Source organism: Loxodonta africana, chromosome 16, assembly GCF_030014295.1.
Source record: "Loxodonta africana isolate mLoxAfr1 chromosome 16, mLoxAfr1.hap2, whole genome shotgun sequence".
Classification (NCBI taxonomy): Eukaryota; Metazoa; Chordata; class Mammalia; order Proboscidea; family Elephantidae; genus Loxodonta; species Loxodonta africana.
Window position 1 is genome coordinate 47892863 of NC_087357.1, and position 576716 is coordinate 48469578.

General features: G+C 39.6%; 3 protein-coding genes and 1 pseudogene across 11 annotated transcripts; 2 read left to right on the forward strand and 2 right to left on the reverse strand.

The window, feature by feature from the left end:
- The first annotated feature begins 2496 nt into the window (after positions 1-2496).
- SGMS1 (sphingomyelin synthase 1) lies at positions 2497-348865 on the forward strand. 8 transcript variants are annotated; one of them, XM_064269610.1, is made up of 14 exons: positions 2497-2735; positions 48518-48609; positions 129280-129366; positions 188499-188541; positions 192899-193027; positions 219657-219774; positions 220514-220694; positions 221995-222076; positions 309765-310617; positions 326295-326412; positions 344286-344336; positions 345742-345895; positions 346401-346567; positions 347253-348865. In XM_064269610.1, exons 9-14 carry the CDS (start codon positions 309977-309979, stop codon positions 347430-347432), a joined length of 1311 nt encoding a protein of 436 aa, XP_064125680.1. In that variant the 5' UTR covers positions 2497-2735; positions 48518-48609; positions 129280-129366; positions 188499-188541; positions 192899-193027; positions 219657-219774; positions 220514-220694; positions 221995-222076; positions 309765-309976; the 3' UTR covers positions 347433-348865. The 8 variants fall into 8 exon arrangements, with proteins under 8 accessions (XP_064125680.1, XP_064125681.1, XP_023402722.1 ...); XM_064269611.1 differs by lacking the exon at positions 220514-220694; XM_023546954.2 differs by lacking the exons at positions 219657-219774; positions 220514-220694.
- On the reverse strand, positions 253589-254073 carry LOC100660276 (small nuclear ribonucleoprotein F-like; annotated as a pseudogene).
- A 42653-nt stretch (positions 348866-391518) lies between the features above and the next one.
- Positions 391519-458882, forward strand: ASAH2 (N-acylsphingosine amidohydrolase 2). The gene is given in 20 exon segments (XM_003409023.3): positions 391519-392257; positions 400425-400579; positions 402202-402351; positions 408970-409146; positions 410702-410829; positions 412171-412248; positions 427017-427137; positions 428712-428837; positions 430446-430532; positions 432564-432668; positions 432800-432881; positions 439587-439702; positions 440793-440887; positions 442721-442760; positions 444131-444226; positions 446324-446419; positions 449222-449368; positions 452193-452252; positions 454937-455025; positions 457494-458882. Coding segments are annotated over 20 exon segments (2265 nt in total). The 5' UTR covers positions 391519-392130; the 3' UTR covers positions 457684-458882.
- Positions 458883-497229: 38347 nt separating this feature from the next.
- A1CF (APOBEC1 complementation factor) lies at positions 497230-552388 on the reverse strand. Of its 2 annotated transcripts, none has more exons than XM_010589134.3 (11): positions 552290-552388; positions 535821-535955; positions 533877-534007; positions 527392-527630; positions 525143-525307; positions 516729-516826; positions 510336-510609; positions 507855-508036; positions 503957-504093; positions 503101-503252; positions 497230-497524 (listed from the first exon to the last, which is right to left on the reverse strand). In XM_010589134.3, exons 1-11 carry the CDS (start codon positions 552386-552388, stop codon positions 497373-497375), a joined length of 1764 nt encoding a protein of 587 aa, XP_010587436.1. In that variant the 3' UTR covers positions 497230-497372. The 2 variants fall into 2 exon arrangements, with proteins under 2 accessions (XP_010587436.1, XP_003409072.1); XM_003409024.4 differs by having other exon boundaries at positions 507855-508060.
- Between the last annotated feature and the right edge of the window lie 24328 nt (positions 552389-576716).

Sequence of the window (576716 nt, forward strand, 5' to 3'; positions counted from 1 at the left end):
TTTAGTTCATCTTTACATTTGGGTGGTGCCCTGGTGGTGCAGTGGTTAGAAGCTTGGCTGCTAACTAAAAGGTGGGGAGTTGGTATCCACCAGCCGCTTTGGAAACCCTACGGGGCAGTTCTGCTCTGTCCTGTAGGGTTCTGTGAGTTGGAATCACTGGAAGGCAATGAGTTTGGTTTTGGTTTTTACATTTGGGAGGGGCAACTTAAAGTCAATTAAAAGACTCCTTGACACAAAGCTGCACCAGATCTTTACTTGGACCTTATTTTCAGGAAGTCCAAACTTGAAAGGACAGTCCACGTACACAGCACTTCACTCCAGAGAAACCAGTCACAGTTGCTGCCACGCTCATAGCTTGAAAAAAAATTTGATCACAAGAAGCAGCCTCATCTTTCACCTTCTAGGTGCCAACTGACAAAAATACCCAGTAGTGCTACTATGACTCACTGAGCCTTGACCTCAGTAAAAAAAAAAAAAAAAAATTTTTTTTTTGCAGTAGACATTCAAAATATGTAGTTGAATTTCAGTTATTTTAAAGCTGTACTTGACCAATGTACTCTTCTTTCATCTTTCTGAGAAGAGCAGTAGAGTGTTGTAGGCCCAAAGGGGTGAGGGGTGATGGTGGGGAATGGAAATCCAGAGAAGCCAGAGTGTAGGGCGTGATAGAGAGCCAGCATTGGGGCAGACTGCCTAGGTTTGAATGCCCGACCCCTCACCGTGTTGGGGCAAGTCAGGTGAATTTTTAATGCCTCACTTATAAAATGGGCTGCTGTAACAGTGAGTAGAAATAAAGGATTTTCATTAGGACCGTCTGGAGGGCTTTTAACCAGACTGCAGGACCTCACCCGTCGTTTCTGATTCTGGAGATACAGGTGGGGACGCGAATTCGCCATTTGTAACAAGCGTTACAGGGTCGCTCAAAGGCAACGGATCTTTCTTTCACAGGTTCTCGGCTGATGGTAACGCTGCTCGTCCTGGTACTCCGGGAATCTCAGGTACCTCGAAGCAAAAGTTCAATAAATATTCACTATCCAAGCTGCCCACCAGCAGGAGCCCTGGGATATCGCGCCGCACTGAAGAGCGACTGCCCCTGTCCAGATGTCCCTGCCAAGACATTACATCTCCTCTGCAGGGAATAGGGTAGAACAGGGAGGCAGCGGGGGTGTCACTGCCTTACGGAAAAGGACTCCACTCTCCAATTTCCGCCTCTGGGGACAAACAAGAGGCCTTTCACCATCCGGCCGCAGCAGGACTCTCGTCCTCTAGATTTCTTAGCCGTTTGCCCCTTGCCTCGGCGGTAACCCGTCCACGGAGCAAGCCCAGGACCAGCGCAGCGATTCTGGCGCACCGGGGCGGGGCGGAGGCAGGTGCGGGGCCAAGGGTGGAACCCCGTGGGAGGGCGTGGCGGGGGCAGAGGCGCCGTTTCTCCCCGGCGGGCTCCCGAGTCCGCTCCGAACGCGGGCGGCTCGATGGCCGGGCGGAAGATGGCTGCCCGCAGCGCCGCGGACAGTCACGTGTCACGCCGCTATCGCCGCGCGCCCCCTCCCCCGTCCGCCAAGTCCCCGACCCCGTGGGAGGCGCAGCCCCGCGCTGCTTCTCCGCCACGACGGTGCAGCGTGGTGCGGCCAGCGACGGAGGGCGCCACGGCACGGCACTTGCCGGCGGCCGCCCCTAACCGGAGTACCGGGGTCCAGCTCAAAGAGCGGAGGAAAACCTCCCTTCGGGCCACCCGCACCAGGTCGGGCTACTGGGCATGCGCAGTGCTCCTGCCGGTGGGCAGCAGCTCTCCGGGTTTTCGCGGCAGCTCCGAGGGGCCGGCGGGAGGCGGGGCCCAGACGGGGCGGGGCGTCCCTGACGCGGCCCGGGTTTCTTACCGGCGTCGCGGCGCTGGCGGCCCTAGTGTTATTTGCCGGAGTCGGGGTGGAAGATGGGAACCTATGGACAGAGACTTGAAAATGGGCCAAAAAGACTGAGGTCCGCCCTTCTTTATGAACGCTGAATCAGGAGTTAACTACAAGTATCGCACCTCTTAGGCTCGGTGGGGAACAGAGCATCCTCAGGCAGCTGGCAAACTCGTGCCCCCGAGCCCGGCGCCCCCAGAAGCCCGAGTTTGCGTTCCCGTCTCTTTGACCAGCTTCACGTCTCAACTCTTTGCCCCTAGGTTGTTTACCGGCCCTCACGGTTAAACCCGGCCCCCATTTGGCCTCACTAAGCGGCTCCCTCAAAGTCTCTAAGTTAGGGCTTTCTCGTCGGTGGGGGAAAGTGCCCGCCTCCTGCTCTTCCCATCACTTCAGGTGAAATTAAAGGGGCACACCCCCGCCTGGCCCCTGGATGCGCGGTCCGGCTAGGTCCCGGGAGGAGCCCCGCGAACCCCGCCCGCCGGGCCGGACCGCCTCCCCCCGGCCGCCGCGAACACCCGGAGGAGCGGATCCGTGCCCGCGGGAAGCCGGGCTGGCTTGGGCCGCGGACTGGGCATGCTCGGCAGCCTGGGAGGCTGGCGGTGGCAAGTCGGAAGCATTCGCACCAGCGAGGCAGCGGCCGGGGCAGCAGCGGCAACTGGCAGGACGGGAGCGGGAAGGGCCGGCCAGGGAAGGTTGTTCTTCCCTCGGGCCCGGCCAGCCGGCCGGAGAGCGCGATCCGGGTGCGGAGCCCCGACGCTGCCCTGCCCCGGATTTCATTCCGCGGCAGGGGGTTCGGCGAGCGGAATTCCGGCAGCGGCCGCGACTCCGGTGCAAGTGAGTCTCGGGGAGGGGGGAGATGGCCGACCGTGCGGTCTCGGGGGGCCGATGAGTCCTCGCAGGCCGGGCTTGACGCCGGGGGGCTGCGTGTGGGCAGCCCCGGGCGAGGGGGCGTGAGCGGAGCCCGTCCGGTGGCTCGTGCGTACCTGGTGGGCACTCCCCCGGTGCGGCCGCTCCCAGAGGGTGGACGCAGGGGGCGGTCCTGCGGCCAGAATCAGGTCTCGGAGAGGGCTGGACCCCCGCGGGCTCCTTGGCCAAGTTGGGGCGGGGAGGCAGGCGGGGGCGGCAGTGGGCACCTCTTTAGAGGTGCTGCGTGCGGGCTGGAAGGCTGCCTGGGGTCGGGGATTGGGGCGAGCGTCTGGCGGATGGTGGCGGGGCCCGGGAGCCTTTCGGGCAATTGCTCTGCAGGGATCCGGAGACTGGCAAGGGCCGACCCCAAATCACGGCCCCCGCCCTCCCCCCCCCCGGCCCGGGCGATGGCGTGTCAGTTGGTACTTCGGGGTACTTCGCAGCTGGTCAGGCGCCCAGGGCTTCGAGAAGCCCCCCACCGCGGCCCCTTGATGTCCCCTGGCAACATAAAATGTGGGACCCCCTTCCTCGAGGACCTCCCCAGGCTGCGTACCTTCCCCAAGCTCCGGGGCGGCCCTGAGACCCTGCGGAGCTGCCCCCGCCGTGTGGGTGTGTTTAGGGGCGAGGCCTGGAGTGGCCATCGCCTCAGTCCCCGACCGGACAGCGTCTCCAGGACGCGGCTCTCCCCGTGAGTGAGGAGTCTTCGCGATTCTCAGGCGCTTTGTCAAGGGCAGAGAAGCGACAGCAGCGAGTGCCTTTCCCACCATCTTAACCCAAACTCGGGCTCGGGGCTTCTTCTGGTGGGCCAGGTAGGGTGGTCTGGTCCAGTTAACGGACTCGGCCTGGCCCATTCTGGTTAACGCTTGTTAGCCTCGGGTAGTCAAGAGTAAAAATCGAGCTGAGGATTGCGGTAGCTGGAAGGGGGAAGAGAATCCCGGCAGGTGCTTCTCAGATGTTTCTTTTACCTTCAGACAGTACAGATTTCAGCTGCATCCGCTTATGAAACCAAGAGCGAGGGCTGCTTTCGGGAAGGAAGTTGTGTTGTGGGCCTGACTCTTTTCGCTCCCTTGACATTACCTACCTGGATCTTTAAAGCTGTTTGGACAGGTTATTTTGCCTTCAGATTCCGTGGTGTTTCTGCTTGGCTGCTTGGTTGTGAATGCCTGTCATGGTGTGCTGCGAACTCCCCACGCTCCCCACTGGTGGTTGGATGTTCTGGGGGACTGAGTGGGCAGAAAGAGGGGAGTGGGATGGGTGACGTAGGAGCGCAATGGGAGTTGCCTAGGGCTGCCCAGACTGAAGGGGTTGTCGGTTGTTTTGGCCTGTGCGGAAAGGGAGAGAGCTGGGTGCTTTCATTGGTCCGGGTGTAAGATGTCCAAAGGAGAAGCCGCGCGGGGGATGGGTGCCTGTCTGGTCAGTGCTCCAAGGGAAGCCCAGGGATGTTTGGTGATTCAGCAGGTGGCAGCCTTCCAGCTCTGAAGCCAAGCCTTGGACGACCAAGCCAGCAGCAGCCGCCTGCGCCTGCTGTTGGAGGCGCCAGCTTTGGGGAAACCTCCAGGAGCTGCCTTCTGCCTATAGCAGCACCCTTTGCTTACCTTGCTTCCTTTTAAGGTCTCTAAGGCCCTGGTTCTTTGAGTTTCTTCACAGTTTCTCTTGAACTGTGTAGAATGTTTCTGGGTCTCCCCAGCCCTGTGACCTGCTGTGTAGCAGGAGGTGGCAGCTGTCACCATGCACAGCTTAAGAGATTAGTTATTCTGCAGAAAGTGATTGTCAGGTAAAGTGGTGATCTAGCCTTTCCTACATTTGCTTCTTCAGAGACTAGACCTTTACATTTTTAGTAAGATATATTTCTGTGACTCTTCACTGCTGATGATAAGCTATTGTAAACATTCTAAGCAGTTTTTTTTTTTTAAGAAATTAATTCAACTGATAGATTAAACTTGTTAAAGGGATCAAAAAACCCGTTGCCGTAGAGTTGATTCTGACTCATAGTGACCCTATAGGACAGAGTAGAACTGCCCTGTAGGGTTTCCAAGGCTGTAATGTTTATGGAAGCAGACTGCCACATCTTTTTCGCATGAGTGCCTGTGGATTCAAACCACTGACGTTTTGGTTCCCAACCGAGTGCTTAACCACTGTACCACCAGAGCCCCTGTTAAAGGGGCACAGTAAATAAAAGCGTGTTAGTTATCTGAAAGTGCCTAACTTTTAGTTGTTCATCTTGCATGGTGCCTAACTTTTAGTTGTTCGTTGCCGTCATGTACATACTCAATAAATCCCTGTTCGTCTGAAATCTAAAATAATTCTTGATAACAGAATAGCTTATTAGTGTTCATCATGTACCTTTTCTATTTCTTAACTCTGGAAATGGGGTTCTTCCCTCAATATTGCCAGAGTAAAGTATACACAGCAGTGCCAATGCGTTTTGACACTTAAGGAACTTTGTACCGTTGTAATTCTCTGTGTTGACTGTAGGCATTCAATTTTAGTTTGAAACCTCAACTATTTAAACTTTTTCTTTTTGGTTAAATCCCTAAATTTTCAAATTGTGGCCAATCCAGTACTTCAACTTACTTCAGACATCAGTGTGCTTCGTTAACAAATCTCAGGCAATCCTAAAGGACTCCTACCTTAGGCTGTCAGTTTTTTTTTTTTTTTTTTTTAAGTAAAAAGTGCTTCTGCTGTACATGAAATATGATGTAATTTACAAAATTTCATTCCACACAAAGCATTTCAGGAGAACACTGCAGGATTCCTAACCTTTACCATCCAGTAAAAGATGCTACTATGTAAAAAACAAAACAGTGTCTTGGGAACAAAAATTCTGGGTTGTTTACACATGGGGATAAGTGTCCCAGTCTTGGGGGGGGCGGGGCATGAGTGTGTGGCCAGCCTACTTATCTGCACTACCCCTTTACAGTTCTCCCTCCTCCGGTTTAGCTGTTTCTTCTTCCTCTGAAGACACACTTTGCTGGCATGGCCTTGCTTATTTAAAGCTGCTTTCAGAAGGCTCTGTTGGGTTTTCTTGCAAATTCAATCAGTGGTGATTTTTGTTTTCTGATGGTCCCATACTCTCCCACCACTTCATATGACAAAGTGTTCAGTAGCTCTTAGAAAAAGCTGTGGCCAGTCTGGCCTGGTGGTGGCATGACTGATGACAGAATGCTCTTTTCTTTGCCATTTGTGGATGGTAGCTGTAGCCACAGCAATCTCTTCTGGAAGAACTTTTATGACATGCCTAGTTTTAAAGAGTTTGGCTCTTCTGTTAAAGGCTCTTGGCTAGGAAGATAAGGATCACTTGTCAACTCCTACTGCCTTCCAAAGGAGCCTCGGTGGTGCAAATGGTTAAACGCTTGGCTGCTAACCCAGAGGTTGGCAGTTCGAATTCACCCAGGAGCTCTGCAGGAGAAAGACCAAGAAAACCCCATGAAACAGTTCTGCTCTGTCACATGGGGCTGCTGTGAGCTGAAATTGACTCTACACACCTAACAGCAGCTGCATTCCAAGCGTTTCCCCTGTAAGGTTTGTCACTTTCATAAGCAACCCAGACACAAGAGGACCTTATTTTTGGATCAGCCCATTTGGGATGTGGAGGAGGGGAGAGTGAAGAAAGGGAAGAAGGAGGACGGCGGGGCCCCAGGAAGGTGGCTTGGTTTTGTAACCATGACTTCTGGTTTCAGTAAAACCGAACTGAATGGCTGATCAAGTGTGGCCCAGGCTTCCCTGGAGTGCTCTGCTCCCATCTAGAGTTCTGTTTACCTCCAGTGATAAACATAACCACACATACGTGCAGACACACACGAATACAGAGAGAGACACCCACGAACTGTCAGACACACAGCCCAGACACACACAGAGAAGAGGCGCGCACACGCACACGCCACACACGCACCTCCACACCCTTTTGCCAGAAGTCAGGCACCGCGCTTCTCTTTAAATACTAACAGGCGAAGGAGGGGGAGTCCAGGGCTCAGTAGCAGGTTAGACCTGGTAGCCTGAATCACCTCAAGTTTATATTTCGGAAAGTTCCCCTTCAATCTCTTAGTGGCAAGCTGATCTGCCCTGGTAAATGCAAGGCACTGGGACTTTACTGAAGCCACCGTTGTATGTAAATGCAGGTGAGTGGGAATTTAAAAATAACTTTTGAGAGTTGAGTTAATGACATTCCTCAGCTCTTGGTGTATAATCCTCTCTGCAAAGCTCCTTTCTTTTCTTTTTTTCTCCTTCATTCTCACTCCCGTTCTGTTCTCTGCCGGAAGAGACTGCTCTCACATGTTGGATATATATTCTTGGGTCCGTGTGCCTCCTTGTTAAAGAGGCTGGGTTATTTTGTGTTTTTAATTTCCGTAAGTGGTATTGTACTATGGACTTGGATTCTATTTCTTTTTCTTCAGCATTAAAACTGTTAGGGAAAATTTCAAACTTCTATAAAAATCCAGAAAAATTCATTCTGTATTTCCTTTGTGAGTTCTTTGTTAACATAGGTATATCTGGTGCATTGCTTCTGACTGCTGATTTTCTATGGTCTGGTGTACTTCTACTAGCTTTATTTATCCGTTTTCTTAGTGATGGACACTTAGGTTACCTCTACTCTTGCTACTACAAGCGAACTGTGACAAACGTCCTATACCCATTCTCTTAAAGTTGTGTGCCAGAGTATCTCCAGGGTAGTGGTTCTCAAAGTGTGGTCCACACCTAGGAGCAGCAGCACGTGGGAACTTGTTGGAGATGCAGTCCTGTGAGCCCGAATCTAGACCTCCTGAGTCAGAAACCTTGAGGGCCGAGCCTATCTACCTGTGTTTTCACAAGCCCCTTTGGAGATTCCGATGCTTGGGCAAGTTTGAGGACTACTGTTCTAGGAGTATATACCAAGGAATAGGTAGACCGGGTCGTAGGGTACAAGCACCCCTGTTTTTACTAAGTATTGCCAAATTACTCTCCTGAGCTGCTGAACCAGTTTGCTTTCCCACATGAGTGCATGAGGATTCCTGATTCCCCCCATCTTTACCAGTGTTTGGTATTAACAACCTTTATAAGTTTTACCAATACCTGCTAGCTGTGAAGTGGTATCTAATTGTTCTAATGTGAATTTATGTGATTTCTTAGTGAATTTGAGCACCTTTTAAAGTATTTGTGAGGACCCCTGGTGGCAAGTGGCTAAAACGATCAACTGCTAACTGAAAGATCGGAGGTCTGAAACCAGCAGTGGCTCTGAAGGAGAAAGATGTGGCAGTCAGCTTCCGCAGAGGTTTACAGCCTTGGAAACCCTGTGGGGTCACCATGAGTTGGAATCGACTCCGCGGCAGTGGGTTTGGTTTTTGTTTGGGTTTTCAGTGTATTTGTTAGGTAGTGCAATTTCTTTGACTAGCTTTAGTCTATTTTTCTGATGGCTGATTTGCAGAAGTTTCTTGCATATTCTAGATATTAATCGCATTCTGCCATCTGTGTATTAACTTTGTCATTACTGTCATTAATGAGAAATGTTTAGTTTTGATATAGATGAAATCCATCAAATTTTGTTTTATGTTGCACTTTAGGACCTTGATAAGATATTCTTCATTATGCCAAGATTACAAAGATATTCTATATTCTATCAGTTTTCTAGTTTTACTTTTCACATTTAGGTCTTTAACCTATTTAAGGTTCATCTTTATATACGGCATAAGGAAGGAATCCCCCTTTATTTTTTCCTTTCCATTTTGTGGGCAAATTTCCCTTCAATCATCTGTTAAACGATATATTCTTTCCCTGCTATTTTTTTGTGGAGCAGCCTTTATCATACATCAGGTTCCCACATATATACATGAGTCTATTTTTCAACTTTATTACAAGCTGTAATTTACATAGAGTAAACCACATCCATTTAAACTGTACCATTTGATGAGTTTTGACAGGTGTACGTAAACCACTGTGAAACCACTACCACAGTCAAGATACAGAGCATTTCCATTGTCTTAAACTTTCCTTGGACCTCTTAGCAGTTCCTTCCTCTCTTTGTTCCCAGACTCAGGCAACCACTGATCTGCTTTCTGTTACTATAGATTAGTTTGTATTTTCTAGAATTTTATGTAAACAGAACCATACAGTATGGTATTTCTGCGTACCTGGTTCCTTTCCCACAACATACTGATTTTGAGACTCTTCATGAGCGTCTGTTTTTGAGTTCTCTATTCCATTCTAGTCGTTTGTCTGTTTCTATGATAAATTATTTTTATTATTATGGTTTTACAGTATGTCTTTTGTGGCAGGGTGAGCCTCTGCTTTGTTCTTCTTTCTCAAAATATCACTTGGTTATTTGTGGACCTTTGTTCTTCCATATACATTTTGGAATGCTTGTCAGGTTCTCAGTGAAGTAGAAATGTGAGTGCCTTGAATGTATAGTTTAATATGGGGGAAATTGACACCTTTTCCGTCTTAGTATAGCTCTGTTCATGAACGTGGTTATCATCCATCTTTTCAAAATGACTTTTTAATAGAGTTTAAAATTTCTTTGTCACGATAGCATTTTTTACAAAGGTAATGAGCTACTTTGCGGAAAATTTGAGTCTGGGTACCTTAGCGGTAGGCAGAGTAGGGGCTTTTTGGGAAGATCTGGTTTAAATCTCTGTTCTTCACTCAGCAGCCTTGAGTGATATTGGGCAAGTTGCTCACCCCTCAGAGCCTCTGGTTCCTCCTTCCTCAGACAGGGATAACACCTCCCCCCCTTGTAAGGTTGCTAGGGGTTTAAATGGAATAATGTGGGAAAGGCATGGGGTGCAGATCTTGAAACAGAGTTGCCTTTCGCTGAATGTTGGTGTAATGTCTCCTCTGATGCTGGCTTTAAACAGCATAAACTTATTTTTATTCTGCTTTTCTTAGGATGGATAACAAAGAAGTGTCAGAAAAGGGAAGTGAATTAACCGTGTAACAGTCTCTGAGTCCGTATAAGCAAGCCCATGCTTCTGGCTAGCTTTGCAGGGGTTTCACAGAAAGTATGGACGCTTCCAAAGAATTTTACAGTCGAGTGGGAAAGGAAAGACTAATATACAAGGAACAATTAGAGAACTATGTGACAGATGGTATATAATTAGGGGTTAAGTAGTGTGGTGCCAGGGGAATTATAAGAAAAGAGAAATCATGCTCTGTGAAAGAGTTTTGACTTGACTTGGGGAGAATTAGATTAGGGAGAGAGAAGAAGTCTGACAAACCAAGTATAATTAGACTTTTTGTTGGGGGGTCTTGAGGGTCCAATATTGAACACCATGGCAATGGATATTGTGCCTATTTTTAAGTATTTTAAAATCAGTGCTTTGTTTGGGATTGATGATAACTAGTGACTAGTAGGTAACTGGAAACCCTGGTGGTGTAGTTGCTAACCATAAATAAGGTGGGCGGTTTGAATTTACCAGGCGCTCCTTGGAAACCCTAAGGGGCAGTTCCACTCTGTCCTATAGGGTAGCTATGAGTTGGAATCAACTCGACAGCAACGGGTTTGGTGGTTTTTTTTTTTTTTTTTTTTTAGTAGGTGATTAAGTGACTAGTAGCTCTCTGTCTGATAGTTCAGCAGTTAAGAGTGCTGACTCTGGAGCTAGAGCACCTGGGTCCAGATCTTGGCCTTGTGGTTTGAGAGCTGTGAGACCTTAGACAGGTTATATAAACTCTCTGTGCCTGCCCCGTTTCCCCAACCTTGGTGGCATGTGTAATAACAGCAACGACTTCATGGGATTGTTGGGAGGTCTGTAAAAGTTCGTATTTGTAACACACTTAGTGCCTGGCACATGGTAAGCACAGTATAAATGCTAGCTGCTATCATTGCTACATTTGTGAATATTCACTGTGCTTGAGGTATGTGAGGCTTTATGCCCAGGAATTGGACGGCTTTGGTGCAGAAAGACCTGGTTGGGGGTAGAAAGACCCGGTCAGTGGCACAGTACCATAGAGTGGACTTTCTGCACCAAAGAAGCCTCTGCACATTGCTTGGGTTGCTGGGCAGGTGGTGGGTGCTCAGACCGTAGACTAAGTGCCTGAAAGACCATGGAGCCAGGTGCAGTCTTGGTCCTGGCTGGCCTGCCTGGTGGGAGGTAGAGTGGATAGAATAAATCAGGTGGTTGGCATGCAGGAAGCAAGTTTTGTTTTGCTTTATTCCTAGTTCTGAATTAGACCTTTCGGCAGAGATGTAGTAATCATGGGGATTCATGTTTGTTGAGGGCTTACCGCGAGCCACTGCTCTAAGCCCTTGACTCTTGTGACAGTTCTGTGAAACAGATACTTTGAGACAGGAGAGTGGGGCACAAGTAATTTGCCCCCCCAAGATAGGAGTGCTTTTTGCCCTGAAAGAGGTTAGTGTTTGGGGCCTCCACCAATTGGAAAAATAACAAGAGTAGGTGCTGTTGTTCGTGGAGAGCCATCACAATTACGTAAAGAGTTGCGAAACACAGGTTAGCCCAGCTGGGCATTCCCATGACCTTGGAAGTTTATCAGCATAAGCCAGTAGTTCTCCAATTTCAGTGTGTATCGGTGTCACCTGGAAGGCTTGTTAAACCTCTTAGTGCTGGGCCCCACCTCCACCAGAGTTTCTGAGGCAGCAGGTGGGGTGGGGCCTGACCATTTGCTTGTCTAACATGTTCTCAGATGACACTGGGGCTGCTGGTCTAGGGACCGCTCTGAGATCCACTGCCACATGCAGTACCCATATCACTGAGGAATCAGCTGCTCCTGCTTGAAGTTACAATAAGCCGGGATTGATTTCAGATTTAGAAATTTTAAGTACTTTCACGTCACGAAATAAAAACTGAACTCACATTGTCTGTTTATGTAGGACAGGAAAGGGATATCTGAGTTGATGCAGAGGAGAAATTTGCTTTCTCTGCTGCTCAGTGTTTCTGACGTGGCTTAGGATAGGTAACCCAGGGTGGAGAGAAAACGAAGAAATGCAGGTTAATGTCAGGGCTCATTGCAAGCATGAAGTGCCATCTGATGCCTCTCTTCTTAGGGAGGTATCCTGATGTGTTTTCATTTCATTTTCCATCTTCTCCACAACCTGCCGTAAACTAGGAAAAAAAAAATAAAAGGCTTTATGCCACCGTTTATCCCCTTGGGAGAATTTAGGCACAGAGAAATTAAAAGTATGTTAAAATATATAGCCTGACCTTGGGAAGGCGACGGATAATCTTATTTGACTGGGTTAGTTGTAGTAGAAAACTGTGTTTGTCAGAAGCCACCAAATTAAAAAAAAAAAAAGCCGTGTGCCTCTCTCCTTCAGCTGTTGTGAGGTATAATAGCTACCATGTGTGAACAGTATAGTACGGCCACTATGGGAAGTGCTCGAAAATCCTGAGCTGTTACTATACAGCAAAGATTTGTTGTTTTGCAATTCAGACGGCATCTTTCCCATCCGAACAATGTTACACACAAAATTGTGGAGTGAGAAATTTTTACAATTGCAAGATTCTGTAGGAACTTGGGACTTGGAATTAACTCAGATCTTACCGCTGAAAGCATGAGTTAAAGGAGAGCAGCAGAAGTGAGCCGTTTGGGAAGAAACGTTGATCTGGCTCTTTCCCTGGGCTAGTTGTCAGGGCTCTTCTGTGACCCGGCAGGCCTGGAGAGGCTTGCTTGCTTGGTAAGGGTATGTGGCAGGGGAGAGAGGATGGAGGTTGCCAAGGAAAGATGGGGGAGGCTGGAGTGGCCTGTTCATGTGTGCGAGATGCTTGCAAGTCTGATCCTTATAACTCCTGGCTTAAATATGGCAATAAACACGTGTTGAAGGTCAGCTATGGCCTAGACCCCTTATTAAGCTCAGAGACACAGAGATGACTGAGATGGGGCCTGGAGGAGTTTGTGGGAGACAGACACATCCACAGATAAATGTCAACATGAGATAGTGAATGCAGTGGTGCAGCTGTACACCAAGCCTGAGAACGTGCAGGAGAAGGTCACTGATACCATAGAAGAGTGGTATTTTGGGATCTTTGAGATCTTTGTGTTTGGTTTTAAAATAACACAAGGTTTACTTTTTTAGTGAGATAACTCTGACAAGCTGGAAATGATCAGCAAAAGGGAAGTTGGAAACTGGGACTGCATTTCAAAACCACTTCGGAACCCTTACATGAGCACTTGACCGGTTCACTTTCTTTGTTTTTAAAAATTGTGGTTAAATTTTAGCTACTACTTGGGAGTGGAAAACCAGAAGATGATTAATGACTTTCTCCCTTTAAGGTAAATCAGCTTTTTAAAGAAACTCTTTATTAAAAAGTGCTAAATTCCACTTTCATTTTTGTTCTCAGAGGTGTGCATTTTTTAATTTTCTGTGCCTTTCCCTCCTTTTTTCATGTCCTTACAAATAATTTGCAAGCTAAGGCATACCTGTCAGTGGTATGACCTTGAAAAAGTTGGGGTCTTTGCTTCCTCATCTGTAAAGGGGAGTTGGGATTAGTTGACCCCTGGTTGTCTAGTCCCCAAATTCCATGAGTCCCGTGATTAGGAGACACCTGAAATGAGTGCTTCATGAGCTCCCCATCATCAATCTTTTATTATTCTGTTAATAAAAAAGACCCTTATTTCAGTGCTGTCTTCTCTACTCCTGGTTAGTTGTGTGTCTGAACTATAGAAACAGCAATAAGTGGTTGATTCACCAGATGTTTGTATTTTCCAGGTTGTGACTGATGCTCTTCCTGACAGGTTATTCTGTTCAAGGTGCGAAATGTGTGATGTTCAGTCTTCTGAAAGTTTTCACGCCGAGACATTCTGTGAATCCATGAAGGACGGGGCCATCGTAACTAATCTGAGATTGGGAAGGGAGGTGTTTTGCTGGTAGTTTGTCCTCCTAATTCCTAGGCAAAGACAGGCTGACAGTTTGGGCAGAAGTCTGAAAAGGGGGTGTGGGTGTGGTGGGCGTGCAGAGGTACAAGACCAAACAAGAAAAGGAATTGATTACTCCTGAGGGGAGCTAGTCGGGGAGAGGGGAGTGTATGGGGTGGGCAGGGGCAGCGGCTGGGTTGCAGGTGCACAGGCAGGTGGGTGAAGACAGGAGTGCTGACATCCTGGCATGCTGGAGAAAGGCCATGGGACCAAACAAAACAGGAGTCATAAAAAGAACACCGTGTATGGGAGGATCTGGGCCTGTAAGCCTGAGTCAGGCTGCCCTGGTCGCCTGAGACGAAGCAGGGCAGGTGGGGACAGGTATGACTGGCTGCCCCGGCACACCTCACCTGTGAGGTTGTAATGAACTTCTTGAGCCATTTTTGTGTGAGTGGGAGAGAAACGGTCCTTGTGGATAATAGGAAGTGGGAAAGACAAGACCCCAGGGCCCTGATTTTGAAAGCCAGTTGGGGAGTGGCAGAAAGAGCAGTATCCTTGGGTTCAAACTCATCTGTGGCACTGGTTTTTTCTTGTGCGTCATGCTAATAATAATCACACATCACGGTGTTGTTGTATGGAAACCCCGGCCGTGCCTTCGGTAATGCAGGGCAGCATTCTTCAGTTGTTGGGGTGGCCTTGGGAAGTGGCTTAGAGTGTGACCCCGGGATTTCTTCCTCTCAGAGGGAGGGAGGCAGGTTCCCTTTTCTCTCAGGGGGAGACATGTAGACTAAATGAACCACGAGTGAGACCTGGAGCTATTGCACAGGGACTGTCCCTCTTTACCAACTTCCTGGCCATGTGTTGAGATTTCTCACCATGTGGACTGTGTCATCCTTTCCCTTATGTTCCTACCTGATCTTTTCCAAGAGCCTGTCCCTGTTGTTCCCTCTGGCTGTGACTTTATGTTCTCATTTTGAAGTCTCAAGTATACAAAATGTCCCGTGTATGTCATTACTTTCTATGGAAGTCTTTGTGGACAGCCTCAGTCTCTAAACATTCTGGTCATCTGCAGCTTTGACTCTGGACAGAGCTAAGAGCATAGGTATGAACAAAGCAGAGTCTCAGCTGCATGGGGTTTTCTTGGTAATGGGGCAGACAGACAATAATGAAGAAAACAAATGTGTAGCACGTCAGGTGGTCTTGAGGCAAAGCCCCACCCAGGCCTATTAACGGCTCTGTCACCCATTCACAAGGTTGAAAACTTGCCATTTTGCTTTACTGATGCTGTCTGTGTAGTGACACCTGAGTTACTCTCAAAGGCCTACAGAGTTACCAGCAGTTGTGCTGGGCAGTGTTCCAGGTTTCCATAGGGCCCTGAACATGGCTGGCTTTTCTCCTCCCTTTGATTTTAGAAACAGGCACGGAATGGTGAGAAGACTCAGGAATTTCTCAAGCCTCCTTTTGGCCGTTTGTTTGAGTGCCCTCTTATTGGCCTAGAGGTTCTCACTGGGGTCCACGGATGGGCTTCATGAAGCCACTGAAATAAAATTTATTATTTTGGGCATGTGTACTCAAGTGTACTATTCTGGGGAGAACATCCATAGATTTCCTGAAATTCACCAAGAGTATCTCTGAAACATCCATTTTTAGGAAAGCAGAAAAAGGTGCAATTGTGCCAGTGAGAGTTTCTCTTTATTGACCTCTTTCTTTTTTTACAGGGGCTAATGATCAAAATGCATCTCTGGGTGGCGCAAATGGTTAAGTACTTGATGACTACTAGCTGAAGGGTTGACAGTTCAAATCCACCCAGAGAAGTGCCTCAGGAGACAGGGCAGATCAGTCTTGAAAACCCTATAGAGCAGTTTTACTCTGCACTCATGAGGTCGCCCTGAGTTGAAATAGACTTGACAACAACCACTACCGCCAGCAATAATGAGAAGTGACTGCCCAGAAGGGGGGAGGCAGGCACACACCAAGAGACTCATTGCATTTACATAGGTCTTGACATTTCTGTGTCTTAGTTATTCCTCTGAGAAAATAAGAGCAGCAAAATGATGTAGCTGGTGTCTTTGGAAGACGAGCTGAGGGGAAGGGAAGGTAGGAAGGAGTGTGTGCTGCCCCAATGTGGTTTTATCCTCTACTGAGCAAGAAGAGAAGGTTGAGCCATGAGGAGGCAAGCAAAAGACCACTTGGAGCAGATGCTGCTTCTCAGATTTCTGTGTTTGATGGGCACTGAAAATAGGTCTGGAGAGGACAGTTCAGGACTTTGGCTGTTGCTGTCAAAGGCACTTGTTTAAGGAAATTCCTCTGCTTGAGAAGTTTACAGTATTGTAAAGTAATCTCTGGGTTAGTAAGAGGTGTATTAATAATAAGAGGAAAACAGTTTACCTAACTAGTAAAGTTCATGGCAGTTGCCCTTTAAGATCAGGCTGTGAAGGGTAGCATTTAAGAGTGATAGCATAAATACATGCTCTTTGACCCAGCAGTTCTACTTTTAGGAGTCTATTTTAAGGAATAGTCAGGATCATTATTCTTCTCAGAGCTCTTTATCATAGTGAAAAATTGGCATCACCTAAATATCCAATAATAGGGGATTTGTTATGTGTATCCACATAATGAACCCTTAAAAATAATATCTAGAGGAATAATTAATCATACAGAAAGTTGTTCTAAAAACATTGTCCTGTGCAAAAAGGTCTTGGTGCAAAAAGATTCAGAAAATACTGGTTGACTCCAAACGTGAGTTAGGCACCTTGCTGGGCACTAGGGATACAGTGATGAACTAGACAGATATGGTTCCTGCCCTCCATAGCTACAAGTCTACTAGGGAAATAGTCAATCCACATTGACTTTGTCATTAAAAGGTTTTAGAAGTAGTCATACGAGGACTACAAAAGAATGACTCCTTAAAAGTGTTCAGACAGTCTAATATAACCAATGAAGTCCTATCAGATATGCTTCTGTATGGCGCTGTTAGCTACATCTCTGACCTGAAATCATTGATTTTCTGGAAACTTGAAGTAATTAAGGGGTCAAAATGATTAATGCCCCACCATTAAACTATCTTTATTGCAGCCTCTTTCTCCCCCAGCCCAGTGCAAGGCTCTGTTGGTGGTAAAGTTATGGAGGTGGTGGCATGGTGGTTTTAGGCAGAAGGGATATTTTCCACCCTGCTTTCTGGTTTTTGGTCTCTATACTTTTGTTGTCACAAGCCTTGTGACCAGCCCTCCTGGAACTCCCTCTTGTCTGTTCACTGTCTCTTCTCTTGGGTCTCGTGTCGTTCTGAGCCTTGTGCTCCTGCTTGTGGTGTTTGTAGCCATGTGGAGTAGTGCTTTATTCTTAGAAATCATCTGGTTTAAATCCTTTGTTGGAGCCTGGTGAAGCCTGGATTGGAATCTAGGTGTCTTGACTTCCAGATGGACATCCTTCCCACTAAGAAACAGCTGTGGCCTCTCCTACCTACCATAGGGATGGCCCTTCTAAGCAGATTTGTATTAAAAATTAGTGTGCATTTCAAATTAGGTGACCCCAGAAAGCTGTAGAAAAGTTAACTCCTTCATAGGCAAAAGGGCAGCAGATTTCTTGAGGAAAAGAAATTAACCATTGCCCTTTGTACTGTGGCCACCTGTCAGAATATAAAGTAGAATTGGCGTTAGTGGTGTTTGGCAAGTCTGTGTACAGTGCTGTGTTTTTAGCCAAAACAGTGTGTGTTTCCACTGTGTGGCAGACGTTGTTAGGCTGTCAGGGTCCCAGAGGACAGCGAGATGGAGCTCTGTTCTCAAGAATTCACACTCTAGAAAGGGCAGCCGACTGATGGGCCCATTGACAATGCAGTGTGATTAAATGCTGTCTCTACTACTGACTGGGACTTAGTGAATTCTGGCTAATGTGAGCAGGAATGCATCCACAAAGGAGGGCAGGTTTGAGCTGGACACGTTGATAAGGGATAGGATTGCTGTCTGGACGTCCTACAGCTCCTGGGGGCACTACTGACATTGGAGTCTGTGAATGGCATCCTCTGGAGTTTACAGGTCTGTGCTGACTGTTCAAGGCCACTCTGCATTTGCTTTTTAATCTAAGGTTGGGTTTTCCTTTCAAGACAACTTTTCTTTTTCCTTCCTTCTCCTCCTCTCCCCCTCATGCCTTTCCTTCTTCCCCCTACTGCTTCTCCTTTGCCTCCTCCATTTAGAAAATATATAAACAGAAAGAATAGCATTCATCCTGTCACCCATAGATAACCACTGTTAGCATTTTGGTGTACTGTATATTCTTACAATTTTTTTTATATAGATTTTGACTAAATGCTGAAAGATCGAATGTTAAAAGGAATATTATCTTTTTTAAAATAATTTTAATTGTGCTTTTTTTTTTTAAGTGAAAGGTTACAAATCAAGTCAGTCTCTCACATAAAAACGTATATACACCTTGCTATTTACATACTCCCAATTACTCTCCCCCTAATGAGACAGCCCGCTCTCTCCCTCCACTCTCTCTTTTCTTGTCCATTTCGGCAGCTTCTAACCTCCTCTACCCTCTCATCTACCCTCCAGGCAGGAGATGCCAACATAGTCCCAAGTGTCCACCTGATCCAAAAAGGTCACTCCTCATCAGCATCCCTCTCCAACCCATTGTCCAGTCCAATCCATGTCTGAAGAGTTGGCTTCGGGAATGGTTCCTGTCCTGGGCCGACAGAAGGTCTGGGGGCCATGAGCACCGGGGCCCTTCCAGTCTCAGTCAGACCATTAAGTCTGGTCTTATGAGAATCTGGGGTCTGCATCCCACTGCTCTCCTGCTCCCTCAGGGGTTCTGTGTTGTGTTCTCTGTCAGGGCAGTCATCGGGTATAGCCAGGCCCCATCTAGTTCTTCTGGTCTCAGGATGATGTAGTCTCTGGTTCATGTGGCCCTTTCTGTCTCTTGGGCTCATAATTACCTTGTGTCCTTGGTGTTCTTCATTCTCCTTTGATCCAGGTGGGTTGAGACCAATTGACTCATCTTAGATGGCTGATTGCTAGCGTTTAAGACCCCAGATGCCACTCTTCAAAGTGGGATGCAGAATGTTTTCTTAATAGATTTTATTATGCCAATTGACTTAAATGTCCCCTGAAATCATGGTCCCCAAACCCCTGCCGCTGCTACACTGGCCTTCGAAGCATTCAGTTTATTCAGGAAACTTCTTTGCTTTTGGATTAGTCCAGTTGTGCTGACCTCGCCTGTATTGTGTGTTGTCTTTCCCTTTACCTAAAGTAGTTCTTACCTACCATCTAATAAGTGAATACCCCTCCCCCACCCTCCCTCCCTACCTCCTCTCCTAACCACAAAAGAATGTTTTCTTCTCAATTTAAACTATTTCTCAAGTTCTTATAATAGTGGTCTTATACAATATTTGTCCTTTTGCAACTGACTAATTTCACTCAGCGTAATGCCTTCCATGTTCTTCCATGTTCTGAAATGTTTCACAGATTCCTCACAGTTCTTTATCGATGCATAGTATTCCATTGTGTGAATATACTATAATTTATTTATCCATTCATCCGTTGATGGGCACCTTGGTTGCTTCCATCTTTTTGCTGTTGTAAACAGTGCTGCAGTAAACATGGGTGTGCATGTATCTGTTCGTGTAAAGGCTCTTATTTCTCTAGGATATATTCTGAGGAGTGGGATTGCTGGATCGTATAGTAGTTCTATCTCTAGATTTTTAAGGAAGTGCCAAATCGATTTCCAAAGTGGTTGTACCATTTGACATTCCCACCAGCAGTGTGTAAGTGTTCCAATCTCTCCACAGCCTCTCCAACATTTATTATTTTGTGTTTTTTGGATTAATGCCAGCCTTGTTGGAGTGAGGTGAAATCTCATTGTAGTTTTGATTTTCATTTCTGTAATGGCTAATGATCATGAACATTTCTTCATGTATCTGTTAGCTACCTGAATGTCTTCTTTAGTGAAGTGTCTATTCATATCTTTTGCCCATTTTTTAATTGGGTTATGTGTCTTTTTGTAGTTTTTTGTAGTATCATGTAGATTTTAGAGATCAGACACTGATCGGAAATGTCATAGGTAAAAACTTTTTCCCATTCTGTAGGTAGCCTTTTTACTCTTCTGGTGAAGTCTTTGGATGAGCATAGGTGTTTGATTTTTAGGAGCTCCCAGTTATCTAGTTTTTCTTCTGCATTCTTAGTAATGTTTTATATACTGTTTATTGTCATGTATTAGGGCTTCTAACATCCCTGTTTTTTCTTCCATGATCTTTATTGTTTTGGATTTTATATTTAGGTCTTTGATCCATTTTGAGCTCGTTTTTGTGCATGGAGTGAGGTATGGGTCTTGTTCCATTTTTTTGCAGATGGATATCCAGTTACGCCAGCACCATTGAATTGTTTTGGGGCCTTTGTCAAATATCAACTGCTCATATGTGGTTGGATTTATGTCTGGATTCTCAACTCTGTTCCTTTGGTCTGTGTATCTGTTGTTGTACCAGCACCAGGCTGGTTTGACTACTGTGGCGGTATAATAGGTTCTAAATCAGCTAAAGTAAGGCCTCCCACGTTGTTCTTCTTTTTCACTAATGCCTTATTTATCCGGGGCCTCTTTCCCTTCCATATGAAGTTGGTGATTTGTTTCTCCATCTCATTAAAGAATGTCTTCGGGATTTGGATCGGAATTGCATTAAATGTATAGATCGCTTTTGGTAGAATAGACATTTTAATAATGTTAAGTCTTCCTATCCATGAGCACGGTATGTTTTTCCACTTATGTAAGTCTTTTTTGGTTTCTGGCAGAAGTGTACTGTAGTTCTCTTTGTATAAGTCTTTTATATCTCTGGTAAGATTTATTCTTAAGTATTTTATCTTCTTGGGGGCTACTGTAAATGGCATTGATTTCCTCTTTGATGTTCTTTTTGTTGATGTAGAAGAATCCAACTGATTTTGGTATGTTTATCTTGTATCCCGATACTCTGCTGAACTGTTCTGTTAGTTTCAGTAATTTTCTGGAGGATTCCTTGGGGTTTTCTGTGTGTAAGATCATGTCATCTGCAAATAGAGATACTTTGACTTCTTCCTTGCCAATCTGGATGCCCTTTATTTCTTTATCTAGCCTAATTGCTCTGGCTAGGACCTCCAACACAATGTTGAATAAGAGCAGCGATAAAGGGCATCCTTGTCTGCTTCCCGATCTCAGTAGAAATGCTTTCAGGCTCTCTCTATTTAGGGCGATGTTGGCTGTTGGCTTTGTATAAATGCTCTTTATTATGTTGAGGAATTTTCCTTCTATTCCTATTTTGCTGAGAGTTTTATCATGAATGGGTGTTGAACTTTGTCAAATGCCTTTTCTGCATCAATTGATAAAATCATGTGGTTCTTGACTTTTGTTTATGTGGTGGATTACATTAATTGTTTTTCTAATGTCAAACCATCCCTGCAAACCTGGTATGAATCCCACCTGGTCATGGGGAATTATTTTTTGGATATGTTGTTGAATTCTATTGGCTAGAATTTTGTTGAGGATTTTTGCATCTACGTTCATGAGGGATATAGGTTTATAATTTTCTTTTCTTGTGGTGTCTTTACCTGGTTTTGGTATCAGGGATATGGTGGCTTCATGGAATGAGTTTGGTAGTATTCTGTCCTTTTCTATGCTCTGAAATACCTTTAGTAGAAGTGGTGTTAACTGTTCTCTGAAAGTTTGGCAGAACTCTGCAGTGAAGCCTTCTGGACCAGGGCTTTTTTTTTTTGTTGGGAGTTTTTTGATTACCTTTTCAATCTCTTCTTTTGTTATGGGTCTATTTAGTTGTTCACTGGGTTTTTTTTTTTTCTTTACCTCTGTTTGTGTTAGTTTAGGTAGGTAGTGTGTTTCTAGGAATTCACCCATTTCTTCTAAGTTTTCAAGTTTGTTAGAGTACAGTTTTTCATAGTAATCTGATATGATTCTTTTAATTTCAGTTGGGTCTGTTTTAATATTGCCCATCTCATTTCTTATTTGGGTTATTTGCTTCCTCTCCTGTTTTTCTTTTGTCAGTTTGGCCAGTGGTTTATCAATTTTGTTGATTTTTCCAAAAAACCAGCTTTTGGTCTTGTTAATTCTTTCAATTGTTTTTCTGTTTTCTATTTCATTTAGCTCTGCTCTAATTTTTATTATTTGTTTTCTTCTGGTGCATGAGGGTTTCTTTTGTTGCTCTGTTTCCATTTGTTCAAGTTGTAGGGCTAATTCTTTGATTTTGGGCCTTTTCTTCTTTTTGTATGTGTGCACTTATTGATATAAATTGGCCTCTGAGCACCGCTTTTGCTGTGTCCCAAAGGTACTGATAGGAAGTGTTTTCATTTTCATTGGATTCTCTGAATTTCTTTATTCCATCCTTAATGTCTTCTATAATCCAGTCTTTTTTGAGCAGGGTATTGTTCAGTTTCCAAGTGTTTGATTTCTTTTCCCTGGTTTTCCTGTTATTGATTTCCACTTTTATGGCTTTATGGTCAGAGAAGATGCTTTGTAATATTTCAGTGTTTTGGATTCTGCTAAGACTTGCTTTATGACCTAATACGTGGTTTGTTCTAGGGAATGTTCCATGTGCACTAGAAAAGAAAGTATACTTGGTTGCTGCTGGGTGGAGTGTTCTGTATATGTTTATGAGGTCAAGTTGTTTGATTGTGGCAATTATATCTTCCGTGTCTTTACTGAGCTTTCTGGATGTCCTGTCCTTCACCAAAAGTGGTGTGTTGAAGTTTTCTACTATTATTTGGAGCTGTCTATCTCACTTTGCAATGCTGATAGAGTTTGTTTTATGTATCTTGCAGCCCTGTCATTGGCTGCATAAATATTTAATATGGTTATATCTTCTTGGTGTCTTGTCCCTTTAATCATTATATAGTGTCCTTATCCTTTTGGATGGATTTAACTTTAAAGTCTATTTTGTCAGAAATTAATATTGCCACACCTGCTCTTTTTTGATTGCTGTTTGCTTGATATACTTTTTTCCATCCTTTGAGTTTTAGTTTGTGTCTCTAAGTCTAAAGTGTGTCTCTTATAGGCAGCATTTAGACAGAACTTGTTTTTTAATCCATTCTACCACTCTCTGTCTCTTTATTGGTGCATTTAGTCTATTTACATTCAGGGTAATTAGGGATAGGTATGAACTTAGTGCTATCATTTTGATGTCTTTTTTGGTGTGTGTTGTTGACGGTTTCTTTTTCTCACTTAATTTTATGTGCTGAGTAGATTATCATTATATATTGTCCTTTTCTCATATTTGTTGTTGATTTTGTTTCTGCTGAGTCTCTATTTTTTCTTGTATTTTATTTTGATGAGCAGGACAGTTTGTCTCGTTTGTGGTTACCTTATTATTTACTCCTATTTTTCTAAATTTAAACCTAAGTTTTATTTCTTTGTATCATGTATCTTCCTGTCCATATGGAAAGTGTATGATTACATTTCTTAGTCCCTCTTTATTATTCTAATGTTGTCTCCTTTTATATAATAACATTGCTGTTACCCTGTTTTGAGCTTTTTTTTTTTTTTCTGAAATAATCTTGCTTTGTTCTTTTGGATTTCCTGTCTGGGTTGACTTCTGGTTGCTCTGCCCAGTGTTCTAGTCTTGGGTTGATACCTGATATTATTGATTTTCTAACCAACGAACTCCCTTTAGTATTTTTGTTGTTTTGGTTTGGTTTTTATGAATTCCCTAAACTTGTGTTTATCTGGAAATGTCTTAATTTCACGTTCATATTTAAGAGACAGTTTTGCTGGATATATGATTCTTGGCACGCAGTTTTTTTCCTTCAATTTTTTAAATATGTCATCCCATTGCCTTCTTGCCTGCATGGTTTCTGCTGAGCAGTGCGAGTTTATTCTTATGGGCTCTCCTTTGTAGGTGACTTTTCGTTTATCCCTCGCTGCTCTTGTAATTCTCTCTTTATCTTTGGTTTTGGTATGTTTGATTATAATATGTCTTGGTGACTTTCTTTTAATATCTACTTTATGTGGAGTTAGATGAGCATCTTGGATAGATATCTTCTCATCTTTCATGATATCAGGGAAGTTTTCTGCCAACAAATCTTCAACAGTTCTCTCTGTATTTTCTGTATTTCCCTCCCTGTTCTGGTACTCAAATCACTCATAGGTTATTTTTCTTGATAGAGTCCCACATGATTCTTAAGGTTTCTTCATTTTTTTAAATTCTTTTACCTGTTTTTTCTTCAAATATATTAGTGCCAAGTGATTTATCTTCAAGTTCAGAAATTCTGGCTTCTACTTGCTTAGTTCTGCTCCTCTGACTTTCTATTGAGTTGTCTACTTCTGTAATTTTATTGTTAATCTTCTAAATTTCTGATTGCTGTCTGTCTATGGATTTGTCCAGCTTATTAAACTTTTCATTATGTTCCTGAAGAATCTAATTTCTTCAGTTGCTTTATCTGTGTGTTCCTTGGCTTCTTCTGTGTATTGTCTCATTTCCTTCCTGAAGTCTTAAAGGGTTCTGTATATTAAACTTTTGTATTCTGCCTCTGGTAATTCCAGGAATGCACTTTCATCTAGAAGATCCCTGGATTCTTTGTTTTGAGAACTTGTTCAGGTAATCATGGTCTGTTTCTTTATGTGACTTGATAGTGACTGTTGTCTCCGAGCTGTCTATAAGTTATTGTATTAGTTTATGCTTGCTTATTGTGTCATAGCTGCTTGCTTTGTTTTGTTTTGGTGTACCCCTATGGGTTGCTTGAGTGAGCTAGCTTGATTATTTTTGCCTCTGGAGCTCTGACGTCCTGTCCCCAGCTGGCTAGAACTGTTATCAGGTATATCAGTTTAGGAGTCCATTCAGTTTTCTTGTATGAATTCAGCTCATGTTTCCAGGTAGCTGATCAAGTGTGTGGTACAGGCTCTGTCCTATAGTCTTAGAGGGGCAGGGGTGATTGGTGTATGTGCCAGTACCTGATTGCAGCAGGGGGTCACGCTTTGAACAAGGCAGGAGGCTGAGATCTGACCCCCGAGTCTCTGAGGAAAGCACATCCCTGTTCCCTAGAGTGTGCAGGTGGATGTGTTCTGCAGATGGACCATGGGCACCCATAGTTTTTGGTTGTAAGGACTGGGAGGTACCAGTTATCTTTGGACCCTTGCCATGGGTGGCGAGGTGACCTGAGTGGAGCTACCAGTTCTTAAGTCCACGATGTGGGTAGATGAGGACCTTGTTTAATAGATAAAGCAATGTCATATAGCAAACATCCACCTCTCCACCGCACAGCTGAAGTGGTTGGAGTCTGCCAACAAGGGCCTATTCTCCTGAAATACGCCCGCAGCTGTCCATGCAGAAGGGAAAGGTGCTCAAAGTCCATGGACGGTTTAGTCCTGGACAGGAGCCACTTCTGTCCTGAGCTTCCCTGGTTAGTGGAGCTAGCAAATTATCTTTTCCCCCAAATGCAAATTTTTTCCTTCTCCAAGGCTGGGAGGATAGCTCTAGGTACTCAACAGTGCCTATCTCAGGTCCAGGGAATTCAGCTGCTAAAGCCGGTTTGCGGGTGCAGGGGCGTGTGAAAATATACACAAGTACTTAGCTTTTGCCGTGAACGCCATCCTCCTCAGGTCCCGGAGTTGTGAGTAGGCTGTGTGGCAGCTGCTGCTTCCTGAGGAAACTGCGGAATGCTAGTATCAGCCCGCCGCCACTGCCGCTCCGGGGATGGTGCCTGAGGGCTCCCTGCAATTCAGGTCTAGTAACTCCTCTCCGCTTCTGAATGGTCTCTTCCTCCCCCTGCCCCTCAGTTCATTTTCTAAGCTTGCCTTAGAAGCTCAGGGCTCCCACTTGTCACAAATATACTTGTTTCACTTGTTTTTTCGGGCCCATGTTGTAAAGAGGGCTCACCAGAAGCGTCTGTCTATTCTGCCATCTTGGCTCTGCCTCTGATCTTTTTTTTTTATCGTACTCGAGATGAAGGTTTACAGAACGAACTAGCTTCTCATTTAACAATTAGTACACGTATTGTTTTGTGACATTGGTTACCAACCCTATGACATGTAAACACTCTCCCTATCTTGACCTTGTGTTCCTTATTACCAGCTTCCCTGTCCCCTCTTGCTTTCTAGTCCTTGCCACGGGGCTGGTGTGCCCATTTAGTCTGGTTTTGTTTTATGGGCCTGTGTAATCTTTGGTTGAAGGGTGAACCTCAGGAGTGACTTTATTACTGAGCTAAAAGGGTATCCGGGGGCCATACTCTCGGGGTTTCTCCAGACTCTGTCAGACCAGTAAGTCTGGTCTTTTTTTGTGAGTTAGAATTTTGTTCTACGTTTTTCTCCAGCTCTCTCCAAGACCCTCTATTTGTGATTCCTGTCAGAGCAGTTGGTGGTGGTTACTGGGCACCATCTTGTTGTGCTTGACTCAGCCTGGCAGAGGCTGTGATAGGTGTGGTCCATTAGTCCTTTGGACTAATCTTTCCCTTGTGCCTTTGGTTTTCTTCATTCTCCCTTGCTCCTGACAGAATGAGACCAGTGGAGTGTCTTAGATGGCCACTCACAAGCTTTTAAGACCCTAGATGCTAGTCACCAAAGTAGAATTTAGAACTTTTTTTTTATAAACTATGTTATACTGATTGATTTGGATGTTCCCCAGGACCATGGTCCCCACAGCCCTCAGCCCAGTAATTCGGTCCCTCAGGGAATTTGGATGTGTCTGTGGAGCTTCCATGACCTTGCTAAAAGGAGTATTATTGCCAAAGTCAAATATCACCATCCTGGAATGGACTCAGGGCACTGGTGGCACAGTGGTTAAGGTTTTGGCTGCTAACCAAAAGGTCAGCAGTTCAAATCCATCAGCTACTCCATGGAAACCCTGTGAGGGCAGTTCTGCCCTGCCTTATAGGGTTGCTATGATTCAGAATTGATTTGATGGCAACGAGTGAGAATGGACTTTTGGATACAAGTATAAATCTGAAATTTTATAAAAATTACTGTAGTTTTATTAATAAAATTGTAATATAGTTCGGCATTGTGGCATTGTGGTAGCATATATGAAGTGTACTGGACATTTGTGATATTATGTCAGTGTTGATTTTCAGCTGAGATGGGGGAACAAGACTTTTTGTTGCTGTTGTTTTGGTAGTTTGTCTCCATCTTATTAAAATTTTGTCAAATAACTGACTTATCTCCCCTTTCATTGGTGTTGATGCTCTTTCATTGAAGTCATCCCTCACCTCAGCTTTGTGTACTGCTTACAGGTGAATATATTCAGATAATCTCAAAAGCAGGAGTAAGATTTTTGCCCTTATGCAAAATTTTCTCTGGTATTTTTACATGTGCTTACTGCTTCACACATCCAGTTGAGGGAAAAATGTATCCTTAAGCCTGGCTCTAGAAGTGTGGCAGTGGAGCAGTGTAATTGGCTTTCAAGACAATGAAGCTGTTTTCAGTATCTCGATCCGCATCTCAGCTTTCGCAGCCTGCACACCAATTTCAGCATCTTCCCTGGAGAAGAATGACAGAAGAATCTTTACAGAAGTAATATATGAGAAATGTTTGCCCTCTCAAGGCATCTCAGTTTCCAACAACTGAACTGTTTCTCTGTAAGCAACCATTGGTTGTTAGCATGGTCTTTGATATTGTCAGTAGCAGGCAATGTGATACTGTTATCTCCAAAGTACAATGTTAGAACTTTCTTATTCAAGCAGCCTTTGAAAATATATAATAGCCAGCCGTTCCATCCTCTTTGCACATCTTGTGTAAGTACATGACAAAACCCCTCAGATATTATACAGCTTGCCTTTGGCTGAAGAAGATTTTTGTTTTAGGATACATCTGGAATGCATACCAACATTTCAAAATGAATCTTTGGATATTAATGGTAAATATTTGAATAATGTGCTTTGTTGGTATCATTGATGTCATGCTGTTGTCGTGGTAACCTATATGGTGATGCAGTCACCAGTTCAGGGATGCCAGAAACAACATTTGAAGATAGTATTTGTCCTTCCAGATTGAAACCAAAGATTAGGTTTTGGCCAAGTATAGAAACTGAAGACAATTGTGGTAGATCCTTAAATATAGATTGTTGTTAGGTGCCATTGAGTCCAATCATTGTGACTGCATGTTTAACAGGATGGAACACTGCTCGGTCTCATGCTGTCCTCACAGTCATTGCTATGTTTGAGCCTGTCATGCAGCCACTGTGTCAGCCTGTCTTGTTGAGGGTCTTCCTCTCATTCACTGACACTCTACCAAGCATGATGTCCTTCTCCAGGGACTGGTCCCTCCTGATAACATGTCCAAAGTACATCAGATGAAGTCTCGCCATCATCACTTCTAAGGAGCATTCTGGCTGTACTTCTTCCAAGACAGCTTTCATTCTTCTGGCAGTCCGTGGTATATTCAGTATTCTTCGTGAGCACCGTGATTCAAAGGCATCAATTCTTCCGTCTTCCTTATTCATTGTCCAGCTTTTACAAGCGTTATGAAGCAACTGAAAATACCATAGCTTGGGTCAGGCGCACCTTAGTCCTCAAGGTGACATATTTGCCTTTTTTTTTTTTAATTAAATACTTTAAGAGGTCTTTTGCAGCAAAATTGCCCAGTGCAATATGTCATTTGATTTCTTGACTGCTGCTTCCATGGGTGTTGATTGTGAACCCAAGTGAAATGAAACCCTTTACAACTTCAGTATTTTCTCCTTTTATCATGATGTTACTTATTGATACAGTAATGAGAATTTTTGTTTTCTTTATGTTGAGGTGTAATCCATACTGAAGACTGTAGTCTTTTATCTTCATCAGCAAGTGCTTCAAGTCCTCTTCACTTTCAGCAAGGAAGGTTGTGTCATCTGCATATCGCAGGTTATTTATGAGTCTTCCTCCAATCCTGATGCCCAGTTCTTCTTTATATAGCCCAGCTTCTTGGATTATTTGCTCAGCATACAGATTCAATAAGTATGGTGAAATATATGTAGAAACATATTTATTTGCATAGGTTTACAATATAATATTTCTAAAACGTGATTGAGAATATTCCAAATATCTAATCTACTTAAAAAAAAAATAATCTTTTAGTAGGCTTTTTGTTTGTTTTTAATAAGGAAAAATATGTGCCTCCTTGTGATTAGTTTTACTTGAGGGTGCCTTGTCCAAGTTTGGTCAACACCCAAACACTTTCAGCACTGTTCAGGTCAAGGCACTACTAGTATTTGCCTGAGGTCAAGAAAGTGGCTTCACAATTCTTCAGAGCAGTCTCACCAGCGGACTTGGCAGCCACCTTAAGCAAGGCCTGTCGGAGTTCTTGGAAAACAGCCTGATGTTTTCATACCTTTTGCTCTGATTGCTCTTGCCTGTCAGTACCTCAAGAGGAAAAACCTGGCAATAGTGTTTGGTTCCGAAACTCAGACTTAGCTGGTAAGATTCTCGTAAGGACTCTTGCTGGATGTGCAGATAGGATCTAGGTGATTTGCTCGTCTGGAAGCCTGTCTCACTGTTTAGGAATGGCAGTCTGTTTGGGAGGGGCAGCTGCAGTTCTGGGCTGCAAGCTGTGTGTACACAGTGACACCTTGATTTTACCATGTATTTTTTCCCAAGTCTGTGTGGATTAAGGGAGGCCTAATGGAGAATAAACCGCTGCTGTTGAGTCGATTCCGACTCATAAAACCAAAAGGTCAGCAGTTAGAATCTGCCAGGCGCTCCTTGGAAACTGTATGGGTCAGTTCTACTCTGTCCTGTAGGGTCACTAGGAGTCGGATGGAGAATAGAGAACAGCAAAATTTCCCCCCACTCTGTTTGGTGGTCCACTGGCTTTGTGGTGCCTGGTCAGCCTGCAGCAACACATTTTTTGGTACTTTTGTGTGGAGATTAAGGAAATTGAGCTTGGCTTCCTGTTTTGTGGTAACAGAAGTGAAATGTTTTATACTTTTATAGGCTAGATAAAAGTTAAGTATGATTAACCATCGTTTAAACAATGCCAGTGAAATGTTTGTTTATGCTGCCCACGTTTCCTAAAGGCAGATGACATATCTGGTGGAGGGGGCCTTCTGTGAGTTTACTGATGGCATCACAGATTGTATTTTTATATTAAAAGTCTATTTTCTTGCTGTATGATTTTCCTTTTTGTTTAATAATTTTTTTGAGTCTGTCTTGGTCTTTTTTTCTTTTTGCACTGGGCAAATCTGCTGCAAAAGATCTTTTTAAAGTGTTAAAAAGCAAAGGTGTCACTTTGAGGACTAAGGTGTGCCTGACTCAGGCCCCGATATTTTCAGTCACCTCATGGGCACCTGAAAGCTGGACAATGAATAAGACCGAAGAAGAATTGATGCCTTTGAGTTATGGTGTTGGCGAAGAATATTGAACACTCCATGGACTGTTAGAAGAATGGATAAATCTGTCTTAGAAGAAGTACAGTCAGAATGCTCATTAGAAGGAAGGATGGCGAGGCTTTATCTCACGTTCTATGGGACATGTTATTAGTGTAGCCAAGTAACCTGCACTACACCAGATACCTAGGCAAATGGTTGCCAATTGACAGTTGAAGAACGTTTTATGTTATGCGTTTGGTGGCTGACTAAAAATGTGATTTTTGAGCTGTAGAATCTGCTGTATCGGGGGACTCTGATAAGTCACAATTGTGGTTCTGCTTGGGCCCTGGTGGGGTAGTGGTGAGAATGTGGGCAGAGATGCAGGGTCCTGCCTGTGAGCTTTCTGACGTAATATACCAAGGGTCTTTACGGGTACTGGATGCATTAGGCCCCACTCTCGAAGTTACTATCAAAAGAGGACTACTAGCCAACATTTTGAGGGTATTTATTCTCTCTCTACACCTTTCATCCTGTCCCATTTAATTGGAATCTTCCCTGACCACTGTATTGCAAGTGCTATTTTGCATTAGTACTTAATGTTTCTTTGTCATCCTCCTCCTTGACTCTCAAGGGCTGCCTCTTTAATTTTCTTACCCCCTTTGGGTCTTTGAGGCTCCATACACTTCTGGTTGCTTTATCTTCCTAGCAGTTCTTTCTTAGACCCTTCACCATTACCTTTGCCTGATTGGTACATCTAAACATTCCCTGGAGTTTAGCTCTTAGCATTTGTGTTAAGCAGCCTGGTATGTGCAGACTTGCACATGGGGACCTGTCTCCTTTCCTTAAGGTGGTGGTGGGGGTGGTCCAGCTGATCTAAGGCTCTGATTATTTGGTTTTGACCCCAAAAGTTCCTTCTTGTCTGGGAGGTATGGTCAGAGGGGTTTAAGCCCTAACGCTCAGATGTATGGGAGGAAGTGGTAGAGGCAGCACAGAGCCTTTTTTGGACTGTGGTTGCTGTTGTAGGAATAAACTTGAGGGGCCAGAGACATTGATGTATAGGTTAAATCTCATCTTCCCCATTTTTTGGTCTGAATTTTATTTCCCGAATATTTAATGGGGTTCCTACTAGAATAAATGATGGCCTGTACTTCACATTTTATACTATTCCTAATTTTGAAAATTTAGTATATAATAAATTTCAGCCTACCCCTGTAAGCTCTAGTTTGTTGGACCCCTCCGTCTACACGTAGAAGACAAGTTTGGTACAACCTTCACAGTAACAAGCATTTAAAGATAAATTGTACTAGAGATTGTCTTTAAGAATTAGTTTTTTTCTCTCACAGTTTGCTGCTGATTGCAGTTTGAAAGTCCTTTTCAAATATTATGGCTGTCCAGTTGAAAACAATTATGCAAATGTTCTTTTATGACCATAGAGGGTTGTACAGTTTATTTTTCTTTCCACCTCAATTTTCTTTATTGCCTTGAGTTAACATTTGGAAGTACTGTTTCTGTTACTATATATTTCAAGACTGATTTTTTTTTAGTTACTGAGCTGCCTGATAGATATTTCTTTCTTTATGAGATTCATGCATTTGCAGAGTCCAGAAGTTAGGACAGCTGAGAGAGGGAATATCAGATATTGTGAGGCAAACAAAACTAAGGCTTGTGTTATTTTCTGTTGCCATTTACCGTTTCAGAAGATATGAAGGTAGAAATGAGGAAGGACTAGGCGGACTGAGAACCTCATTTTATTTTTCAGTTGAATTCATATTACCTGAACTTGCTTATTTCCATCTTTTTTTCCCTGATCACTTCTTCAGCTTTGGAGCGTGTTAAAAACAAAAGAGATTACAAATAAAACTTTCTGTATCCAGAGCCCTTTGGAAATGAGTCATGCTGACCAGCAGTTCTTTCCCTGGAAAGTAGAGACATTGTGTATATTTTTCTATCTCTCTCTTTTTTTTTTGTATTTTATTATGGAAATATTTTATATGCATAGAAAAACATAGAGAATAATATAATAAATGCATATGTACTGAGCACCCAGTTTTAGAAAATATTAACGTTTTGATGTATGTGTCTCAGATTAAAAAAACAAAACAAAACATGACACCTTTACTGGACTGTAAGTTCCAGGTGCTTGCTGTGGGTTTATAGCTCTGTCATGCGTAGAACAGTGCCTGGTGAGTGGCAGGCTCCATCCAAATAAACACTATATCCTTCCCTAGCAGACTTCTCACCTGCTTCCCATCACACATAGAAAGCTAGTGAGCCGGAAGAGGCATCGTGTTACTTCCAGCCAGTGATAAAAATGTGAGTTTGTACAAGTACCGCCCTCAAGGCTCTTGTAATGTCATAATATAAGGTAGGACACATGAATTTAGAGTCATCTTCCGTAGAACCCAGAACATTTTCCCTATATTTGTAGAGCTACAGAGTGACTGGTTGGAAGCAGCCATTGCAGTGAACTTGGAGAAGCAAAGACAGGGCAGGGCTTTCCCGCCTGAGAGGTCAGTTTAGCCAGAGCTCAGCAGTGGGATCCATGTTTTTAGGGATTGAAAGTTGGTAGCTCAGGGTTGCCTGGATCCTGTTATTGGAGGTAATAACAAGAGAAGAGTAAAGTAGTCAGAGCAAGACTTTGAATGCCAGCCTGTTTAATTTCTTGAGGCTCTACTACATATAATGAATAGTACTACGCCCTTAATGGAACTAGATGAATACTAGATGGCATACTAGATGAAAAGCTGACATGACATTCTGGAAGCAGAACATCTTGGGTTGAAGTTCTGTTCCTGTGTTTTCCGGCTGTGTGCCCTGGGGTAAGCCATCTAACCTCTCTGAGCTTCAGTTCTGATGTGAGGTGCATTCTCACTTTGGCTACTAAGAGGTTAGGAGCATGGAATTCAGTTCTTGCTTAGGGAGTCCACTCCGTTTTAAGAGGTCCTCTTGCCTGTTGAAATTCGAAATAGGCAGCTAAGTGAGAAACTGAAGACTTTGGTCACAAATGCCCTGCTTGTACAAAGTGAACTCACCTTGCCTGCCAAATCTGCTCTTCCGATATTTTGTGAGAAAGACCCTCATCCTCTCAGTCATCATGACAGAACCAGGGAGTCATCCATAGTTCCTTCTCCTTTCCTTTGTACGTGTCCAGTCAGCAAAGCAAGTTCACTTTCCTTCTTTATTATCCCTTGGAGGAGCCCTGGTGGCATAGTGGTTAAAGTGGTTGGCTGCTAACCAAACTGTTGGCACTTCGAACCTACCAGCCGCTCCATGACTCCATGGGAGGAAGACATGGCAGTCTGCTTCTCTAAAGATTTACAGCCTTGTAAACCTTTTGGGGCAGTTCTACTCTGTCCTGTAGGGTCACTATGAGTCGGAATCAGTTCAACGGCGGTGGGTTTGGTTTCTTTGGGTTTATTATCTCTTATACTCATCTCCTTTCCATTTTCTGGTGCCCTCATTGTTTCCTGCCTTGATTTATCTACTTGCTATCCTTTTTTCATTTCATTCTCCCAACTGCTCATCACAGTCTTTTTTCTAAACTGCAAGAGTGATGGTGTTAGGCCTTGTTCAAAATGTGTTCAGAGTTCCCATTGTCCAAAGGAGAAGGCCTGAGCTTCTTGGTTTAACACACGTCTCCAGCGTTTGTCCCTTGTCAAGCCGTCTCATCTACCTTACCCTTCAGCTCCTTGGAACCCCTTGCCTTGTGGTTCCTTACTTCTATGCCTTGTGTCAACTTAGAATGCCTTCCTCCTGCTTCACTCATATTTCTAGACTCGACTCATCCCGTTCTCTGTGAGGGCATCTGTAACCTACATACCACTCAGGTTAGATGTTTCCCCGGTCCTGACTTGATCATTCCACCGATCATTGAATTACGATTGGCTACTTATCTTTTCTTAGAGTGAAAGTGCTTAGGAGCATGGCCTGGTTTGTTTAAAAAAACCTCATTCTTCTTAGTGCCTAGCATGGCGTCTGACACATTGGAAGCTCTCAAAAAAGATAAGTAGAATATAAATGGATAAAAAATTACTTTACCTTGATGTAGCCCTGAGAACTGGAGCTGGGCAGCAGAAGTGTTCTCTCTCACCACCTTTCTGCCTCCATCAGTTCTGGCATCTGCTCAGCAGCCCAGCTGTGATGGAAGAGTAGCATATGGTTGTCTTGAAAGAAGCTGTTGAAATATGATTGTATGGGTTTGAAGTGTATTCACTTTTTCCCCCGTAGAGGGTAATACCTTGTATTTGTCCTTTTATTTGTATTCTTCTTTAAGTGCTATCACAGACATGATCTCCTCTGGCACGCATCACTAGTAGCCTGCATGCTAGGTAGGAAGCACGTGATTATCCCATTGTATAGATGCAGAAAAGGAGATAAGCAGCAGTAAAGAAATTTGCCCAAAGTTAGTGAGTTGTTAGTGGTAGAAAAGACTAGATCAGACTCTTAAGTTGAAATCTCCTGCTGTTCTTCCGCCACCAATTTCTTTTATAACCCATAAAACCAGGTATTATCAAATTGACATTTTCACATTTAATCATCCAAAAGGAAAATGGGTAAAAGTAGTTGTACTGGAAAAGGTTTTCATGTACTAACTTTGCTTGCGGGTGTGCTTTTTAATTGCTGATTTCCCTAATCCTTCTTCAGTTCTGGTTAAGTGCTCAGGGTGGTATGTCTCACTGGGTTCATTTGGCCAGAAGAACCGATGCCCATTAAGTGGTGTTCTGAGGCTCACCCTGGACAGGGATGAAGGATTTGTCACATTTCAGTTGGCCAATTGGGGAATATTATTGACTTCAAGCTGTTTCTTGTTTCAGAAGCTAATAAGGTGAGGATAAAATTTTAGTCTTTCTTAAAATGCATTTTTTCAGGGGTATATAATGAGGTAACCACAAAAAGGCATAACAACTCTATAACTCAAGACAAAAACCAAGAAAAACGTAACGACTCAACTAACATAAAGTCAAACACTATGAAAATGAGGATCTCACAATTTACTAAGAAAAACGCCTCAGCACAAAAAAGTGTGTGGAAAAATGAAATTGTCAACAACACACATAAATCCCTTGAGAACGGGAACCAGACAAGGATGCCCTTTATCACCACTCTTATTCAACATCGTGTTGGAAGTCTTAGCCAGGGCAATCAGGCTAGACAAAGAAATAAAAGGTATCCGGATTGGCAAGGAAGAAGTAAAGTTATCACTATTTGCAGATGACATGATTATATACACAGAAAACCCTAAGGAATCCTCCAGAAAACTACTGAAACTAATAGAAGAGTTTGGCAGAGTCTCAGGTTATAAAATAAACATACAAAAATCACTTGGATTCCTCTACATCAACAAAAAGAACACCGAAGAGGAAATAACCAAATCAATACCATTCACAGTAGCCCCCAAGAAGATAAGATACTTAGGAATAAATCTTACCAAGGATGTAAAAGACCTATACAAAGAAAACTACAAAGCTCTACTACAAGAAATTCAAAAGGACATACTTAAGTGGAAAAACATACCTTGCTCATGGATAGGAAGACTTAACATAGTAAAAATGTCTATTCTACCAAAAGCCATCTATACATTTAACGCACTTCCGATCCAAATTCCAATGTCATATTTTAATGGGATAGAGAAACAAATCACCAATTTCATATGGAAGGGAAAGAAGCCCCGGATAAGCAAAGCACTACTGAAAAAGAAGAAGAAAGTGGGAGGCCTCACCCTACCTGACTTCAGAACCTATTATACAGCCACAGTAGTCAAAACAGCCTGGTATTGGTACAACAACAGACACATAGACCAATGGAACAGAATTGAGAACCCAGACATAGATCCATCCACGTATGAGCAGCTGATATTTGACAAAGGACCAGTGTCAATTAACTGGGGAAAAGACAGCCTTTTTAACAAATGGTGCTGGCATAACTGGATATCCATTTGCAAAAAAATGAAACAGGACCCATACCTCACACCATGCACAAAAACTAACTCCAAGTGGATCAAAGACCTAAACATAAAGACTAAAACGATAAAGATCATGGAAGAAAAAATTGGGACAACCCTAGGAGCCCTAATACAAGGTATAAACAGAATACAAAACATTACCAAAAATGATGAAGAGAAACCCGATAACTGGGAGCTCCTAAAAATCAAACACCTATGCTCATCTAAAGACTTCACCAAAAGAGTAAAAAGACCACCTACAGATTGGGAAAGAATTTTCAGCTATGACATCTCCGACCAGCGCCTGATCTCTAAAATCTACATGATTCTGTCAAAACTCAACCACAAAAAGACACACAACCCAATCAAGAAGTGGGCAAAGGATATGAACACACATTTCTCTAAAGAAGATATTCAGGCAGCCAACAGATACATGAGAAAATGCTCTCGATCATTAGCCATTAGAGAAATGCAAATTAAAACTACCATGAGATTCCATCTCACACCAGCAAGGCTGGCATTAATCCAAAAAACACAAAATAATAAATGTTGGAGAGGCTGCGGAGAGATTGGAACTCTCATACACTGCTGGTGGGAATGTAAAATGGTACAACCACTTTGGAAATCTATCTGGCGTTATCTTAAACAGTTAGAAATAGAACTACCATACAACCCAGAAATCCCACTCCTAGGAATATACCCTAGAGATACAAGAGCCTTCATACAAACAGATATATGAACACCCATGTTTATTGCAGCTCTGTTTACAATAGCAAAAAGTTGGAAGCAACCAAGGTGTCCATCAACGGATGAATGGTTAAATAAATTGTGGTATATTCACACAATGGAATACTACGCATCGATAAAGAACAGTGACGAATCTCTGAAACATTTCATAACATGGAGGAACCTGGAAGGCATTATGCTGAGCGAAATTAGTCAGAGGCAAAAGGACAAATATTGTATAAGACCACTATTATAAGATCTTGAGAAACAGTAAACCTGAGAAGAACACATACTTTTGTGGTTACGAGGGGGGGAGGGAGGGAGGGTGGGAGAGGTTTTTTTTATTGATTAATCAGTAGATAAGAACTGCTTTAGGTGAAGGGAAAGACAACACTCAATACATGGAAGGTCAGCTCAATTGGACTGGACCAAAAGCAAAGAAGTTTCCGGGATAAAATGAATGCTTCAAAGGTCAGCGGAGCAAGCGCGGGGGTCTGGGGAGCATGGTTTTAGGGGACTTCTAAGTCAATTGGCAAAATAATTCTATTATGAAATCATTCTGCATCCCACTTTGAAATGTGGCGTCTGGGGTCTTAAATGCTAACAAGCAGCCATCTAAGATGCAGCAATTGGTCTCAACCCACCTGGAGCAAAGAAAAATGAAGAACACCAAGCCCACATGACAACTAAGAGCCCAAGAGACAGAAAGGGCCGCATGAACCAGAGACCTACATCATCCTGAGACCAGAAGAACTAGTTGGTGCCCGGCCACAATTGATGATTGCCCTGACAGGGAGCTCAGCAGAGGACCCCTGAGGGAGCAGGAGATCAGTGGGATGCAGACCCCAAATTCTCATAAGAAGACCAAACTTAATGGTCTGACTGAGACTGGAGGAATCCCGGCGGCCATGCTCCCCAGACCTTCAGTTGACACAGGACAGGAACCATCCCCGAAGACAACTCATCAGAAATGAAAGGGACTGGTCAGCGGGTGGGAGAGAGATGCTGATGAAGAGTGAGCTAATTATATCAGGTGGACACTTGAGATTGTGTTGGCAACTCTTGTCTGGAGGGGGGATGGGAGGATAGAGAGAGAGGGAACCCGGCAAAATTGTCAAGAAAGGAGAGACTGAAAGGGCTGACTCAAGACGGGGAGAGTAAGTGGGAGTAGGGAGTGTGATGTATGTAAACTTATATGTGACAGACTGATTGGATTTGTAAACGTTCACTTGAAGCTTAATAAAAGTTATTATAAAAAAAAAAAAAAAATGCATTTTTTCCGTTCTGTGATCCTTTAAAAATGAAGTCATTTTTCCTTTCTAGAATTCTGGAGTCTTATGTAGGACAAGAAAATGGCTCACCAGCACTTAACTATCATAATCTTCATTTTCAGGAATTTCTAAATTCTGAAAATCACAGCCTCTGAAGTGAAGTGTTGCAGGAATACTGTGCCTACATGTTTTATTAAATTCTGTAACCGTAACAACAAAGGTGAAGGCAGAATGAGATAGCAGATGAAAGGGCAAAGTCAATTAGGAAACACCCAAGATATTCAGATAGCATAGAAGTTTTGGATGGCAGCCTTTGTTACTTTTTTTTTGGCAATTGCTTACTTTGTTGATCTTGGAAATCTATATAGTTTTTGTTGTTCTATCAGTACTCATTCTTGAATTGTACTCACTCCTTCCATCCCCATGACACCTCTCTTTTCTTGGCTTCCATTACACGATATGGTGGTATTCTAGGTCTCCTCCTATCTTTTCTTTGCTATTAACTACTTCCATCACTATTTACTCTACCACCCACACACATAAGTGGTTTTTACTTTGTTCCCTGATGGCATTTGTGTGGATGTGTACTGTTTTTCCACATGGACATTTCTACTTAGTTGTCCTGCTATCCTCCCCGACTCAATATTTTAAAAACAAATTGACCTTAGAATGTTTTTAGCAGGAAAATATCTTCAATATCATTTGCTTTTTTGCCCTCATTTTAGTGTTAGGTAAATGACAGTTCTTGGACACCTTGTGGCTTGCCTAATTTCACACAGTCACTAGTTGGTGAAATCAAGCTAGAAACCGAGGTTTTTGGCCCCAATACCAACCACCTCTCAGTGTCTCTTTGTGGACTTCTGCTCACGTACCAACTCCTGATGGTCTCCTGTATCATTATTGTTCCCTTGGCAAGGAACTTTGGAGCTATTTGATCTTCACCTGTCATCCCTTTCGCCATAAACCAAATGTCAAATATTCAGTCATTCACTAAAACCTACCAATTCTTCTGATTTTTAAATTTTAATAATCTTTTCAATTTACATGAGTATAATTCACTTTTTTTGGGTATATAGTTCTATGACTGTTAACACATGTATTGATTTGTGTAACGACCACTATAAACAAGATACCAAACAATTCATCTCCCTTCAAAATTTCCTGATGCTTACTTTTTATAGTCAAACTCTCCCCCTGCCCCTAACTCCTGGCAACAATGATCCGGTTTCTGTTTTTATAGTTTTGCCTTTTCCAGAATGTCATAAATGGAATTATACAGATTGTTACCTTGGTAGACTAGCCTCTTTAATTTAACACAGTGCATCTAAGATTCATCTATGTTCTTGCATGTATCAATAATTTATTCCTTTTAATACTAAATCATATTCTGTTGTACGGATGTACCACAGTTTGTTTACCCATTTACCCATTGAATTCTTACCAGCAAAGCATGAGAGTACTCTCGTTGCTCTGTACGTATCCTTGTCAACATTTGGTGTTGTCAGTTTTTTAAATTTAGCCATGTAGTAATATCTCATTGTTGTTTTATTTTGCATTTCCCTAATGACTAATGACTTTTTTTATGTGCTTATTTGCCATTCATATAACATCTGTCCACTATGATTTTTTTATATCATAACCCTATTCTAGTTGGTTATGCCTAGCTTTTTATATCAACATTGTTGACTATCTGCTATAACATTTGCTTATTCCAAAGGTCAGGACACTGAGCTAGGCAGTTTTTACATAATCTTGATTTTATTGCCATAAAATCCTTGTGAGATAAGTAACGTTTTCCAGTTTTATGGTGGATGAATAAACTCTTCATATGCAAAAATATTTATTGAGTTCCTACCATATGCTATAACCCAGTTATAATACCCATTTACTAGTGTTCTGACTTTGAGCAAGTAGTTTAGCCTCTTATGAGTTAATTTCCTTATCCGTTAACTAGGAATCTATATTACAGTATTTCCTACCTTGTAGCGACCCCTTGTTGTTGAGTGAAGGATTTTAAGAAAGAATAAGGGCAATATGACCACAGAATGTCTGGCCCAAGGTATATACTGAGAAAACTATAGCAGTGACTGCTTCTGTTCTCTTTAAACACCTCATACCATGTTGAGGTGATTTCTGCCCCTAACGGCTTCATCCTTCTGGGAAATTGTCCCGTTTGGGGCTGCCTGCTCCACTGAATCAAATGTCAGAATAGATACAAGATTCAGCCTTTCTCTTTGAAGAAACAAGGTCTTTGCCTCACCTGTGTAGCTTGCTAATAGATTGCATCAGTTGGTTGAGAAAGACAGGATTGGACCACTTTTGCAAAACAGACTGCTGGGGTTCCTACCGCTCCTTCATCCCTCCCCTAAATGCAAAAAGTACTAGTTACTGTGGAGATTTCTGGTAGCTAACTGGGTGCTCTGTTCCCAAATTCACATTTCATAATTTAAATATCTAATCTTAGATATGGTCAAAGAGATGCTAATGAGGAACCTTATTTCTCATAGCAATGGCGTTTATAGTGTTGCTGTTTTTTTTTTTTTTTTTTTTGGTCCTTTATTATTTAATCAAATTGCTTTCTTTCTTGACCAGATAATTTAGGATGATTTCCAGGAAGCTTGAAATACTTTGAAGAGATGTTGCTATTTGAAATGAGTGCTTAAGATTTTCTAAAGTCAGTAACATAAAGTCAAATGAGCCAACTGTTTTGAGTCCATTCCAACTCCCGTGTTTATGTAAATGAATGCCTAATTTTTATTAATGTCACAAAGGGTTGATCTAGTTGTAAGATTATTCTGTTTAGGGTAGGACAAAATGAGGAAGTCAGTCATAATATTAGAAAATCAAGCTGCAAAGATGACCTACTTGAAATTTTCAAGCCATCTATTATGGAGTATGTGAGGCTTTGTGTATGGAAATAAGAGTATGACCCCTTACTTTTTCCTGTCAGATACCTACATCATGTTTTCACTTAACCCTCTAATTAAGCATTTTTCTGGTGCCTACTGTGTGTCAGGTGATTTTACATGCTGGGCTCTTTAATCCTTACAGCAACCTTCCTTACAGCAACTCTTTGAAATAAAAAATATCCCCATTTTTTTTGTGGCTGGAGAGGCCATTTGAATAGGCAGCTAGTGTTGAGCCCTGGTCTCCTGGCCGTGTTTTGTGCTCTTAACCAGCACCCACTCTGCTGCAGTTTGCTTGTGACAGAGGCAGACATGGCAGCCTCTGGCAGCTCCTCACCAGGAAGAATGACACTCCTTCCCCCACTGTGGCATTTGCCTTTTTATGGAGATTATTTCCAGGACCTAAGGTCAACGCTTGTCTACCACAAACCCTGGAATAGGTAGTTTTGTTTTGTCTTGAATCCTCTTTGTGGAAAGAGCATAAACTTTGAAGTCAGAGATGAGGGTTCAAGTGGTGTCTCCACCATTTTTTTTTACTGCCTGTAAATAGTTACTTAACTCTCATGACCTCAGTTTTTTCAACTATAAAATGGGAAATACTGCATGCCTGGTAGGGGTATGGGGAGGATAAGAAGTAGTGTAGTAGAGCACTTACCAAGTGCATGGCATAGTAACTGGTAACAGCTATTATCATCACCATTGCAGGCCTTTCTGACAGGTCTTGGGGAACTGAAGAAGCTGCCTAGATACTATAGTAAACTGCATGGGTTCAAATCCTTGTGCTGCCACTTACCAGCTGTGTGACTGTATACACTATAATCACTTTCTGTGTCAGTTTCTGTAAAATGGCTATAATAATGTTTCCTAACTCATAGGAATAAATGATTGTTAACAGTCAAATAACTGGGAAGAGGTTGAGTTGAAATGACCTCATCTTGGTCATATAAACCAAAAACCAAACCTGTTGCCATCAAGTTGATTCCGATTACTAGTGACTCCGTAGGACCAAGTAGAACTGCCCCATAGGGTTTCCAAGGAGCTGCTGGTGGGTTTGAACTGCTGACCTTTTGGTTAGCAGTTGAGCTCTTAACCACTGCGCCACCAGGGCTCCTTTGGTCATATAATGCCATTGTTAATTTCAGTGACATGACATGAACCTCCTTGAAATTTATAGCAATATTGCTTCTTTCCTTTTGCTAAAATTGAGAGTTTTTTTTTGTATTTAATACAAACATTTTGATACTTTTATTTTTGCTGGAAATACAAATTAACAAAATTACTATTGCCACCTAAGAAACTGAATTTGCCAAATCTATGAAGAAAATCTTTGTGTATAGAGAATACCTAAATATTTTTTTTTCTTTCACTTGTCTGTTAGTTTGTCATACTGTGGTGGCTTGTGTGTTGCTGCGATGCTGGAGGCTATGCCACTGGTATTTCAAATACCAGCAGGGTCACCCATTGTGGACAGGGTTCCGCAGAGCTTCCAGACTAAGACAGACTAGGAAGAAAGACCTGATGATCTGCTTCTAAAAATATTGGCCAGTGAAAACCTTATGAATAAGCAGCAGAAAATTGTCTGATACAGTGGGGGAAGATGAGCCCCTTAGGTTGGAAGTTTTGTTGACTATGCAAAGGCATTTGACTGTGTGGATCATAAATTATGGGTAGCATTGTGAAGAATGGGAATTCCAGAATACTTCATTGTACTTGAATTGAACCTGTGCATAGACCAAGAGGCAGTCATTCGAACAGAACAAGTGGATACTGTATGGTTTAAAATCAGAAAAGGTGTGCGTCAGGGTTGTATTCTTTCATCATACTTAATCTGTATGCTGAGCCAATAATCCAAGAAGCTGGACTGTATGAAGAAGAATACGACATGAGAATTGGAGGAAGACTCATTAACAATCTGTGATACTCAGATTATACAACCTTGGTTGTGGAAAGTGTTGAGAACTTGAAGCACTTACTGATGAAGATCAAAGCCTATAGCCTTCAATATGGATTATGCCTCAAAATAAATAAAACAGAAATTCTCACAACTGGACCAATAAGCAACACCATGATAAATGGAGAAAAGATTGTTGTCAAGGATTTCATTTTACTTGGATCCACAATCAATGCCCATGAAAGCAGTAGTTAGGAGATCAAACAATATATCGTATTGGGCAAATCTGCTGCAAAAGATCTCCTTAAAGTGTTAAACAGCGAAGATACCACCTTGAGGATTCAGGTGCGCCTGACCCAAGCCATGGTATTTTCAATCATCTCATATGCATGGGCAAGCTGGACAATGAATAAGAAAGAACAGAGAATTGATGCCTTTGAATTATGGTGTTGGAGAAGAATATTAAATATACCATGGACTGCCAGAAGAATGAACAAAAAATCTGTCTTGATAAAGTACAGCTGGAATGCTCCTTAGAACCAAGATGCAAGACTTCGTCTTCTTACTTTGAACATGTTATCAGGAGGGACTGGTCCCGGGAGAAGGATACCATGCTTGGTAAAGTAGAAGGTCAGCAAAAAAGAGAAAGACCTTCAACAAGATGAATTGACACAGTGGCTGCAACAAAGGGCTCAAATATAGCAATGATTGTGAAGATGGCATGCGACCGGGCAGTGTTTTGTTCTGTTGTATGTGGTGTTGGTGTCTTAGTTATTTAGTGCTGCTGTAATAGAAATACCACAAGTGGTTGGCTTTAACAAGAAGAATTTACTCTCTCACAGTATAGTAGGCTACAAGTCCAAATCCTGGGCACCAGCTCTAGGGAAAGGCTTTCTCTGTCAACTCTGGAGGAAAGTCCATGTCGTCAGTCTTCGCCAGGCCTAGGAACTTCTCTGTGCAGGAACCTCGGGTCCAAGAGATGCTCTGTGCTCCTGGCGCTCCTTTCTTGGTGATATGAGGTCCCCCTGTCTCTCCTGGCTTCTCTCTTTTATATCTCAAAAGAGATTGATTTAAGACAGAATCTAATGTTGTAAATTGAGCCGTGCCTCATTAACATAACTTCTGCTGATCTCATCAGCATCATACAGTTAGGATTTACAACCCAAAGGAGAATCACATCAGATGACAAAATGGTGGACAGTCACATAATTCTGGAATCATGACCTAGTCAAGTTGGTATACATTTTTGGGGGACACAGTTCAATTTATAAAGCAGTATGAGTCAGAACTGACTCAATGGCACCCAACAACAACAACAAATACTTTTGTGTAGAATTACTGGAAATAAAATCAGCTATAGAAAATAATGGTATTATCTTAGGTGAAAATATGAAAAACGTAACTAGCTCTGTTAAAAAAAACCGATACGAAACAAAAAGACCCCACTGTTTCATGGAAATGATTTGACTCCTGCTTTTAGCTTGAATTTGGCCGGGTTGCATGTAAGTTTTTTTTTTAATTTTTTTCTCTCAAGATGACAGCAATAAGCTGGGACCATAGTATATGAGTCTACCAGGAATAAAACAGTCTCTTCTGAACTTAATGTAGGTCAAGAAATCAAATTTGACTTATTATGCATGGGCAGTGTCTGGTGCAGGCTGGGTCTGTATCATCATTCCGAAGTTTGTACTAATGTCCTGTGACTAATACGTTCCAGCTGTCCGGGTCACTACTTTGGAGTACTATTTATTTGCAGTAGTGATGCTACAAATAGTAAAAGCCTTCCCTTTTGTTGGTTGAAGGCTATCCTGGCAATTAGCAAAACAAGCATGCTTCTTACATGGAGAAAAACTAGAAAGGCTGCTAAAGAGTCAATTGTACACAGCCACTTTGGAAAACAATTTGGCATTACTTAGAGGAGTTGAACATGTGCAATCCCAAACCCCAGCTCCCCTCTCCTAGGCATAGGCCCTGGAGAAACTCTTGCATATGTGCACTCAGGGACAAGCACTAGAATGTAAATGACAGCATTATTCATAATAGCAAAAAGCTAAAAGTTCCCAGATGATCCTCAGTAGTAGAATAGAGCAATAAATTCTGGGTGTGTTCACACAATGAGAAATATATAGTGATTGAAAATGAACTATGGCCATATGAATCAACTGGGATGAATCTCAAAATGAAAATCTTGAGAGAATAGTCGAGTTTCAGAAGACTACATATTGTTGATTTCATTTACATTAGGTTTAAAGTCATGCCAAATGAAGCAACATATTCTTTGAGGGTACATATGTAGTCAAACTGTAAAGAGGTGCAAAGGAATGATGAGCTCAAAATTCAGGTTAACGGTGATTTTGGTGAGGGAAGGTGATGGGTAGGAAGGGGCATGCAGGACTTCAAAAAAAATACCAACCAACCCACCAACTTGGTATTAGATATATGGAATTTATTTTATTATTCCTTAAGCTGGCACATGTTATCATATAGGCAGTCCCTGGATTGCAGATGAGTTCCATTCCCAGGTCTATCTTTAAGTTGAATTTGTTCGTATGTTGGAACAGTTAGGTATGGTTCATATCTAATGTCAGTTAGTCAAATGTTTGTCTTAGTATATAGTGTATAGTGTACCTTTCTAAGCGGAAAAAACATTAAACAGTTCCAGATACACTAAAACTTCTTTAACATAATAATACAGTAATAGTAATGTTTTGATGTGCATCACAAATAACGCCCATCATTGTGAACCACTGTGTATACCTCAGGTTTTTAATAATAATAGATTTTATAGGAGTTGGTTCATAACTATGGGTTGTACATAAGTGGGACATTCGTAACCTGGAGACTGCCTGTATTAGTTATTGCTGCATAACAAATTACCTCAAAACTTCGTGGTTTAAAACAGTAGTAAACATTTATTATCTTACACAGTTTCAGGTGTTCTGAGAGCAGCTTGACTGGGTGTCTCTGGCTTGGGGGTCTCTCCTGAGGTGGTAGTCAAGATGTCAGCTGAGGCAGCAGTCATCTGAAGGCTTGACTAAGGTGGAGAACCTGCTTCCAAGATGACTCACTCACGTGACTGTTGCCAGGAGGCCTTAGTTTCTTGCTGGCTGTTGGCAAGAGGCCTCAGTTCCTCACCACATGGACCTCTGTATGACTTCACGACATGGCAGCCAGCTTCCCTCAGAATGAGTGAGCCAAAAGAGAGCAACGTAGAAGCTGCGAAGTCCTTTGTGACCTAGCCTTGGAAGTCGCACACCCTCATTTTTACAATTTACATATGTGTTATTGAGTGTGGGAGAAGATTACACAAGAGCATGTGTACTGGGAGGTGGGAATCATTGGAGGAGGGAGGCATTTTAGAGGTTGGCTGTTACAGTTATATACTTTTTAATATATTTTACAGTAAAAAATTTTCAAAGACAAAAATAGTAAATCGATAAGTTAATTTTTCCTAAAAAAAAAAAAAAAATTTTTTTTTTTTTTTTTTTAGGAAAAATGCAGATTGATCTTGGGTGAAAGCAGAGAATACCAGAAAGTTGTTTACCTGTGTTTTATTGACTATGTAAAGGCATTTGGCTGTGAGGATCATAACAAATTATGGATAACATTGCAAAGAATGAGAATTCCAGAACACTTAGTTGTGCTTATGCTGAATCTGTACATAGACCAAGAGGCAGCCTTTCCAGCAAAACAAGGGAATACTCCATGGTTTAAAATTAGGAAAGGTGTGCAGCAGGGTTGTTTCCTTTTACCATACTTATTCAATCTGTATGCTGAGTGGGTAATCCGAGAAGCAAGACTATATGAAGAACGCAGCATCAGGATTGGTGGAAGACTGATTAACAAGCTGCAATATAAAGATGACACATCTTGCCTGGCAGAAGTGTACACCAGGGAAGGGCAGGAGGGGCCGTAAGGGAGCGGATTTCAGTAATGCTTGTACAGAATTTGGTATAGGGATGGGGTTATGTGTGCCTGCCTAGACTTTGTTCTACCTATACCTAGATCTAGCAAAAATCTAGAACTCCTGATTTTGAAGAGGATTCTCTGGAACAAGGGCCATTGGTAGGTAGCCTCCTGGACTCAGTATGATATTAAAATCCCTGCCAGCCTTGCACTTTCTCCCAAGACCATCTTTAATGAAAAAAGGAGAGTCCACCCATCATGCTCCACATGTCTAAAGGTACAGCTGGAAATGATTCAGGACAAGAGTTTTAGGTTAAAAATTCATGCAAGCATTGTATTCTAATCCATGATGTATATTTGTTTTAATGTTAACTTTTAAGTTACTGATTCATTTGATTAGCCTTCCCTCATCAAAATCTTCAAGTAAACTTGATGTTTCTGGAAGATACTTCATGTTCTCTTCCTGTGGTTTTGTGTGTCTCTTGTAGGGTCACTATGAGTCGGAATCGACTCGACGGCAGTGGGTTTGGTTTTTTGGTTTTGGCATAACTTCTTGGTGAATATTCCTGGGGGTCCAAGTACTCCAGTTTGTGAGGCATTGAGTCACATCTTATCTTCTTTGTGGATCACAACATCCTTGTGAACAGGTGTTCCAGCCCCTAGGTGAGGAGGCAGCCAGGAAAGACTCTCGCTTTTTACTCAGGCTATAAGTGGAGGAGATAGGAATAAAAGCCAGGTCGGTAAGTCCCTGACTGGGTTTCGTCAGACTTTGTACACCAGCACTTTCACACCTTACATATCGATACCTCTGTGCATGCAGAAATTTGTTCATTAGTTGATGGATGGCCATCCTAGGCCGTCATTTTCCCAGCTGTGGTTTTGACTGTTCTTCTGTGCCATTATATCCTATTGTATTTTGCATTTAATAAAAAATAATGGAAAATCTTCAACAGCAAGTGGGAACTGCTTTTAGTTGAGGCAGAGATCAAAGTCACCAGCAGTGCCATATGGTGCTTGTTTTACTTCAGTTGACCAACTTTCTCTTTTGAGAAAGAAGAGAAAGAAATAAGTACGTATATAAAATGCCAAAAATACAATGAATTATTATGTCTAAAAGAGAAATATAATTACTGATAGTAATTAGTAATTGATAGTAATTATACTATTAATGGTGCTATAAATATTTTCCAACTCTAAGGGAACAAACTGCATCCCTGTCTTCATACCATGGCATGTGGATGTATTGTTTGATTTTTGCACGCGGGGCCGTTTGGCTTTGGGGTCTGTTTTTTGGAGAGTATCATGTGTTGGATGCCCTGGATAGTGAGACATACCCTAAGTGGGTGTGGCGGGGGGGGCAGGGTCAGAAGACCTAGACAGGAGTTTCATCTCTGGTGCTTTCTAGTTGAATGGCCATGTCATACTTCTCTGACATTCAGCTGCCTCCTCTGAAAAATGGGATCAGTGAACTCTGCTTGACTCTTAGAGCTGTGGGGAGGGTCAGAGGAAATAGGTAGTGTGCCAAAATGCAAGGTGGAGGTGCTGGCAGTAGGGTACAACTTTCAGACCATGATGCCACTTTGCCCCAGAGCGTGTATTGTAGTTGTGGGTGCGGTAGAAAGGATCTGAACGCCTTTGCTTGAAAGGACCCCGGGAGTATCAGCAATTCTGGCGTGGTCCTAAGAGTATACGTGGATGCTTTTTAAATGTTGTCTCAGAAATCCAGAGTCAAAGTGGAGCTCCAGTTTTTGTCTGAGTGGAAGTTTGGGCCGTGACACCGCCTGGAATTGCTGTAAATGGAGAGAAACTCACTGAGGCGTTCCTTTGTTCTAGAAGTTCCTGAGTGGATGGGGCTGATGGTTGTTCCCAAAGTCAATCTGTAATGGGATCATTTTTTTCTCTTCACTTTTCTCCTTGCTGAAAGAAAAAAAAAGTTACAGCAGTGTTTCAATCAAGAGCCTTGTCATAGATTAAGAACATTTTCCCAGCTGAAATAGCATTAACTTAAAAAAAAAAAATCCTTGATGATAACATGTTGTTTTGTTTATTCTTGCAGGGTGAGGCCAGCATGAATGGTCCCTGCTGTGCCTTTGGGCATATTTAGCCCTTCGTTTTTGATTAGGAGGAAGACGGCCATCTACTTGAAAGGTGAGTAAAGATGTCTATGAGGCTTTTTATTAGAAAAACTTTAAAACATACTGAAGAGTTAAAAGAATATACAACAAGTTCCTGTTTACTCACTACCTAGATTTAACTGTTGTCAGCATTTTGTCATATTTTCTGTGTGTGTGTGTATAGGTATGTGTATATTTTTCAGCTGAAACATGTAGGTTGTAGACATCATGACATCTTACCCTAAACACTTGGGGATGCAGCTTCAAAATAAGGACATTCTTCACTGTGAGGCGTTAGAACATTCATAAACTGTGCGACACAGAATCATTTAATTAAACACAGTTATAACTTCCTATTAAAGGATTTAACTTTGAGTTTATGCTCCATTCAGAGCTGATGTGAAGTTAGATTAAAAAAAAAATTTAAGCAGTGATTTTATTTAATGGACAGATAGGAAATAAGAGTTTGTTAGGAGAAACATCTGAATATAGCAGAGTGGAAGTTGCAGTATACCTTTGGGTCTGTATAAGAGAGTAGTTATTGTGTTTCCTTCATTTCTTGTTAAATCTGCCCCGTTATGGCTGCTGATGTTTTATGGTTAGGTTAGTGGATTTGATTATCATTCTTGCCTTCTCCCTGATGAGTATTCACATGTAGACCAGCCTCTGTGATCGAATGCGATCTAAAGGACTTAACTGATTTTTTTTTTTTTTTGACCTGCACTTATAGGAGAGCGTGAAAAGAATGTGGAGGTTAATATATTACAGTCAACATTAGAGAGATTCAAGATGATTACCAGCCCTATAACTTGACTACCTGAATCGAAACTTTACATAAAATAAAAAAGATGTGTTTAGTTATGATTACAGTTGTAAATTATTACACATTATAGCCAATTACAGAAGCGGTTACTACAACTCTGCCATTCTTGCAGGGTGGCTGTCCACCGTTCTGCATTCTGATTGCAGTTATGTTTTATTTTCGGTGTCTTCCTCAAGTGGTCCCTCTGTAACTAAGCATTTTTTTACAGATGTTTATGAACTATAGTTGTACATTTAGGGCATACTTTAAAAGAATTGTATTTAAATGAGCCATTCGAGGCAGCGATGTCTTCTTATACTCTCATTTTTATATAAACCAAAAGATTAGTGATGGCAGTAAAGTTTCATGGAAGGACACTGACCTTCAGAAGGAGCTGTGACTGGAATCATCGGTAGCTCATTAGAATGATATAGTTAGCTGTTTCACTCTTTGGCTTCTGTTTGGCTATGCTTTGTTTGACAGAATGAGAAGGAGTGAGTAGGGCTCCACTTGAAGCAAAAGGGGCTTTGATAGATGAGAGGAAAGACTTCACAGAGAGGGTGTGTAGGGCCCTGCATGGGGACTTCAGTTGGCTCTCTGGACCTGAACCACTTAGATATGAGTGATGTTTATTTAACTTTCTATTGAAGTGGAACATACATACAGAAAATACACATATTGTAGGTGTATACCAAACCAACCAAACCCACTGTCGTTGAGTTGATTTTGACTCATGGCAACCCTATAGGACAGAGTAGAACTGCTCCATAGGGCTTCCCAGGAGTGACTGGTGGATTTGAGCTGCTGACCTTTTGTTTGCAGCCTATAAAACCGGCACCCAGATCGAGAAACAGAATATTATCAACACACCCTATATTTCCTTCTAGATACTACTCTACTCTGTGGGTGACTACTCTCTTGACTTCTAGCAGCATAAATTAGTTTTGCCTGTTTTTTTGTTATAAATACACACACACACACATATGTATACATATGTACATGTTTATTTATGTACATATGTATTTATATACGTGTTTATATACATAAATACAATATATAAATAATTAGAGATTGTATTCTTTTGTGTCTAGTTTTTGTTATTCAACAGGCTATTAAGTGAGAAGCCTACATATTGTTAGGTATAGTTGTAGATTGTTCATTTTCATTGCTATAGAGTATTCTATTCTGTGAGTATATTGTAGTTTACTCTAGATGCGGGTAATTTTTTTAGGGTTCACTTACCCAGGGTACCCTCTGACAGAAACAAAGGTTGAACAAGGACCTTCTGGCCTCTACCCTCAGCATGAATATATTGGTGGTTGTCCCAGGTGGTCCAGCTCCTGCCCAGCGTCTGCTGTGATATGAAGGAGGAATCTGGGCAGCAGGTAGAAGAGTGAGACACCCTTGGGAGATATGTGTTTTTTTTCAGTCCTGTTTTTCCTGTGATTGACAGGGTCCTTTTTCACTTTGCTCACTGTCGGCATATGTTTTCTACACCTTCTACTGTGCCATTATTACTCTCTACAGCCCCTCAGGGGAAACTCTGCAGAATGTATCAAACAAGATCTAATCAATAAATATTTAAAGTTCAAGAGGCGTTAGGTGTTGGATGAGTGGTGAAGAATTATAAGCCATAGGCTTGCCCTTGAGGATTCTCTGTTGTGGTTATGGATTCACAGGTATGGATATGGGCTACATCCTTGGAAACTAATTGTACTGTAGCATTCAGGGATGCAAAATCAAGGGCTTGCAAAGATGAGGGCGGTAGCATGAGCGAAGTTAGCAAGGGTTGCTTAATAAAGAGTGATGAACGCTTTGGGGAATATACACCCTGCCCAAATTTTGGCCCAACAAAACATGTTTGGTGGAATTTAGCAGCTCCACCAATTTACAACCTTTAGGTAATAGAATGCTCATTATGAGAAAGTGGTCCCATGGAATTAGGATGTTTTTATTCTTTTACTTCAGGGTCAGCAAACTATGGCCCACAGGCCAAATCCTATTTTGTAAATAAAGTTTTACGGGAACACAGTCATGCCCATTTTTTTTACTTATTGTTTATGGCAGTTTATGGCACTATAACAGCAAAGTTGTAAAAGCACAGTTGAGTAGTTAAGGCAGAGACTATGGCCATAAAGTATAAAATATTTGCCAATCTCCACGTTCTTTTATAAAAGCAAGGACACAGTAATAATAACGTCTGTAATTGTCTGAGCCCATTAAATTTTGTGCGAATGCTTTTCATTCATTCATCCAACAAATATTTATACAATACCTACTATATAAAAAATATATACCAGACACAAAATGGTGATAATCCAATATGGTTCTTGCCCTTGTGGAGTTTATAAGAGGCTCCTATGAACATAAATTTTCATTTTAGAATTGTGCCATCAAGCAACACAAAAGTATAATATGGCATTTAAAAAATAGAATTGACAAATCTTCCGTTTAAAACTAATATGTTGGCTATTAATTAGGCTTGTAGCATTACTTTTGTGGTGGCCTTAGATATTAGAAGGGTTTTTTGGCCTTTTTTTAAAAAAATAATAATTGTTTTTTCAGTGGAAGTTTACACAGCAAATTAGGTTCCCATTTGACAATTTCGGTACAAATTGTTCACTGACATTAGTTACGTTTTTCACAGTGTGTAAACATTCTCTTTAATTGCACTCTGATTGTTCTGTTTCTAGTTGTCTAGTTTCCCTGCCCCCCTATCTTGTCATTTTTGCTTTAGAGTACTTGTTGACCTTTTCATCTCATACAGTTTTCTAATGAAGCACCGTACTCATGGGTAATAACTTTTATCTTGTGTGCCAGTCTGTTATTTCGCTAAAAGGTGACCTCACGATAGTTTTGGTTCGAGATTTAAAGAGTATTTCAGGGTGATAATTTCAGGGTGTCTTCTAGTTTCAACTGATGCAGTAAGTCTGGACTTTTTAAGAATTTGAGTTCTGGTCTGCAGTTTTTTCCCATTCGGTCAGAATCTATCTACTGTGGCCCTGATCAGAATGGTCAGTACTATCTAATTCTTCAAAGGTCTCAGGGTAGCTGAGGTTGTGGCCAGTGAGACTATTAGCCCTGTAGACTAATTTCTTGTCTGAGACCGATTTTCTTCATTCTCTTTTGCTTTGGCAAGTAGAGAACAATAGTTGTATCTTAGGTGACAGCTCGCAAGCTTTTAAGACCCCAGGCGCTACTCACCTCACTAGGATGCAGAACATGAACTTTGTGAACTATATTCCAGTTGACTGAGTTGTCTCATGAGACTAAGGTCCTAAGCCTTCAAACCCAGAAAACCAATCTTGCAAGGTGTTTGATTATGCCTGAGAAGTATCTGTAACTGTGTTCTCTATGAATATATATGCATGTTCTCTTTTTTGAGACGCAATTCTCTTAAAAAGCTAATCCTGGGAGTTTGAGTTTTTGTTTCTTTTTCTCAGTAGATTTTCCTGAAGGCAGCAAAGTTGTTGAGAATCATGCTCTCGACTTCAGAACTTTAAGAGGCAATCAGTAGATGGTTAGTCTTAATGTAGTTTTTTCCTTACTTACTTAAAAAACACACTTTTTATAGTGGGATACTTTTCTGCTCACAGAAAAGTTGCAGAGATAGTACAGAGAGTTCCTTATTGTTTTCCCTGTTGTTACCATCTTTCATTGCCGTGGTATATTTGTCAAAGCTCAGAAACCAACACTGGTATATCGTTATTAACTGAACTGCAGACTTCATTCAGATTTCACCAGCCTTTCCACTAACGTCCTTTTTCTGTCCTAGGGTCTGGTTCAGAATCCTATGCTGCATTTAGTGTTAATGTTTTTTCTCTAGTTGAAAAAAAAAAAAAAGACCAAGCCATTGTTTCTCCCCATCACTTTCTCCTAAGTTTTCAGTTTTTCTGAATCTACAAACACAGGTGCTCAACATCAGATCCTGAACGCATTGGACATACTGTGTGAATTTAGATCAGTCTTTTGCTTCCCGACCCCACTGGGCTTTGTGACCCTTGTCAGAGCCCTTCTAGTTCACACACTTCACCATGCCATGGAACCTCCAAGTCTTAGGAGGAGCTTCATGACTTTGCCCCCAGACTCGGTGTTATCAGTTGAGCCTTTAGTCTGTAAGCTGACTCTGAAGGTGAGAGCCCAGTTATAGAAAATGGGAGCTTGGTGATTAGACCTCACAGGGCACCAGACTTTGAATCAGATAGAGCTAAGGTTTTGAATTCTCATGCTACCAATTATATTTCTCGGTCATCTGTTTTCTCATCTATAAGATAGGGATAATAGTACCTCACTCCCCTAGGGGGAACATACTAGGAATAAGGTGGGTAAAGTTCCTGGCACAGAGTGGGCCCAATGAACAGGGATTATTATTTTATGTAAGGAAACCTCTTTTTAAGAGGAGGCGTGAGCATTAATTAGGTAGGTTGTTACGTAAATAACTGAAGTGAGTGCTGTAGGAGGGTGTACAGTGGAAAGAAATGGGGGACTGCCTTGCCTGAAAGGTAAAAGTGATAACAACTCTGAATGTTAGCAGGTGGTAAAAGCATAGTGTAGGCTGTGAATGGTAGAAAGAAGGAAGAATTCCTGGGGATTTTGGTAGTGGAGGACTTTGCCAAAAGTGAGGGAATGAGAGTGGGCTTGGAACGGTTGGCTTGCTTCCTCTTTGATAACACCCTGGCTCATTATTTGGTGGGTCATAGTGGCTTTCTCAGCATGGCTGTCTCAGGTGAGGGATGCAGCCTGTGTTGAGGAGAGACATTTTCCTTCCTAACTGACTTGTCTGGAGGTGTACGTGAGAATTTTCTGATGGAATAAACTGTGGCTCCAAGGATGTTGTGATGTGGTGGTTGGGTATCGAGAAGGCATACCCAAACTTACCCCATGTATGTTCCTCCTGAAGTGTATGACATTATTCTCAGCAGAAGAGGGGTGGTTATGAGTGGTTTGGGGCCTTTTAGCATCTTTGACACCAGCTTGAATTGATTTATAATTTTCCCCACCTTGGCAATATGGAAATCTCGCTGGTAAGGTGGAGCTTTCAAGCTATGTCATCAGACAGGACAATTTGATGAACACTTTATATAATCTAATAGTTACCTCTGTGATAAGGAGTATATAGTGTGATGAACACACAATTATTGCAGTTTTAAAGGTCCTAATTGTTTACACACGTTAACCCTAGACTGTTTGAAGGTAGCCATGTCTGGCAAAGGAGCCATGTGCTTTAAAGTGCTTACCAAAGCAAGGCAAGCAGACCTCCATTCAACTCTATGCCACTTTAATAAATAATAAGCGTCCCCAGAAGGAGCAGTTAATCAAGGTAGTAAAGTTCGGAATGCAATGTAACAGATTAATCTGTCTCTGTTGGTGTGTGTATCTGTTTGCTTACTTGAGATTGTAAAAGTTTTTTCTTCATAATGGAGGCTCCTGGGGGTCTTATAAGGAACATGGAAAATATAGAAATCCTTTTCATATTTCTTTAAGGAATGTGTACCTTGTCTTTAACACCTTTTTAACCCAAATAGCACTTCCATACATGCTCATATGTGTTTTATGGGTGGATACTAGGCCTGTGAGTGTCTGTGGAATACAAATCCTCACAAGAGCCTGAGATTTCAGGGGGCACCATTCTTGGTCACCCACATCACTGCCACAAAAGGCAGCAAATCACAGACTGTAACCCCTTCACCATCCCTAGACTGTACTCAGTTAAATCAAAAGGAAATGTAGTCCAATCATATCACTAAGCCAACATAAGCCACAATAGCTACATTGCCTTCTTTCAGCCCAAGAGGCCTTGTAGGAAGTGTGGTTTGACATTTGTTTGGATGCTGTAGATGCAGCTATTTAGTTGTGTTTAGTAATTTGAAGATGTGAAAATACATGAGGCCCTTGTAACGTTTACGCATCGCTTTAGGATGTCAAATGGAGTGCGATTTTGTTACCTTTTGATGCAGTGATCTGGGTGACCAACAGTGCTATTCCCTGAGATCTCAGGCTCTTGTGAGGATTTGCCTGAAGGAACCATCAAGAAGGAATGTTGCAACGAATAGTTTAATGAATGTGATCAAAACTACAGTCCATCGATTGTTTTGTTGGCAAAGTTAAATTAAGGTGTAGTTGATTTCATTTATGAGGAAGAATTGATGTATTTCCGGTCACATCTACTTTTTGTGTTTAAGTTGTTTTTAAAATTCATCATGTTCTTCATTTTAGTAATTCATTATAGTGGTTTGGATTTAGAGGTAAATGAAAGATGAGAATGGAGAAGGCCAAGAGAAAATAAATACAGGTGTTTTTCTGACTCAGCTGGAAACTAAAGGCTTAACTCCTTCAGCTAAAAATAGAGTTTTCTGAAACAAATTTGATAACAGACCAGGTTACTTGTTCTGTGGCTTTAAAAAATGGGTCTTCTGTTCTACATAATATGGAGTTCTCTTGTCTAAAAAATGGGTCTTCTGTTCTGCATAATATGGAGTTTTGTTGTCTAAAAAATGGGTCTTCTGTTCTGCATAATATGGAGTTCTCTTATCTAGAACTTGAGCCTCAGGAGTATTTAAAAAATGAAAATTGCTTTATCAGTCTCTCAAGTTTTATTTTAAGAAAGAGGAAAATAGTAAAGTGTAGATGAATATAGCTTGAGCAGAATGTGTTTTAGAAAGTGTATTAAGATTCTCTTGGTTGCAAGTGACAGAAAACAATTCAAATGAGCCTAAGTGAAAAATTTATCAACTCAGGTGATTGAACGTGTAGGAATGGGTTTGACTTCAGGAGGGGCTTGATTGTAGATCTCTTGGCTGTGTGTTCTTGGGCTGCAGATGGAAACCTCTAGCAGCTTTAGGTTCCATCATTACTGTGATCAGCATGCCTGGCATAGCTCTGGACCGGTCACTGTGGCCAGAAACACTGGCCTGTTCTGATTGGATTGTCCAGGTCATAGGCTTCACCCCTAGAGCAGTCAGCACACCTTCAGCTGAAGATGAAGCGTAGATTGATGACAATGGGGAATGGTTTCCTCAGATGTAAATCAGGGTAGTTACCAGTAGAGTCACTGGGTGCTGGGGAGCAAACTAATAACAGTAATGATTATTATTAGTGTATCTTTTTAGGTTTGCAAAGGCTTTTCAGGTTCATTCTCTTGTTTGATTCAAAAGAAGTATCAAAGAGGTGGGATAAAGAAGTGATTAAGAACATACACCTGGAGCCAACACTGCCTGAGTTCATTTATTAGCTTCAGGAACTTTTGACAAATTACTTAACCTCTCTGTGCCCCAGTTTCCTCAGCTGTTCAATGGGGATAAAGGCATCTCTCTTCTGGGTTCTGGGGAGGATTAAGTTAATGGATATTTATGGGGCACTCAGGATAGTGCCTGATGCATGCTGATCTATTAGCTGTTCCTTTTGTTAATCTTTAACCAGCCCTGCCAGCAGAGGAGCGTGCCAGTGAGCAATGTCTCCATTTTACAGACGAGGAAGCAGAAGTCCAGTCACATGGCCTGTCATGGAGGTGCCAGCACTCACTCAGTACGGTCTCCCGACTTCTTCCCTGTCCCCACATTTGCCTCTGTGCTATGATTCTGTGGTGTTTGGATTAATAATAAATCAAGGAAACAGGTTTTTTTCCTTTTACAAAGTAGGCTTGCTTTTTGGACGTACCTAGGCCTATAGGAAAGGACAGTGCTACTTATATATTCTAATTGCAGGTTGCTGTTCAGTTTCGCATATAGAGTGCACCCAGGTATAGAGGATCATTGTTTTTATTGTTAGTTGCCACTGAGTCACCTCTTACTCATGGTGACCCCCATGCACAGTGGAACAAAATGCTGCTAAGTCCTGCACTATCCCTATGATGTGTTGTGGTTCAGCTCATGTGATCCATAGGGTTTTCACTGGCAGATTTTTGGACATAAATTGGCAGGCCTTTCTTCCTAGTCTGTCTTAGTGTAGAAACTCCACTGAAACCTGTTCTGCCTATTTAGCACCACTCTGAAATGGGTAGTGGCTGCACATGAGGTACATTGGCTGGGAATCAAACCCGGGTTTCCTACATGAAGGCCGAAAATTATACCACTGAACCACCTATGCCCTCAGGAAATCATTACTGCAAGGAAATTCACAGTGGTGGTATTCCACCCTGGTGGACACATGCTTGGGGCAGTCAGCCGTATTCCAGGGTTGGCTCTCACTTGGGAAGTGTTTACAGATTGTTTAATCAGATCCAGTATTGAGATTTGAGGAAATAAAGATTTTTGTGGTCTGGAAGTGATCTGAACCTGTCAGTAATCGTGTGAGTACCTAATATCTGACCCTGAGAGGCACTGACCATTCCAGAGTGCTGCTTCCAGGGCTATTAGCTAGTTCTGTATAGAAATAGATACCATTTTCCTTATTAAGAATATCTTCCAACAGTTGTTGAGAATATTTTTTTGGAAAATTATTCAAACGAATTAATGATGGAGGCTTGCTCTTAGAACTCAGACCCTGTTATGACCTAGCCATCTAGGGAGGGTCACGTTACTCTCTGAGGACAATGACAATGATGTCTCTGTATTTACTGTGGACTCAAGTTATTGGAAGCTGAACGTATCACTGTGGGTAATCCCTGATACACCCTAAAAATATGCAGCTATAAAAGCATGGAAAAACTTAGCAGAAAACACAATTTTGGCTTTTCCTGCAGTGCTTTTGAGGAGAAAATGGTGTTATTCAGTATTCACTGAGCTTGCTCCATGGCCAGATTGACCTGCCTCGCTGCCTGGAAAACGCTGCCCTGCAGTTTCGCTTCCTTGCCTCGCTGCCACTGTGCCTGGTGTGTGGGAGGTGCTCAAATATTTCTTGAATGAACGAACCTGTCTGAACTGCTCCTTTCTCTTCATTTTTAGCTTCTTTTGACAAGAAACTGTTTACCATATAGAATGTCTTTTAAGAGTTTCAGCTCTAAGTCTTTTGTTGGTTATTATATTACCTTTTGTGTCTAAGGAGCCCTGGTGGTGCAGTGGTTAAATGCTCGACTGCTAACCAGAAGGTCAGCAGTTTGAACCCACCAGGTGCTCCGCAGGAGAAAGCTGTGGCAGCCTGCCTTTGTGAAGATGGACAGCCTTGGAAACCCTATGGTGCAGTTCTACTCTGTTGTGCAGGGTTGCTATGAGTCAGAATGACGGCAGTGGGTTTATTTTGTGTGTGTGTGTCTAAAATGCCGTATTATGTTTTTGTTGTTCCTTTAGAATAAGGTGGTGGCTTTTGAGTTAATGGTGTTACATATCTCAAACACACCTCATGAGGGCTATGCTTTTCTAGTGCTGGCTTTGCTACCATTTTCTGTGTCACTTTGGTCAAGTTACTTATCTTCCTGAGATGGTTTCCTCATCTGTGTAAGGGGGTTAACCTAACTTGGCAGAGTTGTGGTAAATGTTAAATGATTTGATACATGTGAAATTATTTTGTAAATTGTCATGTGGTGTACTAATGAACTATTATGTGTAGATTACAATATTTGTCTTTTTTTAAATTTAGTTTTTGTTTTTATTTAAAGTTATACATGCCTGTTTTAAAACAGGTTAGGTAGTTGCACAAGGGCTCACGTAGTTCCACAAGACCTCTTACGAAAACTGTAGTCCCTTTTATGCTGCTGCTCTTCAACCTCTCCCATTTCTTATTACCCAGAGAGAGGTACACTGAACTCTTTTTTTCTCCTCCTCCTCCTCCAAAGTAAAGTAGTAGTATTTTTGGTACTTACCTCCTCTATCGGTTATTACAGTGTAACAAACCACCCCAAAACTCAGTGGTATAAAACTAACAATTTTCATTACTTACATGTCTGTGGGTTGCCTGGAGTTTGGCTGATCCAGGCTGAGCTCTGTTAAGGGCTGTGCTGGGCCTGCCGTGCTTACCACTGTATGTTTGTGGGTTAGCTGGGCAAGTCTGCCCCACATATCTCTCATCCCTCTTGGATCAAGGGTTAGCTAGGGCATGTTCTTTTCATGGAGATGGCACAGAGGCACAAGAAAGTGAGTGGAAACATGTGAAAACTTTTAAGATCTAGGCTCAGAATTGATACACTGCCATTTCAGCCCCCATAGCAAGTCATATGGCCATAGCAAGTCCTATGCCAAGCCCAAAGTCAAAGGTTAGGGAAGTGCATTGTTTGGATTCAGAGTGGGTTAAAGAATCTTACCGTACTTTCCCATCTCAGATAATATTCTTACATTGCTACTTTTTGAGCTTTCAGTTGTAGGCATTATCCAGTGCATTTATGGCTACTGAAGGGGTCTTTAACTCTTTTTCAGCCCTCCTCCCCCTACCCCTACTGTACACAGTATATTTTCCTTTGTTTAATTCTCCCAATATACATATGTCATAATTTTGTTTATATTACACTATATAAACGCAGTTCACAGATGAACCATGTAACATAGTTGATTAACTTTCTGGCACACACATTTTGTTTTCCCTGTATTTAGTAATTATATTGTTTTTTAAAATTTGTTTAGTTTTCTATGTCGTTGTTGTTAGGCGCTGTCTAGTTGATTCGCACTCATAGCGACCGTATGTACAACAGAAGGAAACACTGCCCAGTCCTGCACCATCCTCATAATCATCGTTATACTTGAGCCCATTGTTGCAGCCACTGTGCCAGTCCATTTCATTGAGGACCTTCCTCTTTTTTGCTGACTCTCTACTTTACCAAGCATGATGCCCTTCTCCAGGGACTGATCCCTCCTGATCACATGTGCAGTGCATGTGAGACGAAGTCTTTCTATCCTTGCTTCTAAGGAGCATTCTGACTATACTTCTTCCAAGACAGATATTTTCGTTCTTTTGACGGTGCTTGGCATATTCAGTATTCTTTGCCAACACCATAATTCAAAGGTGTCAGTTCTTCTATTTTCCGTATTCATTTTCCAGCTTTCATGCGCATATGAGGCGATTGAAAACACTCATCACTGATTTAACCACAAACGACCTTCCATATGAATCTCCTCTCAATACCTGAAGATACATCAGGTATTTTATGAATTTCATTATCTTAAAAAATTCTCTCCTAGAGTCTTTTGCTTATGATGGACAACTCGAATATCCAACAACGATGAACAGATAAACAAAATGTGGTGTATACATATAATGGGATATTACTCAGCCATCAAAAGAAATGAAGTACTGATATATGCCACAACATGGATGTACCTCTAGAACATTTTGCTGAGTGAAAGAAGTCAGGTCACATACTGTATGAATCCATTTAAATGAAACATTCAGAATAGGAAAATCCGCAGAGACAGAAAGCAGATGAGTGGTTGCCAGGTTTTGGGGTAAAGGAGAGTAACTGCTTAAGTATGGGGTTTTGTTTTCGGGTGATAAAATATTTTGGAACTAGATAGAGGTAGTGATTGTACAACATTATAAATATACTAAATGCCATTGAATTGTTCATTTTAAAATGTTAATTATATGAATTTTGCCTCAATAAAAAGAAAAAGGTGGGTGGGAGGGGAGCAATAGTTTCATTGGGATTTTAAGAAGGAAAGGAGCTAAATGTCTATGTTCATCCACTATCTTTAACTGGAAGTCAATGTAGAAGTCTTGAAAAAAAAAATTCAGGGCAGGATTTGTAGCATTGGTATTTGGTCAGACACATACCTGCAGTGGTGAGCCTTAGCTGGAGTTCTTTTATTTTTAAGGTATGATATATATTTAGATTGTCTCAGCAAAGATCTTGGCTTTCTTGTTGCAGCAGCTGCCTCCTTTTCTCAAAGGCTTTTATTTCAGGTGCTAAAATACCTATAAATTTATGAATGGTATTTGGGCCTTGTGATAAAAAATAAGAATAAAAAAAAAAAATCCTTACTGATGTTTCTAAAAGGAATTTTCCGAGGGTAAGCATATAATCCTTAGATTAAAATGCAGCTGACATATTAAGCCTTCTTACATGAAAAACCAGATAATAGGCTTTAATGCCGTTTGTCCTTGACCACCCACAAAGGGCATCCCCACAGGCCACAGGGATTGGACATAAATACAGCATAGGGAGCGAGGCTGTGTTTGTGATTTTGATCCCTAGAAAATGCTTCAACAAAGCATTCAAGCTCAGGGCGTTAGAGAGTAGATAAAAAACTATTGATTGCTGTAATTCTAATAGTGGGTTTCTGTAAAAATTAAGTAGTTTTAGGAGGGCAGTGTTCCTTTTAGGATAGGCTAACTGACCTTGAATTATTTCATGATGTGGCCCTCTTGGTGATAAACTCAATTACTTCATGTCCTCTCTGAATGTTGGCTGTATCCTGTGTAAGATACGCATGCTTCCTTCCTGCCCCTGGACCACAGTCACTTTGAGGAGTGTCTTGGCTTTTGTTTGGCAGCCAAGATGGTCATTCGTGGCCCTGGGGTAGATTAGATAAACAGAAGCCCTCTTCAGAAGACTTGCAGCTCTGTGCAGTAGCATTCTTCAGTAGCTGTAACTTCACCACTGGGAAAGGCGAGGAAAACCTCAGTGCTTCCATGCTGATTGCTGTGGGTGCTTGCCTACAATACTTCCCCGTTTACGTGCAGTGCGGTATGCAAAACAAGAGAAATTACTTTCCACTTAAAAGCATTGGCCTGTATTACACTATGAACCTTTAAGAAAATCACATTCATAAGTTTAGGAAGTCACTTGCTCTTGTTATTAAAGCCACCAGCAATCTAGGGGTAATTTTAGTTATTTTCTTGAGGTTGAATTAAAATTTACTGGAGGCACAGTACTGCAGAGATGCCTGGTTGTTTGTTGAGTTTTAAAAACTAAATAAAAATAAATTAAAGATCTTTGCAGCTTAGGAAGGTACGCTTTTTGTTTAAGGAATAACCCCTCTCTTTTGTCTCAAGAGCCCTGGTGGCACAACGGTTAAGTGCTTGGCCGCTAACCTAAAGATTGGTGATTTGAACCCACCGAGCCACTCCGTGGAACATGAGGCAGTTTTATTCCGTCACATGGAGCTGCTATGAGTCAAAATCGACTTGATGAGACCCACCAATTCTCCTCTGGAGTCCCTGGGTAGTGTAAATGGTTAACATGCTTGGCTGTTAACCGAAAGGCTGGAAGTTTGTGTCTACCCAGAGGCACCTCTGAAGAAAGGTCTGGCAGTCTAGTTCAAAGAAATCAGCTATTGAAAACCCTATGGAGCACAGGGTTGACACACATGGGGTTGCCATGAGTTGGAGTCCACTTGACAGCAGCCAGTTTTGGTTCTCTTTTCTCTCTCTTCCCCATGCCCTCCAAATCATTCTCCTTTTCCCTTAATAGAGCAGGGAGATGAACTGTAGGAGTTGTTTCATTAGCCCAGTGTTTTTAGTGCAAAGAAAGAAGCTTGCAGATGAAGATAGGTTAGCCGGCCAGTGTCCAGCCTGGGTTTCCTGAGTTCGCTCATCCCCGTTGATTTATCACAGTTGCTGCCTGTGCTGTACTTCCACTTTTGAAGCTGCGGCCCAAAGCTATGACAGACTATCTCCTTGATATCCCTCAGCTTATCTGAAGCAGCCTAAATCGTCCAAACGACTTGTCTAAATTCTGAGGGGGACAGCAAAGGAAAATAAACCAGAGAACTGCAACTGCTCTTTGCAGAAATTACCAGTTTCTGATCTTCTCAGAGCTAGTTCGTTCTCAGGGCTTTAGGTCCCAGCTGTATGTGTATTTATAGGTAACTGAATAAAAGAGTCAAAATCAAAACCAAACCTATTGCTGTCGAGTCAATTCTGACTCATAGCGACCCCATAGGACAGAGTAGAACTGTCCCATAGTTTCCAAGGAGCGGCTGGTGGATTTAAACTGCCGACATTTTAGTTAGCAGCTGAGCTCTTAACTGCTGCACCACCAGGACTCCAAAGGAGTTAAGGAAGAGCCAAATACTTAGAGTTTCTGAGTGATTTAGATTATATGCCCATAGGACAAGGATTATTTAAAATTACTTTCTGATGCCAGCTGATATAGGCACTTAGTATGTAGTAATTACAATTTGTTTTCTTTAACAAAGTTCTATTGATAGAAGTTTGTCATATGTAATATTGATATATATACATTCTAGTATAATAGGTGATGACATAATTACTGTGAGGAAATGAAGCATTAAATTTATGACATAGATGGTTTTGTGACTCAAAAAATATGTGCACTATTACGAGACAGACAACAGCTTTGTCATTTGAGATTGGTATGAATAGGCCTCTCATCTGGTTGAGAATTTAGCTTCCCAGTTTCTCTATGGAAAAAATTGCTTTTCAGACAGAATGTGAATGAAATATTCTATGTATTGTGGGACTCTCCCTGCTCTTGGAGCGGGGAGAGAAGAAAGGATAGCATTTATGGAATTTGACTTTTCCATTGAATGGGTTGTGTTCTTCCCCTGCAACTGTGGTGGCTGTTGAGAGGATTGTGGGCACAAGGCAGACTCATAAGAAACTGAGGTCAGTGTACTTGGTGAGGGGTTTCAGACCTTGCTGGCTTTTCATGCGAGACCTTAGTACATAAAGACTTGTGTGGAGGCCCCCATTACAATGTTGTTTTAGAGGTTTACTATTGGTCCAGTAATGAGGACAAACTGACCATTTTGTATTTAAGGAGATTGAGTCTCACCTGCTGGGTGAACTGCTTCAGCATGTCCATTGCCTACCTCCTTCAGTGGGGTATACCTTGGATCAGAAACTGTGGTCAAGTGTTAGGTGGTTGATGGGGTTATGATCAAGAGATTTGGCCTTGATTGAGAAGGAGCCTTGGGGCTCACCCTGTCTAATGTGAGAAGCAAGGTGTCCCACTCACTGGAAAGTAAGGGACCCAGTCCTGTTCCTTTGAAGGTGGGACTCTAGTGCAGATTAATAGGGAAGGATGTGGAGTGGGGCTAGGACCCTGGGAAGATCAGAAACATGGTTTTTGAGATGAACAGTTGTACTTCTTTGCTTTATTTTCCTTTTGATTTCCTGCAGAAATTGGAAAAGTCTTTGAGAAGGTATTGGAAAATATTCTTGCCCCTGCTTAGGCAGTAGTTTTCAAGGTGGAAAGTATGGCCTGGGAGGCCGTAATGGCGTACTGCCAACATCACTGATTATTGGAGTTGGGGGAGCCAAGGAGGAGTCCTAGAGGAAACCTAGTCTGGGTACTGGGTCATCTGAAGGGTCTCTCAGTGTGAAAAACCCTGGTCAGTGTTCTTTTTTGAATAATGAACATAGGTCCTATAGTTTATTTCACTACTATGTACATTCAAAGAATAGGAGAAGAGTGTAGAATAAAAGAAGGTATATAGAGGAAAGAGTAGTTAAGAGGAAAGCAAAAAGGGTCTCTTTCTAACTGGCAGAATTCCTGATTTATTTATATTTAATTAAAAAATCGACAGACCACTGGGCATCTTTGCAGTACTGCATTTCCTGTTGATTTTGGCAAGGGTATAGAGTCATAGTTTTAGCAATGGAAACCATTCTTTCAATACATTTTAATGCAAAAACTCAGTATTCAAAACAGATGATCCTGGAGAGTTGCTCTGGTGGAAAGGCCAGTCCTTCCTGTCACCTCTCCCCCCACTCCCGCCCATGCCTGAACAGACCTCTTAGAACTCTGCAGAGCACAGTTGATACATAGTGAATTCTGTCATTTTATGGGCAAGAAATCTTAAATTTTTCCTCCTTGTGGTGGCAGATGAGAATGCTGGGGGACAAGCAGCGGGTGGGGTCTCACCTCATCACACCCCCGACACACACAAAGGAAGGCACTGCAGAGGTTGATTCTGCAATTACGTGGACAGCCTGCAGTGGGTGGGTTACCCTGTGTACTGCGGTACTCTGGGATCCTTGGTTACAAATCTAATCCCAGGAGTTGTTCCGTTTTGCTTAGAGGAGGGATGCGGGCCTTGGCGGGGTTGTCCTTTGCCTTGAGAGTCTGGATTCACAGGACACAGTATAGGCAGCTGATCAGGGGATGCCCAGTGGCACCTGTCTTTCTGATTATGGAGATGGCTAACTGGCCCTGTGATCAGAACTTCCACAAGATGCATGGTAGTAGATTCTTTGATTTTCCTGCATGGCTGTTCAGGTGTTAGAACCTTCTTTGGTAGCATAGTGTGTGAGAGCTGCCCAAGTTTTGAATTGGGCAAGACAGCCCTGGGTGAAAGTCTTAGTTTCCTGGCTAAGACCAGTTTTCTTATCTGTAAAAATGGGGATGTCATTTGTCTCAGGGTTACTTTGGTATTAAAGAAGATGATATTTACATACACATTCATATACTTATGTAAATATGTAGATTTTTATGTCTATATGAACATATAGGGTTTTATATCTATCGTATATACATATACATACACATATACATATATCAAAAAAAAAAAACCTAAACCCGTTGCCTTCGAGTCGATTTTGACTCATAGCGACCCTATAGGACAGAGTAGAACTGCCCCATATGGTTTCCAAGGAGTGCCTGGTGGATTCGAACTGCTGACCTTTTGGTTAGCAGCTGTAGCTCTTAATCACTATGCTACCAGGGTTTCCATATACATATACGTGTACACTATATACGTATAGTGCTTAATACAGTGCCTATCCCACAGTAAGCACTTAATATGCAGTAGCTGTATTCTTACACTGTTATATATTCTCATTATTATTTTAAAGGTATTGTTCTGTTCTGCTGCTCTCCATGTGCCCCCCGCCCCGCCCAACAGCACTCATTGTAGGGAAATAGAAGATGACAGGCTTTGCATGAATTATAATTTGCTTTTCATAGTTCTTATCCTTTGACTCCTGAGCCTTTGGCCTTTTCTAATTGTCTACCCCATTCTCTTAGAGTCTTAACTGTTAAAATTGACATTTGCCTGTTTATGACATTTTTCTGGGGCAGAAGATATGGGTTGCCTGGGCACAGGCAAATGGCCTTATAAAGAAGTGTTTCTTAAACCTTTAACCTTTTTAGGTTTACTCTCTCTCTGTGGATACGTAGGGAGTGAAGATAGGGAGTGAAGAATTTATTTACGAAACAAACTGAATTTATTTGGTAGCCATTCGTTTCCTATTTTTTTGTCAGTGATTTGATTATAGCCTTGGTCAGTAAGACATAACCCAGGATTTGTAATTGGACTTGGCAATATTCATGCCAGATGCTTGTCCAGAAGGGTCACAGGTAAAAGCAGTTTCTTGTGCATAGACTTCAAGTATGAGTGTCGCTCATTTCCCTTCTTGGCGTCTCTCTTCTCACTTTTTAAAAGAATTGCATGTGTAATGTGTGGGTGCTAGCTATACTCATGGAGGCCCAAATTGTGTTGATTTCTTTGGGATTATTAAAATATATGTGTTCAGAGTGGTTGAAGTCCACAAGGAATGCCCCTTTCCTTGGAGTCATTGACATTGTAAGGACTGACCTCAGGCTTAATCATGGATTTGCTGGGTAGAAGTGGGTTTCCGTTATGCTCAATGATTTTACGTAATTGAACTCCAGTCCTTTACTACCTTTGGTGTTAAGAGACCAAGAATCTAAGATATTTGCTGTGTAACTTTTTTTGCAAGTGAGGGAGGCTGCTTCAGATAGTGAGGACAATGAAGATAATACCCTTATTTTTCCAGAGGTTTCTTCTGGGAATAATCTAAGAAGCCTAGAAAAGTCATCTTTCCCCTAGAGGGTCCACAGTAGCAGTCCTTTGTCAATGTAAAGAAATCATTTTAAGAAACGTAACTATGAATTCCTAGAAGGTCAGCGGAAGGCCTTGGAAGAGAGCCCAGGAGAAAATCAGCCACGTTTGCTGCTGTTATGGCATTATGGTGTTGGGCACTGTCTTGGGGCCTTGTCTTTTAAGGTGGAGATCACCCCAGCTTCTTAGGAGAGGACATGAAAGCTCTGGAAGGTGAAGCTGCCTGCCCACGTATGTGATAATGGTTGATTGAGCACTGACCCTGTGTCTCTTGACTTCAAAGTTCATGCTTTTAACCATTACATTCTATTGTTTCCAAGTAGAAGAAACTTTCTGATCCCAAAATTTGTGCTCTTGCCTCAGTTGTCATATTTCCTCAGTTCCCTGGCATCCTTACTATTCTTCCTTTCCAAAAAGACAAATTGCCACCCCACACCATTTGTGTCTATAGATGCCCCAGGCAGCACTTACTGCTTTCACCTATCTTGGAAAAAGAAATACCACATTAGTGCATTGTAGATTGTTTTGCCTTAATTATGTGGGGGGACAGTGATCACAGGAATGTAAACCTAAGTTTCTCTGTGTTATTTCTTTTGTAAGCCAACCTTTATTTTTTGTAATAGGAAGATGAGGCTAGGAATTATGAGTTGGATAGAGTGAGTGATAGGTGTTCTGGTGGTGTAAGATTAGCCATAGAAAAGGAAAGGAATTCAGACAGCAGGGTGAACTGGAAGGTAGACAGCGAGGGATCCTGATGACTGTCTCTGGCTCAAAATAATATTTTTTCATATGTTCTTTATTCACTCATTCATTCATTCAGTTAAGCATTCATTCAGGGTTTTTGAGTGGCCTCTATTTTCAAGCTATGCTTGGTGCTTTGTAAGAGCAGAAAGGGTGGGAAATTTTATCTGCCTCCTTTTAGTATGGGAAAAGGGAATTTGGATGAAATAAAATACATATGTAGCTGTTTAAAAATATTACACTTAAAGTACCAAATGCTTTCTGCTCATAAAATTAGGATGTTTGGTATATTTTAAGTGTGATTGATGGTCAAGGCAGTAGGCTTTAAAAATCATGAGATTCTCACCCACCTTCTTTTTTCTAGCAAAGTAGACAGACATCCCCAAGCCTCTCCCCAGGTACTAGGGAAGGAGGACACCATGGCCTTCTCAGCAACTGAAAGGTGGCAGTTGAATGAAATGGGGGATGCATGACATCATTTGGTCATTTCTTGACAGCAAACATTTAATTACAAAAATATAATGATAAAACAAGAGATACTGTGGTTTCAATTTTTGGAAAGTCTAAAATCCAGGGAATGTATGTACGATTGAAGTAGGAAAGGATGTTTTTTCCCTTTTATTCCCACGGAAAAAGGAAATTCTGAAGCATTTGAAATAAGTGCGTGTGTGTGTTTTACAGACCTTTTATGATACATCTAAAACAAGAATCCCAAACTTGAATGCCTCTTGGGGCCAGGTAACAGAAATTGGTGAGATGGGTCAGGTGTTAGCTAATAACGGGCTGTGGGCTCTGTGACACGCCAGAGAACGTATACACCTTATCATAGGAGCAACTGCTGCTGGAGCCTGCTCCATGTTGCCAGGCGCCAGGCCAAGTATGTGGACAGATCTTCCAATTTCGATGGAAATCCAGATTTTTAAGTAACTGATTGACAATTTTTAAACAATAACAATGCTGCCATGTGGGTCAAACAAAACCCATCTGTGCTCTGTGTTTGGCTTATGGATCACCACCCTGGAACCCCTGGTTTTGTACCACTAGAATGTACTTGTATGTCAGTGAGAGTGTTCACAAAGTGATTACCTTGCTGGCTTTACATTTAAAAATAAATTTTGTTCAACTATTAATTACAAAATTTCCAGTTGAACTTGATTTGGAATGTCTCCTTTTGTTATTAAACCAAACCAAACCCATTGCTGTCTAGTGATTCTGGCTTGCACACAGTAGGCATTTGATAAAGACTTGTTAAACTTAACTGAATGCTAAGGGGTTTAATAATCCACAGCCATACAGTTAACGAGAATCAGAGAGAAACCTGAGAATGGAAGAAGCTGTCAATAGAATAAAACAAAGAAAATCAATATGTTTTCTGGCCATAGCATCCTCTACTCTGTCAAGTGAATAGAGAAAGCATCTGTTTTCAAAAATGAAGGAGCTAACACAAATGTCAAGGTGTAAAAAAAGGGAGTGCAAAACCCACTTAATACCACTTTTGCACTGTGAATCTTTGCTCAGTCTTGTTTTCTAGGGTATTGCTTCTCTGGTTTGACTTCTGGTATTTTATTTTTATCATCTTTTTGGACTTCTGAAAGCAAACAGTTGTCAAAATTTTCTCACCCTGGTCCATGTGAGAGGCGGGGCCAAGATGGCAGAATAGACATGCTTCTGGCGAGCCCTCTTTACAAAAAAGACCAGGAAAAACAAGTGAAACGAGTATATTTATGACAAGGTAGGAGCCCTGAGCATCAAAGGCAAGCTTAGAAAATGAACTGAGGGGCAGGGGGAGGAAGAGATGGTTCAGAAGCGGAGAGTAGTTACTGGACCTGAACCACAGGGAGCCCTCAGGCACCATTCTTAGGAGTGGCAGCGTCAGGCTGGTACTAGTGTTCGGCAGCAGTTTCCTCAGGGAGAAGCAGCCAGCTGCACGGCCTACTCACACCTCTGGAATCAGAGAAGAACAGCGCTCTCAGCAAAAGCTAAGTACTTGTGTCTGTTGTACCGTGCCCCCCAGCTCCCAAGCCGGCTTCAGCGGCTGACTTCCCTGGGCCTGGGATAGGCCTGGCTGAGCACCTAGAGCTATCCTCCTGGCCTTGGAGAAGGAATAAATTTGTAACTGGGGGAAAAGATAATTTGCCAGCTCCACTGACTGGGGGAGCTCAGGACAGAAGTGGCTCCTGTCCAGGCATAAACAGTCGGTAGACTTTGAGTACCTTTTCCATCTACATGGACCTGTGTGGGCCTATTTCAGGAGAATAGGCATTTGGTGGCACACTCTAGCCGTTTCAGCTGTGTGGCGGAGAGGTGGGTGTTTGATGTTTGACACTGGCTTTGCCTATTGAACAGGGTCCTCACCTACCCACAGCAGGGGCCTAAGGACTGGTAGCTCCACTTGGGTCACCCAGCCACCCATGACAGGGGTCAAAGGATAACTGGTACCTCCCAGTCCTTACAACCAAAAATATTGGGTGCCCATAGTCTGTCTGCAGAACCTACCCACCCGTATGCAATAGGGAACAGGGACACGCTTTCCTCAGAGCCATGTGGGGGATGATTCTCAGCCCCCTGCCTTGTTCAGAGTGTGACCCCCTGCTGCAACCAGATACTGGTACCTACACCAAAGACCCCTGCCCCTCTAAGACTGCAGGACACAGCCTGTACCACACACTTGATGATCAGCTACCTGGACACCTGAGCTGAATTCCTACAAGAGAAATGAATGGATTCCTAGACTGATTGATATACCTGATAACAGCCCTAGCCATCTGGGCACAGGACGTCAGAGCTCCAAAGGTGAAAATAATCAAGCTGGCTCACTCAAGCAACCCATTTGGGCATATCAAAACAAAACACAGCAAGAAGCTACAACACGGTAACCAAACATAAAATAAACTAATACAGTAACTTATAGATGGCTCGGAGACAACAGTCAATATTAAGTCACATAAAGAAACAGACCATGATCACATCAACAAGCTCTGAAAACAAAGAATCCAGGGATCTTCTAGATGAAAGTGCATTCCTGGAATTACTAGAGGCAGAATACAAAAGATTAATATACAGAACCCTTCAAGACGTCAGGAATGAAATGAGGCAATGTGCAGAACAAGCCAAGGAACACACAGATAAAGCAATTGAAGAAATTGAAAAGATCATTCAGGAACATAATGAAAAATTTAATAAGCTGGAAAAATCCATAGACACAGCAGTCAGAAATTCAGAAGATTAACAATAAAATTACAGAAGTAGACAACTCAATAGAAAGTCAGAGGAGCAGAATTGAGCAAGTGGAAGGCAGAATTTCTGAACTTGAAGATAAATCACTTGGCACTAATATATTTGAAGAAAAATCAGATAAAAGAATTAAAAAAAAAAAAATGAAGAAACCTTAAGAATCATGTGGGACTCTATCAAAGAGAAATAAGCTATGAGTGATTGGAGTACCAGAACAGGGAGGGATAACAGAAAATACAGAGAGAATTGTTGAAGATTTGTTGGCAGAAAACTTCCCTGATATCGTGAAAGATGAGAAGATACCTATCCAAGATTCTCATCGAACTCCACATAAGGTAGATATTAAAAGAAAGTCACCAAGACATAATCACACTTGCCAAAACCAAAGATAAAGAGAGAATTTTAAGAGCAGCTAGGGATAAACGAAAAGTCACCTACATAAGAGGGCCAATAAGAATAAACTCAGACTACTTGGCAGAAACCATGCAGGCAAGAAGGCAATGGGATGACTTATATAAAAAGTTGAAGGAAAAAAATTGCGTGCCAAGAATCATATATCCAGCAAAACTGTCTCTCAAATATGAAGGTGAAATTAGGACATTTCCAGATAAACAGAAGTTTAGGGAATTTGTAATAAACCAGACCAAAACTATAAGAAATACTTAGGGGAGTTCTTTGGTTAGAAAATCAGTAATATCAGGTATCAACCCAAGACTAGAACACTGGGCAGAGCAGTCAGAAGTCAACCCAGACAGGGAAATCAAAAAAATAAATCAAGATTAAAAAAAAAAAATGCTCAAAACACAGTAACAGTGATGTTATTATGTACAAGAAGACAACATTAAAACAATAAAGAGGAACTAAGAAACGTAGTCATAGATCTTCCATATGGAGAAGAGGATAAGGCGATACAAATTTAAATTTAGATACAAGTTTAAAGTTAGAAAAATAGGGGTAAATGATAAGGTAACCACAAAGGAGACAAACTATCCTACACATCAAAATAAAGTACAAGAAAACAATAGAGACTCAGCAGAGACAAAATCAACAGCAACAAATATGAGAAAATCAACAGCAACAATATATAAAGATAATCTACTCAGCACATAAAAGCAAGTGGGAAAAAGAAACTCAACAACACACAAAAAAAGACATCAGAATGATAGCACTAAATTCATACCTATCCATAATTACACTGAACATAAATGAACTAAATGCACCAATAAACAGAGAGTGGCAGAATGGATTAAAAAACGGGATCCGTCTATATGCTGCCTACAGGAGGCACACCTTAGACTTAGAGACACAAACAAACTAAAACTCAAAGGATGGAAAAAAATAAGCAAACAACAATCAAAAAAGAGCAGGAGTGGCAATATTAATTTCTGACAAAATAGACTATAAAGTTAAATCCATCATAAAGAATAAGGAAGGCCACTATATAATGATTAAAGGGACAATACACCAAGAAGATATAACCATATTAAATACTTATGCAGCCAATGACAGGGCTGCAAGATACATAAAATGAACTGTTTCAGCATTGAAAAGTGAGATAGACAGCTCCACAATAATAGTAGGAGACTTCAACACACCACTTCCGGTGAAGGGCAGGACATCCAGAAAGAAACTCAGTAAAGACACGGAAGATCTAAATGCCACAATCAACCGACTTGACCTCATAGACATATACAGAACACTCCATGGAACAGCAGCCAAGTATACTTTCTTTTCTAGTGCACATGGAACATTATCTAGAATAGACCACCCTGGTCCATGTGTTTTTGGGTGCAAGTAAGAACTTAAGCAGAAAAGGCATTTTTTGTAAGACTGTCCAGCAGTTAGCAGAGGAAGCTAGGTTGCCAGAACCACAGCAAAAACCCTACACCGGGAACAGCGAGCTACCTCCTCTGCTGGCAGCATCAGACATTGGACGTGTACTTATCTCAGCACCACTGAACTGCCTTCCCCTCTTCCCTGTGTCTTTGTGTTGCTTGCTCCAGACTGAGTCCCAGGTGGGAGCATCTGATTGTCCAAGCCTTGGTGATGTATATACTTATAGTAGGTGCCAGGTATGAAGGAAGTGATGGCCTTCCCAGCATCCATAATGGGGTGGTCTCTCTTTCTACCAATACTCATCTATTGAGGAGGATCCCCCCAACATGGGTGCTGAACAGTGTTATGTATTAATTTTTTTAATTACACCCAGAGGAAGAAGGTGGAGGCATCTGAAACAGACTAGAAGCCTAGGAGTCAGGTGCCATGTAGTTCCTAGGACTTGTCACCTGTGGTAGAAATGGAGGGTTCAGAGAGGTGAAGTAATTTGTCTTGATATTTAATGGTAGAGTTGGTATTTTAAGCCATTTGTGCCTGACTCCCAAACCCATGCCCTTAGCTACTTCTTATCCAGAACTACCTTTCATATAGCATAAATGGCAGCTTTTAAGAATCCTTTCTAATCTCCACCCTGAAGAGTGTTGCGTACTTTCTCTTCCAAGCAGAAGTAGAGGTCAGGGACTTCGGTTACATTGGAATGTGCTTTGCAGCAGCAGGAAATTCCTCAGTGTTGGTATAGATGGTTTTGTATAACATAAAACCAAAAAAAAAAAAAAAAAAAAGGCAAAAAACAAACCCATTGTCGTGGAGTCGATTCCAACTCCTAGCGACCCTGTAAGACAGAGTAGAACTGCCCCATAGGGTTTCCACGGAGTGGCTGGTAGATTTGAACTGCTGATCTTTTTGATTTGTGTGTGTGTGTGCGTGCGTGTGTGCGTGCACACGTGCATCCCAAAATATCTGTTGTGTGTCTGCTGGGTGCCAGACACGCGTGCTAAAAGCCCAGGGATACTGAGTTGAGTAAGACAGTTTCTGCCTTTTGCAATTAGTGAGAAGAGAAGGGTAAGCAACAATATATAAACACTTTACTTATTAAAAAAAATTGACAAATGGAAAACTTTGGGGGGTAAAAAAAAAAGTTTGAAAGTGCATTTAGGAAGAGAAGAAAATAATTTATACTAACCCTTCCCCCGACCCTCATATTATAATATGGAGGTGGGGAAGGTAGGTGCCAGGAAATGGCAAAGGCTGCAGTGAGCCAAGGATGTGGGAGGGGCACAAAGACCAAGTGTCCCTGTGAAGAAACAGCACTAAGGCAAGTCCTACATGAAGCCATTCTTTTTTTTTTTTTAATAATCCGATTATCTGCCCTTGTCACATTTTCTGTGGCTCTATGACTTTTTTTTTGCAATGCATAAAACGTCATTTTATTGTAATCCATTAACTGTGGGTAATTCTCATCATCACATGGTCTCTCCTGCTCATAAAATGCCATATTGGCTACTACTACATTGGAGCTGAAGGATTTTGAGAGCTCTGTGAACAAATGGCTCTGCTTCAAGGGTATGACCACCCAGTGGGAAACCATCAAGTGTGCCTGTGGTCTGACTGGCCCCATGGCCATCAAGGATGTGTGATCCCACGAGTAAAGGCAAGAGCAGCTGTGAGGTCATATCAGAGGCACCTTAAAAAAAACAACAGCACACACACACACACACACACACACACACACACACACACACACATTCACTGAAGTACGTAAAACAAAAATTCATCATCACAAAGTAAACACATTACCACCACCTAGGCCAAGAAATAGATATTTGCCCCCCATACTAGAAGCCCCCGTGCCCTTCCCTGCGATGACTGTCTCCCACCAAAGGTAACCCCGACCTTTACCTATACTGGTTACTCCCTTATACTATGTGCTTTATATTTCACGTATCCTGTTCAGTGGATTCAGGAAAGCAAATGCTCTATAACATGAAGTCTCCCAAGTTGTTGTATTGGTTAAAGTTCCTGCCGTGTGTCTGGAACAGGAGTGTGTTTAGATGCAAAGGAGTTGTGTTCTACATTGTAACATCAGGCTGGGCTAAGAGGCCTGGTGGCTCACAAGGCCCTGATTGGTTGCCTGCTTCCCTTTGGCCCCTCAAACTTCCTGTAGCATTTTAGTTGTCACGGCTGGCCTGTGAGCCCTGGGAGTCGTCATCCCTGCTGCCTCTGGCACTTGGAGGTAGGTTGTCAGTACCTTCATTCCAAAGCATACACTGTGTAATCAGAAACCCGTGTCTGTGGATGGCCGTAACTTAAACCCCAGCCACTGTGGGACTGATTGCATCGTAAATGAGTTCCATAAAAAGAGCTTGTTATGTAAGAGGATTTAACATGGTTTTCAGTGTCATAGTGTTTTATAGAATTTCATTTTAACTATGATAAATTAGCAACCCATTGACAGGGGTTTTATTTCAGTAGCTACATGACTGCATGCCCCGTGTATGCAGAATGCCCTTCTTGTAGGCATAGCCTCCAGAGTATGGTAAGTCTGCCTTCTGATCTGGCCCGAGAGTGAGGGGTTAGGAAGTAGTGATAATCAGGGGTGGACCATGATGCCCATGTGGCCTGTCTTATACTGTCAGACACTCTGGGTGCCCTAGAATCCTTGACGTGGACAGGGTGTGATGGACCTCACAGAGAGTCAGCATCTGGGGAGTGACTTGCTGGTTCATGGAGTGAAGTTACTGCTCTCGTGATCTCAAGGCGGACGTTTGATGTTGGGATTGAGTTGCTGAAGCTGCCAGGAATTTTGCCGCTGAGGTAGGGTCTCTTCTTACAGGAAGAGTTAGAGCTTACCCAGTAGGGACCATAGCAGTGACCAGATCAGAGCAGAGAAGTCTGTTTTGAAGGTAGTGTACCTAGAGAAAGGAGCCCTGGTGGTGCAGTGGTTAGGCGCTGGGCTGCTAACCAAAAGGTCAGCGGTTCACACCTACCAGCTGCTCTGTGGGAAAAAGATTTGACAGTCTGTTTCTGTGAAGATTGGTAGTCTTGGAAACTCTGTGAGGCAGTTCTACTCTGGCCTGTAGGGTCACTATCAGTCAGAATCAACTCGAAGGCATCGGGTTTGTTTTGGTTTTTTTTGGTACTGGGAGATATGGGCAGATGCACAAGGAAAGAGGGACACAGAAAGCCCTCCTGTTACTAGGGAAGGTGGAGACAGTATTTGGACTGTGGTTTAAAAGAGATGTAACTTTGCCGTTATAGCCTCTGAAATAGTGTTTCTCAAAGCATGGTCTACCGACCGCCTGTGTCAGCCATGGGGATGTGGGGAGGGGAGTCACAGGGGGTGTTTTCCCCATACCTAACACACCAAACCAAAATCTGTCCGTGTACAGGCTTTGAATCTCCGTTTTAATGAGACAACTTGATTTTCATGTTCAGCAGAGTCCTAGAATCTCTGATCTAGAAAGTGGCAGTTTGATTCATTCATTTGGGTAAGGGTTGAGTTGGATTGGGGAGAAACGGGGACATTGAAAGACGAAAAGAAAAGAAAGGAGGGGCCTCAAACTTACTTATTGATTTGAAAAAAAATGCATGTGAGCTAGGGTGGATTTTTTTTGCTCGTTTGTTTTCTGTGGAAAAGTCTGTAATTTTAACTTGCCTTTTTTTGTAAGACGTTTTGAACCCAAAGGAGATACACTGTCTGGTGGTTAAGATGTCACTGCAGCCTCTTCTTCACTGACTTGTGGGAAGGGATGGGCAAACTTCTATGGTCCTGGGTATGGAGAGGCCTTCCTGAAATATTAGCGAGCGGTGGCCAGCCAGGCAGCCTTGCAACTCTGGTTGTGGTTATAGTTCGGTCTCGGTTATGCCAAAAGCAAAATGTTTCTCCCTTTTGTATCCTTCCACTTTTCAATTCAGTTAACTTATTTCTTTCTACATCAACTATGAGTTGAATAGTCAAAAAGCATTTGAAACATCATATAAATTTCTAGTTTAAGTTGACCTTTCATTGAAGTCAGTGTCTTTGATTTAAATACTTCAGTGTTTAAGAATTTGTTACTTGTGAAGGGCATTGAGCAACTTAGAAAAAATTGGCATAAATGTGACTGACTAAGCATAGGTAAAGGAACCTTGGTTGGTGCAGTGGTTAAAGCACTCATCTGCTAACGAAAAGGTTAGTGGTTTGAACCCATCAGCCGCTCCATGGGAGAAAGATATGGCAGTCTGCTTCCATACAGATTACAGCCTTGGAAACCCTATGAGGCAGTTCTACTCTGTCCTGTAGGGTCGTGTGATGGTTAAGATTGTGTGTCAGCTTGGCATTCAATCACTCCCATGATTGAATCTGCTGTGAGTAGCCAATCAGTTGAAAGGGAGTTTCCTTAGGGGTGTGGCCTGCATCTGAATATGAGCAAATGTTCTGGCTTTTGCTCATTGTGGATCCTGTGGCTGCTTCCTATTCATCGACCTCTGGCTCTTGGGACTTGACCTATCAGCTTGTCTGTAGATCTTGGGATTTGTTGATCTTCATAGCCTGAGAGCAGGAGCCTTGCTCTCTGACCTACTGATCTGGGGTTCATCAGGCCCTGTGGCTGCGTGAATCGAGAGAGGCCTCTATCCTGATCCATGGACTTGGAACATTTCAGCCTCTACAATCGCATAAGCTGGTTTCTTGATATTAATCTCTCTCTGTATATATTTACAGGCTGTACTGGTTTTCCGTCTTTAGAGAACCCAGCCTAAGACAGGTTGCTATGAGTTGGAACTGATTTGATGGCAGTGAATCTAAGCTTAGCTCGTTCCTAGAATTTCAGAATTATACAAGGTTAGAGTTGGAAGGGAACCGAGAAAACTTCCAGTCTATCAGTGCAATGGTCAGGAGAGTGGGCTCTAGACTCAGACTGCACTCGTTTCATGCTCTACCAGTTAATACTCGCTGTATAGCTTTGTGCCTCAGTTTCCTCAGCTGTCAAATGAAGGTGGTAACACCTACCTAATGGCATCATTATAGGGTTGTGATGAGTTGATATATTACAAAGTGCTTACAGTGGTGCCCAACACACAGTAAACATGCATGTGCCAAGTAACAAGTGAAAAAAGTGACAAATTTTGATTTGCCTGAGCTGATGTAACTAATGTAACTAGTTCAGGGTTCAAAAACCAGGCCTTTTAACTCCTAGTCTTGTTTCGGTCAACTGTATCAGCTAACTGATTCTTAAACTATGGATTTTAAAGTTTATACCCACCTAACATAAACACTAAAATCTATAAGTTCGACGTCGTCGCTTCAGTGCTCAGAAGACCTCGGATAACAAAGTGGGATTATAACATAAAAAGATGAACAGAAACAGCACTACTCCTCTATTCCATTGATTGTGGTCCCTTCTCAAATAATGTGGCCTTTAAAAATGATGGTTAGGAAAACCATATAGCAGGGTACAAAAGCTGTATGTGGACAGTGATCACAACTGGGTAAAAGTATGATGCGAAGAGTAGAAGGAAATCCACTAAAATGGTCACAGTGTATTAGGAGAGTGGGATTACTGGCTCCAAAGGTATGGCGTTTTTATGATTGTTGCTGTCAGATTTCTTACAGAAAAGGTTGGACTGATTTATGATGCCTCCAGTAATGTATGGAGAGGGCCTCCCACCTTCTCCCAACTGAAAGGACTTGCACTTGTCATTCATTGGTACTATTTTTTCCTTGCTTTGCTCAGTGCCTGGCATTAATATCTGGCAGTTGTATTGCTAAAAACAGCCAGAAAAAAAAAAAAAAAGTACACCCACACACCCCTCTGTACATGTGAATACATCCATGTATAACAAATCGAAGGCAAAATAATGCAAGTTCCCACTAAGAAACCACATTCTCGCTGAGTTATTTATACCTGATTTATTTCCTTTCTTCTGTCTTAAACTTTCCTTTCCTGTGTTTAGTGAAGAAGTGTCAGATGCTTCCTTCTGTTTACATAGTTGAATTGAAATTCCTTATGGTTTTACATAGGAGAGAATGAATCTTGTTTTTAGAAACTTGTAAGAGATAGAGCATATGCTATACATAGTCCTGCCCTCTGCATGCCCAGTGAACACCTACTCCAAGCTGGAAAATACTTCCCGTGCCCTGTGGGCAGACTCAGCCTCTTGAGAAAATCTACTAAAACCCTATTAGTAAACCCATTGCTATCGAGTTGATTCCGACTCATAGAGACCCTATGGAATAATAGACAGTAAGTACAGGGTAGCAGTTTACAGTTACATTGACTGTATGGCCTTGGACAAGTTACTTCTTTAGGGTTCAATGTCTTTACCATTAGAATGGGTTTAATTCTAGTATCTATCTGATAGATCTTCCATGATCAGAAATTAGGCCAAGATAGCAATATTTAATCCTTCTCTTTTTCTTCTTTGCTTCTGTAGTAGGCAGGGTGTTTATGGTACGTGACTGCTTTTGGGATGGGGTAGCAGATGTGGAAGCTCTCAGAGATGATAAGCAATTGCAAATGACTCAAAATGACAGCACAGGTGCGCCTCAGGCACCTAGGTGGTAGTGGACTGTGTAGTGGGTGACTGGCGGTTGGATGCTGATGTGGCTTAAAGAAGGAAAGAAAAAGGTGAGGAAAAAGCAAATGGCAGGTAAAATATTTTAGGAGTGTTCTTTGTTCAACCCTTGCAGTTTTAGTAATAGACTTTTTTTTTTTTAATTGTGGTAAAATACATATAACAAAATTTGCCATTTTAGGTGATACTAATTACATTCACAGTGTTTTGCAACCATCACTCCTGTCTATTTCCAAAACATTTTCACTACCCCAAACAGAAACTCGTACCCATTCCCCCTCCCCCAGCCCTTGGTAACCACTAATATATTTTCTGTCTCTGTGCATTTGCCTATTATGATATTTCATGTAAGTGGAATTATATAATTGTCCTTTTGTGTCTGGCTTACTTCACTTGGCATAATGTTTTCAAAGTTCATCCATGTTAACAGTATGCATCAGAGCTTCATTCCTTTTTATGGCTGAATAATATTCCATTGTATATATGTACCACGTTTTGTTTATTCATCTGTTGATGGTTACTTGGGTTGTTTCTACCTTTTCGCTATTGTGAATAATGCTGCGGTGAATAGTGGTGTACATATGTCTGCCTGAGTGCCTGTTTTAAATTCTTTTGGATATATACCTAAGAGTAGAATTTCCAGGTCATATGATAATTCTGTGTTTAATTTTTTGAGGAAGCTCCAAGCGGTTTTCCACAATGGCTGATAATATGGTGTGTACCCTGTGGCATGTCTGTCAGTTTCCCTTAGCATCACAGTCTGTTTTAGGTCAAGATTCTCTTGACCAACCAACCAACCAACCACCTACCCATTCGTCAGAATCAATCACTATGGGCCAATCCTTGATAGTTTCCAGACCAATAGAGATTTATACTAAAGCAGTGAGTACTAGGTCCAAGGGCTTAAAATGTTATGTTCTCGAACGCTGACAGAACCCAGCTCTTCCGCTCGTCAGGGAAAGATGCCAGTTGTCATTTTTCATCATGGTGTTTGACTCAGTCCAAGTTGCTTACCTGGGATAGTTCAGGCATGAAATTTAGCAGCTGGCTTAACTTGTTCATTTTTTATGGCAGGAATGGGGAAGTCCCAGTCTAGGGTTGGACTTGGCACATGGGAGTGAAAGCTCATGGGTTCCCTTTAAATTAATTTAGTTGAACCGTTAGCATGTAATTGCTAATCGTAATCTGAAATCTTAGAGTTCAGTAGAGGCAGAAAAGCAGTGTCCTTAAGAGCATGGACCTGGAGCCAGACTTTGGGTTTGAATCCAGTTCTACCACTTAATAGTTGTGTGACAGGTAGTTTAATTTCTGTGTGCCTCAGTTTCTTCATTTTCAAGATGGGAGGAGATAATAATACCTGTTTCTTAGGGTGGTTGTGAGGATTATATAAATACATATAATAGGCTATAGTAGTCCCTGACACTTAGCAAGTGCTTTGTAAATTTATCCCTGTAATCTTAAAACCTGCTAAGTTTCTCACTCTCCTTCTGACTTTCTTGCCCTATTGTCTACCTACCTACAATTGAGAAACAGTTCTCCATGGACTCCTCCTGCTTGCAGAGGTGCTGACTTCCCTTGTTTGTATAGCAAACACCCTTGGAAGGTAGAGATAGTGTCTCTGTCCAGAGCAAAGGGCAGGCATGTTACTGTCTGTTGGAAAAGATTTGAGATTCCTAAGTCCAATAAGCTCATTTCCTTTTTTAACAATAAAAATGTTTTGCTCTTTGCCATGATTTGGTTTTGCTGTTGAAATAGATAGATAAACTGATTATCTATCCATCTGTCTATCTAATCTGTTTTTTTTCTTTTTTTTTTTGCCAGTTAAGGTTTTTTGATGAGGTTCTGATTTCTGCAGCAAGCTTTACATCTTCTTTTTGCACTTCTGTTGAAGCACATTTTCCTTTCATTAAAGGTTTTATTAATCAAGCTATTATTTGCCAAAGCAAAAAAGTCCTTCTTTTGCACCTCGTATAAACAACTAACGTTGCTTAAATATTTAATGAGCAGTAAAAACCAACCAATCAACCACCCACCCACCCATCCATTGCTGTTGAGTTGATTATGACTCATAGTGACTTTATAGGACACAGCAGAGCTGCCTCACAGGGTTTCCAATGTTGTAACCCTTATGTAAACAGACTGCTACATCTTTCTCCCGTGGAGTGGAAAGTGAGATTGAATCGCCGACGTTTCGGTTAGCAGCCGGGCACTTAACCACTGCACCACCAGGACTTCTAATGAGGGTTTTTCCTATACTTAAGCAATTTTATTTCAAATTTCTTTAAAAGCATACTGTTCAAAGCAGAATTCTGTTTTTCCAAATTACTAACAATGATGCTTTATATTTCACTGATTTAAAACATATCTAGCACCAAGTTGACTGATTTACTTTATTTTTCTTAAAATACTTCCAACATTCTTACTCTTTACTCATTATTATAAATGTTTAAAAATTGTTTAATAAATAAGAAATATTAATAGTAGTGTTTACAAAGAAGTCTACCCTATAGCAAATTTTTGAATACTGGAAAATGCCTCTAGTCATTATTTGATAGTGTTGGAATAATGTTAACGTTTGGATCTCCTAGCAGGGTTAACACCACTATATAGAATCATGATTTGTATAAAGCAATTATGTGTAGCTTATTAATATTAATTTAATTTGCAAGAATGACTCACTGTTGGCAGCAGACAGGACCATGAACAAAAACACTTATAACACAGCAGCAGCTACAGGCAAGACTGGCTGATTGGATCCGGGCTGCTTCCCTCCTATGTGCCCTCGTTCTCAGAAATATCGGCCTTAACCTTCACCTCTGTATATCAGGCTCCCGTGCTCTTGCTTTGAACTTGATGTCAGTGGATAAATTCTGTGTTGATTGCTAAGTAAGCAGAGAATTAAAATACTGTTCCCTGTTTCTCAACTGATTTTCTTGGGATTCTGAAAAACCTATACATTTCCTAAGAAATCCCAGGAAGGAGTTACTACATGGAAACAATGTTCTCATTTCACTTTAAACAAACTCCTTAGTTTTCACTGTGTGCTGTAAAGTCACATGTAGTCTGGCCTCTCTGATCTCACCTCTGACAACCGTCCCCCTTTTTTATTGTGCCCCAGGCCACTCTGCCTTCCTTGCTGTCCCCAGATATACCAGGCCCATGCTCCTGTGGTGTACCTGTTGCCCTCTCCACCTGGAACATTCTTCCCCCTGATATGTTTGTCTCCCTCCTCCTCTTTTAGGTCTCTGCTCATATGTCCCCTTTGGAATGAGGCCTTTGCCTATGATTCTGGATAAAATAATAACCTGGCCCCCAAGAACTCCCTGTCTCCCTACCTGCTTTATTTATTTTTTTTCCCATGGCACTTATCGGTGAAAAACCAAGCTCCAGGAATTGATGGAATACCATTTGAGATATTTTCAACAATTGGATGGAACCCTGGAAACACCTACTCATCTATGCCAAGAAAATTGGAAGAGCAACCTGGCCAAACCACTGATAGAGATCCATGTTTGTTCTCATTCCAAAGAAAGGTGATCCAATAGAATGTGGAAATTATGGAACAATATCATTAATACCTCACGCAAGTAAAATATTGCTGAAGATCATTCGAGAACTGTTGTAGCAGTACATCAACAGGGAACTGCCAGAAATTCAAGCTGGATTCAGAAAAGGATGTGGAATGAGGGATATCATTGCTGATGTCAGATGGATCTTGGCTGAAAGCAGAGAATACTAGAAAGATGTTTACCTGTGTTTTATTGACTATGCAAATTATAGATAACATTGTGAAGAAGGGGAATTCCAGAACACTTATTTGTGCTCATGCAGAACCTGTACATAGACCAAGAGGCAGTCATTCAACCAGAACAAGGGGATACTGCATGGTTTAAAATCAGGAGAGGTGTGTGTCAGGGTTGTACCCTTTCACCATACTTACTCAGTCTGTATGCTGAGTAATAATCTAAGAAGCTAGACTATGTGAAGAAGAATGTGATGTCAGGATTGGAGGAAGACTCATTAACAACATATGATATGCAGATAACACAACTTGCTTGCTAAAAGTGAAGAGGACTTGAAGTACTTACTGATGAAGATCAAAGAGTATTGATTACACCTCAACATAAATAAAACAAAAATCCTCACTACTGGACCAATAAGCAACATCATGATAAATGGAGAAAATATTGAAATTGTCAAAGATTTCATTTTACTTGAATACACAATCAACACCCATGGAAGCAGCAGTCAGGAAATCAAACGACTCATTGCATTGGGTAAATCTGCTGCAAAAGACCTCTTTATAGTGTTAAAAAGCAAAGATGTCACTTTGAGGACTAAGGTGTGCCTGACCCAAGCCATGGTATTTTCAGTTGTCTCATATGCATGTGAAAGCTGGACAGTGAATAAGAAAGGCCAAAGAAGAATTGATGCCTTTGAATTATGATGTTGACGAAGAATGTTGAATATACTATGAACTGCCAGAAGAATGAACAAATCTCTCTTGGGAGAAGTATAGCCAGAATACTCCTTAGGAAGCGAGGATGGCAAGACTTCGTCTTACGTACTTTGGACATGTTATCAGGAAGGACCAGTCCTGGGAGAAGGACATCATGCTTGATAAGGTAAAGCATCAGTGAAAAAGAGGAAGAACCTCGATGAGATGGATTGACACAGTGTCTGCAACAGTGGGCCCAAACATAGTGACGACTGTTAGGATGGCACAGGACTGGGCAGTGTTTCATTCTGTTGTACGTAGGGTTACTGTGAGTCGGAATTGACTCTATGACACCTAACAGCATGGCACTTATTAGTTATCTGACACTTTGATGGGGTGGTCCTGAGGGCAAAGACTTGATTGTGCACATGGCTTCATCCTCAGTGGCTAGAACAGTGCATACTAGGTGTTGTATAGATGTCTGCTGAGTGAACGAATGAATGGATGAATCAGATTACTTGGGAAGTTTTGTGGGGAAAAATGAGAGGGGACAACTGGTGACAGAGCCATCAGTTAAGAGGCTGTGGCCATGGTCCTTCTGAGATTTGATGAGAATCTACACCAGGTTGTTAAAGAGGAGAGAGTCAAGAGACAGGGTGGCTAGTGTGTAGAAGTGGCAGATCTTACTTGGGAATGGAAGAGGGGGGAAGCGAGCAATCTGGACTGCTCAGTTTACACCTTGGCGATCAGTGGATGGTCTTTTCCTTCAGCTACGATAGAAAATACCAGAAGAATACAAAACATTTGCTTTATAAAGCTAATTATGCCTACTAATAGGATATGAGAACGAGTGACTTCTCAAATACATTGTTTATCTGAAATATAGTTTCTTAAAGGTTCTGCGTAACCCTTGCTGAAATGCTGATTTTAGTTTGAGGTCGAGTTTCCTAAAATGTTTTAAAAGCTAGCCATGCAGGCAGGCTTTGGCCTCCAGGGAGCTTATATCTTTAGATAGATTTTTCTACATCTGGAAGTTAAACTTGAGTTTTTGAAGGTCTGAATACTTAATTAGCTTTTCAGGTCCTTGAGTCACAGATAGAATTAGTATTTCAAATATGGAGTTTACAGTTCTTTCTTTTAGTAAACGTTTCCTTATATAAGGATGAACTTCGAAGCTGAGGGCCTGAACTGTATCCTTTATTCCATCAGTGCAGCTCTGGATTTGCTGACCAGGCACGTGATTGGCATTTCTGGCTGGCAGGGATGAGCAGCTTTGTGGAGAGCCAGGTCCTGCCTTGTTTCTTTAAGGCCTTGAAGCAGGAGGGTGGTGAACTTCAAGAATATCTAAGTTGACTCCACTTCTAGTGTGTTTTGGCGGTAGAATATGACTACTGAGTGAAAGAAATCTAATTTAGTAACTTGGATGGAATTAGAATGATTTAAGTATTTGCTAATTAAAAAAGCAGAGTTGATATATGTGTGGTTCTTTACTGATTCACTGATTACAATTCATTACTTCGCTGTAAGATAATTTTATTTCCCTTCTTTCTTCTCACCACTGTGTGGGAAGTCTTTGCCTTGTTTTCCTTCTGCGGCTGAGGCTTATTTGGGAAACAAAGTTGATGGCCTGATGCTGGTGATACCTGCTGGCCCAGCCCCACGTTGGGGGGCTTTGGCTTCTTTCCTGTCTGGTTAGAGGTGCCCATGACCTCTGGGGACCCCATCTGTGAAGTGGAAAGGACTGATGTAGAGGCTGTCCAAGGTCCTCTCACAGTTCTGAGGTTCTGTGTTCTAACTCTGCATTTGGTAAAAGGAGTGCAGTGGATCTGAATGTACTGATGTGGAAGGATGTCCATGACATATTGAATGAAAAAAGCAATTGTAGAACATTCTGTGCGTCTGGAAAAAGATCTTGAAGAATACATAGTGATCTAATCTGTTAACAATTAGGGGAGTAGAAGGAAAGAACTTTGGCTTATTAATTTATGTCCCTTGAAACGAAGTTTTTTTCACTCTTAGGACTTTGTAATTTTAAAGTAAAAGCAACATGATGTCAGTGGCTCTGTGATTCTCTAAATGGGCTGTGCTGGGGCCAGCTTATGAACCATCTCAAGTGTCCGCCCAGGGGCTGCTCCAGCCCACTCCTGTACCCCACCCCCACTGCAGCATTTGGGTCAAGCTGAGAGGCCACTACCCTCTGGATGAGATGGCACCTTCCAGTTTTCATACCTGCCAGCTGCATCCATTTGCCCTCCATGCCTGACCCCATCGGCATTTGGGTTTACAACCTCTATTTTAAAATTAAAAATAAAAGAGGCATTTCTTTAAGATCACTAACATTTAAACTTTATTAGTTTAGGCTTGCTTTTTCTAAATTAGCAGGCCTAACTGAGCCTTTGGCATGTCCCAGGATGGTACTTCCCTGATTGACAAAACAGGACACCTTGGCTGTGCATATTTTGCTGATGCTTACATATGCTCCAAGATTGTGAATCTGCTTGTCATTGCTGAGTGAGTGCGTGCTATCTATTTCTTGAATGTGGCCAGAGGTGTGACTTATTTTCATTTTCTTCCACAGCCTCTGTCTTACTTATCTAGTGCTGCTGTAACAGAAATACCACAAGTGGATGGCTTCAACAAAGAAGTTTATTCTCTCACAGTCTACTAGGCTACAAACCCAGATTCAGGGTGTCAGCTCCAGGGGGAGGCTTTCTCTCTCAGTCGACTCTGGAGGAAAGTCCTTGTCATCGGTCTTCCGCTGGTCTAGGAGCTTCTCAGGCACAGGGACCCCATGTCCGAAAGATATGCTCTGCTCCAGGTGCTGCTTTCTTGGTGGTATGAGGTTCCCATATCTCTCTCACAGCTTCTCTCTTTTATATCTGAAAAGTGACTGGCTCAAGACCCAATCCAGTCCTACAGATTGAGTTCTGCCTCATTCACATAACTGCCACCTATCCCACCTCATTAACATTAGAGGTAGGATTTACAACACAGGAAAATCATATTAATCACAAAATGGAGGACAATCACATAATATTGGGAATCATGGCCTAACCAAGTCGACACACATTTTTGGGGGACCCAGTTCAACCCATGACAGCCCATTAATTAGGCTTGTTTCTACAATAAACCAAACAGTTTTTAGTGTGACTTGTCCTCCCTAGCTCCATAGTTACCTGAGAGTGGCAGTCAGTATAGAGAACCTGAACCTTTTCCTGCATACCATCTGGGCTCTGTGCTTCTTGCCAAGTTCCTGCTTTTCCCTGCAGGACCCAGGGATGACTCAAGACCTTTCAGTTCTTTCAAGCCCAGTCCCTAGAGATGATCTTTTCCTGGCCGCTTCCTGGAGTTATTTGTTGCTTACTTGCCACTGTGCAGACTGACTTCTACTGGCATTTGAAGGGAGGGTGGGATGGGGTGGGAAATTTGTTGGTTATATAGATGTTACTCTTTTTTCATCTTCATTTACTGTGATTTGATAACTCTTGTGGCTCTGATTACCATTCTTGATGAAGTATGGGAGATGTCTGTCCATCTGTTCTCTGTCTTTCTACTCTATTGGTGGGTGCCCTGTCTGCCAGGGACAACCTGCAGAAGCTGGGGTAGCCTTTATTCACCTTTGATGGGGCTTCTCAGTTCCAGGTCCTAAGGTAGATCTTGACCATTTTTCTTGTGGTGTCTTTTGGTTTCTCATGTGAATGCAAGTCTTCATGGCCCACCCTACTTCACTAGGATTCTAGAGAAGAATATATGGATTAGGTCAGTTTAGTCACAAGGGGAGCCTCCCATAATTTTCTTAAGAATTCTTTTTTTTTTTTTTCATTATTTTATTCCTGGGATCTAGAATAGTCCTTGGTATAGAAACTTAACACATATTTTTGTGATGAATTAATGAACTTAAACCGGGTACCTCCCTCAAACAATTGAAATAACAGATTAATTGATTTGTAAATTTTTTTTTTTTAATAATTTTTGTTGTGCTTTAAGTGAAAGTTTACAAATCAAGTCAGTCTCTCACATAAAAACAGTTCTTAAGAATTCTTGATTGTAGTATCCACAAGAATTATGACACTGGTATGGTTTTTCCCATATTCTTTTCAGACTCTACCTTCTTATGTGAACCCTACCTTCGTTTCCTTTACCCTAATGACAATGGAAGTGTTTAACTAATGAAAAATTAAAGTACCAACTTTCCTAGAGATACCTCCATTTTAATAAGAGGCTCTTAAAGACTTTAGGTGCCAAAGCTCTTGAGTTTCAAGCACCTTTTGACCAATGATGACCCAGTATTTTTGATTAGACGTGTTGTATGGTAGCTTCCAAGTTATCCATGTAGACTGGAGATACTCTAGGATGTGCCAGTAGGGGACACTTAGGTTGCCCTTGGAGGATAGTGATAGGTGGACAGTGAGACTAAGGGATGGAAAACATGCTGGAAGGACTTCTGTACATTATACAAACCCTTGGCCTCCCTTGCTGTTTTCAGGGCATGTGCCATTCCTACATTGGGGCTTATCAAAATAATTTCATCTCTTGCTCTGAGCATAATTAAACATTAAGATAAAGACTACCTGGTGAAGCATCAGCAGTTTAAAAATTTAAAAAACAGGCCTTTGTTGACAGTTTGACCTAACTAATATGGGTAACCCACGTAAGAAGAGTAACTCTAGGCCCTTTAACAAGCAACATGAATTTAATGCATATCTTAATACATGCCTTGGAGCCTTTAACTGTCACAACTTATCAGATCAGATACCCAAAAGCAGTGTTTCACAGAGACAAGCATGCACTTTTCAATCTGCCTTACCCTTCTGAGGTCATTTTAAATGCCCTAAGCGTTGGGTAAGGATTTGCAGTTTGTCACACTGAAAGTAAAAGAATATGAGAGTTAGCTTGAAGTAAAAGTAGATTTTTGCTTAAATAACAGAATACAGGAATGTAATACTGGTAGCTTTCCTTTATTAAGTGCTTATTATATGTCGGGGTCTGTACTAAGTGCTTTTTGTACAGGATCTCATCTAATCCACAAAGCAACTTCATGAACTGTGAATATCGTCACATTTTATAGTTGGAGTAACTGAGTCGTGAAGAGAATAAACACCTTGACCAAGATCGTATAATTAACTAGTAAATGTTAGAGTTGGGATTTAAATCCAGGGCATGGGACTCCAGAGTCCTAACCACTGAGTTATATCGTTTTTCTTAAGTGGATGATAAGACTTTACTAACCAAGGCTAATTGTGACCTAATTGTGGGCCAGGCTAATTTGACTTCTGATGAGAATATTTAATGTTAGCAAAGGTGATGGCACCATGACTGGCATTGTGACTGTATTAGTTTCTTATGTCTGCTTTAATAAATTACCACAAAGTTGGTGGTTTAAAAAATAGAGATTCGCTCACAGTTTGGAAGCCAATCACAAGATCCTCACCTTACTCATATCTGCAAAGTTCTTTTTGGCCTTGTGAGGTAACATTCACAGGTTCCAGGGATTAAGAGGTAGATACCTTTTGGGGGTCATTATTCAGGAGCCCTGGTGGCATAGTGGTTAAAGCACTTGGCTGGTAACTAAAAGGTCAGTGGTTCAAACCCACCAGCCACTCCACAGGAGAAGGATGTGACAGTCTGCTTCTGTAAAGAGTTACAGCCTCCGAAGCCCTATGGGGCAAATTCTACTCTGTCCTGTAGGGTTCCTATGAGTCAGAATTGACTTGACGGCAGTGGGTTTGACATTGGGGGTTTTGTTTAGCCTACCCCACCACTTGTTTGTCAGTTTGTCGTACTGTGATTGCTTGTGTGTTGCTCTGATGCTGGAAGCTATGCTACCAGTCCTTCAGATGCCGGCAGGGTCACCCATGGTGGATAGGTTTTGGTGGAGATTCCAAACTAAGACAGGCTATGAAGAAGGACTTGACAATTTACCTCTAAAAAAATTGGCCAGCGAAAACCTTACGAGTAGCAGCACAATATTGTCTGATATAGTTCTGGAAGATGAACCCCTCTGGTTGGAAGGAACTCAAAATACGACTGTTGAAGGGCCGCCTCCTTAGAGTAGAATCGACCTTAACGACATGGATTGAGTAAACCTTTCTGGACCTTCATTTGCTGATGCGGCACAACTCAAAATGAGAAGGAACAGCTGCAAGCATCCATTAATAATAGTAACGTGGAATGTACGAAATACGAACATAGGAAACTTGGAAATCGTCAAAAATGAAAGGGAACGTATAAATACTGATACCCTAGGCATTAGCAAGCTGAAAGGACTAGTATTGGCCATTTTGAATTGGACAGTCATATGTTGTAATGAAACGTGCAAAGACCTGGCGTTAGAAAACCAAAAGGGAAGGACATGCTCGACATTTCTTAAGCTAAAAGAACTATAGAAAAATTCAAGCCTTGAGTTGCAATATTGATAGCAGGAAGAAGCATCGAAAGAAGATGGAAGGAATACACAGAGTCACTGTACCAAGAAGAATTGGTTGACATTCAGCCATTTCGGGAGGTAGTATATGATTAAGAACCGATGGTATTGAAGGAAGAAGGCCAAGCTACACTGAAGGGAATGGTGAAAAACAAGGCTCCAGGAATTGATGGAATACCAGTTGAAATGTTTCAACAAGTGGATGTAGCGCTGGAAGCACTCGCTCATCTATGTCAAGAAATTTGGAACATAGCTACCTGGCCATCTGACTGGAAGAGTTCCATATTTGCGCCCATTCCAAAGAAAGGTGATCCAACAGAACGTGGAAGTTATCAACAATATCATTAATATCACACACAAGTAAAATTTTACTGAAGACAGTTAAAAAACGGTTGCAGTAGTACATCAACAGGGAACTGCCAGAAATTCAAGCTGGATTCAGAAGAGGACATGGAATGAGGGATATCATTGCTGATGTCAGATGGATCTTGGCTGAAAGCAGAGAATACTAGAAAGATGTTTACTTATGTTTTATTGACTATGCAAAGGCATTTTACTGTGTAGATCATAAAAATCATGGATAGCATTGTGAAGAATGGGAATTCCAGAACACTTAATTGTGCTCATGTGGAACCTGTACATAGATCAAGAGGCAGTTGTTCGAACAGAACAAGGGGATGCTGCATGTTTTAAAGTCAGGAAAGGTGTGCATCAGGGTTGTATCTTTTCACTATACTTACTCAATCTGTGTGCTGAGCAAATAATCCAAGAAGCTCGACTGTATGAAGAATCTGCATCAGGTTTAGAGGAAGACTCATTAACAACCTGCAACATGCAGGTAACACTACCTTACTTGCTAAAAGTGAAGAGGACTTGAAGCACTTAGTGATGAAGATCAAAAACTAGAGCCTTCAGTATGAATTGTACCTCAACATAGAGAAAACAAAAACCCTCACAACTGGACCGATAAGCGACATCATGATATACAAAGAAAATATTGAAGTTATCAAGGATTTCATTTTACTTGGACCCGAAATCAATGCCCATGGAATAAGCAGCCAAGAAATCAAACGACATATTACATTGGGCAAATCTGCTGCAAAAGACCTCTTTAAAATGTTAAAAAGCAAAGATGTCACTTTGAGAACTACATTGCACCTGACCCAAGCCATTGTATTTTCAGTTGCCTTTTATGCGTGTGAAAGCTGGACATTGAGAACGGAAGACTGAAGAATAACTGATGCCTTTGAATTATGGTCTTGGTGAAGAATATTAAATATAATGTGGACTACCAGAAGAACAAACAAATCTGTCTTGGAAGAAGTACAGCCTGAATGCTCCATAGAAGCGAGAATGGCAAGACTTTGTCTCATGTACACTGGACTTGTTATCAGGAGGGAGCAGTCCTTGGAGAAGGACATCATGCTTGGTGTAGCAGAGGGTCAGTGAAAAAGAGGAAAGACCCTCGACGAGATGGGTTGCCGCAGTGGCTCAAACATAGCAACGGTTGTTAGGATGGTGCAGGACTAGGCAGTGTTTCTTTCTGTTGTACACAGGGTCACTATGAGTTGGAACCAACTCAGTGGCACCTTATAACAACACTCAGCCAACCACAGTGGTGAATAGAATTAGAAATTTTAATATACTTCGAAGAGTATGCTTAATTTCTACATTTCCCTAGCTGTTCTACAAGACACAGATGTTAGAAATGTGAAAAAATTCTATGCCCAAACAGATTTGGGAATTGTTATGCAATATATTCTTTAAGGAGATTTTCAGTGCACCTTGAACACTTTGAAAATTTTTGTGGTTAAAAAAAAGCTGCTTAACTTAATAAAACCCAAAATTTTCAGACTTACTTGATTCAAAAGACTGCTTTTTAAAGAGTATACCTATTAACATCTCATGGTATACTTTGAACATGCTTTAGGAAGCACTAGTTGTCACAGCCAAAGAAAACACATCTAGTGAGGAGGTTCGTGGGTAATGTGGATCATGCCTTGAACGTCAGCCTGAGAAGTTTGGACTGGTTTCTGTAGGCCAGGGTGCGGCACATTGTGATCCAAGGTCAAATCCATCCCTCTGCCTGTTTTCGTAAATCGTTGGAACACGGTCACACCTGTTTGTTTACCTAGTGTGTATGGCTGCTTTCATGCTACAACAGCAAAGAATAATAGGCTCACAGAGCCTAAAATGTTTATTTTCTGAGTCTTTACAAGAAAGCTTGCTGACCTTGATTCAGACAGCAAGGAGCCATTGAAGGGTTTGATGAGGGAAATGACTGCTATCTTCAGATTTGCTGGTTAGAAATCTCACTTTAGCAACTTGGTGGAGGATCATGTCATAGACTGAATTGTGTCCCCCCAAAATATGTGTATCGATTTGGCTAGGCCATGATTCCAAGTAGTGTGTGATTATCCACCATTTTGTCACCTGATGTGATTTTCCTGTGTGTTGTAAATCCTATCTCTGTGATGTTGATGAAATAGGATTAGCAGCAGTTAATGTTAACGTGGCAGAACTCAGTTTACGAGACTGGATTGTGTCCTGAGCCAATCTCTTTTGAGATATAAAAGAGAGAAGTGAGCAGAGAGATAGGGGAACCTCATACCACCAAGAAAGTAGCTCTGGGAGCAGAGCGTGTCCTTTGGACCTGGGGTTCTGGCACGAAGAGTCTCCTAGACTAGGGGAAAATTGATGACAAGGACCTTCCCCCAGAGATGATGTAGACAGAAGCGTTCCCCTTGAGATGGGACTCTGAATTCGTACTTCTAGCCTACTAGACCGTGAGAGAATAAAGTTCTGTTTGTTAAAGCCGTTCACTTGTGGTATTTCTGTTATAGCAGCACTAGATAGCTGACACAGACGGACTGGAGGATACAGAGACTAGGGCGGTGGCAGAGGAAAGGAGATGGGAGGAATCAGAAGGAGATACTGTGGACATATAAAATCTACTACAGGAATTGGTGCCTGGATGGGGGTAGGGGAGATGGAGGAGCCAAAGATAATTAAAAAAAAATAAACCTCTAATTTTACAACAGTTTTAGATATACAAGAAAGTTGTGAAAATAATACAGTTTCTGTATTCCCCACACCCAGTCTTCCCTATTGGTAGCATCTTACGATAGTGTAGTACATTTGTCATAACTAATGCGAAGTCCATATTTTTTTCAGATTTCTTTAATTTTTACCTAATGTCCCTTTTTAGCTCCAGGAAGTCATATCTCCTTAGTCCTCCTGTGATAGTTTCTCATACTTTTCTTGTCTTTGATCACCCTGATAGTTTTCAGGAGCACTGGTCAGGTATTTTGTAGAATATTCCTCAACTGGGATTCGTTTTGGTGTTTTTTTCATGATTAGACTGGGGCTATGAGGTTTTGGGATGGAGATCACAGAGGCGAAGTGCCATTTTCATCACATTTTATGAAGAGTACATACTTAGAACATGACTTATCACTGCTGATATTAACTTTGATCACCTGGCTGAAGTTGTGTTTGTCAGGTTTCTCCACTGTGAAGTTAATCTTTTCTCCTCCCTCTCTATATTGTTCTCTTTGGAAGAAAGCCACTATAAGCACCCAACACTTAAGAAGTGGGGAGTTATAATCTACCTTCTTCAAAAGGGAGTATCTATAAAAATTATTTTGAATTCTTCTGCGTGGGAAATTTGTCTGTTTTACCCCATTAATTTATTTATTCAATCCTTTATATCACAATGGACTCCTGGATAATTACTTTATACTTTGAGTTATAATCCGATACTACATTATATATTTTATTGCTCAAATTGTTACAGCTTTGGCCATTGGGAGGTCTTTCAGTTGACTCCTGTGTCCCTTTGACTTACCCCTTTGTGGGTTTTTTTTTTAAAGCACTTCACTATTTTCTGACACTACAGGATGTTCCAGGCTTACCTTGTGTATTCTCTACTTCAGCCCTAGAATCAACCAGTTCTCCTAGGAGCCCAGGCCAAGGATAATTTTGAGATTTCTGGCTTAGACTGCCCTTTGCCTCCTTCTCTGCCTGGCAAACTCCTGCTACTTGGATGGAAAAAAGAGGCAGCATCTTGAGAAATGGGTCTCAAATGAGGAGCTGGTCAGAGGAAAAAACTGTTAACTAAGGAGGAATGGTCAGAGAAGCAGGTGGCCAGCCAGAGTGATATGGTATCCCCGACGATGAATGTTTCAAGGCAGGAGAGTAGTGAGTCTGCTTTTGTAAGTCAAGGAGAATAACACTCTGGGAAGATGGTACCAGAGTCTGGCTGGAGTGGAGGGGCTGGGAAGGAAGGGCAGTAGGAGATAAAGTTGGGACCAGATGTGTTGGCCTTGAAAACCAGGCCATCATTTTTGATTCTGTGTTTGGCAGGAGGGGTGTATTGTAGGGTTGATAAAGCAGTGCCTTGGGATGATTATTTTGGCAGCTGTACACAGATTAAATAGAGGGGTCAGAGCTTGCAGTTGGCTTCACCGGGAAACTGCTAGAATTGGGCACCTAGGGAAATTGTCAAGAAAGGGATTTCTGCCTATTCTAGGTTCCTTCCTAATCAGGGAAAAAAGAGAGGGAAATTAGTGACTAAGCAGGCTGTTTGCTTACAAACAATAAACTTTCTAAAAAAAAAAAAAATTTTTTTTTTCCTTAAAATATCTTTGCTGCCTTGTTGTAGTTACTTATTTGGGTTGTCTCCTTTTCTTGGAGAAGGTTCACAAATGAATTTGAACTCTGCCTAGCTAGGAATGTCACACAATCCCATTTAATGGAGTCTGATTTTTTTTTTTTTAATTCCATTGTACTTTAGATGAAGGTTTACAGAACAAAGTAGCTTCTCATTAAATAATTAGTACACATATTGTTTTGTGACATTGGCTACCAGCCCCACTACATGTTGACATTCTCCCTTGTCATCCTTGAGTTCCCTATTACCAGCTTTTCTATCCCTTCCTGTCTTCTAGCCCTTGTCCCTGGGCTGGTGTACCCATTTAGTCTCGTTTTGTTTTATGGGCCTGCCTAATCTTTGGCTGTAAGGGTGAACCTTGGGAGTGACTTCAGTACTGAGCTAAAAGGGTGTCCGGGGGCCACACTCTCTGGGTTCCTCCAGTCACTCTCAGGCCAATAAGCCTGGTCTTTTTTTGTGAGTTAGAATTTTGTTCTACATTTTTTTCCAGCTCTGTCTGGGACCCTCTATTGTGATCCCTGACAGAGCAGTTGGTGGTGGTAGCCGGCCACCATCTAGTTGTACTGGATTCAGTTCGGTGGAAGCTGTGGTAGTTGTGGTCCATTAGTCTTTTGCACTAATCTTTTCCTTGTGTCTTTAGTTTTATTTATTCTTCCTTGTTTCCAATGGGGTGTGAGACCAGTGGAGTATCTTAGATGGCCACTCACAAGCTTTTAAGACCCCAGATGCTACTCACCAAAGTAAAGCGTAGAACATTTTTGGAGTCTGAATTTTATTTTAGTTTTTATAAGGTGTCTCCAGTCAATTTCAAAATCCCTTGGCATTGGCAGGAGATTGGTTCTAGGACCTCTGTGGGTACCAAAACCCACTGGTGCTCAAGTCCCTTATATAAAACGGCACAGTATTTGTATGTAACCTGTGCAGTGCTCCCCTATACTTTAAATCATGTCTAGATTACTTATAATACCTAATACAATGTAAATGCTATGTAAATAGTTGTTATGCTTATACTTAATACTATCTCAGTCTTTGCAAGCTCAAACAAGAAGTCCTGGAGAGAGACTGAGGATCTGTGAAACGGTGGGAGGCTATAGCAGGGGGTGCCTACACATCACTTCATTCGTGTGGATTCAGCATACTGCTTGGTGCACGGCAAAATCAAGTATAGCTTTTAGGAACTTTCTTTTTTTCTGAATGTTTTTATCTGCGGTTGTTTGAATCCACCACTATTGTGGAACCCACGGATACGGAGGGCTGACTGTAATGTCCTGTTAAACTTCCTGCTTTGTTCTCTTTAGGTGGTGGTGGTATGTGGCTTTTAATAGTTGTGGTGCTTCTGGGTTAATTGATGGCAGAGAGGGTTTCTCACTCAACCTCTACTGTGTGGAATACTTATTTTTAATCGGTTACTGGCATTTTGAACTTGTCTTTTGGATGTAACTGGAAGGATAAATGCTACACTTTAATCTACATGTTTTATAGAATGGAAGCATATTCACCAAATTGGTGATATAGCCTGAACCTTTAAAATCGCTCTTTTACTTTTGAAGTTTTTTAGACACAAAACCATTGATTCTGGAGTAAAATTTTTTTTAGTTCAGCCAGCCTTGGATGTTGTGATTTGTGCATTTTTTTTTTTTTTAATAGGGGCTTAGAAACAGTGAATAACTCTCCTGTGCCTTATTTCCACATCAGTCTTCTTTGAGAGAAATTAGTTTAATAAAGTGAAATATCCTCATTTGTGTGGCCACTGCCATGTTCCTGTAAATCAGTCACTTCTGTTAGGCTCATTTCTGGACGGTGATATTTATTTTGTGGGTGGAAACAACATTTCATTAAAGAGAAATTCCAAGTTATCTCTTTAACTGTAAGATAAGGATAAAAGTATCTGCCTCGTGAGGTTCTTAATAGGCGTGAAGGATAGAAAACAACTGCCATGTGTTCTACGCAGAGTCTCTTGTTACAATTTGCTTTAAAGAATTCCTTCTCTGTGGATTTAACTGTAGTAACTGTGCCTTGTGTTTGTTGCTACAAAGTGCCATTTAGCAGGAAAACTTTCTGAAGCAGAACTAATGAAAAGGAAATCATCTGGGCTCCTCTCACGTTGTCTGTAACACCAAAACGCCTCAACTAACAGAATCCCCAACAAGGGGACACCTAACACCTTTTTCTGAATTCATGGCCTGTAGAGACCTGGAGGAGGAGTCCCTGGGTGATGCCAATGGTTAACGCGCTGGGCTGCTAGTCGAAAGGTTGGAGGTTGGAGTCTACCCAGAGGTGCCTTAGAAGAAAGGCCTGGCGACCTACTGCTGAAAAATTAGCCACTGAAACCCTGTTGGGTGCAGTTCTACTCTTGCACACGTGGGGTCGTCATGACTTGGAATTGATTTGACCACAGCTGGTTTTTAACTGGTTATAACTTGGAAGGGGAAAACTTTTTTTTTTTTTTGGCTTGGGAATTCAACTAATTTTATACTGGGAAGTGTATTAGTTTTCTATGATGTTGTAACAAACTGCTACAAACTACAAAAAAAAAAAACCTAGATGGCTTAAAACAACAAAAATCTATTCTGTTACAGCTCTGAAAGCCAGAAGTCCAAAAGGACGACACTTTTTAAAGCACTGTTTGGGATGGTCACATACTCTGCGCTCCTCTGAGTTTCAGGTATTGCGAGGGACAGAGGGGCCTCTTGATTCCCTTTAACATTACAAAGCTTCCTTATTGATGCAGGTTAGTGAAGTTTTATGTGTACTTCAGTGAAGTACCTGCCTTGTCATCATTAAAGCTAGTCGCGTCCCTTTTCTTGCCATTTTCTCCTTAGAGTAACAGCGGCCACCAGTGTCGCATTCATCTCCTTCCTCTTCTTCCTCTCTTTCAGACAAACTATGAATAATTTAACCAAATTATTTAACTCACTACAAATTAAAGATGAAGGGAGGTTCAATAGATTGAACGTGCAGATGGAAACAGATGGCACCTTTGTTTTTGCAGTAAATGAACAAAGACACTGGTAGTGGACCCCAGTACCTGGGGTTCATGGCATGTTCAGACTGAGTTTACACAACAAGATGCTGTGTGCTGGAAGCACTCACTAGCATCACCTTGGCCCCTGTTCACACTTTCCTCTTTCCCAGTTTACCTCACATCTTCAAAATATTTTATTCTCTTAAACTGCAAGGTTGCATTTTATTTTATTGTTGTACAAAAGGTCTATTTTAGTTTTAATTTTCTTGGATTTTGCGGCTAGTTAAATGTGATACATTGTTTGTCTTAACTTTTCAGTAGAAGCTTTTGATGTAAAATTTCTGTTAAGAAAAAAATCTGAGTGTGAACAAAAAGTGAACTCTTAGTTGCAGCTGGAAATCTGTCTTAGGAATAGAAACACATGCAAGTGATGTAAAGGAGGCTCTTAACACCTGTTTTCCCTCACTAAAGCAAGATTGTGTGGAAGAGTTGGAATCAACCTCAAGGCAGTGGGTTTGGGTTGAGCCCTGGTGGTGAAGTGGTTAATAGTTTTGGCTGCTAACTACCAGGCGCTCCTTGGAAACCCTATGAGGGAGTTCTGCCCTGTCCTATAGGGTCACTATGAGTTGGAATCCACTCCATGGCGATGGGTTTGGTTTTTTGGTTTGGTTTATATAATATGTATTTGTAGAAATGCCTCCTTCTAAACTCTGGCTTCCCATATTCGTAATGGCATCTGCAAAAATAGGCTCTGGTTCAAATCCTCAGTTCTTCCTTGTGTAAAATGGGCATCTTAGCTCACTTTTCTGTGCTTCACTTTCCTCATCTTTGAATGGGGGACATTAAAAATAACTACGTCAGAGTTGTTAGGAGGCTAAAATGGGTTGATTTGTAAAGCACTTCAGACAAATATCCTAAGTGTTCGATAACTTATCTGGTATTGTTGTTTTTATTGTTGTCATCATTACATTCTCACAAGTTAGGTCAGCACATGTGAGTATAACAGATACTTAAGAAATGTATGTATCAAAACCTACACATCTAAAGGAGTATTTTCTGCCTCAACATGGCCCTTCTTGAAAAATAAGTACTTATTTTGGTAATGCTGCTCGTATAGAATGTTTTGGAGATACCTCTTCTAGGATTGTCTTTGGAGGCAGTATTAACTACATACATTCTTTGAATGGTTCCTGTCCTGGCCAGTTTTCTGTTCCTTGGGTCAACAGGGGTTTGGTTTTTTAATTTTTTTTTTTTGGAAAAAGCTAAGAGATGTTTGGAATCAAGTCAAATGAAGAAATGTTTAGATTCAGAAACATCAGGCACACTTCATTGGAGTGATTTATTTGGTGTGCAGGTCACAATCCCTACAGAAATTCCTTTCTACTAGAATCAGTGTAATTATTTTCTGCCCGCTTATATTCTCTGCCTATTTCCTATTGATTCATTTGTGTAAATTCTTTGTAACTAAGGTTGATTAGCCCTTTGTCATGTGGTTAGAAACATTTTTCCCAGTTTGTCATTTGTGAGGGTCTTTTTGTTGAACAGATGTTTTACATTTTTCATAATGATAGTGAACAACTTTTTAAGCAGAACTATATTCCAGGTCCTGTTCTAAGCACTGAGCTCATATTAACTCATTCATCCTCGTAACAAGCCCACAGGGCAGGTTAAAGATGAGGAAACTGAGGATCAGAGAGCTTAAGTGACCTGTCCAAGGGGCTGAGCTAAGCTTTTAACCCAGGTGGCCTGTTCTAGGGCCTGAGCACTTACCCACTCTGCTGCACTCTCTCTTCATTTAAATTTTTAGGCAATAAATTTGTTGGTCTTTTCCTTTATGGTTTCTTCATCTCCTTTTAACACAAAAAGTGCCCCACTTGCAGATTTATTTTTCACACCAAACCACTTTGTTCTAATGGCTAATAACTTTCTACAACTGGATATATAACATGTATATCCATTCACTTTAGCTTTTTGAAATAAAATTGAGGGTCAACCTTCAGGACTGCTGTGTGAATGTGTTGAAGCACATGGCCTCCCATGCCTGCAGTCCTCTTCTGCCTCCACGATTACAAGTGATGTGAAAGTCATCTGGGCTGCTCTGGGGTCATGTGTAAGTCAAGTTGCCAGGCTTTCTGCAGACTCATTTTTTCCAGCTGAGCATATTGAAATGGAAAATCTAAATTTGTCTTGAAATGTTCTCTGCTCGGCGGAAAGTCAACACTTGGTCTCCAAGATAAAAGTTTGTGTGTTAACTTTGTTCCCCTGAACTGTCTGGATTGTGGACAATCAGACATGGATGCCTGATGTCACTTGTTAAAATCAGCCTAAGAGTGATAACATAGACACTGTGTGTGAGGGAAGTGACGGCGTGCTGTTGCTCTGAAAAGCAGAGAAGTTACATGTTAAAAACAACCAAGCAAAAAAAGCCTCCATTTCTTTTCATTTTTTGCACTTGGCAGTCCATTACAGTAATCAAAAAAGCTGCATGAATGGTTGCTGAAAAATAAAAACCAACTAACAAGCAAAAATTGGGACTTTCTAAATGATAGCACTATGGCTTCTCTGTTTTTCCACAAATTTCTTTACTCACTTTGCTTTTTGTTTTAGACTCTTCTACTTTGTCTCATGTTACTCATAAATTCTCACTGTTGTGACTGCCACTTTTTTTCTTTTATTAAAAAATCAAGCCCATTGCCATCCAGTCAGTTCCAACTCATAGCAACTCTATAGAATTGCCTCATAGGGTGCCAGGAAGCGGCTGGTGGAGTTGAACTGCTGACCTTTTGGTTAGCAGCCCTAGTTCTTAACGACTGTGCCACCAGGGCTCCCCATTTATGGGACAGTAATATGTGTATTTTTTTTATTTAAGGCCAGATTGGTGGTGTTGTGGAAATTCTAGTTTTTCTACTTTATCTCATTCTTTGAGATATCTCATAATCTATCCTTAAACAGATGTCTAAGAATTAAATAAGTGGCAGGACTTCAAAACAGTGATTTGTAAATACACATGTGTGTCGAGTCTTTTGAATTTTTAAAAATTATTTTAAGGAGAATAGTAAACTTACTTCCGGCCATTTTTAGACACACAGAACCTGGAAAACTTTGTTTACATACCTCAATGTTATGCTTAGAAGTCTTTGAAGAATAAAAAGTGGAAGGATAGGGTGTGCTTATTTTTAGGTTTTTTTTTTTTCCCCCATAAGAATGTCTAATTTGGTTGCTGAAACTAACTGATGTTAGTGGTGGAAGTGGTAGGAGAGTTCCAAGAACAGGTAAATGTCCTCACCAGAGTAATTTTAGGCAAAGGTGTGGGACACACAGCCTCTTTTACCTCTTGAAGCCAGAGTCTTGACTTTTTTTGCTATTAAAACTTACAGCCAGGGAAAATCAGAAACTCATTCTCATTGAAGTGGGAATAACTGCCTTGAGGTTTAATACCTTATTCCTAGAAGATTTGTATTTTATTAGGGGAAAAAAGGTAAAATTGAGCTCCAGGAATAAAAGCCCCTTTCTAGGTGGATTAGCTAGAAGTTGAGGTTTTGGTCATGGCTTCATGAGGCTCCACCCTGGTTCTCTGGATTGAATTTGAGACAAGCTTCCTCTTTTCCAAAAGATTTCTCAGGGTGAGTGGCTTAGCCAAGGGCCTACCTCATTGTTCTGGTTTCAAGGACATTGGCCCCTTCTCCTGGTCTTATCTTTAAGTGGGGCAACTTATAACAGCTTTCTGTGCACTCTTGAGTGTGACACCAATGACACAGCAGGCTGGGCTGTGCTTTCATCATTCACACAATCCAGGAATGTTCAGGGAAGGATTCCAAGTCATTACAGTAGACAGAGCTCTGGGTAGTAAAATCGATGCCCCTTGAGAGGATCTTAAAGTACGTAAGATCTTAAATCTTCAAAGAAAGATGAAATTATGTTGGTGTACCATACTTATCAAGGCAGAAAGTGCATTAATAACCTTTAAGAAATATTTTCAATAGCAGTTTTCTGATTGCCTGCATTAAGTTGTTATGGGAGGTAAAAATTGCAGTAAGAGCTGTAATTTAGAAAATTGGCGACTTATATGATGATATCTGTTGGATTAAATCTTGTCGTATGTGTAGCAGCTTAACTACTATCATAAAATTTAGCTAGAATTGGAAAAAGAAGCTACAGATTTAGTGTTTTTGATCTTAACCTCTTCTGTGCCTTCATCCTCCAGATTTTTGTCTTAGACCTTTCTTCTGGTCTCCAACCCTCTATGTCTAGCTGCCTTGTAGTTTCCACTAGGCACTTTAAACAGAGCTGCATTTTGGTATTCTCCTTTTCCATCATCCCCTGTACTCGTTCACAGACCAAGTGTCTATTGATTCTGCTTCCAGAATCTATCTCGAATCTACTCTTTTCTCCCATCTCACTGCTACCTTCCTGTACCAGACCACTAACATCTCTCGTTTGCAAATACAGTCTCTGTGCCCACATTCACTATGACTCTTTCCCACTGTCTTTATTAAATGCAAATCTGACAGTTCACCCCCATCCAGAAAAAACAAACAAAAAAACTCCAGAAAACACCTGAAAAATCTATAACGCCCAACCTTTCCATGGCTTCCCGGGATCTTCAGTTGACTTCTTTCTTCAGTTCTCCCCTTAAATGTTAACATTTTTTCAGGTAAAGCTTTAGATTAGAGACTGTCTGATGGCATCACACCCATCCTCTTGGTAGGATGTAACCATTCCTATAATTAACTATATCTCCAGTACCTACCACAGTGCCTGGCATATACCACCACCACCCACCCACTGCTGTTGAGTCGATTCTGACTCATAGCGACCCTATAGGAAAGAGTAGAACTGCCCCATAGAGTTTGCCTGGCTTAGAGTAGACACTTAGTATTTGTTGGGTGAATGAATGAAAGAATGTAGTGATATTTATCGATTTTCAAGTGCTTCTAAATACTCTGAGAGATGGCATATCTAGTGTATGTGTGACAGAGATGCCACCACTTTTCTTGTCTGTGGTTGTGGCAGACATTACTAATCTAGCACCACACTCCTCATCTGGGCTGGCTTTGTTGGTGTTGCACTCTAGGCAGCTGTTTCTGGTTTACCTGAATGAGCCTGTGGCATGTGACCTATTTGCTATTTTTAATCTAGCTGAAAAAGGGGTAGCATTTCGGATGTTTAGGTTCTTATGTTGACCTTTAGATATGTTGTGTAAACTCCTTATGCCTTAGTTTTTCTGCCATACTGATGTAAGTAATCAGATGGTAAGATATTCTCTCATGAGGATAAAGTAAAAAATATTGAACAATTAGTAAAGTTTGTTCAAATATAGGATAATATAATTAGGTTTATACTCTTAAATTCAGTATGCTTTGACATAACAAATAATCGTCTTGTGATCAGCCACTTGTATGTGGAGACTAAAATATAAATTTTATATACATATAAATATAAATTTTAATTGCTTAGGCTTACCATGTCTGTATATGATCCTAATATCTAGCATACATTTTTGTTAAGAAGCTCTGATGGCACATTGGTTAAGCGCTCAGCTGCTACCCGAAATGTTGATGATTCGAACCCACCCGGGGACTCCGCGAGAGAAGGATAACAGTAGTCTGCTCCTATAAAGATTACAGCCTAGAAAACCCTATGGGGCAGTACTACTCTGTGACACGGGGTCGCTATAGTCAAAATCAACTTGACGGATACAACCACCACTACCATCACCATATGTTGTTAGTTGCTATTGAATTGGCTCTGACTCATGGTGAGCTTTTGTATAACAGGATGAAATGTTGTCTGGTTCCACACTATCTTTATGATCGTTGGTGCATTTGAGCCCATGTTGCAACTGTTGTGCCAGTCCATCTCATTGAAGGTTTCCCTCATTTTCTTTGGCCCTCTACTTTACCGAACATAAAGTTCTTTTCTAGTGATTGGTCTTCCCTGATGACACGTCCGAAGAGAGTCAGAGTCTCACCGTCCTCTTATCTAAGGAACATTCTGGTTTTTCTTCTGAGACTGATTTGTTCGTTCTTTCAGCAGTGAGTCATTAATAAATTTAAACAGGGTCTATAAAAGATGGCTCATTCACTGACCTTTTCAGTCTCACCGGAGTGTAAAGATGACATGAAGGAACATACCACTGCCAATGCTGGACAATAAAAGATGAAGGTGTTGATTGTGGCTAAGGTTGAAAACAATCAATGACTTTATTCAACTAAAACACAGAAGATTAAAAAGGAGCATTGTTCCCAGAGGACTTAAACACACTGGTCTTTTGGGAACAACAGCACTTTGACCACAGCTGATGCGGGTGGAAAGAACCAGGCGAGGCTCTGGTCGCAGTGCCAAGTGACGGTCAATGTGTCATTGGTTTAGTTCTCTGGACAAGTGCAATAGGGGAAGACTGGCAGGGCCCTTCACCTCCACTGTCCTCCTAGTCTCCCTGAATGCCCAGGATGCAAAGAGAAAACTTGACCAGTACAGGATGACGGGAACTGTGACAGTGTTTTAAAAGTTAGCATTACTAACCGTTTAGGATGTGCTGGTCACTGAGTTCAGTGCTTACTTGTATTAGATCATTTAGTCAGCTTAATGCACGGGAAATCCAGTATGTTGATGACAAAGCATTTCATAACAGTATAGACAAGAGTTATAACCTAGAAAATAGCCCTGAACTGCTACTGTTCCGATCAAAAACACTCGTATTTCAAAAAAATACCTTTGCTTATTGTTCCACTGGCACTTTGGTCCCATATAAATCAGTTTGGTGATGCCAGGTAAATAAAGTGAAAGGGGGTAGGGCCGGAGAACTCCAGAATTTGATGACTGACACCATCCCAGGTGCATATGTTTTAGTAGTAGGAGGGTATCAGATTTTGAAGCCCAGATCTGAACTCCCAGACTTTCTACAGTTACTTTGCCTGTGGATCAGAAAGCTACTGTGGAGAGGAAAAAAGGTATGAACCAAGGGTAAAGTAAGATCAGTACAGTGTCCTTGGGATATTTGATGACTCACATCAGTCATTCATTTGGAGGTATCAGAGAAATGATGTATTGATAAAAAAAAATTTAGGAACAAGAAAGAACTCAGACATGATGAGTTCAGATCTTCCTTTTTTAAAAATGGTTTAGAAAATTTTTATCTTGCTCCAGGTGAAAGTTTACAGAGCAAATTGGTTTTCCATTCAATAGTTTGTACATCAAGTGTTCCATAACGTTGGTCGCATTCCCCACAATGTGTCAGCACTCTCCCTATTTCCGTCCTGGGTTCCCCGTTTCCTTTTGTCCTAATTTTATAACCCTTCCTGTTTTTTTGGCAAGTCTGGTCCATTTGATCTCGTATAATTTATTGTTCTAAGGAACATATTCCTCTTGGGTATTATGATGAGTTTTGATCTTATCTTAAAGGACTAAGAAGTTCTATTAAGCCAGATAGCTTGTTGAGCTGAGTATGTCCAATGGACTGTAGGATTGGAATATCTTGAAAACCAGCTAATAGACTAGCACTAAAGACAACAGGAACAGAATGGGAAAATTCAGGCAGAGGAGATTGAGAGAGTTGCAGACTGAAGTGGTCCTCGGAGAGCTGTTATCCCTAGAAGGTCTCCTGTAACCCAATAAGAAAGAATGTGTTGGTCCTTTGACTCGGTGAGCCTGCTTCTAGGAGTTATTTCTAAGGAAATGATCAGAGATATGTACAGAGATTTATCTCCGAGGATGCTCAGTGGCCATTGTTTGAAATGGAACATTGGCAGCAACCCAGATGGCCCCCAAAAGGGAGTTGGATAAATAATGATTCATCTATAAAGTAGAATATTGAATAACCATAATAATGACGTTGAAGAAAAATGTTGACATAGGATGAAATGGATGAAAAAGACTATAATAAAACATAAAAAATTAACAATTTGATAAGGAAACTAAACATGGGAGGAAAAACTCAGAAAAGCATTAATCAAACTGTTCACTTGGATTACCTTTGAGTGGTTAATTCCAGGTAATGTTTTTTCCCTTTAGGATGTTAGTACTTCAGGTTTTCTGTGGGCATGTATAATTATTTTTGTATTTTAAACAATTAGTTTAATGTAGTAAATAAAAACATGAGTTAATGTATAAAAGGTGCATTGTCAGCCTCTTAATTCAGATACTTCTGGTAGTTCTAAATCCTTTTAAATCCAAGTATCTAAGTATTTAATTATTTTAAATTCAGATATTCGTGATAGTTCTAAGGAGTTGTTAGTCTCACACTTTGTTTTGAATTAGTTGGTTTAGTATGCTTTCTATTGCTGGCACAGATCATTGTTGTTAATCATTGCTGTCTAGTCAATTCCAATTCATAGCGACTCCATGTGTTACAGAATAGAACTCCTCCATAGGGTTTTCTTGGCTATAATCTTAACAGAAGCAGATCACCAGGCTTTTTCTTCCAAGGTGCTGCTGGATGGGTTTCAGATCTCCAACCTTTAGATTAGCAGTCCAGCACAAACCTTTTTTTCCACATAGGAAATGAGGGTTCTGATTACAAAGAATGAATATGGATGGAAGAGGACTTGAGTCTAGTAAAGGGCGAGGAAGAAAGAAGGGATATCAATAGTTAACAGGAAATGGTAGAAATGAAAGTCTACATACATTAATACTAACTACATTCTTCCTAGTTTGAAAAACTCTGCCTAGGAAATTCCCTACCGAGACAGCATACACTCATGTCTCAGTGAATGGCTGGGAATACCCACTGTGCCTTCAGTCTTGTCTCTCTTGCTCAAAAATTATCTGAATCAGAGGCGTGAGAACATCTCATATTCCTGGCAAAAGATGTTAATTCTTGGTGCCAGAGCTTTACTTTCAGAAGAGTCAGGATTCCTGTTTAAGACCTAATCCATGATAAAAACCAAAAAACCAAACCAGTTGCCATTTCTGACCCATGGCAACCCCATGTGTGCATGGTAGAACTATGCTCCATAGGGTTGTAAAGCCTGTGAACTTTCAGAAGCAGATCAACATGTTTTTCTTCTGAGGTGCTGCTGGGTAGGTTTGAACCACCTATCTTTCAGTTAGTAGCTGAGCACTTGACTGTAAAACTTCTATTCCTCAAAGATGAGGGTACAGAGCTATATCAGTGAATCAGCCCATTAAGAGTTTAGGTCTTGCTCTAGGGAAATAACTTATAGCAGCATTTTTCAGAATATACTCTATGGGACACTATCCTTAACAGAAGCCTTCCTGAGAGAAAACAAAAAGAGGTGGGCAGGGCAAATAGGTTTGTGAAAGGCAGAGTCTAGCATGGCCACCAGCCTCCATGCCTCCATTCACATTTCAGATTTAGTACGTGAAGGCTCCGGAAGTCTTGCCTTAAAGACATCTTTTGAGTTTGGGTTAACCCTGAGTTGGCTAAATTTAGTTAACTGAGGAATTTCTTTTTTCATATGAGAAGTTTTACTGTGGGGGAAGATGGATACTCTCCTACATGAGTATATGACGGCCTTTTGTTCAGAGGATCCGTATTCTAGCTGGAGTTTAGAGCTTAAAGCTTAGAGTGTATGTACTCTATGCGTGAAGCACTTGGGCAAGTGAAATATGGAATTGTCACCACCCAAGTAGGGAACCCTTGCTATTCAAGGAGCACCATAAAGTGGGGCTTGAGTTTCCATAGTAATGAGAGATCTTGCTGGCTGTATTATAAGCAGTCTGTGAAAAACTGGTATGGTCTAGGATTTTTGTTAAAAAAAATCTCAAATGAGGAACTGGCAAGAAAGACAAAAAAAAGTTAATGTTCAGTCTTCCCTCTTCTGTTTTTCCTTTAGTGAATATGTGTTATATAAAGCCCTCTTCCTCAAAAAGTTTTCTTAATAAAGCAGTAGGTATACAGGATTTCCAACCCATTTCCTCTTGGAAAGAACAGGGTGAGGCAGCTTGCTAACACAGCGCAGATGCAAGGCACCCTGGCTCTCTTGTCCGGCAGGCTTATCTGCTCTCCCACGCTGCTGGGAAGAGTTCTGAAGGGCAGAGAAGGCTCCTGAGGCGGTGACGGTAAACGTCCCATCCCCTTTGGGCCTGGACATACTGAATTATCAGTGCCTGGGGCTGCTGGGGAAGTCAGAGCAAGGTGGGTTCCGGCTGGGAACTGATGTCTTCAGGGCCACTACCGTGATTCTGTTGCTGCTGTAATACAGAAGTGACTCTTTTTTGAGTCTGGGGAGATGACTCTGAGTTAAGACTTAAAAAAAAAATAAAAAAAAAAAAATTTTTTTTTAAGTTTTTTATTGTGGTAAAAATATATCTAACGAAACATTTGCCATTTCAGCATGTTTTATCTGTTGCTTTAACTATGTTTGTCTTGTTGTGCAGCCATTACCAGTATCTGCTTCTAAATTTTGCCATTACTCCTAAGAGGTCAGCGCTCCTAAACAATGATGAGTTAAGGCTTTTGATTTCTTAAACTCCTTTGTAAGGCCCCAGACTTGGGAGATTAGAAATCTTGTAGAAAGGTAGTGTAATAAAAGAGACATTTTCTGTAAAAATTGTTTACGCTTTAGATTTTAAAAAAAGACTCTTCAGAGTGAGAATGCTGATGTAAAAATGTGACCAGTCAGTGATAAATGTACCAAATCCATAGAAGCATGGTATAATGCTAACAGTAAGGACAGCCGTCTTTCATTGACACGAACAATGATATAAGCAGTGCCACTCAAACAAAACCAGACTTCTGGGAGGTTGACTTGAGGCCCAACTTGCCTCTGAAGTTCATCATGAAATGATGCTCTCCCTTCCTCCTGCTCTGTACCCCGGCTTTCATGCGTAAAAGCTCAGATGAGCCCTCCCTTGGTACCCAGTAAAAGGAAGTCGAAGAAGCCTTAGTGGCCAGACAGTTAAGTGTTTGGCTGCCAAACACAAAGTTGGCAGTTTAAACCTACCCAGTGACTCTGTGGGAGAAAAACCTGGTGAAAACTGTATTGGGCATTTCTACCCTGTCACATTCGATTACTGTGAGTTGAATTCGGCTCAGCGTCACCTGACAACAACAACAGCAAAAGGAAGTGGACCAAGGATAGGTTTTTACCCAGGGAGTAAAAAAGCTAAACATCAGTAGGAACAAGGAAGTCCTGTTTTTGTCAAATGAGACCTATCTAGGAAAGGAAGTAGAGAAGAAAAAAAATCTTAACAGTTGTTTGTGTCTTTGTAGAGCATCTTTTATTATACATAGTGCGTGTGTGTATGGATAGATGAACAGAAGGACAGTTTTGTAGGGTGTTTCAAACTTATATTCTATGTATTTTGGGAGTGATTTTTTTTTTTTTTAATTTTATCACGGAAGTCTTTCTATTATAATACATGAAATTCTCTGTTTTGTTTTTAACTGGTACATAGTATGTTATATATGTACCATGGCGTAGTGGTTAAGAGCTCAGCCGCTGACCAAAAGGTTGGCAGTTCGAATCTACCAGCCACTCCTTGGAAACCATATGGGGCAGTCTACTCTGTTGTATAGGGTCGCTACGAGTCGGAATTGACTCGAAAACAACAGGTTTTTGGTTTTGTTCATTTAGCAATGTGCTTGTTAGCCATTTATATTTAACCTTTTTCCTTATTTAATTCATATTATGTATGTGTGCAATATGTTTTTTTAAATCTGTTTTCTATTCAAGATTTAGTGCTTTTTAAAAAATAGATCTGTGTGTTCTCTTTTATAATAACATATACACATCTATCTACATACATTTTGAAGTAAATGGCAATTCATTTATGATAATGAATTGCCATTTACTTCAAAATGTATGTAGATAGATAGACAGGCAGATAGATGCTATTGTTGTTAGGTGCTTTCGAATCTGTTGCAACTCAGCAACCCTGTGTACAACAGAATGAAACCCTGCCTGATCCTGGGCCGTCCTCACAATGGTTGTTATGATTGAGCTCATTGTTGTTGCAGCCACTGTGTCAGTCCATCTCATTGAGGGTCTTCCTCTTTTTTGCTGACTTTGTACTCTACCAAGCCTGATGTCCTTCTCCAGGGACAGGTCCCTCCTGATAACATGTCCAAAGTATGCAAGACGAAGTCTTGCTATCCTCACTTCTAATGAGTGTTCTGACTGCACTTCTTCCAAGACATATTTGTTTGTTCTTCTGACACTCCATGGTATATTCAGTATTCCTCACTAACACCATAATTCAAAGGTATTAATTCCTCTTCAGTCTTTCTTATTCATTGTCCAGCTTTCACATGCATGTGAGGCAGTTGAAAGCACCATTGCTTGGGATAGGCACACCTTAGGCCTTAAAGTGACATCATTGCTTTTTAACACCTTAAAGAGATCTTCTGCAGCGTATTTGCGCAATGCAGTGCTTCGTCTGATTTCTTGACTGTTGCTTCCACAGGCATTGATTGTGGATTCAAATAAAATGAAATCCTTTACAACTTCAATATTTTCTGTGTTTATCATGATGTTACTTATTGGTCTGACAGATAGAGATAATGTGTATAAAGGGAGCCCTGGTGGCACAATGGTTAAGTGCTGGGCTGCTAACGGAGAAGCTGGGCAATTCACACCCACCAGCTACAGGCCTTTCGGTTAACAGCTGATCACTTAACCACTGTGCCACCAGGGCTCCTTATTGGAAACCTTAATAGCCTCAAAATTGAATTGTATTTAAAAATATCCAATTTTCAGCATGCATAAACGCAATCTCTCTTTTTTTTAGATGAGTCAATATTTCACCTTTAGATTTATATGGTACTTATTTATTTGTGGGCATATTGTGTATTCCCCACCATACTTGGAGCTCCTCAAGGTGCTTGTGCCTCACTGTGACTGTTCCTAGCTCCTAACTCAGCACTTGAAAAAAAACAAAAACAAAAAACCCAGTTGCTATCAAGTTGACTTCGACTCATGTCAGCCTAGTACAGGGTCATTACACTTCGTGGATTGGTTAAGTGAATCAGTTACTGACACATTCAAAGACATGAATTATCAGTCTGTTCCCACAGTCACAGCGAATCTAGGAAATCTAAACCTGATCCATGTAGCACTAGAAAAAGATAGATTGACTTGTCTAGGGGTAAAAATATAAGTCATGAATTTTGGGGATGATTGTGGAGCTAACTCAGAAACCAGAGCCCTTTGGCTTTTTTTAAAGTTTTATAAAATAATGTGAAATTGGTAGAGGGTTTAACTATACAGGTGAATGTACATAATTCAATCCCAGTACTCTTACTGAGCCTGCATTTGGTCTCAGAATCTGCATCGGTATCTTGACTCTACCATTTGTAAGCTACTTTTCTCTCTGCACTTCAGTGTCTTTATCTATGAGAAGAATAGTGCTTATGTCATCTTTACTACCTGTGCTTTACTAGGATTAAGCCTGTCGGCCATGTCCCAATGCTCAATAGGTAGAGATAACGGGAATTATTATAGTTAGGATATCCCTAAAGATTTCACCCAAGGGGAGGAGTAACTAGGGAAGGGCCAGGCAGCAGCAGACAGGAGAAAGAAATCAGATCCTTGGGTAGGACCAGTGGATCTCACTAACCCCCTTTGTGAGGCTGGTGGTACAGTGGGAAGATCAAGAGCTTTGGAGTTAGGCAGACCCCAGTTTAAATGACATTTCGGGGATTTGTGATGGAATTCTCCTGTGTAAAATATCATATCCAAATGGCTTTTCCTGAAAGGGCGTGTTTTGGGAACTAACCTCTGTTGCTTGTATAGTTCAGTGGCTAACTCTTACCCCTGGTATTCAATATTGTTGTGTTTAGTCGCCATCAAGTCAATTCTGACTCATGGCAACCCCAAGTGTACAGAGTAGAACTGTTCCGTAGGGTCTTCAGGGCTTTCGAAAGCAGATTGCCAGGCCTGTCTTTCCAGGAGCCTCTGGGTGGGTTTGAGTCATCAGTAGTTGAACACTTAACCCTTTGCACCCCCCCAGCTTCGGTATTAATCATGCTAATATACCTCAGGAGCACCAGCTTGGGAATGTTTGTTTACCAAACACTTTGACCATTTTTATTGAGCACCCTGTGCTGAGTGCTTACTTCTTGCTCTCAAGCAATATGTTTCTAGGTAACTTTAAAACTAGTAGAGTCCGCTTGGAATACAAGGATAAGGGAATTTATAATAAAAAGCAGATACACAAAGTCTGACACTTTCCCCAAATAAAATGGCATGTTAACTATTAAAAAAGTAAAGCTTGAAAAGAGAGAGTAAAGCCACAAACAGGTAGCCTGTGTGTGTACCTTTTAAAATAAAAAGTAAACCCATGAACACACTTTAGAATTGCTTCTTCTCTTGGTCTGATGGGATCTACAGTGATAACCAGTTTGAGACTAATCTGTGGATGGTGGGGCTGACATGCAGACAGTGCTCTTCCAACTAAATGGGATGATAACTTTCTGAACTGTGAAATAGTTGTTACAGTTTTTGAAAACCTTTTACTTCAGTTATTTCTGGAATTCTCCTATGTAAAATACCATATCCAAACGGCTTTTCCCGGAAGGGTGTGTTTTGGGGACTAACCTCTCTGTGATCTCCTCCTCCCCCCACGTTTTCCGTCATCTAGTACTTTTTAACTTGAAATAAGTAAAACATGTTCATTTCCGCAATATCCATGCCTCACCCTTTTCCAGCATTCCCTTCCCGGAGGTGCACTTTATTGTACTGATAATTTTTATTTAATGAAGACACAGGAAACCACATGATGACTGTTTTTGTAAGTATTGTACAGACCATTGTTAAGATGATTACGTTTCTCACTGGGGATGGGGAGAGCCTTTTTATATTCCTCCTTTGATCAGAATTATGTAGCCCTCCCCATTTCCCATTTTGCCCTGGTTTTTTTTTTTTTATTGGGAATTTTAGAAACCATTTTAATGTTCATTCACGCCAAAACAGCGTTATCTTGAAATTAACTTTTTTATTTCATGAATTTATATTTGTGATCCATTTCCTTCCAAGTGTATACATGTCTTTTATTATACGTTGCCTTAATGGTAGCATTTAAATAATTAATGGGTAGTTAAAAAAAAAAATTTTTTTTTTAAAAATTTAAATTGGAGCCCTGGCGGCATAGTGGTTAAGAGCTCAGCTGCTAGCCAAAAGTTTGGCAGTTCGAATCCACCAGTTGCTCCATGGAAACACTTTGGGGTAGTTCTTCTCCATCCCATAGGGTCACTATGAGTCAGAATTGACTCGATGGCAACAGGTTTTTGTATTTAATAATTTAATAAAATGAACTGCTAATGATGGCTTCATAATTTTAGATGAACCATTCTTTTGGCTTGTGTCTTTAACTTTTTTGGATTGGAAATTACATGCATCTTTAATTGGCTATATGAAGGCCAGTGGGTTTTGGAGGAAAACGCTAGTGCCAAAAATTTTCTTGTAATGCTCAGTTAAATATTCAAGTTGTATGTGTTTCAGCAGCCAGTGTTGTAGTGTGGCTGATCATTAGATTAAGAAACTTCTTATTTAACTAGTGTACATTAAGGCAATGTGCAGTGTTTCATGGGGGTGGGGGTGATTGGGGAACATGATCGAGTATTAGGAGTATTTAGTATATAAATGTACTATGCCTTTTTTCCCATTAAAAAAAAGTAATGATAATTGAATACAAAAATTACAAAGGAAATTGAGGAAAGAAAGATCCTTTCTCACACTATGGATTGAAATGTGTAGCGGGGTTAGCTTCTTCCCTCCGTGCCTTTGGCACTTGGTTCTACTTTGCTGAAAGCACTCATTGTATGACGTGGTAATTATTTGTCTACTGCCTGTCTCTACATTACAGAAGACTTGGCCCAGCCTCGTTCTTCTTTGTGTCTGCTGGATCTAGCACAATGCTAACTAAGTTTTTTTGTATATATGATTCATATTTCTGAAATAGCAGATTGGAAGGCATATTTTAGTCCATTAAGCATTTCAAGGAAGCCCTGGTGGCAAAGTGGTTAAAGGCTACGCCGGTTAGCAAAAAATAAAAATAAAAATAAAAAATTTTGCTAACCAAAAGGTCGGCGGTTTGAGTCCACCAGGCACACCTTAGAAACCGTATGGGACAGTTCTACTCTGTCCTATAGGGTCGCTATGGGTCAAAATCGACTCAACAGCAATGGGTTTTTTAAGTGTTTCAGAATAAATGTAAATATTTCGAATAGTCAAAGGGGGTTGGGAGGCATTTTTGCTCCCGAAGTGTAATACATGCTCTTTCAAAAAAAAAAAAAAAAATTTTTTTTTTTTCCCCTAGAAAATCTGATCACCTGTAATCATACACTTCTTTGACTATTTAGTTCCAAAGAGCAGTTTGGTGTTGAGGCCTCCCTGAATGGAATGAGTTTACTCGGGTAGCCCTTCACGTCTTTTCTCCTCTGTATTTCTGTGTTCTGGCTGGGTATGGACATCCACTCGTGTTTATGGGAGGCCTGCAGTATACCTGGCCATGTATTGCCTAAGTGCTGAGCGTATCATGGCGACTTAGACATGGCCTCTATCTTCAGGAATGGAGTTTTATGTTCTAGAATGATTAGAACAGACTCAAGTCTTAGAGTTTACACAGTGAACTTTTTTGCTGCCTTCTTTGTTCTTGAGGGTACAGTGACATACAGAAAACTATACAAGTTTGGAAGTCATTGATTTGGCCATTTGTGATAGGGACACTCTTCTATGAACAAAATTAGAAAAGTAGTTTTTTTTTTTTCAATAGACTATGTTTTATAGCAGTTTTAAATTTACAGAAAAGTTGTGCAGAAAGTACAGAGTTCCCATATACCCTTTCTTGCTCGCACACGGTTTTTCCTGTTACGAACATTTTGCATTAATATTGTATATTTGTTATAACCGATGAACCGATATTGATAATTATTAATGAAAGTCCATAGTTTACATTCGGGTTCGCTCTTTGTATTGTATAGTTTTGTGGGTTTTGTCAAATGCATAATGTCGTGTAACCACCATTACAGCATCATACAGAATAGTTTCACTGCCCTGAAAATGCCTTATGGTCCACCTATATATTCCTCCCTCCTGGCAACCACTGATCTTTTTTACTATCCCTGTAGTTTTGTCTTTTCCAGAATGACATATGATTGGAATCATATAGTATATAGCCTTTTCACACTGGCTTCTTTCACTTAGCAATATGCATTTAAAATTTTTCCATGTTGTCTTGTGGCTCATTTCTTTTTATTGCTAAATAAGGCCCCATTGTATAGAGGTACTACAGTTTATCTATTCTTCTACTGAAGGACATCTTGGTTGCTTCCAGTTTTTGGCAATAATGAATAAAGCTGCTATAAACATTTGTGTGCAGGTTTTTGTATTGACATAAGTTTCAACTCATTTGGGTTAATACCTCAGAGCATGATTGCTGGATCATATGGAAAGCCTATGTTTAGCTTTGTAAGAAACTGCCAAACTGTCTTCCAAAGTGGCTGTTCCATTTGGGATTCCCACCAGCAATGAATAAGAGTTCCTTTTGCTCCACATCCTTGTCAGCATTTAGTATTGTTAATGGTTTTGATTGTAGCCATTCTAATTGTCATATAGGGGTATCTTATTGTTTTGATTTGAAATTCCCCAATGACATGTGAGGAGTCCCTGGATGATGCACATGGTTGACATGACTGGCTACTAACTGAAAGGCTGGAGGTTTGAGTTCACCCAGAGACACCTCGAAAGAAAGGCCTGGTGATCCACTTCTGAAAAATCAGCCATTGAAAACCCTATGGAGTATAGTACTACTCTGACACACATGGTGTCACTGTGAGTTAGAATCAACTCCAAGGCAGCATTTTATTTTTTCATGCTGTATGATGTTGAACATCTTTTCATATGCTTATTTGCCATCTCTGTATCTTCCTTGGTGAGGTACCTATTCAGATCTCTTGTCTGTTTATTAATTGGGTATTTGTTTTCTTATTGTTGAGTTTTAAGGGTTCTTTGTGTATTGTCTTAGTTATCTAGTGCTGCCATAACACAAATACCACAAGTGGATGGCTTTAACAAAGAGAAATTTATTTTCTCACAGTCTAATAGGTTATAAGTCCAAATTCAGGACGTTGGCTCCTCGGGAAGGCTTTCTCTCTCTGTCGCCCCTAGAGGAAGGTCTTTGTCCTCGATCTTCCCCTGGTCAAGGAGCTTTTCAGGTGCAGGGACCCTGGGCCCGAAGGATGCCCTCTGCTTCTGGTGCTGCTTTCTTGGTGGCATGAGGTCCCCAACTCCCTGCTTGCTTCCCTTTCCTTTAATCTCTTGAGAGATAAAAGGTGGTACAGGCCACACCCCAGGGAAACTCCTTTTATCTTGGATCAGGATGGTGACCTGAGTAAGAGAGTATTACACAAAACATTACCAAAAATGATGAAGAGAAAACAGATAACTGGGAGCTCCTAAAAATCAAACACCTATGCACATCTAAAGACTTCACCAAAAGAGTAAAAAGACCACCTACAGACTGGGAAAGAATATTCAGCTATGACATCTCAGACCAGCGCCTGATCTCTAAAATCTAAATGATTCTGTCAAAACTCAACCACAAAAAGACAAACAACCCAATCAAGAAGTGGGCAAAGGATATGAACACACATTTCACTAAAGAAGATATTCAGGCAGCCAACAGATACATGAGAAAATGCTCCCGATCATTAGCCATTAGAGAAATGCAAATTAAAACTACGATGAGATTCCATCTCATACCAACTAGACTGGCATTAATCCAAAACACACAAAATAATAAATGTTGGAGAGGCTGCGGAGAGATTAGAACTCTCATACACTGCTGGTGGGATTGTAAAATGGTACAACCACTTTGGAAATCCATCTGGCGTTATCTTAAACAGTTAGAAATAGAACTACCATACAACCCAGAAATCCCACTCCTCGGAATATACCCTAAAAATACAAGACCCTTCACACAAACAGATATATGCACACCCATGTTTATTGCAGCTCTGTTTACAATAGCAAAAAGCTGGAAGCAACCAAGATGTCCGTCAACGGATGAATGGGTAAATAAATTGTGGTATATTCACACAATGGAATACTACGCATCGATAAAGAACAGTGACGAATCTCTGAAACATTTCATAACATGGAGGAATCTGGAAGGCATTATGCTGAGCGAAATGAGTCAGAGGCAAAAGAACAAATATTGTATAAGACCACTATTATAAGATCTTGAGAAATAGAAAAAACTGAGAAGAACACATACTTTTGTGGTTACAAAGGGGGGAGGGAGGGAGGGAGGGAGAGGGCTTTTTATTGATCAGTCAGTAGATAAGAACTGCTTTGGGTGAAGGGAAAGACAACACTCAATACAAGGAAGGTCAGCCCAATTGGACTGGACTAAAAGCAAAGAGTTTTCCGGGATAAAATGAAAGCTTCAAAGGTCAGCGGAGCAGAGGCTGGGGTCTGGGGAACTTGGTTTGAGGGGACTTCTAAGTCAATGGGCAAAATAATTCTATTATGAAAACATTCTGCATCCCACTTTGAATTGTGGCGCCTGGGGTCCTAAATGCCAACAAGTGGCCATCTAAGATACATCAATTGGTCTCAACCCACCTGGAGCAAAGGCAAAGGAAGAACACCAAGGTCACACGACAACTAAGAACCCAAGAGACAGAAAGGGCCACATGAACCAGAGACCTACATTTTCCTGAGACCAGAAGAACTAGTTGGTGCCCGGCCACAATCGATGTCTGCCCTGTCAGGGAGGACAACAGACAACTCCTGAGGGAGCAGGAGACCAATGGGATACAGACCCCAAATTCTCATAAAAAGACCATACCTAATGGTATGACTGCGACTAGAGGAATCCCAGAGACAACGCTCCCCAGAACTTCTGATGGCACAGGGCAGGAACCATCCCTGAAGACAACTCATCAGGCATGAAAAGGACTGGTCAGTGGTGGGGAGAGAGATGCTGACGAAGAGTGAGCTAATTAAATCAGGTGGACACTGAAAAAAAAAAAAAGAGTAGTATTACAATCCCACCCTAATCCTCTCAACATAAAATTACAATCACAATATGGAGGAGACCACACAATACTGGGAATCATGGCCTAACCAAGTTGAAACACACTTTAGTAGATAAGTGTTTTGTGAATACCTTTTACCCTGTCTATGGCTTGCCCTTTCATTCTTTTAAGAAAAGCACAGCTTAGTTTACCTTTTTCTTCTCCGTCAACCTCCTCTCCAAACATATATTATGCCATTATTGTTACTTTCACTTTCACCAGTGCCTTGACTCTAGAACCCAATTTGTAGCTTTGGAAATCTAGTCATGTTTGAAGATCCACTGCAGTTTGTAAATTACCCGTGTCTAACAACGAGTGTCTTGCTCTCAAAGGACATTATGACTAAACAGGACAATAGAATGAGATATGTAATATTAGGTCACTTTGAAAGATGCTTCTTTACAAGCATAGTATACATCATGGGGACGTTAAAAATGGATTACATTTAATGTAAGTGAAATCTGATTGGTGCCAAGGAAATGCTTTATGGAGCGGCTGTTTCTGTTTCTGTGATTATGTCCCTGCTTGCCTTACTGGTGGGTCTTTAAGTTATAAGCAACACAGTCTCTGCTGCTCACAGGTGGGGTGACCTGGAGCCAATCACTTAACCCCTGAGAGGCTCAGAGTCCTCATCTGTAAAGACGGGATCATTTGACGAACCAGGGAGTGGTTTTGAAGATTGAATAACACCTATGAAGTACCTGCTACAGGACTGAGGATAGAGTGTTGTTGTTAAGTGCTGTCAAGTCAGCTCTGACTCATAGCAACCCTGTGTACAACAGAACAAAATACTGCCCAGTCCTGTGCCATCCTCACAATTGTTGCTGTGCTTGAGCCCATTGTTGAGAACAGAGTAGGCCCTCAGTATGTAGCAGCTGCTCTTATTTCTTAAAATGAAAGACTTTTTTTTATCCCCTAGCATTTTGAGACATTGATTTATACACCTTTTGGAGTAATAATAGTTCATGCTTATTGGTATTTTAATGAATCTACGATGCATCCTTATTAGTTCTTAGACCTATATTGTCTACTCGTTGATGTTTTCCCATATGAATTAGGACTGAGTCTTATAAAGCAGCAGTGACAATTATTTTTACTATTTGTTATTTTTATTACTTTATTCATTTAGTACTTAGTGCCAGGTTCTGAAACTAAGCTCTTTACATGAGTAATCTCATTAGTCCTTATAATGAGGGCATTAAGCACAGAGAGAGGTCAGGTAATTTGCTCAAGGCCACAGAGCCAGTCATTGGAGAGCCTGCAAATGGAACCCAAGCACGTCTGACTTCTAGGCCTATGTTCTTAGCCCTCTTGTCTTTCTTCAGCGTGTATTGAATAACTGAGAAGACAGCCCTTCAGAGTGGCAGGGAAAAATGTTTTTTGGGTTGGTACTTTGTGTTTAAACACTTCGTTCTGTAGTTAAAGGACTCAGACTCTCTCTGTTATGTGCAAAGAAAGTACACCTCACCTATGAGCACTGCATTTTATTTATGTTTCTGCTGGAAACCTTATAGTCTGTCCTTGTTCTAGTTCTTAGTGGGCAAGTCTGGAGAGAGCCAGTATATCAAGTGGTTAAGAGCTCAAGGACCTGAAACTGGCAGCCTGGAGTCGAATCCCAGCTCTGGCAGTTACTCTTCTGTAACCCAGAGCAAGTTACTTATTCTCTCTGTGCATCAGTTTCCCATCTGTAATTTGGGAATAGTAAACAGTACTTACTTTAAAGGGTTGTTGTGAGGATTCAAAGGGTAAGTAAATGTGTGTATATACTTACACTTGTTTAAGTGTACACCCACACACAATACTTAGAAAATTCCCTGGCACAGAGTAAGTATTCTGCAAGTGTTTGCATTTAGTGATGATGATGATCATTCTTGAGAATAGTTATGTTGTTAGTTGCTGCCTAGTAGGCTCTAACCCGTGGTGAACTTAAGTATGACAGAATGACATATTGCTCTGCTCTGTGCCGTATTCATGATTGTTGGTATATTTCAATCCATTGGTGTGACTCTTTTGTCAATGTCTTACTGAGGCTCTTCCCCATTTTCGCTGACCTCTACTTTACCAAACATAATGTTCTTTTCTAGCTATTGGTCTTTCCTACTATATCCCTGGGACGTGTCTAAAGTAAGCAAGCCAAAGTCTTGCCATCTTCACTTCTAAAGGAGCATTCTAGCTATGTTTATTCTAAAACTGATTTGTTTGTTATGGCAGTCTGTGGTATACTCAGTATCCTTCGCCAGCGCCACAACTGGAACGCATCAATTCTTCTGTCTTGTTTTTGTGTTGTCCAACTTTTGCATGCATATGGGGCGATTGAAAAGACCATGGCCTGGGCCAGGCACGCTTCAGTCAACAAAATGACGTCTTTGTGTTATAAAATTTTCAAGAAGTCTTTTGCTGCAAATTTGCCTAGTGCAGTATGACATTACACTTCTTGACTGCTGCTTCCGTGGACATTGATTGTTGATCTAAGTATAATGAAATCATTGACAACTTCAGTTTTTTCTCCATTTATCATGATGTTGTTTATCAGTTGAGTTGTGAGGATTTTTGTTTTCTTCACATTCAGGCATAATCCATACTGAAGTCTGTAGGCTTTGACCTTCATCAGCAACTGCTTCAAATTGTCTTCTTTTTTGGCAAGTAAGGTTGTGTCATCTGCATATCGCAGGTCATTAATGAGTCTTCCTTCAATCCTAATGCTGTGTTCTTTTTCATATAGTGCAGTTTCTCAGATTATTTGTTCGACATACAGATCGAATAAAAAAAGGTGAAAGCATACAACCTTGCCGTGCACGTTTTCCCATTTTAAACGATGCAGTCGACCCTTGTTCTGTTCAAACAGCTGCCTCTTGATCCATGTAGTGGTTCTTCATGAGCACAATTAAGGATTCTGGAATTCCCATTTTTCATAGCATTATTTATAATTTGTTATGATCCACACAGTCAAATGCCTTCATGTGGTTGATAAAACACAGGTAAACATATTTCTGGTATTCTCTATTTCTGCCAAGGTCCATCTGGCATCAGCAACGATTTCCTTCATTCCACATCCTCTTTTGAACCTGGTTTGAATGTCTGGCAGATCTCTGTCAGTGTATAGCTGCAGTTGTTTTTGAATTATCTTCAGCTAAATTTTGCTAGCATGTGATATTAATGATCCCAAAAATCTAAAAACTTGTTGCTGTCGAGTTGATCCTATCTCATAGCGACCCTATAGGACAGAGCAGAACTGTCCCATAGGCTTTCCAAGGAGTGGCTGGTAGATTCAAACTGCCGACCTTTTGGTTAGCAGCCAAGCTCTTAACCATTGTGCCACCAGGTCTTGGATATTAATGATGTGGTTAGATAACTTCTGCATTTTTTTTTGATCACCTTTCTTTGGAATGGATGCAAATATGTATCTCTCCCATTCAGTTGGCCAAGTAGCTGTCTTCCATGTTCCTTGACATAGAGTAAGCACTTCCAGCATTGCATTCATTTGTTGAAACATCTCAGTTGATGTCCCATCAATTCCTGGAGCATTGTTTCTTGCCAGTGCCTTCTAATGCACGTTAAGTACTCATCAGTGATTAGCGCACTGTAGGTGCTCAGTAAGATGTTGGTTATTTATAATAGAGGTGAGCACAGGTGCTGTGAAAGTGGAGCAAGTAATGTAGGCTGGAATGGCGATCATGAAAAATTTCCCAGAAGTTGCCAAGCCTCAGTGAGTTAGTCAAGAGAAAAAAGGGAGAATGGGGTGTTTCTTAAAGGGGCAATGGCTACAAGTCTTGCAGTAGTGATAGGCATAAAGTGTTGAGAAATGAAATAGGAATGTGGGCAAGAAGCAGGTCATGGAGGCCTTTTTTTATCAGGCCCAGGGTCTACGACTGTATCCCTGGGAAGTGGGAAGCCATAGAATAATTTGTGCTAAATTAGGGTGCTCGGCTCTGACTTGTGGAAAATGAATTTAACAGGGTCCACACGGTGACACAGAGACCTGTGAAAAGACTGTTCCAAGAGTCCATATAGGATGGGAAGTGCTTGGACAATGAGGAGGGCGAAAGGAGAAACATCAGATGCTTGCTCTTATGATTTAAGTTCTAGGGGAGTTGAAGCAAAACTGAAGAAAAATACAACTTGCTATGCATGGATTCTTTTCTAGAAAATGAATTTGATGGCTACCGTCTTGGTTTCTAATATGGGGAAAATTTGCTGAAGAAGTAGAGATTGCCCCACATTTCTGTCTGGCACACTGTTTGTAAGGCTTCACGGTGTACCCACGCAGGCAAACCTGGCTTGTGCAGAGAAAGACCTATTCTGCATTTTCTAGTGAATGCAAAATCCTCATTTCTCACAGTATGTGATAAAAACACCATTTCTGTTTGCCCTTTTATTTTTTTGGAATAACTTAATATCCGGGGTTGGATATTTTCTTTTTTTTTTTCTTGACTAATTTCTCTTATTATTTTCTCACCAGTCGTTAGAAGTAAAAATGGAAATAACCCCAAAATGATTTATATGAAAAAAGAATCTTCTCCCCACCCTTAAGCACATGCACATAAACAAGAAAAATGAAGAATGGCAACTTTCATTTCTTTGGATAGACTATAGTGTTTTGTTATGTCTTTTGGAGGAAGAGTTATGGAAATAAATGCAAATATATGTCAGGGGATAGCCAGCTGGCTATCCAAAGTGGTTATCAGCTTTCTGGAAGAAATAGAGACATTTTCCCTGTCATTTTGTTTGAACTTGCCTGATTGCTAGAGAACATTTCGTTGCCACTGTGTTGCAGTAAAAGTAAACACATGTATTTCTATGAAACACAATGTTAGAGAGCTTCTTGGAAATGTTTACATAAAAAGCATTTATCATATGCTGGAAATGCTTGAGTCTTAACCCTTCCTAATAGAGCAGCCTGGTGTTCTGTCTTAGTCATCTAGGGCTGCTATAACAGAAATACCACAAGTGCATGGCTTTAACAAAGAAGAATTTATTTTCTCACAGTCTAGTAGGCTAGAAGTCCAAATTCAGGGTGTCAGCTCCTGGGAAAGGCTTTCTCTCTCTCTGCTGGCTCTGAAGGAAGGCCCTTCTCATCAATCTTCCCTTGAACTAGGAGCTTCTCCATGCAGGAATCCCAGGTCCAAAGGATGCGCTCTGCTCTCAGTGCTGCTTTCTTGGTGGCATGAAGTCCCCACTCTCTGCTTGCTTCCCTTTCCTTTTATCTCTTGTAAGCTAAGGTACAGGCCACACTCCAGGGAAACTCCTTTTATATTGGATCAGGGATGTGACCTTACTAAGGGTGTTACCATCCCACCCTAATTCTCTTTAACATGAAATTACAATCACAAAATGGAGCACAACCACACAATGCTGGGAATCATGTCCTAACCAAGTTGACACATATTTTGGGGGGACACAATTCAATCTATGACATGTTCCTCAAGCATCACTGAATACTGAAGGCATAAATAGAAAAGAGAATTGTGTGGTACCAGACTTGCCCTTTTAGCTAGAAAACTGGACAACATATGAGGCAATTGTTTTCAGACACTGGACAACAAGGAGCCAAGAGTGTGATCCTTGAGAGATGGGAATCACATGAGATGAGGTCCACATTTGTCCTGGTTTTCTGATGGGAACACTTCCCCTGTTGTGGTACAGGAAAGTCAAGCCCTACCAGAGCCTGGTGATCTCACAAAGTAGAGAAGGTAGTGATTGGAGTTCAGGGCTGCTAAAGAGGTTGGAATTCGCAGGGCTGAGTACTGGAAAAGGAGGGAGCTGCGCAGAAAGGGAACCCAGAAGCTAGGATGTACATATGAAGAGTGAGACTTAGCAGAGAGCAGCTGCTACCAGACTCAAAAACAGAATGGAGATAGCAGAGGTCATGCAGTACTGGGAGAAATTGGAGTTCTGGCCAAGCTAGAGTAGAAACACCTCGCTGAGCACTTTTAGGCATCTGTTAAGGGACCAGAAAGACCATGTCTGAGGAGTAAGGATCATACTATAGAGTAAGGGCTACATGGTAGGCCTAAGGACATAACTGAAATAGACCTGTCTTAACCAAGCTGAAAGCAAAGAGGACTTGAAGCACTTACTGATGAAGATGAAAGACTCTAGCCTTCAGTATGGATTACACCTCAGTATAAAGAAAACAAGAATCCACACAACTAGACCAATAAGCAACATCATGATAAATGAAGAAATAACTGACATTGTCATTTTACTTGGATCCACAGTCAACACCCATGGAAGCAAAAAAAAAAAAAAAAAAAATTTTTGGAAGCAGCAGTCAGGAAATCAAAACGATGTATTGCATTGGGCAAATCTGCTACAAAAGACCTCTTTCATGTGTTAAAAAGCAAAGACGTGACTTTGAGAACTCAGGTGTGCCTGCCCCAAGCCATGATATTTTCAGTCACCTCATATGCATGCAAGGTATTAGTCATTTTGAGTCAGACAATCATATGGTCTATTATGCCGGGAATGACAACTTGAATAAGAATGGTGTTGTATTCATCATCAAAAAGAATATTTCAATATCTGTCCTGAAGTACAATGCTGTCAGTGATAGTATAATATCCATACACCTACAAGGAAACCCAGTTGATACGAGTTTTATTCAAATTGACGCACCAACCACTAAGGCCAAAGATGAAGAAATTGAAGATTTTTACCAGCTTTTGCAGTCTGAAATTGATCGAACATGCAATCAGGATGCACTGATAATTATTGGTGATTGGAATGCAAAAGTTGGAAACGAAGGATCGGTAGTTGGAAAATATGGCCTTGGTGATAGAAACAATGCTGGAGATCACATAATTGAATTTTGCAAGACCAACGACTTCTTCATTGCAAATACCTTTTTTCATTAATATAAATGGCGACTATACATGTGGACTTTGCCAGATAGAATACATAGGAATCAAATCAACTACATCTGTGGAAAGAGACGATGGAAATCTCAATATTATCAGTCAGAAGAAGGCCAGGGGCCGACTGTGGATCAGATCATCAATTACTCATATGCAAGTTCAAGATGAAACTGAAGAAGTTCGAACAGGCTCGCAAGAGCCAAAGTATAACCTTGAGTGTATCCCATCTGATTTTAGAGACCATCTCAAGAATAGATTTGACATGTTGAATAGTAATGACCAAAGACCAGAAGAGTTGTGGAATGACATCAAGGACATCATACACAAAGAAAGCAAGAGGTCCTTAGAAAGACAGGAAAGAAAGAAGAGACCAAAATGCATGTCAGGAGAGGCTCTGAAACATGCTCTTGAACATCAAGTAGCTAAAGTAAAAGGAAAAAATGACAAAGTAAAAGAGCTGAACAGAAGATTTCAAAGGGTGGCTCAAGAAGACGAAGTGAAGTATTATGCTGACATGTGCAAAAGTCTGGAGTTAGAAAACCTAAAGAGAAGAACATGCTCAGCATTTGTCAAGCTGAAAAAACTGAAGGAAAGATTCAAGCCTTGAGTTGCAATACTGAAGGATTCTATAGGGAGCTTATTAAATGGCGCAAGAAGCATCAAAAGAAGGTGGAAGGAATACACAGAATTGGTTGATGTTCGACCATTTCAGGAGGCAACATCTGATCAGGAACCGATGGTACTGAAGGGAGAAGTCCAAGCTGCACTGAAGGCATTGGTGAAAAACAAGGCACTGGGAATTGACGAAACACCAATTGAGGCGTTTCAACAAATGGATGCAGTGCTATAAGTGCTCACTAGTCTATGCCAAGAAATTTGAAAGACCAACCAACTGGAAGAAATCCACATTTATGCCTATTCCCAAGAAATGTTATCCAACCGAATGTGGAAATTATTAAACAATATCATTAATATTACACACAAGCAAAACTTTGCTGAAGATCATTCAAAAGCAGCCGCAGTAGTATATCGACAGAGAACTGCGAGAAATTCAAGCCGAACTTAGAAGAGACATGGAACTAGGGATATCGTTGCTGATGTCAGATGGATCCTGGCTGAAAGCAGAGAATACCAGAATGGTGTTTATCTGTGTTTTATTATGTGGATTTTAACGAATTATGGATAACATTGAGGAGAATGGGAATTCTGCTCTTGAGGAATCTGTACATGAATCAAGAGGCAGTTGTTCAGAAACAACAAGGGGATACTGCATGGTTTAAAGTCAGGAAAGGTGTGTGTCAGGGTTGTATCTGTCACCATACCTGTTCAGTCCGCATGCTGAGCAAATAATCTGAGAAGCTGGACTGTACGAAGAAGAAAGGGGCATCAGGATTGGAGGAAGACTTATTAACAACCTGCGTTATGCAGATGACATAACCCTGCTTACTGAAAGTGAAGAGGGCTTGAAGTACTTACTGATGAAGCTCAAAGACCACAGCTTTCAGTATGGATTACACCTTAACATAAAGAAAACAAAAATCCTCACAACTGGACCAATAAGCAACATCATGATAAACAGAGAAAAAATTGAGGTTGTCAAGAATTTCGTTTCACTTGGATTCACAATCAACACCCATGGAAGCAGCAGTCAAGAAATCAAAAGACGAATTACATTGAGCAAATCGGCTGCAAAAGACCTCTTTTAAATGTTGAAAACCAAAGATGTCACCTTGAAGACTAAGGTGCACCTGACCCAAGCCATGGTGTTTTCAATCGCCTCGTATGCATGCGAAAGCTGAACAGTGAATGAGGAAGACTGAAGAAGAATTGATACCTTTGACTTATGGTGTTGGTGAAGAATATTGAATATACTGTGAACTGCCAGAAGAATGAACAAATCTTTCTTGGAAGAAGTATAACCAGAACTCTCCTTAGAAGCAAAGATGGTGAAACTATGTCTACATACTTTGGACATGTTATCAGGAGGGACCAGTCTGTGGAGAAGGACATCATGCTTGGTAAAGTAGAGGGTCAGCGAAAAAGAGGAAGACCCTCAACAAGATGAGTTGACACAGTGACTGCAACAATGGGCTCAAACATAACAAGGATTGTGAGGATGTTGCAGGACCAGGCAGTGTTTCTTTCTGTTGTACACAGGGTTGCTATGAGTCAGAACCAAGCCAACGGCACCTAACAACAACAACAAACCAAGCCTAACATGGTCAGGAAGATCTGCCAGTAATTTAGTTGGCACCGGAACCAAACTTAATACCCTTTAATTGCCTACCATACAATAGAAGGAAACATGCAAAGAAGCAGGAAAATTCTTATTAAAAAAGAAAAGCAATCAATAAAAATAGTCAATGACCTTGAAATAGTATTATACTAGAGCATCGTCTCCAACACCATTATCTTCCAAAAGGAGCAAGATGGTACAAAACAAGTCCAGAATTTTTTTTTCAATGTTGGAAAGTAAGAAATTGTTCAAGAAAATTAAAAAAATATTGGGGACATGTCACAAAGATGCAGGAGGCAGCTTGAAGGGGCTCCTACCAGTGATAAATATAAACCATGGAAAAAGTAGGAATCTATATTGATCATATATAAATCCATAAATGAACAAAGAATGTGGAATGCCGAATACTAAATGGTAAATATGTAGTGAGCGCTGGAGTTGGAACAGTCAGCATGTTGTAGCTGTTACAGTAGTTTGCATCAGACAAGGATCATCAGTGGATGCTAAATCTCGGCACAGATTTTGATGAGGGACACAATATTTGCATGCAGTTAAAGTGTTTCCCAACAGATTATTTATTAGTTTCAGGGGAAAAAATAGTAATTTTTCAATGGAGAAATTGGACAACACCTTGACTAGGTGATCAGAATTAACATCACCAATGAGGGGCAGATAGATGGACATTTTGTGCCTCTAGATGTGATACCCTAAGAAGAATATGTCACCTGTGTAGTTTTCTGGCCAAGAATATATAACCTGAATTGAATCATGGAGAAATATCAGACAAAAATGAGAAATAATCCATTAACATAAGGAGGGGTGTGCTGTATTCTTCTAAAGTGTCAGTGTTGTAAAACACAAAAGCTGTGTGTTCCAGATTAAAGGAGGCTGAAGAGGCATGGCATAAATGCAATGCCTGATCCTAGACTGGATCTTGAACTGGAGGAAAAGAAATTGTATAAAGGGTATTACTGGTCAACTGAATATGACGGTAGATTATATAAAAGTATTGCATCAATGTTAACACTTACTAAAGTTGCACTATTAGGTAAACTACACAAACTGCACTACTGTTATATAAGAGAATACAAGTAGTACCTGATTTACAACTGGGTTCGGTTCCGAAGACTCAGTTGTACGTTGGTCCTGATGTACGTTGAATACCTGTTTATTTATTTATTTTTTGGTTTTCATTATTATTGCCTTTTATTATCAGTATCTTTATAAAACTGAATTTTGAACATCTGAGTATGATCACACCAGTGGATTACATGCTGCGACATTGTATGTAGTACATATTACTAATGATAAGATGTACAAAAAAGAAAAAATTTGACGTTTTTAAGTGTGGTTCGTGGAAACTCGAATACGTCCTAAATTGGGATTACTTGTATTCCTATTCATAGGGAATAAACTCTGAAATATTTAGGCTTAAAGGACCATGATGTATATAACTTACCCGCTCATGGCCAAGACAAAAAAAAAAAAAAAGAAAAAGTTTGTGTGTGTGTAAAGAGAGAGGACAAATGATTTAGCAAATGGGGTAAAATGTGGATAATACAGGTGAATATAGATAAAGAGTACATGGGTATTCATTGTGTTGTTATTATTCTACAAGTTTTTTGTAAGTGTGAAATTAAAATTAGTACATTTTTATAGAATATTGAAAACAAAGTCCAGTAATATAAATGTGCCTTGAAGAGTAAAAGAGAGTATGTATAAAAGATACAGGCATTTCTGAGCTACTTTTGTGTTGATTGTGTACCCTTTGTATTGTCTGAGGTGAATGTTTAATCCCGTAACAGTGTCTCTGTCACTTAACAGGCAAACCCATTTCTAGTATCTGTTTGGTAAGAAAGTAAATCTAATGCAAGAAGAAATAATAATACTGCGCTTCCCGTTGACACCATCACGTCATTTCGTTTCATGGAAGAATTTGAACAAGGAGTTGGAAAGCTGGGTTCTAATTCCTACTTTGAGATTTGCTGAATGGTCGTGGGAAAGTTCTCTGACCTGTGGGAACTTTGGCTACTGCATTTTAAAGTAATACTTGCTTATTTTCAAGATCTGAGGCTCAAATGAGAAAATGCAATGTGAAAATTCTTCGTAAATGGTAATGATTTCCTCTATAAACATTAAATTACTATTAATAGTTTGGGTTAAAGATGAAAAATGGCTTAGACTAAGGAAGAGATTTTCCTTAAATTCAGGTGTCTTGTTTTCCTCTTAAATGTCAAGTGAATGATTATACTAGAGTGTTTCTTTCCCCAATGTACTCTCTGGTTTTTTCTGGTTGCCTCCTTTCTCATGTCTTGACCTTATTATTCCAGGTAAAGCTTCAGTGACAGGAGGCGTTGATTTGCTGGACTTCAAGACCAGTGAAGTTAGAGCGTAGCAGTGTGTGAATAAAAGAGCATGTAAGTCAAAATCAGATGATATATTCTGTATTTGATAGTGCAGTATCTGAAATCCTTCATGGTCTAAAGGACTGTGGCTTGTTTCATAGTGTGTGTAGTGATTTTTTGATTAGGTGTTAATATTTGCTTGATATATTATCCGTTGGAGTCTTGAGGTCTTACATCTTGAGATTTGTGTTTGTCTTGGCTGGGAGCCAGGAGGATGGTACAGACTCAGGACCACTTTGGTTCTCTTAGGGAATCCTGGTTTCAGGTTGAGCACTCCCACCTTGCTGAGAGCTGAAGATCTAAACAGACATCTCATCTCTCTGCTGGTATTCCTGGTTGCCTCCAGAGCAACTCTTGCTTTCTTCTTTGCTCGCTATTCACTGCTCTTTGCTCAGGTTTCAGTGCCTTGTTCCTCCCACATCGTCCTGGAGATTTGTTTCCCTCATCAGAGCTGAACAGTATAGTATACTAAAAAGTATTTATCCAGAATCTAATTGTAGTATGCCACAAAAAAATTACGACCTGTTTAGAGAGACCAATATTCATTAGTGATTATCACGGAGAAGGGGAGGAGGTATAAGGATGTTTTAGAACTTAGAGACATGTTCCTTTTGGTGATGGGAAATGCTGCCCTGAGTGTAGAAGTAGTGAACACAGCACAACCATAGTAAAGATGAGTGTATACAAATAGAAGAGTATAGATACAGTTAAAGAGAATTCTATGTAACTAATGTCAGTGAACAATTTATGTGAAAATTTGTAAAAAAAAATTCATTGGGATATACAATTTTGCAGCAACAGTAATAACAACTAAAAAAAAAATGTGTTTGGTTACATAGATATATACCTGTTGTCATCAAGTTGATTCAAACTCATGGCGACCCTATAGGACAGAATGGGCCCATAGGGTTTCCAATGAGTGGCGGTAGATTCGAACTGCTGTCCTTTTGGTTAGCAGCTGAGCTCTTATTCCACTGTGCCACCAGGGCTCCATATAGATATGTAAGTGCATAAATATGTACAGGAAAGCATATATGAATAACTATAGGCATATGTATATACATGGTTTTTGGGTATATACATGGTTTTTGGGTATATATACGTGTTTATGTGTGCTGCATGTATTTTCAAGTATAAAATAAAGCACATGGTGTCACAGTTATGGGTACTTCCTGGAAACAACCAGGGTACCCTATGGGATTGATCTACTGGGTTTGAGGGCTTAGGAGCATAGTCTTGTGGGACAACACAGTCAATTGGCATGATACAGACCATAAAGACATTGTTCTACATCCTGGGTCGGTGAGTGGTGTCTGGGCTCTTAAAAGCTTGTGAGCGGCCATCTAAGATACAACTATTGGTCTCTGCCCGTCTGGAGCTGAAGAGAAAGAAGGAAACCAAAGATTGAAAGAAGAAGCTAGTCTGTAGAACCAATAGTCTACATAAACAACAACATTACCTACCTTAAGACCAGAAGAACTGGATTGTGTCCAGCTACCACTACCGACCATTCCAACCAGGGACTCAATAGATTGTCCCAGATGGAATGGGAGAAAATGTAGAACAAAACTGAAATTCCTAAAAAATAAAACAAAAGGCCAGACTTAACGGGAGCCATAGAGACTAGATGAACCCCCAAGAATATCACCCTAAGATACTCTTTAAACTTGAAACTCAAACCACTCCCAGAAGTTACCCTTCAGCCAAGTGACAAATTAACCTGTAAAATAATTAATATCACCCATGAGTACTGTGTTCCTCAAAATAACCTAGATGAAACCAAATGGTTAACATTTACCCTAGTCCAAAGATGAGAAGGCAAGGGGAAACAGGAAAGCTAGATTAATGGAAACAGAACAACCAAAATAGAAATAACAAGAATGTCCATATATTGTGAAGAATGTAACCAATGTCACTGAATAATAGTGTAGAAATTGTTATATAATAATTTAATTTCCTGTATAAACTTTCACCAAAAACACAGTAAAATATTAACAAATAACAGCCCGTTGTCATCAATTCCGACTAATAGTGGCCCTGTAAATATCTAATCCACACGCTTCTGGATCAGAAATGCCCAAGTGGTTTTTTATAATCAGTTTTTTGTACGTGCCCTTTATTGATTTCCTTTATCCCTTTATGCCTTAAATGGTAATTTACTTTTCTTTATTTCACTTAGGGTTAGGAAAATACTGAAATAATGATCGCTTTAGAAACTAGCCAGACCACTTCTATACTCATATAGTGTACTATATAGCTTTACACTTTTGCCTGGGTTCTTTAGTATTTACTCCCTTGTAAGTTGGAATAATTACTCTTGCAGTAACTCATTAGAACAGAGTTCTTATTCAGGATGCCTCTTGTTTTGTGTCCCAATCTATGTTCTATCAAATTACCACTGTTCTTTCTACCCAGAGTCCTAGTTATAAACGATTTCAGTTGTGGTTGTTTACCTGTGTATGCCTTTCTTCTTGCATGGAGTGCAGACAACAAAACAAATGCTTATTTTTATGAATTAGAGGCATCATCTCTGTAACTGCCCCGTGTCCCTGCATTCTGCATCTCCTTAATAGGCAAGAACACAACATGAAATTTTGGATCTATAAAATGTTAAGTTGCCTTGGGCTTTGGCACATTAAAAAAAAAAAAAAAATTCAAAATGGATGTCAACTGAGGTTGCTGATTTAATAGTTTTTAATTCTTCCTGTAGCCGAATGATCACCTGTAGGTAAGCATGCCTTTTTAGAGGATAGACAGATCTGCTGACAGATGGGTGTGAAAGTGGTGTGTTACTTAGGCATGTCTCTAGTCTGAAAGTCTTTATGTTTTGTAGATTACAGGTAGGATTTTTGTAACACTAATGTAATCACAGAAAAGGCAGACACTGAAAACATTCCTAGGAAATGCCCAGATCCCTGGCCAGAGATTCTTTGAGAAGTGGTCTGGTATTGGCCCCATACTCTCGCAATATTAACATCTGAAAATTCTATGGCTTTTCCTCCCTTGAATAGCAAGTTTTAATGAATAGTTAATTATATCTGAGTTCTCATATTCCAGTGTTATTTTTGGCTGTCAGTTCAAGCGTGGCTGTTGGTTTTTGCTTTCCAAATGGTTCAGTTAGCTGAACACTCCAAAAGCTTCACCTGGGGAGCTGGGAAAGAGATGAAGTAGAACTGGTGAAGCTTGCCAAGAATTGCGAGTACTCCCTGAGGAAGCCCTGCCAGCCTTCTGGGCTGGGGGAGCTGTCGTGCTCAACTGCACACTGCTTGGGGGCGGTGCAAGGAATCTAACGGTCAGCATCCCCAGTTCTTTTGCCCTGGCCTGGGCAGTTCATTTGGCAAAGCACTTTGGCCTTCCAGTTCTCTTCTTTTACTTTAAATACATATTCCTGCAGTTTCTTTCCCGCCACGTAGTTGTGATTCTGGTTATATCATGATGATGCAGAGACAACCCAAGAATGTGGTTTGTCAGGTGTCCATTTCAATTTGTGTGTTGAAAACGGAGGCTTGACAGTCGTCAAGACTAGTGACCATAAATCTGACTGAAGTCCCCAGGCCTGGTCATCTAACCCAGAGTTGTGAGCTTTGCTGCTTTAGTCGTAATCAGACTCCTCCAGATTGAGAACAGTTACTTATCTCTCTCTGACTTGGCACTGGAACACTTGGCCATTTGTAACATGTTCTTCCTTTCTCACACTAGGTAATAAATTTGTATATTTGTAATAAGGTTTTGAAAAGTTAGGATTATTTTAAACACCTTTTTGTCCAACTTACCTTCTGTCTTGTTTGCCATATTCCCATCTAAATGCTTGTTGTTGATGCCTGCAAAAAATGCCTTTGCTATAGTCAGGGTGTTTAAGGACTGCCAACATGGTCAAGAGGGAGCCATGCTCAGTTCATTAGTAGCCAGACTCCCTGGGCTCGAGTTGAAGTTCTGCTTACAGCCTGTATGACTTTGGTTAGTCACTCAGCTTTTCTTAGTTTTAGTTTTTTCACCTTAATAACTACTTTAATCTGTTAAGGTTAGGCTCAGTTGCTTGTGTTCAAAACTCAAAAGACTAGTGGCTTTAAAAAGATAGAAATGAGTTTCTTCTTCCATAAAAATTACTTAAGAGGTTGGTAGGAAGGGATGGTGTCTTAATTATCTAGTGCTGCTATAACAGAAATACCAGAAGTGGGTAGCTTTAACAAAGAGAAATTTATTTTATCAGTCGAGTAGGCTAGAAGTCCAAATTCAGGGTGCCAGCTCCAGGGGAAGTCTTTTCCCTGTTGGCTCTGGAGGAAGGTCCTTGTCATCAGTCTTCCCCTGGACTAGGAGCTTCTCTGTGCAGGAACCCCAGATCCAAAGGACATGTTCTGCTCCCAGCACTGCTTTCTTGGTGGTATGAAGCCCCCCACTCTCTGATTCCTTCCCTTTCCTTTTATCCCTTGTAGGATAAAGGTGGTACAGGCCACACCGCAGGGAAACTCCCTTTACATTGGATCAGGGATATGACCTGAGCAAGGGTGTTACATCCCACCCTAATCCTCTTTTACCACAGGCAGAGATTATGATTTATAACACATAGGAAAATTACAAAATGGAGGACAACCACAAAGTACTGGGAATTGTGGCCTAACCAAGTTGACACATATTTTTAGGGGACACAGTTCAATCCATGTCAGGTGGAATGATGCTGAACAATGTTGAGAACCCATAACCTAGGGTCCTTCTGTCTTGTTCTCTGATATTCTCAACATTGGCTTCCAACACATTGCGCATGATGCCTACTCAGTCGTTCATCAAATCTGAGCCAGCAGGAAGGAAAAGGGGGCAAAGAAGAGTTCATTCCCTCCCTTGAAGGAAACTTCTGAGAACTAATGGCATCTTTAGCTTTAATTTTATATGCTAGAGCAGCACTTCTCAAAGGTTTTGGACTTAGGACCCATTTATATTGTTAAAAAAATGTCGAGGACCCCAAAGAGCTTTTGCTTTTGCGGATTTATATCTAGTAATATTGTGGTTAGGGAAACCCTGGTGGCGTAGTGGTTAAGTGCTACGGCTGCTAACCAAAGGGTTGAGAGTTCAAATCTATCAGGCACTCCTTGGAAACTCTATGGGGCAGTTCTACTCTGTCCTGTAGGGTCGCTATGAGTCGGAATTGACTCAACGGCAATGGGTAATATTGTGGTTAGCAGCTAAGCACTTAACTGTTATACCACCAGGGCCCCACAGGAGAAAAGACCTGGTGGTCTGCTGCCTTAGAGATTACAGCCCAGAAAGCTCTATGGAAAAGTTTTACTTTGTCATATAGGGTCAGTATGAGTCAGAATTGACTCAACAGCACACAGCAACAACAGCAATATTGTAGGTAGAATAATGGCCCCCAAAGAAGTCCACGTCCTAATCCCTAGAACCTGTGAATATATTACCTTATGTGGTAAAAGGAACTTTGCAGATGTGGTTATCCTGAATTATCCAGGTGAACTCAGTGTGACCACAAGAGTCTTTATAAGAGGAGGGCTAGGCATATCAGAGTAAGAGAAGAGATGATGATAGAAGCAGAGATTGCAGTGATGATGTTGCTGGAAGGGGCCACAAGCCAAGAAATGCAGATGGCTTCTAGAAGCTAGAAAAGGCACGAGCATATTCTCCCGAGAGCCTCCAGAAAGAACCTAGCCTTGCAGACAACTTGATTTTAGCCCTGTAAAACCCATTTTTTGGACCCCTGACCACCAGAACTGTAAGATAATAAAGTTGTGTTATTTTAAGCTACTCAGTTTATAGTAATTTGTTATACCAGCAATAGAAAAATAATTTATTTTCTGTAATTGGAAATTAATACTGAGAAATTAAAAAATATTTATTGATTTAGTTAAAAATAATAATTCTATTACAGATTAGCATAAATTACTTTTTGTGAAAAATTACCATTTTCCATGTGAAAATATTAGTGAGAAGACTGCCACTGTTTTACATTTTTTGCAAATCTCTTTAATGTCTGGCATAATAAACGTCAGCTGATTCTGTTATCTGTTGCTCATTCAGCCTGTTGTAGTATCACATGTCATGTAGTCCCTGAAAAACTCCACTGTACACTTGTGAGAGAATGAGCATGAAATGGGCAAATAACACCTTAGTATTATGAAAACAGGTTTGACCTCATGGACTAGCTGAAAGGATTTCGGGGATTCCCAGTGGCACCTGGAACACACTTTGAGAACTGGACTGGAGCTAAAGCACAGTCATATGGCTACAGGTAGTTGCAAGAGAGTCTGGAAATTGTAGTTCTGTGGGTAACCAGTTAAAAAATTGGGAGTTCTGTTATTAAGGAAGAAAGGGAGAATGGATATTAAGGGACATTTAGCAATTTCAAACACTTATAATGACAAGTGTTCGTACACATGGTAGGTAGACAGTAACCAAAATGTTAGTTTCCCTTCTCCTTTTCCTTACACTAGCTAGGAAGAAAAGCAAAAACGGGAATTTTGTTTAAGCTAACTGCATCATTTAGAAATGCCTGCGACAGAACACAAGGGCATGTAGGCAAAGGCATAATTGCAGCAACTTGCATTTTTAGCATTTGTAGATAAATTATATACAGTATCTTTTGTCCGGTGCTCACAGGCAGCTTTTTGGTATCTTGTTGGGGTCCTTTGAACTTAACCGTGTGCTTCCTTGCCTTGGGCAGGAGGAGGACTGGAATGGGAATGAGGTTTGAGACTCAGCTTGGATTCACAGTTACCCTTCACGGGTTTGAAAATACATGGGCGTGACGTTTCCTCTGGGGTGCTTTTGTCAGTAGTGCCCGCTGCGCCTCTGGTAGTGTCCTTTCACTGAAAAAATGATGTAGTTCCAGTTTCTGGTTTGAAACAGCAGTTAGGAATATTTGTGCTAAGTTCCTTTTGTTTTTTAAAAATATATATAAGTACGTTTGGGCTTAAATGGCTTATGTTTGAGCTTAATACAAAGCTTCATACTGATCTCGTTAATTGAGTGTAATGCATTTTTAATGCTAACTTCATCTTTAAGTCAGTTATCTCAATACCTTTTGGATGCAGGAAGGCTTAGGTGGTATTTTAACACCCCGTATATGGGCTTGAGCTATTACTCCAACCTCTGAGGAGGAGGAAGCCTCTGTGTCAGCCACACCTGACTTTACTAAAATGAGCAGATTGCCTAGTTCCTAACGAAACTGATAGGCAAGAGGTGGGGAGGTGAGTTGGTTTGGAACCACCACTGGGGACCCCTGGGCGACCAGAGGCTGCGGGCTGCACCAATGACTTCTCTGAACTGAAGCAGAGAGGGGCCGTTTATTTACTTTTCTGTTTTTCCCAGAGGCCCCTGAAAACCATCTTGCACTTGCCAGTTTCTGTTTTACCTTGCAGTGTACTGTGTTACTAGGAAGCAGTCTCCTTGTTGGTTGAAACCTTAATTACAACAGGGGGGAAAATATAAACCCACTGCTGTCGAATCAATTCCAACTCATAGCGACCCCACAGGGTTTCCATGGAGTGGCTGGTGGATTCCAGCTGCCAACCTTTTGGTTAAGAGCAGCCAAACCCTTAACCGCTGTACCACCAGGGCTCCACAACAGGGAAAGTGGAAGCAAATTGCTATAACTTGAACTTATGTGGCTGGGGACCTGCTGGTACTTAATACCTTGCATGTAAGGAGCTCAGTGTATTTTTTTTTTTAGCAAATAGCATCATAATGGTAGCAGTTATTATCCGTATTTGGGGATAATGCAAACATTTTCTAAATGAAACTAGTGGAAGGGTGTCCTTACTTAGTTTTCAGATGCACTTCAGGTCATTACCTGGTGGCTGTCCCAGTTAGCTGTCTTTGAGGTTTGCCAGATGTTCCAAGTGGGAAAAGCAGGGCTGGCTGCAGTGCCCCCCTGTTCTTTCCAGGGGGTGTGCTTTCAGTGACCACATCTCATCCTGGACTGCCACAGGTGGCAAAGGTCATCAAGGTGTTGGTTAAGAGAAAGTCCTGCCAAAATGCCAAATGGTGACTTAGCGCAACAGCTAGTGGTTTTAAAAACATGGACTAGGGCATAATTTTCTGATACTTTAAATTTAGACGGCAAAAAAAAAAAATTAGTGTTTTGATTTGAGAGTTCTTTTATTTACCATTCAGTAGACATAAACAGTTTCTACATGCAGAGGCTCAGCTAGTGCAGGGCCAAGGGAAGTGTATTATTTTTCCATCTGCTCTTTCCTGGGCCTGCGGAGCTTCCCTTGGAGCTGCTCAGGAGGCATTTCAGGATTGCAGCCAGCGCTCACGGCTGTCAAACACAGGTTACTGCGTTGTGCACAGAGGGTCCCAGAGTGTTTTGGACGCTGTATGTAACAATTTAGGAAGGAGCGTGGTCTCTCTGGAAAGAGGCAGAACCCTGTACAACTAATGAATTGTTTTCTAGCAGTTTTTCCCCTCTCATTTCTTATGGATTTTCTAGCTGAGTCCCATAGCAGCTGCTGCACACTTCTTTTTAGGCCCCTGGCCTCCCCCAGCCCAGTTCTTGGCAAATGTCCTTAGAAACAAAACCAGAAACAGAGCTTGTCCTTTTCTTCCCTTCTCTCCACTGAAGAGTAATGTCTGCCATTTTCCAAGCAGGTGATTTGGTCCTGAGCATTCTTGTGGTTGGGCAGGATTTTTTTCCTAATCCCTCACACCGTCTCTTTCTCTCCTGCCTTCTGCCCCAGGTGCTCAAGCATCCTGCTGTTGTATTTAGCTACTCTGAGACCCACCAAGGTATTTTTCTTGAGCTGTGTTTTCTCTGGAGACCAACTGTTCCTTGTGTCTGATCAATGTCTTTCTTACTGAAACTGATCTCTCACAGTCTACCCCGTCAAAGCCCTACTGTTACTCTGTACGCTGATAGCCTTGCTTTGAATAGTCACAAAACATTTATTGACCACCTACTGTGTGCCAGGGAGTTGGAAGGCAGATTCCAAGAGATGGAGAAAAATCAGGCTCTTGGGGCTATTGGTCTAGAAGGGAGAGAGAGACATGGGAACAGTTAGCATTAGAGGTTAGTAATAAAAACATGTACAGGCTAGAATGAGGACACAGTGGAATAGGGAGCAGCCCAGCCTTGAAAAGTATATGAGTGTGGGTCCTGCAGATGGAGGAGAGGGCCATACCAGGCTATCTGCCAAAAGCCAGTGATAGGTTGCTATGTACCCCCTTCCTGGTTGAATTTCAATGTAACTAGCCTAAAGCAGAGGGACACCTCTGTAACTGAAGAATCTCTAATGGCACAGTTTGTCTCACTGTGGCCACAGTGGTAGGAAAGAGCTTTTGGGGGTAAATATAGCCCTACATGTGTCTCTGAGGTAGCATCACATGGGTAAGTGCCAATTCTGTGTATCTATTGGCCAGGCTTTGATGTAGGAAAAGATAAACATTCTTGATGGAGTGCCCAGGCCCTGGAGGGCTTCCTTGGATTCCTGTGTTTTAAAGAACTTGTTGGTTAACATAGTTAATGCCCAGTGGCCCAGATACTTGAACTTCTGTTCCTGCAGGAGGGCCATGGGTATTGAATCTGAGGATGGGACTCAATCACAAGAACCTCCCAGTCTAAACCAGAACTTATTTTAACCTTTCATTATGCTTTTTACTTTTCCTAAAAGGCCGGCGGTTTGAATCCACCAGCTGCTCCTTAGAAACTCTATGGGGCAGTTCTGCTGTGTCTTATAGGGTCACTAGGAGCCGGAATAGACTTGATGCCAATGGGTTTGGCGTTTTTTGTTGTTTGTTTTGTGGAGAGTACTTGTCACTATTTGTAATTTTATGTGTATATCCTATTCTAAGTTCTTTTAAAGGCAGGAACTACTGATCTCCTGTTGACCATTTTGTCCCTATTGCCTACACTGGGCCCGGCGTATAATAAAGAAGGAATAAAAAGGATAGATATCCATCCTGAAAAGTGAACATTTTGGCAACACTGGTTTGTGATAGCAGCCTGAGAATAGATAACTGGCTTTTAATGTCATCTGGGAAAAGGGCAAAAGAAAGTCATCATTTGCCAAATTCCTTCTAGCAAAGGATGTTTGTAAAATGAAAAGATCTTTTCAAAATATAGCGTGCTTTGATGGAACAGTTCTATATACTGATTGTGGTAGCAGTTATGTGAATTTATACATGTGATAAAATTTTATAGAACTGTAGGTCCTCCTCCCCCCAGAAAACAAGAGTGCATATAAAAACTAGTAAAATCTGAAAAAAGTCTCTAATTAAGTTAATAGTATTGTACTAATGTCAATTTTCTGCTTTTTTTAAGAATAATTTTTAATGTGCTTTAAGTAAAAGTTTATAAATCAAGTCAGTCTCTCACACAAAAACCCATATATACCTTGCTACACACTCCCAATTACTCTCCCCCTAATGAGACCACGTACTGTCTCCCTCCACTCTCTCTTTTCGTGTCCTTTTCACTAGCTTCTAACCCCCTCCACCCTCTCATCTCCCCTCCAGGCAGGAGATGCCAACATAGCCTCAAGTGTCCACCTGATCCAAGAAGCTCACTCCTCACCAGCATCCCTCTCCAACCTATTGTCCAGTCCAATCCATGTCTGAAGAGTTGACTTCGGGAATGGTTCCTGACCTGGGCCAACAGAAGGTCTGGGGGCCATGAGCACCGGGGTCCTTCCAGTCTCAGTCAGACCATTAAGTCTGGTCTTATGAGAATTTGGGGTCTGCATCCCATTGCTCTCCTGCTCCCTCAGGGGTTCTCTGTTGTGTTCCCTGTCAGGGCAGTCATTGGTTGTAGCAGGGCACCATCTAGTTCTTCTGTTATCAGGATGATGTAGTCGCTGGTTCATGTGGCCCTTTCTGTCTCTTGGGCTCGCAATTACCTTGTGTCCTTGGTGTTCTTCATTCTCCTTTGATCAAGGTGGGTTGAGACCAATTGATGCATCTTAGATGGCTGCTTGCCAGTGTTTAAGACCCCAGATGCCACTCTTCAAAGTGGGATCCAGAATGTTTTGTTAATAGATTTTATTATGCCAATTGACTTAGATGTCCCCTGAAACCATGGTCCCCAGACCCCTGCCCCTGCTACACTGGCCTTTGAAGCATGCAGTTTATTCAGGAAACTGCTTTTGGTTTAGACCAATTGTGCTGACCGCGCCTGTATTGTGTGTTGTTTTTCCCTTCACCTAAAGTAGTTCTTACCTACTATCTAATTAGTGAATACCTCTCTCCCACCCTCCCTCCCTACCTCCTCTAGTAACTACAAAAGAATGTTTTCTTCTGAGTTTAAACTATTTCTCAAGTTCTTATAATAGTGGTCTTATACAATATTTGTCCTTTTGCAACTGACTAATTTCACTCAGCATAATGCCTTCCAGGTTCTTCCATGTTATGAAATGTTTCACAGATTCCTCACTGTTCTTTATTGATGTGTAGTATTCCATTGTGTGAATATACCGCAATTTATTTATCCATTCATCGATTGATGGGCACCTTGGTTGCTTCCATGTTTTTGCTATTGTAAACAGTGCTGCAGTAAACATGGGTGTGCATATATCTGTTTGTGTAAAGGCTCTTATTTCTCTAGGATATATTCCGAGGAGTGGGATTGCTGGATTGTATGGTAGTTCTATTTCTAGCTTTTTAAGGAAGCGCCAAATCGATTTCCAAAGTGGTTGTACCATTTGACATTCCCACCAGCAGTGTGTAAGCGTTCCAGTCTCTCCACAGCCTCTCCAACATTTATTATTTTGTGTTTTTTGGATTAATGCCAGCCTTGTTGGAGTGAGGTGAAATCTCATTGTAGTTTTGATCCGCATTTCTCTAATGGCTGATGATAGTGAACATTTCCTCATATATCTGTTAGCTACCTGAATGTCTTCTTTAGTGAAGTGTCTATCCATATCTTTTGCTCATTTTTTAATTGGGTTATTTGTCTTTTTGCATTTGAGTTTTTGCAGTATCATGTAGATTTTAGAAATCAGGCACTGGTCAGAAATGTCATAGCTAAAAACTTCTTCCCAGTCTGTAGGTAGTCTTTTTACTCTTTTGGTGAAGTCTTTGGATGAGCATAAGTGTTTGATTTTTAGGAGCTCCCAGTTATCTAGTTTTTCTTCTACATTCTTTATAATGTTTTGTATACTGTTTATGCCATGTATTAGGGCTCCTAACATTGTCCCTATTTTTTCTTCCATGATCTTTATCATTTTAGATTTTATACTTAGGTCTTTGATCCATTTTGAGTTAGTTTTTGTGCATGGAGTGAGGTATGGGTCTTGTTTCATTTTTTTGCAGGTGGATATCCAGTTATGCCAGCACCATTTGTTAAAAAGACTGTCATTTCCCCATTTAACTGTTTGGGACCTTTGTCAAATATCAACTGCTCATATGTGGATGGATTTATGTCTGGATTCTCAATTCTGTTCCATTGGTCCATGTACCTGCTGTTGTACCAGTACCAGGCTGTTTTTCTAAAATCAGGTGAAGTAAGGCCTCCCACTTTGTTCTTCTTTTTCAGTAATGCCTTATTTATCTGGGGCCTCTTTCCCTTCCATGTGAAGTTGGTGATTTGTTTCTCCTTCTCATTAAAGAATGTCCTTGGGATTTGGATCGGAATTGCATTAAATGTATAGATCGATTTTGGTAGAATAGACATTTTTATAATGTTAAGTCTTCCTATCTGTGAGTAAGGTACGTTCTTCTACTTATTTAAGTCTCTTTTGGTTTCTTGCAGAAGTGTATCGTAGTTTTCTTTGTATAAGTCTTTTACATCTCTGAATTTCCTGCTTTTGATAATTTTTGATTATGTAAGATATTGTCACTGGAGGAAGTCTGGTGAAGGATACATGGGAATTGTATATTTGCAGCTTCTGTGTGAGCTTAAAATTATTGCAAAATCGAAAGTTAAAAATAAAACAAAACAAAAGTGTGATGCCAGTAAACATCCACTAAAATAGCTAAACAACAGGCAAATAAAACAAAAAAGGACAGTACCAAGTGCTGACAAAGGTATAGAGCAACTAGGACTTTCTTACATTGCTGGTCGGAATGCAAGATGGTACAAACATTTTCTAAAAGAGTTGGTCAGTTTCTTACAAAGCTAAGCATATGCTTACCATACAAGCCAGCAATTCCACTCCTAGGTATTTATCCAAGAGAAATGAAAACCTATGTTCACACAAAAACTTCTAGCCTAATATTTCTAACAGCTTTGTTCATAACAGCCTAAAACTGGAAAAACTCAAATATCCTTCATCTAAGTGAATAGATAAATAAATGAACAAATTGTTATGTCTATCAATGGAATACTCGTCAGCATTAATAAAGAACAAGCATAACTATGTGAGTTTATTTCAGATGCATTATGCTAAGTGAGAGAAGCCAAACAAAGTCATACTGTATCACTCAAAAGGACACATACTGTGTATGAGTCCATTTATTTGATATACTGGAAAAGGCAAAGGTATAGGGTTAGAGAATAGATCAGTGGTTGCCAGGTGTATGGGATAGGGGAGAAGGTTGACTACAAAGCGCATAGGGAACTTGTTGGGATGAATGGAATGTTCTGTGTCTTGATTCTGGTGGTAATAACATGACTGTATGTGTTTGTCAAAACTCATAGAGCTGTACACTAAAAAGTATAGTTTACTGCATGTAAATTTTATATCAATAAATCTGACTAAATTAAAAACAACAAGAAGAACAACAGAAATAAATAATGAATGATGTGCTCTGGCTTAAATAGCTATGAAGAGTTCAGTGTGTTTGCCATTTGTCTCTACTGGGTGAGGATATATTAAGTCTTTAGGATGGTGACAGAGGCAGGCAAAGAATTTCCTCACATACAAATGATCTTTCCTCCCTCCTTCCCTAATAAGAGTTAAAATAGATAAGAGTTAAAAATAAAAGCACTATATATACAGAGTAAAGATTCAATATCTGGAAAGATGTAAAACTGTAAGTAATTCACTTCTTTCAATGAGTCAGAATCAACTTGGCGACAGCGGGTTTTTTGGTTTCTCCTCTTTATTGGTTTCCTATTGCTGCTGTAACAAATTGCTACAAATTTAGTGGCTTAAAACAACAGGAATTTTTAAATTTACAGTTCTGAAAGGCGGAAGTTTGATACGTGTGTAACTGGGCTAAGAGAACCATGTCAGAAGCTCTAGGAGAGAATTTGTTTCCTTGACTTTTCCAGCTTCTAGAGGCCTCTCACATTCCTTGGCTTGTGGGCTCCTTCCTCCATCTTTTAAGCTGGCAATGTTGCATTTCTCTGACCATTCATCTATAGTCACAGTTTGCTCTGACCGCAAAGGTTCTCCAATTTTAAGGATCTATAGACTGGGCCTGCCTAGAAAATCCAGGATAGTCTCCCCATCTCAAGGTTTGTAACTTAATCACGTAGGCAGAGTACCTTTTGGCAGTTAAAGTATTCACAGATCCCAGGGATTAGGACACGGTTATCTTTTGGTGGGGGCCATTATTCTGCCTACCACTTCCTTCTTTCCTCATTCCTCTTTTCTCTTCCTAAAACCAGTTGCCGTCAAGTCGATTCTGACTCATAGTGACCCCATGTGTGTCAGAGAACTCTGCTCCATAAGGTTTTCAATGACTGATTTTTTGGACGTGGATTGCCAGGCTTTTCTTCTAAGGTACCTCTGGGTAGATTTGAACCTCTAACCTTTTGGTTAGCAGTCAAGTGCGTTAATCATTTTCACCCCATAGGGACTCCTTTCTTTTCCTACTTGTAAAACTATTTGGGTGCTTTCTTAGTTGTCTAGTGCTGCTGTAACAGAAATACTACAAGTGAATGGCCTCAACAAAGAGAAATTAATTCTCTCACAGTCTAGGAAGCTACAAGTCCAAATTCAGAATGCCGGCTCCAGGGAAGGCTTTCTCTCTCTGTCGGCTATGGGAGAAGGTCCCTGTCATCAGTCTTCCCTTGGTCTAGGAGCTTCTTCACACAGGAACCCTGGGTTCAAAGAATACTCTCTGCTCCCAGCACTGCTTTCTTGGTGGTATGAGGTCCTCCTGTTTCTCTGCTCATTTTTTTCTTGTATATCTCAAAAGAGATTTGCTCAAGACACAATCTAAACTTGTAAATTGAGTCCTGCCACAGCAACACAACTGCCACTAATCCCATCTCACCAACGTAATAAAGATAGAACTTAAAACACGTAGGAAAATCATATCAAATGACAAGATGGTGGACAACCACACAACACTGGGAATCACAACCCAGCCAAGCCAACACACACCTTTGAGGTTCACAATTCAACCCATAATGGGTGCGTAGAGTAACATGTGTTATATATCTTTTGGAAAAAAAAAAAAATTTTATCCACATTTGGTCATTCTATTTAAGGCTTTGTAACTTAAAGTTCTTTTTTTTAGCACTCACCAAACTACCTCCTTTATTTTAAGCACTGTGATAGTGTTCTAGTTAATGGGTGTTCTGTTGTCCTTTGGTGAAGGTCAAAAGCAATGCTGGAGTGACCATCCTTGGACATACATATATGTATATATCTATATATAGAAATATATAGACTTACTTTTCCACACATATCTTTAGGGAAAATACACTGAATTGCTGGAATAAAATATATGTGGGTTGTTAATTTTGGCAAAAGTATTTGAGAAATTAATAAAAGAGAAAAGGAATGCTTGATACTAAAGGGAAGGCAGTTTTTAAAAAGTACTGAAGAAAAGAGGGCGAAGAAGGAAACAAGTATTAATTGATGGCTTATTATGTACATTTACTACCCTAAAGGATGACTTCCTTGTCCTCACTTGATATTTTACTGTGATACCCAGAGAGATGTCACCATTTTATTGATGCGGAAAGTGATAGTAGAACCTGAAGCAACTTGCCCAGGTCATAGAAGCTAGGGCTGAATCCATGTCAGACTGGTACTTGTTTTTCACTCCATCACACTGCCTGTCATATGGCCAGTGGCGAACTCCTTAAAACTATATCCCCTACATCTCAGACCCCAGGTGTGGTCGGTGTACCAACATGGTAGATCCTTCCATATCCTTAGCTTGTTTGACTGTTTAAATGTTTGCTCTTATGTGCGTTCTTGTTTGATTTTTATTTATGTCGAAATCTCAAAGAATGAGTGATGATAGCTTTTACATATAGTACCCTTGTCACACATACACTTACTACAGCACCCTAAGGGGACCCATGTTTGGCAAAGATCCCGAGGTAGGTGGCTATGGCCAAGTGGCTGGGGTGAATGGTGGAGGGCTCCACCTTTAGCAGACTTGCTCTCCAAGTCTCTTCTCCAATGGGATCTGTAGGGTTAAGTGGGCCTCATCTGTCTCAGTCTGGGCTGGGGCTCACCTTAATGGGGGAGCCACTGGTGTGGAGCCCCTGGTCAAACCAGATGTTTTCCTGGGAGTTTCTACTCTGTGGTATTAGCATATTGGGATTTGCAGTCCTTGAGGATGTCGCGAAGCCATTTAGGGCACTTCACAGTGCCAAGTGCATGTACGTAATCACTGCCTTAGTCTGGCCTGGCAGGCCCAGCGGTGGCTGGTAAGTGGTATTATTACATCAGGCGTTGGCTGTTAGCTGGCTAATTTGGGGAGGTGGGGATATGGCTGGATTCCACAGTAAACTGACTTAGTTGCAGGTGGTAGGATTTACTACCACAAAAACCAAACCTGTTGCCATTGAGTTGATCCCAACTCATAGTGACCCAATAGGACAGAGCAGAATCACCCCATATGGTTTCCAAGGAGCAGCTGGTGGATTTGAACTGCCGACATTTTCATTAACAGCCAAGCTCTTAACCAGGTGCTGTCAGGGTGCAGAGGTGAATCCTACAGCTCAGGCCTTATTCACTCACTCTGTACGGAGTGTGATCGTGCGTGCAAAATTGTGTTTATTGCTGCTTGGAGTGAGCGGTGTTTGATAAAGGAGTGTCAGAGCCGCCTGCCTTTTAGCCTGTTCAGCTCCACTCTGGCTGGCCTGGGCCCAGGGCCTCGGTGTTCCCGGGCTTCTGTCACTCAGAAGGGCTACATGGGTGCATAGAGACAAAGGAGCCTGTTGTGCAGACTCAGACCAGTGGCAGCTGCAAGAAAGAAGAGTGATAGAAGTTATTCTGTTTCGCCTTTGCTGAACTCTAAAGGGCACTTCAGTGTTTTTATAACATTGCAGTGTTTCCTTAGGAAAGTTTGACTTGGGGTGTTTATTCTGAGGGTTTTCAGGGTGCTTCTGTGGATCTTTGGACCTTCTGGGAGGGGCAGCGTGATCTGGCAGAAGGACGACTGTACCAGGGACTTAATTATCAGCTGGACTTGAGGTACTAACAGGCTGTGTGATCTGTGCCAGTCGCTTCCCCTCTCTGGGCCTAAAAACTGGGGAGCTTGGACTAGAGCAGCTGCGTGACTGTCACTTGGGACTAGCACTATGAGCACTGATACGTTTGGTACTAGGAGGGTGGGTCCTAACTGACGTGCTTTGTGCTTTGTAGAGGTTGGAGCCCCAGACCTGCTTCCGAATCCTGGGTTGCCACACTTGTTAGTTCTGTGAGCCTAAGCAAGTGACTTCACCTCCTTGATCCTGAGATGGAGATCAGGTCACCTGGGTCATAGCGTGGTTGCAAAGACTCAGTTCAGTTAAATGAGGTAATATGTGTAAGGCCCTTAGCAGAATGCCCAGCACATGCTAAGGATGTAGCTAACAGCAGCTACTATTAATATTTAAGTTGTGTGGTGTGGGTATGAGAGAGTCTTGCTACACTGTCATTTTACTTCCTGTCACAGAGTAAGTGGCTCCCATTGTCTTCTTTTTTTTTTTTTTAATTCTGATAACTGTGCATAAGCAGGCAGATCTTTCCCCTGGGGCTTTGTATTCTCTCATATCACTTTAATTTGCTCCTGGTGGAGTATCTGAGATGGACCTGTATGCACAGAGGAGGGGGCCACTTTGTTTAGTTGGCTTTCTCTTAATTCATGAAAGGAAACAAAACAAACATGGTCTAAATGGCCCAATTTGGGACTTGTCAGGGACAGCTCTTAATTATTTCCATATGGCTTTCTCATAGTTCCTAACTTTTGTTATTAGAAAGGAAAGCCCAGCGGCATAGAAGAGGCAGTGGAAAAAGGCAACTATGTATTCTCCTTGAAAGGGAACACAGGAAAGTGTGAGGAGGAAGGCTTAATCCCTTCCCAAATTTGTATTGAACCCTGCAGTTTTTAGGCACTGGTGATGCAAAAATGAGTACGACTGATGTGGTCCTTGCCCTCATGGAGACTAGTTTATCGGAGCAAGGCAAACATTAAATTGCAGAAGGAATGATTTAATTATAGTTGTGATTAATGCTAGGAAAAGTACAATGCATAATCAGTGTGTGATGTAAGATGTGAATGTAATGGGGAGATCAGGGACATGAGGTCTGAAGGAGAGCACACCAGGCCAAGAGACATTGGGGGCGAAGCATTCCAGGAAGAAAGGATGCATAGGCAAAGGCCCTGGCGCAGACAGGAACTTGGTTCATTAGAGAAGCCAAAATAAGCCCAAGGTATCTAGAAGCTAACTAACTTGGGGGATTGCGGGGAGTGAAATGAATCTAGAGAGGTCGGCAAGGGCTAGATTGTGCCTGCATGGCCTAGAAGGAAAGGATTTCAGTTTTATTCTGAGGAGCAGAGGGAAGCATTGAGCTTTTTAAAGGACCGTGATATGATCACACATTCATTTTTAAAAGATCACTCTGGCTTCTAAGTGGAAAATAGGTGAGGGGGGATGTGTGTAAAGGATATGGGGGGACCAGTGTGGGGCTTCTACAGTCATCCAGGCTCGTGATGACAGTGCCTTGTGTTTCTTGAGTGGAGAATGGTGATGAGTATTTAGGAGGTGCAGCACACAGGACTACTTGATTGAGTGAGTGAATGGACAGTCCGTGAGGAACAGGAAGGATTCCAGCCCGCTTTCAGTCCTGAGCCACTGGGAGAAAAGTGGTGCATCTACACGGATAGAACACGTTGGAGGACTGCCGTTTGGGTGGGGCGTGGTGAGCCAAGTACTCTTCCTCCTTGGCTTTGGCTCCTCTCTTTCCCCTTTGGGCAAAAGATATTGTGTGGCTTGTTCTCCATTTCCTTCCAGCCTCTGCTCCGTTGGCTCTTTATCAGGGAGACATTCCACGACCATTTCAGTTACGTCAGTCTCTCTCCCCTCCCGGGTTTATTTTACTCCCTAGCACCTATCACTGCCTGACAAATTGTTTGCAGTTTTCTTGTTTTATTTATAGTGCATATCCTCTTACGAGGATGTAAGCTTTTTGAAAAAAAGGAGAAACAAATCAGTTGCTATCGAGTTGATTCTGATTCAGGGCGGCCCCATGTGTGTCAGAGTAGAACTGTGCTCCGCAGTGTTTTCACTGGCTGATTTTTCGAAAGTAGATCGTCAGGCCTTTCTTTTGAGGCAACTCTGAGGGGACTTGAATTGCCAACCTTTTCGTTAGCAACCAAGAAATTAACTGTTTTCACTGCCCAGAGACGAAACTCCTTGACGGGGGTTTTTATTCGTTTGTTCTCTGCTGTATCAGTGGTGGGGCCCTGGTGGTCCAGTGGTTAAGAGTTTGGCTGCTGACCTTGGAAACTCTGTGGGGCATTTCTACTCTGTCCTGTAGGGTCACTGCGAGTCGGGATCGACTCAATGGCAATGAGTCAGTGGATGTCGGTAGCATCCAGAATAATCCTGCCATATAGGGGATCCTCAGTAAATACTTATGGAATGAATCATGAGTTAGATTTTGGTTAAGTTGTTTTTTTGTCCTTTTCAAACGTGAATGACTTTAATTCACCTTGAGCTGGTTGGGGGGGGTGCTATGAGCGGTATTCATTTGACTTATCTTTTTTTGATGTAGGCGAATGAGTAGAAGAAATTGATTTTCTTTTTTTATTTGTAAAATTTCAGTGTTACTGATGATAGTAGAGAGCAGCTAGGAAAATGTTTGAATATCACTTCTTTTTGTTGCGGTTGTTTTTGTTTTGTTTTTAACAAATCAGTATAGAAATCTAGCCTTCCATTTTGGGGCTAAATTATAACATATTATTCCTGTAGCTGATTATGCTTAGGGGAGAGGACACTGATTTTGCATCTTTTTTATTTTTTAGAAAAAGGTTTGGAGACTAGCATCAGAAATTCCCCGAAACAGAAATTTCAGGGCACCACTGTATAAAACATTTTGTTAAGGGTATTGCGGGATTTCTGGGTCTTTATATAGCGAGAAATTTTAAAGGAACAATAATACTTCAGAAATGTTTTCCTGAATGTTTTTGACCTTTGGGGAGAAATCAGCTCTTAAAAAGTGAATAGGATGTTTGCTTGTGAAGGAGGCGTATATGTACTGGTTTACAAGTACAGCTTTTGGAGTCAGAGTTCAGCTTGAGTCCCTCTCTGTCACTTACTGGCTGGGTAACTTTATACACATTACTTAACCTCAGTTTTAAAAGTGGGTAATATCAAAATTGTGTTATTATTTCAGGAGCCAGGAGAAGGCAAATGTTTGTGAATGTCGCCATTTATAGGCTAATATAATTGATGATATTACGATGTGGAATTTAAAGATGGAACTCTCTTAAGAAGAACTAATTGTTATAGGGTATAAACTGGCCCAACCCAGTGTTCCCCAAACTTGCCTGAGCATATGAATCTCTTTGGGGTGCTTGTTAAAAATATAAATTCTCAGGCACTTTTTTTTTTTTTTTTTTTACCCAGACTTGCTGAAGCAGATCTCCAGGGGTGGGGTCTGGGAATCTTGCTCCATAGATTGGGTAATGACACACCCTGGATTTAGTGAGCCTGTCCTGGTTGCAGGTATTCGGCCTGGTGGATTCCAGATGTGTGTTTATACTTGTCAGATTATGTCCTAATTTTTAAGCAGGAAATCTGGTCACTGTTGATGTAGGCCGTCTTACTCAGAACCTTCTGTCTTATCAAAGCAGATATAATGTGCTTCTGGGTTCCCAGGAACAAGCTTCTGGGTTCTCAGAAACATGCACAATGTCAGTGTAAGTTATCTAGCTTTCTTTACAAAACCTGTCTGATCTTACGATCCTGCTAGCTTGCTCTGTTAAATATATGCAGCGACATGGCCAACATGTATTTACAGCTCACAGTCCTCCTGGTCTTTGAGGCCTCAGTCACACCCAGGCTGGCAGAGTGACGGTGAATGTGAAAGTGGACCCAGCACACAGAGACGACCTCCAGACCTTGTTCCTGGGAGGCCAACACTGTAGAGCTGTTCTCCCTTCCTCTGATAGCTGGGAACAGAAGGAAGGAATGTCTCACTTGATCGCATTTAGGACAGTGTGTTCTGTCTCTGGGTTTTTTTGTTTTGTTTTGTTTTGGGTTCTTAATAAACCGTTCTGGAAAAACAGTGTTTTGTTTTTTTCACACAAGCTTGCAAGTTCATTTCTTCTCTTTGGCCCAGGATATCACTCATTATTTCCCCACCAGTGACGTAGGAAGTTGAGCATCTAGTCTCTATTCGAAGGTCTGAGTGGTCTGCAGATGTTACATACGGAGTTCACACCTTTTTGTGGGATACACGTTTCTCACTTTCGTTAAAGTGGTGCTGCACACTCAGGGTGGGGGCAGGCCGGTGGCTCTCTCATGTGATTCTCAGGAACCTGTAAGATTTTCAGAATTTTTTCTAGTGGCCGTTTTTTTTATTTGTCATGGTTTCATGTAGAGTAGGCTTAACTGTACCTTTCTTTCTGCTTACATTCTCATGGGAGAAATTGATCTCTGTGCTGAGAATCTTACTTGGGTGGTAAGTTTACTTTCTAACTGGTGACAGATCAGTCCATTTTTTGGAGCTGTTTTTAAAATTGAATGGTCCATGAGTGTTAATCGTAAGCTGTACATTTCTACTGCCTTTAGAAAAAGCCTGTGGGGTCTTTATGGCATCCCTGTAAATACATTTGAAGTTAGGGATCTGGAGATTGAAATCAGAAAAGGGAAAGTATCCCCTTCCCCCCCATAGTCTCATGTGACAATTTCATATCTGCAGAGTTTGAAAGCGCAGGAATCCTAAAATTTTAGTGGCTTTAAAAACAACTCATTAGAAAATGTTGTGAAATGTGGGCAGATATTTGTTGCTCTGTGGGCCTGCCCGAACTGCCTGACTGTAAACCTTCTGGACAGAAAAAAGAGGGGGGTGTGGCAGTGTGCAGGTGAGCTTGCTTTCTTCTCTTACATGTAAGGAGCCAGGCTCTCAGTGGGGACCAAGCACGGCCCAGCCCTTCACCTCTCCTTCAGAGCTCAGTTTTGGAATGAGCCCAGGCCTGTGGCTTTCTCTTCTGACTACTCTTGCTCTCTGTCTTTTTTCCTCTTTCCTCATTTGTAAATCATCTTTGTGTGGGGAAAGGCTGGAGGTAGAAATTCAAGAATCATCTTTTTAAAGGCAGTAGAGATTATTATCCAGGTAAATGGTTTTGATCAATCATAGCCACAGATTGAAATCTTGTTAGTTGAGAGGGCCCTGGGGGAAGAAGGAGTTTATGGAAGAACAACCAGGGGCCTAGACACTCAGATCTTGTTCACAGACCAGTGTTTCATGCATCCAGGGAGGAGACAAGGCCTACACCATGAACTCCTAAATTGCAAATAAAGTATGAAGCGAAGACAGTCTCCGTTCACAAAGCAGGTCCTCTGCTCAAAGAAACAAATTCAAACAAACAAAACCCAACTCCCCATTTTCCCTACATGGTTTTTTTTTTTTTATACATATGTCAACAGAAATGGACAGTGAAATAAGATGTACAATTCTCTTAAATACCCATACTTAAAATTGTAGTTGTTTATGTAATTATATCTAATTATCTAAAAAGTCATCCTAAGCATTTTTGTTGTTGTTGTTAGGTTTTTAATGATAACCATCTAGTTTAACATGCTGCCATCTCTTCTAACCTCTTTGAATGTGGGGCTCCTGTCTGATTTTTTTTGGAAACACCTATTTAGGACAGACAGAGCACCTTAAAAGGACTTAGAGACAACTTGTTGAATTAACGTGTGACTCCGTAAGGTAGAATTCTGCACTCCTTGCTTGTGGGTGGTCACATTTTGTCCATATTTGTGATGTTTATTTACAAGCTGTTTAGCTCAAGAAAGGCCTGCTAATTTTTCTTAGTCTTTGTGTGAATCATATAGGTTTATTCTGCAAATTAATTTCCTTATATAACCCAAAGAAGAGGGGAAAAAAATCAAACATGTTTTACCAAGAGCTCTACCTAGAGTAATTTAAAAAAACTGTTAACAAAGTACTTTTGTATATAATGCAAAGTTTGTATAAAGTAGATAATTAGAAATAGTTGCCTTTTTCATTTCCAGGTAATGTAGAGCTCTTTTGTCATTCGCTATTAGAATGAAAGAGTTTGTGGGTTTGTCCTTTACTCTCACCCTCTCTCCGTTTCTCAGCATTGTTGTAGCTTCCCCGGGGGAAGTGCTGGGAATGGACAGAGGAGAGGAGAGGAGTGGCACAGAATGAGGGGGCTAGAGTTGGGCACATTTGGGGGAAGTACAGGGTGTTCCTGCCAGAATGTAAATTTCAAGGGAGGATGACAACAGATGAATCTGGAGGGAGGCCAGGGCCAATGCATGGAGGACCCTGGATGTTCCCAGAGGAGCTTAGACTTACATTTTGGGTTTTAAGCAGGAAGTGACAAGGTGCACTTTATGTTTTAGGAAGATTTCTTATCACCACAGCACACGCACTATGTTTTATTTATTTGCTTGTTTACTGTCGGCCTTTCCTCACTAGAATGTGAACTCCCCAAAGGCAGAGGTTTTGTCTGTTTCCTTCATTTTGGAATCTCCAGGGTCACCATAGCATCTGGCAAGTAACAGGTGCTCAGTAAATATTTATTAACCAAATGAATGTCAGTTTTTGAACTCAAAGCGTGCCATTGTTCTCCCCACAAATGTGATAACTGATTACAAAAGGAAAACAATAGTAATAAAACAGTGGGGAAATCAGACAACACCCTAAACAAGGGATCAAAGTGAACATCACCAGTGAGGAGCTGGGTGCTACGTGCCTCTGGTGTGATGCTTCCATGTCTTACCCTAGCCAACAGTGATCAGCTGAGTCTAATCATGAGGCAACGCCAGAGAAACCCAAATTGAAGGGCAGCCTCCAAAATAACTGACCAGTGGTCTTCAAAAAATCAATGACATGAAAGAAAACAGCTGAGGAACTGTTCTAGTTTAAAGATGAATAAATGTAGTATGTGATCCAGTTCTGGGAAGAGAAAATTGCTACAAAGGACATTGAGAAAGTTGATGAAATTAGAGTATGGAATGAGAGAGTGAACACGAGAGAGTGAACACAAGAGAGTGTGTGGGAGTGTAAGCATGCATATATCTAATTTAATATCTCTGAATAGTTGGTCAGGATTTACAAGCCATATCATCTGGGTTCAGTCATCTGGGTGGTTTGAGGATAAAGCAGTAACCCATGACCTTAGGACCCAATGCAAGAACCCTGGAGTAGGATTCAAGAGACCTGGCTTCTAGTCCAGGCTCTGCTACCAAAACTGTGTGGCCACTGGTTCCTTCTCAAAGGTGGTAGTTCTGAGATTCAGAGACTCTCTGGCATGTACACAACTTTGAATCTGAACAGAAGACCTTGTTTGAATGATGTGAATATGAAGCAGGGATGAGAGAGATACCCAGAGAGTGTACTGCGATTACCACTGGGGGCTGGGATTCAGATGTGAAAAAAAATCAGTCAAGGGGAAGAAGTAAAGACAGTGGCTGACAAGTTACCCTGTTAGTTAGCTGCTGGTGTTCTTATTGGTTTCTTCTTGGTGGTCAAATTACCATGAAAACTCAGGGGAGTTGAGGTCTGAGAAAAATGGCAAGTAACCAAAACATACAATTTTGGCCAGAATTTATGTCTTTTTTCTTTATATTTTTTAGAATGGTGAAGCTAATTTCAGGAACTAATAAGGCATGCTTTGTCGCCAATAGCATTTCGGCCTGTCTCCTTCTGCCTGGCCCAGTCATCGCTGAAACTCAGTGATCATAGATACGCATAACGTGACCCTGAGCCTTTGGAGGATTAGTTAAAGGGTTCTTTGAAAAATCAGATGACATCCCTCGTTAAATCTTGAACTATCAAAGAAAGATTACATATACTTTAATTATCGAAGACAGGAAGTAATTTTAAAGCATCTTAACATAACAATGGCTTCCTGGTTAAATCTGAACTAATCTAATAAACCTGAAATAATGCCATTATCAGGGCATCCCAATTTGGGGTGGGGAGGGGAGTTGCAGTCAATTCCAGTTTTTGTTTTTCTTTCTTTTCCTGAATTTTCCAGGTCCTTCAGGCATCCTCATGTTTTGAACTGTTTCTTTTGGTGGGTGGTAGAAGGAGGTTGGTATGGGCTTATTTAGCCAAAATGGAAAGATGAAGAATGTATAGAAATCAGAAGCCAGTAACATAATTAAGGTTTTGGAGTGTTATTTTACATGAGTATTTCTCAGCAGAGTATATAAATAAAGCAAAGTGTCAAAATTTTAAGGAGTAATTTAAAATGCATTATAATATTAATGGTGCCTGAATGAGAATTCTTATGCAGAGATTAAAAGTGTTAATAAATGTAAAGTGCTTAGAAAAATGCCTGGCATACACACACATATAAAGGGTCTTGAAGGGTTTTGACGATGAATTAGCACCCTTTTGATTTAACTTTTATTTTAAAATCCATTTACATTTATTTGATTTGCTTAAGTGTGAAGTATGCATACATCTTTTACAATTGCTTCAGGTTCCCAAGTATTTGATATTTGACTGTAATTTATTGTTAAATCTGTAGAAACAGAACTAAAAGCAGTTATTTGGTGATTTGGTGGGAGTATGGATTAAATGATTTCTGAATCTTTCTCCCAGGTTCTGTGAATTTAAATGAGAAGCTAGATAAAGATTCAAAGTAAAAGATACCTAAGCAGAGTTCAGCAGAGCGAGCTTGTTTTTTAAATACAGTATGTGAATTTAGCCCAAGCTGTAAATTTAAAAGATAGTTATTTGGCATTAACTCTTCAATTAATCTAGAGAAGAGGGCAAAACAATCTTGTTTCACAATGGGCTCTACCTTTTTCCTGTATCTGGATTAAGTATAATTTAAAATATTATAGAAAGTTGTCATGTTCTCAAACTGTGAAAAAAGTGTAATTTAGTGCTATGCTACTGTTCCTTGGTTTCTGACATCCTGCCTCTGGAAAAAAATATTTACTTTTATATATGTGTAAAAAATACATGAAAGAAAATGCTATCTTGACTACAATGGCAACCTCAAGCTTTGGGTCGTATGTATAAATTAAATAAAACCAAAACGAAACCCGTTGCCATGAGTCAATTCTGACTAATAGCGACCCTATAAGACAGAGTAGAACTGACCCACAGGGTATCCAAGGAGCAGCTGTTAGATTCGAACTGTGAACCAGTTGGTTAGCAGCCAACCTCTTTAATAAATTGAATAGAGATTATCTGAATAGACCAGGAAAGGGTGTGTATATATAAAATACTAAATATGAGATATTGTTGTGACTTACCTTCTAGCAGTCTTTCAGTAAAAATGAAATCTTCCTCCTCCTAACCATTATCTATCATTCCTTTAATGCGCATTAGGTGCTAGGTACCGTGCTCAGTGCCTTATATGATTTTGTAATTTAATTCTCCCAACAAGTTTAAGAAATGAGTATTCCTAGCTCCAGTTCACAAATGAAGGAACTGAGGTTTAAAGAAGTTACTTTACCTACCTCAGAAGTGGTGGTTCTGAGATTTGAATACAGGAAGGTTTTGTGTCCAATGTTTTTGATCTTAGCTGCTTTATTAAAATTGTCTCTCAGAAGGTGAATAGGCAGCATACTCATAAGAGTCAGGTTTGCTAACATTCTTAGCCAGTTGTATAGATGGGATAAGGGTTTAATTCAGTCAACCAGTTTTAAAGTTTAAAAAATAAAGGATTGAAGGGATCGACTGAACTTTCCAGGGCTTCATACCAGTTCGATCTGATTCAGTCGTGGTCAATGAAGTGCAACTGGAACAGGCTCCAAATTTTACAGTTTCGGTGATCTGAAATGGTAACTGAAATGGGAAAAATTGCGGGTCAAAGCTCTGGAATGGGAGGGTCAGAAGAGGCATAGTGAGCCCTTTCAGGAGCCTGATGTGTGAGACTGGATTATTGGCAGAACTCTGGAGAGCAACACACATTCAAAGCAGCACAGTCGGCTGCCATCTTTGAACAGGGCACAGCTGTTGCCCACTCTGTGCAGAATTAGAAGGGCAAGAGATTTGGTTGCTATGCAGTGCGGACACTGCCCTTGTTTTCTAAGAGATTAAGTTTGTAGCAGGGCTTCAACCTGTAATTCTTCCCATTCCGATTACCATTTCCGTTCGTCAAAATTCTAAAAATTCAGGTCTTTGCAGTGTTGCTTCCTTGGCCATGACTGAACCAGGAAGAACTGGTTCGAAGTCCTGGAATTTTCTTCTGAAGAATAAAAGGAAGTTTATCACATTCACATATTTGGCAAGTTCAATTATTCTAACCCACCCAAAGATCATTCGTTGGAAACGCAATGGTGGTGGAAACCATTGAGACTTTGATTTTTATTTCTCTAACTCTCAACCTGCTTGAAGTCTGCATTCTCTTTATCTTGTTCAATTCAAAATGAGTGGGCTTTTCTTAGAAATTGAATCTCCTGGAGGGTGATATCAGCATACTTTCACTCTGAGCATTTTTAGCAGCTGCTCTCAGCCTGAGAGGGAAAGCAAAATGCAGAAATAATGGGGCTCACATTCAAATGGGTAAGTGAAACCTGTAAGCCAGAGTTGCTCTTTTCAGTTAAATGCAGTGTTAGAAGAATGAATCATCCATCTATCTGAACTGGACAACTGGTGGGGGTTGGGGTATGGAATTTAACTAACTCCACTTACATCTTGACTTATTTATAGAACCTCACTGGTTTTACTCAACTCCAAATGGAAAAGCTCAACATGGTACAAAAATGAGGCTGAGCTGTCTTGTCTTCCAGCTGTAACACAGTATAGGTTGTATGGATTGTAACACTTGAAAAGATGAGCCCTGGCTTCTCGTTAGTCAGCAGGAGTTTGAGTTTCCACCGTGCGCAAGGTTCTAGCAATGTAGTGGTGAATGAAACTGACACTCTAGCTGGGAATGGCCCTTATTAGACAATTTTCTATTTGTAAACGTGGAAATTGTAGCAAAGGAGTATTGAGGACATCTGGCAAAGGCCTTTACCCTAGTTTTAGAGAGAGGAGCATGAGCAGAGCCAGACTTCTAGTTAATCATGCTTAAAGTGAGACCTGGAGAGGTTTACGTTGAGGATTCTGGGCTTCATTCTAACAACAGTGCCATTGTTGCGTTTCAAGTGAAGGATTACCTATATGCCCAAGATTTTTACCTGCCTTATCCTTACTGCAGCTCTGTGAGTTATAGATGGGTGGCATTACTGGCACCATTTTTGCAGATGAGGAAATTCACATGCAGGGAAACTAAGCAATTTGCTCAAGATCACACAGCTAGCATCTAACGAATCAGGATGGTAGCCAGGCCTAGGTGCTGGTAGGGAAGAGCTGTCTTTCATCATTCCAAAGCCATGTGATCACCAGGAATGTGGGTATAGGAAGGCCCAGGGGTAGCTGATTGTCCTGAAATTGGGCTCAGGGAGTCATGAGGCGGCTCTGGCCGTGCTTGTTTTCTTCTTGGAGTGGAAGACAGCTGCTGTCCATTAGCAACCAGGCTGGCCTGGGTTTTGTTGAGAAATTGGCTGGTGGGGAGCATTTGCTAGTGCTGTGTTCCCAGGTGCCTGGTTGCTTTTCTGGATGGTGTGTGGTGGTGACAGTGGTAGGGGTGATGGGCATAGTATGTGGGGTGGTGGCAGAGGACACAGTGTGATTCTGTTTAGTAAGTAAGCTCTATGTTGCTATTTACTGATGTGGGCAGGTTCACCTCTCCCCTAGGTGCTTGGCTGGGGGATAAAAAACAGCCGTCAACCTGCCCAGAGCATTTTGTGATATTTGCTTTATGCAAGACCGTGTGCTTGGCACTACAACCTGCTTGACAACAAAGGCAGCAAGAAATGTAGAACCATTAAAGAATTATTTATACCAGATTACACAAACAGACTTTTCAAATGTTTGAAGGCTTGTTTCCTGCAGGGGTCTGTGAACACTGTGTGCCTCATCCACTCAAATTTAGGAAAGGTGGTCAGCAGTTTTGTGGAGAAGCAAGGAATTGTGATTTTCCACTTTGTTTTTAAAAATCTGCCTGCTTTAGCTATGCTTATCGTTTAATATGTTGGATTCAGTAGTAAATGAAAACTGAGAGGTAGGAAGCATCTTCCCTTTTACTAAAAAAAAAAAAAAAAAAAAAAAGTTTTTTTCCTTCTCGTTCTTCTTTTTTTAAATTTTATTGTTGAAAAGATATACAGCAAAACATATACCATTTTAGTTGTTTTCTACATGTACAATTCAGTGACATTGATTACATTCTTTGAGTTGTGCAGCCATTCTCACCTCCTTTTCTGTTGTTCCTCCCCAGTTTTTTTTAATAACAGTAGTACATGCACATGATTAAAAAAAAATCTAAGCAACATAGAAGGCTATAGAAGGTGAAAAGCCTCCCTTTCATTCTAGCCCTTTCTAATCCTCTCAGAGATTAGCTTCAGTTTTCTTACTTACTCCTCATTATATATTCTATGTAATTACAAACATGTTCTGTATATAATACATACAGTATTCCATACTTTACTCTTTTCATTTTATAATACTCCTTGGAGATGATTCCATATCAACACATAGAAATCTATCCCATTCTTTTTAGTAGCTGCACAATTCCAGTGTATGAAATGACTGGGATATATTTCATCAGTTTCCTAGGTAGCCCTTAAAGCTTTTATAGACAGTATTGAGAGGGATATCCTTATATTCGTTATTTCACACATGTCTGAGTGTATCTGTAGGATAAACTTCTATGTCACAGTATAGGTACATTAAATTTTTTTTTTTTTTCCGGAGAGGACAGTAAATGTGTTGGTGATATCAACAGAACTCAAAAGGATTTCAGGAACATGTAATAATAAAATGAATTGAACACACAGAATTCAGTAGGGTTAAATTAAAGACTTACCCTGAGACTACAAAATCAACTGCAAACAGGGGAAAGATTTCCAAACAGTACCCTGTAAACATATTTATTAATTTGAATTTATTCTAAGAGTGATAACGGCAATCAAAATATTATCTAACATTTTTCGAATGTTTACTATGAGTTACCTAATTCTCACAGCAATTCTCTGAGGTAAATATATTATTGTTACCATAATCTCCATTTTAATTTTGAGAAAACTGAGCATTATAAGTAACTTGACCAAAATCCCACAGCTGGCAAGTGGGTAGCCCAGGGTTTGAACTTAATGCAAGAGCCCTCACTGTTTACCTTTGTATTATACCATCTCCCAAGGAAAGCTGATCTAGTGTGTAAAAAAGCTAAGTCAATCCTAGACTACATTAATATAGGCACATGATAAAAAAAAAAAAAAAAGTGTACCAGAGTAAAACTGTGCTCCATTGCATTTTTTTTTCTTTTCCTCTCTTTTTATTGAGCTTTAAGTGGAAGTTTACAATTCAAGTCAGTTTCTCGTACAAAAACTTACACACATATTTGTTACGTGACTTCACGTGCTCTCCCTGAAATGTGACAGCACACTCCTCCTCTCCACGCTGTATTTTCCGTGTCCATTCAACCAACTCCTGTTGCCCCTTGCCTTCTCATCTTGCCCCCGGTCAGGAGCTGGCCACGTAGTCTCATGTGTCTACTTGACTAAGAAGCACACTCCTCGGCAGTATCAATTTTTATCTCAAAGTCCAGTCTAATCTTTGAAGAGTTGGCTTCCAGGATGGTTTTAGTTCTGGTTAACAGAGAGTCCGGCGGCCCTGACCTCTGGGGTCCTTGCGGTCTCAGACCATTAAGTCTGGTCTTTTGACTAGAATTTGAGTTCTGTACCCCACTTTTCTCCTGCTCCATTAGGGACTCTGTAGTGTTCCCTGTCAAGGGCAGTCATTGGTGATAGCCTGGTACCATCTAGTTCTTCTGGTCTCAGGGTGATGGAGTCTCTGGTTTATGTGGCCCTTTCTGTTTCTTGGGCTCATATTTTCCTTGTGTCTTTGGTGTTCTTCATTTTCCTTTGCTCCAGGTGGGTTGAGACCAGTTGATGCATCTTAAATGGCCATCTGTTAGCTTTTAAGACCCCAGATGCCACTCACCAAAGTGGAATGCAGAACATTTTCTTAATACACTTTATTATGCCGATTGACCTAGATGTCCCTGAAACCATGTTCCTGAGAGCCCGCCCTTGCTAACCTGTCCCTCAAGTGTTTGGTCGTGTTCAGGAAACTTCTTAGCTTTTGGATTAGTCCGGTTGTGCTGACTTCCCCTGTATTGTGTGTTGTCCTTCACTTCACCTAAAATAATTCTTTTTTTTTTTTTTATCTAGTTAGTAAATAACCCTCTCCCTCCCTCCCTCCCAACCCTCGTAACCATCAAAGGATGTTTTCTTCTGTTTTTAAACCTTTTCTTGAGTTCTTATATAGTGGTCTAATACAATATTTGTCCTTTTGCGACTAATTTCACTCAGCATAATGCCTTCCAGATTCCTCCACGTTACGAGGTATTTCACAGATTCATCGTTGTTCTTTTTCATTACATAGTATTCCATTGTGTGACTATACCATAAATTGATTATCCTTTCATCTGTTGATGGGCACCTTGTTGTTTCCATCGTTTTACTATTGTAAACAGTACTCCAGTGAATATGGGTGTGCATATGTCTATTCGTGTGAGGGCTCTTACTTCTCTAGGATATAGTCCAAGGCGGGTGGGATTGCCAGATCATATGGTGCTTCTATTTCTAGCTTTCCAAAGAAGCACCAAATTTATTTCCAAAGTGTTTGTACCATTTTACATTCCCACCAGCAGTGTGTAGGTGTTCCAGTTTCTCCACAACCTCTCCAACATTTATTGTTTTGTGTTTTTTGGATTAATGCTAGCCTTTGTTGGCGTGAGGTGGTATCTCACGGTAGTTTTGATTTGCATTTCTCTAATGGCTAACGATCCTGAGCATTTCCTCCTGTATCTGTTAGCCACTTGAATGTCTTCCTTGGTAAAGTGCCTGTTCATATCCTTTGCCCAGTTTTTAATTGTGTTATTTGTCTTTTTGTTGTTGAGGTTTTGCAGTATCTTATAGATTTTAGAGATTAGACCCTGATAGGATATGTCGTAGCCAAAATTTTTTCCTGGTCTGTAGGCTATCTTTTTATTCTTTTGGTGAAGTCTTTTGGTAAACATTAAGTGTTTGATTTTTAGGAGCTCCCAGTTATCTAGTTTCTCTTCTGGTGTTTGTATATTGTTATTAATGTTTTGTATACTGTTTATGCCATGTATTAGGGCTCTTAGCATTGTCCCTATTTTTTCTTACATGATCTTTATGGTTTTAGAATTTATATTTAGGTTTTTGATCCATTTTGAGTTAGTTTTTGTACATGATGTGAGTTATGGGTCTGGTTTCATATTTGTGGCAGATAGATAACCAGTTATGCCAGCAACATTTGTTAAAGAAACTGTCTTTTCCCCATTTGATGGACTTTGGGCCTTTGTCAAATACCAACTGCTCATAAGTGGATGAATTTACATCTGGGTTCTCAGTTCTGTTCCATTGGTCTATGTATCTGTTGTCGTACCAGTACCAGGCTGTTTTGACTACCATGGCTGCATAATAGGTTCTAAAATCAGGTAGTGTGAGGCCTCCCATTTGGTTCTTCTTTTTCAGTAATGCTTTACTTATCTGGGGCCTCTTCCCTTTCCACATGAAGTTGGTGATTTGTTTCTCCATCTCATTAAAAAATGCCATTGGAATTTGGATCAGTATTGCATTGTATGTATAGATCGCTTTGGGTAGAATAGACATTTTCACAATGTGGAGTCTTCCTATCCATGAGCAAGGTATGTTTTTCTACTTATGTAGGTTTCCTTTGGTTTCTTGCAGTAGCATCTTATACTTTTCTTTGTATAGGTCTTTTGCATCTCTGGTTAGATTTGTTCCTATGTATTTTATCTTCTTGGGGGCAATTGTAAGTGGTATTGATTTGGTGATTTCCTTTTCAGCTTTCTCTTTGTTGGTGTAGAGGAATCCAACTGATTTTTGTATGTTTATCTTGTATCCCGATACTTTGCTGAACTCTTCTCTTAGTTCTAGTAGTTTTCTTGTGAATCCTTTAGGGTGTTCTATGTATAAGATCATATCATCTGCAAAGAGATACTTTTACTTCTTCCCTACCAATTTAGATACGTTTATTTCTTTTTTTAGCCTAATTGCTCTGAGGAGGACCTCCAGCACAATGTTGAATAAGAGTGGTGATAAAGGGCGTGTTCGTGTGGTTCCCGTTCTCAGGGGGAATACTTTCAGACCCTCCCCACTTAGAATGATGTTGGCTTTTGGCTTTGTGTAAATGCCCTTTATTATGTTGAGGAATTTCCCTTCTATTCCTATTTTGCTGAGAGTTTTTATTATGAATCGATGCTGGACTTTGTGAAATGCCTTTTCTGCATCAATTGATAAGATCATGTGTCTTTTGTTTTATTTATGTGATGGATTGCATTGATTGTTTGTCTAATGTTGAACCATTCCTGCATATCTGGAATGAATTCCACTTGGTCATGGTGAATTATTTTTTTGATGTTGTTGAATTCTATTGGCTAGAATTTTGTTGATTTTTGTAGGATTTTTACATCTAAGTTCATAAGGAATATTGGTCTATAATTATCTTTTTTTGTGGTGTCTTTACCTGGTTTTGGTATCAGAGTTATGGTGGCTTCAAAGAATGAGTTTGGGAGTAGTCCATCCTTTTCTATGCTCTGAAATACCTTTAGTAGTAGTGGTGTTAACTCTTCTCTGAAAGTTTGGTAGAATTCTCCAGTGAAGCCATCAGGGCCAGGGCTGTTTTTGTTGGGAGTTTTAAAATTACCTTTTCAATCTTTTCTTTTGTTATGGGGTTATTTAGTTGTTTTACCTCTGTGTTAGTTTAGGTAGGGAGTGAGTTTCTAGAAATTTATCCATTTCCTCTAGGTTTTCAAATTTGTTAGAGTATGTTTTTTCATAGTTTTCTGGTACGATTCTTTTAATTTTAGTTGGGTCTGTTGCGATATTGCCCATCTCATTTCTTATTTGGGTTATTTGTTTCCTCTCCTGGTTTTCTTTTGTCAGTTTGGCTAATGGTTTATCAATTTTCTTAATCTTTTTAACGTTCCAGCTTTTGGTCTTGTTAACTCTTTCAATTGTTTTTCAGTTCTCTATTTCATTTAATTCTGCTCTAATTTTTATTATTTACTTCTTCTGATGCCCAAGGGTTTCTTTTGCTGCTGTCTTTGTATTTGTTCAATTTGTAGGGGTATTTCTTTGATTTTGGCCCTTTCTTGTTTTTGTAGGTGTGCATTTATTGATATCAATTGGCCTCTGAGCACTGCTTTTGCTGTGTCCCGAAGCTTCTGGTATGAAGTGTGTTCATTCTCATTTGAGTGTATGAATTTCTTTATTCCGTCCTTAATTTCTTTTATAACCCAGTAGTTTTTGAGCAGGGTATTGTTGAATTTCCATGTGTTTGATTTTTTTTCCCTTCTTTTTCTGTTATTGATTTCTACTTCTATGGTTTATGCTCAGAAAAGATGCTTTGTAAAATTTTGATGCTTTGGATTCTGTTAAGGCTTACTTTATTGCCTAATACGTGGTCTGTTCTGGAGAATGTTCCATGTGCATTGGAAAAGGAAGTATACATGGCTGCAGTTGGGTGTAGTGTTCTGTATATGTCTGTGAGGTCAAGTTGGTTGATTGTGGCCTTTAGATCGTCCCTGTCTTTACTGAGCTTCTTTCTGGATGTTCTGTCCTTCATGAAGGTGGTGTGTTAAAGTCCACTACTATTATTGTGGAGCTGTCTGTCTCTCTTTTCGGTGTCATTAGAGTTTGTTTTATGTACTTTGGAGCCCTATTGTTGGGTGTGTAAATATTTATTATGCTTACATTCTCCTGGTATATTGACCCTTTAATCATTATATAGTGTCCTTTTGTATCCTTTGTGGTGGATTTTACTTTAAATTCTGTTGTGTCAGAAATTAATATTGCCCCTTCTGCTCTTTTTGATTGTTGTTTGCCCGATGTATTTTTTTTCCATCCTTGAGTTTTTGTTTGTTTGTGTCTTTAAGTCTAAGGTGTGTCTTTTGTAGGCAGCATATAAATGGATTGTATTTTTTTTAATCCATTCTGCCACTGTCTGTCTCTTTATTGGTACAGTTAGTCCATTTACATTCAGCATAATTATTGATAGGTATGAGTTTAGTTCTGTCATTTTGATGTCTTTTTTTGCATGTGTTGTTGACGCTTTCTTTTCCCACTTAATTTTCTGTGCAGAATTGTTTTTCTTTATATATTTTCTTTTCCTCTTTTTCGTTGTTGTTGCTTTTGTATTTGCTGAGTCTTTATGTTTGTCTTGTCTTTTTATTTTGATGTGTAGGTTTGTTTCCTTTGTGGTTATGTTAATATTTACCCCGACTTCACTAAGTTAAAAAAAAAATTTTTTTTTTTCACTAAGTTTAAACCAGTCTTTTATTTCTTTATATCATCTTGACTTCCTCTCCATATGAAAGATCTATGACTACATTTTTTAGACTCTCTTTTTTGTTTTAATGGTGTCATGTTTTACATAATGATGTTTCTGTTTCCCTGTTTTGAGCATTTTAGCTTTGATTTATTTTTGTGATTTCCCTCTCTGAGTTGATATCTGATGTTTTGTCTTGTGGTCTAGTGTTGGGTTGTTATCTGATGTTATTGATTTTCTAACCTGAGGACTCCCTTTAGTGTTTCTTGTAATTTGGGTTTGGTTTTTGCAAATTCTCTAAACTTCTGTTTATCTGAACATGTCTTAATTTTGCCTTCATATTTGAGAGACAGTTTTGCTGGATATATAATTCTTGGCTGGCCATTTTTTTCTCCAAGGCTTTATATATGTCATCCCATTGCCTTCTTGGCCTGCATGGTTTCTGCTGAGTAGTCTGAGCTCAGTCTTATTGACTTTCCTTTGTATATGACTTTTCATTTATCCTTAAAAAAAAAAAATATATATATATATATATATATATATATATATATATATAGTAGCCCCTCTTAAAATTCTTTATCTTTGGTTCTGGCAAGTTTGATTATGATAAGTCTTGGTTACTTTCTTTTGGGATCTACCTTGTATGGATTTCGATGAGCATCTTGAATAGCTATCTTTTCATCTTTCGCGATATCAGGGATGTTTTCTGCCAACAAATCTTGAACAATTCTTTCTGTATTTTCTGTTATCCCTCACTGTTCTGGTACTCCAATCACTCAGAGGTTTTTTCTCTTGATAGAGTCCCATGTAATTCTTAGGTTTTCTTCATTTTTTAAAAATCTTTTATCTGGTTTTTCCTCAAATATGTTGGTGTCAAGTGCTGTATCTTCAGTCTTGCTAATTCTGATTTTCATGTCCTCAGTTTTGCTCCTATGACTTTGTATTGAGTTGTCTAATTCTGAAATTTTATTGTTAATCTTATGGATTTCTGTTTGCTGTCTCTCTATGGATTCTTGCAGTCTGTTAAATTTGTCATTATGCTCTTCTCTAATAATTCTTAAGTTCCTCTAATGCTTTGTCTCTGTGTTCCTTGGCTTGCTCTGCATTTCGCCTGATCTCCGTCTTGATTTCTTGAAGAGTTCTATATATTAATCTTTTGTATTTTACTTCTGGTAATTCTGGGAAGTTCTCTTCATTTGGAAGATATCTTGATTCTTTGTTTTGGGAGCTTGCTGAAGCCATCATGGTCTGCCTCTTTATGTGATTTGATATTGACCTTTGTCTCTGAGCTATCAAGTTATTGTATTTATTTAATGCTTACTTACTGTGTCCTAGGTTCTTGTTCTGTTTTGATATGCTCAAATAGGCTGCTTAAGTGATTTAGTTTGATTATTGGCACCTTTGAAGCTCTAACATCCTGTCACCAGGTGGTTAGAGCTGTTACTAGGTATATGAACCCAGGAGTCCATTTACTTGTCTTGTATGTATTCAGCTCAGGTGTCCAGGTAGTTGTTCACCAAGTGTGTGGTGCAGGCTCTCACCTACAGTCTTAAACAAGCAGAGGTGATTGGTGTAAGCACAGGTATCTGGCTGTTTTAGGGAGTTATGTGCTGAGCAAGGCAGGGGACTGACAACCGCCCCTGAGTTTCCGTGAAGAAAGCGTATCCCTGTTCTCTAGAGCGCCTAGGTGGGTGGCTTTTGTAGCTGGACTATAGGTACCCAGTGCTGTTGGCTGTAAGGACTGGGGGGCACCACTTATCCTTGGACCCCTGTCGAGGGTAGCTAGGTGGCATGGGTAGAGATACCAGTCTTCAGGTGCCTGATGTAGGTAGGTGAGGACTCTGCTTAATAGGCAGAGCGGTGTTAGATGCCATGAACTTGCTGTCCACCATATAGCTAAAATAGTTGAAGTTAGACTTCAGGTATATACACTGTTGTACTCTGCTAATGTGGGCCTGCGCTGTTGAAATGGGCCTACACAGGTCTATGCAGGGGTGAAAGGCATTCAAAGTCCATGGACATCATATTCCCGTGCCTTGGCAAAGGAGCTGTTTCTGCCCTAAGTTCCCGGCTTAGGGGAGCCGGCAGATTATTTTTTCTCTCTTCGTTAATTCGTTCCTTCTCCATGGCCTGGAGCATGGCTCAGGGTGTGCAACAGGTCCTACTTCTGGCCCAGGGAAAGTGGCTATCACCGAAGCACACTCAGGACCTGTTACAGAGTGGGGAGGGGTCAGGTAAACGGGAGAGAGTTTTTTCCCAAACGGATGGTTTTTGATCTGCCTGGTAGATTAGACATATGTAATTATCTTTTGCTGGATGAGCGCTGCCTTTTACTGACTCTAGAGGTGTGAGGGGACTCTCCGCCGCTTGGTCTCTCCCGATGTGGAAAACGCATCCCAAACGTCACTGCTTGTCTTACCAAGCTTCCACCAGTGGATCATGCTTGTGGGCTCTGGTTCTTGCTGGGTCATGTCTGGCAACTCCTCGCTGCTTCTGAACCGTCTCTCCCTCCCGCTTCCATTCAGTCCTACTGCTCAACTTTGCCCTTGATGTTCAGGCTCCCAGACTGTCATATATAATCAATTTAGTTGTTTTTTTTTTTTGGTCTTTGTTGTAAGAGGGACCTCAGGGAACATTGGACTACTCTGCCATCTTGGCCCCACCTCTGTACCTTAAAATTTTTAAACAATATTACCAGATTATGCTCCATAAAAGTTATACCATTTAAAACCCCACTACCAATGTACTAGCAATCCCTCACCAGCAGTTTTTAGCAGGTTTTTTGGTCTTTGCCAGTCAACATTAGTGTTTCATTGTTAACTTATGTTTTTGAAAATTGAGTGAAATTCAGCATTTCTTCATATGTTTGAATGTCTTTTGTACATACTTTTCCCTGTAAACTACTTGTTTATGTCTTTTACCTGTTTCAACATTTGGGTTCAATCTTTTTATTAATTTATAAGAGCTTTTAGGAAATTAGAGTTTGTTAAAAGTGTTGCAAATATTTTCTTAGTTTGTCATTTGTCCGTTGACCTTACAGTATTTTTTTTCATGCACAATTAAGTCTACCAATTTTTTTTTTTCCTTAACAGTGTGTGGGTTTTTTTTTTTTTTAATCTTTAGATTTATTCCAAGTTTATTTAAAAAAAACATACAAACAAAAAAATCCCTTTTAAACTGTTACTTTTAAATAGAGCCTGAATGGAGGGAATAAAGCACACATCTGGTGATTACAGTTAGCCTAACATTTTGCATCCATGCAGTCAGGTAGAACCAAAGGGCTGGATTTTCCAGGTCAGTTAAGATCTAGATTAAGATCAGAGATGTGAAGTAATCATTCAGGAAATAGCATTGCAATTTAAGTTTTTTTTTTTTTATGTAGTTATATTGTGTTCTTGGACTTAGAGCAATTGAAGTGCTGTTATTGTATGTCAAAGATTGCCATATGTGGAATTTCTCCTCCAAAGAATTTTAAGATTTTTGTTCTGACTATTTTCTGCACTGTTGGATGCTGAGTCTCTGAAAAACTTAGTGCAGGAAATGGAAATGAAAGGTGCATGTGTGTGCAAAAAGGAGAAACTATTCTGAGTTCCTACTGTTGTAAAAAAAAAAAAAAACCAGAAACCAAACCCGCTGCCGTCGAGTTGATTCCGACTTGTAGTGACCCTGTAGGGCAGAGTAGAACTGCCTCATAGGGTTTCCAACGAGCAGCTGGTGGATTTGAACTGCCAACATTCTGGTTAGCAGCCAAACTCCTAAGCACTGCGCCACCAGGGCTTCACTGTTGTAAAAGTGATGGGTTTTTCAAGATACCACACTCCACTTTGCTTAAAGGGGATTCAATTTTGTACACAAGTTGTATCTTTCTTGAGTTTAGAAGCAGTGGGCATTCCTGGTATGAGATGAATAACAAAGGCCTGCAACTGAGAAAAAGTACTGATTAAATATATCCCATTCTATTTAAATATTTTCTCCTAGAATTAAGGTACCTCAACCTTAATTATTTCAGGCAGGTACAGTTTAATCTTTAATTCTACAACTCTTTGTTAAGCCTCTCATATGACAAATACAGCACAATCTTGATTCTGAGCCCCCGTGTCCCATTAAAATGCAAGAATTGCAAGGTGACCATGATGAGCACAAGGGGCATTCACTTCCATGGTCAAGAAACTTTGTGATACTTGAATATGGGCAATACTGAGTGTCTAAGGATCTCCAACTAGGATCTCCAACTTATTGTAGCCATAGGGCTATGCTGCTCTATTTTTCATTTCCTACTTGTGTAGCACCAGTGTGAGAGGCATTTTTCTACCTGCTTCCTGCATGTTGACCTAGCTGGAGATGGGCCTTAAACTTATTAATTTCAATACATTTCTGCGAACTCTCTCTAAAGTTAAATCTTACCAGAGGGTGGAAGAATGTTTAATCAAATTCTTTCATTTTTTTGGCTTAAATGGTTCAGCCTTTAACTTGGAGTTTGGATCTTGGGCTTTTCTATTTAACCCTCTAGACTATGAATTATATTCCAGGACAGACCTGCAAACCTCTGTGTCTACTGTGCCTTGTTAGTCAGTGCTATTAGTGTGTCTGTTTCTCCTAAACATCAGCTTTCAGATTTGTTTTGAAAGACGGTTTGCTAAAGTGTCAATTAATATCACTAATGAATAGGCTCTGCTCCTTTTTTCCTAATTGTTCTTGTCAAGGGTGATCTGAGATGGATGTAGTTACTGAGTTTTTCAAAGTATCTAGGTTTCATAATAAGGTCTTGAGTAACCATGGAGTGAGAGCTGCCGTTGAGTGTCTATTAATAATTAGTCCTTCACTAATAATATTAATAAGCCAACATGCATTGAGCCCCTGCTTAACAACCCCCCACAATGAAAAAATGTCACCATTTTTCAGATGAGGAAACTGAAAAGGTTGAGCCAACCACTACTGAGTGGTAGGGCCAGGATTTGAATGTGGACAGTATGTCCCAAGCCCACTCCATGATGTTATACATTAGTCTCCACAAGAACTCTTTGAGCTCGATAATCTTATCTCCATTTTACCTTTGAGGAAATTGAGGCTTAGAATTGAATGATTTAACCATACATCATTAAAGCTCACACAGCTAATGAGAAGCCAGATGGTTTCAAATTCAGGTTCTTCAGTGTTGCTCATAGACGTAATTTCAGGCAGAACAATTCCTCGTGTGTGGGCCTGTCCCACACATTTCAGAACATTTAGCATCCCTGGAACTTGCCCACCAAATGCTAGTAGAGACCTCAATGACTGTTCCAACCAAAAATGCCTTCTAGTAGGTTTTGTATTTACATTTCTTAATTTCAAAGCTTGTCTTTTTTACCATTATACTACATTGCCTCTCATGGCAATTTTTTGATCAATAGTAATCTACCTCACTTTTGCTCATAATTCAGAATAGTTAGAATAATTGGAATAACATAAATGCAAATAATTTAAATGCAAAATCACAGATGAGAGATAACGTCTCATCCAATTCGCTGTTGTATGGATTAAAAAAAAAAAAAAAAACTGAAAAACCTGAAGTCCAGAGATAGCGGAAAAGACCTTCTCAAAGTCAAAAAGAGAATCAGCAGCTGACTGGACTCAACACAGCACCAAACTGGAGGCTGGGGCCATTTCTTCGCGTTACCAGTTTGCTTCAGGCAAATGTATTTGACTTAGGCGTGTTTATTTTCTAATGAGTGATTTTGACCTTTCAAAGGGAGACATTGGGAACGTTGATGTAATTGTTTTGAAACAGCACACCATGGAACTGCAGAACAAGTTTTCTGGCTAACTTTGGAAAAGTTATTTCTGAATTTGCCCTTAAACAGTTTTGTAATGATGGCATAACTGGATGCTTATGATGAGACTTGTCACTTGCACCTCCAACAGTTGTTTGTGGACCGGGCTTTTCCACAAGTTAAATAAAATAAGAGCCAGGTTGAATAATCCTGGAGGTTCCAATAGAATAAAAGAGTTTCGTGGGAATGGAAAAAGTTATCATTCGAGACATTTGCTTGTTCAGAGGAGTCCCTGGGCGGTGTGAACAGTTAACTGCTGCTAACTAAAAGATTAGAGGTTTGAGTCCATCCAGAGGTGCCTAAAGATCTGCTTCTGAAAAATTCAGTCATTGAAAGCCGGTTGGAGCACAATTCTACCCTGACACCCGTGGGATCACCATGAGTTGGAGTCGACTCAACAACAACTGTTTTTTTTACTTGCTTAGAACATTTTTTGAATGCCTCTCGTGTGGAAGGCACAGTTCTAGTTTCTGTGGATGAATTGGATATACCTTTTGAGTGTTGTTTATGGCAGTGATTGTTTCCATACCCTTTCTGTATCTTCAGTGGAAGATAATTTTAAAAGATGACTTGCCTGCACTTAGGCAATGAGACAGCTGTAGTGTCCACCCTTTAGGAACAGGGTTAGAGGTAAGTTCTGATAAATTTACCCTCTCTTTGTCTAATAGTGTCAACCTCATTCATTTAATGGTATGCCTGTGGAACATGAAATGTTATTTTGAAATAGGTTAAGAAGTTGATTCATTATTCAGGAAAGGTCAACAGGTAATTATACTTTTTTAAAAAAACCTTTAATCTCATGAAGCTTCTTGGGCTGGAATGTGTATCATAGTTAATCAGTTAAGCCACTATGACCAATGCAGAAATGTCTTCTGCTGAATGATGGGACCAAATGTGCAGGTGTTGGCGGAAACCTTCTGCAGATACTGTTGTACAAATTTGGAGGTGTCGAGGGATATGCATATCTTACTGACTGTGCGAAAGAGAAGTTCATTGAAGCTGTTGACATAGACCTTTCATTAGTGATTCAGAAATAATAAAAGAGTGTTGCAAATCAGTTTCAAAATAACAGGAAAATAATTCTCCTTCTAATTATATGGAGAGTGAGTATGTTTATTTGGGAAAAGCATGTTTGAAGTAATAATTCACTTTGCAGACTCTTACATTTTATGTTTCATTTACTTTCATGAGGGAATGACCACTGATTAAAATGCCTAATATTGGAGAATTTCTTAAAAACAAAAAACAAAACGCGGAACAGATTGAGGGCATCTCCTGGGTTCATTCGTCTTGGTTTGTGACTGTATCATTTGTTTTGCATCCACAGCTGTAGCATATTACAGTAATTGATGTTCTTCATGATGTCATTGACTCATGAAGACCATGCGAAGTCGTGTTCTAGAAACTCTTATTTTAAGAAAGCAGAAAATATCCCCAGAAGTATATTTAAGGAGATGGAAAACTATTCAGGATAAAATGTTAAGTGAAAAAAAATTACAAAATAGTATGTATGTATGCCTTCACTTTTGTAAAACCTAACTATGCTTCCCAAAATTTCTTGGCAAACCTAGGTAACTCTTACAATATAATAAGAAAATAAATTTTATTAGAAGTAGAAAAAGAACTCCAAACCTTCCCCAAAGTAGGGAATCAGCCATTTCTCAAAAAAGAGAAAGAGGAGTAGAAGCAAAGATGTAGAAGAATATTTAATAGTTTTTTAGCCTAGAAAAATATCCCTGGTACATTATAACATGAAAAAAGGCTATGTATCTTTAGGTCACTTATAACTGTATTTTCAATGTAAAATCTTGCGAAAAAAGAAACAAGGCCATATAAATGAATTTGTAAAATACAAAGCATATAGATGTATATACAAAAGTATTAAAATTTTTTTCAAGCATGCAGAATATACAAAAAGTATGCAAAAAAGTATACAGAGGGTAAACAATATTTATTTGCCACTCACTGAGTTGGAGGAGCCTTGGTAGCATAGTGGTTAAAGCACTCTTCTGCTAACTGAAAGGTTGGTAGTTCGAACCCACCAGCCATCCTGCAGAAGGATGTGGCAGTCTGCTTCTGTAAAGATTTACAGCCTTGGAAACACTATGGGGCAGTTCTACTCTGTCCGGTAGGGTCACTATGAGTCAAAATCAACTTGATGGCAGTGGGTTTGGTTTTGGTTTTGGTTCATATGAGTTGGTGGAGCCCTGGTGGTGCAGTTGTAAAAGCGCTGGCTACTAACCAAAAGATTGATGGTCCAAACCTACTAGCCATTCCACAGGAGGAAGATGTGGCAGTCTGCTTCCATAAGGATTTACAGCCTTGAAAAGCCTGTGGGGCAGCTTTACTGTGTCCTGTAGGGTCGCTATGAGCCAGAATTGACTCGACGGCTTACACCAACATATGAGTTGCAGCCTATTTTATGTCAACTAACACCACCAACAACGTATGTCAGGCAGTTTTTGGTGCTTAAGATACATCGGTGAATCAAAGAGCACATCTTTTGTGGTGCACTAAAAAAGGCCTGGAAAGATTTCAAAATGATATTTCTGACTGAGGGCTAAGATTTTTATTGGTAGTTTTTCTTGTCCCTGTGCATCTTTATTTTCTAAATATTATGCACAGGACATCTATTACTTTTGCAAATGGGAAAGGTGAGAAAAATAGGTAATACATTTCAGAAAGATTTTCATTTTCTAAAAGATAAAATGAAAAATCCTGTCCAGAAAATCACTTTCCTCTTCTGTGAACAGTTAAAACTCTATTATGTTGTTCAATAACCAAGCCACTTGAGGATTCACGTTTTAACCTAGGCCTCCTAAGGGATGCAGTATTTTGGGTCCCACAGTTGTTACTGTTTTAATGATGCAAACTTAAGACAATGAACAGAGCAATGAGTGGATGAAGGACTCTTGGACAGTTTTTCAGGTCCTCAGATTACACTTCCTAGGTGAGGCCCCCTTTGTCTCTGCATACGGCTGGCCTGGATGGATACTTATCTTTTCGGGTGAGCAAAACGGAGGGAACTCAGGAGCCAACTAAATATTCAGTAGGACATTAATTTCCAAGGCATAGTCGTTGGAGTTCTGAGGGGCAAGAAGTGGTATATTTACTGCAGTCTTTTGGAGATCCAAGTGTTCATTAGCATTTTCAAGGCTTTGAGATATTCTGGAGCAAAGAAACAAAGGTAAATTGCAGCCAAAGAAGGGCTTTTGATAGCATGTAACTGACATCTAGGAAGAAGAGGAGACTTTACTAATCAAGATAGTTCCGGTACTGTTTAAGGCACTAGGAGCAACCTGAAACCTTGAGTTCCCTAAATGTAGGGATGGGGTTTCAACAGGGGCAGTTTTATATGTGCAGGAAGCTTTAAATGATTTCCCACATGGTTTGTTGTAACCTAGAAAAGTGTGTAAATCACATTTTTTATAAATTACATAAATAAATTATAATTTTAAGTCTCAGTAGGAGATTGTTATCGAAGGGATCATTGTTATTTCTGCTGTGTTAACTCCTTTGTGTAAATATATTTTCATGCATCACGTTTACTTATATCAAGAAACTCCTTGATTGATTTTCAGTTGATGCGTTTTCTTATATGTAGAAAACTAGATGATGTAATTAGCTTCCTAATCATTGTTTCTGTAAAGGGTAATTATTTGGCTCAGTTTCATTCTTAATGTCTGTAGTTTTCCCTTTAAAGGAGTCATATTAAGGGATGAGTAGAGAATCTTAAGCCCCTATTTTGGGAAATTTGAAGGTTTGGAGGATATAAAAAAGTTGCCTACGAATATGGGCCTTGCTTTGCTAATTTAAATGTGTAGCAATTTCATTCATTAAATGCTTAGAGTTTTAGGCTCTATGATAAACCTTTCTTTTAACGTGATTAACAAGAATGTGTAAGACAGGTATTTGGATTTCCAGTGTCTTGTTTTGTTACCATGGACCCTCCCTAGAGTATCGAAAATATTATGGTTTCTGACCTAAATATTTTACCTAATGACTAATCGAGTAACACTCTTTCTGCTTCTTAGTTTCTTTAAAAGTTAGCAGGTTTATCTTGAGACTGTATTGGCTCTGGAAAGCAGTAGTTTTACTGTGTATCTTAAGTGGAAAATAGGGTCATTGAGAACAGTATGAAAAATTCTAATATTCTGCATACATATTGTTAAAAAAGGATAGCCTAGAAACGACTCATTTTAGGATTTTTAATAGGAAATTTGTTCCAGCTGTGAATTTAGAATTCATTATCATGTGGCAGCCAAGCTAGCAGAGACCGTTTTCCACAACTACCCAAAAACTCTTTGCCTAAAATAGAGCCCCCTCCTTGTTCTCGAAGGGAGGTGTTGATGTTCTAGAGACTGCATGTACTAAGATTGCAAATCATAGAAGAGTACTTAGATACCATCGCATAAGTTGACCTCATTTTACAGGTGAGAAATCTGAAATCTTGAGAGAGGAAGTTGAAAAACAGTACAGGCATACCTTGGTGATATTGCAGGTTGGGTTCCAGACCACTGCAATAAAGTAAATACCGCAGTAAAGCGAATCACACAAATCTGTTTGGTTTTCTGGTGCATGTAAAAGTTATGTTTCCACTATACTGTAGTCTATTAAGTGTGCAATACCATTATGTCTAAAAGAACAATCTACATACCTTAATTAAAAAACACTTTATTGTTAAAAAGTGCTAACCATTACCTGAGCCTTCGGTGAGCTGTAATCTTTTTGGTGGTAGAGGGTCTTGCCTCCCACCATGTTGATGGCTGCTGACTGATGAGGGTGGTGGTTGCTGAAGGTTGGGGTGGCTGTGGCAGTTTCTGAAAATAAGACAGCAGTGAAGTTTGCCACATCGATTGACCTTTCCTTTCACAAAAGATTTCTCTGTAGCATGCGATGTTGTTTGATAGCATTTTACCTACGGCAGAACTTCTTTCAAAATTGGAGTCAGTATTCTCAATCCCTGCCGCTGCTTTGTCAACTAAGTTTATGTAATATTTGAAATTGTTTGTAGTCACTTCAGCAATGTTCACAGCATATTCACTAGGAGTAGATTGCATCTCAAGAAACCATTTTTTCACTTACCCGTAAGAAGCAACTCCTCGTCTGTTAAAGTTTTGTCATGAGATTGCAGCAGTTCAGTTACATCTTCAGGTTAAACTTCTATTTCTCTTGCTGATTCCACCACATCTATAGTTACTTCCTCAGCTGAAGCCTTGAATCCCTCAAAATCATCCATGAGGGTTGGAATCAACTTCTTCCAAACTCCTGTTAATGTTGATATTTTGACCTTCTTCCATGAATCACAAATGCTCTTAATGGCATCTAGAATGATGAATCCTTTCCAGAAGGTTTTCAATTTACTTTTCCCAGATCCCTCAGAGGAATTACTATGGCAGCTATAGCCTTACAAAATGTATTTCTTAAATAAAAAAACTTGAAAGTCAAAATTACTCCTTGATACATGTGCTACAGAATGGATGTTGTACATCTTCACCTGAGCTCTTGGGTGACCAGGTGCATTGTCAATGAGCAGTAATATTTTGGGAAAGGAATCTTTTGTACTGAGCAGTACGTCTCAGCAGTGGGCTTACAATATTCAGTAAATCATGCTATAAACAGATGAGCTGACATCCAGGCTTTGTTGTTCCATTTATAGAGCACAGGCAAAATAGATATAGCGTAATTCTTCAGGGCCCTAGGATTTTGGGAATGGTAAATGAGTGTTAGCTTCAGCTTAAACTCAACAGCTGCATTAGCCCTAATCAGAGAGTCAGCCTGTCTTTGAAGCTTTGAAGCCAGGCACATCAACAATAACAACCACTACGACAATCTTTTGGCGTGTTTTTGGTTGCAAAAACCAAGTCCTTGTTACTTACTGAAAAAGTAGGAAGATGAGCAATTCAGGCCTAAACGTACGTGATGGCTGCCTGATGACCTAAGTGTACCTCTTGACTTTTCACCCAAATATTTAACTAGCAACTTCCTTTAGGGTTTCTTGATTCCGGTCTGGACGCAGAGAATCTGATTGGCTGAACCTCACCTTTTAGCCGGGAAACACAAGTCATAGGCTCTTGGCTAGCCTATTAATGGCAGCCTTTGAGTCAGGTGTCACTCTCGGTCCGATCAGCTATGGCTGCAGGTATGAAACAGTGTCAGGTGAAACAGAAGATGGCAGTTGAGATGCAACTTTGTTTGAGGGCGTGGCACAATCTCCCTAGAAATTGGAGTGGGGAAACTGATATCTGAAGTATGTCCAGTACTAATCTAATTAGCAATTAGTTGATTCCTGGATAACGTGTTAGGAGCATTTCCCATAATCTACCTTGAAATTGGATTTAATATTTTAGTCTGTTTCTGCATTGGGATGAACTTGGGTTTCATATTAATTCATTTTATATTTTTAATCGCTAGCTAAATTTTGCCTCTTTTAGGAACATGAAAGACAACTTTTGCAATTTTGAAAATTTATTATAGTAGCTTGGTTTGACAATTCATGCTAAATTTTCTTTTGAAGCCATGTTACTTCAAAGTATTTAAAAATGAAATTGAAAGATCTCATTGTTCTGTGAGTTTCTTTAATTTCCAATAAATATTTTTTCTTTTCAGTATCTGAAGTAAGGCAGCCTGATCATGACACTTTAAAGACTCTGGGTTCAAAAGGCAGATACTTAGATTAGTTTTTAAAGTATTCACTAAATTGATGGATTATATACTGTATGTCTGGAATGTGACAAGCCTGTAACCTAAGCTTATGGGACTTTCTAACTAGTTGGGGAGATAGTATAACTGTTTCAAAGGGAGGCTACTTTGATTATAGTAGATTAGATGTAGCTATTTAGTTAAAAAAAAAAAAAAATTGGTAGTGGAATGAGACCATCCAAAGATTGTTTTAATGGAAGGTATATTAAATTTTTTAATTCCATTCAAATATATTATGGAGGTAATTACCTAATTTACATAGAAATCCAGAATTTATCGGGTGTGCATGTAATATTTTGAGAAAATATTTATTATTAGGTCAAAAAAAAATCATATGGAGAACCCCTTCATCATCACAAATATATTTCCATTGCTCTTTATAAGCCAGATGGTGGGGGGCAGAGCAGAAGAAGGACATTATAGAAAATTATAGGTGTAAACACCTAGCAATTAATAAACTTTTTGAGGGCAGGTAGTAATTCAGTCTTGAAAATAATGATTAAATGTGGAAAGTAGAGGTGGGTCTTGACCACAAAACCAAGATGTTTGATTTGGTGTAATTGGTAACAGAAAAATATGATGGGTTTTTACTGAGTGCTTGCCAATGTCTGTCCTAGGTAAGCCCTCAAAAAGCTGTGATTAATAACATACAAGGAAGATTATTTTGACTGGTGGCTCAGTGGTTAAGCATTTGGCTGTTAACCAAAAGGTCGGTGGTTTGAATCCATCAGCTACTCTATGGAGAAAGATGGAGCAGTCTGCTTCTGTAAAGATTTCGGCCTTGAAAACTGTAGTCTACTGTCCTATAGGGTCACTGTAAGTCAGAATCAACTCAATGGCAGTGGGTATGGTAGGGATTTAACAACAACCAAAAAGGCCCTCAATAAACTAGAGGTCAGGCATTGCTGCCATGGCCCTTGATAATAGGATCTGCAATGTTACAAAATTATTTCTTCAATTTTTAGATTTCTCAATAAAAGTTTTAGGAACCTCAGACACTTCTGGGCAGCCTGCAGAAGGTAAGACAGGGATTGAGATTTGTATTGTTGTTAGACGCCATCTAGTCAGTTCTGACGAATGGAGACCCCCATGTGTGCAGAGTAGAACTGCTCTATCAGGTTTTCAAGGCTGTGACCTTTCAGAAGCAGATTGTTAGGCCTGTCTTCCCAGGACCCTCTGGATGGGTTCAAACTGCCAATCTAAAGGCTAGTAGTTGAGCGCTTAACTGTTTGTGCCACCCAAGAATCCCTGTATTTGTACTGGGGGAGCTTAATCTGAAGATTTAATTCAAATAGTGTTCTTTTTGTTTGAATGATCCTTTTTTGTTTCCCACACACACCCTATTGTTTCCACCAGTAAAACGGAAGATATTTGCCAGTCTCACAGGTGTTTCAAGGATTCAAATATGATAATATAAAATGCCTTGGTGCCTGGCCCATAACAGGAAATCGATGTTCCTGTTTGCCTCCTAGATATCATTTGGTACATAGAAATGTAAATACTGGTTTATGCGTTTTTCTCCTTGCTAAACTTTGAGCTCCTTTAGGGAAACCACTCTTTCATCTCTATATAACCCCACTTTGGTGCTTCATAAATGTTTGCTGAGTGCAGGGATGAAGTACCTTTTCTTTCCTTCATTGCTTAGCAAAGGTACTTGGTCACCTGTTTTGGGAAGGGAAGAGGAGCAGTTGTTTGCTTTGTGGTTACCTTCAGGTTTGCAGGGTTGACTTCCAAGCATTTCCCAATTTTGCTTTGTTCCCATGGATTTATCTCAGATTAGCTTCCAGTTTTGCTTTGTTCCCGTGGGTTTATCTCAAAGCTTTCTGAAGCACAGTTGCTTTTACTTTTTATTATCTCTTGGAATAACTGGCTCCTTAAGTTTGTGAGGTGTATTTCTCTGCTACTTTTTACCCGCTATTAAATCCCCTCATTCAACTCACATTTTAGTAAACTGCAGTTTGTAAACCTGTCCTTTCCTCCTAGCTGAACCTGTTCTAAAGTCTTCCATTGAAAGAAATGGGTTTTACAAAGGAAAAGGAAAAAGAAAAGCCATTTTGAGAGGCAAGTCAAGAGAAGTTGCTAAGCTCCCAGAGTGGCTAATAGATGATCTTCTACATTTTGTGTTTTCTTTTACATATCAGCCTAGCAACTCAGAGAAGAGAGCTCTGTAATTTATCCAAGAGAATCATGACTGGCAATATACATTAGGGCAAGGTTTGATAAAGGGCTGGGAGAAGACATTCAGTTTACCCCTTGTGTTATTCTCTTAATCTGGAAAAAGTAAGAATTCAGTGCAGTGAAAGGCAAATTCAGGCTACCCTTGAGTGGAAAAAAAAAAAAAAATTTTTTTTTTTTTTTGAGTAGTGACAAGTCCTCTCCTAAAGCAACTCTCTCTCTTGTGGAGGAGGCCAGCAAGAGGAAGCCTTGTGGGTGACCCTAGCAGGGAGGAGACTGCAACCTTCAGTCACCAAAAGCTAGAGATGATGCCTGGGGCTTTTCAGTGGTAGACCATTTCTCTTGAAAAATAGTAACGGTTCTTTTTGAAGCAGTGGGTAGAAAGAAAAAGTTCAATTAAACTGTGTTTATTGAGAGTTTAACGTTAAAGGAAGGAGATACTAACTGTGTACTTTGGATTTTGTACTCTCCTAAACCAAACTCTAATATGCATAGCATGCCATTTATGAGTAAGAATGAAAAAATTTTCAATGGTTTTTATTATTTTGATTTTTATAATTTTAGTGGAAAAAATTGATCTTGTGCTGTTACTGTTCTGTCTGTATTATTCATGTCTAATTACACACCATCGTCACCCTGAAGAGAAACAACAGAATTATAATTATAGTGTTTAGGACAGGGATGCCAAAACTGAAGCATGCCTCCCGTGATTTCCATGTCATACATCCACAGCAGACAGTGGCTGTTGATTTCAGCCACCTTTCCCAGTGTTGCTCTCGGGCAGCCAATGCCTATTGATCAGTCAATCAGGTTGGCCACAAAATGAAGCCCCTGCTCTCCCTGATCTAGGAGGAAGTAATAAACTTCCAGAGGGGGACCCTGCAAACACAAACTTGTAAAGTGGGTGTTTGTTATGCCTTGCTTCAGTTTTTCAGATTAAATTATGACCGTTCCTTTTTCCCTTTGGATCTTCTCCCACTCTAGTATACTTGTCTTGAGTGTGAAGTCACCAGTGGTAAACGCATAGGGATTAGAGTATTGCTATACCAGAATTTTTGTGAGTACGGGAAAAATTCCTTATTCTGCCCAGCCCTCATTCTCCACAAACAACTCTCCTTCTCCCATTATCCTGATTGCCTTTGGGTAAAGGTCTACAAAGTCTTACATTTCTTTAGAGCCATAGTCTGATAAATGAAATTTTGGTAATTTTTCTTAGATCCCTTACTTTGCACAGTATGCAGTTAATTTGCTTATTGACGTAGTCCCAGAAAACTTCTTGCGTTGTATCTTCACAGCATGTGTTTCACTGCAAAACCCAGCTGCAGCTTTTACTCTTTGTTCCCTGTGCTAGATCCCATGTAAAAATCACCAGAGCGCTCTTAGCCACTTTAGAAGTTATCTGTAAAAACAGTCCATCCATACTGATTTTTGGCTCCTGTCCTTAAGCAACATTTAACAAGACATGTCCCCCAACACCCTTCACTTGGAACGTTATCAAAAGCAACTGGAAAATAGTGAAGAGGATCACTCAAGGATTTGGGATTGAACAGCAGATTCAGTTGGGTTCATCATTAAGCCAGAATGGTCTTTGGTATCTGAGAGACTTGATTTGGAACCGTTTTCCCACTTCCTTGAAGTGTGGCCTTGGGGAAGTTACATAACCTTTCTGAGCCCAATTTCTGCTTCTGATGAGTTGGGGATTCCAGTTCCCTACCCCCCTGCACGGTTCTTGTAGGATTGAGTAAAAGGATTAAATGTAAAGACTTTTCATAGTAACAACTGTTGTTATTGAGATACTATTTTCTATTCATCTATCAGGCTACCGTAATACCTTTTTAGCTACATGTCTTTTGGCATATCACGTATGATCTTAAAAAGTAGGTTATTTATTTTTTTCACCCTTTTAAGTAGCAGAAAGAAATTTCTCATTTTGAACTGCGTTCTTATTTTGGCCCCTGCTTTTTTGAAGTATTTAAGAAATTAAATATTCATGCAGGCATAGCGTGTCATTTGAAGGCAGCATTAACATGGGTTCCTCAGTAATTCCACGGAGGTAACTTGCCTGTCTGTGGCTGTAACTTTCTCTGATGGACATTGCATTCTTCTGATTTCTCCCATTGCAATGGGAAAGCATATGGTGCCATCAAACAAGTCAGCATCTCAGAAAATTACACCTTGAGAAGTGAGTAAGGATTTCTTTTGAAATTTCGCCTATCAGGTACAGAAAGCTAAGTGGGCCCACTTTACAAGTGACAAAGCCATTCAGCATTTTAGTAAATCAGAAGACTTTGTGGACCCTGAATAACTTGGTTCTTTGCTTTTAGAAGATTGAGGGACAGGAACAATATAGCGTATACTGTGTCTATTTACATGGCTTCATTTCTGTGAACATTTCCCTTTTTGTTTATGGTGTCTTTAGCCCTGCATACAGAGGAAGCTGTATAGAGAAAGGTTTACTTTTACTAACTGGTTAATTTGGCACTTTAGCTTAGGCACTTTGAGACTCAGTGTTGTTTTCAGTGAAGGAACCCTGGTGGCTCAGTGGTTAAAGTGCTTGGCTGCTAAGCGAAAGGCTGGCAGTTCCAACCCACCAGCCATTCCTCGGTAGAAAGATGTGGCAGTCTGCTTCCATAAAGGTTTACAGCCTTGGAAACCCTGTAGGGCAGTTCTGCTATGTCTTGTAGAGTTGCTATCAATCAAAATTGACTCGACAGCAATGGATTTCTCTTTTTGGTATTGTTATTGATGTGCTGGTAGTAGCCAACAGAGGTTTCATAGGAATTGGAAGAGCAGATGAGATGATGCATCAATAATTAGTCTACTGCCTAAGCTCATACTAGTTTGGTTACTGTCTTTATTTTATAGGTGTTTTTGTACCTGTGCTAATAATTTCCTTCCCTCTTCCCCCACTTACCTGCCGCTCACCCACTAACCTTATCCCTAGAAGTACATTCATTCTGGACAATAGGAAAGCCCTTTCCTTTCTACTTCTATCCTAAAACAGTGTCTGTGTCCTACAGTATTTGAAGGACTTGCAGGTTGACCTCAGCCAACCAACCAGCCAGCCAAAACTCCTTCCTCGGACACTTACATATCTCCTGAAATAATACCACCTTTTTTTTTTTTTTTTTTTTGGAGTGTCTCTTCTTAAAGCATTTTATTTTGGTCCAGAAACAGGGATTTTAGACTCCCTGAATAATTATACCTTGTTCAACAGATAAAACCAATGTGTGGTATTAGAATCAGGGCAGTGGTGACCTTTGGAGACTGTGGTAGTTACAAGTGTGTGTACACTTAATGAAAATTTATGAAGCCACTCAGGATTTTGTGCTTTTTTTATATGTATGTAATACAGTAGTTAAAAAATGTGTATTGATTTTAAAAATGGGTATTTTTTTTCTTCCTGTAGGTACCATAATTCACATATGTTTAGATATATATTTTCAAAGGATCATCTTACATTTTTAGTTTAGAAAGCCTTTTGTGAAATTAAATGAGGAAGCAGTTTTAAGGCCTTGGTGTTATGTGGGTTTAAGATCTGCCAATGTATATGGTCTGTAGTTCCGTTTAACTTGCTGTTGATTGTGTTTTGGTAAAAATGAAATTTTAAACATGCTGGTACCTCTTTTAACTAGAGTGATAATGTTTTTTTTTTTATTTTCATTTTTTTTTTACTGTACTTTAGATGAAGGTTTACAGAACAAATAGTTTCTCATTAAATAGGTAGTACACATGTTGTTTTATGACATTGGTTAACAACCCCACGACATTTCAACACTCTCGCTTCTCAACCGTAGGTTCCCTATTACCAGCTTCCCTGTCCCTTCCTGCCTTCTCGTCCTTGCCCCTGGGCTGGTGTACCCCCCCCTTTTTTTTTTTTTTTTTGCAAATTAAATTATTTTTATTGCACAAGAAATACACAAATACACTGTTCTCATAAAAAATTAAAACACTCTGGCTACAGTTTGCTTGGTTCCCTCCCCAGAGGTAACCACTATTATTGATTTAGGGCATATCCTTCCAAGTATTTTTTTTTTTTTTTTTAACAGAGGCAGGTTGGTGTCTCGCCTAAAGGCATGATGAATATCCTGACTTTGCCACTCAGGAAGATAAACCAAAGCCACTGCCATCAAGTCCATTCCGACAGGAGGCGGCACCACATGTTCCAGAGCAGAGCTGGTCTGTAGGGTTTTCTTGGCTGTTATCTTTTTTTTTATTTTTTTAATTAACTTTTATTAAGCTTCAAGTGAACGTTTACAAATCCAGTCTGTCACATGTAAGTTTACCTACATCTTACTCCCTACTCCCACTTGCTCTCCCCCTACTGAGTCAGCCCTTTCAGTCTCTCCTTTCGTGACAATTTTGCCAGCTTCCCTCTCTCTCTATCCTCCCATCCCCCCTCCAGACAAGAGTTGCCAACACAATCTCAAGTGTCCACCCGATTTAATTAGCTCACTCTTCATCAGCGTCTCTCTCCCCGCCGCTGACCAGTCCCTTTCATGTCTGATGAGTTGTCTTCGGGGATGGTTCCCGTTCTGTGCCAACAGAAGGTCTGGGGAGCATTGCCGCCGGGATTCCTCTAGTCTCAGTCAGACCATTAAGTATGGTCTTTTTATGAGAATTTGGGGTCTGCATCCCACTGATCTCCTGCTCCCTTAGGAGTTCTCTGTTGTGCTCCCTGTCAAGGCAATCATCAATTGTGGCTGGGCACCAACTAGTTCTTCTGGTCTCAGGATGATGTAGGTCTCTGGTTCATGTGGCCCTTTCTGTCTCTTGGGCTCATAGTTGTCGTATGACCTTGGTGTTCTTCATTTTCCTTTGCTCCAGGTGGGTTGAGACCAATTGATGCATCTTAGATGGCCGCTTGTTAGCATTTAGGACCCCAGATGCCACATTTCAAAGTGGGATGCAGAATGTTTTCATAATAGAATTATTTTGCCAATTGACTTAGAAGTCCCCTTAAACCATGTTCCCCAGACCCCCGCCCCTGCTCCGCTGACCTTTGAAGCATTCATTTTATCCCAGAAACTTCTTTGCTTTTGGTCCAGTCCAATTGAGCTGACCTTCCATGTATTCAGTGTTGTCTTTCCCTTCACCCAAAGCAGTTCTTATCTACTGATTAATCCATAAAAAACCCTCTCCCTCCCTCCCTTGGTGTACCCCTTTTGTCTTGTTGTGTTTCATGGGCCTGTCCAGTGTTTGGCTGAAGGTGAACCTCAGGAGTGACTTCATTACTGAGCTGAAAGGGTGTCTGAGGGCCACACTTTCAGGATTTTTCCAGCCAGTCTGGTCTTTCTTTTTGAGTTAGAATTTTGTTGTACATTTTTCTCCAGCTCTGTCTGGGACCCTCTATCTTGATCCGTGTCAGAGCACTCAGTGGTGGTAGCTGGGCACCATCTCATTATACCAGACTCAGTCTGGTGGAGGCTGTGGTAGGTGTGGTCCATTAGTCCTGTGGACTAATCTTTCCCTCGTATCTTTAGTTTTCCTCATTCTTCCTTGCTTCCGAAGAGCTGAGACCAGTGGAGTATCCCAGATGACCGCTCACAGGCTTTTAAGGCCCCAGACACTACTCACCAAAGTAGAATGCAGAACATTTTCTTTATAACCTGTGTTATGCCAATTGAGCTAGATGTTCCCAGATACCATGGTCCCCATAGCCTGCAGCTGAGCAGTTTGGTCCCTCAGGGAGTTTGGATCTATCTGTGGAGCTTCTGTGACCTTTCCTTGTACAGGTTGTGCTGGCTTCCCCAGTATTGTGTACTGTCTTATCCTTCACCAAAGTTACCACTTATCTATTGTCTATTTAGTGTTTTTTCCATTCCCACCTCTCCCCTCCCTCATAACCATCAAAGATTGTTTCTTTTTGTGTGTAAACCTTTTCATGAGTTTTTACACTACTGGTCTCATATAATATTTGTCCTTTTGTGATTGACTAATTTCACTCAGGATAATGCCCTCCTGATTCATCCATGTTATGAGATGCTTCACAGATTCATCATTTTTTAGCGTTGTGTAAATACTCCCATCGTGTGTATGTACCACAGTTTGTTTATACATTCATCTGTTGATAGACATTTAGGATGTTTCCATCTTTTTGCTATTGTGAACGGTGCTGCAGTGAACATGGATGTGCATATGTCTATTCATGTGATAACTCTTAATTCTGTAGGCTATATTCCTAGGAGTGGAATTGCTAGATCATATGGTATTTCTATTTGTAGCTTTCTAAGGAAGCGCCATATTGTTTTCCAAAGTGGTTGTATCATTTTGCATTCCCACCAGCAGTGCATAAGAGTTCCGATCTCCCTGCAGCCTCTCCAACATTTGTTATTTCCTGTTTTTTTGGTCCCTGCCAGTAATGCTGGTGGAGATGGTATCTCATTGTGGTTTTGATTTGAATGTCTTTTAATGGCTAGTGGTCATGAGCATTTCCTGGTGTCTGTTGGCCATGTGAATGCCTTCTTTAGTGAAGTTTCTGTTCATTTCCTTTGCCCATTTTTTAATTGGATTATTTGTCTTTTTGTTGTAGAGGTGTTGGATTTTCCTGTAGATTTTAGAGATTAGACCTTTGTCTGATTTGTAATAGTCAGAAATTTTTTCTTAGTCTGTAGTTTCTCTTTTTACTCTTTTGGTGAAGTCTTTGGATGAGCATAAGTGTTTAATTTTTAGAAGAGTCCAGTTATCTAGCTTATCTTCTGGAGTTTGTGTGTTGCGGGTTGTGGTTTGTATCTTGTTAATGCCATGTATTAGAGCCTCTAGTGTTGATCCTATTTTTTCTTCTGTGAACTTCATAGTTTTTGGCTTTATATTTAGGTCTTTGATCCATTTTGGATTAGTTTTTGTATATGGTGTGAGGTATGGGTCCTGTTTCATTTTTTGTGCAGATGGACATCCTGTTTTGCCAGCACTGTTTTTTTAAAAGACTGTCCTTTCCCCATTTGATGGACTTTTGGCCCTTGTTGAAGATCAGGTGACCATAGGTGGATGCATTTACACCTGGGTTCTCAATTCTGTTCCATTGGTCAGTATATCTGTTGTTGTACCAGAAGCAGGCTGTTTTGACTACGGTAGCTGTACAGTGGGTTCTGTGGTCAGGTGGTGCGAGTCCTCCTACTTTATTCTTCTTCTTCAGTAGTGCTTTACTTATCCGGGGCTTCTTCCCTTTCCATATTAAGTTAATGATAAGGTTTTCCATCTCTTAAAAGAATATCATTGGTATTTGGATTGGGATTGTGTTGTATTTATAAATCGCTTTGAGTAGAAAGGTCATTCTCACGATGTTGAATCTACCTATCCATGAGCATGGCATGTTTTCCCATTTATGTAGATTTCTTTTGGTTTCTCGCAGTAGTTTTTGTAGTTTTCTTTGTATAGGTCCTTTAGATCCCTAGATAGATTTATTCCTAATTATTTCGTTTTTTAGGGGCTATTATTGTTTTCATGATTTCCTTTTCATTGTTGTCTTTATTGGTGTATAGGAATCCAACTGATTTTTATATGTTTATCTTGTGTCCTGGGACTTTGCTGAATTTTTCTGTTAGTTCTAGTAGTTTTCTTGTGTAGTCTTTTGGGTTTTCTATGTATAGTGTCATATCATCTGCAAATAAGGACAGTTTAACTTCTTCATTACCAATTTGGATGCCCTTTATTTCTTTTTCTTGCCTTATTGCTCTAGCTAGGACTTCTCGCACAATGTCAAATAGTAGTGGTGATAAAGGGCATCCTTGTCTTGTTACTGTTCTCAAGGGGAATGTTTTCAGCCGCTCTCCACTAATAATGATGTTGGCCTTTGGTTTTGCATAGGTGCCCTTTATTATGTTGAGAAATGTCACTTCTATGCCTATTTTATTGAAAGTTTTTACCAGGAATGGGTGTTGGACTTTGTCAGATTCCTTTTCTTTATTGATTGAAATGATCATGTGATTCTTTTCTTTCCTTTTATTTATGTGGTGGATTACACTGATTGATTTTCTAATGTTGAACCATCCTTGCATACCTGATATAAATCCTGCTTGGTCGTGGTGTATTATTTTTTTGATGTGATGCTGAATTCTCTTGCCTAGAATTTTGTTGGGAACTTTTGCATCTATATTTATAAGAGATATTGGTCTCTAATTTTCTTTTTTAGTGGTGTCTTTGCCTGGTTTTTGTATCAGGGTTATGCTGGCTTCATAGAATGAATTTGGAAGTATCTCTTCCTTTTCTGCGTTCTGAAATAATTTGAGTAGCACTGGTGTAAGCTCTTCTCTGAATGTTTGGTAGAATTCTCCAGTGAAGCTATCTGGGCCGGGGCTTTTTTTTTTGTTGGGAGTTTTTTTTTTTTTGCCTTTTCCATCTCTTGTTAGGGGTCTGTTTAGATTTTCAGCGTCATTTGCTGTTAATTTGGGTAGGTAGTGTGTCGAGTTGTAATTCTTAAGGTTTGAAACTTTGCTTTCTTGTTTTTTTATCTTTCTGTGTGTAGTCAGTTAGTAGTCATTTACTTGAATTAAGAGGAGATAATTCATAAAAGTACATGCTTTTAAAACTCATACCAGAAGATGCGTTGTGGTATGTAATTTTTTATTAGCATTGGATATCCATGCCTGTTTGTGCTTGGCTTTGCCTTGTAGAAGCTTTCTCTGAACATCATAAAAAAACATCATAACAGCCAGAAATTGTGCTAGGAAGTGGGAAAGAACATTTTTTTCCTATGGATATGTAACAAGAAGTGAATAATAATTACCTTGGATTTTTGTGTGTATGTGTGTTTTCTTATAAGCTGTTCATTAGATGAAGAGTGCATCTTAATTTCTTTATTATTTTATCCTAGATTGGAAGGAAGACTAATGAAGAAATATAGCAACGTGATTTCGGTAAATGGAATTTTCATTTCCTTATGTACCATGTATGCTTGCTGTACAATTCCTGTGTTTCCTACTGAGAAAATCTGAACAACTTGAATGTATAAGGGATATTTGGGGGATATAGATACCTATTTCCGAAAGGTCACAGCCTCAAAAACCAGATGGAGCAGCTCTACTCTGCACACATGGGATCACCATGAGGAGGAATTGACTCAATAGCAGCTAACAACAACAATGTAATGGGCAAACAAATATTTATACCATTTAATTAATTTAGCTACTTATATGTAACAGTCACATATTTATATAAAACAGAATATTTTAACTTTTTCCATGCCTAAAACAGTTTTCTTCCAACTCTTATTTGACATTAGTGTCTTCATTATTAGAATCACATTTTTGAAGCACTCAATATCATTTTAGCTGCCTGCGATACAGCACTTTCGGAATTGATGTGTGGTACTGTAATTGGAAATGTTATTTCAAACCACAAGTAACCATTTGCATCATGTTAAGACAGTTGTTTTCATTCTTTCTGTGGATGAACCTTGGACGTCTACACTGTATAACAATTTTTAGGATTGCATTGTTAAATATATTTTTATATATCTGATTTATTCATTTCATGGTAATTGGATGTAATCATTTAATCATTCAAATAGTACTACAGCAGCCAATCCTTGTTCTTTTTATATTTCCATTACCCCTTTGCCCAAAGATAGCCCTTTTCAGCTCTTTAAATGATCTTTTCTGGCATTCACTTACTCATTTCTACATAAATAGTTATATATTTCAAGTGCTGTTTATTGACTTATTTTTAAATTTAGGCTTATATGTTGATTTCCTGCCATGAAAGCTGAGGACTTAGCTCTCACACACAACCCTCTACCTTCAGCACACACCTACTCCTCCTGTCTCCATTTTCTTGATGGAGCCACATTACAGACTGTGGTAAAAGAAATATTTCATGTTTACTTTATTGAGACAATATTTTGTTTGTGGCTCAGCTTAGTGATCCTTAAGTTGAGATGTCTCAGACCATTCTGCTTCCCAGTTGGTTGTGTGTGAACTGTTTTCTCTCTCTGGAAAGTGTTTGGATCTTTTCTTTATCCCTAGAATTTTGAAATTTCACATTGGAACATTTTTTCTTATAGTTTTTTGATATTCATGATGCTTTCAATTTGGAAACTCAAGTGCTTCAATTTGGGAAATTTTCTTTTACTATTTCTTTGACAACTTCCTCTCATCCATTTCTCTGATAGCTTTTTCTATAAGCCTATTATTTGAGTGTTGTACCTACTAGTTTGATCTTATATCTTTTTTTAATTTTCTCTCTGTCTTTTTGTTCAACTTTCTAATATTTTCTGAATATAACTTTTTAATTTCTCCTAGCATGTAATTTCAAATTTAATTTTTTATATAATCTCTGAATATTTCCTTTTTAAAAATAGTATTCTGCTCTTGTTTCATGGATACAATATTTTCTCTTTTCCTTTGAGAATATTTATTGAATTATTTTGATATTCTCTTCTGGTCTTTGCACTTTTCTTTTTCCTTTCTCTTCACCATTTTTATCTGTTTATTTTGGTCTCTGGTTTTAATGTTAGAAGCTTTTCTCAAATGAAATTTCATTTTTTGTCTGTTTATCTCTTCATATTTAAGAGTGAGGCAATAAAAGGTAGACTGAAAGTTTGTTACCTGGTAGCTTCACTACAGGGTCTTTGGTCAGGGACCTGGCCATTTCACTGGGTAATTCCCAGAAGTCAAAATTTACAGATTTTTCTTGGACCTTTCAGTTTCTCCAAAAAGGAATTCGCTGTTCACCTTTCTATAGGGTATAAACATACCTGTGAGGATTTGGGGAAGCCAAGTGGAGGAAAGGAGCCAGAGATCTCACCATCCAAACCTGTAAATTTTTACAACTTAATGCCTCTATTTCAGCCTTACCCACTGTCCATGTGTCTGAGTCAGAAGGCTTGCATTTTCTCCTACGAGTAGAACTGCCTCCTGTTGTAGGGGAGGAGGAGGATGGTTTGTCTGGCTTTTCCAAGTGGGAGAGGAAGCCTGGGTTTCTCACTACTTTTTATACAGACATTCAGCCAGTCCTTTTCTCTCACCCCTACCACTTCCTTCCTCCTTTGGAGGAACCAAGCACCCCAGTTCCTGAGCCTTTCTGGATTAGCTAGCTGGCTTCTTGTTTGCTTCTTAGACAGTGAGGTTCCAGCCTACTCCGCTCAGCCACCATCACTGTCTGCTTTCCAGCTTCCAAAATGCTGTTGACATCTATTGTCTGCTCCAATCTTCTGTTCTTTTTGGCCTATGGATTTATATCTCTTTCCTCCTACTATCATTTTAGTGGGGAGTTGGAGGGAAGCAGAGAAAAACAGGCCTATTCTTTTGGCCATCCATATTGCTTTATAAAATGATCTTTAAAAGACTTTTTAAAAAATGGCATCTCATATTTGTTATTGTTAGGCCCTACTTCCAAATACGATTACTAAAGCTATTTTTTATTTGTTGTTGTTATTGTGCTTTAGGTGAAAGTTTACAGAGCAAATTGGTTTCTTATTGAACAATTAATACACAAATTGTTTTGTATGAAATCTATTTCTTTGCTTCCTTTTTATTAACCAATTTCTTAAAAACAAAAAACAAAAAAACCCCAAACCTGTTGCCATCGAGTCAATTCTGACTCATAGTTGCTCTGTATAGGACAGAATAGAACTGCCACTTTGGGTTTCCAAGGAGTGGCTGGTGGATTAGAACTGCCAACCTTTTTGGTTAGCACTGAAAATGATGTATAAATATCCAAAGTCAAAATTAATTATAGTTACTTTCTGAAACATTATTTCATTATTCAAAATAAACTGAGATCAGGTCTGTAACATGTGACTTGGCGAGAGCTTGAATATAAGATAACACACTAATTCCTGAGGTATAATTTTTTGGGGTGGCAAAAAGCCCTTGGCTTTGTGTTTTGGCTTGTATACTGTAGGTTGGCATCATCAGGAGATAATATTCTTTTATGTAAATGTGTTTTACGTGAATGCTTTCAAGTTAATGTAATGCCAAGAGTTGTAGTTCTTTTTTGACAACTGCTTTCTTTGTGACTGTATTTGGTTGTTTACAGGTGTAGCAGTATTTCTTACAGAGATGAAGAATGATTAAATGGGGAAATTGCCTAGTGTGCCTGGGTCCTTATGGACTACCAGAGTGGTGGTTTCTTTTGCTCCAAGAATTGTTTCTTCATAGAGTTAAGCCTGTTAGTTACCTCAAGATTTCAGCTACCCACTTTCATACATGGAAGCCACCAGGCTTTTTATCCTGGGGTACAGGAATGGGCTTCAAGGAGTTCATGAACCTCCTGAAATTTGATGAGGGGAGGAGTGAAATAGCCTTAGCATTCATCAGATATTCAGTGTTATAGGGCCCATATGATCCTAGAAAGAGTTGAGAACCCACTTCTTAAAGATTACTATTTTTATACTGCTGTTGAAACTATACACGCAAAACATACACCAATTCAGCAGTTTCTGCACGTATAATTCAGTGACATTGATTACATTGTTCAACTTGTACAACCATTCTCACCCTCCTTTTCCAAATTGTTCTTTCTTATTAACATAAACCCACTGCCCCCCAAGCTTCCTATCTAACCTTCCAAGTTGCTGTCATTAGTTTGATCCCATATATATAGATCTTTAAAAGAGCACAATGTTCAAGGCAGATATTCTTTACTAATTGTAGAGAAACAAAGAGACTGTTATTAACTTAAACATGATCCATATAAAAATGCTACTTTTCTAGTGTTTTCACATTCTTTCAGATGTAAGTACAAATTACTATGAATGAGAAGCTAAATGAACACCTCTCCTTGTTCTTTGTCAGGGGTAAAACATTATCTCTAGCTTCCTGTTATGCACAGCCACCCATTCACACATTATCTATCTGTAAAAACTATCATTTCTGAGCATACTGTTTCGGTCTCAGAGAGATGACCATCTTTTTATAAGGTTAACTCATAAGGATGGTAACTTAGCAGTCACCTTTTGTTTTCATTTTGAAGCTGCTAACTTAATTTGTGATTATCAGTTATTTGTTGATAATTAAAGATAGGAGATAAATATCTAAAAGGAGAAATGCCTCTATATGACAGAATGTTATAAAATTATATTTTTCAATCAAGAAAAAATTGGGGGCAAGGTGGGAAGGGTCCTTTGTGAACTTTTTGTTTCCAAGCTAAGACTTTAATAGTTTAATGCTTTTTATTCATAGTGAACTATTCTAGATTTATAAATTCTTTTTGTGGTTTACTTTTATGATTCCATCTCAAAGTGGTTACACTTAAACTGTTCCTCTACTCTAGACACACCACTGAGTTCTTCAAGATGCACGGAAATATCTGGTTGGGAAGCTTGTGAAGTGGAAGACAAAACCCTCCTGAGAATAATTTGAAAGGAACCTGTCAGTAAATGCAAAACAGTAGCTGTTGGAGGTATGTAATAACTCAGAGCTTTAGTTCAACATGGCATGAGCCACTGTGCTGTACTGAGTCAAGTTGAGTCATTCCCTGGGAATGTTCTTAGGGCAGAACCTCATCCTCTGTCCTTAGTCAAATACACTGTTCTCTAAACTTGACTGCGTAGTGGGATGTCACTCTTCATACCTTCTTGAGCACCTCTAACTCAGCCCCTGGATGTTGCTGAATCCAGGAAAGTAAGTTCTGTCTGGTGTACTCAGAGCTGCCAATAATCTGGATGCTGGCATTTGAGAAAGAGAAAGTAATCTTATTGCAGTGCACAGACCAAGGAGCCGAGAGGAAGTTCCTCAGATCCAACTCCCTGAGCCGTGGGAAAGCAGAGTTTATATGTGATTTGGGCAGCAAGATGGTGGCCATGCAGACATACTGGGGAGGCAAAATTCTGGAAGGAATATGTAGCGCAGCCAGGAAACAGGAGGTGACGTGGTTCTAGTCAGACCTCTCACTTCAGAAGGGGGTTCGGGTGATGATTTTCTTTCTGACTCATTCCACCTGTTGCTGCATCTTCTGTTGAGTTCAATTAACATTCACAACTGGCCCTTCTGCATATGCAGGGTGGGCCAAATCTAGCTTAGGCTAGTTTAAGGCAGTCTTTTCTGACTAATGCCAGGTTACATGGAGAATTCTTGTTGCCTGAAGGACAATAAAGACCATAGAGGCAACGTTGCCAGATGAAAGTGATAGATTTCTAGCCAAAGACCTCAATACCCTGTTTTCTGGGAGTAAGGCAGTGTCAAAGCTCAGCAAAAGGCACCCTCTCAACCAGGTATGACTTATTAGCTTTACTGTTACCTGGATGACATCAAAGGCCATATCCCATGGGGTTGTGGTTGCCCTGGATTGACAGGTTCCTTGTTAGTTGTTGCCTTGACCTGCTTGTCTCCTTGACTACCCCCCGACCCCCAAGTTACAATATTAAATGGTTACTTCATTTTCTTGCCTACGTTCTTTCATTTTTCATTTTCATTTCTCTTCTTAACCATGTTCATCATCAAGGGTACCTATTATTTCATACCCTCTGACTACAGCTGCTAATCAAAAGGTCAGCAGTTTGAATCCACCAGGTACTCCTTGGAAACTGTATGGGACAGTTCTACTCTACTCTGTCCTATAGGGTCACTATGAGTCAGAATTGACTCAGTGGCAGCAGGTTTGGTTTTTCTTCGCTTCGCTGGGTGTCTGACTTTTGACGCTCTTTTTTAATGGTATAGACTATGTCATTTGCATCGTATGCATGTAAAAGCTGGACAATGAATAAGGAAGACCAAAGAATTGACATCTTCGAATTGTGGTGTTGGTGAAGAATATCGAATATACGATGGACTGCCAAAAGAATGAACAACCCTGTCTTAGAAGAAGTACAGCCAGAATGCTCCTTAGAGGCAAGGATGGCGAGACTGCGTCTTACTTACTTTGGACGTGTTGTCAGGAGGGATCAGTACCTGGAGAAAGATATCATGCTTGGCAGAGTACAGGGTCAACGGAAAAGAGGAAGACCCTCAATGAGGTGGATTGACACAGTGGCTGCAACAATGAGCTCAAGCATAACAACGATTGTAAGGATGGCTCAGGACCAGGCAGTGTTTCATTCTGTTGTGCATAGGGTTGCTATGAGTCAGAATGGACTCGATGGCACCTAACAACAACAACGTGTCATGTTACATGTCCGCTTGATCGATTGGAGCCCTTAGTTATTTTCATCTGCCAGTATAGAACATCTACAAATATACCCCGTGCCTAGTATTTTACATGCTTTTGATTCTCACACAATCTTGAAAGCATTAAATAAGTCCCACATTCTAGATGAAGAAACAGAGAAGTTTTAAGTGGTTACATAACCAGCTCACTCTTTCACAGAGACTTAAATGGGATTCCACACTAGGTCTGTTTATCTCAAACCACGTGCTACTTCCGATAGCCCATAGCCCATGCAACCTTGCCTTTTTGAAGCTGAGTTTGAGAAATATCCCAATTCTCATTGAATTTAACCTTTTGCTCTAATTTTTTCACCATTATTTGCTACTTTCCCCATTTTATGGCATCTTACTTGGTTTATAATTATACTTATAACATTGAATTAGTGTATTAAAATTAAATATTTTCAATATTTATTCTTCCCATGGGAGTCCCTGGGTGGCACAAAAAGTTAAGTGCTTGGCTACTAAACAAAAGGTTTGCTGTTTAAACCCACCCAGAGGTGCCTCAGAAGAAAGGTGTAGTGATCTGCTTCCAAAAGGTCATAGCCGTGAAAACCCCATGGAGCAGTTCTGCTCTGTACACCTGGGGTTGCCATGAGTTGGACTTGACCCTGTGGCAACTGGTATTGGTTTATTGTTCTCATAATTTCACTGTTGTGAACTTTAAGTTTGTTTTCTTAGAGATCCCACGTTATGTCAGTTTTGCAAAGAGAGGCCCACTGTCTGTGTTACTGATAATGCAGAGTGCCCTCCCTGCCTCATCCCTCAGTCTGTATTGCTACGTTAGAATACAGCTTCCAGGAAACAGCAATATATTTGGTGTGTCGTAAACTAATAATTTTTAATTTTTCTCAATATGTATTATGCTGCTAAGCCAATATTAAATAGAATAAATGTTTATTTAAATTGGTAGAATGCTCAAGTTGTAATGATCAGAGCAGGGGTAACAATTGTCAGGTACAGATAATGTATTTTGATATTTTTGAAAATTAGTAGTATGTTTCAAATATTTGCCATTAAAGAAACCAGAAACATAACATGGTAAGCATGCCAACTAGGTTAATAGAGGAATTTGACAGCTGAATGCTTATGTAAGATTATGATTAGAAATTTTAAAATTAATATTTGGAGAATTTGGAAAAGTTTATTATTTTTTTGAGTAGCTGCTCTTGGAAGTTTTACTTTTGTAGAATGCTTTAGCATAGTAGATCTTCACATTTAGTCATGAGAAAATGGCTGTTTTTTAAATATTGTAGTGTTTACTTTGAATTGGCATTGGTGGAAATAGTTTCTAAGGAAGAAAATGGTTTGCTTCCCACATTACAAATATGTTCAGGCTTTTAAATCATTTAATCCAAAAGCATCCACTATTTATTATTTTTTGCTCTAAATTTGAGAACCTGGACTTCCCCCAGTGTTTTCTTTTTTCTTATCGTAGTTGTATTTTTAATGCGTTGAATGCATTTCTGAGAATTATATGAATGATTTTTTTAATAAATTTTGAATAAATTCAAGTTGATTGGGAAAGTACACTAATTTTTAAGTATTCCTTAAGAAACTCTTTTGTAAAATGAAGAAAACTTTATGTGAACAAACCATTTTCTCATCTTTATGTAGAGATTTTTAATCTTGGGCATTCCTTTGATAATTTTTTTTTTTTGTATCATATTCAAGGATGTGCTAGGTGTTTTTGTACTAGCTGTACATATTCTACCTGTATTAATTTGGGAAAGAAGCCATGATAGAAAAGAGAATTAGATAAGTAATGGCTCATTTATGGAATCTTCTTTTTCTGAACTCTGGTTAAAAAAAAAAGGTAATAATTAATACATTCACTTAAGACTCCCACACGGTCAGAAAAATTATTAAGAAAAATATTCAGAAGCATGAGTATTGTCCTGACAGTCTCACATTCTACCGCTTTTCTCTTCTGTCAAAGTAAATGAATCAAGGTGAAATAAAACTAAATTAGTTATCTATTTCTATGAGGGCGGTGGTGGTGAGAGAATGGGCAGAGCAGACAGCCAGAGGGTGAAGATCACGTAAATAACGTACACTGGTAAACCAGAGCCTCTGTTTTCAAACTTACTCCTCTTAAAGTTGGCTTCTTGTAAAAGAAAGTGTGAAATTCTTCATCTCGTCATTTAGAATAACCCAGAATGTTCTTACTTCAATGGACTTACAGCAATTATTTTTTTCTTTTACTCTTTTGCTGCTTATGCAGCAGTCTTATGTTTTCTCTAGCATGGTTTTGACATCATTTTTTAAAAATACTCTATTAACTCTTTTATATAATCTCTAAAGAATAGTATCTACTACTTCATGCCTTTTATAGCCTAAGGACTTTATTTGCATAGTCTTTAATGAAAACCTTGGTACTACGAAGGAACTTTCATCACCTTCCTTCATTCAACAAACTTCTGGTGCCGCCTTTATGTTCTGGGCCCTCCTTTAGGCACTTTAGACAATGAACAACACTGACAGGGAGATTAAAAAAAAAAAAACCCAAAACCCCACATTATGGAGCTAACAGATGAGTGGGAAAAAGATGATAAACTAGGTGAAAGATATATGTTTGCTAGATGGCAATAAGGGTTCTGGCAAAAAATAAAGCAAGGAAGTGAATGGGGAGTATGAATGGTATGTGTGTGTATGCGTGTGTGTGTGTGTGTGTGTGTGTAGAGGTCAGGGAAGGCTTAGTAACAAGGTGACATCCTCGTAAAGACCTGACGGAGGGGAAGGAGTGAGCATGCTGTATCTGGGGCAAGAGTGTATCAGGCAAGGGAATAGTAAGTACAGAGGCCCTGAAACTTTCCTTATTTCAAATCCAGGAAACCAAAGCTCAGCCTTGCCCAGAGCTCCAATAAGCATTGGGTTGCTGGTTCAAATCCAGGTCTGTCATAGTCCAAAGTCCATCCTTTCTCCTCTATCTCAGCTTACCTCTAAGAGGAGGTTTTTGTTCATCTTAGGAAGCTTCCCAGCACCTAGCAAAGTGTGTTGTACAACGTGAGCGCTGAAGATTTAACCATGTGTGCTCTTAAGCAAAAGTTAATAGGTAAATAGGTAGGTAGAAAAAAAAATTGATTAGATAAATTGGTTATTTATGCTTAGCTAGGACCTCAAAATTATAACCTTTTCCCCCAGGACTCTGCAGAAAGTGAAGGAATCACTTTTAGGAACTACACTTTCTGCAATTTTTTTTTTTTTAATTCAAATTTCTGTTATTTTGCTTTGAAATTTTCTGTTCATGTTTTATTTGTGAAATTTTAAGAGTGTACTCCTAGTTTTACAGAAAGTGACACAAACAGTGGCTTAGAAGGGAGAACGTGTGACAGCAACAGACATGCGACACTTCTTCTCTGCTCTATTGAGAAATGCTGTCTCTTTTGCTGTGTTTGTGTATGTGAACCTGTGAAAAGGTCGCTCACCAGGACCATGTTATGCAGCTCCATTTTACTAACTTTAATGAGACATTAAATTAGTAGCAGATTAAATGAAGGCACCAGGGGGGCTGTGGACCCAAAGCCTTCCTTGAATGGGACCTCGTACTGAGCACCTCTTTCCTACCTCCCCACTTACCAATAGTAAATGACTGGTCACTATTGTCATTCTGCACCATCTAGCTGAGTTGGCATACTTGTGGTGATTTGAACTCATGTGTGCCATTTTTCTTTCTTGTTCAGAATAATGAAAAGATATTTTTATTATTTTTGGATAAAAGAATGATCAACCAATGTGCTATTTATTGTATCATGACTTTGATATAATGATTATCATTAAGTAACCCTGAAACCCATCCTTAGGATCATGATCCAAGTGATATGCTGTGAGTATATCTAGCCATACTCACTGATGTTCAATGGCAATAGGGACCTAGTTTAATATAACTCTTATAGTGTCATCTCCCTTTTGGAACCAGCTTGTGAGCATAACTGAATAGTTGGTGTGAAGGCTGAAAGTTTAGAGCAAAGACTAAGTAAAAGCATTTTCCGTTTGGATGGGCCTTCCATTCTTTTCTGCTGGCCTATTCATTCAGGAAACCTTTGCTGAGGGCTTATTATATGGAAGGTCTGGAGATGTGTCCCCTATGCTCAAGGAAGTCCCCGTTTTACTCAGAGGAGGCTTTTGTGGGGTATGTTTTTGTTTAAAACTAGTCAATCTTGAGAAGACTGTGAGAGGAGGGAAGAATTTGTGAGATAATAAGGAAGGATTTAGTACATAAAGAGCGTAAGATTGTACTGAATTGATTTAGAGTGAAAGTCAAGAAAGATACTCTCATTCCAAAGATGTTTGTATATTTTAATTGACTCTTAAATACTAAGTTTAAATTAATCATTTAGTTCTTGTTTTTTTGATTGATATCCTTTATTTTGGTGATGTTATTTTTTCCACATTTATAGTTTTTGCTCCTTCAAAACATTGGTTTGAATGTGACTATCCCAGCTACTCTGCTTCATCACTCTCACCTTTAGCTCCCATTGCCACCTGGCCCAGCATCTGTCTTCATCCACTCAAACAGTATGCAGTGAGCACTTACTACATACTAGACACTGTTCTAGGTGTTGGGGATACAGCATTGAACCAGACAAAGTCCCCATTGTCAAAGGGTTTGTATTGGAGTGGGGAGAATAGTCAATAAACAGACAAATATGTCAGGTGATGATGAGTTGTACAAAGAAAAATAAAGGCGGAAAAGGGGATGGGAGTGATGACGAGAATGCTTTTTGCAATGAGATAAAGACAAGAAAGGCACCGTGGATATGGCCATGTTTGAGTAGTGACCAAGGGATCAAGCCATGTGGATATCTGAGGGAAGATGGTTCCAGGCAAAAGAAACTGCAGTTGTAAAAGCCAGAAGGTAGGACTGTGTTTGCTGTATTTGTGCAATGACAAGGGGGCAAGTATGGCTGGAATGCAGTGAGAAGGAAAGTTGTAAGACATGAAATGAGAGAAGTAATAGGAGGCCAGAGCACATGGACCTCTCTGTAGGACATGATGAGAAGTTTGGCGTTTGCTCCGAGTGATGTGAGAAGATACCTGAGGTTTTAAGGAGAGAAGTGATGTGATGTTATGTTTTAAGAAACTCTGTCTCTGGTTGCTGACTGAAGAATATATTACAGGGGACTTTAGAGGATGCACGGAGCCTAGTTAGTTAGGAGGCTATTGCAAAAGTCTTGGCCAAGGTACGTAGGCTTGGACTAAGGTGGAAGCAGTGGAGGAATGAGAAGTAGTGGGATTCTGGATGTATTTTGAAAGAAGCTAATAGAATTTATTTTCGCTAATAGATGTCAGTTTGAGAGAAAGAGATGCATTAAGGATTATTCCATTGATTTTGACCTGAGCTGTGGTAAATTGGAGTTACCATTTACTGAGATGGGGAAAAAGCGAAGGAAGAACATGTTGGGGTTGTGGAAGGCTGGGGAGTCAAGACTGGTTCTGGATATAATCTGTATTAGTTAAAATAGGTAACTTTGTGATCTCTGGAGAAGTTCAGCCGGGACATTTATTACAGAAGAGATGATATTTAAAACCGTGGGGTTAGATGAAATCACCTAAAATTCTCAAAGTATTGTAGAGACCCCTGGGGATCTTTGAGACCTTGAGAAAAGTCTGCAGACTTGTAACTATTCTTATAATAATACTAAGACGCTATTTGCCTTTTTCACACTTACTCTCTCCCAAGTAAACAGTGAAGTTTTCTAGAGGCTACATGTGATACCATAACAGATTGAAAGCAGACTTAGATATGGGAATCCAGTTATCTTCTATTAAGCCAGACATAAAAGAGATTTGCAAAAATGTAAAATGATGCCACTCTTCAAACTAAATATATATTCTTTTGTTTTGGAAAATATATTTTTCATTTAAAATGTTATCTGTGTTGACATGTAATAGGTTTATTATTGTTGCTTTCAGATGAATTAATAAATATTTTATTAAATTTCTCAGATTTCTAGTATAAGTATGGATAGATACAACCCTCTCACAAGAGCTCTTTGGGTTCCTAAGTAATTTTTAAAAGTATAAAGGGCTCCTAAGACCAAAACATTTGAGAACCTCCAACCAATGATATTAGGGAGGAAGTCTGAGACTTGAATGACCAGTGGGCATTTCAGGCAATAAAGAAGAACTCACAAAGGAGACTGAGAAGGAACTGCTAGAAAAAAGGAAGAGATCTAAGAGTGAGTGGTGCCCTGGAGGCCAAGTTAAAAAAAAAAAAAAATGCTTCAAGAAGAAGGGACAGTTAGGTGTGTCATATGCTGTTGCTAGGAAGAATTGAGAAGAACTTAACACTGGATTTGGAAAAGTTAGAAGTCATTGGTGATTTTGAGATGGAGAGTCTCAGTAGATTAGTGGGAACAAAAGTAGGCTCAAGCAAGAATGAAAGGGAAGGAATTTATATCTCAGTTTAGACTCCTGAGAGTGAGAATTGAATTTAACACAGCTCTTCATTTCAAAGGCATATACCATAGTTTGCTGGCTAGTCTTCACGTTTACCTTGCACAGAAATCAACCCCAGCCAAAACAGCTGTGAAACTGGGGATGTATGGTGTGGAAACTGGTACAAGACATGGTTGTTTGATCTCTTGCTGTGGGTAGGATAATTTTCTTTAAAAAGAAACAAGGGGTTATTTTCCCTTGTTTTAAGAAACACGGTTATATGGAGTTAGTTGCTAAAATAAGTTTTTTCTTCCTTAAAATTACTGTGCCCTTCAAAAGGAAGACCTGAATTTGTTATATCGGCTTCTTACATATTATTGAAGCTTGAAGAGCTTCCATTACTATTTCTTGCAGTGTTGGCCTGGCAGCAGATTCTTTCTGTTTTATATAAGAAAATACCTTTATTTTTCTTTCCTTTTGGGGAGGTATTTTTGTTGGCCGTAGGTGCAGTGGTTAAGAGGTTAGTGCTAACCAAAAGGTCAACGGTTCAAATTCACCAGCCACTCCTTGGAAACACCATGGGGCATTTCTATACTGTCCTATAACTTCCCTAGGAGTCAGAATCAGGTTATTTTTTTTTTTTTGGTTTTATAGAATTCTAGATTGACTTTTTTTTTTTTTTACTTTCAGCTCTTTAAAGATATTGTTCATTGTTTTCTGGCTTCCTGTTTCTGATGAGATGTTAGCCAAAATTCTTATTATTATTCTTGCATGTGTAATATGTGTTTTCTGGTTACTTTTAAGATTTTTTTTCTTTATCTTTGGCTTTCATTTTTAGGTGAGGTTGTTTTGGGGTTAACTGAGCTTCTTGCTTCAATGCATTGCTGTTTTTGATCAGCTTTGGACAGTTTCTGCCAGTGGTTCTTTATATATTTATTTCTGCCCCAAACTCTCTACTGTTCTTTAATACATAAGTTAGGCCACTTGATACTGTCCCACAGGTCACTGAGGCTTTTTAAAAAGATTGTTTTCTCTCTGCGCTTCAGCTTGAATTTTTACATTGACATATCTTCAAGTTTATCAGTCTTTTTTTTTTTTTTCACTGTTATGCCAAATCTGCTATTAACCCAATTCAGTGTGCTTTTCATTTCAGATATTGTAGTTTTCAGGTGCAGAATTTCTGTTTAGTTCTTTTTTACAGTTTCTGTATCATTCCTGAAATTCTCTATTTCTTTACCCATAATATCTATCCATCTCTGCAGATTATTTAATATGCTATTTTAAAGTCCAGTTTTTAGTTCTAGAGTTTCTATTTAGTTCTTTTTTACAGTTTCTGTATCACTCCTGAAATTCTCTATTTCTTTATCCATGATATCTATCTTTCTCTGCAGATTATTTAACATATTTACCATTGCCATTTTAAAGTCATCTCTAATTCAATCTTCTCTGTTATTCGTAGGTGAGTTTCTGTGGGCCGATTTATCTCTTGATTGTGGAGATACGTTTCTAGTTTCCTCAATGTCTGTTAATTTTAAATTTTATAGTAGATGTTGTGGATGCTACATAGAGATTCTGTTATGTTCCTCTGAAGAGAGCTGAGATTTGTTCTAACAGTCAATTAATGGTGAGTCACTAATGGTAGGCTTATTTATTATTATTATTATTTTTTGCTTTACTAGTTGCATTTGCCCATATTTTCTATAGCAATTATTCTTTATTCATGTGCTTCTGTGCTTTCAAAGGAAAATCTGAGGCCTTTACCAAGCCCTCTAGCCTGACAGATTTTTCGATCTTTAAACTCTGGTTCCTCAGAGGTAGGCAGCTGTTGAAATCTGCCATTGGAGTCTTGCCCAGCACCTGTGTTGTTCTGAGTTTAGCCAAGGAGTGCAGAGTTTATATGCAGGTTCGAGGGCTTCACCCTCCATAACTTCCTCCTTTTTTGGAATTTCCTTAATTTCAGCTGCCATGGCAGGCCCGTCATCTAGACTCTTCAGGCCAGTTGACTGTGGTTTACTGCTTGAGTTGCATTCATTGTGCCTCAGACATTGTTGTGCCCTACCAGATAAGGTGTATAAGTGTAGATTATCATCCAGTGTCTTTTTCTTCTTTTAAAGATTGTAGACTCTCCACTTTCTGCCAGTACTTTCAAACAGTTGGTTTTTATATTTGTCCACCTTTTATAATTGCGATTGGATGGAGGGCAACTCTGCTGTCTTGAAGTTGGATCTCTTAAAGAATTTATCTTGTGTGGTTCATCACAGTTATTTCTGAAGAAGCATTGAATCTCATTTCCATTTGAAGTTTCAAAAATCTTCCACTTGTATGTAATGGACAGAACTGTTGTTACTGGCTAATAGATCATTATTTAAAAACAGGGCAATATTTATTATATAATTAGTATTTATGAAAAGAAATATAAGATATTAAAGCATAGTCTAAAATGAGAGATGTGATATCTCTAATTTAGGCAGGGACTGATGTTAATTAACCACATGAATTGAAGTTAAACATACTTATTATATGTATTTAAAGATTCTAGTGTAAACATTGGAAATAAATTTCAAGTCTTCATCATTCCTAATGTCTGGCTGCCAATTTATGACCTGCATAAATAACCTTTAAGGGAGAGACCTCACTTTTGAAGTTTATTATTATCCCTTGATGTAGTTTGGTCACTAAAGTCGCCTGTAAGTTAGTGCAGTTTACAGAGTCCAGTGCCAGAGAGAAATTAGGTCAATTTAAAATATATCATGATACAGGAAAAGTAAGAATGCAGTTAGAAGTGGAAATTAACACCTTCAGCATTGATACTATTTCGCTTTCCTCTGCGGTTGCTCACCATGGTAAGGTAGGAATGTGTGAATATTTAAGGGGGCCAGAAACTTTTTTTTTTTACTCCGTCAGCAAAGCTGTGTTAAATAATAGCATTGTCCTATTTTGACTTTTTCCGTATATATGCTGTTTCTTTTGAAGTATTGCCTAATCAGCGGAGTTTTTTGTTTGAAATAGTCTTAAAAGAAACTCTTTACAAAATAATATGTGGTCCTTTATAAAATGAGGAAAATAGTGATGAACCAAAAGGACAAAAATTAATTACCCCTAATCCCTCTACCAGGTACAATCACTTTTGGAGACATATATCCTGTGAGTTATTTTTCTGTTTTAACATACAAAAAAGATCATAGTATATGCATTTTAAAACCTTTTTTTCCCCACTTACTTCAAGCAGTTCTATATATGTGTAAATGTGTACACGTTTAAAAATGCTATATACATGTATTTAAAAACTGCACGATTTTATAATATACTTTGACAAAAGTTAGAAAAAGAAATACCAGTTGTAAAAATTTTATTGTGCTCTAGGTGAAAGCGTACAGCACAAACTAGTTTCTCATTCAAAAGTTTATACACAAATTGTTTGGTGACATTGGTTGCAATTGCCACATTGTGTCAGCACTCTCCCCCTTTCCTTTTCCACCCTGGGTTCCCCCTATCCATTTGTCCAGTTTTCCTGTCCCTTCCTGCCTTCTCATCTTTGCTTTTGGGCAGATGTTGCCCATTAGCTCTGGTATACTTGATTGAACTAAGAAGCATGTTCCTTACATGTGTTATTGTTTGTTTTATAAGCTTGTCTAATCTTTGGTTGAAAGGCAGACTTCATGAGTGGTTTCATTTCTGAATTAGAAGGGTGTCTGGGGGACATAGTCTCAGGAGGTTCCTCCAGTCTCTGTCAAACTAGCAAGTCTGGTCTTTTTTTTTTGTGTGTGTGAATTTGAATTTGTTCTACGTTTTTCTACTCCTCTGTCTGGGAGCAGGGCCCTGGTGGTGCAGTGGTTAAGCGCCTGGTTGCTAACCGAAAGGTCGGCAGCTTGAATCCACCAGCCGCTCCTTGGAAATCCTATGGGGCAGTTCTACTCTGTCTTATAGGGTTACTTTGAGTCAGAATCGACTTAATGGCTACGGGTTTTGTCTGGGACCGTCTATTTTCATCCCTGTCAGAGCAGTTGGTGGTAGTAGCTGGCCATCATGTTGCTCTTTTGGGCTCAGGCTGGTGAAGGCTGTGGTTCATGTGGTCCATTAGTCCTTTGGACTAATATTTTCCTTGTGTCTTTGTTCTCCTTTGCCCCAGACAGGATGGAACCTGTAGATGCATCTTAGATAGCCGCTCACAATCTTTTAAGACCCCAGATGCAACTCACCAAGTAGAATGTGGGACATTTTCTTTATAAACTGTATTATGCCAAGTGACCTAGGTGTCCCCCAAGAACATGGTTCCCAGCCCTCAGCCCTAGTAACTGTCCTTTAGGGTATTTGGATGTGCCTAGGAAGCTTCTATGGCTTTGCCTTGGTCAGGTTAAGTTGATTTTCCCTATATTGTTTGTTGTCTTTCCCTTCTAGCAGTTGTCTAGTATCTAGTTGGTGATTTTCGCTTCCCACCGTTGCCCTCCCTCGTAACCATCAAGGGTTTTTTTCTGTACTTAAACCTTTTCTTGGGTTCTTATAATAGTGGTCTCATACAATATTTGCCCTTTTGTGATTGACTTACTTCACTCAGCGTATAATGCCCTCCAGATGCATCCATGTTGTGAGATGTTTCAGGGATTCATCATTGTTCTTTATCTTTGTGTAATATTCCATTGTGTGTATGTACCGTAATTTGTTTAGCCATTCATATGTAGATGGGCACCTAGGTTGTTTCCATGTTTTTGTTATTGTGAATAATGCTGCAATGAATATGGGTGTGCATATGTCTATTTCTGTGATGGCTCTTATTTCTCTAGGATATATTCCCAGTAGTGGGATTGCTGGATTGTATGGTATTTTTATTTCTAGCCTTTTAGGGAGGTGCTGTGTTTTTTATGTCATTTTCCATAGTGGTTGTACCGTTTTACTTTCCTACCAACAGTGCATTAGAGTTCCAATTTCCCTGCAATCTCCCTAACATTTGTTATTTTCTGCTTTTTTTTTTCCCAGCACCAGTAGCATCAGGGTGAGATGGTATCTCATTATAGTTTTGATATGCATTTCTTTAATGGCTAATGATTACTAGCATTTCCTCATGTGTACGTTAGCTAACTGAATGTCTTCTTTGGTGAAGTATCTAATCCTATCCTTTGTCCGTTTTTAAAAATTGGATTATTAGTCTTTTCGTTGTTGAGATGTTAAGGTATTCTATAGATTTTAGAGATTAGACCCTTGTTAGATATGTTGTATCCAGAAATTTTTTCCCAGTCTGTAGTTTCTCTTTTGGTGAAGTCTTTTGATGAGCATAAGTGTTTATCTTCTGGTATTTGTTTATTGTTAGCTATGGTTTGTATTATATTTATGTCATGTATTAGGGTCCCTAGGGTTGTGCCTGTTTTTTCTATCATGATCTTTATAGTTTTAGGTTTTATATTTAGGTCTTTGATCCATTTCGAGTTAGTTTTTGTGTATGGTATGAGGTATGGATTCTGTTTCTTTTCTTTACAGGTGGACATCCAGTTTTGCCGGCACCATTTGTTAAATGAACTGTCTTTTCCCCATTTAATGGACTTTGTCAAAGACCAACTGACCATAAGCGGATGGGTTTATGTTTGCGTTCTTGATTCTGTTCCATTGGTCTATGTGTCTGTCATTGCATCGGTACCAGGCTGTTTTGACTACTGTGGCTGTGTAGTAGGTTCTGAGATCAGGTGGTGTGAGGCCTCCTACTTCGTTCTTTTTCTTCAGTAATCCTTTGCTTATCCAGGGCATCTTTCTTTTCCATATAAAGTTGGTGATTAGCTTCCCCATCTCATTAAAGAATGTGTTGGTATTTGGACTGGGATTGCATTGTATCTGTAAATCGCTTTGGGTAAAATTCACATTCTCACAATGTTGAATCTTCCTGTCCATGAGCATGGTATGTTTTTCCATTTATGTTGGTCTGTTTTGTTTTCTTACAAGAGTGTTTTGTAGTTTTCTTTGTATAGGTCTTTTATATCCCTGGTTAGATTTATTCCTAAGTATTTTATCTTTTTAGGGGCTATTATAAGTGGTATTGTTTTCCTGATTTCCTTTTGAAGTTTCCTTTTTTGGTGTACAGGAAAAATAGAGTATCTTAAAATAAAGAAATTGTGTATGTACTTGTTCTTAGTGTATTCAACAGGGTATTTTTGAATATGCAAAGGCCTAGGACAATGAAAATTTTATCATTACCAAAACCACATTTGCTTTTTTTTTTTTTTTAAGTTTTAGAGCATGGGAGAAACTCCTTTGCAGTTTCTACTTTAACAAACCTAAGAAAGGGTGGACTATTTGTATTCTGTTTAAATCTAGGGAACAGTTTGCTTACAAGCATATGGACATTGCCTTCTTTCATTGGCTTTATCATGTCTGTGAGATAAGCTAGAAAAGCCCCCAAATTACTCTGCAAAATCATGTTTTCTGTTCTCCACCAACTGTGTATTTACTCCCTCAATCCACAGTACCATTTTGAAATGCCATAGCCTTTTGTTTAATCAATCTTGGGTTGCCAGCCATGTATCTGGATGTTGCATGAGGTGGCTTTCTGGAATTTTGTAGTGTAGCAGAGAAACAGACATTGAACAAGGAATACAGTGTCTGGAGAGTAATGAAGAAGTTTGGTGTTATGCAAATACAGAGCAGGTATCTTGGCTTTATTTGAAATGTTTGAGAAAAACTTCTTGGAGAAAGAGATGTTTAAATTGACCTAGTAAATTAGGAGTATATGGTGTGTGCACTGGGTTTTGGTTTGGGTGTGTGCTCAGCTACTAACCTAAAAGTTGGCAGTTTGAACTCAGCAGTGCTAGGGAGGAAAGGCCTGGTGATCTGCTTCCATAAAGATCACAGCTAAGAAAACTCTGTAACACATAGGGTCAACCTCAATACAGAATCGACTTGATGGCAATGGGTTCTAATTTTTTGTTGGTTGTTTGGTTAGTTAAATGGTTGATTGGTTGGTTAGTTTTTAATCATGAGTAAGAATTAGGTTGGAAAATGGGATGGGAGAAGTCAGAGAGAGTCTTCCAGGAGAAGGAACTGTCAGAGATGGAAGCCAAAATTCATTCAATTGCCTCTGTTCATGGCAATTTTCTTAGTTTCTCCTGGAACATCAAGGTGATTTTTCCAGTAATCATGGATGTAAAATATGTGATAAGACAGGGCTCAAGAGTTCTGAGTCATAATTGGCAAAATATCTTACAGATTGGTTGTTTGAACATGCATAACTTTGGGTAAATGAATACTGAACAAATGCATCACTTCACTCTCCTAATCAGGTGGCTGGGCTGAGCCTCCCCATAGACTAGGCACTTTTTGGATTGGCATCCTTTGGGGTACTTGTTGCTTGCTAAAGTGTTGTCTCTAGACTTTTGATGTAGGCTTTAGCATCTTCCTCTTTGCCTCTTTGGTATGCCGTAGCCTTTCCTGTTTAGGCCAGGTGACTGTCCAGGCCAGGGGTTTGAAAACTAGAGCCCACAGCCCTATCTCTGCCTATTTGTGTAAATAAAATTTTATTGGAACACAGCCATGCACATTTATTTGCATGTTGTCTACAGCAGCCTTCGTGTATAATGGTAGAGTAGAATAGTTGTGACAGAGACCTTATAACTTGCAAAGTGTAAAATATTTACTATTTGGTCCTTTATTAAAAATATTTGCTGACCCTAATGTAGCCATAGCCCCCAAACCAAATTCCCCTACATAATTTCTCTATTGTGTTTGATGTTTCTTCTCTCTTTTTTCTTTCATTATTTCTTCACCTGTCCTCTACTGTCAGTCTGCTGTTTGTCATCTCTGCTATCCAATTTTCTCTATCTTCTCTTCTTTCCTGCCAGTTACCACAGGCTGTGCTAGTAAGTAAACGGAGTAGACACATCACATTACATCTTATCACATTGTATCACCAACAGTCTTTGTCTTGGCTCTTTTCAACTTAAGTTTTGATCACTACTCACTTGCAGAGGCTTTTCCCATTATTTTTGAGTTTATAGTGCCCTGGACAAGAGAAAGCAAAAACTTTAGCTCCAGTAAAAAACTGTGTTTAGAGCTGGGCCATGACACTTAGAAAGTAGATAGACTTAGAAATGTTACTGTAATTTTCTGATCTCTGAGCCTTAGCTACTTTATCTGGGAATAATGCTACGGGTACCTTACCTACATCAGAGTCACTGCAAGGATCATAGCCTGCAGATGCTATGTTTTTATCATCTGCTCTTTTCTGTACAGTGAGGGTGCTAGATGACTGACTTCTTTCACTTATATGCACTTGTGAAAAAGGATATAATGCCTCTAACTTTAGTGTGGAAGCAATGTGGTTTTTTATTTTGAAATTTTTGCTCAAGTAACAATAAGGAAACTATTCTTACTAAATATGGACTGGGTAGGAAAGCATCAAGCTCAAATTATCTGCATTAAAATATCTATATGGCAAAAAAAAAAAAAATCAATATTATTGAGTGGCAGCTTTTAAAGGTATTTTTAAAACCAGAAACACTGCATTCTAAGGAGGGCAGGAAACATCAAATGATTAAATTTAGAAATTAGTGATATTTTTATTCCTGGATGAGAGAGTGATAGGTAGTATTTTTGTCACTGTTCTTTTTATGTGGTATAAGTATCATGCAGAGGATAAAAATGCAGACTTTTGTGTAATTAAGTGTAGAGGACAAGAAACAGACTTTGCCAGACTGAGAATAATATACACCATATTTTTACTCATATAATGTTTGTTTGCCAACCATGCCCTCCCCTCTCAAGATATTTTTGTAAATGCCTCTATGCCAATATTTTTTATGTGTTGCTATAGCATAGTATGCTTAGGAAAATACCTTATGGGGGGAGGGCGTGATTGGCATACAAATGTAGAAGGTGCATGTTATTTGTGTAAAAATATAGTAATATTAAAGTACCTGGCCTGTTTTGTAAAAGTAATGAGACTACTGATGCTAAGGAATTTTCCACTACCTTACATTGGGGGTACCACAATAGAAAAAAAGGTTACCTGTGTGCATTTTACTTATTTGGAAAGTAGACAGTGTTTTTAGGTCAGACACACAGAGAAGAAAGTGGAGGAATAACTTTGTCTTCAGAGGCCACGGAACAAGTTAGAGGAGCAGGTGCGTTCACAAACTGCTCTGCAGAAACCTCATTAGACTGTTTTGGTTACATATTTTGAGTTTGGGTTTCCTTTTTTGTAAAAGTGGGAGGGAAATACCTGCCTTTTTCCACAAAGATCTTGTCCCCCAGCTGGGTAATAAAACTTACTTGTGCTAGAGTTCGGGAGGGTGGGCAGTTGAATTACATTCCTTTCTCATCCAATTTTGGGACCAATGTATAGACCAATGGGAGTTAGACAGATAGAGATTTATTAGAAATAAAGCTGATGAGTTGGAGGACTGTGGCCAAGTGGGTTTCCTAGTATTTCCTGCTTGAGTTAGACCGATTTCTCCCTATGGTATGGAAGGGAGCAGCCTATGAAATCCAGGAGAGTCTGGGCTGTGTTGTCTAGTCTGTTTTCCCAAACTCAGCGTTCATGGAATTCACTCGTCTTCCTCCAGGGAGAAGGTGGGAGAGAGGACTGGATTGTTAGGCTAATGGAAAAGTCCACCAAATGGAGATATGAGACCAGGGGTATGGTGGTTTCCCACTAACAGTTTGCTGAATGGATGTATTACATGAATAACAGTGCGTCAGCTTCCTCATCTATAAAATGGGGATATAAATAGTAATATGTCCCATAGAGCTGTTGTCAAAATTAAATGAATTAGTATGTGACGCGTTTAGAACAGGGCCTAGTGGGGGGTAAACAGCAGTTTGGGCTATTTTTATCCTTAGTAATACTATTAATACTTAGCGATATTATATCTAAGCAATCTGATGCATTTAAAACACAGAAGGGTTAATTAATGTTCTAGCAATGATAATGCCTGTAGAGATATAAGTTCGTGTTGAAGAGAGAAAACTGATATAGTGGAGAAAATGAGCCCTTATTTCTTTTTGGCTTGTTTTAAGCATATGTTTACTCTTGGTACTGAGAAACAGATTAGGATGGAAGATGGTGAGTGAAAGACCACTTTCTTTTGAAGAAAATTGCTATTAGGCTGCTGGGATAGTTCCGTAACGGTGGAATTAACCTTGCCTCAATGTTCTGAAGGATTCTGGCATGGTGGTGTCCTAACCCCTGTGTTTTGATAACTCCCACTGCTGCCTTAAGGGTACTATTATTATCCAGAAAAACAAGTTGTCATTTATTTTAAATATGAAAGTTTCTAGGAGAAAAGAGAGCTCTGGTCTGCATTCTTAATAGCCTATGAAAATACATACTGCAGATTTCTGTCTTTTCATCAGTTGCTTGTTTAGATGTGGTTACTTCTGCTGAAAATATTAGTAAGCATCGTTTGCTTACATTCAGATAGGCTCCTTATTTACAGCACCTAGCAGATTTTGGCATAGTAGGTGCCCCAAAAATACTTGTTGGATGAATCAATAAATTTAAGCATAAAAGTATATAAAGCAGTGGAATAGACATGCTTACGTAAGTGTCTGTGCCAGCCCTCTTTTGATCCCCTTCCCTACTTAACATTCATTAAAAAAAAAAAAGATCATTCATAAGAAAATGCAGCCTATTTTAGAAGCTTCTCAGTTTACTTAGCAAATACTCTGTGCTGCTTTTGAAAATGAATTGAACATTTAATATGAATATTTTATTCAGTGTTATTTTTTTTCCTCTTGCCACAGAGCTTAGTATTTAGAAGTAGGAACTTTATAGTGTCATGAAAACTTAGATCCTGTTTTTTTTCCCACAAAATATTTGATACCGCTCTTCTCATTATTTTTGGTGTTGAGGGTAGAGATTGATAAAACCAAAAAACCAAACCCAGTGTCGTCGAGTCGATTCCAACTCATAGCGACCCTAGAGGACAGAGTAGAACTGCCCCATAGAGTTTCCAAGGAGCACCTGGTGGATTTGAACTGCCAGTCACTTGGTTAGTAGCCATAGCACTTAACCACTACGCCACCAGGGTTTCCGAGATTGATAGAACTGTATAAAGAAGCTTATGAATCTGGTGGCCCACGTGTGCGATTACCTGAGTGACCCCAGACAGGTCACATAGACTCTGTGGGTCTGTTGTCAGCTGAGGGGCTAGGACTAGAAGATTAATGAGATGTTTCCAGCTTTCAAATGCTGTGATTGTGTGATTTCTTCACCAGTTTCTGCTTGCGTGATGACCTCTCGAGATTAAGAGGTGTGTGGTTAGGTAAGTTAGTCTTTGCTGTATACTCTGTGGTTGAGTTACCACATGTCTGTCAGTTTGTTATACTGTGGGGGCTTGCATGTTGCTGTGATACTGGAAACTGTCCCACTAGTATTTCAAATACCAGCAGGGTTGCCCTTGGTGAACAGGTTTCAGTGGAGCTTCCATTTAAGACAGACTAGGAAGAAGGACCTCGTGGCCTACTTCTGAAAAAACTGGCCTGTGAAAACCTTATGTCTGATACAGTGCTGTAAAATGATCCCGTCAGGTTGAAAGGCACTCAAAATATGACTTGAGAAGAACTGCCTCCTCAAAGTGAGTCAACCTTAATGATGTAGATGGAGTCAAGCTTTTGGGACCTTCATTTGCTCATGTGATGAGAAGAAACAGCTGCAATCATACATTAATAATTGGAACATGGAATGTATGAAGTATGAACCTAGGAAAATTAAAGTCATCAAAAATGAGATGGAATGCATAAAGATTGATATCGTAGGCATTAGTGAGCTGAAATGGACTAATGTTGGCCATTTTGAATCAGACAATCGTATGGAATGACATCACATTCATCATCAAAAAGAGCATTTCAAGATCTATCCTGAAGTACAGTGCTGTCAGTGATAGGATAGTATCCATATGCCTACAAGGAAGACAGTTAATATGAATATTATTCAAGTTTATGCATCAACTGCTAAGACCAAAGATAAAGAAATTGAAGATTTTGACCAACTTCTGCAGTCTGAAATTGATCAAACATGCAGACGAGATGCATTGATAATGACTGGTGATTGGAATGAGAAAGTTGGAAACAAAGAAGGATTGGTAGTGGGAAAATAGGCCCTTGGTGAGAGAAACAATGTTGGAGATCGCATGATGGAATTTTGCAAGACCAACGACTTCTTCATTGCAAATACCTTTTTTCGACAACATAAAGCAGCAGCTATACACAGGGACCTCACCAGATGGAATACACAGGAATCAAATTGACTGTATCTGTGATAAGAGACAAGGGAAAAGCTCAATATTGTAAGTCAGAACAAGGCCAGGCTCAGCTGCAGAAGAGGCCATTAATTGCTCATATGCAAGTTCAAGTTGAAGCTAATGAAAATTATATGAGAGACAGTTTTGCTGGATATATGATTTTTGGTTGGCAATTTTTTTCTTCAGTGCTTTATATGAGTCATTCCCTTGCCTTCTTGCCTGCGTGGTTTCTGCCAAGTAGTCCAAGCTTATTCTTATTGACTCTCCTTTTTAGGTAACTTTTCATTTATCCCTAGCTGCTCTTAAAATTCTCTTTATCTTTGGTTTTGACAAGTTTGATTATAATATGTCTTGGTGACTTTCTTTTAAAATCTACGTTATGTGGAGTTCGATGAGCATCTTGGATAGATATCTTCTCATCTTTCACGATATCAGGGAAGTTTTTCTGCCAGCAAATCTTCAACAATTCTCTCAGTATTTTTTGTTATCCTTCCCTGTTCTGTTACTCCAGTCACTTGTAGGTTATTTCTCTTGGTAGAGTCCCACATGATCCTTAGGGTTTCTTCATTTTTTTTTTTAATTCTTTTATCTGATTTTTCTTCAAATATATTGGTGCCAAGTTTTTTTTACCTTCAGTCTCACTAATTCTGGCTTCCACTCCCACAATTCTGTTCCTCTGATTTTCTATTGAGTTGTCGAATTCTGTAATTTTATTGTTAATCTTCAAAATTCCTGATGGCTGTCTCTGTGGATTCTTGCAGCTTATTAGATTTTTCATTATGTTCTTGAATAACCTTTTTTGTGCTTTATCTATGTGTTTCTTGGCTTGTTCTGTTGCCTGATCTCCTTCCTGATCTTGTTCCTGATGTCTTGAAGAGTTCCGTATATTAATCTTTTGTATTCCGCATTTAGTCATTCCAGGAAAGCATCTTCATCCAGAAGATCCCTTGATTCTTTGTTTTGAGAGCTTGTTGAAGCTATCATGGTCTGCTTCTTTATGCGATTTGATATTGACTATTGTCTCCAAGCCATCTATAAATTATTATATTAGTTTATGTTTGCTTACTGTACCCTAGCTTCTTGTTTTGTTTTGATATGCCCAAATAGGTTGCTTGAGTGAGGTAGGTTGATTATTTTCGCCTTTGAAGCTCTCGAGCGTCTGAGGAAAACATGTCCCTCTTCCCTAGAGCACACAGGTGGGTGGGTTCTGCAGGCAGACCGTGGGCACCCAGTGCTTTTGGTGTAAGAACTGGGAGGTACCAATTATCCTTGGCCCTCTGTCGCCGGTGACTGGGTGATGTGAGTGGAGCCACCAGTCCTTAGGCCTCTGACATGGGTAGGTGAGGACCCTGTTTAATAGGTAAAGTGGTGTGAAACATCAAACAACCACCTCTCCACCACATAGCAGAAATAGTTGCAGTCTGCAAACAAGGACCTATTCTCCTGAAATGGGCCCACACACATCCATGCATGGGGGAAAGGTATTCAAAGTCCATGGACCGTTTATGTTTGGGTGGGAGCTGCTTCTGTCCTGAGCTCCCCAGGTTAGTGGAGCTGGCAGATTATCTTTTCCCCCAGTTGTGAATTTATTCCTTCTCCAAGACCGGGAGAATGGCTCAGGATGCTCAGTAGTACCTATCTCAAGCCAGGGAAATCAACAGCCACTGAAGCCGGCTTGGGGGCTGGGGGCACAGTAAAATACACGCAAGTACTTAGCTTTTGCTGAGAGTGCCATTATTCTCTGGTTCCGGAGGTGTGAATAGTCTGTGCAGCTGGCTGCTTCTCCCTGAGGAAACTGCAGCTGAATGCTACCACCAGCCCATCGCAGTCGCTCCTGGGATTGGTGCCTGAGGGTTCCTGGCAATTCAGGTCCGACAGCTCCTTTCCGCTTCTGAACTGTCTCTCCCTTCCCCTCCCACTCAGTCTGTTTTCTAACTTTACCTTTGATGTTTAGGGCTCCTAGCTTGTCATAAATATAATTGTTCCACTTGTTTTTTTTTTGGTGTTTGTTGTAAGAGGGATCACCGGAAGCATCTGCCTATTCCGCCATCCTGACCTTGCCCTGAAGCTGAAGAAAATTGTAGCAAGTCTGCAAGAGCCAAAATATGACCTTGAGTATATCCCACCTGCATTTAGAGACCATTTCAAGAATAGATTTGATGCATTGAACACTAATGACTGAAGATCAGACAAGTTGTAGAATGACATCAAGGGCATTATACATGAAGAAAGGAAGAGGCCATTAAAAAGACAGGAAAGAAAGAAAAGGCTAAGTGCATGTAAGAAGAGACTCTGAAATTGGTTCTTGAGCGTAAAGTGGCTAAAGCAAAAGGAAGAAATGATCAAGTAAAAGAGCTGAACAGAAGATTTAAAAGAGGGGCTCGAGAAGACAAAGTATTACAGTGAAATGTGCAAAGACCTGGAGTTAGAAAACCAAAAGGTGAGAACACGTTCAGTATTTCTCAAGCTGAAAGAACTGGAGAAAAATTCAGTGTCCGAGATACAATATTGAAGGATTCTACAGGGAAAATGGTGAATGAAGTAGGAAGCATCAAAAGAAGATGGAAGAAATACACAGAATCGCTGTACCAAAAAGAATTGGTTGACGTTCAACCATCTCGGGAGGTAACGTGTGATCAAGAACTGATGGTACTGAGGGAAAAATTCCAAGCTGCACTGAAGGCATTGGTGAAAAACAATGCTCCGGGGATTGATGGAATACTAATTGAGATGTTTCAACAAACGAATGCAGCACTAGAGGTGCTCACTCATCTATGTCAAGAAATATGGAGGACAGTTGCCTGGCCAGCCAACTGGAAGACATCCATGTTTGTGCCCATTCCAAAGAAAGGTGATCTAACAGAATGCAGAAATCATTGAACAATATCATTAATATCACATGCAGGTAAAATTATGTCGAAAATCATACAAAAGCATTTGCAGCAGCACATTGGCAGGGAACTGCCAGAAATTCACGCCAGATTCAGAAGAGAACATGCAACAAAGGATATCATTGCTGATGTCAGATGGATCTTGGCTGAAAGCAGAGAACACCAGAAGGATATTTACCTGTGTTTTACTGACTACACAAGGGTATTTGACTGTGTGACTCACAACAACTTATCGATAACATTGGAAAGAATGGGAATTCCAGAACCTGTACATGGACCAAGAGCAGTTGTTCCAACAGAACAAGAGGATACTGCATGGTTTATAGTCAGGATAGGTGTGCATCAGGGTTGTATCCTTTCGCCATACTTACTCAATCTGTATGCTGAGCAAATCCAAGAAGCTAGACTATATGAAGAAGAACAAGGCATCGGGATTGGAGGAAGACTCATAAACAACCCGTGATATGCAGATGACACAACCTTGCTTGCTGAAAGTGAAGAGGACTTGAAGCACTTCCTGATAAAGATCAAAGACTACAGCCTTCAGTATGGATTGCACCTCTACATAAACAAAACAAAAATTCTCACAACTGGACCAATAAGCAACATCATGATAAACAAATAAAATATTGAAGTTGTGAAGGATTTCATTTTAGTTCCATCCATAATCAATGCCCATGGAAGCAGCAGTCAAGAAGTTGAAGGATGTATTGCATTGAGCACATCTACAGAAGACCTCTTTGATGTGTTAAAAAGTAAAGATGTCACTTTGAGGACTAAGGTGTAGCTGACCTAAGCCGTGGTATTTTCAGTCACCTCATATGCATGCAGTGCTGGACAATGAATAAGGATGACCAAAGAATTGACACCTTTGAATTATTGTGTTGGCAAAGAATGTTGAATATACCATGGACTGCCAGAAGAGCGAACAAATATGTCTTGGAAGAAGTACAGCTGGAATGCTCCTTGGAAGTGAGGATGGCGAGAGTTTGTCTCACATACCTTGGGGATATTATCGGGAGGGACTAGTCCCTTGGTAAAGTAGAGGGTCAGCAAAAAAGAGGAAGATCCTCAATGAGGTAGATGGATTGACACTGTAGCTGCAACAATGGGCTCAAGTATAAAAACGATTGTGAGAATGGCACAGGATTGGGCAATGTTTCATTCTGTTGTACATAGGGTTGCTATGAGTTGGCACCGACTGGACAGCATCTAACACTGCTGTAGAGAGTTGTTGTAACTTGATTTATAGAAGGTATAGACACTTGCTCGGAAGATTTAAGAATATACCTGTTTGGTTTTTAAAGAGCCCATATTAGCAAAATTTTGATGAAACCTTGGATGTTTTAGGTTTTATTCATGTCTCAAAGCCATTAGTAGAGAAAGTGTCCAATTTACATCTTAGAACACGCTTTTAAATAGTGTTTAAACCAGGTATATCACATTTAAAATACTCTGCTGTCAAAATTATTTCATGATGGATAGGTTTGTAGCATAGTTCATATTATGGTCAAAATCCTCTTGTTATTTTAAATGTGTCCGTGTTTGGCATGTTAAATAGCCTTTGCAGACCAGCCAGGGAACCTGATCACCCTTTATCAGATTGTTATTTTTTTTAATAAACACATTCCATTATGTCCTCCAGATGGCAAGAATAGAATGAGTGGTAGGATCTGTGAATAGGACCTCTGTGGTAGGGGAGAGAACCAAGGGTCTGATAAGAGGTAGTTGAATAAAAGGGTGGATGTGTTTATAAAGGCAGGATCACCCTCCCAGGCCCTGGCCTCTGAGCCTCCTCCTTCCTTCCCTCTCCTCGCTCCGAAGGACACAGAGTAGCAGCAGGGCCGCACACTTCACTTCCCATCTATATTAGTTATCTGTAGCTACATAACAGTATCACCACAAACTTAATGCGCATAGATAGTCTCACAGTTACTGTGGGTCAGGAGTCCAGGCATGATTTAGCTGCACCCTTTTTTGCAAGGCTTCAATCAAGGTGTCACCTGGGGCTGCTGACTTACCTGAGGCTCCACTGGGAAAGAATTTGCTTCCAATCTCATGTGGTTGTTTGCAGGACTTGGTTTCTTGTAGGCTGTCAGACTGAAGCATCAGTTTCTTGCTGTTAGCCAGGACCACTCTCACATGGCCCTCTCTATAGGCAGCTCACAACATGGTAACTTGCTTCTTCAAAGCCAGTGAGAGAGAGGATCTTATAGTACACGAACATTAAAATCTTATATAATGTGGTCACATACATCCTGTCATCTTTATTGTATTCTGTTGTTAGAAGCACGGTCCTGCATACACTCAAAGGGGCTAGCCAGGAATATGGCTTCTCTTTATCTTTACCCTCCTCTCTGCCCAGTCTCCTACTTAACTAGAAGCATATCTCTCATCTCTTCTGGCTGTTTTCTTTCTTCTGACTTGCAGAGAATTCAACAACCCTGAGTGGCTTTTCCTCCTCTTCTCTGCTATAGAAATGCAGTGAAAAGATAGTAGGAGACCCTCTGCCTTAGTAAGCAGCTCTCAGGCTCTCGGGAGCCCTGCCTTGATGGCTGGCATTTTGAGTGTGTGACACATTCCCTAAGGAGGTGTTTCTAAGTCGTAGTGTGGCTTATATAAAGAACCTAATTGAGGTCTTTTCAGGTTTTGTGGTCTTACCACAGAACACTGTCTCTCATGAAGAGATCCAAACCCCTCTTAGTGAACCAATTCCTTGACAGAAAAGAGACTAAGGACCCAAAACTCTCATGTTTTCTGGTTGCAACAGTTTTATCCACTTCTCCAACCTCTGTTCAAGTGCCATCCTTTAGCACCTTAGCTCTTGAATGCTCTTGGTTTTGATGCCTGCCAGCCTCGCTCCAACTTGAGGGAGCAGCCTTGGCCTCTCCCTAGAGGGTAGAGTGTACATACAAAAGAGTGTATTCTTTTTAGCTAGGTTTTTCCTTGACTGTTGTGAAATCTTAACAGTGTATACAAAGTATGATTAGGAAGTCCTGGGCTTTTAACAATCACAGCCAGAACTTATACATCCAGATTGTTCTGTCCAAGTGTATCAGCTGAGTTAATTGCACATATTCTGGTGATGCTGCCATTGCTCTGCACTCTTTTAAATCAACTTAATCTTCATCAATTTATAACCCTCACTCACCCCCAGTGCTTTTAGCACCATGTCTTCTGAAGAATGAGTAGTTCATTTAAAGCCTGCTGTTGAAGTCACTTGTAGTTCTTTGGATAGCCGCAGTGGTGACAAATTACCATCTTTGGGGATGAATTTGGTTCTTTGAACCTGTGAAAATATTTTTCATTATAGCAAATGAAGTGATTTTTGTTCAAACATCAGGGGTAACATCTGTAATGAGACATATTTACTAAGCATGGTGTCCTTCTCCAGAGACTGGTCCCTCCTGACAACATGTGTGTGAGATGAAGCCTCACCATTCTTGCTTCCAAGGAGCATTCTGACTCTACTTCTTCCAAGACAAATTTGTTCATTTTTCTGGCAGTCCATGGTATGTTTAATATTCTTCGCCAACACCGTAATTTAAAGGCATCAATTCTTCTTTGGTCCAGCTTTCACGTGCAAATGAGACAATTGAAAATATCATGGCTTGGGCAAGGCGCACCTTAGGCCTTTAAGTGACATCTTTGCTTTTTAACACTTTCTAAGAGGCCTTTTGCAGCAGATTTGCCCAATGCAGTGCCTCCTTTAATTTCTTGACTGCTGCTTCCATGGGACTATATCTTCCACAATTGCCAAGTGAGTACGTGGCTTTGCACCGGGCACCAGAAGTGTTAGCACTGATGGAAGTGATGCATTCCTTGCTTTCAAGGAACTTATCATCAAAAAAAGAAACTCGGTACTGCTGTGAAGATTGCTAACAAATGCTTAGCTAGAGCTTTCTGTTTGCATATGTTTGTAAAGGCTGTCAGCTAAGATGAGCATTTTTAAAATTTATTTATTACTCCGTTCAGATCAACTTAGAAAAGTTTTATGTTGTTATCAGAAGTATGATTTGAACCTCTTTCTCCAAAGTGTTCACGTAGCGAAATAGTGAATTTAATGGATTAACGTAACATGATTTCAGTTGTAACCTCGAATTTGTAATAGACTATCTGCCATAATTGGAGTAGTAAGCACACTAATTGCAGTTATCTTTTTGAGAACCTATTATATGATGGGAACTGTACATACATTGTCTCTAATCTGTGTTACTCTGCAAGGTATGGATTATTGTCCTTGTTTTACAGACCTGGAAACCGAGGCTTAAGGAGTAAATTACTTGGCAAAGACTACCAAAACCCACTCCTGTTGAGTCAATTCCAACTGACAGCGACCATTTAGGACAGAGTAGAACTGCCCCATAACGTTTCCAAGGCTGTAGATCTTTACTGAAGCAGACTACCACATCCTTCTCCCTTGGAACGGCTGGTGGGTTCGAACTACGGACCTTTTGGTTAGCAGCCAAGCACTTAAACCACTGTGCCACCCAGGGCTCCTTGACAAAGACTACACTGCTGTTAAGTAGCAGAGGTGGGGTTCAAGCCTATTTATTTTAAATCTGTATCAGACCCCATCTTTCCATGCTTTTAAGCTTCCCTGACAAGTGACCAGGCACATAAAGCCATAGCTAGCCAATGAGCATGTTCCTTCCAACACAGATAATTACCAAAGCAAAATCATGTTGGGCTTAATCTATAAGTTTTTGAGTACTCTTCAGTCCTCTTGTGCTATTTTTATTGATGTTGGCAAATGCGTTCTTTGTTACCAAGGAAGCTCTTTGAATTTGTGTTTGTTCCTTCTCTCCCTCCTTAACCAAACCACAGCTCCCCTACCGTTCTTTTGGATAACTTGAGGTTTCTGTCTCGTCGGATAACTCAGCTGACACTGTCTTTCATGGCACCATTAATATTCATCTCTTCTCCCTGAATTAACATTCAGACTTCAAATTATGAAAGTTAACTTAGGTCTGTCTTTCATCAGTGGTGTCTTCTTGGAGCCATATGTTCTTTACGTGAAATGGGCAACAGTTGGATTCTGCCTGGTAGAAGCAACGCATTTTTATGTGGAGCCCTCCTGTAAAGGGAAAGAAAACAAAGTTACTGACCCTAAAATATTACGAAACTAAAAAACGAAAGTAAAACCTTGTTCGGAATGACTTTCTCATGGGACAGGAAAGGCACTTTGCTGGTTGTATTCCATTATTCCTTGAATTATATGGTTGTCCAGTATTTGAGGACTTTGAAATATGGGCAAGGTGACAAGTCCGATTCTTGAACATTGGGTGCCCCTGGTGCTGTATACCTTTGTTGTATCAAAGCATGCTATACTTTGGCAGATTATACCTTTGTTCTTATTTAATACTACAACCACACTTTATAGTAGGGGGCAAGTCGATCCTCTTTTAGAAATGAAGTTGAAGCTGGGAGAAGACAGATAGATTTTCCCAAGGTCACATGGCTAGTAAGTGATAGGATTTTGAACAAAGTGTTTTAAGGTTTCTCCATTCCAACCCTCAACAGTAGATACACTGCATTTTTAAATTATTTTCCTCTTGGGGTGATCTTGTATGTTCTTATTCTTTTCTTTGTTTTTAGAGAAAAATAGAAGAGACAACTATATTTTTCTTTGTGTTTTGGCGTATAAAGAGAGGAAGAGGCTAACACATTGGGAACCAAGAAATAGCCTTTGTTAAACATATAACTAAGAGTATTTTTTCTAATTGTGACAGGTGATGGAAATATACTGGAACAATGGAAGAAGCCAGTAGCTTATAGGAAGCCAGGATGACCAGAACTTTTCTAAAGTCATCAGTAAGTAATTTTTTGTTAGCCCATTGGACTTCTTTTTACTGCTGAGTAAAGCAACCATGGTAAAAGGACAATCAAATAACTTAAAAGTCCAAAAGAGAAAATAAAAAATAAATACCCACAAGCTTCATAATATTAGCGCTAACATTTGAGAAGTTTGTTTTTTTCATTTTTTTTTTCTTGGTAAGATGTATCATTTTGAGTACGGTCCATCAGTTTGGTAAAGGGAGCAGAAGTATTTAAAGAATTAAAAGAGGATCCCTACACAAGGTCAGTTTTAATTTTCAACCAAAGAGACTTTCTCAAGTGTAGAAATTCTTGGTCCTAGTGGTTCCTTGGACCCCATTTCTCACTCAGGTACTTTTCGTGGGTTTGTTGGAGATGAATGTGAAGAAACTGAGTGAATATGAATCAAACTGAACCCTTTGTCTACACTCTTCTCCATATCCCACTATGTGTATGTCATTTTTTACACATTAGAAAACCTTAAGGTTTGCTGATTATCTGACAGTTACTTATGGTCGACTTGGATTTCGTTATGATAATGACAATAGTACCGGGGTAGCTTGGTGGAAAGATCACACATTTTTGAGTCAGACAGTCCTAGACCCAACTGTTGCTCTTGTGCTTTTTAGTATTCACTCACACTCTCAAATCCTCAGTTGACTGATATATTGGAGATGAAAAACTGTGTGGATAGTAGTTAGTGATATGACTGGTACATAATAGGGCTGCGATAAATGTCATTACTTTCCAATGTTTGGGTTATGATTTACAATTTACAAGCCTTTAAAAGATGGGCAAGCTTGAACTCCTTAGCAGCTGTCAAGCAGTGATGAGTTAACATTGTAGGCAGTGATATCCAGGTGAATGTTAATAAGGTGGACCTATGAGGAGGAGGGTCTGCAGTGTTTGTGGACTTCCATGTGTAAATACAACAACCATGGCCAGTTTCAAGTTACCCACGATATGGCATCAAATGCAGAGTTGGGAAGAAGTGTATCATTTTCTACCATCCAGGTACAAAAATTGTAGATAATATCAAGTGCACAGCTAATAGTAAAATATTCAGGATGTGATGAGGTTTGGCTATTACCTTTGTTTTTGTTATAAGTCAAAGTTTAATTTAATTTTTAATCATGGCTGTGCTTAACAGCTGGCTTGCAAAAATCCTGAAGATTTAACAATTGGCTCTAGTGAGCCTATGTGAACCAGCTCCAGCATACCAGTGTTTCCTGTTGTGCATACAGTTCTAAACCACAATTCTTCAGTTATCTGTCACAATCCCAGCAGTAAGAGTTTCATTTGATTAATAAAAGCAAGGCTTGGTTTTGAATCAGTGCTTGGTCACCCACGTTCTCACACTTATATAACTTCTGGAATTGAAGATAATTTTTTTATTGAGACCAAGTTTAGAATTTAAACTGATTATATTAGGAGTGTGACTGGAGTAGTTGTTGTCTCAGTTTTGTAAGTGACCCCAGCTTGCCTTGCCTACTGTAGCCGTTGAGTAATAGGTCGGACTATTCATTCCTTTTGGACTTAACTTCTCTCCCTTTCTGGACTCTCTTGATTCTGACTTCCCTCAGGTAGTGCCGCAGCGAGGACAGACAGCCAAGATTCCTCCCAACTAAGCTCTGCATGTAGCTTTGCTTTTGATGCAACAACAAAGTTTAAATGAAAAGTGAATTTTCTCCAGAGAGGTTAAAACAATGGCAACCACAAGACCTGGGCAGTTTTAAAGTTCAGACAGGGTTGATTAAAACCTTAGGGAGTAAAATGGAGGAAAGAAAGGAAACTGGACCAGATTTCTCAATGCTTCTTCTAGAAGCAGTTTCTTCAGTTTTCTAACTTGCCCTTTAGAAGGAAACAATTGAAGCCTGAAATTGCTAAGTAACAGCAGAAATTGTGGTGCTTGTTTTTATTTTAAAGTCTCACCCACCTAGTTCTCAAAACAGATTCTTTATTGAACCTTAAAAAATGCTTTGGTTATTTCAAAACATTCATTTTGTGTTAATTCCCTGATAGCTGAATCAGGACTTACATAATTTTAAAACATTTATTTCCCTTATTTCCTCTGAGAACAAAAGGTATTTGTCATTCCCACTGAGTCAGGGATAAACTTGGATTATTTCAAAAGTAATTATTTTCCATTTCAAGAGGAAGCTCATGGTTCAAAATTTGAGAGACTTGCACCTGGATTAAGAAATATTGACATGTGTCTTAATCAAATTGAGCAAGGGTGTCTTTGGTAACTTTGAAAAGCAAACATGAAAGTAATAATTAACAGAGGAATTTCCTCACAGATAAAACGTTCTGATTTAACGCTCAGGCGAGAACGCTGTCGTTAGTAGCTGCGGAGTTGGCGCCAACTCACGGTGAACTATGTGTAATAGAACGAGCCCTTTTTAAGCTTCTTGAGAGGTTTAAGAAGCTGACCCGTTAGGGAATGAACAAGTGATAGAGGTCAGGGGAGAAAATGTGTATGTGTTTGTGCATGTGTGTGTGTGTGTGTGTGTGTGTGTGTGTATAGGAAAAAACTATTAGAGGAGAACAGCTCATGGTTTTGAATAGTGGAGTAAAGGTCATTAATAAATGCCTTTTCTACATTTAAGAAGCTTTAACAAATTATAGTTAAAAATTTAAAGATAATTGAGGAAAGACGTGTGTTGGGGACAAGTGTCATAATAATAATCATAAAATCTTATATTTATTGAGTGCTCGTACGTGGCAGGCGCTCACTGTTCCATGTGTTTTAAGTGCATCTTCTTAGGAAGAGTCTAGGATTCTCTCTACAGGTGAAATGGAAGCATGGAAGGCTGACTGGCCCGGGGTGGGTGGGAGAGCACCAGAGTTCTAGTTCAGGCTCTGCTGGAGCCCTGACAAGGCCTGGGACCTCTCTGGGATACTCTGTGGGTACAATGAGACGTCTAAAAAGTTATGAGAACCACATAGCACCATAGAAATGGAATGACTGCGGTTTCATAACAGGAAGCCTTTTTTTTTTTCCTTGTTGGATAAAACTTTATTGTGTTTTTGGTGAAAGTTTACATAGCAGTTTAGGTTTCCATTCAACACTTTCTACACAAATTGTTCAGTAACATTGGTTACATTCTTCATAATGCGGGAACATTCTCATTATTCCAGATTTTGTTGTTCCATTTCCATTAACCTAATTTCTCTGCCACCTTACCTTCTCATCTTTGTTTTAAAGTAGCTGTTGACTGTTCAGGAGGCCTTCTTTTATCATGACTGGAGGGAAGAAAGCTCTGCCGTAGCCATGTCCACTCCCTTTGTGATAAATTGTATTATTATCAAAATGTTCACTACCAACCCTCCATCCCTACGGGAAGATTATAGCTTCCCACCCTGCGGGCAGCTGGCTTGACCATGGGGTTTATTTTGGTCAATAAAATGCAATGGGTCAGTGAAAATGACAGATGCCACCCAAGCAGAAGCTTTAAGAGCCATGGCCTGGTTCTGCCATCTCTCTTTTGTGGTTGCTACAAGATCAGCATGCCCCAGTTAAGGACACTCTTCTGCCTTGGTCCCAGAATGAAGAGGATATTGAGCCCAACCACAGTTCACCTACAAGGGACCCAACAGGATGCAGAAATAAGCCACTCTTGTTGACCTTCAAAGTTTTGAGACCATTTGTTATTGTAGCATAATTTAGCGTACACTTGTATGCCCCCTTTTTACCTCTTAAGCCCCATTCTCTCCGCCCTTTCAGGCCTAACACACACACACACACACACACCTTGCATGGATAACTTCTCTTTCAACTTCAGGGACAGTGCTCCCCACCAGCTGTTGCGCTGCAGTCTTTCTCCTGCGTTGAAAAAGTCAACACTCATCAGAGGTTATCAATCCAAGTGAGGCATTTACATAGGTATTTAGAGTTGACCGAGATGACTGCAAAAAACCTCTTGAAAGTGTTGAAAAGCAAAGATGTCATCTTGAAGACTAAGGTGCACCTGACCCAAGCCATGGTATTTTCAGTTGCATCATATGCTTGCCAAAGCTGGACAATGAATAAGGAAGACCAAAGAAGAATTGATGTCTTTGAATTGTGGTGTTGGTGAAGAATATTGAATATATCATGGACTGCCAAAAGGACAAACAATCCGTCTTGGAAGAAGTACAACCAGAACACTCCTTAGAAGTAAGGATGGTGAGACTGCATCTTACATACTTGGAACATGTTGTCAGGTGAGGTCAGTCCCTGGAGAAGGTCATCATGCTTGGTAAAGTAGAGGGTCAATGAAAACGAGGAAGACCCTCAACAAGATGGACCGACACAGTGGCTGCAACAATGGGCTCAAGCATACCAATGATTGTGAGCATGGTACAGGACCGAGCATTGTTTTCGTTCTGTGGTACATAGGGTCACCATGAGTCGGAAGTGACTCGACGGCACCTAATAACAAGATGACCCTTTATTTTACTCCTCAAACATTTATTGAATATATCCTGTGTCAAGGTCTGGGGAGAGATTTAAAATAATCTGAGCTGTGGACCCAGGCTTCAGGAATCTTAAGGGTATGGCACAGCAGATGCTGTGTATCTAAATAGGCATAAAACAAGGAGACAATATCAGGTACTAAAGGAAAGCACACATTGATTATCGGTAACCTGTGTTCTTTTAGCTGTACGGACTTTGTTATATGCTGTCCTTAAGATGTTTTTAAGAATCATTGCTTTGTGCTGCATTTTACATCGCCTTATTTGAGCCCTAGTGGCACAGTGTTAAGAGCTCGGTGGCTAACCAAAAGGTTGGCGGTTAGAATCCATCAGCTGTTCTTTGGAAACCCTAGGGGGCAGCTCTCCTGTGTCCTGTGGGGTCGCTATGAGTCGGAATCAACCCGACAGTGATGGGTATGATGTGTATATTCAGAATTTGGAGTTTTTAGTCAAGCAGGTTATTCTAACTTGTTAACTAATTGGTGTATATATCCTTTCTTTCAGCATATGTGGCTAAACTTCATAGACCAAATATCTTCAATTTTTTTGAGCAATGCAAATTGCTTAACACATTATTACAACAAAATTAAGCCCTTAGTAAACTATTGATTATTTTCTGTGACTTTCCCTCAAGTTATTGGTTCTCTTTTCTATAATGTATGAAATGGAGTTCATTGTTTTTAGTTGAGACATTCCTTTTTTCTTTTTATGGTGTCTAAAAGTGTTTAGGGCTCTGGCCTGGGAGAACCAGTTTGTCTTGGCTTAGGAATGTTGTTAGTTGCCATCAAGTCATCCCCCGACTCATGGTGACCCCAGACACAATGGAATGAAAAGCTGCCCCATCATCGGTTGCAGATCATGTGTTGTCTGGCCCATAGGTTTTCACTGGCTGATTTTCTGAAGTAGATCACCAGCCCTTTCTTCCTAGTCTGGCTTAGGAGTACCTCACTTTAATTTGTAATAACTTGGAGTTGACCTCCCATAAATTCAGGTCACATGTCTGATGATCCGACATGTGTCAAGGAAATCTAACTTACTTTCACATTCCTAGTGACTAGTCCTGGCATTGGACCATGGAGTGAAACCAAAAGGTCATAGAGTTCTGTCTGACTAGTAGTTTCTGTGTTACGACAGTGTACAGTTTAGCTGTTCCCTTCTTTTATGACTGAATTCAGCTTTTTTTTTTTTTTAATCTCATCACTTTGGACTACCTCCGCATTTTGATTCCAAAAGGCACAAGGTTAATTTACTATTAAAGGCACATCTTAGACCAGTGGCTTTCAAACCGTGGCATTCAATCTTCTTTATCCAAGATGCCCAATAAGAAATGGTTGTCAGCCTCAGTCAGGGGGAGGAACACTCACAGAACTGCCATGGTTTATTGATAATGGTCTATTTTCTAGATTGAGTGGTGTTTCATGATACTATGTTACATGATTTAAGTATGTTAAATATATTCTATGTTTCAAATACTGCTTAACCAAAAATCTTTTAAAAGGTGTGAAACACTGTTAACTGTTAATGCTGCTAGGTGCATCCTTCTCTTAGTAGGATATAAAAGGTCCAAGTCTGGTTATTGTCTGTGACTGCCCACTAGTCCCTTCTCTGCAGAGAAATTGAGATATTAACAAAGTCTGGAAGGTAGCTCTGATTTTTCTCCCCTATAAACCCAACTGTGTCTGGCTGTTACGAGTATTAGAGTTCCAGCTTTGGGGTCAAACATACATGGTTTCGAAGCTGGCTCTGACTTACCTTGCCATTTGACCTTGGACATACAAACTTCTTTACCCTAGCTTCCTTGTGCGTTTAATGGAGTTGTTAACACCTGCTTTGCTGTGGTGTGTATGGATTAAATGTGAGATAATATGTGTAAAATGGGAGATACTATCATTGCTAGATGTTGAGCATGTTTTTCTTTTTCTCAGTGGGATTTCACATACACCTTTCTATAGGAAAAATGTTTTAATGGGGTTTGAGCATTAATAATATTTATTGGATAACATATAATGTTCTATTACTATGATAAACATACTAGTAATATTATACTTCAGATAAATCACTGAGTTAAATAGGCTTTTAAGGACTGGCCAGAGAAGCCAACCTCTATTTATAACATTTTGTCACTAGTGAAATGCATTTCAGGTGTCACATAAGTGTTCATCGACTTTAGACGTGACCTTCTAGAATGTAATTTATTACAAGATTGGGGACAGCTTTAAGCTTTCGCGTTAGACATAAAATGGAATTTGTTGATAGGTAGTGATGCTTTTTGGGCAGACAAATGAGCACATCTCTTCCCAGAAATCCAACTAGATGGTTCCAGTGTAGGCCTGCCAGTCATGGGACCTGGCCACTGGGGTGGGTGCCTGGCCCAATCTGGACCAATGTGAGTGTGGACCAATCTCAACCAATGTGAAGATTTTCTTGAGGATTTTCCATATTACAACTGTGGAAAGAAAAATAGTCCCTCTTTTTTTCTTTTTTTTTGTTAGTGGCAAAGCTGGGAGTTAAGAGGAAGAAGGCAAACTTGAGGAAGGGAGAACAAAGCCAACCTGTAGAAGCAAAGATGAGAGATGGCAGCTTTGTCCTGGTGGAGCTCTTTTGAGTTGATCCTAAAGTCCAGCTATGCCTACGGCCTTTCAGTTGCTGAGTTAATTTATAGTCGATGCATCCCACCTTGCTTTTACCTATTCTGCTTCAAGTGCCATTTCTATTTCCTATAAGCTAAGGTTTCTGGGTATAAGCTAAAAAAAAAAAAAAGCTAAGGAGTACTAATAAATTCATTTGGTCATTTACATTGGGAATATTTATTTAGGAAGCCAGTGCCTTCGTCATGGGCAATTATAATAAAATATTTAATTGTGTAGTAGAATAGCTGATTTATGACATGGCTTTTTGAGAACAGTGGTGGTGTTTATTTGCCTTTCTCTCATAAAAGCAGAAATGTAGCAACACTAATCAAAGGATACTTATGACTGTGGTGTGTGTGTGTTGGGGGTGAGGGGAAGTATTTGTGTGTGTATGTCTCGTAATGACTTTTCACAGAGGTTAGTTGTAATGCAAATATCATGTAACTTTTGACTTTAAAACATGAGTTGCCTTGAAGAACTGTCCTTCGCTACCATTTATGGTTAGGATCACTGGTAGGTAAGCAAGTAGGTATACTTTGTGCCTATATCACATACGCTGAGAGATACGTGACTATTTAAGGAGGAATTGGTACTTTGGCAAAATTGTCAAATATATAGGTGTGTTCTTTACTTGAAAGGGAAGATAGAATGACTATCATCATCTCTGTTCTCTTCTCTGGGTTAGTGTTTGGGAAACAGAGATTTTATGTGATGACACTCTTTTGTCAATTCCTTCCCTTTAGGAAGTATTGGATTTGCTTTCTGTATTGTTGAAACATGTCGTAAGAAGCAAAAGAAAGCATCCGCCACTTGGGTGTTGCTTGCCAACTAGCTTGAACAGTTCTAATATTTGTTTATTCTTGATGTGTCAGCAGTCAAAGAGAAAGTTTTCCTTTCTCTTTTGTGGCTGTTATATAATTTAAGCATCATTATATCAACAACAATGACTATTTATTCTGAATCCTCTAGGCCCTGAGGGATACAAGGCCTCTCAGACACAGTCTCTGCCTCAGATGGACTTTTGTCATCTGGCGAGAGAGAAAGATCAGGGACCTCGAAAAGAAGGAAGACACTAAGGCATTATAAGTTAGTTGTGAAATGGAAGTACAAGAATAAGGCCCGTAGGCATTTGGAGGAGGGAAAAAATCCCCAGGATTTGGGCCAGTGAGGAGAGTTCCAGGAGAAGGAGGGGTTTGAGTGGGTATGGAAGGGAGAAATGATAACAAAGGTGAGGGAAGATTACCAGACAGAGGCCATGGTTCAGGCCTGGGTGTGGAGGCGACAATATGCCCGCTGCTTTAGGAGAACAACCAGTAGATCAGTTTGATTATTTGGCAGATAATTTTTAAGAGGAAGATGAAGTTTGGAGAGGTGGAAGGCAGCTCTTGAATGATTCTGAACACCATGGCATTGGGCCAGCTCCTCTTCCCTTTTTTTAACTGTATACTTAGAATCTTTGTACTTTGCATTTTAATTTTAGGTAGTACGAGCTTTTTAGAAATAGTGATCCTTTTTCTATTGTTAGAATGTTCTGACCATGTTAGTAATGTGGGTATCCCTTCCGTACCCACTCAAATGGTCTTTTTCAGTGTTAAGAAATCCACTTCAGTATTTAACTATTTCACAATCTTGAATATGAAATTAGCTCTTGCTAATATCGACAACAGGTCTGGTTTTGGTTTTGAATCTTGATGTGGAGCCCTGATGGCACAGTGGTTAAGCGCTCGGCAGTTGAAACCCACCAGCTGTTTCGCAGGAGACAGATGCAGCAGTCTGCTTCTGTAAAGAGCACAGCCTATAGGATGGTTCTTTTCTGTCCTATAGGGTCACTGTGAGTCAGAATGGACTTGACAGCAATGGGTAATAGAATCTTGATAATCAAAGTGAATTCCTTTTCTAGTGACTCCACTCATCTAGCTTTTATTGAGTTACTCATATATACATAGTTTTTATGTAGTCTTCTTGTATAAAAGAGCTGCTGTTCTTGCTATAACAGCCAACATATTAGCAGTTTTCCCAGCATAACTGATTGTAGTAATATTTGTAAACAGAAAATCAGTATACTTAAAAATATACATTAATTTACATGACTAAGCAAGTTGCCTATAAAGCAAATTGTTTTCCATTTTAACTTCTATAAATAATAGTTGTTTAATTGATTGACTAGAGGGTCAACAAAAAAGGAGAAGACCTTCAATGAGATGGATTGACAACAGTGGTTGCAACAATGGGCTGAAACATAGCAAGATTCTGGGGATGCTGCAGGATCCGGCAGTGTTTCATTCTGTTGTACATGGGGTCACTATGAGTCAGAATCAACTCGATGGCACCTAATAACAACAACAATTGATTAAGAGAGGAAACATTTACAACATGATGGCTCGTTGGACTTTGACGTTTATCTTGTGATGGTGACCATGTGTTGGAAGGCACCGAGAGGGAGCCTTGGAACTGCAGTTAGGAGACACTTGAACCTTAGTGACCCTAGCATAAGGGAGGAGTGCCTGAACTAGAATGGAGAAAAGGAAATGGATATGAAAAACACCAGGGTGCCTTCATCACACCTACTGGTAATGAATCGTCAAGAGAGAGGGAGGGAGCCCTTATGGTTCCAGAATTTAACTTAAAGTGTTTAGAAGAATAAGATGACCTTTATAAGGAATATGAGATTCAACAGAGGTTATCATCCTTATCACATAAGAGATAGGCCCAACTTCACACCTTGGGTGCTTTTTGCTAAGGGTAAATGTTGGGCTATAGGCCCATCTTGCTCCTGCTGTTTTTGACCATAACTTGGTCTCCCAGCTTGAAGAACTGTTAGAAATGAAGCAGCTTACCAAGAGTCACAGACCTGATCTCTTACTAGCAGAGCTGGGGTGAGGTGGGGACCTCTCTTGGCTCCTGGTATAATGTTCTTTCCACTCTTGCATGCTGCGTTTCAGAAACAAGCAGCATTTTACATAGGGCCCTTGATCTCACTTTAGATCTTATCTTTGGCTAATGACTGTTTTGAAGATCTTGGCTATGGAATGATTCTAAACAAGTAAGAGGAAGTTAAAACTCAGGAGATCTTCCCCAAAGCCAAGAAAATTTAATATGTAACTTTTTTTTTCTTTACTCTTCCCCTGTAGAAACTCTCTACTCCCACTACTAGTAAGCAGCTCACTTCTTACTGGTCCATAGGACCTAGCAGTTCTTTCATTGTCGTTGTTGTTGTTCTTAGTTGCCACTGAATCGATTCCAGCCCATGACGACCCCATGTGTGTGGACTAGAACTGCTCCATAGGGTTTTCAAGGTGTGGTGACCTTTCAGAAGCAGATGGTTAGGCCTGTCTTCCCAGGCACCTTTGAGTGGGTTCACGCTGTGAGTGTTTAACTGTTTGTAGTCTCCTGTAATTTGCCAGTTCCTGACTTTTATTAAAGTTTCTTTTATAATTTTTATTCCAGAATAATGTTTAGGGCACAATGACCCAGGTAGAATAAATATTAAAAACCAAAAAAACCAAAACCAGTTGCCGTGGAGTCAATTCTGACTCATAGTCACCCTATTATAGGGCAGAGCAGAAATGCCGCATAGAGTTTCCAAGGAGCGTGCCTGGTGGATTTAAACTGCTGACTCTTTGGTTAGCAGCCCTAGCACTTAACCACTATGCCTCCAGGGTTTCCAGAAGAATGAATGTTAGATTTTCCAAAATAATCTTACCTTTTTTTTTGAAGTTGATTTAATTATGGTTTAAATGAAATCATTCCAGTTTGTGTAAGCCTTTTTTTTTTTTGCTATTAATAAAATTTCTATTGTATAATAAGAATCCTAAATCCAATAATCATAAACCAAAAATCTCTCAAGTTTTTTCCCACTTAAATAAGGAACTTCAACCAGGCAGTTACCAAAGAACTCCTTCAATTCTAAAATCTTTTGGATATTTTAACATAGAAAAGGATGAAAGAAAAAAAGGAGGGGTGGGGTGGGGCCTGTCTGCAGTTTTGGAGATTCTGATTAAAGACAGAGGACAAGACACTTAGCATTTTCTGAGTGCTTACTCTTTGTCAACACTGTGCTAAATGCTTTGTAGGTATTATTACATATAACCCGCCAGGCAAACTCTAGTTAGTGGGCTTTATCTCCCTTACTGCAGATAATTAACTTTCCTACTGGTCATACAGTGTCAAAGGTCAGATCCGAATCTCTTTTTATGCCGGATCCCATGCTGTTTACACCCGGGATCCCTGCCTAACTCAAGATCTTTAAGTAAGTTATGAAAATCAACAATTCACTGATCAAGTGTCCATTTATCATAACAAGATTAATCCTTGTTTTGTTAAGAGTTTAAAAAAGGCGATCAGTCATCTTCCAGAAGTTGAGCTGAAGTTGTCAAAGGCTTTCCAAAAAAAAAAAAAAAGAAGGTGGGGGAGTGCTATAAGAGGTTCCTAAACTCGATATAAATCAAGAAAGGAAAGTTCCGCCTTAACCGACAGTGAACATGCTTATTGGTTAGGATTGAACGGGCTGACTCATTTCTTTTTTGCTGTGGTAGAGGGCCACACCCTACATTCCAAAAAAACCTCTGCTGCCGGGCCACACCCGCTGGCCTCCCTGCTGGAGGCTCTGCGCTCGGACTTCAGCGTCTGTGCTCGCCGCTGTCCCCTCAGGAGAGGGTTCGCTCGCCCGCCCGCCCGCCCGCCAGGGCTCCCCAGCGCCGCCGCCGTGTCTGCAGACCGGCCAGGCAGGCCGCGGGAGAGGGCCGGCCCGGGGCCGCCGAGTCTCGGGCGCAGAGCAGGGTAGGGGGTCCGAGAGCCGCTGGCCGCCTTGGCGTTTCCATCGGCGCCTGGGCAGGCAGCGCACACCCACAGCGCGCCAGAGCCGCGCGCAAACTTGGTGCCCCAAGAACTTTCCCAGAGACTGCGCCTTCTGGGAGCAGAGACCATGTAAGTGTTGATCCCTCTTGGATGAGGTGGTTCGAGTTCTCCCTGGGGGAGGCTTTGATTAAAAGCAGGGAAGAAACTGCCATACATTCTTGCGCTACAGAAAAACATCCCGTACCACAATCAGTGCCGTTTCCTGTATTACCGCGAAGTAAAGGCAATCTTAGTTTTTAATGGATCCTCCCTTAAGGACATATTACTTAATAGCCGTTTACACCTGAGAATTCTCAGTGCAGCTGCTGAAACGGTGGGTCAGGATATTAAAAAAAAAAAAAAAAAAAGTAGGCAGAAATCCACAGATGCTCTGGATGTTGTGTGTGATGTTAACTGTTGTGGTTTGAGAGTCAAGGATCAGGAGGCGGCTTTGGTTTGGGGTTTTCAAGCTTTCCAAACGGAGGTTCTTGAAGTAGTGGGATGGTATTTACATTTTTGTTGCTAAGTTTTCGGGAAGTGCATGCTTTCTCAAAGTCCTTCAGGGAACCTCCTAGCTTTGACTGACTGAGAGCTGGAGAGTACATGCCTGGTGCCAGTAAGCACGTGCTCTCCTGTTTTGGAGCCAACCTGTTTACTCCACAGCAATGGTCTCTACTTAGTAATTGGCCAGGTGCTTGCTCTTGTGGGATTTGTGGAAATAAATACATGGAGAAGAATGTATGTCACTTGCCTGCCCCCCACCCCCATTTCTCTTTGCTGTGTATTAGCTGGTATTCAAATTGTCCCAAAAATGATAACTGGGAGACCGAAGCTCTTTTCATCTGAAAGTTACAAATAATAATCATAGCACTCTTAACCCTACTGAGTTGCTTATCACTGTTGCATTTATATAGGAGTAAGCTCAATGAGTGTTTTAAGAAATCAGCTTTTCTGTGTAAGAAATTAGTCAGCATGTGCATAAGTGATTAATTAGTATGGTGCAAGTTACATTTTTCTTGTTTCAGAGGGTAGGGTGGTGGACAGGAAAAACAGAAGCTTGTGATTATGACTGTTTTGCTAAGAACTATTACACAATGCAGCGAAGACCGCCACCATCAGAAACAATGGCTGTGTACTGGAAAGGCAGGCTGAAGACATCCCGGTAGCATAAATGATGGCGAAAAAATTGTAAACTGAATTATGAAGTTATGGATATGAATTATGAAGTTATGCATGGTGTTGTTAGACTTTCTGCATGTATGAACATATAAAAACCCACTGCCGTCGAGTTGATTTCGACTCATAGCGACCCTACAGGACAGAGTAGAACTGCCCCATAGAGTTTCCAAGGAGCGCCTGGTGGATTTGAACTGCCGACCTTTTGGTTAGCAGCTGTAGCACTTTACCACTACGCCACTATATAGACTCTGTAATACAATAGAAGGAAAGGAAGGGAGAGAGGGAGGAAAAGGAAAGCTCTTGGCAGCTGCCTTTTTTTTTTTTTAGTTTTATGAGGGAAATTCCTTTAGAAAGACTTCTCAATGGAATAAATAAGATAATTTATTAGAAATCTTAATTATTTTCCCTTTGGCACCTAGTAACATTGTTATCTAGGTCATAGACTAATTGTTAAGCTAGTTGTTTTGAGGTTAACTGATCAGGTGCCTCTGTGTTAAAGGTAACAACTTGGGATCCTATCATCTTTTGAGGAAAAAAGTAGTTCTGTCAAGTTGACTCCAACTCATGGTGACCCCATGTTTGTCAGAGTAGAACTGTGCGCCAATACCCTGAGATTTGAGAAAAATAATCTTAATTCTACTGTTTTCAAGTCCACCAGGGTAGTTGGAAAAGCCCCCTCAGGTGGTGAAAATGGGGAAATATTCTATTAAATCTCTAAAAAAAAAAAAAAAACTCTAACCACCCATTAAATCTCTAGAGATGTCTAAACTCTAAAGAGGTAGTTAAACTTGATTTTTAGTTTCACCTAATAGTTGTAACAAAACTTGCTGTTTGAAGGCCTCCTTTTCCTGAGCACTGAGATGCATTGCATGCTTTACCTCATGTAATTTTCACCGTAATGCTAACATGTGGAGGTATTGTCCCTGTTTTATCATTGAAGATACAGCCTCAGCAAGGTTTCACAACCAGCTCCAAATTTCATAGCTAGTTAATTTAGTTTACATTAGAAATTAGCATTTAAGGGTTTTTTTTTTTTTTTTTTCCGTGTCGCCCCAATTGCTCCTGAAATTGATTTTTCTGGGTGAAATGATTCAGAGAAGGTTTTGGGTTCAGTGCAGATTTTTAAGTGATTTAAATACTCTTCAGTTGCCCTTGTGCTAAAATAGCAAAGTTTAAGTAATGATGAAATTACTCCGGAAACTTGTGGTTTTCAAATATTAACTGAGCAAGCCCTGTTCTTGATGAGCCTGATAATATACCTGTTGCTGTCCAGTTGATTCCAACTCAGTAGTGACCCTATAGATCACAGTAGAACTGGCCCCATAGTGTTTCCAAGGAGCAGCTGGTGGATTCGAACTTCTGACCCTTTGGTTAGCAGCCATAGCTCGCTATAGCTCTTAACCACCGCACCACCAGTGCTGCTGATAGATATACATGGATGCCTTATATCATACTTCTTTTCTGAAGCCCTTTTAGTTCTGGGCGTGAATATTCTTCCTACTCTTCACAAGTGAAACTCATGCATTCTCTTCATTGTAAAACCAAGCAGCTGGATCTGTGGATTTCCAGTGGCTGAATCCTCTGTGTGAGTGGACACTGGAGTATTTTAGATGCTATGTGAAATGTCTTTAAATTTACCTTAGCACTTAGGTTAGTGTTGAACCAGTTTGTTAAGAATGGTGAGGTCAGGAAAGGCACGCAGTGCAAGTGCTAGAAGTTACTAGGTGGAGATGGGAAAGTCTAAGTGTGTCTCACCGGGGCAGCCCGTTCATAGTGTGCCCATCTGCCGGATCGTTGCCTGGGATAGCATAATAAAAGGGGACAATGCCAAATGCTTAGGAGACCGTGAACTACAGCATCTATTTCAGGACAGGGTATCACTCAAGCCCCCTTCCCATCCCTCCCACTGTCTACTTCACATAGAACACCCACCTTCCCAGGCAAAGGAAGGATGCTTTGGGCACCTCCTTAAGCATCTCTAAATTCTAGCTGCTTCGAATGACTTGCGTTCTTGCGGATGTTGAAAGAATATGCCAGCGTGTTGATAAAAACACAGTAATCTTGGAGAGATCATGGAGAAAAATGAAGAGTGCCAGAAAACTCAATTTTCAAAATTGGGGAAACGGTAAATTCTGGAAACTTTAGATTCGGAGCTATGTCATTGTCTAGTAGAATTATAAATCACATTTTTTGAAAAGATGAGTTAGGACCACTTAGGAAAAAATGGTGGTGATGGTTAGTATCTAGCATGTGTTTATTGGTAAAGTAGATGTCAGTGAAAAAAAGCCCCAGTGAGATGGACTGACACAGTGGCTGCAACAATGGCTCAAGCATAGCAATGATTGTGAGGATGGCACAGGACCAGGCAGTGTTTCTTTTGTTGTTGTTGTTGTACATAGGGTCACTATGAGTCGGAACTGACTGACAGGCACCTAACCACAGTAACAACATGTATTTATTAATGATCTCTCCTCTCCAATTAACCTCATTTCTTTTTTTGATAGGGTAACTACAGAAGTATATCCAGGCATTCCCCTAGATGTGACATATCTGCTTCAGCAAAACATTTAACAAAGCACTATGTGTGTTTATGTACTAACGTTAGAAAAATGTGGGTTGCACAACAATAGAGATAAGTGGGTTTGTGTCTCGTATCCAAAGAGGGATGATCAGAAGTGTGATGTCAGACCCGAGCCAGGTGCCAGCAATGTGTCTTGATGAGGGCACTTGATACACCTGGGGGAGAAAAGGCTCACGAGTTACTAGAGATAGAGTGTTTGGAACTAAGGAGCTGATAATCCCACAGTTCTTTGAAACACTGCACGTAGTAGTTGAGGGCAAGGACTTTGGAATCAAACCTTGGGCAAGTTATTTGAGCTCGCTGTGCCTCAGTTTCTTCATCCATAAAATGCAGATAGTAGTAATGCTTACCTCATAGGGTATTGAAGGATTAAATCAGTAAATAAATGAATGCTTAAAACAGAGCCTGACAGTAAATTTTATGTTAGCTGTTAGTTTTTTTGTTATTGCTACAGCTCTTAGTACTGGTACTACCACTATTACTTAAGGTAGCATTGTGCGCATTTCTGGGTTTGTGTTGAAAGCAGATGTTCAGAATGGGGTAATCAGGCTTTGCAGAGGGCCTAGAAACTCTTCTTTGAACAGTGGTTGAAAACACTGGGAATGTGTTACCTTAGGGTAAAGGCTTAGAGACAGTACTTTATCGTTGCTGTTAAGTGCTGTCTTCCAACTCATAGCAACCCCATATGACAGAGTAGACCTGCCCCATAGGGTTTTCTAGGCTATAATCTTTATAGAAGTGCATCACTAGGTCTTCTCCCACAGAGCGGCTGGTGGGTTCTAACTGCCGACCTTTGGGTTAGCAGCCAAGCGCTTAGCTATTGCACCACCAGGGCTCCATTAGTATCACCAATATAGCGAAATACAAAAGTCACATTCTGAATTCTGTGCATTTCATCCAGCCTAGCAAGTGCTTTCTCCTAAGGAACCGTAGCTTGGTGTTAGAGCAATCTTTACTAAACTAGGATTCAGAGGATCTCTTTCCTGGGAACAGTACAGCCTTTAACCAGTTGTGTGATCTTGGCAATTAGCCTAACCCAGTGGTTCCCAACAGGGAATGGATTTTACCCCTCCCACATTTTTGATTGTCACAACTGGGAGTCGGGGGTGCTACTGGCATTTAGTGGGTACCTGTATCCGTTGCTGTTGACCCGGCCACTAAATGTAAATATCCTGCAACACTAAACATCCTACAGTCCATCCAGTGGCTTCCACAACAAAAGATTATCCTTTCCAAAATGTCAGTAGCTTAGGTTGAGAAACCCTCACTTAACTGTTCAATATGTGTGTTTCTGTTTGTAAAATTTGAATAATCTTTGCTTTAGCAATATCACAGAGTAGTTTTAAGAGTGTTTATGAAAGGCCTTTGAGAGTTAATGGATTGTGATTAGCACATTAAAATATCATTTGCCCCATTCCCTGGAGGCATACGTTACAGTGGTTTGGAGTCAGATAAAACCCGTGCTTGAATCTCAGCCTTACCGCTTTAACCTGCTGTGCTGTTTGGGTAAGTTTCTTTATCTGTGCAAACCGAATCCCAATTTCATAGAGTTTCAAAGAATAAACCAGATAATGTGTATAAATTATGTAGCACACTCCTTGGGTGTGGTAGAAAATGATGATAACTATTAATTTTTGAATTAATGTTTCTTCTGTGTAATGGAGTTGAGTGGTACTCATTAAAATATAAGATTAGGGAAGAGGATGGATAAAGAACTTGAATTTGCAATAGTTAAAAGATGAAGAATGAAAAGAGTTCTTGTATTCAGAAGGGGATGGAAGCTTAAGAGAGGTAAATTTCTTTGGGAAAATTACTTTGGTCTTGTAGGGAAGGACCAGAATGATGACTAAGCTGAGAAATGCTTAACAGAGGGAGACAATGAATTCCATAAAATATAAGAGTCATTCACTTCATATGAGTCTAGAGCTAAAAAAAAAAAAAGAGCTAGCTGAGAATATAACATCTATCTGTGTCCCTCTGTAAGAACGTGAAATGTTTGTGTCATAAGAAGGGTAATTCTGTTTTTTCACCCTATTCTTGATATTACTTTCTTAATATATTTTCTTCTACCTTAAGATGTAAGGAACATTGCCAGCCAGTGTATATGCAAATGTGTCAGCTCTGTGGTCTGAGGGATTTCCTTCCCCAAAACGATAAAGCAAGGCTTTCACGTGATCTCTGTTCCTTTCGCCTCTATGCTGTATCAGCCCTGAAACTAGGAGTCTTGAGACCATTCACAAGTCCCACTGTTTTCCCTGCTGCCATGGCAACCCATTGCAGAATGTAGCTCATCCGTAAGATCATTCAAAAGTGTGTGTATTTGACTTAAGGGTGTGATTTCTTGTGACAGGGATTGGGTGTAAAGATTCCCATGTGTTCACAATCCACTTGCTGTCTACCTTGTAAAGGCAGAACATTTTGCAGCTCTGTTAATCTTCCAGGAAAGTAGCAATATGAAAGCAAGTAATGGAAAGTTCCGGGGCCCAGGAAGAGGCTCTTATTCAGGTTGGAAAACTCAGAAAAATAAGTGATTTTAAAAATGTAGTTTTTAAAAGTCTCTCCTGCATTTGAAGTGAACTGTTTAAATCTCACATATTTTACATATGACTTACACTCTAAATAAAGGAAGTATTAGCACCCTGCCCCCAGCAGCTTGCCTCTGGGGGCAGAGGGGAATTGATGGCTGACTTAAGGGAGCAGCCACAGCCCCAAGGGAAGCATAGCCATGTAGTTTACATGGCATGTGGAATGGGAGTGATTGGGGGTCAAAACATACTTCTGAGAAATTTATAACACAGACTCAGCCCTGTTAGTGCTTGGGGGCCTTCAGTAAGCTAACCTTCAAGCTTACTTAACTCTCTTGATTGTACAGGAATAGAAGGTAATATTCCAGACTCTCCTGGTCTCAGGCTGCCTATGAGTTGCTAGGTAAGCAGTATCAGCAAAAAAAAAAAAAGACTCCATGATTCTAACAGAGAATCCTGAACTGGTCACACAAAATTGCATACTTCTGTGGGGGCCGAAGGAGTTTGATATTTAAGCCAAAACAAAAGTCAAATTAATAATAAACTAAAATGGACAATAGGCAGATTACAATTTTAGATAGTGCTAAGTAACCACATTTCTTGAGACCTGATAGATGATCTCTGCTGGTTAGATCCATGCCCATCACTTTGATTTCTCAGATGTGGATAAGACTAGAAAATTCCATGAGTTACTGTGAAAGTGTTTGAAGGCTGATTATATATTTACAAGGTTCCTGGCATCAGCTTGGTGAAACTCCGCAATATTTGGTGCCAAAATCCAAAATTCTAGACTAGTGTTAAGTCAACAGATCTAAAGACAGACTTCTCTGCATTTTGACACTAGGGTCTCACCAAAAGCCCCAAACACATTTTAGACATTGAAGCAGAGAGACTTCAAATGTCAAGGTAGAGTAGAACAAGATGCTCCGTTACCCATGTCATAGGGTCTGTTAGCATTTATTTGTTAAAGAGTTTAAGCTTTGCAACTAATTCTTTAAATATAGGGTATAGGTATAGTTTCCTAAAAAAAAAAAAAAAAGAAGTCCTTTCTCCTTACCCCAAATTTCTGAAGCCTTCATTTCACTGTTCCAAGTCCCCAGGTGGTACAAGTGGTTAAGTGCCCAACTCCTAATTGAAAGGTGGTTGATTCAAACTCATCCAGAGGCACCTTGGAAGACAGGCCTGGCGATCTGCTTCTGAAAGGTCACACAGAATTGAAAACCCTATGGAGCAGTTCTGCTCTGCACACATGGGATTGCCATGAGTTGGAATTGACTAGATGGCAACTCACAGCACCAACAGTCTAAGCATGGCGTGTACATCAGACATGAGGGGCAACGATAGATAGATTGCTTCTCCCTCTTCTAAACTTGGAAAAGAGATCAGATTCGAAGAGAAAATGTGAAACAAACTTGTAACGAATGTATCACTGAAATATTATAAAGCAAGTTAAGAGATGAAATGGATTCTAAAGTAGAATCATAACTTGATTAAAGGTAGTAACGTATTTGTCTGAAAGGGAATTTGTTTGAAGTGGAATTTAGAGTAGTAGAATTTAGCGAAAGGGGTGGGAGTTTGAGAGGCCAGCCTGGACTTTGTCTCTTGCATTGTGTACAGGAGAAGGTACTCTGCCTGTAGTGTAAGATTAACAGGTCTGTGTATAGGTCTTGAGGAGCCCTGGTGGCACAGTGGTTAAGTGCTCTGCTGCTAACTGAAAGGTCAGTAGCGTGAACCCACTAGCTGCTCCACAGGAGAAAGACGTGACAGTTTGCTTTTAAAGATTACAGCCTTGAAAACCCTATGGGGCAGTTCTACTCTGTCCTGTAGGTTCGCTGTGAGTTGGAATCCATGTGATTGGCTGTGGGTTTGGCTTAATTTGATATGGGTCTTATCTCTATGGTGAGGCTGCCTGGGGCCTTTTGAAATCAGACTGCCTAGATTCCAAACCTGACTTAAGTTACGGTCATGCCCTCATCACTGAACACCACTGTGCCTTCCTTAATCTCACAACACAGGATGTCAGGCCACACAGAAATCCACAAGACAAATTTCTACTCCATGCCAATTATACATTCTTCTGATTGCTCTTTCTTATGTAGATATGATTTGGGGGGACACACTGACCAGCAGATGCCAGCATCCAATTACATGATAGTATATATTCTCACAATAAGGTATTAATGGCATTTTTCTGTCACTGAGTTTGGTTAATGTGAACCCTTTTCTGAGTGGCAGATCATCATATTTGTGAGTCTACAAGGTTAAGGGCCATCCTTGAACGATGGCAGGTCTAACAAGATGATACTACACTGAAGGGCCAGCTGGCTTCCTAAGGATTGCCTTTCTTCACCGTGAGTGCTCTTTTCTATTTGACACGGAACACAAGAAAGTCATGATCATCCTAATACTAGTATCTTCTTTTGCTATTAAGAAAATGTTGGGAATAAAAATTAGTGTTGCTGAGTATTTAGTCAAGCTGGAAATGTGACATTTTGTTCTGTTCCATGAGTGACTCATATAAATATGAGTAAAGCAAACCTAGCCTTTTATTGAATCTTGGGACAGAACCTGCCCACAAATATTTTCAGGCTCTCAGGTTTCTTGGGAGGCTGCTTTTCCCACTAAAAGTGTTTGCTGCCCTCCAGTGAGGGCTCGTATAACAGTGAAAAACAAAAGAAACATCCTTTGGTTAAAAATTCACTAAGGCAGGAGCCATGTGTATAAGTGCGTCCAAGAAGTGTAATTTGGTCAGACTTTTGTTTCTTGGCTTCTGTACAGCTAGATAATCCTTGTAAACATATTTATGGCTTCCTGTATGATAGTAGGGAGCCCTGGTGGGTTCGTGTGTATGTGTCATACTTGGAAAATCAAAGGTTCTCAATGTAACAAATGGAAGGTACTACCCTCCAAAAATCCTTGGGACAGAGCCTACTAAACAGGGCACCAGACTACTGCCAATGTTTTGTGGGAAAATGTCTGCCCACGTGATATTTCTCAAAATCCATATTACCAACCAAAAATTTGAACACTCAATTAGCAAGCATGCCTTCATTACTAGAAACGCATAGTATCAAAAAAAATTTTTTTTAAGGAGAAAGTAATAGGGTCTTGAAAGGGCTAGAGTACAGGTAAACTTATGAATTCTTACTTTGCTAGTTAGCAAATCGTTTAGTTCTCATTTAAATTGTACATATTATCAAACAACTTCAGAAATTCTCAGATCAAAGCAGTTCATAGCCAAAATTTCACAGTGGAATTTTTCAGTGGTTTAGTACTTCTAAGATTCTTGTAGATTTATGAAGTGTACTTTTTATTTCTCAGGATAATTTTGGGGGCATTTGGGTTTCAGAAGTTACAGTACTTAAAGTCCATTTATATACTGAAATAGTTTCCCTCCATTATCTACAATTGAAAGTAAGGGATTTTTATATTGTACTATTCTGTATTGTTGACGCCTAGGAAATTCGCCTCTGTAAATTCTTAGCATTTACTTGTGGGAACAGAATTCTCAGGAGAACCTGGAACCTGATGTCCTTTACTTTGATTATGCCCATGGAAAGATCATTTCTAAGGAGCATTGATGGTTCGCTGATATAATTCTTGCTTTCCATGCAGGAGACCAGGGTTCAATTCCCAGCCAGTGCACTTCATGCGTAGCCACCACCCATCTGTCAGTAGAGGCTTGTGTGTTGCTATGATGCTGAACAGGTTTCAGCAGAGCTTACAAACTAAAGATCAGCTAGGAAGAAAAGCTTGTGGTGATCTGCTTCTAAAAATCAGCCAGCAAAAACCCTATGGATCATAACAGTTCACTCCACAACTGATCATATGGATGGTGCAGGACCAGGCAGTGTTTCATTCCTTTGTGCATGGGGTTGCTGTGAGTCCGGGCCAACTCAGTGGCAGCTGACAACAAGAACAAAGGTCATTTCTAGCCCAGAAAGTAGTCATCACCAGTCTATATTAAGGGGATTGTCTTTTACTGTTTCAGTTGTGTCAGAATAGATAGAGGTAGGTCATATGAAAACCGTATAGTCCCATTCTAGTTCAAGTGTGGAGCTCCTGTGAAGACTTGGAGGCTTGAGACACACCCTAACACTTCTGGGTTCTTTTACTGGTTGAGGAAGACTAGTGCAGAAGTGGGAAGTGTAATCTCCTGTAGGCAGCAAGGAGCCAGGGATGTTTTTATATTTTAATGTGCTCTTATTTATTTATTTTTGAGAATTAGTATATTTAATAAGAATGAGGTGTCAGGGAGGATCCTATGCTAGGTTTCTTGTAATAATCCACAGGGCTGGTAATGGTTATAGGATCCACTCAGGAGAAATCTCTACAGTAGAATCTGTGGCATGCGGTGAGCACTTCTGGGTGAGGGGAGACCCTGGTGGCACAGTGGTTAAGTGCTGTGGCTGCTAACCAAGAGGTCGGCACTTTGAATCCTCCAGGCGTTCCTTGGAAACTCTAAGGGGCAGTTCTCCTCTATCCTGTAGGGTCGCTATGAGTCGGAATCAACTCGACGGCAGTGGGTTTGGTTTTTGGGTTTTATGGTTCTAGGTGAGGGAGTGAAGATATGGAGGTAAGAATGATAAAAATGGGCACATGGTAATGCTTAACCTAAAAAAAAAGAGTACCTCTCCCTTGTGTTCTTTTCTTTGGTTGTGCCCTCTGCCTAAAAAAAAGTCTTTTTTTTTTTTTTTCGTGACATGCAATTTGACCTTAGAGTTGTACAGATTTAACCTAACCAGGTGGAAACCCTGGTAGCATAGTGGTTAAGTGCTACGACTGCTAACCAAGAGGTCTGCAGTTCAAATCCACCAGGCGCTCCTTGGAAACTCTATGGGGCAGTTCTACTCTGTCCTATAGGGTCGCTATGAGTCACAATCGACTTGACAGCAGTGAGTTTGGTTTTGGGTTTAACCTAACCAGGAAATCCTCAAGGGATAACAAGATTTTCTCCCTGAAGTAATTTTTTCGTCTGAGTGGAAGAACCGTTTGAATGAAATTGAATAATTTGTATTGCATCTTATTTACTGTTTTTGGCTATGACTTATTTGAAATTTTATTGTAAAAATAACTAGAAAAATGAGGGTTGGCTGTGTGCCCCCCCCCGCCCTTTTTTTTTTTTCTTTTTTGCTATGTTTGTTTTCTGAACCAATAACCTTTCCCAATCTCTGGAGCATGGACCACTCAGCATACTTGAGTTCTGGCTCTCCATGTGTCAGAGTGTTACGATGATTAAGACAGGTTGGCAGTCAAATGATAATAAGTGCTGGGGAGGTCCTTGGTGGCACAGATGATTTGCACTCACTGCTAACCTAAACTTTTGCCATTTGAATCCACCCAGGAGTACTGTGAAAGGCTTGGGGGTGTGCTTCTGTAAAGGTTATAGCCAAGAAAACAATATGGAGCAGAAACGTGGGGCCGCCATGATTGGAATTGACTGGACGGCAACTGGTTTGTTTTTTGCAGGGGACAGGTTTAGTGTTTTGTCTGTAGTTAGGTTATTTAATCCCCACAGTGTTATAAGTAACACGATGTGTTGTTATCATTATTTCTGAGAGGTGAGGATGAACAAGGTTTAAGGTCAGGCGGCTAGTGACAGGACTCAAAAAATGTAAATCTTTGCTCTTTCTTTCACCTGTATACTTTGCCAGGTGGTCTACAGCAGGATTGAAGGTTGTTAAAGGGAGTGTATCAATCAGAAGATAGCCTTCAGACAGAAACCACGCAGTAATATGAAGAGAAAGCTTAGTATAAGGGATTATTAACTATAACAGGAGTTGAAGTAATGAAGAATTGGCTAATAACAAGTGAACGGAACTCTAAAAAAAATACAGAAATAGCAGGTGTAAGAAACAACTACTACCCCTAGGGCTGAGATAGAGCACCCAAGGAAAAGCTCACAGCCCACCCCTCTCAGAGCTGAGATCTAGACCTTGATCCAAACCTGGTTGGAGAGGACATGGCTGTGGCTTACTGGATGGCAGAGAAGTCATTGTGGTGTCACCCTCCAGAACTTGCTGAAAATCTGACCTTTAGAGTATCAAGGAAAGCTGTTCATGGGGAGATATCTAACTGGAGGCACTCCACTACAAATACTGCCTGAAGCACGTGCTTAACCAAAAAAAAAAAAAAAAAAACCAAACCCAGTGCCATCGAGTCAATCCCGACTCAGCTTGAAAAGCTACAAATGCTGGAGGAACCAGACACTGGAGAAGCAGGAGCCTGCTGAACCAAGCATTCCTGAAGGAGGAAGTAAAACCTTCCCCTTGCAGTGTCTCTGCAGTGTCTGCTACTGACAAAGCTGAATAGGCACCATGCCAGCTGGCAAATAAAAATATCTAAAGGGCCCATATCAGTTTTTTAGGTCAGGCAATGAAGGGTGCCTTATGAACCTGAGAGGCAATAAATTGACAACTGGTACAAGGAGAAAAAAGGGCACCCTTCTTCTCAGAATCTTTATTTTTCTTTTGTTAAGCCAGGCAGTTGCAGATGATGTATATATATTTGAGTAGCTTTTATTTTTGCCCGGAATGGTATTTCATTGTTTTCCTCAGAGTATTAACCCTATATGGTATTTTAGAAGATGATTTCACTACCTGTGTTATTCATATAGGGAATTACCAGTAAGGGTTTGTTGAAGACTAAGTTTCTATAATTTTATTTTTTATTGTTTGTCTCTTAAACCTTTGATAAAAACACAGATACTCAGGAGTTGGAAGCAGATTTATAAAATGATATCCAGCCAAATAACCTTCCAGGCTTTTTGTTTAATGCCTGTGAAAATATGTGGCACAACCTAGAATTATAATTGCATGTGAAGTAATTCAATTTGGGATTTATCTCTTGGACTTCATAAATATTTGCCAAAGAGTTTCATAATACATTGGTTTTATTTGTGTGAGGCTGGTTTTCTGCTTGGTTTGCTAATTCATTTCTTTACTGCCTCCTTATGAACGTGGAAGAATGGTTCTTCCAGGAGTGCTTTCTAAAGACTTTTCCTCCAGGTGGTTTCCCACATTCCACTGCTTTGAACTGCTGGATTTCTTTGTGGCTTCTTGCTCCGTAATGCCATGTGATGCATAATTTATGATTTTGTTGAAAACGTGAGAAAGGGAGAAATACTCAGCGACGTCCTTGAACCTGAGTTGATGCTTCATCTGTCCCTATCTGCATTATCTTCTTTTTCTTTACTTCCTTTCTTATTTTGTTGTGTTTTTCTTCCTCACAACTTTACTAAAAAAAAGCCTTTTTTTATTTGTTAAATATATTTTGGGAAGTTCCAATGTTAAGGCTTATAAATGCTTTAAATTTTCTGTGTTTATTTAAAATTAGATATTGTTGGAAACCACAAGTGTAAAGAGAGAGAGGGAAATTGTCTATAACCTTACATTCAGGTAACCCATGATAACACTGAAAATAAATAAAAAACAGTGAATGTATGTGGTTAATATACAAATGGCATCAAAAGATACAGAAAGAGAAGTAAAGGTTCCCCCTCAAATGGAATTATTCTTACATTTCTTCCAGGAAAGTGTATTTTTGACACTTATCCGCATCTGTGTAGCTTTCTGCTTTTTACATTTTTTAAATAAAGGGATTACATAATACATATTGTTTTGTAGCTTTTTTTTTTTTTTTGGTAATTTCCTCAATATATTTTAGAGATCTTCTTATCATTGCACCCAAATCTTATTCATTTAATGATGTGCAGTATTTCACTCTAAGGATGCACAATAATTGATTTTACCTTTAGCTTATTTCTGTTCTAGTACTTTTCAGTACAGTTGATTCTCGTTATTCATGACAGTTATCTTCTATAAAGTCGCCATGAACACTGAGTTAGCAAATACTGAACCATTGCTCCTAGGGGAAATACAAGGTTTAGGTCTCTGCAAGCCTCTAGTCACAACATTTTCATCAGCTGATTTACACATAACTTTGTTTTATGTGTGTTCTGTTTAAAAACAATTTATTTAATATATATTGTTGATTTATTAACATTGAATTCGTGGACAACACACTAACACTCATGCCTGAATGAAGATTATCTAACACTCATATTTTCTCTTTAAGGCACATCACAGCCTTCTTGCCCTTAGAACACTAGACAGCACTACACTTAGAGGCCATTTTAAACAGCAAAATCACCAACAAATAGTGCAAAGGTATGAAAAACATGGTACTAAATAAACTGCAAAAAAGACACTTGTTTACAATATGAGGGCTGAAACAAGAAGGCAGAGAGTTGCCTTGCTCAACCTCTGCTCAGAATATACACATTGTACTACTCAGTTTTTTCCACTGTTCTGCACGTGTTCGCAAAGGACTGCAAAAGTGCCACAAGTATTGATTTTGAAGTTACGGATGAATTTCAGCAAGTAGGTGGATTTGCAAATAGCTATTGATGAATAATGAGAACTGACTTATTTTTTTGGTGGGGAAGCAATATTTGTGTTCAGCTATTAGAGTTATCACAGTCTGCCTTCATGTAAATACTTTTGCCTAAACATCTTGCTGACTATAGGTTAAATTTGTAAGAGTTGGATTGGTAGGTGAGAGTAAATACATTTTAAATGTTGGTAAACATTGTACTCCAGAAAGGTTACAACAATTTTCTTTTTTTTATCAAGATTGTATATTTCCCACAACCTCACCAGTACTGTAAATCACTAGGGTTTAACTTTTTTGCCAATCTGGTGAGTTAAAGATGCTGTCACTTTGTTTTCATGTGCTTATCTTTAATTAGGATTGAAGTTTAGTATCTTTTCATAGGTTCATTGGCCATTTGAATTTCTTCTTGTAAATTGCTTGCTTCTGTCTTTTCTTCTTTGCTCTTCTTCTCCTCTTCTTTCTTTAACTCCTTTTTCTTCCCTGTAGGGTTCTTGTCTTTTTCATACTGACTTGTATGAGCTCATCTAAAATTAGAGAAATTAGCCCTATTCAATATGTCTTGCAAATAGTTTCCCCATGTTATCTTCAGTCTTTTGATAGTCTTTAAAAATATTTTTTTTATTTTGATGGAAGGAGTATTAACCATGTTCTTTTAAAAAAGAAAGGAAGGAAGTGGGAGATGAAATTCGGCCAACATTTCTGCTGCGGTAATGTTCATCTCTATATCCTGAGCACCTAGAACAGTACCTGATCTATGAAATACAACATGTGAAGTGTTAGATGAGTAGGGACAAGTAAGAGTGAGTGGAGACAAGTAAGAGAAAGAGGTACTGGAGGGAGAATGAGCAGGAACAGAGAGCTTGAGTACAGATTCACTTTGAGACTCTGTAGTCAACTAGATGTATGCATGCCTGACTAATGTGCCCCCTATGATCCAGAAAGCTTCATTTCTTCATAAGCCCTACTCAGTTAGTGTCTAGACAGCTGGAGTGGGTTCTAAGGTAATAGAAACAAATAAGTCTCGTATGTTTTATAGAACATTGAACATGGAAGCAGTGTACTGGTGCTAAGTGTTATTTGCTGGGGCCTCTTTGTGTTCACACAGTATCTGTCTAAACTGGCCAGTGACAGATAATCATGTCTGTTTTCTTATGAGCAGAATGTTATTAAAACTATGTGTATCTCCTTTTTTTTTTTTTTTAAGAAATCTGACTTAAAACTAATGAATAAATCCAAAATGAATTTCTCTCTGAATTTCTTCAAAGAACAAACTCCCTTTGAACATTTGAAATGATTCTTCTAGCAAAAATTGAGTGTAGAAACAGCTTTTTACATACTATGTAAACTAAGACTCAGCCTGAATTCCAGGAAGATTGTTGACTTGTTGTTTACTTAACTAAATATCTCCAGAAAAAATGTTGAGGATTTCCCAGAAATTCAGGTGATCTATATTTATATACTTATTTTATTCAGACATGTGGAAAACCTTTTAATAGTACCCTGTGAGGGGCAATATTGTGGTGCAGTAATTTCTTGATTTGACATAGAGCATTGCTCCCTGAAAATGTCAATAAATCTTAATTTCTGGTAGGACCACAACCTCTTTCATTCCATTTGACCTGAGATAAGATGTGTAATGATTTGTTTACTCTCTTCATAGCTTTATGAAAGCCATTAATTCAGTTAATTTGAGTTCACTGAAACTAAACGTCTATAATAGGAAAATAGATTTCATTTTTTGGAAGGCTAATGCTAAGCTTTGACTTTTGTTAGCGTTCAGTGCACTCCAGGCAAAAATAATTGGACGCTGGAACATTAGAGAGGATCAGCCATTGTTGTTTTCAATGATTATGGCACATATCACAGCATCTGTTTTAATGCATACTGATGAAATAATTGATGGATGGTACCATTAATTAGTCTTTTGATGAGACAAATTTATTGTAGTTGGTAATGGCAATTTTCTTATCTAAATAGCATATTAAATGAAAGAAAAATGGAGATGTTTAACAATGTGTATGTCTATCAAAGGGAAGCTCACGCATGATTCCTTGGGCACCTTGCATTTTTAGCTTTTGCTTATAAATCCGGTAGGCTAAATACAGCTAACAGAAATTCATTTGTGAATTTGTCTTTGACATTTTATGCAGAAATAAATGAGTAAGACATGGAATATACTTTGAAAAAATGAGTTTCTGAAAGCAGGAGTTTTCTGTGATTTGTTGCACTCAGTGAAGATGGGTCTGTGGATGAGACCTTGCTGCTTTGCTGAAAACCAGTTGGCCTTGGAGGAACAAAGCAAATGAAAGATACAATTCTAATATCAACTTCATATGACGTATGTGAAAAAACATGTATTTAAGAAAACTTCAGCAGCCTTTGTGGGATATTTTTGGGTAGGTAGTATACATTTTGGATGGTAAAAAGCTTTTGGAGGAATCTTTTGCAGTTGAAATAAAGATTGTGAAAAGCTTGAGAATGAAACATTGACAGTGGTGAAGCACAAGTTTTAAAAACGGATGTATCTGCATTTAGTTCTCCATGTTACCAGTCATGGGTACACCTGAGTAAGAAATATACTTTCTCTGAGCCCCAGTTTTCTTGATTTGTAAAAATGGATGAAGTGTGATGGATCGCTTTTATATATGGCCTTTCTCACCATTGTCTTATAACTCCCATCCAGGTTATTGAGTGGGACTGTCCAAATGGGTTAATTCTGGCCCACCAGGGGGACTGGTCAGTTTTGCCATCCTGCTGGGCTTAAAATGAGCCATTGCAGAGACAGGAAGGAGAGGATTCCACTACCATCAAGGAAGAACAGCCAGGAACATAACATGTCCTTGGGACTCGGGATCCCTGGCTCAAAAGCTCCTGGAGCCAGGAGACAGAAAGAGAGAGCTGTAACACTGAAGATAGCCAGAAGTGGTGGCAGGAGAGACCGGCAGGAGATGGCAGTGGATTTCCTGCCCCACGAATCGAGAAAGCGGAGAGTGCCTTTGGGCTGAGGCTTAACTGGTGGAGTGGGGTGCCACTGGGCACTTATTGGCAGAGCTAAAAGAACTTTGCAGCAGAGGCCAAGGGTCCAGAAAGAGGCTGTCCTGGTGAAAGAACTGTGTACCCTGAGTGTTCCTAAGCCTGAACTGTAACCTATTATCTTCCTGATAAACCCCATAATTGTATTTTCTGTGAGTTCTGTGTGGCCATTGCAATGAATTCTCAAACCCAACACAGAAGTAGAGCGTGCCATGGGACAGACGGTTGATGTCAGAATTGGTAAAGATGGCAGAGAGAGAAGGCATGTCTGAATCTAACCTGCGCTTCATATGAATCAGCCTTAGGCTGTTGAACTTGATTCTCCTTCCCCCTTGTGAAGTTAGAGATCAGATGGCACCACCACACCATTTTTGCAATGGAGATTAAAATACCTACCTGCATGAGTTTTGAGAGAAATAGATGAATTTGGTACATAGTAGACAATCAACAAATATGTTGTTTTGTTTTTTCAGAATATGTTTTCAGGACTGTTAAAGTTTAAAGGGCTTCTTGTAAGATATGGGAAAGATGGCAGTTTAGAACTTGCTGGTTTTCAGGAAGGCAGAAGATTTGCTCTGTGTTATTAGAATGTGACGATTAATGTTTTTTCCCATTATTGGCTCAAGTGTCAGATAATTGAACCTGGTTTATATTGTATGACTCAAGGTGAGGCCACAAGTCCCACTGAGGTCAATTATTAGGTGTAGTGTTTATATTGGAGTGCTTTGTGTTTCGGGAGGCCTCTGCCATTGGTCTGGTCACAACATGCTAATTATTGCCATCCTGAGGCATCACAGTTGCCTGGGTGGCAGGATTATGAATCGGTCACAACACGTTGAGCCGAAGACACTTGGGAGCTTCTCACCAAGGCACCCTCTGGCCTCTGTGTAGCCTGTTAGGAGGTTGGTTACATCAGTGTTGGTGGTCAGACAGGATCTGACAACTGTCCAGCGTTTGATTAGTGCCTGATGCGCCCTGCTCGCATACTGGTAGTATACTTGTGGTAAAGGAGCAAACAGTTCAGTGCCACTGTTTTTAATCTTGATACTTCCACCTCACAAAAATGAAGTTTCTTTTCATATTTTACTAATAAGATTTTGTTATACATGCTCATGAAACCTAGCACAGAATACTTATTATGTGCCAGGCTGTGTTCTAATTGCTTTGTATATGTAATATACTTAGTTAATCCCCACAGCCTATGGTATAGGTGCTGTTGTTATCCTTAGTTTACAGAGGCAAAACTCTGCAGCACAGAGCAGTTGAGTAATTTGCTCAAGCTCTCAACGGCAAGAAGATAGATGGGCCAGGATTCAAGTGTAGGCAGTCTCTTGGCCACTATACTAAACTTCTTCTCCAGTAAGAAAGTATAGACAGAAAGAATATAAAAACATAATTCCTAATTATTCATTATATTAGGGCTCAGTGCTATCTTGAATAACCTTTTTTTTTTATTATTATTTTTTAGTCTTCCATTACATGGAGGCAAACTACCTCTAGGATTGTGAGGCTTCCTCAGCAATACTTGCCATTTCAGAAGTGAAACTGTTGGAATGATTTTTATCTTGTTGATTCCTTCATGTGGTGGCTTGATAGTAATTAGGAGTCTTGGCTTAGTTTGAGTTTAACAGGAGAAGACATGCTACAAAAACATAAAAAACATAGCAAGGGCTTATTAGGACCTCGCCCCATGGGAAGTCATACTAAAAAGTTCCAGTCATGACATCCCAAACCTGTTTTGGGTAGTAAGTTAGCTTCAAGTTGCTTAGGAAAGTTGTGCAACTCATTTGGACTGAATAACTCTGTAGTTTAAAAGAATTAAAGTTTGAACAAAAATTTTAAACAATTTTTATTTTATTGCCTTTATAAACCCCATTGAATTAAAAGCTGGTAATAAATGGAGGATAATTTCATTACAATATTTGATATTTCAGTATTTGATGATGATGATGCCAGGTTTTGAAATCATTTACGATTTTCTACAATTATTTTAGATGCCTATTCCCTGCATTGTAGAGTCTGATTAAAAAAAGGAAAAAAAAAAAATCTTCGTTGTCTAGAAATAAGTATTTTTTTTAAATCCCCCACAGAAGATGCTACTCTTTCATTTCCCCATCTTCCTCTTCTTCAGCACCTCTGATATAAAGGACATTATTACACCTTGTTAAAACTTCACCCAGATGTCCAGACAATGCCCCATCTATGCCCTCTTTTGTATTTGCAAGCTGCATGTTCATATAGCCATTTACAGATACCAGGTAGTACTTGAACTCCATTTCCCACTTAAGTTTCACCATCACTGGCTTTCCTGTTAATCCATTCAGTCAGTAAAGATTTGGGATTGAGGGGTAAACTCATCGTGACCACTGGTGACTGGTGCGGCTCCTTTGGGCCGACCCAGCTTTCATCTGTCCCTCATGCCTGAATCAGCTGCTCTAGGTCCCAAGTCGTGGCACTGCGAGAGAAAGCGAGTCTGTTTTTATATGTTCTGCTTTGGGGTTTCCACTTCAAACACATATATATTAATTTTTAATTATGATTGCAAGTGGGTAATTCTATTTTCCAAAGACTTCTAGTTTTTAAGAAGCTCAGAGAGAATAGAAAAATAGCCAATAAGCCTGCCTCTTTCATTAATGACAGAATAATATTAACTGCATCCTAAAGAGTTTGTTAGCACACCAAAGCACATAGTCTAGGGATGGAAGTATTTCTTCAAAGATAGAGATTTTTGTGGGTACCCTTTTGAAATGTATCTGGTAAGCAGAAGTTATTCTCAAGTCACATGCTGGAAAAAGTGAAATACTTTAGCAAGACAATTGTCTTGAAACAGATTCTGTCACCATCAGTGTTTCCTGGGCCCCATAACTCATTTGCTTTTAGTAGCTTCTTTATGAATCAGCAGTTAGCACCTGGGTGAGGGGCCGGGAGGTGAAGGGGTGGCGGTGAAGGGGTGGCGTTCCTTTAGAGAAAATAACAGATTAACCCTGAATACCTGTGAAACCTGAATGGTTGCTTAGATAACAGCTGTTGCATGTTATCATCTTGGACGAAAGGGAAAGACCGCTTCCTCAACTTGTTTGTCTTCTAAAGGAAAAACCAAAGCAATATATGTGTCAGCTGATGCTTAATCCAGAAAAGATAGCTCATGTGCATAGAAACAAAGAGATGCAGACATCTAATAAACCCAGACGCTGTTTTTTAGAACTTTTAAAAATTGGTTTTCTCGTTCATGGAAGGTGGGTGAGCTATGATCACATGTGTGTGGAGTATCAGGATGTTATAAATAATAAATTGGTGGTATGCCCCCTACCACCCTTCTGGTTTGATGTCATGGCTGTCTCCTTTCTGTTTAAGAACTAGACCAGGCCAACCATACTTACTCTTACCCACACTCTTCAGCATCTTCATCTCAGTTGTGCATGTGTATGATTCAAGATAACCTTTCTTGAATTGGAGAGTGACAGTATGAACAGACGTTGAACATGACCATGTGTTTTGTCCAGTACTCCCAGAGTGCCCCACACCAAGTGAGCTCCCAGCCTAGGTGTGGGGTGAACCATTTCATCAAGGGCGATAGTCTGCTGTTCGCAAAGAGTGTACAACTTGGATCTCTAAATCTAGCAACCACATCAGGGATCTTAGATGATGAATCACTTGAAGAGAGTAGGCTGGGTGTACCGATATAAAAAGAGAATTAACTGACTTTTTTTTGTTTTTTTACTCTTGATCTTACTGTAGATTCATTTCGAGTAAATTTGATAATACAAATCAACCAACTGATGTTCACATTTTGTGCACCCTGTACTTCTGAGCTCCCACCAGTGTGTTGTGGAGTAACATGACCTTTGACCCATACACCTTTCCTGTACCAGAGCCCCTAGGGCTGCTATTTTTGGAAGCCAGTGAGATGTGGGGACCTAGCTGCTTTTAAGAAAATCTTTGGGTTCAAAAATTGGAGGAAGGAAGATGCTATGAAAAATGCCATTTTGGGGGTGGGATGAGGTTGGGTGTGAAAAGGTAGACTCCTAAAAGCAGCCATGATTGATGGAGCACCTGCTGTGTGCCTAGACTGTATTAGGTGCTTTGCAACTCTTTATCTCATTTAATCCTATGAGGTAGGTGGTAATACCCATATTTTTATAGACAAGGAATCTGACTCGGAAAGGTTGTTACTTCTGAAAGTCACAAATGGAGTTAAATCTAGTTCTCTCTACCTTGTAACTCCTTTACCTTGAGACTGCCCTGTTCTTGCTATCCCAGGTTCCAAAATATCTCCCCTTCCATAAGCCTACATTTTTTCATGTCTCATTTATATACTCCTGAACTGTAACCACTTGCAGATGGATGAACATAGACCTTCTGAAAGGCAAACGTCCTAGTGAAATGAACCTTATGGTGTGAATTGACCTTTGCCTTGCTTTGCTGAACTCCTGTATGAGAATAACTGGACTCAGATAATAGGGTTGTAAATGGGAAAGAAAGAGAGGAGAGAGGTCATGTTTAAGCTTAGGCCACCTGAGGGGTGGGACTCGGAGCCCCGCTCTGAGGGATATGGGAAAGACCAGGCTCCTGAGTTGATGGGCACTGAATGGGCAGAGTGGTGAGATCCCATCCAAAGCAAACTTTCACCCTTTCAGTTATTTTAAAGTTCTTTATCAAAGAAAGGAGAAAAATGCAATGGGGGAGGGCCCAAACTTTGACCTAGTTCCATGGAGAGAGCCCTCTTGTCTAGTACAATGGAGACCCATAGTTCGATGATTATCAGGCAGTTAAAGGTAGAAATAATTTAAAAGTGATACATACACACCATAAACATTTTATTAAACTTAGAAGTATAAATATTCCGAATTTATTGGTCTTCTATATAGTGTAAAGAGCTGTTCTTTGAATGTGGGTCTTTTGATTTGTGTTCCTTATTGTCTTTTCCTGCGCAAACCACACTCTTAATGTATTAATGACAACGCCCAGTCATTCGGTGATGCCAGAACATTAGCACTTTCAAGGAAGTACAGTACTAAGTCCTTCTACATCCCTCCCCCCCGCTTAAATTGTGGTCAGTATATAGGTTACAAAACATTTGCCATTTCAGTAATTGTCGCATATACAGTTCAGTGACATTAAATACGTTCATCATGTTGTTCAACAGTCAGCATTCCTGCATTTTTCCAACACCCTTAACAGAAGCTCAGTGGAGTTGTCCTACATTTTAAGTAACCTTTTTTTCTCTCCAGGTATTAAAGTTGTCTCAATCACACCTATTTTTGCAGCAGTCTTTTTTAGCTACTTTAACAAGTCTTTCTAAAGCATTTGATTTAAATTTTATAGGAACAACTCTCTTTTCAGACTCAAATTTCATTGATTACTTAAATTATGTAATAACAGAAACAAGTATAACCTGTATAAACAGGCTTGGAAACATACAACCAAAACGTGGTAAGCATGGCACATCAACCAGCGGGAAGAGAGTGGAAAAGCTTATTAGCTAGTACTAATCGCTGTGAGCAGTTGCTTAGCAATCCACATGCATCAAAATGTTTTAGTGAGGGTGTAATCTATCCAGTTCAGAGGTTAAGTAGAGATGAGATGAGAGAACTTCAACCATAACACAGTATTACACTTGCTGCTTGATGGTATAAATGAGCTAATTATTACAGGCTCTCCCAGGACCCTGCCAACTGTTTAACTAGGTTTTTAGTATGAATTGCATCTGGAATTCTAAAAATTCATACTAATCATAACAGTAACCCATGAAGATGTGTTTTGCATCTAATCACGTCACAGAAAAGTGGTGGTGTGGCTAGATAGAGCAGAGGATGGGTCTACCATCATCTCAGGGCTTGATATCTCTGGAAAAAGGAACTGACTCAGGTTTCACACACTTAACTAGATGTGAGGCAAAAAAAAAAAAAACACAACTTTGAGCTGTCTCAGGTGCTGCCAGAGAGCTTCTAAACCAACCTCTTCCTACATTGTAAAAACCAAAAGGAGTCTGTGCAGATTACAGAGTTATTCTGTATATCTTGATTAGTTCATGAAGGGTAGAGCAGTTTGTTAGAAGCAGCCCCTAATTTCAGTATTTTTGCTTTATAGTTAGACAAAAAGAAACACTTGTTAGTTGCTAAATAATTTGATGTTGAATGAAAAGAAAAACCTGAAAAAACCAACTTTGAGTGTTTCTAACAGCCTAAAAGTTGGAGTCAAACTTGACTTGTTTTCCTGCTCTAGAAATTTATTAGAGATGACTTACAGCAAAAAAAAAAAAAAAAAAAAGCAGCTGTGAGAAAACTTGACGTATTTATTTTATGTCACCTCTGATTCATTTTGATTTCCATTTTATGGTACCTGGCAACAGTATTTGTACAGACCTATTTGAGGACTTCACCCTCTGAGAAAACCCACAATATTGACAGTTTTTCATAACTGAGCGGCAAGTGAGTTTCCAAGTAGGTATGATTCTTGAATAAGTTGAAACAAATTCTTCCCTGTCGTGTCTCATAAAATATGGTACAGAACGCGTCTGAAGTGTCGGGGAAATCATCATTATACCATTGTCTGTATTACCGTCCCCTGTGACTCTCTTGTTTCCTGAAGTCAGAATTCTCGAGGCTGGTGACAAAAATTCTGTGGTAGGACGAACGACACAAATACTCAGAATCGTTAGGAGTCAACACTGAATCTTTAGGTTCAGTACAGTTGCTAGCTTTGCACTTCTCATTTGATTCAGGGATTCCTAATGGCCAATGTAAAATGGGGAAGATCCCAAGATTTACATTATCCATAAGATAGGAACTGACTAGCTTTTAAGAAAAGCAGGCATCTCCTAAAAGCTCAGAGAGGAAAGATGTCAGAATGGGATGTAAATAATTTTCCCCTTGAGCTGGGAATATTGGCTTGGCTTACATTGTAGTTCTTTCCCTCCTTTTGTTGTATCTACATACCCAAAACCCATTGCCGTCGAGTCAGTTCCAACTCATAGTGACCCTATAGGACAGAGAAGAACTGCCCCATAGGGTTTCCAAAGAGCGACTGGTGGATATGAACTGCTGACCTTTTGGCTAGCAGCTGAACTCTTAACCACCAGGGTTTCTACATAGAGATAGGATTGTATGCCTCAGCTGGCAAAGGTCAGCAGCCTGAACATTTGGGTAATGAGTGCCTAGCTCTAGGAAGATGAACTGAGAGCATAGTGTCCCTGGGACACGTAAGATCAAAGGAATCCCCTTGGTTTGGGATTGGACCTTTATCATCTCACCTACAAAAATCTTTTAAGCTGTCTTACTCAGCCCAAGCTATTATTAGTGATATCTTGGTCATGCATATTAATATAAAAACATTTACCGAGACAGTCTTTTTATCTTTTTGAAAGGCCGATGTATCAGACAAAGTCCATGATCTCTGGATATCGATAGTAATTGGCTTTGGAACTCAGTGCCGTTTTATCGAATAGAATTTCTAAGAAAAATGTCTCATTGCTTGACCTCCCTCTTCACCTGCTATTGTGGAGACTCCATATATTTCCTGGCTATCCTTGTCTGCCTCTGGAGCTAGAAAGGAAAAATGGAGGTAGTAAGAAAATACAGAGCAAAGCTTTAGTCTGCATCTTCCTAATAAACGGTACACAGTGGTTGTGGCTTCTTTTGGTTTTTATTATCATTATAATGTAAAGCATTCTTACACATCAGGGTTTGATCTTTTTGCCTTTCTTTTTACTGTTGACTTGACCTGGTCCCTTTAGACAGAGAAACTGGGCATACTTTTCTTTCTTTGAGGAAAGGGCTAGTGGTAAAAGCTCCACTGACTATTCAGAGTACCAGGTGGAATACTTGGCTGTACTTTCAGGGTCAAGTCCCACTTTACCCAAGGAATGTTGAGTGTATGAGTAGATTATTAAAGAGGTGGTAGTCCCAGTAAATGTTGATGAATGCATGAGGTTTGACAGAAAGAGCTGCCTGGGGTTAGGCGGGCCTTGCTTCTTGAACACCAGCTTCTTCTCTTAGTAGTTGTGTGAAATGAGCTGACTTGTTCTGTAATCTTGGTTTCATCCCACTACCCAACAGAAATTATTTGGTGTATTTTTTATTGGTGTTTTTTCTTTGCTGGTGTTTTATGAGTGTGTTGGTATACGTCTGTGTGTGTATACGTGTGTAACCCACTGCCGTTGAGCTGATTCTGACTCACAGTGACTCTATAGAGCATAGTAGTACTTTCCCATAGAGTTTCCAAGCAGCGCCTGGCAGATTCAAACTGCTGACCTTTTGGTTAGCAGTCCATAGCACTTAACCACTACGCCACCAGGGTTTCTGTGTGTGTGTATGTGTATATATCTACATCTATATATATAATTTTAAAAACAAATTGGGTTCACACCAGATTAAATTATAGCCTCATAACAAAGTGTTATTATGTCACTTTTTAAAAACACACAAACAAATAGAGTGAATAGTAAAATGAAACTTCATATACCTATTACAATGTCAGTATATTCAGTTCTTGATGAAGACCGTTTGGAGCACAGACCAGACACTGTTCTAAATGTCATAATCAACAGACTTTTATTACTCACAGAGAAACAGGACAGGGATGAGCAGAACAGCATACATCATCATCAGCTTAGGTTCCCCAAAGTTAGGCTCCCATCCACAGGGCTAGTTCGCATCCAAGCACACCCCAGTTCACGTCCTAGGAGGAAAATGTCTAAGTTCCTCTCCCCTGGAATTAAACACTAATCGGACAGCATGTCTGTGTGCCAAATAGTATGTACAGAAAATAGACAGGGGAAGGTATAACGAAAGGGAGGTAAGAAAAGGTAAAAGAAGGTAATAGAAATAGAAAGCTGTGTAGGCAATGGCCATCGTTTATTGCCCCTGTTCAGAGTGGGCTAGATTTATTGGTGTCAGAGAACTGCCCTTCCTCCTTTAAGTTAAGACAGCTTAACTGAGCTCTGGGTTTCTTCAGAAGGCAATCATCTCCCCCTAGAGTACATTCTTTACTTTATGTCCGTTAGTAGCTATTACGTCCATTAGCAGCTAGGGAGACAGTGAGGGGACAATTATAATGTAGCACACCTGTGCGTCCATCACCTATCAAGAGTTTCTTTGATTCTTCTGTCTCTCCCTCTCCCCTACTTTTTTGTTGGAGGAGGAGGGAGAGGATCATATGTTCTACTCAGATACTTTGTTCTCTTGTTTGTTATTCAGCTATTTACCTTTTATATGTTGACTTTTCTTTCTCTTCTTACTGAAACAACTCTTGGACTGTGCCCTGGTGATGTTGTAAAGTACACTCTTCTGGTAACGCTGTCCTTTGCTTGATGTGCTGGTCTTCAGGCAGCCTGAGGAGGACAGCTATGCTGGCATGGAGTTCATGTTTAGTTACTGGTGGAACCCAAGAGATGTGGCTGCTGCCTTCCCAACTTGTAGAGGTAGGTGCGAGGTTAGGCATTTATTATATGAGGTTATGTTTAGAAGTAGACCCAAATCTAAGTCATAATGAATTATGCTATCTATTAAACTCACAGAAATTTTGGCCTTGGAGGGAGCCCTTGTGGCACAGTGGTTAAGCGCATGGCTGCTAACTAAAAGGTCAGCAGTTCAAACCCGCCAGCCACCCTGTGGGAGAAAGATGTGGCAGTCTGCTTCAGGAAAGATTTATAGCCTTGGAAACCCTATGGGACAGTTCTACTCTGTTCTAGAGGGTTGCTGTGAATCAGAATCGACTCGACAACAATGAGTTTGTTTTTTGTTTGTTTTGTTTTAAAGGGGTGTGACTAGATCCTGCTTTGTTTCTTTAGTTACCTAGACAGAAAATTGTCAACATTACAAATTAATAGGCCTCCTATCATTTATAAACTTGCCATCCTTTGAGTACAATAATAATCTATTTGTACAGCATTTCCCAATTTAAAATTTTAAAGGTATCATACTCAATTCCCACAATAGCATCGTGAGAAAGGGAAGGTATTAAATTCCACCCAATTAAGTAGAAAGAGAAGTGGAGGATGAGAGATGGTTGGTGACTTAACTTTTAGGTCTTCTCTCTCCTAGCCTAGGTGTCTTTCTGTTTTGAGTGTGTTTTAAGTTACTTTGGAATGTGTTTTGACTTGGAACATGCCTTTTTGTTTATACTTGAACATTGCTGTCTGATGTTCGGGAAATTCACAACACCCTTGACAAGATCTTGGAGACACTCTGGGAAAACTGTACTCTTAATTGACATCCTATTCCATGGCAGGGCCTGGGCAGTGAGAGCAACTTACACATCCCTTCCTGGAGCCGTTTGATTCCTGAGATCACCATCTTTCCCCCATGACATTGATTCCCACCTCTCCACCAGTATCCTGGCTATGACCGTTACCTTGGGGCACCAATTACTTCTTTGATACTCTGGAATTCATTTGATTCTGGAATGTCTGAAATTGTTCCTAGGGACTAGAGATATTTGATCCAGTCGAGAAATTGTTTTGAGATTCTTCCACCCGCATAGGAGTTTCGATACAAGCACCAAATTGTCCAATTCTTTTCAAAGTGATTAATTCCAAAGGAGATTTTTTTAAAATACCTGGACATAAACATTCTATTGCCTTAGAGTCCCTAAGGACATACAATGATTCTTCAGGGCCAGTGCTTTATTCAGGAAATTATTGTTAGCAATCTAACAATTTATATACTTTGCTTCTCCCAAGGTTACTTTATTTTCATTCATCAGTTGGTATCCTACAAAATTGTCTTTCCTATCACGGTTGTAGTTTATAAAACATCGTTTGTGCACCTGGCTTAGGACGTTGCACGTATTGACAGTACCAAATATTTTGAGTAAGAATTGAACATAATTGAACATAATTTCAGGGCAGCTATTTTACCCACTGTTTATTATTCAAAGGACTTTCATATAAAGCAGGCTAGCATATGTGAAATGTACTCATTATTGCTTTGAAAAAGTTGAGGAAAAGCCAACCAAAACCAGAGGAAATGGGTATTATTGGATATTTTTTTTAAGTAGTGTTATTTCAAACACGGTCAAAATGATTGGTTTACCAAATATTGTCAAGCCATGATTCTGGGTTTAACAAATAAATACAACAGATTTGCAATTAGTATATTAATTATATGCAAATGATATAGCCAAAATGGCCTCTAAAGTGCTTAGAAACAGTTTGTTTAAAAAAAAAAAAAAACTTGATAGAAAGTCTAATGAGGTATAAGCTGGTGAAAGAGTTTATGGGCATAGAGTTAAGCTGAGTTAGCCAGTTATGGTGAGGTGGCTACCAAACCGTGGTTTTGTAAAAGGGCCATGGGCCTGTGGACCCAGATAAAACATGAAAGGGTTTTTCTTTGGGGAAACCTGTAGTTGGCTGTGTGAGTACAGGGTAAAGGTAGGAGAAAGAGGATAGACAAAACAACTTGAAGGTGAATCTTTTGCTCTCATAGCCTGATCTCCGCTTTAGCCAGTATTTGCTGTTTGACCTTGGGTAAAGCATTTCACTTTGATCATCCCCAGTTTATGTAAAATTTGAGGATTTGACTAAAATCTGTGGTTTTCAAATTGGGATACTTAGAATTCTCAAGATGAGGTGGTGGACTAAGAGATGTGAAGTAACATGAAAAACACAGATTTGGGGAAGGTCAGTTTTTCTATATGAATTCAGAGATAGCTACATTATAGCATAAAACACAAAACTTACATATAGTTTTAAGATAGTCTGCAAAAAGATAAACAATTGCCCCTCTTACTACAAAGCAGTACAATTCCAATTCTGTTAAATTATATAGGTTCATTTCATTCATTCTGCAATATTTATTGAGTGTCTGCTGTATACTAGGCACTGTTTTAGACTTTCAGTAAGTATATTTTCTTTGTCTTAAAATTTAACTTAAGTGGTTGGGTTTTTGAATAGACAATACATTCACGTGGGTCAAAATTCAGATGGCATGGAGGGATATATAGTGACAAATGTACTTCTCACCCCTGACCAGTTCCCGTTCCTGGAGGCAGTCAGTGTTGACTGTTTCTTACGAAGCCTTCGAAGATACTTTATGTAAAAAAAAATAGTAGAAAATAGGTAAATATCTTCTTTCCTCCCTCTCTTTTTTAATTTTAATAGAAACGTGCTTGTTTTATTATTTTATCCTTACAAAAAAATATATAACACAGTGTTTGCCAGTTCAACGTTTTTTACAGGTGTAGGATGCAGTGACAGCAATACATTAATCGTGTTGTGCAACCATCACCCATATCATTGCCAAAATTCCCGTCACCATAAACTCTGCCTCCTAGACAATGACTCCCCTTTCCTCTTCCCTCTTCCCTCCTGGCCCTGGTAACTACCTATGAACTTTGTCCTCTCTACTTTTGCTTAGTATTGTTACCACACATTGCACAGATGGTAACATACAGTGCACCTGAACCTGCCCCCCTTGCTTTTTTCATGTAACAATTAGATTTGAATTTTTGAAATTCCTGAAGGTGTAAACTAAACTGGTATCTCTTAAGAATGGGATTAAGGAGGCTTGTTTGTTGTGTCTCTGTCTGTCTGTCTATCTACATTTCTACATTGTTTGAATCTGTTTACAAGGAGTATATATAACTTTTATAATAGGGGAGAAAGTTTTTTTTTTTTTTTAAGAAAGAGGTAAATAATTCAGAATTCACACACAGACTTAATAAATCAAATCTTTGATCTTTCTAACAGCTCCCTTGGGGCTTGGGACCTGGGGGCGGAGGGTGAGAAAAAGGAGTAGTGTGGGTGGGGACTTTTTGAGCTGGGAAAGGGAGTTATCGGGGAGCTCCCTGAAAGGAGCCCCAGTAATGTTTTTATACTTTTGTCAAAATGTTTTAACAAAGTGAAACTACGTAGGATCTCCTCCACTGGGCACAGTTGGTATCCAGATGTGTGACCTGTGCCGTCACCACCGTGAGTCATGTTCAGGAATCCTCTGTGTGGTTGATACAGAAGGTGCCCTGGAGCAAAAGGGCACTCCTGAGCAGAAGGAAGCTGTGTCCCCAGCTCAGGCTTTGCAGGAAAATTGCTATTGTCTTCTAGTTGATGGTTGATGATGTGAGGGTGAGGACAGAAGACATGGTAGCCTGGGAAAAGAGAGAAGAGGGACAGGAGAGCCTTGTGTTTGGAGCCCCGTGAGTGGTGGTCTGTTTTGATCCGTAAGTATGCCTGCGAAAGCTTCCAGGGGGAAGAGGAGGGAGAGAGTACAGTCTCATTTTAAGGAACTGAAAACACTTACCAGAATCTTTTATTAGCTTTTCCTGATGATTCGAAGGGAAGAGGCAGTATCCTCAGTTGGAGGTGCGCTGCCCAGGGCTTGAGCACACAGGCTTTGGAGCCAACTGTTGGGGCCTTGGCTCCAGTGTAGGATCTTGAGTGTGTGACCTTGAGCACCTTAGCTCGCTTCTCTGGGCCTAGGCTGTCTTACTGTAAATGGAGATTCTTATTCCCCCTCATATTACTGTTTTGTATGCAGTGAGCTTGTAAGAAGTTTAGATCAGAGTAAGTTCTTAATACATGTTCACTAATGTCTTCCTCTTTCTTAAAAGAGGGAGCTGAAAAAAAAACAGGAAGCTGTGACCCTCCTTCTCACACCCCTGGCAGGAGTGCGTTGAGAGAAGAACTCACTCTCAACTCCTGCACAGTTCTCCAATTAAACTGCTAGGCAATTTAGGCATTAGCTTAGAGGCCACCTGGGTCAGTCATCGTCATCCTGGCCTGGATGTCAGGGCATTAAGCTTCAGTCATCAAATTGCATTTTATTTTAGCTCTGTGGCCTACAGTTTCCCACTTTGGCACACAGATGACTGTTAACTTCCTGGTCCTTTACGTGTAAATGGTGTAGAGCTTGTCTAGTGATGACAGTATTTTATAGAAAGGCTATCGTTTCACATACTGGTTTTCTCATTACTTCAGCCATATAATGATGCTCTAATGCTTTTATAGTTAACACCTAAGCTATACGAAATAATACACTCTATCCTGCAGGGCAGTAAATCTCATTAGACTCTTACGTTTATAAATAGTGACGTGGGTTTCCAAAGCCGAGGTTAAATCCCCAAAGTCTGTGATGCCATAATTAATTTTGTAGTTTTTCATGTGGTCTGATGGAGGCATGTTTAAAATTTTGACCTGCACGTCTAGACCCCCAGAGTTAGTTTTGGGTGTACTTTATTTTCTTGTTCCCTTTGGGTTAGATTTATATTTTAAAAGGCAGGGACTGTTTCATAACATATTTTAACTACCATATGTTAGGTATCCTAGAATTGGCATCTTAGCTGATCTGAACTCCATTAATAGCAGAGGCAGCTGCAGAAGACAAATTTTTGAGATCCAGTGTCACAGCCTGGTGGCACAGTGGTTAAGCACTTGGCTGATAACGGAAAGGTTGACAGTTCGAACCCACCAGCTGCTCTGCAGTAGAAAGGTGTGTCATTCTGTTTCCGTAAAGATTTATAGCCTTGGAAATCCTATGGGGCAGTTCTGCTCTGCCCTGTAGGGTCATGGAGTCAGAATGGACTTGACAAATATGGGTTTGGTCTCTTTCTTTTTCTTTTTTTTTTTTTAATGTTGCAGCCTGAAAATACTCAGAAGAAAAATAAGAGAGCCAGTAAGCAGAGGGTGGTGATTTTTATAAGAGAATGAATGAGTGAGAACCCCACAGCATATTGCAGGAACTTGACTTTTGCACTGTGGGTTGGTATGCTAGATACCAAGCACGAGTGCCTTTTGTGTTCTCCACCTCTGATTTTGATGCCAGTTTTTCCAGTGGAAAAATGACATGGAGTAGGAGTGGTATGTTGTTGCCTTCATACCCGAGGCTCTCCCACACCTTCTCTCCCCTCATCTTCCTGTCCTGCTCCCAGAGTGCCCCAAACTCACCTTTTTTCTCAGATCTCAGATTTCTTCATCTTAGGTCATAGTATTTAGCAGAAGAATGCTAATAACTCACTTGAGAAGTGGTTGATTTCATGGGCACTTACAATTTCCAGGCTCTTTAAGTGCTGTACATATATCATTTCCCTCATTCCCAAGCTCTGCTCTTAATCTTTGTGTTGTCCTAACTGGACCATAATAACAGCTGCCATTTACTGAATACTTCTTGTGTTCCAGAACCATGCTTAGGAAAAAATTCTGAGGTTACCACCTTAAACAATGAATTAAGGTTGACGTTACCAGTAACAAGACATATGGACATCATCCACCCCTTGACTTGATGCACTGAGAAGGGCATGACATCACTTCTGAGGTGTTCTTGGCAAAAATGCATAACCTCAGTCTGATCATGAGAAAACATCAGAGTAACTGAAATTAAGAGGCATTCTATAGGATGACAGTTATACTTCAAAAGTATCAAGGTCATGAAAGACAAGAAAAGACTAAGGAACTGCTACATATTGAAGTAGACAGAGTGGTTAAGCATTTGACTACTAATCAAAAGGTTGGAGGTTCAAATCCACCTGCTAGCTGCTTCTTGGAAACCCTATGGGGCAGTTTTACCCTGTCCTATAGGGTCGGTATGAGTCAGAATCGACTGGACGGCAATGGGTATGGTTTTGGTTTTAAGGAGACAGAACAACTAAATGCATTATGGGATCCTGGATCAGATCCTAGAACAGAACAAGGACATTGATGGGAAATTGGTGAGATTTTTAGTTAAGGTCTGTTAATAGTATGATACCAGTGGGAAGTTCCTGGTTTTGATGACTGTGCTATGGTTATCTAAGTTGTTAACATTAGGAATGAAGCATATACCTCAATTCTCTGTACTATGTTTTGTAACTTTTCTCTAATTCTAAAATTATTTCAAAAAAATTTAAAAGAAAAAACCTCTGCAGTTTATATTATTTATTCTCATTTTAGAGAAGAGGAAACATGTGGTTCAAATGCTAGGTAACTTGCCCAAGTGATAGTTATTAGTGAACAAAGGAGGAAAAATTCTCACCCAGTTCTGAGTTTTCAAAGCCCATATTAACCTCGGTGCTTTATGGCCACCTAGTATGTTAAAAACACTAACCCTCAAGCCAAACCTCACTCCTATTAGACAATCTTTATTTTATATTGGGGAAAAAAAAACCCAAAAACTTTACCTTTGTGCCTGCTGAAAAACAATGCATTTAATTTATTAGTAATATAAAATTATGTGGTATATGTTTCTATTTTTGAGTATGTAGATCAACATTAATAGTGAACTTTAAAACAATTTGAAAAATCACAAGAAACAGCACAAAGTTGCTTGTATTTCTACCTCAGAGAATGAAAAATAGTCGTTATAAAACTGTTACAATTTTTTTCGAATAATTTCTGCATCCTAGGTCTTAAAGTTATTAAAATTGTGTTCATCTTTCTCTTTACTGCCCAGATTTAGCCTTTTTCCTGAGTGTGTTTGGCATAGTTATATGTGTGGTGCTTATCCTGTTTAGTTCAAAAGATACAGAATACCCTTTTTGTTTGTTTTATCTTATTCAAGGACTCGTAGTCCAAAGGCATGAATAGATTATTTTTTAAAACCTTGGGACAAAGAAGAGAAAGCAAGTGTGAAAGAAAATAAGAGTATAAACTTTTAAAATTCTGACAAAATATAATTACAATAGAAGCCTTTTTAAACTTCAGAAGAAAGAAGAAATGGATCTTTTGGTTCTCTCCATCTCTAAGTAATGTAATGATAAATTTTAAATAATTCTTTGGTATAATAGGAGGATTAGAATTGTACAAAGATCTAAGTTCAAGTACTTCCTGAGACTTCTTGTCCTGACCTGTAAAATAAATGGAATAAACCAGCGCAAAATTGTTGCTGAGAGGATTAATTTTATAAAAAAGCTTTTTTTCTTTCTTCTTAATAAGAAGCTATTGTGTGGTTATGTGTGACTGCTGAAGTTAATAGCCTGTTTCTAAAGAAGTTTGACCTTTCTTATTTTGATTTGCCTGTGGTGGGTGTTTCGTAGAAATGCAGAAAACAGGTTGCTGTTTGCCAAGACATTGCATCAGGTGGCAGACTGCGGTGCTATTTTTAATAGTATATAATTCCTGTGGCAGTTTAATGAAACTAGAAGCTCATAAAATGAAGCACAGGGTGACAGGCCTAGGAAGGTTAGTTTCGTAAGTCTGGAACTATTTCAGGGACAGTTTTTGAGAGGAAATATAACTTAGATTATCTGCTAAATTGAGTCTGTCAGCTCAATGAATCTCTCCTATTTGCTTCTGTTGATAATGGGGGATAAGATGTGTGTTGGGGGGCACTGGGAGTGGAGCATGTATGTGTGTGTAGGGCATCCACCTTTAAAACATCTGTTTTTTTTTTAACCTTTTATTATAAACGTAGTTAAGTGTTCATTATAATAATTTTTAACTATGAAAATATATACAGGATTATTAAGTCACTACTTATATTTAGGGGTAAGTCACGTATATATAAATTTAAATTACCTATCTGTACACACACATGTGTACATATTTGTATACCAAAAAATCCACACCCGTTGCTGTCTGGTTGATTCTGACTCATGATGATCTCGTGTGTATCTCGTGTGTAGTGTGGGTGTTGGGTGTGTGTATCATACTATGATAATGTTATACTGAATATAAAGTTGCTTTAAATTAGCTATATAGACTGTCATGCATTTACCCGCATCTTTTCTATTTCCCATATCCTTCAACATTTTCCAAGAAGAATTTATAATCATGTGGGATTGCATATAATTTAAGAGTACTAATTGGTGAATTCTCTGCTGTTGTACATGTGGCCTCTTTATTTTCCTCCCTGAGATCAACCCATCCCACCTGAAACCAGAAGTCAATTAAATGTGTCTACATTCAGAAGACCTAAGATTACTACTACATAAAAGTGACCTAATATAAAGGATATATGTATGTGTATCCATTATAGTGTAACACTCTAATTTTATTTAATAGTTTCAACCTCAATAGGATCAGAGAAATTAGACAACAAGAAACACCCTGGTGTTTTACAGCATGGGGGCCTGCCATTTAAGTGGGAGTTACCCAAAGTACCATTTTCTTCTTTACCAAACCTTGCAGCACAGGGCTGCTAACATTTAGCAGCTGATGATTACAATTTCACTCTTTCCCGGACCATCCCATTTTCCGTCCTACACTGTAGTTAAACCCTTGGGAGGTAGAAGGTAGGAGAGAAGACATGAGGTCAAGGCAGACATGTTCCCCTACGCTGTGCATAGCCATTGTCAGAACTTAACCAGAGTCGACTGTGGAGTGACTTCTCTTGATTATCCTAAGCTCACTGAGTAAGTGTTACTGGCTTCGAAACGCCATTAAAATCCAGAACAAAAATGAGCCTCAAGGGCCCAAAGCAGTTGAATCTAAAGTAAACTGAAATGGTGACAGAGGAAACTCACAAAAGGATTTTTTTTCCCATTGTGCCTTCTTTCTCACATTTACAGTCACTTTTTTAGTTAAAGAAGAAGGAAATTTTTGTGGTCCTAGGTAGCACCATACTTTTGCATGGGTTATGTTCCCAAAGTTCATTTGCAGTGCTCTTGTTTGCACCTCCGCACATTTTCCCAGAATAGTTTTCTCAGAACGCTGTTCTTATTCACTGTTTGCCATAGACTGGAACTCAGATAAACATTTGTAAATTCTCAGTTATATATACCCACTCCTCACTTATCGATGTGGTTAAGTTCCAACGACCAGGTTGTTATGTGAAACTCAGCGTTATGCAAAAATAGAGGATGACCACATCAGATCACAAAATGGAGGATGACTACATCATTACATAACTGCCAGATTACATCATTACCTAACTTCCAAACCATTGAAAATCATAGCCCAGAGAAGTTGACACATAACCTTAACCATCACAGCCAGTGTTAAGCTCAACTTGCACTTTGGTGTTCAGTACTGCCAGGCATATGTCATTAATGCCAAAATAGTTGGATAGTAGATTTTTTACTATTGTTGTAGATGCAGAATGTCAGATGTTAAAGAAAAAAAGGCCAGTACATTAAATCTGATTTCATGGGTACTGTTGACTAGAACAAGGCTAAGTTGAAAAGAGAAAAGCAGCACCATTTTTTTTACTGTAGTTTTTTTCTTCTTAATAGTGACATCAATTACATTAATCAAGTTAATGCAACCATTACTAACGTCCATTGCCAAATTTTCCATCACTGTAAACAGAAGCTCTGTGCTTCCTAAACAGTGACTCTCCCTTTCCCACTCCTTCCCACCCCTGGTTAACCACTTTTAAAATTTGGTTTCTGTATATTTGCCTGGAAACCCTGGTAGCATAGTGGTTAAGTGCTACAGCTACTAACCAAAAGGTTAGCAGTTCGAATCCACCAGGTGCTTCTTCGAAACTCTATGGGGCAGTTCAGTTCTGTCCTATAGGGTCACTATGAGTTGGAATCAACTCAACGGCAAAGAGTTTGGGTTTTTGGTTTTTTTATATTTGCCTATTCTAGGCACATTTGCCTATTCTGGATATTTCATACGAGTGAGATCATGCAGTATTTGTTTTTTTGTGATTAGCGTAATGTTTGCAAGGTTTTTCTGTGTTGTAGCATGTTTCAGGACTTCATTTCTCTTTATGACTGAGTAATATTCCATTGTATTTATATACCACATTTTGTTTAGCCTTTCATTTGTTGATGAACGTTTAGGATGTTTCCACCTTTCAGCTATTGTGATAGTGCTGCAGTAAACATTGGTGTGCATGTGTCTACTTGCATTGCTGCTTTCCAGTCTTTTGGGTTATATACCTAGGAGTGGAATTGTAGTAGTTCTATGTTTAACATTTTGAGGAACCACCAAACTTTTCCACAGAGGCTGTACCATTATGCATTCCCACCAGCAATGGATAAGTGTTCCAATTTCTCTGCACCCTTAACAGCAATAGTTTTCTGTTGTTTTTTTGGTTTTTATCTTAGCCATTCTAGCAGGTGTGAAATGGTATCTCATTGTGATTTTGATTTGCATCTCTCTAATGTTGAGCATCTTTTCATGCACTTGTTGGCCATTTGTATTTCATCTTTGGTAAATTGTTCAAATCATGCAGCGACATGGAGATATCTCTACCGATTCTACTGATAGGCTGAGAAAGGGCCCAGGGACCTAGAGGTGAGGAATGAGAAAGCCCAGGCCTCTTTTTAGTCTGGGTTCCCAGGGACATTTTCTAGACCTGGGTAGTCCCATCTATACAATTGTGTTCTTCTGCAGGTGCCCCTTTCTACTGTCAATTCACCCATTGCTGAAGACCAGGGATTCTTCATTCCCTGGCCTGGGGTAGATCAGAAGTTAATCTTAGCTTCCTCCACACACATGGCAAGTTTTCTAGCAATCTTTCTGCTGGCAATAACAGAAAGAAGGACTAACAGCCTACGTCCTAGAAGCCTGTCTTAGTTACCTAGCGCTAGTAACAGAACTACCGCAAGTGGATGGCTTTAAAGAACAGAAGTTTATTTTCTTATAGTTCAGGAGGCTAGAGGTCTAAATTCAGGCTGTGGCTCTAGGGGGTTGTCATGAATTGAATTGTGTCACCCCAAAATATGGGTCAACTTGGCTAGGCCGTGATTCCAAGTATTATGTCACTGTCCACCATTTTGTGGTCTGATGTGATTTTCCTATGTGTTGTAAATCCTAGGTCTGTGATGTTAAGGAGGCAAGATTGGAGGCAGTGAATGAGGCAGGATTCAATCTAGAAGATCGTTATTGTTGTTGTTATTGTTAGGTGCTATCGAGTCAGTTCTGACTCACAGCGACCCTATGCACAAGAGAACAAAACGCTGCCTGGTCCTGAGCCATCCTCACAATCGTTGTAATGCTTGAGCTCATTGTTGCAGCCACTGTCTCAATCCACCTCATTGAGGGTCCTCCTCTTTTCTGCTGACCCTGTACTCTGCCAAGCATGATGTCCTTCTCCAGGGACTGATCCCTTCTGACATGTCCAAAGTACGTAAGACGCAGTCTCACCGTCCTTGCTTCTAAGGAGCATTCTGGTTGCACTTCTTCCAAGACAGATTTGCTCATTCTTTTGGCAGTCCATGGTATCTTCAATATTCTTTGCCAACATTACAATTCTAAGGCGTCAATTCTTCTTCGGTCTTCCATATTCATTGTCCAGCTTTTAATGTAGAAGATGAGGTTGTATTTTAAATCAATCTTTTTTGAGATATAAAAGAGAGAAGTGAGGAGAGAGACAGGGAGACCTCATACCACCAAGAGAGAAGTGCCAGGAGCAGATCTTGTCCTTTGGACCCAAGGTCCCTGTGCTGAGAAGCTCTTCGACCAGGATAAGATTGATGATAAGGACCTTCTTCCAAAGCTGACAGAGAGAGAAAGCCTACCTTCCTCCAGAGCTGACAGAGAAAGCCTTCCCCTGGAGCTGGCAACCTGAATTCGGACTTTCAACTTCCTAGACTGTGAGAGAATAAGTTTCTCTTTGTTAAAGCCATCTGCTTGTGGTATTTGTGTTATAGCTGCACTTAGCTTCCAGTAGCTGCCAGCATCCTTGGCACTCCTGGACTTGTAGATATATGTATCTCCATCATCTGTTGTCTTCTCTCAATGTTTGTCTCTGTGGTTATTCTGCTCTTTTTATAACTCAAAAGCAATTAGGTTTAGGACCCACCCTACTGGAGTTTGATCTACTTAACATAACAGTGAAGACGCTATCTCCAAACAATCGTGTTCACAGGTGTAGGGGCCAGGACTTCAATACATATTTTGGGGAGAGACAATTCGGTTTATAACAAGGTCTATTTTTTTTTTTTAATTGTGCATTTTGTGAAATTTACAGCACAAATTTGTTTTTCATTCAAAATTTATACACAAATTGTTTTGTGACATTGGTTGCAATCCCTCCAATGTGTCAGCACTCTCCCCCTTTGCTTTTAGCATTCCCGTTAAAGAATGCTATTGATATTTGGATTGGGATTGCATTGTATCTGTAGATCACTGTTAGTAAAATTGGCATTTTTACATCCCTGGTTAGATTTATTCCTAAGTATTTTATCTTTTTAGGGGCCATTATAAATGGTGTTATTCTCCTAATTTCCTTTTCAAAATTCCCTTTGTTGGTGTATAGGAATCCCACTGATTTTTGTATGTTGATCGTGTATCCTACTACTTTCCTGAATCTTCCCATTAGTTCCAGTAGTTATCTTGTGGAATTGTTGGGGTTCTCTGTGTATAGGGTCATATCATTTGCAAAAGCCTATCTCCTTTTGATTCGAACATGGATAGAAAGGGAAAGGTGCGTTTTGGTGACCATAGTAGAACTTGGTTGTATACAAAGAAATGAAATAAAATTTGTGCGTCTCCTTGAAGAATGCTCAGGCTCAGTGAGTTTGCTGGGAATTTTGTCACTTAAGCAAGCCTCAGAAATTGTTGAGGCTGTGAGTTGTGCTTGGGGATCAGTGGAGGAGGCTAGGAAGGATCTCCTCTACAGTTCCACTTTGCCTTCTGCTTTCAATTCCTCTTGCTCTTATTGGAACTACCACTGCCAGCCTGGCCTGACAGTGTGACAAGATGGGAAGCAAATGATGAGATTGCCACAGGGACCCGTCATAGTGAGGATATCAAGGCTGGGGTAGGCCTAAGCAACATGGGTTCCCAAAGAGTGAAGGGAGTGGAAATTCCAAGAAGGTATGGCTGCAAGGGAATTGTCATGACTGCCTGGCTTTTGACAGCTGTTCCCAAATGGCCACTTGTATTTAGAAGGATGTTTGTAACTCTGAATTTAAGAATTCATAGCTAATCCTTCCCCTCTTCTCCCTTCTTCTCATTTCTCCTATTCGTTTTCCCCTGTTTCTAGTCTTTATTTTTTTAAAGGCACAGGATGATGCGTAATTATTGTATCTAAATCATGTGTAAACAAGTAAAACTCTTTACCCCCTCGGGTTCTGCATCCATGTTCCCCCATAGCTTCTGTTATGCATATGCTTCTTGACTTTTCTATACGTACGTAAAGCTATACAAATGTATATATTCACTTACATACAGATATATATATATACATTTTCAAATGAAGATAGTGTATGTTTCTGCATCCCAGAGTTGTTGGTATATACTAATACATCTCATTCTAGTAAATGACTACATGGTATTCTGTTGTGAGGAGATAGCAAATTTATTTATCCAAACCCCAGTGAAGGATGTTTAGATCCTTTTTGGAATTCTACTATATGAATATAAATAAGACTGCAGTGAACATTTGTTTTGTTTTGTTTTAATTTTTATTGTGCTTTAAGTGAAAGTTTACAAATTGTCAGACTCTCATACAAAAATGTATAAACAGCTTGTTATATACTTCTATAAATACCTTGCTATATACTTCTAATTGCTATCCCCCTAATGAGATATCACACTTCTTCTCTCCACTCTTTTTTCGTGTCCATTCCGCCAGCTTCTGACCCCCTCTACCCTCTCATCTCCGCTTCAGACAGCAAATGCCAACATAGTCTCATGTGTCTCCTTGATCCAAGAAGCTCATTCTTCACTAGTATCATTGTCTATCCCATAGTCCAGTCCAATCCCTGTCTGAAGAGTTAGCTTTGGGAATGGTTCCTGTCTTGGGCTAACAGAAGGTCTGGGGACCATGACCTCCGGGGTCATTCTGGTCTCAGTCAGAGCATTAAGTCTGGGATTTTTATGAGAGTTTGGGGTCTGCATCCCACTGCTCCCTGCTTCCTCAGGGGTTCTTTGTTGTGTTCCCTGTCAGGGCAGTCATAGGTTGTAGCCAGGCACCATCTAGTTCTTCTCGTCTCAGGCTAATGTAGTCTCTGCTGTATGGGGCCCTTTCTGCGTCTTGGGCTCTTAATTACCTTGTGTCTTTGGTGTTCTTAATTCTCCTTTGCCTCAGGTGGGTTGAGACCAATTCATGCATCTTAGATGGCTGCTTGCTGGCATTTAAGACCCCAGATGCCACTCTCCAAAGTGGGATGCAGAATATTTTCTTATTAGATTTTATTATGCTGGTTGACTTAGATGTCCCCAAACTCCCGCCCCTGCTACACTGGCCTTTGAAGCTCTCAGTTTATTCAGGAAACTTCTTTGCTTTTAGTTTAGTCCAGTTATGTTGACCTCTCCTGTATTGTGTGTTGTCTTTCCCTTCACTTAAAATAGTCCTTTTCTACTATCTAATTAGAGAAAACCCCTCTCCCTCTTTCCCTCCCCCCCTTTTCATAACCATCAAAGAATATTTTTTTCTATGTTTAAACTATTTCTCGAGTTCTTATAATAGTGGTCTTATACAATATCTGTCCTTTTGCAGCTGACTGATTTCACTCAGTTTAATGCCTTCCAGATTCTTCCATGTTATGAAATGTTTCAGGAATTCTTCATTGTGCTTCATCGATGTGTAATATTTCATTGTGTGAATATAGCATAATTTACCCATTCATCCGTTGATGGGCACCTTGGTTGCTTCCATCTTTTTGCTGTTGTAAACACTGCTACAGTGAATATGGGTGTGCATATATCTGTTGGTGTAAAGGCTCTTATTTTTCTAGGATATGTTCCAAGGAGTGGGATTCCTGGATCATATGGTAGTTCTATTTCTAGTTTTTTAAGGAAGCACCAAATCAATTTTCAAAGTGGTTGTACCGTTTTACATTCCCACCAGCAGCGTATAAGTGTTCCAGTCCCTCCACAACCTCTCCAACATTGATTATTTTGTGTTTTTTGGATTAATGCCAGCCTTGTTGGAATAAGATGAAGTCTCATCGTAGTTTTGATCTGCCTTTCTCTAATGGCTAATGATCGTGAGCATTTCCTCATGTATCTGTTAGCTGCCTGAATGTCTTCTTTAGTGAAGTGTCTGTTCGTATCTTTTGCCCAATTTTTAATTGGGTTATTTGTCTTTTCATTGTTGAGTTTTTGCAGTATCATGGAGATTTTAGAGATCATTCACTGATCGGAAATGTCATACCTAAAAATTTTTTCCAGTCTGAAGGTAGTCTTTTTACTCTTTTGGTGAAGTCTTTGGATGAGCATAGGTGTTAGATTTTTAGGAGCTTCCAGTTATCTAGTTTTTCTTCTGCATTGTTAATAATGTTTTGTATACTGTTTATGCCATGTATTAGGGCTCCAAACATTGTCCCTATTTTTTCTTCCAAGATCTTTATTGTTTTAGATTTTATGTTTAGGTCTTTGATCCATTTTGAGCTCATTTTTGTGCATGGAGTGAGGTATGGGTCTTGTCTCACTTTTTTGCAGATGGATATCCAGCTATGCCAGTACTATTTGTTAAAAAGACTCTTTTCTGCATTTAACTGATTTGGGGCCTTTGTCAAATATCAGCTGCTCATATGTGGATGGATTTATGTCTGGATTCTCAATTCTGTTCCGTTGGTCTATGCTTCTGTTGTTGTACCAGTACCAGGCTGTTCTGACTACTGTGGTGGTATAATAGGTTCTAAAATCAGGTAGAATGAGGCCTCTGGCTTTGTTCTTCTTTTTCAGTAATGCTTTACTTATCCAGGGCCTCTTTCCCTTCCATATGAAGTTGGCGATTAGCTTCTCCATCTCATTAAAAAATGTTGTTGGAATTTGGATTGGAATTGCATTGTGTCTATAGATTGCATTTGGTAGAATTAGACATTTTTACAATGTTAAGCCTTCCTATCCATGAGCAAGGTATGTTTTCCCACTTACGTAGATCTCTTTTGGTTTCTTGCAGTAGTGTCTTGTAATTTTCTACATATAGGTCTTTTACATCTCTGGTAAGATTTATTCCTAAGTATTTTATCTTCTTGGGAGCTACTGTAAATGGTATTGATTTGGTGATTTCCTCTTTGATGTTCTTTTTATTGGTGTAGGGGAACCCAACCAATTTTTATATGTTTATCTTATGCCCTGGTACTCTGCTGAACTCTTCTATTATTTTCAGTAATTTTCTTGAGGATTCTTTAGGGTTTTCTGTGTCTAAGATCATGTCATCTGCAAATAGAGATACTTTTACTTATTCCTTTCCAATCTGGATGCTCTTTATTTCTTTATTTAGCCTAATTGCTCTGGCTAGGACCTCCAGCACAATGTTGAATAAGAGTGGTGTTAAGGGACATCCTTGTCTGGTTCCCGATCTTCAGAGGAATGCTTTCAGACTCTCTCCATTTAGGATGATGTTGGCTGTTGGCTTTGTATAAATGCCCTGTGTTAAGTTGAGAATTTTCCTTCTATTCGTATTTTGCTGAGAGTTTTTATCATGAATGGGTGTTGAACTTTGTCAGATGCCTTTTCTCCATCAATTGATAAAATCATGTGGTTCTTGTCTTTTGTTTTATTTATGTGATGGATTACATTAATTGTTTTTCTAATGCTGAACCATCCCTACATATCTGGTATGAATCCCACTTGGTCATGGTGAATCATTTTTTTGGATATGTTGTTGAATACTATTGGCTAGAATTTTGTTGAGGATTTTTGCCTCTAAGTTCATAAGGAATATAGGTCTGTTATTTCGGGGTTTTTTTGTGGTGTCTTTACCTGGTTTTGGTATCAGGGATATGCTGGCTTCATAAAATGAGTTTGGGAGTATTCCGTCCTTTCCTATGCTCTGAAATACCTTTAGTAGTAGTGGTGTTAATTCTTCTCTGAAAGTTTGGTAGAACTCTGCAGTGAAGCCATCTGGGCTGGGGCTTTTTGGGGGGGAAGGGGAGTTTTTTGATTACCTTTTCAGTCTCTTCTCTTGTTATGGGTTTATTTAGTTATGCCTCTGTTTGTGTTAGTTTAGGCAGGTAGTGTGTTTCTAGGAATTCATCCATTTCTTCTAGGTTTTCAAATTTGTTTGAGTATAATTTTTTGTAGTAATCAGCTATGATTCTTTTAATTTCAGTTGGGTCTGTTGTAATATTGCCCATCTCATTTCTTATTCGGGTTATTTGCTTCCTCTCCTGTTTTTCTTTAGTCAGTTTGGCCAATGGTTTATCAGTTTTGTTAATTTTTTCAGAGAACCAGCTTTTGGTATTGTTACCTCTCTCAACTGTTTTTCTGTTTTCTATTTCATTTAGTTTTGCCCTAATTTTTATTATTTGCTTTCTTCTAGTTCCTGAAGGTTTCTTTTGTTGCTGTCTCTCTGTTTGTTCAAGTTGTAGGGATAATTCTTTGATTTTGGCCCTTTCTTCTTTTTGAATGTGTGCATTTATTGATACACATTGATCTCTGAGCCCTGCTTTTGCTGTGTCCCAAAGGTTGTGATAGGAGTGTTCTCATTCTCATCAGAGTCTATGAATTTATTTATTGCATCCTTAATGTCTTCTATAACCCAGTCTTTTTTTGAGCAGGGTACTGTTCAGCTTCCAAGTGTTTGATTTCTTTTCCCTGCTTTTTCTGTTATTGATTTCTACTTTTGTGGCCTTATGGTCAGAGAAGATGGTTTGTAATTTTTCGGTGTTTTGGATTCTGCAAAGGCTTGCTTTATGACCTGGTATGTGGTGTATTCTAGAGAATGTTCCATATGCACTAGAAAAGAAAGTATACTTGGCTGCTGTTCAGTGGAGTGTTCTGTATATATCTGTAAGTTCGAGTTGGTTAATTGTGGCATTTAGATCCTCCATGCCTTTATTGAGCTTCTTTCTGGATGTCCTGTCCTTCAGTGAAAGTGGTGTGTTAAAATCTCCTGCTATAATTGTAGAGCTGTCTATATCACTTTTCAGTGCTGTTAGAGTTTGTTTTATGTATCTTGTGGCCCTGTCATTGAGTGCATAAATATTTAATATGGTTATATCCTCCAGGTATATTGTCCCTTTAATCATTATATAGTGTTCTTCCTTATCCTTTGTGGTGGATTTAACTCTTAAGTCTGTTTTGTCAGAAATTAATATTGCCACTCGTGCTCTTTTTTGACTGTTGTTTGCTTGATATATTTTTTTCCATCCTTTGAGTTTTAGTTTGTGTCTCTAAGTCTAAGGTGTGTCTCTCATAGGCACCATATAGACAGATAATGTTTTTTTTTTTTTTTTTTATCCATCCTGCCACTCTCTCTCTTTATCAGTGCATTTAGTCTATTAACATTCAGCATAATTATGGATAGGTATGAGTTTAGTGGAAACCCTGGTGGTGTAGTGGTTAAGTGCTATGGCTACTAACCAAAGGGTCGGCAGTTCAAATCAGCAAGGCGCTCCTTGGAAACTCTGTGGGGCAGTTCTACTCTGTCCTATAGGGTCGCTATGAGTCGGAATTGACTCGACGGCGCTGGGTTTGATTATGAGTTTAGTGCTCTCATTTTGATGTCTTTGTGTGTTGTTGACAGTTTCATCTTCCCACTTAATTTTTTGTGCTGAGTAGTTTATATGTTATCTTTTCCTCTTGTTCATTGTTGTTGATTTTGTTTCTGCTGAGTATTTTTTTCTTGTATTTTAATGAGTAGGATAGTTAGTCTCCTTTGTGATTAGCTTAATATTTACCTTATTTTTCTAAATTTAAGCCTAAGTTTTATTTCTTTCAATCACCTTGTCCTCCTATCCATATGAATGATCAATGATTACATTTCTTAGTCTCTATTATTTTAATGTGGTTTTCTTTTACATAATGACATCTCTATTTCCCTGTTTTAGGCTTTTTTTAATCTTGATTTATTTTTGTGATTTCCGTCTGATTTCTCTTTCCCGTGTTCTAGTCTTGGGATGATACCTGATATTACTGATTTTCTAACCAGAGAACTCCTTTTAGTATTTCTTGTAGTTTTGGTTTGGCTTTTTATGAAATCCCGAAACTTCTGTTTATCTGGAAATGTCCTGATTTCACCTTCATATTTGAGAGACAGTTTTGCTGGATATATGACTCTTTACTGGCAATTTTTTTTTCATTCAGTGCTTTATATAAGTCATCCCATTGTCTTCTTGCCTGCATGGTTTCTGCCGAGTAGTCTGAACTTATTCATATTGACTATCCTTTGTAGGTGACTTTTCGTTTATAACTAGCTGCTCTTAAAATTCTCTCTTTTTCTTTGGTTTTGGCAAGTTTGGTTATAATATGTCTTGGTGACTTTCTTTTAAAATATACCTTATTTGGAGTTCGATGTGCATCTTGGATTGGTATCTTCTCATCTTTCACAATATCAGGGAGGTTTTCTGCCAAGAAATCTTCAACAATTCTCTCTGTATTTTCTGTTATCCTTCCCTGTTCTGGTACTCAAATCACTCATAGGTTATTTCTCTTGATACAGTCCCCTATGATTCTTAAGGTTTCTTCATTTTTTTTTTTTTTTAATTCTTTTATCTGATTTTTCTTCAAATATATTGGTGCCAAGTGCTTTATCTTCAAGGTCACCAATTCTGCCTTCCACTTGCTTAGTTCTGCTACTCTGATTTTCTATTGAGTTGTCTAATTCTGTAATTTTATTGTTAATCTTCTGAATTTCCGATTGTTGTCTTACTGTGGATTCTTGCAGCTTATTAAATTTTTCATTACGTTTTTTAAGAACCTTTTTAATTTCTTCAGCTGTTTTATCTGTGTGTTCCTTGGCTTGTTCTGCGTATTGCCTAATCTCCTTCCCAGTATCTTGAAGAGTTCTGTATATTGATCTTTTGAATTCTACATCCAGTAGTTCCAGGAAGATATCTTCACTCAGAAGATCCTTTAATTCTCTGTTTTGAGAGCTTGTTCAAGTGAGCATGGTCTGTTTCTTTATGTGGTTTAGTATTGACTGTTGTCTCTAAGCCATCTATAAGTTATTGTATTAGTTTATTTTATGTTTGCTTACTGTATTCTAGTTTCTTGCTTTGTTTTGTTTTGATATGCCCAAATGGGTTGCTTGGGTGACCTATCTTGATTATTTTCCTCTTTGGAGCTCTGATGTCCTGTCACCACATGGCTAGGGTTGGTATTAGGTATATGAGCTTATGAGTCCATTCACTTTTTGTGTGTGGATTCAGCTCAGGTGTCCAGGTAGCTGATCATGAAGTGTGTCGTACAGGCTCTGTCGTACAGTCTTAGAGGGGCAGGGGTGTCTGGTGTAGGTACCAGTATTTGGTTGCAGCAGAGGGTCACGCTCTGAACAAGGCAGGGGGCTGAAAATCTTCCTGTGTGTCTCTGAGGAAAGCACGTCCGTGTTCCCTAGAGCATACTGGTGGGTGGCGTACTGTAGATTGGCCATGGGCACCCAGTGCTTTTGGTTGTAAGGACTGGGCGGTACCAGTTATCCTTGGACCCCTTTTGCAGGTGGTTGGGTGATCTGAGTGGAGTCACCAGTTGTTAAGCCCCTGATGTGGGTAAGTGAGGACCCTGTTTAATAGGCAAAGTGGCATCAAATATCAAACACCCACCTCTCTATCAGTCAGCTTAAACAGTTGCAGTCTGCCAGTAAGGGCCTATTCTGAAATAGGCCCACGTAGGTCCATGTAGGGGGAAAAGTATTCAAAGTCCACGGACCATTTATGCTTGAACAGGAGCCGCTTCTGTCTTGAGCTCCTCAGGTTAGTGAAGCTGGCAAATTATCTTTTTCCCCTGTTGTGAATTTATTCCTTCGCCACGTCCAGGAGCATGGTTCAGGGTGCTCAAATGGGCCTATCTCAGTCCCAGGGAAATCAACAGCCACTGAAGCCGGCTTGGGGGCAGGGGGCACGGTAAAATGTATGCAAGGACTTAGCTTTTGCCGAGAGCACCTTCTTCTCTGGTTCTGGAGGTTTGAGTAGGCCATGCAGCTGGCTGCTTCTCGCTGAGAAAACTGCAGCTGAATGCTACCACCAGCCCACTGCAGCTTCTCCCAGGAATGGTGCATGAGGGATCCCAGCAATTCAGGTCAGCAATTCATTTTGAACCACCTCTCTCTCCCCCTGCCGCTCAGTCCGTTTTCTAACTTTGCCTTTGATGTTCAGGGCTCCTAGCTTGTCATAAGTGTAATCATTTCACTAGATTTTTCCGGTCTTTGTTTAAGAAGGATCACTGGAAGCATCTGGCTATTCTGCCGTCTTGGCCCCTCCTCCTCTGCAGTGAATGCTTTTTAACATATATCTTGGGTTACTTGTTAATATTTCTGCAATTATAATTTCTGGAAAAGGAATTTCTAGGACTTATAGTATGTTATGTTATAGGTGTTGATAAATAATGTCATGTTGCCCTACATAAAGGTTATGACAGTCCTAACTAATTTATATCTTTTTCTCGCCCTGTTGAATCTTAGTATATATTATTCATACTTATCTACTAGTCTACACTTTTAGCACATTTTATTCCATATATCCTACCTTAGCCTATTCTTTGCGTGTCCCTACCTAGATTATGAATTGCTCATTGTCAGGGATACATAGTTCTTTAATAACAGGTGATCAGTACAGTAATGGGTTTTAGAAACAAAAATTCTAATCACAAGAGAACAATATAGTAACTCTTAAGTTCAGTGTGTTATTCTGCTATTCTTCAATACTAGTTTGATATTCCTTAATGATGTGTAATAGCCATCAGGTGGGAACTTAGTTATTAATTAAGAGGAAGCGTTCAAGTTTGCTAGACATTGACTCAGCGGCAACAGTTTTTTTTACAGGAGTAATGATTAAGAAGCAATTCCATTCAGCCATCTATTCAGCAAATATTAAGAGCTTATTTTGTGCTAGATGCTGTACTAGCCTACTGATATTTTTAGCTCTGACTAGTTTTATACAAGTATGGAGTACTTCTGAGTAAAAGTTTCAGTTTCATGTGTGAGTACTCTCTTAAGTGGTTCTTTTAAAAGAAAGTTTTTTTTGGTGACAATGTTTCCGACCAAACATACATCTGTCAGGGGACATCCCCAGCAAGGAAAGACCCTCACTGTGCGTCCTGGCAGATAATCCGAAGAACTGACACGTAGCCCTTTCCAGATTCATGCGTTTATTCAGGGAAACTTACATACACGGGCAAGGAGCTGCTCTCTCCAGTGGCAGCTGGCTGGAGTGTTTTCCGCAACCACCTAGCAAGGGACCCAAGCTTATATACCATCCTAGCTGGGTCCAAGGCTCATTGTTTCTCCCACGTCCTTGGGCAGTCAGTGTTCCCAGGGACTTCACGTCTAGGCCCAGATGTTTTCCTTCTTGCTGTTAAGGCATTCTTCGGCCTTGGCTGTTGGCCCAGTCATGTCACTCCCGGCATTGTACCTTAGCCCGAGTCCATCTCAAATTCATCCCCAGCATGCTTCGGGGAAGAGCAAAGCTGATTCCATTAGGGAGGGGGGATGCATATAGCTGAATAGCATTACTCTACAACATCCATTCGCAAGTTCTACAAGAACAGTTCAGTAACACTGGTTACATACTTCACATTGTGTCACCATTTCTATCTCTACCCATGTTGTTTTATCATCGTTAATTTAGGCTGTCTGCCCCTTAAAATTCTCATCTGTGCTTTAGATTAACTGCTGTCAGTTTATACTCACATAGATAATTCTTTATAAAGATTTATGATATAAATTATATGTTATAAAGTTATAATTTGTAATATAAATTATTATGATTATATAAGTGCTGTGCTTAAGGCAAATATTCTTAACTGGGCTAAACTATTGTTTAACAATGGCTTCGTGGGATAGTTTTGGTTCAGGGTTTAAAGATTATCTTCAGGCATTAGATTCAGGGATACCCCAGTCTCAGTGGATCCAGTAGATGCGGTTTCCACATGAGTTTGAAATTCTGCTCCATGTTTTTCCTCCTTTTGATCAGGATCCATCTATTCGGCCCTTGATCAAAATTTTCAGTAATGGTAGCCAGCCTAAGTGGTTCTAAAACTATTTTAATCATGCTATTGTGGTTTACTAAGCCAGCCTAAAACTATATTAGACAGACTCAGACTTTTTTTTTTGTCTTAGTCTGTGTCTGTTTATGATCTGCATGTTTGTGTTGAAGAACGTGTATTTTTCAAGCTAGATACTTACAGAATATAGCTAAAGTTAAAATTCTTAGTCATGATTCCTAAAATTTAAATAAAGTGTGAATGTATTGTAGCCTTTTCGTTTTATGTTTTTCTTTCCTCCTTTCTGCCTCTGGTGTGCTCTTAATTTAAAAAGAACTATTTTATTTGAGCTGTTTTGTCCTAAAGAAGAAATGTGAAGAGGAATCAGTAACCAAAGGGAGGTAGTCCCATTAATCAAGTGTGAAAGACTTTTCTGAGGAAGAGGCTGGTGTAAAAGCTGTAAGTGAAATGTTTAAGGACAGATTTAAAGCTTTATAAGGAGATAGACTGGTCTTGAAATGTGGAAGTAAAATTATTGAAAGTATTTTTCAAGAGCTGGAATTTGGATATCCATTTCGATTATTTTCTCCTTTGAATTTTTTGTTGATACCATGTATTTTCACTAATGACAGACATGCTGATTAAAGGACCAATTCAGAATTTTTGTTACGATTTATAGATTTTGATACCCATTAGCTGGAATCACATGTGTTCCAGCAGACCTTGGATGTCGTAAATCCTGCTGATATGAGTCAGCGATAAAATCTTTTTTTCCTCACTTGAAAATTTGCAAAACATGCAGTAAAACGTGAAGGCACCTGATATTTATTCTAGTCTTCTTCTTCTTAGCCTTTTTATTGTGTTTCATGAAACTTTTCAAAACAAGGTACAATGCATTCTTCCTTAGTGCAAAAACAGTACTTACAGCCCAAATAAATAAAACCAAGGGATTTATTGAAGAATGCATTGTAGTGGTAATCCCAGGAAAATTACCACTACAATGCATTCTTCATTACTGCAAAAGCAGTACTGACAGGCCAAATAAATAAAACTAAGGGAATTTGAGTATCAGGAAAATTACCACTACTCTGTATTCTTCAGTGTAACAAAAGCAACATTAATGGCTAGGAAGCAGAAACACCTGTTCTGGAACTGAAGATCTGCACACGGGTGCATTCCACTTACTACACATGGAAGCAATGATTTGGCCCTAAGATTGACTGCAGGGTAAGAATAACTTGTAGGAGTACGAGTCCTTGAAAATTGTACTCAGTGGATTATTCCTTATTGCAAAGACATTATTTACTGTTCAGAAACTAGGAAAGCTGGGAGCCAGTAACACCTGGAATCAGCGAATGGCGTCAGGGAGAAAATGGCCATTATGACTGAATGAAAACTGGGAATAGCTTATTCTTATGATAAGTACATTCTCACGAGAACATGGTAACCGGGAAACATAGTCAGGAGGCTTATCTCACAGAAATAAAGGCACATCTGTCAGAAGTTTAGAAAATTTGCATACCCAGGAGGCATCACCCAAGACATTGCTCAGCCTATACAAAAATGAGGCTCCAACTCAGGATTCTTGAGTTTCACTCATTTCAAAAGGCTCCCACCTTAAGACTAAACATGTTAAAATTGGGCTGTCTCCTTCCCAAAGAACTCCAGAGGCATAAAAAGTGGTTGGGATACTGTGTGTCCCGCAAGTGATGAAAAGAACAGAAGAGTAAGTAATATTTTCAGGAAAAGTACAGTGAAGTATAGCTTACCAGTAGGAGTGGCATGTATAATAAGAGCATACACCTGAGGATTAGAACATGTGAAGAGAGCGCCTTCCATCAGCAGGCAGAATGTGTCTGAACCTTCCAAGGAAGACTGTTTTATTCATACCAGAATCTGAACTAGAGGGCAGATAATTGAGCTTTGCCACAAAGCACTGAAACATTGGGTACCCAAAAACACAAATAATGATTTTAAAAGCTCAAAGAAATTCAGGGCACGGCTTTCCCCCTTTAGCAGTGCCCCAACCTTCAACCACACTGTAGGGAGCTTGCCCCTGGCCCAGGTGGACATAACTCAAGGGCAGGGAGCCTTCTAGGCTGGGAGACTCATGATGCCTTTTCCTAATTGTCCCACACTGATTTCAGTGTGAGTTTTATCTGCTTGCTTGGCACCAGACTTGATTTCTGCTATTTTTGAAGATTTTGCTTTTTTTTTTTTAAAATCACTTATGTTTATTGAATGAATGAATGAATGAGCTACAAAATGACGAGAAGCTGGGCTTCCATGCAGGCCCCTTACATTCCCTGTTGGATCCCGTTTCTTCTGCACCACGCCATTGTCCACACTGTTGTCTGAAAAATGTTTTCAACCTAAATCCTGATGTAAACCTTAATCTGATGATGCATTTTAGTTAGGAGCCACAAAGAGGAGGTGGGAGTGTGAAGATAACTCTGGGGCACAGAAGAAGAGGGAGAAGAGTTGTAGTTAATGGACTGTGTTCCTAAACATGGAGTCTCCTGGTCACAGAGAATGACCATCTACGAGTTTGCTATTCTTGGAGATTTCTTATTTAAAGAGAATATATAATTTTCCTTGGCTAAAATATGTAGTGTGAAAAATGATGTATGATATATGTTTGGAGAAAAATAAATCAGGAAAGGGGTATAGGCAATGACCAAGAAGAAAGGGTTGAGATCTTAGCGTGGTCAAGGAAGGCCCAGTTGATATAAAGGATATTTTGAACAAAGACTTGAAAGAGCCAAGGCAGTGAGCAATGTAGATGTCTGGCAAAAAAAAATTCCAGAAGAGGGAACCTCAGGTGCAAAGATCCTGAAATAGAAGCATGCTTGGCAGGTTTGAGAAACAGTAAAGTAACTAGGACGGTTGAAGTGAGAATGGGCAGGTGGGAGAGAATGTGGCTGAATGGGTGAGGATGAAAGGAGGGGAGAGGATGAAGTTAGATGACAGGAACCGGATCACGTGGGACCTTGTAGGCCGAGTAAGTAGAAGCTTCAGTTTCTATTTGGAATGAGATTGGAAACAGGGTTTTGAGCATAGGAGTAATTATAAGCAGCAAAGGTGAAAGAAGGAAGACAAGACAGGAGAAGTGTTAGAAGTGATTGTTTTCTGGATATATTTAGAAGGTAGAGCTGACAGGATTGGCCCTGATGGGTTGGACGGAGAGAGAGAGAGAGAGAGAGTCAAGAGTCTTGACCAGAGCAAATGGCAGGATGGAATTGTAATTTACTGAGCTGGAGAAGGCATACAGGAGGCAGAGATTTGGACAAGAGCCAGAGTTTGGGCATATTAACCTAGTTAGGCAGGAACCATGGCATATGCTTCTCTGTAGCTCACAGAATGCCCAGGACGATTCTTTATGCATAAAAAAAAAAAAAAAATGCATGGTAGGTACTTAATAAATGTTTAGTTTTATTTTGATTCAGTGATTTGACTTTTATAAACATGTATAATTTTCAGTCCTCAGCTTTTTAGCATTGGCTCTGTTTTTAAAAGCTCATTAGGATTATAAGTAGATAAATAGGAGCTGTGTCTTTACTGAAATTGATATGAAGACCCTCAACGAGATGGTTTGACACAGTGGCTGCAACAATGGGCTCAAGCATAACAACGATTGTAAGGATGGCGCAGGACTGGGCAGTGTTTCATTCTGTTGTACACAGGGTCACTATGAGTGGGAACCGACTCGAGGGCACCTAAGAACAACAACAACATCGCCTTGCCAGAGTGAGTGCTTTGATAATCTGTTCTCTGAATGCTGGTCACCAAGTTCCTCTAATGAACAGGATTCTGTCTATAATATACTTTTAGCTCTGCACTAACAGAACTTACTTGAGGACATGAGACACCATTACATGTGCAGCATAATTCCTCTGTCATCTGTCATAGGGGTGAAAAATGACCAAGAAATGGAATAGACATGTTTGTGACTACCACTGTAATTTTATGGTAAGAATGTAGCTTCCAGAAAGAATTTGAACAACCATTGTTTGCCATTTTCAGGTGCTAAATTTTTCAAGTGACCACACCCCACCCCTTGTTAGAAGATTCTTTCCCCCCAGATGTAGTTTGTAATTGCTGCTCCTAGTCATTTTCTCAATTTTGATCTTCATGCACGTCTGATGTTTTGTTCTTTCACAAATTAAACCCATGGTTTTCCTTGTTCCGGTTTCTCTTTTATGCTGAAATAACCTGTGACATTTGAAAGTTAAATTGTTTGATCTCACAGTTTACATCTTTAGATCTTTTGACAAGAGTTTGAAATGCTTTTAATGAGCTGTGCCACCTTTTCAGGTTATGATAACATAATGCTCTCCTTGGATGTGAGCTTGACATTTCATCAAATGGTTTAGATGTTAACACATAAAGAATTTGGAATGTGTGAACATCTCATGATGTGGTCATATAAAGAAGACAGCTTAGGACAGTGATGCCTGCAGTTCTATTTTAGTGGCCAGGCCCTACTAGGTGGTGAAAGCATGATTAGGGACATCCATCTTGATACTGTGCTGCTGAGTTGTGCCTGTAGACTCTTATTATTTTAGCCAGTCTTTCAGTCTCTTCTACAGATTAATGAGTGACTCATCTATTAGGGATCTAGAAATTATCATACCTCCAGAAGCTGCTGAAGAACATCTGTAAGGTCCTATATTTAGGTTGTATTTCTTGCTGTGATACCCTTAAAAATCTGAGTCCCGTAGATACACTTCCAAGGATGATTTTGGCAATTTTGAGAAGAGTGAGGACTTATTTTTAGGTGGGAGATGGCTGTGTACACAATCTGGTGGGAAGAAAAATCTTCAGATATTTTTATTTTAATTCATTATTGTATAAGTATGGAGTAAATTTTGCTTGAATACTTTTAGCCTTTATATAAAAGCGTTGACTGTAGATTACAGCAAAGAGTAAAAATTGGGGATCCTCTCTAGACTTTCTCATTAAGTATAACTATTGTATTGCTGATTCCTTTTATGTTCAAGAAAGCAAGTTCTTTACAGAGGTGAACCAGGCTCCATGTTGTTTTTCTGTCCTGCTGAAGCAAGTCTAAATGGAAGACATGATATGATTAAAGGAAGTATGCTTTCCCATCTGAGAGTCTCAGCTGTATTTCTTTTTAAGAGATTACTTATTTAAAGAAATTTTTCTCTTGGTGAAATCTCTGAACAGTTTTGTGGACTTATTCTTTTGTTATAGGTGGAAAAATGAGATTTAAAGAGGATAATTTGGTTAGTCTCACTTTGTGAAGAATCTGGAATTAAGGCTTATGTTCTTAGAATGGTCAACCACCTTCTTTCTTTAGTATTCATTTTTTTTTTAATTCATGGAACAGATACTTACACTGAGTGTCTACTGTGTACCAGGCACTGTGTTAAGTCCTGGGGATACAATAATGAAAAGGATGACAAAAAGCCCTCCTGGACCTTCCATTCTTGTAGGCCAGAAGGACACTCAACAAGTAACATGAATATGATAGGAGGATGGTTAGAGGCGGCTTGTCTGAAGAGACACGTAGGAGTGGAGGCCTGAAAGTTAAATGGAGGTCAGTCATGTGAACAATAGAGTAAGAGTGTTCTAGGTAGAAGTAATAGCATGTACAAAGGCCCTAAGGCAGTCAGGAACTAAAAGTAGACTAATTGGTGTGCAGTGGTGGTACTCAGTCATACAAATGCAGAAAGCGTCTTGTGTGCCATGTAATGATTAAGTGTGTATTTTATTCTAAGAACACTAGGAAGCTATTGGAAGGTTTTAAAGATGGGTGTCGCACAGTTTAAAAGTTCTCTTTTGCCACCTTATAGAGCATGCAGTTGAGGTTTGGATGGGTTGGTAGTACCAGGAGCAAGTATTGAGAAGGCTGTGGCAATAATTTAAATGAAGTGTGCTGACCCATGGTGGTTACAGTGGAAATGAAGAGAAGTTGATGGATTCATGATATACTTAAGAGGTAGAATTGGCAGGACTTGGACCCTTGGTGACACTGGTTATGTTTGTTTGTTTTTTAATCTTTACCAACTCAGTAGCTAAAGAATAATGTCTGTCGTTTTAATTTTTCTGTTTAATAGCTGAGATTGAATTTTGCTTTGTTTTTTGTTGATTGCTTGTCTTCTCACATATATTTGTTTGAAGTCTTTTTCTTACTGATTTTTAAGAGCACTTCATATATATGATCTGTGACAGATTAAAAAATATTTTGCCCTGTGTTGTGATTTGTCTTCTAAGTTTATTTATGGAATATTTTTTAAGGTTAGTTATTTAAATCTGTGGTTTATACACTTGATGTTGTATATATGTTAATAAATGCGGGTTAATTTGAGAGAACATTTTATGAGACTCATTTTGAACTGTAGATATTTTAGTATAACATAACACAGTGATATTCAAGACTTTAAGAATAAAGAATTTTTTTGACCTAATGCTGATGGTCTTAGCTATGATTGTTCAGATCTTGTGCCTATTTTTTATTGTTTTATCATGCCTTTTGTTAACTAATTTTACTACTTTCGTAATTTTATATAATTTCTTTACAATTCAACTGTCACTTTTGATTACTTGCAGTTTCTAATTTTGTTGCATTAAGTTATAGTTCTGGAAGCCAGAGAATAAGCCAAAACCAAACCCAGTGCCATCGAGTCGATTCTGACTCATAGCAACCCTATAGGAAAGAGTAGAACTGCCCCATAGAGTTTCTAAGGAGCGCCTAGGGGATTCGAACTGCCAACCATTTGGTTAGCAGCCATAAACTCTGTGTTCTTTAATTATAGGCTTTTTACTTCTTTGAAGTCCTATGTCCTAGACATGGTATTCCTTAGGTGAGATAGCAGGAGAGTGCAGATATGCAGTATGTTTGCATGAAAACTACGGAAAATGGCCGTCTTGATAATTGTAGAGCACAGCAGAGTCACATTGAGTATAGTGGAAAGAGCGTAGGTTGATGAATCATCAGAAAACAAGGGTCCTAGTTCTTGCAGTTCTATCACTTAGTTGTGTCCTGTTGTCCCAGGACCTGTTTTGGAAATTTCCAGGATCTTTATAGCTTGAAAACTGCTGGCATGAGTATGTAATTTCATAAACTCTATGCTGCACCCCGCCCCTCCCCGCCCCGTGGTGTTTTACCTTAGTTCTAAGCTAGATCTCTAGTCACTTTGCAACCTGAGTCCTTGCTCCAGTGTAGACTGTCTTGATGGATAAGGGTCATCCCTTCTAGGCAGCTGAGATATGGTGCTATTAACTGTCAATCATTTGATAAAGAAGCTCTGTGAAGATGGGCCCAAGTGGAATCCAGACTTGCTGGAGCCATTGAGGCTGGATGAATCCCCAAAACTAAAACTAAAAATGTCGCCTGAAGTCTTTAAACAAAATGGTAATTTAGCTTAGTAAAAAATGTCTGCCTTGAGCATCGTGCTCTTTTAAGAACTGTCTATATGGGATCAAACCGACAACAGCAACTCAAAAGATTAGGTAGGAAACTTAGAGGGCAGTGAGTTTACGTTAATGGAGGAGGAACAATTTGGAAAAAGGAGATGAGAATGGTGCGCAATTTGAAGAATGTAATCAATGAGTGTTACTAAATTGTACATGTAGAAGCTGTTGAATTGGCATATGTTCTGCTGTGTATAATCTCAACAACAAAAAAATAAAAAGATGGGCCCAGGAACTTTGGGAAGTTGTCAGATCCAAGTTAGAATGAAAGAACGGCTAACAGTGCCTGGAGAGAAATTGGTGTACTGATGGATCTTCATTTTTAAAAATCGTCATAATTGTGGTCAGAAAAAAATACTTACTGTGCCTCCCCCCCCCCCCCCCTTTAAGGAGCCCTGGTGGTGTAGTGGTTAATAGCTCGGCTGCTAACCAAAAAGTCAGCAGTTCAAATCCACCAGCCGCTCCTTGGAAACCCTGTGGGGCAGTTCTGCTGTGTCCTGTAGGGTCACTATTAGTCCAGATCTACTCGACAGCAACAGTTTTTTGGTTGGGTGCTGTTTTGGGGTGCAGAAATAAAGGTAAAAGAGGCATATACTAGTTTTTCTTAAAATCACTGGTTCTGTTTATCTCCAGGAGACGAGGAGGATCAGCCTAGGGAAGGAAGGATGAGGAGCCATTTATGGGAAAAGAACTGAAACGTGGTGACATGTTTCTGTCCAAGGAATGCATATTTAAGTGCCATCAATATAGAATATACCCCTTTAAATGCTCTGTGATCTGAAATTAATTTGTACTTTTCTGGTTATTGAAGTAAGTATTACAGATTTATTTTGGGAGATAGACTTGAACTTAATTTCATCTATCTGGGCCTTTGAACTGTTGCTAACTCTGAATGTGGTGTTAGTCCCCAAAGTTAGTTCCTCAAATTTAGGTTTCCTTTTACCGCGGTAAGTTAAGCTTATTTTTATAAGTGTGGCTTTAGAAAGGATTTAGTAAACTTTTTCTCACTGAAATGGAAAAACATTGGTTACCCAGCTAAAGGGTATTTCTAATCCTCGAGGGACTATATTTTTTTTTTTTCAGGATTGATAAGATTTTGTTATCTTAAAAGAACACTGAGAAATAGTGTTCTTTCAACCTACTATAAATTTTTAACATTAGGCAGTTTCCAATTTTAAAAATTGAAGATATGCTTTACATTAATTTTTTTTTAATCTTTGTTATACATGGTGATTAGGAACCCCAGTCTTCTTCCAAAGTCCATAGATTATTCAAAGTGACCATGTTTCAGAGTAAACGTCATCAGCATGTGTCTGACCAGAAATGTTTAACTACTTCTAGATAGCAGAAGTGTTCTGGGACAGTAATAGTTTAGAAACTGAAATAACAAACCTTTTAGGACATTTTTAACTGCTTTAGGAAATCTGAGGAAAAAAACCTTTGCTGTACTTAAAGTGTACCTAAATGGGGTACATTTTCTCATCATTAAAATAGTATTAAAGAGACACTACTGCTTATTAGAAAAGGGCATAATGTTTGGTAAAGTAGAAGGTCAGCGAAATGAGGAAAATCCTTAGTGAGATGGACTGACACAATAGCCACAACAAGTGACAGACATGCCAGTGACGATGAAGATGGCACAGGACTGGACAGTTTTTCATTCTGTTGTATGTAAGGTCACCATGAGTTGGAGCTGACACAATGGTATCTAACAACTGCTTATGATGAGGCTGGGATTGAGAATACAATCAAAGTTCAGCTTTTGGATACCTCAGACAACACTGTCTTTGCTTGTTGTTCTGGTCAGGGACAGAAATTCTAGTAAGTAAAGTCAGGGATGGAGATTAGAATCTGTGGTTGAGATGAGAAGAAGGGAAATATAACCACGATGGTAAAAAGCATGATGTGAGCAGGAGGACTCTTTAAGGTCTCTCTTTTCCTTTCTAGTAGTTGGTGAATGTGGAATAATAATACAGAAAAGTATTTTATGTTTTCAACTGTTGTTCTTGGACACAGAATAAACCCTTTTCAATCTGGCCATTCATTAATTCTGAGAAATTTTCTTGGGTGATTTTTTTCATTATGTTCTCCACCGGATTTTTTTTTTTCTTTTCTTTTCTGTGCTCTTTCTTGAGCTCCTCCAATTCAGATATCAGGCATCCTAGATTACATATTTAATATTCTTTCTCTTTCCTATTCTCCATCTCTCTGTCTTTTTGCTGTACTTTCTGAGAGTTTTTTTTTTTTTTTTTTACTTTATTTTCTGTTGTCTATTGGATTTTTTATATTTCCCATGGATTTCTCTGAGCTTTCTTTTTAAAATTCCTTAGTGGTGTTTTTTATGTCGTTTTTCTCTTGTTCAATATCTTATTTATTTGACAGTGTAATCCTGGTTTGTTTGTTTTTACTCATCATCATTTGCCTACTTAGTTTCTGCTTCTTCCAAGTTATTTTTTGATTTTGATCTCTGGCTTTCATATTTATTATAGAGTTTCTTCCAACGTTTGGTAGTTTTTAGAATGGTAATGTCCATTGATGGATAGGTAGGTAGATAGATTAGGTAGATAAATTAGGTAGATTAGCTAGGTAGGTAGATAGATGATACACATTTTTAAATATTTATTGTTTTTGTGAAGATTTACCTAGTAATTTAGGTTCCCATTCAACAATTTCTACATAAGTTGTGAAGAGACGTTGGTTACATTCCTCACAATGCGTGAACATTCTTATCATTTCTGTTCTGGTTGTTCCATTTCCATTAATCTAATTTTGTCCATTTATACTGAAGAGTAGGCACTAAACAAGCTGTTTGGAAGCTGTTCACATGAGTGTGGCTTGTTTATATGGGTTTCAGTGCAAGGTAATCATTGTTCTTAGAAAAAAAACCCATTGCCGTCAAGTCCATTCTGACTCATAGTGACCCTATAGGGCAGAGTAGAACTGCCCCATAGAGTTTCCAAGGAGAACCTGGTGGATTCGAACTGCTGACCTTTTTGGCTAGCAGCCGTAGCACTTAACCACTACGCCACCAGGGTTTCTTCATTGTTCTTAGGTCTTTTAAGATGTTTGGGTTCCCAGAAGATAAAATTGATGACCTACCTGGAAGTTATAATCCTGGCTCCCAGTATTCTGGGTTCCTAATGGAAACCCTGGTGGCATAGTGGTTAAGTGCTATAGCTGCTAACCAAAAGGTCAGCAGTTCAGATCCACCAGGCGCTCCTTGGAAACGCTATGGGGCAATTCTACTCTGTCATACAGGGTTTGCTTTGAGTCGGAATCCACTCGACGGCAACAGGTTTGGTTTTGTTTTTAATGAGGTCAGGCTGCTAACAGTTCTACCCTGTGTCATAGGATCACTGTGAGTCAGAATCAACTGGAAGGCAGTGGGTTTGGGTTTTTTTGATTCTTTAATGAGAGATAGCGTGGGTGCAGGTCCTGCTTAACATTCATTTGCAAATTTTACTTAATCCCTTGTTTTCTGTGTGGTACTTTTGCTCTTCAGTGCGTGTGGTATCCTCTACTCACCATTCCCTGGCAGAAAATAAACGTCCAGCTCTTCTGGTGTGGAGGAAGAGAGTCTGTTGCCCAGCTGTGCAAAGTGAGAATCTGGAGACAGATTCTTAAGTGGTCTTTCAACTAATCCTTCTATACATATCTATCCCCACCTTCACCCCTCATTCCTCAAGGTACAGTTGTCACCAGTTTCTGCTACCTTTTAGGCTTCTGTTCAGATTGCTTCTCATTTTTCCCCTTTGCTATCTAGTGGATTCTGATTCGTAGCAACCCTATAGGTCAGGGTGGAACTGCCCTATAGAGCTTCCCAGGCTGTAAGTTTTATGGCAGCAGACTGCCACATCTTTCTCCTCCAGAGCAGCTGGTGGGGCCAAACCACTGTCCTTATGGTTAGCAGCCGAGCACTTAACCACTGTGCCACCAAGGCTCCTATTTTCTAACTTAGGGTTCTGTTTTCTTAGGTCATCTACATCAGTTATTACTAGTCCATCTGTTTCCCCACTTCATAAATTGTGTTGTCTCTTTGCCTATTTTTGCTTTCTTATCCTAAAAAAACTTTACTGTCATTTGAGAGGAGTTTTAAGAGGTAATGGAAAGTAATGCATTTTTTCTGAAATCTGATTGATCTTTTGATTGACTGATTTTAGTTTTCTATTCTTTCCTCCAAATTTCCCTTTCCCCCATAGAAAAAGAGTATATAGGTGCTGGATTGCTTGAGTTCTTTGGAGTTGAGAAAATCTTCATACTTACATACTTTATATTTTAACTGATTCTTCTTCTTTTGTCCTCCCTTGACCTCATTTCTCTCTCCCCTTTCCTCCTGAGGTATATAGGCCAAAGGATAGAGAACCAAGGGATTTCCTGTATCTTCCCTAAATGTGTCTTTTTAAAAATCATGTCTGTCTTTCATTATGGTTTCAATTTTTTACTTTATCTCTTTAGCATACTTATAGCCGCTTCAAACTTCTTTTACTTTCTCAAATTCATAGTTTGATAAACTTCCTGTTGGTCATGTCTGCTGAATCTCCACATGGTAGATCATTTCGTCATGAGATTTGAGTTGCCTCTTCATCCTCAGCAGAGAGTACTTTTTCCAAGGGAGTCCTGTGAGCCCTTGCTTGTTGAAGAGTCTCTAAAGATCTGTTTTGTGTTTACTTCTCTTTTGTATTAATTTATTAATGTGATGAATTTACATTAATTTCTCGGCTTGGAAATGCCACACAATGCAGGTAGTATAAATTTGGTCTCTACATGAAAGTGTGCCAATTCTGTGTGTTCAGTTTTTCTGGTCTTAAAGGAATCCCTGCTTTATCCAAGGATCTTAGTTCCAGTTCCTTGCCTGGATTTGACCTCAGGCTATGTACCTTGCCCCAACTTGGAACAAAGGCTCTAACATTAACTGGATCCATTATGTTGTGGAACCAGAAGCCATCTCCTTTACATTCTCATTTATTCATGCTAGTGTGGAAACCCTGGTGGCATAGTGGTTAAGTGCTAAAGCTGCTGACCAAAAGGTTGGCAGTTCAAATCCACCAGGTGCTCCTTGGAAACTCTGTGGGCAGTTCTACTCTGTCCTATAGGGTCGCTATGAGTCGGGATCGACTCGATGGCAACAGGTTTTTTTTTTTTTGGTTTAGTGTAGGAAGCATCTGCACCAACAGACATCTACTTAGGGTGTATTATGTGTCAGGCTGTAGAAATCTAAGGCAAATGAGACTAGGCTTTCCGAAGATGGTAAACCTAAAAGAAAGTGTAAAGTGGGAAGGATATTCTAGGCAAAATGAACAACTTGAAAGGTATAAAATGAATGATTAGTGAGGGAAACTATTGAACAGTTGAGCATGGGTGTAACACAGACCCTGTGCTTGTAGGGAAAAAGTGGAAGGTAAAGGTGTAGGCTCATAAAAAGACCAGACTTAATGGTCTGACTGAGACTAGAAGAATCTCGGCAGTCATGGTTCCCAAACCTTCTGTTGGCCCAGGACAGGAACCATTCCCAAAGACAACTCATCAGACATGGAAGGGACTGGACAATGGATTAGAGAGAGATGCTGATGAAGAGTGAGCTACTTGTATCAGGAGGACACTTGAGACTGTGTTGGCATCTCCTGTCTGGAGGGGAGATAGGAGGGTAGAGAGGGTTAGAAACTGGCAGAACGGTCATGAGAGGAGAGTGGAAGGAGGGAGTGGGCTGACTCATTAGGGGGAGAGTAAGTGGGAGTATGGAGTAAGGTGCATATAAGCTTATATGTGACATGACAGACTGACTTGATTTGTAAACTTTCACTTAAAGCCCAATAAAAATTATTAAAAAAAAAAAAAAAAAAGTAAAGGTATAGGCTATATTTTAGAAGGCTTTGAAAAAAAAAATTTTTTTTTTTGGTGCTAAGCTAAGGAGTCCTGGGAGCTGTGAGTAGCTGCTACTGTAATCTCAAGTGAGGAGATTAGATTATATACAAAAAAAATTCATCTGATAGCAGTGTGGTGGTGGGTTGCGGCTGAGCAAGTCTGGATGCAGAAACTAAAACAAGCAAATGGAGATAGAGAAAGGGAGGCAGATTAGAGAGAACTTTCGATCTCCAGGATTTGGTAACCGATTGGATACAGTGGAAGAGGGAGCAAGTGAAGTTGCAAAGTGGCAACCCCATGGTCCAGACTCGGTTTACATGTTAGGTTTTGTTTTGCTTTACTATTAAAAAATTGCACATCAGATGCATTGGGGGTGCCCTGCCCTCTCCTTTTTGCCACAGTCCTCACCTTTCCCTGTTCTGTGTGACCCAGCTTCTTACCTCACTTTTTCTGCCTGCTTCCTGGAGGTACCTGAGGTTGAGACCCCTAACAGAATGACTTTTCTGGGCAGCTTTTTTTTTTTTTTTCTAAGTGCTTGTTCTGGAGGTGTGAGAAAGAGAGACCAGGCATGAAGAAGGACTAAGGCTTTGTCGCTATCCCCAGACTGCAACCTCACTATTCTCAGTCTCTCGACTGACTGACAACTATTGAGTTTTTTGTAGTAAAAGGAGGAAAAGAGGAAGGATCTAGATTTTCTTCCCATGGGTGCCTTGAAAAGTTCCAGTTACTATGTGTTTACTAAATTCCATCCATGCCAGATCTCTAATCCTTAATTGTAGCCCTGCAGGAATGCGGGATTAGTTTTACTTTGTAGATGAGTAAATTGAGGCAGTTTGAGTAAGCCAGCCACAGACTGCAGATAACGCCTTAAAATAGTGCAGTGAAGCTTCTTACAAACAGAAGATAGTAAAGCATGACCTTTTCCTGAGCTAGGTGACTTTTTTCACAGCCCTGATATACTTTTATGATAGATACAGAGGTACATGCAGTCTTTTTATTCCAGCCAGGCAAGCGGTAAAACAGAAGGGTTTTTGCTCTTTTTTAAAAAAGAAGAATGGGAAGAAGGGAAAGGAACAGAGTGATGTGAGATGTAACTAGAGAGCCTGTGTTACCCTTTCCCAGCCTTTTTAGGGCAGATGAGATCACCACTGTGCACATCAGCTGGAGAGGAGAGCTAGTGATATTTGGAGACATTGATTATGTGCTAACTTCCTTGAGTGCTGCTAGAGTGAATCCGTGACCAACTACTGCAGATTAACTAGGGGAATATTAAACTAGTCCTGCTGGTTTCGGACTTAGAGAGGCAGGTAATCAGATGCAAGGGGATCGATCATCTTCAGTTTTTGGTAATTTTTGGTAATTAAGAATGAAACCCCACGGGAAAATTACAGCAATTAGTTGTCATTAGAGCTGCGCGAAGATTTCCTTACCATAAGGACAACGGGGCAGAGCTTTCAGCTGGTCTTTTGCATTTTGCAGTAGACTGGGTAAATTGATACTGAAGAACATCTAGATCATACAACATTTGTAATTCTGAGGGTTAGTCATCGTTTTCTCTCGAGAATGATGGGAAATATCTGCGACCAGAATTTCTTTATGTACTTAGGTTTAGATTTCAACTTCGTCTTTGTTGGTGGTTTGGCTCACATCCTGGGACCATTATGTTTTGGGAATATAAAGAATTGAGGAACCTAGTTAAACACAGAGGGCAAAGATTCCAGTTACTTAAAGAGGCCTGCATGCCCATTTCATATTTCTAAAGAAAGCTAATGTAGGAAGCATCTGTTTTTAATTTTACAGTGCAGCCAATATGTTTAAAACCATACACTATGCTTGAAAGAGAAAGAACTTTTTCTTGTCATACCAGTAATATGTGTTTATCAGAAAAGTTATAAAATATTGAAAAAGACAAAATTATTTCATGATACTGTTTTCCAAAGGTAACAGTTAAGATGTATCTTCTTGACTTTTTTCCCTATGGATATTTGTAATACAAATATGTTTACAAAAATGATATTGTACTCTTCTGTAAACTAGTTATTGACAAAACTGTCAATATACATCACTATAAATATAGAAATACTGCACAGTCTTTAGTGGAGGTTTAGTATTTTGTTGTATAATAATGTATTTAATCAGTTCCTGCTGTAGAACTTTTAGGTATTTCTAATATTTTTGTCATGATAAACGATCCTGGAGTTTTCTGGTTTCTATTTCTGGTTTTCTATTTACATCAGCTACAGAATGACTCAGATGGAGGCTCAGGTGTGGGAGGTGGAATTACCTGGTCTTGCTGGTGGTAGAACTCTCCATGAAATGGATGAAACAGTTTTATATTTTATACACTCAGAGAAAGCTAGAGCCTTGACTCAGGTTATTCAGTTGACATGGCTGGTTTCTTGTCCTTTTGTCATCTCTATTATTTTTGCATCCAAAAATTGTCTCCCTCTAGAATATATTAGGGGTATTGCATTGGAATAGGTCATTTGCAGGTGGAGAGGAACATGTTTAAGACAGGAGGCTTTCAGTTGAGTAAGTTAGAGGACAGCCGCTGAAAAGGAATATGTTTCAGTTATTATAAAGTCTAAATATTAAACATCATTAAATAAGTGAGGCATGGAGGAGACCAAAAGATGTCATCAAACAAGGCTTGTCTAACAGCCCAAGTGGATCAAAAGGCAAATATGCACACTCACCAAGCCCTTCTTTCCATACCTAAGCAAAGTAGGTCAATATACACTTAGCTCAAGGAACCGTTTCGTAACGGATGATTTTATTTCCTAACCAGAGCTGGACTGTGGAATCGTGAGTGCTGCATGTAATTTAAAATAAAGGACAGTTAAGGTCAAGGCACCACAAGCACTCTTCTAAAACTGTAGATGGAAGTTAATACGTAGGCCCTTCAGCTGAAACAGTATAGTTGTTAGTGTAGTCATTTTTTGGTCTTCAGAAAAATGTGCTGTCTCTCCAATTTTATGAATTCTATTTAAGTTAACTCTTTAAATGCTAGATAACGACAACAATGGCAAATCTGTGGTTAATAAGATTGGTTTGAAGAGTATTCAGGCGCTATTCAAATTGAGTTAAAGAAGAATTAAACTCCCATCTCATGAGTATTTCACTTTTGGTGCATTGCCTTAAACAAGTCAATTAAGGTTATTATTGACTTTTATAGGAAGTTCTAGTAGATATAAAGCTCTCTATCTGGATTTGAAACTTTTTCAAAAAGGCAGTCTGTTTCATGATAAATAATATCAACTCTTAATTTGTATTGCTTTTTAACAAGGTGCCCGTAGGTAGTTTTGTGTTACAAAGTCTGGACTGAATGTTACACGCCCACCAAAAGTTTGACCTTGCCTTAAGTTGGTTATGTAAGCTATTAAAGTAAAACCACACATAAAAACCAAACCAGCTGCTACCAAGTTGATTCCAACTCATGGTGACCCATGTGTATCAGAGTAGAACTGTGTTCCGTAGGGTTTTCAGTAGCTGATTTTTCAAAAAGTAGATTGCGAGGCCCTTCTTCCTGGTGCCTCTGGATGGACTCGAACCTCTGGCGTTTAAGTTAACCGTGGAACACATTAACTGCATCGTGCAGGGACTCTGAAATTGTAGGCACACCCCATGTTACTTTTGATTTTGTTTTTAGAGATTTGATGCATGAAGCAGAAAGTTTAGTTCAGATTCTGCAAAGCCAGTTATGCAGGCACTGCTTCTTACTTTCATGCATCATTATAAGCATTTAGAAATATCTGGAACTTTCATACAGTTTCTTCGTTGACGTTTCAGCTGTATTTGTTCAATCTTGGGCCTATTGTGCTTTAAAAAATCTAAAAATTCATTTCTTAATTTTATGGCACTTTAAAATTTCATTGAACCTTCAAAAAAAGAATCAATCATATCTAATATCATAATTCCTTACATTTTTGTATATTGCTTTATATTTTCCAAGCCACTGCTAGGTATATATAAATGCCCTTAACTTTTGGAACAAGCAGATGGAATAAATTATTCCATTACAGGAAACTGAGGCACTGGGGTTGGTGTACAAGTTAATGTGACAGAGCAAACATTTGAGCTTACATTTTCTAATGCTGAGTTGTAATTTCACTCGTTCCATGGATAGTTATATTGTATGTTTTATGATACTCTAATTCTTTAAAACTTGTATTGAGCACGTAATTCATTTGTAGGTTTTTGTTAACACAAAGCTGTGCTATTTCCAGATGATACCAGTTAACAAGATAATAGATTATTTTTACATAAGAATAAACAACTATTCATAGATGATTTATTTAGTGATTTTGTTTAACATTTTTTTCTTACCAGAACAATGGTCTTAACTTTTCTGATTTTAAAGATCTGACTTTTATAATTAATTATAAATAGTTTATACTATGTCATGACATATCCACTGATGGCTTTTATAATATGAAAGCCTGAAACATCTATTTTAAGAATCGGAGCCAATACAAATTAAATTTAGTAGATATGTTTTTGACTTAATGAAGGCCAGATAGAAAACACTGCTCAGTTTAGAATTTATAATGTTTTTTATCCCATGGGGGCCTCATAGTTTTTTTTTTTTTTTTTAAGACTTCTTAGACGATCCTTTTGGCAAGAGTTTCAGTCTAGCCTAATTGTCTACTCTTGGGAGATTTTAGACAAATCATAATTTTGCTGGGCTTTTCTACTCTGTCCTATGAGATCACTATGAGTCAGAATCGACTTAGCGGCAGTGGTTTTTTTTTTTTTTTTTTTTTAGTTTTTTCATCTCTAAAAATAAGAGATTGAACCAAAGTTCTATCACCTCTTCTGTCTCTCAAATTCTGTGGTATTTTGTTACAGGAAGTTTATGTATGTATAGTGTTTACTCTTTTATTATCACTTTTCCAGTTGTAAGAAATAAGCCTAGTAATTTGAACTATACATTATTACATTGTCCCGATAATGGGTCAGTCGTGGATTCAAGGTAGCCTTTCTGGGCGATAGTGGTGGTGGTTTTTGTTGTTTTTTGAGTGCAGCCCAGCACACATCTAGCCCAGTCTTCTGGATCTAGATGTGAAAGACTTTTCCTTTCGTTTTTCAAAAATGCCACAATAGATTCTAAATTGAGCATGCGAGTTCAGGGGAAAGTGATTTTCTCACCTGTCCTTTTACAGCTGGGCTCTGAGGCCTCTGAGTAAGTCCCCACCTTTTAGTAGTAGCCTTTGAAGTATTGAATAGCTTTCGACCAGTTCACATCCATAGAAAATGATCTTTTTTCCTTTTGTACAATTTCAGCATCAACTACAGGAGAACAGTATGTATGCTTGTATTTTCAAGCTTCAAAGCTTGCTTGAAAAATGAAGGTTTATTTTCTCATGAGATTTGGAAGGCTGTCTTTACTCATGTGTGTCAGAATGATTGAGCCTCAAAAAAAATGCCATTTGGAAGTGGCAGCTTCAGCAAATATTTATGAAATGTCACTGTGGGCCCAGTTGCTTGTTAGAAAGGAAGTGAAACATCACAAAAATGAACAAAAGAGGAAAACCTCACTCACGTACAAACAAGACATACTTCTTGAAGTAATTAATTTCTTTTGCCTCACTGGATCCTCACAGCTGTAGCAGCCTGTGTGGAGGTAGGTAAGGTAGTTGTTATCCCTATTTTCCAAAGAAAACTGAGGCTTAGAGATATTAAGGGACTTTGTCAAGAAAGCAAGTAGCTGAGTTGGGTCTCACCTACAGGCTCTTGGACTCACAAGGCTAGTGCTCTTTCTACCACACCATACACATGAGACTGTTAAAATTACATTGTATGTCACAGAGGTTAGTGATGTAGGAATTCAGGAAAGGCTTTACTGAGGAGTACCTTAAAGACTAAGAGATGAATTTGGGCTTATTGACAACAAGTTGATAGAGGATTCCAAGTTGTGGAAAAGCACAGGGACCATCTTACGGAATGATTTTGTCCTGGTTAATTAATAGAAACCATTAATTATCTTTGTGGTCTTGTAAGAGTTCCTCTGGCTGTCAGAAACTGCCTGATGAACTTGCCTTTGTAAGATTAGTGCTCCTTCATTTGGAAATACTTGGATATTTGCAGTGCAGGGATGAAAAAAAAATACATATACATACGTACAAACACACACTTAACTGTAAAGTTTTTCTCTATATATACCCTAGATAAAATCCCTTAATTGTAAAATTCCTACTTCATTTTTGTTTAAAAGAGAAAATAGTCCTTAATTTTTGTTTAAATGAAAAAAATACTGGGGATAAAAGCCAGCCTCCCTATTTTGATGATTATAACAGTAGCAGCAGATAATAGTTATTGAGCACCTACTATGAACCGGCCTGTGATCTAGGCCTATGCTCTCCAATATGTAAGAGCCACACAAGAGCCCCTGGGTGTTGCACATGGTTAAGCGCTGAACTACTAGCTCAATGGCAGTGAGATTTTGGTTTGGTAACTTTGTGTACTAATAATGGCTGTCATGTTGGAGAGTACAGCTCTAAGGTGCTCAGTATACTGTAGAGAACAAGGTAGGCAAGATTTCTGCTCTCTTACAGTTATGTAGCAGTGAGACAGCAGACCTTAATAGTCAGAAGTAAATTTAATACAAAAGCTAATTTCAGAGAGTGGTAAAGGCCTTGTAGGAAACATACAGCAAAATGTGATGGAAAATAGCTGGGTGGGATGGGCAGTGTTGGCACCAACGAGTGATGATGGGAGCTTTAGCACCCCCCCCCCCAAGATTTGCACCGATTCCCCCATCTCCAAAAATATTTGCAAACAACATGTGCATGACATGTAAATGCAGCTTCAAGACCTCTATTCTAGCCACACCTTGCAGCCAGAGCCCCATCTAGAGACCTCTCTACACAGAAGTTGTTGAGCTGGGCTTGCTGAGGGGCTAGTGCTGCTCCTCCCGGAAGGGTGAGAGGCCTCCTTCAGGGAGGTATCTTTGAACTGAGGCCTGAAAGCTGAGAAAGAATGGGCCATTTGAAAAGCCTCCCAAATAGGAGTAATAGCAAATGTATAGGCTCCCGGAAGAATAGAAAGAGGCTGACATTCAGATGGCCACCAAACACATGAAAAGATGCTCAGCATCATTAGCCATCAGAGATGCAAATCAAAACCACGGTGAGATACCATTTCACTTCCACTAAACCCAAAAACCAAACCCACTGCTGTCGAGTCGATTCCTACTCATAGCGACCCTATAGGACAGAGTAGAACTGCCCCATAGAGTTTCCAAGGAGCGCCTGGCAGATTTGAACTGCTGACCTCTTGGTTAGCAGCTATAGCACTTAACCACGAGGCCACCAGGGTTTCCTCACTCCCACTAGGATGACTAAAATAAAATAAAATAAAAATAGAAAATAACAAACATTGGCAAGGATGTGGGGACATTGGAACCATTATCCATTGCTGGTTGGAATACAAAATGGTACAGCCATTGTGTAAAACAGTATGACAGTTCCTCAAAAAACTAAAAATAGAACTGCCGTATGACCCAGGGATTGCATTTCTAAGGATCCACCCAAAAGACTTGAAACCAGAGATTCAGAGATTTGTAAACCAGTGTTCATTCACAATAGTCAAAAGGTGGAAATGACCTAAATGCCCATCAGCAGATGAGCGGATAAACGAAATGTGGTGCATACATACAGTGGAATACCACTCAGTGAGTAGGAGAGAGGGAGCTTTGGTTTGTGCTTATAGTATGAATGGAGCTAAAGATGTTATACTGGGTGAAATAAGTCAATCACAAAAAGACAAATATTGTATGACCTCACTTATATGAAAAGACAAGAAAAGACATATGTATAGAGACCGAAGTTTATTAGTGGGAGGGAAGGGGAAAAGGGATGTTAACGGTGATGGAAAAATCTCGCTGGTTAAGGTTAAGGGTAGAGTAAGGTTATACAGTTGATTATTGTAATTGCTGTCAGTAAGTTGTACACCTGTAAAAAGTTCAACTGGCAAAAATTGTGTGATACATTTACAACAGTGACAAAAAAGCATAGCTGCTGAGGCTGCTTATGTACAACCAAACACCTCATGGGATTTGGTTCCTTGATTTGGAGGTTTAGGGTTTTGGTTTCATGGGACATCCCAGTTAATTGGCCTAATAACATGTTTAGTGCTTCTCGTCTACCTCCTAGTTCATTGTGTAATACCTGGACATTTTGAGCAAAGATTCCATAGAAGAGTCCTGATCAAAGGTGGAGAGATGCAGAACAGAATTTAAAATTCTCATGAACTCTAGACTTTCTGGAGCCATGGAAGGTTGGATGAACCCCTGAAACTCTTGTCCTGAGATAATCCTTAAACCTTAAGTCAAAATATCCCTTGAAGTCATCTTAAGATGGAATAGTAGTTTAGTTTTACTAGTAAAAAAGATCTGCCTTGAGCATTATGCTCTTTTAAGAACTATCAATATGGGATCAGAGTGACAACAGCAACTCGAAAGATTATATAGGAACCTTAGGGGGCAGTGAGTTTATGTTAATGAGGGAGGAACAACTCAGAAGAGGAGTGTGAAACGGTTGCACAACTTGAAGACTATAATCAATGTCACTGAATTGTACATGTAGAAACTGTTGAATTGGTGTATGTTTTGCTGTGTACATTTTCAACAATAATAAAATTTAGGGAAAAAGGAATAGAAGGAAGCCGGGGTCAGTAAGAGGGGGGAGAATGGGATAAAGTGAGATTAGAGGCCACATCCTTTTATCTCACCCCTGTTACTGTTACTCATAGCGACCCTGTAGGACAGGGCATAACTGACCCATAGGGTTTCCAAGGCTGTAATCTTTACAGAAGCAGACTGCCAAATCTTTCCTGTGGAGCAGCTGGTGGGTTCGAACCGCTGATCTTTTGGTTAGCAGCGAAGCTCCTATTAATCTCTCTACAAATCTGTTTTATAGCAAAAGATACACAGGCTTGGGCAGAGGTTAGACTTCACAGGCACGCTCTCTGTTGTCTTGTGTACTGAGGACAACTCTGGTAGCTGCTAAATATCTACAGAAAGATGCATGTGAGAGTGTGCAGGGTGGGGAATGCAGGGCTTTAAATTTGAGGAAAGTGTGTTTCTTTTCCAAATATGGGAAAATTAGATGTTAAGTGGCTTCCCAAAGAGCCATCAATATTTGATGGTCCAATATATGAAGTCCTGGTGGCGCAGGAGCCCTAGTGACACAGTGGTTAAGAGCTCACCTGCTGACCAAATGGTCGGCAGTTCAAATCCACCAGCCGCTCCTTGGAAAATATGGGGCAGTTCTACCCTGCCCTTGGAGTCATTATGAGTCAGAATCAAATCAACAACAATGGGCTTTTTATATTGTCTCTTTTTTTATTCCTTCCGTTTCATACTGTCTCTTAAGAGGACGTTATTGGACTTTTCCTCCCATCAGAGAGAAGTGAAATAGCACCTTAGCTTTGGTCAGATCTCTGTGGTTCCGAGGTGGTTTCTCCTCCTGACAGGCAGTGCAGGTCTCTGCAAACTGGACTTGCTGCATTGGATAGGGGAAGAAGGAAGAACGGAATGTGAAAAGCTTGTTCTTTGTTCATTTCCCCTGAAGCTGAGTATCCCACTGAGAATTTTTCTTTAGAGTTCTCCTAGCTGCTTCAAGGTGCTGCGGGTTCCCTTGGCTGTTGTCCTAAGTGTACTGAGGAGTATTAGAGGAGAGGCCTCAGGAGTGATGCCACGAGATCCCCTTTCGTGCCAGGACTCCCATTTGGGGCTTGTCTTCTCATCACTCTTCAGTCAGTACTAGTAGCAATTGAAGTTTCTCTGCAGTGGTTTTTAAGTGGTCAGAGATTCACTTAGGTGTTATATTTCTCTCTAGAGAATGTCCTCCTTATTCTCCTTGACCATCCAAATTGTTTTAAAAGCTGTTTTCAGTATCAAGGTATTTGCAGTAGGTTTGTTTTCCATTAACCCATCTACATATTGCCTAGGTCTAAGGAACTTTTTCTGAGAAATGGAGGAGATATGATTGGGTGCCTTCTGAACATCAGGCATGAAAGATGCACGGGCGCTCCCAGGCTTCTGGGAGAGTCTAGTAGACTGACACTCAACAACGGAGTGTGGTGAGGAAGGTGCTCAGTTCTGCAGATGCTCAGAAGAGGGAATGCCCAACTCTGTTTTGCAGGGTCTGGAATATCTTTTAAGCTTTACTGCCATTTGGGTGGTTATTTGGACTGGGAAATTAAGACTAAACATATTGCCAATCTGCATTCCAGAGTCAGGTTTTGGGCTTCAGCAGAGATGAGTTTGGATTTTAAAATCAGAAGACCCTGACTCATATTTTGTTTGTGCCAGCTGCCAGCTGTAGGACTCTTGATCCTTTAGGTCAGTGCTTTCGGTGTGTTCCATAGGGTGTTAATACAAGTTACAGGGGAAGAAGGGACAGGGAGGAGGACAGCCTTGATAAAGTCAATTTGAGAAATCCTGGTAAATAGTTTCTTCACTGGAAGTTTTCCTGGAGATTTTAACATGCTAATGTGTACTGGTGCCCCTAAGAAAGGTGACATTATACGGTTCCTAGACTTATTTGGCCACAGTATACTTAAAAACAAAAAAGACATGGAACATTTTATTGGATTATTGTTCTACAAAACACACTTAGGGTAACACTGTCATCAGTAATTTCCAGCTCTTAAAACCTCCAAATCTGGGCAAGTTATTTACAACCTTCATTATTTGAGAAAAGATTAGCCTACTAGTAGACAGGGTTTTCTCATAGTGAGATATAATGGATAGTGGCTATTGAATATGATAGGAAATTTGAAAAAAAAAAAAGAAAAAAAGGATGTGGGAACCAACAGATCCTTTTTGAAAATCACTTTTTTTTTAGTTAGATTATGTTTCATCAGCTTTCCATTTAGTTTCTTAGTAAAATTGTGATAACAGTGCTGTAAAGTAGATACTTGATTATCCCTGTTTTAACAGATGAATAAGCTAAAGCTCATATGAGTTATGTATGGAAGATGCTCAAATCAAGCTGGCCTGTCTTAAGCCAAAGGCCATGCTTTGATTAACCATGATGCCTTGTTACAGAGTTAAGTCATTTATTTTTAACTTTTGTTTTTTATTTTAAATGATTATAAAAGTAGTACATCCATATGAAAGAAAAATAAACCTGAAGACCCCTTGCCATCCAGTCGATTCTGGCTCCTAACAACCCTGTAAGTTAGAGTAGAACTGTCCCGTAAGGTTTCCAAGGCTGTAGTCTTTACAGACACAGACTACCACATCTTTCTCCTGCAGAGCAGCTGGTGGGTTTGAACCGCAGACCTTTCGGTTAGCAGCCGAGCGCTTAACCATTGCAGCACCAGGGCTCCTTAAAAGAAAAGTAGGTAGGAGAAAAGTAGGGAATACCCTCAGTCACATCAGCTATAACTTCAGTTAATATTTGATGTATTTCATTCCAGTAATGCTATGTATTGTTATATTCATTCATCATGGCTATAATTATAATATACATATGTGTATACATTATATATGCATGTATTTATACATACATAAATTGATAAAATTTTGAATTCTCATTTTTGACTCTCACCTACAGATGTTCATTTTGGTTATTGCCACATAGCTGGTTAAGTATTTTAGTAAATAAACACACTGAACTAGGATTCAAGGGCTTCGCAATAGCCCTTCTATGTAAGCTGCACTTAACCACAAACAAGTTCCTTGACCTTTCTGGACCTGAGTTTCTTGGTTTATAAAAATGAGAGTTGAATTGGATCACTGATTTTCAAACTGCGGGCTTCCATGGCATGCCCTAGAGGCTGGGACTAGAAAGGCTACCAGAGCAGGCCCTTGCCCTTCACCCTACCTGTTCTTCAACGCAAGCAGCTGCTTTTCTAACTCTTTCATATATTTGTAGTCCCAAGCACATTTGAAAAAAGGACGTCACTGATCTTTGTAAAAAATGTGGGACCAGGTGATGTTGAATCTCAGTATTTCTATGATACTGTTTAAGTTGCTGTGTGTTGTGTACATTTTTAACATTTTTCCATCAGATAGAATGGTAGAGTAGGCAGATTTGCCGTTTTCCTCACTCATGAAAAGATCTGCATTTTAAGAGGATTTGATTTAGAAATTCCCTTATCCTGACATTTTGTCTTGCCTCCACAGAAGGAAGAATCTTACTCAACGATGAGGTGAATTAATGCTCGGGCACTCAGGAACCCTGGACAGCTACATGAAGTGTTTCAAAACTACCCTGACCATCTTGCCAAACAAGTCTCTGCTCACCAGGCCTGACAGGATGAACAAGCCCAGGAGGGACAGTGTTCTGCCCTGTAGGAACAGTGACTGCTGACCTCCGTGAGCAAGCTGGGGACCACATGCTGTCTGCCAGTACAATGAAGGAAGTGGTTTATTGGTCACCCAAGAAGGTGGCCGACTGGCTGTTGGAGAATGCTATGCCAGAATACTGTGAGCCCCTGGAACATTTCACAGGCCGGGACTTGATCAACCTGACCCGAGAGGATTTCAAAAAAACCCCCCTGTGCCGAGTCTCCTCCGACAGCGGGCAGCGGCTCTTGGACATGATAGAGACCCTGAAAATGGAGCACCACTTGGAAGCACACAAGAATGGCCACGCCAACGGTCACCTCAGCATTGGCACAGACGTCCCCACCCCTGACAGCAGCTTCAACATCAAAGTCAAACCCAACGGGATGCCAAATGGGTACAGGAAGGAGATGATCAAGATCCCCATGCCAGAACCAGAGCGCTCCCAGTACCCCATGGAGTGGGGCAAGACTTTTCTGGCCTTTCTTTATGCACTTTCCTGTTTTGTTCTCACCACAGTGATGATCTCGGTCGTCCATGAACGAGTGCCTCCTAAGGAGGTGCAGCCTCCACTACCGGACACGTTTTTTGACCATTTTAACCGGGTGCAGTGGGCCTTTTCTATTTGTGAAATTAATGGCATGATCCTTGTAGGACTCTGGTTAATTCAGTGGCTGCTCTTAAAATACAAGTAAGTCAAGCAAAAACTCTCAGATTCAGCTACTAGGGATTTGAGCTGCAGATGTCTAATTTTTATTTGGAAATGAAATTTGTCAAGCAGTAGGAATCAAACCATATATTTCTTTCTTTCTTTTTTCTTAAACCACGTAACCTGCTGAACTAACTAAAGCTCTGGTAGCTTTGAGAGAACACTGTTTGTTGCCTCTTGGTACAGGATTCATACAGAGCGAGAGACATGATCATCAGAGTTAATGTTCTTCTATTTTCACTTAACAGGAAAGGGAACTCTCAGACACCTTCAAAGAGTACAGGCTGTTGAACCTTCCAGTCTCAGTACTATTAACTCATCAAATAAAGAGTTAACAGTTGTCCGAAAGCACTGTGAAGGGCTGTATAGCTTCTTCCCACACAGTCAGACATCGGAACTTTAGCAAAAGCTGTTTAAAGATGTTTCATACATAGAATTCAGAACAGCTGTTCCAGAGTGGGTTGGGTTCTTGGAAAAATGATGCCCTTAGGGTATGATTTTCTTCAGATAGCTGGAATGCAGATTAACCTGCGTGTATTTTCAACTAGAATATGTGGCATTTAAAGCATTATTTATGTGACTGTTCCATTCAAGTTTCTCAAGGTTTTAAATAGGCACGTCCTGCTAGTTTCATGCGGACTCAGAGTGGCTTGATGTACCCAGCTCTACATTCTACGCCGCTTTCGCAGACTGGCTGTTTGCCTGGGTTGCCTGTAGCAAACTACCTACCTACATGGTCCTGGCCATTGGGTGTTTAATTTTCCCGTTAGCAGAACATCTTTATAACTTCCATACATTAGGGTTGGAAATTAGCTTGTCAAGGAATTAAATTTCTGTCTGGTAGACTGTGTTACATGACCGACTGTGTGGCTGAATATTAATAAAAAAAATTAATAATTTTTTTTAAAAGTCTTAAATCAAGAAAACAAAATACAGGCTGAGAGTTTATGCTGAACATTCTCGGACAGAAATGATGAGTTTTTACCTGGTATTTTTTTATGTTTTATTAGGAGTTTGTTTTTTTGATGCTATAAATCTGCAAATGAAAATTAAAGCAGTTTCTGAGTTTTTACCAGGGAAAGAGTATCGTAATTTGTGAAAAGGAAGTTGTTTAAGTGGCTGGTGTTTATTTTGGAGCTAATTTAGCAGCCCTAGAGTTTAGGGCAAATTTGAAATAGAAAGGATAGTTTGGGCTGCATATGTTTTGGTGGAAGATTGTTTTTGTTTGCTTTCATTTTAATAGGCTACCTACGTAGGAATAGGCTTTAGAGATACAAAATGCTCAGGATTTATTAAACATTCTTTTGGGTGCCACACTTCAGGCCTGCTTTTCAGTTTTTAATGGCCCTATATAATCTTTTATTCCTAAAAGCCCACTGAAAAAAGATGCCAGTGGTTTTCGTTTATACAAGCAAGGTCAACTGAAATTGTGCTTCCTGGGATTTTTCTGATGTTTGGTTGTTTTGTTTATGTGAGTTTGTTTCCTGGTTTTTCATCAAAATTCTTACATGCAAGCAAATAATTTATTGCCCTAGAATGTAGTTTTAAGTAAGCCATACCATATACGAGTTCAAACTCTCAGAGAACTGTGACTTTATTTATAAGTAATTTTATTCCTGTTCTAAGGAAGTATCCTAATCATTGGACTAATTTCCGTAAAATGTAACTTTTTATGTTTTTCCTAGTAAGGAATTATCCTCAAATCTGTTTCCCTTTATGCTTTCTAATTTCTTGTTTTATTGGTAGTTAAAATCATTTATGTGCTTAAATTGTTGAAGAGCTATAAACCAGCTGATTCGCGCCTTAGATAAAAATTAACCCCGTGCTAGGTTGCAGCCAACCTGAGTTCTGGCTCTGGCCATGTCCTGACATGGTGGGTGATTTGGGTGGATCCTGGATCTCAGGAACCTCGTTTTTCTTGTGGATAAAATAAGGCCCTCTGAATCTGTATGGTTTCTGTTGGCCTGTGAAACAATGTTTTGAGCCTGCCATTATTGAATGGGCCATTTATGTTTGAATTTTATTAGCTTCAGTGCTTTTGTCCAGAATATATCCAACTAAAGATTCTTTAAAGTCCTCTCCTGGTTCCACCTGAGTGAGATAGGGACATGGGAAATGGAAGCCAACTCTTGCCATGATAATCCTAAGCATTCTCCCTGCCCATCCTTCTGCTGGGGCACATTCCCGATTTCACACCTCCCTCCTTGTTACCCCTCTTCAGTGTATGTGGCAGACCAAACATGTAAGAGATGGAAAGGAACATAGAATGACACATTGTCAAGCAGTGGGTATTTATGAATTACCTTTCTCTGCTTCTCATAAAGAAGATTGAAATGTTTTATAGTATCAGAGAGACCCCTTGTTTCTAGTTAGCTGGCTTTTGTGGTATAGCAGTTTTATTTATCCAGCATCTTTGAAAAAATGGATACCTCTGGTTATGGGATATTCTCTTTGATGGAGAGTTAGCTTGTCATTCTTTTTGTGCTTGGCTCCTCTGAGTTCTCTCCCCAACCTTCTTCAGGATATTTGCCACTCGGGAGCATGTCTTAACACAACTCCTCTGAATTAAGCCTTTTTGGACAATAATTCCCAAAGGGGGGCATATTACTTTGATCTCAATAGTCCTAGAGTCTTTGGGGGGAAAAAAATCAGCCTATTCTTGTCCCTACATCTTCTGCTTTTTAGAGACTAATCAGAGGCTGAAGCATAAAGGATGATTCATTAATTGAGAAATGAGATCAAAGGAATTGGGCCAAAACCCTCCAACAGCAAACCCTTCAGCCAGATGTTTGAGATGCTAGAAAACCTTGATGCTGAGTTTGTGACATTGTGGCATTTGGGTCTATCCTTATGTTCTATGCAGTTCTTAATTGTTAAGCATGTTACGTCTTTTCACACTTAAAAAAAAATTTTTTTTTTTTGTCTTTCATTCTTGACATCATCCCCTCATGTCAGTATGTATATATGTACACATATATACATGTATCCACATGGGATGACCATGACATTGAGAAGTGGAAAGCAACAGTAATGCCTGTCCTTGAGAACTTTTTGATTTTTAAAATTGTAAATAATGTTGTCTCCCCATTTAGAATTGGACTTTCAAGCTACTGACTAGGAAAAATTCCTGGGAAATCTCTGCATTTGTGTCAGACTTCACTGCAAAACAGGTATCCCATGTTTTAAGAAAGCATGATAAAGAATATGTTAAACTTACAGATTTGATAAAGCCTGAAGGCTTAAAAAATTTTCTTGCATGGCTAAATCATGGCTAACACGGTGGCATCTATGTGTGATACATGTGGCTTAGCTCAGTTAAGACATTGTAAACTCTGACAAAGAAGGCAGCTGAGGAGCAGGATTACAGAATGTCCAAGGGTTTTCTAGTCACCTCAGAAATCATTATGACTTAGTATGGTGATCATAGGACCTCAGCTTCAACTTGTATAAAACCAGATTTATTTTCTTTTTCTTCCATCTTATTCTTCCTCCTATCTGGCCAGTGGCATTTTCTAAGTTGTAGGCGAACTCCTCCGTTTCCCCCCCCCCCCCAGATTGTCACTAAGTTCTGTCAATTCTTTTCTATCAGTTCTAATTTCAGATCCATCTTCTTTTCCATTCCTACTTTTTAGCACAGCATAGTGGAAGCTCCAGTGGAGGCCCAGCTCCTTATCATGAAGCTCAAGGTCCTTCATAATCCGACTCCAGTGTGTCCTTCCTCATCTCTAGCCTCTCCACTCCATAGGTTCCCTAAACACAGCGAGCTCATCACATTTCATTCTGTTACAGTCATGCTTCGCTTAACATCCCGTTCAGGCAACGGCTGACCACATATACTTCCATGGTACCATAAGGTTATAGTAGAGCCCCTGGGTACAACCCACAGTTACAGACCAACCCCTGTAAAGCCTATTATATTAAAAATCAAGGTACAGTGGTTCGTAATAATAAATGGGCGCTACGTTGTGATGTACATCATAATATTATTATTGTTACTATATTATGTTAAAGATGTTTTGGTGTATATGGAAGTATTTCTTTAATGGTTTTTATGTACAGAAAGGTACACTATATATATTCAATAGTAAGAAAATCATTTGACTAACTGACATTAGATACTAACGGTTCCTAACTGTTCTGACTTACGTATAAATTCAACTTAAAGACAGATTTAGGAATGGAACTCATTCACAAATAATATGAAGTTCACATAGGGTTCAAATCACGTAGCATCCTATTTCACAGAGCGTATTGTGGACATTAAGCAATGCATGACTGTAGTTTTATACCGTCTTCTTCAGTGCCAGGTTTTAGATTCTTCAAGGGGAAAGGCTAGATCTTACTCATTATTCATCTTTACATCCCAGTGTGATTCAGTGTCTAACACATAGAAAGTGTTTATTTAAAATTCATTCATTCATTCAACTTATATTTACTGAGTAACCTCCTATGTGCCAGGCTCTGTGGTAAACCCTGGGTATGCTGCAGGGAGCACGGGACCCTGATGCTCTCTGACCAGGGAAGGCAGGCAGGATTCAAATAAACATGTAAAATCAGGTAGTGATGAGGGAAATGGAAAAAAATAAGCAGTGTAAAGGGATAGATGATGTTGGAGATAGTGGGGAGGAGGTGGTATTTGAGATAGGGTGACTGGAAAAGGCCTCTAATGAGGTGACATTGGAGCAAAGACCAGAATCACGTGAGGGAGAATGCCGTGCAGGTGTTAAGGGGAAGAGTGGTCCAGACAGGAGCAGAGCAAATGCAGAGTCCTTGAGGCATACTTCTGGAACAGCTAGGCGCCCATGTGGCTGAAGTGAGCTGCAGGTTAGTGGGCAAAGTGTAGATGATGAATCAGGTCAGACATTGTGGGCCAACGATAAAGATTTTGGACTTTATTCCAGTTGTGGTGGCAAGGCATTATAGGACAAGGACACGAATAGACTTGTATTTTAAAAGAATCTACCTGGCCACATTATGGAGAATAGGGAAGCAAGGGACTGGTAGGGACACCTTTGCAGTAGTCCAGGTGGGAGATGATCACAGCTTAGACTCAGTTAATATTTGTTCAGTGAGCCCATTTTGTACTGGTGTGGTGGAAAGCTCTGGCTTCCATTAGACCTGCTTATCTTTTATAGTCACAGGGCTGGCTGCTATTGCAGTATCTTTCGCATTCAAGATCTTGAGGTCTCTCTGTGAACCCCTGGTTTTTTTATATGGAATTTAGTGGGGAGATAGAATTTACTGATTTGGGGCCTTGCAGTTGACTTGGATATATTTTATTTCAGAACAAAATCTAGTCACGGTTCCCACATGTGTTTTCTACCATGGCTGCTTTTGTATCACACTTTCACCTAAAAGAAGTATTACAAGTCAGTTGGGGCTGGGGAATGAGGGGTTGTTTTAGGATGAATTAAGTAATTCAGGGTCTGTTGGTTCATTGTTGATGAAAAGATGTGAAGAAAAGGAGCCTTTGAATGCTAGGAACAGAGACAGATGAGTGGTAGAGGCACTTTAAGGGTAGGATAGAACATTCTAGCACAACCAGTTGCCTAGAGTTAGAAAGAGACCTGTGAAATGGAAATGGCTACTGAGTGGGTTCTTTGTAAACTGATCCCTTGACTAAAGAGAAAACTGGGGAAGAGAAATGGCGTTGGCAGATTCTGCTTAAGATCTGCCAAGACACGTCTATTCAGAACTGTTTCTAGGGGCTTTGTCGATCCCACAGGAAGGAACAGAATTTTCCAGCGTGGCTTTTCTAGGACTATAGTCAGAGTCTAGGACTTTGAGATGCTTGGCAGCATTATGTATGTTCAGAGATCACTTTGGAAACGTCTTATATTTTAGCCTGTGAGAAATGTTATAGCGTTATTTATTACTGCATTTATGTCTCTTCTGTGAATGGAATCTGATTCTCCAGGACACAATCTTTATGCTGATTGGCAGCAGCTGCAGTCAAATGCTAATTTGGTTGTTTCTAGTCTGTGTTTTAATAGATGAGACTTCACTAACATTTATCTTTCATTTTACCCTATTTTAATTCCATCAGTGTTTCTTTTCACATTAAGTTGATTAGATCAAAATACTTAAATCTATCATTTCCTCTTCTAATCCCCAAGGTAGTTTATGACCACAGACCTTGTCAACATTTTTTCCTTTGTTTTATGTCTTTGATAGTTGTGATTAAGTAAAGTTCTTAAAAGCACTTGATACAAAGCATTTGATATGAAGCAGATCTCTCTAGGTTCCTGTTGAGTGGAATTTAATCTCTAAATTCTAGAAGAGTCTTTTCTTAAGGCTGTTCCACTGTATTATAAATTGACCTTCTGCTCTGAACCATCATGCTAGTGTCTAATAGAACATCGGAACGTACTTGCGTTTAGTTATTTACCAAAAATTACTAAAGACTGTGCTAGGGCTGCAACACTGAGCAAAACAAACGTGTAGAGATTACATTCTGGGGAATTTTTGTTTGTTCTCACAGTAACATCTCAGTTTTTGAAAGCATGTTTTCCAAACTCTACCCAAATATAAAACTCATGAGGATAAATATTCTCTCATGTTACTACAGCTTTTATGGGCAACAATCCCATTATTTAATTGGCTGATAAGTGGTCCTATTCCTCTCTAGTAGTAAAGCAAGGTAAGAGTGCAGGAATTGTCTCTTCCCCTCCTCCTTCTACCCTCTACACATGTAAGCTGCATCTGTTATGTGCTTGCTTGAAGTCTGTTTTAGCCTGTTCCTTTTCATCTGCTTGTCAAAAATAATTTTCACCATTGGCAGGTGGCAGATTCCAAACCAGTTGATATTTGAGTAACAAGAATTCTCTACATGCATTGTGTCGTTTGATTCTCTGAATCAACCCTTAAAATAATTGGTGTTTTTCTCCTCTCTCAGTGAAGATAGCTGAGACTCAGAGAAGCTATTGACTTGCCCAGGGTCCCTCAACAGTAGATTTTGGGGATTGAAGCTCTTCATTATAAATTCAGTCTAAAAATTTCCTGGTATAACAGGCACCTATCGTTTGGAAATGTATTTTCTTAGCAGACATTGTGGCATAGATTCCACATGCACAGGACAGAACAAAAGCCGAGTAGTTCAGTGTTTGATAATGTTTATATGTTACAGACAATGCGGGAGACGTGTGTTTGTTCAAGGGTGGACCTGCTGACTCTGATAGCTGTGATATCTGCTATAGTTTTTAGAAACTGCACTTAGCCCTGTCCTAACCGATTGCTATCCCATAACCTCTTAGGTGTGGCATGGGCCCTACTCACTAGCGATAGGGATACCCAATCTGAAAAATCTCTTTTCCCACCAACTTCACTCATGCTTCTCCACGAAAACCACTGTCTTGGTCATCTAGTGCTGCTATAACAGAAATGCCACAAGTGGATGACTTTAACAAAGAGAAATTTATTTTCTCACAGTCTGGTAGGCTAGAGGAAACCCTGGTGGCGTAGTAGTTAAGTGCTATGGCTGCTAACCAGAGGGGGTCAGCAGTTCAAATCCACCAGGCGCACCTTGGAAACTCTATGGGGCAGTTCTACTCTGTCCTGTAGGGTTGCTATGAGTTGGAATCGACTCGATGGCACTGGGTTTGGTGTTTTTTCTTTTTTTGAGTGGGATAGAAGTCCAAATTCAGGGCGTCAGCTCCAGGGGAAAGCTTTCTCTCTCTGTCGGCTCTGGAGGAAGGTCCTTCTCATCCATCTTCGCCTGGACTAGGAACTTCTCCACACTTTGCTCCCACCACTGCTTTCTTGGTGGTACGAGGTCCCCAACTCTCTGCTTGCTTCCCTTTCCTTTCATCTCTTGTAAGATAAAAGGTGGTGCAGGCCACACCTTAGGGAAACTTCCTTTACATTGAATCAGGGATGTGACCTGAGCAAGGGTGTTACATCCTACCCTAATCCTCTTTAACCACAGGCAGCGATTGTGATTTACATAGGAAAATCACAAAATGCAGGACAACCACACAATACTGGGAATCATGGCCCAGCCAAATTGATACACACATTTTTGGGGGAACATAATTCACTCCGTGACAACCACCAACCTGGAGTGCCCAACCTTATTCTTTTTCCTTTCTGTTTCTAGCAAGGCTTTTCTCTCCTCCTTTTGATTCTGAGCCACCATTTGCCTGGGCTGCAGAGCCTGGGCTGAGATTCTGTTGTCTTTCTTCATATAATCCATATATGGGACCTCATATAATCTGGACCTCCAAGCCTTTTGCAGGCCTCTACTTTGCCTCCAGAAATCCTGGTGGCTTAGTGGTTAAGTGCTACAGCTACTACCCAAAAGGTCAGCAGTTCGAATCCACCAGGTGCTCCTTGGAAACTATATGGGGCAGCTCTACTCTGTCATATCAGGTCACTATGAGTCGAGATTGACTAAAAGGCAGTCCAGACCAAAATCAGACCCACTGCCATTGAGTCAGTTCCGACTCATAGCAACCCTATAGGACAGAGAAGAACTGCCCCGTAGAGTTTCCAAGGAATGCCTGGTGGATTCAAACTGCGAACCTCTTGGTTAGCAGCCGTAGCACTTAACCACTATGCCACCAGGGTTTCCAAAGGGCAACAGGTTTGGGTGTTTTTTGTTTTCTGTTTATTTTTCCTCCTCTCTTCTCTTGTCTTTTACTGGGGGCAGTACTTGGAGCGGGGAAGAACAGTCACTCTAAGGATTAGACGATGGATCCAGCCCCGGACTGTACCTTGCTTCACGTTCTCACTTTAGCTAGTGGTCTGATCTGCTTTCACCTTTTCTAATTTTTACCATTTTAAGTGTCATGACCTAAACACTGGCCTAAGCCCTAGAGGTTGTAGGAAAACTAGATTCATTCTGTATAGTTCCCTAAATTCAGTAGTCTCAGCAGTTTGGAAAATAAACATCAAAAGAGGCTTTTAAACTGAGAGTTAGGATAAAAGGGAGAAAACAACCCCCCCCCAAAAAAATAGATAAGAAATTACAGTTTTCATGGATTAATTTTATTTATGTTTAACATAAAAGAAAATTTTCTAAGTAGTAAATCTTGCTTACTGGCAGGTTAGAAGACATCTGTTGCCATCAAGTCAATTCTGACTCATAGCAATCCTATAGGACAGGATAGAATTGCCCCATAGGACTTCCAAGGAGCGATTGGTGGATTTGAACTGCCAACCCTTTGGTTAGCAGCAAGCTCTTAACCACTGCGTCACCAGGGCTCCCATTAGAAGGGAGAAATTTTTAAAAAGTTACTTACCTCACTAGAGATAAATAACCCTAGCATTTGAGTTCATATCCGTTTTGATATTTTTCCATGTAATCTTTGTATTTGTGTTTTTTAATGGTGTCATCATTTGCCGTGTATTTTATATCATGCCCAGGGATTACTTATTTTTCGCTCCTCTCTTGACAAGCCATTATGGATGTATCTAATTAGTCCTGATGTGACTTGGAAATCATTGAATCTGTCTCCCACCAACCTATTGGTATCATGACAGTTGGTTATTAAGCATTAAGTTATGGTATCAGTCTCATATTGGAAGATCATCCTTGGTTTAGACCCTATAACCACTTCCTAACTGATTGACTTTGGTCAAGTTACTTAGCAGCTGTAGCATTTTTCCACATCTACAAGATGGGAGTAATAATAGTGTCTATTTCAAGGCTGTTGTGAGGATTAAATGAGATAATAAGTATAAGGCCCTTGACAGAGGACTTGGCATTCTCCTGATTTCCAGAATTATCCTACTTCCCTCCCCTCCTCCTCCCCCTGCCCCCCCAGTCTCAGTACTTAGCAGCTCTGTCCTTCCCTGTGCTCAGGCCAAACACTTTGGTTTTGCTGTTGATATACTCTTCCACCTCACATCTGATTTGTCTGTAAAGCCAACCACTTCCTGCCACTTCTATTGCAGCCACAGGCCTGACGACTTTTATCTCATACCTCGGTTACTGCAGGAGCCCCCTGCTGGTCTCCCAGTTTCCATGCTTGCTTCCCTTGAGTCATTTCTCCACTCAGCAGGCAGAGCAGCCCTAACTCAACACATGTCATTCTTCTCCTACCTCATACTGTGATAATGCCAGAGTCGTCCCAATGATCTAGGAGGTGCTACCAGACCAGGCACAGTTCCCTTCAGGACCTCATCTCCTCACCCACACTGCTCCAGCTCCCTGAGCCCCCACTGGGTAACAGACACTCACCCACACTAGGCTCAGTTTGGAATCTTCCCCCTCAATATCTATCTCCCTCATTGGCTCACGCCCTCATACACAGGAAGGCCTTCTCTGACCAGCATATCCCTGAATTGCAACCTCCCTTCCCCTAGTGACACTCTGGCTTAATTTTACCCTTTGGCACTTATCTAACATGCTGTACATTTTACTTATCTTGTTTATTGTCTACCTCCACTGCCAGAACATAAGCACCATGAGGCAGACTTTTTGTTCATTGTGTTCACTCTTGTACTCTCAGTGCCTAGAATAATGCTTACCAAAAATGTAATATGTGAATAAATAAATAAATAATAGCAGAAGCTAACATTTATTGAGTATTGCACGATGCTAGACACTATGCCTAGGACTGAATAAATGTTAGCCACTGCTGGTGATGTATGTTGTTATGTTTTTAGAAAGCCCCTGTTAAAATAAAATTACCCTTTTAAGGGTAATCCATTAACTCAAGAACAAACATTAATTGCTCAGTTCCACTAGCTGTGACTGAAAAACCCCTGAGACTGTGCTTCAAGGTCAGTAAGTTTTGATGAAAGGAAGGAATAAGGAAAGATCTGAGTATATATGTACACACACATGCATGTATACATACATGTGTATTATTTTTGTTGATAGTCTAAAAGAAAATGACAAAAAAGAAACGTAGCTTGTTGTATACAGTTGTATGTAGATGTTACTGGAGAATAAAACAAAAACCAAACCCATCACCATCAAAGTCGATTCTGACTCATTGCAACTTGATTTTAATCCTTCATAATCCTCATAAGTAGATCATATTCAAGTTATCTTTCATATTTTACAGGGTAACATTTTTTTCCTTACCTTATGATACAGTCTGTATATAAAAGCAAAAAACCAAACCAGTCGTTTGCCCTCAAGTCGATTTCTACTCCTGGCGACCTCATGTTCGTCAGAGTAGGACTGCACTCCACAGGGTTCTCGTGGCTGTGGCCTTTCAGAAGTAGATCGCCAGACCTTTCCTTCAAGGCACCTTGGGTGGATTTCAGCCGTTAACCTTTCAGTTAGTATCTAAACACTTAATCATTTGCGCCACTGAGTATTTTAATAAAACGCAGGGAAAGAGGGGACAACGTTTATAATATGAGTTGTTCTTTGCAAATTGCCTAAACCAGCATGGATCATTTCTTTAATGTAATTACATTATATTGCAGTTTTTAAAGAGTTTAGGGGGGAAAATCAACCACTACCCTTTTTTTTTTTTTTAATTGCCAATATTATTAGTGAAAAGAGCAGCTGATTGAAAGTCTAGAGACCTGAGTCTTGTGGCTCTCATTGAACGACTCTGTGGCCCCAGGCTAGTAAACCTTAGTTTCTTCTTGTAAAATAGGATAATAACACATGCTAAACAGGAATGTGGTTAAAATAATATCAAAGATGTAAAATCTCTTGTGAGTTAGATTTTAAAAAGGCACTGTGTATGTACAGACACATTTCTGGACTGGGTGCACAGGTGTGTCTCTGCCATCCGCCCAATGTGGGTACCCCTGGAACCTGATAAATGGTGAGTTATGAATGTCCCAGGATAGCATTTATTTTTATTTTTTGTTCTTCTGCATTTTTTCTTTTCCTAATCTTTGTTTTTCTAACCTTTCCTTAGATTTTCTCTCCAATAGTACTGAATTAAACCCTCAGTTTTCATGTTCTGCCGTCTGGTGCAGTTGAGAATGCTGAGGCTGTGATGGGTGGGAAGCCCATACAGGGCAATGAGGAGGAGGGGAGGGAAGGCAGAACCATGGCAGAACCAACAGTCCCCAGTAGGACTTGCAGCCCTAACTGGATGAATAGATCAACATTAGCAAGGATTTGAAATTAAGATGAGCATAGAAAGGATACAGACTGAAGAATTGGTGAGCATCAGGGCAGGTTAATTCTGCAGATATATGAAACGGATTAAAGAACAAGCATTTTATGGAAATAAATAGGAAAGGACTCTACAGGGGTAAGAAGTGAAGTTCTAAAGCACAGAACTGGGACTTCAGCCAGTATCCCAGGTACCATAGAAACCTACTGGGATCAAAAGCTGAATAAGGCACAACTCTACTTAAAACTAAAACCAAACCAAACCCAGTGCCATCGAGTCGATTGTGATGCATAGCAACCCTATAGGACAGAGTAGAACTGCCCCATAGAGTTTCCAAGGAACACCTGGCGGATTCGAACTGCTGACCCTTTGGTTAGCAGCCATAGCACTTAACCGCTACGCCACCAGGGTTTCCTAGCTCTACTTAAGAGCACCTTCTAATTGCGGGAATGCGACCCACCATTGGTAATCATGATGTCAACCTCACTGTTAAAAATACCGTAAAATAGAGATAAAGTTCTGAAAAGATTAGGAGAATGAAGTGGTTCTGTCCGGTGGGGGCATCTGGCAGGCTTCACAAGGAGGTAGTACTTGAGATGGATGAAGAGAATTATAGCAGACACGATAATGGGGAGGCCATGCCTTGGATGGAAAGAGATTTGCAGGCACAGACAAGAAAGTGGGGTTGTGTTTAAGAAACAGTGTCTGACTCCTTTGCCCAGGGCAGTAGAATTTGTGTCTACAAATGAGAAAGCAGCGGTGGCTTGGGGTCACATTTAGGGAAGCCATGAATGCCATTCATATTTCTTTATAATCAGATTTTACAAGCACATTTTTCTTTTTCTTAGAAAAAGTGTTTATAAGTCTGTTACTTAAAATCTTGAAAGAAGAGTAGATAACCATGACCAAAGACAAGTTTCTGTGAGATGATAGTCATTGAAAAGTGTGAGCAGATGGGAATAGGCTTCTTTCACACATGAAAGGAGAGGTGTGTCCCACAAAACACCGTTACTGTTCTGTGAATTGTAATGTGTGTCTTGTTCTTGGCGTTCACTTAATGGCTAGCAATTAATGCTGTCTCATTAACATTTCTTCTGTTGCTTTTTTTCTGGCTTCATTACACTTTTAGCCACTTTAAGCCTTTAATTTTTTATACATCTTGAACTTTTAAATCTTTAAGTAAATAAGTATTTTTATGTGAAATTATTTGATTAAGGATGTAAATACCTAGAAGTCCACACAATTCTGTGAAACGCTTCTGTACCCTTTTTTTTCTTTTTTTTAAGTTTGCAGTAGGATATTCTTGTTTAGCATTATACACTGGAGATATTCTAAGCTTAATTTAAAAAAGAGTAAATGCCTAAGATCAGAAAAGTCTTAAACAGCCACTTCCGACGTGTCACCTTGACAAATCCATATTGATAAAGTCATTTGACTTTCTCACTTCACATTAAATAGTGCAACAGAATCTTCGATATTTGTGACTTTTAAGGCATTTTTTTGTAGAAGAGTTTGTTTTTTCTCATCCTTTATCATTTTTCATACACTTTGTTCTCAGATAACTCTGAAATCCTTTCATTGCTACTCACACGTGACTCAAGTTTGAGACGCGGAAATTGTTACCGTATGTGTGTACACAAACTCCTCTGGGTACCGTGAAACAATCAGACAGAGCGATTTTAAGATAGTAATTTTTACTAAAATGGAGCAATCGAAGCAGTCACTTGTTTTTTCTTCTCCCAACGAGCTTAACAGATCTAAATTTGACAGTTTTCTGTCCGAGGCTTTTCTTGTATAAAGTGAAATTGCGAGTAAGTATGTTTGAGCAGAATGGATAGGAAAGATATTTTCTTCTTAAGAAAGGTGACCATTATACCTTACAATGTAAAAATGACTTCAGTGTTTCTTTGGAGTTTTCTTAGTAAAGACACTATACAAAAAAAAAAAAATAGGTTAGTATTATTCTTTACTACTGTCCTTTATATTGTTTAATTACATCGTGCTTTTCATTATACTTAAACCTTTCTGAGACAGCTTTATGCCAAATAAATTCTTGTCTTTGGAGGTGGCATACACAACTTCACTGAGAGAAAATAAGTAAAGACAGCTACTATAGTAAGCAATTCTGACCTAGTATCTGAACTATAGGTAAGGAGATAAAACACCTGTGCAACCTAAGTAACCTATATGGACTCTGCATTTGTGAATGAAATGCTAATATAGTTTCATGGGCTGTATTTTAAAATTACTTTTTAATTACATGAGTGGCATATCATTATATTCTTGTTAAAACAAAAAAGACAAATGAGACACATGGTCCTCTGGCTGCCACACCATCAATAAAAATGCCTGCTCTGCATAAAAATAAAGCTACACCATACAGTTATAGAGTGATTAAGTGTTAAATATTCTAAGAGGAAAACCCATCAACTGTTTCTAAATTTTCCTTGTTTATTTAACCTGGATTGTCCCAGGCCAAGGAAAACTTGAACTCCTTAAGACTGAGGAAGAGGGGCCCCACAGGCCTGGGATTCCGGGCTGTGGTAGAACGGTAGAGAGGAAAAGCTCTTGTCCAGAGATATAGCTTTGCCTTAATTAGGTTATGTTGTACAAACTTAGGTGGAATTTGATATTAGGAGAAGTTATCAAACTCAATATACATGTTCATATGCATGTATCTATTTCATTGGAATCACTAATAAACTTGAAAAGATTTCTACTTCGAATTCTTACTGGTTTTGTTATTCATCCACGTAACCTATGCATTTGATGGCTACTATTTGTTACTACTATATGGCAGGGGTTTTTCATATGTTATTTCTTGTGTTATTATGCCCATTTTACAGACTAAGAGACTAAGGCTCAGAAAAGTCAATAGCTTAAACCGAGGCCACAATGTTAGTAAGCAGGGGAGACTGAATGGGGGTGGGATATAAATGCTGTCTCTCAGACAGGCTATTTTCTTCATACCATGCTGCCTCAAGAGATAGCTAACAGAATCAGTTTTGTTTTTTTTTTCCTAGATGTGTGAGTAAAAATATTAAATGGCAGAAGTTTTGAATTCTTACTCTAATGTCATTCTAACATCTTCCCCGTTATGACGGAAAAGACACTTAGGTCTTCCTTTTTTTTTTTAACATGTAGAGAAAAAGAAAACAAAAGAAAGATCTGAGTGTCTTTTCTGTCATGACAGGGAAGATGTTAGGATGACGTTAGAACATGTTTAACTACAGGTATTGAGTGGACCCTGACCAATCAGAACAGGCCCTGCTTGCATATCAGTTGAATGTCAGCCCAGGTTTAAGGCCTCAAGAAACCTAATTAATGGGAGTAAAAACAAACAAAAAAAAACCAGTGCTGTCGAGTTGATTCCGACTCATAGCAACCCTATATTAATGGGAGTATAGAGTGTTTTAAACTCTTTTGGCCAATTAATTAAAAAAAAAAAAAAAAACCCAAACAGTCTCAAAACCCTCATGTTAATCTGCAGCTAGCATAGCAATAACATTCTGGTTTCAAGTTCTCTAGTAGTTTTTGATTTGTTTTGTTGGGTCATTGAAAACTTAAAGTAAATAAGCCTGCGGAATGTCTTGACTGAGATTCTGCCCTGTTTTTCCCCTTTTCTAGGTCTATTATTAGCAGAAGATTTTTCTGCATAGTTGGCACGCTGTACCTGTATCGGTGTATTACAATGTATGTAACCACACTCCCAGTACCCGGTATGCATTTCAACTGTTCTCCAAAGGTAAACCATTCCTCACTGTAATTTCCCTTTTTGTTTGTTTCTCGTCTTGCCCAGGGGTCCTTTGATTAAAACCCAAGGTGAAAATTTCTACAGAACATAGTCAAGTCCCTCGACGCACATAATGGGAGTATTACTAAGTAGCATGGCTAGGCAGCTGTACCCTTCTCAGAAGTTCCAAGCCCTACCAATCCCTCCCAGCTGAGGAAATATGTGGTCTAGTTAGTGTGTTGGAAGCAGTTAAGTTTTGTGAGAGGGTGTAGCTCTTTGGTTTCCTGCCAAACTTTTCAAATACTACTCACTCCCTTGACACAGATCCGGAAGCTTTTGTATGCTTTTCCCTCTCTCTTAGATGGAAAGCTCAATTTCAAATGATTTTTTTCTCTTTTTCCTTCTTTCTTTTAATTCCTGCAGGATAATCTATAACAGTAGAGCAGGAGAAGCTGTACCTGTCTCCTTTGCACTCCCCTCTCCTCCCCCAGCCCCCCAAAAACAAATAAGGTCACTATTCTCTGGAGGCAGGATCGCCGTATGAATCTTCTGTAGTAACATAGAAACCTTTCTTATAAATACGTATTGTTCCTCCCTTATTGTTCCTCCCTTCGTATTATATTCCCTTAACTGCTTTTGTTACTGTAGTTAGCTGCCATTGAGTTGGCCTCTGACTCATTGTGACCCCGTGCACATCAGGATTGGACCATTGTGATCCACAGGGTTTTCACTGACTAATTTTCATTACCCCCTAACTTTACCTTGGAAGAATTTTAACTAGAGAGGTCATTGGAACTTTATGAATTAGCAGAAGATTCAGTGTTTTAAAGTGTTTACTGACATTAAAGCTCTTAATGCAATAAGAAGTAGAAAAGGCTAGTTTCTCTCCTTGATTTTGGTGTGAAGAAATATAGAATAATAGGATACATTTGGAATAATTCCTTTGAAATAAATACTAGGGCCAAACCCTTATCCACAACTCGCATTGTGAAAATACCTAATTGAGCCTATGCCTTGCATGTGTGCTGATGAAACACCCTATAAGCTTTCAGTCTCACCCCTTTGTGCTTTCGTTCCTTCCAGAAGAGACACTCTTCTCTGATAGAACTTTGAGAGGAGGCTCAAAAGTTCACTTTGGCATTTTAAAGTGGTGTCTTCACTATTTGAAATTTTGGGTCCCGAAAAAAAAAATTTTTTTTTTTTTTAGATTGTTTCCTTACTATAGCCCTCCCTTCTTTCCTAGACTTACTGGTATGTGTGTGCTTATAGAGGTAGTAGTTTCTTATTTGACTTTTTCTGTTTTTGCTGCAAATCATTTCCTTAACTCTGGAAAAACTGTTATAAGGAATGAATGTTTCCAACACTCCATTCCTCTGTGTCAGCAGTCTTACCTCTCTATACCCTCTGTCTTGTTCTTTCTTTAGCCCTTACAAAGAAGCCAGTCTCACATCACCTTTATTCTTTACAAAAAGCTTAATACTATATGAGCCTGCAGCTCCTGGGCTATGAGAAACATCTTGTTACCATTGATGATCCAATGGTGTGGTTGTCTTCCTGGGAGACTGGCTTGACAAGCAGCTGCCTACTGTATGGTAATTCACCATCAATTAGAAGGAAGAATTGTTCATCACACTTTAAGTAGTAGGCTGATGATTAAGGTTGTTTGACCAAGCTTAGTTTAGCTCCTTTAAAAAGTCTATGAACTAGGGAAATTGCTCCACCAATGAGAATGCCATTCCGATTTAAGTAGATTTAAGTTTCTGGCCAGGCACAAGTTGAAAATGGATCTTTGTGGCCTTTCTCCCTACCCTGGCTATGTAGATGTGCTGTGTAGCCTTTCTCCTTCCTCTGGTTCTACCCTTGTTGCTTCTTGAGGACCTCTGCAGTTTCACCCAGTTCAAGCAAGCCCAAGCTTGGTGAGCCATTGGTATTTCAAAGTCAGCTTGAGTCATCAGAGTATCTAACCAGAGATTCTGTGGTTAAAAGTAGCTTGTGTGTTTTCTCAGTAATGACAGAGGTAACAGCAGGAACTGTGCATAAAAACCAAACTCAAACATGTCATTCATTTATAGTGTTGCCAGAAGTCCCCACTAGGGTTGTAGTTATGATGGTCTTCTGGAAATTGGCATCTTTAAAAAAATGAAGTATACAGGAGGGAATAAAACATTAGCGATCTTAAAAGAATTATTAGTTAAAACTCATTAAATCTAATTACCTCTTTCTTTGAACAGGACTCTTTGGGGAAGGATTCAAAATATAGTTTTTGATTCTGAAAAATTTTAAACTTACCCAAAAGTGTAGACACTGACATATAAAGAACACCCATATACCCATCACCCAGATTCAAGTAGTTATAAGATTCCCTACATTAGCTTCATCTATCCCTTTTTTCCTTTTTTCTTCTCTTTTTGAAATATCTTAAATTCCAGATACTGTCATTTCATTGGTACATACTTTAGTATGTATCAAAAAGCTATGGGAAGTTTGTTGCATAACCATAATACTATTAGTGCATCCAACATAATGAACAGTAGTTCTTTGGTATCAGCAGTTACCAGTCCATGGAATTTCCTGATTGTCTTTAAAATGTATTTTTCCAGTTGGTTTGCCTAAATTAGGATCCATACAAGGCCTTTACAGAACAGGAAAAAAAAATTGATGCTAGAAAGAAGAGTCATAAAAGGCTTTGACGGCTTGGTACTACCCTTGGGTGTCACAGAAGCTTAAGAAATCAGTGGTCAGTCAAGGCCTGGAGTGCAGTGCTGCGGAGCAAGGTCAGAAGGGAAAGAAGAGTGACACTAGAGAGAGGCCTTGGAGACCGGCTTTGCCTACTTTAGAATCATATCCAGGGCTGAGTCAATCACGAGCCTCAGCTCAGACTTGAAAGAACCTTCTTAGCAGTTATTCAGTCCAATATTCTATTTGATATCTGAACATCATCACAATCAAGTCTTCATCAACCTCTCCCTGACCCATCGCACAGAGAGGGAACATATTAGGCCTGTAAAAAACAAACCTACCTAGTAGTAGAAGGAACACTGAGGTTCGAGTGTCTTGCACAACCTCTTACTAGCTGTGTGGCAGTTGCATAGAGCAGGTCATATAACTCCTCAGGGCTTAAGTTTCTTTATTGGCAAAACAGGGCTAATAAAGTTTTTCGTATCTATCTTCAGGAGTGGTGGGAGTGAAAGGAGGCAGTATATAGCGAGTTTTGTGGTACAAAAATAAGAAGAGGACTTGGTGTCAGCATTGTGCTTCAACCCTTAGACTCTTATTCGTCCAGAGAGTCTTTATTTGTTTGTTTATTCAACAAATATGCATTAGCACCTACTGTGTATTTGGTGTTAAGAGTATGACAGGTAAACAAGGTAGATATAAGCCCTGCCTTTGTGGAAAGGAGACAGATGTGAGCAATATGTAAGCAGCACAATGACTACAACTTGGTAATAGATTTAATGTAGGGAATGAGGGTAGAAGGGAATGATTTCAAAGACAACTAAGGTTTTACCGCTGAGATAGTTACAGGGAGGGAGGAAAAGGATGTTAATAACTTTGGATTAAACATACAGAGTTTGAGGGACCTGTTAGATACCTAAGTGGAGGTATCCAGGGTAGTTGGAAATATAGGTCTGAAGTTGGGGGAAATCAGGGCTAGGAAATAAATATTTGTGATTGATCATGTTCTGGGTGATAGTTAAAGCCATGGATGAGAAGATGCAGAGATGTTGTTAGAAGATGGAAGGAATACACAGAGTCGTGATACCAAAAAGAATTAGTCAACCCAGAAATAGTATATACAAAGTACAGTGCTTCTTGAATTGACATTCCCTGGTTTCAAACACCATTTTAAGGCTATTGCCTGTAAATTGGTGGATAGTCTTAAACTTACTCAGTCATCAGCAAACTTATAAACAAGACAATTGAGCTTTAGGATAGGACTTTCTGTTTTAACACAGTCATGTGAATTTAAACTTGGTTCCACCATCACATTAATCCCATAATTAGTATACTTAATACTTTCCTGAATGCCAATACTGAAAATGCTTGTATTCTAAGAAGAATGTTCCAACAGGCACATAGTAGTAGTTACGAAAATCAGTCCTATTGTTCACTCATTTGATGACAGTGTACTCTTCACAATATGTGCAGCTTGGAGAAATAATCATTCTGTGAAATGATTAGAAGAAAGGTAGGCCTCCTTCCAACGATGACGAGCCACTGGGAAACGTAGACAGGGCAATAAATTCCTAGATAAGGAATTTCTGGGGAAGCATGTGTCCTGTATCCCAGTGCATACATGTGCAGAGCTTACACTTGAGGCTGCCATGTTTGGGATTAGCCCTTGTTAATTCAATCCTGTCATATAGAGTTGCTCTGAGTCGTAATCAACTCGATCATACACAACAATCCCATTACAGCTTTTCTCTGAGGAACATGTGTTTAATCCAGAATGCACCTGTTGTCATCATGTTAAAACTGCTTATCATAATTCTGTTTAAGAGGGGAGTGAAAAAAGGCACTCTAAGCGTTCCGTAGGAAAGTGTTTGTTTGTTTTAGCAAACTTCTAATATAAAATACCCACCCTAGTCCGCAGGTGATACTGACAGACTCACACAAATGGAACAGAAGGAATAACATACACTGTTTTCAACTGTTATTTTAATGATCAGATGAGTTAATCTAGTAGTGGCTAAGCATTCAAGTGAGATGTATGTTTGGTTCTGTTTTTATGGTTCCCATGGTTACCTTTTTTTATGGTTACCTTAGATTTGAAAACATAAAGATTATGATACAGCAAGGGCTCTTAGCTGGCTAATGCATTAATCTGACATATTTTGAGTGAAATGATTCTCTTGAATTTGAAAGGCAAATATTTTGCTCTTCCCCTCAACACGTGTAAGCACAGCCCACTGTTGGACAAGAGTTTTGGTTGGGTGGTACTTGAGGCTGATTGCTCAGTGGAATGTTAAAATACAAATGTCACAGTAGGAAGGTCTTTGTAGGCTCCTCTGCCATTGTCAGCTTTTCTGCAGCACATGGATTAGAAAGATCAGAGCACTTCCTTTAATTCACTGCTGAGCCCTGACCTAGCCATAACCAGCCCGAAGGGTTCTTTTCTGGCGCAAGTTCAGTCCTACTAAGCAAAAGACTCGTTGCTCTTTAAGATTTTATAACCTTCTTCAGTTCTTCCTTATGTTCTCAGGTAGCAGCTAGAGTGTTCCAAGCTGCCCTCCATGCTGATAAATTTTGATATTCTGATGAGCTCTTGCTAATCTTATCAGTATTTCACAATATGGATTGTATCCATAACGAAAATAACTTCATGTCGTGCTGTTTAGTGGTGTGGAACTTATTGTCAGTGCTTGATTTTACCCAATTTTGTGCTTATGTCTCAGTCTCTTGTCCGTCTGATTTTCCTTTTTCATTTTTTTCCAATTTCTTATATAAAATTTTCAGTAACTTTTCCCATCCCTGGTGTCTTCTTCACTTTCCCTTTTCTGTCTCCATAGTCGTACTCTTCTTTTTTTCAGGAATAAAAAAAGATAACAATGCATTAAATCATTTTTCCCTCTTTCTCTTAAAAAAAGGTGATTTTTTTTTTTTTTTTTTGCATTTTACAGGAACTGCACATTCATTATAGATACACTGAAAAAAATAAACAAAAAAAAGAGATTTTTAAAAATCACTCCTGGCCCTGTCTACTGCTAGTGTTTCAGTATATTTATTAGTCCATTGTTTGTGTGTATTTTTGTTACATATTTCTAGTCATGCTGTCTGTACAGTTATTATTCCTGTCTCCTCCTCAGTGGTGCAGTGGTTAACACAATCAACTGCTAACCAAAAGGTTGGTGGCTTGAAAGCACCAGCGGCTCTGTGGGAGAAAGATGTGGCAGTCTGCTTCCTTAAAGATTGCAGCCTTGGAAGCCCTATGTGGTCGCTATAAGTTGAAATCAACTCAATGGCAGTGGGTTTATGCACGTTTTTACATGGTTTTATAAACTCTAAACTTTCGAGATGGTTTTCTCACTGAAGGGAAGACAGCAGGGAAACTCACAAGCCTAGGTTGCGATGGGATTCCTGTTGCTAAGCAACCAAGCTCGTTTATTTTCTGAACAAGAATTTTCTAGAGAACCTGACCTGAATCGTGGTAAATTTTGAGGATGTATAAGACAAGTCCCTGTCCTCTCACAAGTGGTCACCAGAAGCCACTACAGACATGTAACCCAATGGATTATTTTCCATTGTGTTAGTCTTCCTTGTGATAGATGTGCAGCACAGTTGCCATGGAAGTGCAGAAAACAGTGGCAAATGCTGCTGGGGGTGTTGGCTGCACTGAGGAGGTGTTGTCCAAGCCAAATCTCAAAAGCATGAGTAGGAGTTTGCCAAGTAGAAATGGAGAGAGGAAGAATGTGCCAGGTGGAGAAAACAGAAAGGGTATGAAAGGGAGTCTGGAGGGAATGAGGTAAAATTGGATGTGCTAGGGGCATGTGATCCCAGGGGCCACACGGTAGAGATAAAGCCAGGGAGACAGATCATGGCCAGATTTTTAAGCCCTTTAAGGAGTTTGGACTTTGTCTGTAGGCCTTAGGAAGCCAGGAGAGATTTTAACAGGGACATAATGTGATCACATCTCTCTTTTAGATCTCTCTCCAGTGAGATAGACGTGCACTTGTTTTGGGCCAGATTCTATGCTAGATGTGTTGTTTTTGTTTAATCCTCACAATGGTGAGTTGGGTGGAAATTATGGTTGGTTCAGAGATTAGTGACCTGCCCAATTTCTCACAGGTAGTAAATGGCAGAGGCAAGAAGTTGGCCACGTCCCCTTTCTCCCAGGTGCTTCTCACTAGGGAGACAGATGAGGATGCCTTGCATGGTCATCTGAGTTAGAGATAAGGAAGACCTTCTCAGAGAAGAGAGGGCCTTGTTTGAGGGACACTGGATGGTGGGAGGTGACAAAAATATTCTAAATATCACTAGCTATCTACAGTGAAGAGGTTACCAGGATCAGAAAACATTCACTGAAACATTCCAGAGAGCCTTAGCAGTAACATATAACTTTACATGACACATATAACTTGTCATTAGATGTATCTGTTGTACCAGAGCAAAGGGAGATGGACAGTGGGACTTTCATCCCAAGGAAGAGTTCCACAGCTGTCCAGGTACCACAGGCCAGGGGATTTCATCCAAGAGCCATATTTTCCTCCCTGAGGGACTTCTACTGACCACAATTTGAGCATTATAGTGAATAATCGCAGTGGTAGATTGTTGTTGTTGCTGTTAGATGCCGTCGAGTTACTTCCAACTCATAATAAATGGTAGTACATTAATAAAAAACAATTAAAAAATAGTGAGGACTTTAGAGAGAAGAATGTCAGCTAATAAGTGTAAAAGAAATTTTGTTAGGTGTCATTGGGTTGACTCCAACTCATAGCAACCCTGTGTACAACAGAATGAAACGCTGCCCAGTCCTGGGCCATTCTCATGATCCTTGTTATGCTTGAGTCCATTGTTGGAGCCACTGTGTCAATCCATTTCATTGAGAGTCTTCCTTTTTTTCGCTGACCCTCTACCAAGCATGATGTCCTTCTCCAGGGACTGATCCCTCCTGATAACATGTCCAAAGGACATGAGATGAAATCTCACCATCCCCGCTTCTAAGGAACATTCTGGTCGTATATCTTCCAAGACAGACTTGTTCGTTCTTTCGGCAGTCCATGAAATATTCAGTATTCTTCGTCAACACCATAATTCAAAGCTGTCAGTTCTTCTTTGGTCCTCCTTATTCATTGCCCAGCTTTTGCATACATTTCAGGTGACTGAAAACACTGTGGCTTGGGTCAGGTGCACCTGAGTCATTAAAGTGATGTCTTAGGTCCCCAGACCCTAGCCCCTGAATTTTTAGTTCTTTCTCTTTCAGGAGGGCAGTAAAGAATTGTGGTTAAGAATATGGGCTCTGCAAACACTTTGAGGCACAGAGTAGCTAGGGCTGGAGTTTGAGGACCATGGTTTCAAGGGACATCTAGGCCAATTGGCATAACAAAGTTTATTAAGTAAAAGTTCTGCATCGCACTTTGGTGAGTGGCGCCTGGGGTCTTAAAAGCTTGTGAATGGCCATCTAAAATGCATCAATTGGTCTCTATCCAGTTGGAGCAAAGGAGAATGAAGAACACCAAAGACACAAGGAAAATATTAGCCCAAGAGACAAAAAAACAGAACCTGTTGCCGACAAGTCAATTTCGACTCATAGTGACCCTATGGGACAGAGTAGAACTTCCCCAAATGGTTTCCAAGGAGTGGCTGGTGAATTCTAACTGCCAGCCTTTTGGCTAGCAGCCAAAGAGACAAAAGGGCCACATAAACCAGAGATTGTATCAGCCCGAAACCAAAGGAACTAGATGGTACCCAGCTACCACCAGTGACCACCCAGACAGGGAACACAACAGAGAGTCCCTGACAGAGCAGGAGAAAAGTGTGGAGCAGAACTCAAATTTACATAAAAAGACCATACTTAATAATCTGACTGAGACTGGAGGAACCCCAAAAGACATGGCCCCTGGACACTCTGTTAACCCAGAACTGAAACCATTCCCGAAGCCCACTCATCAGATAAAGATGACACTGGACTAGAAAATATAAAATAATACTTGTAAAGAGTGTGCTTCTTAGTTCAAACATATACATGAGACCAAATGGGCAGTTCCTGTCTGGAGGCAGGATGAGAAGGCAAAAAGGGACAGGAGCTGGTTGAAGGGACATGGGAAACCTGGGGTAGAAAGAGGGGGAGTGTGCTGTCACATTATAGGGATTAGAACATTATAAGAAGTGTCACATAATAATATGTGTATAAATTTTTGTATGAGAAATTAACTTGAGCTGTTAACTTTCACCTAAAGAACAGTAAAAAAAGTCAGAAAAAAAACAAGGTGACATCTTTGCTTTTTAACACTCCAAAGAGATCTTTTTCAGCAGATTTGCCCAATTTGCTCAATTCAGTGTGTCATTTGATTTCTTGACTGCTGCTTCCATGGGCGTTGATTGTGGATCCAAGTAAAATGAAATCCTTGACAAGTTCAACCTTTTCTCTGTTTATCATGATGTTGCTTATTGGTCCAGTTGTGAGGATTTTTTTCTCTTTATGTTGAGGTGTAATCCATGCTGAAGGCCATAGTCTTTGATCTCATCAATAAGTGCTTCAAGTCCTCTTTACTTTCAGCAAGTAAGGTTGTGTCATCTGCATAATATAGGTTGTTAATGAGTCTTCCTCCAATCCTAATGGCCCATTCTTCTTCATATAGCCCAGCTGCTCAGATTATTTGCTCAGCATACAGATTGAATAAGTATGGTGAAGGGATGCAACCCTGACACACACCTTTTTTTTTTTTTTACTTTAAACCATGCAGTATCCCCTTGTTCTGTTTGAACGACTGCCTCTTGATCTATGTACAGGTTCCTCGTGAGCACAATTAAGTGTTCTGGGATTCCCATTCTTCGTAATATTGTCCATAATTTGTTATGATTCACCAAGGCTAATGCCTTTGCATAGTCAATAAAATACAGATAAATAGCTTTATGGTATTCTCTGCTTTTAGCCAGGATTCATCTGACATCAGCAATGATGTCTCTCGTCCCACGTCCACTTCTGAATCAGCCTGGAATTTCTGGCAGTTCCCTGTCGATATACTGCTACAGCCGCTTTTGAATGCTCTTCAGCAAAATTCTACTTGTGTGTGATATTAATGATATTGTTCGATAATTTCCACATTCTGTTGAATCACCTTTCTTTGGAATAGGCATAAATATGGATCTCTTCCAGTCAGTTGGCCAGGTAGCTATCTTCCAGATTTCTTGGCATAGACGAGTAAGTGCATCTAGTGCTGCATGCCTTTGTTGAAACATCTCAATTGGTGGTATTCCATCAATTCCTGGAGCCTTGTTTTTCACCAGAGTCTTCAGTGTAAAGAAAAAAAAAAAATTTTTTTTTTCTTCAGTGTAGTTTGGACTTCTTCCTTCAGTACCATTAGTTCTTGATCATATGCTATCTCCTTAAATGGTTGAATATCAGCCAGTTCTTTTTGGTATGGTGTCTCTTTGTATTCCTTTCATCTTCTTTTGATGCCTCCTGCTTTGTTCAGTATTTTGCTCATAGAATCCTTCACTATTGCAACTCGAGGCTCAAATTTTTTTCCTCAGTTCTTTCAGCTTGAAAAATGCTGAGCATGTTCTTCCTTTTTGGTTTTCTAACTCCAGGTCTTTGCATGTGTCACTGTAAAAGAAATATTAGAACTAGAAAATTATCACTTGTAATGATCATAGTAATAATTCAGGCAACAATCATTAGTGGATGCTAAAGCCATTTGATGAAAGTTTGTTGGGAATCAGAATCTACATAATTTCGGAGTATCAGCCCACAGATTGCCTATTAATTACAAAGAGGAAAATATAACTATTCAACGGGAAAATCTAGCAAATGCCGTTACAGCTAAGTGATCAAACCAGTGGGGCTGACATATCAGGTGCTTCTTTATGTGAGGCACTGAGAAGAGCCCTATGCCAGCTCTGTCATATTCCTGCCCAAAATATTTAGGGAAACAATCAGATAAAACAAAATTGAGGGACCTTCTATAAAGAAACTAGACTGGACTCTTTAAAAATGTCAATGTAATATTCCTTTTACACTTATTAGTGTCATGAAAGAAAAAAAAGACTGAAAAACTATAGTAGACTAAAGAAAATTAAAGATATATAGTAGACTAAAGAAAATTAAAGATAACTAAACACAATGCATATTCTCTGATTTGATCCTAGATTGGGGGAATATAGTTATAAAAGACATTGTTAGAACTATTAGGCAATTTGAAATATGAACTACAGATTAAATAATGCCCAGAAAAGGAAAAAAAAAAAAGAACCCATTGCTATCAAGTTGATTCTGACTTATAGTGACCCTATAGGACAGAGTAGAACTGCCCCACAGGGTTTCCAAGGAGCACCTGGTGGATTTGAACTGCCAGCCTTAACCACTGAGCCACCAGGGCTTCCTATTAAATGATAGTATTGTATCAATGTTAAATTTTATGAGTATGAAAATGGTATGGTGGACTATAGAGGAAAATATCCTTTTTCTTGTATTTAAGAGTGAAATGTTACAATCTGTTCAATGCTCAAATAATTCAGAATAAAAGAGAGAAAAAGGAGAAGCAAATGTTACTGAATGTTAATTGATGAGTCTGGGTGAAGGGTCAATGGGTGTTTGGTGTTCATTATACTACTCTTCAGATTTAGAATTTTTCAAGTGTCACTTGATGACCAAGTAGACTAGAGGATCCCGTAACACTTAAAACATATGTAATTTTGTCAAAAATAAATCTTACCTGACTAAAATACTAGATTTCTTTAACATGACAGATAAGAATATGGGTAAATGGAAATTCGTAGCTGACTTCTATTTAAATAAGATTTTATGAAGCCTTCTATAAGTCATACCAGAGGCAGTGAAAAAAAATTAAAAGTTTTTGCTGGGAAAGGAGAAGGTGTTGGGGGTTTAGTGTTTTATTGTTGACAGTTACTTAGAGACACATCCCCACCCCCCACCCCCCAAAAAAAAACCCCACCTAGTATAGGAATTGAAGTCCTGCTGGCGCAGTGGCTAACCAAAAGGTTGGCAGTTCAAATCCACCAGCTGCTCCTTGGAAACCCTGCAGGGCAGTTCTGCTCTGTCCCATAGGGTTGCTCTGAGTCGGAATCTACTCGAAGGCAATGAGTTTTTGGTTTGGAGTATAGGAATTAGGAGCCCTGGTGGCACAGTGATTAAGCACTCAGCTGCTGACTAAAAGGTTGGCATTTCTAACCCAACAGCTGCTCTATGAGAGAAAGACATGTCAGTCTGCTTCCCTAAAGATTACCAAACCAAACTCACTACTGTCGAGTTGAGTCAATTCCGACTTATAGTGACCCTATAGGACAGAGGAGAACTGTCCAATAGAGTTTCCAAGGAGCACCTGGTGGATTCAAACTGCCGACCTCTTGGTCAGCAGCCACAGCACTTAACCACTACGCCACCAGGGTTTTCCCCTAAAGATTACAGCCTTGGAAATTCTATGGGGCAGTTCTCCTCTGTCCTATAGGGTTGCTGTAAGTCAAAATCGACTGGACAGTAGTGGGTGTAGTATAGGAATTGATGAGTACATTTGAGAATGGAAAAGTGCAGAGAACAGAATCCTTCAGAGCTTAGTGGAGGAAAAGGCTTTTAAAAAGAAACCGTGTATGTGTTCTGAGAGGAAGTGCGTAGTGAAATCTCTCTACTTTGGATCATTCGAGGTGGCTGTAAGATTTGTGGATGAAGACAGATCTTTTCAGAAATGAAGCAGTTACCTTCAGCAAGGTCTCTAGAGCAAGTATAAGTGATCACAGATGAGCTTCCGTGAGAGCTGTGCATTTAAAGAGCATCATCCAAATTTCACTTGTTGACTGCCAGCCATTGAGTTTCCATGTAAGAATGCCCCAGAAGATTGGCCTAACTCAGTACTAGTAATATAGCTTAAATTTGTATAGCACTTTATATTTTAGGAATCACTCTTACAAACACTTTGGTGGATGGGCCTTGGATGAGAAAGTATCATTTTTGTGTTTTACAGATGAGAGAATTGAGGCTAAAAGGGATGAAGTGGCTTGATCAGGGCTACCTAGATGGTTAAGCAAACATGACTGGGACTTGGGATTGGATTTAAGCTCATTGTTGCCCCTGTACTTGTAAATTTGGAGACCTTTGGTACATCACTCCAACACAGCACAATGCAAAGCAAGTAAAGTTAAAATTAAATTCAGAACGCCTTTTCAAGAAGGCAGAAAATGCTCAATTTGTTTATGAAAGATTTCCGTGAAAATAGCTCTTATACAAATGGGCAAGTTTGACTTAAATAGAAAATAAACTTTTGAAAAATAGATCTTTAGTTAAGCGTTTGACTGCTAACCTGGCAGTCTGCTCCCGTGACAATTACAGCCTAGAAAACCCTCTGGGGCAGTTCCCTTCTGTAAGTTCTACTAGTCAGTGTCGTCACAGCACCTAACAACAGCGGTAAATAATGAATAAATAATTCTTGTTTTAGCCATTCAACTATGTATTTAGATGACATTTATAAAATTGATTAAATTTCAATAGAATAACAACAAAAGTAAACCTGGAGACTTTGTCCAGCCTTTGGCATGCGGGGTGGTGTTTGCAACAACAGCAGGCTGTTTTTAGGGACTTGATTGTTTGACCAGAAGGTAAGACTGTTGGGTTCTGATTCCAACTGAGTCACATACATTGGTCAGTATCCTCTCCGTTTACTTCCTTGTCTGTAAAGTGGACATAACAAATCTGCAGTAACCACCTAACAGGATTATTGTAAGGATACAATGAGATAATTGGTGGGAAAACTCTGTTAAAAGGCTAGGATCTTTATAAAACAAAAGGTATTATTTTACTATGCAAAACCACCCTGCCATTCCTCTTTTTACTGCCCAACCAGGTAACAGTAAAAAGATAGGAGAAATTCCAAGGAGCGGCTTGGAGCATCTCCCTGCTGCTATGAAATCTAAAGCATTGATCACACTTATAAACGCATTACCTGTGAGGGCTCACAAGGTCACACTAAAGTCATTTTCATAACTCACATTAATTCTTAAGTATCCGTCGTTGATTAGGAGGGCTAAGTGCCTGGAGAAATTTGGGAAGAGGCATAGTTTTGCTGTTTTTAGCTGTAGCCTTCTGGGGAGTTGGTGGTGAGGGAGACCATAGTGTTAGCATGCATTTCTCAGTTGCAGGCTGCTCAGAATATGGTTTGATGAGCATTCTACAGGTCCTCCATCTGCTCCCTGCTGCTTGATTCAGTTAGCAGGTCTGGTCTTTGGACTGGGTGCTCATGAGCAACTTTCATGGCATTTTGTGGGTGATGGTGAATTTTCTGTCTGTTTTGGAGGAAGGTTGTTCTTCTGGAACAAAACAAATTATTTGCTCTGGTGGTAGTAGGTAAATCAGATGGATGAATGATTGCATATTTCCAGAGACCCCTAGCATGTGATAGCATGATACTACCTCTGTGAGGTACCTTGGCTGCTCAAGGAAAAAGTGCTTTATATGTGTCTAGTTCCTGGTTTATCCAAGCTTGTGAGGGACTGGCACTGCACAAGATAGCAGATAGTTTTGGAAATAGTATCATACAGAGAAGCCCTGATTGTGCAGTGGTTAAGCTCTCAGCTGCCAACCAAAAGATTGATGGTTCAAACCCACCAGCAGCTCCGTGGGAGAAAAGACCTAGGATCTGCTCCTGTAAAGAATTATAGCCTAGGAAACCCCATGGGGCAGTTCTGCTCTGTCACATAGGATCTCTATGAGTTGGAGTCAATGACTGCACACAACAACACTTCCAGGTCCTTCCCCTCCTGCTGGTAAGGGGGCTGAAACGCAGTGAAAGGTTCTGCCCTTCAAAAATGCAGTTAAGAGAGAACACCAGTGGTCTAAGCCATGTGCAAACTGAGTGATAGAGAACACAAAAATCGGAGTATTTTATATTTGGCATTGAAAAGATATCTGGGGAGCTTGTTTTTTAATAAGGAGAGGCTCACTAGTTCTAAATGTACTGGAGTGATTAGTCTCATCCAGAAGCTTTCCTGCCATGTTTTGTTCTCAGTTTCTTTCTGTGCACTGTTATTACTTAAGTGATTTGGCTATTAGGCTAAATTTCTTGTCCATTCATTAGAAGTTGAAAGAAATTGCTTTATTTTTACTCAAAACCAATTTCCTGTGACCCTGAGAGACCATAATTAACATAATAGTGTAGATATGAGACTTTGTTGTAACAGCTTTGTAGTGTCCATTAAGAAAATTTTTACGTGTGTATCCTCTGAAATAGCTCTGCTTTCAAAAATGGAAAGCCTACTGACTAGTAGGGGAGGCTCCAGTTCCCGTTATGCTGAAGCACACTCCATACTTCCCTTCCCACTGAAACCACTGGACAGAAGGCATGGAGCCAGCTCTCTGAGGACTCTGATGAGGAAATGGTAGCAGGTAGATTGGGGAAAGAAAGCAAAACACAAAATATGATCGAACCAGTGGTGAGGTTCCTGTTTTGTTTTGTTCCTTTCATTTTTGTTGTGTTATGTTTTGTTTTTCTCCCATGTCTCCTGGCCTGGACTCAAAGGCATATCAAATACCAGAGCTGCACTCTGTGTACAAACTCGAAGTGCTCCACGAGAATCCCTCTCTTTCTGGTCCAAGGAGCAGGAAGAGGACAGGACAGAAACCAGGAGAAATCCTGTCAACGTTCATGCAAACCCTGTTAACGGCATTTAGTGTGTTACACGCCAGGCTTTCACTGTGCGTAGCTCTTAAAAACAGTTATAATTACACCAGTTTTGTTTGTTTGTTTTCTTAATAGGAAAAAGTTTATGCTATATAGTTACTACCCAATCATTTTAAACTTATTTTTAATGATTTATTGAGCAGTTATAGCGTAGTTCAATGATTCTCCAACTTTAATTTGTATTTGAGTCCTCTTAGATTCTAGTTCTCTAGTAGATCTAGCATGGAACCTGAGACTGTATTTACAGCAGGCTCCCAGGGTTGCCCATATTGTCCATGGACCAGGTTTTGAATAACCAGGGAATAGTTATTTAACAATTTCCATTTAGGTTGTTTCTAGTTGTGGCTTTTATAAATAATGTTTTGTTTTTATCTGTGTGTATATGTTGTACATGAAGCTTTTCTTCATATTTGGGATCATTTCTTTGAGATAGCCTTCTAGAAGCAAAGTAACTGAATCAAAAGTTAGGACTATTTAGATGGCTAATAAATGTTGATGATTATTTTCCCAGAAAATTTTGCCAGTAGTAATAAATATGTCGTAGTTTGCCGTCAAGAGGGTTCCAACTCATATACCTCTTGCCGTCAAGTGGATTCTGACTCATAGTGACCCTATGCGACAGAGTAGAACTCCATAGGGTTTCCTAGGCTATAATCTTGGTGGAAGCAGGTCACCAGGTCTTTTCAGGGAGCCCCTGGTGGGTTTGAACCACCAACCTCTCAGTTAGCAGCTGAATGCTTAACCATTTTGCCATCAAAGCTTCTCGTAATAAATATATCCTCCCCAAATTGTAACTGAGGAAATTTTGGCTTAGAATGGGTCAGCTGCCTATGGTCACAGCTAATCAGTAGAAGAGCCAGGTGCCTCTCCCTGTATGTAGAAGCCTCTGCCTTCACACTGTCCCCTCCTTGTAATCCAGCCGGTTGAGATCAGTGTCATTGTATCTGCCCCACCACTGGCTGTCTGCCTTTATTTCTCTCTGACAGTTTATGCCTCATCTGGTCACATCCTTTAACCTTTCATAGATTCTGTTTTTTTAATTGGTTTTATGTTCACAATGAAGATAATTAGCTTGTTTCTGCTGCAGTCGGCTTTGCCAGTTTGTAATTTGTCTTCTACTGCTAAAAAAAAAAACAGAATTTAAACTTTTTACATCTTTAGCCATCTCTCCTCGTTTAGAGTTTCCCATTAAGCTTGAAGAGGCCTTCCTTTGCAGAAATTGGACAACCATGGAATGACATTTATTTAAAAAGAAAGCTTAGGGGTTTTAAGGACACTTGAAAGAAATGCACTCAGTTTTTGCCTTTTTTCCCCACTAAATGTGACTCAGTGCTGTGTTTGCTTCATAACCACCCCCCTCCGCCCCCATCACACATGCACACACACGTACAGTTTTCCCGCAAATATTTTCCTGTGAAAATGGGAGGGCAAACTATGGAGTGATGCTGCCTTGAGGATGTGATTTATACTTTTCAAAACACAGAAGGAGTTTGGGAAGGACAGTGTAAAATGATACACAACGAAGAGGCACCCAGAGCTTTTGTGCCATGATTTTCTTTTTCAGATTATCCGTTGTTACGACACAACTAGTCCGAACTTTGAAAACTTTTCGTAATGTTTATACATGCGTGCCATTTTAAAAATAAAACACTTCTACAGAACTTATGAAAAATAACAGTCCCTTGACCCTAACTCCACTCCAGCCCCTTTTTCTATTCCCTCTCAACTCTTTTTAACTGAAGCTTGAGGGATTTACCTCCGTATCTTTATCTTTAACAGATTTTTTTGTGTGTGTATTTACCTTCATGACTCTAAATGACATGACAAATATTGCTACCTCATAATTTTTTAATATGGACTTTCTGTTTTACTGACTTCCTGCTGTGGAAGGTGAGGATTTACTGTTCCCATGCCACGCCCCACTGCCACTCCTGCCAGCTTTGCTGCTCCTGTGCCTTTTCCTGCTCCCCGCTTCTTCCCCCAACCACGCTGTCCCCATTAGACTTCATGCTCTTGTCTGCATCTTCCCAGTGTGGTTCTCTGTCCTTTGTTTAGTTCAATATTCAGTGCTAACATTATTGCAGTTCTATTAATGCTTTTCACAGCTAAGCTGTGTATTTCCTACCATTACTTTTCTTTTCCGCACAATATTTTGTTTCCCATAGAGTTAGTAATTGTTTTGCCTTTTGCTTTATTAGTTTTCTCTGTACTTATTCACTCCCAAGTTGTGACTCTCAATACAGTCAAGAGGCATTGGATATTTTATTATCTCATCTTTTTGAGATGTCTCTCTGGAGCCTCCCAAGTGGGGCAGGCCACTTTCTAGGCCTGTGCGCAGCTTTGTGCCTCTCTCTTCGTTGTCACTCTAGCAAGTCCCATCTCTTCTTCCCTCTGTGCTTACTCCCTTGCTTTGTAGAACACATCCTCAGATAATTTTCTTAGAAAGAGTACATAGTTGGTAAATAATTTGGAACTTTGTTTTATTAAAACACTGAGGGTGTTGGTGGTTCAATGGTAGAATTTTTGCTTTCCATGCAGGAGACCCGGATTCAATTCCCAGCCAGTGCACTTCTCGTGCAGCCACCATCTGTAAGTGGAGGCTGGGTGTTGCTGTGGGGCTGAACAGGTTTCAGCAGGAGTTTCCAGAGGAAGACAGATGATGAAGAAAGGCTTTGGATCTAGTTCCGAAAATCAGCCAATGAAAACCCTGTGGATCACAATGGTCCAATCTAAAACCGATCATGGGATTGACTCAGGACCAGGCAGCATTTTATCCTGTGGTGCACGGGCTCCCCGTGAGTCTGGGGCCTGATTGTTACCAGCCATAGGCAACAACATGATGTGAACAGCCTTAGTTTCCCCTTATGCTGAGTTAATAATATGGTTGGGTTTAGATTTCTAAGTTGAAAATCATTTTCCCTCAGAATTTTGAAGGCATTGTTCCAAAGCCTTCTAGCCTGTAGTGCTGCCTTTGTGAAAAATCTGATTCTTCATCCTTCCTATGAAGCTTGTTTTTAATCTCTGGAAGCTTTAGAGTCTCTAATCCCATTTTTGAAATTCCATGATGCTGCCTTGCTGTGTAGGTCTGTTTTCTTCTCTTGTGCTGAACATTCAGTGATCTTTTGACTTTGGAAACTCATATCTTCTGTGTGATGTGCTCAACCTGCCATCTTTAACTGGAAGTCTTAATAAATTTTTAAAAGAGAAATTATAATGAAATAGATGTTTCCAAAAGTTGAAAAATATCAACTAAATGTTAGAAGGGATCATGGTGATTAAATTGGCCAACCAGAATTTTTAAAAATGCTGACATGCATAAAAGATAGACAATTCACACATTTTATTTGACCAAGAAAATAGAAGTTACAGTGAGTTGTCCTGAAGCCGTTATTAGTCTAGTATCCAGCCTAGACTTGCATTAGAGACAAGTAGATTTATTTATAGTCTTTATTTTCATTCTTATATTAAAAGGAAAAACATACAATTCTATTCAAATAATTTCAGAAGATTTAAGGCACATTCTATTCAGTCCCTTGTTTCAGTTTGGTCTCAAAAAAATCACATTCCAAAAAATATTTTGTACATTTGACTGGCCAGACCTCCAGCTGCTTTAGAACGATTGCCCTCTAGACCAAACTTGGTGAAAATACCTCTCTAAATTTTTCCTAAATTAGAGATTTAAATGTTCTTTTCCCCCGCAATACAGTTACAATAAGTTAGCCTTTCTCCAGATATAATAAAAACATTAAATAAATATCTGCCGAAATGTGCTATTAAAGTGCTAATATCTTTATTATCTTTAGAGCTTTCTAAAGCCACAAGCTTCATCTCTAGGACCATACTCTTTCCAGGAACTGCGCATAGAAGGGTACACGTTGAGTGGGCAAACTTCATGGTGGGGATTCTATGTGTCTTAATTCCTGGATATAGGTAGTAATCATAGCACACATTCACGTGGGCTGATAATGAATCTTGGTTTTCGTTTTCCCATTAGCTCTTTGGAGACTGGGAAGCCCAACTGCGGAGAATAATGAAGCTCATTGCTGGAGGTGGCCTGTCCATTACCGGCTCTCACAACATGTGTGGGGACTATCTGTACAGCGGCCACACGGTCATGCTAACACTCACTTACTTATTTATCAAAGAGTGTAAGTCTAAAGCAGCCTTGCATTATGCTTTCCTCACCTGCCATTTGTCATGGCCTCCAGTCCTGTTGGTAAATCATATTTTTTGGAAAGTCTGGTGAAACAAGATTGGAGCACTTAACCATAAGCATCACCCAGCCACCTAAGAGATGCAAACTTAATAGTCAATGGGCAGCCATTGTTTTTTTGTTTGTTTGTTTGTTTTAATGGAGCGTGATGTGTCAGTCTATCCCTATTTGATTAAACTCATTATCTTTAAAACTGTATTTATGATTAAGAATCACCAAATACAAACTACTACTGCTAGTACAATAATTTTATAAATAAGCTATTTCTATTCTAACCTTGGCTGCAGATAAGCCGTTATATTTGCTATCCCAAAAGATCTGTTTTCAGAAGGAAAGACCCAAGGTACTTGTATTCAGAAGTGATAGTAGAGGTGTCACTGGATAGGTGCCCTTAGTGGTGCTTGAATGATGGGACTATTGCAAATTTCTTCTCTTTTCAGATTCCCCTCGGCGACTCTGGTGGTACCACTGGATTTGCTGGCTTCTCAGCATAATTGGAATCTTCTGTATTCTCTTGGCGCATGACCACTACACTGTGGACGTGGTGGTGGCCTATTACATCACCACAAGACTCTTCTGGTGGTATCACACTATGGCCAATCAGCAAGTGAGTTTTCCCTCCATTTGATTCTGTCTTCTGTTGTTCCTAGTTTGATGTTGCCTGCTTGGAGGGAAGTGCCAAGAATCCACAAATGTCTTAGTGTCTCTTTCCTAAGGGGTAATCAGCTAAGATTATGTTGTGTTTTGTGATTTTGATCCTCTTTCAGAATCAAGATTTTTTTCAAATGTGTTAATATAATGACATAGGAAACCACCTCCTTCTAGAACTAGTGTCACTCTGTCTTTGTCTAGCATCTACCCATTGCCTGATTTGCATTCCAACCCTCTCCTCCTTACCCTCCACACCTCACCAGTTTAATACTTAACACTTAGTACTTAACATTTTCAGTGTAGAAGCATGAGTAACTAAAAAATCAATTGAGGTCTTTATTTGTAGCTGAGAAATAAGTGAACCATAATGTCTTCTTGCTCTCCCAGAATTGGGGTTTTGTTTTTCTATTAGGGTGTTGCTCAGTTTACAGATGAGTACAGAGAGCGGGAGCATGGTGGTATGAGACTGAAACTGGGATATGTGAGTGGAAATGGGGGTGGGTATGGAGTCCTTTGTGGATTTTAATATGGAAAGTGTTTGAACTTAAGGTGAAAGATTATGAGAAAAGCTATGTGTTCCTTTTTGGCTGGAACAATTAATTATGTTTCCTGACTTGCTTTTCCTTTCTCTGTTATCTTAGGTGCTAAAAGAAGCTTCTCAGATGAACCTCCTGGCCAGGGTGTGGTGGTACAGGCCATTTCAGTACTTTGAAAAGAATGTCCAAGGAATTGTACCTCGATCTTACCATTGGCCCTTCCCCTGGCGAGTAGTCCACCTCGGTAGGCAAGTTAAATACAGCCGGTTGGTGAACGACACATAACATTTGTACAAATTAGGGGAAAGAGGAACTGTCCAAAGTGCTAAGAACTCCATGAGAGAAGATGCCATAAAATAAACACCTCCCTAATCCTGTTATCTTTCAACAGTTACCTTGACTTAACCTATTGAGTTACCTGCTCAGCACTGTGATATTTTTTTCTCTCCAAAGGACCTGCATTGGACACTAACAAAGAAAATTTAACCTATCATGCACTGTACACATTTCCTGTTCATAGGTTTGGGATTTACATAACCTGCAACCACCGTGTTCCTTTATATATGATGCAACAGCATAAATGTAAGCTTTTATATCATAAGTTCTGGTCTTTCCAGTCAACATCTGGAAATAAAGTGTATTATTTTCTTGGGAAAACATACTTTTCATATATCTTGCCCCAAAGATTGGGCTGTAAGCCATTTTCTAGCAAATGTCTCTATGAAGGTTTCTAAGTACCTGAATGGGGTTCGAATCTGAAATCTTTCTACCTGTTGCACCGATATTCAATAAAAATGACAGACAAAGAATGGTTTGATAACTTTGGGTTTTGTAAAATCAGCAGAGACAGTGTGTCAAAAAGTGCAAAAAAAAAAAAAAGATTCTGTTACAAAGTGATTTTCTAAGTATTTCCTAACTTTATTTTTCAAAATGATGTTATGAAAACCAAATTTAAAGATTTTTACATGCCAGAGAAAAGAGAGTTGAAATTTAAAAATGCTTCTTGGGAGAGAAATTTGTCTATGTTTCTAGTGCCTTTCTTGTCTTGATTGTATGGTCAGTAGGCAATCTTAAATGTTTTTATTTAAAATAAAGTATTCCATGAAAATACAAATACATGTATACACTACTAAATTTTGCATTTATAGCTCAAGTAAGTCAAAAGATTGCTTATGGTTTTTAAATTGCTTTGAATTAAAAAATAGGGAAGCTAATTGAGAGTAAGAGAGCCTGCTCACATATTGTGAGCAGGTGGAAAGGACATGTATCACTTAAAATTATTTTAGCATCTATTTGGTAGTTCGGTTTTAACTACACAATGAAAATAGCCATGAATACCCCGTTTTTTAAAAAGAGAGTTTTAAAAAATGATCACTTAACTAAAACTTGAAAGCTATGAATTAGTTTTCCATGTTCTCATGACAATTTTGTTGAAAGAGATCTATTTCTTTAAAATATATTTGTGCAGAAACTGCATGTAACTCTAAGTTTTACTCCTACCACACATATGTTGGGGAAGTATCTGTTCTATACTTGCCAATGTGGAGAACAAAATAGTTTTTTTAGGAATGAAGACGTATATATATCCATTCTGTATTTTATGTGCAGCAGAGTTGTCTTCTGTAAGGTTTTTTTTTGTGTGTGTATGTGTATTCACAAGGTGATATTTGTATTGTAAAACAATAACGGTGAAGGAAATAAAAAGGCTTTTAAAATTTTGTTTGTTTTAAATCTTTGTACAAAGTTATTATTCCAGAGGGTATACTGATATCTTAAAGCTTACCTAGATCATAAATTAATCAAAATGCACTTTTTAATAAAAACTGATACTTAAAATAAGTGGCTCTTATTTCTAATCTGTTCACATTTTTCACAAAAGGAGTAAATATAGTCATTAAAGCAAGATAGAAAACCAAGTTTGGGGATGTCTTCATTGAGTTTGTATGTTAGCCACAGGGCCCTTAATGGTCGTCTGTTTATTTTTTCCTTGAGATTCCTTAAAATGTATCCTAGTCTTCAGTAACCTCCACGAGTGTAAAAAGAATCACAGGTAAGTTAAATTCAAACTGCAGATCCCTGTTTACCAATGATTTTAAATTCTCAGCCAAGTCATTGATTTAATTTTTTTCCCCTATATCTGGAAGTAATGTAGCTTTTCCAGTTTAGGTGAAAAGGAAACGTTAAACTAAAATGAGTAGAGTAATAGTACTTTGGTAATCAGTGGTAATACAAAAGAACTTAAAAAAAAAAAGGCTGTTGTTATTCCTGATGTGGTAAAGAAAAGAAGATGGAAACAGTGGAGGCCTGTCTTTTTTCTCAGATGTGTTCCAAGATGCTAGAAATGTAAAACTAGTAGGACTTCGCTACACAGGCTTTTGAACTTGTGTGTCAGTCAGGGAAAATGTATTCTGGGATAAGTTTATATTAAACTCTCACAAACTTTCACTATAACTTTGTTAACCAGGTGTTGCATGTTGAAAGTGAAAGTATATGGATTAACTGAAAATGCTTTATTGGCACATTGCTAAAAATAGGTTCTGCTTTTTCCTGAGGAAGTCTAAATAGTTATATTTTAAAATTCATCGTTATGAATTTAAATACCATGTACCCAAAAATTAACTTGCTTATTGCTCTTTATGCCTGAGTGACCTGATTCATGAATTGACAGATCTTGTGGCTTTTTTAGTCTTCAGACCCCAGGAAGGACAAAGAGAAATCTCATTATGTTTTTGAAGAATTATAGTATACTTGTAAGTCCTGCCTGAATGAGAACATGTGCTTTTTTGTCTTTTAGTTGGGTAAACCAAAGTCCCAGACAATAATTTCCATTTATTTTGGTCCCATTACAAGCTAGGCACTTCATATGTATTGTTTTATTAATCCCCACACAACCCCCACAAGGCGTAGTTCTTACTGCTATAGTACAAATAAACCAACCAAGGTGATTTAGATAAGTAACTTGCCCAAGGGCATGCAGCTGGTAAATGATGAAAATCAGATGTGAGTCCAGGTTTTTGTTTGTTTCTGAACTCTGTAAGCCTTTGTTATGGAGAAGACTCTGGATGTATTTCACATCGCTCTCCTCCTTCTGCCAGAGCCCCAGGAGATCTTTTTGGATATTCACCAGGAGAACCTGGTAGAGTTCCTGCAAGTAAAGGCCATGAAAGTCTCCAGGAGTTTCTCATTCATACTACTCTACATTCTACTTTCGAAGCATAAGAACACTCACTCTTTTAAAGTAAAAGCAAAGAGATTTATTGAGGGTTATACAATTCCCAAATTGGGGAAACACAAGACAGAGAGGAATCTGCCAAGTGCTCCCAAGCATGGAAGGAGAAGTGTGTTTTTAGTGTAAAGATGGGGAGGGGGAATGCATGATGGCCACATGCTCACAAGTTGAGTATGTCTTAAGCAACTCCACTCTAAACCACTCAGCCACCTTCTTTCTAGAATGTCTTGAATAAACTTGTTTTCCTACAGTCACATTCCTGGCCCCCACCCTTACCTACTAAGTGCTGCTAAATTGTATTCCTGGCCCCCACCCTTATTTACTTAAGAGTGGCTTGGGGCAAGAACCAGGCCAGTTAAACAAGATGATTGATAGGAGACCAGGGTCTTCTGGTCCCACCCAGCCAGAGGCCCAAGGCCATATGCATTTGAGTGGGAAGAAGTTAAGGTTACATTCTCAGGAATGCACAAGTAGGAGATTGTAACAAAATGAAGTCTGGTTCAGAACAGCTTCAGCCATTTTATTTATCCCAGGTGCCTCAAGTTTTAGGGTAATCTCTGATATTCTCCCATTCTGATCATGAGTTTCCATAGAAATTCTTCGGTCACTATTTTAAGTGTTTTCTTCTGCATGGACTCTGCTGGACTGATTTACTGCATGGTCCGTTTCCCAATGAAATTGGTGGTGTATCAGTTTCTTCACCATGCCATAGCTAAGGTGCTTGGCTTCTGTGATCATCTGCTCCGGTTATGTGTGGAGCCAAGGCCACATTAGGAGGAACAACTTGATACCAAAAAAAAAAGGGGGGGGGGCAACTCAAGGTGTGACGCTGACTCCTTCTACAAAATTTGTTTCTTCAAGATATACAACTATGCATAGGAGGGGAAACTGTGGTTTCGTTATAAGCATTAGATAAACATTTCATGCATTATTTGATTAAGCCTACAATAATCAATATAGCAATTTTCTAAAGTAACCCAGTTTGCAGAACAGAATGTAACCACCAACTGATGCCATTTGGTAACCAGCTAAAGATCTAAAAAGGGAGAGTCGGGCATAGGAGGTATCCTTTGGGCAAATTCTCCTAGTGATTTGTTTTATCGGTGGCAAAAACTCCATCTTGTTGAGCTAGGAGAAAATGAAGAGTTGATCTATAATAAAACCTTATCAAGGGATTCTAAGGACTTCTGTTAGGCTGCCATTTCATCTGCAGTATTATCAACAATTTGAACCATTGTAGCAGATAAATTGCATATAGCTCTTTATAAACAAATTTGCGGTCAGGAAGAATTTTCATACAGCATTGTCTTGAGGAACAATTAAAATAATTCCTGATTTAGTTAAACATAGTCCCAGTTTGACCTTTAGAGTCTGTTTCCCGAAACTGACTGAATTCTTCTGAACCACTGTTTGACTCAAAAGTGTCTTTTAGGAACCAGTTTTTTTGTTGTCTGTTTTTCAAGATACAAGTTTCAAAAGGACACCTAAGGTCAATGGCCTGTGAGTTACACCAACTTCCATAAAATCCAGAAGCCAGGATTCCAGGAAAATTGAGAATCTTTTAGTCACTACCTTCTAGCAATTTGTCTTAAGCTTCCATTTAAGTGTTGCAACCAGTGTGGTGCCAGTGGCTTCTGCTCCATGTGGATAGGTCTCAGCTGTGATTTCTGGATATACTTGTCTCTCCAAATTTCAGGGTGAAAGTTTGTCCTGTGACCTCAGTTCTCTGATGTGTCCAAGAAGAACCTTTTTTTTTTTTTTGTAAGACAGGAGTACAAAAAATAACTGGTCAATGTTCAGGCATTTCAGGAAATAGCATATAATTAAGAACTAATGGTACTAAATAAATAAATCCAACCTGCACTGAAGGCATTGGCAAAAAACAAGGCTCCAGGAATTGGCAGAATACAAACAGATGTTTCAACAAATGGATGCAATGCTGAGAGTGCTCACTCATCTATGCCAAGAAATTTGAAAGACAGCTACCTGGCCAACTGACTGGGGGAAATCCATGTTTGTGCATATTCCAAAGAAAAGTGGATCCGATGGAATGTGGAAATTATCAAACAATATCAATATAATGCACAAATAAAATTTTGCTGAAGATAATTTAAAAAATGGTTGCTGCAATACGTTGACAGGGAACTGCTAGAAATTCAAGCCAGATTCAAAAGAGTACGTAGAACAAGGGATGCCATTGCTCATGTCAGATGGATCCCGGCTGAAAGCCAAGAATACCAGAAATGTGTTTACCTGTGTCTTATTGACTATGCAAAGGTATTCAACTATGTGGATCATAACGAATTATGGATAACATTGCAAAGAATTGAAATTCCGGAACAGGTAGTTGTGCCCATGCGGAACCTGTATGTAGACTGAGCAGCAGTCCTTCAAACAGAACAAGGGGATACTATGTGGTTTAAAATCAGGAAATGTGTGCATGAGGGTTGTATCCTTTCAGCATATTTATTCAGTCTGTATACTGAGTAAATAATCTGAGAAATGACTATATGTGAAGAAGAATGTGGCATCAGGATTGGAGGAAGGCTAATAACCTGCGATGTGCAGATGACACAATCTTGCTTGCTGAAAGTGAAGACTTGAAGATCAAAGGCTACAGCCTTAAGTATAGATTACACCGTAACAAATAAAAAATAAATTCTTACCAGCTGGACCAATAAGCAACACCGTGATAAACGGAGAAAAGATTGAAGTTGTCAAGTATTTCATCTTACTTGGGTCCATAATAAACACCCATGGAAACAGCAGTCAAGAAATCAAATGACGTATTATGTTGGGCAAATCTGCAAAAGACCTCTTTAAAGTGTTAAAAAACAAAGATGTCATTTTAAGGACTAAGGTGCCCCTGACCCAAGCCATGGTATTTTCAGTCACTTCATATGCATGCAAAAGCTGGACAATGAATAAGGAAGACCAAAGAAGAATTGATGCCTTTGAATTATGGTGTTGGCAAAGAATATTTAATACATAATACACGATGGACTGCCAGAAGAATGAACAGATCTGTATTGGAAGAGATACAGTCAGAATGTTCCTTAGAACTGCAGATGGCAAGACTTCGTCTCACATACTTTGGACACATCATCAGAGGGACCAGTCCCTAAAGGAGGACATCATACTTGATAAAGTAGAAGGTCAGCAAAAAAGAGGAAGACCCTCAGTGAGATGGGTTGACACAGTTGCTGCAACAATGGGCTCAAATATAACAACGATTGTGAGGACGGTGCGGGGCCGTGTAGTGTTTCATTATGTTGTTAATAGGGTCTCTATGAGTTGAAACCTACTGGAAGGCACCTAACAACAACATTCAAAGACAGAAATGATGACTTTTATGCTCTTTATATGTCAAAGCTGAAACTGGAAGGTGTTGGAGACACAATAAGTTATCTGTATACTGTCCTTAGTAATTAGACACACAAGACTGTGTCTTAACAAAAGGTGAAGAACTAAAAATGGCTATTAAGGTCTAATGACTAATACCTTAATTACTTACAACTCTCAACAGAAGATGTACAGAAGGACACGAGGAGAATTCATCTGCATGGAGAATGAAGGGGATACATTCGAGTATCTTTTAATTACCATACATTGGGAACTTTGAGGTCATTCTCTTGATTTCTTAACTGCAAGCCTTTAATGTTAATGTGCACTGGACTCTCTCAAAGAGGACCTAGTATGCAGCACTTTGGATGTCCAAGTTTCTAGTGAACACCTATTAACTTACAAAAAAGTTTGAGAAAGACTGCTCTATGAAGATGTTCCTGAAATAATTTTATCAGGGAAAAATACCACCCCTCAAGAGATTGAGTTGGAAATGGAACCCCAAAATACCTTCCAAATATGAGTGTCATGAATATATGCTGAATTATAGCAACATATGTCAAATAAATTCCATTCTCTGCGGGAAGCCTTAGTGTTGGGTTTCAGACCTCATAGCTCTGCAAGCAGCTAGACATTTAGAGCTGCCTCTGGCAATGTCATTTCTATCTTCAGAATACATTGGAGTGTTTTGTGAATACTTGAATCTCCAGGGAATGACTTGTGCCCTGATCAGCCTCCTTGGTTTTAATCGAGACGATGTTAGTCATGTCGTTTAACCTTCAGTTGATTGTCAAAAGACATAAATGAATCTGCCTTTTAATTGGCATGGAGTATCTCCAGCACAGAGTCTGGCCAAAGTATAAATCCTCATTCTGTGCTGCTACATCCTTATCAGAAGGCCAGTTGTAACTCTCATCCATATGGGAGTTTATGAAGGATAAACCAAAAATAGCTCCCATAGAGTTGATTCTGACTCATGGAGGCCCCGTGTGTGTGACTTTAAAACTATGCTCCGAAACATTCTGCATCCCACTTTGAAATGTGGTGTCTGGGGTCTTAAATGCTAACAAGCGGCCATCTAAGATGCATCAGTTGGTCTCAACCCACCTGGATCAAAGGAGAAGGAAGAGCACCAAGGTCACACGATAACTATGAGCCCAAGAGACAGAAAGGGCCACATGAACCAGAGACTTACATCATCCTGAGACCAGAAGAACCAGATGGTGCCTGGCCACAACTGATGACTGCCCTGACAGGGAGCACGACAGAGAACCCCTGAGGGAGCAGGAGATCAGTGGGATGCATACCCCAAATTCTCATAAAAAGACCAGACTTAATGGTCTGAGATTAGAGGAATCCCGGCGGTCATGGCCCCCAAACCCTCTGTTAGCCCAGGACTGGAACCATTCCCGAAGACAACTCATCAGACATGGAAGGGACTGGACAATGGGTTGGAGAGAGATGCTGATGGAGGGTGAGCTACTTGTATCAGGTGGACACTTGAGACTGTGTTGGCATCTCCTGTCTGGAGGGGAGATAGGAGGGTAGAGAGGGTTAGAAACTGGCAAAATTGTCACGAAAGGAGAGACTGGAAGGAGGGAGTGGGCTGACTCATTAGGGGAGAGTAAGTGGGAGTATGGAGTAAGGTGTATACAAGCTTATATGTGACAGACTGACTTGATTTGTAAATGTTCACTTAAAGCACAATAAAAATTATTTAAAAAAAATAGCATTCAGGGACAGGGTAGCAGGGGCGGGAGTTTGGGAGTGATGGTTTCAGGGAACAACTAGGTCAATTGGCATAACAAAGTGTATTAAGAAAACCTTCTGCATCCCACTTTGGTGAGTGGCATCTGGGTTCTTAGAAGCTAGCAAGTGGCCATCTAAGATGCATCGATTGATCTCAACCTACCTGGAGCAAAGAAGAATGAAGAACACCAAAGACACAAGGAAAACAAGAGCCCAAGAGACAAAAAGGGCCACATAAAGCAGAGATTCCATCAACCAGAGAATGGAAGAGCTATTTGGTGCCCACTCACCACCAATGACTGCCCTGACAGGGAACACAACAAAGGACCCCTGATGGTGCAGGATAAAAGTGGGATGCAGAACTTAATGGTCTGACTGGGACTGGAGAGAATCCAGAGGTCATGGCCTCCTGACTCTCTGTGAGCCCAAAACTAAAATCATTCCCAAAGTCAACTCTTCAGACAAAGATTAGACTGTACTATAAAGTATAAAATGATACTGGTGAGAAGTGTGCTTCTTAGTTCAAGTAGACCTGTGAGACTATGCAGGCAGCCCCTGTCTGGAGATGAGATGAGAAGCCAGAGGGGGACAGGAGCTGGTTGAATGAACACAGAAAATACAGGGTAAAGAGGGGGAGTGTGCTGTAACATTGTAGGGAGAGCAACTAGGGTCACATAACAATGTGTGTATAAGGTTTTGTATGAGAAACTGACTTGAATTGTAAACTTTCACCTAACCCTAAAGCACAATAAAAAAAGAGAGAAAAAAAACTATGTTCCATAGGATTTTCAACTGCTGGTTTTTTCACAAGTACATTGGTAGGCCTTTCTTCTGAGGAGCCTCTGGGTGAACTCGAACTTCCAGCCTTTCAGTTAGCACCTGAGCATGTTAACCATTTGCACCACTCAGGGACTGCTTATGACAGACTGCCTCCATCGATTTTCCCAAGATTCTACACGCTCCCACCAGACCAGATAATCTAGTATAGCAGTCTTAGATCTCACTGAAGAATGTTATGTGAAACTATTGTGCGCTATTATTCATTATATAGTATATTACATCATGGAGTCCCTGGGTGGTACAAATGATAAACGCGCTGGGCTGCTAAACCAAAGGTTGGCAGTTTGCGTCTGCCAAGAGATGCCTCAGAAGACAGCCCTGGTGATCTACTTCTGAAAGGTCAGCCACTGAAAATCCTGTGGAGCACAGTTCTACTCCAGCACACCTGGGGTCATCGTGAGTTGGAATTGCTTCGACAGGAACTGTGTTTTTGTTTTGTTTTTTTAAATTTATTGCATCATATAGGCATAAATGTTGAAGCTTCACAGCATAAATTTTTCTTATCCTCAGTACTAAGTAGAACTGAATTTCTTTTTGCAACTGATTGTTTTGTATCTCACGGCCATTAATTTTTCTTGTTATTGAGAATATATGAGGCAAAACATACACCAATTAAACAGTTTCTACATGTATAGTTCAGTGACACTGGTTATATTCTTTGAGCTGTGCAACCATTTTCACCTTCCTTTTTCTGAGTCGTTCCTCCACAATTAACATAAACTCATTTCCCTTAAGCTTCCTATCTAATCTTTCAAGTTGCTGTTGTCACTTCGATCCCATATAGATAGTTCTTAAAAGACCATAATGCTCAAGATGGGCATTTTTTACTAGTTAAGCTATTGTTTGGTTTTAAGAAGACTTCAGGGAATATTTTTGGTTTAAGATTTACAGATTATCTGAGGGCAGTAGTTTCAGGGGTTCAGAAAGTCTGGAGTCCATGGGAATTTTAAATTCTGTTTTGCATTTTTCCCCTTTTGATGAGAAGAATTCTTAGATCAAAATGTCATGGCCATTAAATTTTGATTGTGTTTCCTTTTCTGCTTTGGTGACTGGGAAGCTCACAGTCTAATTTGCTGTCCATCTCTTAACAACTGTACATAATTTTAGAGTACACATTCTTGGCACTAACCGTACCCTTGGTTTTGTCTTTTTCTCTATTTTTTCCTCTTGCCCCAATTTATTTTTTGATTGTTACTGTTACTTCTATTAGCTTTTGTTTAATAAAAGCTTTCATGAAAATAAGTTGAGGTCAACTCTAGGCTAATGTATAATTCCTTCCTCAGAAGTGTTCAAGCATTTTGATGGACCTCAGGGATGGTCTCTGCCCGGGCAAGAAAGATCTCTATTGTGATAATGGACTGGAACGTAGCACTGCTTTCTGGTTCTGTGATACCCCAATTATGTAAGGCTTTTAATGGAAGGTTGATTGATAGCAAGAAGCAGATATTATTTTGTGATTTAGAGTTTTTGTTTTTAAGGTAATAAATTGTAAATCTTGGGGACTTTTTTAAAATCATCGTTGTAAAAATATATACATTTGCCAGTTCAACATTTTTCAGGTATACAACTTAGTGGTATCTATTACATTACTCATATTGTATAACCATTGCCCTTAATCTATACCAAATTTCCCATCACCATAAACGGAAACTCAGTGCTTCACTGGTGTCTTAAAAAAAAAAAAGGAAAAAAAAAAAAAAACCCTTTGAGATCTCATGATGGAGCTGTATGTATTGACCCGCTCCCAACATGATACCTTTACTATTAGCACCTAGGAGTCTCTAGTGGCTAACCCTACAGCATTTTTAAACCCAGCTCTTACATGTTTTTTTTGTTGTTGTTGTCAAATTGTGGCGGTGGCGTTGTTAAAAAAAAAATATATATATATATATATCGGTTCTGACTCATAGTGACTCACTACCTGGTCTTGGACCATCCTCAAAATAGTTGCTATGTTTGAGCTCATTGTTGTAGCCACAGTGTCAATCCATCTCATTGAAGGTCTTCACCTTTTTCGCTGACCCTCTGCTTCACCAAGCATGATGTCCTTTTCCAGGGACTGGTGCCTTCTGATAACATGTCCTATGTTTGTGAGACATGGCCTTCCTATCTTTGATTCTAATGAGTATTCTGGCTGTACTTCTTCCAAGACTTATTTGTTCTTCTGGCAGCCCAGTATACATTCAGTATTCTTTTCCAACACCGTAATTCAAAGGCATCAATTATTCTTCGATCTTCCTTATTCATTGTATAACTTTCTCATGCATATGAGGTGATTGAAAACATCATGGCTTGGGTCAGATGTACATTAGCCCTCAAAGTGACATCTTTGATTTTCAACTTCAAAGAGGTCTTTTGCAGGAGATTTGCTCAATACAATGTCATTTGATTTCTTGACTGCTGCTTTCATAGGCGTTACTGTGGATCCAAATAAAATGATATCCTTGACAACTTCAATCTTTTCTCCATTTATCACGATGTTGCTTATTGATCCAGTTGTGAATTTTTGTTTTCTTTATGTTGAGGTGTAGTCCATACTGAAGGCTGTGGTCTTTGATCTTTATCAGTAAGTACATCAACAGAGAATTGCCAGAAATTGAAGCCGGATTCAAAAGAGGCCCCAGAATGAGGGATATCATTGCTGATGTCAGATGGATCTTGGCTGAAAGCAAAGAATACCAGAAAGATGTTTGTCTGTGTTTTACTGAGTTTGCAAATGCATTTGACTATGTGGATCATAACAAATTATGGATAACATTGTGAAGAATGGGAATTCCAGTACACTTATTTGTGCTCATGTGGAACCTGTACATAGATGGAGAAGCAGTCGTTCAAACAGAACAAAGGATGGATACTGCGTGGTTTAAAGTTAGAAAAGGTGTGCATCAGGGTCGTATCCTTTCACCATACCTATTCAATCTGTATGCTGAGCAAATAATCTAAGGAACTGGATTATATGAAGAAGGACGTGGCATCAGGGTTGGAGGAAGACTCATTAACAGCCTGTGTTATGCAGATGACACAACCTTGCTTGTTCAAAGTGAAGACGACTTGAAGGTCTGGGGACCATGGCCTCTGGGGTCCCTCCAGTCCCAGTCTAACCATTAAGTATGGTCTTTTTACGATAATTTGGGGCCTGCATGCTACTACTCTCCTGTTCCCTCAGGGGTTCTGTGTTGTGTTCCCTGTCAGGGCATTCATCGGTTGTGGCCAGCCACCATTTAGTTCTTCTGGTCTCAGGCTGATATAGTCTCTAGTTTATGTGGTCCTTTCTGTCTCTTAGGCTCATAATTAACTTGTGTCTTTGGTGTTCTTCATTCTTCCTTGCTCCAGGTGGGTTGAGACCAATTGATGCATCTTAGATGGCCACTTGCTAGCGTTTAAGACCCCAGACGCCACTCTCCAAAGTGGGATGCAGAATGTTTTCTTAATAGATTTTATTATGTCAATTGACTTAGGTGTCCCCAGAAACCATGGTCCTCAAACACCCGCCCCTGCTACGCTGGCCTTTGAAGTGTTCAGTTTATTCAGGAAACTTCTTTGCTTTTGGTTTAGTCCTGTGTTGTGTATTGTCTTTCCCTTCACCTAAAATAAAACTTATCTACTATCTAATTAGTGACAACTTCTCTCCTTCTCTCCTCCCCTCCCTCCCCCCTCTCATAACCATCAAAGAATATTTTCTTCTCTGTTTAAACTGTTTCTTCAGTTCTTATAACAGTGGTCTTATACAATATTTGTCCTTTTGCAACTAATTTCGCTCAGCATAATGTCTTCCAGATTTCTCCATGTTATGAAATGTTTCATGGATTCATTATTATCAATGCATCTTGATTGCATGTTTGATCAATTTCAGGCTGCAGAAGTTAGTAAAAATCTTCAATTTTCTTATCCTTGGCCTTAGTGGTTTGTGCATAAATTTCAATATACATTTGTTTTTAATTGTGATACAAATATATGTAACAGAACTTTTGCCATTTCAACTTTTTTTGCATGTACAATTCAATGACATTAATTATGTTCATCTTGTGCAACTATCACCACTATCTCTTTCCTCTTCACCGGTTTTTGATGGTTATAGATGGCTATGCTTTTTTCTTTTGGGGGTGGGGGAGGTCACAATTCTTTTTTGCTTTCTTAATCCTTGTATTAGTTTGCTTCACAGGCCCTCAGGATTTTATAGCATTATCATCAGTTGAATTCCAAAAGTCTGATAATAAAGGAATAAAAACAGTATGACAATAAGGAATGCCTACATTTGAAGATGACCTCAGAAGCCTGTGAATTTTAAGGCTAATCATTCATACAATTATCAACCCTCCCTCCTTCCCTTCAACAAATATTTTTGTGTTAGTAGGTTAAGTGCTCAGAACATGACAGTTGGTATTACACAGAGGGAAATGGGAGAAATAGGTGAAAAGGGGGCCCACGTGGAGCCAAGAAAGAAGTTCCAACAAATGGAAAGACTGATTCCAGGAAGCTAGAAAGAGCTAGAGTGGGTAAGACACCAAATGCAAGCCTGGACTCAACCTTTATTTGAACTTCCGAGTGTAAATTGTCAGTTGTTGTTGTGTGTCATCGAGATGATTCCAACTCATAAAACCAAAAACCAAATCCGATGCCATCGAGTCAATTCTGGCTCATAGCGACCCTACAGGACAGAGTAGAACTGCTCCATAAGGTTTCCAAGGCTGTAATCTTTACAGAAACAGACTGCCACGTCTTTCTCCTGTGGAGCAGACTGGTGGGTTTGAACCACCAACCTCTGAGTTAGCAGCCAAGCACTTTAACCACTGTGCCACGTGGGCCACTTCCAACTCATAGTGACCCTATATAGGCTGAACCTACTTACAGCTTATTACCTTTGGTAATATAATTGCTCTAGCATTCTAAAAGTCTGATGTATATGTGCAAGGCTTGGCAGGATATCTACCATCTCTGAAATAGCACGACACAGGCATCTTGGATGATGAGCCAGGGTAGCAATGAACCAGAAACATGTGTGGCAGCCATGATTTATTGGAGCCTAGAGTCTGATCCCATTGCGGCTCTGTGTCATCACATGGAGGAATGGGTATTGTTTCATTTGCTTTCTGTTAGTATATGTCTGCATGAGAGGGAAAGGGAAGAAGAGGTTTCAACCAAAGCATACTGTCCTTAAGCATTCTCCTTTTAATATGAAGAGCCTACGACCACAAAAGACACGTACCTGGTTTCTCTTTGGGGTTGTATAACAGTGCTCCCTGAAATTTTAGCAAAAAAAAAATCATTTGGAACAAGAATGACCCGACTGTTAAAATTAATGTTTTGAAGGCTTCTCTGAAATTGTTGCCTTCATTGAGTTTCAAGAGGCCACAGTCACCTCATTGCCAGGCTTGTGCACGCCCTCTTGGCAAGGGAGCATTTGGACGCCTGGCTGGCATTTGGCTGTGACGGCAGCCCCTGGTAGGGGCTGAGAAGTGAGGGTGAGGAGTGCTCACAGCGCAGACTTCCTTTTCACGGCAGGCAGCATTACGACCGCTTCAGTGAGCCTCGTGGGCTCCACACCAGAGGCCAGCACATGACTTTGCAGGCGTTTGCTAGCTCCATTTCTCCACAGGCTCCAGGGATGAGCGTGTAAAGCAAACGGTTGAAAAGAAATTGTGTCCAGTTATGCTGCTGAAACGTGTCTGCTTTGGAAACATCACTGGTGCTGGGTCTTGGTGCACATTCCTGTGCTCATGAGCTGACACCAGATGACTAGACAGGGCTTGACCTCCCCTCACATGCAGCTTACAGTGGATGCTCCAGACTCGGAACCCCCAGAGCAAGTGGCTGCCTAACGAGGATTCCCCTGGGACTCCAGGTTCCACAGTACTGAGGGACGCAACTGCAGGAGGGCAGAGGAAATGAGGGAGGGAATATAACCAGAAGGTCTTGTCCCATAATCCTCTGTGCCAATGGCACCCAACACACAGAAAAAGCTGTTGGGGGGGGATGGGGAGAAACATGGTTCTTCCTTCAGGAAAGAAAATGTCAATGTATTCTGCACACATAACCCCCACATACTATTAACATTCACCAAATGTAAATTCAAACAAAAAAAAAAGTCACCAAAATTAGATGAGAAGGTATCTGAAATGTCACTTTAACACATGGTGAGTATGGAGAACTGTGACAATTTGGCTTCCTGTTGATCTGGGTTATCAAAACTGGCTTAACTTCTCAAGATGTTCAGGCTTTAATAACCAATTAAAATCAGTAACAATAATGAATTTGCCTATACCCTAGGAAAGCCATTTTCTTCTTGGGAATAAAAGGGACCCAAATTCAAGTCTTTTTCATTTGACAAAAATGATGAGGAATGATGGCAACCTTCCTACTGCTAAAAGGAGGTCAGAGCAGGAAAGCAGCCAAACTCCCCAGCAAGACCTGCTGGTTTCTGTTCTGATTTAGAGCAGCTCATTTTACATGCCTGGGGCTGAGTAGAAATGAGCTGGTGGGATAGGGCTGAAGCCCAGGGAAAGGGAGTCATTGGTCAGTGGCTACTGGGAGGCGAACGGTAGGTACTAGAGTATAAACTTCTGTTTCTCAATTCTCTTCCTTCTTAGCTTTTTTTTTTTCTTCCTTTTTTTTTTTTTAATTGTGCTTTAAGTGAAAGTTTACAGTTCAATTCTCATACAAAAACTTATACACACATTGTTAAGTGACCCTAGTTGCTCTCCCTATAATGTGACAGCACACTCCTCCACTCCACCCTGTATTTCCCACATCCATTCAAGCTGCTCCTATCCCTGCCGTCTCATCTTGCCTCTGGACAAGAGCTGCCCACATAGTCTCATGTGTCTACTTGAGCTAAGAAGCACACTCCTCACCAGGATCATTTTATGTCTTCTAGTCCAGTCTAATCTTTGTCTGAAAAATTGGCTTTAGGAATGGTTTTAGTTTTGGGCTAACAGAGAATCCAGAGGCCATGTCCTCTGAGGTCCCTCCAGTCTCAGTCAGACCATTAAGTCTGGTCTTTTTACTAGAATTTGAGTTCTGCATCCCACTTTTCTCCTGCTCTATCAGGGATTCTCTATTGTGTTCCCTGTCAGGGCAGTCATTGGTGGTAGCTGGGCACCATCTACTTCTTCGGGTCTCAGGCTGATGGAGTCTCTGGTTTATGTGGCCCTTTCTGTCTCTTTGGCTCATATTTTCCTTGTGTCTTTGGTGTTCTTAATTCTCCTTTGCTCCAGGTGGGTTGACACCAATTGATGCATCTTAGATGGCCGTTTGCCAACTTTTAAGACCCCAGATACCACTCAGCAAAGTGGGATGCAAAATGTTTTGTTAATATGCTTTGTTATCCCTACTGACCTGGATGTTTCCTGAAACCATGGTCCCCAGACCCCCGCTCCTGCTACTCTGTCCCTTGAAGTGTTTGGTTATATTCAGGAAACTCTTAGCTTTTGGTTTGGTCCAGTTGTGCTGACTTCCCCTGTATCATGTGTTGTCCTTCCCTTCACCTAAAACAATTCTTGTCTACTATCTAGTTAGTGAATACCCCTTTCCCTCCCTCCCCACCCTCGTAATCATCAAAGAATGTTTTCTTCTGTGTTTAAACCTTTTCTTGAGTCTTTATAACAGTGGTCTCATACAATATTTGTCCTTTTGTGACTGACTGATTTCTTTCAGCACAATGCCTTGCAGATTCATCCATGTCATCAGATGTTTCACAGATTCATCGTTGTTCTTTATCGTTGCGTGGTATTCCATTGTGTGAATACACCATAATTTGTTTATCCAGTCATTCATTGATGGGCACCTTGGTTGTTTCCATCTTTTTTCACCTTGGTTTTGATGATTAAAAAAAAAAAAAATCTACTTTAGGGACTACACACACACATACATAAAATCGGCATGTACATTAGCATATTTAAGAGTCTGATAAATCTTGCCATAATGAAGCCTATTTAAATTTCATTAGGACAGCATTTTCCAAATTTATTTGGCCTTGAAACCCTTTATGTACATACCTTTTCACCCCTAATATTTTATTTATAAATTTTTCAAGTATATACCAAATTTGTCAGAATTTTATAGTGACAACCAGTATACCTACCACCTATATTCTACTATTCTTTTTCTATACTTGTTCTATCACATATCATTCCATTTACTAATCTCCTTATCCATTTATCAACTAATCTTATTTTTTGGATGCATTTCAAAGTAAATGGCAGACACCAGTTCATGTCTCCCTAAATCCAAGAATATCATTAGCTAAAGTTCAAAATTTGTTCTTTTTTCTTTTTGAGATAAAATTTATAGACAATGAAGTATACAAGGTATGTTTGCTGTTTTGACAAATGTGTATACCTGGGTAACCCTAACACCTACCACAATATAGATTTAACATTATCAACTCTCCAGAATTTCTTTTACTTCCCTTGCCAGTCAATCCAGGCCAGGCTTCCACTCCATCCCTACCAGAGGCAAACACTGCACTCACCCTTTTTTCCACCATGGATTTTTCCCCCACCATATATTACCTCTGTACTGTTTGTGTCTGGCTTCTTCAACTCTGCATAATATTTTTTAGATTCTTTCATGTTGTGTCTATTGGTAATTCATTCGGAAACCCTATGAGGCAGCTCTACTCTGTCTAACAGGTTTATGGTTTTTTACGTAGTGTCTTCCTCTTGTGTGCGTGACTCTGTTTCTGTGTCGGTCCTTATTTAAGGCTCCACTCAGAAGGAGTTAGGATTAGGACCAAACCTACTCTGACGTGACTTTGTTAATTTAATTGATAACGTCTGCAGAGAAAAACTCTATTTCTCCAAACAAGGTCACAGTCACACATGCAGGAGTTAGGGCTTTGACACATCTTTTTGGGAAACACAATTCAACCTATAATAGGGGCCTGCAAGGTCACCATGGTCTCCTTCCAAATCTGTGCCTGCAGCCTGGAGGATCACACACAGGGCAGGTTTTATAGGCCAGCAATGGAATCAGTGCATATTGATTCTTTCACTTTCCATTGGCCAGAGCCCGGGGTTTCCTGGCTACCCCTACAGCAGGGGAGGTCAGGAAGGAGAGGAGAACACGGATTTTGGTGACTAAGCCAGCAGTCCTTGCCACAGAACACATGCACAGGGTTCAGCACATTTCCTGTGCAGCTACAAAAAGCATGCAACATAGTAGCTGCTACTATTGTTATCGTTGTTGTTATCATTAGGCATTCAGTCTACAGACCTTGTTCTGTGCACGTGTGGGTTTGGGGTTTGCACTCCCTTTACTAGCCTTTAGGCAAAGAGGCCCCAGAGTTTTGGAGCCCAATTAGAAGCTAATAAATCTCTGGTGGCAGCACTGCAGCTCCAGGCAGCAGGAAGGTGAGCAAACCCGTGTAGTAACTCCCTAACCCCAGATCCCCACATGCTGCACGCCTATTTCACGCTCGCTTTCAACTCGCTTTTTTACCAAGCGCTTGTACCACTCCTATCTGCCTTGCACTCAACTTCCAGTTGTATGTGGTCCCTTGGCAGACTCTGTTACGGCCTGCTGAAAACTGGGGACTTGCCCTAGGCTTGGAGGCAAGATTTTGCCCCGTTGGTGCTCTTCTCAGGGGTCTACGAATAACTGGAAGAGCAGCATCCCTTTTCTTTAGGAATTCTAGGCATCTGTAACTAGGTCTCTGGGAACAGTTGGCACTCAACTACTAACCTAAAGGTTGGCAGTTCGAACTCATCCAGCAGCACCATGGAAGAAAGGCCTAACGGTCTGCTTCTGTAAAGATGACAGCCAAGAAAACCCCATGGAGCAGTTCTACTCTGTAACACATGGGGTCGCCATGAGTTGGAATTGACTTGAGGGAAATGAGTTTGGGTTGATGCCTCCTACATGGCGATGTGGGCATTATGCAGCTGATTCCAAAGATCTAATTAAACATTAAAAGTCTTTGCTCTCTTTTCCCTGATTTTGATACCTGCTAATCTGGGGCCGGAGTCCTGGTGGCATAGTGGTTAAGAGCTACAGCTGCTAACCAAAAGGTAGCAGTTCAAATCTACTAGCTGTTCCTTGGAAACCCTATGGGAGCACTTCTACTCTGTCCTATAGGGCCACTATGAGTTGGAATTGACTCGATGACAACAGGTTTGGTTTTGGTTAAATCTGAGCCCAGGAGCCCTAGTGGCGCACTGATTAAGCACTTGGCTGCTAACCAAAAAGGTCAGTAGTTCGAACTCAGAAGTGCAAATCTGCTGCAAAAGACTTCTTGAAAGTGTTAAAAGCAAAGATGTCACTTTGAGGACAAGGTGTGCCTGACCCAAGCCTGGGAAGAAAGGCCTGGCTATCTACTTCCATAAAGATTACAGCCAAGAAAACACTATGGGGCAGTTTTACTCTGTAACATGGGGCCGCTATGAGCCAGGATCAACTAGACGGCACCCAACAACAATAACAGCAATAAACTTTTTTCCTAGGGACCCTAGTATCTTGAATGTGAATTAAAACAGACACAACACTGCAGCAAGCTGAGGTTTGGGTTTGCCTGGGAAGGACACCACGGGAAAATGTAAATACAATTTTATTTGCGTTCTCCAAACTACCAAGGTGACTACATACAATCAATTTTCTCTATCTAGCTGCAACCTCCCTAGCAAAGCGGGGGCATCACCTTCCCCAGGGCGTAACTCGCTCATCAAAAGTTGTCCTAACTTACATCTCTATGGTGATTTGTCCTGCAAAGTTTCCTCTCCGTGGTGTGTAGTCGACGTGATGGGGAAAGAATTTCATATTTTCCGCATCAAATAGGACTGGCAGGTCAGTCTGAGAAAATGAATTACTCCCTTCCAGGCTGTGGATGCGCACGGTGCATAATGAAGAGGTCCAGGTGTGACCTTCCAGGAGATAGAGCAGGGGTTCATCCATCAGCAGGCTCAGCAGGAGTGCATCCTGCCCAGGGCACCCCGTGCCTGAGTCAGCACTCAAGTAGTTAAGTTGGCAAGCATTGGCTTCCCCAGTTAGAGAATCTAGCCTCTAAGAGTTAACCTGCAGCACTGCTCAAAAGAGCAGGGGCAGAGGACACAAAAGCGTCCCAGCGCTCTTGCTTGCAAGGGAAATGACATGCGGTTTTGAACAAGCAGCTGCCGCAGCAGGTCTGGGTATGTATCTTTGCTTTGATTGATAGTGTTTTGTTTTCTCCTGAGAGAACAAGGCGATGGTTGTTCATGTTTGCAAACAAGATCCCTTGGACATTGAGAAGGAACAGATGTTTATTATCCTGCTGTTTATGATGAAAATAAGTAATAGCGGTGGTGGTGGTGGAGAGGGGGAGCAGGCTCTTCATGCTCGTTTCTGTTGCCGATTGCAATGGCAGAGTTTTTTTAAATCGTAACTGAATTACAGCTCTGTGTGGTCAGGTCATTTGAATGTCGCGGTTACAGGGGAATTTAGAAGCTCTTACTGGTCCTTCTGTATATCTTCATACCCTCAGTCAGAGGTATGGATTTGGTTTGAAGAGCAATTTGCTGAATTGGTGAAGCCAAGTGGCAGAAACCCACCCTCCCACCTCCAATTTGGAAGGCAAGATTCAAATCCTTAGAAAGCAAACTTCTCCAAATTTACCATTTGCCCGAGTGTGAGAAGCCTCATCTTGGGCATGGCCTTTTTGTCTCTTACAACCTGACAACTCCAGTCTCAGGTGATGCAGCACGACCTGAAATAACCTTCAGCATCCCGGGTCTTTTAGTGAGTCTACTGGATCTGATCATCTGGGCTTCTCATCACTTAACTAATACACTGGGAAAATTGGATCACTCTATGTTATAGATTAAAAAATATCTAAGACCCAGAGTAGATGAGAACTACCCCTGAAGGCTTGGATTTGATGAAATTTCCAAGGCTGTAGGGACTTAAGTGAAGTTTGTCTGACTCTCATCCCGTCTCCATTCAGATACTGCAGTACCATCCAAATGATTACAAGAGGTAGATGGCTTTTCCCAGTTAGCACCTCCTACAGACTTAAAATACTAGGTGCTTCTTGTTAGGCTTAAACTCTACTTAGCGAGTTGCTGCTTCCTGGTTGAGTAGTCAAACTGGCCTTAAACTGTTTTGTAATCACCTAGAGTATTTCCTTACCGGTGCCCGTAATTTCTCTTCTATTAGCCTGAATTTTCAACCAACTGAGTACCCCTTCAGTAAACAAGACGCTCTTTGAAAATACAAACATTACTTTAAAACTTGGGCAGGCTGTCACTTATTCACACCTTCATAAAAATCAGTTTAATACCTCTTTACAATCATTCTCCCTGAAGTAGTAGACTTTTTGCCAGGGTAAAGGTGGTGACAATCAGGAATTTGGAGCCTGAGCTCTGAAGGCTGGTGGTTGGTGAGCAAGAGAAACTTGAATGGGGTCCCTCAGTAGCAGCTAACGCCAGTTTGAGAATACAAAATCCCGGATCGAGAGGCAACTGGGACATGGGGCAAGATCTAGAAGCATTCTGCTGGTGGTGGAGGCGAAGTTCCCTGAAGACTTCCCAGGGGCACATGGGTATTGTTAACACCTGAGGGAATCTGTTTCCAGTTCCTACCTTCATTTGAACTCAAAAAAAAAAAAAAAAAAAAAAAAAAACACAACTTTTTGCCTGAGAACTCATCCAAGTTATCCTGCTTCAGAAAATAAAAGCAAATTTCTCACCCATCTGGGACCTTGCTGTAGGGCTTGGTCCAAGATGCAGAAAAACCTTCTGTACATCACACAAAGGGACAATTCTCCAGAGGGAGAGCCCAGGAAGAACAAAGCAAATAGAAGTGGCCACATCTCATTTCATCCAGGTTTAAATACACAGCAAATGCTCTCATGCCTTGTCTGACTACCTTAAAATTCAGGCTATCAGGGAACAGGGTGTATGTATGAATGTTTTATTGAAAACAAAAAATGAAGTGAGACATTTTCTAACAGTAATTCTAATTTGATTATGAAGTTGGGGAAACCCTGGTGGCGTAGTGGTTAAGCACTACAACTGCTAACCAAAGGGTCGCCAGTTCGAATCCGCCAGGCACTCCTCGGAAACTCTGTGGGGCAGTTCTACTCTGTCCTACGGGGTTGCTATGAGTCGGAATCAACTCGATGGCACTGGGTTTTTTATGAAGTTGGTTTGGTTAGTTGGAGTCTATGGTGCAAAAGTTTCCTAAATTTAACATACTGATTCTGATATTTGGCCCAAATACATTTAAAATATGTATACAATATATAGAATATTAGCTAATATATCTTCTGCAACTATTTAACCATATAAAAATTTAGATACCATCTTTAAAAGTGTACAATGGAGTAGATAATATGAATAATTCTTTGAGCGGTTTAGTGAGCAAAAACACATAAAGAATGTTGGTATGTATTATCCTTAAAGTGTGGTAAGCCTTGTCTGACAGGAAGTTGCTTCACCCTCAGAGTGCCCCCAGAGTCTACTCCATGTCTTGGCCCTAGTGTGTCCTTCTGCTTTCCCCCATAATTTCAGAGCCCTGCTGTTTCCATTGTTCAGCCACTGTACCACTTCCTACGTGAACAAGTTGGTTGATGTCTTTGATACATTCAGTAGTTGTTTAGTGATTTTGTAAAGTTAGGATCCTATGTGCCAACCTCTGGGATGATGCTGAAGATGCAGAGAGGAATAGGCTGTGATTCTAACACCAAATCGTCTAGTGGGAGGTAGACAATTATTTAAAGTTTAAGAGGAAGAAAGTGGTTCAGCCATTAACTTTGTCCGGGGGAGGTCACCATTTTAGTAATCAACATCTTTCGAGCACTCTGCAGGTTACAAAGCACCCCCCATCCCACACACATGCACAGTTTCTCTCTGCATTGCCTCTACGGTCCTGTGATGCAGATTCTTGGTAGGAAGATGGAGATATGCCCCCCCCCCCCATTACCTCTGCCAAAGGGAAATGGCTGTGGTGGGAAGTGATACCTGAAAACCTAGCCTCATTGCTTAAGTCAAGGACGTGAGAAGGTGGCACTTTTCAGTCCTTCCTAATTGGCAGCTTCCCAAAACCTTTCTGCAGTGAAATCTTTGCCAGTCTCTTCATTTCCTCCTCAGAGAAAGAAGTTCCTAGTTTTCTGCTAAGAGAAAAGGTCAAGTCAACAGCCGATGAGACAAATGGAGAATACAAAAAATCTTTAGTGCAAATACATTGCTGAGAGGAAGGGAAGGAACCCAGCTAATCTGGACTGTCTGTCAGGTAGCCCTCAGGGCAGTTCTACTTGCATCAGGGGGAATAGGTACCCTTGAAAAAATGATAATAGAAACTTTGAGATGGCTGGTTCCATCCCTAGGATCAAGACTCTGAAACAGGAGGACAAAATTCACCCCATATTGCTGCATTTGAAGGTCAGGGGGTTACCCTAGAAAGAAGGGAAGTCTGACACCTGGGCTTCCTGCAGCAAAGGATGCTTGGCTGTGACTTCAAGTTGTGCTACTTAACTGTCTTCCCATTTGGCCTGAGAGAATTTGTCTCAAATTTCTTCAGAGAGGTGGGGTCCAATAACAGTTCTTTCTATGGTTCAGAGAGGACTTTCTTCCCACCTCCCGGAGAACAGCTTCAGCAACAATAAGAGATTTGAAGAGAAGGGCACAAGCTCAGGGGTTAGTCGTTACCAGTGTATGGCAGGCATTGAAGCCACGAGAGGGCAGTGCAGAGAATGGAACTGGTGACCTGAAGAATTTTAACGTTTGCCCAGAGTAACATGAGCTCCTTGGGACTCCACTAAGAAGTGAGGTCCCTGAGGGCTTCAGAGAATCTCTTGGAGCTATTTTCAGAATAGTTCGCGTTTTTACCCATATTTCCTGATTGCTTTTCCAGACTGGCCTGACCTGAGAAGAGTAGTTGATGTAAAGATAAGCCTCAAAACATTTATGGTATAAAACAAAGCAGTCTACACCAGCAGGATATGGTTTTGGCAGCCATCTGGAGGATCCAGTCCACCTTGCATCCCCAGCTCCAAAGACAGCATTTTCATCTGAGACTATACTTCAGAAATGCCTCGTTAGTGGCTAAAGAGGTAGTTTGTGCAATGACAAGGGTGTGTTGGAACCAGCTTATATTAGCTCATCAAAGCCATTTGTGCACAGATTCTCCCATCCGAGAAACCAGCCATTGTAGGAGTATTTACACCACAGAAATTGGCAAATGTTACAAACCAGGGCTTTTTATTCCGGGGTAGGGGGGCCCCCTGTTAAACATTTGGCAACACACCACTGCTAATACTGTTGCAGAAATTTTTCTGATAAATAATGTGCTCGTTTAAGACATTAGGAGGAAAAAAAATGGCTTTAAGAAAAAAAAATATTGTTATAAGACATGATAGAACCGGATCAGGATTTTGCTTGGCTGGACAGACAACTCTACGAGTTTGCCAGTGAAGAGTATTCTGACCAGTGCAACTTTCCAAAGCAGGCTGCTACTTTCCTAAATGCTCAGACCCATGCATTCTCCTAGTGGAATCACAGAATTCCATTTTATGTTAGTATATTAAGAGGAGGAAAAATTGAAAAGTAAATCTTTCCAGCTAAAGTGAAAGACCATTCTAGTCTCTTTCCAGCTCATTTGCCTTTTCAGGTTAATTGAAGTAGAAACAAGGAAATTTGCCAAGCTCAACTGCGGAAGGTCATTTGTAGAAGTCCATCTCTCTAACCTCATACACATGGAGATGGTATGATTGGGACGCCACAGCAGGCTAACCTTATGGCTAGGGCCACATTGTATCTTCTCAGAGTAGGGAAGCCTCTGAGAATTCCCTTTGCAGCGGGTATTCACTCATTGACAGATCCTTGAAGTTCCTTGTCTAGTCATGTTTAAACCAAAGGGAATTGTCCTTTTAGAAAATGTGAGAATTCCCCATGGATTATACTAACGTAGAAGAGGAATTATTCATTAGTACTTGTTAAGGGCGTCTAGGCTAAAAAAAAAAAGATAATCATAAAGGAATCAGGGTTAATAATTGACAACTCTTAATATGTACTTCTCACTTAATATTACAACAGCCTTATCTCTATGTTACAGAAGAGGAAATGAATGCAGAGAAGTTAAGTGACTTTCCCAAGGTCACTTAGCTAGTTAGGGCAGTGCTGGGATTTGAACCAAAGAAATCTTACTCTAGAACCCATGCTTTTAACTGCAATTCTTTATTATCTCCTTGAAAGAGGAATAACTAAAAATTCAGCTCTACTCCTCTGAACATAGGCCCCTATTTCTGTTGCATGAAAACTATCTGAAGAAGAGGTGGCAGAACAATTGATTTCCTAATCTGATCGAGTCTTTCACATTCCATCAGAACTTCAGACACAGAGCGGAGGCTGACAAATGGAGGAAGCTTCTGGTTTCAACTTATATAATTATTGGAGGGAGTCATTCCTCCCAATTGCTTCTTATGAGAAAGAAAACTCTTTTGCAACTTTTTCTTCACTTCTCTCCTACTCTGGCTGGAAATCTTGAACGATGATACAATATTTTTAGGTTAAATGAGTTGTTGTTGTTAAGTGCCATTGAGTCAGTTCCAACTCACAGTGACCCTATGTACAACGGAACGAAACACTACCAGTCCTGTGCCATCCTCATAACTGCTGCTATGTTCAAGCCCATTATTGCAGCCACTGTGTCAGTCCAACTTGTTGAGGGTCTTCCTCTTTTTCACTGACCCTCTCTTTTACCAAGCATGTTGTCCTTCTCCAGGGTTTGGAGTTAAACAAGAGATCTGTGTCACTCTCATTGTTGCTGAGATCTTGGGAGAAATGTCAAATTCATGGAATTCTTGTTTTTGTGCTTGTAGTTACAAACTGTCACCTTATCCGTCATTCTAATACTTTTAGGCCTGGTGTTTAGAACAAATACCCAACCTTAATCCATTTTCTTCTTCCCTTCACAATCACTTTGTTTTCCCAAGTTTCCTCTTATGGCTAACATGCTATGATTCTCTCCCAACCTTAAGAATTTGGAGTGACGTTTGATTTCTCCTTACCTTCCCTTTCCACATCAAACAAGTACCAAGTCTTACTGACACACTTCACCAACACATCTCGAATGTGCTCTCTCCCTTCCATTTACACTGCCATCTCCACATGCCACCTTGGCTCTGCTTCCTTCCTAAAGGTTGCCCCACCTCTTAAATGGTTGCCTGCCTCCAACCCAAGGGTAGCCATTAGGTTTCAATTTGCTTTTAAGCTCCACCCCTTACTCAACCAGTAGAGCATTATGCTGGGAGGAGTTTGAAAGATTTGTCTGGGCTTCTCAGGAAAAAAAATTCCTTGATTGATTAGTGATACCTGCAATACCCACAGGATGTTATAGGTAGCAGCCCCCCCGTGCACGATGGAACTAAATGATACTGCTCCTGCACCATGATGGGGTGTGGATCAAACCATTGTGCTACATAGGGTTTTTATTGGCCTAGTTTTGGAAGATCGCCAGGCCTTTCTTCCTAGTCCACGTTAGTCTGGAAGCTCTGCTGAAACTTGTTCAGCATCATAGCCCATGAAAGCCATCACTGACAGGTGGGTAATGGCTGCACATGGGGTGTATTGGCCAGGAATCGAACCCAGGTCTCCTGCATGGAAGGCGAGAATTCTACCACTGAAACACAAATACCCCTAGTACCCACAGATAGGGAAGGAGAATCCTCTCTTAGCCTAGGCCTGCATCATTTTACCCATTTCTACCTGATGAATATTTGCAAAGTGTAGCTCAACTTATGTTATTATCTTACTCAAAAACATTCAGGAACTCTTTCCTGCTTTCACAAAATTTAAATCTTTATCCTGACTTTGAGGTCCTCAAGGCCCTACCTGTAGCTGATCTTTTATTGTTCTTCTACAAAAGCTCACACTGGTAGTTCTCTAACGCAATGTCACAATGGGCCAGAGGGTGAGAGAGGGTGAGGTTATAGCCTGAAAGCTGGCAGTTGTACATAACCCCATATTCTGCCTTAACTCTGGCATCATTCAAGTATGAATGTGGGTATGTCACATATGAACATCATCTCTCAGGAGGTTAAGGTAGAAAAAGATTGAGAACTGTTGTCTCAGGTGAGCTGAACCACTCTGCCTGTGATTCTATAGATTGAGGGGTTTCCTACCCCTACACCTTAGCTAATGCTAGTTTTTTACTTCTGTATCTGTTTGTCAAAACCTTTTTGTCCTTCAAAGTTCAGTTAGAATTCCACCACCTTCGTTAAGCCTTCTCCAATTTTTCCAACTAAATATACCTCCTTTTTGGACTCCCCAGAGCATTTTATGTAGGATCCTTGTGTTCAGCCTTGGATTGTATTAATTTTGAACATGTATTCCCAACATAGATCATCAGCATGGGGGATGGATTTTTTTTTTTTTTTTAATCTTTCTATTTCACTGAATTGTATACATAGTAGGCCCTTCATGACCTGGTTTCTTCGGTCCTGTCTTGTCATGTCTTTCCTCAGTACCCCCTTTACCTTCTCTGCTCTTGCCATGCCAAAAACTTGGAGTTTCCAAACTCCATTTTTCTTTCTCTTACCTTCAGGCTTTTGCACATGCCATACCTTTTTATCAGGTGAAGTAGATTGGCAAAAAGGCCACAATTCTTCACCCCTCCTTGTATACATACCTTCTGCAGTGTTACCGTGCAGCTCCTCCTATTGAGAGGTGGAGACTCTTTTCCCTTCCCTTGAATCTTTACTGGCCCTGAAACATGCCTTGGTCAATAGAACACAGTGGAAGACACAGTGGGCCAGTTCTCCTCCTACTCATTTCCATGTGAACAAGCTGAGGTTATCCTGCTGGAGGATGAGATGCCACGTGGAGCAGAGAGGCGCTGTCACAGCTGAGGCCAGCAACTCTCAGCTAACCTCCAGCCAACCCAGCAGCTCTCTGCTGGTGCATTAGCAAGTCAGTAATAAGTAGAATCGCTCAGCTGGGCCCAGCCCCATCTGCCAACCCACAGAATCATGAACTAAACAATTTATTGTTATTTTAAGCTATTAAGGTTTGGGGTGGTTTGTTGTGCTACCAGAGCTGATGTACTAGATTAATAGTTATCTTTCAGATCTTAATTAGACCACTTCCTTGGCAAAGCAATTCCTGACTCCTTCACATCTGGGTTATGTACCCCAGAAGCACTCGTAGTGCTGTGTTATAATGACTTGATCATTGTCTCTATCTTACATTATACTGAAAGCTTTTTGAGGATAGGAAGTTTGTCTTATGAATTTGTGTCCCTTGGGCCAAGCACAGGATCTGGTACTCCGTAGATGCTCAGCAAATATTTTTAAATGAATGAAGGAATGGATTAAATCAAAAGTTGCAACTTGTAGCCTGAATGTATCAGTTTGTCCTGCACAATGCTGTCCTAAAGAGTGATTAAAAAACATTAAAAAATATATTTATTTTATTTTTTGGTGAAAATATACACAGCAAAACAAACAGCAATTTGACAATTTCTACACGTACAATTCACCAACATTGATTACTTTCTTCAAGTTGTACAATGATTCTTGCTATCCTTTTTCAAATTATTCCTCCATCATTAACATAAATTCACTGCCCCCCAAGGTTCTCATCTAGCCTTTCGAGTTGCTGTTGTCAATTTGATCCCATAAATAATTCTTTAAAAGACCACAATGCTCAAGCCAGGCACTCTTTACTAATTAAGCTAAATGGTTGTTTGTTTTAAAGAAGACTTCATGGGATACTAAGAAACATTTTAAAGAAGACTTTATGGGATACTAGGAAACTTTTTTTTTATTGTTTAAATGAAAATTGTTAAAATTGCTCATTGTTTCTTGTTTGCCAATATTTAAAAATCAAGAAGTTTAAGAGAAATGCCTGTATTACCGACTTTTCCTTAAAAATGGAAAGATTCGTTAATACTGGGTCTTCATTTCCTTGTGGTAGCAATGAGTGGTGACTGTCCCGTTTAGATGGGGCACTCTGATCCCCCTTGTCTCCTCCACACCCATTATTATTTATCATCTGTATAAATGGCATGAAGGCAGTGTCTGACCTCCTCCAACCCCACAATGGGGAAGAAGAACCAAGATCAACAGCGCAAGGCTGGTTCACATGAGGGAGAGGCTAGACAAACCTCTCCTCTCTGCCATCTTTACCAACTCTTGATACCAACCATCTCTCCCACAGCACACTCTGCTGGATTAGAGAACTCATTGCAATGACCGCACAGAACTCAGGCCATACTCATGATTATGGGGTTTATTAGGGAAGTAACAGTTGCAATTCAGGCCCAGGAACTCTCAAGGATACAGTTCTTCCATCAGGACAGCATCTTCTCAGTTGTGCTTGAAGACATGCCTGTCCCTGGTCACCAGCCTCTGCCCAAAGTCACTCAGCTTTTTCTCTCCATGGGCTGGGAAGCCCACTGTGCCAATCCTTGCTGCTGAGTCTTTCCTGTCACTGCTTCTCACTGTCTTTGGTGCTATGGCTTTCTCTCTCTCAATCTCCCGCTGTCATGGATTGAATTGTGTCCCCCCCAAAATATGTGTCAATTTGGTTAGGCCGTGATTCCCAATATGGAGTGATTGTCCTCCATTTTGTGATTGTAATTTTACGTTAAGAGGATTAGGGTGGGATTGTAACACCACCCTTACTCAGGTCACCTCCCTGATCCAGTGTAAAGGGAATTTCCCTGGGGTGTGGCCTGCACCACCTTTTATCTCTCAAGAGATAAAAGGGAAGCAAGCAGAGAGTTGGGGACCTCATAACACCAAGAAAGCAGTGCCAGGAGCAGATTGCGCCCTTTAGACCTGGAGTCTCTGCACCTGAGAAGCTCCTCGGCCATGGGAAGATTGAGGACAAGGACTGTCCTTCAGAGCAGACAAAGAGAGAAAGCCTTCCCTGGAGCTGACACCCTGAATTTGGACTTCTTACCTACTAGACTGTGAGAGAATAAATTTCTCTTTGTTAAAGCCATCCATTTGTGGTATTTCTGTTATAGCAGTACTAGATAATTAAGACATCTGTTTCCAGGAGCTTCTCAGCACAGGGATCCCGGGTCTAAAGGACATGCTCTCCACTCCTGGTTGTTCTTCCTTGATGGTGGTAGTATCTTCCTCTCTGCTCTGGAATTGGGTCTCTTTTAAGGCAAAACTGACCCATCCCTCTGGTGGGCCACAGTTACCCTATCACACAGTCCTGCCCAATCACCTGGATGGTAGTTACAAGACCATGTCTAGAAAGGCCATACAAATATAATCAATTGCACTGCATCATCACATCTGGGCTGTCCCCTTTCAGATATCTGCCGGTTTCACTCAAGTATTTATCTGCTGTCTCCATGTAGGAGACCCAGGTTTGATTCGTGCCCAATGCACCTCATATACAGCCACCACCCATTTGTCAGTGGGGCCTGCATGTTGCTATGATGCTGAACAGATTTCAATAGGGCTTTAAGACTAAGCAGAGTAGGAAGAAAGGCCTGGCAACTTACCAATGAAAACGCTATGAATTACAGCGGTTCGATCCCCAACCCATCATGGAGATGGCACAGGACAGAGCAGCATTTTATCACCATGAGTGGTGGTGGGGAGCAGCTAACAACAACAACAACAATGCACTCAACACAGAAGAGCTGCTGATAAGCGTGTCCACTTATTCACTTCTGCCTTAAATATGAGTGTGACGTAGGCAGCCTCCCACCTTTTGGGCAAGATTTTAAGCATTACTTATAGTCTCATTTTTCTCCTGTACAAATTGGGTTTGTTTCCTCTCCCTCCAAAGGGTTTTCAAGAATAATTTGGCTTATAACCTGCCTAAACTAGAGCAAGATGTTTCCTTTTGTCTCATAATTCAATTTTTTTTTTTCCAGCAGAAATTATGTTTTGGCTGGAGACATTCTCACCCAGCAGTGCTGGCGGGCCTGTCTGAAAAATCATGCCAGTGTTTTGATGTTTTCCTTGTGACCGTGCTCTTAAGGAGCTCAAAGTAAAACCTGCTCCTGGTGGCCTGTCTCCCTCATGATGGATTGGGGTAATTTATTCAGCAGCATGAGATAAAATTGAAGGGCCTATTTATCTATCTGTTTATTTTCGATGACTACTAATTCTATTTGTAAGGCTTATAATCCAATGATTGGACCTTTCATGAAAGAAAACCCCCAGCCAATGCATCATTACAATTCTAAAAAGGAACTGGCCAAGGCTGATGGAGGTTTGGCAGGAATATGTCAGTAGAAGTCTCTCTGTTGTTTACCTGGCATCTGTTCTGATTGGTCAGTGCTCAGGATGATCCAGTAGTTAAATATTGTGAATATGTCTACCCTGGAACTCACATATGGGAAAGGAAAAAATACTAGTCTTCAGCCACGTCCTCAGCTTTGGACTCACTTCCGAGGCAACAGGCTTAACAGCTTAGTCACAGCACCGTGCAACCTGACGCTATCAATTTCCTTATGTGAACACGAATGCAATTGTCCGTTTCAGAAGAGTTTTATCTCTTATTGTCCATCCAAGGTTTAGCTCGCCTGGGCATAAAAGGTAGCTCAACCTGTTCTCTGATTGGTGAGCTGAATAAGCAGGCTGAGCTCACTCTGTTCCATTCGTCCTGACTAAATTCACCGATGCATTTTTACTTCTAAAAATTCCATGCATTCAAACCACTGATTTATGAGCTCACCCAAGATGAGTCTGAGAAAAGCTCAGCCCTCCTCCTATACCCACGGAAAGAAACAGCTCTTTTTTTTTTTTTAGCAGTGATTATGAGTCGGAATTGACTCGATGGCAATGGGTTTTGGATTTATTTGACTATGCATGAGAATAGTCTGGTAGAGTTGATACCACCTTTTTCAGCCTAGTTAGGGAATTTTTCATACACCTGAATTCATTCCTTTAAAAAAATTACCTTGAGTCACAAAAATAGGGCCTCTGAGTGCTGCAAACAATTTGCACTTGACTATTTTTTTTATTGACCTAAAGGTTGGTGATTTGAACTTACCCGGTGGTGCTGCAAAAGAAAGGTCTGGTGACCTGCTTTTGTAAAGACTAAATCCATTGCCGTCAAGTTGATTCTGACTCATGGCGACTCTATAGGACAGAGTAGAACTACCCGATAGGATTTCCAAGGAGTGGCTGGTGAATTTGAACTGCCAACCTTTTGGTTAGCAGCCGTAGCTCTTAACCGCTGCACCACCAGGGCTCCTTATAAACTCTATGGTGCAGTTCTATACTGACACGGGGTTGCCATCAGTTAGAATTGACTCGATGGCAATGGGTCATCACAAAAGTAATACGTAGTATTGCAGAAAAATATACAGTAAGTTAAATGTAGAAAAAAGTTCCCCAGATTCCACCCTAATAAAACATTGACATTATGAAATGAATTCATCTCTTTATCTCTGTTTTCCTCATTATATTTTTGATAGCTTTAAAAACTCAAAGTTCTTTCTTTCAAACCCCAGACTTAAAAGAAAAATAACCATCCTGTAGGAAAAGATTTTCAAATGGGTTACACATTCTTCTGTTGTCTCAGAGGTTGTTAAACACAAATGACTCCAGTTGTCACTCTGACCACTGATTATTTTCCTGGGCTGATTTATTTTCACTAGAATCTCTCTCAGCTGTCACTTTTGCTACTTATGTGCTTGCTTCTAGAAATCTGAACTATTCTAATTTTCTATGATCTGAAAAAAAATTTGGTTACAATTCTAAGTTAAGAGTCAGTAAGCTCCGAATGAGCCTAAAAACCCTTGTGTGTATAAAATGCGTGGACTTTATTGCATGAGCTTCTTTGATCTGGAAAGTTATTTTTTTAATACTTACTTCCCATTTTTAACTATGTCCTAGTATTGCAATTTCATAAAGATTTTTCTTTGAATTAGAGAGATTTTAATGTATTTTGAAATGTCAAAATAAACCTGTTCGATTTGGGGTGTTTACTGGAATGAAATAAATTTAAAAAGAAGATTTATAATTTACCTAAAGAGTCTTTTTTTTTTTTAACTGGCTTTGTGACTGTATGAGGCAGATTGGGCGAGGGGCTTTGCTGTGGTAACAAATAAACAACTCAGATCTCTGTGTCTTTACACACAAAGACCCACTCTTGGTCTGATGACTCTCCAAGGTAATTTCCTTCCATGTGGTGACTCAGGGATCTTGTAATCTGTCACTGGGACACATGGTATTAAGGTTACCAAAGCAGAGGAGGAGAGACCACAGAAAGCTCGCACCTCCTCTCAAATGCCTCAACATTAAATGCTTCAGTCCAGAAATAACACATGTCACGGCCACTCACAGCCTATTAACCTAGGGGGCTGCAAAATATCATCTTCCCGTATGCCCAGGAAGGAGTGGAGAGCAGCTATGAACGAGTGCTCCAAGTTTCCAGCATGATGACCTTGGGCAAGTAACTTATACGACAAAGGGATTGGACTGGATGACCTCAGAATTCTCACCTCTTCTAACAATCCCTGAATCTACATATTTGATTTCTTGTTGAAATAGTTTTGTGTTTCTGACTACTTTGTAGACATTATTTTATTGTTACTCCAAGGACAGCAGGTATGTTAATATGCTAGAGGACAGATGCTTATGTCGCACAGTGTAGTTGATGGTTAAGCTAGAGGACTCTGAAGCCCGTTAGTCTGGTTTCGAACCATTCTGAATTCCAATTTTGTGTCTTACTGGCTCTATGATCTTCGGCTATTTGTCTAACTTTTCTGTGACTCAGTTTTTGTTTAAATTTTGTAATGAGATTAAGAATAGTACTAGCCTCATAGGGTTACTGTATTAAATGGGACAGCTCATGTAATGTTCTTAGAACAGTGTCTGGAACATACTAAGAATTCAATGTTTATTTCATTTTATTTTTCATTATTTTCTAAAAATTATCATCCTTCTGCCCTGTCTTGATAAGAATCTACATAGTAAGAGCTCAGTGAATAAAGAAGACCGAAGAAGAATTGATGCATTTGAGTTATGGTATTGCCAAAGGATACCGACTATACCATAGATCACCTGAAGAAGAACAAATCTGTCCTGGAAGAAGTACAACCAGAATGCTCCTTAGAAATGAGGATAGTGGGGTTTTATCTCACAGGCTTTGGACATATTATCAGGAGGGACCAGTCCCTGCAGAAGGACAGAAGGACATCACACTGGTAAAGTAGTCGTTGCTGTTGTTAGGTGCCGTTGAGTCATATCCAACTCATAGTGACCCTATGTACCACAGAACAAAACACTGCCCAGTTCTGCATCATGCTCACAATTGTCGTTGTGCTTAAGCCCATTGTTGCAGCCACTGTGTCAATCCATCTCTTTGAGGGTCTTCTTCTTTTCTGCTGACCCTGTACTTTACCAAGCATGATGTCCTTCTCCAGGGACTGATCCCTCCTGACAACATGTCCGAAGTTTCTAAGACACAGTGTAGCCATCCTTGCTTCTAAGGAGCATTCTGGTTGTACTTCTTCTAAGATAGATTTGTTCATTTTTTGGCAATCCATGGTATATTCAATATTCTTTGCCAACACCACAATTCAAAGGCATCAGTTCTTCTTCGGTTTTCCTTATTCATTGTCCAGCTTTCACATGCATATGATGTGATTAAAAATACCAGGGCTTGGGTCAGGCATACCTTAGTCTTCAAGGTGATATTTTCATTTTTCAACACTTTAAAGAGGTCCTTTGTAGCAGATTTGCCCAGTGCAATGCATCTTTTGATTTCCCGACTGCTACTTCCATGGGTGTTGGTTGTGGCTCCAAGTAAAATGAAATCCTTGACAATTTCAATCTTTTCTCCGTTTATCATGATGTTGCTCATTGGTCCAGTTGTGAGGATTTTTGTTTTCTTTATGTTGAGGTGCAATCCACATTGAATGAAGGCTGTGGTCTTTGATCTTCATTAGTAAGTGCTTCAAGTCCTCTTCACTTTCAGCCAGCAAGCTTGTGTCATCCGCATAATGCGGTTCTTAAAGAGTCTTCCTTCAATCCTAATGCCCAGTTCTTCTTCATATAGTCCAGCTTCTCGGATTATTTGCTCAGCATAGAGATTGAATAGGTTTGGTGAAAGGATACAACCCTGATACACACCTTTCCTGACTTTAAACCAATCAGTATCCCCTTGTTCTGTCCAAACAACTGCCTCTTGATCTATGTACAGATTCCTCACGAGCACAATTAAGCAGTCTGCAATTCCCATTCTTTGAAATGTTATCCATAGTTTGTTATGATCCACACAGTCAAATGCCTTGCATAGTCAATAAAACACAGGTAAACATCCTTCTGGTATTCTCTGCTTTCAGCCAGGATCCATCTGACATCAGCAATCATATCCCTGGTTCCACGTCCTCTTCTGAATCCGGCCTGAATTTCTGGCAGGTCCCTGCTGATATACAGCTGCAGCAGCTTTTGAATGATCTTCAGCAAAACTTTGCTTGCATGTGATATTAATGATATTGTTTCATAACTTCCACGTTCAGTTGGATCACCTTTCTTGGGAATAAGCATAAATATGGATCTCTTCCAGTCAGTTGGCCAGGCAGCTGTCTTCTAAATTTCTTGGCATAGATGAATGAGCACTTTTAGTGCTGCATCCATTTGTTTTGTAAAGTAGAGGGTCAGTGAAAAAGAGGAAGACCCTCAGCTAGGTGGATTGACACACAGTGCCTGCAACAATGGGCTCAAGCATAGCAATGATTGTGAGGATGCAACTGATCTGGCCTCAACTCATAGCAACCCCATGCACAATGGAGCAAAACACTACCCGGTCCTGTGCCATCCCCATGATCGGTTATGGGTTGGACCATTGTGATTCATAGGACTTTCCTTGTCTGATTTTCGGAAGTAGATCAACAGGCCTTTCTTCCTGCTCTGTCTTAGCCTGAAAGCTATGTTATGTAGCATCATAAGAACATGCACGCTTCCAATGACAGGTGAGTGGTGGCTGCATATGAGGTGCACTGGCTAGGAATTGGACATGGGTCTCCCTCACTGAAAGAGAAAATTCTGCCATTGAACTATCAATGCCCAAGCTCCTAAGTCCTCTTCCCCCTCTTTGGGCAGACAGAACATTAAATCAGGTAGATTTTGATACAAAGAGATTGCTTTCTGCCTGTCTTGGTCCTTTCTTTTCCAAGTTCTATTGAAGAGCAGCGTGGTACTTTTTTCATAAGTGCACAGTACAGGTGGGAGATGCTAAGCATCAGGGATTTATGTAGAGGGGAAGAGTTACATCAAAAGATGCTGTCACTCTGTCCCCGAAAAGATGATAAATGCAGCTGCAGCCTGCTCTCCTCCCAATCTGCCTTTGTAATCTTGTATGGCAAACAGGTCAAATTTGTCACTGCCAAATGCAATAAATTCTTATCTGTGGTTTTGGAGAAAGATAAATCATCAGAGAATAATTTCCAAATAATCTGAAAAGGGCCATACAGTCCCACACTGTTTATCTAGCAGTAGGGAACTAGGGAGGTCTTCAATTTCTGTTTTATCTAGGTTTCAAACCTTCTGGATGTTTTGAAAATAGCAAAAGTTCTCATTCTCCACAAAGTTACACTTATCAAATTCTAACAGGGAGATCTTTAGAACCAAGCATGAGGGATACACCATGAAAAGATACCTGCATTACAAGGTTTAAAGTGTGCAGAACCTACCGCTCTTGGGCATCCCCATTCAGCCTAGGAAATACAATAACTTGTTTGTATGATGCTGAAGAGTTAGCAAAGAACTTTATTTCATATTGTCTGTATGACAGTTGTTCAGCAAGGCAGATATTTCTTAATCTCTGTTTTTCCAGTAAGGAAAATGAAGCTCAGAGATATTAAGGTCACTTACCCAAAAAGTCTTCTAACTCTAAACCCCAGTTCTTCCCCTACCCTTAGTGCCTCTCTTTATCTTTTCCCTTTGAGTTGAAGGCAGAATTGTGATAAATTTGGGGAGAGAAACTCAATAGGCCTGGAGTCATTTATCTACCCTTTCTCTGAGAAAAGCAGGACTGTCAGCATCTACTTGCACTTTGGCTGGGTACATGGGCTTTGCAGATTTCCCCAGGGAAGGAGAGCAATGGTCATGCTCCATCTTCTGCCCATGCCCTGCCATTATGGTTGGACCTGGCACCTCCCTTATGGAATCAGACTGGGCTCCCCAATGCACTGGTGTACACTGCTAGTCACATTCTTAGGCTCAGCCTATAACCAGTACAGAAGGGATTAAATAAGAAGCATCGAGTCCAGTTTAGAACAGAAGGGACCTCTCTTACGCTACTTGCTGTTTGAGGTCAGGGTTGAACTGACATTACAAGTGAAAAGGTAAATCTATAAACAGTGAGCTGATGTTGGGACTACTTTGGGGTCCAAAAGGATTTTTTTAGTCCTGTGCAGTACTCATGGGGTGGTGAGGTACCACTACAGCAACCCTGTGCACTTAAAACTTGCTTCTTTTTGGACCTAGTGAAAAATTCATTGGCCAGTCTGCTCATCTTTTTTACATTTGAAAATGTTCCCAAGGGCAGCTTGGCATACAGTGTCAAATGATGGAAGTACAAATATTCTCCAAATCAAGTCCAATGCTCACTCTTGTGAGATTTTGTGTGGACAGGTTCTTAGTTGAAGTTAACAGAATCCACTCCAGATAGCTTAAGACAAGAAAGAATTTATACAGGGATAGAGATAACTCACAGAATCATGGGAAGGTTGAAGACAGAGAGAGCCGAGGCTGAGTTCCCAGGAAAAACCTCCCCAACGCAAACTGAGGAATTGAGCTTCTAACAGTGTGCTGCCTCTGCCACCGTCCTGGAGTAAGGAAGCAGGCTGCAGCATGCGGAAGTAGGCACCAAGCTGCCAGCTCAGAACCACGCTGCTTTGATCCAAACCGATAAAACAGATGTCCTATGCCTTGCCTCTCTCCCCAAGTGGCTCAGTTCTGTATCAAAGACTCACACTAGTGCTTCTGAAAGACAGAACCTAAACTACATCTGGAACTCTTGCCAGAAGTGATTAAAAAGGGCATTGAGTGAAGCACTCCACAGTATCTGCCACGATGTGTTTAACCTACCTCTGTCCTGCTAATTAGAATATTCAAAACTTAAGGAGCAAAATTTATTTCCTGTCATTTTTTACTTCCATCTGCCCTTCCACCCACCCTTCTACCCACCCATCCATCTGCCCATCCATCCACCCATCCACCCATTTTTTGCACTTTTTGTACTATTTCTTTTCTGTTTCAAATGTATCTCTGAAAGATAAGGATTCCTTTTTAAAAGTATAATCATAATACCATTATCATACCTAACATTTAAAAGAACAATCCCTTAATATCATCAAATATCTAGTCATTGTTCAAATTTTCTCAGTCGTCTCATAATTTTTAAAACTGTTTGATACAGGTTCCAAGTAATATTGAGTTTGGACTAACAACAGAGTTGATTGATATGCCTCTTAAGTCTTTTTAAGCTATAGTTCTCCTCTCCTCCCCTCCCCTCCCCTTCCCCCTCCCCTCCCCTCCCCTCCTGTCACCTCACCTCCCCTCACCTCTCCTCCTCCCCTCCCCTCCCCTCCCCTCCCCTCCCCTCCCCTCCCCTCCCCTCCCCTCCCCTCCCCTCCTCTCCTCTCCTCTCCTCTCCTTTACCTCCTCCCTCCTCCTTTTTCTTTTTCCTCTTCCTCTTCTTCCTTCTTCCTTCCCACTTCCAGTTTGTTAAAGAAACTATCAATTTTCTTATAGAGTTTTTCACAGTCTAGATTTTGCTTGCTGCATCTCAATGAATGCATATTTTGTTGTCTTTTGTAATTCCCATAAACAGGCACTTTAGATCTAGATCTGAGTTAGCATGAGTCCTGGAGACAAAGTGGTTAAAGCACTTGACTGCTAACCAAAAGGTCAATGGTTCAAACCCACAAACACTCAGGGGGAGAAAGATGTGGCGATCAGCTTTCATAAAGATTTACAGCCTTGGAAACCCCATGGGGGAAGTTCTACTCTGTCCTATAGGGTCACTATGAGTTGGAATTGACTCGATGGCAATGGGTTTGGCTTTTTGTTTTGTTTGCTTTTTTTTCCCTTTTAAGGATTTTATATACAAATTGTTTTGTGACATTAGTTGCAATCCCTGCAATGTGTCAGCACTCTCCCCCTTTTCACTTGCCACCCTGGGTTCTTGGTGTCCTTTCATCCAGTTTTCCTATCCTTCCTGACTTTGCGTATTTGTTTTTGGGGAGGTGTTGCCCATTTGGTCTCATATGCTTGATTGAATTAAGAAGCACATTCCTCACATGGGTTTTTGTTTGTTTTATGGGCCTGTCTAAACTTTGACTAAAAGGTGCACTTTGGGAGTGGCTTCAGTTCCATCTCCAGGTCTTTGCAACTGTCATTATAATACTTAACTTTGTCTTCTTGAGCCACCCTTTGAAACCTTCTGTTCACTTCTTTTACTTCATCAGTTCTTCCTTTTGCTTTAGCTGCTCAATGCTCAAGAGCAAGTTTCAGAGTCTCCTCTGACATCCATCTTGGTCTTTTCTTTATTTCCTGTCTTTTAAATGACCTCTTGCTTTGTTCTTGGATGATGTCCTTGATGTCATTCCAGAACCTGTCTGGTCTTCGGTCACTAGTGTTCAGTGTGTCAAATCCACCCTTTAGGTGGTCTCTAAATTCAGGTGAGATATACTCAAGGTCAAATTTTGGCATTTGTGGACTTGCTCTGATTTTCTTCAGTTTCAGCTTGAACTTGCATATGAGCAATTGATGGTCTGTTCCACAGTGGTCCCTGGCCTTGTTCTGACTGATGATATTGAGCTTTTCCCCATCTCTTTCCACAGATGTAGTGAATCTGATTTCTGTGTGTTTCATCTGGCGAGGTCCACATGTATAGTCGCGATTTATGTTGGTGAAAGAAGATATTTGCAATGAAGAAGTCGTTGGTCTTGCAAAATTCTACCATTCTATCTCCAGCATTGTTTCTATCACCAAGGCCATATTTTCCAACTACTGAGCCTTCTTCTTTGTTTCCAACTTTCGCATTCCAATCACCAGTAATTATCAATACATCTTGATTGCATGTTTGATCAATTTCAGACTGCAGCAGCTGATAAAAATCTTCTATTTCTTCATCTTGGCCCTAGTGGTTGGTGCATAAATTTGAATAATAGCTGTGTTAACTGGTCTTCCTTGTAGGCGTATGGATATTATCCTATCACTGACAGCATTGTACTTCAGGATAGATTCTGAAATGTTCTTTTTGATGATGAATGCAACACCATTCCTCTTCAAGTTGTCATTCCCAGCATAGTAGACTATATGATTGTCAGATTCAAAATGGCCAATACCAGTCCATTTCAGCTCACTAATGCCTAGGATATTGATGTTTATGCGTTCCTTTTCATTTTTGATGATTTCCAATTTTCCTAGATTCATTCTTCATACATTCCAGGTTCTGATTATTAATGGATGTTTGCAGCTGTTTCTTCTCATTTTGAGTCTTGCCACATCAGCAAATGAAGGTCCTGAAAGCTTTACTCCATCCCTGTCATTAAGGTCGACTCTACTTTGAGGAGGCAGCTCTTTCCCAGTCATCCTTTGAGTGCCTTCCAACCTGGAGGGCTCATCTTCCAGCACTATATCAGACAGTGTTCCGCTGCTATTCATAAGGTTTTCACTGGCTAATGCTTTTCAGAAGTAGACTGTTAGGTCCTTCTTCCTAGTCTGTCTTAGTCTGGAAGCTCAGCTGAAACCTGTCCTCCATGGGTGACCCTGCTGGTATCTGAATACCAGTGGCATAGCTTCCAGCATCACAGCAACATGCAAGCTCCCACAGGACGACAAACTGAGAGACATGTGGAGGCTGATTAAAATAATCTAATCTAATTAAATGCTGAGTCATCTAGCAGGATTCCATATAAATGGGCTATGGAATGGTCCATTTTTATGAGGAGGAAATGGCTGGAGAGGTCTAGAAGAGACCGCAGGGGCAGTCTAAGGCCCTCCTACATCAAGAGAAAAGGGGAAGAGAAGGAAGTCATATGACAGAAAACTACTGGATATCTGTTGTTTTTACTTTCTCAGCATCTATTCAAACTTGATTTTATTTTGTAGAACTACCTTTTTCCCTCTTTGGGTGTTGTCTTGTTGGGACTTCCACTGAAGGATCCCCCCAACAGAAGGGATAAGTAAAAGATGTGAGTTAGGCCAGACAGATGCTGTCTTTCAGGAATTGTAAAATAATTAGACGGCTTTCAGAGAAATAATGAGGCCCCAAAGAGATTGTCCAATAGCTCCTGCTATCTAAATCCCTAGAACCGCCCTGATTTCCGGCCTTCCTAAGCCCGGGTCTTCAGCTTTTCCTATTGCCTTCCAATGAATTTACATCCCCTTCTCTCCAGGTCCTCCCCTTCATTAAGTTAGCTAGATTTGGTCTCTACCCCTTGTAACCAAAGGATCCTTATATAAATGTACTAAACTAAGCTTATTTAACAGTGTGATTTGATCTTTTTTTTTTCCTGTGGTAGTAGAAAGATGTCTAAAATATGTTACTAAATGACCTATTTGAAGACACTTTTATCTCTAATACTTCAGTTGGAGTCATGACACTTGTCTCTTCAAGCTCTGTGAGGGATTAAATGGCCTATATAGGCTTCTCCTTTCTTGTTTTAAAAATGCTTCCTGCAGAGCTTGGATTTACTAGAAAAAAAAAGGGGGGGGGGAGTTGGATATTTCTTGCTCTCTGTGTCTCTTGGGGGCCATTGTTTAATTATGCCCTTGTATTTTTTATAGTATAGGGTCACTATGAGTTGGAATTGACTCGATGGCAGTGGGTTTTTATAGTATACATTTTCCAAAAAGATGCAACTAGTTTTTCCCTAAAAAGATTTTTATCTTCTCCATTACAAAAGTGATACATGATTATTGAGAAAATACCAAGAGGCAAAAAAGATGAAAATAAAAATCATCAGGTAACTACTTCATAAGATTTTGCTGTACTTTCTTACAGTCTTTATGAACACACATACATAAATAATAGAATATGAGGACCTTACTGTTTTGTAAAGGGGGCAGTGGTGGTTCAATAGCAGAATTCTTGCCTTCCATGTGGGATACCTAGGTTCGATTGCCTGGGCAATGTATCTCAAGAGCAGCCACCACCTGTCTGTTCGTGGAGGCTTGCATGTTGCTATGATGCTGAACAAGTTTCAGTGGCATTTCCAGGCTAAGACAAACCAGAAAGAAAGGCCTGGTGATCTGCTTCCAAAAAATCCTATGGATCGCAATGATCCAATCCCATTGTGCATGTGGCTGCCGTGAATCAGGGACTGACTTGAAGGCAGCTAACAACAACTGTTTTGTAAACTTAAAAAAAAAAAGGGACTATTTTCCTTATCTTAAAATTTTTTTCTGGGGAGAGCAAGTGGGAGTAGGGAGTAAGATGTATGTAAACTTATATGTGACAGACTGATTGGATTTGTAAACGTTCACTTGAAGCTTAATAAAAGTTAAAAAAAATTTTTTTTCTTTAATTAATTTTTAATGGTCTCAAAACATTCTTGTCCTGTTGTATTCCTTATTATTTATATTCTTATTTAATCTAAAATTTTGCATTCTTTGTACATACAAGAGTAAAAATTAAATAATCTTCCTGTTCTGAAGTTGGTATAAATATTGGGGAGAGGTATAAATACCCCACACTAATATCCATTATCTATTTCTGACCCATACCTCACTCCATGCACAAAAACTAACTCAAAATGGATCAAAGACCTAAATATAAAATCTAAAACAATAAAGATCATGGAAGAAAAAATAGGGACAAAGTTAGGAGCCCTAATACATGGCATAAACAGTGTAGAAAACATTATAAAGAAAGTAGATTTTAGAAGAAAAACTAGGTAACTGGGAGCTCCTAAAAATCAAACACTTACGCTCATCCAAAGACTTCACCAAAAGAGTAAAAAGACTACCAACAGACTGGGAAAAAGTTTTTAGCTATGACATTTCTGATAAGTGCCTGATCTCTAAAATCTACATGATACTGCAAAAACTCAACTGCAAAAAGGCAAATAACCCAATTAAAAAATGGGCAAGAGATATGAATAGACACTTCACTAAAGAAGATATTCAGGTAGCTAACAGATACATGAGGAAATGTTCACGATCATTAGCCATTAGAGAAATGCAGATCAAAACTACAATGAGATTTCATCTCACTCCAACAAGGCTGGCATTAATCCAAAAAACACAAAATAATAAATGTTGGAGAGGCTGTGGAGAGATTGGAACGCTTCTGCACTGCTGGTGGGAATGTCAAATGGTACAACCACTTTGGAAATCAATTTGGCGCTTCCTTAAAAAGTTAGAAATAGAACTACCATACGATCCAGCAATCCCACTCCTTGGACTATATCCTAGAGAAATAAGAGCCTTTACACGAACGGACATATGCACACCCATGCTTATTGCAGCACTGTTTACAATAGCAAAAACATGGAAGCAACCAAGGTGCCCATCAATGGATGAATGGGTAAATAAATTATGGTATATTCACACAATGGAATACTACGCATCAATAAAGAACTGTGAGGAATCTGTGAAACATTTCATAACATGGAAGAACCTGGAAGGCATTATGCTGAGTGAAATTAGTCAGTTGCAAAAGGACAAATATTGTATAAGACCACTATTATAAGAACTTGAGAAATAGTTTAAACTCAGAAGAAAACATTCTTTTGTAGTTACGAGAGGAGGTAGGGAGGGAGGGTGGGAGAGAGGTATTCACTAATTAGATAGTAGGTAAGAACTACTTTAGGTGAAGGGAAAAACAACACACAATACAGGCGCGGTCAGCACAATTGGTCTAAACCAAAAGCAGTTTCCTGAATAAACTGCATGCTTCAAAGGCCAGTGTAGCAGGGGCAGGGGTCTGGGGACCATGGTTTCAGGGGACATCTAAGTCAATTGGCATAATAAAATCTATTAACAAAACATTCTGGATCCCACTTTGAAGAGTGGCATCTCGGGTCTTAAACACTGGCAAGCAGCCATCTAAGATGCATCAATTGGTCTCAACCCACCTGGATCAAAGGAGAATGAAGAACACCAAGGACACAAGGTGATTACGAGCCCAAGAGACAGAAAGGGCCACATGAACCAGCGACTACATCATCCTGATAACAGAAGAACTAGATGGTGCCCGACTACAACTGATGACTGCCCTGACAGGGAACACAACACAGAACCCCTGAGGGAGCAGGAGAGCAGTGGGATGCAGACCCCAAATTCTCATAAGACCAGACTTAATGGTCTGACTGAGACTGGAAGGACCCTGGTGGTCATGGCCCCCAGACCTTCTGTTGCCCCAGGACAGGAACCATTCTTGAAGCCAACTCTTCAGACATGGATTGGACTGGACAATGGGTCGGAGAGGGATGCTGGTGAGGAGTGAGCTTCTTGGATCAGGTGGACCCTTGAGACTATGTTGGCATCTCCTGCCTGTAGGGGAGATGAGAGGGTGGAGGGGGTTAGAAACTGGCGAAAAGGACACGAAAAGAGAGAGTGGAGGGAGAGAGCAGGTTTTCTCATTAGGAGGAGCGTAATTGGGAGTGTGTAGCAAGGTGTATATGGGTTTTTGTGTGACAGACTGACTTGATTTGTAAACTTTTACTTAGAGCACAATAAAAATTATTATTTTTTTAAAAAAAGAGTGCTCTAATTGATTGCTCTTGTCTGCCAAGGGCTTGGGATATAGAACTAATAGCAAGTGTGCTCTATACTTGCCATCCCTAAAATAGTCTATTAATATGAAAGAGCTAAGACATCTTAACATTGGGCAGCTCGAAGCATGTGCGTTATAATTTGAGATTCTATCATTTCTTCCTCTTTCATACTTCTCTAATACTTGCTTTACTACAGGAGCAATGGCCAAACACACCTTCTCCACATTGGAATCCTTCCTAATTTTCCTCCTTGTGATGATAACTGCTATCACGGTGACCCTTCTCAGTCTATTATTTATCACCAGTGGAACCATTGAAAACCACAAAGGCAAGTGTCATGGGCTCTCTTGGTTGCTATTCATAGGCTCATGGAAAGTGTCTTGATTATTTGGGACACCAAGGCAAGAAACAGTGTTGGCTGATGGTGCTGATAACTGGAAGTTCTATGTGTACTGAAGCCTTCTACATTAATTACCCTTTCTGCATTGACAGCACTTTTTATCAAGCTTACCTTTGTCCCCAGATAGTCAGTTGATGGGCATTCTGATATGCACTTCTTGCCTTTGAGTTTTCCACTGACTAAAGCACAGCCCAGAATTCTTCGAGGTCCAGTAACATGAGCTTTTGCCCCAAGACTCTTCTATTTCTCTTTGCCTTTTCCTTGGCATCACCTTCTCTTGAGTTCAAAAGGAGAATGAAAGACCCACTGAATGGCAAATAGTCCATGAAAAGGTTTAGTGAAGGGGTCTCAAAACCAAATCCTTCTGAGGACCAATCAAGCTTTGTAAACAAGGTAGGAGGCATGGGGAAGGGACAGGGGGTTCTGATGAAATGGGGTCTATTGACCCTCTCTAGCATCAGCTGTTTGTTGTCATGATGTCACACTAATCCAGAGCTCCTGAGTTTTCAAGAGAAGCTGTCATGGATTGAATTGTGTCCCCCAAAATTGGAGTCAACTTGGCTAGGCCCTGATTCCCAGTATTGTGTGGTTGTCCTCCATTTTGTGATCTAATGTAATCAAGTGTTATAAATCCTAGACTCTATGCCTCTGGTTATGGTCTCATTTGGAAGTGAGTTGTCCATTGTGTTAATGAGGCATGATTAGGTTATGTTAATGAGGATTAGGGTGGGTTGTACACACCATTGCTTGAGCCACACCTTTTATCTTACAAGAGAGAAAAGAAAATAGAAGCAAACAGAAAATAGGGACCTCAATACTACTAAGAAAGAAGAGCCAGGAGTGGAGCGTGTCCTTTAGACCTGGGGTCCCTGCACTGAGAACCTTCTAGACCCAAGGGAAGACTGATGCCAAAGCACATGAACATCTTCTAGGAACACCAGGCCCACAGATGTTGACAGGGAGAGAAAGCCTACCCCTAGAGCCAGCACCCTGAATTGGAACTTCTAGCTCCTGAACTGTGAGAGAATAAATTTCTGTTTGTTAGCACTGTCTACTTGTGGTTTCTGTTATAGCAGCACTTCAAAACTAAGACAGGCTGGAAATTGGGATTTTTAGACAGCTCCTGATTATTTTTTAAATGTTGGAAATGAATTTTGGTTTTGACAGCTGTCTAGGCCACATTTACAAGCAATATTGTGCCCAAGGGTCTTTGATGGAACGTTGACCTCGGTGTTAAGTTATACACCTGGAACGTAAGTACAGAAGATAGGTGGGGATTGGAGGCTTTTGCCATAACAAAGAGAGGACTGGCCTTAGGCCAAGTGGAGCAGGAGACAGCATTTTTTACCTCTGTTCCCCTTTTGTGGTCTCTTCTTTTTTTCCAGTGTATTCTTTACCATGTCTCCATGCTTTGAATTCTGTGTACCCACAGAAAAATTTTGTCCTATCTTTCAGCAGTGGGAAAAGCAGGGTCTTGGAATGCTAGGAATGAAAGGATCCTTAGGACTTATTTAGTTTAACTTCTTAAAATTAGAGAATTAGGAGGCTGAGACTCAGGGGGGTTATTAATACCTATAGTAACTATTCTTGTAGTAGCAGCTTCATTAGCACAGTACTAAGACTGTGCTAGCCTTAGTGCTGTTTTACATATTGAGAAACTGAGACTCTGAGATTGCAAGAAACTTGCCCTTGGTTATGTGGCTTAGTTTGACTTTCCTTGGCACCATTTTCTACCTTTGTACCAATGAGGCAAAAGCAAAGGTACCTGCTTTCTTTCTCACAGTACTTAGTCTCCCGTAGAAAACGTGGGCTTGGGGATGAGAAGACATGGATTCTAACTCCACCTAGAATGTGGTCAAAAGAATATCAGATTCAGAGCCTGAGGATCTGGGTTGAGTACCTGATTTATAATATGTTCTCTGTGAAATTTCAGTTAAGTCACTTCTCTGGGCTTTAGTTGTCTCATCTATAAAGTGGAGGAGGTTGGACTGGGTGATCTCTAAGTTTTCTTGAGTGTCAAAATTCTAGGGTTCAAGAAAGAACAAACTCTTTTTTTTTTTTTTAAAGGATTCAATTTTTAAAAATTGTACTTTAGATGAAGGTTTACAGAACTAGCTTCTCATTAAACAGTTAGTACACATATTGTTTTATGACATTGGTAACAACCCCACAACATGTCAACACTCTCCCTTCTTGACCTTGGGTTCCTTATTACCAGCTTTCCTGTCTCCTCCTGCCTTCTCATCCTTGCCCCTGGGCTGTTGTGCTCCTTTAGTCTTGTTTTGTCCTATAGCCCTGTCTAATCTTTGGCTAAAGGGTGAACCTTAGGAATGACTTCATTACTGAGCTAAAAGGGTACGGAGGGGCCATATTCTCAGGGTTTCTCCAGTCTCTGTCAGGCCAGTAAGTCTGGTCTTTTTTTGTGAGTTAGAATTTTGTTCTACATTTTTCTTCCAGCTCTGTCTGGAACCCTCTATTGTGATCCCTGTCAGAGCAATCAGTGGTGGTAGCTGGGCACCAACTAGTTGTACTGGACTCAATGTGGTAAAAAATATATAAAATATATTGGTAATTGTGGTCCATTAATCCTTTGGACTAATCTTTCCCTTGTGTCTTTAGTTTTCTTTATTCTCCCTTGCTCCCAAAAGGGTGAGACCAGTGGAGTATCTTAAATAGCTGCTCACAGGCTTTCAAGACCCCAGACTCTACTCATCAAAGTAGTTTCTTTATAAACTATGTTATGTCAATTGAAATAGATGTTCCCCAAGACCATGGTCCCTACAGCCCTTAGCCCACTAATTTGGCCCCTCAGGGAGGTTGGATATGTCTATGGAGCTTCCATGACCTTGGAAGGAATACTCTTTTTTTTTGTTTTTATTGTGCTTTAAGTGAAAGTTCACAAATCAAGTCAGTCTCTTACACAAAAACTTATATACATCCCTCTATATACTCCTAACTGCTCTCCCCCTAATAAGCCAGCACACAACCTCCCTCCACTCTCTATTTTCGTGTCTATTTGGCCAGCTCCTGACCCCCTCCGCTCTCACATCTCCCCTCCAGACAGGAGATGCCAACATAGTCTCATGCATTCACTTGATCCAAGAAGCCCACTCCTCACCAGCATCATCTTTCATCCCATACTCCAGTCCAATCCATGTCTGAAGAGTTGGCTTTGGGAATGGTTCCTGTCCTGGGCTAACAGAAGGTCTGGGGACCATGACCTCTGGGGTTCTTCCAGTCTCAGTCAGACCATTACGTATGGTCTTTTTATGAGAATTTTCAGTCTGCATCCCACTGTTCTCCTGCTCCCTCGGGGGTTCTCTGCTGTGTTCCCTCTCAGGGCAGTCGTTGATTGTAGCTGGACACCATCTAGTTCTTCTGGTCTCAGGCTGACATCGTCACTGGTTTACATGGTCCTTTCTGTCTCTTAGGCTCATAATTACTTTGTGTCTTTGGAGTTCTTCATTCTCCTTTGCTCCAGGTGGGTTGAGACCCATTGATGCATCTTGGATGGCTGCTTGCTAGCATTTAAGACCCCAGACGCCACTCTCCAAAGTGGGATGCAGAATGTTTTCTTAGAAGATTTTATTATGCCAGTTGACTTAGATGTCCCCTGAAGCCATGGTCCCCAAATCCCCACCCCTGCTACACTGGGCTTCTAAATGTTCAGTTTATTCAGGAAACTTCTTTGCTTTTAGTTTAGTCCAGTTGTGCTGACCTCTTCTGTATTGTGTGTTATCTTTCCCTTCACATAAAATAATTCTTATCTACTATCTAATTAGTGAAAACCCCTCTCGTAACCATCAAAGAATATTTTCTTCTCTGTTTAAACTATTTCTCCAGTTATTATAATAGTGGTCTTATAAAATATTTGTCCTTTTGCAAATGACTGATTTCACTCAGCATAATGCCTTCCAAAATCAAAAGGAGGTATTTGCAATGAAGAGGTCGTTGGTCTTGCAAAATTCTATCATTCGATCTCCGGCATTGTTTCTATCACCAAGGCCATATTTTCCAACTACGGAGCCTTCTTTTTTGTTTCTAACTTTCGCATTCCAATCACCAGTAATTATCAGTGCATCTTGATTGCATGTTCGATTAGTTTCAGACTGCAGCAGCTGATAAAAATCTTTTATTTCTTCATCTTCATCTTGGCCCTAGTGGTTGGTGCATAAATTGAATAATAGTCACATTAATTGGTTTTCCTTGTAGGCATATGGATATTTTCCTATCATTGACAGTGTTGTACTTCAGGATAGATCTTGAAATGTCCTTTTTGATGACGAATGCAACACCATTCCTCTTCAAGTTGTCATTCCCAGCATAGTAGACTATATGATTGTCAGATTCAAAATGGCCAATACCAGTCCATTTTAGCTCACTAATGCCTAGGATATTGATGTTTATGTGATCCATTTCATTTTCGATGATTTCCAATTTTCCTAGATTCATACTTCATACATTCCAGGTTCTGATTATTAATGGATGTTTGCAGCTGTTTCTTCTCATTTTGAGTCGTGCCACATCAGCAAATGAAGGTCCCAAAAGCTTTACTCCATCCACGTCATTAAGGTCGACTCTACTTTGGGGAGGCACCTCTTCCCCAGTCATCTTCTGAGTGCCTTCCAACCTGCGGGGCTCATCTTCCAGCACTATATCAGACAATGTTCCACTGTTATTCCTAAGGTTTTCACTGGCTAATGCTTTTCAGAAGTAGACTGCTAGGTCCTTCTTCCTAGTCTGTCTTAGTCTGGAAGCTAAGCTGAAACCTGTCCTCCATGGGTGACCCTGCTGGTATCTGAATACCGGTGACATAGCTTCCAGCATCACAGCAACACACAAGCTCCCACAGTACAACAAACATCAAGGACATCATCCATAAGAAAGCAAGAGGTCACTGAAAAGACAGGAAAGAAAGAAAAGACCAAGATGGATGTCAGAGGAAGCTCTGAAACTTGCTCTTGAGCGTGGAGCAGCTAAAGCAAAAGAAAGAATTGATGAAGTAAAAGAACTGAACAGAAGATTTCAAAGGGCCTCTTGAGAAGACAAAGTAAAGTATTACAATGACATGTGCAAAGAGTTGGAGATGGAAAACCAAAATGGAAGAACACGCTCGGTGTTTCTCAAGGTGAAAGAACTGAAGAAAAACTCAAGCCTCGAGTTGCAATAGTGAAGGATTCCATGGGGAAAATATTAAATGACACAGGAAGCATCAAAAGAAGATGGAAAGAATACACAGAATCATTATACCAAAAAGAATTAGTCAATGTTCAACCGTTTCAAGAGGTGGCATATGATCAGGAACCAATGGTATTGAAGGAAGAAGTCCAAGCTGCTCTGAAGGCATTGGCAAAAAACAAGGCTCCACGAATTGATGGAATATCAATTGAGATGTTTCAACAAAGAGATGCAGCGCTGGAGGTACTCACTCATCTATGCCAAGAAATATGGAAGACAGCTTCCTGACCAAATGACTAGAAGAGATCCATATTTATGCCTATTCCCAAGAAAAGTGATCCAACCAAATGTGGAAATTATAGAATAATATCATTAATATCACAAGCAAGCAAAATTTTGCTGAAGATCATTCAAAAACGTCTGCAGCAGTATATCAACAGGGAACTGCCAGAAATTCAGGCCAGATTCAGAAGAGGACGTGGAACCAGGGATATCATTGCTGATGTCAGATGGATCCTGGCTGAAAGCAGAGAATACCAGAAGGATGTTTACCTGTGTTTTATCGACTATGCAAAGGCATTTGACTGTGTGGATCATAACAAATTATGGATAACACTGCGAAGAATGGGAATTGCGGAACACTTAATTGTACTCATGAGGAACCTTTACGTAGATCAAGAAGCAGTTGTTTGGACAGAACAAGGGGATACTGATTGGTTTAAAGTCAGGAAAGGTGTGCATCAGGGTTGTATTCTTTCACCATACCTGTTTAATCTGTATGCTGAACAAATAATCTGAGAAGCTGGAGTATATGAAGAAGAATGGGGCAACAGGATCGGAGGAAGACTCATTAGCAACCTGCGTTATGCAGATGACACAACCTTTCTTGCTGAAAGTGAAGAAGACTTGAAGCACTTACTAATGAAGTTCAAAGACCACAGCCTTCAGTATGGATTGCACCTCAACATAAAGAAAACAAAAATCCTCACAACTGGACCAATGGACAACAGCTTGATAAATGGAGAAAAGATTGAAGTTGTCAAGGATTTCATTTTACTTGGATCCACAATCAACAGCCATGGAAGCAGCAGTCAAGAAATCAAAAGACGCATTGCACTGGGCAAATCTGCTGCAAAGGAACTCTTCAAAGTGTTGAAGAGCAAAGATGTCACCCTGAAGACTAAGGTGTGCTGACCCAAGCCATGGTATTTTCAATCACTAAATATGCATGTGAAAGCTGGACAATGAATAGGGAAGACCGAAGAAGAACTGACGCCTTTGAATTGTGGTGTTGGCGAAGAACATTGAATATACCATGGACTGCCAAAAGAACGAACAAATCTGTCTTGGAAGAAGTGCGGGCAGGACGCTTCTTGGCGGCAAGGATGGCGAGACTACGTCTTACATACTTTGGACATGTTGTCAGAAGGGATCAGTCCCTGGAGAAGGACATCATGCTTGGCAGAGTACAGAGTCAGCGGAAAAGAGGAAGACCCTCAATGAGGTGGATTGACATAGTGGCTGCAACAACGATCTCAAGCATAACAAGGTTTGTAAGGATGGCGCAAGACTGGGCAGTGTTTCGTTCTGTTGTGCATAGGGTTGCTATGAGTTGTAACCGACTCGATGGCACCTAACAACAACAATGCCTTCCAGATTCCTCCATGTTATGAAATGTTTCACGGATTCATCACCGAGGAACAAACTCTTTATCTTTTGCCTAAGTACTTTCTAATCACTAATGCTTTTGACCCTGACTGCTACCTTGGCTACTCCTGGATGTTTTTCTGGAAGGAACAAAGGTTGAAACATGTAAATAAAGCCATAGCTATATCCAGCTATTTCTCTAAATTATTAATATATGGTAACATATTAGCTATTCAAAACAACCTTAGGAAGTAGAGTACTATTATCTTCTCTATTTTATAGATGAGAAAATTGAGGTAAAATAGGTTAAGTATATTGTTCAGCTGATAAGTGGTAGAGTCAGGTTTCAAACCCAGGCAGTTTGTTTCCAACAACCAGCCCTCCTATTCTCTACACCCTTCTGCCTTTCCTGATATTCATGTGTGTGTGTGTGTGTGTGTGTGTGTATTGTAAGTATATATAAAACCAACCGGTTGATGTCGCCCCTGACTCATGGTGACACCCCGTGTGTCAGAGAACTGTGCTCCATGGCGTTTTGAATGCCTGATTTTTGGAAGAACTTTTTTCTGGGGTACCTCTGGGTAGCCTTGAACCTTCAACCTTTCAGGTTAGCAATCAAGTGTGTTAACCATTTGCACCATCCGGGGACTCCATAAATATATATACATACACATTAATATGGAATGTATCATTGATATGAGAATAATTAAAATAAGGGGGAGCTATGTCAACAAGTATAAAATGGTTTAGGATGCTTGAAGAATAAAAGGAGGATCAGCATAGTGTAGGGACAGCTGGCTTCCTGGATATGAGAGGTTGAACTGGATCTAGATGTGATAGAAATGGAGCAAGTTTGAAGGGCATGGTGAAAAGGAAAGGAGTGAGGGCTCTGGAGGGAGAGAATGGTAGAAACCCATCTCAGAGGCTGTTTGGTGTAGGTTGTGTGCCAAGGACCTGGCACCTGATTTGTTTGGCTGAGAACAAAAGAGCAGGGTAAGTGAGTGAAAGGGGATGGGTTTGACAGGGAATGGCTTGTGGTGAGAAGTTGAAGGACATTTGAGGGAGGCTTCAATTGTCAGGCTGAAAACATCTTCAGTCCAAGATAGTTGCTTAGGAATATGATATAAAATGGGTTCTTGAAATGTTTCTCACCATATATCTTAAATAGAAAAGAACATACAAAGATTTTTCCTATTTCTAATCAATTAGCCAACAGCAACAAATAAATGGGCTCAAATATGTTTTTCGAAGATATTATTTTGTTTTCCAGACACCCAAAACCCTCAAGCCACCCAGGGCCCCACCACCACTCAAGCTCCTCCACTGACTTATACCTCGGAGCCTCCATTCTTTCAGAACTTCAGTGGCTACAGTATTGGTCGTGGGTGAGCTGACTGCACAGGACAAGTATCAGATATCAATTTGGTAGGTAAAAGATGGGCTTCTCAAACTGCAAAATAACTAATTTTATTATTTTGCATCCTGCATTCATTTCTGATTATTACATCATCATCATCTTCTAGGTTTTCTATTGACTTCACTGCTGTCTAACACTATGAATATTGTACTATAAGGAAGAGGGACGTTTTACTCAACCACAATTCCACTGTAAATTCAGTTGGCCATTTTTTTATGCATGGAAGTGGCAGAGCTGGCAAACTCAACTATGGCAGGGGGTAGGCAGATACCATAAATGACTAATGCAGGCAAGTGTAAGATGATAAATGTAAATCCTCAGTTTGCAGGACAGTAGGAAGTGGTGGGAAATATGGCAACACTAGAAAGTGGCTCAGCTTATTGTTGCCATGTAAGAATGTGGGCTCAGCGTTGCCATATTTTCTGTTTTTTCAAGAGAAGCCAGAAAGATCTCTAGACTGGAGATCTGAGGATTTAAATCTCTCATTTTAAAAATGTGGGAAACTCTAGTTAAATCTGGAAACCTAGTATGGGCCAACATTGTGTAAGCCAAATGACACACTTTTTATGGGTCAGGTGTGACCAATTGCTGTTGGCTATGATGGTAGAAATACCTATTTATATCAACCCTTCCCCAGGAAATCAGAGCATAAGGTTGTCTGATGGGATATTCTCCCTCCTACCATACAGTCTTTAAATCCAGGAATTATTCTCTGCTGTCTGTTTTGAAGAAAACCCTGGTGGTGTAGTGGTTAAGAGCTACGGCTGCTAACCAAAGGGTTGGCAGTTCAAATCCGCCAGGCGCTCCTTGGAAACTCTATGGTGCAGTTCTGCTCTGTCCTATAGGGTCACTATGAGTCGGAATCGAGTCAACAGCACTGGGTTTGGTTTGTTTTTTTTCTATGAGCCCGAATCAACTCGATGGCAACAGGTTTGGTTTTGTTTGGTTTCTTTTGAAAAGTGACCCTGGAATGTGAACCTAAAAGAACACTCACATGAGGGGTAAAACAAGCAGTAGAGAGAGCATTCTGAGGACCTAAGTGCAGCTCTGGGTTTTACGTGATGATGATAGAAGGGGCTTGGCACAGGTGTATTTGATCTGACTTGACTTAGGGAGGGACAACATGACAAAAGCCAGGGTAAGGTGTTCTTTGTAAGTATTATCATTTACTTCAGGACAAAAAAAAAAGAAAAAAATCACACCAAACAACCAAAGAAAGGGTGTGTTCAATCTTCAGGATATTCCTGAGCAACGTGGGGTGAAGGAAGGGAAAATATTTCCAGTGTAGTACTTCAGACAGGAAGGAGAAAAGATTCATTTCAAAGAATACAAAGATCCCCAACAATTTCCAATATAATCATGGAATTTCTGTGCCACCCCAGCTCCCTTCTTGCTCACAGGCCAGGAAATAGCTTCTGTCATACTGATTTATACATTGACTTTATGTTTTTCTATACATAAGATTAACCTCTTTTATGATCTGGTGTCATTACTGAAAACACAGAGATTATCTCACTTGGAACCACAGTGTCCTTTGGATTTTTTTCTTTGTCTTTCATAAGTAGTTTCTTCATGTGCGATTGTGCAGGTGAGTGAAACAGAACAGCTCTGATTCTCTCTTCTTCTTTAGACGGGCTATAGCAAAGCTGGCCAGGATGCACGGGGTATCCTCAAGAGGTTGTATAGTCGTGCCTTCATCATGGCGGAACCCGATGGGTCAAATAGAGTTGTGTTTGTCAGCATTGACATAGGCATGGTGTCTCAAAGACTCAGGCTGGAGGTAAGTGGTTGCAGGGAGAAAGATGACATGGTTTAAAAGAGAAGTCTGTGGGTGAATGCAAAGGAAACTAAACACTTTTGGTTTCTCATCCAGTGGGTTTCTACTACCTTCGACATCATAAGCTCTTGACAATGCAACATATAATTGTACAAGGACAATGGTCGTCATTATTTTGTTCTATGTTATCTTGATCAAAAACTTACTTTTGGTTCAAGTGATGGCTCATCATTATTAACGCTAATGTGTTTTTTTGAGAGTGTATTATGTTCCAGGTGTCCTTCACATAAATTTTCTCATTTAACCCTCCTTGTTAGAAGTTTAAGAGCACCAACTAATCATAAACCCTTCCCTCAACTTCTTAGACAATTGAGAATAGATGCAAAGACCCAGATGAGGAAATACAGCACTGAAACTAAGTTGGCCATGAGTTAGTTACTGCTAAAGCTGGGTTAAAGGCACAGGGAGATTCATGATCCTATTCTGATGACTTTTGTGTGTGTTTGCATTTTTCCAGAATAAAAGTTTAAAAAGAGTGAGGCATCAACTCTCTTAATTTTAAAACTGTATTGCGGAATGTGGTAGGTCTTCTATAGTTTTCCCCAAATTTACACATTGATACCCTCTGCTGGGAAACTTGAGATTATCAGAAAGGTTCATGGAGGGTCCTGGGTTGCCAGAGACCTTGTAAGGTACAACAGAGAGAGAAAGAGAGAAAGTGGGAGGGAAAGAAGGAGGGAGGGAGAGAGGAGGAGGAGGAGGAGGAGGAGGGAAAAGAGAGAAGAGATGAAGAGGGAGAGGGGTAGAGAGACAAAGAGAAATAGAGTAACAGAGTGACAGACACACATGGACTTCCACGTCCAGCTAAGCCAAGTCCTAGGCTATGATCTAGTTATCTTTTCTGCATAGAATCAGATCACAGAAGGAGAATATGCTCTGCTAATGTCATACATACTCATGAGTGTGGGAAAGAGGAGTCTGGAGCATCCAGAATGATTCCCATTACATGTCAATCACACAGTGTCATACTCTATCAGTGTTACCTATTAAACACTTTGTTCCTCCTGCTGTGTGAAGAGGTCGGTGAAAGGGATGATGAAAGGAGCTAAAAGCATTTCTTCGATATCACACCCTCTTGGGGAGTGCAGCAGAAGACTTTCTCATGTGTGAAAACATGAGAAGCCAAAACAAAACAAAACACCAAACCAGTTGCTGTCGAATCAGGTCTGACTCATGGTGACCTTATGTGTTTTAGAGTAGAACTGCACTCCGTAGGGTTTTCAATGGCTGTGATCTTTTGCTAGGTGTTTATTTGAGGTGTGTCTGGGTGGATTCAAACTGCTAACCTTTTGGTTAGTAGCCAAGTGCTTAACTGTCTGTGCCACCCAGGAACCCCTTATATGAGGAAAACAAAAACAAAAAACAAACCCGGTGTCGTCAAGTCGATTCCGACTCATAGCGACCCTATAGGACAGAGTAGAACTGCCCCATAGAGTTTCCAAGAAGCACCTGGTGGATTCGTACTGCCGAAACTTTGGTTAGCTAAAACTACCATGAGAGGAGAGACAAGCAGTAGAAATTAGGAGTAAGCTATCATAGAGGAAGAGACGTTGGAATGGGCAGAATTTTGAATGGTTAAGACAGGAAGAGAGAGATACCAGATGAAAGGGAAAACATGAGCAGAAGCACAGGGGAGAGGTGTAGATTCTTTTGAGGGAACAGGTAGGAGTTCTCTTAGGACATACATAGGTTTGTAGTTGGAGATATACCTGGAAGGTGGGTTGGTTCTAATTGTGGAGGACCAGGGATGTCATATTATTTTTTAATTCTGCAGGTTATGAGCGGTCTTAGAAGACTTGGAGTGTGTGAGTGATAGAAGCACAATTTTGCTTTAGGATGATTGATCAGACAGTGATGCAGGTGAAGGCACAAATTAGCAGATTCTTTAAATTAATATCCAGGCTCTATTGATGAGGATCCAGTTAGGAAAACAATAATCACACTAGGCATTTCAAACAAAGAGTCATTAATACAGGTTAATTTTACAAGGAGCTGAAAGGCCAAAGGAACCAGAAAAAGAAGCTAGGACTGTGGGGAGGGCTTTTACTTGGCTTGGCTGTTTCCCCTGCATCGTGTGAGGCTGACTCAACCAACAGAGTGACACTGAAATTGGATGGTGGTCGGAGGTGAGATGAAATGCTAAAGAGATCTGGGGATCGATGGACATCAAAGCTAACACATAGGACAGTGAAACCTGTGAGAGCCAGAACTGTATCTAGGACTGTCTTGTTTTTCTGGGTCTTGCAAGTTTTCTGCCTTTGACCGGGTGCAGTCTTGCCACTTTTCTATCACTCTCTATTAGTGGAAAATATTTGAATTTTCTTTCTCTGACAGGTTTCTGCCTTACACAGGCTCTGGTTTTGCAGGTTTTACTGTACCATGGTGAGCCGGTGCCTTCTATATATTAACTTAGTTAATCTTCCGAACAGCTCTATGAGGGAGGTACTGCTAGCATCTCATTTGACAGACTGGGGAACAGAGTTGCACAGGATCAGGTAATTTGTCCAAGGTGATGCAGGAAGGACTATCAGAGCTAGGTTTCAAACTTAGGCATGTTGACGCAGAGTACACTGTCCTTACCACTGCACCATACTGCCTTTCTGAAGACTCAAAGATGATTCTGATGGAAAATAGTAAGGTCATTGACCAAAATAAAAAACCAGTTGCCTTGGAGTCCATTCCAACTCCTGGCGACCTCAGATGTGTCAGAGTAGAAAAGCCAGTCGTGCTCTGCTGGGGTTTCAATGGCTGATTTTTTTTTTCAAAAGTAGATCACCAGATCTTTCTTTAAACCTCCAAACTTTTAGTTGGAAGCCAAGTGTACTAACCATTTTCACCACCCAGAGAATCCTTAACAGAAATAGAAGAGTCAAAAGGTAGATTTTGGAGGTGGGATCAGGTGGTGAACCCATAAAAAAACGTGGTGAGAGGGGTTTAATGTGTTGGTTTGTAGATGCTGTCAAGTCAGTAGTGGGCACCGTTTGACCACTTCTTCCCATTTTTACTTCCGCATGCAATCTGCAGCCCAGCAGGAAGGCCTTTAAATGAACCCACTTAGTTATCCCAAGTTAACCCAAAGGAAGGCGTAAAACATAAATGTAGCTAAACAGGTGCCATTAAGCTTATTTATAGCACCTGGTTTTAGGCAGGTGCTCAGTCTCAGCTTTAAGACTGATGAAATTCCCAGCATGGAATGAAGATTAGGGAAGGTCCCCGAGTAGTGAGACGGGGTAGGAAAACAGGAAGACTTTTTAAGTCTTTCTAAGTCATGTTCCCAAGTGTGTCAGCAATAGGAAATAGAATGGAAACTGAAAACAAAATGGAGAGCTATCTGTAGACATTAATGTAAATGCTTTGTTCTGGGTTAAAATATCTCTCCTTCCATGAAGTAGGAAACCTGCTTCCTACCGCAAATGTAATGACTATTTGCCGTCACTGGTTATACTATTGCTGGGTTTTTAATTTTCTTTTCTTTTCCCCAGAAGTCCCATGTGTCTGGCTTCATATCAGAGATTTTAGTTTAGGATAAGATTTCTATGGGCCGTTTGCAATTTTTTTCCTCTGATTTAAAATTCAAGATTTATGATTTCTACTGTTTTAAGAGCTTGATTTTTGAATAAGCATAACAAAATACTTTCAATTCTAAATACCTAATTCCACATGTAGTCTTTAGGTATGAAAACAGGGTGGGGCTAGGGGAGCTTTAAATGTGATTCTACTCCAAACCAAACCCACTGCTGTCAAATTGATTCCAACTCATAGATACCCCGTAGTGTTCCCGAGGCTGTAAATCTCTACCAAAGCAGACTGCCACATCTTTCTCCTGCCAAGTCACTGGTAGTTTCAAACCACCAACCTTTTGTTCAGCAGTCGAGTGCTTTAACCACTGTGCCACCAGGACTCCGAATGTGATTAGCAGTTTTTTTTTTTCTGTCATCTTCCTGTCTTAGTTGCAGAATTGTAAGAACATTAGACTTTGACTTTAGCTCAGTTTTCGTGGCGTCCCTTTGTTGATCAGACATTGTCTCTTAATAGACATTTCTGACCTTCTTGAGTGTGGTAGCTACCATGTGGATGAATATATGAGAATAATGAGTAGGTGGAGCTGGAGTTAGGGGCAGATAGAAAGAACATGGAAACTTATTGACGGAGAATGTGGGCTACTTGGTTAGATGGGTGTTAGTTTGGTTAGATTTTGTTTCCACATTCTTGTATCACAAAGTTGCTTACATAGACATGGTAACCTAACAATTGGTCTTTGGCTGCATGGAGTGGTTAACGAAGCAAGACGGCTTGTAAAAGCTTTCTGCTGATTCAATGACTGCATCGCTGGGATGAGGGTGGTGTAGTTTTTTATCTAAAATAGGAGGGGTTGAATGGATGTCTTTATGTATATTAGGTCCATAGCACATAAGCTGCTATTCTTCTATGTACTACTGGTATGTGGGAACTGACTTGTACCAGCTCATGAGAACTGATTTTAAATATCCAGGGATTTTGTGAGCTGGTGGTTAAAATTTTGATAGTTTGAAATTGGCCATGGTGGGAGTATTTATACCATAGCAATTGGCAAACACTACAAGTGAGGGCTATTTTTTTTTTTTTTTTTTTTAGAGAGACAGTTTATCAGCATAACACTATTGGTATACCCAAGGTAGACATTACTAATTGATAACAATGCTCTTTCTTGCTAAGCTTGGGTTTGGCCTCAGAATCCTTCTCAACACATGACTTCTGACAGCACCACTAAAAAAAAAAAAAAAATGAAATGAAGTAAATACTAAAATAAGCAGTTATTTCCATTTGTGGTATAAAAGAGCTTTCATCATCGCCCCCGGCAATAGGTGGCAGCAATGTATGTTGAAAGGAGCCCTGGTGGCACCATGGCTAAGTGCTCGGCTGCTAACTGAAAGGTCAGTGTTTCAAACATTCCAGCTGCTCTGCGGGAGAAAAGACCTGGCTATCTGCTCCCATAAAGAGTACAGCCCAGGAAACCCTATGGAGCAATTCTACTATGTCCTATAGGGTCACTATAATTTGGAATTAGCTTGAGGGCACATAACAACAACAACAACAAATGACGCTTTTGCTAGATCATTTTAATGATTCTGACATTTAAAAAAAAAGTCAAAACCCCTCTGACAGAGAAGCTGTGGTAATATCAAACACCAGGTTGCAGCTGATTAAAACCTAATCAGAAACAGGTACTCAGCAGCACTACTAATTTTCTCTCTGTCGTTTTCTCGATGTGCATGTACCAGATAAAGACACTAGTCATGTATTTGGATGTTCATTGATTGGCTAATTCTTAGTTTTTATACAGCAATAGATAATGAATAAAATCTTAAAACCTAGTGACAAAATATCAATAAACCAGTTGTTATCAAGTCAATTTTGACTCATAGTGGCCCCATTTGTGTCAGAGCAGAACTTTGCTCCATAGGGTTTTCAGTGGCTGTTTTAGTTAGCAGCGAGCACATTAACCTTTGGCAGCACCCAGAAAAAAAAAAAAAACAACTTTTTTTTTTTTGACTCCTTAAAACAGTAATCATATATTATTGCTCATGGTTTTTGTAGGTCAGGAATCCAAGAGCGGCTGGGTTGGGTGGTTCTGACTTGTGTTAGAAGCTATACATCATCATTGATTGTGTTAGAAGCTATACATCATGAGGTTGCACTCAGATGTTGGCTGGGGCTGAAGGATCCCCTTCAAGGTTGTTACCCATGTGGGCAGCAAGTGGGTGCTGCTAAGATGGCTCCTCTCCTGTCCACAGAATTGTTGGAGTGTTCTTACCTCATAGCAGCTGATTTCCCTGGGACCAACAAGTGTTATCGTCTATGTCAGATAATATTGAGTTCCTTATCTTGGGACGTGAGGGGTAAAGAGAGCTTTGAGCTTTGTTCACTCAGCCCAGAAAGCTTATCCCCTAGACGTTGCACAATCAGCCTGCTCTCTTCACTTAAGCCTCTGCTGAAAGGTACTCTTCAGAAAGACCTCTTTCATTAGCATCCATAACTCTTTTTTAAATTACCCAGTGATATTTTACTTCATAGTATTTATCACTATATGATATAATCTGCTGTATTTACTTGTTTATTGTCTTTTTTCCTCAGTAGAATAAAAAATCTTCGAGGGTAGGGACCTTATCTATTCCTAAGGCTTAGAATAGTGCTTGAATATTAATACTCTGTATTGAATGATGAATAGGTAAGAGTACTGAGTCTATAGTTAGGGAACCTTGGGCCTGGGCCTGGCTTTGCTATTTATTAGCTCAATGGGAAAATTATTTACATTCCTTAAGCTTCATAGTTCTCAGCTAAAAATGGCGTTAACAATACCTACCTTTTGGAGTTGTTATGATGATTTTCAAATGATATAACGTATGTAAATTACTATTATTATCAATATTATTATTGTTGTTACAATGATATACTGAAGCATAGAGTGAATGGTTGCTTGATAGGAATGTCGTCAGTATAGATCAGTGATTGAATTCATCATAGCTGAGCTACCATGTTTTGTGCTTTTCCTTTTCTTAGTTCTGTTTTTTTTTTTTGAAGGTTCTGGACAGACTGGAGAGTAAATATGGCTCCCTGTACAGAAGAGACAATGTTATCCTGAGTGGTACTCACACACACTCAGGTCCAGCAGGCTTCTTCCAGTATACTGTATTCGTAATTGCCAGTGAAGGATTTAGTAATAGAACTTTTCAGTACGTGGTCAATGGCATCGTGAAGGTAGGCAGCAAATCAAATAGTCCGGGGCAGCTGTCTTTACCATTGCTGATGGGAGGGTTAGAGGTGGTTTGGTGTGGTATGGAGAGTGCCTATAAAATCTGGGCCTGAACACAGTCTTAGCATCTATCACCCTTTCCCTTCCTGGCTTCCATTTAGCTTCTGTTCCTGAGCTGTTACTATTAGGCCTGATGCGCTGACTGAGTGAGAGAGAGGGACTCTATGGCAGCAAGCCCCATCTCGTCATCCCAAAAGATGGGAAACATTTTGTATGTAACCCTTAAAAGTTATAAGGCCCCACATGGCCTGTTCTCTACATAGTTACATGAAAAGAAAACCAACAAGAAACCTAAAGTAATTGCAAATAATTTCACTCTTGCCTTGTATTTCCTAAAGGGTATAAAAGGGGATCCAATTACAAACACAACATCATCATTTCTAAAATAATCCATAGCAGCTCCAGACTTCCAGGGTACTCTTCACCAATACCCTCAAACTCCTCTTCCAATCCTGGTTTATGAGCTTTTACTCCTTTCTCCCCTGCATTCCAGCTTACTATTTTCCTACTTAGGATACTTGATAATGTTTTCCTACATTCATTTGCCCTTCTAGGTTTAGTCTCTTTCTACCTTCTCTCACAAACACAACCCAGATACCCAGGGATCCAGCTGGCAAAGGCAGAACTTGCTTTACAGCAATGTTTTTCAAACTGTGGCTATCAATCTATTAATAGCTTACAAAATCATTTTCAGGAGTTGCAGTAAGCATTAACAAAAAAAAAGAACTATAATAAAATAGGTTGGAAAATATCAGAGTGCATAACACATAAAACCAAAATCCATTGCTGTCGAGTCAATGCTGACTCACAGCAGCCTTGTAGGAGAGAGTAGAACTGCCCCATAGGGTTTCCAAGGAATAGCTGGTGGGTTTGAACTGCCAACCTTTTGCTTAGCAGTTGAACATTTAACCACTGCACCACCAGGGTTCTGCATAACACGTAGTAGTAGTATATTTGTTTTGTGAAACTTTTGTTTTAGTATGCATATGTCGTGTGTTAAATTATAATGAAAAATGTATCTCTTACTATGGCTGTCAGCCAAAAAGTTTAGGAAACACTGCCTCAGAGGGCCTTAGAGGGCAGAGGGATTAGAGTGAAGGGAGGGTGAGGAACTTACATGTTAGTAAATCTTGTCCCAGTCTCACAGGAGTAATTCCTCGCATTTTGACCATCTCAAATGGCAGGTGGTGCCTGACTCAGCCCTTGTTCTAGCTGCAGAGCAGTCGAGAGAGATTAAGGGATGGAGTGCTTGACAATTTCAGGCATTAATCAGCATGCTGCTTCCCTATACACACCTCCGTCTCAACCTTAAAGGCCATTGTGGTTACTTCCAGAATGACACCCTCCATGTGGTCCTCCCAGCTTTCATTCTAATGGAGCCAAGTTAAAGACAAAGGAAATTGTCCATGGGACTCTTCCATTTCTCTTGACTAAGTCATTATTCCTACCAGGATTTCTAAACTTACAACCCCTTGTTTTGTTTTTGTTTTTTGTCTTCAGAGCATTGAAATAGCACATGAAAATATGAAACCAGGCAAACTCTTTATCAATAAAGGAAATGTGGATGGTGTACAGATCAATCGAAGCCCTTATTCTTATCTTCAGAATCCGCTATCAGAGAGAGCAAGGTAAGGAGGAATTATCAAAACAAAGTCATGTGTTGCCTTTAGGGAACCGTATCAAAATTTAAGTTCAGGATCATTACCTGGTGAACACAGTGGGATGCTAGAAGAATATTAAAGTCAAAGTAATTTAAAACTATGTATCTAGACAAGAGGAAATAAAAAGTGAATGAAGAAATGCTAACCTGGGCCATTTCTTTCCAGTTCTCTGGCTGTGGGAACCAGTGTGGATATTTGAAGGACCCTAGGGTTTGGAATCATAAATTTTTATTTATTTAGGGTTTGGAATCAGGCACAACTATGGTCTCATTTTAGCTTGATTTTAAGGGATTCACTGGAAACCCTGGCGGTGTAGTGGTTAAGAGCTACAGCTGCTAACCAAAAAGTCAGCAGTTTGAATCCGCCAGGCACTCCTTGAAAACCATACAATACAGTTCTACTCTGTCCTATAGGGTTGCTATGAGTTGGAATTGACTTGATGACAACAGGTTTTAAGGGATTTACTTGTCTTAATTTGACTCTCGGCTTCTTCATCTGTACAATGCTGTTAATAGTGTACATAGCACATATTTGTTAAGTTAATGAACAGCTCTTTTTATTATATAGTATAAAAAAAAAAAATTTTTTTTTTTTTTTTAGAAGACATCATATCCAGAATAAATCATCTTAGTTCAGGAGAATGTGGCAAGAGAGAGAAGGTAAAAGAATAAAGGGCCAGGAATGAAGAGCAAGGAATAAAGCCAACATAATTGAATGGAACATCCAAGGGAGATGATAATTTTCTCTGCTTTTTTTTTTTTTTTTAAGTGAGGAACCAGCTTTGTGACAGAAGAGAAGCACTTGGCTACTGTGCTTGGCAGTTTGCATTTGTCTGTGTATATTTCAGTAGCTTTTAAAAGAGGTGATTTTTAAAAAATATAATCTACTTTCTTTTGAAAGGACATAAAAAAAGCTTTAAGTCGTAGGTCGTGAATACTTTTGTGTTGCAGATTTCTAGCTATTTTTAAGATGTTCCATTAAAATTCAATACTGGAGGAGAAATTGCAAAGATAAATCTTCTGTATAAAAACATACATGTATGTTGTATAATGCAATAAATTATATGAAAATGTATAATTCTGCTCCAATCAGCTTACATAGTGCTTCCAATTTTGATCACAGGTGTAAACTGTTTTCTTAGCTGAGGAATGAGGTACAGGATATAATACATGGGACTTATTACTTGCCAGGGAAACTCACCTATCAAGAGGCATTTTTTGTTTTTGTGTCTGCTTTACTGTTTGTCTCAAAAGACAAGGGCCAGGTTCTCACACAGAATTGACTGAGTTTCTCTGTTTTGTTGACCAGGTACTCTTCAAATACAGATAAAGAAATGGTAATTTTGAAAATGGTAGATCTGAATGGACATGACCTGGGCTTCATCAGGTACTGTATTTCCTTTTTTTAGTCTGTCAGGATAACTTTCCTTGATTAAGGGTGAAGGGGTAGGGTATGGGAAGAGAATAGAATCATGCAGCAGAGATGGGAATAAGTCAAGTGGTTAATAAGTCAAATGGTTAATAAGTCAAGTGGTTATGTTTCGACTCTAGGAGGCAGACATATCTAGGATCCAGCTATGTGACGTTGGGCAAGGTTCTCAGTCCCTCAGGGTTTAGTTCTTCCTCTGTAAAATGAGGCTAATACAAATATTACCTTAGTGTGGGATCTGAGTAAAGAGGTCAGCACAACATCTGGCATGTAATATAAAGACTCAGTAAACATAAGTGCTTATTACTATATCAAGATCTCTTATGTGGAAGTCCTATGATATTGTACAGTGATTTCTTGCTAAAATGGGGACAAAAATCTGACCAGCCAGGAAGTAATTATTAACCTGGGTATTTTCCTAAAACAGTTTGGTTGCTAACCTAAAGGTAGGCAGCTCGAATCCACCAGCTGCTCCTTGGAAACCCTATGGGGCAGTTCTACTCAAACCAAAGGGTTTTGTTTTGTTTTACGGGTTCCTAAAAGGGTTAAGTCTAATGCAGGACAACGCCAATTTGTTACAAAAGCAGTACTGATACCACCTAAAGGAAGCAGATGAGGTGAAATTACAGTTAAAAACAAATTTTAACATTGTTCTCCGATAGTGACTGCGTATTAGAAAACTCACAGATTTTATTTTGTTCAAAAAGAAGGCATTGGCATTCATATGTGATTTTGGTTCTGCATTTGGACTGACTCAGGAATTGACTGAGTGAGTGGTTGACACAGTACCAGGTTACCTTGACCTTGACTTATTCTTATTAGCTAGGTGATTTGGACAAGTTCTATAACTGCTCTGTGTCTCTAAAATTGTGGGATAAAATGAGTCCTTAAAATGCTGATAATAAGTTTTAGAAAAGGCGATGAGGGGTGTATCAGGTAGGATTCTGAAATATCCAAATGAAAATTAGCAGTGAATTAAAAATAGCAAAGGGGTAAAGGAAAACATTAAAGGCTAAGACTCACGGTTCAGCTACCAGGGTTGGCCTTATAACTAGACAGAAGACGGCATCGTGGTGAGTTCAGGTTTTGGGGCCAGCTGGACATGGGTTCAATTCCAACCCTGCCACTTTCTAACTCTGTGGCTTGGGGAAAGTAATTCATCCACTTATACTTCAATTATCCTATTTGAAAATGAGAATAATAATAGCTCCTACAGTTGTTGAAGATTAAACAAGATAATGCATGCAAAGCTCTAGCTTGGTACCTGGCATATAAAAAGAGTTTAATAATTTTAGAAGATTCTACCTCTTCCAAATAAATCCACTATTGGCATATTGGAATGCCTAGCATTAGCGTCACTAAAAGCAGGGTCACTAAAAATTCCCTGTTAAAATAAACGTTGATATATGGGCTGACATAATAGAACTAGTTCTTCCGTTACAATAAATTCATCTATTGATTAGTTACTATTTGGCATTCCATTCAACAGACTTTCTATACGTCAGGCATTTAATATGTGTTTAGGGAAAATTATGATAAATAAGGCATGGTCTCTATCATGAATGTGCTTACAGGTTAGTGGGGTGGTTGGGGGCAGGAGACAGAGGCAGATAGACAAATAACCATAATAAGTCATTAGTGCTGTCATGTGGGCATAAATAAATGCTGTGGGAATTTGGAAGAGGTAGGCCTGAGTTTTGCCTGAGAGCGCAGCAGAAGGCTTCAAAGAGTAAACAACCCTTGAGCTGGACCTTGAAGGAGCCAAAGGATTTCTCCTGGAGTTCATGAAGAACAAGAAGTGAGTTGTGAGGATGGGGTGTAGGCAAGGTCAAAGAGTGGGTAAGAGATAAATTTGGAAAGCAAGTTAGCTGTAAATTGTGAAGCACTTTAGTGGGGAATTTGATTAGAAGTGGGTTCTGCTCAGGAGTGTCAGGATAAGAATGTACATCTATGGCTAGATAGACTGAGCATCTCAGATTTGTTGGGAAAAGATGGCTTTTCCCTTAATAGTTTCTATTAACTCTTGGCTTAAGGATTCAGATTATTCATGATTCTCTTTTACTGGTTTCTGAATCTTTTAAGTGGGAACAGAAAGCTCACAAATGCTATGCCCACATGTTCTTTAATTCCTTGCATATATCTGTGTTGCATATCTGAATGTCCCAGGGTCAACTGTCAAGGTTATAGCAATGCTTTTCTATCTGCTGTGTTTAACACACCATGATAAATTTCCATTGTTTCTATAACCACCATATGTTATTCTTGATGTAATTGTTCCTGAATTGCCTCCTGTTGCATAGTGATAATTGCTCATTGAGTATGCTGAAAATGATCCAAAATGTAAAGCCAAATCTGGGCTGCTGGAACAACTCAGACACCACATGTAGGTGCTTGCCTTTAGACAGAATCCCAAGATGCAGGGAGTCTGAGAACACAGAATCTCAGAATTGTATAGCATGGAGACCAGCCAGTACAACTTTCAGCTAAAGGGCCAAGGCCTAGAAAGGTGATATGGCCTGGCCAGTGTCATAGGGACAGTTTATAGTGAAGCCAAGACTATCCTATTCACACGGAAATCCATATTGATGTTCATAATTCCTTCCTTCCTACTTTGTCTTCATTTCTTTATTCAACAAGTTTGCCCTAGGCACCAACTATATGCCACACAATACTTCCCAGTATTTGGAGTGATGCATTCTCTGGCCTTGGGATAAGGATATCTGTGTTTGTGCTCCTTGAGCAAATCCCTTCAACTCTTGTGAGACTCAGTTTCCCCATTTTTCAAATGTAAATATAACACTTTCCCTCCACACAGAGATTACTATTCATTCACTCAAGCATTAAATAATTGTGGAATATATGTGTCATGCACTGAGCTTGTACTAGGGACAGTCTGGTGAGAAAAATAGATGTAGTTGCTACCATTACAGAACTTACAGTCTGCTGTTGGAGACAGGAGATACTCGGATAGTCATATAAATTCTTGTAAAGTTATAACTGAATTAAGGCCTAAGACAGGAAGGTATGTGAAGTTATGAAAACGTCTATTGAGAGATTTGACCTCATCAGGGCGATTGCGAAAGGCTTCCCTGGATGTGACAATGGAGCTGAAAACTGTAGGAAGAGTAGGAATTAACTGGGAAAATGGGAGGGAAAGAACAGTTAACATAGTGGGAGAAGCATGTACAAAATTCCTGTGGCCCATTTGAGGAAGTGATGGAAGGTTGATGTGACTGGAGTGCAGAGAGCAATGGGGCAGGGTGTTGTGAGGCAAAGTGAGAGATTTAAAAAGATTTAAAGACCATGGTAAAGATTTTGGTCTTATACTAAGGGGAAGGGAAAATCATTAAAGCGTTTTAAGCTGGGGTGGGGGGGTAATGGGTTCTAGAAGGGTTAGGAAGGGAGGTGAGAAATGAAATAAAATTATGTGGGTGAAAGCATTCCGTAAACCATTAAGACCTCTATAATTGTGAGGCTAACATTGGCTCTAGTTGATCTATCTATGTAAGGAAAATATTTGTCTTTTTGTCTATACCACCTTATTAAAAAAACAGTGAATGAATTTCTCCAGAAATGGAGAACATGTTTGGGATGTTTTGAGTTAAAATATAAACTGTGTGGCATTTTCAAAATTTACCTTGGGGGACTTTGGAAGACACCTTGAAGAAAGAGGCTGTCACCACTGGAGGAGATGAAACTGGGTTTTGAGAGACCCTGGCGCATTAAGATATTATGTACACGAAGAAGCTATGAAGAGAGAAAATAAAACAGGCTTCAAATATCTGCACCAGAAGGAAAGTCACAAGGGCACACAATCTGAATAGCAGCCCTGATTTGTGGCAGAGTCACTTCTCATACAGTCATCTGTGCAGGCAGCTCTGGGAGAGGCAGCTAAGGAAAACAAACACAAAAACTAAACCAGTTGCTGTTGAGTCATTTCCAACACATGGTGACCCTACCAGTGCCAGGGAACAGCTGTGCTCCATGGGGTTTTCAATGGCTGATTTTTTAGAAACAGATTGCCAGGTCTTTCTTCTGAAATGCCTCTGGGTAGACTCAAACCACCAACCTTTTAGTTAGTAGCCAAGCATGCTAACCTTTTGTACCACACAGGGACCGGACCAGCTCACTTTCTTAATCATGCTGCAGCACAGCAGGATTAGTCTCTCTTTTCTTCCATTTTCCTGCCTCTTTTCCTCTGGAGAGTTTTCTTCCTTGAGTTTGCACAAGTGGCATGGATTCTTTTTCCTCACCTTGTCAGCCCTCCAGGAATCAATATGACAAGGCTCATATTCCTTAGAGTTGTATGGAAGATCTGAGCAGGTGTTTGGATGACAACCCTATTGCCTTCTATTTCACAGATTGCAAATCCTTGTATTCTTACATAAAGGGGCAATGGAAGGCGCCCCTTTAAAGGCACACTTTAAAAAACCACAGGCGTAGTGATTCATTTGACCTACTTGAATAATGTTGTGTACAAACAGAGGAATCCAATCTATGGAATAACATTAATTTATTTGAATGGTATTAACGTATAGAAGGGGTGAAGGGAAGGGAGTATAAATCTTCTTTACCATCTAAGACTATGACTTCTTGAATTATAATGCCTCCACGTTTGTTCTCTATTGCTCTTTATTCTACCTTCTATACTCTCAGTCCACTTAAATCCATTCAAATAGTACGTGCTGAAACCTCAGCGGCCACCCTCACTAAGCCATTCTTGACCTCTTCTCTTCATCTCACCTCATCTTTGTAAATACCTTCTCCACGAGCATTAACTCTGGCTTATAAAGCCATGCTCTCTGTTCAGGAGTCTTGGGTATCACAAATGGTTAGGTGCTCAACTAACTGAAATATTGGCAGTTCAAACCCTCCCAGAGGCACCTTGGAAAACCCTATGAAGCAGTTCTACTCTGAAACACACGGGGTCACCATGAGTTGGAATCAACTCAGTGGCAACTGGTTTGGGCTCTTCGTTCCTACATCCTTCACCGAATCTTTCTGTCCCAGTTTGCACCTTCCGTGTCGTCGAGACGCTTGATGCTGACACCCTGCTCTAACTTTCCTACCAGCTTGTTTGTGTCGTTCCTGTCCGGTGGAACGCAGGCCAGGTTACACATGAGTTTTCACCCTGCGTTTGGCCCATCTCCACTTAACTGAAGGGTTTTCTTTGAAGACATTGGTGACCATAGTTGACTGATAACAGAGGTAGATCATGTTTGTGTAATTTAAATTGCCGCAAGTTTAGAAATCAAAGTCATAAAAACCAGTTATCATAATCTGGTTGAAGGCATTGGACTTACTTGATTACTGGATTTCTGGAAAGTTCTTAACCTGAAGAGATTTGGAAAGTTATTATTCTTTTTCTATTCCTTTTTTAGTATGCAAATAATGTATACTCACCATAGAAGGCTTGAAAAATATGCAAACCCAGGAAGGAAGAAAAAGCCACTCCAAATTGTACTACCCAAAATTAAACATGGTTAATATTCAGATGCATTTTTATGTTTATTTTCCTATAGGGAACATGTGATAAGAAGTGAGCTTGACTAAAAAGTTATTATATAAAGGATACTTGGAATCACTCACTCTGGACACTGAAACCCCCCCAAAACCAAACCCGTTGCCATCAAGTAGATTCCTACTCATAGCCACCCTATAGGACAGAGTAGAACTGCCCCCATGGAATTTCCAAGGAGCACCTGGTGGATTCAAACTGCTGACCTTTTGTTTAGCAGAGGTAGCTCCTAACTACTGTGCTACCGGGGTTTAGAAGCTTTAAAATACTATAAAAAATGCCAGTGATGTTATCCCCATGTACTGAGACTATCAAATGGTTTTTTAAGTAAATCTTCCTTTTATTTATGTATTTTCTAAATTTTCCACAGTGGTCAAAAAAGATTCAAAAAATTCTAGTAATCCTAGTTGTTGTTGTTTGTTAGGTGCCGTCGAGTCGGTTCCGACTCATAGCAACTCTATGCATAACAGAATGAAACAGTGCCCGGTCCTGCGCCATCCTTACAATTGTTGTTATGCCTGAGCTCATTGTTGCAGCCACTGTGTCAATCCACCTTGCTAAGGGTCTTCCTCTTTTCCGCTGACCCTGTACTCTGCCAAGCATGATGTCCTTCTCCAGGGACTGATTCCTCCTAACAACATGTCCAAAGTATGTAAGACGCAGTCTCACCATCCTTGCCTCTAAGGAGCATTCTGGCCACACTTCTTCCAAGAGAGAGTAATCCTAGCACTCAGAGACAATTTCTACTAACATTTTATTACATAGTCTTGTAGACTTTTTCCTAAACATACTTATAAATTTTTTGTTTTAAACAGTGGCATTTTATTGTATATGCAACTTGCTATATACAATATATGGGACCATCTCCTCATTTTGGAATATCTTCATTTTTAATTTTTTTTTATATAATATTCTATTACGTATATGTGTAATTTACTTAACTGATCAGTAATCATGTGATATTTAGGTTGTTTACATCTTTTCAACATAAAATACACTGTGATGAGCATTCTTGCATATTTGTCAATCATTTCCTTAAGCTAAATTCCTGGACTAGGGATTGCTGAGCCAAAGAGAGAGAATGTTTGCATTTTAAGGCTTTTCCTACAAATTGCCATTCCTGTGAAAGGTTTTGCAGTTTATACTCCTGCTACTAAAACATAAGCAGAGTGTCGTTTTCCACATTCTTGCCAATCTGGGTAATTATGCTTTACAATTGCTGCCAAGTGATAACCAAAAATCCAAATCACTGTTGTTTTCCTTTGTATCTCTTTAATTCCTAGTTAGACTGAATTAAAATAAGCAAACAAGCACACGAAAAGCCTCTCTTACTATTTCCTCTTTCCTTTTGTTGATCTCTGAATGATACCATTTAGGGCAGTAACTTTCCACAATCCACCCAGACCAGATATCTTTCCAATAGCATTATCTAGAGGAGCTTTTTTAAAGAAGGTAACGAAAGGATTAGTTGAGAATGCATATCTGTTCTCTAGAGCGGAGATGGCAGAAAGAGTCTTCAGGTTGCTGGCCATCGGGTTTACCCGTGATCTTGGAAGAGCATTTCTGTGCCACAACTCATTGTCTTTCTTTAATCTGAGCAGTCTAGTCTGCATTTATTGCTTCTGTCCCCTTTGGGAAAATCATGGACTCAATAACCTATCCATTATACACAATGAAACACCCTTTCCCTTTCTTCCACCAAGCCTTCTGCAGCTGTACAGAGTAAGGAGGACTATGAGGGAGGTGAGAAGGCTGTGTAATCAGGGTAATAAATGTCAGGAGCCACAAGAGACAGAATGTGAAATCCCAGTGGCTTAACACATTAAACGTTTATTTCTCAGTCATACAAAGTTTAATGAAGTTTGGATAGTTCTTCTGCACACATATTGACTAGAGCTATTTCACATGCCCCACCCGGCAAGTGTGACTGGAAAAAAGAAGAGTACATAGGTATTTTGTGAGCACACAAGTCTCTGCCACAAGAGGGCAGGGTATTCTCATTTACCGTAGTTTTACACAAATAACGTGCACCTTCTGCATTTGTTTGCTGGCTGCACCCTCCCTTGCAAGGTACTTTCATAAGCGCACTATGCTAATTTCCTTTTTACAGCAACATGTAGAATAGGATTGACATGGCAACTCTTGTGAGGGTGCTTAGTGAGGCGAGGGCACCGCTGGCAAACAAATGCAGAAGCCACACATTGTTTACATAAAAATACGGTAATCATTTCATGCTGGTATGTATCGATTGAATATATATGTTCTGAATACATACACGTATACACACACACACATGCCCCGTATATTTTAACATTGTATTAATAATATATTTATCTCAGTACCCTCCAGAGCTATGCGGCTCCTTTTCCCGAATCATCATCTTCATAAAAAAAACAAAAAACAAACCCATTGCCTTTGAGTTGATTCCGACTGATAGCAACCCTATAGGACAGAGTAGAACTGCCCCATACCGTTCGCAAGGAGCCGCTGGTGGATTGGAACTGCTGACATTTTGGTCGTCAGCCGAGCTCTTAATCACTATGCCACCAGGGCTCCATCATTATTATAAAAAAAACCAAATCTGCTGCCGTCAAGTCGGTTCCGACCCAGAGCAACCCTGTAGGAAGAGTAGAACTGCCCCAAAGGATTTCCAAGGAGTGGCTGGTGGATTTGAACTGCTGACCTTTTGGTTAGCAGCGGAATGCTGAACCACTGCTCGGTCATAGTGAATATTTATTCCATTCTTAGTACAGGCCAGGCTTTAGCACTTTACATATACAGGGAAAGCTGTGAGAACTGGAACTCCATGGAACTGCTTTGTTTTTCCCGGTCTTGAAAGTTTTCCGCCTTTGACAAGGTGCCGTCTTACGACTTTTCTATTGATTGTTTTGGTAGAAAATATTTGAGTTTTCCTTCTCTAACAGGTTTCTGCCTTATACAGGTTCTGGCTTTTGCAGGTTTTACTATATTTCAAAAAACAAATCAAACCCCTTTGCCATCCAGTCGGTTCCTACTCACAGCGACCCTATAGGATGGAGTAGAACTGCCCCATAGGGTTTCCAAGGAATGCCTGGTGGATTCGAACTGCCGACCTTTTGGATGGCAACCGTAGCACTTAACTACTAGACTACCAGGGTTTCCTTTACTATATTAGTTTCTTTAATTTTCATCAATGCAGTGAGGTAAGTACTATTATTCTCATTTTACAGATCTGAACATTGAGGTTCAAAAAGATAAAGTAACTTGCTCAAAGTCACAAAAATAGTAAGTAGGGAGATAGGAGTCAAACCCAGGTGTATCTGTCTCAAGAGCTGGTGTTCTCAGCCACTGAATCATATGGCCTTCCTATATTATACTTACTCAAAAAGCTTCCATGGTATCAATCTTCATGAATGCTACTCTTGAATGATGGACAGTTTTCTATTTCCCTTTTGATGGACATTTAGGTTAGTGAGGGTACAACTAGCACATAGGGCCTTTGGTGAAAATCAAACAAAGGTGCCCCTTCTCTGGGCCTGGCTTGGCAAACCGAGCAGGGTCTATTTTAGAATATTTAAGGAGCTTGATTTTGCACTTGGCTTTTATTTCTTTTTTCAGTCAGAGTAGGAAGCACACAATGTCTGAATTAAAAAGGCCTTAGAGATCTGCTCCAAATCCCTCATTTACACAGGAGTAAAAAATAATGATAATATTCTATACTAATATGTTGTTGACTGATGCACAAAGCACAGCTGGGATCTATTTTTTTTTTTTTTTAAATCTCAGGAAACAGAGATCCAGAGAATTTAACTAACTTTGCTACAAACTTGGATAAGAACCCAAATCTCTTGACTTCCCCAATACTCTTGAATACATCAAGCCTCAACCAGAGCCCTGTTTCTTCTTTTTAATCCTTGCTGTGACATAATCATTATTTTAAAATGTTTATTTTCAGGCATGTATTCATCACTTTATGTCTGTGTTCTAGCTTCTTCTTCTAAAACTACTTAACTCTCTCTTCTTCTCTTTTGAACTTTGTTTTGATGAATATTTCTTGACCAGATAAATTGTGAGTACAGCCTTTATAAATTAAAATGGCCACCCCTCTATCTTTATAAATATTCATCTGTTACCATACTACATTGGTTGCTGTGACAAGCCTGATATATATATTTATTAATTTTATTAATTTTGTTGTTGAGAATATACACAGCAAAACACACCAATTCAACAGTTTCTACGTGTACCGTTTAGTGACACTGATTACATTCTTTGAGTTCTGCAAACATTCTCACCCTCCTTTTCTGAGTAGTTCCTCAACCGTTAACATAAATTTACTGCTCCCTAAGGTTCCTATCTAATCTTTCAGGTTGCTGTTGTCAATTTGATCCCATATAGACTGCTCTTAAAAGAGCATAATGCTCAAGGCTGACATTTTTTACTACTTAAGCTAAACTACCGTTTGGTTTTAAGAAGGCTTCAGGGGTTGTTTTTGGTTTAAGGTTTGAAGATTATCTCAGGGCAATAGTTTCAGGTGTTCATCAAACCTTTATGGCTCCGGGAAGTCTGGAGTCCATGATAATTTGAAATTCTGTTCTGCTTTTTTCCCCTTTTGATCAGGATTCTTCTTAGTTTTTGACCAAAATGTCCAGTCACGGTAGATAGGCACCATCCAGTTCTTCTGGTCTCATGGCAAAGGAGGCAGTTGTTTATGGAGGCAATTAGCCACACATCCATATCTTTTTCCTATTCCTGACTCTCCTTCTTCTGCTGTTGCTCCAGATGGATAGAGACCAAATGTTGTGCCTTGGATGACTGCTTGCAAGCCTGATATTTTAATAGTAAGTATTTCAAGGGGCACAGGAGGAAAAATACACCTTCCTTTTCTTAAATGATTTTATTTGAATATTCATTATTTCAATTTTGCAGAGAAAAAGTTCAACTTATTTCCTAAGGGCTAAGATAAATGAAACAAATAAGAATTTAAGTCAATAGTCCAATTAGTAGACCAAAATTCCAAGCATTTACTTTCTCCACAGATATTATCAAAAAAAAAAGCTCATTGTAAGTTACTTGATAGCACAGAACACATGCTTCCTGTTTTCCTTGGGTTTAACATAGTGCACCCATGTCTTAGACTGGTTCTCTAGTGGAGCAAAACCAGTGAAGCATATATATATAGAGAGAGAGAGAGAGAGAGAGAGAGAAGTTTATTTAAAGGAAATGGCTCATGCAATTGTAGAGTCTGGCAAGCCCCAAATCCATGGGTAGGTGACAGGTTGGAAGTCTCTGCTGGCCCATGGGCTTGTAACGGTTTGTGAGTCCAAAATCTGTGGGCCAAGCAACAGACTAGAGACCTTTGCTGGCTTATGTCCCAAGAAAGGGAGGCCAGACACTGAGGAGATGGCAGGGTTGAGAGAGTGAGCAAGCTTTGCCAGAACATCCATTTATATACTAGATGCAGGCCACATCCCGAAAGAAATTTCCCTTCCAACTAATTGGCTGCTCACATCAGATCACAAAATGGAGGATGATTATATAATATCTGCCAAACCACTGAGAATCATAGCCTAGCCAAGTTGACACATAACATTAACCATTACAACCCATTTGGCTAACAGTAAACTTATGTTGATCAAATTACTGGAACAACAGCCATCTTTCCTTGCCCATATCCATTCTGCTGCAGCCACCCTGATTATCCATTCTCTGATTACAACGTACTCCTTCACATCTCCATGCCTGTGCATATTCTATTTCACCTGCTAAACCAGTTGCTGCTGAGTCAGCTCTGACTCATGGTGACCCCAGGTGTGTTAGAGTAGAACTGTGTTCCATTGGATTTTCAATGGCTGATTTTTCAGAAGTAGGTTGTTAGGCCTTTCTCCCAAGGAACCTCTGGGTGAACTCGAACTGCTAACCTTTTGGTTAGCAGCTGACTGCATTAAATCTTTGCACTACCCAGGAACTCTGCCTTTTCTTCAGTGGTCCTTTTACAAAGTTCGTTCCATCTTTTAAGACCCAACATAAATGTCATATCTTCTGTGATGCATTCCTCAAGGGCAAGATGATGCCTCATTGTCTCTGTGTCCCCAGAGCTGGCATAAAATCAGGTGAACTAAATGTGTATTGAATGAGCAAGTGAGTGAACAGAAGGAATAGAGCCAGTATTCCGTAGCAAATGAGGGCATGAGCTTTATAGTTTGACAAACCTGAATTCATAGCCTGTAAATTAACGTACATCTGTGTGACCTTGATTAGGTTATTTCACCATTCTGAGACCATTTCCTTCTTTGCAAAATGAGGATAATGATAGTACCTGCCTCAAAGGGTTCTTAAAAGAATAAAATGAAATACTGTATATAAAGTGTTTGGCCTAATAAATGTGAAGTAATAGTGCTGATAGAATTGCTCTATGGGTTTCCTTTGATTGCACCGAAGAGATTTCATTCTGGCTGAATCTGGCTGACATCAGTGTGATCGTATCAGACAGAAATATTTTGCTCAGAGAGCCATGGAACTGCCACAGCTACTGCCTCATTTGCCTTCCAAATGAGATAGAATTGTTGTTGTTTTTTGTATGCTGTGAAGTAGATTTTGATTCATTGCTACCCTACAGAACAGAGTAGAACTGCCCCATAGAGTTTTGTAGGCTGAAATCTTTACTGGAGCAGATCACCAGGTCTTTTCTCTCATATAGGCAGCTGGTGGGTTTGAACCACTGATCTTTTGGTTAGCAATCAAGCCCTTAACCATCGCACCACCAGGGCTTCTCTGAAATAGAGTAAAACTCCCAAGAAGCAGAATCTAACTAACTAGAAAACACTAGTTGATGAGAATTATTCCTGGCACTTGAATTTTAAGAGAAAAAGACACCTCCCCTGTCCCTGCCCTCCCCCAAAAAACTAATAGAAAGATTTTCTTAAATATTTGTTGTTGTTAGGTGCTGTCAAGTCAATTTTCAATTCATAGTAACCCCATGTGATAGAGTAGAACCGCCCCACTGGGTTTTTTCAGCTGCAATCTTTATAGAAGCAGATTGCCAGGTCTTTATCCAGCAGAGCCACTGAATGGTTTTGCACTGCTGACTTTTTGGTTAGCAGTTGAGCACTTAAGCATTGTGCCACCAAGGCCTTGAAAGTAACTTCTAGGGGATGACCTTAGAACATATTCATCCTGAAGCTCTATACCTTTGCACGGTGGTGAATAGACATCTCAGGGACTGAATCCAGCCTACAGACGGGTGACTTGGCCTGACACTGTGTTTAAAAACATTTGAAATGGATGCCAACATTTAAAAAACAAAAACACTATTATGGAAATTTTTGAGTGTATACTAATTTAGAATAATGAATGTAATGAATCCTCCTGTAACAACTATGTAACTTCAATAAATAGCAATATTCTGCCATTCTGTTTCGCTATTTCCCTTTCTTCCCCATTTTCTTTATTTTGCTAGAGAATTTTAAAGTAGATCCCAGATATCATATCATTTCACCCATAAATATTTCAGCGTGTATCTCCATCAGATAAAGACTTTTTTTTAAAAAAACATAACCATAACCTATTAATATAAACAGCAAAATTAAAAATTGCTTCTTAATGTGATCTAAAACCTAGTCTGTACTCAATTTTCTCTGATCGGATCAATAAAGTCTTTTTGCAGGTGGCTTATTTGAATTAGAATCCAAACAGAACCCACACAATGCACTTGTTGGCTATGTGTCTTATGTCTCTTAATTTATGATGGTACTCCTTCTTTGTTTTCATCCTACGTATTTGTTGAAGAAACTAGATTCGACATTTTAAAATCAGGAAATATTTTATAAAAATCTGGATTTGTGCCTTCCTTTGAAAAACTGGAATATATGGCAGCACTGGGCCTACATTCCCGTAAGGCAACATTTTGCTGGAGTTGAGTGGAGCACTTGGCCTTTAAATCACGCAAGTCCCTTCAGATCTCCACAGTCCATACTACTCTCTATTGTGCCATCCAGCTAAATTCACTTATGTTAATTACTCAGCACTTGTGGGTTTCAAGCTTGCCGAATCTGACCCACATCGACATCTGCTGGGCAATGAGAACTGAATCTGGGAATGATGACCTTGGAGTCCTAAAAATCTTTAGTCATTAAATAAATGTTCAGTTTTATGCACTGTATAACTGAGGAAAGAATGTAAACTGAAATGCTTATACAACCTGCAGTAAAGAATTGAATCAACAAAGGATTTTTACTTAAAATTCCAGTTTAATCTGAAACTTTATGAACTGCCGTATCTCTTTTTTGAGACTTCTAGTATTTTTTTAGTATGCTTTACTGTCTTCTATTCTGCAAATGTCTTCTTTTTCACCTCTGTGGAGGTTTGATTCTACAAAGGCCACTGTGACAAGGAGTCACAAGGCCTAGAGTTGAGTCTTGGCCCTCTCTGACAACTGGGCCGCCGTTTTACTTCCCTGAGCCCCCTCTGCAGAGTGGAGGTAATATCAGCCCACCTCTCGTGGTTGTTGTGAGGTTCAAATAAGGTAACAGATGGGAAATTTGTTTGTATTCCAAATAGCTCTCCACTTAAACAAGGTATTACTATGCATAAGGATATATTGAATTATGCATAACATCCTCTTTCACGCCTCTGTGCATTTACTCCGCTGTTCCCTCTCCTTGAAACACCCTTAAGAATTTATTGCAGCCTCCTCTGTGGTCCCCTAACACTTTATGCCTATTTCTTTATAACATTTGTCACACTGTGTTAAAGGCATTTGTTCACATCTCTGCTGTCTGTGAGATTCTGGGAGTAAACCACAGTTTATCCTGTGTTTGGCACACAGCAAACGCTCAGTTAATGTTTATTGGATTGACATGGATTGATGTGAATAATTATTATGCATATGCCTGTCTTAAAGGACAAGGCCTATCCCTATACAATTCTTTAGGTATATTATCTGGCAACTTATCAGTCTCTGCTTTTGTTAAAAGCTTATAATGAAGATAGTAATGAAGAAATATTCATGAAAACAGTGTTTTATATTTTTAATATAAATAAATGATCAGGCTTTTTGCGTACCTTATTTGTACTTTGAGCTCTTTGACAATGAAAGAACCTAAATGTGGAATGCCTATCATTAAATTTTTTTTTTTTTGCACCTGGAGAAAACTTACATACTAGTCATTGCTTTTCTCCCCAGTTCTCTGTTTTTGCTTAATTAATTTAGGCTTCTTGCTTTGTACAGCTGGTTTGCCATCCACCCAGTCAGCATGAACAATAGCAACCATCTTGTAAATAGTGACAATATGGGCTATGCATCTTACCTTTTTGAGCAAGAGATGAACAGAGGATATCTACCTGGAGAGGTGAGAAGTTATGTCTTTGGATGCTTCATACTGATTCATTAAGTGTCATCATTTATGCTATGTTAAGAATAGCTGATTAAAATCTCCAGAATAACGTGTCATCATGAACCTCACATACTGATATTCTTGACAGAAAGATCTCGCCATCCCCCCAATTGGGAAATAAAAATTAAAAAATGACTAATAAACTCTTTACTCTTTGTTTTATATACTACTTATATTGATGGCTTCAGAAAGTTATAATTAGTTGGGTAAAGGGGGCAAGTTCAAGATTTTTGCAATATATAATGGTTTTGATCAACCTGGAAATATGACAGACTGTTGATGTTTACTTTTGTTTTCAGAGTTGTAAAAGGTATTTAGAACCTTCTGAAAATAGTGTCTTAGAGCCCTGAATGAGGACGAGGGATGAGTCCTGGGATCTTACTGGCCCAGACTTCCCTCTTAATGATGAATGTCTTCTCAAGGACCCTATTCTGCTTTCCTGCAATACAGCCTAAGCCAGCGACAATCCTAATCCAAAAATGTTTTTGTAACTTTGAAACCCAGTGAGTGACAGAATCAGAGATGGAGGGCCAGGAACCCAGTCTATGCACCCCAGGAAGCTCCTCAGCTCTGCATAAAGTAATGACTACAGAGAGTTAAGTGGGAGTAAGGACCTTGCCCTTTTTGACCCCAGCATCCAAACCCCAAATGCAGAAGATGGGGGAAGGGGCAGGTGAGAGGCCCAGGACCTTGGCCAGAATAAATTTTCTGTTATAAAGCCCCAGTAACATTCAGCCTGATCTCTTAGCTCCTTTGTTGATATAACTCAGCCTCACCCCACCACCCCACCTCCCCCCCCGCCGCCATTTTAGCCTGTAGTTTTAGGGAAAAGAAAGTAGGTACATATTTATGATTACTGGCTGGGTGCTAAGCACTTTGGATAAATTATCATTTTCATATCAAAAAAGACTTCTGCCCGCTAATATTTGCTTATCTCTTTCCCTAAGAAATCTAAGGCATTTAAGGTGGAGTCATAGACCAGTTAGGTTGAGGATAATGTCTTGCCCCATTCTAAAAGGTTATGCGCTGTTTACCTCAGGGTGAAAAGACAGAGAAAAGATATAGAGTGGGCAGGTCAGGAAAGTGGATGGTACATTGGGTTCAGTTTTGTAATAGGAAAATGTAGATTTGCTCTTTCCTTTTTAAGCCCATATTTACTTTTAAAGGGCAAATGAATCTCCGAGTTTCAGCGAAAACACCAGAGGCTAGACTGATGGGTCAGCATTTTAGGATTTGTTTTTGCACAGTGTTTCTTGTCAAAATGTCTCTGTTTTGAGGCAGAAGTTTGAACATGTCCAACTTGAAACAACTTTATTGGAAATGGGGACATTTTCAGTAATAATACATATACTGACTGCAGTGTGAGTCTTTTCAGAAATAATTTTTTTCATAACATTGTACATACTCCTTTTACTGTCTGCAAATTATTTTGCATAGCTCACCAGAGTGGACTGAATGTTTGCATTTTTAATGGAAGTTACTATAGAAAAGAAGACAGTATAAAAGGCAATCGGATGTTTCTTTGGCAGGGACCATATGTAGCAGCTTTTGCTTCATCAAACCTGGGAGATGTGTCCCCCAATATTTTTGGCCCACATTGCATCAACACTGGAGAGTCCTGTGATAACTTCAATAGCTCTTGTCCCATCGGCGGCGTAGGTAATTGTGGCACCTAAAACCTTTACTTTTGCATCTCATGTACATATTACTTTGGATAGTCACCAGTAATTTACAAATATGTTTTCCTCAAGCATATACTGGCCTACTTACCTCTAGCACCTGCTCTTCTCAAAAGTACCCTCCTTGTCAAAACCCCTAAATTTCAATTGGGTAAAATTATATTTTTCTACTTATTGACTTAAGTTTTTTGAATGGAAAAACCATTTAGTAAATGTCAGAGATTAAATATCCTAAACTTGGACAATCTGAAACATTTTGTCTTGGCATTTCTGAAGTCACAAATTGTTACCAAAACCTGCCTGCCTGAAACATTTCTTACTGATTTTAAGTCTTTTTTTTTTTTTTTAAGTCTATGTTGTTGTTGTTAGGTGTCACTGAGTCAATTTTGATTTATAACAAACCCCCCTGACAGAGCAGGACTGCCCCACAGAATTTTCTAGGCTGTAATCTTTATGGAGGTTGGCGGTTCGAATCCACCAGGTGCTCCTTGGAAACCATATGAGGCAGTTCTGCTCTGTCCTATAGGGTTGCTATGAGTTGGAATGGACTCGACAGCAATGGGTTTTGGTTTTGGGGTTAACCTTTATGGGAGCAGATCACTGGGTCTTTTTTCCACGGAGTCGCTGGGTAAGTTTGAACCACTAACCCTTTGGTTAGCAGTCAGGTGCTTAACCATTGTGCAACCAGGGCTCCCTATAATGTCGACAGGGTCTTTTTTTTTTTTTTTTTTTTAATTTAAGATCGAAACTGCTTTTCTTTCTTTTTAAATTACATAATTAAAAAATCTTGCTGTAAAAATTCAAACAACTTGGAAGCAGTGAGTAGTAAAAAGTCAAAGTCCCAAATTGCCTTTCTCCCTTCAACCCTCTGCTCGTCCCAGAAGTTCCTACTCTCACACCTCTTGCTTTGTATTTATCTATCCATTCCATTTCTAATATTTAAGTATTTGATTGATCTCAAATTTTTTTGATGTAAGAAGTAAAATATAGAGCCAAATTTATTTATTGATTTTTTCCAAAGGGCCAGCTAGTTGTTCCAATATAATTTTAGCTGAGTTTCAATTTAAGGTGATCATGAGCAAGAGTCATAGATGGGAACTAACGACGTAGAAAGACTGCAGGAAATGGCATGACCTGGCTTCGAGTCTTGGCTACTTCTAACCCAGCTGAGCCTCAATTTCCTTATCTTTAAAAGGAAGGTACTGGAATAGATAATTTCTGAAGACAGTTACTGCTCCAATTCCATGCATGATTTTGTTTATCCTAGTCTGTAAATGGAAACCCTGGTGATGTAGTGGTTAAGAGCTATGGCTACTAAACAAAAGGTCAGCATTTCAAATCCACCAGGAGCTCCTTGGAAACCCTATGGGGGCAGTTCTACCCTGTCCTATCGGGTCACTATGAGTCGACGGCAACGGGTTTGGTTTGTTTTTTTTAGTCTGTAAATTGAGAGAATTTCTGGAAAAAAACGATTCAACGTGGCTTTAAAAAAATCTATTTGCTGAGGTTCAGTTTTAATTTCCCATTCCTTAAAATAATCGCTTTTTTCTGTAAGAAGGCATCTTTCCTTTTTTTTTTTTCCAGCCCGCTATGTGCATTGCCACAGGACCTGGAAATGATATGCTTGAGAGCACACAAATTATAGGACGATCCATATATCAGAGAGCCAAGGTAAGTCATGGGCCCAGTTCCTTTCACCTTCATTTAAAATTATTCTTTAAAATCTGCTGACACTGTTCATTAGGAAGTCAATATTTTTAAGAAAGACAGCAAGAGCTTGGGCAGTGCTGGGGAATCTGGCAGAGTGAATGAAGTTACACGTCAGTTAAGGAGGTTGCTTTCATGAGCCACACAAGATCCTCTCTCTGAATGCTCGGGTTTGGCTTCTTACAGAAAGTACATTTAAAACCAAGTCATTGGGAAAACATTCTATTTTAGTCAGAGCACTTGCTTCAGAGAGTGGGGTGATACAGTAAGGTTTTCAACTAATGTGGCCTCAGATAAAACCAGACTGATCCAAATTAGGCAGGCTGTTCTCAGAATTCTCTCAGGCTTATGCCTGCTAAGTCATCTGACCGCTTCTAACTATTCCTTTGGTGAGAAAGCAAAGCTGAGAGGCCCAAATCCCAGTTCTCACAATTTGAATTCAAGTTAGTTCCTAGCATTCTTTGATGTGGCAGAGATTATCCATTTTTCTTCTTTTCTTAAAAATTTCTGATGGAGAGAGAAGTGGTCCCCAGTGAGATTACTATGAATCACCCTAACCTCATCTCTCTCCTAAATTTTGTGTTCCATTTTTTGTGTCCGTTTCTGTGGAGACAGATTTCTTAAAAAGAAAAATGGTGACCTTAAGTTGGTATGATACAGAGTTAAATCCCTTCCTCTTTATAGTTTACTCATACCTCTGTCGTGTGTGTGTGTGTGTGTGTGTGTGTGTAAGTAAATGTTTTGTTCCAAGGATCTAAACTGTTTCAGGAGCAATTAAGGAAGAACAAAAGCACTTTAAAAAACATCAGACAAAGTTGGTGGCACCAGCCAGCCTACTTGCTGCAGTTTAATTACTGTGGTATTATCAGTGGATGATTCTAAATTAAGAGATTCTATTTAGGGTGTGTGCCAATGACACACTTTGGTGTCAGAGATTTTGTTACTGTTTATGGGCCCAAAAAAAAAAAAAATTTTTTTTTTTTTTTTATGGGCTTGGGAGCCATAGTGATTTGCCCCACATTCTGGATTCTCTTCTCAGAAGGTACAATCTCCCTCTTCATTGGGAAGACAGGTTGCAGCTGGTGCTACTAATGGGAGCTCACGTATGGTTCTCAAAACTGGGATGGGGACAGAATGGAAATGGGCTAGGTGTCAGGCAAAGGGACTTGGGCTTAGTGGGTGTGCCTGTATTGTATGATGAAGATCAATAAAAACCGAAGTTTCTAAACATATTTTTACTCACAATTTCCATAAGATTGAAAAGGCATCAATTGGCCATATTGAAAAAAATTAAGAGCAGATGTGGGGCTGGTCTGGGGCTGATGCAGATTATATAGAGCCTGATATCTTTCAGGCCATCCCTTGGTAGCAGCCATGTTAGAGGACTTGAGGGTTCTGAGAGGGATACTCCATGGGGGAAGCCTGAAGATAGACTCATTCTGGCAAAGAAATTAATTTGGCTAATCCTCCTAATCTTGGAGTCCCTGGGCAGTGCAAACAGTTAACACGCTTCGCTGCTAACTGAATGGTTGGCTGTTCAAGTTCACCCATAGGAACCTTGAAAAAAAGGCCTGTCAATCTACTTAAAAGAAATCATCCATTGAAACCTCTTTGGAGCACAGTTCTGCTTTGATACACATGAGGTCACCATGAGTAGGAATTGACTCAATGGCAACTGGTACTGGTACTCATAATCTTAAATTTTCTTGACTGTCTTTCAAGTGAGATTGCGGCCATCTGTGCCACTGCCTCTTTCACTGGAGTCTCAGATTTGTGTGAGTAGACACAGGTTAACAGTCTTGGGGCTTTCAAGCTTCTGGGAAGCAACTGGGGTTGCTAGCTGCATTTACATGGGTAGCAGACTATTTCTAAGCAGCCAGGAAGACAACAGCTTTGCTGAGAACTGCTTTCTGAAATTGTTGCTTATTGGGTAGATATGGTAGAATTCGTGTTGTTGATTTTACTTGTAACACCAAGCCTGTGTGGGTTTTCTAGGAACTCTATGACTCTGCTTCCCAGGAGGTAACTGGACCACTTGCTTCTGCTCACCAGTGGGTGAATATGACAGATGTCACCATCTGGCTCAATTCCACACATACCGTAAGTGTCACTGAGTCACTCTAATTGTGTCACCAGAATAAAAGCTCTGGGCTGATCTCGTTATTTACTTGCAGCTTAACTTCTATTTTCTTTTCTGCTTATTTGTTTTGTTTTTAAAACCTCTCTTTTAGGCAAAAACCTGTAAACCAGCATTGTGCTACAGCTTTGCAGCCGGCACAGTTGATGGAGTTGGAGGCCTTAATTTTACACAGGGTGAGTAGAGTCTGATGAAATCTCTGGTTCTGGGTACTGAGGTGTCATGGACTGAATTCTGTCCCCGGAAAATATATGTCAACTTGGTTAGGCCATGATTCCCAATATTCCCACTGGATAACTAAGACAGAATTTGGTACCAGGAGTGTGGTGTTGCTCTAACAGGTACCTAAAATGTGGAAATGGTTTTGAAACTGTGAATGGATAGAGGACTCAGAAGGAAGTGAGGAGAACTGTTACCACCAGACATGGTGCAGATGGTGAGAAGCAGCAGCAGAGGACTGGCAACAGCAGAGGACCCGCAGCAGCAAAGGACTGGCAGCAGCAGAACCAGGAGTTCAGTGAGAAGCAGCGCTGGAGCCGACCCATGGAGCAAGACAGTTGAGTGCCTGTGCGCAAGAGGCTTCTTGTCAGAGTGGGGTGCCTACGGGCACTTAATTGGTGGAGCTACTGAGCTTTGGAACACTTGACCCAGGGGGGCAGATGCAGTCAGAAAGGCCTGAGGAACCAAGAGGCCAAGGAACCAAGAAGCTGAAGCTAAAGAGACAAGGAACACAGGGAGCTGAGTTGCTGAGTATCAAAGGGTATGACCAGCACCTCTAGGGTCTCGAAGCGTGGAGCCATGGCCTCTGGTATTTCTAAGGGTGGAGTTGCCACTCAAAATGGACTAGGGGAATGTTGTGCTTAAAGCTTAGGGAGCAGAGTTGCTGTCTCAACGGGCTTGGAAGGTGAAGCTGAAGCCCAGGGCCAAGGGACCTCTACTCAGAACATGCAGAGTGTGGCCAATACCTAGAATCTGGAAGGCAGGGCCATTATGTAAATTATCTCGGAGAACAGAGGATTATCTTCAAAGCCTTAAGGGCTAATGTGATGTGTTCTGCTAACTTGCTTGATGCCTATTATTCCTCCTTTTCCTCCAATTTCTCCCATTTATAATGGAAATGCCTAGCTTGTGCCTGTTCTGCTATTGTACTTTGGCAGCAGATAACTTGTATTCTAGATTTCACAGATGAAGAGGAATTTTTTTGATTTTGGACTTGGAGTTGATTTAAGAATTTTGCTGTGATGGAGTGAATGTGTTTTACATGTGTCAAGGACATGAAATTTTGGGGGCCAAAGTGTGGACTGTCATGGATTGAATCATGTCCCCCCAAAATATGTGTCAACTTGGTTAGGCCATGATTCCCCAGTATTGTGTGGTTGTACTCCATTTTGTGATTGTAATTTTCGTATGTGTTGTGAATCCTAATCTCTTCCTGTGGTTAATGAGGCAAGATTAGATTATGTTAAAGAGGATTAGAGTGGGATTGTAACACCTTTACTAAGGTCACATCCCTGATCCAAAGTAAAGGGAGTTTCCCTGGGGTGTGGCCTGCACTTCCTTTTATTTTACAAGAGATAAATGGGAAGGGAAGTGAGCAGAGAGTGGGGGACCTCATACCACCAAGAAAACAGCACCAGGAGTCAAGCGCATCCTTTGGACCCAGGGTTACGTCAAGGAGAAGCTCCTAGTCCAGGGGAAGATTGATGAGAAGGACGTTCTTCCAGAGCAGACAGAGAGACAAAGCCTTCCCCTGGAGCTGGCGCCCTGAATCTGCACTTCTAGCCTACTAGGCTGTAAGAAAATAAATTTCTCTTTGTTAAAGCCATCTACTTGTGATATTTCTGTTATAGCAGCACTAGATAACTAAGACATGAGGCTTCAGGGTTCTGTTCCCCGCTAAGTTTTAGTTGCAGCCAGACATTTGTTATTTTTATTTTTGAACCCAAGGGTGTGCAGGTTTTGCAGGTTTGCATATGACAGCTCAGATTTTCCCAAGGATAGAGGACCCTTTGTAATTTGGCTTTCCATTAATTCAAATATAATCAGAGACAGATTCCTTTTGCATTTCAATCTACAGATGATTAATTTTAAATTGAGTTGGGGCTGCAGTAGGGTTGAGACAGTGGGGAGGAGAATCGTACCTTCAGTGATATGAAGAGGATCGACCATCTGGTTGTTAGTGTTCACTTTCCTGATGCCTTTAATGGAGCTGGTCTTCATCGGGTAGAGGCCCCTAGGAGCCTAAGGCATGTAGTCCCAGGTTCTCTCCTTGTGTATATTTCCACAAATTTACCACTGAAATGCCTAATTATTTTAGCTTTTATAGTTTTATCATGATTATCACTGAAGTAATATGCATTGTAAAGTAGAGAAAATGGAAAACATTGAAAAGAATATCACCTACAGGGAACATTTTGTCTTTTATTCTTCTCTTTTATGTATATATATTTTAGAGCCATTAATTAAAAAAAAATTAAGAAATACAGTTGCAATTATGATCTATTTGACATCATACCAAGCCGAAAAACTAAACCTGTTGCCGTTGAGTTGATTCTGACTTATAGCGACCTTATAGGACAGAGTAGAACTGCCCCCCAGGGTTCCCAAGGAGTGCCTGATGGATTCGAACTGCTGACCTTTTGGTTAGCAGCCATAGCTCTTACCCACTGCCTAGTAATCTTTCATCTAGTTTGGTCTAATACTCTAAAACAATCATTTTTTAAAAACTGCTTTATTGAAATAAAATTCACATACTGTATAGTTCACTCATTTAAAGTATACAATCCAATGGTTTTTAGTATATTTAAAGACATATGAAACCATCACAACAGTAAGTTTTAGAATATTTTCATCACCTCCAAAAGAAACCTTGTACCCCTTAGTTATCACCAGCTAGCTCTCAAAAGCCTCCCCTCACCCCTTGGCAAGTACTACTTTCTGTCTCTATAGATTTCCCTATTCTTGATATTTCATGAGTCTAATTATACAGTATTTGTCCTTATGTGTCTGACTTCTTTTACTTAGTATAATGTTTTCTATGTTCATCCATGTTGTAACATATATCAGTACTTTATTCCTTTGAGCGAGTAATATTCCATTGCATGGATATACCACATTTTGTTTATTCATTCACCCATTGATGGGCATTTGGGTTGTTTCCTTCTCTTGGTTTTTCTGAATAATGCTGCTTTGAATATTCATGTATGAGTTTTATGAGAACATATGTTTTCATTTTTCTTGGGTATACAACTAGGAGTGGAATTGCTGTGTTATATCATTATTATTGTTATTGTTGCTGTTGAGCCGATCCTGACTCATGGTGACCTCAGGTGTAGTATAGTGACTGTACTTAGTTGTTTCAGGAACTGTCAGACTGTTTTCCAAAGTAACTACACCATTTATATTCCCACCAGGAATATATAAGGGTTCTGATTTCTCTACATCTTTGCCAAGATTTGTTATTACCTGGCTTTTTGATTATAGCCATCCTAGTGAGTGTGAGGAGTCCTTGGGTGGTACAAATGGTTAAGTGCTCAGCTGTTAACTAAAAGGTTGTCAGTTCAAGTCCACCCAGAGGCATCTCGGAAGAAAGGCCTGGAGATCTACTTCTGAAAAATGAGCCATGAAAACCCTATGGAGCACAATTTTACTCTGATACACGTGGGGCTGTCATGAGTTGGAATCAACTTGATGACGGCTGGTTTATTGGTAGTGGGTGCGAAGTGGTATCTCATTGTGATTTTGATTTGCACTTACCTGATGACTAATGATGCTGAACCTCTTTTCATGTGTTTATTGGCCGTTTGTATATCTTCCTTAGAGAAATGTCTATTCAAATCCTTTGCCCATTTTTAAGTTAGATTTTTTAAATTATTGAGCTGTAGAAGTTCTTTATGTATTTTAAATATAAGTCCTTTATTAGATATATGATGTGTAAATATTTTCTCCCATTCTGTGGGAGACATCTTTGAACCACAAAAGTTTTTAATTTTCATGAAGTCCAAATTGTCTATTTTTTTCTTTTGTTGCTTGTGTTTTTTGTGTCATATCTAAGAATGTTTTGCCAAATTTGAGGTCATGAAGATTTACCCCTATGTTTTCTTCTAAGAATTTTAGAGTTTTTAGCTCTTACATTTAGGTCTTTGATCCATTTTGAGGTACGTTCTTTTTATGGTGTGAAGTATCCAATTTCATTCTTTTGCATGTAGTTACCCAGTTGTCCCTGTACCATTTATTGAAAAGACTATTCTTTTCCCATTAAACAGTCTTAGCACCCTTGTCAAAAAATCAATTGATTGTAGACATACGGTTTTATATCTAGACTCTCAATTCCGTTCCATTGATCTATACATATTTATCCTTGTGCCACTACTACACTGTCTAGGTTACTTAGCTTTGTAGTAAGTGTTGAAATCTGGAAGTATGAATATTCCTACTTTGTTCTTTTTGAAGATCATTTTGGTCCCTTGCAATTCTGTATGAATTTTACAATCAGTTTGTCAATTTCTACAAAGAAGTCAGCCCAGATTCTGATAGGGATCGGGTTGAATCTGTAGATCAATCTGTGTAGTATTGTTATTTAAACAATATTTGGTCTTCTGATCCATGAATATGGCATGTTTTCTCATTTATTTACCATATTTTTATCCAAATAACACATAGTTATATGTTTTTTGGAAACCCTCATGGCATAGTGGTTAAGTGCTACGGCTGCTAACCAAGAGGTCGGCAGTTCAAATCTGTCAGGCGCTCCTTGGAAACTCTATGGGGCAGTTCTACTCTGTCATATAGGGTCCCTATGAGTCGGAATTGACTCAACGGTTTTTTAAAAAAATGTTTTTGCATACAGCACAACACCCCATGCGTTATTTTCATGAGTGCGCTAAGCCAATCTTTTTTTCATATGTTGCTAACTTCAATTTTTTTTTTCTGTCCAACGAATTCAATGTTAGATCTTTATCTTAGTGTCTGTTGAGGAGAGGTTTGGTTCCAAGCAACAGATCCTCACCAGCCTGCCCTCGAATTTCTAAAGTAGCCCCTTTCCTGGCAGGATTCCTTCCCTGCTCCACAAACTGCTTTCCCCAATGCAGGAAGAAATCATTTTTTGCACCCTGGAAACAGCCAGGCCCCAGTCCAGATGGTTCGCCGGTCTGTACGCACTCTGGGCCAGAGAAGCTATGCAGGCAGGTGAAGCCAGCGTTCCACAGCTGCGTTCATTCCACCCCACGTCTGGCTTGCTAGCTGTCAAGCTCATGCCGTTTGGCCCTCCTGCCCGCGCTGATGCCATGGGGTGGGCATGACGGCGTGGGTGCAGAGAGGTTACGCGTCCCGTGCTCAGACGACACGGGTCTGACTGGCCGCCTGGGGAGTCCCGGGGCCAGGGGCCATACCTGTACCATCCTGCCACCTGGCTTCACAAGGAGCCAGCATTGCACACCTGGGCGCACACGGGCAATGGCCCCCACCCATTGTGGGACCAACCCATGCTTGGGCTGTGGCAGCCCAGCGGCAGCACTCCACCCGGCTCTCTCACCTGTCTCTCTCACCTGTCTCTGCTGTGACGTACCAGGGTGCAGATCTACTACGAGGAGCTCCACCACTCTCAGGCCAGGATGCAAACTGCCCCAGACCAAACACACAGTCTCAAGTGCTTATTTTCCAATTACTGGGGCACTACCAAACTCGATCCATGACTTCCTGACCATGGGTTATACCTTTATTATACACACATGATCAAAAGTAACATTTTGGACTATCGAACGAGGCTCAGATTAGCTTTGTGAAATGTCATGAGACATGGACTTCAAGTGCATGGGGGCAGCGCAGTTATGTCAGAACTTTTAACATAATTTAGTTATTTCTGTGCTATGTAAGTGCATTCCTGCTATTTACGTGGGCACGCTATATGTGAAAAAATAGGGTAGATCTTCTTTAATTTATTTCAACAATGTTTTGTGGTTTCCAGCGTATAAATTTTGCGCTTTTTTTGTTAAATTTATTCTTGTTTTTTCATTTTGTTCCTATCATAAATGGAATTTTCTTTTTCTAATTTTTAAATTGTTCATTGCAAGTATATAGAAATAAAATTGTTTTCTGTAATTGATAATGTATCCTAAAATCTTACTGAACTCATTTATTAGGTCTAATAGTTTTTTGGTGGGTTCTTTTAGTTTTTTTTTTATGTATATAAGACCAAGTCATGTATACATAGAGATAGTTTTTACATATTTCTGCCAACCTGGGTGACTTTTGTTTCTTTTTCTTGCCTAATTGCCCTGGTTAGAACCTCCAGTTCATGTTGAATTGAAGTAGCAAGAGTAGACATCCTTGTCTTGTTCCCAATCTTGGGGGAAAAACATTCAGCCTTTCACCATTAAGTATAACGTTCCACCATCACCACTGATTGTTGTTGAGTCAATTCTGACTCATGGCGAACCCATGTGTGTCGAACTGTGCGCCACAGAATTTTCAGTGGCTGACCTTTCAGAAGTTGATTGCCAGGCCTTTCTTTTGAGGTGGCTCTGGGTGGACTTCAACCTCCAACCTTTCAGTTAACGACAAAGGACGTCATGTATCTAGAGCTAATTATTTTAGATTGTTTTTATTTACAACATGGGTGAGCAAGAGCAATAGAAATACAACGTTAAGGATGTTGAAAAAATGTATTCTTTTAGTCTACTGACTGCCATGAGGATCTAATTAATTAAATATTCCTGTTTTAGGATGTACAGGATATTTTTAAACTGTTTGACTTCATTCAGCAACAACCTTAGTAATATTTCTGAAACTCTTAGAAGAATTTCTGTACAATATTCATGGAAATGATGACTTTTCCACAGGGTTGGTTCAAGAAATCAGATTAAATATAACATTTCTAATAGGGAAAACAGAAGGGGATCCTTTTTGGGACACCATTCGGGACCAAATCCTGGGCAAGCCATCTGAAGAAATTAAAGAATGTCATAAGCCAAAGCCAATCCTTCTTCACACTGGCGAGGTAACGCAGGTTAATTATCATATTGAAATTAACATATTTCGTGTTTTAATTTGTAAATTGTCAGATAATGAATGGTAGATTTCTATTGACATAGGAAATGTTATTTAGCTATTCTCACATTAAATTTTTATGTGGATTAACTTAAAATATGGCTGTTATGAGTCTTAATCCAAGGAATAAGGGGCATGATTATTACATATACTGATCTAGTTTTTTGCATCTATGATAAATAAAAGTAATGATTAGAATAGTTGGGAAGGACAGATAAGATTAACATTTATCTTATTCAGAATTCATTTATATTGGCTCTAGGAAGAGAGTCTACATATAATTCTCTGAAGAGGAGACTATCACTGGTTATGTATAAAAGAACATTGTCATGTCTCAATTCTTTTAGATTCAGGCAACATTGTTAACTAAAGCAATCTTCTATTATCACTGCTTTGGAACAGTGCTTTGACATTCTAAATGTTTAAAGATCATCCAGTGTGCATAAAAACATGGATTGCCAAGATAGAAAATTTTTAAATAGAAATTGAAATTCGTAGGAAAGAGGAAAGGAAGGAAACGGAGGAGAAGGTTCTACGCCAATCTGAGTTTGGAAAAGGATAGATCCTTTTGGAGAGACTTTGGAAAATAAAGCAAGACTTGAGAACTGAAAACTTACAGTTGTATGATCGAGTAAAAAGAGAAATCCTTAAACTAACCTATTCTAAATCATGGAATTCCTGGAAAAGACTCTCTAATTTTATGTAAGGAAATTCACCACAGTACTCTAGGAGAACCTCAGTTGTCTGTTACATGTCGTGATTGATTCCACAATAAGAAATCCACATAAAACCTCACTAATGAGAAAATAAATCCATGTTCATGGAGCATTGGCATTTGAGATTCAAATGTTATATCCAAAACAGAAATACCCAGATTGAATATTTAATACTACATCATGGATGAGAAAGAAAACCTAGGATGAAAGACCAAAACCAGTTGAAAACATTTTAAATTCTTTAATAAAGGAATTTTCGTGAACATCATCTGTCTCTTAACCTTAGAAAAAATAATATTCCTAACACAATTTTTGTGTTTTCAGCTGACCAAACCTCACCCTTGGCACCCAGATATTGTTGATGTTCAGCTTATTACTCTTGGGTCTTTGGCCATAGCTGCCATCCCAGGGGAGCTTACGTAAGTTCTTTGTGTTTCTTAGTTACATGTTTCTTGTGTGTGTTTCTGTTGTCACCACTTTTCATCAGTGGCAGATAATTCTGTATTACCCCTTTGATCCTGCTGCATTAGGTTTGGCAAGAGTGACAAAAATTCCTGCCCTCTTTTGTTGAGGGGCCTCTGAAGAAGGAGTCTGTCTACACCTGCTACTGGTGGGGTAACTCCAGGCATCATTGAAGCAAACATGAAAATGTGAAAATTTATTGTTCCAAATTACAGCGAAATCTGTGAGAGCTGGAACTCTATGGGACTACCTTGTTTTGCCAGTTCTCGAAAACTTTCTGCTTTTGACAGGGTGCAGTCTTACCATTTTTCTATTGCTTGTTTTAGTGGAAAATATTTGAACTTTCCATTACTGACAGGTTTCTGCTTTACAAAGGTTCCCACTTTCACAGGTTTTACTCTAAATGAGACTGTGAATTAGAATGTCAGCAGAAAGACTTGAAATAATCTTAAAATATAGGTTCTTGAAACAATTAGTTTAGGCATTAAAAATACAGAGGGATGTTTTAAGGCTGCTCTGTATGCAGCCTTTCCTATCTCAGTCAATGGTAATTTTATATCCTTCCAATTGCACAGGCCCTAAATTTTGGAGTCATACTTGAATCTTTTCTTTTTTTCGTTTCTCTAACTCAATCCATCAGCAAATTCTATGCATTCTACCCAACACTTTCTATCACTTTCTCTCTGGTCTAAGCCACCGTTATCTCTCACCTAGATTGTTGCAATACCTCCTCTTTGGTCTCTGTTTTCCTCCTTGCCTCTGTATTGTCTTTTCTCAATTACACAGTAGCCAGAGTAATCCATTTTAAAAATATAAGTTAGATCATGTCACTGCCCCATCAGAACCTTCCAATACACGTTCCCATCTCACTCTAGTTAATCCTCAAACCCATTTAATATCCTACAAGCCCCTACTTGATCTGGTGTTTGGCAACCTCTCTTATCTGATTTCTTAGTACTCTACTTCAGCCATGTCTTACTTACCGCTACTTCAGCCACCTTGGCCTCACTGCAGGTCCCAGACTCACCAAGCATGATCTTTTCTCAGGATCTTTGAACTTATGATGCCCTCTGCGTGGAATACTCTCCCTCTGGTTGTTCTCATGGTGGTTCTTTTATTCCTTCAATTCTCTGATCAAAATTCACTTTAACAAAGATGCCAGTCCAGGTTATACTCTATAACCATCATCACAACCACATCACCACCAAGACCACAACCATCCTTACTGTGCTTTATTATTCTCCATAGCACTTATTATCGCCTCATTTTTAATTTGCTTATTGACTATCTTCCCTCAGTGGAATGTAAGCTCCATACTGCTGAATCCTTAGCACCTAGAAGTGGGCCTGGTGCACAGTAAGTGCTCAGTGTTTGGTTGAAGGGTTAAGTAAATGAGTGAAATGATCAGTTCCTTGTGGACAGGAACAGTAGATTCTTAACCTGTCTTGGTTCTTATAACATAGAATGTAACCAATATATTTTGTTGAGTCAGTGAATGAAAAATGATTGTGATATTTTGCCAGTGATATTCCCTGATTCTGTTTCTTTCCTTTGGTTAGTTGACTGTTTTCAGATTTGGATTTGTTTTTAAATATATTTTAAAGATAGGACAGACAAGAAAAAAAAAAAAAAGTCCAGTTTTCGCTTTGCATGGTCATTGAGTTCCTGTATACTTCTCTGCTGTGTAATGAGCCAGGGTAACTTTTTGGCTTTCACTATAAGGCTTTCTGTATACTGTAAACACATTTTAAGTAGGAAAACACTTAGATAATTCTGTTTTCTTGACTCAGGACCATGTCTGGACGAAGACTTCGGGAGGCTGTTCAAGCAGTAAGTTAAAAATGAAATACCTAAATCTGAATTCCTGAATTTTTTCATATTTGGTGAAGAGGAAAAAAATCACTATCTCTGTGTTCTAAAACCCATGGCCATCAAGTTGATTCCGACTCATATGATCTAGCACCTTCTAAATTTATCCTTCCTAAATTTTTTTTTCAAGATGACTAGCATAGGAGAAAGATGTGGCATTCTGCTTCCGTAAAAATTCATGGCCTTGGAAACTTTATAGGGCAGTTCTACTCTGTCCTATAAGCTCACTATCAGTTGGAACAAACTCGACAGCAGTGGGTTTTTGTTAAGATGACTAGAAGGAGCCCTGGATGTGCAGTGGTTAAGCACTCAACTGCCAATTGAAAAGTTGGCAGTTCGAACCCACCAGCTGGATCCATTGGAGAAAGATGTGGCAGTTTGCTTCCATGAATAATTAACCCGTTGTCGTCAAGTCTATTCTGACTCATTGCAACCCTATAGGACAGAGTAGAACTGCCCCATAGGGTTTCCAGGGAGCACCTGGTGGATTTGAATTGCTGACTTTTTGATTAGCAGCTGAGCTCTTAACCACTGTACCACCAGGGATCCTCCATAAATATTTACAGCCTTGGAAATCCTATGTAGGTAGTTCTACTCTGTCCTAGGGTGGCTGTGAATCTCAGTCAACTCAATGGCAATGGGTTTGGTTTGTTTTTTGAAGATGGCTAGATTTTCATACTTCTTGAAAGTAATGGTTATACGTGACTGTGAAACACTGGTGGTATAAGGGCCAAACTAAAACTATAAGGGAATGGTAGTCATATTGAAATTATTTTATTGGTATTTATGTATTAATAATTTAAAAGGTTTTATAGATTAAATAACAGATAACTCCTAAGTACCTAGCATCTTAAACTCATGTAAACAGTTTAAATAAAATATATCACATGTTGGGAATTCTGTGTTTTATCCTCACTTATGATTTTGTTTACAATCAGGAAGTATTGAAAAAGATTCTAAAACGACATAATCAACAAATATCTTGTTACTTGGATCTAGGAATAACTACTCTGGTTAGCTAATGTCCACCCATCATCATTTTTAGGTAATTGATAAAAATATTAGTATTTTAGTAATAAGATTCTACCCCTGCAAATGCAATCATTAAGATGTTCATAGATCATGACTTGCCTAATTAGAGTGCAGAGTTATGGCTCTAACTTCTCATCAAGGTATCTTATATCCTAAGTTTTTATCATTAGGAAGAATTTGGCTAAGAGAAACCTCTTACACTGATAATTCAAACTTATGACTGTGCAGTAAGAGCAAGTCGAATGATAATATACTTTAAGATGAAGAGTAATTTTATTGGGCTCTGCCTTTGCTCCTAGGAGTTTGCATCTTACGGGATGCAGAGTATGACTGCTGTTATTCCGGGTCTATGCAATGTTTATACACATTATATTACCACCTATGAAGAATACCAGGTAAAGTAAAACCTTCTTGTCATTTAAATAAACTAACACCAAGGTTACTGTGCTGAATGTAGATTTTCTTTCTAGACTTTCCCAATCATGTTTCTGTGAGATGATTTTGCTTTAAGGCGGATGAGAGAATAATAAGCCAGAGATTGCATTGGAAATTCCATGTTCATTTTTCCCAAGGTCAGATCAGAATTCTAGTTTCACTGCCTTCCATCTTCCCTGAAATTAGGTATTTTGTTGGGGGTACAGGTAATAAGCCTGGGTCGTGACATGCAATACTCCTTACTATCCATAATGGATCTGGTGCCTTAAGCCTTTGTAGAACCTGGGAAAACTGCCACTGATAGTTACTGTGTATTGACAGCACTGGCTAAGCATTTGCACATGGGCTCTTAAGTAACATTAAAAAAATAGCCCTAGGGTTAGGTATTACTCTGTCCATGTTGTAGATTAAGAAACAGGGTGTCCAAAGAGTTTAGGCAGGTTGGTGGCTGGTAATCTTTCTTTCTTTCTTTGATGCTATTGTTTTTTTGTTTTATAAATAGTTCAGAAAGTAGGCCTAATAGTTTTTTAACAATAGTAGTTAAAACATGAAAACAGCCCAAAAGTCCCACAACTAATGATCTCCAATATATCCAATACAGCCTACCCCTGGACAAATGCTCAGTAACACCAGTGGTGGAATCTGCTCCGCTGCTCTCCGTTGCATTAATGTCCCTGCCTTAGCGGAAATCCTGTTGAATAAAAGTTCTTAACTGGGGCAAACTTGATGGGAAAAATTACATGTCTTTTCTACTACTATCTAACCGATGTTTAGTATTTCCCCCAATTTTAAATTTTGGCCACAAACCACAGTAGCATTAGCAGTACCTCTGATTTTGACACCAATAGGAACCAGAAATATTTTTATGTCATATTATTGGGAAACCCTGGTGGCGTAGTGGTTAAATGCTACGCCTGCTAACCAAAAAGGTCGGCGGTTCAAATCCATCAGGTGCTCCTTGGTATTTTTAATCACATCATATGCATGTGAAAGCTTGACAGTGAATAAGGAAGACAGAAGAAGAATCGATGCCTTTGAATTATGGTGTTGACAAAGAATATTGAATATACCATGGACTGCCAAAACAATGAACAAACCTGTCTGAAAGAAGTGTAGCCAGAATTCTCCTTAGAAGGGAAGACCGTAAGACTTCATTGTTCGTATTTTGGACATGTTATCAGGAGGGACCAGACCCTGGAGAAGGACATCATGCTTGGTAAAGTAGAGGGCCAACAAAAAAGAGGAAGACCCTTAACAAGATGGATTGACACAGTGGCTGCAGCAATGGGCTCAAACATAGCAATATTGTGAAAATGGTGTAGGACAGGGCAGTGTTTCGTTCTGCTGTACATAGGGTATCTGTGAGTCAGAACCAACTTGAGGGCACCTAACAACAGAATGACAAGATTTGGAGACTTATAGGATGTAAGATGAGGGAGACAGAAGAGTCTAAGGTGACTGCCAGGTGATTCTCGCTTGGAAGGTTAGAAGGATGGGAGACTGGAAGAATGCTGCAGGGAAAAGCTGGCAAATCTTGAGAAGGTTCCATTTTAGATTTGATGAATTGAGATTCCTGTGGAACAACCAGAGATCAGATAAAAGGAGATGTAGTTGGCCGTGGTTCACAGCTGTTGTGAGCTAAATGTCCTCCCCCAAATAGTACTGTGGGCACTCAGTTTATCCAGAAGTTACTAAGACTATCCATTTTCTTTGTTTTTTCTCCTCCTGTATGTGTTGGGAGGAAAATGTTTTGTATTTAAGGCACTGTCAATAGACATAAACTTAGGAGCTATTACTGCCTTTTAGATTAAATAGAACAATAGTACAAATGTCATAAGCCAAGAGGACCCACTGCCTTTAACAAGTAGTTGATGGACCCATTGAATTGGGGTAGTAAATGGAAATGCCCACCTTCGTTTGTCATAATTAACCTTGAACTACGGCAATTTTGAATTATGTGAGATTTTCAAGCATCATCCTCACCTAAGATGTGACACCTCTGTAAATGGATTGGGCAATACAGAACCATATCCAACTGTCCCCTGCCTCCCCTGCAGGTTCAGAGGTATGAGGCAGCATCTACTATTTATGGGCCACATACTCTGTCTGCTTACATCCAGCTCTTCAGAGGCCTTGCTAAAGCCATTGCTACGGTAATCAAATATGGTGTGTGTATGTGTGTGGGTGTGTGTGGGGGGGTGCCTGAGGGATGGAGAGATGAGAGGGAAGGAAAAGAAAGCCTTAACTTCAAGTGTTCACTTACTTTCAAAACTTGAAATTTATATTCAGTTCACATCCTTTGGTGTTGGCATTTATTTTTTTTTTTAAAGATAAAGCATCTCACATTATCCTCATAATCATCATGAGACATAAGGAGGTAACGTTTTTTTCCCCCATTTTTCAGATGAGCAAATAGGGTCGTAGATCATAAGTGACCAGGCTTACTTGAACTGGGAATTGAATCAGAGTTCTCTAACTGGGGCAGATTCTCTCCATTCACTTCATGAATTGAGGAGGTCGTTGATTCTAAGATATCCGTTTTGTACTTTATAACATCTCTGAGGAAACCCTGGTGGCATAATGATTAAGAGCTACAGCTGTTAACCAAAAGGTCGGCAGTTCTAATCCACCAGGCCTCCCTTGGAAACCCTCTGGGGCAGTTCTACTCAGTCCTGTGGGGTCACTATGAGTCGGAATCAACTTGACAGCAGCAGGTTTTTTATTTTTTTTGGTTAGCATCCCTGAAATTAAGATGTATTTTTCAACCTGTTGAATCTTGAAGTTATAATTAATAGCGTGTTTTTACTTTCTTGGTAGTTCACGATATAGTAATAGTTGTTATAATCGGTGGAGTCTTATATTTGATGAAATACAGTAGTACCTTGGAATGCATACTTTATATCCACCTGAAATATGTACACATACACAAGTTTACTTGACTTAAATGAACTTCACTTGTGGAAGCCTTCCTTTTTGGATATAGTTATTCATGAAGCTGCATTGCAGGATCATAAGATTATTCCACAAGCAGGATAAGTAACTTAAAATAATAAACAGACCCTTATATACCAACAGCCCCAATAAGGGTTATTAAACAGTTATGCCATAGCAAAGACAATAAAGCCCTTTTAAGGAAAGTTTGAATATACTAGATTGAAACAAATGAAATTGCTGTTTCCATAGGTCAAAATAATTGAATATTGGCAATTCCCTATGTTTTGATCTAATTAGTTGGTGACTCTGTGTTTGAAATTTCAGTGTATTTACTTACTTTTAGATATATTTCAATTACCTGATTATTGTTTTCCTCTTAATTTTAGGACTGATACTATTTTTTTTTTTAAGTAAAAGCATCCTTTTTTTTTTTTTATTATAAAGGCTATACCTATTTTAGATCATGCAGAGAAGCATAAACCTATAACCTATCCCTTTTAATAACCACTGTTTAAGTTTTATTACGGTTGTAGATATGTAGTTCTTGTTATGGAACTGTTGTTGTGTGCTGTTGAGTTGATTCCAATTCACTGAGGCCCTATAGGACAGAGTAGAACTGCCCCATAGGATTTCTTAGGCTATTAATCTTTACAAGAGCAGATGTCTACACCTTTTCTCCCGTGGAGTGGCTGGTGGTTTTGAACTGCTAACCTTTTGTATACCAGCCAAGTGCTTAATCATAGCACCACCAGGGCTCCTGCTATGGAACTAACCCAAAAACCCAGTTCCGTCGAGTCGATTCCGACTCATAGCGACCCTATAGAACAGAGTAGAACTGCCCCATAGAGTTTCTAGATTCTCCAAGTTTTATGGTGATATTTAGTGAAGAAAAATACGATTCACTGTAAGAAAATTTATTATGGCCAACTTCATAGTTACACATTTTAAGGCTAGCTATGTGATCTTGAGAAAGTCAATGAATATCTCCAAGTCTATTTTCTCACTTGAAAAACTGAAACAGTAATATTCCATATTCTTCTGCGAATGAGGCGTGCCTTCTATATATGTTTGCCAATCGCTCCCTCCTCCCTGCAAGGTATTTTCATAAGCATGCTATGCTAATTTTTTCTACAGCAACATGTAAAAAAATTGGCATAGTTGTGCTTCTGAAAATACCCCATGGTTTCCCTCACCGATCTCATATGGTTGTTGTAAAGATTAAATATATAATATGAGGATTAAAGTATGTTAAATACACATGAAGGGCTATTTAAAATTTGAGATTAACATTTTGATGACACTTTTAAAGGTGATAAATTTGTGGAAAACAGATTAAACCAGTCAGGATGTAGGTTAATCTTAAATTTTAAATTAAAAACATATTATTATAATCTCTAATTAGTAGAGTGAAGAATTCAAGGATAAGACCTGGTATTGACTTTGGATTAGAGAGGCTCAACATGTTAAAAATTAAAAGAATACTAATATGCCATGTTATAAAGGCTTTTCATGTATTAGACCTCTGTCCAAAGTCACGTAACTAAAAAATCACAGTGCCATAGCTTAAAGCTGAGTAGTTTACTTCTAAGCTTGCACTCTGATCACTGGACATACTCTCTATGGGCATGCAATTGTTGCCTCTGACCAAAACTTTCTTCTACGACAAAAGTTTAAATTATAGATGTCTAGGCTTACATTTTGGAGACCTGGTGGTTCAGTGATTAAAGAACTTGGCTGCTGACCAAACGGTAGGCAGTTCAAATCCACCAGCTGCTCCTTGGAAACCCTACTGGGCAGTTCTTCTCTGTCCTACAGGGTTGCTTGGAGTTGGAATTGACTCAATGGCAATGGGTTAGGCTTACATTTCAGCAAGACTCCCCTCACGTTTTGTTAAAGATTGTTAGCTCTTGAAGTGTGAGCGTGTGTGTTTTTGTGTGAAGGCATATCTGGGGCTGGGAGCCCAGGGAAAGGGTCTTTGACTCTACATTATACTCTCCTTAAACAAGTGCTTTCTGTTTTAGGACACAGTAGTCAACTTGAGCAGAGGTCCAGAGCCTCCATTTTTCAAACAACTGATAACTCCTTTAATTCCTAATACTGTGGATAGAACACCAAAAGGCACAAGTTTTGGGGATGTTCTACAGCCAGCAAAACCAGAATACAGAGCGGTAAGACTCAGAAAAAGATCTTGGAATCCTTCAGAAGCTTGTTTTTGGGAGTGGTGTCGTTAAACGTCACCACCTACCCAGATGTTAGCAATGATAATTTTGATAATTATTCTTATCTCTGCACCACCCCCCCCGAAAAAAACCCAAGGTTCTGCAAAAGTAATAATGAAACTGAGGGAAATATTTATTTTTCAGGTGGTAATTATGTAATATTTAATTTCTAAATCCAAACTGTTCCTTTTCTTCTTAAATGCCTGGTCATGGAATATTTACTGGGGCTGAGAGAGAAAAAAAAAAAAAGTTGTCACTTAAATCAAGGATAGGAAAAGCATGTAGAAATGAAACAGGGTTTGTACCACAACTACAGGTTTTCCCCACTATTTGTATATTGATCTTGTCTGTGTTTCATAGCCTTGCTAAATATTTTATTAGTTCTAGTAGTTTTTTGTGTGTGTTCCTTATGAATTTCATACACAAAGGATTATGTCATCTAAGAATAAAACCAGGTTTACTTATTCCTTTCTGGAAGATATGAAAAATATATTTATAGAATCTTATATATTTAGCATTTCTGATATGTTTCATTTCTTCTTAAGAATCTGAGTTACCCTCTGCTGCCATTTCCTTTCAGCCTGAGGACTTCTTTTGGTATTTCCTATAAGGCAGTTCTGCTAGCAACAAATCCTCTGTGTTTATTTATCTGGGAATGTTCTCATTTTGCCTTTGTTCTTGAAGAATATTTTTGCTGCATTCTCGACTGATGAATTTTTTTCTCTTACCACTTTAAATATGTCAGCCCCTTGCCTTGTGTTTCTGATAAGTTTCTGTTAAGAAGTCAATTGTTAATCTTATTGTAGTTCTTATGTAAGACATGAGTTATTTTGCTCTTGCTGCTTTCAATATGTTCTCTTTGTCTATGTCTTCTACCAGTTTGATACAATGTATCTAAGTGTGAATCTCCTTATGATTATCCTACTTGAGGTTCCTTGGGTTATAAAGTAATGTTCATCAAATCTGGGAAGTTTTCAGCCATTATTTCATTAAAAAAAAAAATTGTTTCCCTTTCTCTCTTTCCTCTACTTCTGGTACTCCTGTTTCACAAATGTTGGTACACTTGATGTTCCCTGTGTCTCTGGGTCTCTGAAGCTCTGTTCATTTTCCTTCAATATTTTTTTCTCTGTGTTACTCAAGTAGGATAATATATCTTGATCTGTCTTCAAGTTCATTTATCCTTTCTTCTGTCAACTCACACCTGTCAAGCTTCTCTAATGAAGTTTCATATTAGTTATTGTAATTTGCAACTCCAGAATTTCATTTGGCCCTTTTTAATAATTTCTCTTGATTGAGGTTCTCTGTTCATTAAGACATTGCCATCATACTTCCCTTTAGTTTTTTAAACATGGTTTCTATTAGTTCTTAGAACATTTTTATATAACTGCTTCGAAGTTTGTGTCTGTTAAATCCAGCATCTGGGGACACCTAGAGACAGTTTTGATTGTTGCTTTTTCCTCTTAGTATAGGTCATACTTCCTTGTTTTTATATCTCAAAATTTTTTGGTAAATATTGGATTTTTTTAATATATCGTAGCAACTCTAAATTCTGGCTTTACTTTCCTCACCACTGAACCTTGTTGTTTGCTTGTTTATTTATGTCTTGCTTGAAATGAATTGATAGCCAATATGTCCTGAATTATGACAGCTGAGGTTTCTGCTCAGTTTTTTATTCTTGGCTTTATCTTTTAGTCTTGCTTTCTAGGTGTTACCCCTGTGTTTGCACAGCCAACCATTGGTCAGAGGTTATGCTTAAATGCCTCAAAGATTCAGGCTTTCAATCTCTGGTGATGTAACTGGGTGGGCTGAGGAGTACATTCATACCTCAGACTGTTTTCAAGTTTGCCCCACCCTTTAATTTCTACCCGACCCTCTCATATCTCATCTGTACCTGTCCACAGACTCCATTGGCTTCAGGCAGTTCCCTCACACATGTGTGCAGAGTTGAGGGAAGCCCTGTGTAAATTTCTAGAGTTGTCTATTTCTGCAGCTCTCCTCACTCTGATACTCTTCTCTCTGTCTAGTACTCTACCCTGTGAAATCAAGACTCTTTGGCCTCCATGGACTTCAATTTCCGTATCCTCAATTTAAGAATACTGCCTAGCTTCAAATGAATTCTGCTTCCTTGTGTCATGGCCTGTAAACTCTCTGAAGGCATTAAGCTGGGGTGGTAGTAGGGTTCATCTTATTTATTTTCTGCCACTCAAGGATCACTGTCTTTAATTGCTTGAGGCTCACTGTCTTAAAAAAAAAACAAACAAACATTGTTTTATATATTTTGTCCAGTTTTTTAGTCGTTTTATGGGGGAAGTTAAATCTGTGCCCTATCACTCCATCTTGGATAAGTATAAATAGAGACATAAATTGCTCATGGAGAGTGTTGCATGTTCTTATTTGATTCAGTACATCCCCTGTGTGTGTGTGTGTTGGCAGGGGTTGGGGGCATATACCAAGTGATGAAGGAGCCATTTTAGTGTGCTATAATTAATACTATTTTTTTTATAGCTCTAACTCTTCATCTATATTTAAATCTACCACAAGCAAATTCATTGGCCAAAAGTTCTAGAGTAATTCATTGGCCAAAAATCCCTGCATCCATTGTTGCAAGAGTAATTTCTCTACTATTCTGAGAAGATAACTCACTTAATTAAATAGAATAGAATGCATCTAGGCTCATAGAATTGTAGAACATATAAATAATTATGCCATAAATATGAGCACAATAAAAAAATCCTTTTGGTAGAACTGATAACATGACTTTTTTTCCCCCCAGGGAGAAGTTGCTGAAGTTACATTTGTAGGTGCAAACCCAAAGAATTCAGCAGAAAATGAGGTAAACACCAATGATTCTTTAAAAAAAATTAAATACATGTTTTAGCCTTTGATTTACTTGACTGTCCCTCTGGAGGTTAACAACACAAAGGTAAAATGTGGCAAATCTTTTTGACTTTTGTAGATGTGGGAAGATTTCCAGTGGTATAGTTAATGTGGAATTGAGTCTGGGAAAAAAGTACACAGGAAACATTTGATAGGCTCTCCTTAGGGCCATGTACAGAATAATGTATATGGAACTGCCTTGTCTCTTGGGAAGATGTTAATTTGAACACATCCCATTTAGGTATTCAAATGTGAAATTCCAGTATAATTGATAAAATAACTCAAGGGCCAAGCAGGTGAAGTGTTCTTTGGCTTCTCCTTCCTCCCTTTTTGGCCCTTTCCACCTCCTCCAGTATTGCTGTCTATGGTCCTATCTCTGCCATTGTGGACTGAACATGGATCACCTGGGTGGATACCCTACTGGCATGGAGTCCTGGCCCATGTGCTTTACTTTTTCCTTAGTGGCCATTTCCCCATTCCTTAATACTGGCACTAGTAGGAAATTTGTTTATTTAGTTTTGAAAATGGCACAAGAAATACATGCCTCATGTGAAAACAAGTATTATAGAAGGGAATAGTGTAGACAAGTACCCCTCTCCCCACAAACCTGCTTTCCAGTGGAAATCACTATAAACTATTGGTTTGTTACATATCATTTTAGACTTTTTTAATCATATATATGATGAAGTCTAAATATGTATAAAAGAAGTAATTTTACTCCTCTGTAACTTTTTTAGAATGTTCTTATAACTACATGAGCAATACATGGACACATTCTAGTTGTAAAAATTCAAACAAGAAAGAAAGAAAAAGTAAGAGAGCACATGAAAGAAATTTCAAGGTCAGGTTTTTTTTACTGTGGCTGAGGATGCATTCACTTGATGAGCCATTCTTTCCAGGACCCACACTTACTTATAATCCAAAGTATCTTTCTTTAAAATGGGCCTTCCAGTTTCTGCTCATTAGAATGTCATTATTGCCATAATATCAATTTTGGCAACACGACATTGTCAGGTATGACACTGGGGAAAAATGTTTTGCTGCTTAGTTAGTCAAATGAGCCTGTTTGAAATAATTTCTCTATGCCAGAATATTATTTACATCTTTATAACATTATTTATTTATGTATTTTTCCTGAAGACATCAAAGTGTCATATCAAAACTGCAGGTTTAGCTGTAATCTGATAACCCTAAGGTGGAAAAATACTATCATCGTTATTGCACGGAGAATCAGAAGAACAAAATGCTTAAAGCACTGTAGTAAGAACAGATTTAATTTCTAAGAATGCTTTGGGACTCAGTATAAAGCAATCTCTGGCACCCTTTATTATTAGTAACCATCACCTCATCGACCTCATCAACATTTATTGAATGCTTACTATTTGCAGGTACTAAGCTAAGTGCCTTACATACATTATCACATAAATTCAATTTAATCCTCACTCTACCCAATGAGTTAGGTTTTATTATTACTATTTTACAGATGAGTAGATGGCAATTAAGTAACTTGTATTAACTAATTATGCATCTGGAAGAGATTAAGATAGGGAGGTAGGAGAGAAGAGTCCCACATTTTGTCCCTAATACTCAACTACCTAGAGCGATTCTCCAGTCTGTACTCTCGATACTATTTGTTAGGTTCCACCCTAACTTCTACTTCATCTAAAGCCTACCCAATATCACTCTGTCCAAAATAGGCAGAGATGAAGCTATCTTTACAAGTCACTGTGGTTATGAACCATTTATTAAATATGATCCATCAGTTGAATAATTAGAGAAGATTTTTAAATGATTATGGCCTAGCTGTGAATAAGTGATCCACTCAAAAAATGTTTATTTGAGCAACTGTAAATAATAGGAGTGAAGGACTGTGATTGGTAAAGGTGATTAGACATAAGCCTTGCCATTAAGGGGCCCACAATCTAAAGGATTTTCAGAGAAATTGGAGATTTATGGCCTTCGTATATTTTTATTTGTCATATTAATCAAATCTGTGCTTTATTTGAAGCTGAATTCTTGGTCTGGTACAAATTGCTCTATTATGGTATTTTTTCCAATGGGGAAATAAAATCCTCTAATGATGTGGTGTCTGGGAGCCCATTATGACAAAATATCAGGACTACCTTCATCACCCCAGGACAAGGATGATTTATACATCCTTTTCAGTTCATTTCTCACTCCAGGAGCTACATTAACTAATAGCTCATTTACCTGAACATGGGAAGATGAGGAAATGCTCCCATTTTCCCTCCAAAATCTTGATGTGATTAGAAAAAGCCTTGGAGTATAGGTCAATAAAGATGTTATGAAAAGATTTAACATGGCTTTTTTTAAAATCTCAAGTTTATTCCCCAGACTCTTCTCTGCCCGAAGTTCCACAATTTGTTAACAGCTCTAAAATTATGCTTCATTCAATTTTCTAAAAAACAGATGGCTCTTTAGTAGGCTGGATAAATTAATATTCTGAAGTAAAATTCCATAGATTAAGAGGAATACCTAAGAATTTGGATGAAATTCTAATACATTTTAGAACAAGTTATTAGCTGGTTAGCATTTGGTAAACAAAGAGGGGGAGTATTTACAGAGAGGTTCCTTTTTGTGACTGTAGTGCCTGATCAAGGTATATTAACTGTGTTTCAGACCCAACACACCTTCCTCACTGTGGAGAAATATGAGGCCACTTCAGCGTTGTGGCAGATAGTGCATAATGATGCCTCCTGGGAGACTCGGTGAGCATGTTTATTGACTATTTTGTCTTTCAAGTCTTGAAAACGGTTGGCTAGTAACGCAGGGAAGACAAATGAGAAGACTGAATCAATACATGGTATTAATGATATCAAATTCCCAAGGAGCATTCTGGCCATATTGGGTTGATTTATTAGACTTCCTTTTGATTCTGTTTTTCTACAAAACAGCATGGTGTGTGCTTCTGTAAGATTAGGTGCTAATGAAGTTATGGCCTCCATTATTGTGAACACCTGTTAGTTCTCCTTTGTTTTTTTTTTTTCATGGTCACAGAAATTACCCTGAAAGCTGGCTCGACTTCTTGCAAATTGGTTGAAAGGGGTGCTGGGTGAAGGTATTGAGGTGGCTTTGTAGAGCCTGACGTTCTTCCTGGGAGAATAGCCTGTACCAGATGTGTATTGCATGTTTATATACTACCAATAATTATTCATTGAGTTACTGAAACACAAGAGATTTGAGTGTTTAACTCTTACCCACTCAAGCAGGGAAGGAATATGCTCACAGAGTTTCCTCAGAGAGATATATCTCAGTGTCTTTTGTTGCCAAATTCCTGAGCTGAATAGATATTTTGAATACTTGACAATGTGTCTGAAATAAGAAAATGTTTCCGTTCCCACGTCTATAAAATTCATACCACAGGACAGGGGTATGAAATGGAAGTGGATGAAATTGTTGACAATTTTTGTCTAATTTAGATTGCCTCAAACTATGTTTGTTGGTTTGGTTCATGTAGTTAATTGAAAATAGGAATTTGACGCTTGATAGCCATAAATATGGGCATAATTTTTCCCTCTGGTCTTTAGGACTCTAGGGAATTAAAAAAAAAAAAATTTTTTTTTGTGATTAAAAAAAATAGTAATGTATATTTATTGCAAAACAAGGTTATATAGATAATAAAAAATGATTTGTTTTCAAAAAATGAAAAGTCAGATTAGCAGTCAACCTTGAGGATGTTAGGTGTAGACATCTGTCTTGTTTATCAGCAGCAATATCATAAAATATGTATTAAGATCACTGGCCCTGTCACTGAAAAGCATAGAATGTTGAGCACATCCTTTGTGCCCAAAGAATTTGCTCTTTATCTAACTGAGATATCAGTCAGGTAGCTCAATTTGCCCCACTGTATCTAGAATATCTGAACCCCTTGCCATGGTCCTCAAGAACCGACATGATCTGACTCTATTTCTCTCATTTCAACTACTCTTCCACAGTTTACAAGGTCCTAGTCTTCACCAGCTCTCTGTTCCCTGGCCACATCAGATTTGTTCCTGTTTCAAACAGTTCGCATGCTGTGTTCCTTCTTGGAGTGTTCTTCCAGATCTGTGTAGGCTCCGTAGCATTATTCAGACTGAGTTGAAATGCTACCTCCTTGTATAGGAGTCTGTCTTATTTTCCTCATTGCACCTATCACTTCAAAATTATTTACTAATTTACTTGTTTATTGGAAACCCTGGTGGCGTAGTAATTAAGAGCTACAGCTGCTAACCAAAAGGTCAGCAGTTTGAATCCACCAGGCACTCTTGGAAACCCTATGGGGCAGTTCTACTCTGTCCTATAGAGTTGCTATGAGTCGGAATCGACTTGACGACAATGGGTTGGTGTGATTGTTTGTTTTTTAAACTTTTTTATTCACTTTCTTCCCACCTCCACCCCAGAAGAGCATATATTCAAGGAACTTTGAACTACGGGTAGTCCCTGACTTATGACGTATTTGAGTTATGAGGAACCACATGACAGTCTTTTTTTTTTTTTTTTAACATCTTATCATCAGTAATATGTATTACGTACAGTGTTGCAGCATGTAATTTGCTGATGTGATCATTCTCAGATGTTCATTCACAGATGTTTAATGTTATGATTTACTGTTCAAAACACTGCCATAATGAAAACTAAAAAAAAAAAGAAAATGAGGTATTCAAGTATGTCAGAACTGACTTAGGACAGAGTTGTCAGAATAGTACCCTTTCATAAGCTGGGGGCTACCTGTATGTCTACCTGTGGTATTCTGAGTACCTCTAAAACAGACTCTGGCACATGTGATCTCTCTCTCTTTTTATATATATGTAAATGTATATTTATATTAATCTAGCTGAGAAAAGAAGCGTCAGTTGAGGCAAAGTATAATAATGGCTGAAAGGATACTTTAGCAATTCTAAAACAAGAAACATCCTGTATTCTGAATATCAAGTCAAACTTCTTGGGGTAGATAGAATTTAGGTAGTTAGAAAGGTAGAACAAGTAATTTATGTAAATGGCTTTTCTTTAAAGGTCCTCTTTTAGAAAGTAGGGATTTATGTTTGTTTTTCTGTTTCGTTTGTTGTTGTACCTCCAATGTCTAGTGTAGTGCTTTGCTCATATAGCTACTTAATGAATATTTGTTGAACAAATGGCTATCCAATCACACGTTTTTAAGAGTAAAATTGGGATTTGTTTATTTATTTTCTACCAACAGTTTTTATTGGCACAAGGGATCACTGGGCCAGAGCAATGCAACAATAGAATGGCATATCCCAGCCACTACCCAGCCTGGAACCTACAGAGTAAAATACTTTGGACACAATCGGAAACAGGATATCCTCAAGCCTGCAGTCATACTTTCATTTGAAGGCACTTCCTCTGCTTTTGAAGTTGTAACTTCTTAGTGAAAAGTGGACAAATCGTTTAAAAAACTGCATTACTCTGTATGATTTATAGAACTGATTTCACATGAATGTAAACTACCATGTTGACTGCTATAATTGTCCCTGTTGGGGACGGACAGAAAGTTTACTTCTAATGGGGCAGAGGTAGGGGTGTGTGTATGAGATGTGTGTGTCCCATTTATCTTCTCCAGCAGCTATGTAGCTTGTGGTCTACAGCCTAAAACATGATTTACCTTAAGGCTTTGCGGCTCTTTAAAGGGATTATTGCCTCTGATACAGAACTTCTGAAGTATTGGTAAGAATGGTTAAAGATGTATGAGCAATGTTTAACCTATTTATTTATGGAATTATTGAATACTAGCACTGGAAAAGTTTATAGAAATCATTTTACAAATAGGAAAACTGAGATTTTGTGGATTTAAGATAAGCATAAGGTTACAGGACCTTTCCCCCAATCACATTTAAAAAACAGTATGTAAAAACTGACCATCATTGTATGAGCCCAATAAGGAAATGAAAAATTAACATGCCAGTTTTTCTACATTCAAATAAGCGTAGCTTTTTCAGAGCAGTCATCCTGGAGTTGATATGCCTAGGCCAGAGTTGTTGATGCTGAAATCATTTCTCCAGTTGCCTTCGGAGCCCAATTACAAGAAAGCCAGACTTGTGATATTTTGATCATGCCCTGTGTTTCCTTAAGTGTCCTTACCCCATCTTGATTGTGTCTCTTATTCCCAAGACTTGTTCGGAATGATTTTTGTACTGTTTTCATTAATCAAGTTCACTCCTCCCCCCAAACAAACAAAGCCTTGCAGTTAGTATAGATATTCAAACAAAAGTGCTTCTGGCTGGGAAGGCAGTCCTTAAAAGGAAGGCTCTAAATTCACTCATTTGTTCTTTTATTACTCACTCACTCACTCACTCACTCACTCACTCACTCACTCACTCACTCACTCACTCACCCACTCACGGATCTATTCAGTTATAAACTATTTATTGAGACTTACTCACAGGCTCAGCATTGTACTACTGCCTGGGCCTTGACAAGCTGTGATATCATATTTGGGATAAAGGTAAGCATCAAAAGATGACTATTTTGAACGAGAAAGTATTCAATTTGTTATACAAATTCTGGGAAGGCATTAAAAGTCAGTAATCAAGTCACTTCCATAAAGATTTACAGCCTTGGAAACTTTATGGGGCAGTTGTACTCTGTCCTACAGTGTTGCATGAGTCACAATCGACAGCAATGGGTTTAGGAATCCTCAGGTCACATCTTATATATCATTTATGTTAGATGCTCTAATTTGGGGGGAAAGAGGCTGCAAACAATTTGGAAAATGCTGTTTTGAAAGGTAATTTGAGGCATGGTGAAACACCCAGCCTAATGTCCCGAAGAATAAAATATGACAATCTGATATTAATTGGCTAAAAGTACTAATTGCATTTAAAATGATCCGAGTTAACTAACCAGTAGCTCCCAGGCTATCCAAGTCATACTTCCGTATGTGTGCAAAACCTTTAGCATTTTGGGGGAAGATCAACCTTTATTTCAACAATAAACTTTAGTGTTTGAAAAATAATAATGATGCTGACAATGATAATAGTAACAATCATTTATGTACGGCTTAACCACATTTATGTACGTGCTTTATTGCATTAGGATGAATCTGGAACACCCTTTGATGAATCAGTAGTTGAGAGAGTTTTTATGGAAGCTAAGTGCTGTAGAGTTAACTAATCTGGAATTTCAGAGGATAATTTTTCCTAAAGAAACCAAAGTATTTAGTGTAAAAAGCTCAGGGGCCTAAAAGAGCAGGTGATTCTAAAAGTAGATGACTCCAGACAGATAAATTATATTAGATGCTATTATATGGTTGTAAAAAAGTATTTCTCATTACACAGAAGAGTGTCTGAATTATTTCTCACCACCTCCATTCTCCTACCTAGGCTTTCCGCAGTTTTTCTGTGATTCCCTCTTGCTCACTGGTAACTGTGCTAAGTCCGCCCTTGTATTACCTCCTGATCCTTCTGCACCTAGCCACCTGGCTACTAGTACTCCTGGCCCCAGATAAGCCACAGGAGCATCCTTTCTCACTAGCTCCCATCTCTTCCAACCCATGAAGTTCTATTTCTGCAGTTTGTATATAAAAATAAAACCAGATCTCTGCATTATAGATGCTGCAGTTACTCACCTGAGCAGAAAAGAACACCACGAAGATCTAATTCCTTCCTAAGAAAACACAGGTCCAAATCTGTGTCTGTGGCTGCTGCTGGGCCTGGCTCATTGGAGCCAAACCACGTGGAGAAAACTCCTGAAAACTGATGGGGAAGATGGAAAATAGGGGTTGGGTTGGTGGGAGAATTATTTTGGAGACTTTGTTTCTCATGTTCAAGTGTCTGTGTTTCATTTGTTGTACCTGCCTACTCTTTTTTTTTGGAGGATGTTCTGACTTCTTCACAAAGCACTGAATGATCCTTCTACCTGGAAGAAATATATATATATATACATATATTTTTTTTAACCGGGCACATTTTGACATTCTTTACTCAAAGCCCTTTTGGTATACGATGTTAGGTCAATGTTATCTAAGTTAAAATATAGCTGCTAAAGGCAGTAGAAACAAGAAGAAAAGACCAGACAAAATAATGCACACTCATTTGGAGTCAGGACATGAAGAGTGGTTCAGGCAAGTTTAATCTTTCTTACAAATGGCAATTGGATTTCATTAGATGTTCATGACTTTTTTGAATTATATAAAAAAAAATTTTGTTTTCATTTAAGTACCTCAAGACGATCCTGCATGACTCAACAGAATGAAGCTGACAGCTCATTTCAGAATGTATATATTTTCTTTGAATGAGCTCTACTTGCATCTAAAGAGAGAACACGTTATTGCGAAGATTAACTATTGACTGGGAGTGAATAGGACAAAATTCTCGGTCTTGGTTTTGTTTAGGTCTATATTTTTTTGATGAGTATTGTAAAAACTTATCAATATTTAATAATAAATTAAGAACTATACCTGGGAAAGTATTTTCTAGTAAGATAATGTTGACAAATGAATACTTTTTTTTTAAGAGATGAAACAAAAGATGGCAGATTTCATGTAAATCAGGTGGGACAGGGATAGGAATGACTTCTGTAACTAACTACCAAACATAAGGGAACCACTTCTTTATCAGTTCCTCCTCGATCTGTGAATATCTACCGCTGGTAAAATACACATGATTGGCATTCTTTACTATTCCCATAAAAAAACCCATTGCTGTCAAATCGATTCTGACTCATAGCGACCCTACTAGGGCAACATAAATAGAGAGTTTCCTAATCAGATAGCTCTTTGTAAAATTGTTTTATGAGCCCGTTCTGAACAAAGAGGTCCAGAATAAAAATAAAAATAAATTTACTTATGAATATCCTTTTCTAATTTGCTCTCTTATGCTTCTCCTCCAAAGTAAGCAGGCACACTGTGCTTTTCTAATATTAACTGGATTTCATATTTTGCCAAAAGGTTTATCAACAGTTGATCCTTTTATGTCTTTAGTGCTTCCAAAAGATGCTTTCGTTTCATACTGTGTATGATACCAGAGAGGGAAATTTGCATATTTCCCATTCAATTAGAATGCATTCTGCGGTAACAAAATATACCCGATCAACAGTAGTCCAAACACTGAAGACATTTACAATCTCACATAGCAATAAGGATTGAGGTGACAAATTCAGGTGTGGTACAGATACCCTCAGTGATGTTACCAAGGATGTCAGTGGTTTTCTTAACATGTTGACTTTAAATCTCAGGCTTGTTCTCTCAGCTGAAACATGGCTGCCAATTACATGCAACAGCAAGAAGAGGAGGGCTCTCCTCAGAATCTCTTTTTAGAAGGTGGGAAATATTTAGTAGGAACACAAGGAGAATTTACATTTACTTGTCCAGAATTGTGTCACACAGTCACTCTTAGCTGCAAGGGAGGCTGGGAAAGAGACTGTTTGGCATTTTCGACCTCTAGAGATGGAGGCAAGTTTTGATAATAAGAAAAAAGAGATGGTGGAAGTGACTGTTATGTAAATGTGTCAGTCAAGATGGGTTAGTTTTGCTGCAACAATAGAGATTTATTTCTTGATTTCACCACATGCCCACTGGGGTCAGCTAGAGGAGCTGCTCCACATCTTCTCACTCAGGGACTCAGGCGACAGACTCCCGTTCCCACACGGTAAGGGGACAAGTGCTTCCATGAATAGTGGCACTAAACTTTGCCTTCATAAATAGCAATTTGATTTTATATTTGCACTAACGTTTTCCTCCTTGAGGTTGTGCAGCCATAGCATACATGTGCTTGAATGTATTTGCCCCGGCTGTAATAATACAACACATCCCTTATAAGCAAAGAAAATAATATCTGTTTCCAGAAAAAAAAAAAAAAAAAGCTTCCTATAGATGCAAGTATATACTGGGAATTACCCTTCTTTCTTCATGGGCTGTAACCTTGTCTACTGGAATTGAATTTATTAAAAAGAGACTTTACTTCTGTCCATTTCATGTTTCCGGATCTACTGTTTGTCTTTTGCTTTTGTATACCTATTTTGAGGTGTGGAAGTTAGCAGTGGAACCCCTTTGCAGTAAACAATTTGGCCTTTGGCTGTGGTTCCTGTGAGCAGGACCACACCTGAGGCCAATGAGTGGGGAATGACTTGATCAAGTGGAATCTCCTGGGGGGCTTGATGCTGATTAAGTCTTAGGAGGGCACAAGGTGAGGCCAATAAAAGCTGGTGCAGATGGATGCTCATTGGAGCTTCCAGATTGGAGAGAGGAAATATTCTGATTTCCGGAGGGTAAGTATTTCCCCTGGGGATGTGGAAGTTCTGTGGTAAAACCTCTTCTGGACCTCTGTTTTTGGATCCTTTTCCTTCTAGATTAAAGACAGTCGTTTCCCTGCAGTTTGTGAGTTGTTCTATCGAATTATTGAGCCTAGGAAATACAGAAGGGACCAATACCCATTGACCTGGCCCAAATGAATGGGGATGAGAGAGATAAGGGACTGGTGTCCCCTGACCTGGCCCTAGGTGAATGAGGATAAGAGAGAGATGGCTGCAGTGGCATTTGGGGTTTGAACTGACCAGGGAAGGAAAGCAGAGATCTGCCTAGGCTGGTTCGATACTATACCTGGGAACGTGGCAAATGCCACCCATAAAGACCTCTCTCTCCCATTAGCTGGAGTCCAGAGTTCCAGCCTATACCTTATACTTTAAAACTGAAGCACACATGAACATCAAGATATCTTAGCCTGCATAATGCCAAATAATCAGAAACCCAGACTGTTTATTTTTTTTTCTGGCCGTGCTTTAGGAGAATGGGCAAACCAGAAGCCTGGGGTCTGGGCTAAACCCCAGCCAGAGGACGAGAGATCTACCACTCCACTGCCTTGACCACACCGCATCTTTTATTGTAGCTTTCCTATCCAAAGTAATAAATTCACCTTTTCCTCAAGACCATGGTAAGGTAAATGGACACATAAACCTAATATTCCAGCAATTGCTAGCTTAAAACAAAGTCCAGTAGGGAACCACCACATCCCCTAAACAGCCAGTGTATCCAGGTGGCAATTCAGAAAAATCCATCCTTAGTGGGATTTCAATAAACTAGCATGTGCCATTTTATAAACAAAGCTGATGCTACCATAATGAGGGGGGTATACACTTTCCAGAACTGTGGATGGCATTATGATGACCCCATTGTCACTCTTTCATCTGTTCCACTTAACCTTAATTGTCCACAAATACAAAAACAATTTCACAGGGACTGAGGCTTTTTTTCTAGAGGCATAGCTTATAATCACGGGATATAAATGAGAAGATGTATAAAGTGGAGGAAAGTACCTGGGTTTTGGAGTCTGGTCAAGTTGAGGCTGAATTATGGCTGTGATCTCGAGAAGGTTATTTAATCACCCTGGTTTTGAAATGGTCATAGTAATAATCTATATTTCTATGAGGCTATATGTGTTAATGATTAAGAGAGAGTATTTGCAGTGTGATTAATTACTTTTGTGTGTGGCCTTTCTAGCCATGGTTTTGTTACTCCCACCCAGGTGATGGTGTGATAGGGTAATTGTGGCTTACTAAGGGGATTGGTCAGTTTTGCCTTAAAAGAGCCAATTCCAGAGCTGAGGGGAGCCCACCACCACAAAGAAAAAATAGCCAGAAGTGGAGAGCACATTCTTTAGACTTGGGATCCCTGTGCTGGAAGGGGGGAATGGAGTGGTAGGGGGGAGATAGAGAGAGCTATGACCCTGGAGCCTGTAAGAACAGGCAGCAGGAGAGATTCAGCATCAGGAGACAGCACAGTGGGCTTCCCGGCCCATGGAGAGAGAAAGCTGATTGCCTTTGGGGAATGGACTAGGGCTCGGGAGAGGCATGCCTGGGAGCATAGTTAGGAAGAGGCTGTCCTGATGAAAGAACTATATCCTGAGTGTTCCTAAGCCTGAATTGTAACTTACTTCCCTAGTAAACCCCATACTTGTGAGTATGGTTTGTGAGATAAACTGACACGTAAATCTAATATTACAGCAATTGCAAGCTTAAAGTCCAGTAGGGAACCACCACATCCCCTAAATAGCCAGTGTTTCCAGGTGGCAATTCAGAAAAAACCATCCTTAGTGGGATTTCAACAAACTAGCATGTGTCATTTTATAAATAAAGCTGATGCTGCTATAATAAGGGGAGTATACACTTTGAAAGTCTTTCCAGAACTGTGGATGGCCATTGCAATGAATTACCAAAGCCAGCAGAGAAGTAGAGTGGGGTGCGAGGGACAGCTGGTGTCAGAATTAGTAAAGATGGCGGAGAGAGGAGGGATGTCCTTCACCTCATAGGAATCAGCCTTGGGTTGTTGATCTTAGTTCTCCTTCCTCCTTGTGGGGTTGGAGGTCATCAGACACCTCTTTCACGCCATCTTTACAGTATTCTGGAAACTACCTGGTTAAAATCCTAGTTCCACCACTTATCCAGTGTCAGATCCTGAGTAAATGACAATTTTTTTTTTACCTTTTTTAAAAATTTATTGTGATTTAGGTGAAAGTTTACAGGAGCAAATTAGTTTCTCACTAAACAGCTAATATACAAATTGTTTTGCGACATTGGGTGCCAGCTCCTCGATGAATCAAGACTATTGCCTTCTCCGCCCCCCTGGTTCCCTGTTTGACTTAATTTCTTAAAGCCTCAGTTTCTTCATAGTAATTTCTTTATAAAAATAAGGAAAATAACAGTACTTAACCTTTTTAGGTTGTGAGAATAAGTTTCTTAGTTATCTAGTGCTGCTATAATAGAAATACCACAAATGGGTGGCTTCGACAGTTTGTTCTCTCACAGTCTAGTAGGCTAGAAGTCCAAATTCAAGGCGACAGCTCCAGGGGAAGGCTCTTTCCCTCTGTCGGCCCTGGAGGAAGGCCCTTGTCGTTAATCTTCCCCCGGACTAGGTGCAGGGACCTGGGGTCCAAATGATGTACTGTACTCCTGGCTCTTGTTTCTTGGTGGCGTGAGGTCCCCATGTCTCTCTGCTTGCTTCTCTCGCTTATATCTCAAAAGAGATTGTCTCAAGACACAATCCAATCTTGTAGATTGAGTCCTGCCTCATTAACATAACTGCTGTTAATCTCCTCTCATCAACATCATAGAGATAGTATTTATAACACGTAGGAAAATCACATCAGATGACAAAATGACAATCACACAATACTGGAAATCATGGCCCAGCCAAGTTGACAGATATTTTTGGAGGACACAATTCAATCCATGACAGCTGTTGACACAATGACTGGCATGTGGTAAATGCCCAATTTGTTTAGCTGTTAATTAATTTAACTGTCACTGAGGATTATATAAAACAAATGCATGTATTGGAATGGACACAGGGCAGATAGGACTGTATGACTGCTGAGAATGGGGTGAGATAAAAAGAGGGGGTGAAAAGACATTGCAAATCTGGGTGACTAGAGAACAAAAAAAACGTTGCCGTAGAGCTGATTCTGACTCATGGGGACCCCGTGTGTGTCAGGATAGAACTGTGCTCCATAGGGTTTCAATGACTGATTTTTCCGAAGCTTATCACCAGGTCTTTCTTCTGCGATGCCTCTGGTGGACTTGAGCTTCCAATCTTTCAGTTAGCAGCTGAGCGTGTTAACTGTTTGCACTACCCAGGGATATAGCAGTGCCTTTGGAAGAGTTTGCAACTGCTAGAGGAAAATCAGGAATGAGCTGGAGGGTGACAACACCACTTTTGGATGCATGGAGTTTACAATTTTGGCGTGATTTTCATCTAGAAATGCCCAGAGGCCCATTGGAAATGATCTTTCTGGCAATGACGGTAGTTTTGGGAAGAAAAGTAGCAGGATGTAGTTTAAGGGCTTCACCCTCAGGTTTCCCTGTGACACTTCCAAAACAACGGAATTAGAAGCTGAAAAATCGTAGTCTAAAACGGGTTGCCATGGAGTCGATTCCGACTCATAGCGACCCTATAGAGTTTCCAAGGAGCGCCTGGTGGATTCAAACTGCCAACCTATTCGTTAGCAGCCATAGCTCTTAACCACTATGCCACCATATGAAAAATCATAGTAAAAAAAAAAGGTTCCTGAAAAAGCAATATTCTTGAAGAGACTTGCTACTTGACTCAAAACTGATACCTAATTGCCTTAAGAGCCAAGGAGTAAGGAGCCTTGGTATTTCAAGGATCGTAAGCCCTGGTGCAGGAGCGAATGGAGAGCCACGACCTTCTGGGGTCAACAAAGCAAGACTATCTTCCAACAAGATAAATTCGCCTTGCCAGGCTAGCCGCACAAGTAATATAGGTTCCCAGCAACTGCTTTCAATTTAACTTTTACGTGTTCTTCCCTGCCACCTCTCTAAATGAGGAATGGGGCCATTTGAGACCACAGAGACCCCTTGAGCCTAATTATCTGGACTTGGCCCTCAGGTTTGCATTTAAATAGTTTGACATTTAGCAATAGGGGATTAAGATAGTGGAATAAAACCTTCCTTAAGAGTCAAAAATCTTGGCTTCCTGTCAGGTTCTGTCATAAACCATCTAGCAAGCTTTGGATAGGTTTCTTAATAACTTTGAGTCTAATCAAGGATTTGACCTTGAAACTTTCTGAGCTCTCTGGCAGGTACTGGAAACCCTAGTGGCGTAGTAGTTAAGAGTTTGGCTGTTTGAATCCACCAGGCGCTCCTTGGAAGCCCCACGGGGCAGTTCCACTCTGTCCTATAGGGTCACTATGAGTCAGAATCCACTCGATGGCAACAGGATACAGATTTCATTTTTGGTGTCTTTGTTGGTTGATTTGTAGTAGCTGTGTGGAGAAGTGTACTGAAAAGGATTGAGAGACAGCGTTTGGGTCCAGTGGGAAAGAGTGCTGTGACGGATCAGCACTATCTGACATGGGCTGAGTATGGATAGGTAGCAGAATGAGGGTCCTGTATTTGCCTTTTCTGATTTATGGAATTCCATGAATATTCTCTTTAAAAGGGTGAGATACACAGGTAGATTTTCCAGGAGGGGCAGAAAACCATTTCTTACATCTTCACTGCTTTACCCTAGCCCCACACATTCCAACAAAATACCTAAGTTTCTCTCTAGGCTGATTGACAATATTGGAAACCAAAATGAACAAAGAAACTGAAACCTGTTGCCATCGAGTGAATTACAACTCCTAGCGACCCTAAACTGGATACTACTCAAACCAAACCAAACCCACTGCCGTCGAGTCCATTCCGACTCATAGTGACTCTATAGAACAGAGTAGAACTGCCCCAAAGAGTTTCCAAGGAGTGCCTGGTAGATTTGAACTGCCAACCTTTTGGTTAGCAGCCTGAGCACTTAACTACTACCCACCACCAGGGTTTCCAACTGGATACTAAACCCCAGAAACCCAGTGCCACAGTTCTAACTGGATACTACAAAGGGTAAAAATACCAGGATATTCACATCAGGATGAATCTACACTTAACTCTGTGGGATTTTCCCTACATTACATTAAATCTACAGCGCCATCTACTGAATCACAAAGGAAATAATACAAAGACTGTGAAAGTATGCTAGGTGAGGATAGAGGAAATCTTTTGCTTTTTTTTTTTTTTAAGCCCATTGCCATCGAGTCAATTCTGACTCACAGTGACCCTACAGTACAGAGTAGAACTGCCCCATAGGTTTCCAAGGAGCGCCTGGTGGATTCAAACTGCTAGCCCTTTGGCTAGCAGCCATAGCACTTAACCACTATGCCACCAGGGTTTGTTGAAGACCATATATTTTAATCTTGGAGCCCTGCTGGCACAGTGGTTAAGAGCTTGCCTGCCATCCAAAAGGTTGGCAGTTTGAATCCAGCAGTCACTCTTTGGAAACACTATGTGGCAGTTCTAATCTGTACTATAGGGTCATTATGAGTCAGAATCGACTTGACAGCAACACATTTGATTTTGCTTTTCTTTTAATCTCATAATATAGCTAAATTTACGTTATACATAAGGTAAACCTTTTGAGAAGTTGTCTTAGTAATCTAGTGCTGCTATAACAGAAATACCACAAGTAGATGGCTTTAACAGAGAAGTTTATTCTTTCATAGCCCAGTAGGCTAAACGTCCCAATTCAGGGGACCAGAGGAAGGCGTTCTCTTTCTACTGGCTCTGAAGGAAGGTTCTCGTGATGCATCAGTCTTCCCTTAGTCTGGGAGCATCTCAGCCTGGGGAAACTCAGGTCCAAAGGACATGCTCTGCCCTCAGCACTGTTTTTTTGCTGGTATGAGATCCCCAACTCTCTGTTTGCTTCCCTTTTCTTTTATCTCCTGTAAGATAAATGTGGTGCAGACCACGCCCTAGGGAAACTCCCTTTACATTGGATCAGGGATGTGACCTGGGTAAGGGTGGTGTTACAATCCCACCCTAATCCTCTTTCACATAAAATTACAATCACAAAATGGAGGACAACCACACAGTTCTGGGAATCATGGCCTAACCAAGTTGATACACACATTTTTGGGGGGGACATAATTCAACCCATGACGGAAGATTTCGCAGCCGTCTTTAATTCAATACAGTTATGAACATGTTGTCAGTACATGTTGAATCACTTGTTTCCTTTAAAAAAATTTTTTTGTGTGTGTTTTAAATGAGAGTTTACAGCACAAATAAGTTTCTTCTATTCAAACATTTTATACACAAATTATTTTGTGACATTGGTTCCAATCTCCACAATGTGTCAGTACTCTCCCCCTTTCTACCCCAGGTTCCCCGTGTCCCTTCATCCAGTTTTTCTTACCTGCTCATCTTTGCTTTGTAGCAGACATTGTGCGTTTGGCCTCATATACATGATTGAACTAAAAAGCATGTTCCTCACGTGTGTTATTTTTTGTTTTATAGGCCTGTCTAATCTTTGGCTGAAAGGTGAACTTTGGGAGTGGTTTCAGTTCTAAATTAGCAGGGTGTACAGGAATCACGGTCTCTGGGGGTTCCTCTAGTCTCTGTCAGGTCAGTTAAGTTTGTTCTTTTCGAATCTGAATTTTGTTCTACATTTTTCTTCCACTATGTCTGGGACCCTCTATTTTGAGCCCCATCAGAGCAGTTGGTAGTGGTAGCCAGGCACCATCTATTTCTTCTGGGCTCAGACTGGTGGAGGCATTGGTTCTTGTGGTCCACTAGTCCTTTGGACTAATATTTTCATTGTGTCTTTGGTTTTCTTCATTCTCCTTTGCTGTGAACATGATGGAACCAATAGATGTATTTTAGATGGCTGATCACAAGCTTTTAAGACCCCAGACGCTACTCACCAAAGTAGAATGTAGAACATTTCCTTTATGGATGATGTTATTTCAGTTGACCTAGATGTCCCCCAAGACCATGGGCCCCAGCCCTCAGACCCAGCAACTCTGTCCCTCAAGGTGTTTGGATGTGTTGGGAAGCTTCTGTGACTTTGCCTTGGTCAAGTTGTGCTGACTTCCCCTATGTTGCGTGTTGTCTTTTCCTTCACTAAAGTTAACAACTGTCTACTATCTAGCTATGATTTCCTCTCCCTCTTCCTCCTTTCCCTTGTAACCATCAAAGCTTGTTTTTTTCTGTGTATAAACCATTTCTTGGGTTTTTATAATAGTGGTCTCATACAATATTTGTTCTCTTGTGACTGACTTATTTTACTCATCATAATGCCACCTAGATTCATCCATGTTGTGAGATGTTTTGTGAATTCATCATTGTTCTTTATCGTTGTTTAGTATTACATTGTGTGTATGTACCATAATTTGTTTATCCTTTCATCTGTTGAGATGGGCACTTATGCTGTTTCCATCCTTTCGCTATTGTGAATAATGCTGCAGTGAACATGGGTGTGAACGGCTATTAGTGTGATGGCTCTTATTTTTCTAGGATATATTCCTAGAAGTGGGATTGCAGGGTTGTAAGATACATCTATTTCTAGCTTTTTAAGGAGGTACTGTATCTTTTTCCATAGTGGTTGTAGCATTTTACATTCCTACCAGCAGTATATAAGAGTTCTAACCTCCCTACAACCTTTCCAACATTTACTAGTTTCTGTTTTTTTGATCAGTGCCAGTAATGTTGGGGTGAGATGGTATCTCATTGTAGTTTTGATTCGCATTTCTCCAACTGCTAATGGAAGCCCTGGCAGCACATTGGTTAAGAGCTTAGCTGCTAAACGAAAAGTTGGCAGGTGGAATCCACCAGCTGTTCCTTGGAAGCCCTATGGGGCAGTTCTACTCTGTCCTATAGGCTCGCTCTGGGTTAGCATTGACTGGACTGCAAAGGGTTTGGTTTTTTTTGTTTGTTTGTTTAAAGGCTAATGATCACGAGCATTTCCTATGTGCCTGCCAGACACCTGAAAGTCTTCTTTGGAGAAGTGTCTGTTCATATCCTGTGCCCATTTTTTAATTGGATTTTTTGTCTTTTTGTTATTGAGGTATTCTAAAGATTTTAGATTAGACCCTTGTTGGATATGTGATAGCCAAATTTTTTTTCCCAGTCTGTAGGTTCTCTTTTAACTCTTTTGGCAGTCTTTTGAAGAACATAAGTGTTCAATTTTTAGGAGCTCCCAGTTACCTAGCTTATCTTCTGGTATTAGTGCATTGTTAGTTATAGTTTGGATTGTATTTATGCTGTGTATTAGGGCCCTTAGGGTTGTCCCTATTTTTTCTTCCATGACCTGTATCATTTTAGGTTTTATATTTAGGTCTTTGGTCCATTTTGGGTTAGTTTTTGCATACGGTGTGAGTTATGGATCCTATTTCATTTTTTTACAGGTGCACATCCAGTTTTGCCAGCACCGTTTGTTAAAAAGACTGTCTTTTCCCCATTTAAAGGGCTTTGGTCCTTTTTGAAAAATCAGCTGACCATAGGTGGATGGATTTACATATGGCTTCTTGATTCTGTTCCATTGATTAATATGTCTGTCAGTGTACCAGTACCTGGGTGTTTTGAGTACCATAGCTATATAGTAGGTTCTGAGAGAGGTAGTGTGAGGCCTCCTATTTTTTTTTTTTTTTCTTCAATAATGCTTTGCCTATTTGGGGCCTCTTTCCTTTCCGTATAAAGTTAATGATTAGATTTTCCATTTCGTTAAAGAATATTGTTGGAACTTGGATTGGGATTGCATTATATCTGTACATCAGTTTGGGTAGAATTGATATTTTCACAATGTTGAGTTTTCCTGTCCATGAGCACAATATGTTTTTCTATTTATGTAGGTCTCTTTTGGCTTCTTGCAATGGTGTTTTGCAGTTTTCTTTGTATAGGTCTTTTGTTTTTCTGGTTAGATTTATTCCTAAAGTATTTTATCTTTTTAGAGACTATTATAAATGGTATTGTTTTCCCGATTTCCTTTTCAATACTTTCTTTGTATAGGAATCCAACTGACTTTTGTATGTTTATCTTATATGCTGCTTACTCTGCTGAATCTTTCTATTAGTTCCATAGTTTTCTTGTAGAATTTTTGGGTTCTCTATGTATAGGATGATATCATCTACTGATAGAGATAGTTTTACTTCTTCCTTTCCAATTTGGATGTTCTTTTGGGTTCGGGTATTTCTTTTTCTTGACTTATTGCTCTAGCTAGGACTTCCAGCAATATGTTAAACAAGAGTGGTGATAAAGGGCATCCTTGTCTTCTTCTTCTTCTCAGAGGGAATGCTTTCAGCCTCTCTCTGTTGAGAATGATGTTGCCTGTTGGTTTCGTTCTAAAAAAAAACCCAAACCAAGCCCATTGCCATCAAGTTGATGCTGATTCATAGCAACTCTATAGGACAGAGTAGAACTGCCCCATAGAGTTTCTAAGGAGTGGCTGGTAGATTTGAACTACCGATCTTTTGGTTAGTAGTCATAGCTCTTAACCACTATGCCACCAGGGTTTACTGTTTTTGTATAGTTGCCCTTTGTTATTCTGAGGAGTCTTCCCTCTATTCCTATTTTATTGAGAGTTTTATTAGGAACAAGTGTTGAATTTCATCAAATACTTTTTTTGCATTGTTTGAGATGATCATGTGATTCTTTTCTTTTGTTCTATTTATGTGGTAGATTATATTGACTGATTTTCTAATGTTGAACCTTCCTTGTATACCTGCTATGAATCCCACTTGGTCGTGGTGTATTATTATTTTTTTGACAGAGATGCTGAATTCTGTTAGAACTTTGTTAAGAATCTTTGCATCTATATTCATGAGAGATATTGGTCTGTAATTTTCTTTTTTTGTGATTTCTTTGCTTCGCTTTGGTATCAGGGCTATGCAGGCTTCATAGAGTGAATTTGGGAGTATTCCTTCCTTTTCTATGCTCTGAAATAGATTGAGTAGTACTGACGTAAACTCTTCTCTGAAATGTTTGGTAGAATTCTCCAGTGAAGCTTCCTGTGCCAGGATGCTTTTTTTTTTTTTTAATTACTTCTTCAGTCTCTTCTCTTCTTATGGGTCTGTTCAGATTTTCTATCTCAGCTTGTATTAGTTTGAGTTGGTAGTGTTTTTCTAGAAATTTGTCCATTTCCTCTAGGTTCTCAAATTTGTTGGAATACAGTTTTTCATAATTTTCCATTGTGATTCTTTTTATTTCAGTTTGGTCTGTTGTAATGTCCCCTGTATCATTTATTATTTGTGTTATTTGCTTCCTCTCCTGCTTTTCTTTTGTCAGTTTGCCTAGTGCTTTGTTGATTTTGTTGTTTCAAAAAAACCAACTTTTGGTCTTGTTGATTATTTCTATTGTTTTTTTGTTCTCTATTTCATTTGTTTCAGTTCTAATCTTTATTATTTCCTTTCTTCTGGTGATTGTGGGCTTTACTTGCTCTTCTTCTCTTTGTTAGAGTTATAGGGCTAATGCTTTGATTTTGGCCTGTTCTTCGTTTTTAATGTTTGAGTTTCTTGCTATAAATTGACCTGAGAGCACTGTCTTAGCTGTGTCCCAAAGGTTTTGAAATGATGTGTTTCATTTCATTCAATTCTAGGAATTTTTTGATTCCCTCTTTGATTTCTTCTATTACCCAGTTTTCAAACAAGGTGTTACTTAGTTTCCATATTTAATTTTTTTTTCGCTTGACCTTCCTGTTACTGATTTCTACTTTCATGATGATGTGATCAAAGGGTATGCTTTGTATTATTTTGATGTTTTGGATTTTATTGAGGGTTGCTTTGTGGCCAAGAATGTGGTCTATTCTGGAGAATGTTCCATGTGCATCGGAAAAGAACGTATATTTTGTTGCTGTTGGGTGGAGTATTCTATATACGTCTATGAGTTCAAGTTTGTTGATTTTGGCCTTTAGCTCTTCTGTGTCTTCTTTGAGTTTCTCTTTAGATGTTCTGTCCTTCATGGAGAGTGGTGTGTGGAAGTCTCCTACTATTACTGTGGAACTGTCTATTTCTTTTTTCAGTGCTCTTAGAGTTTGTTTTATGTATTTTGGAGTCTGTTGGCATAGATATTTATTAAAGTTATGCCTTATTGGTGGATTTTCCCTTTAATTATATAATGTCATTCCTTGTCTTTTATGGTTGATTTTGCCTTAACGTCTATTTTATCTGAGATTAATATTGCCACATCTGCCCTTTATTGGTTACTGTTTGCTTGATATATTTTTTCTATCCTTTGATTTTTTTCATCTAAGGTGTGTCTCTTATAGATAGCGTATTGATGGCTCCTTTTTTTTTTTTTTTTTTTTTTTATCCATCTGCCACTCTGTCTCTTTACTGGTGCATTTAAGCCGTTTACATTTGGTGTGATTATCAATAGGTATGAGTTTATTGCTGTCATATTGTGCTTTTTTTGTGGCGCTGGTGTTTTCTTTGTCTTACTTTCCTGTGCTGTGTTCCTTTTGATTGTGGATTTTCTTTTCTTTCATTATCATAGCTTTTGTGTTCACTGAGTCTTTACATTTTCCTTCTTTATTCTGTTGAGTAGGTTTGTTATCTTTGTGGTTTCCTTGAAATTTACCCTTATCTTCTTCAGTTTGAACGAGTGTTCTATTACTTGATATTGCCTTGACTTTTTCTCCATTTGAAAGTTCTATACCTACGTCATATATTCCCCTCTTCTATTGTTTTGGCTTTGTCATCATTTACAGATTGACTCTTCTGTTTTCCTGTTTTAGTCTTTAGCTTTGTTTTATTATTAAGAGTTCTTTATCTAGGTTGGCATCCGGCCGATGATGTCTGGTGTCCTAGACTCTGATTGTTGTCTGATGTTGTTGGTTCTTTAACTGAAGAATTCCCTTTAATATTTCTTGTAAGTTTGGTTTGGCTTTTATGAATTTCCTTAATTTCTGTTTATCTGGAAATGTCCTAACTTTGCTATTATATTTGAGAGAGAGTTTTGCAGGATATATTATTCTTCATTGGCAGATTTTTTCTTTCAAGGCTTTATATATGTCATACCGTTGCCTTCTTCCTTGCATAGTTTCTCCTGAATAATCAGAGTTTAGTCTTATTGTTTTCCCTTTGTAAGTGACTTTTTGTTTGTCTGGAGCTTCTTTCAGAATTCTTTCTTTGTTTTTGGTTTTTGCAAGTGTGATTATGATCTGTCTTTGTGACTTTCTTTTAAGATCTATCCTATACGGGGTTTGTTGAGCTTCTTCGATGGTCAGCTTTTCATCTTTTGTGTTATTTGGGAAGTTTTCTGCCAGCAAATCTTCAACAATACTCTGTGTTTTCCAATTTCTCCCCCTGTTCTTGTGCAGATTTTTGCTCTTGATTGCATCCTGCATGATTCTTAGGTTTTCTTAATTTTTCTTTATCGTTTTCTCTGATTTTTCCTCAAAGTAGCATCCATGATTTATCTTCAATTTCAGTGATTCTGCCTTCCATGTTTTCAAATTTCCTCCTAAAATCTTCTACTGAGTTGTCCGTTTCTGAGATTTTGTTTATCTTTTGAATTTCTAGTTGCTGTTTTTGTATGATTTCTAATTGTTTGTTTATTTTGACGTTTTGTTCTTGTATTACTTTCCTGAATTTTTCTATTGCTTTGTCCGTGTTTTCCTTGATTGTAGATAAGTTTTGGTTGGTTTTGTCTGTGTTTTCCATGATTTTGTCTATGTTTTCCTTGATCTCTTGTCTCATCTCTTGGAAAGCTCTAAATATTAGTCTTTTGAATTCCATATCAGGTAGTTCCGCTGTCTTTCTTCTACTGAAAAGTCTTTATTTTTGTCACTTGGCTAAAGCCACCTTGTCCCCTTTTTATTGCTCTTATCTGCTGTCTCTGAGACATTAAGATATTATTTTATTTATTGATTGATTGTGTGTTTGTCTATTTCGTCCTGCTTTTTTGTTTTGTTTTCATATATCAAGGCGGATGGGCTGGGGATGCCTTGTTACTTGCTTATCTTTGGCCTGATAACTCTTCACCACCTTGTCTGGGTGGGCAGGGCAGTAGCAGGCAGGGGATTCTCTAGCCTGGAGCCATGGTGGCTGCCAGCAGGAAGCAGAGGGCGACATAAGGGACTAAGTGGGGGTGGGGAGGTAAAGAGAGAAAGAAAGGAAAAAGATGTAGCCAACAGGTGAGGGTGGCTGACCTGGGGGCTGGCAGGAAGTGGGGGAGGTGACATACAGGGCTAGGTGGGAGGTAGAGGGAAAGGAAAGAAAGAAAAATAAGAATAAAATAAATGGCAGTGTGATGAGGGCTGGTGGGTAGGGGCGAGGCAGACCAGGGACAGTGGCAGGCTGGTGCACCAGTGACACTCTTATCTGCTGTGGTGTGGCAGAGGCCAGAGGGAGAGCAAGATGGCCTATAGGACTAGGTGGGAGGGAGAAAGAAAAATAAGAAAAGAAAAAAAAATCATGGTGTTGAAGCAGTTGCTGGTGAGTGGGGGTGGAGTGGACTGGGGTCAGGTGGGAAGGAAGGGAGGAGGCTTATGGGGCCAGGTGGGAGGGGGGAAAGAGAAGAAAAAAATAAAGAGAAAAAACAAAACAAAACAAAACATGGTAGCATAGTGTGAGCCGGCAGGTGGTGGCAGGGAAGAACCAGGTCAGTAATGGGCCAGTGGCCTTCTAACTATGATATCACAAGAGAGGCTGGTGGGAACAAGGGGAGGTGGTATACATAACTAGATGGGAGGGAGAAAGAAAAGGAAGAAAGAGAAAAGAAAAAAGATTAAAAATGGCAGTGCAGTGGTGTTGACCAGTGGGCATAAGGTGGACCTGGGGGCTGGTGAGAAGGGAGGGGAGATTCTGTACTTGGCTAGATGGGAGGGAGAAAGAAAAGAAAGGGGAAAAAGAAAAAGCTGGCAGCATGGTTGGGGCTGTGGGCGGGGGTGGGGTGAACCCAGGGAAGCTGTGAGCTTGTTTGCTGATGGCTCTCTAGCTGCAGCAGCATGGAGGAGCCTGGCAGGAAGGGGGGAAGGTGGAATACACGGCTAGGTGGGAGGGAGAAAGAAAAGGAGGAAACAGAAAAGAAAAAAGTAAAAAATTGGTGGTTCAGTGGGAGTCGGCCTTTGGGGGTGGGGTGGACTCCAGGGCAGGTAGGAAGGGAGGGTAGGTGATGTGCTTGGCTAGGTGGGAGGGAGAAAGAAAGGAAATAAAAGAAAAGAAAAGAAAATGGTAATGTGGTGGCAGGTATGGGCATGGGCAGGGTAGACCCAGGGTAGGGGGTGGGCTGGTGCACCTGTGCCTCTCTAGCTAGAGTGGCAAGGCAGTGTCTGACTGAAAGGAGGGAAGGTGGTGTACAGGTCTAGGTGTGAGGAGAAAGGAAAGGAAAATAGAGAAAATAAACAAACCGGCTGTGTGGTGGGGGCTAGCAATTGAAGGAGGGGTGGGCCTGAGGGCTGATAAGAAGTGAAGAGAGTTCGCTTATGGGGCTAGGTGGGAGGGGGAAGAAAAGAAAATGAAAAAAAAAAAAAAAAAGGTGACATGGTGGGAGCTGGTGGATGGGGGTGGGGCAGACCCAGGGAGGTGGTGGGCTAGTAGCTGTCTAGCCAAGTAGTGTGGCATGGCCTGATGGGAGGCGTGTAGGTGGCATACAGGGCTAGATGGGAGGGAGAAAGAAAAGGAAGAAAGGGCAAAGAAAAAAAATGATGCAGCAGGAGCCAGTAGATGGGGGTGGGGTGGGGTGGGCCAGTGGCTGTCAAGCCATGAGGCACAGCATTGTCCAATGGGAAGGGGTGGAGGTGTTGTATGGGGCTAGGTGGAAAGGAGAGAGAAAAGGAAGAAAGAAAAAATGGTAATGTCAGTGGGGGAGGGGTGGACCTGGGCTGGTGGTGGGCCTGCGGCTCTCTATCAGAAAGGCGTGGCTTGGCCTGTCAGGAAGGGGTGGAGGTGGCATACAGGGCATAAGGGTGATTGGCGGGAAAGCATGTTTCTCTGGTTACTGGGTGCTCTGACTGTTGTTGGGTGCTCTGACTGTTGTTGGGTGCTCTGACTGTTGTTGGGTGCTCTGACTGTTGTTGGGAGCTCTGTGAAGTTGCCTTCCCATATTCCGTGTTTGGGTTTGTTGCTGGCTATTTTTCAAGATGTGCTGTTAGTTAGCAGAGGACCTCCACTTTGTATCTCTCCTCATTCACCATTTTCTGTCAGTTTCTTCTTCCATTTGGTGTACTATCTAGTTCTTTATTCCTTCGTTTCATGTTTAAGTTTCCAATATTGATATTTTTATCTGTTTGACTTAGTTTTTTGGGTCTTTCCTGCAGAGGGATGTCATGATGCGTCTGTCTATGGTGCCATGTTGGCTCCACCTTCTATTTGTTTCTTTCAAAACAATTAGTATTTCAGATGATGGCATTAAAACTCAAAACTGCAATATAAATTGCTGATAGCCTTGTACTGATAAGGACCAAAGAATGTTTTTTGGATGTTAGCTTTAGGAGGTAAGGAAGTCTGGGTGGGAGAAGTGAGGCAAATAACTTGTTTTAAAGGTCTATTAGATTTTGCTACAAATTGGTGTTCCTAGCATTGTTTAGAGAAAAATCCCATGATCCAATAAGTTTGGGAACTACTATAGACTCAATCTTTTTCTCACAAATTCACAATGCACATTAGATTTATAGAGGTTTTCAGAGGCTCTGAAGACAATAAATCTGTTTAATTTTTCTAATTCAACGTTTCCTAAACTTAGTTGAACATGACTTAATTTATTTTACAGCATTTACAATACTGATCTCTCACATGGCAGACGCTGTGCTGGGTGCTTTGCATATCTTGACTGATTCACATGTCATTACAGCCTAGTGATTTTATTCCCATTTTAGAGAGGAGGGAGTTGGAGTTGAGAAAGTTGAATAACTTTTGTAAAGCATGTAGTTAGAAAGTGACAGTGCTAGAATTAAAACCCAGGCCTGTCTGATTCCCACTATACCACATGGCCTGTCATTTTAATTTTCACATGGTGAGGATACTGTCTTTTGCTTGGCAAGTAGGGTCACCAAAAGAAAACTTGTTGCATCAAATTGATGCTGACTCATGGTTGCCCCATGTAGTTAAGAGAACTGCTCCCTAGGGTTTTTTTGGCCGTAACCTTCATGGAAGCAGATTGCCAGGCCTTTCTTCTGAGATGCTATCAGGTGGGTTCAAACTGCCAGCCTTTAGATAAGCAGGTGAGTGCAAACGATTTGTGCAACTCAAGGGCCTTAAGGAGGGTCATGGGAGCCCCCATTTTCAGTTGGCTTTTCCTTGGGATAGAAGCACTTTAACAGGTTCCTCTTGGAGAAGCAATGCCTTACCCTGCAAGTGATTCTCTACACTAGTTGTTGGAAATTGTGGCCAGCTTGTAGCTGGTGGCCATTGTGTCTCAGTCCTTGAAAACACACCTGTCTATTCCTAAAGCTTGCTCTGTTTTAGGATACCTAGAAAGAAAGGATATCTCAAGACAATTCTTAATTTAAGATGCATTACTGATGGTCTTTTCCCAGTTCTGTACTAGGTTCTGGATTTCTTAGGCATGAAGGAAGAATTTACAGCCTAATTCTCTGAGATTCAATTTTAAAAGGCACTCTCTTGAAAAGATCATAGATTTTATACCTTCTCAATAAAGCATAGATATTAAAGAACGAATAACTCCTGAAGGTCACTTGTTCAGAACCTATTTTTAGGTGTACTATTTTGAGTTCTTTATATCTGAATGTTGGATAACAGCACCTTTCATGAGAGGAGACAAGGCAAGATGGGTTATTGGAATCTTAGCTCTGTCCCTCACTCTCTGTTTGACGTTTACAGTCTGTTTCCTCATGAGTAAAAGGAAGTGAATGTACTTACTTCCTTAGGCTGAAATGAGGACCAGATGAGATCCTGAATATCTTCATTCTCTCATTCCAAATTGTCATGAGTCTATAAACCCCCAAAAAGATAATCTCATAGGAAAGCAGCTGACAAGATTTATGAAATTGGTATAGAGAAAACCTGAGTGTCTGATCCATATTGTAGCATATATTTAGAAATTTTATTCCCTTATTCAAATGGTAGATTGAAAAAAAAAGGTGGCTTTAAAAAGTTTGAGGATGCAGAAGAAAATTTTAGACTTTTTATGTGGATTAGAAATATAATCATGAAACATCATGAAAATCAATTTGTAATGCACGAATGTGTTATATTCCCTCCCATTTGTGTACTTGGTTCGAATTTAGACGGACTGTATAGGTTTGCTGATCTTTCTTTTCCCTCCAGGGTTCCCAAGTTAGAAGATCTTTTCTGGTCCCCTATCTCGAAGTAGAAGCTATAGATTTATATGGTTAGAAGTGAACTGGGCCTGATGTTCACCTTCAAGCTGATCCTGCAATTCTCTAAGGTCAGAATCTGCTTTTAAGTGGCTCTGGCCTTGATTGTGTGGTGCCTGGGAGTGCTTGAGAAGTTCAGGGAGGATCTGGTGAACTGGTATACAACGGCAGGATAGTGAACAACTGATCTGGGAGCCCTTGAGCAAGGGTCAGCATTTCATAGATTCAAAGGCAATCCTTCCTGAGACTTCAAGGAACTGGGCGGGGGGAAAATTGACTCTTGGAGTCTAGCTGCTTTACAAAGTCTCTCTCAGTTTTGGGGGAACCATTTAAATAGCAAACTGTACACTTAATGGGTAGGACGCTCACTCTGATGGAGAGTTGAAGTACGTCATCCTTCTAACTGGGAGATAGAGGTTGCAGTTGCAAGTTAGGGCTACTGAATACCTCAGGGTGTGACAATCAGGTTGGTTTCTAGGGTGGTCTCCTCTTAACCATCACCGAGTACTAGCTGGGGAGAGCTGTAACAAGTGATTTATTTTAAAGTAGTTGCATTAGTTCAGATGATACGAGAAGTAGATGCCAAGAATTTCATCTCTACTAGGGGCAGTAACATATTGGGAGCTAAACTCTATGACAGAATATTTGCCTCAAAAGGCAGATGGCATGGACTGGCTCCAGAACCGTACAAAACTGCACTGTGAATGTCTCATTAGGGCTTCCTATAAACTCCATAATGCTTCTTTATCACTGATTCTTCCGACTCCATAAGGTCTGCTTGGATTGTATGGACCTAGTGGCAGGACTGCTTGTGCTGTGGCCTGGACTTGCTCCAAAGCCCTTCCCTACTCTGGGTGCCACTCAAAGCCATCAGATTTCTGTGACACCTGGTATATGGGCTGGAACAGTATTTCTAGGTGCGAAATGTACTGTTGGAACCCAAAGATGCCTACCAGGCACAGTACTTTTATTTCTCCCGAACAGCCACTTGTTGAATATTCATTTACCAGCACACCACTGGCTCAGGTGAATGGCAGTGATCATTGGGTGATTCTACAGACCTGGTAAAGCCCCTATAAACCAGACATTACTGATAGCCATTTATTACTGAATGAGCCTTCCATTAACAGAGGGAAATGATGATACTTTGGGGTCTATGGGTATCAATGTCAACTCAGATCCTTTTTGCAATAGTTTTCAGACTCTCTGGGTATTCCTATCTTCGGTGTACAGTCACCTAGGTAAGTAACTCTTGGCCCCTTTTGGGAAGGGAATCATTACAGTACACAGTGTTGCAAGATCCTTCCTCTTGGGGACCTAAGCACCTCTTAAGTCAATGGGTCCTGGATCTAAAAATTTGTTTGGGTCTGGGAACTGAGCAAAGGATCTTGACTTCTTATTGAGGCAACTACCCTTAGGGTCCTGCTCTTCGATTCTTGATATTTTCTGGTTGTGTTTGTTAACAGTATCCCCATTTACTGCCCAACTATTTTGCTTGTAGGAACTCTATACCCTACTAACCATCTCTACAATTCTATGTGAGTCAAGCTGTCTTGGTTTGCTCCTCTGACATTGCCAGTCCTTAAGGTAATTGCAGCTTCCTGGCTTTTGGCGTTTGAGTACTGCCTAAATGGCACTAGTTATTGGCCTCTTACTTGGGGGCCCATCATCCTTGTGCATATTAACAAGTCCAGCCCTATGACCACTCTCCTACTGTCATCGCTGGCCTACAGAAGACAGCCACTACCAAACTTCTTAGTGATGCTGGAGTTTCTCTCACCAGCACATTCCTGATGCCTTTGGTGGATGATGTGTGCTCTGTGACCTCCTTTAGTGGACCACCTAGAGTCACAATATATCCATCCAGCATGTCACCTCTCTGAGCCTTTTGTTTTTTTAAGCAAAATGTTTGCTGTTTTAAGTGTAAAATTCAGTGAGATTAATCACATCACCACTATCCATTTTCAAAAGTTTTACATCACCCAAAGAGAAACTCAATATTTGTCTTAGTCATCTAGTGCTGCTGTAACAGAAATATCACAAGTGGATGGCTTTAACAAAGAGGAATTTATTTTCTCACAATCTACTTGTCCAAATTTAGGGCATCAACTCCAGGGGAAGTCTTTCTCTCTCTGTTGGCTGTGGAGGAAGGTCTTTGTCATCCATTTTCCCTTGGTCTAGGAGCTTCTAGTTGCAGGAACCTCTGGTCCAAAGGACAGGCTCTGCTCTCGGAGCTGCTTTCTTGATGGTATGAGGTCCCTGGGTCTCTCTGCTCGCTTCTCTCTTTCATATCTCAAAAGAGATTGATTTAAAACAATCTAATCTTGTAGGCCTCATCAATATAACTGCCACTAATCCATCTCATAAACATCATAGTTATAGGATTTACAACACATGGGAAAATTACATCTATTGCAAAATGGAGGACAACCACACAATACTGGGAATCATGGCCTAGCCAAACTGACACATATTTTGGGGGGATGCAATTCAATCCATGACAATATCCCATCAGCAATAATTTACATTCACTCCTCCTTCCAGCCCCTTTTGTCTCTATGCTTTTGCCTATTCTAGATATTTCATGTAAATAGGATCATACATTATTTGTACTTTTGTGTCTGACTTACTTCACTCAACATAATGCTTTCAAGTTTCATAGCATGTGTCAAAATTTCATTTCTTTTTATGGCTGAATAATATTCCATTGTGTGTGTGTGTGTGTATTTATATCACATTTTGTTTATTCATTTATCTGTTGATGGACATTTGGATTGTTTCCACATTTAGGCTATTGTGAATAATGCTGAAATGAATTTTGATGTACAGATCTGTTTGAGTCTCTTCTGTCAAGTCTCCTAGGAGTGGAATTGCTAGGTCATATGATAATTCTATGTTTAACTTTTTAAAGAACTACCAAACTGTTTTCATAGTGGCTGTACGATTTTACATTCCTATCAGCAATGCACAAGGATTCCAATTTTCCACACTCTTGCCAACTCTAGTTAGTTTTTTTTTTTTAATATATAAAAGCCATCCTAGTGGGTATGAAAGGAGCCCTGGTGGCGCAGTGATTAGTGCTTGGCTGCTAACCAAAATGTCAGCAGTTGGAACCCACCAGCCACTCCGTGGGAGAAAGATGTTGCAGTCTGCTTCCATAAAGATTACAGCCTTGGAAATCGTATGGGGCAGTTCTACTCTGTCCTACAGGGTCGCTATGAGTTGGAATCAACTCAACAGTAGTGCATATATGAGGTGGTATTTCATTGTGGTTTTGATTTGCATTTCCCTAATGACTAATGACATTGAGTATCTTTTCATGTGCTTGTTGGCTAATTGTATTTCTTCTCTGGTGAAATGTTTGTTCAAGTACTTTGTCCACTTTTTAACTGGGTTGTTTGTCCTTTTGCTGTTGAGTTGTAGGAGTTCTTTATATATTCCGGATATTAAACCCTTATAAGATATATATGGTTCCCAAATATTTTCTCCTAATATGTACGTTGTCCCTTCAATTTCTTGATAAAGTCCTTTGATGCACAGAAGTTTTTCATTTTCATGAAGTCCTATTTATCTTTTTTTTTCTTTTGTTGCTTATGCTTTTGGTGTTATACTTAAGAATCCATTGTCAAAAATAAGGTCTTGAAGCTTTACCTCTGAGCATTTCTATTCTTTCCTCTATTTTCCATGAAAACTGAGGCATTTCTACTTCAATCAGTGTGGGCCATCACTTTCTCCTGGCTATTAAGAGCCACCCGTGGTAAACAGAATGACTACAATCCTCTCAAAAATGTCCATACACCTGTGAATATGGAACCTATGAATATGTTATCTTATATGGCAAAGGAATTTTACAGCTGTGATTAATTTAAGAATTTTGAGATGGGAAGATAACCCTGGAAGGTCCAGGTGTATCACAGTATAACCACAAATATTCTTGGAAGTGAAAGATGGAGGCATGGTGGTTAGAGAGTGAGAGAGCTTAAAGATGCTATGCTGCTGGCTTTGGAGATGGAAGAAGGGGCCATGAGCTAGTGAATGTAGGAAACCTCTCGAAGCTGGAAAACAGGAAACAGATTCTGCCCTAGAGCCTCCAGAAGGAACATGGCCCTGCCAAAACCTTAATTTTAGCCAAGTGAGACCATTTTGAACTTCTAAACTCCAGAACTGTAAGATACTAAGTTTGTGGTAATTTGTTACATCCTCAATAGGAAACTAATACACCACCCTACTAGTGAGTTTACGCCATCCTCAGAAATCCTTGCCAAAGCTTTAAATCCCATCTCAAGAAAATGCCTTAGAGTCAATGAATTCTTCATTATCCAGCATTGTGTTTGGACCCCTTGATCAAGCATTCTCACAATCCAATCCCAAGGGTGCTCCTTTGGATCCTGCTTGTAGTGCTAGGTAATTCTTGGCATTCCCAATCTCTTTACTAATGGGACAATCTTTTGGACTACTAGTCCTGGGGATCTTGTTAAAATGTGGATTCTGATTCAGTATATCTGGTGTGGAAATGTAAATTCTCAGCAGGTCAAACTGGAACACACCAGAACGAACTGGAATGAACTGATTTGAAGCCCTGGCAGGGGAGAAGATTCTTCAGTGTCTTCCCACACTGGAGATACACTAGTTCTTATTGCAGAGGGGTGGGCCTCCTCTGCAAGCTCTTAGAGTTCAAGGTGGTCTGTAATGTCAAGATTTTGGATGTTTCCATCTCATATTTTAGGGCCCAATGTTTTCCAAACCAGAACCCTAGCCTTAACATAACTGGACTGCTTTGGCTGAGTATTTAAATGTCTCTTGAGTTCTATAACTCCAACTGTTAAGTCCTGAATCTGTTCCTCAGCTGTGTCTGCTTTCCCATTCAAGGAGATAAGCTGCCAAAGAGATGCTCTGGCTCTCTCACTTAGCCTTTAGCTGTTACCACCATTGTTTTCACTATTCCTCTGTAGGGCATTGATACAACTTGGTAATGACTGACCAACTCTGCTGTCTTTGTAGGATTGTTCCCCAATATATATCAAATGCCTCAATCATCGTATTGGCAAGGGCATTCCCCTTCCCCAGGGCATTTTCCCAAGTCAACACCAGTGAAATCTTCAGCAGTGGGGCTGCCATCTTGTATCAGAGACTATCTGTGCCCTACATTCTGTTAGGAGGCGGTCCTCCTTGCTAGCTGGGGGGCGAGTAAGCCAGTCCTGAAACTCTAATATATAGCCTGTTTTCTTGGACCACTTCTGTTAGTGGGGGCTTGAAATAGTTCTTATTTGGGAATAATGCCCCTGCATTTGTGGCGTAAAACAAAGACTAACGGTAGAAAAAATTCTGGGCAGATAGGAGATGACATCTGACCAGCTCTAAAGACTATGTTTAGGTGTCTAGGATGTGATGAACCAAAAGCTGTCCTCAAGATTAGGTATTTAACTGTGCAGAAAATATTCACTCTCATTCTGGGTGTTACTCTGTCTAAGTTAGATTATGTATTTCTTTATTAAACATAGAACTGTAGGAATAATTTAATCTTAATGGCTCAGTATCATTATGGCCATTATGTTCATTAATTATTATGCCAGATTTTATACAGTGAAACCATTGGAGCTTAAAGGGTATAAGATTTCTTGCGCTGAACTTATTAGCTCTACCTACACTTTCAAGATTTTAAGCATTAAAATCTTATTTATGTATAATTTATTTTATATTTATTTATAATAATATTATTTTTTGTTGTTCTTTTGTCTTTTCTCTGCTCCAACTTTTGATATGCAGCAGTTACACTTAATAAGAAAAAGCTACACATTCATTTCTAACCTCCCAGTTGTTAAGAGTGGCGGCTTAATGGTAACTCTACCCCTTTGAGGTAAAGCAAGGAGTCTTTGTGATTACAGTTTGTGTGTTTTCTAGAGGTAAAGGATATTTGTATTATGGACTGAAACTCATAAGTAATTGGTGGATCTTCTGCAAGTCTTGGGTTCCACTCTTAGCTCTATCCTGAAGTAGCCACTTAAGTTTTTGGCATCGCTTTACCACCCTCAGACTAATTACCACATTTACAAAAGAAGAACCTTGGAGCCATGCTCTCTGAAGTCTCAGAATGGTGGAGTGGATACAGCACGGATTCAGGAGTCTGCCTGTATTTGAAATTCCTTATTTACGAGCTTGGCAACTTAGTTAACCTCTATGTCTCTTGTCTTCTTATCCATTTTGGTGGATAATAATATTGGTCTTATGGAGTTACTGTGGAATGTGGGCAGAACAAACAGGAAAACATACTTAGGTTCCTTTCATTGTGTCTGCAACCGAGTGGAGAATACTAGTTCCAGTTCCCTTCAACTGAAATCTTTTTAAGCAAGTTTAAGTGTCCAAGAGATCAGAATTCCCCCAGAGCCAAAACCAAATCCATTGCTGTCAAGACAATTCCAACTCATAGCGACTGCCCCATACGGTTTCTAAGGAGTAGCTGGTGGGTTTGAACTGCCAAACATTTGATTAGTAGCCTAGTTCTTAACCACTGCACCACCAGGGCTTCTAGAATTCCCCAGGCAACATGAAAGTCTCTAAGTGTCATTAGCCAAATAGGCCACTGGATGTCACACTTGATCTAACCTAACACACATACCCCCCCCGCCCGGACCCCCATCCAGCTCTTTTTCTTGGGCAGTCTTAAGCTTTTAGAGCTGGAATGTACCTTTTGAAGATCTTTGAGGCCAGAGTTTTCAAACTGCAGGCCACAGTCAAGTTTTGTTTTGTTTATGTTTTAGGTTTTTTTTTTTTTTTCCAGTTTAAATCAAACTTGAATATATTTAGGCAGAGGGTACACTCTTCAGTTTGGCCATCTGGTTCCTCAAGACAATGGACAGTAGGAGTCTCTGATGTCATTTTACAGAGAAGGAGGCTGACTACCCAGACATCTTACATGATTTGACCAAGGACACAGATCAAGGTGGTAGTAAATCTGGGACCAAATCTTGGGTCACTTGACTCCCAGGTCAATCCCTGGCATTGGGCCAGGCATTTTAGAGACACATAAAGGTTGTGTACCCTTAGGTAAGCACATCTCATAGGCAGGCAGATGAGAAAAGATCATTATCTGGCCCTGACTCTCTCCTGGAGCCCTGACGGCACAGTGGTTAAGCTTTGGCTGCTAACAAAAAGTCGGCAGTTTGAATCCACCAGCCACTCCTTGGAAATCCTGTGGGGCAGTTCTACTCTGACTTTCCTAAGCGCTATCCAATCACAAACCTCAGAATATTTTGGCTTTCAAGTCAAAACTAGATTGGGTGTTTTATCTCATGAATCATTTGGTTGGGGTGATGGGAGAGTGGTTGGGCACTGGAACAGGATTCTCCAGGCACACAGCTGAGGCATATTTGGCTAACAATAAGGTCTGCAACTTCTAAAAGGAAATTAGCAAGACAAGTCAAGGGTCATGATTTGTCCTAGCTGTTATTCGAAAAAGCAACCAAGAGCATTCACTCTGAGTACTAATAAACTCTAACGTACATGCACACGCATGAGTTTAAATTTTCATAACTGCCAGATAGAGGAAATAGGCTAACATTGTTCACATTCTTCTCCAGGTTGGAGAGGGTAATTATCTCCCAAATTTAGGTTTCCAGGGTTGTGTTCTCATTAGAACAGCAGAAGGTTATTTCTGGGATTATGTTGGCCGAATTGCTACTAAGAGGAAACCAGGTTTCATTTTAAAACATTTTACTGCCTAGGGCATTTGATCTGGGATACTATACAATTTGGGGGGGGGCGGTATATGGGCCCTTTCCTGGGGACCTGGAAATACAGAGGATGAGTCAAGCCTCTTTGGTTGATATGAAATTTGAAGATTCCTAAGGAAGCTCACTGGCACTCTTTTTAAAGTCTATTTTGAAGAACCCTATGTCAATGATAAAAAATAGTAGCATAGCCTGTTAGAAGTGGAACAAATATTAGACAGCATCAAGACCAATCCCTTCAAGTCACAGAGCAAGAAATGGAGGCCAGAGGTGACAGAGGACTTGCTGTTGGTGACAGAGAAATTTAGACGAGCCAATACTTTCTTGTCCCCAGATCACTGGAATCCTTATCCCTTGGTTTCTCTACTTATCCTGCTGCTTTTACTATTTCATACCCATTTTGTTTGCTTTTTGGTTTTTTGTTGAGGCATAATTGACATAAATAAATGCACATAATAAAATTGTACAGTGTGATAAGTTTTGGCATAGAAATATACTCCCAAAAACATCATTGCAACCAAAAGACTTACCAATGTCATTGATCTCATCAAAGAATCAGTTTTTGGTTTCATAAGCGTTATTGTTTTCACTCTCACCTTTTTTTCTTTCTTCTGCCTTCTCTGTGTTTAGTTTACTTTTCTTTGTTTTTAAATAGTGACAAGGGAGATAATTGATTTGAGACCTTTTCTAGTAAAGGTGTTAATTACTATATATTTTTCTGTAAGTACTTTTTGATAGCATTTCAGATATTTTGATATGTTGTTTTCCTTTTCATTCAGTTCAAATTATGTCCTGATTTTTGTTGTTTTTCTCTTTGACGCCTGGGTTGTTTGGAAGTGGGTTGTTTAATATTCAAATATTTGGGGATTGTCCAGATATCGTTCTAATATTGATTTCCAATTTTATTCCACAGTGGTCAGAGAACATGGCTTATGACTTGAATTCTTTTAAATTTACTGAGACTTGTTTTATGACCCAGAATAAGGTTCATCTTAGTAAATACTGTATACACTTGGAAAAAAAATGTATTCTTCTATTGTTGGTTGAAGTAGTCAATGAATCTTCATTAAGTCAAATTGGCTGATGGTGTTTTTTCTGACTTTCCCTTATTTTCGCTGGTTTTCTCCCCACTTGTTCTATCAACTATTAACAGTGATATTGCAATCTCTGGCAATAATCATGCGTTTGTCTATCTCTCCTTGTAATGCTATTGGTTTTTGCTTTATGTATTTTGAGGTTTTATTATTAGATGCATAAATGTTTAGAATTGTTATAGCCTCTTGGTTAATTGACCTCTTTATCATTATGAAATGAATTTTGTTAGTGCTGAAATAATCTTTGGTCTGGAATCTTTTATATTAGTATAGCCACTCCAGTTTTATTTTGTTTAGTCTTACATAGCATATCTTTTCCCATCCTTTCACTTTTGACCTATTAATTTTAAAGTATATTTCTTATAGGTAGTATATAGTTGGGTCTTGCCTTTTTATCCAATCTGACAATGTCTGCATTTTAACTGGGGGTATTAAGCCTTTTACATTTAATATGACTATTAACATGGTTAGGTTTAAATCTACCCTCTTGATATTTGTTTTCTATTTGTCCCATCTATTTTATGTTCTCTTTTCCTCCCTTCCTTTTCAACTAATTTAGTATTGTTTATGTTTCTCTATAAATCAAAAGATTTAGCTCCTTTGATGATGACTTAGTCATAACTCTGGGTAATTTGTTGGTTATTTTGGAGTTTACAGTATATATCTTTAACATAGCAGAGTCTACCCTTCAAGTGCTATTCTAATAGTTCATGTCCTGTTTAAGAATATTAAAAGAGTGTAAATTTGTCTCTCTACTTTCTACCTTTGTTATTGTTATATATTTTATTTTTACTTAACTAATAACTTACTATCTTATTTAAACCACTGCTATGTTGGATACTGTCACTGGCAACCAACCCTATTCAAGCTAATTCAGAATTGGTACCTAGAAGTGGGGTTCTACATGTAGCAAAAGCCAAAATATGTGGTATTATTTTACTGCTGTTGTCCACCGACTTCTGTCAAGGCCCAAATGATAAATATTTTAGGTTCTGTAGGCCATGTATAGTCTTGGTCTTATGACCTTTTTTTTAAAAAACTTTTAAAAACCATTTGTAGTTCAACACTTCAAAAACTTAACTTAATTGATCAAGGCCCAATAAAAATAAGGAGGCTGAATTTGGCCCTTGGGTGACAGTTTGTAGACTCATGCTATAGGCCATAAGGGATCAGCAGATTTCCCCAGATCCTTCAGAGCTGGCTTACCTCTCTGGAGTCATACTTTTGTCGGTTTCTGAGTATTTCTCTTGTTTTCCTTACTGATTGAAAAATGATGCGCCTAATTACTGAATATTGCATTTACTCTCAGAAGATGCACCAGAGGGAAATTTTATATAAGACATGAATGTAAAGAAGTCACCAAAAGCTCATTGCCATTGTAGGTTATTAATATTCAGGTTTTTACTCAAAAATAACAAAATTTTTGTAATTTTCAGGAAAGAAACAAATACATCAACAACTCATGTCAATACTTTAAACACTTTATAATAGTACTTGAAAATTCAATTAAAACCATTTCATTGTCCTGGAGATTACATCAGTCATCACAACATTGCATTGTTTCTCATTTTATGTGATTTATGATTCTAAGGTGCCCATTATGTTTAATTATTCCAAAGCAATACTTATTTTCCCAGTAAATGGATGGTGTAATTTTCTTAATGTATTCGGATAGATCACAGTTAGGGTTTTATAAAACATTGTACTCAACGTACAAAAATAAGTGCTTTATGCACTTTCTTTAATACTGCTTTTCTCTCTCTGTTTTGGTACCTCAGCTAACTAACTTCACATAAATAAAACCAATAATAACAAAAAAGAAAAGAAACAAGAGATTGTTTAACATCTGGGAGCTAGAAATACATTTTGCTAACAGTTTGCTTTTCATTAAGGATAGGGAATAACAATATCTGGCTATATTGCAGTCAGAAAGGTAAACAAAAAAAACTCTATGAAGAAACAGGAATAAAAATACCAATAACTACATTAGATATTTAAACCAGTGAAAATTATGGATTGGCTTAAGTAGGCTTATCTGCAGTCTTTGAGTTCAAATATCTGCTAGGAATTATAGTAGAAAATGCCAAGTTTAAAAATAAAACTACATTTGTAAAAAAGTTTGTATACTTCGTTGCAAGTCATTTATTGTAAAAAAAAATAGATATGGCTAGGCTTGTTAAATAGATTTTTGAATTTTATAAACACAAGTAAGTGTAGAAAACAGAAATAATTAAGGACCAAAATGTTTTCAAGCAAATAAAATGCATAGCTACCCACTCATTAACATTGTAAATCAGTGTATGAGTTTACCAATTTTATGTTTTAAAGCTCCTTCTGGATCTCTAACTAAACCACCTTCTTGTTCTATTTATTTTTGTGTAGTCTTTTACATTTCTCCTGGGGGAAACATCTGAAAGCTCAATTTTATTTAAATAATAATAATAGATCAGGAGTTAAACTCATCTTTTTAAAAGGCCTACTGTACCAACCCATGCTTGGCAATAATAGTGGAAACTTAAGATTTAGAAAAGAGTTGATTTAATTTGGGAATTCTGACTAAGTGGCAAAATCTACCAGCTGATGCACTTAAATAAGCACAGCTAAGTTCAGTTTTAAAAAAAATGCGTAATGGACCACTAGACTGTGTAGACAGAAATAAAAAAAATGTGTGTTTGTATTCACAGTTTCTAGAATAAGAGTAAGTGCATAGTATATTTAACAAAGAGACTAATCATACCTGCTAAAATAACTTTCTATAAAGAATAGCCTTGTGGGTTAGTAGCAATAGAAACTGCAGAGCTTGTATAATTCTCAATATTATTACTACAGAGAATAAAGAAAGAGTAAAAAGAAGTCCTATTTTTTTATATGAAAGGGAAAAAACTTGTCAATATTAGTTTTCATTAAAAAAGAAAACCTTTATATGGAAATATTCAAGGACTTCTGGTGAAGAATATTTCATGAGCAATGTAATAGTAAAGTTAAATGGAAAGTTTAAGTTAAAATTACTGTTTGGGCAAATTTGTGAAATACAAGAAGAAGGGAAAAAGGCAACGTGTTTTTTTTAAGGTGAAGGCTTACATAGGAAGTCTTTTCTGTTAAGTTGTTTGGTTCGGGGAAGAAAGGAACCAACAAATGCTCTTAAGACTCTACTGATGCCCTGTGAATCTCAACAGGCCACGCAAGTATCCATAAGAGCTATCTCAAAGTCTTGTGATCTACCCCTTCTGGCCTACTGGTTAACACTTTCAACGAAGGCAGAAGTCAGGACCAGAAAGAGGCTGGGTAGAGGGACAGCTGGATATGGAGAGGATTTGGGGTGGCCACGGAGGAGAAGGTGGTGCCTTCCTCTCTCTTCACTATGCTCCTATACCAGTCAGAAAGAAGTAGCTGAACTCTTTAAGCTGTATCTGCTCTGGACAAAGCTAATTCTGCAACATTAAAACAAAACAAAACCCATAAAGATGGGGTCACCATCTAATTTGTTATCTAAATTGGGACACATTTGAGAGTAAGATGGATCATTGTTATTACTCATAGTGGGATAACAGGTACAAGCCAGGGGTCACCATGAATCAAAATCAACTTGACAGCAATTGGTTTGGTTTTTTCGTTCCTAGCAAATCAGGATATGTTGTCACTCAAAGGAAAAAAAAAAAATTTTTTTTTTTTTTCTTTGAGACGTGGCTAAATCCTGAGTGGGGGTGATAATTCTTAAGTCTCCAAGGAGTTCCTGCCAGTAGCTTACTTATTTTAAAATGCTGTTTGCCTGGTATCTCCCCTTTCCTTTGCGAAAGAAACCTATGTGAAGAGAGGACAAACTTTTTTTTTTTTAAATTTCTTTCTCAAAATAGGAGGAAAATCTGTAAAGGAGAGATAGAGGCAAAAATGTTCTATAATTTATTCCAGGTACTTTACGAGGTTGTCGGTTTCTGAATTCTATTTTGCTTCTGCATTGATTATGAATTTCTCTTCACTCTTAGCTAGGGTACAAGGTTTTCTTTTATCTTTCCTGCAGAATTGAAGAGAATGGGGGGCACATAAAGTTTGCAGTCTCATAAATGAATCTGTGTTCAAGATATACACTGCTATTCATATTAACCCCATGCATTATATTTTCTGTATAAAAATTGTAAGGAAAGCTGGCTTTTTAAACTTTGGATATTTTGGGGGCAATGGAATATTCTGTACCCATTAGTTATTTAATAAGACAATTAAAAATATTTATGTTTTACTCTGTAAGTAAAGAGGCAGGTTTGGAGGTCAGGAAAGTCTCATTTTCCTAATAGTTTTTCTCATCATAGCAGGACTTACTTTGCTTTCTTCTAATACTGGCAAAGCAAATAGACGCGTGGTAGATGCATTTACACTCTTTATAAATATGTTCTATAAAATTCAGAGCTTTTCAAGATGCTGCTAGAATTAAGTAAATAAATTCGACAGTCAATTTAACATGGTCACAAACCCCAGTTGGATCCTTTCCTCTCTGTTGACAACTGTTGCATGTTAGAGAAAAATGTTTGCTGCCTAGTTCCTTTCTGCCTTCCAACAAGTATATTAAAATTACCAAGTTGTGCCCTTAATATTTTCTTTTAAAAGTATTTATCACAAAGTTCACTTATAGTGTTATATTTGAATTGAGTTTCGCCTTTAACAAACATATTTACAATATATAAAAGTGTATTTACAAAATATAAAAAGTGCCAAGTCCTCTAGGCTAATTTTCAGGTGTGTTTTCACCCACCTGGGAACTTGTATAGGAGTCCAAGGAGAGGATAAATGACCGTGGCTTTATATGAACTCCTGGGTACAGAGTTCTCTTTTCATTGTGCATTAGTTTTAGGACATCTTGGACAGGGTTGAAGTTTTTCAACAAATAATAAACCTCATCAAACTTTCTTGCTTTGAATGCAAAGAAAATTTACCTAAAATACCAATTCTCTTTATTGGCTCTTATTCTCCAAATGGCATTCTGGAGAATCTCCCAGTCCACAGGGATTTCTGAATGTGGCCCAGTTGTCCAAAAGCAAACAAGAAAATAGTCATTTAAAATATAGTGAAAATTAACACACATTTGAAATGATATGGATGCAACATTTGTGAAAAGCTGAGCTATATGACTGGAAAAATGTTTTAAGCCTTTAAGTAAAACTAGAAATAATTTCCTGCAGAGCTGTCATCAATAAGTAAGCTGTACCTTAATTTTTGCACTACTATTAAAAAGTTAAGGATCTGTAGTTTGGAAATAGGTCTTCTTCTGTTAGATATTTTCTGGAGCCACTATTTCCTTAACATGAGGTAGGTTCCTAGCGGCTTTTTGGGTGCTGTTACCTAACACAATGTGGTTTGGCATGATACAGAGCAAGGGTGGAGGCAAAATGATCATCTAGGAGAAATATATTTTGTTGCAGTTGGTGTTCTTCTAGCAATAGTAATGGGGTAAGGGAGAAGTATGGTAATTTGAGAAGCGGCAGAATTTTTCAAGGAAGAAAATAGGTATCTAATCTCATTGGTGTTCCCTTCCCTCTTGTCTAAGTAGCGTTAGGCTGATTTTAATTCTCAATAAGCTATTAATCACTAAAATTTAAAAACTCATTTTCTAAAAAAAAGAAAAAAATCTACTAGATGTTTCTAAATAACTGGTTTGGGTATTTTGTTATTATCATTTAGTTAGTTGACTAAAGATTTTTTTCTATGAAGTATTACGAAGCAGTAAAGTAAGAAATAGCATAAAAAATGGATAGTGAAGAAACAAGATATGATAGGTGCTGAAAATCCAAAAATATAAACTTTATGCAAAGTAAACCTTCGGTTCTAGGCTTGATTAAAAAACAAACAACTTCCTTTTCCTAACTGTTTTAAGCTCATCACAGCAGGATGTGCTCTACATTACTTAAGGTGAGGAAGATAAATACAAACATATGGTTTGGTAGGCTCATGGACACTTTCTAGGAATGTATTCTAATGGAATTCAAAGTACTCTGGAAATTACTAGACTGAAGTAAAATTTCATCAAAAAAACAAAATCAGTTCTACCCACTTGAATAAAATTAGTCCTAAGGAAATAAATGTCACGAATACTTGCATTTTTTCCACAATGAAATGGCATTCTAGTGGTAATTTTCTTGACACTTTGGTATTGTCCTAAGTTTAGGTCCCTGTTCTTAACACTTCTAAAAAGTGACAATGACCTAACCCTGAATAACTGTTCTCATAAGAAGATTCCTCTATTAATTAATCATCTTTTTATTTTGATTAAGTTTAAAACTCTGCCTGGAGTTCTGTTTTTCATTGATTTGATTGCAGATGCCCCTTTTCTATTTATTTTCAGACGTTTAAGGAACATAAAACATAAAATCAGGTCTCTGGGTGTTAATTTGCACCTAGGAACTGCTTAAGGGAGAATTTTTCACTTTCTCATTTTTTAGAGTTAGTTTGGCCCAAGAATCAGTTTGAAGCCAGTATGAATTATATTCAAATTCATACTTTTTATGAGATATATGTATTAAAAAAGTGACTTGGCCATTTGTTTTAACTTAGAAAAATGTAAAAAAAAAAATTTTTTTTTCTATCTAACAAAAGTAAAAGAAAAAAATTAAGGATAGAGTAAATCTACAGAGTACAGCAGTTCCCAAACTTACTTGCACATTGCAATCATCTAGGGATCTTTAAAAAATACTGATGCCAGGCTCCCACCAGAATGTCTTGACATCCTGATGTAATTGGTCTGAGGTGCAGCCATGGCATTTTTAAAAGTTCCCAGGTGTTTCTGATTTGCAGCCATGGTCGGGAATCACTGCCCTATGGAACATGAGAAGCAAAATGTTAAGTGGAAAGCACAGCGCCTTTCAGTATTTCAGCTGTAGCTTCCAAGCCTTTTATACCTGATTGAAGTTAACAGAACTGAAGAGCTATGGCGACTTTTTGTTGTTACTGGAATTCACCTCATTTAGATTGGAATCTGGCCTGATTTTGGGTCACAGAATTCCACTCAGGATTTGACAACTTTTTCTGTACCTTATGTGTTTCTGTTTTTCTTTTAGTTCTGTAGAATTTATATAAGGGCCAAGAGATTTTTTTTAATGGAAATTCTAGTACTGTGTGTCATAAACCACTAATGAGACTAGAGTGGTAATACTAGATATCTGGTGTTTGAATTGAGATTATTTCTGTTTTGAACAAAAAGCAACCATTCACAAGTATGGTAAGAAAGTCATGCCTCCTATACACCTCCAGCCCAGTGTTTGTACCCCAGCCCCTATCAGATGTTCCTAGAGAAGAGATCTAAAACTCTAGGAGTATTATTTTGGTAAATAACATTCCTAGTATCTGAAGAATCAGGTTCATATCAGTAGTGATGAACGTAAGTTTTCTGTGACAGCTTCAAGACAAAAGAATGTAGGTATGGCAAAGCTGTCTAATACTTAAAGTAAAAGGAAGGGAAGGTAGAGAATTTCTTGGTAGATTTAATATTTAAAAGTGGGTTCAACAGTTCAAGGCTAAACTCAATATAGCTGCCTCTGAATGCTGAATGGTGTTCCAGGTACTGCCAAAAGATCAAAGAAATAAGAATAAATGTTCACTTGTCTTTTTGTTTGAAATGACTTTTTAGTCAATTTGTTGAATGGGAAAAAATATATGATATTCTGCAGATTTGTTTTTACTTTTCCCCCAAGTTTGGTAAAGTGGAGGGCCAAGGAAAATAATGAGGAAACCCTCAGTGAGATGGATTGACACAACGGCCACCACAGTGGACTCATACACACTAACAATCATGAAGATGGAGAGGACCAGGCCTCACCTTGTTCTGTTATACACAGCTGACCTGATGGCAACTAACAACAGCAATATTTTACGATAATGGGTTGGGCAAAATGAGACTGGGATGAAAATAAATCAATGTGGACAAGTCTAAATTTTAAAAAATGATTGTAAGTCATTTCAAATTGGAATAATTGTGTGATGGATACCACTGGGAAGGGTGGGAGTTCTAGAGAAAAATATGTGTGTGCTAATGAGTTTAAGAAACAATAGGATTTGTTTTAACCATATCTACAACACATCACATCAGTTTTTGGGGCAAGTCCCCAGGGGTTGCAGAGGACAATGAGATCCTGACCTATAATAAATTGACTGGATTTAATGTTCAAACTGAAGTGATGATGGACCCATAAAATCTTTGACAGCCTTTCAAGAACTCAGGTCAGCAACCAGGCTCCACAGAGTGGCCAATGGTGAACATGTTTTGAAAAACATCCATACTTCCTTCACTTTGCTTCTTTGTGACTTTGTGTATCACAAAAATCACTGTGAGCCAAGGGTTAAGACACTAGAGTTTACTTGACTATCCTTAGACTGACTGCCCAGGGATGCTCAGCCCCAACCCTTTGCTGACTAAAAGATCTCTCTCTATTCTGTCAGAATTTGTAAACATATTCCCAGGACACCTAAGAACCTTGGAAGAACAAATTGTTGGGGAAATGGCTCTTTAGCTTCCTGTGCTAGACAAGAGGCTCCTTAACCATTTGATTTGATTTGATTTGATTTAGGAATAATATTCTCATACCATGATTCTGCAATTAGTATAAGCAATATGGTTTCAGGAAAGGCATTACTTCAGAAAAGGCATTACTTATGATCATATGGGACTGACTTAGAGGGATATTTCTTTCATATAGAGTTTTGCATGTCTTAAAGGAAAGATATCTTCAGAAGGCTCCATATCCATCCCCTCGGGCGGTTACTGCAAAAGTAGGGTAGACCTCATAAGTCGTATATGCTGTTAAGTCTTGTCCAAGGGTCACTGCTTGCTTGAGCTGGGCTGCAGACAGGGGTGCAGCTGCGCTAGGGACAGCATATCCTGGGGAAGGAGACAGAGAGAAACCTCATGAAAGGACTCGAACTGGCTCTCTTTTGACTTAATCTTCTTTGATCAATATGAAAGTTTAACATATTGCTTAAAGCCAAAGGTTAAAATGTACATTTCAAAAAAGGTGCACTCAGGGGAAACAATGTCTGGACTTAGTGATTTTTAAAATGGCATTCGAAAGTCCTAGGACAAGGTTCTATAAATTGGAGTCAGGTTACCTGTGTCAGACTCACCTCATACATAATTAGAAACATTGAGGATGAGTTCTATTGTGGATTGAATTGTGTCCCCCCAAAATACGTGTTGTAAATCCTAACCTCCATGTCTGTGGTAATAATCCCAATTGGGATTGGATTGTCTTTATGTTAATAAGGCAGGATTAGTGTAAAATGTATCTTGAGTTCATCTTTTTGAGGTATAAAAGAGGATAAACGTGCAAGATAGGAAGCAGAGATGGGGGAAGAGAGATGCCAAGCCACATGAAGATCACCCAGGAGCAGAAGCTCAGAAGAGACAAGGACCTTCCTCCACAGCTGACAGAGAAAGTCTTCCCCTAGAGCCAGCACTTTGAATTTGGACTTCTAGCCTCCTAAACTGTGAGAAAATAAACTTGTTTGTTAAAGCCCACCCACTTGTGGTATATCTATTATAGCAGCACTAGATAACTAAGACAGGGTCCATGAAACAGAAACTTAACAAGATCCTCAGTTGATCAAAGTTCTAGGTTTAGGGCTTTTTCATAGGGTCTCAATCTATAAATGAGGGTAGTGGATTGAGGGGGTGGTAGGGTACGGGGAGAGGTATTACGGATCTGGTTCTGCTACACTGCCAGTCCTGACTAAATGATACTTTCAAAACTTTAAAAGTCATTGCCTTAACCAAAGAAGAATCTGTAGAGACTGGGTAGACCAGTAGGGAAAATACTGTGAAGTTTGTGTATAACATAAAAGCAAATAACTAACTTGTCCATATATAGATCTATCCATCAATGGCAAAAGCATCTTCCTCTTGCCCCAACATCAAGCCTATCTTTGGTGTATCAGGAAGTGTTGATGCTGGTCCTCATCCTCCAAAAACCAAAGGATTTGAGGGGCAAAGAAAACATCTGTGTGCTTTCATTTTAGTATTATGTGTAGCTAATTAACATTTACTCTTTTTCCCTCTAAATTTTATTTATCTTGTTGTTGTTGAGAACATACACAGCAAAGCATAATTCAAGTTTCAATATGTACAATTTAGTGACATTGATTACATTTTTCGAGTTGTGTAACCATTCTCATCCTCCTTTTCTGAGCTGTCCTTGCTTACTAACATAAAATCACTGCCCTCTAAGGCAGTGTCTAATCTTTTTAGTTGCTGTTGTCAGTTTCATCCCATATAGATAGTTCTTAAAAGAGCATAATGCTCAAGGCAGACCTTTTTACTTGTTAAGCTAAACTATTGCTCAGTTTTAAGATGACTTCAGGGATACCTTTGGTTTCAGATTATCTTAGAGCAATAGTTTTAGAGGTTCATCTACCCTCCATGACTCCAGAAAGTCTATAATTCATGGGAGTTTGAAATTCTTTTCTGCATTTTCCCTCTTTTGCTCAGGATTTTTCTATGGAATCTTTGATCAAAACGTTCAGTAATGGTAGCCAGGCACCATCCAGTTCTTCTGGTCTCATGCTAAGGGAGGCAGTTTTTCATGGAGGCAGTTAGCCACACATTCCATATCCTCCTCCTATTCCTGACTGTCCTCCTCCCTCTGTTGCTCCAGGTGAATAGACACCAATTGTTGTGCCTTGGATGGTGGCTTGCAAGCTTTTTTAAGACCCCAGGCACTATGCAACCAACTAGGAGGTAGAACAGAAGTACCAAACACATTATTAGCCCAGTTAACTGGAATGTTCCATGAAACCATGACCCTAAACCTCCGAAGGACCAAGGACCTAAGTCCCATGAGGTGTTTGGTTGTACATAAGCAGCAGCTTCAGCAGCTACTTTTTTTTTTTTTTAAATATATGTGTCACACGACTTTTGCCAATTCAACTAACATTCACTCTTAAAGAAGAGGGTGTAATAGCTATTACCTAGAAACAATTGTTTTCCTGTAAATGTGTTAGACCAAATCTTGGATATTTCTGAGACTACCCAAAAATTGTGAAAGATAACAAGAAAAAGGGGGAGTATAATTAAGCAATGAACAGAGACAAACTGATTAATAATGTCCTTTTGGTTTACATGCTGTGGAAGTCTGCCCAACCCTAGGCACATTTTTTTTTTCCTGGTGGCTTCTCAGGAAGTAGTGGCAGGAAGCTGGCTTGACTTTTTTTTTTTTTTTAAATGAATCCACTCCTTGGCTCCTTCACTTGGGGCAGTAATGCTGACTAATATGCTAGTGAAGTTTGGTACATTTTCCAAAGATATGAGAAATGTATTAACAATTACTTTCATACTTTTGGAAACAATATTTCTAAAGTAAATAAGGTGTGTGTGTGTGTCTCACAGATTTTATTTTTGGGGATTTTGAATTTTCTTTGCAGTTTGGCTAATTTCTTAAGAGCAAGTGTATTTATGTTTTAAACAGATTCTTCCCTTGGAGACTATTATCTTTGCTTGACTCCACAGTTAAGTTATAACACTGGCTCTGAAATTCTTAGTCATTCCCCAGACAACTCTCCTGCCCTAAATAGTTTTAACTTCTTTCAGGACCAAATAGAAGTGAGGATAAAAATCCTTTCCAGTGTGAAAGTAAACTTCATAAACCTACTGACGGTGGCTCATTTATTTTTATATACATGAGTTAGGCTTCTTTAGAGTGCAGCTTTCTCCAACACAGGGAGTCAACATCCTCCAAGATTGAGAAACCCTGCCACAAGTCCCTGAAGGACAGACGTGTGAACACTCTATAATATGGAAAGCAAGCACAGGGGCTGATGGTCCCAGCACCACTGAGGGAGGACCTTGTCCTCTGCAGTGTCAACTGTTACCTTGGTAAATTTTCAGCGACTTGCCACAGGTCTTCACCATGTTCTTAGGGTGAAAACATTTACATTCACATGCATGGTTAATTTCACACCAGGGTTTCCAGCTGGCTCATTCCAGTTCAAATCCCTGCAGAGAATTTGCATTTCTAACAAGTTCCCAGGTGATGCTAATGCTGTTGGTTAGGGATCAGTTCTGAGAATAATTAAAACAATGGTTCTCAAATATTTATTATACATAAGGGTCACCTGGGGATCTTGTTAAACTATAGATTTTGATTCAGTGTATCTGGGGTGGAAATGCAAATTCTCAGCAGGGTTTCAAATCGGAACGAACTCGTTGCAAGCCATGTTTCACTCTCATTTGCTGGAATGGAGGATGTATTTGCAACTTTTCAGAAATAAAAGAAAATGAGAGCGAGCTCTGGTTTGGTGACTGAGGAATACAGAAATTCTCACGCCTACACATAACCAATACATGAATTAACCAATTGATAGAAACGTCATATTTCTAGTCTAGTCAGACCTCACTAATTTGGGCTTATCGGTAGCATGCTGACATAATGATAAGTCAGAATGACAAATTAAAAAAAATATATGTAAAAAAATGACAAATTAAAAAAATATATATTACTAAAAAAAAAAGAAAAGATCACTTTAACCTCCAAGAAAAATTCCGAAATAGGTTTACTGCCTAATTCCCTTTAATTTCTAGTGGATTCATTTTTTAAAAATATTGTGTTTTAGGTAAAAGTTTACACAGTAAATTGAGTTCCCCTTTAGCAATTTTTATTTATTTTTTTTAACAAGTTGTTCTGTGTTACTGGTTACATTTTTTCAATGTGTCAGCAGTCTCATTATTTCCATTCTGTTTCCATCTAACTAGCTTCCCTTCCCCTCCTTGCCTTCTCATCTTTGCTTTTGGGTAACTGTTGACTGTTTGGTCTCATATAGTTGATTGTTTAAGGGAACACATTACTCATGGGTTATACTGTTTATTTTATAAGCAAATCATTATTTGGCTGAAAGGTGACCTGCAGCAATAGCTTCAATTTAAGTTCAATGGGTATCTTAGGGCGATAGTCTCGGAGATTCCTCTAGTCCCTATCAGCCCTGTAGGTTTGGCCTGTTTTAGGAATTTGAGTTTTGTTCTATATTTTTCTCCCATTCTTTCCGGAACTTTCTATGGTGTCCCTGGTTAGAATGGTCAGTAGTGGTAGCTGAGCACTATCTAGTTTTTCTGGTTTCAGGTTAGAAGATGTGGTTCGTATGGGCTATTAGTCCCGTGGACTAGTTTCTTCTTTGAGCCTTTGATTTCCTTCATTTTCTTTTGTTCTATATGAGTAGAGACCAATAGTTGTATCTTAGGTGGCTGCTTACAAGCGTTTAAGATCCCATACGCTGCTCAGCAAACTCAGATGTACAACATAATCTTTGTGAACTATGTTATGCCAATTGACTAAGTTGTCCCCCAAGACTATAGTGTCAAGCCTTTTGACCCAGTAAACCAATCCCATGAGTTGTTTGGATATGTGTAGGCAGCCTCTGTAACTGTGCCCCTTGTGTGGTTTGCTATATATGTGGATATATACGCTATACATATGAACATTTTATATGCTGTACATACAAACATACATATATGCCTGCAGATACAACTATGCATGCCCATGCATTTCCTGTATATGCCTTCCTGTACACATAGACACACCCGTGTCTACCTACGTAGCCACACACATATTTTTGGTTGTTTTTACTGTCGTTGTAAAATTGTATATGTTGTAGCATTTACTGAAATAGTACCTTTTTCTCTCCAGTGGATTCACTTTTAGTTATTAGCATTTATTATGGGTATATAATAAATGGGAAAAGGCTTTTTAGTGTGACCCCTGAAGGCATGGTTATCTACAGATATACTTTACTGTAAGCAATCAGCATATACCCCAAACTAAAATTATAGAACAGATACATTGGGGCCTGATTATTCGCATATTGAAAAGCTCTCTCTGTATCTGTTCTCTTTCCCTCATGGCTTAAAACAATTGAAGAAAAATGTGATCTACACATTTCTTTCAGGAAGCAAAGTAGTAAATGTAGAATCGAAGACTAGAACTGGGTAGAGAGCCCATTTGCTTAAAAGCTGATTGACCTTGGGTAAGTTACTTAATCTTTCCTATACTCAGTTTTTTCATCTGTGGAACTGGCATTATGACAGAACCTAGCCCTGAGAGAATATAAAGCAAGCTATGTATTTAGGTGAGTACCTAGCACATAGTAAGAGCTCAAGTAAGTATCAGCTATGAATAGGTTGTTCAGAATTCTCTCACCTAAAGTTAAAAAAATAAAACAAACCAGACTCAAAGATATTGACTTGCCCAAGATCGCACAGCTGCTTAAAAGCTGAGCTGAGACTGGAACCCACTCCTGCTGTCCAGGACAATTCTCTTGCTTCAGGCTTTAATGGTTCACTCTGTCAACTTTTTGGTTACAGAAGGTACAAGTTGGAATTATTGTAAGTGGAGTTCAAAAATAATTCTGAGATTGTGGTTGTAGCATTTCCCAAACACCTCTCCAGGGTGCCATTTCTGGCAATTTTTTCCATACCTGGAAAAGCAGTGGCAGAAGCAGCAACAGCAGCAGCTGCTGGAGTTTCGGCTCCTTCAGTGGGGATACCCAGGGTCTGCAGGGTGTGCTCGGCGGCATATGTCTTTGCTTCATCCACATAGGCACTTAGCTTTGGAGGTGTGAAAGGGTGGCTGAAAAGCACAGTCAGGATAGGCATCTTATACTTGTGCTGCTGAGCCAGGTGAAAACCTAAGGCATGGCTAGCTCTTTAAGATGACCGGATGATGGAATTTTATGTAGGTATTTTTCGGTTTCTTTGCTATTAAAGCTTCTAAATAGACATGCACGTAGGTATATTTGTGACTTGACCTAGAACATTGATGACTGATAATGTTTCTGGGCATACTTGTATCACATTATATGACTTATCTAAGGTATATGTGAGCACAGTCTTTCCTGAAATATATAGAAATGCAGCCTTGGGGTAAAATTCAGAAGGTGATATTCACATTTGGTCTAAAATTCATGTGATGGGACATGGTTTTATTACGTGTAAAAATGGCACTTTCATATGGTTCAATCTAAATACTGCCAGATAAGAAAATAGGCTGTAGTTTTCATTCCTTTCCCATTTTATCTTACCTGCAGTTTTCCATTGTTTGATTACTGCTCCTACACAGTTTTCACTGTCTGTGTGAAATTTTGGGGGCTCTTGGATGCCATCCTCATAGGTGGCACAGACATCCCAACTACATGTCCCAACATTTGTGTTTAAATAAAATGCCTAGGTAGCAGACGTGAGTATTCACTTGAGTATTGAAATGACTGCACACTCATTTACAAGGAACTCTTATTCTCAAATCTAAATGATTAGAAATTTGGATAAGTTACGCACATTGCAGGATTCTGGCTGGCCAGAGCAGGAATGGTGATTTTGTATAAAAATAGTTGTCTTTGGTCTTGTCCAATGGCAGTGTGCAGCTGGTATACCGGTTGTCCCCAATTATTTTTCTGACAAATTTCTTCTAATATCTACAAGAGTTTAAAAAAAAAAAAAAGATTCCCTCTTCAAATGTCACATTTGCATTATTTCTCTGGTTTTGGGGTTTTAAAAACCAGTCTTTAACTAGAGTTTAAGCCAATATAAAAAGATAAAATGCCACAGTTTAACGATTCGTAAAATTTAAGATGAACTCCATTGAAAATGTTATATCTATTAATTCATAAAAATCATTTTCACACCATTTATTCTAATATGTTTTTTGTTCAGTCCATTAGCTGTAACTCTTTAACCAGAGCTTAATTTTATGATTTCTGTTTGATATATTTATTTTACTAACAAAAAATTGATGCTGTAGCATAATGTGGCTGGATTTATTCATCACGACCTCAATTCCCTCTGTTTATTATTGTTCAGAGATGACAAACTAAGAATATATTCCTAGTCTCCTGTCATCTATTCATATGTTTTTCACATTATATTTTCATAAAAATACTTAAAAAGTTTAAGGGGTTAGTATTTATTGATGAGCATTAATAGATGGGTGTTGACAGTTACAAAGTCTTTATTAGATTGGCAAGATACCACTTCTGGCTATTTGTATAATTATCTAATTTTTATCACCTTCTTGTATTTTTTTTTTTCTGTCATTTCCCTAAACTGAATTTTTCCAAAGGCCTATAATTTTCCTCATCCTGAATCATTTCTGGTGGCCCACAAGCTCCGATCCTTCCATTAGTCATTTGATTCAGTAAACTGCAAAACGGGGCACATAACCCACTGCCGTCGAGTCGATTCTGACTCATAGCGACCCTACAGGACAGAGTAGAACTGCCCTATAGAGTTTCCAAGGAGTGCCTTGTGGATTTGAACCACCGACCTTTTGGTTAGCGGCCGTAGCACTTAACCACCACTACGCCACCAGGGTTTCCAATAGAGGGCATAAGTGCAAGAAAATTACTTTGTGGGCTAGAACAATGGCCCAGGTTGTGTCTATATTTAGCTTCTTATCTCATTTGTTTTAATACTAATCTAACTGCAATCATATGACATTTTGTAGTTTATTAACTTTGCAAATTACTCTTATTTTCTCTGTTAACATTTCTTTTTAATACTCTTAAATTTGTAGCAACTTCAAAGCATCCCCTGAGGTTCTTGGGCAATAGTAAATTAGTTTCAGCCAGCAGATAGGCTGCCTGTCTATGTACTCCTGGTGTGTAAACACATGCTAAAGAGAGTACCACCCCCAACTATTGACTTTGCAGGGCCGTACTCAGTCCCTCTGCTCTTCCTGTTGGAATTTCCTATCTCTGCTATGGAGTTGTTAAGGCTCCATCTATTGGTTGGAAGTGACACAGTCATCAATTTCTAAGTCAGAGCTGTAGAAATTCAGAGACGAATTAATTCAAGCACTCGTATTGACTTATAGGGATAGTTGCTTATATATCAGTATAAATATTAATGTAAAGCATGACCCATTTATAGCCTAGGTTTAAAATAAAAAGCAGAGATCTTTACTCATGCTGTGTATAACAGCTCTCAGAATTCTTACACAGAATTTATGATTACCATATTTTTATGCAAACAATGTGTGCCTTCTACATTTGTTTTACAACCATACCCTCCACCCCCACGAAGTATTTTCGTAAGTGCCACTATGTCAATTTTTTTTACATGTTGCTGTAAAAAAGTTAGCATAGTGCACTTATGAAAATGCCTGGGGTGGGGGAGATGGCGCAGTTGGCAAACAAATATAGGTGTGTATTATTTGCATAAAAATATGGTACCCATAAAAATTTTTCTTAAAAAATTTCTAGGTATCTCAGTACTTTAGTTAGGTTCTTTATTTTGTGTTTTAACCCAAGAGGGGCTGGATAACTAGCTTTTGTGTTCCCTGAGTGAAGCTCTTTCCTTGCACTTACCATATTTCATTATAATGCCCTGTTTGTGCGTCAGTATCTCCCACTGGATTGCCATACGATATTTTTGATGGCATGGATTATATTATGTTTGCATTTACATTCCTAGCATTTAACAGAATACTTTGTGCATAATAAATACCCCAAAATGTTTTTCGAACAAATTATTACTGAATTTACTGCTCTCACAGGCATCTTTTTTTTTTTTTTTTTCAAATTACCTGGATAGGGTTAGCAGAAATCTTAGTAGGCAGAAGAACTAGTTTTGGGGTATGAGAAAGCCATTAATTCCATAGGGGAATACACAAAATGAGCTTTTAAAAAACCAAGTTTTCTACTTGATTGCAGTCATAAGGACCACTTCCATAAATCTGAGGCTCTTACCACTGGGGTGGGAGTAGGGAAGCTTGTTTCAGGGTATACAGACTGTAACTATGAACAGCCTGATATAGATCATTCAGCCAAAGGGTATTTCAGAGAGGCCAGCATGTACTGCATAAGCACAGGAACCACAGGGCTAACATAGATCTGCTTTATTTTTAACCCTCTTATTCAGTTTCTGTACTGGAACAACTCTTATAACTTTTAAATTTCCAACAATGAAAATATAGAAACATGGAAACTTAAAACTGTGAAATGAAAGCAATAAAAATTCACCATAATGCCACTGCCCAAATGTAACCATTGTAGAAAACTTAATTTGATATGACTGATGACATCTCATAGTTAGATATTCACCTACATACCATGATAGTTTTCTTAAAATAAACATAGTGTTTCCAAAAGAGAGTCCTAAATGGTCTATTCAGGGTTTCCTGTTATGAATACCCTTCATTTGCCAAGTAATTTTGCTCACAAGCAATAGGCATTTATTCTGAAGTGGAGTCTTTGCCTCATTTTATATTCATTTAAGGTATTGGTTGTTAATTCTGAAAAATTCCCAGTTTCTTTGCATTTCAACAGATTATTTAAGGTTTTGAACTCTATGGATCACAATCGTCCTATCCTGTCGTGCATGGGGTTACCATGAGTCAGGCAGGGGCTGACTCAATGGCAGCTAACGACAACTTCGATTATTGGTTTTTTTTTTTCCTTTAAGCAAATAAATTAGCCAATCACCATAATATAATTTGAAGGAATGCTGGCCACTGAGTGCCATTTTTCATTATAGACCCTTTCTTTTTCTATAATTTAAAAAACAAAAGCCTCTATAATGAAAAAATGGCACTCAATGGCCAGCATCTCCTCAAATTACATTATATCAATTGGCTAATTTATCTACTTAAAGGAAAGAAAAAAACCAATAATCCAAGTTGCTGTTGTTAGCTGTCATTGAGTCAGCCCCTGATTCATGGTGACCTCATTGTGATCCATAGAGTTTTTATTGGCTGATTTTTAAGGAATATCCCCAGGCCTTTTTTTACTAATCTGTCTTAATCTGGAAGCTCTGCTGAAATCCATTCAGCAACATGCAAGCCTTTACTGACAGAGCAGTGGTGGCTGCCCTTGATATTCATTGGCCAAGGCACTAGGCCTGCGTCTCCCACATGGAAGGCAGAATTCTACCACTGAACCACCATTGCCCTCAAATAGCCCAGACCAAAAAAACAAAAACAAAAACACATTACCATTGAGTCGATTCCTACCCATAGCGACCCTGTAGGACAGAGTAGAACTGCCCTATAGAGTTCCCAAGAAGCACCTGATAGATTTGAACTGCTGACCTTTTGGTTAGCAGCTGCAGCTCCTAACCACTACGCTACCAGGGTTTCCCAAATAGCTCAAGTAGGGACCAAATAAAGCCATTTAATGAAAGGTTAATGATGGTCATTCGCTCAATTTAAAGAAAACTATCTTTGGAATATATTACGTACCTGGGGAGCAAGTTTAATTCCTTGGGGTTTTAGAGTGACAGGATTCATTGGGGTGAGCTCCATCCCAGGCAAAAGGTCATAGAGTTTATCTTCTCTCTTGTCTCCTTTGACCTGGTATCCACGACCCAGGCCTGTGTATGCCAAATAGCCACGACCGCCCAGTCCTCTCACTCCCGCAGCCCCTACAGGTACATTCATGTAAATTTCTAGGAATGTAAGAACGATTAAACTGAATCAAACCACCAGAAAATCACCCTGAATCTCACTGTAATGGAAAAGTTAGCCCCAGTCACATTAATTATTGTCCTGAAGGTGGGTAGAAAACTCTAGGATTCTACATAATGAAACTCAACATAAAGTAGGGTTTACTACAGGTATCTTTTTTCTTTATTTTTTTTTACACCATCTGTGCAGAAAGCAATACCATCAAATCTATTGCTAAATACACAAGCAACTAAAATTTTTTGGTACAGAGAAAAATTTTGCAATTTTTGTCTTCACTTAGCCTTTTGTTGATGTTTTGCTATAGTCTAAATAAATGTTGAGAAGGTGTTTATTAAAACATCCCAATGTAATACGACCAAGTGTATTGAAATCAGTCTTGCTTAAAGACTGTCACTGACCAGCAAATAAGAAATGAATTCCAGCTTTTCCACTAATCCCACCCCCCAATGATCTACTGGAAACCAACATTTAGAAAGCATGTTTTTTAGTTCATCATTCCCTCTCTTATGGTCTGTCAATATGAGGCTTAAATTTCCATTGAGTTTCATGCATAGATTCCTTTTGATTTTTGTTTTGTCGCACTACTAATTTGATTTCCTACTGGTAACATAAAGAGATAAGAAAAATTAGATTGATTACCCTCCATTCATGAATATCATTCATTGATTCTTTTCTTGTTATAAGAAAGATATATATCTTTTTCCCTTGCAGTGGAGTTTATTTTTTTATATACATTACAACTGGTTGACAACTTATATTTAATGTATGGATCCTTTAAGGACGTGATTTTAGATTATAAATCAATAATGGTTTAGTGACATAATTTGTCTTTATATAGACAGGTTATTCTGAAGGAAATTCTGATAATTTCTTAATCAGTACAATTCTGGGAAAGGTAATTGTAATATGATTACGAAACTTTTAAAGGAGCTCTGGTGGTGCAGTGGTTAAGTGCTCACTTGTTAACTGAAAGGTCGGTGGTTTGAACCCACCAGCTGCTCCGAAGGAGAAAAATGTGGTGATCTGCTTCCATAAAGATTTACAGCCTTGGAAATCCTATGGGGTGGCTCTTTTTTTTTTTTTTTTTTTTTGTAATTTAAAAAAATGAAAGCCTCTATGATGGAAAATAGTACTCAATGGCCAGCATCTCCTCAAATTACGTTATGCTGATTGGCTAATTTATCTACTTAAAGGAAAGAAAAAACCAATAATTCAAATTGTTTTTGTTAGTTGCGATTGAGTCAGCCCCCCGACTCATGTCCTATAGGATGGCTATGAGTCAGAATGGAATAGTAGAGCCCCTACGATGGTCAATTTAATTGTTCTAAAAATGGCAGAACACAGTAAGACAAGTGTTTCCACAGTAATCTGGGGGGTACCCCTTTGATTCTATGTCAAATCCAAGAACAGATTTAAATACACAGTTTCTTTGTTGAATTGCCCAGATTGGTATCATATTTGGAAGCCAGGACTAGGATTCTGTTGGCATTAGCCACATCCTGAAGGGGTCCACAAGATAGAGACAAAATGGTTTCTTGGAAATAAAGAATGCTTTTATTATATTGTTTGAGCTAACTGAGCTCTCTAAACTGCTTGAACAGATTCAAAGAGGAAATATTTATTGTCTGGCAGTAAGATTGACTTTTTTTTCCTCCTATCTGGGAGTTTACTATCTAGTTCCCCATATCCTGGAGAAAAACATTGGATTTCCTTAATAGTGTAGCTTTTTAGTAGGCGAAATATATTTCTAGGGGGAGGGCAGATGAGGGCATCTCCTATTCATGATAATTCGTGGTTTCTAAAAAAAAAAAAAAAATTTTTTTTTTTTTTACCAGAAGGTGACGCCACTGAATCACTATCAGGTATACATGCACCTTGAAATATTTTTGCTATTTAAGATATTTGGTTTCCATCGGACCATACAATACTGAGTCATGTATGATTGGAAGATGGCTGTCCAACAATAAAAGAGAAGCTCACAATTATAGAATTGAGTTTTTGTTTGTGCAAATTTTATTGGTCCATGCCAAGATCAAATTTATGCTTTAGGCTCATTTGCACTATGTTCTGACCAAGTTTCCTTTTCAATAACCAGTTGTAATGTGAAAAAAGATTTCTTATGGAAGGAAAACTATCACTATAATAATTGATTTTTAATAAACAATTTTCCTCCTTTCTTTCCAGCAGAGAAAATTTGTCTAAGACATTGCAATTCAAATCATTTGAAATCTTGGGGCAAGAGCTGACTGGTGTTACCTCTAATAGAAGGGGCCCGGATAATGGCCCTGTTGCTGAGGTGTCCTTTGGAGGCTGGGAAATGAAGGCTAGGAATTGCTGCGTAGGCCTGGGGGGCATAGAAGACAGGAGCTCCAAGGTATGTTGTGGTGGGATCATAAACATGGCCCAAAGAGTAGGTGTAGTCTCCTTGCAGTGTGGTGCCCCTTCCACCTGTGCCTCGGGTGTACCTAATATAACTGTCCTTGTCCACTGGTTTGGCTAGGGTCACTTCAATGGGGGACCCATCCAGCACCTGTTATAAAGAGCAAGGAAAAGGCAATGTGAGAAGATATGATGATATGAGCACAGTGTGGCTGACCTCTAGTAACATGTAGCCTTTTAAGAATTAGTCCATTTGTTGCCATGTTTACTAATTTTTTCATTTCTATTTATCTTGTTGGAAAACTTAGTGGCATAGTGGTTAAGAGCTACGGCTGCTAACCAAAATGTCGGCAGTTCAAATCCACCAGGCACTCCTTGGAAACCATATAGGGGCAGTTCTCTGTCCTATAGGGTCACTATGAGTCAGGATTGACTCGACGGCAATGAGTTTGGTTATTTATCTTGTCTCTCCATAGACATGTTTGTGTTTAGTGCCAGCTGATTTTCACTCAGTGGTATTGCTGGTAAGCTGCAAGAGATATCAACAGGTTTGATAGTGACTTATTGGCCACTGTCCCTTTATATAATGGTTATAACTTTATTATCTGGGTATAGTCACTGTGACAGAAAATTGTGTAACATTTCTAATATGTGATTATATAGATATATTTTTAAGTATGGAATGTACTCACTACTACCTAGCATAGTACAATGGGTGAAAGGAAACCAATAAAGTGACTTTTTTCAATTATTAAGCATCCTTGGGTGGCGCAAATGGTTAAGTGCTTGACTCCTAGCAGAAATCTTGCTTTGGAAAGCAGGCCTGATGCTCTGCTTCTGAAAGGTCACAGCCTTGGAAACCCTATGGAGCAATTCTACTCTGCACACATGGTTCGCCGTGAATTGGCATCGACTGTAGGGCAACTAACACTAAGAACATCAAATATTACACCTTGAATCAGGCCTTTCAGCTGACAGCCAGTTAAAAGTCTTGCTCCTTAGAAGTGGCTACACAAGAGATAAGTTTTCACTAGGAAAGAAGAGAGGTGCAAGTGGGGACCTACTCAAGGAGGGTGAATCTACAAAGTTATTACAGTCTTCCCTTCCCCACCCCCACACCCTCCGTAGATATTTCCTTGCGAAACAATATTTTGATTTGGAGAATTCTTTGCTGAACATTTAGGAACTGACATATAGGAACGGCAGGGGCTTTACCCAGGTTTCTTAAGAATTATTACAGTGATTAGTTTATTACAGAAGCTTTTGATGTTGAATACAGCTCCAGATGTTGAAAATAGCAGTTGTAGGTAGATCTACGTGGGCACATCTGTGCAACTGCTTGCATACAAAAGACAAACATGACTCTCAATTTATACTTGATAGATATATTTCTTACCAAAGGAACAAGGTGTTAAAAACATTGCTAAGCATTTGTGGCTTCTTTTCAATAAGAATGCAATGGGACTCTATTTTATATAAAGAAACGATGTAAAATTACCTGCAAAAATTCCCTTTTACAGCAGTTGAGTGTCTACCCTTATCTTCGGATTTTGTGAGTAACTCCATAGTTCCTGAATCATTGAAATTTGCTGGACAGAGTGTGTGCTGCATGGTCATCTTGACATTTTGATCAGCTTCTGGCACTTTGTCCCTAGTTTCATGTATGTATCCTGCTTTTTAAGTAGCAGGAGCAGTGCCAAATATGTTTGATGGGAGACACTGGAAAATAGCTAAAACCCAGCTGATATTTGACTATTTTATATTTATGTTGATCTAATTAGAAGAAATAGACTTAGTGTATTGAAGGAAGGGAGTGACCTTGAATCCAGTCCTATCTTGAGGAAGAGAGTCAAACAGATATTTCCATATCAAGAGACTTTTTGAATCGAATGATCCTTTACTGAAAAGTCAGATTTCTATTTTACTCAGTTTTGTTCTGCATTCCTCTTCCCTCTCCAACACCATTTTAAACCCAGTATTGTGCTTATATGGAATCTGTATATAGACCAAGAGGCAGTCCTTTGATCCAGGATTTTTTTTTTTTAGAGATATATGAACAGACCTAAATTTTTAAAATGTAAATGAACCAGTACAATTACCAGAATGGGAAAATTACAGGTTGAACCCCTGCTGGAAACTTAATCTCACTCTTAGAAAACAAGGGCAGCATGCATGTTGCATAACAACCAAATATCTTGACAGGCAGAGTTGGAAACAGCATTGCCAGGCTCAAAGATGGCAGCTGACCTCATCATTTTGAATGTGTGTCACTCTTCAACATTCTGCCAATAACTCAGTCTCTCACATCAGGCTCCTGAAAGGGCTCACTATTCCTCTTCCAAGTCTTCCATTCCAGGACTTTGACCTGCAATTTTTCCCATTTTGGTTATCATTCCAGTTCACTCAAATTTTAAAAATTTGGGTCTCTTCTGATTTTGCTTCATTGGCCATGACTGAAGTGATTTGAACCGATCCAAAGCCTTGGTCTGAACACAAGGGAATATTGCATAGTATATATTCGGAAAAGGTGTACATCAGGATTGTATCATTTCACTGTACTTATTTAATCTATATGCTGAGCAAATAATCTGAGAGCTGCACTATATGAAGAAAAATGTGGCATCAGGATTGTAGGAAGACTAATTAACCACCTTCAATAGGTACATGATACAACCTAACTTGCTGAAAGCAAAGAGGACTTGAAGCACTAACTGATAAAAATCAAAGACTATAGCCTTCAGTGTGGATTACACTTCAACATAAAGAAAACAAAAATCCTCACAACTGGACTAATAAGCAACATTGTGTTAAGTGGAGAAAAGATTGACGTTGTCAAGGATTTCATTTTACTTGGATCCACAATCAACACCCATGGAAGCAGCAGTCAAGAAATCAAATGGCATATTTCATTGGGCAAATCTGCTGCAACAGATGTCTTTAAAGTGTTGATAGCAAAGATGTCACCTTAAAGACTAAGGTGTGCCTTTTTCAAGCCATGATCTTTTCAGTCGCCTCATATGTATCCAATAGCTGGACAATGAATAAAAAAGACTAAAAAAGAATTGACACATTTGAATTACAGTGTTACAAAGAATACTGAATACACTGTGGACTTCCAGGAGAACAAACAAGTCTGTCTTGGAAGAAATACAGCCAGAATGCTCCATTACAAACCAGAATGGCAAGACTTCATCTCACTTAACTTTGGACATGTTATCAGGAGGGGCCAATCCCTGGAGAAGGACATCATTCTTGGTAAAGTAGAGGGTCGGTGAAAAAGAGGAAGGCCCTCAAGGAGATGGACTGACACAGTGGCTGCAACAATGGGCTCAGATATAACAACGACCAGACAACATTTTGGCCTGTGTGTCTGTTATACGTAAGGTCACTATGAGTCGAAACTGACTCAAAGTACCTAACAGCAATAGCAAAAACATTGTATTTTCAATGGTTTAGGCTTTTCAAGAGCTAGGACTATATATTATTAATCTCTATTGCCCCAAGTCCAGCAAACTTTCTTGTACATAATAGACATCCACAGATCTTTCTAGAATAAATGAATAATCATGTCCAAACCTCAATTCATCATATTTCTTTCTAAATAGGCTTCCCTTCTTGACTGTCCTAACAGCATCAACCTAGTCTCCCATATTGAAAACTGGAAATGGCCTTGAGTCATCCTTCTCTCACCCCATATCAATCAGCTCCTGAGTCCTTTGGATTCAGCTGCCATAGTCCTCCGCAGGGAATCTCCTACATTCCATTCTTACCCTAGTTTAAGCCTTTATTTCTTTCCATTTGGGTGACTGTAAAAGGTTTTTAACTAGTCTCCACTACATCTCCCTTCCAAATTTATAAATTCTCAACTCTTACTAGGTTTATTTTCCCAAATTGTAAGTGTAATCATTAAGGAGCCTAGATGGTGCAGTGGTTAAAGTGCTCAGTTACTAAACAAAAGACTGGTGTTTTGAACCCACTATCTGTGGAAACCCTGGTGGCTTAGTGGTTAAGTGCTCAGGCTGCTATGGCAGTTCAAATCCACCAGGCACTCCTTGGAAACTCTATGGGGCAGTTCTACTCTGTCCTATAGGGTCGCTATGAGCCGGAATATCGACTCAACGGCACTGGGTATCCATTCTATAGGAGAAAGATGTGGCAGTCGGCTTCCATAAAGATTACAGCCTTGTACAGCCTTGGAAACCCTACGGGGCAGTTCTACCCTGTCCTATAGGATCACTATGAATCAGAATCAACTTGACAACAATGAGTTTGGTTTTCGTAAGTGTAATCATTATTCTACTGCACACACAAAAAAAAGATTTTAAGTCTCAACCTGTCTATTAAAGTAAGTATAAATATCCATATGTGCGCATATGTACATCACATCACAGTATAGTTAAATATATTTGATATATATTTAACAATATAATATATATGTATATATTGCTATAATTAATTTTAGCTGTAAAAATTGGGAAAAATTTTAATATTTTGCAATGATAACTATTTGACTTTAACACTTAATTTACGATTTACTGTGTCCTCTTGGCAATCATCAGGCATACTCACCAATGTTTTCAAATTGAGAAAATCTAAACTACAAATTATTTTCAAAGTATTAACATTTTTACAATAATTTAATAATCAATGAAGTTGACAATGTTTTTCTTCATAGACATTTATTTAAATACTCATTTTTGTTTTGTCACTTTCCTTTTATATTTTGGAGTCAGTACTATTTTCTCCTCAGGGCTCAAGTATTTTTGTAGGCCCCTGAGATGCTCAGGTGCCCTGGGCATCGCTGTGTCTGAAGGACCTGTGCAGATGATTCTCCATTTGCCCTCCAGATCTACCCCCCAACCTTCTCCAGTCTGATCTCTGCTCTGGGAGGCTGTTCTACATGAGCATTCTCTAGGGCTCCTGGTTCTTCTGGGTTATGACTGGGTTTGGCCAATGTGGAGCCCTGACAGGGTTGGAGAGAGAGAGAAAACAATGAGTTCAGCGCATTTATTTTCCTGACTCCCTCTCTGAGTGGTCTCCTTGGGCTGCCTGTGTCCCTCCACTAAAGGTTGCTACTTCTTTCAAAGTGATCTGCTCTACACAATTCTGTCCTCCTGCAGGTTTCTTGTTATTTCTCCTGCCCATTGTCCCTTTGACTCCAGGGGTAGTAACAGCTCCATTGTACTCTCTCTTGTGAGCCCACTACCCTCCACTCACACCTTTGTATCAGTCTCTTGGCCGTGTGTCCTGTTGGGAGCCTGACTGATTCAAGGCCTGATGGGTAAAATAGCCCTGTGTGCATTATGTTCTAACCAGACTGACCTACTTTTTGCTCTTCTCCAATCATATTTAGCATTGTCCAAATTCTATGCCTCCGTCTCAGACTGTTTCTTTACCATGTTTTGTCTATTGAAACTCTGCCCATTTTCATGGCTTCTCAGATATTTTTACATTCATAAGGATTTTTTTTTTATGACCCACTTCTTCTGTTGAACCCTCTCATCACTTTTTGTGTGTTTTAATGACTTTCACCTGACTTAATTTTGCAAAGGTGCTTATGTACCTTTCTTATTTCACTGCTAGACTTTTAGCAGTTTGATAGATATTTTAGGCTTGATAAGTGGCCTATGGAAGATTTTCAATGTTTATTGGATTGAAATATAAATATTGTCTTTGTTTTGTAGACAAATAAATAGAAAGGATATAGAAATCAGTTTTCCCCAGACTCCAATCTTGGCGAAACCAGAGATTCTAAGCCTTCCAGAGTTGGGAGAGCCAACTCTGAAGGGCAGAATGGTAAAAGTTACTTTGGTATCTCTTCTGGTCATCATCCTCCAAAACACGGCACTAAAAGTGATACTCTGTTGGCAGTAACAAGAGGAAATTGGAACTGGGAGAAACACCTTGGAAGTAATTTTCTCCAGTCTTATCTCTACAGGGAAATTGAGCGCAATGACTTGTCCAAGATTAGAGGTAGAATTGGACATATAAGCCACATCTGCATTGTATTTTTCATTACTTCTGTTTCATGCATTTTATAGGGACTAAGGTGGCCATATAGGGACCATACAGGGTCACTATGAGTCAGAATTGACTTGACGGCAATAGTTTTTTTTTTTTTAAGGTGGCCATGTCAGAGATGGAGAACGCCTTAGTGAGATAGATTTGCAGGATTCTTCTTTCAAGTGGAGTTTCCACACCAAACTTTGATGGAATCTGTACATATTTTTCTTTGTTCTTAATAGGTTATCAAAAGATTTACTACGTTACCTTTCCATTTAAAGCTTTCATAGCCTTAACTGCATCTTCTCGGTTACTGAAGTGCACAAAAGCATAGTCTCGGATTTTCTTCACCCTCTCCACAGCACCTGTAAATAGAATGAAAGTAGCCCTATTGGAAAACTTGAGATAGGACTGAAAATGATACATTTAGCATTTAGTTTCCAAGATTATTTGATTGGCTTTTTTCGGAAAACCAATACTTAGGTAAGCAGCTCATCAAGAATATTTCACATGTCCAGGTTTAAAACCTACACATTCAACAGAAGCTTTTGTTTGTAATTATTTTATGATACCCTTATTATGCCTGGTAGCACAGTGGTTAAAGTGTTCAACCATTAACCGTAAGGTCAGCATTTGGAAACTACCAGCAGCTCCACAGAAGAAAGATGTGGCACTGTGCTTCCTTAGAGATTTACAGCCTTGGAAACCCTATACGGTCGCTATGAGTCAGAATTCACTCGGTGGCAGTGAGTTTATATTATGCCTCATTATAATTCGCATGCACTTGTGTAGTATGTACTTCCTAGGTTATAAGATTTTTAAGGACACAGTATCTTACTTTGCATCTCATATAATGTAAAAGGGAACATCTTATACATGGTAAATAATTTGTTGAATTCATTTGAATTCAATTATTGGTCATCTTATAAACATAGATTTAGGGAATTACCTTTTTAAATTTTATGATTTCCCCCCACCCCTAAAAAAAAAATTGCTTATCTCTTTTGTCTTAGATAATAGAATTTTAAAGATAGGAGGGACATTAGTAATCTTCCATTTTAATTTTTCCTTAATTAAATTTAATTTACTTATTTTTACATTAAATATTCAGAAGCTAAAGTTCTGACAAGGTAAGTGAAATTTATGAGTCCACATAGTTAGAAACAGGCACTCAGGTCTCCTTTTCCAATACACTTTTGATTAAAAAAAAAAAAAAGATTTCTGAAGGAACATTTGAGAACAAGATGGTTCCCTATGTTGCTGTTCACAGTATCTAAAGCTTGGAAGCAATGTCGTTGTAGGTTAATTCTAGTTTCAGGAATGCCTTTTACAGAAATACTCACACATACGCACAAGAGTCATGCACAAAGATAGCAATTACACCACTGCTGTCACAGCAAACCATGAAACAACCTCACTATCCACTTTCAGGGACGTGATTAAATATGGTACATTCATGCCAAGTAATACCAAGGAGTCTTTAAAGAGAACAAAGAAGGCCTATTTGTACTTACATGGGAAGATTCAAGACCCATAGACACATTGAAAAAGTTACAAAATAATAAGTATAATATTAAGCATTTATGTTTTAAGAATACCAACACATATATATGTGCATATAAATATAAATACACATACACAGAGAACTGAGAAGATGCAAACCAAACTGTTAATAGGGTTTACATCAGGAATGGGGAGAAAAAAACGGGAGAATGAAGAGACTTTCATATTTTAATTTATATATCTGGTATTTCACAAATATTTTACAACTATTGTTTATATTACTGTGTAATAATAAAAAAAAACAAACCTAACCTATTTTTTATGTAGAGGACTAGTGTAACAACAACAACTACTTCTTTGTAGAACTGCAATGTTGATGGTAACACATAAAGATAAAAAAAAAAGTTGTACCGAGATAGTCGACCTGTATATTTTACATTTTATTAATAAAATTAAAAAAAATATATTGTTATGTACTTAATTTTAAAAATAGAGTTTTTAACCCAGAGCGAGAATAAGATAGAAACTTGTTAACTACTGTCTTAGTTATCTAGTGCTGCTGTAACAGAAATACTACAAGTGGATGGCTTTAACAAATTTTTTTTTTCTCACGGTTTAGGAGATCTCCATGTGGCTTGGCATCAACCTTCCCCCATCTCTCTTCTAGCTTGCTTGCTTAATCTCTTTATATCAAATGAGATCGACTCACCATATACTCTACACTAATCTTGCCTCATTAACATAATGAAGACCACCCATTCCCAAATGGGATTATAACAATGGCATGTTGTTGTAATTGTTAGGTGCCCTCAAGTCAGTTCCTACTCATAGTGACCCTATGCACAACACAATGACGAAACACTCCCCAGTCTTGTGCCATGCTTGAGCCCATCATTGCAGCCACTGTGTCAGTCCATCTACTTGAGGGTCGTCCTCTTTTTTGCTGACCGTCTACTTTACCAAGCATGCTGTCCTCCTCTAGGGAATGGTTCCTCCTGATAACATGTCCCGAGTATGTGAGATGAAGTCTCCTCATCCTCACTTCTAAGGAGCATTCTGGTTATACTTCTTCCAGGACAGATTTGTTCATTCTTCTGGCAGTCCAGGGTGTATTCAGTATTCTTCACCAACCTCATAATTCAAAGGCATCAGTTCTTCTTCAGCCTTCTTTATTCATTGTCCAGCTTTCACATGCATGTAAGGTGGTTGAAAATACCAGACTCACCTTAGTCCTCAAAATGACATCTTTGCTTTTTTATGCTTTAAAGAGGTCTTTTGCAGCAGATTTGCTGAATGCAATATGCCATTTTATTTCTCTTATTGTGCTTTAATTGAAAGTTTACAAATCAAGTCAGTCTCTCATACAAAAACTTACATGCCATTTGATTTCTCGACTGCTGCTTCCATGGGTATTGATTGTGGATCCAAGTAAAATGAAATCCTTGACAACTTCAATCTTTTCTCTGTTTATCATGATGTTGCTTATCGGTCCAGTTGTGAGGATTTTTTTTTTTTAATGTTTAAGTGTAATCCATAATGAAGGCTGTAGTCTTTGGTCTTATCACAGGCATAGAGGTTAGGACTTACAACACCTTATTCTGGGGGACACAATTCAATCCATAACAAACACTACCAGTTTTGAATGTCAGTTATCCTCTTTTAGCTTATTAGACCTCAGTTGGGTGCATTTTGAAAGACCAAGTTTTTGCCTCCTGTCCTCAGTGCCCAGAGATAACATAGGAATGGGATGCTATGTCAGGTAGGCTCAGAGGAGGAGAAAAGTCCTCTTTTTCCTTCCTCTCCCCTATCAAAGTTCAGTTATCCCCTTAGATTTAGGTTACAAAGGCAATGAGGGTCTCTACTCTACCACGTGGTTCAATGGCTGTGAATTATCTTCCTTTGGAATAATCTTAGCTCTGAAATGTAAGTATAATTAAAATGTTCTGGCACTTCTCTGCCCTCTCCCCACAGCATTCAGCACTTGGCTTTTTTTGACAGTGATTGTACAGACCAAAATTGTCTTGCCAGAATGGTTAAGATAAATGAAAATATTTGAAACCACAAAGGTTGGAACTCATAATTAACCCTTTCCTGTCTGTTGGGGCATACTTTGCCCACCCACTTTTTCCCCCACTCAGGTCCATTGGGAAGCTGCTTTCCTATTGACAGTCCATGTTGCCCCAAGACAGGGGCCTTTATGACTGTTTGAAACCAAAAAGACAGGCATGCACCACAAATTACTGTTTCTACAGGATGTTGTATGAGGTGTGTGCATTTTTGGTAGGAGAAATTTTGAAAAAATTTCTTTGGGACACTGTATGTCTGGACTCTAGAGGGTGTCCAGGGTAGAAATAGTGGGACAACGTTTGTCCCTCAGGACTTGGAGAGTAGGATTGTTGGAGGGGGAAAAAAAAATCCATACTATCTGCCAAAAATTCAACACCCCTCAATGATTTAGCATGTTTCCATTAATGGAAACACACGGTATCAACAAAAAATTCAAGGCAGAAAATAGTTGGGTCTCTTTATTTCCCTCAGGGTCAGGTGGTGTGACTATCATAACTCAACTTTACGGTTAATCTCACTAACTGAGAAGTAGGAGACTGGCCAGTGAGAACCTCAACCTTTCCAGTCTTTGCTTCTTTCCTTCAGTGCCACCTTCCATTTAGACTCCACTAGACTGAGAACAAGATCTGCTTCAAGGCATCTTGGCATTGTCTTTATGCATTTCTGGCCCAGGGCTTTGTACACTTAGCAAACACATGAAGGAATATTATCAGTCAATTCACACCCCAGCTTCTATCATTCACATTACTTCCGTGTCACTTCAGATGACAATCGATATAGGTGTTCTGAAATTCTGCCTGCAGATATTTGAAATCTGCTTGTGTTTTTGAGTGGCAATGTCCAGATGCAACTGCTTTGCAAAACTTAATATATGAAAATTTAATCTCATAAAACAGACAAATTAGAAAGAGTTTATATCATAAAACCTGGTTTTTTTTACAGTAGTATTCACCACATGGCTTATTTTAATATGTTCCTTTGGTGCATAGGAGTTTGCTCATTGATCATCACTGGGAAAAGGATACGCCAGAGAAACTTAAAGTTAAAATATCTGTGGTCATTGTCAGGGGCTAATCCATCAGCTATGAAGAAAAAGATTCTCTGAAATCATAATATAAGGCATTGAAGAAATACCACTCTGTTCATTATCAAGCTGTCTGTAGCACATCAAATACCAGAAGAGACACATACCTGATGTCAAAGGGAGGGTTACCATAGAACCACAGTTCTCTAAGTGTGGTCCTCAATCAGCAGCACCAGAAGTTCCCTCCACCTAGAAACTTAACAAGAGGTCCCAACCAAAACAAACAAACAAACAAACCCAGTGCCCTTGAGTCGATTCCGACTCATAGCGACCCTATAGGGCAGAGTAAAACTGCCCCATAGAGTTTCCAAGGAGGAAACAAGGGGTCCCAGAGTGATGCAAATACCCTCATCTAATAATGTAGAGGTTGTTGGTTCGGATCTACCCAGCAGCGCCATGGAAGAAAGATTTGGCAGTCTGCTTCAGTAAAGCTTAACCAAAAAAAAAAACAAAAAAACCATTGCCGTTGAGTCAATTCCGACTCATAGCGATCCTATATGACAGGGTAGAACTGCCGCATAGAGTTTCCAAGGAGCGCCTGGCGGGTCTGAACTGCCAACCCTTTTGTTAGCAGCTGTAGTACTTAACCATTACACCACCAGGGTTTCCCACGAGAGGTCCCAGAGTGATGCAAATACCCTTATCTAATAACATAGAGGTTGGTGGTTCGAACCTACCCAGCAGCACCATGGAAGAAAGATTTGGCAGTCTGCCCTCAAGTCAATTCTGACTCATAGCGACCCTATCTGACAGGGTAGAACTGCCCCACAGAGTTTCCAAGGAGCACCTGGTGGATTCGAACAGCTGACCCTTTGGTTAGCAGCCGTAGCACTTAGCCACTAGGCCACCATGGTTTCCTCAGTAAAGATTACAGCCTAGAAACCCCTATGCGGTAGTTCTACTCTGTCCTATAGGGTTACTATGAGTTGGAATCAACACACGATAAAAACAACAACAATAGAAATGCAAACGTTTGAGCCCTACTTAAACCAAACCCACAGCCACTGAGTCGATTTGAACTCATAGCAACCCTATAGGACAGAGTAGGACTACCTCATACGGTTCCCAAGGCTTTAAATCTTAATGCAAGCAGCCTGTCACATCTTTCTGCCAGGAGTGGCTAGATGAATTCAAACCACTACCCTTTTGGTTAGCAGTCAAGCGCTTTAACCACTGCCCCACCAGGGCTTCTCTGGGTTCCACTCCACCTAGACCTACCAAATCAAAAACTCTGGCGGTAGAGCCCAGCAATCCGTTAACAAGCTTTCCAGGTGATTCTGATGCCACCAAACTGGTGTAGGGAAATCAGATTTTGTAGAGTGGCTATAATTGAAACATCAGCAGATGCCCCTAGGCTACACTAGAGAAAACAACAACAACAACAACATTTTAAGGCCCCAGTTTCTGTTCTCTCATGTGTTTCTCTGAGTGACATTATAATATTTTCAGGTCAATCAGGTTCAAGATTACATATTGTCAATTATTTGCAGTGAATATTCAGGTTCCTCTGGAAACTCAAACTTTCAAGAAAAATTTACAAGAGTGATTTGCCCTTTTCTCTGCAGGAGTGTTTCTAGACAGGTAGGGGCTCATGTAATACTTTGTTTCCATTGGGAAAAACCCCAGCTACCTCTGGTGTTTCCCTCCCAATGCAGCAGGCGTCTGCTAGTCAGTCAACCTCTGAAATTCACATTCTTCTGCAGAGTGTGGAAGAGAACAAGTCACACACATTTTAGAGGCCTGAGCGTTGTGCCATCAACCTCAAGATGTGCCCTGGAACAGTTGGACACATTTTAGGTCCAAGGGGGAAATGTCAAAAGCGAGTGAAGGTGTGAGTGAGAGTGAGCACGTGAACGGATCTGGCATGCATTATTTTCATTACAATTGACAGTGCCTGGGCATTGCCATGCCTCCCTTCGGTATGCAGACTGGGAAAGCTGATAACCAATGGCTATGCAAGAAGGCAACCTTTTAGTGATTTCTCACTCTAGCTCTTTCCAAAAAAACAAAATATATATGTTTTAATTAGATGAAAATAAGTAGTAGTATTCTCTCTGGGAAGGTTTAAAGTTATGCAATGGGGGTGGTAGTGTTGGTGGAGCAATATTTATACACACACTTATCAGTTTCTATGCCTACAACTGCATCAACTTTTAGCTCTCAGCTTACATGTCACTTCTCCTAAGCACAAGTCTTCTCGGGAACCCTGGAGTGCGCTGCCATTGTCCTGGAGCATCTTAAACTCCTTCCCCACACACATCACACTTGTTAGTCCTTCCCACAGTGCCTGGCACGTAGGAGGTACTCCAGAATGAGTGAATGAATAGAATAAGGACAGGGCAGAGAAATTCTCAGTTATGGAAAGATGCTGTTGCCACTGTATAAAGCCTAGGCCGGCATTGCCCAGAGTATGTTTCAAGACACACTAATCCCTCAAGATGGTCTACCAAAGAAAGAATTCATGGTCTGGAACTTTGGGAAATAAGGCATTCTATATTTTTTCTTTTGGAGACTTTCAAAGTACGTTAGAAGGTTAAAGACTCTGATAGGTGCCACATTAAAAAATCTGTTTTAATATTGCTGAATCTGGTGTATGTAAACGTTTCTACCATGTATCCCTTTCATCAGTAGCATCTACTAACAGTTTGTAGAATTAGTATTCTGTAGAACAGACTTGGGGAAATGCTCATTTGGACCTTTCTTCTTAAAATGTTCTACCTGTCTCAATGCTGTAGCTCTCATATGGAACAGAAAGAGGTGGGCAGTCAATCTCATAGCCTAGAAGTCTAGAACTGGCACCAAAAACATTAATAAGATGAGCAGCAACTAATTATCCTCCAACGCCACTTTTCCTCTATTTCTTTCCCCTCTTTTTCACCCAAATGAGCTTCATCTTCTTACTTAATGTACTTAAAGCCACAGCTATATTCCATTAGACCAATGATTCTCAACTAGGGAAATTTTGCCCCCTCTGGTTTGGGTTTTAGGGTACAACCTAGGTGGTGTACTAGTTAAGAGCTACGGCTACTAACCAAAAGATTGGCAGTTTGAATTCACCAGGCATTCCTTGGAAACCATATGAGATGGAATTGACTCAACAGCAATGGGTTTGCTTAGGGTACATTTGGAGCCCTGGTGGCACAGTGGTTAACAGCAGGGCTGCAAACTGAAAGATCAGCAGTTCAAATCTACCAGCTACCCCTTGGAAATCATGTGGGGCAGTTCTACTTGTCCTATAGGGTCGCTATGAGTCGGAATCGACTCAACAGCAATGGGCTTGGTTTTGGTTTTTTGGTAGGGTACATTTGGCAATATCTGGAGACATTTTTTTGATTGTTATGACTTGGGTCCTGTTAAACATCATACAATGCACAAGACAGCCCCCACAATGAAGAATTAGTGCTGAAGTTGAGAACCTCTTCATTAGACCTATAGTTATGACCAATCATTAATTAATTCAATAAATATTTATTGGCATCTACTGGCACAGAGACAAGGATGGCAGAGATGATGGGAGCAAAAAGACTTCATGGAAATTATAGTTTTGTGAAGGAGGTATGTATTTGTTAGATAATCATGTTTGTCGTTGTTGTTAGTTTCTGTGAAGTCAATTTTGACTCATGGCAACCCCATGTGTTCCAGAATAGAACTGTGCCATAGAGTTTTCTTGGCTATAATCTTAATGGAAGCAGACCGCCAGGCCTTTTCTTCTACAGTACCTCTGGGTGGGTTCGAATTGCCAACCTTTGGGTTAACAGTCTAGCACAAACTGTGCACCAGCCACCTAGGGACCTAGATAATCACATAGATAAAGGTAATATTATAATATAGATAAAGGTAATATTATAATATTGATACATGTTGTAGAAATATATATCTCTATTTTCTAATCCAAAAATAGGCATATGGTTTAAGTAGTCTGCATGCAATTGTGAGGATGATAGAAATACAAGCTTTTCTATTTAAAGGATATATAAGTGCATTTAAAGTACATTTTGAAAAAGTAGTCCTCTATGGTGTGTCCTACCTGGTTTAATATTATTGAATTCCTTCTCAATCATCTCTTCAGATGTAGATAGCATAAGATTTCTTACGTAAAGGATTTTCACCGAAGACATTGTATCTTCATCAACTTCTACTTCTGGCTCTGCCCAATCTACTGCAATAGGATGTCCCCATAACTGAATTCTTCCTGTTGAAAATGATCACACAATTAATTATGCAGAAATCAGGGCAAGACTATGTTAGTTCACACTGATAGCCTTTTACACTGAATCAATCCTTGAGGCCTTGAATGGGTAAGAAGACCAATATGAAAAGAGATGATTACTGAGCTTAAGAGGCATTCTGAATAAACATAAGCATTGGCTAAAAGGAGTTCAGTGAGACTAGAGGTTCACTATCATTACTAGGGAACTGGGATAGGGTTTTAAAAAGGAACAGAAGTAAGGCAGCAGTGGGTATGTTTGGGTCTTGGGACAGCTCTCATGGTGTGATGATAATGGTTGAAAAGGACATGATGCAAGGGGAGAGGAAAAGAAAGGACTTAGAGCTCAGACGTAGAGCCTGACACCCTCAAACATTAAAAGGTCACAAGGAAATGTGTCTGCTGCTGTGTTGTTACATTGGCCAGACATCACCACTGAATTGTCCAAAAACTGGTGCTCAGGGAAGAGCAGGTAGGACGGAAGCATCCTTGGTTAGTGCTCTGACCCTCGCACCTAGTCAGGGCTCAGGCCAACTGTTGTTATTAGGTGCCGTCGAGTCAGTTCCAACTCATAGTGACTCTACGTCCAACAGAAGGAAACACTGCCTTGTAGGCCAACTGTGATCCCTTTCAATTTTCTCTCTGTCAGAAAATGGACAATTTGGGACTCTGAAGAAAAAAAAATTAACCTAAAAAGAGAGATGATGAGCAAAGGAAGAGTCTGTGATAAGAAATTGAACTCTTCTTGAAAGGACAGCTGGTATCCATGACTAAATGTGTTTTCGTGTTCCTTTAGCTACAATTTATTGAATGTCTTGTAATGTACCATGTATTTCCTATGTGCTATTTCAGTTCCTTTTCATAGTAATGCTGTGAGGAGGGAAATGACTCTCCCAGTTTTACAGAAGAGGGAATGAATTTAGAGACGATAGCTTGCCCAGACCTGTTCTCATTTCACAACCTCTTCCATTTGTTTTCTCTGACTCGGCACCTGTACACACGTCACTCCCTCCTCCCCCACTCTTGGTTGCTGTCCACTGAGTTGATTCCAACTCATGGCGACACCCATATGTGTCAGAGCAGAACTGTGCTCCACAGGGTTTTCAGTAGCTGATTTTTTGGAAGTGGATCACCATGCCTTTCTTCTGGGGTGCCTCTAGTTGATCTCGAACCTTCAGCCTTTCAGTTAGCAGCTAAGCACGTTAACTGTTTGCACCACCTAGGGATTCCCCTGTAGCCCCGCACAGTCCATATCCATGTTGAGGTAATGAGGCAGGGGTTAGGGTTAATTCAAGTTCTAAATTTGATTGAAAATCTAGTTTGTTTCTTATTAGTCATTTGAAACAAGCCATATCCTGGAAGGAGCCCTGGTGGCTCAGTGGCTAAAGGGCTCCACTGCTAACCAAAACGTCGGCAGTTTGAACCCTCCAGCTGCTCCATGGTACAAATATGTGGCAGTCTACTTCCATGAAGATTTACAGCCTTGGAAACCCTGTGGGCCAATTCCACTCTGCCCTATAGGGTCGCTATGAGTCAGAATTGACTCGATGGCAGTAGGTTTGGTCTTAGTTTAGGAAGTCATAATAAAAGCATATGTTATTTAATAGTCATTGGGATAATGTATCACTTGAAGGTTTATTACTCATTGTAATAGATGATGTGACCTATTTCAAATAAGCCTAATAACAAAATCTGTATAGAAAAATTACTGGTATAATTTAAGGAAGATTCTTCACTTTCAGGATTCATCGTAAGGTTACTATAGCTTAAAGTACTGGGCTTCTCCAGTACTTTAGGGTAATGGTAAAGTAATGTAATGCTCCGGTGCTAATGTAAATTAGCTTCAATGCACAGAACAAATATTTTTCAGAGCCTAGTCTGTGAAAACATCAGGGAATTCACTCTATTGTGAAATGGATAAGGACAACAAGATTAAAATATGACATAAATAAAGATGTAAGGCAAAAAAAAAAGAAAAGAAAAAAAGAAGTGTCTGCTAATAATCGGGCCAGCCTGAGGCAGGCAGGATGCGGTAGAGACGGCTCATCTCTGAGGAGAAGGTAGCAAACCTGGTAGCAGTTTCCTCCGGGCCATGGCGGCTGCCCGATGACTCTCATATTCCACAAAGGCGAAGCCCCGATTTTTTGTTTTATCTGCGGCGCTTGGGTAGACAATGACATCGACAACTCCTTCGGTGACCTTTTTCATCTCTGATAATATTTCTTCTCTTTTTTTGGTTTTCGGGATTCCCCCGACAAACAATCGGCAGTTGTCCACGCTGGCACAAACCCCCAAGAGACGCCCATTTCTGCAAACAAGAATAGGCATTTTGATGGGTGAGAATCCTTGTGTGACTAAGATTTAAGACAGAGGTAGAAAATGTATGGCCTTGGCCAGATGTGGCCTGCAAATGTGGGATGTTTGGTCTTCGTAGCGATTAAAACATTGTTTTGGAGAGTTGTGTTTTCTAATTGGAAAATCTGTCAATTAGTTCTATATTTTCATAGGAAAAAAACTGAAGCTGAGAAGTATCTATTTGCTTTAGATGGGAATTCACAAGTTATCTTCAATCCCCACCACTCCCTAATGCATCCCTGATACTGAGGCCAAACATCATTGCCTTTCCACCTGGCCCATTTTACTCATGCCTGGTCTCTGGAGGCGTTTGAGTTTGCAGCCCCTGGTGCTCCTTTTCTTTTGCAGATAAGTAGAGAAGCTGTTGGGTTTTTTTTTTTTTTTTGGGTTTTGTTCTGTTATTAAAAACATACCCTTACACTTGAACAGATTTTTACACCTCATTTGATCCACACAAGGAGCTTGTGAGCTGGGCAGAGTGGGTCTTATTTCCATTTTATAGATGAAGAACTTGAGACTCCAAGAAACTAAGTGACTTGCTTAAAATTATATAGGTTTTTAAGGTATAAAACTGGCCCTGAGCTCTCAGGCCGTTTCTTCCACTGTACCAAACACACTGCTGTCAAGTCGATTCTGACTCATAGTGACCTTATGGGACAGAGTAGAACTGCCCCATAGGGTTTCCAAGGAGCACCTGCTGGATTTGAACTGCCGACCTTTGGGTTAGCAGCCATAGCTCTTAACCACTACGCCACCAGGGTTTCCGTTCTACTGTACAATGTTGCTTATAAGTTGTAGTATGCTTTCACTGGCAGAGTATCGATTAAAATTTCCTGGAGGACATTTGGCAAAATGTATTAAAAGTCTTAAGTGTGCATAACCTTTGACCAAATAATGCCTCTTCTATGAACGTGTCCTAAGGAAACAGAGATGAGTGAACAAGGATGTTCATTACTGCGTTATTTATAATAGCTTTCAAATAGGAAATGAGAAAAATATATTCCACAGTAAAGAACTGACTTAATGGTATCTCAGCTGACGTGATATTGGCTTTGGGCATTTCCTCATTGTGTTATGTTTATCATCCCTGACCCTTACCCACTAAATGCCAACAGCTACTCCAGGTCATCCAAAAATGACTCTCACCTTTCTGCATGTCCTCTCCTGGTTGAGAATCACAGGTAAACAAAAGATGGACACTTACATCATAGAATGCTATGCAGTCATTCAAAATAGTAACGTAAAGGGATACTTATTGGTTAGGAGCAATAGTTAATGATATGTTGCTAGGTTTATAAAAAAGTTGTAAAATAAGTGCGTGAGAAGGTCATTTTGATTAAATATATAGGAAGGTCTGGAAAGATAGACACTAAAAAGCCAACAGAGTGGTTATCTTTGGAAAATGTGATTAGAGAGGAATGATTCTTAACTTTTATTACTTCATGCTTTTGGATCTTTTCTATGTGTTGTGTATTAGGCTGATAAGACTTTGAAATAACACAGTTCTTAAAAATGGATAACTGGCCCTTACCAAAAACCATTCATTATGCATAAAAGCTCTCCACCAGGTGACTTGGGGTTTGTGTGACTTCCTTGGAAGTAGTGACTCCTGGTTGTGTGACAGGCATTTTTGACTAGGATTGGGGCACTTTCCTAGGTGTGTCCTGTGCTTTGCTGAAGAACTAAGGACTGTATATCAGATCCATAACGGGTGAATATTGCTTTAGGAAGGTGTATTTTTTGGGGGGCGAGTGTGGGGAGGGAAGGGCGGATAAACTGATCTTTCATTTTTTTTTTAAGTTCATGTAAAAATATAATTTAGAAATGAATATTTTTGATAGCTCGGGGGCCAGCCAGTTATTACTTAACACCAAGGGAAAACTAGAGTTTCCATATCCTGTTTTTAAATTTTGTGGTTTATCAGGCACCTTTCCCAGAATTACTTAAAGACAAAGAACCATCACTTAAAGTCAAAGAGCCATCCCTTAAAAACTGGCGTGACTTTAATATTTCTAGAAGCCAGGCATTTAGGTGATGCTTGGTGAATATTTGATGATGAAGATGATGATATGACAGTTGTGGGTCTCTTCCGGATAAGTGCCTCTATCCCCGGAGAAAAAGAGAAGTGGTGGCTAAATGCAAATTGAAGGTTATTTTCTCTGCAAGGAAGGTTCTCATTCCAGAAAGATCGCCTGTGGCAGAGTGGAAGTAAGTGAGTTTGACTCTGGTGTCCCCATTCTGCTATTTCTTATTTCATTTGCCATACCTAAAGTCACTCTGTGCCTTCAACTTGCTCCAGGCATCCAGCCCCAACTTTAATTGGCATCCTGGTCAATAACTTTCTCTTCCCAAATTCTTTGTCATATTTCTCCTCTTCCTTCTTTCCTTCTCCTCCTGGACCACTGCCACCGTAACCATCGGCAAACATTTATAGAACACCTGTGTGTGCCAGGCCCTGAGCTTTACGTGCATTATCTCATTCATTTTTCAGAACATCCTTGTGAGGTAGGTATATTTTAATCTCTATTTTATAGATGAAGAAACTGAAACTCATAGGGGGCACTATTACTTATCAGTGTCCCTGGAGAATGAATTGTATTCCTATTCATACCCCTCTATTTTCAAAAAGTGCAGAGAGGCCCCAGCAGGTTACAATGTGTTAAGCAGATACAGCAAACCCTGTTAAATCCCCTACATAACCAATTTGACTTCCATCTCAACTCAAAAGCCATTTTGAGAGTAACCTTTACTGTTAGAATGTCCAGGTCCATGAAAGACCAAGGAGCGGGAGAATCTTCCAATCCCTGAAATCATATAACTGTAATATTAAAAAGATACGTTAAAATATAGCTTTGTATAGCCCTTCTTAAAGTACTTTAACCCATTAGTCACTGCCGTTGAGTCGATTCTGGCTCATAGCAACCCTATAGGCCAGAGTAGAACTACCCCATAGGGTTTCCAAGGAGTGGCTGGTGGATTCGAAGTGCTGATGTTTTGTTTAGCTGCTGAGTTCTTAACCATTGTGTTACCAGGGCTCCATTAGAGCACTTCAATATATATTATTTTATATGATGGATGCTCAGAAGAGCTTTGTTGGACCAGGTGCTAATGATAAAAGTGATGCCTGAAGAGATTAAAGGTTAGCTCAAAGAATCCTGGGCTACATCTTAGGTCTTTCACACTCCAGAAAATACTCCACATACCATACAAAGCTCTTTTGGGCCCATGGAGGCATGTGTGAGCAAGGAGCTTTCTCTATATTCTCCCAAGAGTCTGCTCTGCTCCAGAATCTACCTTGGGACTGAATGCCTAGGCCACTGTTGCTAGTTGCCTTTGAGTCGATTCTAACTTCTGTTCACCCCACATGTGCAAGGTAGAACTGCTGCACGGGGTTTTCAAGGTATGACATTTTGGAAGCAGATCTCCAGGACCATCTCCTGAGTCACCCCTGGGTGGGTTCAAAGCACCATCTTTTTGGCTAGTAGTTCAGTGCTTCACTGTTTGAGCCACCCAGGGGCCCCCTAGGCTACTCACTAGACCTGTTGCCGTCCAGTCGATTCCGACTGAGAGCGACCCTATAGGCCACTCACTAGTATTTGCCAAATGCAATTGATCTTCCTGTGGCTAAGAGGTTAAAGAAAAACGACCCAGTATTTGATTGATTTACAGAATTATAAGGATAACCTGTGGCTTATTTTGGGCCCTAGGAAGTGGGAGAAAAATAATGATGGGAAGTCTACTCCCTTAAATTTAAGATACCATCAATTTTAAAATGTATTTCTGTTTCTGAAAAGGAAATAGATGTAAAAAACTGCATCTTAGGATTGATTGTGAGGAAGGCGCAGGACGGGGCAGCGTTTTGTCCTGTTGTACATAGGGTTGCTATGAGTTGGGAGGGACTTGATGTCACCTAACAACAACAAGGATTGATGTAATAATACACTAATATACAAGAGCTCAACCATTCCAAAACTGGGTTAAGCATTTTAAAATCTTTACTGTATCCCCATAATAAATACCTGTATAATGGGTATTATTATCCCCATTTTACAGATGAGGAAATTGAGGCTCAGAGAGGTTAAGTTACTTGCTGGGACTCCAATGAAGCCTGTATGACTCTGAAGCTATTGCTTTTTAACTGCTGCACTAATCTTTCTCCCAGGTGGCACAGGGTCTCCTAATTTGTGATTGTTACCTCTCCAAGGAAGGTTTTAGAACTCAGAAAATTTCATGTAGCCAGCCCAATTTCTCTTTTTTAAATTAATTTTTTATGTATTTAATTATTTTTATTGTACTTTAGATGCATGTTTACAGAACAAACTAGTTTCTCATCAAACAGTACACACATTGTTCTATGACATTGAATAACAACCCCACAACATGTCAACACTCTCCCTTCTCTCTTCTGGTTTCCCTGTTACCCGCTTTCCTGTTCCCTCCCACCTTCCAGTCCCTGCCCCAGGGCTTTTGTGCCCCTTTAGTCTTGTTTTGTTCCATGGGTCTGTTCAATCTCTGGCAGAAGGGTGAACCTCAGGAGTGATCTCATTACTGAGCTGAAAGGGTGTCCGGGGGCCATACTCTCAAGGTTTCTCCAGTATCTGTCAGGCCAGCAAGCCTGATCTTTCTTTTTGAGTTGGAATTTTGTTCTACATTTTTCTCCAGCTTTATCCAGTACCCTCTGTTGTGATCCCTGTCAGAGCAGTCAGTGGTGGTAGCCGGGCACCATGTAGTTGTACTCGACTCAGTCTGGTGGAGGCCATTGTAGATGTGGTCCATTAGTCCTTTGGACTAATCTTTCCCTTGTATCTTTAGTTTTCTTCATTCTTCCTTGTTCCTGAAGGGGTGAGACCAGTGGAGTAGCTAGCCCTATTTCTAATGCATAAAAATTGGTTATTGATTACAAAGGGTCACTTATGTCTTGGTACCGTCCTCTAGTGCCATAGTTTTAAATACTATATACTTACATTGTTTTAAATACAATATACTTACATTGTTTTAAATACTGTATTTGACTTACGCGTTTTTATTCCAATTGTGACCTCTCTCCTAACTGTAGAATTATATGTACAACTACTTCTGCAACATCTTCCCTGGGATGTCTAATGTGAATTTCAAATGTAAAATGCCCCGAACAGAGCTCTTCATGTGTTTTACGCTATTTGCAAGTCTTTTCCATCTCTTAATGACATATTACATCCCCAGGTATTTGAGCCAAAATTCTAGGTGTCCTCCCTGCATCTTTTCTTTCCCTCTTGCTCCACATCCAATATTCAGCAAATCTTGTCTACTCAACCTCCAAACTATACTCCAAATCCGACCCCTTTCCACCACCTTTGTCACTAACCCCCTAATCCAACCACCATCATCCCTTGTCTAGAGCTAGACTACTTCTAACTGGTTTCCATCTTTCAGTTCTTACCCTGTTGTATCCATTCTCCACCCCAAGGCCATTGCAATGTTTCATAAAGCATAAACTAAATAAAAACCTCCTATGATTTTGCCTTTCATTGGTATAAAATCTGAGCTCTTTATCATGGTGTAGGAAAAAAAAAAAAAAATAGAAGGCTCTCCAAATTCACTGCCACGAGCCCTACTCTCTGCTCTGTTCCAGCCACATTGGCTTTCTTTGTGTCCCTTCAACACATCAAGCTTGTTCTCACTTTGAGTCCTTTGCACTTTCTGTTTTCTTTCTCTGGTTTAACCTCCTAGCAGGTCTGATTGTCATGGCAACTCTTTCTTTTCATTCAAGTTTGAGATCAAATTTCAATTCCCTGGAGAGTATTTTCTTAATTCCACCTACTTAGAGTAGTCACCTCCTCATACAACTTTATCCCATATCCTGGTTGTATTTTTTCATACTCTTTTAAATAATTTTGTATATATTCATTCGTTTACTATCACAATAGGAAATGATACCTTGATATATTGCTATTATTTTGAAAAGTACTCAGCACATCTTACAAAAAAGATAAATGAATAAATGTTTCTTTGAACATGTGACAGGACTTAGTTTGGCACCTTATATAGTGTTGATATTAAATAATATACAATTAAATTGATTTTTCCAAGGAAAAGAACTAGCCTATTTTCTTTCTGACTTGGCTGTCTTTTGCATGCACTATATTAGATAAGTGTGACAGAAAAATAGATACAGTTGCATTATCTGATTCACTTTCAATCTAGAAGAGATGGATCTTACCTAATTTCATAATTATTAAGTTGCTTGATTGCATTCTTGGCTTCCTGTTTATTTGAGAATGTTACAAAAGCATATCCTCTATTGTTGCCATTAAAATCCATCATCATTCTCATTTCATAAATTTTACCAATCTATAAGTAACAGAAAAGAGAGAATTCATATCTATACATTTTTACATCCAAACATATGTGCCAGTGCGTGCACACGCACGCGCACATGCACACACACACACACACACGCAGAATTTTCTGAAGTCCGCCTCCTACCAGTATCTGGCATTTGCAAGCCACGTAGAATGATTTGCACATTTTCATGCTGGGATCAGATCAGTTATCTGACTCATGGGCAAAGTCAATTTCGATAAATAAAATGTATACTAGTGGCATTTTAGCCTGGGTTAACAGAATAAGTTTTTGACAGCACAAATGACCTTTTGTCATACAATTATCTGGGGATTCATGCAAAGTTTAAAGCACTTGAAAACCACATCTGTCATCAGAGTACAATTTCTTGATAGATTTTTTTCTTGCTCTCTAAACTTAGGCCTCTAGAGTCCTCAAATTTTCATCCTTACTTGGTTATGCTCTACCACTGACATTTAAAACAAAGATAATGAACACTCCTTTGGAACCTTGTTAAACAGACTTTTTAGCTGTCTTTTTTTCCCCACAATAACATCAAAATAAACACAAAGCGTGACTAGGGAGGCTTTTTATTTTCTCAGTTTGTAGGTTTGAAGGTAAATACTAGTTTTCACACAACTGACACGAGGCTAGGCCCTGCATTGTATAAAGGCACTTACTCTATTCCTCTGGCTACAGCTGCTGTCCCGGTCCATATACCACTCCCTTCTCCCAGCCTAATTTATTGTAGCTGGCTGCTACAAGAAGAGGGGGCCCGAAAAGGTTTCGGGGCATGGACAGGGAGAAAAAAAAAAGGGAGAAGGGGTATCAGTAAACGTATGCCATTACCTTAGTGGTTGGTTATGCCTTGGTTCAGCCCCACCTCACCCTATCCCAAGGTACTCAGTGATGGATACCTATGTCTTCTGGACTTAATGGGAAAGAGTTCAAGCATGTTTCTTCTCTGCATTTCAGGTTCAGTACATAAGATTCTCACAGAATTAAATCTTCATAATTTGTCCATATGCCAAGTGGGATTGTATATACAAAATTGGCAGGAGTTCTGAATCTGAGGCTGATATACACATACACATGCACGCACACACTTGATTTGGTATTTAGGGGGCAAAATAGATAACCTCTTAGTTTTACTAAATTTTCCAGGGAGCATGTAGTTGTTTCTAAAACCCACTTGGTAAATTATTGAGAATAAATTTTAATGTATTCTTACTTTAATTTTGAGCTTAGTAATAATGTGTCATTTGGAATTAAAACTTAGGAAATTTCTTCCTTAATACATATATAATACTTTGAGAGATCAAATTCTCAATCTTTTTGATACATTAAGGCAGAAGAGAAATCCAGACTTGTAGAAGAAAATTTCATTCTGGATCAATATGCATATAGGCACATGTTTGAGTCGTGATGAACATACACATTTATGTAAAAGTGTTGCATTTTGTGAAAACATTGAAATGTCAAGCTGGAGCAATATCAGAATGTAGACAGATTGTAGTGTTATTCTAGATTGGCAGGCACATTGAGTTTGCAGGGAGGTGGTTATGGTAGTAGAGAGATGGGAGAACGAGGTACAGATTTGAAAGTCATTAGCATTGGCAGTTGAAGCTGTCAGTAACAGGACAAAGAGTTGGTAAAGGTAATCGCTAATGGCTAAAAAGGGCTTAATGTTGTCCATGACTGAAGAATGACAATTGGAAAGAACGTATCAATGACAACGAAGAACCAGATAAAAACGAAGTGAAGAGAGAGTAGTATTTTTCCCTTGTATGATAAGAAAAATTCTATTAAATTTTGGACTCACCTTTTCACATAATGGTATAAGTTCATCCTCAAAAAGATCTCGGGGAAGTTTTCCAATAAAAATTTCACAGCCCCTTTCTGGGGGTGCAGCCTCCCAATCAGGTGGAGGGCCACCATATTTTCTTTGTCCGTTTTCCTGCAAATCCAGAGTGGGGTGTGAGTGTGTAAAGGGAGAGAAGAAAATGATAGAATCTTTGTTTTCCTAGGTTATCTTTCAAAATCTTTTCATAGTAAGGAACGTAATTATTGACAAGTAATAGTAGTTGATAGGTCACAGGAGAAAAAAAAAAAGTCTCTCTAATGTGGGTTTTAATACTATTCTTTGTGCCTCAGAGGCTTACTTGAGATGAACATTGTGAACACTTATAAAGTGCTGGACAGATGTAAGGGGTTATTCTTTTTTTCTGTTGTCATGAAAAGTCATCAAAGTCTGATCATTGAGGGATCTGACAATAATTTGAATCAGGGGCTCTAATTGAATGCGAGGGCTGCATGGCAAGGTGTTAATGGTGCTGGAGCTGGGTGGTTTGACTTCATCACTCACTAGCTATGGGCCTCAGGCAGATGTCATAAGGGCTCCAAACCTCCGTTATCTCATATACAAAATGGAGATAATATCAGCTTTTGATTAAAGGAGATAACGCTTAAAATATTCATGGCACAGCCCTTGGACATGGTTTATATTCAATAGTTATGCATTCCCTCCTTGCTTTTGTGGATTTAGGTTATTTCATATGCCAAGCAAGGCAAAGTGTGGTCCCCTAAGTAGAAATGTTGTGAGGCTTAACATTTGAAGGAGTGGGCAGGCTAATTTGGGGGATAACTAGTGAGGGACCTAAATCTGTTTCCAAAGCTGACAAGAGAGTGAGTGATATTTACTTATGTTGAATCTCAGTGTGAGAACAATGCTGTTCTCACTCCAGATGGAATTAACTTATTTCCTTTTTTTCTGTTTCCTTTGTTTTAACAAACCCTGGGTAAATTTAATGGCCTTTTGGGTGGAGAAATAGCTTTGGTACATCTTTGTAGTGCTATCTTTATTCTTCTGGAGATCAAAGACCTAAAAGTAACTTCAGGGACCCCGAAGTGAAATACAGGCTTAATCCACCATGACTAATGTGAAATAGTGAATTTGCTTGGGAAAGGTAAACCAGTTATTCTCTACTTAACTACAGCCAGAGTTTTTTTTGTCATTACATTTTGTTGGGATTTCTAAAGAATGGAAAAATACAAGGGGACCAGAGGTCAGTATTTATTACTAACCTCTATAATTAAAACTTCACGAAGTTTTATACCATAAAATGATACATGTTGTTAGAAAGAACATAATAGGAAAATGTAAAAAAAGAAATTCTCCAACATGTTACCCTGTTCATTCTTAGAAGTTGTTATTGTTAGCTGTCATTGAATTGTCCCTCAACTCATGATGACCCTGTGCACAATGGCATCAGACAGTTGTGATCCATAGGGTTTTCACTGGCTAATTTTCAGAAGTAAACTGCCAGGCCTTTCTTTCATCCTTAGAGGTTACTGGTAAATGTTTTAGTCTCTTTTTCCAAATATTTTTCTATTTGTATTTTTATGGTTATGTTATTTGTTTAACGACAATGTTTTGCAAAACGTTTGTTTAAAACCAAGATGGAGCAATACAGAGTATCATTGTTAAATCTTTATATAGAGAATCCCAACTTGAGTCTTTTGTGATAACGTTATTTATGGTGTTAGCACAAAGGCACTTTGGGTCATAGTGTTTAAATGGTGGCTGTTGTCTTAATTTTTTCCTAGTGATTTATGCCATGTTGCTTTAAATTTAAAAAAAAAAAAAAAAAAGATGTTAGGTGAGTGTTCCATCTTACGTTAACAACTTTTTGCTTAAAGGACTCGGTGATTTTCAAGTTATATTAAATATTTAAATTTTTGCTTCAAGAGTTCTTGTATTTCTTTTTTCTTATTCTGTATCCATGCAGGATTACCCAGTAACAAAATGTTTGGTATTACTGAGATATAGGAGAAATGCAACGTTTTATACTTATAGGGGGAATAAAACAGCCTTAAGAATTTAGTGATCTATATCTCAACCAAGAATTTCCTAAAAATATAAATTTGATGTTTTCAGGGATGTTACAGGCTTGCACCTTCCTTTCTCCCTTCCTCCGTGCCTCACTCCTTCCTCCCCTCCTTCCTTCCTCTCTCAGTCTCCCTCCCTCCCCTTCCTCCCCGCTTTGTCTCTCTCTTTCTTTCCTAACAAATGTCTATATAGCAGAAGGAGCCCTGGTGGTGCAAATGGTTAAGCGCTTGGCTGATAACCAAAAGGCTGGTGGTTCGAACCCACCCATCTGCTCTGCAGAAAAAAGACCTGGTGATCTGCTCCCAGAAAGATTAACAACAACAACAAAACCATTGCCATAGAGTCAATTCTAACTGATAGTGACCCTACAGGACTGAATAGAACTGCCCCATTGGGTTTCTAAGGCTGTAATCTTTACAGGAGCAGAGTGGCACATCCTTCTCCTGTGGAGAAGCTGGTGGGTTCGAACTGCTGACCTTTTGGTTTGCGGCTGATTGCTTAAACCACTGCACCACCAGGGCTCCTTTTGGTAAAGATTGTAGTCTGGAAAATCCTATGGGACAATTCTACTCTGTCACCTGGGGCCACTATGAGTCAAAAATCTGCTCAATGGCACCTGACAATAATGTGACACTGTTCTAACCTACCCAACAATGTCATGGGTTAAGGACTATTATTATGCCCATTTTCCAGAAGAAGAAACTGAGGCACAGAGAAGTTATGTTACGTATCCAGGTTATGTGGTTGGGAAGTGGCTGAGCCAGGATTTCAATCCAGGCATTCTGGATTAAGAGCCCATCAACTTAATCTCTACATTTTGCTGCCTTGATATATGGAAGCCTGGTCATTTCAACAATACTTCTATTAAAATACTTCTTTATGAAAATACCTATCATGCCATCTAATAGCAAACTCTCTGTTGCATTAAAAAAAATTTTTTTTTGCCAATTTTCAATAATTTTATTACACAAAACTCTTAGGAGAACATATCTCAAATGCGTTGCTCACAGAGAGCCATATTTCTATTGCCAGACCACCATCCACCAGTGGGCAGCTCTGTCCATTTGGGTGATGACATGTCCTCTAAGCCCGTTTCTATATGTCTTACATGTCTAGAGATATAACATCCAATAGATTATTGGAATAAATTTAGTACAAACTTGGAAGTTGAGGCAACCAAACTATCATCCCATAATAAGTAAAGTGGTTATTCTAGAAATTCTGACTTGAGAAACTTCATCTGATTGTTTGAAAATAAACAGGCAACCAGGAGATTGACCTTAAAAATTTCTTTTTCCTTTAAACGTTTTTACTGTAATTGCTAAATATGTCACTGACCAAACTATTTTGTGCTTATCATGGGTATAGGAGGATTCATCTGCTTATGAGCCAATATGATTGGGCAGGAAATTTTATTAATTGTCTTGCTGGGTTTCTATGGACACTTGAAAAAAAAATTGCCCAAGTCTTTTTTTTTTTTTCTTCTTTGGATGGCAGAGTCTGACTGGTTCAGAGATGCCTTAGCGTGCTCACACGGGGGGAGATACACTCCGAGAACCACCTACCAGGCTTGGAATGCACCAGTGATGGAGGCCCAGGCCAAGTTAAGACAGGCACCGGGCTAATCGTGGCGTTAGAATAGCTGTCCATTACTTGGAAAGGACAGTTGGGCCCTGGGTTCCTGGTATTTCTGGCTCTCTTTTTATAGTTGAGAAGTTTAAAATAAAGTCCCGTTATAACTGTTCTTTCTCCTCCTGTCAAATGCCCTTCTTACCGGATGCATTCCCCCAGCAGCACAAATGTATTAATAGTTAAGAGAAAAAGAATATAGATTTTTATTTTCCACGAGAGCACGTTCATCAGACTCCAGGAGTTTTTTGTTTCCAGTTGAAGACTCAGAAATGATTTTCTCTCTCTAAAGTCACATCATAAGTGAAAACTATCAACTATGTGAATTAAAAATTGAGGACTCAATTCTAAATCCAGTGGCTTTAAATATTGGATACTAAACATGCCCACTCAGTTTATATGTCAACAGTACTTAGAAATTTCTTCTGTCACAGATATTTCAAGTCTTCATTGGGTCTTCAAGAGATTAGGTATACCATCTTCTTGGCCTTTGATAAAACCACACCACTTTCACCAATAAATCATCCTAAGGAATTAAATCTTAGCACGAATGTAGACGTGACTGAGTCCATTTTGTCCGTATTCCTTGGACATATAAAAAGTTCAAATGCTACGTGTAGCATTTGAACTTTTTATATGTCCAAGGAATACGGGCAAAACTACTTTCAGGAGTTAAAAATGCTAGATGCTGGCTTTCTTAGCTTCCCTTGTGGCTGGGACAATCATAGCTACAGTAAAATTAAGTAAAATTGCAGTGGCACAAACTTTAGTGTGGAGCACTCCATGCTGATGGATACATTTTCTTATTATGCCATATCAATGATGTGGTTTTAGATTTCTTTCCCAAAGGCTTGGACTTGAAACTAGTTCTCCAAATGCAAAGTTCCTGTGAACTAATACCGTTTTAAAAACTCCTTTTCTTTTTAATCACCCAGAGTTAAATTTTGCCACTTGTACATAATAATAACTGAAGCAGCAACAACAGCTAACCCTAATTGAGCCAATAACTGTGATATGTGGTTTACGTGTATTAACTCATTTAATCCTCTCAATAGTCCTATGAGGATGATATTACTATCACCCTCATTTTACAGATGGGGAAACCAAAGCACTGAGTGTGTTTAAAGTCACATGAGAAGTAAGTGGGAGAGGCAAAATCTGAATGCTGAGTCTCTGCTTTTAATTACACTTTTACTTTGGCTCTTACATTAGCCAAATACGCTCATTTTACAGTTGAGAAAACTGAGTCCAGAGAGATTCTGTGGCTTGTCTAAAATCACACTGGTTTAATTTACTGCAGAAAACGCTAGAATAAAGGTCCCATGACTACTAATCTGGTGGACTTTATGGCATAGATACCATTCAAAAGTTGTGATGACTTTTCTTATCAGGTTCACCATTCTCATAATTCCACATGGTGCATGTTACGCTTACTTTCTTGCTCAACTTCACCAAACATGGAGACTAGATAGTTGTTTCCCTCCGTAAATGAGCCCATTCGTATACTAGAAGGGCTATTAGTTAATGAACCTTATTCAGTCTGCTTTTTCCTGAGTGGTAATTTCTAGTTCCTTTAACGGTTCTTTGGAAATTTTATATTCCGAATTTGTAATCATCTTTGGTTCTTTGTTTTTCTTTCTCCCCAAAAGGGAAGACATTGTGTGCTTTTCCTAATAAACTGCTTTCAGATGATCTCCTATCCGTTTTCCGTTTGCGTTTGTACTTATTTCTGTTCCTGTCGTCTCAGATGCCGGCCAGTCTATCCACACTTGGTGGCATTTCTAGCCTTCGTGAGCTTGCCAGTCACCAGGGCCACACCTAGAACAGTGAGTACTGAGCTCTGGCCTAGCTTCTGCTGACAGTTCCCAGAGCTGATGCTGATGTGTCAAGAACCTCTCTGGCGTGTGTCTTTTGCAGTTTGAATCTATGGCATATTTTCCCAGTTACTAATTTGTGAGATTGAATAAAGTCTTTATTAAACTTGACATTGGTTCTATTACTTCCCACGTACATACCAGATCTCTCATTATATGGTGGTTTTAAAGGGAATCTAAGGAGTCTTAAATAAAATGTACCAAAAGAACCCTCTTAGGTGGGATTTTGCCTTTGGTCTGTTTGCAAAGTTTTTGTTGAGTGAGAACAGCGGAGACTGCCATAGGGAATATTCATTTCCTTAATTCTATATAAAAGATAATCATCTGTTTTGTGTATTTAATTTGCTCACCTTCACATCTTCTTAAGATCATTGATTTTGTGTTGGTAAAATCTATTTTAGAAGGGGAATTTTTAGAAAGCAGAATCCATTTAATTCATGTAATCTGGAGGTAAGCATTACTTTTATTAAATACTTTTGGTAACACACATGCAATTCAAATGTTAGATACTATTTTTTTCTAAAAGTAGAAAGGATAACAATTGTGATATAAGAAGTAATTAAGTAGGCTATTAAAATTTATAAAAATGTGGAATTAAGAGTTACAAAGAGAAAAGGTCAGGGTGTGAACATAATACTCAAATATTAATTTAGCTTTATTACCCTTCAGCCTAATGCTTCTGAATGTAAGATGATGTTAGGTAGTTTATAGGCCAATGTTTATTTTAATAGCTATTCATTTACTTTAATGTGCATTAGAAAAATATAATTATCACAAGAAATCAGTAGTTTTTGCATTTACATAAATGACGAAAAGTTTATTTTTAAAATAAACTCAAGCAGAAATAGTGAGTTGTTTTAACAAATCCTAAATAAATGATATTATTGGTGACATATATCTATAGAAAAACCACAAAGAAAGATGAAAATGACTTTTGACTTTTGGTTCCTGAAAATGTATCCATTTGTTTCACCTTCTACAAAGCCCTCACATTTGACCTAAAAAAATGTCTGCTATGGTTTTTCCATGGAAACAACTACTAGCAAATTATAAGTCATGTTCCTTTTTCACTTTGGAAGACTGGCTGTTGAAGGCCTGAGAACATAGTCGTAAACTTCATTTTAAGTTATTCGTTGTCTTACGGAGACAGAAACCAATTCATACCATCAAATTTATGCATTTTACAATACAGTCTCTTAATATTTTCCCTTTTCCTTTGAGGATAAGGTGTTGCAAATTACCCCTTAGGAATTCACTATCTCAACTTTTTAAGTGTTCAAAAGGAAACAGGCTTTTAAAGATAACTTGTATTTTTGTAAAAGCTTTTTATAGTTTAAGGTTTTGGGCAACTCAAAGGAATGTTAAATTCAAGAATATCCTTAGACACAAATAGAAACCAGAAAACCATTTCTGTGTATGTGGGTGTGAGTATGTGTTCTTCATTAGACAGTAAGTAAAATGACAACACACTTTTAAGGCTGTCCACGTTTTATAGTAAAGTTTACATAATGATGGACTTCAGTGTATGTATTTACTTTTTTGAGGCCAGCAGTTTCTGCCCTCACACTAACTTCTGGCTCTGAACATATGTCTTGACCTACTACTCCAATCTATAAAAAAAAAAAAAAAAATCTATAAGAACCGTAAATTGTGTCCAAAAAATAATTAGGTGAAACCCTTGTACATCTTTCATCCATTTTGGACTTTCATCCTTTTGTAATATGTAATTTATTCAATAGGTGCATCCAATTTTTTTATTTGCCAACAGGTACAATTTGACTGTTTGAATTATCTCTGTAGTAGTCTCTATAATATTGTAGTAGCCACAAACCAAAACCAAACCTGTTGCCTTCGAGTTGATTCCAACTCATAGCAACCCTATAGTACAGAGTAGAATGGCTCTGTAGGGTTTCCAGTGAAGGGCTGGTGGATTTGAACTGCTGACCATTTTTTTAGCAGCCAGGGCTCTTAACGACTGCACCACCAGGGCACCATAGTAGCCGTAGACCTGGTTAAATTATATAAAACTATCTACGTGTAGAAAAAGACATAATAAAGAGCATTTGATTTGGGTAATTGTTCTCTTATTTTTGCTAGTTCAGTGGATGCCAAAGCTAACCCTATCCAATGCATTGTGTTTTGGCATGTTAGAAATGCTGTCATTGCTGTCCTCACCAGAACCCCATGAATTTTAATTTCTGACAAGCTGAGTGACTTGGCAAGGCACTATATTTTTTCAGACTTTAGTTTCTTTATAAAATAATGCGATTGACTAGGTGATAGCAAAGATCCTATTAGAATTAAGGTGCTTGTAAAAGGAAAGCTGACTTTGGTAGAATACTCCAATGTGGGAAAACATTCGTAAGATATTTTGGGAGTTAGCCAATAGGAGCCTTAAAGAGAATGCCTTTGGAATTTTAAAAATTAGTGTCTCTCCAATATCATATCCACCTGACACATATTCTATTAATTTTCTTTGCTTTGATTCACTTTTTTACTTAAAGAAACTTATGGAAAATATGTGAAATATCAATATCATTTCCCACATATGAAAGGTATCATAAAAACAACCATAAGAGAAAGAAACCATACTCGGATTCCTACTAGACACTGTTGTCTGCTAAAAGCTCTGAACCTTACTCTTCCTCTCTTTGTTTAAAATGATTTGGAGGGGCTGGATAGGTATTTAAGATATACCGTCAACAGCTAACTTTCTTGATATGAACACTTGAAAGAGAACTGAAAATGGAATAATTTTCTTACTATGTGACTTAGTGTTGTTTATTGTTGTCTCAATGTACCATTTAACATCATTTAAGTTCTCTGCTCCGTTACTTGGAATGTTATAAAATATCAGGGCAGCTGAAGTCCTATACAGATTCATTATTGCATGGCTCTGTGATCTCTCTTTTTTCTTCTTCGCCGAGCTAGGTTTGAACCTATCTTTGCACCTGATGATGATAAGCTTTTAGGTTCTGAAGATGAAGAGTCACTTAGTTTTGGTAGCTGACCAAACAAATAGGCAGCATTTAAAAAAACAACAACAACAAAAAACCCCAGAGCCACTTATAAGCAGAGTTCAAGATCCAAAATACTTGTCTATGGCTCCAAAGATCCGGATAAGAAAATCGCACCAATTTTTAAGACGATAAAATGGAAAACCTCTTGTGCTTTTTGTTTAAAGGAAAGCATCGTGATGTGTACGTAGTTTGCACAGATTTTTTGAACCTTGTATTGAAGACCTCATATAAAACCAGCTTTCTATTAGGCTATTTGAGGAGAAATTCATAGCTGTTTGAAAACAGCATCTAGAATGCATTTCTGTGCGTTGCTGAAATGTTAATGTTGCCACCACATGTTGGGCACACACTGTCTCCAAAAAGGATTCACAGAACTGCTCCCTTATTTAGAGTCTTCTGCACCATGCTATGGCATCTCTGACTAGTAGAAGCAAGGTTTTTTTTTCTGAGCTTTTAAAATAAAATTGGCCTGTGGGTGGCTGGAATAATAAGCTTTGAAACACATAACTAGATGACCTACTGGTCCTATTCTGTTCTCAGGCTATTGGTACTTATTTAAAGAATTGGTGGTATTCATGCACTTTGGGAATGACCTAAGTCCTTGGACAGCAGGGACTGTGAGCAGGTGGTGAGAACAGGCAACAAAGGAAAAAGCAGGACCCAGGAGCTATATTTTACCATGAAGTCAAATTCTTACTTCTGCCCTTAGGATTTTTGTGAATGTCAAAACCATAGTGTTCTTCTTTCTGCTTCTTTCTTAGTCGGTCTATATGAACCCCCTTGGTAAACTCTGGATCTTAAAATTACTTATTTTTATTATATTATTGTTAGCAAAATGCAATTTGAGAACTACCCAATTAAAATTATCAAAGTACATTATACCAATCTAGAGGGGTAAGTTAATTTGGGGCACTCTTCTAAAAGGGACTACATTCTAATCAGACTTACGTTGATCTAGCACCACCCTTTGTACCTTATGCCTTGTTGTTGGTGAATTGAACAAATTAGCATTAAAATATGTGGTTACATAGAAAATCCATAAGAGGATGTATATGGAAAGCAAAGGTAAAAGTGATTAGAAATATAGATCAATGATTTGACTCAATTTTGTTCCTGGTTTGAGAGAATTATTCTTAGGAAACCAGGCTCACGATGACTGATCAAGAGAGGGAGGGAAGGGTGAAGCCTACTTCTCTTCTTTATCCTCTGTGATCTATCTTACTGGATCTTTGATACTAAGAGACACTGCTGTCTTCACTGCTCCAAGGTGTTGTGTATTTTACAAATATTTTGTTTAAGGAATACTGCATGAGTGGTCCCCTCTGCTAGGAATGCTCTTTTCTCCTTGGCTTTGAGTCATCATGCCTGAAGGAGGCCACCTGCCATTCTCTGTCACACAACCTGGTTTTTAACTACCATGGCACTTACCATGATCTGTAATTATTTCTTTTTACTTATTTACTTGTTTATTTTCTGTCTTTCTCATGAGAATAATCTTCACGAAGGCAGGAACTATGTCTCTCTTTGTGGAACCGATGAATGAATGAATGAATGAGGGCTTGGTGCTAGAGTTGGCATGAGTGGGTAGGACAAGGAGGGATGCACCCACTTCCTTTAAGAAAACTTACTCATCTATTTTATAGGAAAAATTATTTAAAAACTGTAGATTCATTTCTAACATAGAATACCAGATTAAGGATTAGAGTAGAGGTCAGCACATTTCTTACGTAAAATGCCAGATAGTCAATATTTTTGGCTTTAAAAAAAAAAACCAATCTGTTAAAAATGTAAAAACCATTCATAGCTTGTAGTCAGTATAAAAACAGTCTGTAGCCACATTTGGCCTGTGTTTTGTAGTTTGCCAACCCCTGGTTTATGTCTCAGCTGAATTATATAATTCTGAGGTTTGTTTTCTAACTGCAAAATGAAGAAGGGGTTGAGCTCTATCAATATTAGATGAATTTCAAATTCTCCATGTATTTCAAATTCTGTAGAGAATTAGATTCTATGTTCTATACAAGAATTCTATAAATTCTATACTCTAAATTAGATTCTACATCCAATTTTATATAGAATTAAAAAGGATAGTCTAATGAAACCAGCTATCACTCAACTTTAATAATGATCTCCATGAAATTCTACTCCTCACTGAATGCTTCTCAGGAATTTTCTCCACTTTATGAGATTTTTCCTTATAATGAAAATAATTCCTATTCATTGTAGAAAGTTTGGAAAATAAAGACAAGCTTCAAGCAAAAAAAAAAAAAATTATCCTTAATCACACACCTTAGAGATGACATTTTGTTACATTTTCTCAATTTTTTTTAAATTTTGTGTCAGTAATTTCTTAAAATATTATTTGGAAACTTATATATACAATTCTGTATTCTGATTTTTATTAAACATTAAAACAGGGACACTTCTCTATGTCTTTGACAATTCTTTGGAACCATAGTTTTACATGATCATATAATTTGGAAAAATAGGGTTTATCATATTTTATGTGACCATTAATATTTTACTGGGCATTTAGGATATATTAATTTTTTAAACACTATAAATTCTACTATGATGAACATCTTATGTCTAAATATTTGTCCTCATTTCTTAGATAAGTTTTAAGTTCTATACAGAAGAGTACCCTCTTTTTTTGTAGCAAGTATAGATATACTAAAGGGGCCCTGGTGGCTCAGTGGTTAAGCAGCTTGCTAATCAGAAGATCAGTGGTTGGAACCTATCAGCTGTTCCACGGGAGAAAGATGTAGAAGTCTGCTTCCGTGAAGATTTATAGCTTTGGAAACCCAATGGGGGCAGTTCTGCCCTGTTCTGTAGGGTCACTATGAGTAGGAATTGACTCTATAGCAGTGGGTTTCGTTTGGTTTTGGTATAGCTATATTAATGAGCCCTGGTGGTGTAGAGGTTAAGTGCTCAGCTGCTAACTAAAAGGTCAGTATTTCAAAGACACCAGCTGCTCTGTGGGAGAAAGATGTGGCAGTCTGCTTCCACAAAGATTACAGCCTTGGGGACCCTATCGGCCAGTTCTACTCTGTCTTATAGGGTCACTATGAGTCAGAATTGACTTGACAGCAACGGGTATAGCTATATTGCTCATTTTGATGTTGTCTTGTGTTCTCATCTTTAATTTTGGATAAGTTCATTTTCATCCCAACTACTTTATACACACTTTAGGCCAGGCATTACATTTTATGCTTCTATAGTCCCAAGGCCTAGCTCAAGAACACTGTTTACTATACTAGGAAATAAGGAAACAAAACAGAAAAACAAACAAACAAAAGAACCCTTGCATTTTTGAGAAAAGGCCCATTGTAATATGATTTTTTTTCTATTCGGCTATCAAATAAACACATGCTAGTTTTAGAAAATCTGGGAAGTATAGTTAAAAGAAATAAATAGGAAAAAAATCCATACATAATTCCATTATCTGGAGACAAAGATTGTTTATATGTTAACTATGTGGTGTGCTGTCTTCCAAAATGCTTCTATACGGTGTAGTACAATTATGAAGTTTAACATTTTAAGTTTTTATCAGTAATTTTACCGAATGCCTACTATATGCAGGCTACTGTATTAAGTCTTTTTTATTCTCTGAAGTATTTTTGATAAATTTTACAGCCATCAATGTCCAAAGATATCCAGTTACAAAAAAGTGATATCACAAAGTATACTTTCAAATCCTCCCAAGCAAGTGCTGTTGCATCAGTTGCTATATAAAATACTGGCTTGTGTTATTAAGTAATCCACAAAATTCTATTTTTGACAGCTGTATTTGTCCTGCTAGTGATAAGGGAGCACAATCACCCTCTGTTTTTTGAATTCTTGTTTTGCAAGTATTCAACATTCAATATCAGAGACCTGCAAAGATGCAGCAAAATGAAATCCTTCAAATCCTAATTTAGAAAATACTATCAAAATGTAAATTACCATTTTCTGGGTAGCTTCCTCAATCGTATTAAGCCTTTCCTTTATTTTCATTTTTATACAGGAATTAAAAAAAAAAAAAACTAAAATTGCTCTCTCTTTTTTTGATTAATAATCATATTAATTTTTTTCTATAATTAAAGGTAGGAAGACTGAAGTATTAAGAGGGTGACTCTAGACACATGCCTGGTTCTCCTCTTGCAATCAAATAGTCCAGCTTGCTGACAAATGGCTAGGTTCATATTCAACAGTTATTAGAATCACAAAATCAAGGGTAGGGTAGGACCTAGCCAATCTTCCAGAAATTAAAGCCTAGATCCATCAAGGACTTGTCTAAGATCATACAGCTTGTATGTAGTAGAGACCAGGTAAGATTACAGATCTTCTCACTTGAAGTCTTGGGTGATTTTCCACAGCTTGCAGAAGAGATTTCCAATTCATTTAAAATGATTGAGCAGAGTCTTGTACGTATTTACACTTTCATTATAGGTTTTAGATCTAGATAACTAGTTTTTGGAATTTTAAGTTTCTGTATCACTGGAGAATTTCCGATCCAACAACCAATCTGCTAACAATTATTAAAGTGAAACATGTTACAAAGTTGAGGCTCCAACAAAAATTTTTTTGCATGTCCTGGCATGCTAATCTCTAACATTGCAATCTTAAAGCTCACATTTTAACAACTCAGTTTTGTAAATCTTGCCAGAAATTTTGACCAATAGAAACAGAAACCTGTTTTATAAATTTTGGGCAAATTATCTAATTTCCTTGTGCCTTGTTTCCTTCATGTGGAAATTGGTGATGAGCATAGTAGCTACCTCATAGTGTTGTTGTATAGATTAAATGAATTAATATATACAAAGCAGTTAGAAAATGTGTCCAATAAATGTGGGCTATTTTTTTTATTATTGTTAATATTATTGTAATCTAAATCTTCATTATCAACCTTTTCTAAATGTAACTGAATACTTAAGATCAAAATAATATGCCAATTTGCAGTATATATTCAGAGACATTTCCTTCAAAAAAAGTTTTTTTCTCTACAATTTAAATGTTCTTAAATCATAGCATTAGATTTGTGAAACCGTCTCCATTACTATTTGAATTTATTTCTTAAAAATATGTTGATCTGCATACTTTTTACACAATTGTAATAATGTTACAATTTTCTGTCCTGCAGTATTTTTTAAAGGACCACTTTTAATGACTGAATAAGGTTTCATTGGTATGAAGATTTTAAAATGGAATGGGACTCGTGGTGTCCATTTCACAAATGGCTCACTTTGCAAACCAAGTCAGTCACTAGACCACCAACCATGACTTGTAAGAAAAGGGAACAGGAAACTGTTTTTGCATTCTTAACTGAACAACCCCCAGCTTAGAAGAGTTTAGAAGACTTAAGAAGTCCTTAACTACATTCCTTAACTAAACTCCCCCCAGCTAGAACTAGAGTTTTAGGAAAAAAGTTTAGCAATTTACATAAGGAGTTTTTGAAGGGCACTGTTGACATTTTGTGAGTCCTTGTTCCCCCTAAGTGGGAGGGATTGGGTGATTCTCATTTTTCCCAAAGCTGGAGAAAGGAGTAGTAAAGAAACCACTCAGCCAGCTTGGTGTGTATTCTCTGCATTTGAGAAACACAGTAGACTGGTAGGTCTAACTTGCCCCTGAATATCTAAAGGTGAGCAGTGATTTAGCCTGCTTCCTTGACGTTGGAAAGGAGGAGTGCTGGTCTTTCAGATTTTACTGGGTCAGAGAATATGTGTTTCCAGGGGGGCTAGAGCTTGGTTACGTGCAGGAGTCAGGGGTTATCTTACATTTTGTCCAATAGGGTTTAAAAAGCTCAGTAGAAGGAGGCTGAGGCTGAGGTAAATGGCCAGCCAGATGAAAGTACAGCTAGCTGAGAGATCTCCACAGAGTAGGGATGTCTCTCCATTGGCTACAAAGTGCCTCACAAGCTTTAAGTAGTGGCCAGGCCCAGAGAGCTCTATCACTCAAGTAAGAACTTTCCTGCCCCCTCTCCTTGGTTTTTGTCCCTTTCTTCTGCTTTAACTCTGAGTCAGAAATTGTAGCTAGCAAACGGGTGTCAAAGTGTAAAGCAGGGAAGTAGAAATCACCCTCCATCCACCCCCACATACTTGGCAGAGAAAAATATCTATAACTTCTAATGAAGTTAAGTTTTTATTATCATACTGGACTACACATATTATTATTCACTGGAGGATCTTTTATTGTCTACAAATTACCAGAAATTTCATGAGTCTTGATTTGAATTTCATCTGGAAAAAAGGAAGAATGAGTACCCAGAATAAACTTAAATGGAGAATTTAAATTGTTTTGAGATTATTTCCCATAAGTTCTATTTTCCAATGTAATGATTATACATTCATAATTAGCTTAATTATTTCCTTATTTTTATACATTTAGGTTTGGAGTATTGAGTTATTATAATGCTGCACTAGACAGGTTTTTACATATTTCTATCATTATATTTTAGATTATTAGAGATATATTTCCAGTCACTAGACACACTTATATATAAATATTGACAATTGCTTTTCAATTTTAATTTCATAAAATATTAATTTTTTATTTTATAATAACATATGACTATGTTGATTACAAAAAGAGGAAAAAACTCTTTTCAGCTGATTCTAAGAAAATCATACATTCTAAATGTATTTGTTGAAGAACTGTGAATTTAACAGAAGTTTATTAACTGTAAATACCTTTTTATGTAGCAGAAGGATGCATAAAAATTTGAAGCCAGTCATTCATTTTGAAGCATATTCACTTTGAAGAGGAAACCATTAAAAAATTTATTAATAACCCTAAAATAATTTAGTATTGAATAAAATTAATAAGATGTCAGTATCTCCCTTGGCTTAAAAGAAACTTTAAAAAAAATTAACCATGACATAATAGATAATTTCTGAAATCTTAAAAAGCCTAAATGAACACTGTTCATTAGAATGAAGCATTATAAATAACTTTGAGCATCGTATTTAATAAAGCAAACTTACAAGAGTAGGTAAAAACTAAATGCAGTGTGTTTCAGCAATCTGAACAAAGGAACGTTTAATAAAAGGATGCTGCTGAATATTGTTGTTGCTTACTTATGACATTTGTTGTTATAATAGTACCAAGATTTGGTTAAGTTGGAAAAATATGTAGATGAAATATAATGGCTGAAGAATTAAAATACTTTGTCTTATTGTAACAAGGCAGCACCCTTTTTTCAAATAAGATAATTTATGTACCTAACACTAGTTTGCACTATAAGTCCTCTAAAGAGGTTATCACAAAGGCAATAATGTTATATAAGTAATTATTAATAACCAGCACCCATGAATAGACCGTTTGAGGATTTTTTTGTAACTTTTGTTTTCTTCTTTTTCAAAAATGCTGAACATGAACAGAAGTTAGTATTCTATATCCTGTGTCAAATGGTTGAGTGTTCTGAGAAAACAAGATGAAATTACTAGGCTAGCTGAATGGTCATTCCTTTTACCCCAAGTTCTAGACTTCTTCCTACATCTGCAATAACCACTCTGGAAAGTAAGGCTGATTCCTGGGTAGTTCTCTGCTCATTCCTGCAAACATTAACTTGGTTCTACTTCTTCACAAACCACTTTGGCTGGTAAATTCAAGCTAGCTTTTCCTAACTGTCCAAGTCTTTACGACCATGGACACTGATCTTGTTTTCAAATGAAGAGTTAAGGTTGAGTTGCTAACCCAGAGTACAAAGAACATCATCTGTAGGGTCACCTGGAAAACTGAAATGATACAATTTCCTTCTCCCTTGGAAACTTGTCACCTCAAAGCAGGACATCCACCTAAAGAGTTAAACAATTGGCTGTTCATGTTTTGTATCATAGGGATTAACATTCCCACCACTCTGTAAGTTCAGTGGTTCTCAGCAGATGTCACAAGAAGTTCCTACCTGGACCAAGCTATATCCTGTGCGCTGGATGAGTGCGCGGAGGGCTGCTTCCTTCTGGGTGCCGCTCAATCCATCCCCGGATTTTTGATTTGATTCCATTGAGAGTGATTATCAGCAAAAAATCAGGTTAATTAGGGTTGCTCACTGAAACCAAATTTAAGATAAATTAAGTAAATTACTGTTGCCAAGTCCAAACTCGTCCTTTTCATAAAGGACATCTTCAGGAAACATTGTCTATAAATGAGTCATTATGGTTAGAGCAACTAACAGCCACATACAAACAAGGCTGGCTAAATGTCAGATTCTTCTATCTTGTTAAAAAAGAGTTTTTAAAAAAATGTTCAATTTTAGTTGAAATTTAAAAGTAAAAAACGAACAATACCCATTCTCCAATTAGAGGCAGATCAGTAATTCTCAGTCCAATTACCTCAGGAGGTCTCCAAATGCTCAGAGGAATCAGCTCATTTCAATTAAAAGGATACGCTGAATGGTTCTTGCAGAAATGGGAAGAGCACACTGTCAGCGAATAAAACCAACTAGGATAGCATGTCCAAACTTCCAGAGGTTGAGCTTCAGGTGTCTGTTCTATGTGTTACCTAAGGCATTTATGCACTTATTCTCCAAAGACAAATTCCTGGAACTGAGTGTGCAGGTGTCAGATACACAGAGGTCATCATGCAAATTATTCTGTGTAATAAGAGTGGGGCATTGATTCTAACAAAGCAAGAACAATGGATCCTTTTGAGTATCTGTTGGAAGGGCCTACTAAAACCTGGATCGTAGGCCAGGTAGACCACTTATTAAAGTATTCGGAGCCCTTTGTAAACTCTAGGGTAAATTATGAAAGTTTACATATAGGTTCCTGTTTGTGTACATCGATATGAATAGGCATTTTCAGCATTTTATTGTCTATTCTTCCTGTGTTGGGAACATGATTTGAACCCCATTCTCAACCTGATAGCTGCTAAATCCACAGCTGTGGTCTACCTGGCCTACGATCCAGTCTATAAAGATTCCAGACTATGGTGGTAAGAGGCCATTGGGGACACTGATCTGCTAGGTAAGAGTATTGGTGACTAGTGAAGTTTTATGCTGGGCTTCCACTCAGCTTGATTTACTCTGCCAACCAAGACAGAGGAAATGTGTTTTATAGTTATCTGAGTCAAATGCAAGTCTAAAGTATTTGGCTACAGATCATTTTATTTATTTATTTCCTGCCCTATGCATTGAGATTTCCTATACTGCTTTGGCTGTCATTTAAAGATTCATTCGTGTAGTGGAAGTAAGCATAAGTGAATAGACCATTAATCATATGATGGTCAGGATATCAGTATGTAATAATAATAGGAAACTGGGTCAAAAATTGAATGATAGAAGAAAAGTAATGACATGATCATCTCAGTAAAATGCAGCTTCAAAGTATTCTATTACCAATGAATTAAAAGTCCCCAAACTAATAGGCAAGTGTCATTCAAAGTAATACTTTTGATATAAACTAGAAACTTAAAAATATACGAAATTCCAGAGGGAGTATACACATTAGGTATTATAGTAACAGAACAATTTCATCCACAGGATGTGAAGATGGCTATTATTGACCTCGACCTTTCTGATAATTCTTGCTTCCTTTTGGTTCTAGGCAACTTTATTCATATTCATTCTTTCAAGAAGTACTTAGGTAGTGCTGTCTGTATGCCAGCTCTACCCTTTTGCCCCACTTTAGGGCATTGTTTTTTATAGGCAGTCTGCCAAGCAGTTCTAGTGTCTGAATTTTGCAAAAAGCAGGGATCTTTTTTTACTTGTTTGTTGGTTTTTAGTTTTAACTTTCTAAAACAATTAGAAATTTTTTTATGACTTTCCATCACCACCACCTGTTGCTAATCCAGTCATTCCCAACTCATAGAGACCCAACTCATGGACAGAGTGGAACTGCCCCATAGAGTTTTAAAGAAGAAGCTGGTACACTTGAACTGCTGGCCATTTAGTTAGCAGCCAAGTTCTTAACCACTATACCACCAGGGCTCCAACTTTCCATAGTGGTGATTTAAAATATACATAGCAATTCATGTATTTTAATGGCATATTTACATATAATGACATAAAATGGCATAATATTTGTAAATATTTCTATTTATACTATAAGACAGAGATAAAGTGCAATGCGTTTTCAGTTTATAATCCTAAACTGATGGTGAATATGGTCATAGAAATCTCTATGAAAGAATATAAATCAAGATGGTATTCTCTTAAAATCAACAAGAAACAAAACCATAAAAGACCTTTTGAAGATTTGCATAGAAAACTAGCCTTTAAGACAAAAAATAACTCTTGTACTTTTCCTAAATGTTAATAAAATTGTCTTTTCACCAGGGCATTCTCAAACTCTCTCACTCAGCTGAATTTAACCTGCCAAGAGAAAGGAGACCATGGATGAACAAGAGTCTGATGGAGCAATTTATGTGTATCTTACAGCTATTTGAAGGCAAAGTCTATAGTCTCTTGGCCAAGTTGTAGATTTGCTCTTGCTGAGCTTCATCTTTTCCATCAAAAAGATAAGAGTTCATGGTGAAATGGCAAGTTTTTATTTGCAAAACCTACCTTCCATTTTGGTTAATAATTAGTAAAGGAAGTTAAAGGTATTTTGACATTAGAAAGGTCTTCTGATCACATACAAGTTTACTTTGAAGCTATTGAGAAAATCTGTGTGTGTCAATATAGTCTCAATACATTGGAAATCAGGACATGAAAATAAAATTCAGAATTTGCTAGAAGAGAGATTTGACCTTCAATTTTTATTTTTCAAAAATAATCCCTCTCCTAACCTCGACCTAATCTAAAGGGTGGGCTTGGATCCCAGATAAATATTTTTTAAGTAAGTCAAGCCATTGTTAAAGGATTTGATCAATTTGAAATAAAGTCTTCTAATTTCTTCAGACCTGAGACTGCATTCTGAAAGAATAGTCCCCAGTTTAGTTTATTGAGGCAATAGGATTCAAAACCTATATACAACAGTCATTCAGAATACTGGAATCAGAGGAAAGCACTCATGTGTGTATATATCAGTTATTAATTCAAATATTATTTTTTAAGTATCCACTATGTGGTAGGAATTGTTCTAGACACTGGGGATGTAGCAGAGAGCAAAATAGTCCCTCACTCCAAAACCTAGTGGAGTTTACTAGTGGGTAAGTGTGATTTAAAAAAAAAAAAAATAAGTGAAATATACAGTGTGTTTGTAATAATTTCTGAGGAGAAAAAATAAAAATGGATGCTAAATATAAACTGTGTGTGTTTGGGGGTGAACTTTTACATATTATGGCCCTTCAAAAGTGAATTTGGGAAAAGACCTAGGTGAAGCAAGGAGTGTCTTTGGGTCAAGCATTCCAGGCAGAGTTACTGGCCCCAGGAATGTGCCCACTGGTAAGGGCCCTTTGGTGGGAGCATGCTGAGAGAATAGCGAGGAGGCCAGAGCTGAGTGAGTGAGAAGTAGAAGTCAGAGAGGGAAAGGGGGACCAGAACACGTACTTTTTTGTAGATCACAGTAAGAACTCTGGCATTTATACTGAGATGTGAAGCCAGAAGATTGATTTTTTTCTTAACAGGATAGCTCTGGCTGTTGAGAAAACATTGAAGGGGGTGGGGTCAGGGCTGGGTGTAGAGTAAGGCAAATGAACTGAAGAACCATGCAAATACAGAGTCAACACTTGTTATTTAAAATGTTGATATTTCTTTATGGAATTTTTGCATTGGTTTTAATTGCTTTAAATATTGTGTTAAATATTTGTCTTGATTACTGACTTTTTGGTGCTTCCTTAAATTTTACACTTGAGACAAGTTCCTTACTCACCTCACTCTAATTGAGTGGTCAAGGAGAGAAGCAGGAGGACCAGTTAGAAGCTGCTATGACAGCTAGGTGAGAGATGGTAGTGGCTGGGACTAGGATGGTGATAGTGGGGGTAGTCGAATCTTGGATATGGGAGAATTGGATGTGTTGTGAGAGAAACAAGGAGTCAAGAATGACATGTGACCTGAGCAGCCCAGAAGAATAGTGTTGCCATTAACTGAGGTGTAGAGAAAAAGTTGTGGAAAAGAGTAGTAGTTCAGTTTTGGGCATATTGATTTTGAAATGCTCATTGCATCTCCACATGGAAAACTTGAGAAGTTTATATATATATATATATATCTGGATTTCATGTGAGAGTTCCAGGCAAGAGATTGATTTGGAGGTTTTCAGCATAGAGATGATATTTAAAGCCATGGCCCTGGATAAGATCATGTAGTGACTGAGTGAGGAGAATAGGTCCAAGGATTGATCTGTGGGGCACTCTAACATCTGGAAGTCAGAGAGATAAGGAGGAACCAGCAAAGGAGATGGACACAGAACAGCCAGAAAGATAGGAGGGGAACGAGGTGAGTGAGGTGGTTTGAAAGCCAAGTAAGAAAATGTTTCTAGAAAAAGTGAGTGTCCAGTTGTGCCAAATCCTACTAAGTCAAGTAAGATGAAGCCTGGATAGGAATGCAGACCCTGGAACTAGACTTCCTGGGTTCAACTCCTCACTTGCCTCTTATATGTGCCCTGGGCAAGTTCCTTAACCTCTTTGTGTCTCAGTATTCTCAATTTAGGCAATCTCTGTCAGCATTTTTGTATTACGTGAGTAAATGTATTGAAGGGGCTGTGGAAGAATTCCTGGCACTGGCATGTACTAAGTACTAGATTAGAGTTAGGCATAAAAAAAAAAAAAATTTAATAAAATCCAAAAAGGGAGAAAGGTGGAATCAATACAATCACCAAGCACCTCAACTTCTCAATCCAGAGATCCAACAGTAAGAATTTCCACAGATTCATGGAAAAGTGTAGTTACTTAGTTGAGAATGACTAAGAGAAGAAAAAAAAAAAAAAAAAAGAGAAGAAAGGAACAATGAAATTGAAGTTAGATGAAGGAGGGTTACAGTCAGCATTATAGGAGATAATCATATACCTTCCCTAAGCATCAGTTTCCTCACTTGTGAATTGGGGTAATAAGCAGGTGGCACAGTGGTTAAGAGCTCGGCTGCTCAACCAAAAGATTGGCAGTTCAAATGCACCAGCTGCTCCTTGGAAAACATATGGGGCAGTTCTACTCTGTCCTATAGGGTCATGATGAGTCAGAATCGACTTGATGGTAATGTCTTTGTTTGTTTGTTTAGACAATACCATTATGAAGATTAAATGAGAAAACCCTGTGAAGTGTTTAGTTCTAACATACGGTGAGCACTCCAACGTGATTTACTGATACTGTTAATAACTCACATTGAAGGAGAGAAGCAGAATGGAGGAATAGAAAAGTGATTCCAGAGTGAAAGAACAGCAAAGTGACAGCATTTCCTTGTATATTTTCATTGCCTTTGCCCTCTTCCTTAAATTCATTCTATATATGGGGTGGCAGAGAGACTAACAATGTGAAAAACCAAGGGTCTCTTCTACCGGTTTTCATTAATCTGTGATTAATATCTCCCCACTCTGCCCAGCAGTTTTTATTTAGCAATGGAATCCCAGTGCAATGGAATATGTTATTCAAATGTATACCCACCATCATACCTGCTATATAAAAATGTTCCCCCCTTTTATTTCTCCACCCCATCCCAGTGGAAACTCTCTGAGCCTCAGTTTCCTCATATATAATATTAAGATAATATTTCCTTCACATAGGATTTTTTTGAGGATTAAATATTAATACATTTAAAATACTTTAAGTGATTCCTAGAATTTAATAACCATCAATTAAGTATTAGCTATTATTTTAATCATTATTCTAATCATTTATCTGTAACTGATTCCAAGAGGTAGAATTTCCAAACTGCTTATGGGAAGGATAAAGTTCCAAGTCCTTAGAATCAAACACCAACTCTTCAGTACTAGATTCTAGACTCACCTTCTGGGTCACTCCCACACCCTGTACTCTCCACATGGAATTAACCAAGTTTTCTTATGGCTCCATACTCTGCTTTGAATACCCTTCTCACATCGCCTAAGTCCACCACATTGGCCCTACCAATCCTTCTATATATTATTGAAATATTGTCTTCTCTGTGAAGCTTTCTCTTACCCCTCCATGGATAAAATTAGGTGCCGCTTCCTCAATGCTCTTAAAACAAAACAACAAAAACCCTGTATATTCTCTATTGTTGCAGTGTATTATAATTGTTTGCTTACATGTCTATCATGCTTACTAAACTGTGAGTTTTCTGAGTGTAGGGATTATGTTATCTTCATCTCTGTTTGCCTAGAAGGCTTAGTCTGACTATGTTAAGTGCTCAATAAATACTTGTGGAACAAATTAATAACTTGGAAGCAGCATTTAAAATTTACAGTGAATTGCTCCCAATCAGAAGTAAAATTAACCTGAAACTGATGTCCTAATGCTAATTACTTTTGTTATAGTTATTTCCTGAATGTTCTATCCTGGAATGAACTTGCTTTATGTAAGGAATTGATTTTAATGGTGTCTCTGTATTTATGACTATGTTATCATGTTTGTAAGAGATAAAAACTGTAATAAGAATTTTGGAATGCACAGTGATTGAAAATAGAGTTGACATTTGGATCCACTTTTCTTCTTTCCTGTGCTCTTCTAGTTATATATTTGCAACTTTAGTGCCTATCTGATCGAGAAAAGAAAGACCTAGGAATTACTGGATTCATGATTTCTGCCTTCCTGAACTTCACAGATATAATGGTGTAAACAGCTCACCTTATCACTTGATTGAGACTGCTCAGTAGAAATTGCCAGGGTTCACTCTTGGTCAAGGTCAGAGCTGCAATTTCTGGCTCTAACCTTGATCGCCTCAGGTGCCAGTGGTTACTGGCTCAGGGAAAGTGGCAGGGAAACAAAGATAAAAAGAAAGATGGAAGAGAGGCAGCAGGTTAGGAGGTAAATTCTGACCCTTCAAGTCTAGGCCTGTCAGTGCGGTACTATAGGCTTCTCTTTAATTACAAACCTGATCTAGAAAGAGGAGATGCCTTCATTTTGTATATATATTTTTAATCCCATGTGGAGAACAAAGCTGTGGAAGGAAAATATGAGATGATTGTACGTGAGCTTTGTTAGCCAGGTTTTCCTGAAGTTACAGCAACGTTGGAAGATCTTAATGGCCTACTGGAACAAAAACTGGTAGCTGGGGAAATTAGAAAATGTGGGAAAAAAAAATTTTTTTTTAATTCTCTTAAAATGGTAAATTGGGCAAGACTTGACACAAAAGTAAGAGAAAGAACATACTGAAAGCGTGAAGAAAGACTAGCTTGCAAAATGTAAAGTAGAAATCGTTGTAAGTAACAGAGAAGAGATGAAGGATAAAAATAAAATTAAAGTTGGAAGATATCTTGGTTAATGAAGAAATTATTCTTGGCTTTAACAGAAAGATCAATGAATATTAATTGAATAACTGCTAGATATCAGGTATTGTGCTAGAGAATTTAGAGATAGGAAACCAGGTAGTTCTACTGATATTATAGGAGTCCCTGGTACTGCAAATGATTAAGTGCTCGACTACTAACCAAAAGGCTGGCATTTGGGCACCTTGGAAAAAAGGCCTAGCGTTCTGCTTCTGAAAGGTCGCAGCCTTGAAAACCCTATGGAGTGCAGTTCTACTCTCCACACAAGGGGTTGCCATGAGTCAGAAAAGACTCAATGGCAATGGATTTGGCTTGGTTTTATTAATATTATATTTTCTGTCTTATTTCATTGAAGGGGAAGAAAGATTGTCTCTGTAAGCAGAGCAGAAGTGTTATTTTGTCATTGAATATGAGACCTGGGGCCTGTATTAGCAACTTGCCCCATGTGCATTTGAAACTGATGATGCCTTCACTCACCATTGTATCTGTTGGGAATTTGCAAAAACCAAATCTAATCTTTCCCCAGTGTTTTACCATGCCCTGACATTGCATGATGTAGGCTGGACATAACTCTTACGGCAGCATGCAGATTCTACAAGCAGTTTTATCATAAATTTCAGCCTTTTAATATCTCCTGGGAATTTTGCACAGGACTTCTAGGTTATACCAAAATGCTCGTGAAGAATTTATGATCAAAATTTATACATTTGCCTGATGATTCTGAGTAAATATTACTCTGTACTGTGAGATACTATATATATATATATATATATATATATATATATAAATTAGCTCGAGTATTCTCCTTAGAAAAATATTTACAATTGGTTTTAAGTTCATTTTAGAAGTGAATTAATGCAATAGTTCCTTTATTTGTCCAGATATGAACCACATCATAAACCATAGCGAAATTATGTAGAAAATAAATGACATGGATTGAATTGTGTTCCCCCAAAATATCTGTCAACTTGGTGAGGTCAGGATTCCCTTGTATGATTGTCTACCATTTTATCTTCTGATGAGATTTCCCTATATTTTGTAAATCCTATCACTATGATGTAACAAGATGTATTAGTGGCAATTATACTGATGAGGTCTACAAGATTAAGTAGTGTCTTAAGCCAATCTCTTTTGAGATATAAAAGAAAGAAGCTAGCAGAGAGACATGGGGACCTCATACCATCAAGAAAGAAGCACTGGGAGCAGAGTGGTTCCTTTGGACCCAGGGTTCTTGCGCAGAGAAGCTCCTAGGTCAGGGAAGATTGATGAAAAGCACCTTCCTCTAGAGCCCACAGAGAGAGAAAGCCTTCCCCTGGAGCTGACACCTTGAATCTGGACTTGTAGCCTACTGGACTCTGAGAGAATAAACTTCTCTTTGTTAAAGCCATCCACTTGTGGTATTTCTATTATAGTAGCACTAGGTGACTAAGACAATAAGCATCACAAGAGCTTGGCTGCCAACCAAAAGGTTGGGAGATTGAATCCACCAGCCACTCCTTGAAAATCCTTTGGGGGTAATTTTACTCTCTCCTATAGGGTCGTTAGGAGTCCGAATCAACTGGGTGGCAACAGGTTTTAAAATAATATGTGATATGTCAATTTTTAAAGCAGTTTATATCAGCAAAGATGAATGAATTAACTCAAATTCCTTCTCTGTTACAAAGGCCTTAGTAATAAATCATGCATTAATTTGGGCCTAGTCAATTTGGGCCTAGACAAGGCTCCAAATAATCAAAGAAACTAAAATTATGAATAGTGGATATATTAATTTTACTTATAACTGTTGACAAAACCATCCTTCTGTAGCAGATTTCATATTTCAGAGAAAGGCAAACTTGCATTTAAATTTCAGCCACTGTAATTTTAACTTTTCTGAGGCCCTATTTTTTATTCTAAGAAAAGGAATAGGAACACTGCTGCCTAACGAAGTTTTGTCTTGTTTTTTAAATTAGGATTAAATAAATGAGATAACGGGTGTGAGAGCACTTATCACAGTGCCTAACATACAGAAGGTGCTCAATGACTATTCCTTGCTTGTTCCTTATCTGCTGCTTTGGCTGACTCATCCTACCATCTGTGGTGTTCTGCATGGTTACCTCCATTCTAGCAATTGTCCAAGGTGGAGAGAAATCCATTATTTTGAGCTCTTTCCTATTGCTTTCATAATTGATCTAGCTATTTCATTTATTTTTGCTCTTCTCTGTAGGAAAAGCTCCTAAGTTTCTGAGACTGTGTCTGCTGTCTCTTACAGAGAATGTTTGTATTGTAATGAAAATGAGATACAACCTAAATATTCAGTGATAAAGAAATGTTTGAATAAACAGTGGAATAGTGCAATTAATAAAATTGATGATCTAGAAGGACATATAATGATTTAGACAGATATTTTTGAAATATAATCAAGTAGGAAAGATAGGCTATGAAACAGAAAGTGGGCACTGATTTCATTTGTGCTGTAAAATGCTAAGTGGTTACCTCTGGGTGATGGATCAACCGATTATTTTTATTTGCATCATTTTTGCTTATTCTGACTCTTTTTAGTTTTCTATAATATACAACTATTACTACTGTAACTGAAAAAAGTTTAAAACCATACTAGTAAATGAGAGACAATGAAAACATGTCATATAAAAACTGTGAGGTGTGGTCAGGGTCCTATCCTGAGAAAACTGCTTTATAATTTATTAGAAGACAAAAAACGCTAAAGATAACATAACTAAGGATTCAAAAAAAAAAAAAAAAAAAGGAAAACAACCAGATGGACCAAAAGAAATTAGAAAGAATCAAAGATAAATGTGGGATTAATAAAACAGAAAAATCTGTAGATTTAAGAAATAAATCTAAGAGCTGATTGAAAAGATCAATAACCTATGAACCTTCTGAAAGGCCTGACAAGGATAATAGGAGAAAATATATTTTAAAAACAAGAGGAGAAAAACGGATATAATCAGTGATTTAAAAAAAAAAAAAAAAAAAACAGTTTTACCAGTAATTTGAAATATATGGATGCACTGGATAATTACCTAGAAAAATGTGAGTTTTCAAAATTGCCTCAAGGATAAGTTGAAAATTTGAATAAACTAATAACCTTAAAATATACTGAAACATAGTATTTTCTCCCCAATTAACATCAGAGCCAGATGGCCTTATTAGGCAAGTTTTATAAATCATTTAAAGGACAGCTCCTGTGTTATATAAGTCCTTTGAAGCATAGAAAATGATGGAAAACATGAGATTTTCTACAGACCTATCATATCTTTGAAACAAAACCAGACAAGCATATCACAAAACAGAAAACTAGACCAACACCACGTGTGAGTGTAGTTATGGTCTGAATACAGCAAAGTAACAAAAGAATAATATGCTATAAATGAGTTTATTACATGACTACAAAGGTTATTCCACATTAGGGATTCTACTAGTATAGAATTAATAAAGAAGAAAAAATATGTGATCATCCCGAACGACAACAACAACAAAAGACAAACCCCAGTGGTCAAGTGATTTCAACTCATAGCAACCCTATAGGACAAAGTAGAACTGCCCACAAAAGGTTTCCAGGGCTGTAAGTCTTTATAGAAACAGTCTGCCATATCTTTCTCCTGCAGATTGGCTGGTGGGTTCAAATGTCCGACCTTTCGGTTAGCAGCTGAGTGCTTAACCACCGTTCCCCCAGGGCTCCTTTATCCTTTATCCCAGTAAATTTAAAAGTGGCACTTAATAAAATTCAACACCTACCATTGGTTTGAAAGAATACCTCTTAGTAAGTTAGCAATAGAATAAAACATCCTAAAATTGATAAAGGGCATCTCTCAGAAATGGGCAACAAATATCATTCTTAATGGTGAAACACTGCGATCATTCATTTTCATTAAAAATATATCAACTATGTAAAATGATTAGAACTAATAAAAGCATACAAGGATAGCTATAAGATAAATGCTTTCTATTTAACAGAAATAACAATAAAATAAAATGAGAAAATCGGAATAATACAAAGCTTGTGAAATAAGTATGATTAAACTTAATAAGAAATGTTTAGACCTATATGAAAAAAAATAATAAAATTCTACTGAAGGACTTAAAGGCTGGTATAGATGGAAGGCTTAAAAAAGATGTCAGGTCTTCCCAAATTATTAATTTCGTGGAATACTCATTCAAATCCCAATAATATTATTTTGAAATTTGACAAATTGATTCCATAGTTCATCCAGCAGGAAAATGTGCAGTAAATGTCACAACATGTATTTAAAGAATAGAATGATTTGGGGGGAACCAGCTTAATCAAAATTATCATTAAAACAGAAATAGGAATAGACAAATAGATTAATGGAATGAGATAAAAGTCTACACCCAAAGTTTCATGTATATTGGAATTTACCAATAGGTACTATTTCAAATCATAGAGAGAGCGCAGACGATTTGAGAAAAAGACAAAATTGGCATACCACCTCACAACATATACCAAAATTCTAAATGTATTAAAGAAATAACCCTTAAAACACTGTATAGCTAGTAGAAGGAAATATAGAGAATATTTTTATGATCTTGTGGTATAAAAGTTCTCCCTAACCATGCGTATCAAACAACATAAATGACAAGATGAACAGACTTGATTACATAAAAATTACAAACTTTTGTATGGCAAAATAAAGCAAAAAAGAAACCACAGACTGGAATTAAATGATCACTAATTTATATAATAGAGAATTAACACCTGTAAAGAAACTCACAAATTAGTGGATAAATGGGCAAAGGACATGGACTGTCAATTCACGGGGAAAAAAAAAAAAAAAAAAAAAAAATCAGCTTATAAACTTATGATTTAAAAATGGTCATTATCTTTAGTGATTAGGAAAAGGTAAGTTCAAATACAAAACAAGATACCATTTTTTGCCTATTAAGTGGCAAAATTTTTTAAATGATTATAACAATAATAAATATAGATAACATTTACTGAAGTTTCTAAAGAAATGGTTATTTTTGCCAAGGTATATAGGGTTTGCCACTGATAATTTAATTTCTACTTACTGATGGGACATTATTTGAAGTTCCTATATCCTATTTAGAGTTATCCTAAATGAGGTACCCTAAAGTAGCAAACTTTAAGGTACTGGCAAATTACACTTCAGTAAAAACATATCTATAGAGAAAAATAAAACTGAAATATATTATTGGAGCTTGTCAGAGGAAAAGAACAGGCAAGTATAGTAGTCAAATGATTATTGTATAAGTTTTATGTGTGTATGTGTATATATACATATGGACTAAATCAGGACTTTATAAATATGCAAGGGTGGCATATTTTCCCAATTTTTCTTTCTGCTTCAAAATATGGAATCAGACACAATCTCCTTAAAAAAAAAAAATTTACCCAAACTCTTTAGAAAGTTAATCATATCCGTTTGGCCCAATGATCATCATTCTTGCAAAACATCCCAGACATCTAGAAACCCCTTTTGTGTCGTTTGAAGAAAAAGTAATTTTTTTTAAATAATTTTTATTGTGCTTTAAGTGAAAGTTTACAAATCAAGTCAGTCTGTCACATATAAGCTTATATACACTTTATACTCGCACTTACTCTCCCCCTGAGTCAGCCCAGTCCCTCCCTCAAGCCTCTCCTTTCGTGACGGTTTTGCCAGTTTCTAACCCTCTCTACCCTCCTATCTCCCCTCCAGACAGCAGATGCCATCACAGTCTCAAGTGTCCACCTGATACAAGTAGTTCAGTCTTCATCAGCATCTCTCTCCAATCCACTGTCCAGTCCCTTCCATGTCTGATGAGTTGTCTTCAGGAATGGTTCCTGTCCTGGGCCAACAGAAGGTTTGGGGACCACGACTGCCAGAATTCTTCTAGTCTCAGTCAGACCATTAAGTCTGGTCTTTTTATGAGAATTTGGGGTCTGCATCCCGCTGATCTCCTGCTCCCTCAGGGGTTCTCTGATGTGCTCCCTGTCAGGGCAGTCATCGGTTGTGGCCGGGCACCATCTAGTTCTTCTGGTCTCAGGATGATGTAAGTCTCTGGTTCATGTGGCCCTTTCTGTCTCTTGGGCTCATAGTTATCATGAGACCTTGGTATCCTTCATTCTTCTTTGATCCAGGTGGGTTGAGACCAATTGATGCATCTTAGATGGCCGCTTGTTAGCATTTAAGACACCAGATGCCACACTTCAAAGTGGGATGCAGAATGTTTTCATAATAGAATTATTTTGCCAACTGACTTAGAAGTCCCCTTAAGCCATAGTCCCCAAACCCCCGCCTTGCTCTGCTGACCTTCGAAGCATTAATTTTATCCCGGAAACTTCTTTGCTTTTGGTCCAGTCCAGTTGAGCTGACCTTCCGTGTATTGAGTATTGTTCTTCCCTTCACCTAAAGTAGTTCTTATCTACTAACTAATCAGTAAATAACCCTCTCCCACCCTCCCTCCCTCCCCACCTCGTGACCACAAAAGTATGTGTTCTTCTCAGTTTATACTATTTCTCAAGATCTTATAATAGTGGTCTTATACAATATTTTTCCTTTTGCTTCTGACTAATTTTACTCAGCATAATGCCTTCCAGGTTCCTCCATGTTATGAAATGTTTCACAGATTCGTCACTGTTCTTTATCGATGCGTAGTATTCCATTGTGTGAATATACCATAATTTATTTAACCATTCATCCGCTGATGGATACCTTGGTTGCTTCCAGCTTTTTGTTATTGTGAACAGAGCTGCAATAAACATGGGTGTGCATATATCTGTTCATGTAAAGGCTCTTATTTCTCTAGGGTATATTCCGAGGAGTGGGATTTCTGGGTTGTATGGTAGTTCTATTTCTAACTAGAAAAAGTAATTTTAAATAGTCAGAAGAACTTATTTTCATTTTTAAAATCTGCTTTAAATTGCTTAATTTCTGGTCCAATAGAAATGCCTGTTGCTTTTAAGGCCATATTCTCAGAAAAACGATATTACAAAGGTATCTTTTGTCTGTTTCAAAAGACATTTTGCCATTTATTTACTTAAAATGCCTTTTAAATATCAACCAGAAGCCATTTGAATCCCTGGGATTTGGCTTGAAACTGTAATTTACACAAGGAGAGGAAGCATTAACCTGTGTACAGCTTGGCCAAAGAGGACTTTGAGATTTAGCTGCAAGGGTTTCTAAATTTCAGCAAGTAGTAGTCACTCCACTAAGTCTCTCCTTCCTCTATTTTTACGATGCTCTCAAAATCAGCTTTATTATGGTCCTATTAGCAAATAGAGGACCTATGCAGTCTGAGTGAATTACTTAACTATGACTTGCAATAATTTGCTAATCAGGGCCCTAGTCTTAAAATACTGCAATGCTATGAAAACATATTCTCAACTGGCACTGAAATACCTTTTTTTTTTTTGGTAGGCATTTTCCTCATGCCTATAGAGCCAGCTGGTAATAGGGTGTGAGACAAGTAGCTGTGGAGAAAGAACAGGCTTCCTGCCCCAGCCTGGCCTCACAATAGAATCCACTTAGGCTTGGTCGGTGGCACAGTGGTTAAGTACTCAGCTGCTAACCAAAAGGTTGGTGGTGTGAAACCACCAGTGTCTCTGTGGAAGAAAAGATATGGCAATCTGATTACAGCCTAAGAAATCCTATAAGGCAGTTCTACTCTGCTTTCTAGGGCCGCTATGAGTCGGAATCAACTCAACAGCACACAACAATAACAACAACATGCTTTGTCATCACCTTCTTCCCCCCATCCCTCAGGGATTCTTGAGTCGACTGATCTGGAGTAGGGCCAAGGAAATGGTATGTTTTAAAAGCTCCACAGAGCATCCTTAGGTGACGCAATAGTTGGTTATGCAATAGACCGCTAACTGAAAGGTTGGCAGTTCAAGCCCACCCAGACATGCCTCAGAAGACTGGCCTGGCAATCTGGTTCTAAAAGGTCACAGCATTGAAAACCCTGGTGAGCAGTTCTACTATGCACACATGGGGTTGCCATGAGTCAGAATTGCCTGGAAGGCAACTAACAACAAAAACAAAACTTCCACAGGTGATGATATTCAGCTAAGTTTAGAACTACTGCTTTAGGGTCTATAGCTCTAGTCTATATGTGGTAGATGTCAAACAAAACAATTGAGAGTTATCGAATATCCTTTTTATTCCACCTGCTAAATAGATGGGATGGGCACTCACATACAAAAGCATTTATTAAAAAGAAGAAAGCGACAAAGAAATTTTATAGGCAGAAAGACCGGTTAAGGGGCAAAACAAACAAACAAACAAACAAAAACCCATTGCTGTCGACTTGTTTCTAACTCAGAGCACCCCTATATATAGTACAGGGTAGAACTGCCCCATAGGGCTTCCAAGGAGCACCCGGTGGATTTGAACTCTTCGACCTTTTGGTTAGCAACCATAGCTCTTAACCACTACTCCACCAGGTTTTCCAAATTAAGGGACAGCTGGGAACAAAAGAAGGGCAGACCATGACTGTAGCAAAGATGATTAGGAGAGAGAGGTTCATAAACTCACCAAGGACATACACTCATCTTTTTTAGTCCCAGCCCTTAGCACCCAGCCTGGCACTTAGTAGCTACTTAATACATGTTTGTTAGACTGACCAGAAGTTTCATAATGCCTGCCTGACTACTCCAGACTTTGTACTCTCTTTTCTAATTTTTTCAGTTTCACTTTTTCTAATTTCCCTGTTGTACATGCAATATTAGAATGTATAATATTTTGCCCTGCATTGTTATTGATTCACATGTATGAGGGTGTCATTGTAGGAAAAAACAGGGATCATGGGTTTAGACCAACCTAGGTTCAAATGTTGGAGGTCTATCCCTTAAGAACTTTGCAACCTTGGGTCAAGTTATTTAACGAGGCTCCAGTCTACTTTTAGAAATTGGGGAAATGCTGCCTGTCTCATAGAGTTACTATAAGAAGGAAAAGAGAGAAGATAAGTACACAGCACCAAACCAAAAAACCAAACCCAGTGCCGTCGAGTCGATTCCGACTCATAGCGACTCTATAGGACAGAGTGGAACTGCCCCATAGTTTCCAAGGAGCACCTGGCGGATTCAAACTGCCGACCCTTTGGTTAGCAGCCTTAGCACTTAACCACTACACCACCAGGGTTTCCCAGTACACAGCACAGAGCTTAGTAAATGCACTCAATATTTTTTTTCATCTCTTCTGTCTTTTCCCCTTATCTCCCCAGTTAGGTGGCTTTTTTATTCAACAAACAATATTGTGTGTCAGTTATGTGCTTAACACTGTTAGATCTTGGAATTGAAAGATAAATAGGGAAATCCTGATTTAGCATAGCAAATAGATATTCATCTCCCAGTAAAGAAAGAGACCTTGGAGAAGGAGTGATTCCTTAACCTGGGTCTGGAATGAGTTTCTTGATTTTAAGGCCAAAAGCATCGGTACATCTTTTTGTCTGACATACCATCTAGAACAATGCTAAACACAAATTAATAAAACTATTCCAAATGGCTAAGCTAACATAATAACCCCAACTCCTTCAAGGATAAGCTCAACATCCAAATCTAGTGGAAAAGGTGCAGCCAAAACATCATCTAGAGCAGGGAGCTCTACTGTCTTGTGCACTTGTCTAAGAAGGCACAGTTGTATGTAATGTTGAGAAGGGGATGGAGTGTGGATTGCCTCAAGACACAGAGATGGCTGTTGGAACATAATAATGTATATTTGAGTTTCTTGCTTTTAGGCAAAGAGGTTTCATGGACTGAATCCAGTAATAGAAGATACTGTCCCACATAGAAAGAGGACTCTCCCTAGTGCCCTTTCATCCAGCCACTTCTTTTCAAATGGACACTGACTCTGACCTCCTTCCACTGCAGTCCTGAAGCCCCTTGAAGCCCCCCACACTCAATTTTCTCTTCAGGGGTCTGTTGCCATGCCCATGCAGGAGACTGATTTGGGGACAGGTTATATTATTTCATGCTTATATTTTTGTCATGCTAATAGCCATCCTATTCTTCAATCTGCATCTTTATAATGGCTTTGAGTCCTGATCTGTTTTTCGTCTAAGTAACAAAGCCTGAGAGGTTTGAACTCTGGTGTAAGGATATTACTTTCTCTTCTCTTTCAGTTGCTAATTACCTAGGTTTTTTCAAATTATTCTACTCAGACTTAATTAGGAGACCCTTCCTGTGGTAATGGTGCAAATGGTTAACAAGCTAGGCTGCCAGGTGAAAGGTTAGAGACCCAGTTCACCAAGAAACACCTCAGAAAAAAGCCTAGAGATCTACTTGTGAAAAATTAGCCACCGAAAACCCTACAGAGCACAGCTCTATTTTGCTACACATGGGGTTGCTATGAGTTGGAATCGACCCGATGGCCACTGCCTTATAATGAGGGAGAGACATAGAGAAATTAGAATCTGGTAAACATGATGCTAAGATGACTTTAATAATAAATCAAAATTATTTAATAACTTACATAAATTCTTAAAAAAAAAAAAATTAGATCAGCCAAATGGCTACCATTCAAAACCCTTTCATTACACTGTGGTTACCCAGGACTCTTTCACCCTTAGCTACCTCCCTCTGCATCTTCTCTTCCCCCATTTTCAAAACTTACTTGTACTAAGTACCAGTCCCACAAGGCTTTGGCAGGCTAGTTGATATGCTAATTGATTTTAGGTGAAGTGTTAATGAATGATGCTGGCTCAAAGTACTCACACCCTGCATCGCAACTAATTTATATTTTGAGAAGGAACTTCTGGAAACATGCTCTTATTATCCTAAATGAATAGCTCTATTTAGGCTGATGGAGCTGCTGTTTGGGGGCAGCTGGGTCTCAATCTAAAGTTTGAAATAATAAAAAAAAAAGTTTGAAATTAGGTTGGTTTAAATACGGGACTCCCTTGGGAGACATAGACCTATCAGCCCAATTATTCTTTTCCATGACAAGAAAGGTATGCCCTTCTCAGACACTAACAGAATTTGGGTTTAAGGCAGCCAAGCCACTCGGGACAATGACTGTATTTTCAGTGATGCTTTTGGTGACTTATCCTGTCACTAGCTCATGATGCCTGCATATTTCCTCTGTGATCTGGGCCTGGCAGTCTCTTGAAGTCACAAATGAGTCTGTCTCCATCAGGGAGTCACTGAGTCTCTGGCTGCATAGCAAAGAGAGTGGGACCCAGAGTGATAGGAATAGTCCTCTTAACTTGGAGGTTTTGTTAATCTGTCTCCCAGAATTTGCGCAGAGAATCAGGCTGAGTTAAAAATGCTGTATAGTGGGAGGTGGTAGCAGGGAAAGGGGCTGCCTGAGGGTAGGATATTCTGCTTGTGTTCGCACCCTAACAAAAAGTGTCTTCTAATCTGGTGGGAAAAGGATCCCTGGCAGCACGATGGTTGAGCACTTGGCTGCTAACCAAAAGGTCAGTAGTTTGAACTCACTTGGCAGCATCTTGGGAGGAAAGGCCTGGCAATCTGCTCCCATAAACATTACACCTTAGGAAGCCCTATGGGACAGTTCTACTCTGTCATATCCGGTCACTATGAGCTGAAATCAACTCAACAGCATACGACAGCAACATCCTTGGGAAACTCATTTAGCTTTTCTGTAGCATAAACCATCTCAAAGGTGCTGTCTAGTTTCAAAATTCAAAGCTTCTCAGTGTTCATTTATACTCTGCTTGCAGAGGAATGTGTGCCAGACTGCTGGGTTCGCTCTTGCTTCTACCACTTATTAGCTATACCTCTCTAAGCCTGTTTCTTTATCAGAAAAATGACATGCCAATAGCCCCTATCCCATAGGGTCCTGATGAGAATTAAAGAAGTTTATTTATGTGCCTGGCACATGACAGGAGCTGGATAAGTATACAAAAAATAAAAACCAAACGAGGTGCCGTCGAGTCATTCTGACTCAGGGCAATCCCAGGTATGTCAGAGTAGAACTGTGCTCCATAGAAAAATGACTAATTTTTCAGAAGTAGGTGGTCAGACTGCTAGGGATGATACTGGTTGGACTCGAACCTCTAACCTTTCAGTTAGCAGCCAATTGTGTTAACCATTTGTGCCACCCAGAGACTCCTATATGAGGATATAAAGGAACTGTTATTTACATCATCATTGATATCATCACAGGGCTCCACCAATTCTAGTAGGCAGGTGGTAAATATCTGAATTGTGAGGCACTGGTGCGAATCTTCAGGAAGACTGTTCCTGAGATGGACACCTACATGTCCCAACACAGTTTTTCCTCCCCCGTGACGTCCGATTCTGATTCTAATTTCTGTCCTCATGGCAAGTAATCGGAGGCTTTAGGGCTTAAGTACGGCTAATAAATTAATTCACGCAGAAGGCTCCAGGTGGAAAGATAAGCAGTAAACACAATCCCAGGAGAACAGCTGGGTAGAAGAATTCTAAAGAGGAGTTATTAGAAAGGAAAACTAATCTCATTTGTACACAATGCTCTGCCAGTGCCCAGCCAGTCTGCCCCCTAGAGGACTGTGTTAGGAGATTTTATAGAATCCTCCCTTAAGTTACTTCTTTCGTTATATTAGTTACAGTATCTAAACTGGCTTAAATGTTTTAGAGCTATTTTCTTCTAGGACCTGCATGGGGCTAGTTTTCCTCCCATCTTCCATGTGGACCTTTATAAACCCTCTTCATTGTTTCACCTTCTCTCTTAATTAATTGATCAATCAATTAATGTCCAGTGCAGTAGTGGAATGCCCACTATAGAACCAGCACTATGCTACATAAGGAAACCGTGGTTGTGTGGTGATTAAGAGCTACAGCTGCTAACCAAAAGGTCTGCAGTTCGAATCCACCAGGCACTCCAAGGAAACCCTGTGGAGCAGTTTTACTCTCTCCTTTAGGGTCACTAGGAGTTGGAATAGACTCCACAGCAAGGGTGTTTTTTTTTTTTTTTTTGGTTGTTTTATGCTACTTAAGGAGCCCTGGTGGCACAACGGTTTAGCACTTGGCTGCTAACTGAAAGATTGGCAGTTCAAATTCAGCAGTGGCTGGAGGGGAGAAAGACCTGTTGATCTGCTTCCAAAAAGATTACAACCAAGAAAACCCTATAGGGCAGTTCTACTCTGTCACGTGGGGTCACTATGAGTGGAAAGTCAACTTGACAGCACCTAACAACAACAACATACTACATAAGAAGACTAGGCTTATAAACCCCAGGTGACAGCATCTTTCAAATAACTAGCTTTGTACAATTAGAATGTGAATAAAGACTCAAATACCTTGAATAAATTAGTCATACTAACATGGCTCTGAAGAAATATGATCTTTTTTAATGAAAACACTTAAGTGAAATGTTTTGTAAATGAGAACACCCTATGGAAATAAAATATTATAGTAGTTACTTCAGTTGCTTAAATCTAAAACCAGAGAAAGAAAAACCAAACCCTTTGCTGTCAAGTTGATTCCTAATCATAGGGGCCCTATAGGACAGAGTAGAAGTGTCTCAGGGTTTCCAAGGAACAGCTGGTGGATTCAAACTGCTGACCTTTTAGTTAGCAGCTGTAGCTCTTAACCACTACGCCACCAGGGTTCCTGATTAAATCTAAACTAAGCCAAACCCACTGCCATCGAGGCAATTCTGACTCACAGTGTTCTTTAAATCAATTGGAGCTCCCAAAGCTAGAAGAAGGAAGGGTGTCACTACGTTATTGAAGGTAGGATTTAGTAGCATTGCAAACCAGTTTGTTCACTTAGCCATTCTTGCTGGACAAATTTTCATGTGTTAATTCTGTTTAATAATATTATTGGCTGGGCAGGATGCTATGCATAACCGTGCAAACTAACCTTATATCCTTATTACTGCTTCCCTCTTAATATTATGAAGGGACTGAGCCCTACTGGAGTAAGCAAACCAGGCAAATGTTTTCCATATGGTTATTAATACTTACACACATAAAATTTCACATACATATTCATATAAAAAAATATAGAAAGAAAAAAAAACCTTAGTTCACACATCTTAAAAAAAATCAAATTAGAGAGCTCAAAATCTGAGTATATTTTAGTCAAAACAACCATTTTTCCAAAAGGAAATATTCTCTTTGAGCTCAATCAAAAATATTCAGAGCAAGATTTTCATTTATTAAATTAAAAATTTGAAACTGTTTTTAAAGCTTGTAACTTAGTTGGGTTAGTTTTGGGGAAATAAGATGACAAACTAGCTTTTCTGACCCAATCAGCAATAAACACTTATTGACAATAATTGCCTGGATTTTGCAGCATCAGGCCAAGGAGCAGATGGGATTTAGATTTCTAATATAGAATGTCACTGCAATAGGGCTACTCTTTTCAGATTCTCTTTCTGGGGGCAGTTGGGACTGTTAGAACTGCACTTTAGAGGAGCTTGGTTACTGTTTCCATGAATAAGATAAAATGGTGTTTATCCTCCGTCGATCAATACTGTCTTGTTTGAACTTATTGCATCATTTAGAGACATATAAGGTAAAGAAAACCATTATGCAATAGTACTCAAAGTCCTACCCACCTTCCTAAGGGGTAGCAATATTCTAAAAGACAATTGTTGAAACAGACTTTTAACATCAACCAACTGTGTGATGAAATGAGCATACACCATGATGGAGATCCTGTGGATTTCAGCGAAAAGGGATTTGGGCTTTTAACTAAGACTTTTCTTTGGCAACATTCTCTAAAATAAAAGTCTGCCACTAAAAAAAAAAAAAAAATGGAATAGGCTTACTATTTATGATTAATCCAACTTCATCATTTATTTACAGTGTCTTTTTTTTTTTTGGACGAAGAGGAGCTAGTGGGTAAGTTCGAAAAGTTTTAGGAAATTTTTTTTTTTCCTGGAGGTTTTTATAAATAACGAAAAGAGAGTTTTGCTGAGTTCCTACTGTGTGCCAGGCGCTGTGCTTGACTCTTCAGGTTTATACTCTCATTTAATCTTCACAAAATTCTGCAGGGCAGATTTTAACTCCCATTTCACAGGTGATGAATCTGAGGTTCAGGGAAGTTAAATAGTAAGGCCAAGGTTTGGAATAGGTTTTCCAACCCAGCTATGTCAGGAGAAAAGTCCAGTGTTTTTTCTATAATTAAGTTTAGAAGTCTCTAAGATAAGCATGGTCCTGTTTGATGGAAGATGACTAGACTATAAAGACCTATAGATGTTAAAGTAATAATTTTGTTTGAATCTGGTTGTTATGAATGGTGGAAACGGGCTACAAAAATGATTTGTTCTTTCTTAAACTGTATTCTGAGGAATATCAATTCTGAGAGGTGTTAATAGAAGTTTCTGAAAAAGATATTCCATTGTGAGTTAAGCCTGGGAAGCAAAACATTGCTTATGCTCTTGAATATTCACAATGGAATGAACATATTTACACACACAGGAAATCCCCAGTACCTGTAAGTGCATATTACAGTTACCTAGTTGGGCTCTGGAGTCAAACTACCAGGCTGTGGACCCTAGTTCTGCCAATTGCTGAGTGGTGACATTAAGCCTGTTTGGTAATCTGTGACTCAATTTTCTCGTTTGTAAAATGTCATAATATTAGTATCGACTTCATATGGTAGTTCTGAGGATAAAATGATATATACATAGAAAGTGTTTGAACAGTACTCGGCAGTATAACCTGTTGCCGTCGAGTCACTTCCAATCCATAGCTACCCTATAGGACAGAGTAGTACTGCCCCAAAGGGTTTCCAAAGAGTGGCTGATGGATTCGACCTGCCAACCTTTTGGTTGGCAGCCATAGCTCTTAACCACTGTGCCACCAGGGCCCCACTCGACTCGGCAGTATAGTGCTCAGTAAAAGCCCGTTGCTGTCCAGTTGATTCTGACTCATAATGACCCTACAGGACAGAGTAGAACTGCCCCATAGAGTTTCCAAGGAGTGGCCGGTGGATTTGAACTGCCGATCTTTTGGTTTGCAGTTGAGCTCTTAACTACTGTGCCACCAGTGCTCAGTGAGTTCTCAATAAGTATCTTGTTGTTGTTATTATTTTTACTTAAAGCACTCATGTGGTAACAAAACCCACTTTATCTTGTCGAAACACATTTCCTCACCTTACTTGCCAATGGAGCCACTTTTTTTGAACACACTTATTAACATCACTGAACACAGTGCAGGGAATGTTGATATTTGAAATTACACAAAACAAACTCTGTATTATTCCACTTGGAAATAATAACTAAACGTTCAGTGTTTTCTCAAAACCCTATGGGCAGTTTTACTCTGTCATCTGGGGTCACTATGAGTTGAAATAGACTCGCGGGTACCTAACAACAACAATATATCATTTTATCACACTTGCCTGTAACAATTTTTCTTTTCCTTGCCAGGTATTTTCTTTCTTCCCTTATTTTTGATAAGTAATAAACTAGGCAAGTAAAATATGTGAGAATAATCTAAAATGGGCAGTGTCAATGTTATTCCAGAAAATATGGCCCTGAAAAATGAATCCAAGTCAATTTAGGGGAGGAGGGCCTCAGTACTTTGATAAATAAGTGATTTCACTTTTAATTCCAGACCTAAGCACCCGTTTGCATGTTTCTCAGCACATGTTATAAAGGATGTTTTGACCAACACATTTTTAATGCTCTTCGAGTATAATTAGAGGCAAATTTACCAATATATGTTTTACAAAACACTAATTGTATATGGCACATAACTAATGCTATATTCTGCATCTTCTTGGAGGTACACAATACACATTTGAAAAGTCCTGCAGCAAAGAAGCTGGTTTAACTTGGAACTAATTCTCCTTGTACCTTAACTTTGGTAATTATGAACAAAAGCATCACTATAGAGATTAGGTAATTTCTGGTAGGAATGGGATATTCCTCGTAAGTGTCCTGATGGATTTATTTCTTTAGATAAAATGCCATCATATTTTGGTTGTGAATTATATTAACGAGGTGAAAAAAATGATAATGTAAAAATATACCCACTGCAACACAGGTGCCCAAACGACTCTGCAAGGGAAAGATCTAATCATTAGCCATCTCTAGGTTGAGATTTAACACACCTAAAGCCAGTCATTTTCTACACCTTTTTTTTTTTTCCTCTTTCTTATTTCCTTTCTCCTTTCTTCCTCCCTCTCTTTTTTCCTTT

Coding starts and splice junctions, on each gene's coding strand:
- SGMS1 (XM_064269610.1), top strand. CDS start 309,977: ATGCTGTCTGCCAGTACAATGAAGGAAGTGGTTTATTGGTCACCCAAG. Junction 344,337..345,741: donor TTCTCGTGCAGCCACCATCT/GTAAGTGGAGGC, acceptor TTTTCCCATTAG/CTCTTTGGAGACTGGGAAGC. Junction 345,896..346,400: donor TTACTTATTTATCAAAGAGT/GTAAGTCTAAAG, acceptor TTCTCTTTTCAG/ATTCCCCTCGGCGACTCTGG.
- A1CF (XM_003409024.4), bottom strand. CDS start 552,388: ATGGAATCAAATCAAAAATCCGGGGATGGATTGAGCGGCACCCAGAAG. Junction 527,631..533,876: donor CTTAATAATTATGAAATTAG/GTAAGATCCATC, acceptor TCTTGTTTGCAG/AAATGGGCGTCTCTTGGGGG. Junction 497,525..503,100: donor TTCTGCCACTGCTTTTCCAG/GTATGGAAAAAA, acceptor CTCCTTCCCCAG/GATATGCTGTCCCTAGCGCA.